Consider the following 576,716-nt stretch of genomic DNA (forward strand, 5'->3'; position numbering starts at 1 on the left):
GAACACCAGGTAGGCAACACGCGGTGACTTTCACAATGGGCTTATTTCCCTCAACTAAGTAGAGAAAAATGGAGCTCATGCTATTGCAAAACGTTATATTGCCTGTGACCTTATTTTAAAAATACGAATACCATATTATTCTTTGTTTCTATGGTAAATAATTCAGCAAATCTTCAGGCAGTGTTAACCGTGTAAGAAGTGTGACTTCTGTGCTTTACACACTCACACCAGCAACATTTCCAACTTTGAGACATACATTTCATTATTTTCATTCATCAGCCATTTGTCTACTTCAACTCTTAATTTTCCTATTTTGCATGTCTTTCCTGTGAACAGGGTTTAGGTTTGTGATTCCAGGGTGAAAACCAAACCTCCACTTTGCAGTTCCATGTTCTGCCTCCTCACCCCGCGCACAGAGATTTTAGAACAGAGGGAGGTCTAAAGGCAAATGGAAAGTCAAAGGTCAAGAGATCATTCATGTCGTTTCCCGAGGTTTTCAAAATGGCAAAAATTGTTTAACTCACTTGAATACAGAAACCATTCTGACCGGTTCCTCTGTGACTGTAGCACATACAATACTCATAAAATATTCGTCTGATGATTTAAGATATGAAACATTTATAAAGGTTTATATTTATACAGATCAATTCATATTGACTTCTCATAAAGTCTGATTATCTAGACCAAATTGAGAAGAAAATTTTATAATCATGGAGTTATTGTCAAAGATGATAATTGCCAAAATGGAGAATTCAGGTAAAAATGGCTTCCATTTCATGCCTCAATTATCAATATTCACTGATCCTTCCCTGCAATTTTCCTGTAAGAAGGAAAAAGAGAAAAATCATTTAGGCTAGCTGTTTGATAATAAATGTAACTACTAAGAATGCTTGTTCTTTCTAATTTTGTTATAAATACAAAAATTCTTAAAGATTTTTGATGATTTCTTCTTTGATTTCTCTAAAAAGAGAATAGGGAGAAAAATTGGCTACTTTCTTATGACAGTTCTTTTTTTAAATATAAACTTGAAGTCATAGTATGTAGTAAAACATGTTGAAACTATCATATCATAGAAAGTATGAGAAATTTGTCTCCTGTATGTGTGTAAAAGTGTGTTTGTGTGTGTGTGCATGAAATATGAAAGGTTAAATGCATTCAGGCTGAATTTAAAGGAAATATGTATAGACAGTGACTACTTTATATCTGTCTAGCTCTGTTTTAGCTTCCCACAAGTGACTGTGGTCACATTTGGTTGTTTTGTATTGATGATAAGCACTGAAATGAGATGCAATGAAGAGAAAGTGAGCACATTTATTTCATATTTAAAAGGAGTACAACACCATGTTTCCAAATCATGACTTTATTTATTTTTTTTTATTTTTTTATTTTTTATTTCAGCTCATTATGGGGGTACAAAAGTTCAGGTTATATAAATCATGACTTTAAAATCAGCTATGCAGGCCACTGCAAGAACAGATTTTTGATGGCTGGATCGTTTGTGTTTGTGTATTTGTGCACATTTTTTTTGGTGGTTGTTGTAGTTGCACTTCACCTGTTCCTCTTCTCCACAACAGGGATGGTCCTCGTATACTGAAAAGATGGCTCTTCAGAGGAAACATGGACAAGTGATGCTTACTGAATGTGGTTGAAAGGATTATTCCCCAGGTAGAAATGCAGCTCAGATTAGCTTAATGTAAAATGAGAATTTAATTGTTCCCAGAGCAGAAACCTTCAGGCATGGCTGGATCAAGGGTTTGACACACAAGGTCAGGGGGTACCTCTATCTGCCATCCCTCCCTCTGATGGTGAATCTTATGTGTCAACTAGGCTAGGCTATGTGTAGTACATTCTTATAATTTTATTTTGCCTCAGTGTCTATTTTGAATACAAAATTAATTTTCTCATACTAGAAGTAGGGCTCAGTCATTCTTGACGCAGTTTCCAGTTTTCCAACATACCCAGATGGCATAAGCCAGTGGCCAGGGATAACTTAGAGGCTCTCTCCCTGTGATACTGGAACTTCAGTTTAGCTGGGGGCTCTTAAAACACTATGATACCCAGTTTTGCATCAAACACCACTTTAGATGTTGCTGTGAAAGTATTTTTTATATGTGTTAGTAAGACATGATTGACATTTGAATCAGTGGACTTTCAGTAAAGCTGATTATACCTCTCTCTCTCTCTCTCTCTCTGTATATATGTACACAAATACACACATATTTTTATATTACGTATAAATTTTTTCACTTTCTCTTTCTTGCATCTCATTTTAGCAGTCATTATCAATGTAAAATAAATTGGGATTTTTAGATAGATAGTTGATAGACATTCTCAGATCATTTTCAATTGTTTTGCCTCAGAAAAATAAGCTGATTTCCTACCCATGAAAATACATAGAATCTTTCTTTCTCATAACAGTCCTGATACAATCAGGTCAGCTCACGCCTGTCTTCTATCCCTCAGCTGCTACAGAGATATCCTACAAGAAGCACTTTCTCTCCCACCGAGACCACTGGAAAGCCCTCTCCCTCTTTTACGTTCCACCGTGAGCATAAACTCAGCTTTCTCAGCATGCCCTTTCATACAGTCACTTTAAAATACAGCCAATTTATTCTGTCTTTAACATACCCATTTAGAAACCCTGATAACTCCTGGGACTCACTAGCCATGTTTCATGTTGACAATAAAATCACCTGTTTATATGCATAGTCTTTATTCCATACACAAATAGCCAGTCTTAATCTTCAGAAGGTAATTTAGTAGCATAAATTGTGAGCAAGTGAATTTACACACCTGGAAACAGATATTGAGGTCTTTTACTCCTTCACTAATTTTGCAAAATTATTATTTCCATCATGTTCCAGAACTTCAGTTTGACAAAATGGACTCCCTTGCATCTTTCCCAGACCTGTATTTAGGAAAGAAGGAAAAACAAACCTGAAATTCCTGTTACATCATCTCAAACATACCACCATTTCTCACAGCACCTCTTTTTAACTAGACATTCTTCCCCCGGAACAGATTTCTGTCCTTTAGCACTTAGCACCTCTCAAGTCCAAAAGCAAAAGCCGATTTACAGTCCACACTGCAAAAGTTCACTTCTATCTAACTTGTTTTGTGCCAGATTGTTAGGAACCAGTTAACTAAATTATCATTGTCAATTATCAACATTCAATTGATGCTACTATTCACAGATCCAACGATTAAAATCACATGCAATGATTTATTTTGTTTTCTCTTGTTTTTCTTTGTGGTTTTAGGGGTAGAAAATGTTGTAGTCAGATTAAGTAATAACTAAATTGTTCTTTGGTCTTTCCTGTGGTGGCAGCTGGGGTTGCAGGGGTGTCACATGGCTAGTCAGGGGTCAGAGATTATTTTGGTCGTACAGATTATTTTGAGCTGGGAGGTCACTTTGACATGGGTGTAGCAACGTATTTTAGGGTGGAAATGGCCTCACTTAGAGCATCGTCTGGAACATGTGTATCAGTGTTTCACCTGCACATGGTACTTGAGGAATTTCAATGAGCCCCAAGGGAACATCTAGTGATGGTGTGCCAAGAATTGTGGCAATAAAGACATACTTGTGAGGTCTCCAGAAATTAATTATCTTCGAAAAAGGAGGTAAGATCAATGAGATTACAAAAGCGTAGAAAAATATGCATTTTTAATAAGAGAAAAATATGGCTAAAATGAAATTTTTGAGAAAGTCCGGACATAAATAGTCAAATCCAACATATAAAAACAACAGAATAAATCACCAAATAATCAATTTGTACACACTTTCACAATCACAGGGGACTTGGCAAAAAATTCACAGAGCTTTATAAGGAACCTATTAAGGAGCCCAAACCAATTTCTTCCAGAGTTCAGTGACAAGCCCGAAAGATGAAGGGAAGTATCAGAGAACCTGGTCTGTTGTGAAAGCCACCGTCCATTCCTGTGGCTCCCACTTGGACAAGTTAGGAAGTTTGGCCCTTGGGATCTTAGAGGAGAAATATAAATCCATTGTAAAGTTAACCAGCACTGCAAACCAATAAACTGGGAACACAAACCAGACATAGTATCCATGACTGATTTACTAAGAAAATCAATACTGTGCAAAATGAAATGAATTTAAGAAAAGGCTGTCAATAATGACCATAATAAAATCAGATAAAATGGAAAACAAAAATTGTTTTGTATTAATATAATTCTAATGGGACATTGTCCCCTGGGCCTTAATTATTTAGTCACCTTTATTCATTCATCTTATATTTTATTTAAAAATTCAATAATTTCATTTTTATTATTATTGACAATATTGGAAGAATATTACTATATGGCACTTCATATGCACCATTTCAGCTAATCCCAGCAATGATGATGTCACAACTCATTTTACCGAGGAAGGATCTGAGGTGTTGCAGTTCATGTGAAGTGTGTGACCCACACACGGTGGGTAGTGGGGTCAGTGATCCCAGTCAGGTCATCTGACCCCAGAGCCAAGCTCTGAACATCCCCAAGTCCCTGCCTCCCAAACTCCCATTGTTCTTACCTGGAATTTAAATCTTGGGAAGTATCTTGAGACCAAAGTCTCTAATTCCAACTCTGCTAGAGACTTGAATTGTGTAGATGTTGAAAATGCTCCCTCTGAGACTGTCTTTCTCTCAAAATATTTAAATCAACTTTGTAACAGGGGCATAAAATAAATATCCCCAGCACCAGGCAGGTAACCTGAATGTGTGAGTTACCTGAGTATAAGAAGATACAAGGTGGAGAGCCCTGTATCCAAACATACACACACACACACACACACACACACATTCAGGCATTCAAACTCTCCATTATAACTCACAGTGTTGACCAAGGAAAAGCCTCTGAAGTCCATATGGCACTGGTGGGCAGGAGTTTATGACCCAAGTTCTAATGTTTGCAGTAAAATCCAGCCAGATAAGTGATCAGTTAAAACTTTGCTCAAAGCACAGTTAGGTAAGACTGTGTCTCCAGACTTTGACACACTTTGGTGAATGCTCTAAATAAGTACATTGTGCATGGGCATTCTTTTGCAAAATTGGAAAGGAAAACTACAGGAATAAAATATTAAGTGACAAAATTGAGCTATCATATTGAGCAGTAGCAGAATAAAAATTGGATCATATGAATATTCTAATGAGATGTATTTTTAATGCTGTTACTATTATAGAATTCTATTTTCAGAGGTCAAGTTCTTGTCCTCATCCAACGTCTACAATCTGTGATTGTTTCAAAATAAAAACTTAAGGATGCCAAAATGTAATATCTAACCTTTGCAAACTACTTGAACACTTGAATCTTTTCTGCAGCATGTTTAATGAGAAAAGTTAAGGAATTGCACTTCTATAATTCATCTTTGTTTAAACTGTGAAACATTCTAGTTACAGTGATGAATCCAAGATGATTGGAAATAACATTTAACAGGGTTGGCAAACATGAACATGCAGTGCAACTGTAGACCTGCAACTGCTAGGTGCCGTGGTCACCGTGCTGCCGCAACACTCATAATGTCACTACCCACTGGGAATTGCTGTTTTGGAAGGAATGATTTTTAATTTGGACTTTATCTGCCTTTATTATCTATGCCTTATGCTAGCAAAACAGTATATGAATTTGTGCAATTTCTACTGCAAACGGAAAAAGGAGACATTAAAAGAAGTAGGGTTGTGTTAAAAGATGTCCATGTGAAGACAGAGATACAGAGAAAACGTAACATGAAGGTGGAGAATTGAAGCAACATATCTACAAGCCACAGAGCACCAAAGATTGCCAGCAAACCAAAATCAGCTAAGAAGAGGCGAGGAAGGAGTCCCCTAAGAGTTTTACAGGGAACAAGGCCCTGGCAACACCTTGAGTTTAGCCTTTTGTCCTCCAGAACTATAAGGCAATAAATTTATGTTGTTTTAAGCCACTCAACTTCTGGTACTTTGTTAAGGCAGCCCTAGGACATGAATACAGTGAAAAACTAGAAATGAACTTAATCAGTATAATAATCATGCATTTCGTTTGCTGAAGACATTGCCAGTTTACATTGATTGCCCTGATGTAATTATTAATAGCATTTCTTAACTCTAAAATGTGGCCCAATTTGGATGAAAAGCATTAGAGGTTCATTCTGTATCTTGCTTCTAGCCACCTTCAAATCATAGTTAATCCCAAGTATTCCTCTTCTTAAGTATGTGTGAGTTGGGGGCAGAAAGAGTTAAGAGATAAAGTGAACAGCATCCTAGCAAAAAGCGATAATTTTTTAAAATCTCTGAGATTAAAAAACAAGAAATACAGACCATAGGTATTTATTTGAAGTGAAGGGAAACTGGGCGCTTCAATTCTTAGATTACTTAATCAGTTTATGAATGGTGAGCTTTCAAATGACGCAGAAACAGCGAACAGAAGCTCAGAAAAAGGGAAGAAGAAGACTGGGTGACATCTCATTAAAAACAGCTTCCGCCTGAGAGCAGATTGTCAGGCCGTACTGGGTGGCTGAAATTCAGACAGAAACACAGGGTCTGGCAGTACTGGGAGATGACAGGACAGAGCTCGGGGTGACCGTGGCAGCTGGAAAGTGAGGACGGCGATCCCAGTGCCAAGGGAGCCACAGCGGAGGGCACCAAATGCTCCCCATAAACTCTGCCCACATCTTGGGCTGACTCTTCAACCATCCACATGCAGGGCAAACTAGGCTAAGCTCAGCTAATGCTAAAAGAGCAGGAGTCTTAACTGCTGGCCCCTTCTAGGGAAATAGGGTGGAAATTTTGAGTTTAGTCAAATTCACTGCCTGTCCAAGAAAACCCAACACTTTGAGAGAAATGTATCAGAACTCATAATTTCTATGGTGTCTCAGTCATAAGATCCAGGACATAATTCAAACTCACAAGACAGAGAGAGAAACAAGTGTGAACCCATACTCATGTGAACAATCAACAGAGATCGTGTTCCCTGCAGATTTGAGCAAAGAAAGTGGAAATGAGTGAACACACCCGGCTAGAGCCACGGGGCTCTCCGGCAGGAAGCCACAGGACAGCGCGCTCTGCCGCGAAGCACCCACACATGCACTTCTCCTTTCCACGCTCCACTGCTCAAGGGATCACACTTCAAGCCCTCATCAGTTAATACGTTACCCTTTCTTATTAGAAGGGGGGACAAGTACAGCCTGACTGAGGAAGAGAAGGGAAAGCAGTTTTGTCTTCCTAGTTGGGTGAGTTTGTTTTAATTTTCTTGGGCTTGATGACACAGGACATTTAAGGGACTATTGGGGAACCACTTGTGAGCTACCATGATTCTGCTGCTCATTTACTAGACTTTGGAGATGCTAAGCAGAGGAGGTGACTCCGTGTCTGCCAAAGATTGTGCATTGCCTCCATTTATCTCTAGGCCTCATTCTCTAGGTGCTTCATTATATTGGTTGAAAAGGGCCCTGAAGATCATCCAATTTATCCCCTTCTCCTAAGAATTAGTTCCAGAAGGCTCAACATTTACACATGGTTAAACAGCTGCTTAGTGTCAATAGTGCCCCATGTCTTGAGGCCCAGCAGTGTGCTATTTGCAGTCCTGCATCCTCCCATCGATCATTTCTTCACTAATTCATTAGATGCAATTTTCATCACATGCCCACTGGATACCAAGAACTGTCCTAGAAGGAGGGACATCAGTGAGCATGAGAGACAAAATCTCTGTCCTCAATCCATACTCGCCATTCTGTCTTGGAAGCCATATGTGCCTTGGCTTGGAGTTTTAGTCAACTGATACATACATCATTATAACTTTCACTTCTAATAAACGAATTCCATTTATTGATTTTCCTAACATGCTATCCCATTCCTGTTTATCTATAAGAAGTTAAATAAAGCTATACATTTAAAGGACAAAACGGCATCCACTTACCCTTGGCTATAAGTAGGCCTGCTTCCAGGCATTACTTCTCATTCACGATGTATCTGTCAGTCATTCATTCATGTGACAGCCGACCCATGGAAGCCAATTTGAAATTACACATGGTACACTCCACGATATAGTTTCTATTCCACAATCATTCAGACATCTTTTAGTTGCTGTTCTCCTACTGCTGTGCACACTGCTGAGAACAAAGAAGACAATTGAACACAGTTGGTCTTTACTTTTTCTCATTTCTTTCAGTAAATCATTTTGATCTAGTAGAAATTCATTTTCCAAAATTTAAAAATTAATCTTTTGCATACTGACATAAGATTATTGTTGCTTTTCATGATTGCTTGCCTTCTGTTCTTTGAAATTTAAATTATAACATTATGCTGTAATTATTAGAGTTGAATCTAGCAAAATAGTAAGTGCATTGCAGGCACCAAAATCATGTGGTTATCCAGGTGATCTAAAGTGAATATGTGAGTATGAGTTGTAAATATGTGTAGGGGGGATATTTTACTATGTCCATGTCATCAAAATGTGAAAAGTAACAAGATTTTATAATAAACATGTGGATCACCATTTACAATACACTAGGCTATGATTAGTTCTTATGTATATATGGCAAAGAAGCCCATATCTAAATTTACACAGTTGTGCTATTCAATATCCAAAATCAAAAACCTACAAACGGTTGATCAACACTTTAAGGCATTAATTATACCACTCTCTAGTTTATTTAACAAAAGGGTTTTGCTAATAATTTGTTGCTGAATATTCAAGTCCTTAAATCTATTTATGTCATTATATAACAGGTGCAGGAAATTTCCTTGCAAATTTAATCAACTCCTAACGATATTTTTCAGGTTTCCTTAAAAAAACAATCTTTTTCGTATTTCTACATTCCAAAAATGAATCATTATTTCTGATAAGATTAGACTTCTAGTCAAAAGATCAGAGTATATCCAAAGAACTATGTCCTCCATTCAAAGATATGGAAAGAATAGACACACACACACACTCAAAAACAAGGTAAAGCAGCTATGGATCTATCCATAGGGCTAGATATTTAGGCCTAAAGTACACTAGAATTGAAGCAAGAAGTGGAAGCTTACATTTAATTTGCTTCATGGAAATAGTAGCTGAACAAAACCCACTGGCTGCAGGAGAGCACAAACCTGTTCTGTATAAAGTGATTCCTGAGCCTGAGTTCTTTTCTAAAGAGTAGAAGCTGAGCATGCTCTCCCCCCTGCTTGAGATTTGAACCAGGAATAATTTGCTTACCTACTACAAGGGGAAGAATCAGAGACTCCCTACACAACAGGAACTGGATTCAGCCTGAACGTTAGCTTGTTAGCTCCAAACCAGAGTGGAGAGATCCCGTGGGAAGCAAACCTGGGCTGCCATGCAAGACCTCTGCACCTGAGGGGTGATTCACCAAAACTTCTCATCACAAGCAGTGAATGTGGGAGGAAAAATGAAACAAAGCCTGTGCAAGATGAAAACGTGAACAAATGGGGAAAAACATTCATAAAAAAGAACCAGCTTTGAAAATCGAGATTTTTTAAAAGCATGCCAACTAGAGAGAAAGAAGCTTTGTACAGCTGAAGACAATGTGCGTGAATTGGGAAACACATTAGGGCCTCACCCACAAGAACACAACCCAGAGCAGTAGAAACCGGGAAGGCAGGGAAGAGAGGGAAAGAGAGACACTGAGACACTTGCAGGATTCAACCCACCCCTCTGGGTAGATCCAGAAGGGAGGAGGTGGAGACTAGGGCAATGGCACAGTGGAGAATGGCTGAGACTTTTTCAGATTTAGGAAAAAAAGAAAGTGATTATCTTGATTGAATGAGTACATTCAATATCAAATGGATATATTTTTTAAATTCACATCTAGATAAACACCCTTTACTGAAATTTCAGAATATGGATAAATAGGAGAAAAGATAACCTTTAGATATAAGTTTGATATAAAATTTCACAAAAATATGTAAAAGGATTAAGATGACATATTAATGGGAAAATATCCTCAGATTAAATTTTAAAAATACTATTGATAGTATTATTTGTATTTTCATCATGTTAGAAGATAATTCAAACTTTAATATATACAAATAATAAAAGACAATAGTCTTACTTTCAAATTCTGCTTTTCACCTCTTTTTCCTTTTTGGGGGGTAGGTTGATGGCAGTGGGAAGTGACAAGAAGTTTGATTAAGGACCTTATTAAACAGCAATTCTAAATATGCTTGTATTTGGCATATTTATTATTGTGCATAGGTATTGCTTGTGCACAGCTTTTTTCCTCATTTTATAAATTCTGTATTAACTTCACATGATAATTTTACTGTAGCTCTATTACTTTACTTGAAATGGTTACAAAGGGCATTAGAACAGCACAACAAACCAACAAAAATAAAAGACATATTGTGAATCTTCACAGATCTCAGGCATTCACGGGCTTGTGGCTCATACAGACTTTTAATGCAGGTAGATTTTCAAAATAGGAGTATGCTTCTTACTATCTTCCAATTCTCCACCCCCCATCCCCATGTCCCTGAGATTTTTTGCTGGCTACCATTTCTTGTTTAGTAACGGAGGCAGATTTCATTTTCTGATGATGACCACACCAATATCTCCCATTCTACATGTCCTTTCCCCAATGATACTGACTCTCCTCCAAGAGAGGCCTGTAGGGTCTCATGGAAGTCCCAAACAATGGAGTGTGCAGAAGTGGCACTTTGTGACTTACAAAGCTAGGCCATCATCTTTCACATCTCTCTCTCTCTCTTTCTTTCTCTGTGTATGTCACGCAGTCCCTTTGCTTGCCCCTGGAACCTATCTGCCATGTTATGAGAAAGCCCAACCTAGCCCACACAAAAGGACCACAAAGAGAGGGCCATATTCAGTGGATTTTCAGTCTCCCACTGAAACTAGTACTAACCAACCAAAATGCAAGTGAACGAGTCTTCAGATGACTCCAGCCTTGGGATCTTCCATTTGAGGACCTGCATATTGTGAAGCGGAGACCAGCTGCCCCTGATGTGCCCTGTTTGAATTCCATACCCACAGAATGGCTGATCATCAGAAATGTTGCTTTATACCACTGAGTTTCAGTGTATTTGGCAGGTAGCATTAATAACCATTCACAATTTCTCTCTTTAGAATTTTCCTAGCATTAATTATTTTGGCCTCCAGAGCTCAGGACAAGAATATGAATTATTACTTTTTTCTCAACATTGTTCTTTTTGTTAAGGAATAATGCAAATAGAGAGACACCATCCCTGCTTTACTGACCTTTTCCTTTGGTGTCTTTTGTCAGTATGTATTTGCTACTTCACTTTATATAGATATTAAATAAATTATAGACATTTTTCATATCCAGGCTTTCTTAGGATAATTTTTCATTAAGATTTATTTCATCTATTAGGTGCAGTTGAGGTGGGGAGAATGTTTCTTCTCACACCTGTTCCCATATCCTCCCCAAGTCCAAGGTTTAATTAGCTTCTGCTTTCCAAAGGTACCTGCATAACACTCCTGCAGCAATGCGCCCTCCCTACAGTAAACTCCACACCATGCTCCCATGAAGACTTACCTTCAAAGTAAGTGAATTTCTAAGACCATGTCTAAGTACATATGAACCAGAGTTAGAAGATGTGTAGAAAGTGAACTCCAATATGAATACATAATTTTTTTTAGTTTAAGTTATTTGAAAATAGGCTTTTATATAAATTCTACTTCATGTAAAGATGTATTACAAGCTGGTCTTTGGCTAGCCTTATTTCTATGAATAAATTAATATTATTGGAGTCATTTAGCATTTTTGTCATTATGCCCTTTTTCCTGACGCCAATAATACAGTCATCGAAATGGCAACTCAAACTGCAATTACTGCAGCTGCTTTTCCTGACCATATCTTTGTATTATTGTCATTAGACCCAGATTTATAGCTTATTCACTGACTCCATGTATCAAGTAGATGTGATTTCCTCACTTGAGCTGTCAAGCATGCACTTTCATAGATGATAACACGAGACACAGACTCAGAGTAGACTTCAGGGGGTAAATTTTAGTGCTGTGCTAAAATTACTGTCTTTACAGGTTCTGCTAAGACCAGCTTAATTTCACTGTATCGTGATTTACTAAGAACAGTGGTATAAAATGAGACCTGGCTGGACACCTAGGGCATCTAATCAGGTGGATGAAGATGGAGTGAGAGCCAAGCTACCCTTGGTGTTAGGGCAGCCTGGACATTTAATTCCCCAAAATGTGTGATGAAAAGTTTCATCTAATGCCTAATAGTGTCCTTGCTTTGGTAAATAATTATGTCATCTTCAGTGCAGGGAGAAGCATTCACTCCTCTCTTAAGTTACCCCCTTCATTGCTATGTAGCTCTGCCTTCCTGACAAATGAGCTAGTCTTTTCGCCAATGTTCTATATTTTCATATCTGCTTTCTGCCACCATTTTCCTTTTTCTTCAATTAAATAAACATCTGGACACTAAAAATATCATGACTATATGCCATCTTATTTGCAAAATACAGGATGCTGCCCACCACTAGTGACATCACTGGCACTTCAGTCCCGTGCACCTGCAGTGTGACGCATTAGAGAGGCTGTAACAAACTACTGACCACATGTGTGTGCAGTTCAAGTTATGGGGAGTTAGGAATTTTTATAACATGATGTCGACATATTGAATGGTCCATTTTTCAAAGTGGAAAAGATGAAGATTCTCCTATTAATTTAGTCACTTATTTATTTTTTAATTTTGAATCTGCTGAGTTTCACAGACCACATTAGATGTAACAGATATAAAAATAAGATCAAATCTTTTTATTCATAAAGAACAAAGTCTAAAAGAAGAAACAGGGGGTGCTAACTAGAGAGAAAATAAATAATCTATAGGCTAAAGCTGCCTTGTGTTGTCTCCTTTCTTCAGCTAACTTGCTTATTTTTCTAAATTCTGCAGCAATGTCAGTCCTGGGATCAAACATGATGGGTATTTATGATAGAAATGGGATCAAGATCATCATAGGAGCTTGGAGGAAAGAAAATTTATGGTTGAAGATGCAAGAAGCCCAACAGGGGCATAGAAATTTCAAAATTCAGCTTAAGAATTAAAATAAAAAAATAATAATTTTCCTAAATGTATTAAAATATACTTTTAAATTTTAAGAGGAGATTTTTATTTATTTCCAAGTATTTTATTCACACAGTCTCTTTCAAGATCTCCACTGAAATAATCGTTTTTACGTGAGGAGGAGTGACTGCATTTAAGTGAAGCCGTGACTTTTTAGAAACGCGATGATTCATGTTTGAAATTGGAATGCACATATGAAACTTTCTTTCCCTCCTTGAGTTGCAGGAAAGCACACAGTGTGGGGTCAAATGCTTCTGAGAAGCCATTTCCACCATTTTGCTGAACTCTGAAGTCATGAAGAAAAGGCTTGCTTCTGCTGGCTTCCTCTCCTCTGAGTTAGGTTATCACTCTTATTACTCTTTTGGAACTTACTAAATATCTTCCTTGCAGGACACACACACAAACACATAATGGATCATGAACTCCTGCGGCCGTAATCTGCGATCATGGTTGAATGCTTTGCCTGTGGCAGGTCCTTGACATGGCTTCTGGGTGTGAAAGGATTTTAGCTCGAGGGTCCTCATGGATGATTTTACTCCCCACCCCTATTCTCCGCAGAGCAGCCCATTAATTGTTCCCTTATATTTAAGAGATAAAATTCTTGCAGAAAGTGAAAAAAAAAGCTGTTGTTTTTACTCATTATGATACACAAGTGTGCACTGCAGATCTGCTTTCTGCTTTGTTGATAAAGTGCACTTGTCCCAGCCTACCAGCTTTTATTGATGGCATCTCTTTACTTCAGTACTCTTGGTCCTCTCCCTTTATATATTATATATCGTATATATGATGATATGTATGTAAAATAACCTCAAACACTCCATGAACTTGTGCACAACTCAAGGGGACAGCTACATCGATACCTCTCCTTAATTCTACCAGAAGATGGGTCTTGTCTGTAGGCAGCAGCTGGAAGAATGAAGACCGTGCCAAGCACAGGTCTTGAAGAATGACCATCTGCAGCTTCACACAACTCAGGGCACTTCAGCCCCTTTGCTTGGCTAACCCGAGAGGGGGCACTTAGGGACTTACGTGGCACTGGTAGGAAGGAGACAGTTCGCATGGACCCTCCTTCTGGATAGGTTGAAGTAGTTCTTTGCAAAGAAACCTTATCACTCAGGGTCTTTTAGAAATGATAATATTTTTGTGTTCTCTAGTTAAAGAGTTTCCAGTTATCCTAGAGTGATGATAAGTAGGAAACTTACTTGTGACTTGGTTAAGTCTTTCTTTCTTGATCAGAAAGTTCCCTATCCTTTGCAAAAATGGAATGAATAAGTAAAATATTGAATGAAAATTATTTAAATTACCTGACACATTTCAAATCTCATGGCCTAATATACCATCCTCAGCCTTTGTGGCCTTGCGCTATTCCTCCCTGAGGAACTTATACTAATATTAATATATTTTCTCCCTTTAAACTGGCCATGAGTAGGCTCATGTCATTGAAAAATATCTCCACTTATTCTTTCTCCCTACATATACACACACACACACACATATATAATTCCTATACTAATATATATATAGTAATATGTAATATATACAATTCCTATGTTAAACTAGCTAAATACTGCAAATGAATAGTCCAGTACACTCAGTGCTATCATGAACATACACAGGAAGTTATTCTTTGTGAATCATCAAATCATCTCCTAACTGACCTAAAACTTGATGATTTAATGTTCTAAAAAAGACAGCAAAGAATGACTGTCCTCCAACCAAGCTGGTAAGAACTCATCCCATACTCATGACTACCATAGTGGTATTTCAATGGCAGGAATGACCTTTAAATGCATGTTATCCAATTAAAACAACATCATCCATTCTTAGATGACAAAAATGGGAAAAAATACAGTAATTGGACATCTTAAACTGAGGCTCTCCAAGGAATTCTGGAAGCAGATGGTCCTTGAGAGTTGAATGGTGACATAATGTCTTCAGAGCAAGCAGACAACTGCGTGAAATAGCTTCTACCCAAGACCATCAGAACAAGACTCTCCTATATGCTTGGGACATTTCCTCTGAATACTCTTAGTCATATTTTGGGTCACACTTCTTTTGGTCATCTTTTTAATAGTCGATATTGTACTGTTTCTCTTAACCCATTGTGTTTCTTGAAGGAATAATAACAACTTGCCTAAGTCTATGTTTTTCTACAATTTCACCACTTCAACTTTATAATTCAGATATCATAAGTGATTTCTAGTACAAAAAAAATTTAAGAATTTTCTGGCCTATTACCCCTTTTTGATTTCTAAAAAAAGAAAAAAAAACCTCAAATAATGACCCCTAATAGCAATCAATGCTATTGAAGTATAACTTTATTGGAGATATTCTAATCACTAATTATCTTTAACAAGCATTAGACTGATAAACATTCAGTACAGGGTGACTATAATTTTATTTATATAAAAACCATAACTCAACCTAATCATGTGATTTGATCTATTCCTAATCATACTTTCTCTGTGGTGATTGTTCGTGGTATTTCTTTTGTACAATGCTACAAATGAAATCCCCAATGACACTCAAACCTTTGAAACCATCTCTACCACTATAAAATGACAAAAAGTTCTAAATGTTTAGGCCTATAAAAAAATAAAAAAGAAAGTAAAGATATGTTACACAAAATTACTCAACAATGACTCAAAGGCAAACACAAGAAGAAATGATGACACACTACAAATCAAAGTTCTGTAAATTATACCTCAACATTGCAGATAATCAACATCATTGGCTGTGAATTTGGGTAAGAGATAACCAAAAGAGAAGATTCTGAAAAGAGTTCCCTCATTCTGAGGAAACAATGGATTGCCCTGTAACCGTGACGATTAACCACCAGAAATAGTTTTAATCACATATACTAGATCTATGACAACTCGGCTCATGACGTCTCTTTTCAAAGCCCTCAAACCAGGGGTGGCCCCCACTTCTGAAAGTCCACTGATGGCAGCACAGCCTCGTCAGGAGCAGCCCTTGCACAAGCCGGCCGGTCAGCACCAGACACATACCCGGGACAACCATCACCCAAGTAATAACCAATGTCTGAACACCTCCGCCTCTCAAAGCCCACCAATTAATAAAAAGATCCCAGGGGTTAATTGAGGGTTTTATAGTGACATGACTTTCTTTCTTTTAGATATGTAGGCTATAAATGCAGGGAGCGGTAGAGAACACGCCTGCGTGCTGGTGGACAGATCCATCAAATCCTCCGAATTTTACCAAAGGGAAAATCTTTGGTTTTAAGAAAAATTAAGAGATAAAAATTTTATTACAGAAAGTTCAAGATCACTCCCCTGAATTTTTCTTAAGAAAAACAAAAAAGCTGATGTTACTCAGAACAGTCTTACCTTTAGGGAATATTCAGGTTGAAGTACTGTTGGCTGCAAGTCCTTTTTGATATCTTGTCTTGCTCTGCTTTCTGTTCTGCAGACTCAGAATCTGTCTAACTTCTTTAATAACTTTGCCTGAATCTATATGAGAGAAAAAAATAGTAAACCTTACATATAAGATGACAATTGTGTAAAATATGGTATCATATGTTCAAGAAATTTTTTTTTCTAAGAATAACAACCTCTTTTTGGATTTGATGAGAATAGGGCAACACCCACCCCACCTTCCCCCAATACACAGAAATTATAAATAGATAACTCATTAAAACCCTTGCAAAACAGAAAAACCAACTTAAGATTTAGTGTTCTTTTTAAGGAAAGGGATCAAAGAACCAAGGAAAGATCATCTAATAATTTGGTTTAAATAATCTTTGACCTTGACCCATTTGCTTTTTGCAAATTCACCCCTGCTTCAATAACATGTTAAAGCAAAAAAGATAATCTTATGTTAAAAAGGATATAAAATTTGATTTTTCCCAAGGCGGTGGAAGGATTGGGAATCATTTGGAAGATGCACAAACTAAGACGCATTAATACACTCTTTTAAATAAAAGTAATGTGGCCATGAACATAAAACATTTCCTTAAATGTTCTTCAAATTTAATTTCAATTTTAATAATGGCCACTTTTCCCTGATCTTTAAATGATTCAGAACAACCGATTATGTGATATGAAAACCAATGAGTTGGCTTTTTTATATTGTTACACTTTAAGAGATAATAAATGCAGTTAATAATTTGAAATGTCTCCTTAATATCTTAGTTAACATTCTTTTTGCTAATGAGCTGTTTTTAAATTGCATTACTCCTTGGAGAATATGCTTCAATATAGTCTTTCCTTTCAATTCTTTATAATAACAGTGTGCTTGGCTACAAATAGAGGATTAGTTTTCCTTAAAACTATAGAAAAAGTAGAAGATACAGAGTTCGAATAAAGTAAAAAAGATACCGCATAATTCCTAGTTTATTTCAGGCTTATCTTCTCTGAGACCCCAGATCATGATTGATATTGAGTGCAAACTGAGCGTATTCTCCCAGCCTTTATGGCTGATGTAATTGGAGTGCACACCTTAATGAAGAAATCGACAAACTACCACCACCACTGTGTAAGTTGTGCACTTCAGAGCCGCGATGTGCACTTGCTCTATCCAGTCAGCATCCCAAGAGGAATTAGCACACTCCATGGGACATTATCCTGGTGTGTGCAATGTTAAAATGAAACCAAAAGGGATATTTTACCACCCTGAGTCCAAAGGGCAAGGCCTTGTTACAAACCATGGGTATATGCTAAGAGGAGGGAGCTTCTTCCAAAACCCAAGGAAACGGTAATAGCTATGGAAAAGGAATATCTACAGAAAGCAGTGGCCCTCAGTGAAAGATCACAGCTACCACCAACTCATGGTCTAGCAAGCAGGTAATAAACATTCAATCCTCATTCTCCTTCGAGTGCACAAGCTCAGTGGGAAGCTTGGGGACAGTGGAGCCAAGTGAAACAGTCTATGAAAGTCAGCCAGGGAAGGACAACATAAGGGAGGAGCGAGGAACAGACCGAGGAGCAAATGGGGCCCACCCAGCACACTGGCCCTGCTGCCCTTCCCTGTCTGTCAGAGGAGTTCCTCCTCAAGGGGCAGCAAGAACACACCTTTCCACCGAGGCTGTCCTCTCCCATCCCAGTACACTGACTGCATGGTGCTGCTTCTCCCTTGAAGAGCTGCTCAGTGTGACCTCATCACGACGAGGGACGATATCTCATTCATCAATGCCTCCCCAGTACTTGGCATGAAAAGTGTGCACTAGAAATGTTTGTTGATTAAGTGGATAATCTATCGGTATAATCAATATATTTATTGTAAATTGAAGTTTATAATTGTATAAATATATGAGGTACAAAGTGATGCTATGATTTATGAATACAACGTGGAATAATTAAGATAGTTAACATATCCATCAACTCCAATTCTTAACATTTTTTGTGGTGAGAAGATTTGAAATTTACTCTCTTAGCAATTTTAAAATGTACAATACCCTATTATTAACTATATGCACCACACTGTGCAATAGAACATTTTAAATATTATTGAATATTATAAAAAATTTCTGATTAACTGAGGAAGAATAAATATGTTGGAACCCACTTACCATATCATGAGTGCTGTATGTATTGCAGGCAACAATTTCACTATTTTCCCTAAGAACAATCTCACAGAGCTTTCAGCATACATTTCCCTGTCATTCATGACTATTACGGTCCTCTATCGGAGACAATATCCTAAAGAGAAATTGATCCAGAACAGAGAAACTCCAAGCTTCTCACTTTTCCCTCGGTCCTTCCTTCTGGCCTGTTTGTCTTGTGGTTCTTGTCTGGTGCTGAGTTCCTGACTCATCTTCACACAGAGTGAGCTCTTTCGATGGTCACAAAATTCACTTTGGACCAGTCTCTCCTAATCAAACTAAAAAGGGAAGGTTTTATGTTAAATTCCCTACACAGTTAAGAGTCCAAGTCCATTTTCTTCGTTTTCAACTTCAGTAGTTTTTCAAGCTGAACTGTATCCTCTTAGGCCCTGGTCTCACTGGCTCTGCTGCTCTCTTCTCACGTCTCTTCCAGAGAATTCCAGATCCCTCAGTCGTTTATGTATTCCCTTACCCGAGCGTGTCTCAGGAGTCACCCTCATTATTTGAAGTGGCTTTTTATAAATCAAAATATTTCCTCCAAACAAATACAGCATGAAGTTCAGCCTACTGCAATGGTCAAGGAATGCTAATTTTCAAATAAATAATAGCTGACATGTATCTAGAATCAGCTCTCTTTTTAAATGAACTCTTTTAATCACTATTAACACCTCTATATGATAGGTATATTTATTAACCTCATTTCATGAGATGAGAAACTGAATTTAATCAATCAATTCCTCCCATTACAATGACCCACACTGGCTTAGCCCAGACTGTATCAATCACCAGCAAGAGGATGACTATGTGTGCTTCATCCTCCTCAAGACCCATTCCAGTTGCCTGGTCATCAAAAAGTACCCTGCACTACATAGCGAGGAATGTAATTATTGTTGAGGAATAAACAAAAACATGTAATGTACAGGTAGCAGAGCCCAGAACCGGGAGCTCAACTGTGGAGCCAGCCCCAGCCTCTGGGCACAGATGCTCCCACCCTTGCTTATTCACCTGTAACTTGAGGAACGTTATTTAACCTCTTGAGCCTCAATTTCCTCATTGGAAAATGAGGACAGTAAGAGAATCTGCCTCAGTAGGTGTGGAGTAAGAGTTAAATTAGCTCAGGTGGGTTAATATTGACAAACAACTTACAGGCTGGTATAATTGGAAACTATAATTTCCAAACTATATTTTATTTAACAAACACACAACATATATTGTCTCCATTTATTAAATGCTAAATTGGAGATATAGCTTCAGGCTTGTAATAAAGTTTCCCCAACTGTCACATTTTAAGAGCTATAATATTTCTCACAGTGAAAAGAAAATTTAAAATAAAGGTCTTTGGCAGCCTAGTAAAAGACAGGTCAGGGATCCAATACGGTTTTATGCTACAGATCAGCTTGTAGCTCTTTAGCAAATGCTTTCCTTTAACAAGATCTCATATATTAAATAATACTCTTGCAAACTAGGAATAGAAAGTATTCCCATCTTATTTTTTTATTTCAATTAATTCAGGGGGTACAAAAGTTTTTTGTTATATGGGTGAGTTGTATCATGCTGATGTCAGGGCATTCACTGTGCCTGTCACCAGAATAGTGTACATTGTCCCTGATAGATGTTTATACCTCACTCCCCTCCCACCCTCTCCCCTTCTTAGTCTTCAATACCCATTATGCCATTTTAAGACCATACATATCCCTCATTTAGCTCCCACTTATAATTGAGAACATGTGAGGTTTGTTTTTCCTTTCCTGAAATACTTTGCTTAGGATAATGGCCTTCAGTACCATCCAAGTTGTGGCAAAAGAAACTATTTAATTCCTTTTTAAGGCTGAATAGTATTCCATGGTATATATACACCACATTTTCTTTATCCACCTATCAGTTGATTGGCACTTAAGTTGGTTCCATATGTTTGCAATTGTGAATTGTGCTGCAATAAATATTCAGGTGCAGGTATCTTTTTATAAAATGACTTCTTTTCCTTTAGGTAGATACCCAGTAGTGGGATTGCTGGATCGAATGGTAGATATACTTTCAGTTCTTTGAGGAATCTCTATAGCAGATGTACTAGCTAACATGCCCACCAACAATGTAGAAGTTTCCCTTTCCACCACAACCATGCCAGTATCTATTGCTTTTTGACTTTTTAATAATGGCCATTCTGACAGGGGTAGAATGGTATCTCACTGCGATTTCGGTTTGCATTTCCCTGACAATTAGTGATGTTGATCAGTTTTTCATGTTTGTCAGCCCTTTTATATCTTCTTTTGAGAAATGTCTAATACTTGAGCATTTCTAGGCATCAAATATTGTGCTCCGAGCTTTGCACGTGTCAGCTCATGTGATCCTCCCAAGGGCGTTATGGCACAGGCTATAATTCTATCCTCATCTTGTAGGTAAGGAAACTGAGACTCATTGATGCAAAGTAAAATTGCCAAAATTATAGAGCTGGTGAAAAAGGGAGAAGGAAAGAAGGGAAGAAAGAAAGAAGGAGGAAGGCAGGCAGGTCTGCCCATCTTCCAACCATTCTGCTGCACTTCCTATCTACCCATTACTCTGGTATTTATTACACTTCCAGGTAGCTCCAAAATGACATAACAACCCTTCTCACTTTTTTTTCTTTTATTTAAAATGTGTCCTGTCCATTGCAGTTTCACCACGTTTGACTTTGCTCCTTTGCCAAGCAAATCCATAGGCTCAGACACTTGCCAAGGGCTTCTAAAGATTTATGGAAACATAAAATAAATCAAGCTGTGGGGAAAATACACACAAGAGACCAATCCGCTCCTGGTATCATCAATGCCTGCTCAGCCCTCCAATAGCGTCTCTTCGTTTACATTCATATCCAGGGTGTTTGATTTTGAAAATGGGAGGAGAAAGTGGAAATTTTGGCGAGGGTGTATTAAGCAGAAAGATCATGGGCCTCACCTCCTAGTTTAGTATCTGTATCATCTGAGCATCCCTCACAGTTCTAACAAGGTTTCACCAAAAATTAAAAAAAAAAAAAGATAATTCCCCTAACACTAGTAAAGACACTTGGAAACAGGGTGCAGATATAAACTGGGATAACCTTCACAAAGGTCAAGTTAGCAATCAAATCAAAAGCTTCAAATATATCCATTACTTTGACCTAGCAACTTCATTTACAGGAAATATTCTAAGATCTACTTCCACATCTATTCATCATGGCCTTGTTTGTAGTAATGACACTTGGAAACCACCTAACCTTCCCCAGGCAGAGACTGTACATTCCTGACATGGAAATTATAAAGCCACTTACCATGAAGAAGCAGCATACCTTACAGCTTATTGCATGGAAGATATTCACGTATAATGTTAAGAGAGAAAAAACAAGTTAAACAATATTCAACTCTATATTATGAAAATATTTGTATATTCCCAATAAAACAAACATCAAATTCTTGCAGTCATCGCTGGATGACAGGTTCCTAGAACACACACTGCTCTTTATCTGCATATTAACCATGCTGCCTTTCTTCCTAAGCGAATCTCTGCTTTGGAATCATGCCCACAAAGAACTGTATTCCCAACCTCCCTTGTACATGAGAGGTTTAACCAAATGAGATGGTGCCGGCCAGCAGTTGTCAGGGCAGTTTTGCTGCTAATCTGCAGGACCTCTCCTCCTCCTACCTTCCCATCCTCCATCCCTCCCTCCCTGCTTGCAGTAGCAGAAGGGAAAGACTTGCTAAGAAGAGCAGAGTTGAAAAATCGAAGGACTCTGCCCCCGAAGACCCTGGTAAGCCACTGCGCTAGCCCCGGAATGTCAACTTTCAATGTTCTTATGTGAGACACGCAGGCTTTTGTGAGTAAACCACCCTTTCTTGGGTTTCTGTGATGTCCTAATATTCCTAACTGATAGAAACATTTTTGTCCATTTTAATATGTAGACAAGAAAAAAATCAGCTTGAGAATTCTCTTGTTATTTAAGTAACAACAGATTTTAAATGGGCAGCAGAAGTGTGTCTGGATGATCCCCATGAGATTATTGGGGGTACACGGCAGGGGTTGGGTTGGGTCCGGCCTTCCACAGGCCTGAGATTTGCACTTCCTCCCCTCCCTGATAAAACAAATGATCCAGATTAAACATTCTCTCCTATCAGACCTCACTTCAGTATGGCTTCTTTGCTTCTTTCATTTGTCTATGTTCTTCTAATTTACTTGCCAAAACACAACCTCTAAGTCTTACAACAGCACATGTGGGTGCCCCTCATTCTTTCCCTTAACCCCCCCCAACCTGCCTCAGTTTACTTTTTCTCTGAGCCTCTCCGTCTGCCTCCTTGTTCTATCCACATTCCAGAGGATGGGCCACCCGTTCAGGTCAGGAACTTGCCCTCCTTAACCCCTTCTATCACATTTACAAATGTGTCTCTTACTGGCCATGCCCTTCCCAGGGTCCGCATTGTCATGTCTTCAACTTTTAAAGTATTTGTCATATCCAGTGTCCAAATACAGATATGGAAAGGCCTTCAATATCCTCTTTAAAAAAATATAAACTTTGGAAGGTGTTTTTTTGTTTGTTTGTTTGTTTTTAACACATCTTTTGTTTACCTAGAAACCCTTTGGTTAGGTTTATTTTGGCTTTTAAGCACACCCCTTACCTTCGTTTGTCTCCCTAGATGTGCCTGTGGTTCACCACAGTTTGCATATTCCAGACTGCAAATGCCTGCTATTTCCTTTGTTCTGGAAAGCTAGTCTCTCTGCTGTTTATTTTAGGTTGATACACTTCAATTCTAATTTGCACAATCTTCTGTTTTAATAAACTGTTAGTTTAGGGGACATTAGACATTGTTGGTAGAGCTTTCTGGATGGTACAGAATAAGGTATCACAACTTTTTCTGTAAATTTATTTTCTTAGAGCTACTCTTTGAGTACGATCAGAGTGGACTTCAGGGAAATGGGGTACTTAGTTCTAGGATACATGGGCCATCACACTTTACATGCAATATAAGAGCAATAGAGAACAGCTTTCCAAGAGAAATAGTTTCCTTCTTCAAAACACATCAAATCATTAAAGGGAAAAATCCAATGTAATGTGGCAGATACGATAATCATCTTCCCCAAGAGGATAAAAACTAGCAATATTCTCTCTAATGAATCCATTTGTGAGTTACATGTGTTAACTTGCTTTTTGCTTTAGGCTGTCAAAATTTTGTAATTAACTGTGCCCAGGTCTGGCAGTATGGATTTAAGATTGAGACATGCCCTGGGTTTTTTTCCCCCAAATCCCTTCCTCTCCATTATTTTTTTTTTCAAGAATCTAATGTTTTTATTTCCACTCACCACACTAAACTTGGCAAGGCAGGTGAGTTGTCACCCACAGGGTACTAAAAACAGATTCCAAGGGCATTTCCACTGAGGTTGGGTGAAATCTCATCCTCTCACAAAGGGTGACCTTCGGGAGCCCCAAAAACTCATTATACAGTTCAACAATAAGGTTTATTGTTACCTGGGCCTCATTTTAATTTTATTATACTGTTGAAACTTGTTTGTTTTCTGAAAAGCTTCCAGGAAATAACCTGACTAAATTGTAAAGTTAACAGTGATGGGTTTAAGATAAACAAGACAGTTGGCTATTTTCTAAGCAACGAGCGCTCACCTGAGCTCCTCATCTCCAGGTTTAGCAATTTGACATTTGCTGACTGCCAATAACAGAGGCCCATCCTTAACCAAAGCTCCAGCCCCCTGCCCAAGGGACGTTTTGTCCTCTCAACACACCTATCACCTTTCCTTCTTCCTCTCACTCTGCACTTACAAAGCCTCTTTCTCCTGGCTGTGTTGGAGTTAACGCCTTCAGGTCTGTGAACGGACTGTGACTCCCCAGCCATGTCTTCCAGTTGCTGATTCTTCTGCAAGTGGCAATTTGATTTGGAGACTTACGCTGTTGCTGGCAGCCCCTTGCCCGGGGGTAGCAGAGCAGGAAAAGCACATCCCTCCCACACCACGGCCGTACCAACTCCACCTGTAACTGTTGTACTTGTTTGTGGGCCACATAATTTTTTTTTAAGAAAAAAGTGATCAAACTTAAAAAAAATGAACCATTCTGGAATTAAAGTTGTTTCAATTTTTTTTTTTCTTTTTGCTCTGTGACAAAAGTAGTCAAAGCCCTCCATTGTGGGGCTCTTCTTGGTCTTTCCAACTTCTCTCTTTTCCTCTCACCTGTCTCCCCAGAAATGCTCTGTTCCTGTGCAAATCACCTCTATGCCAGCTACACTGCAACACCCACAAGCATCCCTACTTCCTTTCATTGACTAATACCCTTTCCTTTGCCTTAAAGGTACAACAATTGATTGTTGAAATCTGCCCTTCAGGACTTGCTCAATTCCTGTCTTTTCAGAAAAGTGACGAATTATTCCTATTTCATGGGTTCTCCCTGTGAGCATCCCCACAGCAACTTCACAACAAATCCACGAGGATGCTCCTCCTTGGCTGCTCCTTCAGAAGTATGCACAGTATTCTTGGGTCCTCCACACCACATGACTCCTCAACTGGTCCTACACACCTGAGAACACTCAGCAAAGAATGGGCTGCTAACCAGTAATTAATAAAGACTCGAAAATTCTTGCTTTTCACATAATTGTAGATGAAGTTTTGAATTATTGGAAAGGCATCTTCCTGATATTGCCCATACCTAAAGAGTCATTCTTAGAGTCAGCTTCTGTGAAACAGCTGATTTTCACTAAATTATGTTTATCCAAGTAGGTGCCAGTCCAAATTCGTGCTCCATTGGTGAGACATTTGGATGCAGTTAGTCAACCTCATTTGATTAGTGACCTCCAATTTGTGAAGACAAGAAGATATTGATGAATGAGAAGAGAAAGAAGAAAAGAGAACAGCATACATCTTTGGTATTCCTTAATGAATGCCACATTAAGGAAGAAGAAATCCTCAACATCATTAATCATCAGAGAAATACAAATTAAAACTGTAGTGAAATACCACCTTACTTCTGTCAGAATGGACATTATTAAAAAGTCAAAAAACAACAGATGTTGGCACAGATGTGGCAAAAATGGAACACTTATATACTGTTGGTGGGAATATAAATTAGTACAACCTCTGTGGAAAACAGTATGGAGATTTCTTAAAGAACTAAAAATATATCTACCACTTGATCTAGCAATCCCACTACTGGGGATCTACCCAAAGGAACAGATGTCATTTTGTAGAAAAGACACTTGTATTCATATGTATATCATAATACAATTCACAATTGCAAAGATAATGGAACTAACATAAGTGCCTGCTAACTTATGAGTAGATAAAGAAAATGTGTTTTTTATACACACACACACACACACACACACACACGCACGCACACCATGGAATAGTACTCAGCCATCTTTTGCAGCAATTTAGATGGAACTGGAGGCCATTATCCTGACTGAACTATCTCAGGATCTGAAAGTCAAATACCAAATGTTCTTACATATAAGTGGGAGCTAAGCTACTGGTAGGCATGGTCATACAGAGTGCCATTATCGACACTGAGGACTCAGAGAGAAAGGGTTGGAGACAGATGAGGGATGAAAAACTATCCATTAGTTGCAATAAACACTATTTGATTGACAGATACACTAAGACCCAGATACTACTACTATACAATTAATCTATGTAACTAAAAATCACTTGTACCCCTAAATCTATCAAGGTAAAATAAAAATAAAAAGTTGTACTTAAACATGAAATATTTGCTACCATTAGACAACTACCATTCTGACTTTTTATTATTTTTCTCCATCCAATCAATGATCATTGTTTCAATATTAGGACTTGATACACTAAATCTTACCTCAAGAGTATGTGGCAGAAGAAAAACATTCCAAAAGATTCCTCAGGAAGAAATAAATTAGGTTTTCATATAAGACATTGGAGCCCCAGGTTTTATGACAGGTTGCTGGAGTCCATTTCTCACACCTGTGTTTCCCCAGAGGCAACAGAAAATAGTTATTCCACAAAGATGCTGCTATTTCCCTCACCTGAGCAGGTTGCTTAAGAAACAAAGCAAAACCAAAGCTCTACAGGCAAGAATTAAGCAAAAGTGTAATTCACTTTTCCAGAAAGGATTGATCTCTTCTGTCTTCAGAAATGAGGCATATTTTTATACCTATATGCATTCACATGGGGTAATTTCTCCAGTCATAGATCTGTAAAATATTAAATTATACAAAGTTGAAAGTTCTACTCTTGGTTAGCAGTACAGCTACTTCCAGAAAATATCACTTGCCTCCCTGATTGTTAACTGCAGTCATGAATTTACTTCTGGGCCTTCTACCAACCTTATCCTCATTTGTATGGAGCATTCCATACAAATATTCCATTCAGGGCTCGGATGCCTCTGTAGTCACTCCTATTAATTTACAAAATTGGTTCACCTACGACTTCAATGTCTAAAGAGGGAAAATGGCCTGCACTGCTCCCGTGAAGGGAAGATTAATGCTGGTGCAGTGAGTCCTTGAGAGATAATAAGGACAACCACTCCACCATTTATTGGGAACCTACTATATGTGAAGCGTCAGTGGTATATTTTCCAATTTTATTATCATACTCGTACTTCCTAGATATCACCGCCTTATAATGATGAGGAGACTGAAGTTCATGGAGAGAAGATAAGGAAGAGATGTGGCTGGGTCACTTACCATTTCTGGATTCCCAAGTTTGGTGAAGTTTATCTGGTTTTGAAGTCAAGCCACTGTCCCCACTCCCTTCTCTCATCCTCTGTGTCCATCTGATGATGTAGATTAAAGGGAAATTCCTCTTGATAAGGGAGACTCTTCCTCTTATGAGAGATTCATGAGTATATCTAATGTTCAAATAAAATACAGCAAATTCTTTGTAATTCACCTAAATTTTCATGAAATGCCTGATTTAATACATTTTTCCAAAGAATTGTGGTTTAATTAGTTTTGACTACAAGCAACAATACTGCTTACAGAAAGAGGAGAATGGCAAGCCCAAATTGTATGCCTTATTACAAAAATCTCATTAGTAGCTGACAATGTTCAGTAGTAATGGGCTTATTCCGTGTCTGCAGGCTAACTTCTGCCTCAGATGGTCTGCTTGTCTGTGCTTAAAGCAAGATGAGCATTGTCCCTGTTTATGGGATTCACTGATGTAAAACACCAGGTCTCAATCTCAGTTATCCAAACTTATAATAAATAGGTATGAGTCAACCAATTACATTGTTGAATTATAATTGCCAAGATTTATAAAAAGACAACATCTAACAGAAACACCCTCTTTTTCTTTTGAGAAAGGCCCATCAGGCTTAGATCCTATGTATTCTGATCTCAGGAAAGAGATTAACTAGAAACAGATTTTTTGGGGGGAGAAGGGTTATGAGATGTAATAATCGGGGGGAGGAGAAGCAGTGAGGTAGAAAGGCAAGCATGGCATTTCCCTTGCTCCATTTTCTAGCTTGATACCACACTTGGGACCACCAGATTATCTCCAATCCAAGGCAATTGGCAATCTCTTGGGGATTGTGCATTTGCTATGCCCTCCCCAATCTCATGCATTTATTTCCTTAAACTTCTGTCTCAGTAAAACACTCAGTGCATTTAGTGAACAGCCATTTGAAGGGCATGGGCCATGCCATCTGTCATTGTTCCCCGCCTATTAGCACAGTGGTGTAATACTGGAGGCTTTCTGTGAGCATGTCCTGTTCTGTCTTATTTACCGTTAGATTAACTCTAGAGTTTAGAATAGGAGTAGAAAGACCTGCTAAATGCAGAAGCAGGATACGTCTTTGAGCAGAGGGAGTTGGATAAATGAGTTATCATGAAACACTTTTTAAACATCTTATAGAGATTAAAGTTGTCACTGTGATTCTCTCAGGCAGGAGTTTGAAATTCACTTAGTTCTTTCCAGGTGAAGGGAACTCTGCGGATACAAGGCTGGAGGGTGGGCATTCTTGATGGGGAGTGTTCAAACTGGGTTTGAACCTGTCTGCACTTGCTTGGATCCTCAAGGTGCCCTTGTCCTCTCTGTAATATCAGGAGATTTAACTACTACCACGTCATCTCAAGATAATGTCATGCTCCAAGAAAATCTCATTGTTTCACAAAACCCAGTTTGTTGGGACTTCTATCTAGAAAGGACATGGAGCAAGAAGGGCAAATATATTGGGGTGGGCAAAAGGCATGGTGGTGTGTTTGCCGGTACTGGGTGAAGGAGGCCTTGGGAGCGGTGGTGCTGCCTGGAATCCACTCTCCCGGTGGCTGTTCTGTTGTGGTCACCAACTTATCTAACTGAAGGGGATTTTCTGGGTGACCCATTGCTGCCACTGGCAACCTTCCCTCAGGGAAGGGGAGGGTGAGGTCCAACACTGGGTGGGGGGTGGGGCAGGACCTCAGAAGAGACACAAAGAGATCCTGTAACCTTCATCCACTGCAGGAAACCAGAAAGTGACTCAGAACAAGTCTGATATTCGTTAATCAATTCCAGGAGTCTCTTGGTTGAATCCTGGGGGTTTTCCAGATATAACATCATATCATCAGCAAAAAGTGAGAGTTTGATCTCTTCCTTCCCTATTTGGACTCCCTTGATTTTGCTCTCTTGCCTGATAGCTCTCGCAAGGACTTCCAATACTATGTTGAAAAGTAATGGAGACAATGGGCAGCCCTGTCTGGTTCCAGTTCTAAGTGGGAGTGCTTTCAGTTTTTCCCCATTCAGTATGATGTTGGCTGTGGGTTTGTCATATATGGCTTGTATCATTTTTAGGTAGGTTCCATCAATGCCTATTTTGTTAAGCGTTTTTATCATAAAAGGGTGTTGAATTTTGTCAAATGCTTTTTCTGCATCTAATGAGAGTATCATATGATTTTTGTTTTTGCTTCTATTTATGTGGTGAATTACATTTATAGATTTACGTATGTTGAACCACCCCTGCATCTCGGGGATGAAGCCCACTTGGTCGTGGTGGATTACTTTTTTGATAAGTACTTGGATTCGATTTGCTAGTATTTTATTGAAAATTTTTGCATCTATATTCATGAGGGAAATTGGTCTGTAGTTCTCTATTAAGTCTCAGGCTACAAAATTAATATACACAAATCAGAGGCATTTATATATGCCAATAACAGTCAATCGGAAAACCAAATTAAAGACTCAATACCCTTCAAAATAGCAACAAAGAAAATAAAATATCTAGGTATATATCTAACTAAAGAGGTAAAGGACCTCTATAAGGAAAACTATGAAACACTGAGAAAAGAAATAGCAGAACTTGCAAATAGATGGAAAAATATACCATGCTCGTGGATCGGAAGAATCAACATTGTTAAAATGTCTATACTACCCAAAGTGATCTACAAATTCAATGCAATCCCTATTAAATTACCAACATCATTCTTTACAGACATAGAGAAAATAATTATACAATTTGTATGGAATCAAAGAAGACCCCGTATAGCAAAAGCAATTTTAAGCAATAAAAACAAAATGGGAGGTATTAATTTGCCAGACCTCAAACTATATTACAAGGCCGTGGTTCTTAAAACAGCCTGGTATTGGCACAAGTGCAGGGACACAGACCAGTGGAACACAACAGAAAATCCAAATATAGAACCATCCTCATATAGTCACCTAATTTTTGACAAAGCGGGAAAGAATATACTCCGGGGACAAGAATCCCTATTCAACAAATGGTGCTGGGAGAATTGGTTAGCCACTTGCAGAAGAATGAAACAGGACCCACAGCTTTCACCTCTCACAAAAATCAAATCACGGTGGATAACAGACTTAAACCTTAGGCGTGATACAATCAGAATTCTAGAAGAAAATGTAGGAAAGACTCTTACAGACATTGGCCTAGGCAGAGAATTTATGAAGAAGACCCCCAAGGCAATCACAGCAGCAACAAAAATAAATGAATGGGACATGATTAAACTAAAAAGCTTCTGCACAGCCAAAGAAACAGTCCAGAGAATAAACAGACCACCTACAGAATGGGAAAAAATTTTTGCATACTACACATCAGATAAAGGACTGATAACAAGAATCTATTTAGAACTCAGGAAAATCAGCAAGAAAAAATCAAGCAACCCTATCAAAAAGTGGGCAAAGGACATGAATAGAAATTTTTCAAAAGAAGATATAAAAATGGCTAACAAACATATGAAAAAGTGTTCAACATCTCTAATCATCAGGGAAATGCAAATCAAAACCACAATGAGATATCACTTAACCCCAGTGAGAATGGCCTTTATCAAAAAAACCCAAAACAACACATGTTGGCGTGGGTGTGGAGAGACAGGAACACTAATACACTGCTGGTGGGACTGCAAACTAGTGCAACCCCTGTGGAAAGCATTATGGAGGTATCTTAAACAGATTCAAGTAGACCTGCCATTTGACCCAGCAATCCCATTACTGGGCATATACCCAAAGGAAAAAAGGTCATTCTATAACAAAGGTACGTGTACCCAAATGTTTATAGCAGCACAATTCGCAATAGCAAAGATGTGGAAACAACCCAAATGCCCATCAATACATGATTGGATTAGTAAGCTGTGGTATATGTATACCATGGAATATTACTCAGCTATAAGGAATGATGAAGATACGACATCTCTATGGTTCTCCTGGAGAGAGTTGGAACCCATTCTATTAAGTGAAGTATCCCAAGAATGGAAAAACAAGCATCACATGTACTCACCAGAAAATTGGTTTCCCTGATCATCACCTAAATACAAATCTGGGAATGACACCAATTGGTCATCAGACTGAGGTGGGGGGTGGGGGAGGGGATGGGGGTATGCCTACACAATGAGTGCATTGCACACCGTTTGGGGAGTGGTAACACTTGAAGGTGCTGACTCGGGAAAGGGGGGGTGGGGAAAAAAATATGAAACTATTGTTTTTAACTTGCACTGTTCACTTAATAATTTATCATGAATATTTCGCATATTATTTCATATCATTGTACAAGAAATAATGTATACATTATGAGGACATACTGTATCTAACAAGATATACTGTTAGACTCTTTGATTCTGTAAAACTAAATTGAAAAAAATATATATATAATAAAAAAATAATAAAAAAAAAAAAAAGAACAAGTCTGATGTGAAGAAGGAGGGAACTGAAGAGGAAGAGAACTAGAATGTTGATGTCTTCATTATGCTTCACTTTCAAAGGGAACATGACTCATAAAACCATCGCTGTGATGAACAACCACGGGCAAAGGCCATCTAAGATACGCTAATACGATTAAGCTCACATAAATTACAAATTCAGAATCACAATTCAGCATTCAGTTTTTTCTGTGTTCTATGGCAAGACTCACTTTCAAAATCTTAATAGCATGTTTTCTAACTGGAGCTAAAGAACTGTAGTTCCTGTGTCTTGTGTGAGGAATCATTTTTAAAAGAATTATCTTTGAGCTTCATTTCTTCTGTTGTACTTTTAGCAGCTACAGTCTTCAGAGCTCTGCAATACCCATAACTATGTGCACAAAATGTGACTGTGTTGCTTTCAGCACTGGTTCTCTCTGTGATTGCAGGAGTGAGGCGAGAGCTTCAGTTGCTTCCAAGGAAGATTTACATACACCAAGAAGACAAATGAAATACAAGCAATTTCAGATATCATTTTCTGTTTGAGTTTCTAAACAAGATCATATCTACTCTTGAAAAATGAAATAAGAATACTTTGAGAAAAGTAATAGTTTCAGATATTATTTTAAGGACAATTTCCTCTTGTCCTAAATATCTATAGTTGTGCAGTCAGCACATTCAATCATCTCTACTATTCCTCACAAACTGGGCTTGAGGAGACACTTTAAGTGGAAAATTATATAGGTCAAGTAGGTCCAGAAAGATATTTTAAGTCATATTTCAACTTTATTCTTTAAGGAGTAAATGAAGAAGATTCTAAGGGGATGATGTGGATATATGAGCATTGTGAGACTATCTAAATATCAGAATATATATTACAATGATTAAAAAGGTTCAAAAAATATTGCAAGAAACAAAATTGTGGTACAGCACTATTTATTCCATTTACTTTCTAAAGTAATAACCAGATATAGGTTCTTCATGGGATGCTTTAAAAGTTGTTTCAGTACTTGGGGTTAAAAAATAGTTTAATCTTTATAACACGCTTCACTGGTTCATATGTTTATATAATTTTATTTTCTTATATTAACTTTTGGCCTCCAAAAGGTGGGCTTTTTCAGCTGTTTGGTCAAATGAAAAAAAATACAAAACAATTATATACATATGTTTATGGATATACATATGTGCATATATTAGATATATAAATACACACACATATGTTTTCCTTTTTTTATAATGGGATCATGAGTATTGAACCATAGCTCTAACTCAGTCCAGCGGTTTTACTGGGTCAAGCACCTTCTAAGAGTGTTCACGCTGACTGATAGCAGTTCATGCAAGAAAACCCTTGTCTATGCAAGTGTGCTGGGGAGAAGGTCAATATCATAAAATTCAATGCATTGTTCATCATCAGGATCTGAAACCAACTCCTTGTAAATAAAAAACCTGCTTGGCTTTCCTTGCCACACATGTTCTGTCACCCAGGGGAATATTTCTAAAGGTTCTTTACTACATAATCATAAAGCTGGTTGGTCCTGGCCTGGCCACCAAGAAACAGGTCCGAGGATCTGAAGATCCATCAGGAGTCAGCTATGTAGTTGACCCAGGAGGCTGTCCACAGTCTTCCTCTGATGAAATGTGCTCCCTCGAGTGGTGATCGTGCCTTAGCACATCCAGGGAGACAGAGCGCTTTAAGCTAAGCAAAGAAAAATGCCACGAAATTGTTTCCTAAATGGTAGGATTTATTTCAATGCTCACACACAATTGAATGAGACAAACTATTTACATAAAACATAAGTACAAAATATATAATACAATTTGTACTGTACACAATCAGGATTTCCTTATTCCATGCCGACCCCCAAATGTTGGTGAATAGAGATGGTAAGGAGGGGGTTGCCATGAAAGGAGGACTGACGCACACTTGGCTGCACTCAGGATCATTCTTCATGGATTGTTTTAAAAAAGATGAATAGGGTTGAGATAAAGAAATTGGCAATGCACCAAGAGCAGTGAGCACAACATTTTCACTTCTATAGTAATAGCTAATTTTGTCTTATAAACATGTTTGTTTTCCCCAGCCTTGAGGCTCAGAGCTGGTTTGAGTTGGTTTCTGCTCATTAGCTGGGCAGCCCCTGCCCACCCCTTCTCTGACTTCCATCATTGATCTAATGCAGTGGGTAATGAGCGCCCTGTCTGGGTGGCTACAATTGGCATCTTAAACTGATTTCTGAAAATGTATCTGTCAGGTGTCATTAAAGCAACAATCTGAAATATAGATCTGGACAGCTCTTACAGAGCATTTAAGACCAGCAAATTCATGAACAGAGACGATAAAAGAAATGACTAGTGGGAATTTCTATTGCACAGGTCTAATAAGATGGTTTCAAAGAAAATCTGACAATCAAATGTAAGGTTTAAAAAAAAAAAGTGTGGTGCATCCAATGACCCCATGAGAAAATACCCACCAATCTACAAGCATTCCAACAAAGCATCCAGTGACCCATTTTCTCATTCAAATGAGGGGGAAATGTAAAGCTATCTCATTTGTTAAAAAGCTCTATGATTAACATATAATTCTTATTAAAAATTAATTTTAAGACCTCTAACTGTCTGCAAGTTTACCAACGGCTGAAGCTAGCTTTGGAGAAGGTTCATGAAGAAAATGAAACAATCTCAAAAATGTTTATTTTGTATCACAAAACAGGCAATAGCAAATTAATACAGAATGAGGCATTTAACATTTCGTAACATCTCTTTAAAAGTCATATCAAGTGTCATGACACAAGTTTTGTTACGCACTCTCAAAGAATTTTACATTGGACCAAGTTTGTGCATTTTCTTTGCATATGACATAGTTTCAGTGGTGAATCTAGGTGCTTGGGTTGAAGGTTTATACTGTGCTTTCTTTCAAAGTGCAGAAGTTCCTGCTTGATTTTGGCCAACAGTCATGGCATAAGGGAAAATCAATTAAATTTAGTAGTGAAAACACTGTTAACTTTCTTAACCCGAATTAAGAGTTACAAATTTTGTGAACTTGTTAAAACAGTTTTGATGTTGACAAAAAAAAAAAAAAAAAAAAAAAAATCAGGTGTTCTAGGTGGTTATGATTTCACATTCACCATATCTGTGCCAGCTGTCACAGCCTGTGTCTGATTTTCCGGTATCTGTTGACTTGCCTAAAAAGAAACAAAATCTTCTAACTTCTATCAGCATCACATAGACATTCTTACTACGGAACACACACTAAGATGCTTTTTGGAAAATGTAAATATTAGAGTGATATTAGTTTCGGGAAGTCCTAGACTGGAGTCACCTTTATTCTGAACATACCACTGCACCTACTCTGGTACCACATCCCCAGTGAGGGCAAAAATCACATCTGAAGATGATGTGCTTCTTGGTCATTTTATATTCCTGAGTTCAAAGAGGCATATAAGAACGATCTTCTTTAAAGTACATCCAATCAATCTTCTGCTTCTAATTGGAACCAATAATATCCAAGTGAAATAATCGTCATCTTAAACAAGGCACTAGCAACTTTTTCTAGGAAATTAAAACTATCTGCACTTACAGAGAGGGCAACTAACCATGCTCTCTTCTTACCAATATAATAAAATGGTTTTGAGTTTCCAGAATTCTCGAGAATTTTCCAGGTTCTGCACCAGGCTTGTATTTATCGACTATCTGAACCATTTTACTACTGCCATTCATCTAACATTTGGACCATTTGGCATCAAATTGCCAAAAAGCTGAGAAAGAATGGATCACATTTGAATTACTGGCCCCAGATTTCTGACTAAATAGGAAGAGGTGGAATAAATTTTCTTCCCTGATTGATATTTTAGTTTGAGAAATAGCATAGAGTGATTTTCTACATCTATTTTTCTCCCCCAGGTCTGAAAGCACCTGGAGAGCCATCCCCATGGTGGCAATGCAGTAAAACCTGTTTGCTTCAGTGGGAATTGATATTGACTCTGATCATGGGTAATAAGATTGATTGCCTTGTATGGCAGAACTAATATGATCTCTCAAAAAGACTGTGTTTTGAGACAACTTTCACTAGGAACTGTACACTTTGTGCCTGGCTCCGAAATTGGTTTTGATGATGCTCTAGTCACTTGCAGTGTGAACTATATTTCAGAGCAGAACTGGCCATTCTTGATGCTTCTGTAACAGCCCAAATTTCTGATCAAGCAGCAGATGACCATTGAATAAAACTTTCATCCATCTGCTAAAAAATGGATACAATGCATTCTTAATATAAGTCCATAAAAATGGAGTATGGAAGAGTCATTTAAGAAATCACCACCAATAGTCCAACATTATATACCATTCATTACTTTTCAATTTCCAAAAAAAAAAAAAAAAAAAAAGCAGCAAAGATGAAAGCAATATATTTTCTTTTGTTTTATCAGGTTATCAAAGTAGATAACCTGAATGCATTGGCTCAGTATTTGTAAAGTTATAAAACATCCTTAAATCAATTATAATTAATGACCTCAATAGGGGTGAATAGCAGAAATAAATTACACAATGGTTCCCTTCAAATATTTCATCTTACATGGTAATACACTATGCATGGCATTCCCTTCTGTGCATTTCTTAGTACAAAGTGAATATTACTCTGTTCTCCCATTTCACACCCATTTACCAAAGAAGCAGGGTGCTCAGAAAGACTTCTAGTGTCCAGTAACAGATAGGCATAGGTAATCAGACATTGGCCATGTCATGTCAACATGAACCACCAAGGGAACCATGAATGGAGAGGTTAGGACACATGGATCATGGATGGCTGGGCATGTTCCACACCATCTGTGAACTCCAATTTGTATCATATTGAAAGAATGGCAGAGAGTTTGCTTATGAGTTATGGTCATTAGTCATAAATGCCTTCATGGAAATTGACTATTGGAGCTGCAGGACTTGGGCACAGTCCTGTTACCACGTGGAAAATGGCTGCCTTGATGCAGTTGCAGTTCATTTATCAACCATTGGTACTTGTTGCCTCAGGTTAGGTGCCCCAGAGCCGTCTTTAGAGACAGAAATACTGAATTCACTGGAGTTACTACAAAATGCCACACAGGAGAAAACCCCACGAAAGTATACAGGACACTCTGAGGCCAAAGAAAGCCGACAGCCTGGGGACAAAGTTGATGAGGAAGTAGCTTAACAGTGTGGGAAAACATTTCTGATTTATTCTAAAAACAAGAAAAATATTGTAAACGAGAATAAGGATATTTGTAAATCAAGTACTATCAAGGCTGTGTCTAGACAAAGTGATCAGCTGAGTGCAGAATTTATACAGTTGTATCAAGTCTAAATTTGATAAAAATTACAATTACAAACTGATATTTCCTTTAATATTCAATTATACTCTAACATATCCCCTTAGATGGCATCTTGGAGACATGGAGACGCCCTGCAGACACTTTGTCCATGACTTTGAAGGCATGACCCACTAATTCTACCAGACTTCAGTGGAAACAATGAAATAGGCTTTGATTCCTATGGTTTCCATCCTTTTGCAGATAAATGAGGAAATAAAGACACCTTTGGCTAAAACTCTGGCACTCTGGGCAGTTGGTCCTGGAAGAGTCAAAGGCTCAGATCCACAGGACTATGCATGTGGGTCATAACCCCCCATGGACTGTCCATAAGACTCACTTGGGGGTGACCAGGACCCCACCTTTCACATCACCTACTCATCTGTTTCCCACTGTTGCTTCTTTTCTCTTTGGCATCACCCATGAGTCAGTGAGGCCATCCTCGTGGTTCACCTGGACCACGTGGACTGATCCTCCCTAGGGACAGGTGTTTTTCCACAGCAGAGATGTCCTCATGCTCATTTGCTGTTCGTAAAGCTGCTTCATTTCCTTCAGAATCTCAGCCCACCTCTCCACACACCAAAGAACCCCCTTTTTATCCCCCAGTGTTACTGCTAATTCTAGTCAGAACCTACTTGAACAGGCTCAGGGAAACATCCCTACAGGAGCAAGGACGTTCAGGTGCCTCATGTAAGTCACAGGGGCAGCAGCATAGAAATATGCCCAGAGTGAAATGGGGAGTTTTGAAGGAAATGTCCGTGCGTCTGGTGGCACAAGCCACCATGTGAGCGTCATACAATAAGGAGAGGGATGGTGTGGGAAGCACATACACATGAGCCATAGCTACACAGTGATGGGAAACAAAAGTTATTCCACAGCTGGTTAAAATAATTAGAATAGAGTTAAAATTATTCTAAACCAAATCAAAGACTCAATACCATCCACAAGAGCTACAAAGAAAATAAAACACCTAGGAATATACTTGACCAAGGAGGTGAAAGATCTCTACAAGGAGAACTAGGAATCACTGAGGGAAGAAATCACAGATGACACAAACAAATGGGAAAATATATCATACTCATGAATCAGTAGAACCAACATTGTTAGCATGTCCATACTGCCCATAGTGATCTACAGACTCAATGCAATCCCCATCAAAATACCAACATCATATTTCACAGATCTAAACCAATTGCTCTTCTGTGTGTGTGTGTGTGTGTGTGTGAAAGAGAGAGAATTCCTTAGAATAGTGTCAGGGAACAGAAATGAGGGGATTTTTGCAGTGCTAATCTGGAAGGTTTACATTATCAACAACATGAAATTTCTGTGGTGGAGGGAGGGTGTTTCCCACATTCATTGCATAAGATTGATTAAAGATCAGCTTGGATGTCACTTAGAAAGTATTTTTCATAAGTCCAGTGACACATTCTTGAAATATTTGTATCCTCTTTCCCAGGGGGAATAAAATCTCCTTCTAAATTTAGGAAATATTGGGGTAGGGTGTGGAATAAAAAAAACAGCTTAAATGTGCTACACAGTGAGGATGTTTTTTCTTACAGAAAAGTGATAAGATGAGTTGAAGTATCCAATGAAAATCCAACCCAGGAACAATTAGGAACCTGTCTGGCTGCATTTCACCCACTGAGTGTGCCTCTGAGTGTCTGCACACAGACAGATGACTCTTATACTGCACGGGAGGAAGGCATGAGATGCAATATGAAGTCCTCACTGGAAAGTCCCTGATGTCATTCACGTGCAGTCTAACAGACCTTCTGGAGTCCTCCTGCTATTTTAATTCTAATTTTAATACAGTGTCATTCCTGCAAATTTGGGTATATGAGAATATTTTGAAATCAAGAATATTCATTATATTAAACATAGGATTTTTCCAACACTTTCTAAAATTGTTTCTTTAAACTGGACAGGGTAAAAGCACATATGCTAATAAAATTCTGTGTTCCTATATATTTTCACATATCTGAAGGTTCATTTATCAATAAGAACATGTTTCCACGTCTACCCAGGCCTTTTTCACAATGCCCATGGGCATCAGATGAACATTTTCAATCTTGTTCTTACTCTTAATAATTATTCAACAAACTGCCATATGTTATGTATGGGTTGTTGGTGAAAAATTTATGTTTTTTTTTTTTTATTTGTTTTCTCTCTGGGGACTTCTGTGAATGGCGTTGTAACACTCTGAAAGGCTTATCAGTGATCAATGTTGAGACAACAGGGGTCAATAAAACCTTACTTCCAGCTGCTGTGAATTCTGATCTTGAAACACCTGCGCCTCCATGCAGGGAGAAGTGGGGTGGGCGGGCCGGCAGGCAGCACAGAGACAAAAGGAAAGGCACCAGAGCTCAGCATCACCTGCTCCCCTGCTCTGGTCGCAGCAAGTGACAGCAGGTACGGGAGTAACACTTCACATGGACCCACAAAGATACAATGGGCTCCGGAGAGCCAGCTTCATACATCATTAATGCTCTTGGTAGGGGCTAATGACTGCACATTGGTTATACCAGGGAGACAGACAATGAAACATTGATTTCCATTAATGTCAGTTCTTTCAATACTTTCCATAACATGGAAAATAAAAAAAAAAATTCTTTTCAGTTATAGCTCAGCACTTCCAATACTTTCCCTAATTGGCATCATGACTGTTCAAGATTTTTCTTTGCAGGGTGAGGGAAGCTGTGGAGTCAATCCAAAAGCTAAACAAGTGGTTATTTCACAGATTGGTTCTTCTGAATGTTACGGTGGACCAGACAGGTGGGCTTCCAGGCCACCAGCATGACAAGGAGCTCCCTGGAATGCCATGAAATCCAAAAGTCAGAATAAGGCTAGTTTTGCAGCAACCTGCAGAACATGTCCATGCTTCACTGTGATGGCATAGCAACGGCATCAGGACCAAGGTGGGGCACCTCACAGTGACTGCCACCTCAGTAGGTGCAGGCCAAGTGGAATCCCTGGGCTTCCTCAAGCAGGCGTCATTCCAAACCCAAACATAAGTCGCTTCCAAGAATCCACAGTATTATCCATATTGGGTAGCATGGGAGATGGACGGTGAATAATCGGCCATGTTCACTTTCTTAATTTTATCAAATATTATGGACCTAAGCACTGCTTGTGGGGGGACTCTCAGATAAAGTGCCTATTTTCTTGAATTAAAACGACATGAAGATTTATACTCAAAAGCAAAAGACATTCATATTTTTAAAGACTCTTTCCAACTTGGGTGGCACATGTATAAAATAAACCTCAAGAAAACAATGAACATATTAGAGAAATGGGCTGAACACAATTAAAAATTTCACACCATGGCTCATTTAACAATGATCAAGTGTTGTGGAGCAGATTTTCATGATGTCATATTTAGATTTTTGTTGCTTTTAAGGATGCATATTTTTTTGGCAGCGATGGGACACTCATGGCTTGAAATGTACTTGAAATGTGCCCAAACTTCATCACTGAAGCCTCAGAAACATGGGCAGTCATGGAGCTCAGGCCTTGAGGAACTGGGGGTTTACAAGAAGCCAAAACTACAAGAGCTGTTAGTACTCATCGTAATTATTGAGATCTGTAAAGTAGGCGTTAGAATAGGTCTTCCCAGTGAGATGTGGGTTGAAGTATTTGTTTCTTTCCTCTAGGATCAAGTTGTTTTTGTTAAATGCCTGTAAAATATAAAAAACGATTTAAGAATACTCCGTAAGTAGCATTTCAGAAAGAAGATGACTAGGTAGACTGCTACGTTGGGTCTGAGCTTTCTCCTAAGGCTGCATTATTTTAAAATGTGTTTTCTCACTTTCTTGCTCCCCAAGACGAGTTGTGTCACTGAGGATTTGCTTAATAACTAGAATGAGGCAGGCAGTTTGTGATACCTCCAGGTCTATTTTTGAACGTCAGTCGGGAAGTTTCCAAGAGAAGCAGGGGGTTAGAAAACCTAAATCTAAACCTCTAGAAAACCTAAAACTCTAATGACTTCAAATTAACAGATACTTTGAATGTTATCACATACAACTGAATGGATAAGTAAGCTGCTTTCCGATTCCCATAAACAGGTGCATTTATCAGAGATCTTGACAGAACTTATTTAGGTAAATGCATCAGATTTCAAATGCCTTAATTTCTTTTCATTCTGAACTTGTTAGAAGGTGACTCCTGTAGCCGTTTCTGACACAGACGCCCTTCCTCATTAACAGTTTATTAAAGTCACTTGCAATTTCAAAGAGCCTGACCTACACCAGGTAGAGGGTAAATACTGGCAGGACCAAAATGAAGATGAAGGAGGAGAGGCAGAGGCCAACTGTCCAGGACCCATCTGGGCAAGGTATCAGAAGAAAGTTCTAGAAGGAGTTATTCAAGGACTAGGCAGCTGTCCAGGCCCTCAAGGTCCTTTGCCATCATGGCAGAAACATTTCTTATTATCTTAAAAGTGGTTGCTGAATCTTAAGTGGGAAAACAAGACCGAGTGAATTACCTCCTGACGTCTGGAGTAACAGTGACCACAGACAAGCTGATGTGTTGGAATCATGCTCAGGGGAGCCCATTCTTGGGCTCTGGAGGTTTGCTTGGCAGGTTCTCACTCATGGAAGGAGCTCATGCTTCTCCTCCTCTCTACTCTGAGAGGCTGTGAGGGGCCTGTTACTAATTCCTGGTGCTTTGCCTCATTCCCCAGACCTGTCATCTGAGCAGTGGGAGGTGCTGGTACCTAACGGATCCTGGCTTTAGCAGGGTCCATGGGAAAAGTCAGCTGTTTGTGTCTCTGTCCAAGTGGTGGGGAGCAGAGGCCATGTGGCCGGAGTGAGGACACTGTGGCCTCTGGGACATAAGATCTTCCAACCACCTGAAGCGGTAAGGGCTGAAGATATCCCATATTGTCACGTAGGAGGGAAATTTGATTTCAAAGGAAACCATCATAGCAGAGAGAGGGCAACAAAATACTCCCTATAAATATTAAGGGGAACCATACTCCTAAGAGGAATAGAAAATTTTAGTTCCACTTAGATCAGGAGAATTCCCTTCATTCACATGGGTAATAAGGGAGGCTGGGTGCAGGAGACAGGAGCCCTTGATGTCTTCCCAGCGACATCCCTGACCTCTTGTGTGGACACAGTAAGAACTGAGGAAGCAGAAATGGACGTTGGCCAATGGCCCAACATTTTACAGCATTTTATTTGTTGCTGCTTTCATGTCCCCCTTTTCACTTACATCCCCAATATAAGATGTCATCTTTGCACAGGCACAGCAAAACTAAAAAGGTGGTTCATCATAAGGGGACTCTATTCCTGTCCCCAACCTGTCACCAGTGCCACCACCACTGAGCCTTGCCAACAGCCCCAGGGTGCACCTGCCTTCTTTGGACACCTGGATGCAGCCGGTGCTGCCGATTCCTTACCTTGATGGCCTCCACCGAGTCGTACTTGTCCAGTTTGTTGATGTGGTTAGTGATGCTGGTGTTAAGAGGGGCAGGTGAGACAGGGTGGATGACGGTGGCATCGTGGGCCTGCTGCTGGTACCGCTGGCAGTAGGTGTAGACCAGCAGGGTGAGGAGGCAGCCGAGGATGGAGCTGCTCAGCCCCACAGCGATCATGTGGAACATGTTGAACTCTGGGGGGACAGGACCAAAGTGATGCTACGCTTTGCCACAAGAACATGCTACCTAACTGCTCAAAGTGCTTAGATGAAAGAGAAAGACAAAACAGAAAGCCCCATACCCGTTCCAAAATTAAAGAAATCATAATTAAGTCTTTCCCTAGAAATGTCATGGCCACCAAGAAACCTCTCCACAGTGAGCATGGTATATTTTTAGTTCATGCCCTCATGGATTTTAATCAGTCTTTTGGAGATAACTTAAACCTTAATACACCAATAAACTAGCAGATTTTTTTTTTTTCATATTTGAAGGCTTGTTCTTCTGTTGCACGTGCAGCATAGTCTGTGGTCTATGGGGTTTCCACGGACCATTTTATTCATGCTCCAGCATCAGGCCAGGCTCCCCTGCCTACAGCACGACTGCGTCCCACAAACAAAGAGAGAAGCATTTACTGCGCCCATTCCCTGCTCACCTGCAAGCCAGGCTTCCCCTCTCCCTTTTTTATTTCATTATATTTAAAAATATTTTCTATTTACATAAATTCTTATGTTTTTCATTATATTTTTGGATGTGATATATAGACATTGTGTAACATTAGAAAGTACAAAAGGGACTACAGGGAAAATAAATCTTTCTTCTTTCCTACAGGTAACTACATAACCATTTTCTCCTGTGCCCTTCCAGAGATAACTCTGCACACATAGGTGTGACTGTGTGTATACGTGTGTGTGTGTGTGTGTGTATGAACAGTGTCCTGTGTAGCACTTTTTTCACTTACGTCGTATTTTGCAGATCTTATCAAGAAAATGGTTTACTCCAAAGAAAGAAAGGATTTGTGTTAAAGGAATAAAATAAAAACAGTCATGGAAGGATCCTCTATTTGCCTACTGTTTTTCTATTTAACAGCATCTCTTGTTTCTTTAGTTATTTTCTTTGACTTATAAGTACAAAGCATTAAAAAAATGAGCCTACATGAACTTACGTCTGTTTGAGTGACATCAAGACAACATACCAAGACCCACGTGATGTTTGAGAAACAACAGTGAAAAAAAAAAAAAGACAGTATTCGTAAAACACTGCTTTTAAAATTTCAAGCCTTTCTAGGAACAAAGGCAATATCTGGGCAGTGGTTGAGGAGCTGGGCTGAGCTTTCCCCTCTAAGCTGTGCTCCTTTGTTGCTCCCAGACACCACGTTTCAGGAAACCAGGACTTGGGACACGAATCTGCCTCCTGAGGTTCATGGACACAGTGAACAAAGGCCACCTTCTCTCGGGTTTGAGGTCACTCACAAAAACAACATGCTCCTAAACGCACTAAAATTCCACATGGACAGCGCACTTCCTAGCACAGGCATCCCACGCATTCAGCACTAAGGGACGGATAATCCAGGAGGACGTGACTAGAACACCCGCAAGTACCACCCTCTCCCTGACAACCCCCTCGACTTTCATTCTAGCTTATTCGGTCCATGGTATAAGAACGTGAAAGGACTTCACAAATCTTACGCCTTTCCTGATCCTGGCACGAAGCCTCTAGAGCCGGGGGGCTCCTACCTGCACAGCTGGACGGAGCACCCAGGGCACATCCCACCAGCAGCTGTAGAATTCTTTACAGTAACATTGACGCTGCACTTAACATAAGCAAGAGCTGGGTTCTCATTTCTCTACACTTTAGCTCTTAGGACTCCCCAGGGTCAACGCCACATACCCATAAAAATACTTTCTGCTGCACCGATAAGTCGTATTTCATTATAACATATGGGAGATGCACGATGGTCTCCATATGCAGATATTTTGTCATTAGTCAAATGAATCACTCCGGCAGGTGCCTGGGGAAGGCCGGGCCAGCCGACATCTTTATGACGATTATATAGCCTTTGTGTCTCATGCAACCAGAAATAGCTCTCTAAGATGAAAGATTTCAAGAGAAGCACACTTTTTCTACATACAGAAAAAATAGTGCCTATTAAATCTCTTTTGAATCTGCTTAGTGGGACTGTTTCCTTTGAATATGTTTTTTTTTCCCTTTGCTGTTGTTTTTGGTCAGTAAAGACAGAATTGAGATCAACTACCCAGACGCTTTAATTAGCTGATTTCCTGTGCAAAGTTTGATTGATTTTTCAACAAACTGAAAAAAAAAAGATGTCTATCTTGTCTCCCTAAACATCCCCAAACATCCTTGCCTGGTAATTGTTTGTTTTTGCCTGTTAGCCCTGCAGTAAGATCCATCTAAACTGCCTATGCTTGAGTGTCAATGTCAGCAGCCTAAAAGTCTAAAAAATCACTTCTGAATATTGTAGAGCAGTTAAAGTTCCCGTGATTTAACCAACAGCATCTCAAGGCTTGGTTCTGGCTTGTGCAGCAGTTTAGGATGCGGATGGGCTTGGCACCACGTTCTCCTGGGTGCTCCAGGCCCCTGAAGGACTCACATGGAGTAACTCAGGGAGGCCCAGCCGGGGGGAAGCAGAGGGTGAACATCTAGCGGCAGGCGTGGGTGGCCAGTCGACACTGTGGGGCATCAGCTCTTTGACCCCCAGGGTCTGTGTTGGTCTCCCTCCTTGTAAACTTGGCTTCACTCCTGACCTACATTGACCTTGAGGGCAGCCACCAGCCCTGGACCCTGGGTGTTGTCTGAGAGTGTCACCTAACCAGGGCTGCTGTGGCTTGAGTCTCTGGACATAATCATTTTGGATACCTACTACCAGGACCCTCTTCCTGTGTTGGTTCAGGTTTAAAACTCACGCTGGATCCCACTGCCTGGATCCCATCCCTGGCTCTACTACTTACTAGCTGCGTGGACTTGGGCCAGTGACCTCAGCTCTCTGAGCCTCACAGTCCCCATTTATAAAGTGCAGACAACAACACAAACACAGCCACTATCCCTTTTCTATTACATAATTCCCAAATGAAACCTCTCAGGACTAATTTTTCATCAGTCATCTCGCAGCACAGTGTGACCTGACCTGACCCTTTTTGCTGTGGAACCCGACCAGCACTGCTAGAAATACCACGGGCATCTCCAGTCTTCCCACGCTTCACGGCAGCGTCACTGAAGAGGCTGGTCATGGAGTACAGCCCCAGACCCTGCGGGACACTATGTAAAATACAGCATTGGCCCCATATCACCCTTCTACAATCTGAAAAACGCTGAATTCCAAAACCCTTCTCTCTCACCAATGACTTTACATAAGGAACTGTGGACCAGGTATGTTGAGAATGCTCTCTGTGAGGACCAGAGGGGAGACTTCTTATCTAAACATTTAATACCGTGTCTGGCACATAGTGACTGATCTAAAAATATTAAAGAACACTAATTGCCGTGCTTATTTTTATGTGAACTGGTGCATATTCGTCTTGTATCTGGATCCCACATTAGCAACGTAGGATCAGTGGACTCACTCAGCTGACTTGGGTCAGACACCAGACACTGCCTTTCTCAGGCGCTGAGTCTATGGGGACGTGACTGTTGGTTCCAGAAGGGCTGGGGCTGTTCAGGTCCCCAGTGCAAGCTCAACGCCCCTCACAAAACTGAGACAGAAAAGTTTTCTCAGCAAAGATTACTGAATGAATAAATGAATGAATGGACAGATGGCTGACTCAGCAGATAGAATGCAAGAGGCAGCAATCTCTTAATCGACGTAGTTAATAACGGTGAGTACATTCCTAAAACATGCACACAAAGCTTCGGATTCCATGCGATCACAGGAGAGGCCAAAGCCTGCTGGGCTGAGCTCTCTGGGGCTACCATGGTGGAGTGGATTATGGTGGCAGTGGGAGTCTGTGCGTCATCAGTCCCACGTCTGAAAAGGCAGGTCTCTGTGTAGATGTTGGCTCAGATTTCCCCAAGGTGAGCATAAGCTGTGCCTCTCCACCCGGACATGTGTGCAACACAGATAAGTACTTTACCGATGTCTGTAAGGCACAGACCATTAGTCCAGATTTATCATGGAGTTAAACCAGAGAATGTGGTTTTTGACATTCAGGGTGGCAAATAGTTTGCAAAATTCCTCTAGTGATATAGTACAATCTTATGGCTCATTACAGTTGAGTCATTGCAGTGGGCTGCAGATTGGAGGCGAGCTGCCTGGGATTTGTATTGTAAATATAAACAAATTGTTTGAATTCTATTTTACTCATTGGAAATCAAACTATAGCTAATATCAAGACCACTGGCTCGTAAAGTGTATATCCATCAGGATCACCTAAGGGCCTTATTGAGCCACAGATGGCTGGGCCCCACCCAGAGAGGTTCTCATTCCGTAGATTGAGGAAGGGCCTGAGAATCTGCATTTCCACCAAGTTGCCAGGTGGTGCTGATGATGTTGGTCTAGGGACCCAACATTGAGAACCACTGATCCACATGTCAAATATCAACTATTATCATTTACAACAAGGTATAAGATGGTTAGGATCCAGAAGTTTCTTCGGTGTGTCATTCCTGGCCAACAGCAGAAACATGACAGAGAATGTACAGGAAGAGAAATGACTGGAATATATCAGAATACCAATTAGAAATGAGTTAAAAGGAAGCACCTACCTCCACACCTCTTCTCTTCTACGCTACTGGATCTTGCCACAGATACTTCTGAAAAAACAAAAATCCAATCACAATGTATAAAGGGTGTTGGGAAAGAAGTTCACATTTATGCGTCACTCACAAAATGTCTAAATGGTTTTGAAATTTATGTGAGGCAAAGTTTCAAAAGCCTGATTAATTATCAAAAAAATTGCATTAGTTTCTTTGTTTGTTTTAACCAAACTGAGATGGATTTGGCCACGTTGCTTGACTGGGAAAGAAAGGGATTTATTATCACAGAAAGAAAATGCCATGGTCCCTTGGGCTACAAGCAGGGTATGTGCTGATTTTCTGTGACAGCGTGTTGTGTCATGACAGTGTGTTGTGTCCTGCCAGCTGTGGACACCCCCCCACACACACACAACAACACAAAGATATACAGTGTTTGACTGTGGTGTTCCTGCCTCAGAGCTGGTGTTGTCACATCCTGCAGGGGAGCCAATTCACCAGCGCTCAAAGGAAATCGCCATAACAAGTAACGTCCCCATTCAGAAGCCCATATTCATGCTCTTTGAGATGCCACACAGGAAATCCACCCCAAGATGCCAGAGAGGACAGATCTCCTAAGGGTTTGAACACCCAAGGGTAAAATACCACTTTAGGTGTCTAGAGACATCATTCTCTCTTGCATTGAGTTTTCATTAGATAACAAGAATTAAAAATATTTCTAAGCTAAAAAAGGAAACAGCAACAACAAACACTCTTACAGTTCAACACCATACATCACTCAGATGCCTTATAAGGCTAAAGCTAATATTATTATCTTTTCCACAAATGGAGGAAAAGTTGGCTCGTAGAATTGAAGCCTATTATTTCCTTGTAACAGGTTGGTCTTTGCAGTCCTAAGGCACCCGGGGGGCGTGTGCTAAATGGTTCATACACTTGCACAGCATCGTGCTGACAGTGAGCAGGTGACGGGTGACTAGCTACCACCAGGACCTAAGCACTGAATTCACCTTGAGAAGCCTGTGGCGAGAGGGCCAACCAACCTCTTCTCCAAGATGAGAATAATGATGGGTTTCCTGCATGCATTAAAGATTTCATAAAGAGTGTGCCCTCTTTTCTCTGTGCAAATACACCACACAAGGTATTGCCAAAGCATTTAACCTAATATTAAAATAACTGAATAACCTACTTTCATTTTTTTGAGCAAAATCTTCTGATTGTATTTTAGTAAATAAATTACAGAAGACATTGTGCTTAAGAAACTTTAGGCTCATGAACTGAACTCAAGTCTAAATCTGCAGTTGCCTAGGCATCTACACTTTAATCTGCTTGAAACCAGATGAGTTGATGGAATCATCTCTATTTCACCAAATAGGGCCTCAAAGAAAAGATAAAACTCTGACCTATGAATCATTTTCTCTCTAAATGTTGCGGATGATTTTGTTTTCACTGAGAGATCTGCCTGCTCTTACCTGGGATGAAATTAGAGTCGAACGCGCACGGCTGGCTCTCCGTGGCGTTGCCGGCGCACTGGCCGCCCACGGGGAACAGGAGGACGCACTGGCGGCTGCGGGTCTGGGCGCCGGAGGCATCGCACTCGGACCAGTCGGACCACTCCGACCAGCTCTCTGCAGGGGCACAGTTACCACCAAGGTCAATCATCCTGACAGCACTGCCAAGTTCCATGTTATTTTACGCTTTCACAGTATGTTTTTAATAGTTCTGTGCGTACATAAGACGTAGTCATATCTTCTAACTCAGCCAGGAAATAAAATAACCATGCGGGTGAAGAAAAGTATCTTTACCAATGTATCTTTGATCAGATATAATGTCGTTAATACAAATTCTCTAAACCCCATGTTATCTTAATGTTATAGAGTAATCGTATCCAGACACTAGACAAGCTAACGCAGGACATCCAGCTGCGTTCAGACCATGGGGAGTGGGGAGAGCGGAAATCATCAATGTGGTCCCCATTTCCTATGGGCTAATGCTCCCCTGCTCCCCTGCAAAGAGCAGCCCTCACACGCCTTCCTGAAACATTCCTGAAAATCTCCAGGCAAGAGAAATGGCTGTGCGCTCATGAGAAAGCCCAGGTGGCTGAACGGTAGTCTTGGAGCTACCACAGGTACTTTCTCTTCTGTTTTGAAAACAATTCTGCAGAGTCAACATACGAAGCCAGGCCACCCTTGCGGCGGAATTCACTTCATCTGCTCACCCGCGGCCACAGTCCCTGAGGACCTTAAGGCCAATGCACAAGTCTTGCGTCAACGCCAGGGCTGAGCACTGAAAGGACACATCCCCCTCAAGTGCAAGATTTGCTAGGATTTGCTTAGCTCACCCCGGAGTGCAGATGTGTGAAAAGAGAGGAGTAATGGTCACATTCTAGTAAGAAGTTTAACCAAGTGAACTCTCGAAATTATCTGTGAAATATTAATCAATGTAAAAAAGATATTTTTCCCATGTGCTGATGAGAGAATGTATGTTCAGTTAGTTTCCCCTTTTTAAATTTAAGCATCAACTCTGCAGTGGCAGGGAAAATTTGGAAATCAAACATGTGCCTTGATCCAGGGAAACGGTACAATGTTCTCTTAGAAACGTGTAAAGTGCTGGTTTTTGGAATTACTGTGAGAATCTGGTTTCAAGGCACTTTTCAATACAAATGGAATGTTCTAGAAAGATCTGTAGGAGCAAGCTTAAAAAAGTTTGTGTTTCAATGTCAAAGTTAGGCTCAGAAAAGAGCAGCTCTTTTTCATTCCAGGTGGGCCCTACGTGTCAGAAACTCAAGCTCCTCTGTGGATGGGACGGTGGCTGAGGCATTGCTGGGCACCTGAGTTGGCCGTGGACCTCGGAGCTCGGGGCTCCCACACTCATGGGCCTGAGCCTGTCCCTGTGAGGCAAGGTTGGCAAGGGCTCCCTGCTGCCCACCCCGACCATAACAGTAAAATTTCCGATCCTGTCATCAGGTCATACACTTTGAGAGTTTGTTATAACCAGTTTCTGTGCTTACTTTGCTTGATCCTCTGCTTGCTGACTTGAGATCCTGCCTTTTGCTTTCTCTAATTGCACTACCCCTGCGTTTATAGCCCATCGGCCTTGATGAAGTGTCCTCTGAGAGTGCCTGGTGTCCCCTTGTAACATTTCAGAAGTCACTGCTGGAACACAACTCTGGGGGTCTTTGGAAGACATTTGGCCACAGCCAGGCAGGCAGTGAAACAAAAGGACTGGTGGCGATTCCCCCACTCAGGCCCCCAGCCCTGGGGAGAGCTCTACAAATGCTCTTTCCTTTCCCATCTCATTCCTCTGACTTTCTCTCTCTCTCAGCACAGCAAGGTGCTACCTGGGAGTCAAGTGCTAATTAGCAAGGTCAAGGAAAATTGGGATATTTCCTAGTTAGAGAGTTTGTGCATCATAATAAAATGTATACACTTTCACTGATGTGATAAATGCTTTGAACACTGGTTCTGAATCTACGGCATAGTGAGAACCATTTTATTGCAGAAGGATGTGTTACAAAGTCACTTCAAGGGTCATAGTGTGATGCTGATTTTCTCCCACACCCATTTCAGTACTTACCGTGACATGGTATCATCAAATTCACCATTTATAAATTGAGGAAGGAGGCCAGGTTGTCCCAGAGTCGTGCCACAGGCAGGGCGCCACTTACCTGGGCAGGGCTGCGTGTTGCACAGCGCCTCTTCCGTGTGCAGCCCCAGACAGATGTCCCCTCCGTAGGCTGGGGCTGGATTCGTGCATGAGCGGGTCCTCATGTAGTGTCCACCGCCACATGTTGCTGAGCATTTTGACCAGGGGGACCAGCAAGACCACATACCATCCACTGGGAAGGGACACAAAGTGAGAGTGCTTCTGAAATCCACGTCCAACCAACCTGGTGTAGCTAAAGATGAAATGTGCATTCCGGACATGCACTGATGCAGCCATTGGTGCACGTCCCAGGGGACCACTGACCACTCCTGGTGATGGATCCAATCTTGAAGGTTCCTCTCTACACTTTTCAGTACTCTTATTCATTCTTTCAGAAAATATTTGTAAGCGTAAAATAACTAAGCACAAGGATGACAAAAGAGAGCAACGTGTGCCACACAGAATCCCTGTCCTTGAGAACAGCCACGGACCACTGTGGGGTCGTTGATGTGAAGCCCCTGGCCGGCTCTCACCTTTGCCGTCTGCACCACCTGGTTGGCCAGACGAGACTTAAAGCCAAGGAGACGTAGCTGAAGCCACAGCCCTCCTTACCAATTGGACTGTGGTTTGCTTTTTGACAGTGCGATAGAGAAAGCCTAACAGGTCCCGCGAGGAAGGTAACTGTGAAGGACGTTCAGTAAATTCAGGCACTAAATGACCAAAATAAGTACCAACACACAGGCTTGATGTTGCACTTAAATAACTAAAGAGGGGAATCAGAAAACCTGCAGCCAGACTTCAGGCGAGGTGCTAAGGGTGCAGTTTCACAACGTGAACCTGCAGCAGAACTGGTGCCTTGACTGAGCGTTGCCACGACGGCTCATCACCCACAGTGCATTTCTGCCTGCTCGAGTTCCCTCCTGAATTCTGAGTCTGGGCTCCTGACACCTGTAGACCGACCTGACCTGCTGAATGCCGGAGTCAGCTGGCCCACCTGGGTCTGGGGGCCCTCGGGGTTCAGTCCTGCTTTAGCTGACACTGCTGACACTGAGACCTCGTGTTGGCTTGGGTTTGTGGTGACATCAGACATGATCTGCTGTTCAGCTGACTCCAACTGAGCCTCCCTCTTGCTAGCCAGTCCTGCCCGCTGTTGTGCCACAGGGAACTGTGAGGACTCTTTCAAACACGGCATTAGACCCTAATGGGGGCAGAACACGATCGAAACTATGGCTAACCCAACTAAAAAACTGATGAGAGACTGGTGATTGCTATATGTAGATAGAATCATATTTTATTTTATCTTTATCCTACGTAAATAAATAGAATCAATCATGACAGGGGATGCCAAAATCACTTAGGGCACAAGGTCATTTTAGTTAGAATAACTTAGATTGTATTTTAATATGCCCACCATGACATAATACATCTTTACTGGATAATATTTCTCTTTAGATATTTGTGCAGGTAAAAAGGTATTTTTGAGAAGCATGAGCAAAAACATAATCTTTATGACAATATTTTTATTTGCGAAAAGTAAAAACCAAAATAGAAACATTTGAACCCAATTTAAAAATGAATTTGTAACCTAACTGGAAATTTTGTGATTGAGCAGTTTATACAAACTTTCAGAATTCAGCAATATTTTTCCTAATAGTTAACAAGGTTATGAGGAATCCATCAGATATCTGACACTGGTTGTATTACCAGCATTAAGAAGGCAGACATGTGCTTTCCTAGAACTTTAACATTTCCAAAAACCCTGTCTCATATCTATTCTCACTGGAGGAACACTGGCTGGCAGATTTTTCTGTCTGTAACCTCAGTTGAAGCTTAGTCTCCAGTGGTTATATTCGCATGCCCCACACACTAAGGCAAAGATAAGTCATAGAGATTGGCTGTCTGAAAGTACACAAGGAAGCCCAGGGCTCAGAAGGGTCTAACGTGTCCCCTAAATGGTGTCATAGCCTGATGTGGAACCACCCATGTGTTCTGAAGGCCCCTGGATTTTGTATGGTGTGATAAACTTGCAGACAAATGGCAGACAGGTATATGAGCGTTACCAATCATTAGGGAAATGCAAATCAAACCCACAATGATATATCACTTTATACCTGCTAGGATGGCTATTATCAAAAAAACAAAAGATAAGTGTTGGTGAGAATGTAGAAAAATTGGAGCCCTGTACACTGTTGTTAGGACTATAAAATGGTGTAGCTGCTATAGAAAATAGTATGGAGATCCAGAAAAAATTTACAAATAGAATTACTATAAGATCTATCAGTCTCACTTTTGGGAGTGTATCCAAAAGAACTGAAATCAGGATCTCCAAGAGATATTCGCATTCCCATGTTCATGGCAGCAGTATTCACAATAACTGAGACATGGAAACAACTTAAATGTGCATCAACAGATGGATGGATAAAGCTAATGTGCTACATACATACAAACAATACAATATTATTCAGCCCTAAAAAAGGAGATCCTGCCATCTGCAAAAAACTGGACAAACCTGGAGGACACTATGCTCAGTGGGACAACCCAGACACAGAGAGAAAAATGCTGTATAATTCCACCTACACGAGGTATGAAAATATTCAAACTCACAGAAACAGAGTAAAATGGTGGTTTCCAGGGGCTGGGAGGAGGGGAATGAGCAGTTGCTGGTCAACTGGTATAAAGTTACAATTATTCAAGATGAGTGAGATCCAAAGATCTGCCATACAGCATTGTGCCTATAGTGAACAATACTATATTGTGCATTTAAAATTTTGTTAAGAGGACAGATCTCATGTAAAGTGCTCTCACCGCACTAAACGTTAAAAACAAAACCAAAAGACTGAACATGCTCATTTCAATCACTCTAACGGAGCAATGACATAGGATAGTGAACATTGTAATAACAGGTCATGTTAGAAAGGCTAAAGAATTTATAAAAGAAATCACAGAATACAAAGCTTCAAGAAATAGTCTTCATCTCTTCACCCAGGGGGAGCACTCAGAACCTGGCAGGAAGCAGGGACGTGGGGGGGTCAAGGGAACAAAACAAACGTGAGCCACCAGGCCAGGGACTGAGCGAGGCTGAGAGCTAAAATCTTTCTTTTCTGCTATGTAAACTGCACCGGATTAATGAAACAACATTGGTAATAACAATAAACCCTCTCAATATCCCACCTCATCCTTACAACTGTCCCGGGAGGTGTTCTAGCCATGAATGACCCCAGGCGCAGAAAGCTTAGGTTGCCCCTCGAGCGAGTGGGGGGCTGGGAATGGAACCTGGCAGGCTGAGCACAGAACCAGACACTCAGCCCCGTTTAGGGATTCACCTAACTCCTGCCACGTTGCTAAAATCACATGGGACTCTCCTCCCAGCTTGAGTCACCATCTAACTTAGCCCAAGAAAGACTGGCTCCTGGGAAGATCAAACGTACTCAAGCTCAGATCCATGTTTCATTCAAGGAATCAAGGCAATTAATTTTGGGGAATTATTTTTGATCAAATAAAATATATAGATTAAGTAACTTGATAAAGAGGATAAAAATTCTTGTTCTATGAATCCTAGCTAAATATTCCACCCACTACAGTAAAATAAAAACAATGGCAGCAGCCAGAAGCATAATTACTCTTAATCTAAACAGCAAAGAAAACACTAAATAACTAAGGTCTGCATGGCAGGCATCCCTGTGTGGTCTGAGATATGAAGTCCTGCACTCACTGCCCTCAAGGCGTGGGCACATATGGTATCCGTGCTCCAGCACCCTGAGGCCTGGACCAGGCAGGTGTGCACCGAAGGACGGCTGTGCTCACTGCTCCTCTAACACTCTCTGAGCAGAATGTTCCTGCAACAACTCCCCCCACCACACCCTGCTCCAAAGTGTGGACTGGAGGATTCCATGGACAGAAGGGGACAGAGTGTTCTGAGCACACCACAGGTGTCTAGCCAGTTTACCTATGCAACACACACCTGCCAGAATCCTCAGTTTTGATTGAGTCCACCCCTCCATTAGATGATCAGTGTTCCTTCTCTCTCAGACTTATTGTTTACAGAATAAAGAGAAAATGGAACCATGTTAGTTAAACCTGATGAAAAGACTTTATGTTTACTGCATTAGGTTGTATGGGGTCTAAGTAGAAGTGAGGCTGCTTTCATCTTAGTTGAATATTAGCGACAAAGAACCATCTGCTGTTTGTAGGTCAAGGTCTGAAGTCTTTGGAGCTGAATCAAACATGGCCTGAGGAAAAGGAGTGATGGAGAAAGGATTAGCTATTCCTCAATATTGGAAGCAAATTATGTAGGTGAAGTGACCAGCTAGATAAATCCACAGAAGGTGAAAAAATGATCATTTCAGCATGGGCTCTACTTTAAACCTTACTATAGCTTATAACACATTTTAGAATTGCAGATCAAATTTTTCATTGCTTAATTTTAAAGGTATTTTACATTCCTTTGGTTTGTTTAGATTTTCATATTTAATCAAAATGAGAAAATGTATTTTTAAATAAATACACTGCCCACTTGTCATTGTCCACTGTGAACCCAATAGGGTTAAAGCAGAGTAAATTCATAGGGAAGAGAGGTCCGAAGGGAGGCAAGAATAGCCTCTGACCGGCTTCCCGATGGCCATGCAGCCCAGCGTCCAAGCCCTGGAAAGCTCCCAACCCATCCTTGTTGAGTTGCACTCTGTCATACGTTTCGGAATTTTCTAAGAGGTGGGAAAGAAGGTTGACATATGCGCCACTCATCCCTGAACTCAGCCGCTGCCTAGTGGAAAGTGACAAGGGCCACTCTGAGTAATTCCACAGCACTCTATGGAATTCTGGCCTTTGAGAAGAAAATGAGGACAGAGCTATTCAAAATACTAAGGCTATGTAGACATGGCATTGGCTTGACTGCCAAATCAACTAAAATAAAAACAACCAACAGAGCACATTAGTGGAGGTCTCTGAGATGGACGGTGATGCTTTGCACTCAGGCAGCGGGACAGCATCCAAGCATCTGGAGAAATCTGCACATTCTAATGGTGGCAACGAAGAATTGAGTCTGGAGGTTGGGGAAGTGAGGGGGTGGAGGGACCCTGACATTCCCATCGTGCCCGCCCTCATTCCAGCGCAGACCCATATCTAATGATGTCACCTACAGGCTCGCTCCCAGCCCCCCGGGGAAGGAACCCTTCCACTGGGGCTATGGGAAAAAACAGCTCTGTGACCTTTCCCAGCCCTCAGCATCAGCTTGGCTGGGAAAGCTGGGTGGGCGGAGGAGGAGTCCCTGAGGCTGGAGAAATTCAAGCAAAGATATCCTGGGAGGAGTTGTGCAGCTGAAGGAGCAGGAACATTATTGGGCGCCTCAGCTACAAAGCTGGGAGCTGTGTGTTTTCAATTTTATATACATGTTTATGCATCCATGCATCCATCTATCCATTTATCCATCCAGCAAATGCTCAGTGAGCACCTGCTACAGGCCAGTTTTTTGTTCAAAACATTTAGAAAGTTGTTTGTATCTACTGGAAATGCTAAGCTCCTATGCCTTCAAAAATTTTATATCCAGTGTTTGGAATGACCCCTCTTCCCATCTCTGCTTGTCAGTTTGGCCAACTCCTGTCTGTCCCTGAAGATTCAGCTCGAGGGCAGCCTGCTTGGTGCAGCTGCCTGGGTTCCCAAGGGCTGGCTCAGTGGGCCCTTGGCTCAGTGGGTCATTGGTCCAGTTGCCATTGCATCTTGTCACCAACCCAGTAGTGGGTATCTGTGTTGGGTTGACATTTTTCACAGGAGGCCGCCTCACTGAACTCTAAGTTCCTTTCTGACCTGGACAACATTATTTAGTCTTTGTATACCCTGCGAATAGCACATAGTGGGTTATCCAAAAACGTTTGCTGAGAGATGGGATGATGGAAGGTTCATTAACCAACTCTTTGTTTCCTCGTCATTCAACAATTACCCATAGGCAGTTCTACCTGTATGAGGCTTGTGCTGGGGGCTGAGGTCACTGCAATGAGTGACACCATCACAGGAGTCTCTTTCTCTCAGACAAAAGGCGAAGGTGGCACCTTCAGTCACTGACCAGTACTCAGGATGGCCATGACATGTGGACTAAACACCCTCTGACTGCTCTGGGCAGGGAAGCAGGAAGTAGGAAGATGAAAGAGAAAGTTAATGAGGTGACGGGGCCTCACTCTGAGCAGAGGCAGGAGGAAAGCTGAGACAGGTGCCAGAGTGATAAAGGGAAAGACAGAGGGGCCTTAGGGCAGAGTCAGAGCACAAAGCCCGTGGTGGGGGGCTCGTTTTGCTCACTGTAACAACCCCACGTTTGCTTGGAAATGCAGCAGAATGAAAAGCCAGGCCTCGGGAGGAAGACCCAGACAAACAGCTCTGTCAGGCCTGCAGGGGAGAAGAGCTGGTGTCTTTGGCAGAAGACACAATGGGACTGGGAACTGGCTGGACATGCCCTGGGGACCAGCTTTGATACCCATGACCCTAGATGAGCACGTTCCATCAGTGTCCTGGGAAGGGTCAGCCTGCAGAAGGAGCTGCTGGCTCACTTCAGGGCACCAGACACTTCCAGCCCATGTCTGAAGGGCTGGCTTCTCCATTGGGCTCAGCACCTGGAGTCCATATCCTCAGAGTAGCTCAGGGGAATGTTTTAATTTCCTTTAAAACCAGAAGAAAAAAATGAATACAGTCCAGCCTAGATCGCATCTGTCTTTACACCAATGCACTATGGAGGGAACGGCCCCTGAAGAAAAATGTGCTCAGGGACCATGGAAGGCACACTTGGCCCTGCCTGTCAGACGTTTTACAAAGAACTTAAGCTGCAGGCTCACCCGTAAAGAGGGCTAAATGAAGAGTTTTAATACTCATTGACATGATTTGGGATTTAGCTTCAGGTCAGCTGGAGAGGGTGGGTTAGGAATTGAGAACCCTTCCATTATTCCTCTTTTTGTTTTTCTCTCACTCTGGGTTGATCCAACAGGTGATGATGTCACCTCAGACATTTATCAAGAACATAGATCCCAAACACAAAGGGAGCTGAGTGAACCTCAATAAAATATTAATAGAAGGTCTTCCAAGGCCCTTGATCTTTCAGATCTTTTCCAGATTATGCAATCCACTTACCTGGGCATGGCAAAATGTTACACTCCTGGTATTCCAGGGACGGGCCCAAGCAAGGCATGCCCCCATACTTGGGTTCGGGGTTGTTGCAAACACGCTTCCGGTTCCGAATGCCCCTGCTGCAGTCGCGGCTGCACTGAGACCATGATGTCCAGGCTGACCAAGCCCCGTTGACGGTGTGGGCGGAGTACCTCCCAGCGCGCAGGAAATCACCAGACAGCCCTGACAAGGAAATGGCTAGAGTGTGAATCTGCTAGGAGTTCTCAGAGTGACCACAGTCCGTGCCAACTTCCATTCTGTATCAGTTGTCGGCTTTGTTTCTGCAACTACCCTCTCAAATTCAGTTGAACTCTTGTCACACTTCAAAACCAAAAGGAATAAAGAATATCTATGTACAACTAAGCCTCATTTTGTGTGGCCAGAGGAAAATGAGGCCAAATTTGTGTTTGCAAGTTATCAATACCAAAACATGAGATGGCCTGTGGAATTCAAAGGCATTAAGACACAGGAAGGATAAAATTCTTTGAAGCCACATGATATACTTTTGCAAAAAATATGAAATGTCTTTTATGAATCTATGTTAAATTTTTCATAGGTTCATTTTATTAACATTTTAACTAATATTAGCTTTGGTTTTAAATGTATTTAATGGAAGAAATAAAATATACAAGCTCAGAAAGGAGACTAAAGTTAATATAGAGAGAAATACCATCATTTATTTTCTCTTTTTTACTTTGATATCATAAGAATAAGATAGTTCACAGCTCATTTTGAAATAAGGGAATAAATGAATTGGAGATTGAACAAACAAAATATAGGAAGCTTGGTTAAATATAAACTTCACATAAAAAAATAAATAATATTTTAGAATAAGTATACTTGAAAAATTGCACAGGACATAGTCATTAAAAAAGTTATATGGGACATATATATCTTTTAAAAGATTCATGGGATATACTTATACAAGAAAAAATTTCTGAAAGATATCTGAAATTCATATTTAAATTCTTGTATTTTATCTCACCGCCCTCATCAGAGATCACAAGATCATCCCTCATGGAATGTAGATCTTTAAATTGAGTCTTCAGTTATCTTTCTCTTGGTATTTCATCACATATCTTTTTTCTTCTAACTACAGAAATATTTTACAAAATTAATAAGTGCGACTATCCTTTTGTTGTTAATTTTTCGAGGTGGGTGGTGTTTAAGTTGTACATTTAAGTTTAAGGTGTTTAGGTTTGTTTAAGTAGTACATTTATTCACATAAAACCCTTCCTGAAAGCAGATTCTTTAATTTTTTCAAGAAACAGTCAGCTTGTATAATCGCTGAACAAGGAAGAGTTTCATCAGCGGGAACAGCAGGAGTAGGAAGTACACTTTAAAGCAAGGGGCTCCTGAATGCCACTGTCAGGCCTCCTGGCATCCATGCTGTTCACCAGCTCCCAGGAGAAGTCATGGGATTTGTGACAGGAGAGCAGCTGGTGGCCATCACTCAGAGCCACACTGTGGTAGAGCCTTCCTCATGGCGACACAGAGGTTTACCAAACCTCCATGAATTTATCCCACCAGGTCGGTCCAACAGGGCAACTCATCAGAGTTCTGTGGCATTTGTCAAGGCCAACCATTCTGGGTCTAAGACCCCTTCTCTAAAAATGACTTGAATGGTGCCCACCCATTAAATAGCTGTCACATTCATGTTGGGAGAATAAAGTAGAATTGCAAACACAAAGGTGCTAAGGAGTGTTTGATAATAGTCTAGTCATGCGAGATAAAATGATCACTGTTCTCATGAAACATAGCTCTGAGGACCCATCTGTGAGAATCTATGTCCTTTTCAAAACTGGAAGAGATTTTGCTCCGTTAGGTGATAGTGAAAAAAGAGATGAAGAACAAAGCAAAGCGTCAAGCTCTGGGGGACCACCAGGCTCAACTTCTTTTCCTGCAGTTCAGACAGCTGAGCTCCAAGGAAGGCAAGTGATTCGCCCAAGGTGAGATGACATTTGGTGCCAGGGCAAACAGAGGGCAGATCTGGTTCCTACCACAGGGCTTTCTCCCCAAAATTGATAGGGCATTCAAGGGATTTACACGATTATGAGGGGCAAAGCAATTTCAAAGATTACTATACTATTCTCATATTCTGTGCTTTTTAACAGAAAGATCCTTTTATAGGTATAAGCAAAGAAACACACTTTCATTGCCTTTGTCTACTTTAGGGATAAAGAAAGAAAACCTTATTTTCAGCTTACATTTTAGTGCATTTCAACTTACATTTTAATGCCAGAAGATCTACGGATGATTACCGATCATTCCTCAGTATATTTTCTGATACTAACTAAATCTCATACAAACTCTTCCAGATCCACCATAAACAGATCCAGAACAGTTTGGGGGCTGAATTCATAGGACCACCTCCATATACAATTAAATATTATATAAATAAATTCTTACAGTGAGGGTCTTTTCCTTCCATTTGCTGTGAAGTCAGTTCTGCTCTACAGGGATCACTGTTATAGAGACTGCTAAGTTATAAATAATCAAAAAGAAAATCCCCCCCTTGCTCTTTACGGCCTTAGAGATCAGATCAAAGACCTTTCCACAGAAGTGGGTCAGTCCCTATGGAATCCTTCCTCACCATCTGTGGAGCAGCCGCTGGTTCCATCGCTAGAACAGTATCGCATTTCAATTCTCTGTCTTCCTACTTCCAGCAAATTCGGATCAGGCAGGCGGGCTTTGCATGTGTATCGGAATCGCTGCTCGTAGTGGCCACCATTGTCAGAGATGTTGACGGGAGTCCAGGGCGTCCATGGTGTGGTCTTCTTCAGCTCAGGACACGGGTTGGTGTTGCAAGGCTGGTACTCCTGGGAGAGGAAACACACGGCATTTCTTACAACATACATAGGGCAATATCACAAGGGGCTCCTGCCCTTTAGGAAAAGGTAAGAGTCTCCGAAACTTCAGATCCTAAGACACTCAACAGACACTCTACAAAATTAAAAACACACACATGTTAAATTATGCATTTGATAGAATGCTCAGTATTCAAGTCATCTCCAAAAGGAATCTGCACAGTTTCCCCTGTGTAAACAATGAGGATGAGACAATAAACTTAATTGTATGTGAAAAAAAAATGGTGCTACTATAAAAATCATCTTCCTTTCACTTAATCAGTAACCCCAAATGCTGATTATTCTGATGCTAAGTTTAGCTGTTTTCTTTAAAAGGCAAATTGTTAGGCCACATAATATTTAGTTTGAGGTTAACGGATGTTAGAAGCCCTGGGATCGGAGACTCAAAGTGCTAGAATGATAGGGTAGCCACAGATAACACAGGACACTTTATAGTCTATAAGACGTTTTCCCATCATTTCCCTGGTTAACACCTCAAGGCATTTCTCAGCTTCTCCCTTCCCTGACTCCCAGGGACCTCCCTTGTGACCACAGGAGGACGGGGCCCGGGTCACTTAGCATGGAGTAGCTTTGGAGGTCTGGCCAGTGGGGCATACTGTGTGTTGGAATGGGGGCGTGCGATTTAGGACTAAGATGATAAAAATATGCCTGGAGCACTTACTGATTTATTTTTTTTTAATTCTAAATTCTAAATACTAAATATAGCCAAAAATAAGGGATATAGGAGTTGACCTTGGAGGCAATACTACATCACAATTCCTCCATTTAACAATGAAGGATGTTTCACTAGAGGGAAAATCTACAACATAAAATGCACCTAGTTATGGCTGTACTTTTACAGACTTTTAGCAATGTTACAAAATAAGAGTTGTCACTCTTGAAGCTTTATTGCAAAATAAGAGAACTGCTCTACCCCTTCTCGATCTATTTCAGTTACATATTTTGACACCAATCTCCTTAGAGCTAACAACAGGAATTTTCCAGTATTATGCACTGCCTGTTAACTGCGCATTATGGAAAAAGAATTTCACTCTTTACTCCCTACCCTATGCTCTGTGTCTACCTCATTATCATAGCCTTCCTGTCTCCCAACATCTTCATATCATGATGCTATAATTCTGGTTTGATCAAAATCGAGCATCAGCACTTTTCACTAGGTCAGCACTGCCCTTACTAGAGTGATGGGGTGAACTGTGATTGATTTGTTTCTTGCTCAGGTCCCTTCCAGTCCGAGTCAATGGTTCTCCCATTCTGGGAGGAGGGTGGCTGTTTAGTTTCTATACACTAGAAATTAATTCACTACTCATCAGGAATCCAGACATAGCAGGAACTGTACAAATTGTAAACCCCTAAAGAAATCCCTCCAAGAATTCTCTGACCTATTCCAACCTGGCCTGGCTGCCTTCTATGCTTGGTGAAGAACACTTGTCCAGATTGCTTTGTGTACCCAGGCTGGAGTTCCTTTCCTTCTTCCCTAGGTTCAATCTTCTGTTTCCTGTATTACAAGTCTTCACTTTCTTGGTCAACCTTCCTCTTGCTGGAGTATATCCTGCAGTGCCACTCTAAATAAGGACATTGCAAGGCAAATGTGTGATGCTTTCTTATTATCATAAAACATCTTATGCTACCCTCAAACTTGATTAAAAGTTCAGTAGAACTTTTATTCTGGGAATAATTTCCCTTCAGAATTGAACATAATGCTTCATATATTCTATCTTCCAGTGTTGCTGTTGAGAAATATAAAGTTAGTTTGATTTCTTATTCTTTACATGCGACTTTTAAAAAAAGATCTCTCTACAACTTCTAGAATTTTCTCTTTTATCCCCCAGGGTTATGAAACAGTATGATTACATATTTTAAAAGTTTGGGTTATTTTGACAAACCATTTTAAAAGTTCAGGTATTTTTTTTAAGAAATTGTATCAATGGTTTTGTTGATTATTTCTTCTCCATTTCCCCACACCTTTTCTTTTTCTGCAACTCCATTACCCATCTTTAAATTTCTTATCTTTTATCTCATGTTTTGTCTTATATTTTTCCAACTCTACATTTTTTTCTCTACTTTGTGGGAGACTTTCTCAACCTTATCTTCCAAATACATTATTGGAATTTTCATATCTTCTGTCACTTTAAATTTCCTAAAGCCCTTTTGTGTCTTCCTAGGTTCTTGTATGTTCCTTATTATTGTACACAATTCTTATTTTCCTGGTCACATTACTTTCTCTGATTTGAGTACACTGATGATAATTATTTTAAAGTTTTATTCTCTCTTTGTAGCTTCTATATCCTCCACGCTGCTGGTTTCACTTTGCTTCCTTGGATCTTTCATGTTAGGTTACTTTTTATGATATCTGGACATTTTCCATTTTCTGCTCATATTCAGAGTTGGGGGTGGTAAAAAGTTTAACTGGAAGGTCTGAGCATAGAGGGGAAGTTTGTGGACTGTGGCAGGACCTGGTTGGCTTCTTTAGATGAAAAATGTTGTCAGAACCTTAACCTTTTCCTGCTGGGCTCTGTGGGCACCTCTGAGAAGAGGGTTCCAGTGCCCTGCTCTGCCTGGATGGCGGAGGCTGAGCCACCAGGGATCTGAAAGCCAAGTGGAGGGAGAAGGCCGGGCTCTAAGTAACCAGTAGACAGCCATTCTCCTACTGTACCATTTTTATTATAGTTCTCAAGCACATGTTCAACTAATCCCCATGTTCAACTAATCCCTAGAGGTCCAAGGACTCTGTTTCTCTCTTCAGAAAATAAGTTCCTGGTATTTGCTAGATAGAGAAGCTCCAGGCCTCTCAGTGAAGTAGGAGAAAGGTCTGGAAGTCTGACAATTTCTTAAAACAGAAACTACCCAAACGTTATTTTGCCACTAACAGAGAAAGTGGTGCTGCTGGTCCCTGAGATTTCTGAGGAGTCTGAGGTATGAATTGAGATGATTCTTACCATCCATGTGCTGGGGGTCCCCAAGGCCATTTCTAGTTTCTATGATTAGATAGCAGGGTTCACAGGACTCTGTATCTGGCAGTAATTTGCCTATAATTTATTACAGTGAAAGACTACAAAGCAAAATCAGCAAAGGAAAAAGGTACCTGGGGAGAAGTCCAGAAAAAACCAGACACAACCAAGAGTCTTCTCCTGGTGGAAACACACAGGATGTGCATAATTCCCCAAGCAACTGGTTGTGACAACACATGGGAAATGCTGCCCACCAGGAAGGCCCCCTGGAGACTCAGTGCTCAGGGTTTTTGCAGGGGGCTGGTCATGTAGGCACTATTGCTTCACATGCACCGGAAGTCCAGATTCCCCAAAGGAAGGTGGTGTTGAGTATGCACCACACGGTTTGTGCAAACAGTTTAGGCACCATGCACCACTCTTGTCAGTCTGGGAATGGTGGAAACCTTCCTGAAACCCAAATTCCCAGGCGACAGCCAACAGCCACCTTGCAAGCAGGCCTCCCAGCAGCTACGTGGACTCTTCTGCATGTTCCCCTCTGTTAGGCTCGAATTCATTCTTCTTGGATGTGTTTCCAGATTCCACTTTAAAAAGATCGTTCTTTCTAACTCCTTTTTTCTGTCTTTGTGAGTTAATGCCTTGAAAAAACAGTCCCCCAAATATTATATGCGTTTTCCAGAAGGATGGAAAATAGCTGTGTGTGCCTATACCACTAGCTTTACAAGGAAGCCTAATACAATCCTTATTTTGTCACTGCTCTAATTATTATAGCAAGGTTTCTTAACTCACAATGCTTCTTTTAAAATTTTTTATGGTGGGCAATGCTTGGGAGTTCTTCTTCATGTCTGTAACATCATAGGCTTTTAACAGAAAATGTATAAAGTGATCATCGCTGCTTCTCTGATTTATACACTCCAGGCCACCTCCCAGCCCACACCATCACCACATCAACAAATACTAGAAAGATAGATGACTTCATTTTCCCTTGTTTATAGCATCTTTTATTACAGCATCTTTTGAATGCTGCTTCCTAAATAAAAAAGCCCCAATGAGTGCCATAAACCCAACCATGTGAAAAGCTAGACACAACACGTGTGTACTCTCTTCTTCATTTGCACTGGATGCATTTGAAAGCTGGATCACATGTCTGCATTGGCATCTCGTGTACTGGTCCCAATGGGACAGGGCATCACATGCCCCAGAGGTAGCACAGCTCACTGCTGAGGAAGATCAATTCAGGCTTGTGAGATCTGAGCCTCCACCAACAAAGTCTGTTCTTATATTCTTAGTTCCTCATAGTTCAAAGTTTAACATGAGATGGAGGACTTCTTCTTTCCACTGCTTTTTGAGGTTTGATAATGGTGCATTCACTTGAAGTATCAAATCATTAAATGATGAGAAACGGGAAGGCCAATCTGTGTTACATTAATGACCAAAATTATGAAGTGACTCACTTCCGTTGTGATCACTTACGTGGCTGAACTGAACATGTTTGCTACAATGTATGGGAGAACTGCTGCTATCACTATCCAAATCTGAATGGAACTTGAACAACATTGCATTACATACTAAAGAAAAAAATGATTTAAAAGAAGATTTCAGGGAGCTAATTACTACTATTTGCCACATAGAGATCTTAATATTCCGGAGGAAAATATTAGATAAGAAGGGTTACTAAAACAATTTTAAACAATTCCTCTAAATACGTTCCCCATGTATTATGTAGCTCAGTCAACAGTGATAAAACCATCTATTTAAAAGTTTAACTCATAAGTTGCTTAAACTGTTGGTCGTCCCTTGTGTGTCAAGTCCTACAGATGTGGCCTCTTGTGTTCATCCTCTCTGCCCCACCTAATTGCCACTCTTCTAATTCAGGTCACCATCATCGCAGGTCTACAGAACCAAACATGCATTTCACTAAAGTTTAATTGCCTATTTGCAATTTGACTGCAAGTTTGTCAGAACAAGAACTTTACCATATTTATTTTATATTAGCAAACTTGAGCACAGAAACACTATTCATTTGGTGAATGGATCAATCATATTGCTCAAGTAACAGATAAGCTTATTCAAGTGGAATTTGCATAAATTTGGAGAACAAATTTAGACAGTTAAATGGGGCCTCCTATTTTGCTGTTTTGCTGTTTATTTTTCCTGTGAAAACACTAAAATATCTTACATTTCATAGATTGAAAGTAAAATAGAGAGATGAAGATAATCCAAGCAGAATTTTTATACCGTATGCTGAGCACAAAGTACAAAAATTATCCTTAAAGTGGCTGAATATATAAACCAAATTTATTTTCATATGGAATACGTATGGTTTCCATATGGATTTATCAAGCTCTTTTTCAGTAACTAAGCTTAGCACGCTGAGACAGAAAGCCATTCCACATAAAAGAAATAATGAAGTAATTCAGTTGTGCTCACAAAGGTCCAAAGCACTCAAGCATGTCTGTGGAAGTAGATCCATGATCCCAGGAGCTTGCGGCAAACAGAGCTAAGATTGACAGGAAGTCCTGGAAACTAGTTTAGTGGTACCCAGTGAGGAAGATATGTAAAGGAAGGTAGTGGGTTCAAAATTATATAGTTACAGAGTGACTTCTGCTTCCCACCACCAATATGGAATAACAGAAACTGGATTAACCCTTTCACCAATATAACTTAAAAAAAGGAAACGACAGGTCTGAAGACACTGGACTTCAGGCGATGAGGCCAGTGACCACTGAGTGATGGGATACAAATGAGAGGAGCCCCCTAGGGTCACAGCTCACAGCCATGAGAATGTTCCCAACCAAGGCACAGGGCATGCACAGGCTAGAGACTGAGGAGACAGAGTTTGGAGGTGGGGGATGTCAAAGTGGCTGGGATTCTAGGGAAGGAGAGAGGTGCACAGAGAGAAAATTCCAGAGATATGCAGAGATCACCCCTCAAGTATTCAATTGAGTAAAAATCAACAAATAGATGTTTGAGTAAAAAATCAGCAAACATATGTGAGGAAACTACACAGGGCTGGGGAAAGACCCACCCAAAAGATGAGAGGGAACGGTGTGCATCACTCACTCAGGGCTGGGAATAGTGCTTGCTCCAAAGAGCAGTAGTGAAAACCCCATAATTCCCAGAGCACTGGTTGGATACCAAGGAGCACCTTGCCTCCACAGGGGGAAAATCCTGCTCTGATCTGAATTAACAAAGCCTCAAAGCAAGAACCAAAATCATCAAACTGATTTTACATAATGTAATCACGTTCCAAAGGAGAACTCTAGCAGATTTTTAGGACAACAAATGTCTAGCACACAACCAGGTAAAATTCACAGTGTCTTGCATCCAATTTAAATTTACCAAGTATGCAAAGAGGTCAAAAAACACAACCTATCATGAAAAGAAGAATCAGTCAATTGAAACTGAAGCAGAAATAACACAGATGACAGCATCTGTAGTCAAGAACGTCAAAGCAGCTGTTCTATATCTCATGTGCTCCAAGAGCTAGAAGAAAGGCTGAATATATTAAGTAGAGACCTGGAAGAGATAAGGAAGAAATAGCTTTAACAGACCAGCTGCAACATACACAACATTTGCAGATTATTGTGAAAAGACGTACACCATGATTTATTCTATGAGGCCAACTTTAATCTGATATCACAACCAGAAAAGTCATTAGACAGAAAGAAAACTACAGGTGAGTATTCCCATGAACTTAGATGCTGAAATATTTAAAAAGACTTTAATAAATCAAACCAAAAATATACATAAAAAGTTGAATAGTCATCATTAAGGGGAGACTATGTCAGGGATGGAAGGCTGGGTTAACATCTGAAATTCAATTAACGTAACTCACCACATTAACTGTCTAGACAGTAAACCCATATGATCATCTCAATAGATGCAAAACATTTAACTGGACGAAATTTAAAATTCATTCCTTATAAAAACGCTCAATCAACGAACAATAGAAATAAATTTCCTGAATCTCATGGATATCTATTAAAGACATACAGATAGCATCATACATAATGGTTAAAGCCTACATGCTTTCCTCCTAAGATCAGAAACCAGGCAAGGATGTCTGGCCTTACCATTTCCATTCATAAGATTATGCTGAAGGTTTTAGCTGGTGCAATTAGGAGAAAGAAAAGAAACAGAAAGGGTTCATATGAAAAGGAAAATGTAATCATTCTTTATTCACAAAGAGTATGATTGTCTATGCAGAAAATACCATGGAATCTACAAAACTGTTATTAGAAATAATAAATTAATTTATCAAAGCTGAATAACACAAGGCCAATATAAAATATTATTTCATTCCTATGTACTAGCAATAAGCAATTTGAAATTACAATAATATAGGCTACTTATAATAGCATCAAAATTATGAAATACTTAGAAATAATTCTAACATATGTGCATGACTTTTATGATGAAAGGAAGTTGAATCAATGTAATCTTAACTATAATTTAGGAGGCATTTTGGTAGAAACTAATAAGCTCATTCTAAAATTCAGACAGAATACAAAGTATCTAGTATAGTCAAAATATGTTGGAAAGGAAGAACAAAGTTGGAGGACTTATATTACATGACTTCAAGATTCATTATAAGTTACAATAATCAAGATGCTGTAGTTTTAGCATCAGGATGGAGAGACTGAGCAAAAGAACAGAATGGAAAGCCCAGGAACAGAACCACATGTTTATAGTTTATTTTAATTTTTATAAAGGCACAATGACAATTCAGTGGAGAAAGTATAGTCTTTTCTGCAAATGAGTGTTGGAACAATTGGATATCCATAGGAAAAAACATGAATTTTGATCTATAACTTTTCCCATCTATGGTAATTCACTCAAATGGATCATAGCCTAATATCTAAAACCATACAACTCCTAGAAGAAAATATAAGAGAATATCTGTGTGATCTTAGGTTAAGCAAAGATTTTTTTAAATAAAATACCAAAGGCTTATCCATAAAAAAAAGATCAAGGGAAGTAATCAAAATCAGAAACATATGCCCTTTGAGAGACACTGTTAAGGGAATAAATGCTGAGCTATGGGAAAAAATACTTGCAAATCAGATATCTGATAAAATCCTGGCATCTATTATCTATTTAAAAAATCTATTTAAAAAATTAAAGCTTGACAATAAGAAGTAACTTAATATAAAAATCTCCAAGTGATATGAATGTAGGCATTCCAACAAAGAATATATATGGATGGCAGAAAAGCATATGTGAAGTTGCACAATGTCATATGTTGTTAGAAAAAAATAAATTAAAACCACAAGTAAACTACTACATACCTATTAGAATTGCTAAACTGCAGAAAACTAAAAACAAAAAAGCCCCCCAAAAGCAAAAACACATGACAGTACCAAATGCTGATGAGGAACAGAATGACAGAAACTTTCATACACTGACAGGAATGTAAGATGGCACAGTCCCTATGAAAACTGACACTTTCCTGAAAAGTTAAACATATACTGATCACATGACCCATTCATTTCACGGCTAGATATTTACCCAAAAGAGAAGAAAGTATATGTCCATACAAGCAATGGTACATGAATGTTCACAAAAGCTTTATTTGGAATAGCCAAAAAATTGGAAACAACTCTATGTCCATAAGCAGATCAATAGCTAAACAAATCTAAATAAATCTTCTTATGTCCATATAATTGAATATTACTCTACAATAAAAAGAAATGAACTGTCGCTATTCAGAAAAACATAGAAGAATCTGAAAATAATTATGCTGAGTGAAAGCAGCTAGCAGCAAAAGAAGTGGCATTGTACAATTCCATTTGTATAAAATTGGGGAATATGCAGAGACAGGAACTGATGAGTGGGTATCTGGGACTAGAGACCATGGGGTAGGGGTTTGAGGGAGGCGTTCAAAAAGAGAACAGGGAAACTTGGGCGGATGCTCATGTTCATTATCATGACTGTGTTGATTGCATCAAGGCTGTGCCCATATATTAAAACTTATCAAATTGTACACTTTAAGCACGTGCAGTTCATTACACGCCAATCAGACCTCAATATAGCTATTAAAATTGCATGGTCACAGAAAAAAGAGCCTCTAATAAATGGTGGCTTCCTTTCTCATTTAGAAATGATATGCAAAACAACTGTGAATTTATATATACCTGCAATACTAAAATTACAGTATGTTTGTTTCACGGCATTAATGTTTGGATATTTGGGACTAAATATAAACATGAAGTAATTGTAGACAAATGCTTCATGAACACCGAACACAAATCATCGACTCCAATTTTGTTGATCATCATATGCCTGAGAAATGGTGATATTTTCTACCACACAGCCAGTGTAACTACATGTTATGGCCTACACACTTGTGTGTAGCCTGCATACGTTCCCCATTCTTTTATAGTCACTTACTTCCCTTATAATCAATTCCTTTGGCAGCAATGCATTTTCATGCTGGTGCAGGCTTTTGGTTAAAATCACCTTCCGTGGGATTTGGAGAAGTATGCAAGCCACAGGGTGATCTAGTGGAAGGACTCAGTCTCCAGGGCAGTTTCTTACACATTCACCATCTGACTCTCTGCAAATCATCTTTAAATGCTCGGGATAGACATGATGATCTTCTAACACCAAAAAGCCTTTGCAATCCACAACCCTGCTTTAGGTAAAGCCAGCTGTCCCAAATAAATCCCAGGGCATGTATTTGAAGCTGGTTCATAGAAGGGGAAAAGACATCCAACATGGCTACAAGACACACCCAGTTTACACCAGCTACTCTGAAGAGAGGCTGATGATTTAGAAATTTTTAAATTTTTTCTGATTTCTTTCCACTACTATTACTAGTCATAAAAGTGCAACGAAATACAATAGAAATGTTTTGAAAAAATGTGAAAACAATATTGTAACAGAAAATGAATATTTTTAAGTAGAAAATCACCCACAATGCAACTGCTCTATGCAATAATGGCTTGCGTTTCAGCAGGTTTCCTCCGAGTAGCTGCAGTACTCTCTACACTTCTATAACCCTTTACTATGCCACTTGTTTGCATGGGGGTCTTCCAAGCCTGCAAGCTTCTCGGGGGCAAAACCTGGGATTGATGCAGCTTCCTTTCCCCAGTGGGCGACTGGCACCATTGCTGGCTCCAAAGGGGGAGCCATGCAGCCAAACATCTCAGGGGCTTCAAATGGTGCATTCATTTTCAACCAGCAGTCAGTCTGGATTCTTCCAAGAGCAGAAAAGCAAACAAATACTCCTCTGTTTTCTTACTAAAAAATGATGTGGTGCGGGGTGTATGTGTGTGCATTAGATTATATGTGTTTGTGTATACTAAAATAGAGCTCGCTTTCCTCCTTACACGTTATTTTAGGAGTTCCTTTTTATATCACTGTAGAAAGCTCAAGAGGATAAGAAAATCAGTGCTGTCGCTGGAAATCATCATTTACAGGGGCTGTGATTTGTGGGCACTTTTGCCTCCATAAACTTACATCTCAAATGAGAAGATCCATCTATTTATGTTATTCTCTCGGTGTAATGCCTTTAAATTTTCACTCTCTGAGAGCAAAAGTCAAGAATTCATGCATCTTTTTCTGGAAAATATCTTGCAATGAGAGAGGAAAGTACTTTTAGTTAGAAGTCAATACCCATCATTTGGGGAAAAATTTCCTTCTCAATCTAACAGTTGAAGTGGTGACCTTGAGCAAAGAAATCCACCCTTGACTTCTGTGCCTCCATTCTTTAAAGGGAAAATGTTTACATATAATATCCTTGCTTGAGAACATTATAATAATTTGCACAGATTTCAAGAGTTCTCATGAGGAATTTGGAAGGACTAGAATAAATGACAAAAACCCAAATGAGGTACGTTAAGATTAAGGCTTTGGTGGGACTGCTCATTGGACTTGCTGTTATAATAATGCATGGGGCAGTTACCCCAGACCCTTTTAAGGACAAAATCACAACAAATACTGGTCTGTTTTCTTACCAGAAAATGATGTTGGATTGCAAGCACGCAAGCACGCACACTCTCTCTCTTTCTCTATACACACACACACACACACACACACATATACAATGATAAGAAAAATAAGATTTAACAAAATAAATACTCCCTATAATCATAGTATTTGTATGAGATGGTCACATAACCACACTTGTATGTGTTACAGTGGTTCCATTTCTTGGCACAAAAACGTGAAATAAAATTAAAATAATAGAGCGGTCATGGCAGACATAGGCTAAAACCATACTCATGCCTTTGGCAAACCATCTAGTTGAAAAATAAAATAAGCATATTGCATTAAAAGCTATTACTTAGCAGCATAGCCCACTAATAGTAAATAGCTTACAAGTCTATCATAAGTTCATATTTATTTTTAAACCTTTAAAGTATTGAGTTTTTCAGAGATGTACTAAGCAGAAATGTGGGTCACATAGTATTGATACATACTTGCCAACTTGGTTTTACTTGACATTAATCACACAAAATTTAAATACCATTTTTCTCTCTTAGATCATTTCGATGCCATTTTTTTTTTCTTGCTTTTTGCAACTAAAAGAACTTAGAACAAAACAGAATTATAGTATCTTCTATTTTTGGTTTATTCAAATGGTGAAATTCCTAAAGAAGGCCAAAAAGACTCAGGCTTAGTGACGTTGCTCGTACAGCTCAGCTCAGTGTTCTGCATTTCATCAGGCTTGTAGAACTGTGTGTCCTCAGGGCCACAAGCTGAGCAGTCCCACTTAGAATACTCAGAGCAGCTGGTCTATTTTCTGTCCATCACCTGCACCCTGACTCGATGACAATCCAGCTCTGACCTTAAGGGTCCTTTGACTGTAAACACACACTCACACACTGGGGCAGGCAAAATTCTAAGAAGCCCCCAAGATTCCTACCACTTGGGGGTCACGCTCTGTATAATCTTGTCTCTTGGAGTGCTGGGGGTTCCTGATAAGATGATGGGACAGTCAATGCTCTTGATTAGGTTCCTTGCTGACACTGAAGGACAAAATGGAGCTGCCATGTTATGAGGGCCATGTGGCTAGAATTCAGGGCAGATCTAGTTGCTGAAAATACCCTCCAGTCTATAGCCAGCAGGAAACCCGAGACCTCAGTTCTAAAACCACAAGGAAGTAAACTCGGCAAACACCCAATGATCTTGGAAGAAAGCCCTGAGCCTCAGAGAAGATTGCAGCCTGCGAGACACTGAGCTGAGAAAACGGTTAAATTCTGCCTAGACTTCTGACCCACGGAGCAATCAGATAATCAATGAGTGTGGATTCAAACTATTACATTTGTGCTCATTTGTTACACAGCAATAAAACACGGATATATACCTATTTAAATATATATTTGTTTGTTATGTAAAAGAGAATCCATTCACCTCCCTGATTATCTTCCAATACTCCAAGGAGTCAATGTATTAGATGATTTGAAACAAAGTTGGATTTTCTTATCTCTTGCCTCTTTTCCCTCTGTAATCTGGTCTCCCAGTGGCAAGGAACTTTCTGTATGGAAAACAGATTATCCTCTCGCTATGATATTCCTCCTGTTCTTTCTCATGAGAAAGTTTTAGTTAAAAAAAAAATGATCATTATTTATTATTAATAACACATGGCAAATTCAAGGTGTGGATGAGAGTCCAGAAGGTTATCTAGCGAGGTGAGGTAAGCTGTTACAATTCATGTTTTATTAAGGCACCTGATATACTCAGATTTAATGTTTTTAAATTCAACTTTACAGAATAGTGACAAAACATACATGTGTTGAAAACTAATTTGTATTTCAATTTCAACAATTCCATTCAGGGGAGGGGAATCTGTGGCTTGGGGCCACATACGGCCTTCTAGATCCTTGAGTGCAGCCTTTTGACTGAATCCAAATTTTACAGGATTTTGTATACAAAATCCTTTTAATAAAGGATTTGTTTTGTGAAGTTTGGAATCGGTTGAGGGCCACACTTGGGGAACTGGAGGGCCACATGTGGCCTTAGGGCTGCAGGGCTCTTGCTTTAAGGGCACAAACAGAATGTAAATGGTGTTCTATTCATTCCATGAAAGACTTTTTCCCAAAGGCTGTCTCGGTGAGATGCTAATGGATGCTACAGGAAAAGCATGTGCTGTCAGGGAGGACTGAGAAGAGTTGGGTTAAACAAAATCAAATGGGTTTTTCCAAACAAGCAGTGATCAAAGCTGCTCTTGGAGCCGTTTTCTCAGAGCTTCTGTGGAACCAGAACTGAGTAGGGAGCACATCAGTAAACGCTGCCAGGGAGGAAGCTACGTGGAATCAAGCAAACGTGCTCTCGAAAGGTGAGAGCAATTTCACTGACATATGACTGATGGCATAACTGACTTCACTGATTCAAATCTGAAAGTAGGGGTCTGTCCCTACAGTTTGGAGACTGTATGGAAGTTACGCCTCTTCTGCCAAAACTAACTAGAATTTGAAAGATTAAGGATGGAGTCTTATCTTCATAAAAGCTTATCCCACTGCCTACATGTTATATTGGGGAAAGTCACCTAAAATATCCACCTCTTTTAAGACCGTTGGTGGGTTACTGACTTTCCAGTGAGTGTATAATACATAGGAAGTTGGTTCTTCATTAGTCTTAGTGTTTTTCAAATAATTTCCTCTTCTGAGTTCATTTAAAAGTGGGCCAGTAAGTCCAAACTGTGTAGCTCTATGCTCATTTCCAATTTCATGGCGCTGTTGTGATAACCAGGAGAGCCCACCAGCATCTGTCTAGGGGTTCTATTCCCTTCAATCTTTTAACCTAGTATCTTGGCTTTCTCATCTGTACAATGTACATATTAACAATAAAAATCAGGTCAGACATGGTGGCTCACATCTATAATCTCAGTGCTTTGGGTGGCCGAGGTGGGAGGCTTATTTGAAGCCAGGAGTTTGAGACCAGCCTGGGCAATGCAGCAAGACTCCATCTCTACAAAAAATAAACAAATTAGCTGAGCATGGTGTCGCACTCCTGTAGTCCTCGCCACTTGGGAGGCTGAGCCAGGGGGATCACTTGAGCCCGGGAGTTTGAGGTTATAGTGAGCTATGATCACGCCACTGTACTCTAGCCCAGGCAACAGAGCAAGATCTTGTCCCTATAAAAACAAAACACAACAATAACAACAAAGCACATCATAATGATGATTTGGAAGCATTAAATGAGATAATGTGTTTACAGTGATAGCAGAGAGCCTGGCACACATGGCATCTTTGGTCTTTGCAGAGCCCTGAAGGCAAAGATGGGGTACAGAACATGAAAGTAGTAGAGATTCTCCAAAGATGCTTACTGAGAAATCATCCTTTCTTCCAAGAAAACGCAGATGGTCATAATAACCTGTAATTATCCTACCAGGGCTATACACAGCAGCATGGACTTATCTAACCTGAAAAATGAGGTTAAATGTAACTTGCATCCAAGCTTTCACATGTATTGTTTAGTTCTCTCTGTGCTGTGATCATCTAGTGGAAAATTATCTTCTAAATTTGCTCTTATCTGAGTTTGCACGAAGCTATCTTTTTATCAGTTCATATTTCTTAAATAATTAGTTAAGATTTCAGCCTTAAAAGATAGTAGTAGAAATATTTATCTAATCTAAAATTTTCACATCATGAATGGTATATTTGGAACATTCACAGCTGAGGTCAAAGTCCGTTTGACATTTCATTTCACTGTCTGGAAATAACTGGGGCTCGTGGGTGTTTTCTTGGCACTCTCTGCTGGGATCTCATCATTTAATGGGTCTGGGAAATGGAAAATATGCACGTTTTATCAACATCTTTTTTCTATAATATAATCCCAGGGCACTGCATTTTTTGCTCTTCTTTTGGACAATTTACTATGGGAAGTTAATTATCTTCCCCATAAAGAAGGCTATTTAAATGACTTTTTACATTATTACTCAGGTTGTTTAATTTGATTCCTGTTAACTCATGAATATTTCCTACCAGAACTTATGGATAATGACCTTAATATTTTAATTTAAACATTCATATTGTTGAACTACAAGTCAGAGTAATATTGCCTGCATGACACTTTCCATTCACAACATAGTTATAAAAATAGAAGTATCATGTTTTCTATCCATCCATCCATTTATACATCCACCCATTCATCTTTCGGTACTCACTATTGGGGCATGTGTACCACGCGCAAGTTGCTGATCTCCATCCTCAGGAATCTTAGACACTAACGTGAAATAAACACGTGAAGTTGAACGGAGACACATGGAAGTGCCGTAAGTCCCACACCAACTACTTATGACAGGAGTTAAGATGCAGGAGGGACTTGATGTAACTGACACCAGAACACAGTCATTGACACTCTGGCCAATCCCACGGACCACTGGCCCAGGGCTCGGTGTTTGACAGAGCGACCTGTTTCATACAAAGTCACCAGCATCCTCCTCGATCATGGCACAAGAAGTGTAACACATTCAGCATATTAGTTGCTTTGAACACCCAATTCTGACTAAATTATCTATGCCCTAATTGTGGCATATCATTGCTAATAGAAAACACAAGGAAAACCCTAGCACAATCTTAGTCACTTGAAGAAATGATGAAAGCCTTCATCACAGAAAGTAAAAGACCCATTAGTTAAAATGGTAAATTGTCAGGTCGGGCACAGTGGCTCATGCCTGTAATCCCAGCACTCTGGAGGCCAAGGCGGGAGGATCTCTTGAGGTCAGGAGTTTGAGACCAGCCTAAGCAAGAGCGAGACCTCATCTTTACTAAAAAAAAATAGAAAAAATTAGCCGGGCACGGTGTTACATGCCTGTAATCCCAGCTACTCCGGGGGCTGAGGCAGGAGGATCACTTGAGCCCAGGAGTGTGAGGTTGCTGTGAGCTAGGCTGATGCCACAGCACTCTAGCCTGGGCAATGGAGTGAGACTCTGTCTCAAAAAAAAAAAAAAGTAAGTTTTCAAAATAGTTGGGTACAACTATTATTTTTTTAATAAAGGTTAAAAGTCTTTGGGTCTCAGTTTTATAAATGTTCAAGATGTAATAATAGTGTCCCAGAAGTGACCCAAATGAAAAGAGTAAAGTACAAGGGTGCCCTGCTCGGAACATGCGTCCGGACTGCTGGGCAAGCTGAACTCCGAGGCCCACGGGCTGGGCGGGGCTCTTTGTTCTTCAGTGATCCTATCGGCTTTCCTCCCAAGGCTGGGAGCAAGAGTAACAAGATGCTCCCCAATCCTCCAGCAAAGGAGAGGTGTTCTCACAAAAGCAAATATTCTGTCTAAACAAAGTGACAACATCATACACAATACTTTGTTTATGGCCACTGTTGATGGATTTATTTCTAAGATTTATAACTTTTTCTCTCAGAACTTAGTTTAATGGTTTACCGAGGTCTTGAGTTATAATAAAATTTACTGAATACTGACAATACGATTAATGCATTTTATATATATATATATATATATATATATTTGTTCTTTTTTTGCCATAGCTTAAACACATTTTTGCATCTCTTTGTTTTTTGGTTGAGCCTAAGTTCCAGTTTGTCAGGCAACAGGTCTGCTGCTTTCTGTGTGCCCACCTCCATGGTCTCCATCTGTGTGCATAATCTGAAACATCGATGATTAAGCTGATTAGAGAGAGTCTCAAAGAGAGCGGCCAGATACAGTCAGACATGAGGACATCATTCGGATCTCTGCCGCACAGCTGTGGGTCAGCAAAATCCCTGTCATTCCTGCATCCTACACTTCAGCACTGATGGGGCCGTTTTCACATAAATGAGGACTACAGTGTAGTTAAAATATTTAAGATGTTTAAAATCAAACTTATAAGCAAAACTTAAAACATTTCTATGCTATAAAATACTTGATATATGGCAATGACACAAATCAGTTTATTTATCTTGAAATTTCCTATAAGGTAAATAATTACCCAGATAAATGTTTAAAGACTGTTCTATATTATGAATTTTCATCTGCTTAAATACGATTTAAAAAATCATTTTGCTGTACATTCCAAAAATAGAATGTGGTGATTAAATAATTGTGTCTAAACCTCTTTCAAATCTGTGTTTTTAGTCACAGATATTTATTTATCCTAAGGCATGAGGTACATACATTTTTTTAGTTCTTTTGCTATACAAATCTTTCTCCCTATATTCATTGTATCCACATACAGTCTTATATATTAAAATACAATGACTTATAATGGGGGTCACTCACTTGGAAGCTCACATACGAGGTTATCTAAACTCACAAACGCAGCCACAAATCTCCCATTCTAAAACGGTGCTTTAATAAGGTGGGGGTTTTCTTATTCAAAGCCGTCTTTCAGGCCTTATAGAAATTGTCTCAGTGGAAGTATTTAGAATTCTGCACTGTGAATGAGTTTTTGATTTATTTTTCTCTTCTAGGAAACGTTGCAAAATTTAAGCGAGAGTATCGACTGCTTTTGCTTCCGTTTCTATTCATTCAGAAAAAAAATCATCGGGTGGCTGCACAAAATCATCTCTTCCAAAATATGACTAAAGTATCTCTAAATTACTTAATTTTCCTATAGACATAAGTGTATAAAATGGAAAATAAGTGATATGTTAGAGTGACTGTAGACATCTAAGTTTTCTCTTGTACTATGACAGGAAAAAAAATTAGTTTTCCTTCTTTTAGAGAATTAACCAGTATTAGAGGTTATGTGGCTTTATTACACCATGAAATGCTCTAATCCATATTCAGAGGGGACATTAAAATGTTGAGGGAGTGAGAAGTGAGGCTGTTCACACAGGAGATTATATGGGCAGACAGGAATGACAACAGCAACACAAAGCCTACATTTATAAGTAAATATATGTAAGAAATGCCACAGAATTATAATCAAAATAGGATATGTGGAGGCTCTAGCATAAGAGATTTTGAATAGTAGGTCATCGTGCCAGTTTCAAAGAACGCTGGGCTAATTAGTATTAATTGCATTTCTGTGGTTCGTTGCTACCAGCAGAATAACATCCAAAGCGCTTAGCTTCTCTGATATTTGGAAATGTCTGTGTTAACCCCTCCCACCCCCATGGCCTGCGTATTAGCCACATGGCACAGTCTAAAAGACCCACATACGCTGTGGTTTTAGGCCGCTATGCCTTTGCCAGAGCTGCTGCCCTTCCCACAAGATCCCATTCTCCTAAATGCCCTCGAAAACACTACTCCCTGCTCTGGGCTACCGCTGTGCCCTGGAACTAGGAAGGCCGCGACAGCCAGTGGCCTGTCTGCACAGGCGTCCCCCTAATAGACCGTGAGACTCGTGAAGACCGCGACGACCTATTGCTCATTCTCTTATTTGTAGCCAAGCACCGGACACTTGCTAGTTATCACACAGCAGGCACTCGTCAAGCGTCAGCCCTCGCAGCACTTCCTCAGGCAAACATGGTGCTAACGTGGCCTCTGCCTCAGAAAACAAGCCGCTGCCCCTTGGTGGCCAATCTTTAAAAACACTGAATAACTCTGTAATCAATCGACAATTTTAAAAAGATAAAAAGAGAGAAAGATCAAGCTGCCGTAGTTCCAGGGGGCAGGGCCAGGAGCCCTTCACCTGCTGCCACCTGCGGAGGCTCAGCCCAGCACCATCCACCCAACACTGCAATCGGGGAATGTCACACTGCGTTTAATGACCAGCCATTAACAAATAGCCTCTGACCTTTGAGATGCAGGTGAGAGAGCTGGAAGGGATCCTTGGGATAAATTATCCCCACTCTCGACCTTAGCACTCCGATTTCTTTGCCTTGTTGCATTGAATTGGCTGTGATCTCCAGTACAATACAGTATTGAACACTAGTAGCCCGTAGGAATCCTTGGCTCTTTCTTGACTTTAATGGAAAGGCTTCTAACCTTTCACCGCTACACATGATGATGTTTGCCAGACAATGTAATAGATATCCTTCATAAGGTTAAAGAAGCTCCCATTCACCCTATGAATTATTCACTCATAATTCATACCATGAATGAGTATTGAATCTTATCAAATGTTTATTCTACATCTATTGAAATGACTGTAACATTCTTTCTCTCTTAATCTTATTAATATAACATGTATTATTTATGAGATTCCCCACTTGGTTATCATACATATCATATTGTGAATATGAATATATGAATAAGTGAACTGTATTTATCTGTATATATGTATAATTTATATTTAAAGCCAGATGAATTTACTTTGTACAAGATTGTATAGTCCGTGCAATGCACAAAAGGAAATCCTCTTGTGGAGGTGCACACGAGGGTGGACATTCAGCCACAAGCACCTCTTAGTCCATGAGCATTGGCAGAGGGTCTTCTGTGCCCAGAGGAAGGGCGCCATTCGGTGCTCAAGAACCTGCCGGCTGCCGACCAACACCTGAGCCTACGGTGGTATGACGCTCAGCAGAGGAAACTTGTTCTGATTCACAGAAAGGCATCTTACAGGTTAGCAGTGCCACTGGGTCCACCCTTTTCTAATCCTCAGGGATAGCACCATTTACCAAGCAACTTAAGCACCAGACACATTAGCCTGGGAGAACCTGCTACAGAAGTCCTTACTTCACAACGACTTTCCCTCTCTGTCTACTGCTTAGAATCCTGCTGCTCTCTGTGCCAGTTGGCACTACTAGCTCCTTAACTTCTCATGCCTTTCTCTACTCCAAGAGGTGGCCAGGAGAAAAGCCCTTCAAAAGTGTGTGTGTGGGGGGGATGGGCAATATACATAACCTAAACTTTTGTACCCCCATAATAAGCTGAAATAAAAAAGTGTGAAGGAAAGAAATATAAATGCAACTTAAAATGTTTCTTCTCTGCATGTTTCCTTACAAATACAATGACTATTTGAGGATATCTGGAGAGACTGCTTTGTGTAGCTGGGCCCAAAGATGAGATGCTTCTCTCTTAATCTGGATGCTGCCAATGCGTTTGGCAGCAATGCCTAAGAAACTATTCATTGAGCATCTACTTTGTGCCAAGCACTGAGAATGTGCTGTGGGCACAGGGGAGAAACAAAGAGACAGCACACCTGCAACTGGAGGGTACGGAATCTCCTAGTATTCTCCACGGAGTACTCACAAGTCTCTAGTGGAGAAGAACACAAGGAAGCCCTGGCACCATCCAGACTTCTCCAACTCCATATTCACTGGTGATTCCACCCTGATACAGCTGAGGACATGATTTACAATTAAAACTATGCCAAGCAAAAATCTGTCCTCCACTGAGATGCAAATAAAATGTCTGTAAAGTGCAAAGCTTGTAAAACTTTTCTTCGTAATACTAGCCCTGCTGTAAATAGTTATAAGGAAAGCTTATTGTTTTTACCTTGAAAACTTATGCTAGGGGTTAATTCAGATTTCATTGAAACAAGAGAAGTAAAAACCACTAAGGTCACAGTAACTCCCAGGTGCACCTGCCCAGAGGCCTCTCCGACATGGATAGCAGTGTTAGCATAGCAAAAAGGAAGTTTCAAATTCTGCTAAGAAATAAGGAACAAAAGTCTACTCAGGAAAAAGTTACAACATCCATTAATTACTTTTTTTTCTTTTTGCAAAACCTCACGTAAAAAAGTAGATGGCAATGGTCAAAATATTTAAAATTAACAATTTGTATCAGGATGAAATTGGGTTTCCCTTTTCCAGACTGCTCTCATTATGCTGTGACCCACGGGGCACGTGTGGATAACAAAGAGACACGAGGGAGCAGGAGAGGGCCTGAGAAGATCCCGTAAGATATGTGCACCCAAGGAACACTCCTGCCAGATCCCTTCGGGACAGCGCGCACATAAAATCACGACTCCTTAATGGCCCCAGGAATTGTGGTTTATAAAATTTAACATCACTCCCAACAGGACAGAAGTATTTATATTTCCAGCTTCAGATACAGACTAAAAGATTCATTTATTTCGATGAGCTTTGCAGTGCAGGGGAAAACACGACGACTGTATTGGAGACCCAGAGGCAAGCCCCTATCCTGCAGTGTAGGCTGTGAGGTTCCTCAGTGGACACAGGGGGGCACTCTCATAGCCCTCGGGGTCAGAGGGAAGCCACCCACCACACCCCCAGGGAAACGCCAGAGCCTCCACCGATGCCAGTGCCAGGCCCCCTTGCTGGAGCAAATGGCTGGGCAATGCCTTTTGTAGGAAATGTCCCATTGAGCACTGGTCTCCTGGAATCTCAGTAAACGCCCAGACACCCAAATAATGACATAGGACTTTGTCAGAGAAGCCCAGCGCATGTATCATGCGCTTAAGTTTCGAGCCTGACTCCTTCTATTCTTTAAATACCTGTAGCCTGCATTCAACCAGGACACTTTCTACCAGGCTCCGTGTTATTTGCTCTTTGATGTCTTTCTCCTCTAACATTGAGAGCTCCTTTAGGTCAAGCACAGCAAGTCACCCGGATTCATGCTCCACCCAGCTGCATCCCGAGGTGCGCTTCATACTCACAGACATTCGAGACTGGTTTGTTGAGGGCACTGAGCTAGGCTAGACCCGGGTGGATGTGCATGACGTGCACAAGGGAAATAGGCATTTGATGAACACGGGAGACGATGGTCTGGAAAGGGCTCGGGGCCATTATGTTTACAATCTTATTTACACAGGGAAGCTCAAATATTGGAATCCATGCCACTTTAAAATATTAAAGTCAGATTTTCTTTTCTAATGAGGTGTTCTGAATTAGTTTCGTGTACTCTAGCTTGCCAATGGGGGCCTGATAAGGTCTTGGAAGGTCACCGCCAAGTATAAGCTAATATCAAAAGCAAGTTTAATGAACTTTTATACTATTACTGCAAGCGTACTGGTTTTCAGCAGTAATTTGCATCGTTTGGAACAGCCTGGTGAAGCTAATTAGAAATAACTTGAAATAACTTAAGAATATGAACAAGAAATGAGATGTTCATAAGCAAATATCACGGAAAGAAAAATTAAACACTAACTAACAGCAGCTCCATTTGGGTGTGAAGAATCTCTGAAAGAGAATAGTAACCACAAAAAATGCTCCCGTGTAAGGGACTGTGAGAATGAACCAAGGAGTAGACGGAAGCAACATAATACACAGGAATAAGCACTTCATTTGCAAAGACGGTAACAATATTTTTCCAAATTGCCATTGTCCTTAAAAAATTAATGCATACATTTAATAACCAGGTCCATTTATTCGCTATCCTACACTCTGCTAGGTGCTGAGAAAACAGTAGTGAATAAAATATTGTCCGTGACTTTAAAATCATAAAATATCCCTTTTTGGCATTAGTAAGTTTAAAAACAAATTAGTTTATTACACTATTAATGGAAATTTCCTCTTTGAAATTGGACTAAATTCAAGTTTATATAACATAATTTTAGGGAACATTAACCTTAAATTTAAGTTTTTCAAGTTTAGGAGCACCTTCTGAAATAAGTAAATTGTGATAAAGAAAGAAATTGTAACTAAAGGTGAAGTAATGACGGTGAGACGGCAGAATATGACTGCACACATGCACATGTTTGTACACGTAACATTATGCATGTATATACAATTGGAAAGCTTATTTCTTTTAGATAGTCAAATCAATATGACTTTTCTTTCCCTGTAAGGGAAAAATAATTCAAGATGTGATGTAGCGTATAGTTTTTGAAATCATTAATAGTTATACTGGGGAAATGTTCACCCAAGGAAGTTAGTGCAGTTCCAGCTGCCTAACTGCAATAGCAAGTTAAGGGGAGTTGAATGACCACACGCTCCTTTGCCTGGCATTCGAGACCTTTCGGGAAAGATAACAACTCACTGTCTAAATCTGTGTCCGGCCACACCTCTCTATGCACCCACAAGTGATGCTGCTCACAGCCCCAGGTATGAGCCCCACATCCCCCGGGGCCACAGCCTGCACACACGTCCTGTTTCAGGGGAAGACCCTACTCCCGCCTCTCCATGGCCAAGTCCTGCCGCACTTGGTGAGGTCCGTGACCTGCCAGCCAGAAGTAACCTCTCGCTCTTCAGCTCTCACTCAGTGTTCTCTCTTGACTGCTTCCGTGGCATTTGTGACTTCTTCTTTTCTAGCCATTTGAACTGTATTTTTTCTCCTAAGTTAAAAAGCAGGCTCCTCGAGAAATTTGACTGCATCCATCTACATGGATTCCATTGTACCAGTCCTTTACACACAGTAGGTATGCAAAAGTTTTGGTTGACTAAATACAAAGATGAATGATCTGAAAATTCTGCATAGTACAGAACCATAGACATGAATCAGTCATTGAAGTCATTGAGAATTTTCTTTTCTTTATATGTAAAAGTATTGAGAAATGAACAGTATCATGTGAGATCACACCCAGCATTAGAGAAATTAATTATCAAAGAAATGCATGTAGCGGGCAGAGTTCCTTCCTCTTCATTTCCAGACATCAAGGTCTTATCACTCAAAGCTATTAGCAGTTGCAAGAAGATAAGAGAAAGAAATCAATTAAATAAACTTCATAATGAAAACTGCCTGGCGAATGTCAGAGGGCTCCTTTTGATGTCTGGATTCCATCTGTTTGCCTCTGCTATTTTTGTCTCTGTTTCGAGTGTGAGAGGCTTACGGTTCATGCGTTTCTGGTTGCACGTGGAGTCTGAGTGGTTTTATAAGGCAGATTCCACAGCTTCCTTCCGGCAGCCACTGTCATTTTCTCTCCCACACATTGATACTAGAGTTCCTTCGGGGACTGCTGTCTAACAGCCTCAAATGGGGCAATTTCATGGGATTAGGATCTACTAGAACAGATGTGGGAAATGTCTGACATTGTGATAGAAGATGCCAAATAACAGTTGTGGGATGTTACTTTCTCACGCAGCACGGCGTATAAAATAATGCAGAAAATGCGATATGGTTTGAGTCAACGCTATCTTCAAGAGTCTTCCTTGCAACTATTTCTTTCACAGCAGAGCCTCATGAGAGCCTGCAAGTTCAACAGATCTTGAAAACAGTATGCTGGAGAGGGAAACGCGGAGACAACTGTTCTAAGAATGTCAGTTACTGTGCCGCATCACTGGACCACAGAAAAAAAACAGTTAAGCATTTTTTTTTTAACTGACAAATTTTGAAGTCTTCTAAATGTAACCTTGTATTCCTGTTTAAAAATATTAACAAAAAAAAGAAACCCTAAATATAGCAGTAGATGGTTGTACCCTTTCTCATATTCACTTAGAGGAGTTCTGAACTAGTTCTGAACTGGTTCTTAAGAGCCTTTAGGATTACTAAAGGGACACCACTGGGGAAGAAGGGAACCATGACATCTATGAAAAATATTCAATGTTTTAAAATAATTTTTTTCACACTCTAACATCTGTTGCTTCTTTCTTTAGTTAATTATAAGTTCTTTTGAAAATTATTATGTACGTGGATCATCTTAACAACTGAAATTACCCATGTTCAATGATACCATTGGAGGCACTCAGATAAAATAATTAAGAAAATAGGAAATGCAAATCTTAAGCAAAACACAAATTAAAATATATCATTGTTATAATTAAACATTTACGTCACTTCTACAAAAGAAAGAATGGTCTGCCATGAGCCAAGCCAAATAACAAGTATCATGTGATCAAAGCTGATTTTAAAATCCTCTGGCTACACTTGTATAAACACATGAACTACTTCTACAGCACATTTGTTAATTGAAAATCAGCACTAAGAGTGAATCACATACTGTGAATAAGGCCTGGTGAACATGGGAGCGCAGATATCCTTACGAGGTGGTGATTTTCGGGTGTATGCCCAGAAGAAGGCTTGCAGGTCACATGGTGGTTCTATTTGTAATTTCCTCAGGAATCTCACACTGTTTTCCATTCTGGCTGTACCAGTCTACATTCCCACCAGCACCTCGCGATCTACATTCTCCGTGCCCTCACCAGCACTTGTTATCTCTTATCTTTTTGATAATGGCTGTCCTAACAGATGTGAGGTGATACCTCATAGTGGTTTTGATTTGTATTTCTTTGATGATCAGTGAATTTGAGCACCTTTTCAGGTACCTGTTGGCCATTTTTATGTCTTCTTTGGATAAATGTATATTCAAGACCCTTGCCCATTTTTTAATCAGGTTATACATTTTCTTGCTATTGAATTATATAAGCTCTTTATATATATTAGATATTAATCACTTCTGTGTCATATGGTTTGCAAATATTTTCCCCCAACATATAGGTTGCCATTTCATTTAGAAACAATCTAGGTATCCACCAACGGATGAATGGATAATGGAACCAGGAGATACACACAAACACACACATGCAAACACACATACATGCACAAACACACACGTGCAGTGGAATGTTACTCAGCCTTATAAAGAAGATCCTGCCATTTGTCACAACATGGATGGACCTGGAGGGCATTATGCTAAGTAACAAAAGCCAGATATAGAAAGAAAAATATTGCATGATCTCACTTATATGTGAAATCCAAAGAATAAAAAGGTCAAATGCATAGAGATAGAAAATTAAACAGTGGCCACTAGTTCAGCAGGAAGGGAGGGAAGAAAGTGGGGAGATGGTGGTCAGATGACACAAAGAAGCAAATATGATGAACAAGTTTAAAGATCTAACGTACCATATGAGGACTATACTAGTAGTATTATATTGTATTCAGGAATTTCGCTAAATGAATAGATTATAGCTGCTCTTGCCATAGAGAGGAGAAATGAGTCCCTATGGGAGATGGTGAATATGTTAATTTGTTTCAGTATAATAATTATTTTACTATCTTTATGTATATTATACCATCGTGTTGTGTATCTTAAATACACATGATAAAATTTACCTTAAAGAAAGGAGAGGAAAATTTATTGTGAACAATAGCATCAACACACAAAAATGATGTAGAGAATGAACTAGTTCCCAGACCATTTGGATCTGCCCCTCGCACATGCACCCTCACCTTCCGCAGGTGTAAGCAGAGACTGTGCCTTCCTTATTCACACTGCTGTCCCCAGAGCCCATATCAGGGTAGCTTCATCTTTACTTAAAGAAATGGTGGGATAAAAATGAGTAAAAAATGATGATGCTCAGAAGCCAGGTATAGAACTGTGAGTTTACGTAAACCATCTGTTAAGACTGTGATGCATGCAGGTCTTTAGAACCTGAAGAAACCAAGCAAACGAAGACCACAGCACAAGCAGCACAATCAACTAAGTAGATGACAAAATCTTCTGATCAGAGGTATGTCTTTGCAGGTTTTTGTTCAATTGTTTATTTACTTGATTTCAGAAAGGGTTTCCGCAATGAGTCTGCTGAGGCAATACGTTGGCCTTTACCACGTGGAACCTGCAATGGGTCACGGCTCTGCTTGTCTCCACATTTTCCCTGTGTTGGTTGAGCAGAGTTAATACCAATTAGAGCCACAGATTTCAGATTGGGGTGATGGGGTGAGGAGAATGTTGTTCTTACGCAGTCATGGCCCAGGCTGTCCTAAGGCATGAAAATACCTCCTGAAACAACATCCCAGCCTGTACAGCAATATGCTGGGATGAAATATGATATTTTAGCAAGTGGAAGGAAGAATGAATTATCCAAAGATGCACCTGAATACAAGATCCTACCCTTGATGATACAAACTGCACACCAGGGCAGGAAGTCCTCAGCTGCCAACGAGGACAACATTGGTACATCCCTTAAGGGTAAGTTGGCTGGGTATCCAAATCTCTTTCTTCAAAATGTGAATGAGAAACACTACTCCAAGAGAGAACTATCTTTTAATTTCAGTGGCAAGCACCTGGTCCAACCAGAAGTAGACAAGGTGAGCTATAGCAATTCAACAAACTAAGTGCCCAATTCGAAGGGGACATTAAATCAACGAAAAGACCCAATGAATGTTCCCTATGAATAATTCATGGTTGGCTCAAAACTGTCAGCAGGGCTATAATCAAAGACTGAAGATGCATTTGGAAAAGAATATTCTCTGATTATTTTTAAAGACACTGCTATTAAGACTTTAAATTTGTAAAGCCATATTTAAGTATTTATTGTTAACAGTTAAAAATCTGACATTTTTAAAAACAGAAACAGGGATTTCCTATGGCTATTTGTTATGCCTTTAACAGAATCTGTTTGTTTTGCATGTACTGTCTATTCACTTAGGCCTATAAAAGATTTTTAAAATCGTGGACATTCAGTAGAAATTGTTATGACTGAAAATACTTCATTGTGTTTCTATACATAAATGTTACATATTTTAATACCAGGTATCAGAGAATATTTATCATGGAATTTACTGGAAAATTATAAAAGAAAAATATGTGGGTGTAACTGAAGCACTTTTATAGCAGAAAACCTCTCTTCATGAAAACTTCTTTCAATTAACTTTGCAATCACTGAATTTGAATTATTATAGACAGAAAAAAAACATAATTTTTTAAAGCCAAAGAAATCTGTACAACAGACTCCTCCAACACTATAAATAAAACATATTTTTGAAATATTCCAGATCTCCATACCAATTGAAATTTCCAGAGATTGTAGATGATTATTTATATGTCCTAGAGGCAGACTCTTGATGGATTAATTCCTATAACTCATCCTTTTTCTTTTCTTTCCATCTGTGTCATGCATCATTCTTAAACTTGATTGCCAAACTTTCAGTGCTAAATTTTAGAAAACTCATATTTTTGTGGCCATCTGCTGTACCACTCGACTTTGTGTACTGATATTAACTTTTTCAAAATGCTCAAGCCTATTTTAACAAAATGTGGCATTTTTACTCCCATAATCTTTCATATTTGCAAGCTCTTCACTGAGATATTTCACAACAAAAGAAAGACAATTTTGTATTCTCATGCTTATGAAGATGTAATATCAAGTTTCAGCTAGGGAGATCAATCATTTCTCTTGCGGAAGAATATTTGGAAATATAAGTAAATGCATTTTATAACTACAGTGCAATGGAAGAGTTCATACTGTGACCTTCCTCAGGCAAGTCAAGGTTGTCTGTTTAGCTTTCCTGCTAATGGAGCACATGAATGTCCCTAGATCATCTATCAGATGCAGCAATTGTTAAGGAAGAAGATGCCTTTGCATGTCAGATATTAAATGGTATTTGAAAGGGGAGGGAAGGAGAAGGCAGTTAGAATGATTTTGATGCAAACTAGCTGAAGCCACCAGGAGCTTTTGGTATCACACCTCAGCCCGTCCCCACCAAGGGTGGCTCCCAGGAAGGTGAGCCCCTCGATGTCTCCAGCCCTGCGTTCCTGCTTCACTCTTCCTCCCTGACCAGGGGACCCCTCAGGCTGCCAGCAAGTGAGCTCCAGTTTTACAGGGGACACACCAGTATCCAGAGAAACAAAGGAGCCTTCCTTTCCTACATTTTTTCCCAAGGAACAAGCAAACCTTTCCCAGAAACCCAGAGCCTTTTCTTTCATGTATCCAAGGCAAAAACTGGTGCACATGATGGAGAAGCACTGTGCTAAACAAAAATGCCTGAGAGGAAACAGAGTATAATCTGGCCCAATGGTAAGTACCCATGGCTATTTGAGAGCTGGAAAGTTCCCGCCAGTCTATGGCAGGAGGCCCCAGGCAGTGTTTAACCCCAGTTATTGCACTGTAGCTTCAGAAATCCTGTCCTCATTGATCTGTTCTAGTGTGCTCGGGATTTGTTTTCATGAAACCAAGCGTAGCACACGCTTTTGGGACTGCACAGCCCTTCGGCCTGCTGTGCTCCTAGCTGCCGGCAAGGTGGTGGGCAGTGTTCTGCCAGCAGCATCCACCTGTGGCACACACCTCACTTCCTGTGGTTTTCACATCGGGGGTCTTCTCTGAAGCACGGGGAGACTGCTGGGCTTGCGAGGGTGCAGTCTGGGAGCATCCTGATAGGATGGCCTTTCTAATAAACTAACAGAGACAAATAAACTATCAGAAAGAAAGGGGAATAAACTCAAAACACATATTGCCCCTTTGAAGAGAAAAATCACATACCACAAATATCCCTTTGTTTGATTAACCAGCTGTGGTTTAAATTTATTTATTTAGGTTTGTGTTCCAGCACTTGAAAAGAACTGAGCAGACAGAAGGAGCACAGACCCCAGTTTCCACCAGACCACATTCCAAGCACCTTGATAAACTGGCCACACAAAGAAGAGGGGAAAAAATAGAGGCAGCTGTTTCACAGCCGTTTTTTTGCTATCGGCTGAGAACAATCACTTTTTTCTTTCTTTGTTTCCCCATAAAAGCCCCAAGCCTCTTAGGTCAGCACTTCTGTCTTTCCTTCTTGCCTAGCCCTTCCCCCACATGGTAAGTAAATGAACTTTCTTTAAACTATGCTAATCTTTGTGTCAAGAATGCTTTCCCAACCCGTGCCACGAGTCCCCACCCTAACACATCCCTCATCCAATGAGAGCCATGGAGGTCGGGCACTCCTGAGTGGTATCTGCAGGCTTCTTGGTGACACTGTCCTGCTGCCCACAGCAGTGACCTTGACAACATACCCTAATAGGGCTCTCCCTCTTTCCTGTCTCACTCCCCTCTCCTTTCCACCTGCTGCTGGAGATTCACCTCTCAGATTAACTACCTGCCCTAAGCCCTTGTCTCAAGCTCTACTTTAAAGTGGGCTCAAGCTAGCATGCTGGGCTTGCCCCTCTCAGCTCCTCGCCCTGAGATGCAGTCCAAAATGAAAGAGTGTGTCTCTGGGGCTTTGAAGAACGAGTTTTCATGCACTCAGATCAGGGCTGGGATGGCACCCAGGGTGCACTGGCTATCAACAGGGGTGCTAATCACATCTATGAGATATTTAACACACCCCTGGAATTCTGCAGTGCACAACCTGCTCAACTGTATGCTGTAGGTAGTGGCTTTGGAAGGATAGGGATTAGAGTGGGCATTCCCTCTCAGGCACATCTAAATATGTGGGGCTCTCCCTCAAATCCTCGCATACCACTGGACCCTCAGTTACATACACACTTGGAGGTCACTGACGGTCAACTGTCATTCTCAATAAGGGATTAGCTTTTCATCAGCTTTTGGTTGGGATGATTAACTTTACCAAATCTGCTGTTGGTCGGTCGTACTCGGCTGGGTAACACAGATTTCTATAAGCATGCTGGTGTTAATGTTATCATTAGGAAAACAGCATTATTTATGCTTTTAAATTACGTTTTGAATATCAGACGAGGCCACAGAGTGTAGGAGGGAAACCTGCAGCTACCACTGCAAACGTCTGACCCTGGGGCTGGCAGCAGCTCGTAGGAGCTGGGCCATCTGCTGCTTCATGCCAAGTTACTACCATCTAGGAGATGGTTACTCTAAAAAGAGCACCATGTCATTGGAACGTTGAGAGGAATAAATAATAAATTCCCTAAGAAGTACTTTAAATAATACCTGGCATGTGGCAATTATCATGATAGCTGACGATGGTGGTGATGAAAAATATTATCTTTATCTATAAAAATTCTGTATGTTTTCAGTAGGGTTATAATCAACCATTTTATATGTGTATTAAATTTTATTTAAGAAAATTGCCTTTTTAGGATTATAAAGTGCTATTTTCATAAACAATGGATAAAATGAGTTGTATCTAAACCAGGCCAACTGGCTCATGAAAGTAAGAACAGCTTCCAGACACATCAATAAGTCGCTCAAACGAATAGCCCAGGCAAGGGGGTCCCCATCAGTGAGTGGGGCTCCGAGAGTACTGTTAGCGGGAGCAAGTAAACTTTTGGGACCAGCTCTAGATCCACATTAAATACCAGTACTTTATTATCACACGTAATTTAGAATAGCTGGCAACGTTCAAGTACCTGCAGCCTGGCATGTGTTGGGGTCACATTGTACAAAGGCAACCAAAGCGAACAAAAATAAGTGAGCAGAGAGAAAACTTTCCACGCATCGCCTTATACAAATTTGCCTGTCCTCCAAGGCAGGACGGCAGATCTCTGGGAAACCACTGTTCAACAATGAGGAAACATCAAATAGGAGTGCAAAGGAAACTAGAATAACAATTACAAACAGCCAATTTTAAAACTGTTCAACTGTAAAAACCTCAGTCTGCCCCAGTTCTCCTTCCTCTGTATTTTATGATGAAAGGAGGTGTCAGCTGTCCCACTCGAATCTAAGTAGACACCTTTGCAAGGAGGTTGTTATACTCTTGAAGCACCAAAATATTTGTAGTACTAAAAATTAAATGGGGAACTGGAGATAATTTTAGCCATCTAGGAAGAAGGGAAATTGGTTTTTCTAAAAACTATAGGTATAAATTTTCTACAGAGCATTAAAATGTTGCTCACCTGATACAGGCAAAATAAGGAACTAACAGGTACCATTGTCCCAGGAACCAAAATTCTATTAGAGTCTAATAAGATATACTAAAAGGATGCTTGAAAAATATTTTACTAAATATAATGTTAAAAATATATATATTTTACACCTATAGATTATTCATACTTATTGAAACATTAGCATGCTCAGAAGTTGAGATTAAAACATTTCTTGAAATAAAACTACAAAAATTGCCTACAGTATCCTTTAAAATATCACCAAATTAAGAATATAGTTACAAAAAATTATACGAAAATATAAAAAATACCTAAAAAAGCAAGTGACTTGTAGAAAAATCCTGAACTTTGGTTCTGATCCTGGATTTTGGGTAAGAGCAGTAGTATTAAGCAGAAAAGGCCGGATGCAGCTCATGCTTTTTAAAAAATTAATATCATGTGAACTTAAATAATTTTTGTTCTACTAGTGAGGTCCTTGAAAATTGAGCTTGCTCATGTTTTACTTGCCTGAGGCAAATTCACCCGAGACTTTTCATAAATAAGACTGGAGCTAAAACAAATACAAATATGCCTATTTGTGCTTTTTAAGCATCTCGTACCGTGAGTGTGGGGTCTTCGCTCTTGCCCATTTCCCTGACTGTTCTTGCCCCTGTGCCTTCTGAGGGGGCCACAGCATCCCGGGTCTTTTCAGGACCTTTGTGTGAAACGCCTGGCCCTGGAGTCTCGCTCTCCTGGCTGCAGAGTTGCAAGCAGGCAACTAGTTTTCTACGGGTCTCGATTTTCTTATTTGGAAAATCAAGACTACATGAGATGACATTCCCCAAAACATTTTGCAAACCCTAATATGCTACACAAAAGTGTAGTATTTTGTAACACTGTCATTGTTTTTATACATCACAACCCATTTAAACTTCCAATTGCCAGGTTTCACTTGCTCCTAAATTTACCCGTCGCGCCATTATTCGACACAAACCCATTCTAGTCTGTTATATCAACTCTGATTAACCTTCACAGAGCCCCTGTGACAGCGCGTATCGATCGTGATGTGTTTCTTCCTGACCTTTCCCGGCCTTCTGTGGCCCGGTTCTTTTGTATCTAGGAAATAAATTCTTATCCTATGCTCCCTGTTGGTATCTTAAATCATAGCTTTTGGTCAATTGTTTCATACTTTGTGTGATATTTCAGTAAGAAATATAGTGCTGGCTGTACTGTTTCTCTTTTTAAATCATTTTAGCTGTATCTGACACCACCTTCAGCTCTATTCTTTCACACATCTGCTAAACCTTAGAGGGAATTTTTAGTTACATTAATTTAAAAAAAATCCTATTTATACAACACAACATTTTATATCTTTCTTCCTTTCATGTGTTGTGATTTTCAGACAAAACACAGAATTACGATTATGCGTTTATGTTTGTTACATTTCCATGCTCGTGATAATCTCTGAGTGCTACTCTCACAGTTGGCAGAAAGAGAATGACCACAATGTTATGAAAATCAACGGTGCTAATGAACAGAGAAGACTTATGAAAAGACCAAAAGCTCCTCCTTCTCTTAAGGTACACCTCGACCTAAATAAGCATAAAGAAAAGTAAGGAATTATCATTTATTACTTAACATTGAGCAAATAAAATATGCAAATGGAGTCACGCCATGAAATTCTATTTGTGCCCAGCAAACCAGTTCTGAAATGCTGGTCCATACTCGCTGGCAACTTGCTGCTACGGGGCAAGTTCATTAATCTTTCTCAAGTTGAGTTTTCCCATCACCAAGTGGAGGCAATAATGAAAACTGCTCGCAGGGATTCAGGGAGAATAAACATGATACGTTTTAATTACTATGAGTGCATGCATGGCATGTGCTAGGTACTCAATAAAAGTTAATTGTTTTAATATGTAAAACAATTTCAGGCTATTGTAACATGCTTAAACAACTCCAGTATGTGTAGTTATAATGTCATATGATTATAATTACTTCTAATATTTAATTTGACATTACACAGTAAGTTGGGATTTATAAGACTTGATCTAACAAGTATTGTTATGGTTACTATTATAAAAACAATAGCCAACAAATATTGTTATGGTTACTATTAATAAACAGGTTAAAAATGAAATGTAGGCCGGGCGTGGTGGCTCACGCCTGTAATCCTAGCACTCTGGGAGGCCGAGGTGGGCGGATCGTTTGAGCTCAGGAGTTCGAGACCAGCCTGAGCAAGAGCGAGACCCCATCTCTACTAAAAATAGAAAGAAATTATATAGACAGCTAAATATATATATAGAAAAAATTAGCCGGGCATGGTGGCGCATGCCTGTAGTCCCAGCTACTCGGGAGGCTGAGGTAGGAGGATCACTTGAGCCCAGGAGTTTGAGGTTGCTGTGAGCTAGGCTGATGCCACGGCACTCACGCTAGCCTGGGCAACAGAGTGAGACTCTGTCTCAAAAACAAAAAAAAAAAATAAAATAAAATAAAAATGAAATGTAAATATGCCAAATAAATTAACATAAAATATAAGTGCTATTTATCTATTAACGCAAAATATTAATACACATCTATATATTAATGTAAGATATTAATATAAAATAATTTAAAATGTGATAAAATATAAAATGCTTGTTTCTGTTGTTATATTATTAAAGGATAGAACATTTTGTTTTCCTGAAACTGTGTTGATGCTACAAATCATGGTGACAATAATTTCTATTTTATGAATGTCCATGTTAGATTTGGCACTGAGCTTAGATACATATAAATATCATGTATCATATGCAATCTTCCAAATACCTCCATCAGCCAGGTGTGAATGTCCCCTATTTCATTTGAACACGCTGACCTGGAGGGGCGGAACAGCTGGGCAAGGCTCCTGGACACTCAGGGGCAGGTGCTCTCTGACCTGCTGTCCCACCCCTTCCACCTGCTCTGTGTGGCCACAGGTGTTCAGGGATGACATGCAGCCCAGGGGAAGGCAGCAAGAACCAGAGGAGCCCAGGTGCTCCTGTGGCTTTCGCTTTCTTGGAAGTGGGGAGTAAATGTCTGTTCTTCAAGTGTCCTGGTGTATCTCATCCCAGGCTCATCAGAGGTCTCAGCCACCAGGGAGGGACATTTGTTAGAAGTGGCAGTCAGCTGGACATCCCTGTCTCAGGGTCCAGAGAAGGAGTACCAGGATCACAGAATCAATGACTTCAGGGTCTGGCCCTGAGCTTTTCAGAACAGACAGGAATCCCAGGGGGCAGTGAGCGGGTCTCAGGTACACACAGCTGAGTAGCAGCATGAGACCCAGGTCCTCCCTCTGTGTCTGTCAATCAGCTCCTGAATTAACCCCAGGATCCAGGCTCCTCAAGTCTTCAACATTGGGAACTTTACACGCAGGGTTTCATGGAGAGAACTAACTGTTCTTGGCAAGGGGCCTTCACTGCCTGAACTAAACCTCTTGTATGAGATTTAAATAAATGCTTGGCTACTTAGTCAAAGACAAGGACATACAAATTTCCTGGTGAAACTGAGGAAATCTGCATGAAATTTCAGTTTTAAAATGGTGGAGCAGGGAAAGTCCTTTATATTCAGTTCATACCTGAAATCATCAACTCTTCCTGTAAACTGCTGTAACGTTCGGGAGGTAAAGGTTCTTACACTTTCCACAAAGCTGTACTTTACTGGGTAAATGACATTTTGTTAGAAGACTATCATTTTTAATAAGCTGGAGCTCAGACACGCAGCTGAAATCTTGGGATAACAATTAAAGAAATGAGAGTAGGAAGGGCTCAAATGTGAGACCTTTTGTCACACCTTGCAAGTGTCACTATCTTTGACACAGGGCTCTCGGTGGCAGGAATCATCATCTCACCTCCTTGCTATCCAGCTAGATACTGGCAGGCAGATGATCACTTCATGACTCCAAAATCAATATATTTCCTAAACTTACAGCTACTTTCTGGATAAAAGAACTTCTAAAACACATGTAGTGGCCAAAGATTTATAAATTGCAGCTAGAACATGAAGGCCAGTAATGTTGCTTTTAGTTAGAAAACTATAATTTTTAAATAAACTTAGTAGGAATTTAACTGGTAGAGTAGATTTTTCAAGCAATGCAAAGAAAGTAAGCTGGTCCTTCATCTTGCTTATGTTCCTTTATTGGTGTGGGCTGGCACTGCTGCCTTCAGTGATAGAAACTGGCTGGGCATGGAGGCTCATCCCTGTAGTCTCAGCACTTCGGGAGGCTATAATGGGAGGATCAGATGAGGCCAGGATTCGAGACCAGCCTGGACAACATAGCAAGGTCCTCTCTCTACGAAAACTACTAAAACTTAGCTGGGCATAGTGGCACACACCTATGGTCCCAGTTATTCTGGAGGCTGAGGTGAGAGGATTGTTTAAGCCTAGGAGTTCAAGGCTGCAATAAGCTATGATCGATCACGCCATTACACTCCAGCTCCGGTGACAGAGGAAGACCTAGTCTTTAGAGACAGTGAGAGAGAGAGAGAGGGAGAGAGAGAGGGGGAGAGAGAGAGAAACTGGAATGCATAGGAAAGCCATGTTAGGATAAAAATAAATGTACTTCTGCCATCAAGAAGTAGATTGCTCCTTCCTGAGCAATTACCACAATTACAATTTCCTGAAAGTAGTTTGCCAGTAGACTAAGTTTGGTGGGAAAAACAAAAAGAAAAGCAAACCACTAAATTACTTAAAAACTGACAGTAATCTCATTGGAGACATGAGTGATATTTTTTGGATTTGAAATCTGAAATTGCATTTGTTTCATAAACCATAATTCTGCAATAAAGAAAGCAACAAATACATTGATATTTTAGAAAGACTTTTTTACATTTATAATCAAATGTATTGTGTACACACACAAATTCTGGTAACTATATAAGAGATATGCTACACTCTTGCTTAATATAATTTTTTCTTTCATTAAACTGTTTTTGAATATAATTACTGAAGTCAATCCACAATGAGAAAATGAATGATGTGAACTGTTTTCTGAATTCTCCATACAGCAAAGCTTGTGGAAACTAAAGTGTAAGATCAGCTCAGATCGTTCATCCCCGTGGTTCCCCCGCAGGTGAGACACACCTTGACAGGGAAGTGCAGACCTCCGTGTACAGACATCATGCCGCCAGCAACAGGACACGATATACTTCAGTAAAGCATAAAGCTACCCCCTTTAAATGGCTTCCCTAGGATATATGAATATTCATAGATTTACCCATTTAAAATTATTTAAAATAGTTTAAAAATTTCAGCATCTAAAATATCAATAAATATATAATCCTGAACTATAGTCTAAAATGTTCATGGTTTATAGTTCAAGCTGATCTGGGAAGAACTGTCTCTATAATCAGTAATAGATTTTATTAGAGCTACTACAGTATCTTTGCCAGTATGAAGGGGAAGAAATCTAATTGAAGATCCCAATAACAAAAATCTCCTTGGGCCTGGTGTAATATCTGACAAAGCACCTCATAACACTCTTCTTCTCCTGAAATTTCCCAAGGCTATCTGGGCTGTGTGGTTTTTGCATCTCACAAAAGCAGACTTTACAGTGAACAAAAACATCACTCAGCCTCACGAACCAAGAGATTAAAGTGCCGCAAAGGCCAGCTGGAAACATCAGCCAGGACGCCAAGCCAGACCCTCTCCTGCTGAGTGTCTCCACCAAAACACTGGCCACTGTCCCTCTGCGTCCCCTCTGTGGAGCCAGCATCAGGGACAGTGGAATGAGGTGAATGCCCGGCAGGTGTCAATACTCAGTCATCCTCATAGAAGATCCAGCAAGAGCAAGAGCAGGCCTTTTGAAAAGAGCTTGAGTTAGTGGAATTTTATTAAACAGTGTAAAGTGTTAAAGGAAATACGACCTGCTAAGGCAGAAGACAAACAAAACCGTAAGTTCTCTCACAGTCCCTCTGAATTGGCACCGACTCACTCAGAACACAGCTCCATGTAGTTTCTCAGTCCCCAGAGTGCGTCGGGTTCTTCCCAGGGCGTTCGTTCTTTGCCTTGGTGGGGACACAGCCTGGGGACATTACTCCACATCACAAACCAAATGTAGTGACCATAGTTAAGCAGGTTGAAGTTTTTGTCTTAGCTCAGAAATGAGAACTGAAAAACTCCTAGGGCAGTTTATCCCATATGTGAATACTTAATTCAAGAAGCCTCCAAGCTACTCTGAATTTCCAGTATTTTGTTTAGACATTCTCATTAACCAGAGAAACTTGAATGATTCACATTATCTAGTGTGTGTAGAGCATCTAGAGGCTGCCCGTGTTGTGTGTACAGAGCACTTAATCTTTGCAGAACATCTAGCACCTGCCGAGATGCTCATGTCTGTGGAAGACCTAGTGTGGGAGAGTCCCCGGCGCCCACAGAGCGCCTATTGTGTGGGGAGCACCTAATGTCTAGACATGTCACGTTTCCAGAGCATTTGGTACCTGCAGAGCGTAAAGTGTCTGAAGAGCACTTAGCACAGGCAGAGCACCTAGTGTGTGCGGAGCATTCGTGTGGGCAGAGAATTCCGTGTGTGCTGAGTGCGGACGCCCAGCTGCGCACTGTGGGCTGCGTGTGAGGAGCAGGCTACTCACCACGTTGCAGCCCGCACAGTCAGGCCCATTCTCGCAGGTCCTGCGGCGAGCTTGAATGCCGCCCCCGCACTGGGCTGTGCACCGCTCCCAGGGACCCCAGCCTGTCCAGAACATGTGTGGGGGGCACAGCAAATGCTCATTGCAGTATCTGTAACGAGGAAACCAAGAGGAAAAGGCAACTGATTAGTGCCGCTTGGGGTCACTGACATTTCCACTGTGCATCCGTGTGCCAGATGTTGAACACATGGGCATGCTCTGCGTGAAGGGGCTTTTGTACTCAGTGGTTGCACAGTGCAGGAGGCAGATGCGGCGCTGGCCATGCTGTGTGTGCACAGACAATGGGATGCACGGCAGACAATGAGGAAGATGCTGAACTCACAATGCAGGATGGATCTTCCTGTGCAGCCAATTAAAGGAGAAACAGAACAAAACAAAACCCTTCAAACAGACACCCAAAAGTCAGAGCGTACAGAAAATATCTAAGTAGGGCATTTATCTTCTAAACATAAACATTGAAAGATTCAGTAATTACAAAGTCAGCACAGCCTTATTTGGAATTCATTTCTCATTCTTGAATCAAATAAATCCTATATTCATATCAGGATAAGTTAAAGAAAAGTTAAAGCATGACATTAGTATGAAGGTCCGTGCTACATATGACTTAGGTTATTGCATTTTTAAGTTTATGTGTTGGCTCTCACAGTGATGCAAACAACCTTAATTTAAAAGACCACCAGGTATTCAGAAATAACTGAATTACTATATAATTTTACAAATATTAGTCCCATTTTGCAGTAATTGAATGCACTTCTATACTTCTACATACACACATATTTTGCTAACTTATAGCCAAATACCCACAGCCCCCTTTAGCCTTATAATGAGTCACATTTCTCTTGAATCTTTAATACTACAAGTGAAATGAAGTGAAGTGAGGGAGACAAACAGACAAAAAACAAGAAGGAGACAGTCTGTATAGCTATAGCCTATAGGTTACAGCTCATAGGAAGGAAGAAGTTACTCTGAACTTTGCTAAATATAGTGAGACACACTTGGTGACTTAAAGCAGCAGTTCCCAACCATTTTGGCACCAGGAACTGGTTTCATAGAAGACAATTTTTCCACGGACCAGGGGTGGGGGTGGGGGTGGGAGGATGGAGCTCAGGCAGTGGCCCAGTTCATAAGAGGCCACGGACCTTTGCCAGGCCAGGGACTGTAAATTTAAAGGACTATTTAAATTCCATATTCCATGTACTAAGCCCAGATCTAGCTTCCAGAGAATACTAGAAAGCAAGACTTTTTCTCACGTCTACCTCCCTTGCTAGGCCATCTGCCTTAAGAAACAGGAGGCAAAGGTTCTGACTTGCTGGCCTAAGTTAGGCACCTTTATTGTCATCGTTATTAAGAAATGCTTTACCCTGCAGGGCACTAGAAAAAGAGAGGGATTTCTCATCACAGGTGTTCGCAGCCAAAGATAAACACAGCGAAATGGACACAGCTCAGAATGTGCAGGGCAGGAAACACTGTCTTAGTACACAGTGGTATCACTGCGCTTTCCACATGGAAAATGAAGTGCATTTCTGGAATAGAAAAGAAGGGCAAATGGTAGCCAGCAATCAGGGGAAGTAAACTGCAGAGTGTGGCTTCCTGACAGCAAATGCTGGTGAGACGGAACTGTCTCTCCACCAAGCCAGAAAAGCTCCACGGAGAACGTGAGGGGACAGGTACCATGTGGAAAGCAGAAAGCAGGCCGACCTGAAGGGCGCCCACAGGATGGGGCGCACTGCACACCTGCTGCTGTTCTGGAAGAGCATGGAAGGTAGAAACGGAAAGAGTGAAGTAAGAATGGTCTTTTCTTCTTTTGACAAGAAAAAAGCAGAAAAAGGCATCAGGAAGTGGAATGATCTGTCTTTACCAAATAGGGTGGAAAAAGTTGAACTCTATAAGGAACCAAGGAAGTTCCACAGAGCTCCAGAGATATAACACCATCAGAGTTAGGTTGAAGACTGGTCTCTGAGGGTTGGTGTCTCATCCCAAGGGTATCCTGGAGTCCCTCAGATTTGAAGACCTCCTTCTGTTTCAGTATGGGGTCTGCACCTCCACAGATGGGGGCCACCAGCAGGAATGGAGCAAATGCCAGCCAGAGGAATCTGGTTGACAACCCAAGTAAGAGACATTCCAAGCTGGGTAGACATTACAGTGTTGGGGGATGTGAGAAGAAGAGCTGGAGATGGGGTTGGGTATAGTGGAAATGAGATATGGCCACTGTGTGAGTGAACAGAACAACAAAAAAATGGTGGAGTCCAAATTCTTCCTTCCAGGGAGAGACAGCTGCTGTGCAGGGGCTGAAGGAGCCCCCAAGAGTCAAGAGCCAATCAGGCAAACAACGAAGTTTTTCTAAACTTTCAATGACAAGAGCAGTCAATGTAACTGAACAGTTAATCACTGTTCTTCATCTTTTCAATGTTTAAGACAACCGAAAAGTGTTAGTTTAGGTTTCCCTCTTTAGGTAGTAACTATAGTCCCCTACAGTCATCAGAGCTCGGGGCCAGTGGATGTTCTCAGTGGAGCAGGAAAAGGGAGGAGCCTTCTAATTAGGGAGCACGGCCTCTAGATGGAGAAGCCAAGACGAAAGCGAGGATACGGTAGATGAAAAGAATTTGACCTCAGGAGGTATGTGCAAATGTGTAGAGTTACCATAAGTAAATATTAACATATGTGCCGGTGCATGGAGCATTCCAGGAGGAAATTGACATTTTGTTTTGAGAACACATTTTGAAGAAGTCAAGAAAACTCAGAATAGCAGAACTCTCAGCATTTAATTAAAAATATCTATGTGTAACTCACTGTGAGTAGAACGAGAAGGAGAAGGCCATCTCCTGTTACCAAGCTGATTCACTGACATTTAAACAGTATGAACTTCCTAGACAACTTGACCCTAATTTCAGCTTTCAAACCCAAAAATAAACAAAAAAAGGTAAGGAGGGCAATGGAAAACCTTACTGAAAGTGCTTATAAAACCTTTGACTTTCAATAAAAAGCACAGCAACTGAGCTACCATTTTCCCATGGCAAAAGAAATCATGGTTCACAAATACTTTCTCACATTTGTCTACAACAGGCCACCTCTGAAAATGCTCAGCATGTTATTATAGTTAAAAAATCTACTCCAACCTGGGCATGTGGCTCGGAATTTTCAGCCACTGGGAATAAATTATCTACTGGCTGCACTTTAAGGTTATCGATAACTTGCCTTCCTTATTTATTTATTTTTCTTTCCTCTTAATTCTTCTACAGTAGTCCATGAAACAAGCCACACCAGGATCTGTTAGGGTGTCACCCTCTGAAATTGCAGCATCTCTAACAAGAAAAGTCAGAGGGAATAGAAACTGCTGGGCTAGCTCTGTCTCTGCGTGTCTGGGGTTTCCCTAAGGAATTCACCCTGGAAGAGACTGCTCAGAGGAAAAGCCCTTGAGAGCCCTTAGGTCTGGATCCTCTGTAATTGTGGGAAAGTGTCCCCCTCCCCAAACAACAGTGGTGCTGGGAAGTCCGTTCCCTTGGTGTCTCTGCTTGCTTAAGATTTTTATTAATTCATGGATAACATATCTACACAATGGGCCGGAAGCTGGTTCCTCCTTTCTCTAGACCTCAACATGCTGCTGACTTAGAACAAATAATGAGCTAAATGTTTTGGAAATTTTCTTGGCTCTCTTGAATTCCTAGCTTCTCAAAGCATTGAAAGTCACAGATGCATTTCATGATGCATTAAAAATTAAGATTTTAACTTTGCCCATGGCTGCTCATTTCCATTTTGCATTTAAAAGCCAATTAATGACCCAGCATTGTTTCTCCATAAATTATCCATTTTTCCACAAACCTAGTCTCTATGAAAATAATGGTCTTTCATAACTGCATGTAGAAACTGCTGCCAAGCACTGTCGGGGAAGGTGGACACACAGTAGAAAGCTGAGGGTGTGACTGTACAACTTTCCCTTACAACCTCAGAAAGATAAAAGAATCAGAGAAGCGTTTAGTCATAGAACGGCCCCTTTCGAGAGCAAGTGTGTGCCGCACAGATCCCCTTAGTCACTCCAGAGGCCTCTAGCGAGCTTGAGGGTGTCCCTCGGCCATCTCAGCAGGACCCCAAGGGAGAGAAGGGCAATTGAAAAAGGACTATGGTACTCACCAGAAAATTGGTTTCCCTGATCATCACCTAAATACAAATCTGGGAACGACACCAATTGGACATCAGACTGAGGTGGGGGGTGGGGGAGGGGATGGGGGTATGCCTACACAATGAGTGCATTGCGCACCATTTGGGGAGTGGTAACACTTGAAGGTGCTGACTCGGGAAAGGGGGGGTGGGGAAAAAATATGAAACTATTGTTTTTAACTTGCACTGTTCACTTAATAATTTATCATGAATATTTCCCATATTATTTCATATCATTGTACAAGAAATAATGTATACATTATGAGGACATACTGTATCTAACAAGATATACTGTTAGACTCTTTGATTCTGTAAAATTAAATTGAAAAAAAAAAACAATGCACAATAAATTTAGCTGTTATTTTCAGCAAAAAAAAAAAAAAAAGAAAAAGAAAAAAAAAAAGAAAAAGAAAAAGGACTATGAGTGAGGCTTCTGTTTAGTGGAGCAGACCCCAGGGAAATCCACTGAAGACCCAGAAAGTTTTTCAGAAAGTTATTTCCACAAAAATACCACCAGCTGGGAGGGAAAGGGACAGAGAAAGCACAATGCAAGGCTGCCGGCAACCCCACGTCCTACTGGAAGGAAGGGGGCTGATTAACCCAGCCAGCTGCACGCACACGCCACCTTCAAGAGAAAGGAAGGAGGATTCAGGAAGCAGAACTAAGAACCCAGGAGGCAGAGCCAAGAACCATGGAGCATCACGCCCAGACCCTGAAACTTAAGCATGCAACTCCCAACACTTGCCCATCCAGACTGAAGAACTGCTACGGAGCAGTGATTCTTTTGTAATTTTCAGCCCCCTGCGTTTTGAACAGAAATGTCTATCGCTGTCATCCTTGGCCTGTCCCACCACTGTATGCTGAGTGTGTTGCTGGCAGATAACTCGTCTCTTTTGTTCTAGAAATTGAAAGATGGGAACTACACCCCAGGGAGCCTCATCCACACCTGGGCCTGATTTACATGATAAGGTTCTGGACTTTGGGGAGATGATTAAATGGAATAAGACTTTTGGGGACCTTGGGAGTGGGTGAAATGCGTTTTGCACATGGGAGGAGGAAGGAGGGATGGGTTAGGGTTAGGGTTAGAGAATCAAATGTGGCACACAGACTCTAGACGACCCCAGGGATCCTGCCTCCTAACTTCACACCCTGGGTCACCCCCTCCTCTGAAGTGTGGCCAGATCCTGTGTCTCACTTCCAATGGACAGAATATGGTAAGGTGATCGGATGTCACTCCCGTGATTGTGTTACGTAAGATCACAATGCCCATCTTGAGAGGAGACTTCCTGGCTGGGTTTGAGGAAGCAAGTGACCATGCTGGGAAGGCACATTTGGCAAGAAACTGAGGGTCGTCTCTGGATAGCAGCTAAGTAAGAAACTGAGCTCCTCATTTTGCCAGCCCGCAGTGAACTAAACTGACAGCAACCATAACAGCCACGTGGTGTTGGAAGTGGGTCCTTCCCCAGGGGAGCCTCACATGAGACTCACATCACAGCTCTGACTCATGCCTTGTCTGAAACCTGGTGAGGCCCTGAGCAGAGGACCCAGGTAAGCCATGTCGGAACTCCTGACACATCGAGACTGAGAGACGACACACGTGTTGTTTCTCCTGCTGTGGATCTATTGCTACACGGCAGTAGGAAACGAATACAGATAAATAACCTTTGCATTTTGATATTTACAGAGGTCCATTTCTTCTTCCTTGTTGGTAGCCTTTTTGGGAATCTGTACTTATACTCAGTTCCTGATGCTCAAGAAAACCTTTTCAAGGAAATTTCAGAACAAGAAAAAAAGTGTCTATATGTTCTAAAATACATGTAAAAAATAAGTGAGATTTTTTTCAGAAAAAAATAATGTGAATACTTCTGAGATTTTTGTCGCAACAAAATTCTGACTGAATTATTCCACACGTTGGAGATTTTGTCCCAGATAATCCTGACATTAACTTGGGGAATCTTTTGGGAGAATTTATTCATTTACTTGTGGCCACTCAGAATATCTTTAGGGGTGATGGTGTTGAAGTAGCACGATGTAATTTTATTAATGCTTCTCTATGCTCAGCCCTTGGTCTGTTGTGTTCTCCCATGGAGACCATGGTCTACTTTAATCTTGAGCTTAGTTTTCCAATATCTCCATTGTTGGAATCAAGATGGTTTTTCTTTTATATTTCTTAGGTGGAGAGACCCTCCACATAACATGGCAGAGAAATATAAGAACCTTTTGCTTGTGATGGCCAAGGAAGAAACATCAGGTACTTGGTTTATCCAGTTTTCATTAACGTCTTGGTAGCCCCCAGAAAGGCTATTCAATAAGAAGGTTTAAATTTCATAAAATTATTACAAAGTCCCTGTTCTTGCCATCCGTCTTTTTATTACTTAAATTCAAATTTTCCTCCAAATGCTAATCTACAAATGAACATTTTTTCTAGACAAAAAGGAACATTTTAAATGTAACCCCCCAAATACACTGGCCATCTTTTTTTCCCCGATCTTTTTCTGAAAATGTAGCTTTATGAAAAATCATGTGGATACAGAAAATATCCATGTGTTAGCCATATTGTGTGTGCTCAGCCTAGGAAACATAGTAACACATGTTAGGCTTGCGGCAGTTCCTCCTTTCTAGGGAAGCCTTTGCACACATGGAAGGGATTTTGCCTGAATGGGTTGTCCAGGTTGAGTATCTCTTATCCAAAATGCTCAGGACCAGAAATGTTTTGGATTTTATATTTTTTCAGATTTTTGAATATTTGCATATACATAATGAGATATATTGGGGATGGGACCCTAGTCTAAAAACAAAATTCATTTATGTTTCACATACACCTTATACAGATAGCCTAAAGGTAATTTTATACAATATTTTTAATAATTTTCTACATGGAACAAAGTTTTAACTGCATTTTGACCACAACCTGTCACGTGAGATCAGGTGTGAAATTTTCCACTTCTGGCATCATTTCAGTGCCCAAAAGTTTCTGATTTTAGAGCGTTTTGGATTTCAGATTAAGGATGCTCAACCTGTACTATGTGACAATTTATAGCATTTAAAAACCTTCAACCACTTTTAAATCATACAAGGCTTGGAAATAGCAAGGAGACAATTCTTCTATAATAGGCTTTCCCATGTACTATCTGGTGTTAGACAGAAAATGACAGGCCTGCACAAGACCGTCCCAGAGGACTACTTAAAAAATGACAAACCCTGCTTTGTAAAAATCATCTTCATTTCTCCCTGAGTCTAAAGTAATAAAATATTAATTGGTAAGTGAGAAAATACAGTGAAGAAAGAAAGGAATGATTCTCTTAGGAATGATTTTAGGTCAAAACAAATACCTAGCAGAGAACTACCTTATAGTAAGTCTGTTGGTTTTGTTTATATAAATACTAATCACGCAGCAAATACCTACCTATGGTATTTTCATAAGAGGCTCCACTGAACTCATGTCACCAAATAAAAGCCGACTACATTTTAATTAAAAGGCATTGAAAGCCTTTCAATATGTTTAAGTCATGATAGCAGAGTAATAATCTTAAAATCGCCGTGAAATTCACCTACTTGAAGTCTTTCCCAATAGTGATAAACTGGAATATACACAAAATAGGCAAGAAAGATTCAACAATCACAACTGCAGATTTTGAGGCTGAAATCAAATTTGAATTTTATGCAAAGAAATATATTGTTAAATCCAAGACTAAACTGAAATGTTGCCATGATGTGCTAAAAGCCTAAAACAGATATGGAAAAGAATTCCCACCTTGGGTTGCAGGACAGCTTCATTGAGGGGATTTATTAATAGACGAGTGAGTAGTTACAAATACAGCTAAAATCCTGAATATGTTCTCACCTGCACTCCAGCTGCTTAATTGAGTTCAGACAAAAACTTTACCCTGGGAGCCCCATAGCTTTTGGACATGGAACCTTAATAGGTCTTCTTTGGAACTGCAGCTTTTGAAACTGGTCTAGCTGAATTCTCCTAAGAACAATCGTTCTCCAGGAGCCCAGCACAGAGGTGCATGCGGTCCCTGGGCCTCGGATGCCTTGGGAATTGCTCAGCTGAGTCGACCCAACTGTGCAGGCACCAGGGCAGCCCAGCAATGCTGTCAACGGGAGGCTTTGGTCCTTTTGACCAAAGGATGTCAGAAAAGGAAGAGGGCGATTCAGCTCCACAGAAAGATGCCACAGATAAGCTAAGCTAGGTCCAACTACAACCGCTGGGAAACAGACCTCACCAGCATGGGAGTAAGCGAGAGGGGCGATGCTGGGTGCAGAGCCGGCGCCTACCTTTCCTCTCGGTTCTGCCCCACGCACACGCGGCCCCCGTGCCGGGGGGTGGGGTTGCTGCAGGAGCGCTGCCGCACCTGGAAGCCGATCCCACAGGTGGTGCTGCAGGGAGACCATGACGTCCAGGGGGTCCAGCCTCCGTTCCTGGGGGAGAGGAAGCAACATGATCACTGGGTCACCCCGGCTCCTGCCTGCATCCACGCCAAATGCCCGTGTTCCAAAGGACCCTACCTGTGGGGCTGCTGGGAAGAGGGGGCGGCGGTGGGACAGAGGGACCGTGCCCTGTGAGTCCCAATTACTGTCAGTCCCCCGGCCACAGGCATCTGATTTATAGTCAAGATAGGAAATTTGGAAATAAAGTTTTAAGTGCACTGTAATTTTATGTGGGCTGTATTAGAAACTATTAAGAAATCTGAATTATGAAAATATTAAACTAATGAATGTTTTTCACTGAAAAGCATTTAGAAATGAATCCCTAAACCTCTAGACTAGTGTATAATTTTTTCACCTGTATTATATTCTTTATAAACTATGAAAAATACACCTTTGAAAAAACGACCACCTAAAACTGTGTATAATGCTTTGTTTTATAATCTATTAAAATAAGTAACTCTCCTGATAGCAATCAGATTGGTAAAGAGTGCCATGGTGTTAGTATACTGTTGGAAGCTTTAAAACAAACTTTATTAAAAATGAAGGAAGGGAATTTGAATCCAGATTCTTGGCTATTTTATTGCAAATTGACAAAGATATGAAGAGTATAAGGAGTGCAAATTGTATATAAATATAGCATTTATGTTATTGTACATATAGAATAATGTAAATACATAAAAATATAAAAAATAAAAATAAAATGAACCATTTTTTAAAAAGTGGGTTTATAAAATAAACCGTTATTGATTGCCAGAAGAATTTTTTTTAGTATTGTATTTTTTTCATTAAAGTGCCTATACTCAGATTGTTTATAATTTAAATGTCTCCCTTAGCAGTTTGATCCTGTTATTAAAAAATAAGTTATAGGGATTTTTAAAGATTTTGTGTATTAAGATATTTATTAAATTCAGATTCCAAACTCCACATAGATGTTCTACTGCATGTAGAATTTTTTCCTACATCTGCAAAAACATGTATTTCTTTGGATATCTGTCTACCTAGTAGAGATCTATTTTTCACTTCCTTTGGAAAAAAATAAAATAACATTACTTCTAAGTTTTATTTTATTCATTCCTTTAAAAACATGTAGGTCCACAACTATGCCATTAAAGGTCCAAGTGTAAACAATAAGTTGATGATATAATTTTTAAAATAAGTTCAAACAAAAAGTCTTCTGGAAAAAGTCTTAGTATATCTCATATTTCCCTACTATTTACTGAAACTTGGTGATATAAATAAAATATATAGTAATAGCTTTACGTATATTATAATAAGGCTGCTTAATGATAATTTAACTAAAATTACCATAAAATAAGACAGATCCTTCCATGTTTCTCATAAAGGTAATTAGCTAGCATTTTATACCCTGCTATCTACTCACTGAATTACATCCAAAACTTGAATAGCAATGTCAGCACAAATAAAATAACATTTTTACTTTTAAAGTTTCTTTATATATGAAAAAAAAATTTTAGATAATGCAGAAAAGAGTACTTCCAAAATTGTTTGGAAATTCTTAATTTCTTAAACCATTTAACAAACATAAAAATTTATGATATATTCTATTTACAATATATGAAACATGTATACAAGGCAGAAAATAAATAAAAGTATGTATAAGTAATAGAAATATAATAAATGAGGTGATAAATGAATGCAATTGTATATGTATGTACTCATTATATGGACGTGGCTTTACATACTTGTAAATGCTGCTTAGCTGCAGACATAGTAGCCAAAGAAGCAGCATACAATAAGCATATATCAGCACGTGGACCACTTTTATGATTGTCAGTACAAAGCAATCACCTTATGCATTTAAAGCATCACTAAAACTGTTCACTTATTTATTTTCTGATCTTAAAATAACCACTTGTAGTATTGTGGCTCTGCTTAGAGAATGATTTTCCAACTAAACAAGTCACAGCAATGCACTTGATAGGCCTTTTTTTCATTAAACAATATGAGAAAAGAGCATTAGCTATTTATTGTAACTTTCCAACAACAGCAATTTGATAGTTTTTATAAAGTTTCTGCATCGATGGAAATACATAGTTTTATAGAAAGTATGCATGCATAAAACACTGTTGGTATGCCCATGACCTCTGTTGTGCAAAATAACCTAATGTCTGTAGCTATGATTTGCTCCTTTCAACTCTGTGGTGTGTAGTGTGTGACCGGAGGGCAAAGTTTGCCCTTTGCACCTGCACCTTCCTCTTCTGGCCCCCCTCATCCTCCTAGTGAGGGCTGAGTGCTTTCACGCCCTGGGGTCTCATACAATTTGATCGCCCAATCTGAATTTCACTGTCCTGAGGATTTTTTGCATTTTAAATAGGCCCATGAAAAGAAGATAATACTTCTTAAAAATACCCTAAATGAATGAACAAGTGAGGAAGGAAGCTTGGAGACTGATTTCTGAAGCTTTCTGATGCTTGCTTAAAATATATCTCTGTGGTCACCTACTACAGGTGTAGGGAAAGGACGAGCATATTGAGTAGAGTTGAAACAAAAAATCAAACAAAGAACAACACAATAGGAAAGAGGAAATCCACTCAATGTTATATTATTTAAGCTGTTCCCCTGGTTACCCAGTGCCTGATGTTAGCTGAGTTGGGGTGTTCTGACTTCAGATATACCACAGAGCAGAGATTTTTTGATCAGAGACTTGGCTTCTCCTATCTCCTAACTAATGTATTATGTTCTACCAAGTAAAGGTCTATTAATGCACATATTCCAGAAAAAGATTCATAACTAACATGGATGTTTTCCTCAAACAAACCAATCATATTGTGCAAATTAGAAATATTTTTCCTAATCTAATGATGAACACATGAATAGGTTTAGATCTATAATCTAATTTATAGTTTAAAATTTCATTCTCTAAATCATGTAATTTTTAAGCAGTAAATGTCCTTGTCATTTTGCCACCTTTCTATCCCAAATGAAATTCGGTCTGTGTCATGAATGATTTCCCAACCCCCTGGGGAATCTGAGTCTAACACATGGCAGTACACCCGGGGGTTCCGAGGGTCACACCTGGAGCAGTTGGCGATCTCCATGCTGGGACCCTCACACTGCCAGCCGCCACACTGTGGGGCCGGGCTGTCACAGGAGCGGGTGCGACAGAGGCAGGATCCCACGGCACTGCCATCTGTGTGTGTGCAGGGCGTCCACGGAGACCACGTGCCAAAGCGTCCATCCACGGTGAGATTCCTGGTCTGGGAAGCAAAATCAAGTAAGCGTGTCAGGAAAGGTGAAAGCTGTAGACATAATAGAGTAAGAGATCCCTCAAAAGACAATCAGAACGCCCTTGGAATATTTTTTGTTACAATTAGAAAGAGATGCATGAGGGAGTGTTTCAAAGTAAAGCAGCAGAGGCCATTGTTGGAGAGATGGAGAGGAAGGAGGAGGAAGGAGAAGGAAAGTGGAGGAGGAGAAGAAGAGGAGAAGGAGGAGGAGGAGCAGGTGATAGCAGGAATGCTGAAGAAGAGGAGGAAGGGTGAAGGATTTTAGCGACTGGGCAATCAGGTTATGGCAGAATTATCCACTAATGTTGGAAATCCAAGAAACAAGAAGAATTGGAGTGAAAAATCATAGCTATATGACTCTGTTGCATGTTTATGTACCTTTGAAAACTAAAAGATTGGTGATGTAGTTATCATTTAAGACTGGGTCTGGCTCTAATATCACCTCAAACTGACAACACTTAATCCAAAACACATTTAAAGAGTGCCTATTAATCACCTGGAGCTCTGCTCCTTGTTATCCCAGTCAAGCCTGTGCCTTAACTACCCTCTGAGAGCTTGTGGGCCAGTGAGCAGGAGCTACACACATGCTTATTACTGTGTGCAAAATCCAGCCACAGAGTCGGAGCAGGGGCTGTGGGAGCAGAGGAGGGGACATGCGACAAGCTCGCAGGGCCAGGAAGAACAGTAAGGGCCTGTGTTGAGTCTTCAAGGGTAAAAAGGAGGGGCTGGGTAAAGGAGCTGGCAAGGCTGAGGGGCACATGGGCTGTGCCCTGTCACTGCGTGTGAGCAGGTAGTTTGGGGGGAGCCTTATCAGACTGAAGGAGGAGCCCCAGGCAGGGCCAACATGGGGAGGTCCCAGGGCGCACGGTAGAGCGCAGCCTGTGAGGGCACTGCAGGGGATGGTGTGGGCTGGTGCCACCTGGGCACGTGTGACCAGCTCTGGTGTGGCTGGGGCATTGGAGACCGGATGACTTCCTGCCAAATATGATACGCAGGTCTGCCCTGGAGCTAGGGATTTGCCAGGAGGAGAGACTCATGGAACTAAGCCTTAAGTCACCTGCCCATCAGAGGAGTCTTCCCTCAGAAGGGGACAGGAAGAAGTCTTAAAGTCCAAAACTCCTAATTTAATATGGACACTTCAGCATCTCTTAGAAAAATTGACAAATGAAGAGATCTGGTGATGAGCGAATTGCATGCTTTAACCTCAGCCAGAGTTCCCTCCCTGAACTGTTCCTTACATTTGTAAAGACTCATCGTCCTCAGGAGAAACAACTCCATGGATGAAACAATTAATTTTTTGGGGGGGGGTCACAAAATATACCCATACTTCCTGATTTCAGAATAATGCCAGGGGCAGGTTCTGTGTCTAAAAATAGAGGCAAGCTTTATTGTTGATCCATCATTTCCCCAAACACAATAGAAACCAGTTCAACGTTAAATGTGTCCGTTTTTTTCTGACATGGCTGGTTGGCCATATCCAACTTCTACCGTCATGAGTCCATCCCTCCTGCTTTCTAACCAACACTCTAACACTTGATAGCCCCTAAAGCAGATGAAACTGTGAGTCCCCTGCCATGCCTGGCTATTTATACAAGAAGCCGCGGCAAAGTGGGCAGAACAGGGCCGCAGCGTCCATTAGAGCAGTTCTAAGTGACCCGCTGAGTCCTACCCAAGAGGGAAACATCCCCACTTCTAAGGTCCCTGGAACCCCCGTCTGGTAAGATAAAAGTACTGCTCCCACTCTGACCATAAGGCTCCCTGGAGGCCACAGTTTTTTACTTGGAGAACCTAGTCTTGCATGACAAGGTGATACAAGACACTAGCAACGCAGATTCTCTTGTTAAAGAAGCAGAGACCCTATTCCCTGGGATTTTCAATATTCTTTAATCTCTTTTAGCAGATCTCTCTCTTGCCTCCAGCCAAAGGAATGCTGTGTCAGTGGATAAGGCAGCAACAGTTACTTGTGCCGTGACCTAACACTGTACCTGCCCCAACAAATTCTCACATGCTTTTACACTCAAATTCCTGCCTGCTACACAAACACTGCTGTTATTGTTATCACTGTTAAAGCAAGTCTCTGGTTCATAGAGCCAGCACCAAGGTATAATCATGATCAGACAGAATATTTGTATAATAGTTACACAATATAGGCCCATACTACTGTGATTGTTCGTACTGACCGTGACTGTCACTGTTTGAACATGCTGTGCTGTCAGTCTGAGGGCAGGGTGGAGGTTGCCATGGGGAACCTATAGAACCAGCTGCTCCCCCAGGGCTGGGCCCTCAGGGCGCTAAGCGGGGTGACCCCACCCCTCCCTGACCTACAGGGCAGATTTCTCCAGGGGATAGAGGGGTGACAAGAGAAAATGCCACCTGAATGCTGTCCAGTGGTTGGCATGAGGCCCTAACAGAAGGTCAATGTGTTAGGTGGGTCATGCGGGAATAATGCCAAGTTCCACTTTGGTTTTACAAACACAAGTAAGGTACCACGTGCCTTTCCCGTGGCTCACAAATGAGACCACCCCCCCCACTCCCAGACAACATCCAGATCTGGACAACCAGGAACTCCGTTCCCAAGTGCCACAGATCCAAAGTCTTCCCATCTGGCTCTGACATGGAGGGGGGTCTTTTGCCAAAAAACGGAAATCGGGGACAAGAATTCTCACTAGGGATGAGAAGAAAAGGGGATTCTGCTGCTGTTTGGGGCATTGTCACATTGAAAACATTTTATATATTTCTTTTCAAATTGCTGCCAGGTTTGGCTCAACGGCTGGATTTGTACAGGAATACAAGCTCCCTGTTGGAGAATGGATGGACTGTGGAAGGAAGGGATTTCAGAGCACAGGGCTGGACTGTGCTGGTGGGTACCACGGGGCTGCTGTGTGCACGATATGTATGCAGGTGGTTCTCCTTGCTAACACCCCAACTACACATAAAAAAGAATGTCACAGTTCATCCAGATGATGCAGAAACTTAAAGAGCTTAAAAGTAAGTCAAATTTTAAAAGCAAAACAACATGAAAAAACAAGGAGGATATTTACTAAGAATGTCAACATCCACATAAACGCTTTATGTTGATGCTAAAATTTTACGTAAAATACCTCTCCTCCTCTGCAGTTCTGTTTTTCTGTAGAATAAACTCCAGCCCAGTCCAGTGTTGAAGAGAAGGAGCCAGAAACCTCTAGAATGTTACATTCAGGAAAAGGAAGCCCCACAAGTTACAAAGCATAAAATAACATAAAAATAACCAGCTCCATGGCATAGGTGGGGTCCCACAGACGAAGGATCTGTGTCTTATGTATGCGCATCCGTCATGACCCTGGCAGGAAAAAGAAGCCACAATCTGCGGGATTTTGACGACAGTGTGTTGAAGGCTTTCTGGGCAGAGCTGGGTTAAGGAGACCATGGAGGGGTGCTGCAGCCCCCAGGGGAGCTGTGATTCTCCTAAGCCTGCAGATGGGGGGGTGGGACAGGTTGCTGGAGTCATCCTGAGCTGAAGAGGGATGAGGGAGAGAGACCCCAGCCTCACTCCTCCTGATCTGTCTCCTATTGGCTGACCCCAAGACAACAGGACAGCAAGGAGGGAACAGCATGGATGTGGGGAAGGTCAGGCCCTTAATAGGGATGTCTGCAATAGACAGCCCGTGTGTGTGTGTGTGTGTGTGTGTGTGTGTGTTTCCCCTTTTTGGTCTGGCAGGAAATAATAGGGTCCTAGGCCAAGAGATGTTATAAGTGTTCTCTTTCCAAATACATGGATGGGCAAAAGATTAGCTGTCTTATCTTTGACACAGGAAAAAAGAGGAAGGGATGACATAGGGAAAGAGAGGAAGAACTTGAACTAAGTGGCAGCTAATGGAAGAATAAAGAGACTGAGGCAGGTAACACGAAACAGTAACGGCAATGAAACAGGAGAAAGGAAGGGAACTGCACTGGACAAATCACTAGTGAGAGGACATAGTGATTGTACTTCTGCAGCATAAGAATTAGTTTTTGGCCAGGGCTGGGGTAGCTGCAGACTCTGAGGGCCACTGCAGTTGGTTCAATCACATTTGGGAGCAAGAAGAACTTGCAATCCTCAGAAAAGCACATGAGGATTTGGGTGAGGGCTCTCTGTGCTGCATTTAACCATGTGCTCGTTGTGACCCTGAGTATATTAGTTTGAAAATCTGCCCAGGAAATAGATCCATGAATAATGGTGTAAGTTCTGCAGCTTTGCTTTTTCATCTGAATAGGTATATTTATATTTTCTTAGCTCTCCGTAAGCAGACATCAGAAATAAAGCTACCTAGAATAAATTCTCTGTAGTTGTGCTATCTTTTGGATTTCTGCCAAATGACTTTCTATATAGGGTATCTGTTAAGCCATAGTAAAGCATATACCTTGTATTGGTAGTTTCATGTATGCCAGACACTGCACTTTACATGATTTAACTCCTTAAATCTTTACCACATCCCTAGTATTTACATCCCATTTTTCAGATTAAAAAACAGGTTCAGATGGGATAAGCAATTTTCTCAAAGTTGCTCTGGTTGCATTAATAAGAGACTCAAGAACCAGTCCAAATGAACTGAGTCCTGACCCTGTGATCTCGGCCACTTTATTCTATAATGTGATTTCTAGATCCCTCTTGGATGAGAGTCTCAAAGAAAGCTTCATATAATTTTAGCCCCTAAACATGTCACAGCAAATTTCCCTTCACCCAGGAAATAATGGATTTCCAACCACTAGCCAAGGAAGGTGCAACTTTTGTTAACATCCATAATTCTAACTTTCATTGGTTCACGTTTAATTCATTAATTCTCAACTCACCAAGGAGGTAGATGCATTTGGTGAACTGAGAGGTCCCTGGAGCACATCATTAGATCCTCACTTTACTCCAACCATTATTCTTGTACAACTAAAGTGAAGTCTTATATTTTCTATTCAGATATATTTTTTTTCAGAAGTTAAAATATCTTCCTTTATTTATTTTCAAATTTCATGGACCTTTTGGCAGAGATTATAACAAAACAGGATGTTGGATGTGCTCCTCAGAAAGGCTTGTCTCAGGTTATTACATCAACTTACTATCACCCTTAACACTATTTATAATGAATTACAAGGGATGACAGCCCCTCCAAAGAGTACGAAGTCGGGGTGTTGTGTGGTCTCTGATAGGCTGAGTGAATAAATAGGGGCACTCTTTATTTACTGTCTCTGAGTCCCAGTCCTTTCATCTATGCAATAAAAACAATAAAGTCTACCCCTGGGGGTCACCATGACCTTAAGTGAGATAGTCCATTGAAAGCTGCCTAACATGGCGCTGAGCACATGGTCTAGACACATAATTTAACCTTAGCTCCCTTTCCTTTCTCTTACAGCAGATTCCATCACAACATTCAGAAACAATGTCTTGCCTGCTCTCTGAGCATGATCTGTATCATCTGAGCATCATGCATGACGATTGGGACATTGGTCCACTTATCAGCCACTGCTTTGTGGAGATGTTAAGAGCTGGGAATGGCATTATCCTGTGTACTAGGAATAATGTCAAAAATATTGGGTTTGAATCCTGCTTTCTTTCACAAGGCAGTTTTAGAACATTGGTAAACACTTTAGATCCCAGTCTCTGCTGTTGTCATCTAAATGAGGGCTTTATGCTTGATCATTGCAAAAGTCCTCTTTTGTTCTAAAAATGCCAATTACACACTGGCCCCAGAAGAGAAGAATCCTGTTATTGAGAGACCCTTAGGTGTTTATTTGATCTACGGATCCTGCTAGTTATCGCATGATGTATTTTTGAAAACGGGCTCATTTTACGATATGGTAGCCTGGTAACCACGTACCCACAAAGGATATGGAGGGTATTCATGCACAAATAAAGCCCACGTAGATTCTTAAGACTATGCTACCCTTGCTAAACAACATTACAAGCTATGCAGGACATATATATTATTCTAATCAGTTTAGATATGCCAATTTAGATCTTACTCAAGCACTTCAAAGCTCTTAAACCGAGAGTAATGTTTTCAATTACAATTTTATAAGCAAAAAGACTGTTAATCAATATGTCAGTAAACTACTGCCCTGTCTTCTGGACTATAGAAAACCATAAACATATTTAAATAGGAATCTTTCAGTGGAAAATAAGTCTTATTTAACTCCCTAAATCCCTACGAAGATTTCTCCAATTCAAACTCTGGGGAGCACAGAATCTAAGCCACTGCTATGGCTTGAATGTTCCCCTCCAAAATTTAGCTCTTGACAATGTGATAGTGTTAAAAAGCAGGAACTTCAGGAGGTGATTAGACCATGAGGGCTCCTGCCTCTGGAATGGGACTGAGTACCCTTATTAAGGGAATTGAGGAAGGGAGTGTCTCTCTCTTGCCCGCTACCTTCTACCCTGTGAGGATGCAGCAAGTTGGCCCTCACAAGACCAAATGCCAGTGCCTTGATCTTGCACTTGTAACCTCCAGAACTGTGAGAAATAAATTTCTGTTTAAGTTACCCAGCCTCAGGCATTCTGTTACAGCAGCACAAATGGGCTAAGACAGCCATAAATCATACCCACTGAGTGAGGTTTGACTGGAAAACTAACTTTGGGGAACTCAGTTGTGCTATATCATTGGTGCGAGGTTCGTGAACATTTACATGGAAAAGTCACACAAGAGGGTCTGAGGTTGACTCATCATTACCAACATTCGTCTGCCTCTTGGTGAGCTCAGTGAAACAGGATCTCCTCTCTTTTATTATTCAACTTGCAATTTTACATGGGATTTAAGATGCTTGGTCCCATTCAAAAAGCCCTCACCTTATAAAACTTAATTTTTGGATAAAGAGACACACTTCCAATTGCCCACATATGTCAATGTAGGTAAAGAAATAAAAGTATTAACTAATCACAAGATTTTGTATTTCATCTCTGAAATCAGTTGGCATTTTGCAATCCGTGGCAGCAGCTTGTTTTTCCTTCACACATAAAGCAGTGGCACACTTTGCAACCAATAGCTTATCAGAAATAATGATATACGGAAGATTTGGCCAAGAAAATTAAGCCCTTATTCTATTTCAGTAGAAAAAAATGAAAAATAACATGGAAGCAAATTACATTTTTAACAATTTTTAAAAATGTCTCTCTAAGTTTAGACCGTTCTACATTAAGCTGATAATTTTCATCTCATCTCTTTCCAAGAGATAGATTTTTACAAAGAAATTATAATTAAAGTAGTTAGATAATATAGTTTCCATTTTCTATATGGTAGCTATATACATCAGAAAAATATACGGCTTCTTTTCCTGTGTTTTGCTCAGAATGACATAATTTATTTTCTTTTGTTGGCTTCTATTTATATTCCTAACTTGTATCAAAAGTGTATCTTGAAGTGTGACAAAAAACTTTGGGTGAGAAAGAAGGGAGGGTTTTGTGTGACAAAATCCCCCCATATCAGAAGAATGGACCATGTCGTTAGTGTTTTGCTGACAGAGATCCAGAGATCACATCTCAGCCGCGGATAGTGGGTGGGGGCAGCCCTGACACCAGGCCAGGTCCCTGTTGCTCTCTGACCTTACTTGCGTTTTTAACAGTTTTTGTTAAAAACTGTCCTATCAGCAGCAGGAAACAACTTTAGCGACAACCTTCTTACCACTTCTTAAATATTGGATCCCACCATTTTTTGACATATTCTGGTATAAAGCCAGTGGTTGAGTGTGTATTTCCCATTACATAATTAGCATCCCTCAGATATACACTAACACAACCCTGGGTCCTAGACAATGATCTTATTGCTTGCAAAGAACAGCTATGTTCTTCTTCTGTTTTTTTTTTTCCATTAAAAATGCAAGATCATCTGAAGTCCGTGGAGAGCGACAGTTTGACCTCTTCTGCCCCAATTTGGATGCCCTTGATTTCCTTCTCTTGTCTGATTGCTAGTTGGTATTAACTGATCAACACTTAAGTGCACATAGTAACATTCATCGGGTGTTGGGCAGGTGGAAGGGAGAGGAGGAGATGGGTATATTGACAACTAATGGGTGTGGTGTGCACCGTCTGGGGGATGGACACACTTGTAGCTCTGACTCTGACAGGGCAAAGTCAATATATGTAACCTAAACATTTGTATCCTCATAATATTCTGAAATTAAAATTTTTTTTTAAAATGCAAGATCAAAGATATTCAAGGAGACGTGCTGATTCTTCCAAAGTGCACGTATGTACATTGGAGCTACATTTCAGATACTACATGTTATGTTTTCTCAAGCTGCAAAGAATTTTAGGTGACTACTCCGTGCTCTTAAAGTCTGTTCAGAAATGAGAAGGGATTTAGCACAAAAAAAATGGCATTTTTCTAACCATTTTCAAGAACATGTTTTAAGAAAATGCTGCAGAAAGTTTTGCTTCTGAAATCATAGAGCAGAAGTTATATAACCAACAGGACTGACAGCTGACTGCAGAGGAACGTTTTTCAGAGGCCGAGTGTGGTGACGCACATCCCGGCAGTGAAGGCCATGGATCTGGTGCCGACATGTGGGGAACAGCACTGAATAGTCCCAGCCTTGCTCATTTCACTCTCTGGCCTTCCCACTTTCAGGTTGAAGGGTCGGCTTCATGGACACCATTTAGGTAACTGAAAGAGCAGCTTCCTTGGTCGGAGGCAGACTGACCAGCATTGAGGTGAGGCAGAAACAGCAAGGTCTTCACACACTGAGGGTGCCGCACCTCTGCCTTGTAGGGAGATGTCAGAACCGACTGCCAGACACCAGCCAATGGCAACGTGACTAAATGATTTTTCACTTATGTGGAAGTTAATAGCTATTGCTCATATTCTACAAGAACAAAGATTATTGGATGAAGGGTAATAAAGACAAAAACACAAAAACCACAAAAACGAAAAACAAAGCAAAAAAAAAAAAAAAAAAATCCCCCAAATACTGGTTCTGACAAGTGAGGACCCAAGAAAATAGATCAGCAAAGGAAACTGTGGAATCTGTTTTTCTTGGATCCAGAGTCTGGCCCTGAATACAGGCAAGCTTCCCCTCATCCCACAGGGCTCGGTGTAGGAACACACCCCGGGCTGTTTCTCCCAGACCTCCCTGTGACCCTGAGCGGGATCTACAAGGCCGCCCCACATGGGGTCAAAGTAATATCCTTTAGTTTATTCTTTCCAAATCTCCCCTTATGTCGGCTTCTGGAATGATAGCTCCCAAAGGAAATTTATGGGTGTGGAAGTTCCCATTTTGTTAGTGCTATAAGGGGCACAATAGTCCACACCAAACTCTGGAGGGAAAAATAATCCCAGAATAAAACAGAGATGGTGCACTACATTAACAAACCAGCACTGTTTTCTCTGCAGACATATTTCCCTTCAGACAAAGAGCCTGTAAGAGCAACCCACGTGACCCTCGTGTGAGCTAAAAACCAAAGGAGTTTAGAGAACACAGGCTAGGTTCGCAGGAAAGGTTCTAATGGGAAGAGGCACAGACAGCAGGCGGTGTGGGTGTGGGTGGCCGGGAGAGGGGGGCCCTGCGGCAGTGTTTTCAGAGGCTGCAGCAGGCGGGTGCTCACCGGACAGGCGGAGATGCTCTGCTCCCACTGCGTCATGCTGAGGCTCTCCTCCAGGCTGGTGCACGTCTTCATCACCATGTCCCAGCCGCAGTAAGGGTCCTGAGCCCCAATGCAGGCGCTGGAAACACACACCAAACCGTCAACAGAAAGGTAGCTTTAGCTAGGACTAGAGACGCCAGCCAAGGCAAGCCTGTCCCGCGGGGGTGGGCATGGGAACTTCAGTCTGGACACTGGAGAACGTAGCTATCTGCACACACCAGTAAGTATCCAATTAAAATTAAATCATTTATGTAGATACTAATATTTTGAAAACTCTGTATTTTATCTAACATACAGAACAGATGGTTAAATGAGCCAACAACATAGTCATTTTGGTATCATAAACAGCTAAAGTAAGAATTTTTGCAGTGCTCAAAAATATTAATAACATAGTTGTGATCAACACCATCATCACTACCTTAATAACAGGTATCATTTATTGAACATCTATAATATTAACTATGGTACAAACTCCCATATTATCTAGACACTTAAACAGTTTGCTAGGTATTATTATTTTCACTTTATTTACCATCATCACCATCATCATTATCACTAATTTATTAATGAGAAAACTGAGGCACAGAAAATTTGAGAAACTGGCCCAAAGCCAAGCAGGTACAGCCAAAACACTTTAGTATGGTTAGTTCAAATTCAATAAATTAGGGACATCTTCCTTTTGTGTACTATAGCTTAAAAATGTATTAAAATTTTCCATAGTAGTTCCATATATTTATGTCTATAATATCCAATATTTATATGAGAAGTATTACAGATGGTGGTTATTTTATTTTAGCTTTGTCTACATGGAAGAGCTCATACACAAGATGGGCATTATTACATGAGAATGTGGCCCCCGCATTATAAACACAGAGAAGGTGAACGGGGGTGGGGAAGGAGAAGACACAGCTGACTGTGTTTGGAGCAAAAAATATACAGACGTTGACACCATTGGCAGACAGGACGCTGGACCCCTGGGATTCTCTGAAGGGTCCAAGAAGTCAGACGTGCAGGAAATGGATGTGAGTAAAGGCAGGCAATGCCGGCACAGAGGTGTGATGTCCTCTTCTTAGAGATGGGACGCCACGTATAGGAAAGGAGGCTCTCTTATGGAGTGACTACCAACCAAAGGCAGGACCAGAACTCACAGCTTAACTACCACACATGGGGGCAGGGAGGTAGAAGTAGTGAAAGTTGTTCATATTAGTAGTTGGAAATAATCATCATTAACACCCCATACATGTTAACCACATACAACGCACTGTTCTAAGGGCGTGACCCATATTAGGTCATTTAAACCCCATTATGACCTTATAAATATAGTATCTTAACTATGTACTACCTTCATTCCCATTTTAAAATGAAGAAATTGAGGCGAAGAAAGGCCAATTTGAAGGCTGCACAGCAAGGAAATATATGGTTACAGATGCTAAATCAAGCAAAATTTATTAAGTTTTTATTCAATTATTGTTTATTAACTACCTAAAGAAGTGCATACAAAAATGGTTAAAAAGGGCAGCTTCTCAGCAGTAGTGCTAGGTTGTGGTGCAAAGGGTGCTCAACAATTACCTGTCACTACAACCTCATTAGAACTCTTTGCTATGTGACCACATGCATATGCTCCTGTCATTCAACAATTCAAATGACACAGATGTAAAGGACCAGGTGAAAGCCTTTCTTCCCCATTAATAGGTAGTGTTACTACCAGCTTACAAATTCTGGAGATGTGTTCTCCATACGTACAAGCTTGCTTGTGGGCATGTATCTAGACACACACACGTATATATACACATATATGTCCTGTTGTTGTCTATTGTAATTATAAGACATAACATTACTTATTATATGTAATTATATCTAATACATACAAATGTGATTGTACACACTGCTTCATGTTTGCTTTTTACGCCTCATAATATATAATTGCACTATTCTTGTCAATAAATATAGTTCTTCCTTATTCCATAGTTGTATAGTGCTTCATTTCCTTGATGAACCAACATTTAGTTAAATTTCTCCTTTAAAAGAAAGGCTGCAGTGCTCATTTTTGCGCAGGTTTTCTACATGATAAAATTCTATTAGTGGAACTGATGAGTTAAAAGTTATGGGTATTATCGACTTCACCCTGTTTCACATTGGATGTTGCCGTATTTTTTTTTTTTAAACTTACCCCTTTCTGGTGATTAAAAAACAGAATTTCCCAGTCATCTGTTTTCCTTTCATCCTTCTTTTCTTTTTTTTTCCTTTATATTCTTTTACCTCTTTTCTATCTTTCTTTCTTTTTTTTTCATTTAGAGACAGGGTCTGACTCTGTTACTCAGGCTGGAGTGATCCTCCTGCCTCTGCCTTCCAAGTAGCTGGGACTGCAGGTACCTGCCACCACAACTGGCTATCTTTTAAAAAAATTTTTTGTAGAGATGGGGTCTTGCTATATTTCCCAGGCTGTCTTGAACTCCTGGCCTCAAGTGATCCTCCTGTCTCAGCCTGGTTTTCATTTCTTTAAGTTGTGAGTTAGATTAAGACTTAGCATGGGTGTGTGCACCTACTGATCATTTCTATTTCCTTTTATGGAAACTTCCCATGCATATCCAGCTCCTGCTTTGGTCTCTTTCATGAGCCATTGGCTTTTTTATTAATACATGATCATTGGAGGGGGAAATTTTTGTATTAAAATTTACCCACTTGTGGCTGGGTGCAGTAGCACACACCTGTAATCTGGGAAGCTGAGGCGGGAGGATTGCTTGAAATCAGGAGTTCGAGACCAGCTTGAGCAAGAGCAAGACTCCCATCTCTACTAAAAATAGACAAAATTAGCTGGGCAACTAAAAATAGAAAAAATAAATTAGCCGGGCATGGTGGTGCATGCCTGTAGTCCCAGCTACTTGGGAGGATGAAGCAGTAGGATCACTAGAACCCAAGAGTTTGAGGTTGCTGTGAGCTAAGCTGATGCCATGGCACTCTAGCCTGGGCAACAAGACTTTGTCTAAAAAAAAAAAAAAGTTACCCACTCTTGAGTAATATTTTTCCTGTTTGACATTAAATCTTTTTTTTGAAATACAAATGTTATAAAATTTTATGCAACAAAATTTATGAATGTTTTCCTTTGTAGCATTTAGGTTTTGTGCCATGTTAAGAAAGATCTTCCCTACTTAAAGATTGTGAAAACATTTATCCTGATTCCTTCTGATTCTTCTATAGTATCTTTTCATTTGTCTCCCTATCTTGGATCCATTTGAGATGTATTTTCATAACTCTCCTGTCTTCCCCTCCTCAAAAAAAAAAAAAAAAACATAGAAAGTCATTTATACATATTTTAACATCTAAACTTCTCAAACCTCACACCATCAGCACAAATAGACCTAGCTGTCAGGAGTAAGAATGAGGGAAGTGAGTAGGCTTTCTTTTTCCTTTTTCTATTAAATTCAGATGACATTTTTACAAATACAAGTTTACAAGAGTGTGAGCATCAGCTTTTTTAAATCTCTGGTTTTGGAAATATAACTTCTAATGATTTATTATTTTAAATAGAAATTCATTTCAATGATCAGTTCTACTGAATAGAATTTGACCTGTATTTCTCTTATACAAACCACATACAAAATTTCTCAACTTTCAGACACATAATTTTATTTAGTAACTTTTTTGGAGGGCAGAGAATAGGGAAGATGAGAATAAACTATCATAAACAATGACTAAGTCAGCGAAAAGGGTGCATTTTTGTATCTACAAAATAAGACAAGGGGTTGGCCAGTTCTTTCTGAGTGAGTTTGCATGTGCGGTATTTTTCTGTAGAAAAATACCCAGAGGAAGTTTCTGGAAACCTGGAGACCCTTCAAGTGGACTTCTGAGACAGACCTGGGTGAAGCAGGGACTAACAGTCCTTCTACTTCCTGCCGTGACCACACCTGGCTGTGCCAATGAGATTGGACTCGAGAGTGCCTTGGTCTTACCAAGCCAAAAGCAACACATTCATGTTTGTGGCTCCTGGGGTGAAACCAGAGAGTAATTTCTCACTGATGAAATGACACAATGTACATCACACCTCAGAATTCTCTGTCCATGATCCCATTTTCCTGTTAGTGGGTCAATATGGCAAAGCTGCACTTAAGAGGATCATTCAAAAGGCCTGACTTCCTTTTCATGTTTCTTATTAAAGCAACATAGCCTTTAGGTAAAATTAAATTTCCTAAAAAGGAAAAATTCCACAGACTCCCTAACTTTACTCCTGGCTTCCCCTACAAAGCTGCCTGGAAACCTAAAACAATGCCACAGTGTTAGAGGGAAGTATTTTAAGCTGTTTTAAATGAAAAGTTGCCTGTAATAACACAGCTTTCTTCCCATAATGCCGATGGTTCTGTGTGTTCTTAACATTCCACTTATCCCTTAAAATATTAAAACTTCTACACAAAAACAAATGCCCATTCAATAAACACACCACGTGTGTGTGTGTATATATATATATATATATATATATATAATTTCCTCAAGTGAAATGTTTTACACCATAGGCAAAATTATGATGAACTCTACCTTCATTTTAAAACATACTTTAAGAAAAGCAATCATCACAAGATATTATTTTTGGATACTGGGTCTCTTAAAGAGAATACATAGAAAATCATGGGTTTCTAATTAAAGCAGCCATCATGAAAGTGACCTTTCTTTATTCCACTTGGAAAATGTTTTTCCTATGTGATGAGTATTTAATAAACTTTTAATAAAAGTTTATCTCCATTCAATCATTCCAAATTGTAAACATATAGCATCATTTTGTACCCCATAAATATATATTGTACAATTATAACTGTTAATATTAAATTTAAAATTTTTCTTAATTTGTTAGAGACCTTACATTATCCTCATTTTATATATTGCTCCAGTTTTTGAAAGTATCTGAACTCAGAGAACAATGTTGATCAGAATCTAAAGATTTAATTTTGAAAACACATTTATTTTGAGAGCCTGTTTTAGAGCTAAGCATATATTTAGAGGCAGGCCTTTATTTTAAAAGAAGGATAAATATCTACTTTCCTTTTTACATGCCAATGAAATCAATATATATCTAAATTCTTCATTTACATTTTAAAACTTGTAATTATGTTCTTTGTTAATTAGAATGTCAGGAAAAACAGGTATTTTCATTAAAATATTTTCACTGTATTTCTGGAAAGTTGCGGATTATTGCCAAGCATGATGCCCATGAATATTCGATTTTCTAAGTATTGATGCTTTTATCTGGCTTGTTGCTGTCACGCAATTAGTGTGACATAATATCAGTTTATTTTTGCTATTAAGAATTGTTGCCATTTACCAACAATTTTAAAAGTCATTTTAAAGGGGATTTTAAAAGTGTTTCAGTCATTTATTGTTTCAGCACAGACTTACGAGCACCTGCCACAAGCTAGACTTTGAAAGTGCTGGGTTTACAGTGGCAAACAAAACAGACACAGTCCCTGAGCTCAAGGAACTCGCCATTCAGTTAAGAAAATAAACCTTAAAACATTACACTAATAAATATCAACAACCAGCTGTAAAGGCAAACTCCAAAGGGCCTGAGAGTCTGGGGAATGCCCACTTAGTGTGTCTGGGGTCAGGGGACACAGAGAGTGGCATTCAAACTAGGACCTATGGGACCAACAGAAGTGACCCATTTGATTGGAGTCAGCACAAACAGAACCTTGCAGCAGAGAGACCAGCACAGGAAGGCGCTCAGGTGGGAGAGCCTGCAGGTGCTGGGCTGGGGTCGAAGCTTGCGGAGGGAAACAGACAGAGCTCTTGAGCCCCATGAAAGATCTGGGGTTTCCTTGTAAGTTCTGCACACTTTAAAGTGCCTCCCAAATACTGGGCAGAAACCACACTGCAAATATCAATTTCCACTATCATGGTGATGATTGTGGTAGCAATCAACATCTGTTTATGAATCACTCTTTCCATAATTTTTAAGATCTGTCTTATTCCTGAGCACCATGTTCCCAGATACTTCAGAATTTACTCTTTTCCTTTAAGAACTGCAATTAAATACATTATCTTACTAGAAATAAGACTGAAGAAAATTTCAAGAAGACAATAACCTTCCTGAGGAATGCGTTCTGACACATTCACAAATTTTTCAGTTGGTAAATCCAACTGGAATATATCTATTTTTTTGGTTTCTTCTTCTGCAAAACTGGAATAATACCCACTTCCAAGGCTGCTCTGAGGGTTACACTATATCATGTAGTAAGAAAAACTCTTGTTGAGATGGGGGTGCATATAGTTATTCTATTTAGTCTATAAACATAATTACAAGTTATTATAGGCTATGGATTTCTAGGGTATGTGAAAGCATTCTATATTGAAAATACTAAATCCATGAGAACATCCAATAATAATTCATGTTCCATGCTATGATTTGTAGATGAACTTAATGAATTACATTTCAATTAGTGACTTTTAATACTTCTCATTTATTAAAAACTATTCACTATTGCACTATTACTAAATGACATGGATTAAATACAATGACTAATTTTTGCACTTCAATTTGCCTTTAATATTAATTTAAATAATTGATATATACTACTGCTAATACTGAGAGAATGTTTTTTAGTTAAAATCTTAATGGGGAGATACAACAATCAAATTTTCCTCAGAAATCTAGTTGTTATTTTAAAAATGAACCAGATTGATATGTTTTATAATGAAGCACTTCAGGAAAATTGATACTTAAAAAAAAAGTAGTGACAAGGAAATAGTGTATTTGAAAGAAGCAAGGCAAAAGTGCTTTCTGGGTCTAGCAATTGAAGTTACTAGTAATTAAAATACCAGGAGCTAGAAATCCAGCAGTCACGATTAGCTGGGGACACCAGCTTTGGTTTCTGACCCGATGCAGACAGCCCGTCTCACTCCTCATCACACGCTGAATCCTGAGCTGTTCAGCTTGGCCTCCACGTGGGCTTCAATCATTGTGAACTTGAATTTGATGTTTCTCTAGAACAAACATCAAATATTTCTGGAAAGGCCAAGTCTGGCCCCAGGATGCAGCTCCCCAAGGAAGGCAGCCTCAGCTGGGATCCTGCTCAGAGACCAAAGCCAGGACAAAGGAAGGCGCAGAGCCCTTCGCAGCTCAGAGGCGTGGGAGAGCCCTCTGGGAGGGTGCACAGAAAGACCTGTGTCCACGTGCTCAAGAAGGAAAGAAAAGAATCCCGGGCCACTTGTTCAGGGAGAAGCCCAGGCCTCTGGCCTTCTATACCCTCTAGTCCATAAGACTATAGCTACCTCCAAACTTGACCCTCCCAGTCTCCTCTCCTCTCAGACAATTAAGGATAAAAATGAAGACACAATTCCTTTTTTGCCACATCCCATGTTTTCTCAAGAGAAAGCCTTCCGTGAAATAGGGTTTAAGGATCAACAGTTATACCTGAAGAATGCAGAACGTGTCAAGCAACACATTTTAATTTTTACACAAAATCTCGAAGGGCAGTTAAGTACAGAGAAAAAAATTATATTGCTGTTTCCTTATGATTCACCTAACTGAACAGATTTCCTGTAACTGAGTGGATGAGACTCACTGTCAAGGAATCCTTCCCTGGAGCACAGCCCACCCCACGGGAAGAACATCTACCCGTCTCAGCGGAATAGCTGTGGCAAGGTGGCGTCTATGCTGAATGTGGATTCTCTGGTGCCCTCCCTGGCCTCTGGGCCCCCAGTGGAGGCGGTAAAGGTAAGCACATGCTCTCCTCACACCTGGCCCTGCATGGCCTCCATCACTGCCTGAATCTCACCCCTCTTGTTTGGACAGACACACGTTCACCTGAGACAGGGAATTACTGAGTATCCCCCATGGAGGCTCCCTCTAATGGGTGAGGTCACACCTACATCACTCACTCAGGCACACAATGTGGTCATGTCGGGTCTCAGCCACCGTCTCAAACTCATTTGCCCAGACAGACAAGAGACAGGTGCATAATTTAATGCAAAGAGCAGAATCTGGCCTGATGGGCCTGGTACCTCTCAGATGATGTGAGTTGTTTAAAGGCACAAGAGCAAATTCTTGGCAGGTCAGTGTGCCTTCATTTAGCCCCAGAGGCGATGTGAGGTATACCTGGGCAAAGAAGGCAGACCGCACATGGAAGAGCAGTTTGCCTTTTGTTTGTTTCTTTTTTTCTTTTCTTTTTCTTTTTTTTTTTTTTTGTTGGCTTATTCATTTTTCATTTTGACTTACATCTAGGACGGAGGGAGATTTTGAAACCCAGACTTCAACATAGTATGCAGTGAGGACAATGAACCGTTCACAGGTAATGCCAGCTCAGAAGGATCTGCACAGACTGACTGTAGTATTGAAGCAGGAAAGGAAAGGAATTGCCTTGTATTGATTCTTACAGACCTTTCCATAGTCTCTCTTTGCCTTGGTTACACACTCACAGGGACCACACAGCTGCGGAAAGAGACGCAGAGAAGCTGAGTGATTTGCTCATGGCCCACACGTCAAGCAAAAAGGCTTATCCAGAACCCCCTGAACCCGGAGCGCGTGCTCTTTCCATAACAAAGCTGTCTCGCAGACACATGGGAACGGTTGTCTCCTTAAGAATTCATTGGACTATGCAGCAAATACAAAAACAAAAAATCTTAGGGGAAGCTCAGGTGGCTCCGTGTGGGGTAACTCAGGTGCTGGGCTCCAGAGCCAAGAAAACTGCCGCAACTGGTGCCTTCCCGTGGAGTTCTTCACACAGCTTTAAATTTGGGAGCTCAAAAACAGGAGGCCTGTGGAGTAGATGTTAAATAATGAAACTTTTCCATTCTGAGCTCTTTCAATTGTGTTTCTCCACTGAAGTACAAAAAGCTGGTAGCTGACCATTTAGAACACAGACTGCCATTTACAGACCAAGAACACATTCTTAGAAAACCAGTTTCACGCGTTGACACCTCCCACCCTGCCATGGGGCTGGGCCAGTTACCTGATGACAGCACTGCAAGACACCGCGTTCCAGAGCAAGCCCACCTTGAAACCCCTTTACTGCCTATGCTTCACAGTTGTAACAAGCATCTTGGTGCATATATTTTGCACAGTTTCCCCTTTTCCGTATTGGAACAGTGGTGACGATGGCACACACAAAATGTTGCCATGCTTTTTTCAGTTGCTGTTGGAAACCACTCAGATGTCTTCACAGCCATCATATAGCAGCTTCAGAATAACCCACTGAGAGAATAATCCATTCAATGGATGTATCATAACTTGGTGACTAATCCTTTGCTACTGGAAATGGAAGATTAGAACACTGCTTAAGATTCAGATACAGCCTAAAAAATAACTGGACAAGAGCATCAGGTGAGGAGATTAGGTCCTAGCGTACTCCAGGATCAAACTTTAACGATAAATCGATTTTAAATAAAATGTACGATATCTCCAACTCCCTTTGGCTTGATTCCACAACAGATATCCAGGAGATTTTATTCATGCCACAATTTCTCCTTAGCCCCTGAGCCCCATGGGAGTAGGGTCAGGGATGCCTCATTTGTCACCCGACCGACACTCGGGGTCCAGCTTGGTGTTTGTCATGCAGTAAGTTCAATTAATTTACTAGGCAGGAATTAACTAAGGCAAATTTAATCTTTAGAGGCTGAACCAAACCAATGTAAACAAGACATTGAGATTTAGAAAATATTAAATTCATTTTTACGAGAGAAACTTTGTAAAATGGGTACATGTCAAAATGTCCTTCTGAATTTTTATGTGATTGATGACGGAATGGCTGAAGTTGTCTTGCTGGGGGGCCATGTGGGCATCGTGCTATTTTTCTCCATACATCCGGTGTTTTTCTCATCGGCCAGATGCTGTCTTTAGAGAATATTGAATTAATTAAGGTGCCAACCTATTAACTCTACCTTTTAAAACTTTGCCCTTTAGTACAATAAATGTCCTGCAGTAATCTAATTTACATACTAATTTTCTTAATACCGTGTTATTTTTTTAAAATAATAACACTTTTATAGGCTAACAGAATTAAGAATGACCAGATACCAACGCACTCAAATGGAGCCAGTCCTTTCTTCCTGGCTCCATCTTTCCCTCCAGTTTTATGAAGCACAATTTAAAAGGTGTGACTCTTCTATTTTATATCTAGGCTGTGATTCTTCCAGTTCCCAGTTTTTCTCCTCCCTCAATTTAGTTCATAAAACAACACTAAAACAAAACAAATGCCCAAGGATTTCCATCCTTTTGCTCCTGTTTTATATCACCACACTTTTCTGTAAGGGGAGTATTAATTTTTAATAGAAATTATGGTTTTCTTTTCAGGTTATAAAGTAAATCAGCAGAGAGAGGAGAGGCAGAGGGTCCATTTGTTAATTCACCAAACATTTACTGAGCCCGTCTTGAGCTGGACACCACACCAGGGGCTGCACAGAACCTGGAAACACAGATACCCCTGCCCAGCCTCATGTTCCCACGGCTGAATGAGGCCTACGCTGGTGTATTGTACTTGAATTCTAGTTTCTGTTCTGAGACTGAGGAGTTTTTGCATATTCACTCTCTGATTCAGATCAATCCCTCATATACAAATGTTGTCTCTACAATCTGATAGGTTTATCTTATCTCATAAATCATGATGAGTGTCAAATAAAAAAAAAAAAGAAGAATACATGAGTAAATATCCAAAGAGTAGGATACTGCATGATATTCATAAAATATTAGGGTATAGAGTTAATCTATGTAACTTAATAATACATTCAATAACTGATTTATAAATTGGTGTATATTTAAAGGACATTCATTCATTCAAAAGGCATATGGTAATCTAATTCAGGGCTCAGCAAACTACGGCCCATGGGCTAAATCCACTCTGCCACCTAAACTGCTACTGAAACACAGTGTTGGGGAATGTGCTGCCCTGGGGACTGTTCCTGATTCCACAGAGGCCACAGGGCAAGGCTCGTAGCATCGCCACAGCTGGCCCAAGCTTTGGCAGAACAGCCCACGGTCCTCCCCAGTCCTGCAACGTGGCGGGACTATGAGGAGCTGCAACAGGCCATTCCTGCCAACTAACTCCCTGTGTCCCAGGGAGGCGTCACGAGAGAACTGCCCACTGCTCCCCAGGCTCCGGCGAAGTGAAAGGCTCTGCCCCCACCCTCACCCCACTGGGGTGCAGCTGCAGGCTCTACAACTGTTTCGGTGTCGTCCTGCAGGACAAGGGACGTGGGGAGCGGACACCTTTCCTGCTCTTACTGTCACCGTCTGTGTAAGTAATAAACTTTCTGAAGCAGAGAGTGGATCTTTGTTTCTTTACCAGATGAACTGTCAGCCTCTCCCGACCCACAGACATGCCCGTCCATTACGGTCCGCGGCTGCTTTCATGCAGCCATGGAGAGTTGAGTCGTGGCACAGAGATCATATACCTGCGAAGCCCAACACAGTTTCTGTCTGGCTCCTTGCAGAGAAAGTGTGGTGATGCACTGATTCAATCAACACACAACCTTTAGAGTGACTTTAAAAGTCTGTGTCAAAAGCCCTCCCCGCATCAGTCCCCAAGCTGTCCTTTGCTTAGACTTTAAGAGCTGCAATCAGTCTTACCACTTAGAAGCCTATGGTATTTCCTTGGGAGGAAAATAACAAACTGATTTTCAGACATGATAATTAAAGCCCAAGGCCTGTGGTCGTTCTTCCCGAGGCAGCGAGATGGGGACTCTGTGAGCTCCCTGCCAGAGTCTGGAGCCTGGTTTCCCTCCCAGTGGCAGGTTCTGACTTCATGTTGGTATCTACACCAGCGGGGGTTAAGTGAGTGGCTGCTCTCGGCTGCCCCAGCCCGTCCTCCCACGGAGACGTGTTTCTACTTTACAGGCCACGGGACGCTACTGCGGAGCCCAGACTGAGCCACCTGCACGTGAGGCGGTCCCCAGAGGCCAACTTCCCGGCCTTCCCTTGTCGTACACTGAAATCCTACCCAGATCTGCCCACATCCTTCAACACTCAGCCAGCGTTAACTCGCTTTATGAGACTTACACACTTGTGCGCTCAGTGACGCCAATGAGTCCTAGAGTCAGAAAGGACACCCGTGAGCGCACTCCACATCCCCAGAGGCAACCGCCAATTCCAATGAGCTGGCTTTGTCATCGGCACAGTTTTGTCATCCCATTTATTAAATGACAATGCCAGCAAATGCTAATATGAAAACAATTTTTTTATTCATGTTGAGGTTAAACTTGACTAAAATATGATTTTTAAATATTGTTCTTTTTTTTTAAACTAAGCTATAGGCTTTATTTGGATTTTCCAGTGTTTCATTTCTTTTTTTTAAATTTCAGAATATTAGGGGGGTACAAATGGTTTGGTTACATGGATTGCTTTTGTACTGCATGAGACAAAGTTATCAGTGTGCCCGTCTCCCAGATAGTGTACATTGTACCCAGTAGGTGTGCATACTAGGAAGTAAATACTGTTTAATAAAATAACTTCCCAAGAGAAAAACTCTGTGCTCTGTTCGTTCAGAGTCACGATGCCTGGGTACTGTGGACAGTGCAGGCAGGTGCTTGGTTGGTGCCCTGTGGTCCCAGGATCTCCTTGAGAACAAGAAGAGAATGGAGATTCATCTAGAAAGCTTTAGGAAACAGTACAAAACCTCCTCACGTCTGTCTGATGCAGCTTATGGCAAGCGGAGTAAAGTGGCAGCTACTGGGAAGGAGCCTCAAGCAGCTGCCAGGAGACCTGGGCTCTGCCTGCCCATGTACTACACAGCTCTCCCCCCCAGCGCACTTGGAAAGCGCAACCAAGCAGCTCCTTCCACGGAACTCCGACCAGAGAGGGAACACCTGCAGTACCAGGAGCAGCAAACCAAACCACAAATACATCACGGGCTTTGGGGCCAGAGAGTCCCAGCCCTGACCTGAGTCTCATGTTTCAGGAGCTATGTGACCTTGGGCAGGACACCAAAAATCTGAGCTGCCAACTCCTCATCTGAACCACGGAAGTGATCTGCTACTTCACCCTCAGGGTTGACATAATGATTCCGGAGAACAGTGATAAAATCTAGCACAGTGCCAGATATGGAAAAGAAATTTGTGAAATTGTATCAATTTTTATCATTCATAAATGTCTTAATGGATGGTATTGTGCGTTGCGTTTGAAAAAAGATATTCAAGAAATGAAAAATGTAAATATGATTTTGAAGGTGACAGGCAATTCAATTAATCAATTTAATTTAATTAAGTGAATTTATTTTATTAAATATTTTAATTAATTAAGATCAATTCATCTTGTTGAATACTTCAAAATTTATTTATAAATTTGGTTTTCCAATAATAAATGAAATTGCTGATATTCTACTGTGGGAAGTATAGTTGGCAAAGAAATTAGCATCCAATTGTTATCCAATTATTATCCTAGTCCTATCAGTTGTACTTCTTCAGGCATATTTCTGGAAAATTAAAATTGCGTTTGTCTTTCCCTGTAATTCATTTTAAAAACTGGTCATAGGGATATTAGTTCTTAACAGCAGACTCTGTTCTCCAGGGATTGTTAAGTAGGGAGGCTTTCCTGTCTTTCTACCGGAGGAGGATAGTGGAGCTAAACATGGGAAAGAATTCAGAGAAACACTTGGGTTGAAATAGATTTTCTCTATTTCAATGGAATATTAAAGGGCCAAACACAAACAACCCCCTCTGAGTGCAGGCGCACAGAAGACTGCAGTCTATCAGCTGATCTCTTACTGCTTTGCTCTGAGCAGGTGGACAAGTGAACAGCAGGGAGATTCAGCTCCAGATATAAATGTAAAACTCTCCTCTCAGGAGCCTGATGAACACAGACAAGGGGCCTCATTCTCCCTGAAAGAAAAGGGGAAACTGAACTCCTCCAGGGTGCTTGTGCCTGGTGGCGCCGGCTCCTGTGGATTCGTGACTGGGCTTGAAGTGCAGTTGCGTGAGAGACGCCAGCCACACCACGCCTCTCTTCACCACCCCGACGCAGGACTTGGTTTCCTAAGTCACACGTACAAGGAGCTGAGCTACTGCAACCCGGACGCAGTAAAGCAGGGCATGATGACAAGGATGAATGGCTGTGTGCTCTGCAAGCCACGCACTCCCGTTCTGGCACCAGAAACATCCTCTAGACAGTACAGGCCTGTGTCTTCCTCTGTGCTGTCCTGTGTCACCCCCAAAGAAGTCATCATTAAAAGTCAGAGCTCACTGGGCTGTGCCCTTCCAGATGCATTTCAACTTGTGACATCCCGTCGGCCAGACCTCAGCCCTCCCTGTCACCCACTGGACCATCAGTAATTGGGGAAGAATAATTCCTGCCCTACACTAATCCTGCAGGGAACACAAACCAGAATGATTTTATACAGCCAATGGTTAAATTTAGGAAGTAGACATAGGCAAAATATGGTTGCTAGTAAATATCACTATCTATTATCAATGCTCACAATAGCATTATTATTATTATAGCTGGGAGGCTCCTAACATTATTACTCAACTATCTCTGATACCACAGGAGGTGTTATAGTATACACTTCATTTTCTAGAATCATCTTGAAAGGTATATTGTAGTGATTCCACATAAGATCTTTCCTTCTACCTAAGAATACCAGTTTTGCAGAGTGCTTTAAATTTTATACTCTACATATTATCCCATATGATTCTACAGTAATTCACATGTGTTAGGTGAGAAAGTGAATTCAGAAGTACTTCAATGACTTGCATCAAGAAATAGCAAGAACAGGACTGTACCAGGAGTTCTAGCTTCTGTGATAAGTTCCAAAGCTGGTGGCATCAGGCACCTCGTTTAGAGAAAGATATGGCAGGTATTTGTGAGTGATATGTTGAAAAAGACCATTTCTATACCAAATCTGTAATTATGCACTGCTCTGGGGAACTAGAGTATTGATTCCTAAGAAGGTTTAAGATGATGATTTCTCCAAGGGCAGTCTTTTGTCAGGGGTCAGAGTACATATGCAATTTCCAATATTAAAGAGCTTTCCAAGTGTATGGTATATACAGCATTATTCTGTTTCCTAAGCACCTAGGCTTTTATGCTTCCAAATTAAGCTTCAAACACCACTGTGGTCGATAGTGGATGCCCCACAGAAGATGGGAAGACTAGCTGGGCATAGGGAAGGCACAATGGCACTTGTGTTCCCCTGTACCTGCTGGAACTCCCTTCACTACCCACCTTGCAACTTTGGGTGGGGGGGCAGCACCCTAAGGGAATTGGTTCAAGGACAATAGGGTGGGAACGCCCAGGAAAGGGGGTATCACAGCATCAACATCCATGGCTCCTTCTTCTCAGGGGGTTTTCAGCATAAGAGCTTTGGCCTAGCAGGATACACTCTTTATAATATTTTTTGTTATATCTATATTCAGATAAAATACAAACTTGTGCCAGATTAATAGATTAACACAGGAGCACCAAATATCAGCATTATCACCAAGTATTCTAATGCACTAAATAATTTACTGTAACCCTGACGCCTGCTTACAGACCTTAGAAGGCAGTTCCTCCTCCATGGGGAACGGGCGGGTTGTTCTCATCACAGTAAACCAGGAGCAGGAGAACTCTGCACCTGGGAGTCAGGACTTCACAGAATGGAGGCCCAGAAGCTAATCAGCCCAGGGGCATTTGGAGCCCCTGGGTGGGCCCATCTCAGGCCCAGCACATCCCAGCCCCAGGGGCGCCCTACCTGGGTGTGCGGTAGAACTGGCACCTCTTCAGGGGGATCTTGGCCACATGTCCCCGCAGGCCCACAAACAGGACGCTCTGGCTGTGGAGGATCTGCAGGCTCCGGACGGGCTCCCGCCGCCCCTCGGGGAAGAGCTCGATCTCTTCCAGCAAACAGGGGCCTGAGGTCTGATTCAGGGGTGCCCGCACCTTCTTAATGGTGCCGTAATCTGCGAAGGCCACAGGGAGAGAAGGAAATGAGGTCAGCAGGTCTCACTGGCCACTCCCGGTTCAGCAGAGCGTGCCCCGCAGCAGCAATGGGTGGATCTCCAGCTCGTGCGGTCAACTGGGCACCTTTCAAAAACAGGACGCCCGGGCCCCACTGCAGACCGGTTCAACCCATGGCACAGCACGTGGGGCCCAGGCTCCGGGATTTCTCAAAGTCCTCCCATGATGCTATCACACAGCCAGGGAGGAGAACTAATCATTCACCATTGGCCTCTTCCAGTTGCAAGTCTAGAGACTGAGAAAGCGAAGAAGCAAACTCTGTGTGCTTGCTGAAGGTAACAGTAGAACTCTCCTGAGTACAGATCACTAGACTGTGAGTCTAAACAATCCTTTTTTATAATTTTTTTATTTCAGCATATTACGGGGGTACACATGTTTAGGTTACGTATATTGCCCTTGCCCCATCCGAGTCAGAGCTTCAAGTGTGTCCACCCCCCAGACGGTGCGCATCGCACCCATTAGGAGTGTATATACCCATCACCTCCCCGCTTCTCACATGCTGGACAACCAGTTAATGTTACCACTACATGTGCACTGAAGTTTTGATCAGTTAATACCAATTTGATGGTGAGTACAGGTGGTGCTTGTTTTTCCATTCTTGGGATACTTCACTTAGTAGAATGGGCTCCAGCTCTATCCAGGATAATACAAGAGGTGCTAGAGCACCACTGTTTTTTGTGGCTGAGCAGAACTCCGTGGTATACATATACCACATTTTATTAATCCACTCATGTATTGATGGGCATTTGGGTTGTTTCCACCTCTTTGCAGTTGTGAATTGTGCTGCTATAAACATTCTAGTGCAGATGTCTTTTTTATAGAATGTCTTTTGTTCCTTTGGGTAGATGCCCAGTAATAGGATTGCTGGATCAAATGGTAGTTCTACTTGTATCTGTTTAAGGTATCTCTATATTGCTTTCCACAGAGGTTGCACTAGTTTGTAGTCCCACCAGCAGTGTATGAGTGTTCCTATCTCTCTGCAACCACGCCAACATTTATTGTTTTGGGACTTTTTGATAAAGACTATTCTCACTGGGGATAAGTGATATCTCATTGTGGTTTTGATTTGCATTTCCCTGATGATTAGAGATGTTGAGCATTTTTTCATATGTTTCTTGGCGATTAGTCTATTCTTAATGTCAGTTTCTGCTGAAGTCAAGAGAGACCAGGAGTAAAGGGTGGCATTTGGAAAAAGAACAGGTAAAACTGGATTATTGGAATAACAGAGATGGGCCCTTCAACCTCAACAATCTGAGCCATTAGGAAAACGACCAAAGGAAAAAGAAAAGGTCAGAAATGAAATGGTTTAAAAGGTAAAGTTCGTACATTGTCACACAAAATTGTAGTAAATTCAATTTTAAATGTGGCTACTGGGGAAGAAATATTTACCCAATACGTATTAAAAGACTGGAGTGTAACTTGAAAAGGACAAGAAGAAATTCCCCCAAAGAATCCCAGCCATGAAATACTGGGGCACCAATCTCTCCCCACCAGAAAGTGTGTCCAAGTCCTGGGACGAGTGAGTTACTAATCCCACTCTGGGAAGAGTAAATGTAAAGAAAAATGTGTTTTTTAGCAGGAAATATATTTTAAAAAATTGGGGTTTGAATGAAGTACCGTCCTAGAAGCAGAATGTGGCAATAAGTGAAGCTGCCAGGACAAGTTCCCAGCGCACTTCATGGGAACAGAGTAACCTGCATGCAGCCCCGGGAAGCAGCAACGACGATTAAAACACCCACACAAACTTTGTGCACCGGTGTGAGGAGGTGGGAGCCAAAGGGGTTTATCTAGAACAGTATTGTCTACTGAAAATATATTACAATCCACATAAATATTAATAATTTAAATTATTAGTAGCCACATTTAACAAGAGGGGGGATAAAGAAATGGGTGAATTAATTTTAACTATGTATTATTTTTATTTAACCCAATGCATATAAAATATGTAATACTTCAAAACAGCATCATCATAAAATTTCCAATGAGGTATTTTGGTTCTTTTCTTATACTAAGTCTGAGTTCTGAGCATGTTTTACACGTTAAGCCTAGTCCAGTTCATACCAGCCACATTGCGGGTGGACAGCAGACACTTTTCAGGAGGCTGTGGCTGTGGCGTTGTACACCTGGGGATGTGCAGAGGTGTCCCTGTGCCACCCTGGAAAGCCGGATGCCCAACTCCTGCCCACGCCTCAACCCCAAACAGGAGACAGCCAAACTCACAGTATGACAAGCTTCACTCTTCTGCATTTCACATATTGAACCTTGCCATATTATTTTCTTTGAATAGAGAGTTGGGTTCACCCTCTATAAATGTTTAAAAATCCCTGCACTAGGCCAATTCAATTGCCTCCTATCTCAGGTAAGATGCTGGAGGTCCATAAAGGTTAAGGTAATAAGCTCACAGTTACACAGCCAGTGAGTGCAGCCATGAGAATAGAACCGGGCCTCTGCCTCCTCACCTGGGCAGCTGGCATCACCTGCTGGCAACCTGTCCCCAGGCAGGTGAAAGTATAAAAAGGGTGACACGCAATCCCCCTAACAGGGCATCAGTAGTATGCCCATGGCTGATGAGTTCCTAAACAGTCAGGCGAACTGATAAACTAGTACATTAAATAGCAACTGTTACTCAAGATAAAGGTGAAGCTATGATTTATAGAAGTCCGCTTACTTCATCACAGTGTTCACTGCACAGAACACTAGGGTGTAAGGGGCGCCACCCACGCCCAGGACAGCTCTGACTTGCCCACCAGGCTTCAGGCTCCTGTTTCCATGAGCTCAAAGGCAAATGAGAGTAAGCTGAGGAAAATCCTTCTATTTCAGTTTTATTCCGGAAAAAAAAAAAAGAACACTTAAGGTAACAAAAGATTTGCTTAAATGATAAAGTTGACAGTAAAAATAAAACCCTTAACTCTCTCTGGATATGTGTAAGCTCTAATGTGCATAATTCAATTATTAGTGGTTAAAAATTAACGATATTTTTGGTTTTTAGGAAAAATAGCCGATATTTTCTAATTTTCAATGCTTAAGGGGCCAACCTGGATTTAATGGTTTGAATAAGGTTCTATTTTGCATCTTGACAGTAAGGGTCAATTTAAATGAATACAAGTTTAACAATCCCTCCTTTGGTATGCAAATATGTCACATAATAACACAGAGACTGTTATGAGCTGAACTGTGTCCACCCAAAGGTCATATGTTAAAATCCTAGCCCCTGGCACCCCAGAATGTGACTGTATTTGGAGATGGGGTCTTTAAAGTGTTAATTAGGTAAAATGAGGTCATTAGTGCGGCCCCCATCCAATTTAAGTGCTGTCCTTGTTAAGAAGAGATTCGGATGCAGACATACACAGGCACAGAGAAAAGACCACGTGAGGACGTAGAGAGAAGGCAGCCATCCGCAAGCCAAGGAGAGGGTTTTAGGAGAAGCAAACCCTGCTGACATCTTGACCTTGGACTTCCAGCCTCCAGGGCTATGAGAAATAAATTTCTATTGTTTAAGCTGTCAAGCCTGTGGTGCTTGGCTATGGCAGCCCTAGCAAACTAATATAAGAACTCTATGTCAAGAGTCAGAAATATAAATAATAGATTTTTGTCATCCAGATAATTTTTTTCAGAGCAATTTCACAACTAGGCTATAAATTATTTTTCCACTTTTCTCTAAAATATTGTGACTTAAACTATAACACAAAGATATTATAAATCATGTTAGATTCCATTTTTTTAACCTTGTATGATCACAAGACTCATAAAACTAACACCCTATTATTTTCAAATATTCCTATTTATTTCACTCAACCACCCATATACGTGGCTCTGATCTAGAACAGTGGCAGGGACAACACAGGATATGCGACATTTTGCAAACTAGATGTATTTTGACAAACATGTAATAATTCAAATGCACAGTGCAATTGCTTATAACCTTTCTGAGAATGCCTCATCGTTGGGGGAAATCAGAGAGAACAAAGTGAGCACTAGAGAATGAACTTTCAGGTATCTAAGAAAAAGGTCTCTGATTATAATGACTTTTTTATTGGAGGATTTCTAGAATTTCTGTTCCATCAACATTTAAAAATGTATGAAAATAAAGATTTTGCACAAAAAAAGAAAGGTGGGAAACGAGGAGGGAGGGATAGACAGAGGAGGTAAAAGAACACAGTGAACCCAATATAACACTTGCCATTGTGATGACGGAGAACAATGTTCATTTCTTCATACCTGTATATGATCAGACAGGCTTCTGCAAATCATGACAACTTGAACAATAAAAAAATAATACCTAAACAACACTTGCATGAAAGTCATTGTGTCTTATGTGTCTGATGGCTTAAACCCTGATATGCCCGAGAACTCTGAGCAATGAAAAAAGACTCAGAGAAATTAATCTGTCTTAAGCACAGCAGCTCAAAACACTTCCATAAAATAAGATAAAATATATATTTCCTCTGAAGTGCAATACAAAATTTAAGGGGTGAAGTTGTAACATATTTGATATATATAAAAACTTTAATTTTATACAAAAAGAAAAAAGGTGGTACCAACACAGAAACGTTAAACAGTTTAGGAAAGTGGGAAGTAAGAAAAGGAATTATTGCAAAGCAAAGGACATTAAATCTATTATGGATTCCATTCTCCCTTTATTACTTCTCTAACTTTTGTTATATATTAGGGGAACGTTTATTATTCAGTGTTCCATGCGCTGAATCCAGTATCAAAATTAAACCTGTGAAACAGACAAGTGACACCTCTGACAATGGTCACCTGTGACAAAGCTGGATATTCATGTGGACAGCAAGGCTGCTAACCTGGGAAGCTAAATTACTTTATTTCCAATTGTGCATTTGACTCTATCTGATTCTTTGCTGCTATATCGGAAAGGCATTTTTAGTGTTTGTCTCCTCGATTCTGAGTTCCTGCAGAGTAAAAGAAAAGCTTTTGTGTTTGCATCTGTTACTGTTCCGAGCATTATCAGTGAGGTAATGATGAAATACCCGCTTCCACTCACTGGGCAGCGCGTCGCCATAGCAACAGATCATTATATAAAGTTCATCAATTCAGATGGTCGTTATCCCAAAGCAGCAGACAGCTAATATGTTACAAGGTTCTTTCTCTTAACTTGTAAATGAGCAAATGAATTAAATTGGTCTTGGCACCGGGAGCTCAGCATTACATTTATACAGCAAAGGGGAATTCAGAGAAGAAAACAGGTCTGCTTGGCTAGTGTGTGCCTGAAAAGGAGGTTTTAATTAACTCAGTTATCAGATTCAACTAATGGCTTATTTTTTCCCCAAAAGAATAGTCAGTTTAAACTTTCCTGGCATAAATTAAATGCAACATTCTTTAACCACAAAGTATTGTTTTAAACCACGTACCCTGTGCCCTGCCCTTGGCATGTAAGTTCCAGAGAGTTTCAGGCTACAGGGATGTAGTCTGTCTTGTTCTCTGTGATCTCGCTGGGTTCCAGGGCAGAGCCTGGCACTCAGTAGGTGCTCAAGCAGAGCACATGGCTCAGTGTGTGGACCCTGGGGCCCAACAGCCCAGGTTAGACTCCCAGCTCCAACACTTATGGGCTGTGTGGCCAAGAGCAAGTTGTTAACATCTCTGTGTCTCCTTCCCCCTGGTGCCCAGCTCTCAGGGGTGGGGACCACTACGTGAGCTCATCTGTGTGTCTGCTTGGATGGTGCCTGGCAACAGGGCACGTTGCATGAGAATTTGCTATTTTTATTTTCCTGCTACTGTTTAGCTTGTCGATGATAAATCCTACTCAAGTTTTGTCTAAAATCAGCAAGCTCCCTGCTCCGCTAGTAGTTGCCTGCACATAGCCAGCAGGGGAAATGATATCTCTTTTACAGTGGCTTAGAATGCCTTGCTGAACAAAACCTCAAAAGCTCCTTTCAGGACTCTAAATCATAAGCCCATGCTTATAGGAAATTTACCGCTGGAGTTTCCTGTGAATAAAAACCGTATTACATTTAAAACAAGAGTGCAATTAATAGGGTCCTCTGGGTATCCTTTCTAAACTTTCATCTAACCCACAGCTTAAATATAACTCCAATCATTCTGTTAAGGAAGCAATTCAAGTTTCTAAAAGGAAATTACTTGCCTTAGATTTATTATATCTAAATTACCAAACAACCACCCAGTTGGTAATGTTGGCAGCCCTTCTCTGACAGTCACCAGGCAGAAATCCAGAGTCTAAATTTCCCTCTCACCCCCAGTGGTGAAATTTATACTGTGTCTGGTCCCATTAGTTGTCGATTGAGATGGTTGAGAAAAACCTATGCTAAGCACTTTTGCACTTTTGAAACATTAATTCAAAAGAAAAAGGAGAGCTCTCTACTCAATGGAATAAGAAAATTATTTTGTCATTTCTCTGAGTTGCTACATTCTACCAATTATGATAGTACCTGATGTTTCAAACTGTTTGGTAGCTTGAGACTCTATGAGCTTTATTCAGACGTGTCTTACCCATTTCCAGGGCTTTAAAGACAATCTGAGGTCTCTATGGCTGATCCAAACCTTCCTCTCTGGCTTCAGTCTGATTTATAACCAACTATCAGACCTCCCATATACAACTGGAACTCAGTGTATCCAACACAGAACCCAGGGTCTCCCCTTTGGACCACATCTGTCCATGCACCTGAAATCCCGAGTTCATGTGTTAGGAGGAAATATTCAATCTGATCATCCTACATTTCGCTTCACCTCCTATCTCTCCACCCACAACTCCAGCTAATTTAAACATCTCACCCTTTCCAGACTCCCCATGCCCTTCTGCACAGGCCCATGTTTTCCATATCCTGCACCTTCTCCACCAGCACCCATCTCTCCGTCTCCCAAGAGCCAGCTCCCAGGCCTCCCCTCGGGGCCACGTCTGACCTCCCAAATCCGTGTGCCCATGGAAGGGTATTCTTCCTTCAATTAAGGTAGCATACTGGGCCAAATGGCAGGATAAAGGTCGCTTTCCTTGTATGACGTTAGCTTTCCTTGCTGCTACTTGATGAGTCTCATCCTCATCTGTGACACCTTCATTTCCTCAGGAAAAAGCAGATGTCAATCAGGTTTACTGAATGATTACACAGGGATCTCACAATTCTATACGTATGCCTCAGAAGGCAGTCTTTAAGCACAGGGTTGAAATTTATCTTTCAGTTTTCCAGGTTATCACTAAAGAATAGCAGAATAATCACATTAAACAGTTCTATCACTTATTTTGACGACTTAAGGTGTCCAGAGCACACAGGTCACCCTAAACTTCTATTTTCCTCCCTTTCTGCTCACTCCACTGAAAGCTGCCCGAGAGGCGAGAGCTGAAGTGAGGGGGCTGGGGCAGGGGTCTGAAGAGGAAGCTACGACTGGAGGGGAGCCCTGAGCACAGCAGAGGCCTTCCCACACGCTATGGCCATGGGAGCTACCGGGGGGAGGCTGGAACGGACTTCCCAGGTCCAGCCCCTGAGTGGGACTCAGGAGGTCTGCAGTGCCCCTGGGGAACCAACATCACTAACAAGAACTCTAGGGGAACCTATGCAAGGTCTAGGATGATCCTTTGCCAACAGTTAGGGGTTGCTGATTTTAGTTCACATCACCAAAGGTGCCAATATTGAGGTCAGTGATGGACAAGCTTTGAGTCCTGGCAATTGTTACTCAACTTCCTGAAGCCTTTATGTAAAGTGTGTAGAGCTTGGATCACAGAAGTGCTTTCTGTGCCTTCGTCATCATTATATAGCTGGTGAGGAGGAGGAGGTGGAGGATGCTATGGCAAGGGCCCTCCCAGCATGCCTGAAGCTCTTCCTGCCATATAATAAAATTCAACACCTCCTGCAAAAGCCACCAGGCAGGGGTGTGGTGGGCCGGGGTGTGGTGGGCAGGGGTGTAGTTCTCCACCTGTGAGTGCCGGGACTGAACATTCATCTCCTATTTCAATTCAAGTTAAAAACTTTGTGCCATAGATAGTGCAATTTCTGTTTGACAGATGCAAAAACTAAGACTCACAGAGGCTACATCATTTTCTGACATCACCCAGCTTACAACAGGTAAAGGAAATATTTGACTCAAATATACCTGAGATGAGGGCTTACATGTTCCCTCACACCATGTTAATTCATCCTTCTCTAATGACTTCATTTTATATTAATCTCATCCCTGAACTGAACTCCGAGTGCATTAACCATCATCTGAACATTTAACAAAAATTTGGATCATTCCTTAACGACCTAATACAACTCAGTCCTCTCTGCCAAAATTGTAAACTCCTTAAAGTTAAGGACAAAGCGTTTCAGTAATGAAAGATGGAAAAGTCCTGGAGAAGTGATGCACAACATGAAGTCTACAGTTCACAATGCTGTACTATATGCTCGAAATTTACTAAGGGGCAGCCTGGTCCAACACCAGTTAAACATCCTCCAACCATGAAGGCTGCCGTCAGGTGTCCAATCAGACAGCAGGAGACAGGGGACAAGGGGGACAAGAGGGTGATTCCTAGAGATGGGGCAGGAGGGAGTGGGCACGAACCACAGGACACACAGGGCAAAACTCAGACACTGGAGCAAAGAATTGATCACAGCATCCTGAGAGAAGATATCAAACGTCTGGTCACTAAAACTGGGTGACAGGTCAGAGCCAACTCGGGACAGAGAAGAAGTGGCACTGAGCCTGAGCCCTCGTGCTCAAGGTCAGGAAGGCCCTGGAATCTGAGGGACCAGAGGTGCGGGTTAGGACCCAGCTGTGGGAGTTAGAGGGTCCCCAAGGTAAGCTGCAAGGTGAATACCCACAGCTCAGCATTTCCACAAAGCCCAAGACCACTGGCTCCCATCCAATCCATGCAGAGAGAATGACCGCTGCCCAGAGATACTGAAAAATGCCAACATTGTGTAATCAATAGGATTTCTAGTTGAAGGAAAAAGTTATAGTTTAACTCAAAGAACAGCGGCACATTGGGAAGATCTCCTTTTAGAGACAATTTGCCAAGGCCTTTGTGGTTGAGACTGGTTTTTTTTTTGTTTTTTTTTTTGTCTTTTCATTTTGGAAAAAAAAATTTCTTTTGCTAAGGACAAGGTCAGATTTTTAAAATAAATCAAATGATCATATCACTGAAGGCCTAAATGAAGACTCTACCCTGAAAATTAATCTTAGAGATCACTTTCAATAACAAAGATGAGAATTGTTTTTTTTTCAAAATCCCTAAGTATATTTGGGTATTTAGATAATTAATTACTGGATTTTTATCATTGTCACAAATACATGAAAGTTGAAGCCTACAAAAACCTTGAAACTGTTCTGGGGGTGTGAAACCAACTTCCACTGGGTTTAACTAACAATCACTTTGAAGGACTTTTAGTAATCACAGACAACTTCAGCCTCAATGTGCATTAACAACAGTACTTAGCACATCTTTCTTGGTTACAGAAGAAATCTTCAGTTTCTTCAGCAAATGTTATCAACTTTTTCTCAACTCAATTTTAATTCCTCAAATAAAAATAAGAGGTATTTAACCAGATTCATTCATTATACTCAGCTGAGCCACAGGAGTTTGAATAAAAATAGATTACAAGAACTGCCCTACTGAACATTATTTCAATTTCAAATGGTTTAAACTTTCAAACATAGTTAAGCTTTTATAGTCTTCAGAAATCCAAAAACTGGTGATAGGTATTCTGTTGGTCAGAAAGTTGATTAATATGCATTGAATGGTCTTCAGTGGGAAAACAAAACCCAATAGTTCCTTGTTTTTATATCTGTGGTTGAAATAACGACAATGGCACTAGAAAGGACTAGAAGGATGGGTGGAGAGGCATGTGGACCGATGGCTCCCTGCTCTTGATTAACTCATTCATCCAGCATTTATTTAGCACTCACGCAGGTCAGACACCATAACATGGGGGAAGGAAAGTTTCTGCAAAATCATTTCTCTTTCAGCTAAAGACACCCCTAAAGTCAAGAATAACTGGCTACATAATTATAATTTCAGGTTTTCTCAATGATTTCAGGGGTATCTTTAGTACTTTTGGGCTGTTATTAAAAAAATACCATAAACTGGGTGGCTTATAAAAAACAGACACTTATTTCTCATAGTCTGGAGCCTGGGACGTGCAAGATCAAGGTGCTGGTAGATTCGGTGTGTGGTCAGGGCCTGCTCCTCAGAGACGGTGCCTGCTTGCTATGTCTGACATGGTGGAAGGGGCTAGGGCTCTCTTGGTCTCTTTAGTAAGTGCATAATCCCATTCATGAGGACTCCACTCTCATGACCTCATCACCTATTAAAGGCTCCACATCCAAATACTCGCACACTGGGGATTAGATTTCAACCTATGTATTTGGAGGGGACACGATCATTCAGACCACACAAACGGATCGGTTAGGTATCAGTCAGGCTACCTTGAGTCTTAATTAACACATGTCACGTCCTCAGCTTCTCCAAGGAAATATTGATCTGAGGGGTAAGTCAGATTGGGCCATGTGGGAACAGCATTTGCCCCTAGGGCCATAGCTCAGCACATCATTCCATTCACAGCGCTGTGAGAATTGCGGGGTTTCTTAATGAGAACCTCCACAGTATCTTTTGGTAAAGATGAATCTGTGTAAAGACCATAAAATACCATATTTAAGAAACATAGATTTGGCCATCTCTATGTTTCAAAAAGGAAAGAGGGATGAAAATGTAATAAACCAAGAAAAAGGAGAGAGGAATAAAAATCATTTCATGCTGTATTTTTTTTCTTAAACAAACAAATTAAAAGAAATTCTGATGTTGACATTTCTACAAGTGACAAATACTGTTTTCTCCACATCCAGGACAGGTTTGTTGTCATCCTTGGCACTGTCAATAATTGCACCACCGTCAAGCTGTTTCCCCAAATCACAGCTCCCTGCAGACATCCTGGTGGAAGGAAATGTCCTAAGTGCTAATTTGCCAGGAAAATTTGGGGAGAGTTTGTTTCCACTAATGAGTTGCAGGTGGGAACTGCAGTATTGACAGTTCACCCCCTTCCTACTCCTTAACACTCTCTTACTCCCAGATCTGCCAAAACTCTTCCTTTCTTCTTTCTACTCTTTAAGAGATCCTTCTCCCTTTATCTCTTCTGTGAAGGATTTTCTGAAAAGAAGTGATAGGTTGTCCTTTCTTCCAGTCACTGCTGTGCAGCAGCTCCCGGAAGAAAGCCCACCTATAACGCCATCATTAATGCCATTTCATCGTGCATTGGAGGATGCACTTGCTTCTTCCCTGTCCTTCCGAGCGCCCTGCTGCCTGCTTTAGAATTTAATTAAATAAAGGTCAGTTCCTAAATGTGCTTAGTAATGGCTGGTCATTATTGCCAGGCAGGGGCCATATATACAAGTTAACAAGGATGACAGGATGTGCTTAGATCAAGAATAAAAGCAGCAGACATTCAAAACCAAGGCATAAAAATCCTACAAGTAATTAGGCTACTATGATTAGGTGTAGTTCCACCTTGCACCAAGAAACAGCGCAAGCATTCTAACTCCTTCAGAAAGCCCCTGCTGCCACGGCCTGTACCTGGACTAAATCATTATAGAAAGATTTACTCTGCAGATGTTTCACAGGATGAGACAACAGCTCTGTGGTGATCTGAGAGTGGAATCAGAGAGCTCTCCTCGAGCAAAGATTCAATTTGCTAACACATCGTAATAGAATCAAATTATTCCAGATTTTATGGTTCTAAGAAGAATTTTGTTTTCTGATTTCACAGCTTAGAGAGTGACTGGGGTGGGCCAGATGACAGCAATTTCACATATTATTCTAATACCCACCAGCAAGGGAAGCTCTAAAATGCTCTTCCTTGCATGCCCAAAGGAATCACAAACCTCACCCAGATGCTATGTGTTCATGGAGGGTCACATCCACCCCGAGCAGTGGATAGTCTTTTCTTGTAAGAACCCTTAATTCCCACAGTGGTCTGGAATTATGGGGTGTCGGAGCGGCACCTGAGGGAGAGATGCAGTCCCCTCGCAGCCTGTGAATCAGAAGGATTCTCCCCATGGGGCATTTGTGCCTCCAGCCAGAAAATGCACACACATCCGAGTGGAAGTAGAAAGAAAGGAAAGGAGGAGATGCCCAGGGTGCAAGCAGAGATGGAGAGGACCTCACACTTAATGCTGGCAGGTAGGGGTTTTATTTATTCCTTTGGTTTTAGATACTGGGGGAATTACCCATTAAACACCATAAAATAGAAGGCATTTTCCTCTTTCCCTCTTCTTGTACATTCCAGAATTTTTTTTTTTTTCCAGATAGACATTTGCTCATGCAGCACTGGAGAAAATGGAAAATAACTTCATTTGCCATAAGCACTGTAGCCAAGTCTGCACAACCAGATGTGGAGCAAATAATTAATGCAATTATTATGCATCTCAAACCGGAGGAACTGTTTCTCCCTTTAAATAGGAACAGCCCTAATAATAATTGCAGTAGTGGCTGTTTTCCCCAAGGAAGAACAGTCATTTAATTTTAAACTTTCTAAATTAAAACATATTTAGAAGGTTTTTGGAGGGGGTACAGAGAGGTAGCATCTATAGGGTAGGGGGCATCCCAGAAGCATCCTGCGCTGGGCAGATTTCTAAGACGGTCTCCAGGTCCCCATCCCTGGTGCTCATGCTCCGTGGAGCCCTGAGAGTGTTGGCCAGACCCGTGAATATGACAGTGTGTCACTCCTGTGACTAGGTAACACTATAGGGCAGCAATGAAAGGATTCTGCGGATATAAGTAAGATCACAGGTAAGTTGGTTTTGAGTTCATCAAAAGCTGGATGATCCTGGGTGGGCCTGACTGCATCAGGTGGAAGCCCATAAAGGTGGGCCTGGGCCCAGGACAACCACCTGAGTAAGCTCTGAAGCACAATCGTCCCCAGTCAAGCCTTGAGAAGAGCCCTAGCTGGCATCTTGATCGCAGCCTGGTGAGACCACGAGCAGAGGACCCAGCTGAGCAGTGCCCAGGTCCTGACCGATGGAAACTGTGAGATAATTAATGTATGTTGCTTTAAATTGCTAAGAGTATGTTAATGTGTTGTACATCATCTGAATGCCCCACGTAAGCCCTTGTGGAACTGTGTGTGAAGCCCGGTGCCCTGCTGCTGTTGAATAAGGGCCCCTGTCCCAGTGTAGGTCACCTGGTTCCCATTCTCACAGTTGTCGGAGTCAGGGGTGGGCCCTGGCCTGAGAGCGGTCACTCTGCTAGCTGAGCAGCAGGCCAGCCTGACGGCCAGGACAATGGTGACGAGGCAGACAGGCCAGACCCCCTTCCAGGAAAGCGAGTCAAGGAATGCAGAGATGGGTGACACTGAGGGGCCAACAGAAACACGTGTCCCTCAGATACACCCCGTTGCTGGAAGGGACAACAAAAGAAACGCAGATCAAAGCGAGTATCAGGCGAGCACTGCACCGAAGGTCCTGCTGGCCCAGTGGAAGGTTGACTCTCGGGGGTGACAGTATTCAGAGCCTCCCTATTCAAGCAAAAACACAGCCATCGGGAAACCAGAGGGCCAGGGGAGTGAACAGGCTGCTCCTGTCTCTTTGGAACCTGGACCCCACAGAACTCAGCGTGTAGGTTACAGAAAATGAAGGCAGCGAACAAGAACAAGATGAGTCCCTTAAACGATGGAGTAGTTTAAGATACTATTCTATAATAATTACAACTGTAAAATGAAACTGTGGGAAACAGTGACATTGACCATGTCTCAACCTCCCTGAGGCTCCCACTCGGGCAGGCTGTTTTCCTGACCTCCCTGGCCTGGACATTCGCAGGGCTTCATTCTGGGGGTGGTGTACTGGTACTTTCTTGCATTATGCACCTTCTGAAATGGGTGTCTTGGCTTAGGCTTCATGGATGACTGGTCAATCTTTGTTCATAACCACAGTGAGAGCCGGCAGCGTTCCTCTGCAAGGCCGGGTCCTGAGCTGTCCGGGCTCAGCTTCACCCTCCTGCCCTGGGAGGACACCCTGGGGCACTGAGCTCTCTAGGACATGCAGGCCTGGGCCTTCTGCCGGCCTTCTCTGTCTCCCAGGTTACTAAGGGTTCCGTGGATCTGATTTTAAACTCAACCCAAGTGCCCTATTAGAACTTTAAAACCGAGCACAAGGACATAGGAAAAGGCCATTCATGGCCACATGTCACATCTCACCAACCAGCAGATGAGTGGGATTAGACTTCTAAGCACTTATTTTTTATATATTAATCAGTATAATTTCAGTTCCAGCTCCAGTATCCATAAACACCCCAGGAGAAGTCATAATAAACTTGAATATACATGAGGGTAAATCAGATAAATTGAAACTTGGAGCCTGCCTCATTCAAAACTAACAAAACTGATAGTCTCAGAGTGACAGAATTTAGATTTATTCCTTAAAAGATCATTTTCTTTTATTTTTTAGTTGATAAATGCTAATTATGGAGAAAACAGAAAAAAACCTCAGAACCATATTGAGGTTGGTTCCAAGTTGCTGGTGGAATCTCTTCTCTTGAATTTTTGTTTAAAAAAATAGTCTCATCAGATTCTGCAGTGGACACAGGTAGCACTTTCAGTTGTATTCAATTTGCACACTCAGACCTTATCACAGCGATCGTGAGTGGAAAAAAATTTAGATAAGATCTTCTTTAAGACATGCTGGCATTTTGTATGGAGAATAGTTAACAAGCATTTGCAATAACTATAAAATGTATTTGACCATAGCACAGATATGGATGGGGGGAGGAGCCATTGATCGGATGTCCTTATTATCTATGGAGATCAACTAGAAAAATCCTTTTATAGTAACACGTGCAGATTCATTATCAAATTAGCAGTCACCTGGGTCATCTCATAACTGGATTATCTGGGATAAAAATATCTGCTAAAAATTCTTAAGCACGTGCCTAAATTATGTAGTCCAATAACCAGTGTTCTGCATTAGACGTGCCTCATGAAGATTTCATGTAGAAAGTGGTTTGAATGCTCCACTGTAGAGATTTAGACTTAGCAAAACAAGAAAACCCAGGGCATCGGATTAACTTTCTTAAAACCTCAGAGTTATGACATCATCCTTTTTCACACAGAAATAATAATACATGAACTTGATGTCTGTGTAATCAAGAGGACAGCAGGTTTGGGGACAGGAGACTTTAGTGCTTAAACTCCAGTAACTGCCATTAAACCTAAAGGAGTTATACGAAAAATTTGTATTAGAGAAACTATTTTTTATTTATATATATATATATATATATATATATATATTTGGTCCACAGATCATAATCTTACTGGCTGGGGCAACTTTCAATCAATACTAATGATCTGAAACTTGAAGGTTGTCTGCCTTTTGTGGGTCCAAAACAAAGCCAGGCAGAGACGGAGCAAGAGACCTAGAAGAACACAGGAAAATCGGCTACTCTATCAAGATGACATTGATTACATCCCTCTTGGAATACATTGGGATATATAGTAATTCATAGCTTATAACTTCATATTATTTTGTGGTTTAGAAACTAGGCATAGGCTATTAAAATTTTTCAGAAAACATGGTTAAAAAAACACATTAAAATATGACAACTAATGTTTCTATAATTAATCAAACCAAAAAAATTATTGATTTTATAGTGGTTTGGCATATATTAAATTGTTTTCCACAGTGGATTTTTATATTACTTGGGCCTGAGATAAACTAACACTGAAGAACCAATTTTGTTCCTTGCGTTCAGGGCCCTGGGCAGTGTCGGGGGAGCAGGAGAAGCCAGGCTACACTTCCCATTTGGGTGTAAGACCAGATGCAAAGTGCGATCATCTCCACAGATCAATTGGTCTGTTTTGACTTGATTTAGATTCTGTTCAAACATATTGTTTGTAATAAGAAATCCTCAAATATTTTGCTTCTATGGGTATGTTTTAAATAATGGTAGAAGAAGTTGCTTGTAGCTGTAGATTAAACGTTTGTGTTCCCCCAAGATTTATATGTTGAAACCCTAATCTCCCAATGAAATGTTACTTTGAGGTGGGGCCTTTGGAGGTGATTAGATAATGAGGATGGGGCCTTTCGAATGGTGTTAGTGCCCTAATAGGAAGAGACAGAAGAGAGAAGCTCTCTCTCCACTTTGTGAGGACACAGCAAGCACACAGTCATCTGCAAACCAGGAAGAGAGCCCTCACCAGGAAACAAGTCATCACGCAGTCTGACCTCAGACTTCCTGTCTCCAGACCCGTGAGAAATAAATGTCTGTTGTTTAAGCTACCCAGTCTATGGCAATTTGTTATAACAACCTGATTGACTAAGACATTCATCAAAATACAAGCAGAAGGAGAGTTTGATTATAAATCCTCAGAAGCTCACTACATACCATCATAAACACAAAGGAAGCAAACATCATGTTCTCGTGGCCTCGGGTGGAGAGTAGGTCAGAAGGCTCAGATTGAGACCTGGCTGCTCTGCACTGAGTCACCCAGGTCTGCTGAAGGATAACCACACCCCCCATCCCCCACCAACCCCGCAGATATTGATGGGGACCTCAGCTGCCTCCTAGGATTGCAAGGATATGGTCCTATTCTCTGTGGCATTAGCCTGAACATTTATGATGAAAAACTAGGAACAGTTTGGAAAGGTTCAATTCATTCATTCCACAAACCTACTCCAAGCCAGGCACTCCGTAGGGCATTAATGATAAAAATGGCAAAAAAAAAAAAACAAAAAAAAACAATTCCCATCTGAAGCCTGGTGAGCAAGACAGACAGTGCAATGGTAATTCCTTTCCTTCTCTTAAAAAAAACAACAATAAACAACAGTCCCTTCCTTGACTTTCCATCCCCTCCAGACACCGCGTCAATCTCTATTCCTCTTCCCTGAATCACTTCGGGAAGAGCTGCTCTGAACGGCTGTTTCTACCTGATTTCAGCCTACACCCCACCTCTCCTCCCCTTCTTCCCCCAGACTGGCCCTTAGAGGCACCTACAGCCTCCATCTGCCCATCCAGTGGTCACATCCGTCCTGATCTTCCTTGAATGCTCAGTGGCACTGCCTGCAGCTGCCCCAGCCTGCATCTTGCAGCCTTGGCTGTTCAATCTTGGGTACAGGGGTGGCTCCACCTCTGCAGCCAGCACTCAGCATGACAGTCCCCTCCGGAGGTGGGGGGGCAGATCCTGCCCAGCCAGGACAAGAGCCTGCCTGGTGTTCATACCTCCATTCCTCTCTGTTCATCCATTTGTCATTGCCTCTCTGGCCTGTTACTGACTGGTTGGTTTATGTATTATCTGCTGTCCCCACTAGGATGTGGGCTCCAGGACGGCAGGGCAGTGGCAGTCTGCTCACCAGTTTACTGTGCAGTGCTTCAGATGAATTTGACAAATAGTAAAGGTTCAGTGGATTATAGCAACTTCATTTAGAAAACCTTAATTGATAAATATATAATTATGAATTGAGAAGTTTTTGTGTTCTATGAGAAGATACAAACTATACAGAACACTGGACAAAGAATGAGGGGGACAGATGCCACAGTGAGGTGGCTCTGTCTGGGAACCTGAAGGCAGGGAAGAGGTGGGCATGTGTGCAGAGTTGACCCTGGTCCCTGAGGCTGGCCTTGCACAATCTGGCCTGTCTGAGGAATAAACTGAGATGGAATGTGCCTCCCACACTCTAGTTACTTTGGAAACCGAAGAGGTCTCAGTGTTATTTGTAATTTGATAAGCATTGTTGCTTACATTTGCTGCAAAATATTCTGTTATTTATGTGCAAAAACATGTTCTCCCACCATCCACAGATATATTTTTCTGGAAGCACTGTTTTTGAACTAATTAGAAATCACCAAGACAATCCCCAGATACTATTTTATCCAGCAGCGTCCTCTAACAAAGCATTCCATCGTTTTAATCTCCCAAATTAAAATGGTCTTGCAAAGAAAAGACTTATTTTATGAATAGTTGAGGAATGATAGTTAAGAAACAAGCCATTGTTTTTCCAATTAAAATCATGACTAATATAGTGAACAAAGAGAGAGGGTGAAATTAAGATTTCCAAAAAGATGCACTGAGAATGAGGAAGATGTAAGTGAGCATCGTGGGGTTTTGCTGGTTGCAAGGAAAGAAGACAGACCCAGAGCTTGAGATTGAAATGGCATGCTTAGAATTTAAAACACAAAATCAGAAGAGGGTAGACAACTCCTCAGAGGAGGGCCGAGCTCCTACCTGTGGCCAGGTAGATGATGTGGACGAGCGCGTCTCGGCCCTGCACCACGTCGACGGCCACGTGGGAAAAGCGGCTGTTGTCCTCCATGAAGGAGGGCACGGTGGTCACTGGCTGCACCACCTCATGCATCAGAATGAACTTCTGAGCATCCTGCAGGTTCCTCTCCGTCAGGTTCACATACACGCCCTGGTCCACGGTGCCGCACTGCAAGGGAAGACAGGCCGTGTTACCGGAACCCGCCGCCTGGACAACCACAGCTGGCTGTGGCCACCCCAGCCAGAGGGTACTTGGAAACCAAACAAGCCACAGTGAATAACTGAAGTATGCAAACATGTTTGCTTCCCCATTTCCCTGATGCTCCTGTCCTCAGCATCCCTCCCATTTTAGATTTGAACATATCATATTGGGGGCTCTCTCAACACCATCCTAAATGCACTAATCAGAAGTTAAAAAATAAAGTGGAAGTCATTGCTAACTTTAACGTAAACAGCACATGCCTAGAAACTCTTCTCCTCTGGAGTCTCATGGGAGCTGTCTGGCTCAACGCATACTATTATATTTGTCTGATAAATCAGGTAACCAAATTGAAAATGCAGCAATCACGGACATCATATTGACTTATTAGTTTTCCCAGTGTAGCAGTGGCTCTAGAAGCAAGACATGGGTTCCGTGGCAGTAGCATTATGCCATTTTAGTCTGTGGTATCATGTAATATCATTCTGATATCATTCACATGGGCTGCAAAAACACTGTGCTGGCCTTACTGCTTTGTGCTTATATTCCAAGTTAGAATAAATTAAAAAAAATTGTTTAGAGTCTAGAAATCTGAGAAAGAAAATGGAAAATTTACAAGAGGAGAGAGAGAGCTGAGACAATAATGGAAGTGAGGAAAGGGGAGAGAAGAGAGTAGAAAAGAAGGAAGGTTTCATTTTCAGCTAGACTGTTATTGGCGTATATGAATGCCACTGATTTGTGTGCATTTCATGGGGGAAGGGCACACCTCTAACCCTGGCTTGGGTGAGGCAAAGTCATAACTTGTAACCAAAATATTTGTACCCCCATAATATCCTGAAATAAAAAAAAAAAAAGAAAAGAAAAGGAAGGAAGGAAGGAAGGAAGGAAGGCAGGCAGGCAGGCTGGTTTTCGGATAGAGCAAATGTCATGAAGGTGAATCCCACATATACAACAAGGGAGCACTCAGGCCTGCAAATTGCTGAGAATTAAACTCAGCTGTGTTGTAGGGAGGCAGGCAGGTGTTACTTATGACAGTCTCCAGTAAGGACAAGGTAAAACGAGGGATAGGAAGGAAAGCAAGGCTTTCGTGGAGCCGAGTTCACAATCAGAACATCACCACCACCACCTCTCCCGTCTTTCATAAACATGAAATCCTGGCACAAATGGGGCCTGGTCCCCGGCAGCACTTCACAGAAGTAGGTTTGATGTAAATGAATTTCCGGGTCCGCACCACCGGAAACTACTGTCTGTGACATGTCATTTCTAATTCTTGGTTTTATAGCAGGTTAGAAGTGTGAATGTGTAAGATGGAAATTGCTTTTTTTAAAGTAGATGATACTTTTGTAGCATTTGGTAAAATGCCCACATGCCATAAAATGATAGGCTGATTGTCGAATAAGAGAATCTTCAAGTTAAACGGATTTCACATGTCTGGTCCAATATTTAATTTAATATCAACTCGCTGCAGGAGTGCCCCATGTTCCGCCTGAAGGGTGCGTGTGAGTTCAGGTGAAGGGCTCGGCCCTGCAACCTGTGACCCAGGTGGCCCTTTGGCTCCATAACTCTGGAACCTCGTGGTCTCAGGTGAGGGGTCCAGCCACATGGCCTTAAGCAGGGCCGCCTCTCAGCTTCTTTCTCTTCCCTGCAAAGCAGCTAGAAAATTACCTACTCTGTTCCCTTCTCAAGGCTGTTGTGAGGCCAGCTGAGATAATCAGTGGAAAGTATTTGTAAATTAATTGAAAGTCTTTGTAAATGCCAGAGAACAGGACAATGTGCCTGGCACAGAGAAGCCATTCAGCCCATGGTAAATGGTAAATGCATTCGTCTTGTAGCAGGACAGCGACTCCTCGGTCCATTGAGCTTCAGCGGCTGGAGGGAAACGAGTGAATAAACAAAGGACGGCAGGAATCAGCCAGTGAATACACAAGCAGTCACCACTGGGGGCTGAAGGGAGAATGTGCTAGGAGATTCTATGTGATTATAGTATTGAACAGTAACACTTGGAGGGGAGGAACATTGCCTGTCAAGAAGTGTTTTAAAAAATGAAAAAGGGCTCCACTGGGCTGGAGCAGGTGAGTTCTAGTTCTGAGGGTGCCTTTGTGTTTGGTGGTTTTATTCCTGAAATCGATGACAATACCTAAGGCACAGGTGGCAGTTAGTTACCTGCCTGCTGGGAGAAGTTTGCACGCGGGTATTTGTTTCGGATGTTCTGTATACAAGGTGTCTGTAAAAAACTGGCATCATAAAAACCAGGGAGCGTAACGTAAAAATGAGGAACTCTGGCTGCTCTGGAGGAAACAGGAGAGGTGGGGGACCCAGGAGGGAGCTTCCAGCACCCTGGGGCTACGTGGCAAGGCCACTAGCTGTGCCTTCTAGTCTTTATTCCCGGACCCCGAGTCTCATTTAAGTCATCTGCCTGAATGGTCAAGAACTGGTTTTGAAGTATATTCTACTATTCCTTGGTTTCTTTTGCCAGCCTATAATGAAAATCTCACCAAGGATTCAGTTTCAAATACTTTTGGTTCAAATTTAGAGGCTATATTTATTGGAGCGTAAGCACCCTACCTAGTCTCTCCTGATTGTATGTTCTGCAGCTGTGCCTTGCAGGCCGGTCTCCTGCAGTGTCTGTGTGGGGCACTGGGTGACACCCTGGGGACAGCATGCAAGAGGAAAATAATAAAAGTACATCCACTGTCCTCATGGGGCTTACAACCTACCCTGGGTGCATGCCAACACCTCTTCAAGTAATAAGGTCAGCAACTCTAATTTTTTAAAATAATAATATTAATATTTGCATTTTTACATGTTTACTTGTCTAAAGGACAACAAATCCATCGTTGTTCCAGCACCGCAGTGTTTGGTGGTCCAGCCCACAATCACCTATATTCCTGCTAAGGGTGCCCGATTCTAACGGCCCCTCTGTTCACCTGCCTCCTTGCTCCTTCCCGCTTTGCTGTGTATCCAGGGGTCTGGATGGCCATGGCCAGATCTCTGCTCTTGTTTCCCCCAGCAACAGCCTCCTCATCCACTTGGCCACTTTCTTTTTCCATTTTGGCTTCATCTTTTCTGACCAGTGGTAATCAAAACTGCACAGAAATTTCTGGAGCCTGCCCTACTCTAGGTGTGTCCAGATGATGTTCCATTTTAGTGACTGACACTTTTCTTAGTGAGGCTTAGGGTTTGGATGACTTTGAGGACTGAAGTCTCTAACACGGTGGGCTTTAAAGCACCACCCATGGTGGTTTCTAGATTGCAACTGAGAAAAATAATAAATAATTTTTGTTGTTTCATTATTGTTTTCAACTGAGATTTCTATATTACATGTTGAAATACCATGCACTGTCACCCATTCTTTTTCCTGAATCTGAATTCCCTTTCTGCTCCTCTGATTAATGGTATATAGAGTGCTGCAATAAATTCTAAATGTCAATATAAAGTGTAAGAATTTAAACAATCCAACAACTTCTTATTGTCAGTTATTGCAAACATAAGGCCCATCTGGTGGAGGAGACCTTTCAAAGTGAACTCCTACTCCATGCCTGTCTGAATGGTTTCATGAATGTCCATCAGCATTCCTATCCTTGTGTGGCTATTGAAGACAGCAAAGAAGAAAACACTTGGTCCTTATTTATACCAGGAGTTATACAAAGAATCACCATAATCTGTAACTTTGGTCCCCTATAAGTCTTAACTCCTACCTCAAAAGACAAGCTCGGCTGTGCAAGCTTCCTGCCTGAAGTGCATGCCACATTTCTGCATACTTCATTCATTATGCTGCATGGACCCACTTCCAGCTCATAAAGGAAAGTAAGCCCTTCCGTGTGACACTGGCATTTTAAAACCAGATGCTTCTGGCCATAGGAAATGAGGGGATTTGCTGTGTGCTACAAATGTATCCAGATGAACCAGCTAAAAGTTATCCACTGCCTGGAGGTAAGGGATTACAAAGTTTATTAAGTCACTCTGTTCATTGTGAGACTTTTGTGATAAAAACATCAATAATTGAAAGTACACTATAAATAGAATAAGCATCTTTAAGTTTTTAACCTTCAGGATTTTACAAGGACTTTCTTAAAAGGAATGATGTATTTTCTCCTCTATATAAGAGGAGACAATGAGACAAAGTATATATTTACCCAACATATAACTCCTAGAAGGCATCAAATAAATGGTCCCTAAGAGTCATTTTAATCAGATACTTTATACAGTAAACAATGCACATTAATCTGTGTTGTCAAAATTTACTCCTAAAATATTCCCATGTATTTGTATCCATTGTTTCCCATTTTATTGATGAAAATATTAGATAAAAGATGCCAAATAATTTGCCAAAAAAAGCAGTAAATGGTAAAAATGACATGTAAACCAGTTATCTTATTCTGAACCCCATGCTCTTTCTAAAACAACAACAACAACAACGACAACAACAAAAAACTCTCTCAAAACAAATATAATTGAATGGTCCTCGACAAAGTCCAAGTAAAGTGTAAATAACTGAATCTTTCCATACTCCCAGTTTTCTCAGAAGCCAAAGGCCGTATGCTTTGGGATGATGGCCCGATCAGGATTTGGGGTCCTGGACACAGCACCCACTTCTACCACGGATGAGTAATGGTAACTAGCAGTCATTTAGTCAGAATAGGGGAGGTTTTGCATCTGAGGACCAAGGTTGGGATCCCAGCTCGGCCGCGAATCAGCGGTGTTGCCTGAGCCGGCTTATCTGCCCCAAGATTCACTGTCCTCTGTATGTAGAAACCCATTGCTCATCACAGCACTGTTGCCATAGAGCAAGACGATGCACCTGAAGCACCCAGCAGGGTGCTGGGACTTGCTGGTGCTAAAAATTTCATGCAGGGCAATGACGACGATGATCCTATGAAAGGTGTCAAGAAACTCTCAAGGGAAGCCTGCTGTTAGGGACTAAACGTCTGTGCCCCTCCCAATTCATCTGCCGCACCCTAACACCCCGCATGGCTATATTTAAAGATGGGGCCTCTGTGAGAGTAAACGAGTGTAAGTGAGGTCATAAGGCTGGGTCCCTGACCGAGTGGACCAGCTGCTCTTCTGTAAGAAGAAGAGACTCCAGAGATGTCTCTCTCCATGGAGCATGTGAGTACACAGTGAGAAGATGGCCATCTACGAGCCAGGAAGAGAGAGCTCTCACCAGAAAAGGATGCTTGTTACATGCTGATCTTGAACTTCTAGCCTCCATAACAGTGAGAAAACAAATGTCTCTGTTTTAAGCCACCCAGTGTGTGCTATTTTGTTGTAGCATCCCGAGCAGATGAATAAACCCACTGACTGACCAAACATGAGTAAGTTGCTTCATCTCTTTGGGTCTCAGCTTCTTCTGCACACTGGGAGACTCGAGGGCTCACAAGGCCCTTACAGGCTGAACAGGCTGCACTTCTGTGGTTGTAGACCAACAGCCTCCATCTCCTTTCCTTCCCTCCAGCTGCCTGTTACGTTCTTTCCTCTCCAACAGGAAACCTGCCACATTTGCCAATTAGAGCTCTAATCCTGTTTGCGTCTGCACTACTCTGTGCCCTGCACCCATTCATTAGAACGCCATTCATTAGGGATTAGACATTCTGGGGATGCAGAGCCCAGCATCATTAGTACTAATTGACGCCTGGGTTCCTAACCCGCTGCAAAATGCTGGCCTTTTTCAGTCCGGTCTCAGGCATCACCGCTGACAACAGGCCCTTTTCTGGTCCAGGTGCCACAGCTGACAAAAGGCTCCGGTCCATTGACATTAGCCCAGAGGAGGCTGCAGGACTGTCCGCGGGGGACCGGGGGAACTACAGCAGCTGGTGCATGCACCTGTGGTTCCAGTTGCGCTGCCTGTCTGCATTCACCCACAGTGCCCCTGTGCCCCTGAAATTACCTGGAAGTTGGGGTTGGGGTTGGGATAGGGCAGCCAGGCGGAGCGCGAGTTCTCCTGGTACTTGAAGGGCCCGGTGAAGGCCTGCGAGATGGCGCTCAGGTTGAAGACGCACACGGCCGACGCGGCGATGCTGTTCCTGGGGGCCGAGGAGAGAAAGGAGATGGCTGGTCAGAGGGCCCAGCAGCGACTGCTGACCTCCACTGACCTCCACTGAGAAGCTTCCAGAGACCTCCAAGCCACCATCTCTCAAACATCCCAAGAGGATGAAGTCAGAGCAGAGAACGGGGCTCCCCGTGGTTTCCCTGTGGAGGAGCAAACACCTTGGTATAGAAACCAGGCTAGTTTGCTGTTAGCGTGGCAACCCTGCCAGAAGGGATTAGTCCACTTAGCTGCAATGGGGCAGTGAGGGATTCTGAAGAGCTGTGTTTTGCACCTTTTAAATTATGGAAGAAAAAGACTTTCTCCTCCAGAGGAAGGAGCCGATTTTCTGCCTTGTGGGGTTGCCTTCCCAACCCGTTTATCTGGTTACTTTGCCTGGAGGCAGAGGAAACTTAATTTTCTTGGGTTTTTACCTTTTTTTTTTATTGTTTAATACCCAGGCATTTGTGTTCATTTGTCATCCTTTAAAAATAATCAACTTTTAGTATTTTGAGAAAAGTGATCGTCTGACCCTTCATTATTTATTTACTTATTTAAAAGGGATTTTAAATTCAAACAGTCTGAGAGAAAAACAACATAGCACTAACACATGGAATCTTGAAGCCTTAATTCAGAATTCAAGCCCTGCACAAGAGTCATGAACGGGGGACTCTCAGAAAATCAGTGCCCTTTGACTACGCAGGGAAACAGAAAAATAATTTTGCATAAACAGATTTGCATTTCAGCTCAGCTCAGTTTCCCAAAGGGGACACAGAGTTAAAAGGAGGAAGCTTCACTTTCCACATTAATGCCGAGATAATACCATGTCCATTTCTCAGCAATCATTTTACCTGCATGAGAGGGAAAAAAATCAAAGAAACTCCAAAACTGGAATACCTACCTAATATTTGTTTTATTTGACAAACACTGAAGCTAAATAGGTGCTAGACACTATTCTAAAGGCTTTACTGTTTTTAGTTAGTTTAATCTTTACAAGGTAAGGGAAGTTCACAGATAAGGAAAATGAGGTACAGCGAGGAGGAGACCCTCGCCCACAGTTGCCCAGTTACTAGAGAGGGGAGCTGGACTTGAACCTCAGGCAGGATTCTGAATTCCCTGAGAGAGTAACGTGTGAAGTGGACAGTATTAAACATCCCACAGGAAGGTAAGGACCTCGAGGGCAGGTATGTGCTTGCTCCGGGCACCCAGCACCAAGGACAGGGGCCGGCAGGAGGCACACAGGCCCCGTGCTGCAGAGCAAAGGGTGGACGCCAAAGATGAGTTTATTCATATCAGTCTTTTCACTCTTCTTTATCCTCAGAAAGGAACAAGATAAGTCACAACACGAGTACAGGGGAGAATTAGGCTTTGAACACGTGACCGGACTTTAGTAAGAATGAGAAAGCAACTGTGCTGGGGAAAGAAAGTCAGACCCAGGAGGGAGCCCAGCCAGGGGCCAGCGAGGCACCAGCAGCGGTGGTGGGTGGGAGATGATAGGACAGACCGGATCAGAACAGTCTCCTTCCCCTGATTCTTCAAGTGCCAAGAAACCTTGAGGGATGCACAGAGGCGACCAAAACCCTGAGCCACAAAGTCCAGCAGAGTATGAGGCGGCTTTCTAATTCAGAGACCGACATAACCAGCTACCAGCTACCTCTGGTCCTCGCTCCCTTTCAGTTTGAAGCAAATCTCACCAAGAATGTAGCCATCTTTTGAGAAGATCGAGGCTTGGGCATGAAAGGGAGGAGAGGTGGGATGTGTTGTAATATAAAGGGGCGCATCAGAAATTCATCCCCGAGCCTCAGTAAGAATGAAGTATTCCAGAGAGAAAGGGGGACGCGGCGATTCCCCCTCTGCCGGTGGAGATGCTCCGTTTGGGTGACTTCTGACATAATGGGAATCTGCAACACAAGACAGTCCGGCACAGTCTGCAACTTAACTTTTGCAACTATCTAAATGGACCATTCACCATCTCCGAATGTTTCAGACACGGAGCTTACGTAACTTTTGAAATTGATGTCTTGTTTTGTTACCCAGAGCCAGGGCAATGAACAGCTAAGTAAGCCGAGCTCCCATTGTGTGTAAAATTGATGTCAACTGAGCAACTGAACATTTATCTTGTGCAGCCTGCACTATTTCTTAAATAAGGTTTTGGAAAGCAAATCAACTTCAGAAACTGTGAATTGATTTTTTTTTTTTTAAAGAAACTTATCAAAGAGAGAAAATAACCTCTGGGGTTGAAGACCAGATTTACAACACTGGAGATGGTCGTGGTGGAGTGGGACTGGGCACAGGGTCATCCATATTAGCCTTGTTTCTCTGACTTCATGTCAGAAAGTAGACCCTTCGTGGAGTGCACATCAGTAAGCAAATGTTAACACTTGAGCTCAGCAGCAGAGAGAGCAGGGAGGAAAGGTTAACAAGAAGTACAAGGCAGGTAATGTGACTCCTCAGAAGCTCAATTCAGGGGCAAGCTTTTGATGCCCAAGAGATGAAAACGTAAATTAAAAATAGTTATTACGTAACCTAAACATTTGTACCCCCGTAATATGCTGAAATTAAAAAAAAATAAATAAATAAAGCAATGATGCCAGATTTTTATCACCAAAAAAAATAATAAAAATAAAAAAATAAAAAAATTAATAAAAAATAAAACCACTGAGGATGCAGAGCAGACACAATAGGGACCCAGGCATATGAGTCTTCCCTGGATGCTAAAACCGGGATAACCCCAGACAAACCAAGACTGCTGGTCATCTGCCCCATTTATCAGCACATCCCACCGCTCCAGGTTTGCATCCTTTACCTTGAATACAAATAGTTGGCTTTTGTCCAAAATGTTAGGTCACCACCTTACAGACTTCAAAGGTGCCCCAAACCAGTCCCCATAGTGTGGGATCATCATTAGCACAGCCCCTACTGGGGACAGTGGAGCTCAGAGCCTCAACGTGTTCTTTAATTCCTGGGGCCGGGGTGTGCCCCTGTTGTGTCTCAGCACGCCAGCTAAGGACTGAAAACTTCGGGGTCATTGATACTCCGCCAGATGAAGCGTGAACAAGTGGTCAGAAATCTTCATAGGGTTCACCCAGTGCAAACACTGACCATTCTGAAGATAGGAGTATTAATATCTCCCCCAAAGAAAAGAAAAAAAATACTTTTTTCAAAAATATTTAAAAGGTATAATTGTCATTTACAAACACGTGTGCCTGCGTTAGCCCTCTTCTACAAAGATGGTCTAAAATGCAGCTACGGGAAAGTGAGAATGTACATTTCATATGAGACCAGGGTGGAGGCAAGAGTTGTGTTATCTCCTAGATCACATTTTCCAGACAACACCGCTTTCATTATGTACAAATGCATAACTTGTGTGCGGAAAAAAAATACGTCTAACATAGACCAGTAATTCAGAAAGTGCTCAGGACACATTGGCAAGTCATGAAGGAGCAATTCACATTAGAATAATTTGATATTACTATTTCCTAAAGATAGAGCAAAGCTTTCTTGATTAGCTTTATTTTCCTAATACAAGTCTCCCAAATCACGTATCTTTGTCTAACATTTGCCTAACATTTAGGTCACACTGAAAAGTCTTTTTTTTTTTTTTTTTTTTTGGCAGTTAGCCCAGTAAAATAAGAAAGATTTCCTTTAGAGCAACTCTGAAACCTCAAAGGTCAAAGAACAAAAGACTTATTCAGAATGAGTAAAAGAGCAGGGAAAGAAATTATTTCAAGTTACATACACATTGGTGGTAAAGATGCCATAGATCAAATCCAGCTCGGGAAGGAGGAAAGTGCTCTGCAATTCGTTGTAGTAAAAGGGGACCTCTCCGGGGCGCGAGCAGTTCAGGCGTGCCTTCATGAACGTGGTCCAGGTGTCCTCCAGCAGGAACCGCCCCCCAATGTCGTTCTTGCAGACCCGGGCGGCCCTGGAGAACACGGTTTTCCCGCAGTCGTGCTCCACGGCATTTTCTCGGAAAAAGAAGTAGGTAAAATTTCCGATGTCATAAGACGACACAAAGTTTGGTTCTGGAAACAACAAGAAAGAAGAAAACTCTCAACATCCATGTACTAATCCTTTTTTGTCTTACCTGTTTGGTATTTCTTCCAAAGAGATATGGTTTTGTTTACATAACATCGGTTCTTATAAGACAAGTGGGAGGCCACATGAGCAGCTTAATGACCTACGCTGCTGGGAAGCTCAGTGTCACACTGGAGTTCTAAATGTTAGGAAGTCATCAGCGTGATTCCACCCTCAAGTATCCTGAACTAAATCAGTGCTCAAGTGAACGTGACGTTGACACCATCAAAAACGGGCAGCAAAGATTTGCAGCACATTTTAAAGCAATATGCATGACTTCATTTGCAAATTCTTGCATAATCTTCAGAGAGAGAGGGAGAAAATAAGATTAAAGAGATGAAATGTGATTCAGAAACTAGGAGTCTACTATCCTGTTTGTGTGCAAGACAACAAAATTATTCGACTTTACTTATATCCACTCATATGACTTTGACACAATTTATGTGCTTTTTCTAAGAACTCCAAAAATGTTTTTTTCATTGATGGTAACTAAAATGAAAACTGTAATAAAACCATAAAGTTAGTGCCTGGAATTAGCTTTAGCAATCCCATTATTATGGTGACCATGTAAGTGTGAGAATAAATTCTTATTTTCTTATTTCTGGGTTGTGGGGAAATCCATTTAGAGGAGGGAAGAGTGCTGAGATGGAGACATAGCCTTGTAGCTTTGTGGTCTCATAATTAGCTTAAAATGGGGATTCAGAAATGACAAAATTATGGCAAAACGTTTACCTAACCACCAAGTCCATTCCTAACTTCCAAAAAGGAATTTAGTAAGTATTAATTATCAACAGAATTTTACATATAGTATTTAAAATGTTAGCTTCCTAACTTCCTGTTTGAGACCATTGATAATAGAAATGAAACCATTTCAGACATAGATATGCCTTAATATTTGCCTTTAAAGCCTCTGATAACCAGGTTTCATTCTTATTGTTTTCTCTATTTCTAAGAGCTTTCCATTCAATCAGCAAGCATCTGAATTTTATGGTGCAATTAGGATAATTATGGCAATAACCTTTGGTGTTCAAAATTAATAGAAAGATAAAGACAACAGCCATGTCCACAAGGACACATTTTCAGGGACAATTAGTTTATTGGGGCAATTCAATTGGCCTTGTATTTTTCCAGATGCAATTGGATTGTACCAATAAACATGTTATTGGCAGGAAAACTAAAACTATGATTGGCTACAAGAGGAGTCATTACTGCTAATAATAAGACACAGGCTCACCTAAGGTCTGAAATACAGACGTTGATATGCAGTTGGCGTCGACTACTCTGCTATTCTGTCCATAAAGACTGCTGCCAATTTTCAATCAATACATATATTCAATATCATCACAAAATGTTTCAATTTAATTCAACTTTCAAAAATGTAACAAATATACTAAATGGCTTATGTATTATGTTTTCCCTTTGGTACAATATACCATCAAGTCATTTAAGTACATCAAGTTATATGCTGAGATTTTGACAAGAACTGATTTTAATTTATAAACTGTCAAACATATTCTTAGATCACTACTTCTTTCACCTGAAATGGATATTAAAAAAAAAACTGAATTGTATTAAAGGGTATGCAATGGAAGTTATATATGTTTACTCTAATACTATGCTTTAATATCCTGGAGAGATGCTTGCAAAACAGCAGATTACGTATTTGTAACTTGTATTTTGGGAACGTAAAGGAAATATTGGGGCCACTTTTGAATCTGTATTCCCTACGAGTCTCCAAAAGAGAATTACTTGATGAAGCAGACCCCAAAAGCAGAGACAGGGAGCAATTCCAATACTGTATTTGCTGTCTAAAGAAAACATTTCTGGCACCTCTAACTCTAAGGAGAAAGCTAAATCATTTCAAAATGGGTCCTGCACCCAGGGTTATATAACCAGGACCAGAGTTTGAGCATTGTACTAAAAATAAACAAACAAAAAGTCACCACCATAATCATCGTCAATAACAGCAACAACAAATTCTATCTAAGATAGAGAAAATAAAGAAAGGATCAAGGGACAAGGTGTGTCTAGCCCAGTACTAAGGTGACCAGCACATGCCCATGAGGAGTGAGGCAGAGACTACCAAAATTTATCAAATACCCTCTCAACTACCCACTTCTGCTATTCACCTGAGGACAAATAGCATGAAAACCACATAGTGCTGTCTGTAGTCTCTAGAAGGTCTGAGCAGGAAAACAAACAGCTGCAAAGGAGAAAAGATCTTTCATGGTTTCTTCCAGGTCAAGGTTGAGTTTATCCTAAAAACAGTCAATATGTGTAGAGTGTTAACTCTCGTGTCAAGCTCTGTGCTCGGCTTTACGTTGATATTCCCATTAAGCCCACATGAGGTAGGTGCTGTGCTATTCTTCCCATTTCATGGATAAGGACACTAAAGCCCAGAGATTTAGTCACTTGTCCAAGTTCACACAACTAGCAATGGGGGAGGGGCAGGCAAGAGGAAGTCCTGAATTTAGGTCCAGGTGGTCTGACCCTAGAGCATACAAACTTACCATTATACTACACTGAAAAAATAGTGGTCTGCAAGAGAACAATCAATTAACAATATGCCAGCAATATTCAAGTATAGGATCTGGATTTCTGGACAATGCTTTAGAAACCCGAATGGTGAGCTCTTGGCTGCGGAGTCATCCCATTCCATTGAGTGTGGGTAGCCCAGGGACAGACTGAGAAGGGTTTTAGAACCAACTAGAAGGGAAGACAAATAACCAGATAAAACAAACCTATAGCTATCAGAGCCATCAGGAATGATTCAGAAAGAAGAAAAGGTGGGAGGAAGAAACCAACAACTCAAGGACTTATTAAACAAGAATATCTTTGGGAAGTGTTTGATCCATCTCCAGAGATGGTGTTTCAAATGGCACCCACGATAGCATCAGGGTGCCAATAAATGACTGTAGAGGCCATTCCATGTCCATTATCCATGCCAGTGAGCCACCCCATGCAGGTTTCTCAAATAAGAGGAAAACTGAGTAATGGTCGGCAGACTGGCCCACGGCTTCCCCTTTCTACAGACAGCCTCCACCACCCTCCAAACCCCCTGGCCCAGTGTTACGGTCAGGTGACAAAGTGGAGTTTTGATAGAATGTTCACGTGCATTTTTACCTTTTGTTTGAAGAAACAAGAAAAGAATTTGTGTTCAGTGTGTAATAGATGTTGTTCCCTAATTCAGACCCTAGCACATACAGGTCATGTTAGCCACAGAGCGAGATTACATTTGGAAACGGATCCTGCGGCCCTACGGCGATCTGACAGGACAACGGCAGGTCCCTCGCTGGGTGACCGCTGTTAACTTGGGAAGCTCTGTTTTTTGGAAAGCAGAGCCTCTGGAAATTCAGCCAGCATCCTGTTCCTTTTCAAAGGAAAATAAAAAAGCAGGAAGAATTGTTATGCAGACAAACATCTCTTATATTTATAGATATAAATTTGGAGGTTGGGGACATTTGAATATCACTGGGCAGGATAAGAAGATGCATGTTGTTTTCCTTCCGTTATTTACGTTCTGTCTCTTAAAATGCAATTCACCACAAACTAGTACCTGTCACTCCTGCGTGCGTGGAACATGTCAGAATCAGGCATTGCCTTCTAGTCTACAACGGATATGAGTGCATGGGAGAGAGAGAACTGAGTGTGCTGCTAACTCAGAATAAAAATAGGCATGAGGATATGTCAGCTTATATATAAATATATTCACGAAGAAAACTTTTTTCTCATATTTATAAAACATAGTAAGTTATGGATTACAGAGTATTACAGAAAATGTATGTTATGTTAATAACTAGAATTACACTTCATGGTATAAGAATTTTTATTTTCTATCTTTTCTTACATAACAGTGACCATGCAGATGGGACCACTGAGAAGAGACTCACAATATAAAGAATCATAAGTGCTGAGAAGAAGAAAAGAATCAAAAATTTTGGGAAGATTTTGACCATGTAAAACCAAATGCTAAGCATGCAAATGAAGCTTTCCATTCTATGTTCTTTCTATTCCAATGCCTAGAGCATCAATACAGATGCACCATGTTGAAAAGAGTCAACTTCATCATTGAGCAGATCATTGAAAGGTTCTTGACATAGAAATCTTTGTCTAAAATCAATAAGAGTGGATATTAAAGACACAGAGGAATTCCAATTGTCCAACTGTACAGATATCTTACTAGCATCAAAATCTATCATAAATTATTTTACAGTCAAAAGCCACTTTATAAATATAATTTCCATTTCCAGTCAGGCTGGAAAATGGCTCTGCCAGGGCTGCACCAGTGACATCCAACATGCTCTGTCATCACATATGACTACTGGTGCTGAGGACCTTTGTAAAGCTGTAAGGATTAGAAGGACTGGTACATAGTGGGGCCCCAATAAATGGTGGCTATTATTATTATTTCATGATTTATTCTTGATGTTCCTTGGAATAATTTCTATTTAACAGAACTTCACATTATGACAATGAATGGGCAAACACACATATATTGAGTTTAAAGGTGATCAGAATTTGAGGAGCATAAACACAACCACGCTGAGTTTTTGCAGTAGCAAGCTATTTCCCCAAAAGAAAATGAGTTAGTGGAAACAATCTTTAGCCATGACACACAGCCAGAAGTCCTCTGTTCCCTAAAGTTGTTGGTGTCAGCCACTGTAACACCACTTCCACATACATTCCTAGATTTTAGACCCTCTCTTTACTATGTACATTGCTTCCATTGTCACAGCTACATGGAAATGTGCTGTAGAGGTTTCCAAAGAAAGTCTAATTTCATCTAGGTATTCATTAAAAACAGATCATTCAACTAAAATTAAATTAAGTTAAATTAAATTAAATATAGATTCAAAGCTATTGGTGGACTAAAGTTCTTTTCCTGAGATTTCTACTAAAAGGTAGCAAGATAGACAAAAGATAGAGATGATAGATTATAGATATACATGTCTGTGTCTACGTGTGTGCGTACCACATACATGCAGTGATGAGGTATATGTATATATGGCTCAATACTTCCACCTGCTGGCTGTATGAACTGAGTCAAGTTATTTACTAGCACATTTTCTGTCTTCCCCATATTAGAATGGCAACAATAATACCCAACATATAGAATCATTGTGAGAATCAAAGGCAATGGATGTCCAGTGCCTTGCACTTGGCTGGTAATCATCCCAATATAGACCACTGTTTGTTTAAAATAACTCTCTCACTATACAAATTAATATAAACACATATGTTGGTAAACAGATTACCAGTATGTAATTAACAAGCTAACTCATTAATTATGCATTTTGTATATCAAATTAGGATCTGTGCTCCTTTCGGTGGGTCTGGGACCAAACATGGTGGCTGGGACCATACTACAGACAGAGCCTTGGAAGCCAGCTAGAGCACTGCTCTAGCATCAGACATTTACTGACCACCTCCAGAGGGGCGGGCATGGAGGTGGGAGGTGGCCACCAAGCCACAGGCAGGGGAAGAGAACAACTGGGGGAAGGAACAGCCTGAGAAGGGATTCTGAGATGGATGGGGATGGAATGAAGCCAGTGTCAGATGGATACCACAGGAGAGAGAAGGCTGGGCCAGTCCAGGAGCCCCAAGCAAGGAGTTTGGATTTCACCTGCCACTGGAGAAACACCAAAGAGCTTCAAACAGAATCTTATGATTCAGATTCCTGGGTGTAGGGTGGAGGAGCCGGCAGTGGGGGATGGGGCCAAGCACACCTGGGTGACATTTACACAGCAATCTGAGAATCTGAGCCTGCCATCCACAGGTGCGCTGCTCACTGAGCCCCTGATGGGAAGAAAGCTGTTGCTAAGACCCCAGCAGTGGGACTGGAAATGCGGTTCCAGCACATTTGGTTCCATCCTTGAGGGGAACGTGACCTGTTGAAAATGCATTATTTACATGGATTGTTGACTCAAACAGGAACAACTTGTGCCATGGGGGCATGTGCTGGCTTCTCCCTAAATGAGGGTGACCACCTCCATGTTGGCATGTGCTCTACAAGCCCAAAACTCGCCCCTAGAACTCCCCATCTCTTTACTTCTATAGGAGCTTTGTTAACTGGACATTCGTGTGAATGTTCTAGCTCCAAGTGACAAAGACTTTGTTGTCTAATTTGCTCTTTTATCCCATTCTAAGCACAAAGCCTCCTCCCTTTCTGCCAAATCATACATTCCCAGGCTCAATTAGTTATAAATAATTTCATGAATATTCCTGAATTTTTTAAAGCAGATAATGCCTATTGGCTATGTTCTTTTTTTTTTCCTGATAATATTTTAAATGTATAGACTCACTTCTTTGAAGAATGAATTATTTAATTTGCAAAATCATAAATCAAAACTTGCAAGTTTTTTAATAGGAAAATTAAATTGAATTCAAAGATCGGAGAAATATTTTAATCCCTATAAAATATTTTAAAAGACTAAAAGAAAGTCATGTAAGGTTTAGCTGAAAGAAGATATTAAGCTATGACATCATTCAGTTTTTAATCAAATTTCCTCCCAGTATGCTACAAGAGAATAAGGAAACCAGTATATTGCCTCTGGCTTTGTCCCCTGAGTTGACCTGGGACAGGGCAAAAAGAACACAGAAACACAGAAAGCCAACCCCCCACTACATGGAAATGAGGGAATACATGTGTGAGGCCTCTGCCTGGGGAAAGCCAGAGATCTAATAGAATAACACAGGGGCTGATGTACTGAAACACGCAGAGCTGGGTGTCTCATAAACAAGACAACAATACGATTTATGGTCCAAACTAGGACACTTTTGAGAGTGAAAGGAAGTGATATTAATAATCAGGCCAAACATCAGGAAGGATCCAAGACAGTCACTAGGAAACTGTTCTAGGGATCTCTAGACAATGACTATTGAACCATTTTCCCAATTTTTTGTATCAATACTAGTGAAGCTCTACATGACATGCTGTATCCTCCATAGGAGGCATAGCTTCTTCGTGTGGATTTCTCTCTTAAGCACATCTCCCCGTAACTCGGTGTGTTTGGTTTGTGCCTTTATCCCCATAATATCTCAGTAGGGGAAGGAAGAGCTCATCCATCCATTCTCTTTTTAAATGTGCAAATTACAATCCAAAGGTTAAAAACGACTTATTGGCAAGTCTAGAAGCTTCAGCCCAAGACTGGAAGGGATTCTGTGGATCCCCAACTTTCAGGCTCTTGCGGCTCAATGACCAGGACAGAACATGACACATTCTCAAAGAGCACCGTAAGAATTCATTCTCTGTGTCACTGACCACACGTTCACACACATAAAGGGCTGCATTAAATTACCCCACAGGCTCCTCAGCTTTGGGTTTCATAATCCCAGAGCATCACATCCTTTATTCGAGACTTTAACAATCAAGAAAAGACTCTCAACCGTTTCCGAAGTCCCAATATCCCTCTTCCATAGCAGCTCATGCATAAATTAGGATATTAGGAGAGAGATGGAGGCTGGTTATGATGTTGGTGATTCCTAAAACGCTGACTAGACAAAGGACAGGCTGGGAGCCCATGAAGGAGGATAGATGCAAACTCTGGGGTAGGATCTGTTTTGAAACTCTAGTTCAGGTACACATCAGGTGCAGCCCTTGTTCAGGTGGCGAGTCCACCTGAGCCCCAGAGTACTCTTCTGTGGAATCACCCATCTCCCTGGTGTGTTATAAACAGCCATTATGACTTCTCCCTGCACCTGGTGTCGTAGCTGGAGGTGACAGAGACTCCCATAGGTGCATGGACAGGCAGATGACACACATGGAGGTGGTCTGTTTAAAATAATTCTGACCAATGAAGATAATAAGAATAGGTCTGCAACACAATTTTGAATATATGTCCATTCCACATGGCACAGACAGGCTGCCCAATGCCTTCTCATAGGTTTGATCTGGCCTGAAAATTAGCAAAGGGCATCTCGTTGTGCTGTGCCACATGGCACACAACTTTACTGGACATTCTTCCAATCTGCATCCCATCTCCCTGGCAAGTTTAAACTTTAATGAGTTGGATATCAGGCCCCAGCCTTGCACTTGTAGTACAGAAGAGCACCCACTGTTCACAGAGACACGCCTTTTTAAGCCTCTCTCCAAATGCTTATTTGGTAAAACACAAAGCTAGGCTGCTGACTGTGCAATCTTGATTTTGTTCTGGTTTTACAGAGCTTCTTTTCATTGCTAAACACTTTAGTTTTGCTACTCAAATGTATTTCACTCTCAGTCCCCACATGTCTTTATTTTGCTTGTCCTCTGACCTCCACTTCCATTTACGATTTTCCAGCTGCAGCCAATGTTCAGTCTAGGAGGCACCTTGCGCAGACAAGTCACACCTCTGGGCACTTCTCTGTGTGGACCCTGCCAAGGAGGCTCTTGCTGTCCCAGAACACAGCCCAACAGTGTCACCCCAGCCTGGCTGTGCCCAAGCTGCTGGAAGTCAGCAGCTGCTCCTAGGGAGAAGAGCTGAGCTCCACAAAGCACCTCTATTCAGGACAAGCAGAAATAATTTCTCCTTGACATAAGCACAGAGGAGATTTTCTTCCTCCAAGTAAATTATCTTTAATCATTAGTAGGTTAATCATTGCGTTTTAAAGACCTCAAGAGTCTACTTAATGCTTGGGTAACACCACCAATGTATTTTAAACCAGTAGAATTTAAGATTGTTACCAAAAAAGTTTTCTTAACTAGAATTATAATAGCTCATTAACAATGATAAAATGAGAACACTTGTGGATTTCAAATGAATTTGCCTCCCTATGAGGTCATGGCTGGAATCTCAAGAGAATGGAGGACTCCGTAGAGTTCACTGGGAGAACCCAGTGGGATGGGCAAATGTTCCCTCCAGAGAAGGAAAACATGCAGGTCCCCGAGTGTTAATAAGATTATATCCCTGTAGATGTCCATGCTGAGTTATTAAGCCTCATTTAGGAGTTAGTTTTTCCAAGTTCCTACTGAAGTTTTTCCTCTACGTGCAAGCACATACTTCCCTCAGAACTCACAAACTCAATTTGCACAATATTAATTTGAAAATATAATTTTCTCCCTTTCATGAGTTTATTGTTTTCCCAATTTGACCGCCAGCTTCTTGTAGGCAAGTTTTATTGCTTCTCTATTTTAAGCATCGACCATTAAACATTTATTACACTGCCTTACAGTAATCATTTAACATGATTATTAACGATTAATATTTTAATGCATTAAGGCTGTTAAGGTATTTCTCTAAACACATAAATTTGTGTTAAGAGCGATTTTGGCACAGGGAAAAATCTGAATTTGAAGCATATTCATTACCAAACATGTGACTTAATGTTCCAGATTCCTCCAGGACCTTACCGATCATTGCACTGCCTTTGATAACTGACTGATAAACAATGGCTAGAAATGGGAGCAGAATGAGATGGGGGTTCAAAAGGAAGATTTTACAGACTTTTAGAACTGATTCAGTTTCAAACTTACAAATCTGTTTTGTGTGGCTGTTTCTTTCTTAGTTCTGGGTCACACCTAAGAGCACATTTTCCCTTGTTTAACAACATCGTTTATGAAGTGTGCCTGTCTCCTCCTCCTTCCACAAATACTGAGGGAGCCTCCGCTGTGTTTCAGGCACCAGATGAGATGCTGAGCACACAAAGGTGGCTCCCACGTCATCCCTGCCCTCAAGCAATTCATGAACCACTGGGGGAAATAAGTAAACCGTCCACCCATTGTCTTAGTCTATTCTGGCTGATATAACAAAAATATCATAAATTGGCTGGCTTATAAACACAAGCATTTATTCCTCACAGTTCTGGAGGCTTGGAAGTCCATAGTCAAGGTGCACCCTCGGGGAGGAGGGACCTGGAAAGCTAAGAGGGCTTTTCATGGGAAGGGGACTCCTGAAGGATGTCAAGAAGTTAGCCAGAGAATGAAGTGCAGCGGTCGTGGGCCGGGGCAGGGGGTCCTAGGCAGGGTCTTAGAAGCGGGAGAAGAGCCTGGAGGATGGAAGGCAGGGACGGATCCCCAAGCAACCGATTGGGCTGATGAGACTGAAAACTGGCAGCCCTGGCTGATTCTGCCTCTAGAAATGAGATGTTTTGCCCCTTCTGTGCTGATTCACACAGGCATTAAAAATAGTTAGTTGTCAGCATAAAAAAAAAAAAACAAACAAACAGAGATTTCAGAAGAAAATCCAAATTTCTGACTTTTTCCCAAAAATGTGATGGCCTGGCTGCTCTGGTCACAATCTGCACCCCACCCCCGCAAGCATACACGCACTATGTTTCTCTCACTCACACTTGCCACCTGGTTCTGTGCTTGTCACCCCCTTTGCACACAATGGGAGGCTCTGGGAAGATTTGACGAAGAGCATGATGAGATTCGGATTTTTACAAAATCAGTCTGCTCATACATGAGGGAGTCACCTGGAGCAGACAGCAGAACATCCACCCACCCACCCTCAGCCGTGTTTGTGCATTCGCTTGTTACACATTTGTTGGCATCGGCCAGGCACGGTGACCACCCAGGAACGAAAAAGACCTGTGTGATCAGATGTGGAACTGGCTTTCCAGAGAGAATAAATATCGATAAGGTGATGACAAATTGTGATTCTGCCAGGAAGGAAGTTGCAGGGTGATGGGGTAGAGAGCCCGGGGAGTCCACTTGGATAGGACGACCCGAGAAGGCTCCTCCAAAGAGGAGACACTGGAGCTGGGGCTCCCTGGGAGTTTGGAGAAGAGTGTCCAAGTGGAGGGACAGCCTGGGTGAGAGGCCAGAGCCCGAGAGGACTTGGGTCTTGGGGAGCCAGAAGTGCCCCAGGTAGTGTCCAGCTGGAAGTGACCATGGCTGATGGGGCTGAGACAGGATCTGCAGTTAGTCCTCAGTGGGTGGGGGCATGGTGTGGGGTGAGGTAGTTAAAACTTTGAAATAGTTGATAAGTCTAGAAGAGCATGCAGAGAGAGGAGGAGCACAGGATTGAGGACAGAATCCCCAGGAATCACCGAGGCTCAAAGACCAGCTTTGGGCAAGGAGTGGAGGATTTAGGAGATGCTTATGTGGAAGCATGAACCAGCTAAGTCTGCAGCGTAAACTTTCTAAGAAGCTTCGAGGCAACAATGCTACTAATCCTTCTAAGAAGACAGAGGAGGGGATGGCTGGAAATCAGGCCTCAAAGGCTATAACTAGATGTTGTGGTACTCGGGAGAGGAGCTGCAGAGCAGCATGGTGGGCGTGGAGAGCAGGGGAGATGGGAAGGGCCTGAAGGCTGTGAGTTGAGACTGCTGTTGCTCAGCTCGGCAAGGTTGGCCAGGAACAGAAGGCGACTGACAGAGGGGGTGTATACCCCTCGCCACCTGCCTCTGCCGGGAGAGACTTTCGGTTGCACTGCCCCCGAAGCAGGAAGAGCAACCCCCACTGCAGCCTTCGTCCTGTTCCCCACAAAGCTCTGTGCAGAACAGACCCAACTCCAGGATCCGATGTGTTGATTCAGTTGGTTGAAAACTCAGAAGATTTTAAGAGCATCATTTAATTGGTCCCTAAAATCACAACAGGAAATAGGAGCATTCTTGGACATGGCAGAACTAAGGGCATTTGCTAGTAGCTCATTTGGGTGTCTTGCTGGTTTTTGTCCTATTGTAGAGGGAAGAGATCAGAGCATTTTTCTAAAATAATGGTGTCACCATTAGAGAGGAAAATAAATTAACACTACAACAAAAAGAAGAGAAAATGGGTAAGGCAACAAATTTGAGCAAAAAATAAAAGAAAAGAAAATTTCTCCAGAACACAGTGGAAATAATCAGACCAAGAGTGACAGGAAAGAATAAGTTTGAGGGGTGAGTGGGAGGAGCCCTCTGGGGCTACCATGTCTATACCAAGTAGGAAGTGCCAGAAACACACTGGGAAGGCTGGACAGGACTTGGATGGAGGAGTTGTTGGTGGGGACTGGGATGGGGGCTCAGACCATTCCAGAGCTGCCTGGGGGTGTTCACTGAGGATGGAGGCTGCACCTCGGGCTACATCTTCCCCATGCAGGGCAACTGTCTCCAGCACCCTTGTGTGTTGGAGATGTGGAAACCAAGGGTGGATTCCCCTGGGGCTGGATGTGCCGGGGCCAACGTGAGCAGGAAGGGAGAAGAACTAAAGCTGGCAGATCTGACACAGGGCTTCTGGCAAAGAGCACATGAGCTTCAAAGTGCGCGTTGCAGTTAGGCGACGAGAGTAAATGTTCCAGTGTCCAGACTTGGAAGGGGATGGAAGCAGAGCTGAATGGTGGCCCCATCAGAGGCCAGAATTCATCCTGGATGGAGGATCAATCTGAGAAGAAAACCAGGGCCAGCTGGGAGTGGAAACAATATCTCAGGGTTCTAGAGCAGAAGGAAGTGCCCCGACAAAACAAAGGAGAGAGTAGCAAGATAACACTTCACGTGCAATAACTCGGAGCCCCCAGGCAGGGCTATCTGCTCTCTGCCTGGGTGTGAAGGTCCTCTCAGGGTAGGACAGGGAGGGTGGGGGGAGCTGGGTGGGTGGGTGCTGCTCTCCTGGGAAATGCTGGCTAGTCAGTGTCATGTGAAATATGCCGACACTAAGGGCTGAGTGGTAGAGCCACCATATTTACCTTTGAATTATTTTCAATTTCTGCAGTTATCAGACATTATAAATTAACAGAAGCACATTTTAAGAATCTGAAGCATTCATTTCTTTGTACCACAAGCCACAATGCTACGCCTACCATGGCCATGGTAAGCACTGGGTTAGCTCTTCCTCTGTCCATGTGACATCACCTCACCCCAGAAAGAAAAGGATCCCTGCAGGAGGTGAACAGACTGACCACCTGACCTGGCAGTGGCCTCTGAGTCGCAGGTAAGAAGCAGCCAGTGTTTGTAACTCACGCTACGTCCGGCATTGTTTCTGCAGGGTGTTCTTACGGTGTCACTCCTGGAAAAGGAGACTGTGCTCCTAATTACTTTTTACTTTCTTCTGCAAACTCTAATTTTTTAACTAGAAACTTTCCTTAGGCAGTAAAAATAAACAAATAAATAGCAAGAACAACTGTAAGCTACACAGATGAAAGTTTCAAGGCAAAAAGGGGACCGCCCGTAGAGTTGATTGGCTCAGCTGAGGCCAGTTCCACAGAAATGATGTTAATGGGAGAAATCTAGTTAGCATTTCAGTTGGGGAAAACAATTCACGTTGCCCTTTGGAAGCAACAGAGTCATTCAATTTACTGGAGAAAGTTAATGGTGAGGACATTCTCTTTTCTACAAGGGAATCTTTAAAAGGTAAACTGTGGTGGTTAGATTGTCTATATCATACACACACGAACACATAAATATGCATAAATGATGAGTCTAAACCAGTTGTTCTCAACTAAGGGCAATTTTCCCCTCAGGGGATATTGAAAAATTTTTACAAGCAGCCAGAGGGTGTATCTACTGGCATATAGTGGGTATAGGGCAAGGATGCAGCTAAACGTCCCACAGTGCCAGGTACAATACCCCCACTACCACCACAAAGAATGATCTGGCCCAAACGCCAGTAGTGCTGAGGCTGAGAAACTCTGGTTTACATAATTAGCTTGTACTGGGCAAAAAGTCCTTAAGTTTTTATAGAACTTGGGATATCAGAATAATAAATATTATAATAATGGCAATCTCAAGAATTCATCTTTGTGCAAACTATCAAATAAATGCTTCAGTCAATGGATTACACACAGTGCATATGCATTGCCTTTGTGTGTGTGTGTGTGTGCACACGCATCGAGCCAACCTCAGTACAGGTGATTGGCACTATTTTATGATTGCTTAGTGAGTAGGTGACCAGATTCTGGCCCAGAATTAAAGGAAAATTTCTGTGGGTTTCTGGTCTCTTTTTTTTTTTTCCAAAAAAAAAAAAAAAAAATGGGGACACAGGAACATGGCACTTCTCCCAGTGCATACTGCCACATGTGGGTGCAGTACCTGAAACTGCAGCAGCAGTTTTGCATCCATAGCAGAGCTGGCCTGGGGCCACCCAGCAGGCTGTGGATGGCAGAGACAGCAGTGACAAGATGAGGGTCCTTAGTAACTCTTGAGCCACGGGATTAGTAAATTCTGAAGACACCTACTGCTGACTTATAGGTACCTGAGTTATACTTCTTTATTATTGTCCAGTTATTTGGAATTACTTATAGCCAGTCAGATTCTTTCATATGGTGTCTGAAAATTTCATTATATATTAATAATTTCGTTTTCTAGATATATAAGGAACTTAGAAGGAATGCACATGAGTCTATGCACATCTATGATAAGACGTCAAATTTTCTAGACTTCAAACAATAATAGAGAAAAAAGCTTACCTTTGATGAATGATCATACAGAGATTAGCTCTATTACCAGGTCTATAGTGTTTGTAATACTGTTTCTCTTCCTAGCACTAAAGAGCCACATGATGTCCTTCCCATCATTAGTCCTAAACAAGTTACATTTTGATTTCCTTAGAAAATGAAGAATTTGTTTTTATTTGGAAAGTGTAACAGTTTTGCTTCTGAGAACCAAATAACCAGGCATCACCAACAAATGCGACGGGAACGCGGAGTGACAGTAAGGCTTACCGTTGAGCCACTTGGAGTTGTACTGCGCCGTGCGGAGAGGGGGCAGGATGCCCAGACTGCGGTAAATGGCAGGATCCCGTCCTGGGAAATCCATGGCAGTGGCCGCGTAGAGCTCCCCTCCGGCCGTGAGCAGGGCTGTGGAGTTGTGCTGGGGGCTGTAGGGACAGCGGGCCATGCCACTGATCTGATCGTGGATCTCGGTCAGGTTGCTCAGCTATGGGCAAAGGCGAGAGAGAAACCAGCTATGCCCTGAGAATGCCTCTTTGATGGTGCTAATGGATTACAGCCACCTCAATCGCAGTGAAGCGTGTGCCCTAAGCTCTCCGGGGTGCATGATTAGACGTGACCAACGGTTACACGCTGACTGATGAAACAGCCCGCTGTGGGCATGGTTGGAGAATCCATCAATCAGTTTGTCCTCAGCCCTTTAGAGTTACTGAGCCTCATACCACTGAACACTCACAAAGTATGAAAACAAGATTATTGTGTATAAGCCTTTGATTTATAATGCACATGTGTTGTATATTTTTCCATCTTAATATAGAAACCAACTTTAAGATTCACAGAACTAGAAATCACAATAATGAATTCTGTACAATTTTATCACTAATAGTGTATCGAAATATTATGAAGAGCCCCCAACAATGTGCTCACAGGTGAGGGTGTGTGGCTCCGTAGCACCATGTCGTTCCCATTTCCAGAGAGACACCCTGGAGTCTTGGAGTCATTTCTATGAGTTCATCTTCCTAATGCTGGATTCCCAACCACTCATTGAACGAGAAAAGCTCTGGGTGCTGGGGGAATCTTTGTTTGACTTGGTCCTTTGCTAGTAGCTGAGAGGTGTTAGAGCAGAAGGGTCGGGGGGCAGACACAGGCACACGGCTGACTCTGCTAATGGATGTGCAGCCTGGATAAGTTCCCTAAACTCGTGATAAAATTTACCCCCAGCTGATAGATGAAATGAATGCCGTGTGGCTGAGTCACACCGGAGCAGAATCCAGTGGCCATGCAGGGAGAGGGGTCGCTCAGGAACCCTGTACTACTGACTCCCATAGGTCTCCTTTTCTGTAACTGAGAAGAACTAGCCCTTAAAGAATTGTCAAAACAGCTACAACTGGGAGTTTCCCAACTGACCCCAGTGGACAGCCCAGTCCACCAGATTATCCCTGCCCCACTGTGGTCCGGCCAGCAAGGCAGGACCTCACGTTGCAAACATTCTTCCTTATAAACAGCCACACTCGGAAGCCAGTTTCATCCACTCTCCAAGATGGCACACAAAAGGTCTTTATGCCCTACAGTTCATCTTTGGATGAAAAGAGCCAAATTCGACCTTATTTTCATGTTAAAACTCCACCCTAAAGTGAACATAGAATTTATGTTACATATGTGTTTGCCCACTGTGCATATGCTTGACTTCCCTCATAAATATTCATAGATTTCCCCCACGCCTGCCAAATACTCATGTAAGAAAGACTCTAAAGGACATAAATGCCAGCTCTCTGTCCCCGCTTCGAAGCATGTGCTTTCGGTTTCCCCAGAGGCTGAGTTCCCCTACCTGTAGACTGTCTCTCTGAAAAGAAAGATTCTCCTTTTCCTTCCTCCACAGATCTCATGGTCATTTGTGAACACACTTTATGTTTCAGGTTCTTCTCTTACAAAAGGGGCCCCAGAGAATAACCACCTCCTGGGTGGATGTTGAGGACTGAATGACAGCAGGGATGGTGAGTGCAGGGGCGTGGGGGGTGAGCAAGGAGCCCAGGGAGATCTCTATAAGCATCGCACCTCTTCTCTTATAGTCTTCCTCCTTCCTTTACTTATAAAAACTGAATGTTAATTTGAAATAACAAACAATAAACACAGATGATAAATTAAGGTTTAAGAGAAGTTGTGCAACTAGGAAACTGACATAAGGATCTTTCCCCATCATATTCCCCGAGGAGGATTAGACGGATTAGTATTCTGAATTAGGAAGATTCCAGGTGTGGTGTGACGACCCTGCTATGCTACTGCTATGGGATGTGCATGCTGAAAATTCCTGTGTCAGTGATGCCAGCTTAAAGAAGAGAAAGAGGGTCAGCTACAACTTGAATTTGCTTAGGGTTACATTTGTTTGTATATTTGTTTTACTTTTCTGACCTCCTTCTTAGCCAATTTGTAGATTACATTTTCTTCCTTTGGATTGTGATTTTAGACCATTTTAATACTTAGCAGTATCTCTATCATAAATCAAAATAAGGAAAAGTAATATGTTTTTGATTGATATTTAGAGTAACTAGTGGGGAAAATGCTGGTTGAAATGGTTTAGAAACACATTTAAAATTAATTATTCAAGCTATAATTATTTCTGGTTCCTTATATAATTGATAGTCATGATTAGAAATAAAATCAAATATGTACTGAATTTGACAGAAACTGCTTTTGAATTAAAGAGCAACACCTTGGTGTACAGAAATACACTTAAAACTAGGATTTTAACACAATATTTGGCTTCTCCTGATATTACGTTCTGTTGACGCTCAAAATGAAGCCTTACCGAGCGGTTGGTGCAGACAGGTGTGAAAGCGTTGGTCCCACAGGTGAATAACCGGTTGCCACCCACCAAAAGCACCCGGATGTAGTTCTGACATTCCTCCTAACAAAACAAAACAAAACAAAACACAAGAAACATGTCAACAAGGCCTGAGCGTAGGAGGAATGATGAGTATGAATCCATTTTATCTGGCTAATAAAATGTTAACCTCTAAAAACAAAACAAAAAACCCTTTCAGATATTGGCTAAAAATAACAACAAAGCTATTAAATAATTTGACTTTTATTAAATCAGTTGGCATCCTGTATCTGTACCTTGCTCAATAGACAATACATATGCAGATAAATATATGTTCAATTATATTCTCCAACCATATGTCTTCTTTTGACAATTATGGCTTCATTTTGAATTGTATCTGTTAATAGCACAAACTCTAAATTGCCTTAAACATGTATTAGGAAAATAAATAAAAGAACCTATTAAATGCTGCTCATGAAACAGTGCCTTAGAAAACTTCCCCAGGACTTTGAAAAAAATGTTGCAAATGCTTCTCCAATCCAAGATCACATGTGAAATTCTGCACACAAACTGGAACAAGTTTTAATTTATGGGCTTGAAGTGCATTAGATACATGGCAAGTATCTATAAACACTTTTAATTCATTTGACAGGTAAAAATATAACTAATAAGGAAAAGATGTCTGGAACATTTGGCACCAAACCTCATGCTGAAGGATTACCTAGAGTTGAGTATTTTTTGTGGTTGCAAAGCATACATAGAAAATCTGGGGTGTGGCCATAGCAGTGATGGGCAAGTGAGCTAGAAAGCTCTTCATTCACTCAAGAACCATACTGAGTACCTACACATTGGTAGACACTGTGCTAGAAGTCACAAACCGAGCCCTTGGCAGAAAATTAAAATACAGGTAAATAACAACGACCTGGAGCTGTCCACATGCTATAAAGAGGACACACAGAAAAGAGGCATAATACCTAGCTACAAAGGAATAGGAGAGGGAATGGTGTAGGAAGGCTTCCTGGAGGAGGTGACACATAAGCTAAGTTTTAAAGGAAGGGTAAGATTTAGTGAGGCTTCCTGGAGAAGGCAATTATAGGACACGTCCAGGACTTTACTGAGAAAAGGAGGGAAAAGACATCGAGGTAAGAGGAACAGACTGTGCCAAGGCATCGTGGCTAGAGAAAGCATGGTGCTGTCATCGTGTACAGAAGAGGTAACCCACACACTGGCCAGGTGTGCCAGGCTGGTGAGTTTGCATTGTACTCTGAACATGAAAGGACCCATTCAATGTTTTTACTGCACGAAGTTCCAACTTGATCTCATGTTCGTTACTGAAGGGCCACTCAGGAGCCAGTGTGCAGGGTAAGCTGGAGATGGGGAGGCTATAGTGTGAGGGAGGCAGGGAGGGAGCCACTTCCATAATTCAGACTCTTGTTGTTCTGTGTCTGGACCAGATGGTAGGTATGAAAGGCCAGGGCCAGCATCTAGCAAAGGACAGGCCGTGGTGACCGACCAACCAGCTGGACACAGAAGATGCCACATGATTCGCTTAGTGTCCGGAATCAGGACAATCTGGATTGAAGGGTACAGCAATCCTCTCCTCAACCAAACGGACCCCACTCTACGTTAACATATTCTGTTGCCATAACCCAGTCTACCCCACGGCCCGGCAGGAACAATGAAAGAGCTAAGACATTTGGATTCGCTTTCCAAAGCCAAAGTGAAATACCAAGGGTAGGTGATTCTCCTCACGCTATCTCTAGTAGTAACAGCAACATGTTATTGGCTGCTATGCTGAGAAAAAAATAAAAAAGGAAGATCTACGTTAACTATGAAAAGAATCAAGAAGTGAATATAAATAAACAGTAGACAGCAAATTGGGTAACTGAGAAACGTCCCCCAGATGGGAGGCTGGTTTGGTTGTGTTCTCCTTTGTTTTTATAACCGGACAAAAGACAGGAGAGTTGGAAAGGGAAGGAATAGAACAAAAGACTTCAGAGAACCCCAGAGTTGATCCTTTTTAGACCCAGAACCCAGAAGAGGGCACAGCCATTACCGCCATCCCAGAGAGCAGAGGCGCACAGGAGCCCAAAGGCAGGGGCAGAGCAAGGAGCGGGCAGGGGACCCGCGCCCACCAGAGGGACAGCCACAAAGACACTTCCAGAGCACAGGACTGAGTGGGGCAGAGGCCTTAATGATGAGACAGACATGACAATGGCACTGTAATAGAGACCCGGATGGGAAATTACACGTGGTGGAGGGGGTGGGTGGGGATTTTGCTTGTTTTGTGCTGCTGCTTTTAGAACTCTTTCAAGAGCAAGGCAAGAAGTAAAAGGCTTTTTAAAACAAAACAAAAACAACAACTAAAAAACAGGAGCCTGCCACAAGGGTGACGAACAACATGGGCAAGGGTGAGTTATTCCAAGAGAATCATCCGTATTGAAAAGGCGAGATCTCCCAGCAGAGTTGCACGGCCCTGGCAAAGGGAAAGCAAGTGCCTCTAGTCAATTACGGAAAGGGAGACAATCAGGACAGCCAGTGTGGTGTTTGCCTTAATTTCCCAAAAGAAGAACACAAGGCAATGAGACTGTAGGTGGTTGGCATTCCTGAAGGCCAATCACAAGCCGAATGAAAAGCAAAAAGTCAGGTGCACACACGTGTGGAATGTGCTAGTTAGGATGCAGACCTGCGCCCGAGAGGGGCAGGGCAAGTGCAACAGGTAGTTTAAAGAAAAACAAAACAAAACAGAAAAAAGTAAATGAGGAGGGCACAGAATTATTTCAATGACAGTAGGAAATAAGAGACAATGTCCTAAAGGTCAGGAATCAGAATGATCGGACAAGGAGGCCCACGCAGAATTTTCATAAAATGATGGAGGATGGACCCAGCCCTGTGAATCTGGAGGAGCGTGGGATAATCGGGGCCTGGCTGAGCCCAGTCATGGCAAGGCCTGCTGGCGCAGGGTGGACGAGGAGCCTGAATGACCACCCTTGAGGCTCGGCTGGCGCGTGCCCCTTCGCTGGGCCCCACAAGCAGCGCATCTCTCATCCTTCCTGGTCTCACTCCCTTAAAAGCTTCAACATGTTTAATTCACAACCTGCTTTAACTGATCCTAGAATGCGTATCTTAGATGTGAATTCTACACAAACAAATTCATTTAAAATAATAACTTTTTTATAAAGAGAGATTGAGGGAAGTTCAAACAAAACAGAATGTAAAAACATAGAAAAGGAAGAAAGTGGAGGTACTTAGTTTTTAAGCAGAAGACAAATTTAGGAATCAGAGAGTCAGAGTTAAGAAGGAAAGGAAAAATGGACTAGAGTCCCAGGCTGTGTAATAATTAGGTTGCTGCTGACGCTAATTCTAAGACTCAGATTCTCCCACGGAAGATCTCCTGGTAAACACTCCGCCAATCCCTGCTGCAAACACGGCCTCTTCGTGAGTTACCTGAACTTGCTTGAAGTACTTTGGAATCACCTATTTTAAAATATGGGCATAATGTAAAAGTCCCCTTAGGAGATTCTTTTAGAGGTTTTTCTTATAAATCAGCATACTTAAATGTCTATGATTTTCCTTTTCTTATTTAAGATTTTTTCTTTTATCCCATTTCTGTGCCTTGAAAATGAGTTAAGAGGATTTAATGGGCTCTGATTCTCCAAGAAGCCATAGAGACATCCCCAAGGCCAGTAGCAGCTTGCCACGTGGCCTGCATGGTTGGTAACGGAGCCATCCGTCTGCATTTGGATAACGGCACTCGGACGTTAAAACGACCCATGTGGGCCTGCGACCCACAGGCAGATCAACCTGCCCTTGACTTCCAGGCGATTCCTGTTTGAATTGATAGCCGAGGTGCATGTTGCTGACTCACAGAAAGGGCTTTCGGATGGAGACTGGCCCATGCCCATTGGGTCTCAAGGACACAGGGCCCCAGCCCCACTAGAGAAAGTGGTGCTGTTTTCTTAGTAAATTAATTTGTGTTACCTTATAGCATTTGATCATTTCATCATTTCTTTTTCAAACAGGTATGTTCTGCCTGAAGAAAGACCATATGACTGGGTAGAAAGATGACCTGCAGATAGAGCGGACCTCTCAGGGGCTTCTTAACAACACCCAGCCCATCGCCCAACCCATCAATTTTGGGGAGAAGAGATGAGGCTTGGAAGCCTGAGGGCCTTCATGTCAATCACAGCCCTCCCAGTGAAAGTGTCGCGTCTTCTCTTAATAATGTATTAGCTTCAGGATTATCCAAAGTGCTGAAGAGGAGCAATTTACAGGAATTGCACCAGCCTTTAAGAGTTGAATCTAATGTGCACCAACCAAAGTCATGACTAGCAGGTGGAAAAACCATACCATCCAATCAGGCATTCGTGTCTAAAATATATACATATATAATTGTATATGTGTATTACATATGTATATGTGTAATACTTATTATGGATGAAATATATAAACACACATGTATTAAATATATATTACATGCTATGTAATATATGGTGCATTAATATGTTAAAATATACTATACTGTATATATTTGCATACTATGACTATTTTCAACTGAGCTGACTTCATGGGTACCTCAATTGAAAAGGCCAAAATTTGGTGTCCATAATTTGCACAGCTTGTTATTATTTAATCTAAAGTATCCTTGATTTTTAAAGCAATTATATACGATAAAGGCAGTGCTATAGTGCATTGCATTCATTGATGAACTCACAGCTTTCAAAATATTGGCACTTTGGGTAAAAATATCAAGGCCTAGACCTGCACAACCAGACTCCAAGGCAGAACAGTGTCCTGTTTTTCCTCTCTTAATCACTAGGTGTTTACCTCTTTACTGGCACAGTTTGACAGCTTGGGAAATAGGACCAACGGGATGAACAATACATAAAGCCCTGAATTCTAATCAAAACTTTCCCACTAACTAGCAAAATCATTCTAGGAACTTGGTGTCAAAAATCCTGAAATGAGATCATGAACAAGAAACTTTTGACAATTACAAACTATAATATGAGCACAAAGCAGCGCTTTCATTCCCGTCATAATCAGCTATGTTTCCTTTGTAAAGTCCCTAAATGTCATGGTGGGAGGAACTTCAGTTCAGACATAATAACCCCAAACAGACAAGGAACCATTGTTCGATCGTGAGAGAATCGACTATTTGTGTTTAAAATAACATTTGTATAAAAGATATTTATGTCATTCTAGAATACGATTTCTAGAATGCTATTTCCAAAAGAACTAAATGCTACAGATTTTATTATAAATTTGAATCCACAAAATCAGATCTTATGTCTCCTTTTTACATGGAATGTTTAAGCCATTGCAAGCAATGACACTCTCTCCAAAGTGAGCTGAAATAAATAAAATAGAACTCAAACCTTGCAAAGAATTGATGGTGTCAGTACCTACCTTCTTTTTGAACCCATCCCAAATCAAAGATTTGGATAACTTCTGTTGGCCCCGATTTCTTAAATTGAAATTGTAATGGCCTACACACAAAATTATGTCCCTGTCTGGCCACAGCAATACCAGGAAAACAAAAGGAAATTTGTCCCCTTTATTCTCCTGTGCTCTGCAGCCAGCCAAGGAATGTTCCCATCAAGGAAGCAAGTGGGTGCAGGCAGCATCCCCCTGCAGGCCCGGCCACCTCCTTCCACGCATCACATTCCAGCCCTGCTTTCTGCTCTGCAGTAAAATGCATTATGTGGTACAGCACAGGCCACTTTTCTTAGGGTAGGGGGAAAAAAAAAGTTCAGTTCAAATGGCTGGCATTTTTCTCATTTTTGAGATGTCCCATTTTACATTATTATTTTTATTTCAGGGAGAAGGGAAACTTTGTAATTCTGTGTAAGTTCTCATCACACTACAACACAAGCAAAATTATAAAATAGATGAATTCTCCTTCTAAACTCATGACCACCAAAAATAGTTTAAATTCCACTCCCCCAAAAAGACATTACATATCGTTCAACTCGACTGTGACAATGTTATCTGACTTTGCCCCTAGGCAGTGTCAGAACAGGGAGATCCGGATTGTCTGAATTCTAAGTCAGGGCCAGTCCTCCGGCAGGCTCTGCTTAACCTGGTTCCCTCTACCCCTAGGGACCGCCTTGCTTCTCTCCCTTCCGTACATGTTCCCAGGGGTCTGCGTGGGTCCCTCACCTGATTGTCACGTTCAGTCACCATGTTAAGAAGGCAAGAGAAGCCAAGAAAGGAAAGGTGACTTGCGAAGGAGGACAAAGAGCCCTCCGCTCTCACCACCCGGGACCAGCTTGCAGCGCTGCCTGGACCAACGCGTTGGCAAAGCTTCCACGTCATTTTGCGCACACAAACTTCCAGCGTGCACAGTTCTGCTGCATAAGCTGAATTCCATTTCACGGGAGCAGAGGTTACCTAAAACTCTACCTGAATTTATCAATCTACTTAGTGCAACCTAAAACAACAGGCGATTCATCCTTCTCTGAGTATACGGCTCTTGACATTCATCTTCATCTGTCTTACCATGTGAGTGTTAACAAATCCATCCACAAATACAGTTTTTGAGTCAATTTATAATTAATAGGATTTGCCATTATTCTTAATCTATTAAAACCAAAAGCATGTGAAATGTAAAGATACGATTTTATTTGACAACGTTTGTCTCCCTCATTTTCTGTGTATCAAGAAAATTCAATTAAGTGTAGTAACGATTGGTCTCTTCTGTGAATTAAGGGAATATTATCTAGTAGGCATGAAAGATGACCTTTTGCTGTTCATTCTCTGGTTTTTACTTGCTTAATTTCTAAGCACCAAACAACCAATAATCAGAGCTTAAGGCAAAATGTGGGCCATTCTTGATGCAACAAGAGCAATTCCTCAACCCAAGTAGTAATAACCTATTTGCAGCAGGCAACTATATAGATTCCTTAAAATTATGGACTTGCAGACTATAAGAAGGAAAAACCCCTGACTACATTAAGGGATCTGATGCTTTCCTTTAGTACACAGGAGTACAAGGAGACTCAAACGCATAGACAGGAAGGGCATTCACAGTTAATTTTTTAAGTCTGTGAAACAGACATATACATGTGATCCAGAGGAAATATGGAAGCACTCCTAGAGAGAACAAAAATCAAAATGTACAGTGTAGAAGTCACCAATACATTTGCTATTTTAGATGTTAAAGCAGGGAATCTCCACCAGGTCAATGTCTGGCAATGCCTGGAGACATCTGAGGTTATTTTGGGTTGTCCTGCCTGGGTGGGCAGAGGCCAAGGAAGCTGCTACACACCCTGCAGGGTGCAGGAGAGGCCCCTGCAACAAAGGACGATCTGCCCCAACATCAGCAGTGGCGAGGGTGAGAGCCCCTGAACTAAGTGCCCTGCCCTGGTACTGGCTCCTTGTGTTCACCCACTCGTTCAGTAGATCATCCTCAAACATCCACCATGGGTTCGGCCCAGGGGCAGGGAGGGCATGCAGATCAACCAGGAGCCACCCAGCCGGCTCCTGGCCCAGGGCTGGATGACTGAAATGCAGCGTGGCCAGGCAAGTCCAAGTGGCTACTGGATTATACAAGACTCAAACCGATGCAATTTGGGGGTGGGGCACAGAGTCCTGAGAGATGGGTGAGGGAGGCAGGTGGGGAGCATTAAGGCCTGACTAGGGAACAGCACACGGGCCTCAGGAGAGGGAGGGAGCAGCAGGATCCCGAAGGTCTGTCACTATCAGGGAAACATTTTCAGAGACAGGCACTGCAACAGGTGTCTGTCCACAAACTCCGTTGCGAGGCTTCCCGAAACTGAGTAATGCTTACTGGTGTAACCAGGAGACCCAGAAAGAAAGGCGAGGTGAGGGAAGAGCCAATGCACCAGAAGGGGGATGAAGAAAAGAAGAAACAGGAGAGGAAAAGAGAAGACAGGCAAAAGGGAGGGATAGGTCATTGGTGCCTGGACCGCCTGGGAGGTCCCCATATCCCCAGGCAAGGTGCAGCGTTGGCCTTAGAACCATGCAAAAAAAGACCAGTGCTTTCCATCAGGAAATCCTGTGAGCTGAAGGACAGCAAGCCGTCCTTTCTACCCCCACTTCATATAAAGCTGACTATGCACACCCCTCTCCCCAGGGCACGGGGTCTTATGTGAAGGACACGAGCTCAGTCACTCATCCACCACACTGAGGCTCATACATTGCAGGGAGGAAAAGGTTTTATACATAATGTCTATAATACAAACTCACTAAGAAGGTTGTACAGGTCTCCTATGTATGAGGTTTTATGTTATTATTGATAATTTATTTATTTTGGGGTGTATTCTAAGACACCATATTCTGTTTCTTTGCAACCTGGAGCTACCTTTAAATCTTCTTACACCCCTGATGATTATTTTCGGAGGTATTTTCTGAGGTTAAATATCTTTCAGGACATAGCCTTCATCGATTTCTGCTCTTAGTCTTTCCTTTATCTCTGTTTCCCTGGCTAAGATTGCATTTTCTTCCCTCTTCTCTTGCAAGTTCTTTATTCAGTTTTAGGAAACCCAGTGACTAAGTTGGCGGAGACCTGCTGCAGTGTCTGATTCTCGAAACTGTTTAGTTAAAAGGCAAAATGAAAATAAACTGTATAATACTCTTTTATAAATACAGACAGTGGGAGGATCTTTTGCCAGCGCTCTCTGCATTGGCTACACATTCCCCCAAGCTCTTGGCCCCAAGACCAACTTTGCACAGCAAGCCCTCCCATGCTACTGCACGTGTGTCTGCTTTCCTCGGTCACCCAAAGTGTAATTCACCATTGGGAAAGCCCAGCCCCAGTGAAGTAGAAAAAAAAATAAGTAAGTAAGTAACAGAATGAGACGTAGTGAGCCAACCACCAGCTGCAGAAGAATTTCCTCAAGTTGATCACATATAATATTCTCAAAGACACACAGACATCCTCGAAAGGCCAAGAATGGTGCCTCTCGCTGAGCCGGCCAACCGTGGGAGAGTGAGCCCGCAACAGGCCCAGCTGCTCAAGAAATGCACTTCCAACCTTACGTATAAGCTGCAGTTTCCATAGAAACTTAGTGATGTAGATTTTAGGATGAAAACAGAGAGAGCTTATTACAAAGGATATGTTAAGATAAATTATGAAGAATAAATCTCAAATTACTTTAATATAATTTTATTCATCATATAATTACTTTCTAGAGTTAGCTGTAAAATATGAAAGGAGAAAATGAAAATATTATTTTTAAAATTCAGGCCCCTATTTTCTCAAATGATATCACAGTTACTTAATTTCATATCTTAGTCTAAAGACTGACCGTGCAAATTAGATCAGATCTTACGTTTTGAATCCTTGCTAGAAGCAATTGGTTGCTGTGGTTAATTTGAATTTAATGTTCAAAACTTGAGAATTTACTGTAGACGTATTTTGAATCTTACTTTTTTCACTTCACACGGCACCACAGTCAGGAAGACTCTTCATATGACACTGTTTATATGTAGCCTTTCAAAACCGGGTGGCGATGGCAGCGCGTGACCGCGTCCTCCTTACCTTGGACTTGCCCTTGCTGTAGCAGGCCTTCTTGGTGGCTTCGTCACACTCCCACTCCACAGCCTGCAGAAAACACCAAAATGCCGGCAACGGTTACAGCTCTGACTAAACAAAAGGGAAACGTAAATAAGACACTGGGACTCAGGTTAGGGAACGGGGGAACAGACTGGCACCCACATTTTCATGCTCGTATGGAAGTTACACCAAATACGTGCAAGTCAGTCGTGGGCTTATACTTTAGCTTTAAAATTGAGCCATAAGGACTCGACCTCTGAGTATTTATTTTTAATAATAATAATGCTACATTTAGATCTAGTCACTGCTAGAGAAATGCAATGAGTCGGGGACTCTGGCACTGACTGCAGAAACTATCACTTCAGCGGAACCAGGGACTAGATCCAGAGAAGGCTTCAAGGAGAGGCCTTGAAACAAAATGATCTAAATATTCATCTAAACATTTGTATTTTAATAGCATGTCATTGATCAATATTCATAGATAACGAAGTAAGGATGATTTTCCATATCCTTACTACCAAGATAATATTCCGATGAGGAATAGCCAATAAATAAATAGTTCCTGCAAAGAGTGCAGCTGCTATTTTCCCCCAATACCAGTAATTTTCAAACTGTTTTTAGCTCTGACTAAATATTTAAAGCCACAACTTTTAAATATTTTTTTCTGAGATTTTCCAAATCAAACTCATGCTGATTAACTTGATACATGTACTTTCACGTGTGATGCTAACTCAGAAATGGAACCTATGACTTGTTAAGAGAACAGACAGCACTTGTTGCACGCAGAAGAAAGGATTCCTGTACATGTCCATGGCCCATACGCTGACAGTGCGAATGAGTCTTCTGAACAAGTTTATGCATCTGAGTTGTTCTTAATTTCCATTATTGTAGGGAGGAGTGTGAACTTTTACAGTGTAAAAATATTTTCTCCGTTCTCCATACCTGCTATTATAATTATTTTCTCTCTTACCATTAGAATTGAATTGCTGAAGGATCAGGGATGTGCAGCAGTTAAATCATTATCAGAAAGACATTTGAGGTAGAAACTTTTTTTGCTAACTTGGACTAATGCCAAATAATACACTAAACTGAATCAATAATAACCTAATATCAAGTAATATAAAGAAAAATTATGGCTTCACCCTTATTTTTGGTAAGAAGATATTTTTCTAATTCTCCTGAACTTGGGAGAATGACAAAGTTAGGTTAATATCATCCTCTAATATCCGCTGCCCTCCAGAGAATGTTATATAACAGAGATTAAATCATAAAACACTGTGTCTTGCATAACTTATGTTACTCGGCAAGTATAAGTCCACAAGAAAAGTATTCTAGAGAGATCCACCTCAGTGTCTTTTAAACATAAACAATACTATAACTGTTCTCCCTTGTGCAGATTTGGAGATTTTTGTCAGTGTCAACATCTGATAAGGGGATTTGTTAATTCGTTCTGTGATGTTTTCCTGTTCCTAATGCTAGACTGCAACAATAAAGTCACAGCTAGTCAGCATCTGATGTAAACACATGACATAAACTCCATACCAGGATGACAAATGCTTGCAAGAAAAGTGATGACACCTCCAGAGAAAAGAGCTTTGTATACGGTTGCATAACAACTATCAATCCCCATGAAGTATAGATAAAATAAATGAAAATAAATGTACTGTTGTTAATATGATTTGACTTTTATTAATAGTATGTATCTTTCTTGGATCTCTTTACAAAAGATTACTCTGTTGTTTTTATTTAAATAGATATCCATGTCTTTGCCTTTAGTTAAACTTGAAACAGAGTTGATCAGCTCTGATATATTCCTTTAGCAGAGAAGACTCCTTATAACTTTGATCTTACATCATCAGAGGATTGAGTATTATATATCATGAAGAATTAGTGCTATACAATTACTAGGAAAACTACATAGTGAAATACTTTAAAGAGGCATTCACAGTGGCTCTTGTTGGTCTAGCAATTTTGTTAAAAGTTAAATAGTAATGCTCTCTTCAGTAAAAATAAGAGCTATAAGTATCAGGGTTAGTCCCAAGGCAAAGGGAGAAGAATATTTACCAAATGCCATTACAATTGTTGACATCCAGCTGCTGAAATGGCAAACAAACAACTATACCTGGTATTCAAATTGCCTTTGCATTTTCAAGATAAATATTAGCCAAGGATTAGAAGAGAAAAGTAATAGAAGAAAGAATGTGAGAGTTTTCAAAAATATGTCATTATTTTATCCAGTATACCAAAAAAATAGTAACTACTCACACACGTTTATTAGACTGACAGAAAATAGAACAAATCTTACAGATTTTTCTGAGCATAGTTATTAAAAGTAGAAAAGTTGCTTTCCTGAGGCATTTTTATTACAGTATCACCAGCTTGCCTATGGTATTCAAATCCAGAATTAATTAAAGATCATGATTGTATAGCTTTTCTGTTGTTCACTTTCTACCTGAATAGAAAGCAGGATAAAAGAACATTCTATATTACAAAGGAAACTTCTTGCAGAAGGCAGCAGGAGCAAACACATATTATTAGGTAGTGCAGAATTTGAAAGGAGTGGGGTGGAGAGAAGTGGCTTTCCCAGATCACACTGGAATTGGGTGTTCCCGATTAATCCCGTAGTGTCTTTCTATTCACTGGTTATCTAGACTTTGCCCATTTGATCACTGGGCAGATATGAAAACAAACCGGCAAACAAAGAAAAAACAACAACCTTTTTCACTGGAGACAAATATGAATATTGATAAAACTTTCCTGATTCAGATCTGATTTCTCAAAGTTACCCATAGTTCTGTTTGAAATTAGATACTTTTACAACCTGGTCTTAGCTTCTTTATTCCACCAGATCCACTCTGATTAATTAAATGCTTTTTAATTAAGTATTCTTGTTCTTTTCTCAATGAAGATTGTTACTCTTTCATGTATCATGATTTTAGAACAAATCCCTCTATGGATTTCAGAAGTCTTCTTCCTACTTATCTTCAAATTTATTTTAAGTCATTTTTCTACCTATCGAAACCTATCTTTAAACTGCCAAAAGAAATGCTAAGGCATTTTATATTTCAGATCTCAACACAATGCTCATGCTTTTATTTCCTGAGTCTCCTTTTAAAAAAAAATATTTAATTTCTGTCATCTTTTGTTTTTTTTCTATTGCATGCTAGCCCAGTAAGGAAAAAAAATACTGCTTCTCTATTCCCTTCAACATTTAGTTTGGAGCATACGTTTCAACAGCACTTATATAGCAGTGACATTGTGGTTACTTGAAGATTCAAAGACTGGTAGTCAGTCTGAAACATCTACATTTTAAAAGGCACAAAGATTCTTGTTCGTGGTACAATTTTTTTCTGTAAACACATACAAATAACATCTGTACTACTGAACAACTTACAGAAATTTTGCTTTATGCACATGGCATTAATTCTCCTTTGCATTTAACAAATACTCATTAGGAACCTACCAAGTGCAAGACACTCTGCTAGATGATTGATGGAAGGAAAAACAGACATATAGATAGCATTTATATAGACCAGATATTAACTTACAATACACATAAGCGTATTCCATCAGCCTAGACAGCATCACATTAAATCTGAGAGTACAGTAGTGTTCATTTTCATTATTACAGAAGCCGCACGCAAGTTCGTCTTAGAGCCAATGGTACCCTCTGACTTAACAACATTATCAACTTTTAAGAAGTGACAGAGCTACAAATAGACCTAAAAATAATCCAAAACAAAACAAACAACAAAAAAACAAGAGGCGACTTACAGAAAAATCATTTTATGTCTGCAGAAACCCCGGGGATGCAATGACAATCCTATGGTTTCATGACACAGCACATACCTGAACGCCCTGCAACAGACACGCTCCGGTTATGATAAATGGAATTCTGATCTCCGGAGTAAATCAGATGTAGGAAAGAAAAAGAGATTGGCTCTTTTTTATGTATGTGTTATATACATATAAATCCACAGTTCTCTGAAGTATATAAACAAAGCTGTGTATTATCACACTCCACAGCCAGAGAAGTTAATTAGATAGGGACCAGCAAAGGCAGACACTTTTCATAAAAATGAAGAGAACAATATTCTAGGCAGATGGGCCACTACTCTTTCAGCAGATGGCTTTGCTAATTAGATACTGGCAAAAGATAACATTCAAAAAACTAGTTTAATTACACAATGCCAAAAATTAACAACCACCTGAGGGCTTTTTTTTATATGTTTGCATTCATATTCTTATGTCATGTAAATTCTGTGACAAGCTGGAAAATGTTACATTGTCATGGCGATTGCAAACAAATTGTCAGGGAATGTGAGACCCTATCTTTGTTCAAAAGGGAAGCAAAATGCGAACCGGTTGAAACTTGAAACAATTGTGATTCTTATGTGACTTGAATAAAATGTCAATACAGTCATCCTTGAGTGTGAACATCTTCCCTAATCACCTTTTGTGGTCACACCTGTCAGGTTCAAAACAAGTGGCACATGACCTGGAATGATTTGCATTGAAAGACACAAAACAGTAAATACTTTAGTCATTTTAGAAGGATTTATCCAACATTTCTCTCTGCCTTTACTTCTTAGTATATCTTAAGTGTATTTGTTTATTTTTCATATTAATTTGCAGTCTACTTGCATTTCTGTCCATGTCAAATTTAGGCAAGTCCAATTCATTTCCACTGGTAACCTCTGAATCCAAATATTGCATGGGGACTGAAGTCATATCATCTAACTACTATTTTTTTTATTCTCATTCCCCTGACTTCATCCAAAGTTAAGGGGAACATCTTAACCTTAGAGATTCCCATGAAGTGTATTTTAATAATTTTTAGAGCCTTTATATTAAAACCCAGGATTTTCCTTCACAAATCAAACTCACATTGATAACTGCAGAGTAGCGCTCCCAGTTTGTTGAATGCTCATTGGGCATTTTGTTTTTTAACTGGGACTTAACAATTTACTAGTTTCCTAGGGCTACCTAACAAACGACCACAAATAAGGTGGTTTTAATGACAGAAATTTATTCTGACAGTTCTAAAGGCTTGTTGGCAGGGTTAATTCCTTCTGGAAATTGAGGGAGAGTCTGTCCCAGGCCTGTCTCCCAGTTTCTGGTGCCTGCCATCAACCCTTGGTGCTCCCTGGTTTGCAGGGCATCCCCCCAATCTCTGCCTCTGTCATCGCACGGTGTTCTGTGTGCCTCTCTCTGTCCAAATGTCTATCTTCTTGTAAAGACACTGGCCATTGGGTTAGAGCCCACCATAGTCCAGTAATGCCTCCATCTTAACTTTATCTAATTACACATGCAAAGATCTTATGTCCATATAAAGTCACATTCTGAGAATCTGGGGTGACATGAATTTTGGAGGGATACTATTCAACCCCGTACAAACATCATGACATTTATCTCATTTAATGTGAGAGGTACTCTTACTATTATATAAGATTTTGGATGAGGGCATTGGCTAAATAACTTGTCAAAGGCACCAAAATATTAAGTAGCAGCACCAAAATTGTAACTTTGTAACTTGGATTTATAGCCTATTTGCTGAACCATTCTCCCATTACTGAAATTGTCAAAATAAATATCCCTTCTTACCTCATTCTCATGGGGTTTCTGTTTATTTGTTTCTTTTCCCATAACTTAGAAAAATATATACCTAAAAAGCACAGAAATTTGTGCATGTCTAATTTCAGAGCTGCTGACATTCAGCAAGTATTAATCATAAAAGCCATCGATTCCCTGTCATGGAATGTATTCATTTTTAAAGACTCTAGACCCTTTCAAAACCCTAGTATCAGCTTTCAAGGAGCCATGATCCACCTAACGAAACTCCAGAGTTAAGAACTGTGTGGCCAGGGTATGATACAAGAATTACGGGCTGGTTTTATGAATTAAATACCTTGAATTTGAGAATACAGTCTTTTATTGACACAGAAGCAATATTCTCATTTCAAAATGAATGTTGAGGTCCCATCACTCCTCTGCTAAGCCCTCCAGGGCCCCCTCATTCTGCCTGGAATAAAAGCTAAAGTCATCTAGAACATTCTGTCATGTCCACCTATTTATTTCCTAGAGGCCCTCCCCCACCTCTCTTCCAGGTGACATGGGCTCCTTGGTGTGGTCCCTGAACAACGCAGGCACGTTCCATATGGCCTGCTATATCGCCTGCGGACCAGCCGGTCCCACTTCCTGGAATACCTTCCCTCCAGATGCCCACCTGGCTAACGCCTGGGCCTCCCACACACTTTGCCCAGGTGTTGTTTCCTCCTTGGGCTCTCTATAGCCATATACATAAAATTGCAATTTGCCTCCTCTGCACTTGAGCAAGCAGCTCAGCCCCTTGGTTCACTTATGTATCTGCAGCCCTGAGAACAGTACCTCACACAAGAAGCACTCAGTATATAGTTGTTGACCAAATGAATGGACACACAATGCCCTATACCTTTGCCCTTGGAAGTGGCTCTGGGGCATCCTTCCAGAGACCCCCATGTGGAAAGGGCACATGAGGCTTTGGAGCCCTTGAGCTGGGCTGGGTGGGTGAGCCCACCACGCACAATGTGCTTCTGTGGCAAACATTCCTTGAGGATTTCTCCTCTGAACACCCTTCTATGTGCCCTGACAATGGGAAGAACACGAAGACAGTCGCTCTGTGAAGAGGGGAAGGGAAGGACCAGAGCAGAAGTTCTCATACTTTTTCAGCAGTACATATATTCTTTGCCTTCATAAGCATAATCTCATACCAAAGGAGATAAAAGTACTACAGTAGTCTTCCCCTTATCTGTGGTTTTGCTTTTTGTGGTTTCAGTTTCCTGCAGTTAACCTCCGTCCAAAAATATTACATGAAAAATTCCAGAAATAAACAATTCCTAAGTTTTAAATTGCCACCATTCTGTGAGCATGATGGAATCTCTCACTACCCGCTCCATTCCGCCTGGGATGTGAATCACCCCCTTGCCCAGTGTGTCTGGGCTGTATAGGCTCCCAGCCCGTTAGTCACTTAGCAGCCCTCTTGGTCATCAGTTCAAGAAAATGTAGTACACATCTAGGGCTCAGTACTACCTGAGGTTTCAGACATCCCCTAGGGGTCTTGGAATGCATCCCCCGTGTGTAAGGTGGGGGGACTACTGTATTATATTAAAGTTATGTTATAAATGCAAAGCTATAACATTACATCATTAGAAAAATGTGAAGCCTAGTATAATTACTATTACTGAGTCACTGCACTCTCAGTATTCAATCATCTCTATATTTTCTTTTGGTTGCCTACTTTAAAAAAATACAAATATATACAAATCAAGTAGGCCACCTTTGAATCTCAGTGAATTTGGAGTATAATCTGCAACGGCAGCAGACACCATATCCCATGCTGGATAGTAAATCAGGTATTCCGGGTAATGTCATTTTGCTGAGGGATTCCAAAGTCTTAAAATTTTGTACATGGTGTACATTGGTGTCACTGGGTTTTAAATAATGCAATTAAAGCATATGTGATGTCTAAAAACCCTGAACCACCTCTTGAATCCTGGATTTCCAGGAAACACGGTTGACAAGTCACGGTTCAAGGAAACAAATGCCTCTGTTAAGAAATTTCATGTCCTTGGACAGGACCTAGGGACAGAGAAAAACAAGGTAACAGAGGATGAGTTCTAACGACCCTGCTGAACACGAGTGAACCCCACTGGGCTGACTGGATAAAGTAAGTAAGTTAGACCAAAGCTCAGCATCAAAGGACATTATAGTATCTGGTATAAAATTTAAAATCATGATTGTTAGACATTGCACTTCAAAAATGTTTCTAAGGTAAGGCTCATAAGAGTGGCTGCTCTTGGCTGCAGAGTTTCAAAGAAATTATTTTTATGATTCAAGCAGGATTGTTTTGAAAAGTGGCAAGTTGTCCAATTTGTAAGCCTAAATATAGAGGGAAAATAACTACTAGAGGAATAACTATTTTTATACATGAATTTCCTAAAAGTATTAGTAAATGAGGAAACCAATTCAAAGTCCATCAAGCATAGAATGAAAGTATTGACATCAGCGTGGACCGATTTTCCAAGGACTAGCTTGTCTCATTTAGTATTTCCCAAATGCATTTGGTGGGAAAGCTATTGTTTCTAATGCTATCTTTTTCTCTTTGAAAATGTACAATTATATCCTACATCGCATAGATGATGCCATCCAAATACCACAATATCTATAATGTTCAGCAGAAATTGTGATTTTGCTAGAAATTAAAAAGATATATCACAAGCAAGTTAAAATTAGATGTTTTGTATGACATATCATTTATTCTCTGCAGGCAAAGAGCTCCCTCAAAATGAATAAGTTAATTATAGAAAGTCTAAAAAATAACAGACCAAGTTGAGCTTAAGACTGTTTGAAGACTTTATGGAACACTGTCATGAGGGCCTACAAAATAATAATTTTTAAAAAAATAAAAGAAGCAGTATATTGGCATGGGATGCTTTGTAAAACCTTGACTAACACTAGGGATAAACACATTAGTATAATGAAGCCTGTCGTGAAAATGTCTGCACAAGGCTGTGTGTGGTGTGGCTTTGACCAAAGCTTTCTAGTACACACCAGTTAACTACTAGTGATCACATTCTAGCACTATTGGTAAAAGTGAAGATAAACCATCCAGGCCCTAATACAAGAATAAATTTCCTAGCTATATGATGAGATTTCATCCAGGAACATAGTTAAAGGGTTCAAAAGGGACTGAATCTAACAAGAAATGTGAAGGAACAATGCTTTTATTTTGAGGCCACAACATGAAACAGATACAGAGAAAGACTCCAGCAAGCACAGTATGCATGCAAATGAAGATGCAGAAACCCTGTAAGTCTTTGTCTGGCTTAGAATTTTATTTTATTGATGTTAATAAAACATTTTTATGTTTTCAAGAGGAATGTCCCATTTGCGATTTTGTGTTAGAATTTCTCTTGCTTAAAATGTAAAGTCACCTATATTGGGGTCATCAGCTTGGATCATTTTACTGTATATTCTGGCTAAATCCTAATGAAGACATTCCACACAAACTGTCAGGTTAATAGCCAACATAGATGTAAATATATGGGTGTTTCTTTTCACTTTTTCAATAAATCTTTTCTATTTCTCTGTTCTTCTGAAACTAGCTTTATGAAAACAAACCACACGTCATGCCTGATTACTTTTCTTGGCAGTTGTGAGTTAGAACGTGTGCACTAGATTCGTTGGAGTACTTATGAAGCCCAGATTACAGATGTTTACTGGGCAATTGTTTTGCACTCACTGAACTACTCAGAATTTATTTATTATTCAAGTTCTAAGTGCTTGCTTCCTGAGATACATCCTCTCACTACAAAAGATTGACTTTACTTCCAGCTTGAGAACATATTGATCTATTTTCCAGATTTCAAGAAACACGGAAAACTCTTTTTATCAGTCTTATTCAGCATTATGTGCATAACTTTTTGTTTGTAGCTAAGATAAATGAACATTAATATTTGTCTTATAGTATACATTTGGGCAGTCATATTTCACTTAGTTTTAAATAAAATGTGTAACAAGATGATATACTTCTGTTCAAGAAACATTATTTACAGTATTATCACAATGCTAAACAGAAACTTAATGAACATCATTGATATATTCATTTCCAAGTTAATATTTAACACTCTCATAATATAATGAATATATGCCTCAACTTATTAAATCAAATAAATAATTTAGCATTAAACACAAATTGTGTGGTTTTCCCATTTGTTTCTCTAAACATTTGTCTCTCTTCTGTAGTATAATCTATTTATTTACCTGCCAGGGGAAGTCCGAAAATATTATTATTATTACTAAAATCTTTTTAATGAGAAAAAAGCTCTATCTAGGGGGAAAAGTGGGAGAATAAGGGTTGGTGAATTTTTGATGTCTGTAACATCTTTGACATTTTTATTAAAAATGGATACTTTTTGTTATAACTTTACAATAAAATGAGAGGAACATCACTCAGTCCTCCTCTTCCAGCTATTTTGAGCAGCTCTTGTTATGTGATTTGCTGGGGTTGGCAACTAACTGCCAAATGTTGTAACTTTACCCAATTTCTTATAAAAGGAATTTGATTTTGAAGTAAATTAGTTGCCTATGGCCATTAATTTTGCTGTGTAGCTCTGACTAAAGTCTAGAAACACAAATTTGTGTGTATCTGAGTGTGGGGGTATTGTAGTAGGCTGAATAATGCCCCCCGAAAGATATCCACTTTATAAACCCCAGAACCTGTGAATGTTACCTTATACTGCAAAAACAGAACTTTGCAGATGAGATTAAATTAAGGCTCTCCAGATGAGAGATTATCCTGGATTTCTCAGGTGGGATGGAAACACAATTGAACGTATCCTTACACAAGGGAGACAGAGGGAGAAGTGACACACACAGAGGAGAAGGCAGTGTGACCAGGAGGCAGAGACTGGAGTGATGCAGCCACAAGTCAAAGAAGGCCGGCAGCTACCCGAAGATGGAGGAGAGAAAGAACAGTTAAAACCAATTTGATAGTGAGTTCATGCGGTGCTTGTTTTTCCATTCTTGGGATACTTCACTTAGTAGAATGGGTCCAGCTCTATCCAGGATAATACAAGAGGTCCTATATCACCATTGTTTTTTGTGGCTGAGTAGAATTCCATGGTATCAACACTTAAGTGTACATATAGTAGTAACATTCATCGGGTGTGAGGCAGGTGGGAGCGGAGAGGAGGGGATGGGTATATTCACACCTAAGGAGTGCGGTGCGCACCATCTGGAGGATGGACATGCTTGAAGCTCTGACTCGGGTGGGGCAAGGACAATATACGTAACTTAAACATTTGTACCCCCATAATATGCTGAAATAAAAAAGAAAAAAAGAACAGATTCTCCCCTAGAACCTCCATGGGGAGCTTGGCCCAAACGACACCTTGATTTTAGTCCCATAAGAATTATTTTGGACTCTTGGCTTCCAGAACTGTGAGGGAATACATTTCTGTTGCTTTAAGCCACCAACAATAGAAACCAGAAATCGAACAACGTGTGACTGTAAAACACCCTAAAAGAGCTGCTAGCAAGACACGTTGGGGAAATCTGTCCAAGTTTGTGGTAATTTGTCACAGCAGCAATGAGAAACTGATACACATGAATTGCACATATGGGCACAGTCGTACACAGATGAATTTAGGGTCATTGAGTGGATATGATCTCTGTGTTTGTGCCAAACATCTGTTCTGGTCTCCACTGTAAGAACCAGAATATGCCACCCCAAAATATATCCCTTTGTCATAAGGGTTATTTTGAACTGATTCTTTTGCAAAAATAAGACATAGAAGAAACTCTAAAAACAGAGTACAAGTTATCTTTTTGTAAGGGAAATTGATATCTACAAAGGAAATCTCCATTTGTAAGGGTGTCTCCTTCACCATACCAGGCAGAAAAAGGTCACAAGAGAATCTTGTCAGTGGAGAAGGCACTCACTTAAATCTGCACAGCGAACCTTGCCCTTGGTTTCCTGCTTTTCCTGGTCACCTTCCCATAACTTACCTCCCCCCACACGGTTCTTTCTTTGACTTTGCTGAAGATGCTATTTAAGCCTGAATTCTAAGCCACCACTTTGAGATTCACTCACTTCCCTAGGGATCTCTCATGTATATGTGAGATAAACATATTTAAATACTTCTTTTTTTTTTCTCTTGTTAATATGTCTTTCATTACAAGGCCCCAGCTCAGACTTAGAGGAGTAGAGGTAAAATTATTTTTCTTCCACTCTATCATAAATATGAAAAATGCATTTTCTGATATTGAAGAGCTCTTAGGGGGAAACATGCTTTGATCTTGAGATTAATGAAGGGGAACACCTGACCCAGATGCAGGGACCTGGGGGGTAGATGGTGGAAAGTTTCTTAGAGCTGGATCTTGAATAAACTAATCAGTGAGTGAGTGAATGGAGGCGTGAATGTTCAAGGAAAGCAATGGAATGAATCAGCCAGTGCAAAGGCCTGAACTGGGGTTGGGATTGAAGAGCTGTGTGACTTTACAGGCTGGTATGCAGCTCAGGATGGGCCTCCTGAACCATGCCAGGGAGTTCAGGTTTTTGGTTTTTTATGCGTTGAAGAAAAGCCATGGATAAGATTTTAAGCTAGATATTGGCAAAGATCTCTCTGGGGGTATGAAAAGGCCCAGCTTGTAGAGTAGGTATAGGAGTGAATAGGAAGAGAGTGTGTAGAGGCCGTGGCAGGCAACCATCAGGCAGGTGTCAAGAGGCTGAAATAAGTAGGGACAATAGACCGAAGGAAGAAGGGATATGTAACCAGCTACTTTGTAGCAAGAAGGGCATTGTCTGTTGAAAAGGTAGATGTGTGGATGGGCAGCAGGAGCTCAATCCTATCTAATCCATAATATGAAGCTAATTCCCACCCACTCCTTTGGCTGGGTTTGAACCAAGTGTCACGCACAATTCTGGACTGCCTTCTTTCCACCCACATAAGTAATTTTAGCCTAAGAAAAACAAAACTACCTCTATAATCCTGTTTGAAGAAAAAAAAATCTACGGTAAACCTACTTCCAAAATAGCAAAATAGTTGTAGAAAAAAGAGCAAATTCTTACAATGTTTTGATCATCACACTTTTAAATCAAACACACTTTAGTTCCTTGATAATAAATTCTGGATTTTCAAAACATGAAAAAACAACCAAACAAGGAAAACCTCATTCATCACATGAAAGTTACTTCTAACTTTGTAGGAATTCAAAGTAGTTCAGTACAAGAACTTCTTTTCCAAAGTCATATAATAATGATTTATTTCTTTGGAATTCTATGTCCTGAGCCAAGCAAATAAGATGATACAAAAAAATGACACAAACAGAAATAAAAAATGAGGGGAAACTTACAACTCTTGACTTACAGGACATCTAACAAAGCTAAAAAGAAGTGAAATTTACATGTAAAAAAATAAGAAAAATGGAATAGTAAATTAAGTTTTTCATCTCTATTGGTCTTACATTTCTCTTAGATTTTGTACATACTGTGGTTTAAGTGTCCCCTCCACAACTCACGGTGAAGTGTTATTGCTACTGTAACGGTATAAAGAGATAGTACCTTAAGAGGTGATTAGGACTGGAGGACTCCACACTCATGAATGGATTACCTTCATTATCACGGGAGTAGGCACCTGAGACAAGACTGAGTTTGGGCTGGTGTGCTCTGTCTTCTCAGCTCTCTCATCATGTGATGCCTTCTGCTGTGGGGTGACCCTTGCCAGATGCTAGTACCAAACTCTTGGACTTCCCAGTCTCCAGAGCTATAAGTCAAACTTCTATTGTTTACAAATTACCTAGCCTGTAGTATGCTATTGTAGCAGCAGAAAAAGAACTAAAATATCACATATGTAGAAAAACTCTGAAAAGAAACATGCTATTAAAAGCTAACATTAATTCAGCTTCCAACCTAGAAGAGAGAGCCAACTTCAGAATTCACAATAGAATTTCAGCTGTGTCTCAATCATAATTCTCAAAACCAACAGCAAAATTTCAATGCTACTTTTAAGGAAGACTTTAGGTATGACTCTGATTTCTCAAGTTTTGACTATGAATATGATTCACCACTACCAAGCGTTAGGTCAGCATTGTGAGTTTAACCAGGGCCAATATATAAACATGTACTGCAGAAACACATCAATCAATCTGGAATAGACACAGTGTTCCTAGTGTAACTTTTTAATAGTGGAGCAAAGCAACAATAGAGACCAGAAATCAAACAACGTGTGACAGTAAAACACCCTGAAAGAGCTTCCAGCAAGATGTATTGGGGAGATTTGTCCACAGGAGCACATACATGCTCAGAGATGACAATGAAGCAAGTCCTGATGGCAGAGATGGCTGGTACTCTTCTGCCCACTGTAACTCTCTGTGCCCTCCCAACAACCTGAGATACAGGCGCTGGTATTACATTCATCTTATGCAGTAGGTAAAAAGGGGGCTAAGTAACTTGCTAAAGATTACTGAGCTACTAAATGGATGGCATGAGACTATGAGCTCAGGCCACCTGGCTCCAGGGTCTATGATATTAACCTGTGTGCCACAACCCCTTATTTCAGCAAAGGGGTTGGCAGGACCTCCCAGATTCCTAACTCCTTCCTGCTTCACCAGAGTCCTGTTGACAGATTGGGTTTGCTTGCTTTGAGCTTGTCAGAGGAAATAAAATGTGTTTCTTTCTCTTTCTAATAAAAGGCAGAAAGATTCTTGGTGGGGAAATGGGGAATAAAATGGTTTGGCTAGAGAGAAAATGCCTCTTCACATATTCGTTTCTTAGATTTTTGACAAAATTCTTGATTTCAATGGTGATTCCATACATATTCATCCATTTGAAAACTTCTCCCATACTTGCCCCACAGTCTGAGCTCTGAAAGTGCATGGAAAATGCAAAAGTAAACTTAATTGACTATTACTCTGCAGTTCTGTGTAATTATCCAAACCCACCTGAAATAATAACAAAGGGCAAGACAAAGAACATGTATGCATGGATAAGTGTGGAAATTGTTCCATTTCCTGACACACTACATTTGGGTAAGAATTATTAAACTATTATACAGAAAATTCAAACTGGGTTACATTTCCAAAGTGATTTTATTTGGTGGATTACAGAGAATAAAACAAAAACTATCCCACAAAGATATCATGCAAGCTGGTAAGCACCGAGGTCAACAGGCCCTTGTGTGCTAACGACGTTATGACCCACCCATCCACCATGCAGGCACAGCCGAGAAAGTGCACTTGAAGTTCCAATTTGAGATGCTAAGATCCCATGTCTGTCCCTCACAGTGAAAGAGGGGTCCCCAGCTCCCCACATGCAATATGGCGGCCAAGGCCTTTCTCACACCCTGGGGAGGGGTGAAGAACCATTGAAGGGACAAGGAGGAGGAGCCCTGGGACCTGGTGTGCTCCTAGGTTCTCACACTCTTGCAGGGGCCTAGCTCCCTGCTCCCTGAGCTGTGCTCTCCCAGACGTCACTCTTCCTTCTTCCAAAACTGTCTCATGATCCCTCATACTGTCTTCTCCCTGCAGTTCTCAGCCCATTAGAGTCTTCCTAAATGGTCCCAGGGCTGACAATAATGCAACAATTAACAGAGAAACTAAACATTCCTCCCTAAGCTTTCACACAGGCATGGGTAAGTATTGCATTTTATTATTTTCTAGGACAATAATGCCCTCAAAGAGCTTTAATGTCTCTGAAATAAGTATTGCTAACAGAATGGTCCGCCTCATTTCTTAATGCCTGTAGGTCTGATTAGGCATTTTTAATGCCTGTGGGTCTGAATAATTAAGAAAAACTACTTTTTTTCCTCTTTGTGTTTCAAAATATAACTTTCTTCCATATACTCCTATACGTGCTTTCACTCAACGACAACTGACTTAATGGATTATAATAATGGATAATTAGGTCTCTTAATTATTCTCTTAGGATTATTATAGCTGTGAAAATAAAGCCACACACCTACATTCAAACAATTATAAAGTATTTAATTGCTTTTTAATTTAGAAATGGTTTCTGGTTTTGGAAACTTATCTCTGGCCCCAATATGCTCATCATTTTCTTTGCATATTAAAAGACTTTATCAGTCTATTTATAACCATTTTGATTGGTCTACTACTTACAGTGTTTTGACAAATATCATTATAATCTGATAGATTTATGTTCATGCTAATACACAATCCAGGTGATTTGGCAAACACATAATGTTTAATTACCCAATTTTAATTGAACCTATAAAACTATGAATGTAGCAAAACAAAATGTGGTATTAAAAGAACCTGAAAATCTCACCTTTTCTAAACATCATCTGACCTTGGCCATTACCAAAAAAATTCTTTCCTGACCATCTGGGCCAATCTCTACTTTTCCTTTAACTAATGGCAAAACTCTTAGTATTAGGAAATAGCTTCTATATCACCTTTACATCAGTGATAAAAGTATATAGCACTGTCTTCCTCAGATGAAAAGTTAAAGCTTGCTCCTCCCACACTCAACAACATTAAGGACATTCCTCGAGGCTTGCCTATGTTTAATATCAATAAACTCACAATATATATAGAAACTCTATGTCAACCATATTTAATCATTTGAGTGATTCTATGCCAAGAAATACCACAAAGCAGGCAGTGGTACCTATCCAGTTGTATTCTCATGTAGTCAAGTTTAACTTGTAATCATATCCAACTAATATTTACTGAGTACCTTTTATGTGATAGAATTGGGGATATGCAACCTAGATCCCTCGCATGCGCAGTTTATAGTAGGGTTCTCGCTCCTGTGAGAATCTAATGCTGCCGCTCATCTGACAGAAGGCGGAGCTCAGCCCATGATACAAGCAATGGGGAGTGGCTGTAAATACAGATGAAGCTTTGCTCACTGGCCCACCACTCACCTCCTGTGGTGACAGGGTGTGGTTCTAACAGGCCACAGACTGACCTGTACCGGTCCATGGCCTGGGAGTTGGGGCCACAGTCTTACCTGGTTTAGAAAGACAACTTGAGGAAGAAAGGGCTGAATGCAGAAGAGAATAGAAAACAATAAACAAAAGGACATTAGCTAGTTTTTAAGCCCATAGGGATAAAGCAATGACATTGAATTCAAGAATCCTGAATAAGGCAGGATCAGCTGCAGACTGGGTAGAACAGTGTAGGTATGTGTTTAGGTACCATTAGCTGAGATGGAAACTATCAAAGACATTCATTGCTCTGGACATAAGGTCTTGAATCTGGTCTCTGAGGTCCATCCAAATGGTGAATGTGGTATGAAAACATATTCTGTTGTTTGGGAAATAAGCTGCGTTGGATGTAAACACACACACAAACCGATTGCTTATCTTGATTCCTTTTTTTCTTTTTTTTTTTGGGGGGGGGGGACAGAGTCTCACTCTGTTGCCCAGGCTAGAGTGCTGTGGCATCAGCCTAGCTTACAGCAACCTCAAACTCCTGGGCTCAAGCAATCCTTCTGCCTCAGCCTCCCGAGTAGCTGGGACTACAGGCATGCATCACCATGCCCAATAATTTTTTCTATATATTTTCAGTTGTCCAGCTAATTTCTTTCTATTGTTTAGTAGAGACAGGGTCTCACTCTTGCTCAGGCTGGTCTCGAACTCTTGACCTTGAGCAATCCTCCTGCCTCAGCCTCCCAGAGTGCTAGGATTGCAAGCATGAGCCACCGCGCCCAGCCACGATCCTTATACTCATCTTTGTTTGGGAACAAAGGAGATATGGCCATGTAAGTGTGGCTCAGATGTTCTGTTTGTTTTGGCTTTTGTTTTGTTGTATTTTTAGGGGAGGGGCATGGAACAAGAAGTCACTCACAACAGCTCACAACCATAAATCTTCATTTGGCAAGGATGGGAACAGGCAGAGCCCACGTCAAGGTGCCGGCCACGTTACGGTATGACTAAGGATGACCGAAGACCCTTATGTGAAATGCCTTTGTTCAGAGTGAAAGACAATTGACCCTAACACAAAGACGCATGCCTTGAGCACCATGGCATGGAGATGAAGAAATCTCACTCTAGTTCTTCATCCTGGAATAACAGCAAAATGTCCATCGTAGCATTTGACAATCTAAGCACTTTGTCACAGACATCCCAGTGGCATTAGAAAGAACTGATCCCTCTTCCTTCTGAGACCACCTTCTTCCCGTGGTCAGTAACCCATCCTGTCTAGGTTTTCTTTCTCATCACCACCTGTTTCTTCGCAGTCTCCTTTAACAATGCCTCCTGCGCTATGTTTCCTCTAAACGGTGGCATCTCCCTGGGATCCTTCTCCTTCCTCTCTACTCTTCCTCCCTGGAGAGTGTCACCTGGTAAAAGCCATCAACATGCTGCACCTGCATTCCTGTCCATTACTGGGAACTATGAGTATTAATTCTTCCAACTCTCTCCTGGACACATCCCTTTGGAGGCCCAAAGCCCTCTCAAACATAACATACCCAAATCCCCACACACGATTTCCCTCTCTGCCTCCCACCTTGCTTCCCCCCTAACATTGCTCATGTCATCACATACTAAGTTGCACTGGTCAAAAACATATAACTCATCCTTGATTCCTCTTGTCTCCTCACTGCCAACATCCAGTCCACCAGCAAATTCTGTTGACTGTAACAAACAAAAAGGTCCAAATCCTCTCATTACTGTATGCAGAAATCTTGGCTATTGGGTTAAAAATGTGTTGATCAAGCTTGCTGGATCCTGGGATTGGTTTTAGGTTACCTGTCTCAGGTAGACTGTTGGTCAAGGAGGCAGAGAGAGACCACAGGGCTATCTGCCCGTCTTCTCCACTTGCAGGCTCCAAGGCTAAGCCATTTATGTCCCCGGGTCGCTCTCTCCACATTTGTAAAAGACAATGGAAGGAAGTCTTGCTCCAATCACCCAGGTCTACATGGCGGTGTGGAGAGCTGGGCTGAGTCCTGGCTATGAGACTTAGTCAAGTCTTTGCATCTCTTTATCCCTCATTTGTCCTTAGTGGTTATTGGTTATAACAAAGAGCAACAATCTCAAAGGGTCTTGGTGAGCGCTAAGGAATATTTATAAGTGACATTTAGCACAGTTCCTGCACATAGTAAACCTGCAAAATTTTTAACCATATAATTAATTATTTCAAGAAAAAGCCCTTTTAATCCCATTCTAATCCTTTGATTTTATCTGTCCTTACCTTGGAAATACAGCTACAATGGTAGGGAGAAATAAAAACTGCTACTGGGCAAAATTTTCTTTTCATATTCTTAAAAGGTTCTTAGTAACAAATATTTCCCCACATGTTCACTAGAAATTATTCTTTGCCTTGGGAGAGATTTAAAAAATAAAATTTCAAATAAATGCCTAAGGAATTCCAAATGATTGGGAAAGCTAAATCTATTCAGTCAGTAAGAAAAAAAAATGATACAGATGTCTGCCAACAACAAATCTGTTCAGAATATTAAATCGCTTATTGCAATATTCAGAGAGAGCTAGGACGGTGCTGTGCATTAAGAGTTTTTGAGGATTTGTTACCAATGAAAGAAACAAAACTGCCTCATATTTTTTTTTTACTCTGTGTCCCAGGTTTCTCAGTCATTAGAACCCTTGTGTTCTACCTTTACCCAGGACACGAACTTAGGTTCTTGCAAAACAAAAGAAAACACGGTCTTTAAGGCCTGCGGTCTGTGCCAGTGCTTCTCCGTGTGGTCACGTGGTGGAAGGTACATTACTCTCCTTGATCACATGTGGAGTTTCAAACACATGAGCTACTGTGACGAGGCTCCTACCCGTGGGTTTTCCCTCTTTTTCTTGGGTATTTCTCAATGTGCGCTCCATTGAGAAAGCAGCCTCAGAGCTCTGTGAAGGTTTATCTTTCCTCAAACACATGCTCCCTTCATCTCTCCCTCTCTCTCCTGCAGAAACGGATTTAACTGGCAACCCTATTTTTGTGGTTGCCATTAAACTAATTTTAGGATTGGAAACTCTCCTATGGTGGCTATGTGCCTACCTTCTTTTCAGGAAATACGGGTCCGTAATGAAAGATGTAAATGGATCCAAATTCAGGTCTATTTTGGGGAATCGTATTGTAAGATAGGAAGAGAATATAACATAGCATTAAAATAGATCGCATTAGTTTTAGTTTAGGTCTATTATTTCTTAAGAACATTTTACATTTGCTGAACGCATTTTTATAAGCCAAGAGGAATCACATTGGTGGTGTGGGAATAAAATCAGAATGGAACAGGGGCAGGGAAGGAGGGAGGGAAGCAGAGAGAGGGCCGGGGAGGAGAGGGGAAATGGGCACATTCACAGCAAAGAGGACGGCAAGGAGGACGAGGCAGCAGGAAGACCTGACATCACCTAGCCTCCAAGCAAACTTTACATTGTCTCAGTAATGTTCAAAGCAAATCCTAGAATAACGTACTTGAAACTAAAATATAGCCATACATTCAGGGAACCATTTTATAAAGAAATGAAGGTAGAATGGATGTCAAATGAATCAAGGAAGGAGAAAATACTCTAAAGTTCTCAGCTTCTCAATTCCAGGTTGTCGGGAGTGTGTGCGGTGACCTCACAGGGACACGCCCCCCCCTGAGGTCACTTGTGCCTAATGTCCAGTGTGTCCTCCAAGGACCCTGGCAGTCAGGGATGAAAACACAAAAAGGAAGCACATCTCTGGTTTTATAATTTTATATATCATATTGGAGGACCAAAAAAGAAAAAACTACCTTTCCCCCAAAATGAATATAGCCCTTAAATAATAAAAACAACTACAAGCCTTCATTGGTCTCAAATGTGCGGCATTTTTCAAAGGTTTGCTGCATTGAGGGCTGGAAGAGGCAGGAATGAAGTTCCTTTACTACTAAGTAAATCATCTCTGGTTTCCAGCCCCAAAGAGGTGAACGAAGGTAGTCTTTGATCTGAAATGCCCTCTAAATCTTACTTTTGGGATCCTTCATTATAATGTGTATGCACTTAATATTTATGAACAGAAAGTTGGGGAAAAGTATTAACATGTGAGCCCAGTGACTGACACTGAGTGAGTGGTCTGTTGAGAATACTAATAAGTGCACTTCCCCCCAGGCATTGTGATGTGAACCTAAAATTAAGGACCACTGTTACGTGCTTCGTCAACCTCTGGGAGGAACTGGGATGATCTCAAAGGGCCTAATCTCACATCCCCTCCTAACACTGCTCCCATGGATGAGGTCCTTTAGACAAACAACCTCCTTATTAAATGGAGCAAGCACATTTCCTGCTTATCCCTGAGTAGCAGGCTTCAGTTCCTGCCTGCCCATGGGATTTATTCACACGAGTCCATCCCATCCTCCATGGTGGACCAGGGCATCCCGCCCTCTCGACACTGCGAAGCTGGCCTCCCACAGGCCCTGGTTGTTCACTGAGCTCTTGAGTGTGATTCCCACGTGGCCTTGTGTGGTGTGAGGCATCCTCCTCCCACAGCCTATGAGTATCTGTGACTCATAAGATGCTTATCCATCCAGTGTCAACTGTCCTGTGTCCGGCTGTCCCCATGATGCTATAACAGCCTCACCAATGGGGTGCATAGAAGGCAATGAAAACAGAGGTCACCTCATAGGCTGTATCAAACCAAGTTCAAGTGAACTGCGAGGCCACTGCGAGACTGATCTCTGCCCAGCCTGCACCTCTGGGCTCCAGACACGGGTCCACCAGGCTCTCTTGGGAATGTCAAGGGCATGCCGTGTTTTCATGTTGAGGGCCTGGCATCTGAAAAATGCTGGGAGAAGGGCAGTGTTTTGCGGAGGAAGACCAAAGAGAAATTGCTCCGTTCCAACATTCCTTGCCCCACAGCTCCCCTGCTTCCAAATCTCTCCCACGTCTCCTCCCACCACCACGAAAAAATCCATTTATCTCACACTTTCCAGCCTGTTCATGAACAAAAGGCGTCATTGCTCAATGCCACACTGTGTGAGCCCCAAATACTGCTGGCCCTACGTCTGCCCCGAGGGCATTTTAGGATAGCATGGATGGGTCAAATCTCTGAATACAGGTTAATGTTTGCAAAGGAGAAAACAATCTTGTCCACAGTTCTGTGTTGTTTTGCTGTTTCAGATAATGCAAGATGCCGGAGTTAGGCAGGGCACGTTTTAAAGTACACGTGAGTTCTGTACTTTCTAAGTATCTTCTAAATAGGATCTATTGGCATACTCCTGCACTTAAATACTATTTTATTAATAATGAGGATGAATAGAAACATATGATGTGAAGGGTATCTTGCTATTTGTGACAGTCTCCAGAGGGCTGGGGCTCCCTAAATGACTAGATATGACACATTTTCAAACTCTCTATCAATATAATGATGTAATGCTTGGTTGAATAAGCCATTAGCATTTGGTATAATTTTAGGCTAAAGTGGAAACTTTTCTCAGTTTCCTTAAGACAGTACTAGACAATGTTTTATCTTGAAACAACTTCTTCCCACCCTCATGAGAAAGAATATAGGAAGATTATAGAGATGAGATAATTATCATTATTTTCTTTTGATGGGAGGAAACAAGGATGATTAAATAATTTCTCTTAGAGCAATAAAGACAATTTGATCCATCCCAGAATGTCCACCAAATTCTAGCCAACTTCTGGACAGAGGTTGAGTGATTCATCCCTGTATCCCCAGTTTAAACCCTGAAAAATGCAAATAAATTCAACTATATCAAAGCAATATTAACATGGGGAGTTCAGCAGGCTTTGGAAATTTGAACAATAAGTACAAATACCTAATACCAAACACCTAACTGAGTGCAGAATGAAGGGGACAGGCTTTAATTATGCCTTTAATTCTCATAAAACTTCTTTAAAGTCCCCGTTTACAGATTACAAGACTGAGGCTCACTGAAGGTACATACCTCACAGGGTTCTCCCAGCTAGCAAGCAGCAGAATCAGGTGGATAGCTGGGGGGCTGACTCACAATCCTCAGGTCTTTCCACAGCCCTCTGTGTCCACATTGCAAACAGTAGGATGAGGCTCTTACCTGACTTTCATATTCAGAAAAGATTAGATTCTTATTTAATATAAAAACTAAGAGGAGCCTGAGCTGAGAATCCAACCATACGTCATAGGCTCTTAGGTTTGTAAAAAGTCAGATAACAGGAAATGTCAACTGAATCTCCTGTCCCATCCCCTCTGCATCACACTGCCAAGCCATTGCCCCAGCCACTTGAAAGCCCTGGGTCTCTGGAAACATCGATTGCTTGTGACAGTCCATTGCAACTCTGGCCCGCTTGGTTTTAGGAAGTTCTTCCTTAAACTGAGCTGACATCTGTCGCCCCTTAGCTTTTACTCATTAGTGCTGGTTCCATAAAGACACAGAGACAAATGCTTAAGTGTTTCCACATCATTGTTCTTTTCTTGTTCACAGACCCTGAAATCCTCCTGGGGCTTCCCCTGAAATCCTCCTGGGGCTTCCCCTCTCCAGACACATGTTCCTGAGAGAGAGTGTCCCTTGTCTTATTTCTCAGAAAATATGGCATCTGATTCCTCTGACTATCCAGGTCCCATTCTTCTCTCCCCTTTCCGATTGGCTATAACTCAAAAGTATAGAATTTAACAAAAAAAGTTAAAAATGACATGGCATGGTATCTGAGACCTCCCTCAGAATAATCTCTGGCTGGGGTGGACATGGGAGAGGTGGGTGAGAGGACAGATGAAACAAAATCTGCAAAATATGTGGATACACTTTTAAACTGACTGCCGGGTACACAAAGTTTCATTACACTATTCTCTTTACCTTTGCCTATGCTTGAAATTTCCCATAATAAGGTTTTCAAAAGTATAGCATCCAAAACCATGCATAATATTTCAGCCACGACAGGATCAGTTAGAGAAAGCTAAGGCATGATATCCTGCATCATAATGTTATACACTGAATAATAAAAAATATGATTAAATTTTTTAGAGCCACCTAAATCTGTTGATTTATGCTTTCTGAAACACCTATGCTATTTCCCATTCTCTATAAATGTAGTTGGTTCTTGCTTTGTTGGTGATGGATTTAGCCCGAATTATAGGGCTTATTATTTGTCCTTGAAAACATTATATTGGTAGATTTCATCTGTTTAGAACCAATGGATCCCTAAACCTGTCAATCAACCGATTCACTTGGGATGACTCACAAATATTTTTGGCACATTGATAAAAATATTGAGACAGGCTGAGGTGAATAACCTAGAGAATGAACTCACAAAACATTTTCTGCATGTGGAAGACACACTCAGTTAGCAATTCGGTCCAGAAGGATGACTCAGCAAACAGTGATAAGACCACCCATTCACTGAGGGACACAGAAAACGGGGTCCTGAAACTCACAGGGAAGGAAGCCTAATGTTTATTTTTCATCCTTTTCTTGGAACAAAGTTTCAGAATTTGTCAGTAAATGATAATGTGAGAACACTGGGCTTGAATTTGAATAAATCTTAATTATGATGGAACTAAAAATGCCATCTTAATAAATATTATTGTCCCTGGGCTCTAAGAGCTGAGCAGAGGTAAGACATATTGAATCTAGAAGTGAGAGAAAGATAATTGCATGTTAATAAAGAATTTATTTTCCTTCCGCTGTGGCAAACTTCATTTATATCACACTTTATAAATAATCACCTTCAACACTTCAACAGATTGCTGTAATTTATCATACATTTTAAAAATGCTATCCTGCATATAGATAATTAATCAGCATGAACTGTATGATTTGTAATTGCCTAATAATTTGGGGGACAAATTATATTTATCTGTGTTTTAAACATACTAATTTATGTGTAAAGTAGATATATTTCAATTTGTTTTAGAAATGATGACAATTTCAAAATAAATAAGCTAGTAAGGCACACCACATTGACTTCATACAATTACCTCCTGGGATGCTGAGCAAAAACAGCTTTCTCTCTCCAGGATGTAAGATCTTTAGGCTGAGGGAGCTACCAGAAATGCATTCCTTTGAAACAACACATACAGCCCATGAAAGGCGGTGGCTGTACTGAGAGGAAAACTATGGGATGGAGACTGAGAGCCTCATGCCTCTAATTTGTTATCACTGAATCAACTGAAGTTCTCACCTACAACAAATTACTGAAAATAGAACTCCCTTTCCCCCTTGCCTCCAGCTCCATCAGAGACACCTTGGTGCCAGATGGGGGCAAGGAGATATCCAGGTATATAATACATGATCTTCTGCAGGCACGGAAGCAGTAAAAGCAGATATTGATAATAGCAACCTATTGTGTTGGAGCTGTGACTTGTATCTGACTCAGTCAGGGTCATAAGACACTGGAGACGGCTGTGGAATTCATAAAGAATGCAAGAACAATATTTGTGTTCTTGCTTTATTTTGGTTAGCTATGCAACCTTGAGTAAATTGCCTACCCTGTCTGAGTTAGCTTGAAAATATTGGGGGCGGGGGGGTAGTACCAGTTACCAAAAAAATGGTGATATATAGTTCAAAGGAGATAATGTCCATGAAAAAACTCATTAACACTAAAATAGAATAGAAACATTGTAATTATAATTACTCCTGTAACAGTAGCAAAATAGGCATAAAATATGAAATGCAAAATTTTTTATGGTAAAGAGTGATCTTAAGGTTTCTATAAATTTTTGTAAGATGTATCCATTTATATTCTCTTCTATATATGCAGTATTAACACATAATAAATCTACACTGGTAAAAAAAATAAAGATTAGATCTAAGGGTCATTTCTGACTTAGGGAACCAGTGCTATTAAATTCCATGAGATAATGAACTCCAGTCCCCTTTTTATAGCCGCACAGAGAAGAATCAGCAGAACAGGCTGAGGCTGTCATCCTAAGAAAGGCTTGCCTGCAAAGCTGGCCTTCAGTTCAAATGTCAGGAGGGGTTCCAGCCCTCTCCATTAAGAGCAGCTCACTGCACCTAACTATTTATGCAAGCAAGGTGGTTTGTGCTGAATATCTGTTTTCCTTCTTGGAGTCTGGAATTTTAACACATTCCAGACACAGGGTGCTATGTGACCAGCCCCCAATAAAAACCCTGAACACTGAGCCTCCCAGGTAGACAACACTTTATTCATGTTGTCACAGTTTGCTGATGGAGGGGTTGTGTCCAAGGTGACTCCACTGCAGGAGGACTTTTGAAGGCTTGCACCTGGTTTCCTCCATACCCTGGCCATGTGCCTCTTCCCTTTGCTAATTTTGCTTTGTTGCCCTCACTGTAATAAATCACAGCCGTGATTATTATCACAGCCATATGATTATATGCTGAGTCCTTGGAGTTTTAGAGAATTATTGAACCTGGGGGTGATCTTTGAGATCCCTGACACAATAACATTACAGATCTATACGGAAGTAAAAAATTTAAGAAATAGATGGCCCAAAACTTGAGCAGAAAGATTCCAAAAGTCTACTAGAAATAATAACACCTCTCTCTAGACTCTGGTCAGGAAATAAAATGGGAGAGATTTTGAAGGTTCTGGAAAGTCGGGGCTGGTCAGAAACACAGCATTGACTCCAGGAGCACATTCTCAGGTTGCCTGAGAGCTTCCTGGAGCTGCTTCCAATATACACCTGGAGAGCAACAGCCGGATGCGTTATAGTCTGAAGGAGAGGGTTTCTCCAGGACAAGTCAGGAAGCTTTGTTTTATCTGCAACTTCTGGTCAGAAAAGAAAAAAAAAAAAAAAAAAAAAAAAAACTGACACAACGTGAGCCATAATGTTACTGAGATCTAATAAGCAGACTTCTTCAGTGTACATGAAGGGGACAAACTATTTTCAGATTGCCCCCTTGCTGAAAATGACTTTTGTGCTCTTACATGGTCAAGAAAGAATCTGTGAATATTTGTTTTCTCTTTTTTTTTATATGAGGACCTACATAATACCCTTGATATTGCTACTTGACCTATGAGCCTAAAATATTAACTATCTGGCACTTTCCGGGAAATAGGTGACCGAACCTTGCTGCAGACTTGCCTGTGCCTCAGGGGCGATGTTTTGGAACAATTTCTTTTAACACAAATTCTTTCTCATAGGAATTCCATCGTAGGAATAAGAAAAAATAATACCTATGTCAAAAGCACATCTTCTACCGGCAATTTGTACACTGACACACCCAGGAGCCCTGACTGCGGAGTCGGATTTTTACTTGACATTCTCTGTGGCAGATGTCTCTGCATTCGGTGCTTTCACTTTCATCATTAATGGACGGACCAAGCGCTGCAAACAGTACACAGTCTCCATTGATCCTGTTCAAGGAATTACAAAAAAGTAAAGAAAAGAAAGGCACAGATGAGAGTGAGAAGGGACCTTCATGACCACCAGGCCAGTGTCATTCTTCACAGGTGAGGACGGGAAGCCCACCTCAGCACAGGACTGGGCTCAGGCTGCGCAACCACTCCGAGGGGGGACCCGCTCCCCTGTCCCTGCGTTAGCCCCCGGCTCCCGGAGCAGCGCCTCTGCCCAAAACAGCACCACTGCTCCTGCTGGAAGGAGAAAGCGCACTCGTCCAGCCTCAAATTATATCAGAGACGACAACCTAAACATTACACTGCAAGTTCAGTTGCTGACTTCTAATATATGCAATGGTCAAGACTTCCGTTATTTTGGTGCTTATGCAAATTGGATATCTCTGACATTAACAGAAATAAGAATTTGGAAAGCAAACTGGGCTGAGGATTCTCAAGTTAGCCAGGCTTGCTAAGATGAGATCATCACTGGCAACAGCAATATTCGTCCAATTATCTTCCTCAGGCCTAGAAAAAATTGTTCCAAGTACTAATAAAATGTGAAGATTTTTAAAATAGAAAAATAATTATATGCATAGGTCTTTCCTTGTGTATGTAATTTAAATAATTCCTTCATTAACCTAACCCAATTCTTCATTGATAGTATTAGTTAACAGGAATTAAGAGCTTCCAGGCACAATAAAAGCCACTTTAAAAGTTTCATTTAATCCTCACAATGATCCTGTGAAGTAGGTACCAATATCATCCCCATTTTATAGATAAGAAACTAAATACATTAACATTACTGAATTAAGGAGAGATATCAAAATTTAATTTCTAATATTTAAGGATCCTGGTAGGACTAAAATACATAAAAACAATAGAACAATTATTGTACTTTGATAAGGTGCCTTTAATTCTATGGGAACAAAATTTCCACTGTCTGTCTAGCACAGAGTTTTTCTCTACTAGGATTAAAATACCTTTACTACATTCATATACCTAATTCATTCCAGCCAAGCACCCCTATTCAGAATGTTTTCTGTGTAATTTTCAGATATGCTTATGCTAGGGGTCCCCAAGTGGAGATAAATTTTGCCCCCTAGGTACATTTAGAAATGTTTTGTTGTCACATCTAAGAAAGAGGGGTGACACTAGCATCTAGCAGGTAGAGGCTGGGATGCTGCTAAACACCCTACACTGCACAAGACAGCCCCACAGCAGAGAATCAGCCAGCCTGCATCTGTGCCAAGGTTGCGAAGAACTAGTTTATATGAAAAGTAAACCTTATATCCATATTTTATTGATTATTTATTGATTGATTGACACAGTTCTTGAGGAATAATGAGAAATATCTAGATTCTTATAGACTTCCAGATCACCCAATAGGGTAAGGTAAATAGAGCCATGAAACTTGATTAAGGGGAGGCAAAATATACTGCCGTTCCAGATGTGGGAGCAGACAGCTTATGGACCTTGTCAACTCCGTAGCCTCACTGGAATATGGGCTCCTGTTAAGTGCAGTGAGAGACGGTGAGTTCGCATCTCATTTCCTTCCAACTGTAACTCAAGAGTATCATAGAAATTCAGGTTAAATCTAGGTTCAAATCCCTGAAGCAAATAATTAATGTTAAACACATCATTTAAAAAAAATGAATACAAATAAAATCACAAAGATCCATCAAATAGAGGAAAATAAAATAAAAGAAAAATGGGTAAGAAAAATGAAGGGGAGAGGAAGTTGAGATTGGAAAGACATGAGGCCAGAACTGATGAAGCAGTGAGTTCTGCGAATAGGGGGTGGGACATAATATTTGTCCTCGTGGTTTTCAAGTGAAGAGGGCACAGGACCTCCTAAAGGCAGTAACTAGAAACTAATAACTGCACCATCCCAAAACTTTTAATCAATGTAATACATATGTACAAAATGACACACTCCCCGCTCTCTGCAAAATGGATATCAGGGAAAAGCAGCCTTACACACGTATATTTATAGCTTAACCTCCTTAATTAATACTATTTCTAGGAAGAAAAATAGTGGAACTAAAGTGTCCTAAGTACACTGAAGGAGGCATCATGCACTTTCTGGCAGTCATAGCCTATGAGATGGAGAAAGGGACCCTAACTGGTCCCTGCCATGTCACCAGAATTCTCTTTCTAAAACACATGACCCATCATGTCACATGGGCACCTCCCCATTCCACAGCATAAGACTGAATTCCTAGAGCGAGGCATAATAAACATGTCCTTGTCCTCAACCTTGGAAGCTGTGACTGTCATGCTTGATGGCAAGGGGGGAGTTCAGGTTGCAGATAGAAGATAGAATTAGGGTTGTTAATCAGTTGACCTTGAGATAGGGAGGTTGTGCTGGATCACCCAGTGAGTCCAATGTAATCACATGGGTCATTATTAGTGGAAGAGGGAGCAGGAGCCTGAGGGTCAGAAAAGGAGAAGTGATGAAGGAAAGGGAAGTCACAGGAATGCAACTGCTGACTTTGAAGATGGAACAGGGCCATGAGCTGTGCACTGCAGGTGGCCTCTAGAAGCTGGAAAAGGCAAGGAAATAGAGCCTGCAGAATGAACCAGCCCTACAAGCACCTTGATTTTAACACAGTGAGACCACCTTTGAACTTCTGACATCCAAAGTGGTGCAATAATAAATTTGCATTGTTTTAAGCCACTAAGCATGGATTAATGTATTAACAGCAATACGAAACTAGGAAATCTCTTGTTTAGTTTTCTATTACTATCTAACAAATTACCATAAAGCCATACGTACTTATTATCTCACAATTCTCATGGATTAGTAGCCCTGTCATGGCTTAACTGGGTCCTCTGTTTAGAATCTTGCTGGCCTGGGACCGAGATATCTTTCTGGGCTTGGGTTATTATTCTGAATTCATTGGTCCTTGGTCCTTGTGATAGTAGGACTGAGATCCTTTGTTTCTAGACAGTGTCCACTGTTCGCTGTCAAGGGCTCCTCTGTGCAACATGGAAGTTTAGCTTCTTCCAGGTAGAAAGGAGAGCACCTACTTCAGTCCTTTTAAAGACTCACCTGGTTAGGTCAAATCCACCTAGGAAAATCTCCTATTTGTTTAACCTGTATGCAACTGAGTAGAGTTCTTAATCAATCTCCAAAATCCTTTCACTCTTACCATATAAGGCAAACTAGTCATGGTCCTGCCCACACTCAGGGAGAAGGGACTATGCAAGGCATGTCTACCAGGGGCAGAATCCTGGGACCATCTTGGAATTCCACCCACCACACTCCTTGGCTGGGCAATGTATTTGCCCAGCTTGCCTCTGCCTATTTATCTTTAATCAAAGTCTCCAACACAGGCAAGTTAGTAAGTTCTATGCACCACCCTGGACATGCTCAGTGTTAGAATATGTGCAAATATAGGCACGTCTCTCTTTCTCCAATGACTGTTCCCAACTTGTTCCCCAGTTGCCTCTTCCTAGCCTCAGAGAGTGCTCAAAGTCTGCCTCATTTTCATAGTCACAGACGTAACACAGAACCTGGGGTGCATGGACTTAATTACTATATGCCTCAGTGCACACAATCCATGGTTTTACTAAAAAATATATATATATATTAATAGATAGATTTTGTCTGTGCCAAATTTATTCTCTTGATTGAATACTCCAATTCCAAATGAAAGCACATCGTAATGAATATCTAGCACAGTAGTAATTTTCAGTAGACTATAAAACAGTAGCTAATATAGAATTCTGAAAGAAACTAATAGTGACAAGGAGCAAGTAAAAGACCTTCATTTTCATAATGTAAAGTCAAACCCATATTTGCTTGCCTGAAAAGCATCAACGTAGACACATCCTGCATGAATTACGAAGAGAAAGCTACCCTTTGCCCGTTAACAATGAGCTAGCGAATAAGGAAGGGTGAGGATATAATTACTTCCATCCCTTTTTTCAATCACAGATTGGGCTGGTTCAAATTTGACACAATTTATCAATTATTTTTAACAATCACTAATGATGGAAATTTTCCCTTTATTTTCTAACTCAAGAATTCTTTCTTAGGGTAAAATTTTGCAGAAATCACAAATGAAACAAATTCTCTGACCAGGGACCAGTGCAGACCTAGGATGCTTTTATGTAAAATGAGGAACAGCCTTCTTATTTGTTCTTGCAGTTTTCAGCTGGAAGAAGCCGGCCAAGCACAAAAAGGGGAAGCGTTAATAAATAGCTGTCCTTGTGCCAACGTGCTGCACATTGCTTCAATTATAGTTCTGTTCCACTATGAGGGAGAGAAGTGCTCACAGCCAGGCCCCTGCCTAAGGAAATGTGATGATAGCGCAGGAAGGGGAGCCCCTTAGCCGGCCAGATAAACTGCCAGTCTGGGGCAGAGGGCCCAGCAAGAAAACTTTCACATCCTTCTCGTCTAATAATAACACCAAAGGAGAGGAAGGGAGGAAGAAACATCTGCGGTTGTGTGCTAAATTCCTCGCACATCCAACACTTTCCAAATCCCCTCCCTCTAATTAGAAGCATTTAGACATCATTCCATTGTCTCTTTTTCCTTCCAACTACTGTCTAGGATGTCGTCTACTCTAGCATGCATTTCTAAGATTTCGTTTGAAAATGTTCCTGTCCCCCAAATGCTTGCATTTCATGATTCAACTGTTTAACTCCACGGTGCAGTGTAGGATTCTGCAAACCAGCTTGGTATTCTCCAAGAATACTTCCCCTTCCTTGTTCCTGGAGGGAGTCGATCCACTGGGCTGTGAACCAGCCAAGACAGTGGCCTCTGCGAGTCAGCTTGAAAGGCCAAAAATGCCCGGAGCTCTTCCTCCCCAAAGAAACACGGGATTAACAAGCCACTCTTTGGTCTCTCAACATATTAACATCCAAATTAAACAAATCGTTTTACTCAAACCATAGGTGCCCTGTTGAAGCTATCAGTCACGGGACTTTGAACCAGCCAGGCGTGGCTCTTCTATAAGCCAAACTTAAACACCAGCTTGCAAGTTCCCACCACAGCTGTTTCCGGATGCCTGATCAATCTCTCTGCCAATTATTCCTCCACTGACAGGCACTGGAGCCTTTTTGAAGATTCAAGGACTGGTCTCTGGAGCACAAGGCGAAGACCAGGATCTTGGGGAGGTAAAAGACCTTCTCAACCAAAGGAGGTGGTCTTCTGCAACGAATGTGGACTCAGGTGCTCTGCTCGGTGCTGTTTCACAGGAAGCAAAAGAATTCCCATCTTAACAATAATTTGTTGTATATTTCAAAGTGACTAGAAGAGTAGATTTCCCATGTTTCCAACATAAAGTAACCATAAAAGTTTGAAGTGATGTGTATCCCGATTATCCACATTTGATCATTACACATTGAATGCTTGTATCAAAATATCACATGTACCCCATAAATATGTACAACTACTAGGTTCAGAGGACTTGGAGCTAACAGGTCAACTACCCATTCCCTTCCCCCTCACTTGCCCATACTTCATACAGAGACACAGGCAAACATGCACACATGCAAGAACACACATGCATACACATGTGCAAGATAAATATGGACTTTCATTTTTATACTAACCTAGGCACCAGCATAACCTGAAAAATGCCATCTGTATTAACATTGCCTACGTTTAATTAAATACCTATTAAGTGGTTTCAGTGTTAGCAAAAATATCAAATCTTATTTTTAGGCATCACACAAATATATCAAATATTATTTAATTCAAACAGAACAGACACTAAGTTCTTTCACATATATGTAATTCATATAGCCAAGCATTTCTTTGTACATCATAATTATTTACAGAGCAATCATATTATTTAAATATGATTTAAATAATAATTTAAATGTCAAAGATTTTGTAATTTCATCCATTATAAAGATTTATCATTTAAAAATTCTATACTTTTGAAAGAAAGAAATTATACCCACTTTTTATTTATTTATTTATTTTTTTTTAGAAATTATATGCACTTTCTAATGTTGTGTTACTCTAGTATACAAGCTGCAAACTACAGCCAGCAGGCCAAATCTGACCCCCCACCTATTATTATAAATAAAGCTTTACTCAAACTCCACCATCTCTATTCATTTACATATTGTCTGTGGCTGCCTTTCTACCACAGTGCAGAGCTGATTAGTTATAACAGAGATCACACTGTCTGCGAAGTTTCAAAATTCACTATCGGGCCCTTCACAGAAATAGTTTGCCAACCCTTGCTCTAGACAAATAAGGCAAAGTGCTTTGAAAATTCTTTTCCCTCAAGCCTCAATTTAAGAAAAAAAAATTAAAATGCCATCATGCTCAACCAAATTCAATAAAAATAGTGTCAATTCTGAATCTGTCTCTCTTTGAAACCGTTGATGGATTAAGAGAATAAGCAAGCAATAAAAGACAAATTTAAAAGAAAAATATGACATATATACTGTGATCCAACATAGATATATAAACACTTCCAAAAACAGGGACCATCTTAAAAATATATCGATAAGATACTTTATTAATCAAGGTTCCCACAGGAAATATGTGACACCATCCCATGTGATAATTTGAAGAAGGCTTAACAAGAGGACTATAAACAAAGCTAAGGATGAGCTGGAGGGAAAGGAGGGAAAAATAAAGGTCCCTGGTGGCTGCCAGGCTGTCCAAGGGGACAATAGGAGAAGACTGGGTCATAGAGAGAGAGCCAGGCAGGTGCAGCTCCTGCAGTCTGAGTCCCTGTAAGGAGCTGAGCCTTGGTCAAGGTCAGAGCCAGTCTGGGTGACCCTATGGAGGCAAACAGAGGGGCTCACAACCTGACTGCCCTCCTCTCTCTCCCACAGACTCCCAAGGGCCTTCTCCATGGGTCCACCCAGCTGGCTGCTTGCGGCACAGAGCATGGCGGCGGTCATAAGGGCTTCCCAGTAGAGAAGGGGCAGGGATGCTGGGAAGGGCAGGAGAAGAAGATGCCTAGCTGGAGTACATTTTCCTTCAAAGATGCTGAAAATGGGAGAAAATAAATATGAAACTGTCTTGCATGGTTCTTATATTTCTAAGCATTTACAGTCTCATGAATGAAATGTATTTTGTATAATTAGGGTTAAGCTAAGGTTGATTCTTTTCCCCAACACTAAAATAAAAACAAAATTTACCAAACACTAGTTGCATAACAAAGTGGCTAGAACCAAAAGGTACTCTTGGTGAGATTAACCCAGCAGCAGCTATTAATAATGTACAAGTTTTAAAGTAGAGCTGTTATAATTCACCCTGTGATATTTGAAAAAAGTAGAAATGAAGAAGCAAAACAAATGAAAAGCAATAAAACATTTTAATCTCACCCTCCAAACAAAGGCTAAAATATTTTTGTCTCTAAAATCTATTTATAAATGAAATCTCTTTTTGCCAGAAAGTGAATCCTAGCCCAGTGACATTTTCATTAATTGCTTAAGCTTAATAGAGAAAATTTTGTGGTGCTCACAAAACATCTGTAATATGACTCTACCAGTGTTTCCCAGAATGTTTTTCTCCTAGACTCTTATCAATGAGATTTGGTATTTACTTCCAATCAATGTATATTTTGCCTTTTATATATTATAAACGCACATAACTGTGTGTAGATACATATATATGAAATACAATGTAAATTTTTTAAAAGAATTATATAAAGATAGAATGAAAATTATACAGTGTGTTATTTCATATTCTAAGTAAACACATGTTTTTAAATCTTTGTTTAATAATTTAGGATATAGTGATACAGTGATTTAAAATTCTGTTTAATAAGTCTGTTTCTATACTCATTATGATTTTTTAGTGTAAAAACTGTTATAACTAAAGTAGACCCCTCAAATAGGTATGTAAATTCAACAGCATCGTTGGCTATTCTTAACTAAATTTTGAAATGCTACTTTTCAATCTTATCTACCAATTTTTTGTTGAAATTTACCAAGCACATTTCCATCCTCACTGATGTAAAAATCTTGTGCTTGAAAATTCATCAGAAAGTTTTAAGAATGAACTTAAAATACACTGAAGACTTCCTTTTGGGAGTTTTATTTAAAAAAAAAAAAAAAGTTTAAAGTATGTATATTACTAAAACATTTGAAAGCTGGGCGCAGTGGCTCACGGAAGCAGGTGGATCACATTTGAGACCAGGAGTTTGAGATCAGCCTGGGCAACACAGGGAAACCCAGTCTCCACCAAAATAATAATAATAATAATCACTGTGCGTGATGGCACACATCTGTAGTCCCAGCTACTTGGGAAGGGTCTGGGAGGATTGCTCAAGCCCAGGACTGGAAGGTTGCAGTGAGCTGTGGTCATACCACTGCAAGTCAGTCTGGACAACAGAAGGAGACCATGTCTTGAAAAAAAATTTTTTTTAATTATTTTATAAATTTCTATAACTAAAGTGTAGATAAGATTATTATAAGGATACCTGAGTATTATTTTCAACAACTAATTCACATAAGGACAGAAAAAATTTGAAGTATCTAATTAAAAACGACTTTTCCATTGCATGAATTTCTTTTGAAAAGCAGTTACTGTCTAATTATGAAATAAAATTATTTTTTCCACTGATACCAACTATCATACTATTAAAAATCACAGGAAGTTCATCAACTTTGGACCACTTATCTCTTAGAACAGGCTAGATAGATGACGAATAGACACCAGGCGACAGAGCTGCATATACGTATACACATACACACCATATGTGAAGTTTGACAATCCTTTAATATGTTAAATCAATGATAACTTTTTAAATATGTTGCCATTAGATACCTAGAGAACCTCTCTACGGAACAAAAAGTAATGGTTCTTTCCTGCCTCATTACAAAGCATTATAACTATCCTACCATTTTAAATAACATATTGCAACAATCCACTTTACTGGAACCTGTAAACCAAAACCCTTCTCCATATGTGCATGATTCCCTCAAGACACCCCAGAAACTGACTCTGCCACCTGTGAGCAGCTTGACAGTGGGCAAGTGAGGCACCAGCATGGGCTTGCATATTAATCTTAGTAAGTTTTACATCACTAGCTGTTATATAAAAATACTAGAAATAGAAATCCTAGTGTTTTTTTTTTCCCATTTTCGAAATCACTGTTATTGACTATAGACTCCCCGCATCAGAATCACCTCTAGGTATTTGCTGAAAATGGCAGTTCTTGGTCAGTGGGGTCAGAATCTGTGGGAATTGGAGTCACAGAACCCAGAGCTCAAACCAGCTCCGGGCGGGCAGACTGCGCTGCACAGACGGCCCCGACAGTGCGTCCCCTCTTCTGCAGTGTGACCTGCCAGCCGTCTATCCACAGCCGGAGTCTAGTTCTCTACCGCCTCGGATCCCAGCAGGCCTGCGACGGTTTTGACCAACACCACATGACAGAAGAGAGCCCGTGGCTGGTCCAGGCGTGGTGCCAACCGGTCTGGCAGCATCACTTCCTGCCTCTAGAAGGTCGCGGCCATGTAAGTTCAACTATCTAGAGACCACTGCGCTAGGTCCAAACACAGAGCAGATCTAGGGAGTAAAATGGCAGGTGGAGAATAAAGGGGGTGTGGGGGGGATGGGGGAGGGAAGACTGGGGGGAAGATGGACCCTAAGGAGCAATGACACGCAGTCCCTATGGGCGGATAAACCATCCGGAACGTGGAACCTCCACCCCATCTGATGCCATGAGAATCATAAATGAACCCCACGGCCACAGGTTTTTATCATTCCTGATTCACAAAATTGTGAAAAAACAAAATGACTGTTTTAGACCACTGTGTCTTGTGGTGGTTCATTAGGCAGCAATCGATACCCTAAACCAGGAGTAATGACTTTGCCACAACTCTAGATGCCTAGTCGAGACACTTTCCTTGCCGGTCATAGGTGCACATGCAGGAAGTGCCATCCCCTCTCTGGGACTTGTGGGGGGCTGCAGGCCTAGAAAGGAGGCGTGTTTCACCTCCTGCCCCGTGAGCCCACGAGGCTCCCGTGGCCCAGCCTGTCAGAGCCATTGCAGAAGCAGGGGCAGCGCGGCATCTAGAAGATGCCAAACGTCAACACAGGGCTTCCTGAACTGTGCGAGTGTTCAAGCCTCCCCCACCCCATCCCACATATGTAAATCAATTCTGTGAATCCCCAGCCCATTTATCTTAAATTGTGTCAAATAATTCCAGACACAGCAGTTATCAGTCTACACTCGATTTATAAACCTCACAATTATAACAATACATTAACTCATTTACTCATTATAACACCCTAAGGAAGAACAACTTATTATCCCTAAGAGGAAAGTGAAATACAGCAAATTTAAGTCACTTGCCCAAGGCCATACACCTAGTAAGCAGAGGCAGTGGATACCCAGATGATAATCCCCCAGACATTTTCTTTACTGCCAGTTATTAATAAAGAAACAATAGATAGAATGTCAGATAAATAAATCTTGTTGGATTTCTATAAATCAAAGGGAATTTATAGGAATATTAAATATTCTAGAATTCTAAGTTTAAACTATCAGTTTTCGTAGTGATTTATTAAACAAAAATTAGCATGGAAAATAATATTTGTTTGAAAATAGACACTCGATTCCATACAAAGAAAAATCAGCTGTTTGAATCATATGGGTGATTCCAAAGGAGAAGCAACTGCAGTTGGTGTAGGCCAGTGGTTCCTAACCTGGTGCGATTTTGTCAACCAGAGGACGTGTGGAAGTGTCTGGAGACACCTGTGGTTGTCGTAACTAGCGTGGGGAAGTTGCTGCTGGCATCGAGTGGGTGGAGGCCAGGGATGCTGCTCAGCAGCCTGCAATGCACGACACCCATCATGACCGAGGATTATCTGGCCCCAAATATCAACAGTGCCCAGGCGGAGAAGCCCCTGTTTAGAAAGTGATCGAGCTATGCCCTGTCCTGACCACCCCTGCTTGTGGTCAGCTTCTCCTCCTGCTCTGAGCTCCTGCAGCACTGTTTTACATCAGACACTAGCAATTAATCACAGAGTGCCCTGTGACAGTACTACCTCTATTAATTTTTCAGGTCCATAAATCTTATCTTGTCAACTAGAACCTAAGCTTCTACAGAGCTCTCAGGTCTCTCTGCATCTCCTGGCAGAATGCAATGCAAGGGGCCAGCACCCAATAGCTAGTTGTCAATATGATTTACCTTATAATTCCTAATTTCTTGAATACTTGAAATGAAATGAAAGACTCTAAGCAATCTGGGTAATTGCTTCCTTCTAAGAAAATGTCTTCATTAAGTGTCCTTTACTTCTTAAGGGTTTAAGAAGCCATCTCTTTGTCCAGAGGCATAGGAAAAACAAACTTTCATTTTAAATTGCAAGAGAAAGTTATCACAAGAGAACTATAAACTTGAACTTTGTTCAACTTTTACTTGAACACATAATTGTCAACATTCCAGCTTTTATGCTCATTGTATGGACGATCGGTAATTGCCGCTTTTTAGCAGTAGGACTAATCTAATGTGTGTCATTAAATTCTGCATGGTTCTTGATCTCAGTTTGCCACAGTTTGTATTTGTAATTTTTCTTTCATGTCTGCTGCTCTTGTGTTATTTGGTCATCTAATTTATTTTTCACTTTTCATTCTCCTCCTCTAAAGTTGAAGCTTATTTAGATCAATTATTGATCTGCCAGGTGCCTAGTTTAAACCCTACACCCAGTATTTGAAGCTGAGAAACTGTTAATCCAAATTAATGATGATATTCAAGCTATAGGCAGACACGCTGCATATTTCTTGCAAAAATTAATAAATAAGTAAAGTATAAAGATTAAAATGCTGTTGGTGGCCATGTTAGCTCTATGCTAACATAGAGCAAAGAAATAAAGAGCAATTCGTTCCTTTATTTGCAATATTACAATTACAGTCTATCTAGTTAACCTCTGTGTCTTATCACAGGGTAGTCCCTCTGCCAACAGTGGCATAAGTGGGTTGAAAACACATTGGATTTTAATTAATCATTTAATTAAAGGGAGAGAAGAGACATGAAAATGAAATGGGGAAACAATAGCTCAGATCACACATAGCAGTGGATGATCTCCAAATCTTGTCTATTTGTCTTTGAAATATGGCGAGACGGCACTTGGGCTTCCTGCCACACATCTGCAATGCAGGAGCCTCCTCGCTCATAATCCTCTCCCCGCTCGGCTCAACTGTAGCTGCCCAGCGTTTGGGACTTAGCAGCATTGTGACTGCTCCAAGGCACTAAGTCTGGAGTATGAGCCCCAGCACGTGCAACCTGCTCACTCTGTGGAGCTGTGCACACCCATGGGACATTCTCCATGCACATCACCAAAGCTGTCCAAAACCAGGGCAGGTGACCCTTGCCTTGGGCTCAAAAGTCATAGTTCTGCCAGATGCTATAAGATGGATACCAAAACTCTGTTCCTTCCATTGCCTTGTGGAGCCCCTGGCCAGTTCCTCGTATGAGGATGGATGTCATGCCTCCTTGACGTCAACACTGATTGTGCAGAACTCTCCGTGGGAATATCTGAATATCCAGTGCTGCCTTTACACCTTGACAAACAACTCTTCATGGATCCACTGAGCAGTCTTCCTGCTTAGCCTCTCAGATTCTAACACTGCATCTGTCATCTGTTTTGTGCAGGGACACCGGAGTCCTAAGCACTTCACCCACAGAGCAGACGACCCACTCTTCCTTTACATTGTGAGGTCACAATATAGAAATGGCATCGAACCCAGCCCCATTTCCAGACCTACCTGGTTCCACAATTCATTCATTCATTCATTCATTTCTCTCACTCTTTCACTGGCTGATTCCCTCCTTTTCCCCTACCAGAATTCTATACTGCCCTTTCAAAGACCCATTAGATAGCTCAGCTCAATGCCTTCCTGTCACTCACTGCCACTAGAGCCAAAGCAGAATTTCATGTCTTCTACCCCCAATTGGCCTAAACATCCAGCCCCTCAAGCCCACTCTGCTACTCTCCAACACTTCTGTGACTGGATGTACTATTTTCATCACCCACGCATGGCCCAGCCCCACAAAGTATGACTGGCCCCAGGCTTCAGTGCTCTAGTTTGCCAGGGTTCATGTTCAAAGCAGAGATTCCCATTACCCAAAGTCCTTATTCAGTAGGCATGGATAGGATTTGGGAATCTCCATTATTAAAAGTCTATTCAAGTGAATCTGATGATCAACAGATTCTAGAACCACTATATTGAAAAGGCATTAAGCCTGTTGTGCTAACTACCCTTTGTAAATCTGATTCTGTTGAAAGAGGCAGTACATAGCAGTAAACTTCCCTTTGTGAGCTGGTATTCTGGTTTGCAAACTCCATCTCCTTTTCAGAATTAAGTGAACAAAGAGAAAGATGAGAGACCAAATAATTCACAGTGCATGTTTGAATCTTAGGCTTGGCAGAATTTTATAATGGTTCAGGGGGACATGGAAGTATCAAGGGAGAGTGGCACAGATCATAGGGAAGGAGAAGGAGGGGTTGATGCTCATCAGTACTTATGGTTAAAGGTAAGAGCATGTGTGCTGGGACCAGGTGGTCTGAATCTAATCTGGAATGTACCAAGGCTAGAGATGTATGATACTGAGGAGTTTTCCTCATACGCAAAACCAGAATAAAGATGGTACCCATGCAATAGGAGCACTGATAAGACTAAGTGAAATAATGCATGCCAAGCTCTTAGCATACAGCTGGATACATATTAGTGACTTAATTTTATCTATGATCACTATTATATCCATAATATTCAGAAAAGTTTAACCTCTTTATATTGTTAAATATCTTCAGAAAATTACATTGCACATATCCAGAAGGTCTGGGTAGACATCACTGTTGTCATCCAAATATCACTCCATACTTTCTTTGATTCCTGATAGAATGAGCAAAAAAGATGGTTTGTCTCCATTTGCCAAATAACCCACATCAACCAGTGAAACAAACAGATAGTTATTAATATTTGTCATCTAAAGTATATTTTAATGTGATAGATGACAGTTAAGGATGTGAAACCACAAATGCTACCATGTTAGTTTTAAAAGGGTTATGTAACTGGGGCAAGGGGATAGAAAATTAAACCCCACATGAGGAAAGGAATAGAATCTAAAAATAGTCATTTTAAAAGGTCTTAGAAAAGGTTACTAGTGTATAAGATGTATAAATAATTTACCATCTATACCTCCCTTTATAGGCTTATCATGTTTTTGAGGTTGATTTACCAGTTTTTGAATATATTGACTCTATTTACATAACTGGCAAACTGAGATTTGTCAAAAAATGATAAAACCTTGTGTTCTTCCTAAAACAGCCAACTGTGATATATTTATACAGAGCCCTCCTAGCATCATTTGTATGTATGTAACATGACATGCCTTATAACTATGAAATATGCATTTTCTATGAAAATAGAAAAGTCTCTGTTCTCTTTGAAATATTGTACTTTCCACAAATGTATTTCTTAGTGATGAATGTGGTCATATCTTATAATGCCTACATGTTTTTTTAATTATTTTATACCTTTTATGCTCAAGCTTAATTTGGCTACTTGTTTTTAATCTCTAATTACAAAAAGGAATCTATATTTCAGAAAGTCTTGGACCAAATGTAAATATATCATTCAGAAAGTAACCTGGTCCAAAAGAAATATCTTATAATTTTTACAATTCAGGATTAGTTTATGAAATAATACCTTTTGTAATAGTTTGCATTTTTTTTTAATTTCAGGATTCATTACAGGCAGTTGTAATAGGCACAAAAAAGAGATAAGGGGAGGTAGAGATAGAGTATTTCCTATATAGAAGACATTATGTTCCAAAACTGTGTGGGCTAAAAAAAAAAAAAAAAAAAGTAAAAGCATCTCCTTAGGGAACTTTAATGAGATTATTGAGTTATGGGCAGAAGCTTCAGGATCTCCCTCTGGGAGACAACCACAGCAACACATGATGGGAACAGAACAAAGGTGCTGCTAACGCTCAGAGAAGACAACCAGCATCACTGAAGTTCCATTATGAGAAAACTAAAGGGGTGAGGAAAAAGATAAAAACAGTGTGGCATGGTGGTCACCTTAGAAATTCCAATAAGAACTGAATGTTGAAAAGTGACTTATTTATTTATTTACTCATTCATTCTTTCATTCATAAATACACACATGCAGACTTTTCCTAAATGTCATACCATCGTCTCAAATATCCCACAGTTAGGGGATTACGCTTGCATGCACACGTATGTCTATGGTCTGATTACGTTCCCCTGCAACCCCCACTTCATAGGTTGAAATCCTAACCTCCAAGGTGACGGATTTAGGAGGTGGGGCCTTTAGGAGGCCATTAGGTCATGAGGGTGGAGCCCTGCAGATTAGGGACAGTGCCCTTATAAAGGAGGCCTCAGAGGGCTGTCAGCCACCACTTCCACCATATGAGGACACAGCAAGAAGGCCCCCGCTCGAGCCAGGAAGTGGGCCCTCACCAGACACTGAATTTGCCAGTGCCTTGATCTTGGACTTTCCAGCCTTCAGGACTGTGATAAATAAATTTCCGTTGTTTATAAATTACCCAGCCAAGGGTATTTTGTAAGAATGGCCTAGATAAACTAAGATACTCTATACATACAGAGTTAAAGAATATAGAGTTATGAACATAGGTGACCAAAATACCATCTAGTCATTAAAAATTATTCTGGTGGCATTATGGGTTGAATTGTGTCCCTCTCAAAAGATAAGTTGAAGTCCTAACCCCCAGGTTCTCAGAATGAAATCTCATTGGGCAATAAGGTTGTTACAGAGGCAATCGGGTTCAAACGAGGTCATTAAGGTGGACCCTAACCCAATGTGACTAGGGTCCTCACAAAAGGGGAAATTTGGACAATGAGACATTAAGCAAAGAGGAAACATGAAGTGGAAGAAACATAGGGAGAAAATGACCAAGTAACTTGAGCGATATGTCTACACCCTAAGGACTACCGAGTATTGCCGAGGATTGCTGGTGGTACCACCCGAAGCAGGAAAAGGAAAGAAAGAATACTCCCCCAGGGCTTCAAGGGAGAACACAGCCCTGTCAGCACCTTATTTCAGATTTCTGGTCTCTGGAACTGTGAGGCAGTAAATTTATGCTGTGTTAAACTGCCCAATTTTTGCTACTTTATTACAGCGGACCTAGGAAACTAATACAAATGCGTACAGTGAAAACATCACAATCCATCCATTAACAAGCCAATTTTTTTGTGTGTATATTAAGTTTCTGAACAATTCTTTCCCAAATAAAAATATATAAACAATTTTTAAAACTTACACAGGTTAATTTTCTAGTGCTGTACTGATTGATTCAGTTCAAAGACATCTGCACTAGAATGTTCATAGCAGTGCAATTCAAAATTGCAAAGATGTGGAAACAACCCAAATGCCCAACAATACATGAGTGGATTAATAAAATGTGGGATATGTATACCATGGAGTTCTACTCAGTCACAAAAAACAATGGGGATCTAGTACCTCTTGTATTATCCTGGATAGAGCTGGAACCCATTCTACTAAGTGAAGTATCACAAGAATGCAAAAACAAGCACCACGTGTACTCACCATCAAATTGGTATCAACTGATCAACACTTAATGTGCACTTATAGTAATAACATTCATTGGTGTCAGGCAGGTGGGAGGGAGGAGGAGGAGATGGGTATATTCACACCTAATGGGTGCAGTGCACATTGTCTGGGGGATGGATATGCTTGAAGCTCTGACTCGGGTGGGGCAAAGGCAATATATGTAGCCTAAACATTTGTACTCCTGTGTATGCTGAAATAAAAAAATGAAAAATAAATAATTAATTAGAAAGGAAAAAAATAAAATGTGTTAAAGTTAAAAAAACAATATTAAATATAAGGTCTCTGGCATAAAGTTTTGAATAAGTGGTTTGATGAAAAATATCTACAGATTAAGGTTCCTTCTCATGACTATTATAGTAGCTGGCATTTTTGCAGCTTTAAATATATACAGAGTGACATCTTTAGTAAAGAAGGTTGGTAATATTCAAACACTTTAAAATGGTCCCATTTTGTACGATTTTGCAATATCATTATCACAATAATTTAGCAGTGAACCGTCACAGCCCTTACCTCTGCCTGCTGTTGAAGGGAAGCCATCAGCCTATGTAAATACTTCCCTTATGGAGCTTTTAGGAGCATGAGATCCACCCAGTTAGTCATTTGGACAGGCTTGATAAACCAAGCCCACAGTCAAGGGGCCATTAAAAGCACAGAGTGAATTAAATTTGTTTCACCCTCAATATTAATTAAACATTGATGGTGAGCCTCACTGTTCAGAAGCAGGGAGCATCGATACCAACTGCACATGCAAATCTCAACAATCCCAGAGCTGAAAGGGCCCTCAGAGATCATCTATCCGTCTGGTCTACTCCTGCTGGGGTGGGGAAAAGCAGAGTAGAACATGGGGCATGAGAGCAGAAGAAGAAACAGCCTGGCGTAGAGGGGGTACAATTAAAATAATACCTGCCAGGAGCTGCTTTGAGAGAGAGATTATACACAGAAGGTGGCGGGGCCTGAGCAGGAAAAATAGCTAGTACAAACGCAGACAGGAGGGCTGGATTCAGCTGGAGGAAACCAAACAAAAACCCAGGAGGCAGACAAGGTGGGGAATGATGAGTTCATGCCCATCTTGCCCAGAGGAGTTTGTCAGGGCTGACCTGTCTGGTAGGTGCTGACCACGGGGGTGGGGAGAGCCAGTGAGGGAGGAGGACTTGGCAGAAGAGCTGCACCAGGGACCCAAGTCAACCTTGGCAGAGTTGGGCTCAGATGTCAACTTCAAGCATCCCCGGAAGCATAGCCTCAGGCAGAATCTCATCATTTTCAAACGCCTGTCATTTGACCAGTTTGTGGGAAAGAGGCCATCAATGTGTAACACCTTTTTCTGTCCTCCTAAGTGCAACTATAAAATGGGAAAGAGTACTCACAAAAAAAAAAAAAAAAAAAAAAACTGGGCAGGGATTATTATAAATGGCACGGACAACAGCAACACTTCACATCTCCTCCTTCCCTGATGGGGCTGGGCCACAGATGTCCAAATGCAGCTGAAACACAACAGGCGAAGAGTTCTTGACACCCTTCAGGGCCCTGCTCAGGCGGGAACCAGATGTTCCCAAGGCTGCCATCTCATGGCATGATCACAGTACTGAAATGACAGCCAAAGTGTGACCCAAAAGAAAACTGGGAATCCCACCCTTTCACTTCTCTTCGTGTCCAAAGTTGCGCCCAGATGCTGCACCCCATGCCTGCCTCAGGGACTTGGGGACACTGTGTAGCACCTGTTGGTGTAGTAGGGCCACCCTGGCCATGGTCACCTCATGAGGTCCTTCAGGGAGTCCTGTTCTAGGATATCACTGGGATGGACATGGGGACAAATGGGCTGTCTGGCATTACCAACCCCATAGGATGCCTAAGGGACATGCAGTGGAGGAACAGGTCAGACAGGTGGATTGCAGCTCCCGTGCATGCACCACAGCCTATTTGTTATTCCAGAGAAAACGCATTCCTTCAACTTCAAGTACGGAAAAGGCAGAATCAATATTTTTCTCTGTGCTCTCCAATTCCCTGCTTCTGCTCTTTGGCTTTCTGCCAGAAGACACTCATAACCATAGTTGTGCAATGTGGGGATAGAGGCCTGCTTCTCAACAGGGGATATTTTTCTTCCCAGGAGAAACTTGGCAATGCCTGGACACATTTTAGTGTCGCAATGGCGGGGAGGTGCTACTGGCGTCTAGTGAATAGACGTCATGGATGCTGCCTCTGCCCTATGCCACACAATACACAGGAGAGCCCTCCACAACACAGGATTGTCTCACCTCTATGGCCATAGTGTGGAGGTCAAGAAACTCTGACATAGGAAAAAAAAAAAAAAGGATTGCTCACAAAAAAAAAATCTTATAGCCATAATGAAAGGAGAAGCTTCGTGTCACCATGAGTGGGTAGGATCTCTTTAAAAAATGCATAAACACAGGAAGATTTTCTTCTAAAGCTCTCTTGAGTACTACCTGCAATGGGAGGAGTGGTGGCCTCTGAACCTATAAATGTAGCCTTACTTGGAAAAGGCTCTTGGCAAATGAAATTAAGTTACAAATCCCAAAATGAGAACATTCTGGATTATCCTGGTGGATCCGAAACCCAGTGGCAAGTATCATTATAGGAGAAAGACCAGGGAGACCTAAGATACTCAGAGCCACAGGGAAGGCCATGTGAAGATGAAAGGAGAGATCGGAGTTATAAAACCACAAGCCAAAGACCACTTGGAGCCATTGGAAGCTAGAAAAGGCAATGAAAGATTCTCCGCTAGAGACTTTGGAGGGCTTGCAGCCCACCTGACATCTCAATTTCAGACTTCTAGCCCCCAAAACTGTGAAAGAATAAATTTCTGCTGTTTTGAGCCATTAACTTTGTGGTGATGAGTTATGATGGCTCAGAAAACTAATACACTATGCAATAGACAATAGACTTAACTTTTATTCTTTCTAATGGGTAGAACTGACTGATTTCAATGTGACTTCCAAATGAATTTTTGAGTGTTTTATTTACAAGTCAGTGTGTTGCTCATGACCTAAAGATTCCCCCAACCAATGGTAGTGTTTAGTATTTTAAACAGAAGAAAGTAATATTTGGTGTATGTACCAGACCCAGCATGTTTTCAGAGAGAGCCTCTTCTCTCGACGAGGTGAAAAATTTTAGGCAGAAAATTCATAAGCTTTAAAAGTCAAAGTGTGCAAGGGCATTAGAATGTGTCTTGAGAAGTTCTCATGTGAGTAGCAGACAGAAGTAAAATCACATTAACCAAGCCCTTAGGACTCTCTGGTGAGGGATAAAAACTCAATTCCAACTAACTTAAGCCCAAACCAAAAGATTTTAAATATTTTATAACAGAAAAGCACAAGAGGAGAAAAACAGATTCAAGCATAGACAAACTCAGGCATTCAAAGTATGCCATATGAATCCCATGGCGCCAATTCCTAGTTACAATGTCCTCTGCTAGGCCTTGTTTTTGGACAGACTCTATGTGGTAAAGAGATGGCTGCAAGTAGCCACCAGTTCACACCACCCTTTGAGCTCACGGCTGCAAAGAAGAGAGATTGGCCCTGTTTTTCTCAGGGCACATTGCAATGTCATTAAAGGCCACTAATCAGGTGCGATTGGGTCACTTATACTACCCAGGACCAAGAGGATGTTGTACTCCCATGCAGGCTTATTGGGTCACCTGTCCACCCACAAGATATGAGAAATAGAAGCCAGGTATGTTAGCTTCCGGTGGTTGCCGTAACAAATGGCCGTAAAAACTTGGTGGCTTAAATCTGGTTTTTTTGTTTGTTTGTTTGTTTTTGTTTTTTAATTTTTATTTTTATTTTAGCATCTTATGGGGGTATAAATCTTTAGGTTACATATATTGCCTTTGCCCTACCTGAGTCAGAGCTTCAAGCATATCCATCCCCCAGACGGTGCACACTGTACCTATTAGGTGTGAATATACCCAACCTCTCCTCCCTGCACCCACCTGCCTGACACTGGATAAATGTTACTGTATGTGCGCATAAGTGCTGATCAGTTAACAGCAATTTCATGGTGAGTACATGTGGTGCCTGTTTTTCCATTCTTGTGATACTTCACTTATAATGGGTTCCAGCTCTATCCAGGATAATACAAGAGGTGCTAGATCACCATAATTTTCTGTGGCTGAGTAGAACTCCATGATATAGATATACCACATTTTATTAATCCACTCATGTATTGACGGGCACTTGGGTTGTTTTTACATCTTTTCAATTGTGAATTGTGCTGCTATAAATATTCTAGTGCAGATGTCTTTTTTATAGAATGTCTCTTGTTCCTTTGGATAGATGCCCAGTAATGGGATTGCTGGATCAAATGGTAGTTCTACTTGTAGCTCTTTGAGGTATCTCCATATCACTTTCCGCAGAGGTTGTACTAGTTTGCAGTCCCACCAGCAGTGTATGAGTGTTCCTATCTTTCTGTATCCAAGCCAACATATAAATGTTTTGGGACTTTTTGATAAAGGCCATTTTAAAAGGAGATAAGTGATATCTCATTGTGGTTTTGATTTGCATTTCCCTGATAATTAGAGATATTGAACATTTTTTCATATGTTTGTTGGCCATTAGTCTATCTTCTTTTGAAAAATTTCTGTTCATGTCCTTTGCCTCCTTTTTAATGGAGTTTGATTTTTACTTGCTGATTTTCCTGAGTTCTATATAAATTCTAGTCATCAGCACTTTATCGGATGTGTAGCATGTGAATATTTTCTCCCATTCTGTAGGTTGTCTGTTTGCTCTCATGATAGCTTCTTTGGCTGTGCAGAAGCCTTTTAATTTTATTAGGTCCCATTTATTTATTTTTATTGTTGTTGTGATTGCCTTTGGGGTCTTATTCATAAATTCTTTCCCTAGACCAATGTCTGTAAGAGTTTTTCAACATTTTCTTCTAGAATTCTTATAGTTTCATGCCTTATATTTAAATCTGTTATCCAGTGTGAGCTGATTTTTGTGAGAGGTGAGAGGTGTGGGTTCTATTTCAGTCTTCTACATGTGGCTATCCAGTTTTCCCCACACCATTTACTGAATAAGGATTCTTTTTCTCCATGTATGATTTTGTCTGCTTTGTCAAAGTTTAGATGGCTATATGAGGATGGATTTATATCTGGGCTCTCATTTCTGTCCCATTGGTCTATGTCTCTGTTCTTGTGCCAGTACTGTGATGTTTTAGTCACTATAGCCTTATAGTATAGATTGAAGTCTGGTAAGTTGATGCCTCCCATCAAGATTGCTTTTGCTTAATATTGCTTTTGCTATTTGGAGTCTTCTCTGGTTCCATAGGAGGCATAGAATTATTTTTGCTAGATCTGCAAAAAATGTTGTCATTTTAATAGAGATTGCATTGAATCTGCAGATCACTTTGGGTAGTATGGACATTTTAACAATGTTGATTCTGCCAACCCATGGGCATGGTATGGCTTTCTACCTATTAATGTCTTCTGCTATATTCTTCCTCCATGTTTCATAGTTCTCCCTGTTGAGATCTTTCACCTATATAGTTAAATATGTTCCTAGGTATTTTTTTTCTTTGTTGCTATTGTGAAGGGTATTGAGTCATTTATTTGGTTCTTAGTTTGACTGTTGTTGTCGTATAGGAATGCTACTGATTTCTGTACATTAATTTTGTAAACTGAGACTTCGTAGAATTTGTTTATCAATTCCAATAGTCTCATGGCAGAATCTTTGGAGTTTTCAAGATATAAGATCATATTGTCAGCAAAGAGAGATAGTTTGACCTCTTCTGCTGCCATTTGGATGCCTTTGATTTCCTCCTCTTGTCTGATTGCTCTGGCTAGGACTTCCAGCACTATGTTGAATAGAAGTGGTGATAGAGGGCAACCTTGTCTAGTTCCAGTTCTAAGCAGCATTTCTTTCAATTTTTCTCCATTCAGTATGATGTTTGATGTGGGTTTGTCATATATGCCTTGTATCATTTTTAAGTAGGCCTCGTCTATGCCTATTTTGTTAAGTGTTCTTATCATGAAAGGGTGTTGAATTTTGTCAAATGCTTTTTCTGCATCCATTGAGTGGATCATATGGTCTTTATTTTTGCTTCTATTTATGTGTTGAATTACATGTATAGATTTACGTATGTTGAATCATCCCTGTATCTCTGGGACGAAGTCCACTTGGTCGTGATGGATTATTTTTTGATAAGCATCTGAATTCGGTTTGCTAGGATTTTGTTGATAATTTTTGCATCTATATTCATAAGGGATATTGGTCTGTAGTTTTCTTTTTTTGTTGCATCATTTCTGGTTTGGGCATCAGGGTGATGTTGGCTTCATAAAACGTGTTGGGGAGGATTCCTTCCTTCTCAACGTTGTAGAATAATTTCTGCAGGATAGGCACCAGTTCTTTTTTGTAGGTCTGGTAAAATTTGGGTGTGAAACCATCTGGTCTGGGACTTTTCTTTTTAGTAAGGTTTTTTATTTCTGCTTCAATTTTGGTACTTGATATTGGTCTGTTCAGAAATTCTATTTCTTCCTGATTGAGACTAGTGAGGCTGTGTGTTTTTAAGAATTTGTCAATTTCCTCCATGTCTTCAAGTTTATGGCATAGAGGTCTTTATAGTATTCATAGATGATATTTTATATTTCCATGGTGTCAGCTGTAATTAATGTAATTTTATTCTTTCACGGTTCTGGAGAGCAGATGTCAGATCAGTATCACTAGGCAAACTGAAGATGTTAGGAGAGCCATGCTCCCTTAGGAAGGTCCAGGGGAGAATCTATTCCTCACCTCTTCCACCTTCTGGGGACTGCCAGCATTCCTTGGCTGTGGTTATGTCACTCTAATCTTCAAGGCCAGTCTCTTCATATTTCTTTCCACTCCATCTTCACATTGCTTACTCATCTGTATATGTGTAATCTCCTTCTGCCTCTGTCTTATGTGCACATTTGCATTTAATGACCACCCAGACAATCTAGAATAATCTTCCAATTTCAAGGTCCCTCATATAACCACATCTTTACCATATAAGGTCACATTCATAGGTTCTAGAGATCAGGACACAGATATTTGTTGGAGAGCCATTTTACAGCCTATCCCACCATGTCACTGGAAATACTGTCTAAATCACAGGAAGTCAAGTCCTGCCAATCCTAGAATGAAAACAAACAAGCAAAGCAGTGACAGACTCCCCTTACATGCTAAAGCATGGACTCTCTCTCAGTTAATCCTGCTGCTGTTTTCTAAACACAGTGAAATCATAACAGATTTGAACCACCACATAAGCCAAACTCAATTTCATACCTGCTTTGCCTTTATGGTGGGCTAAGCAACAGATAGTGGTGGAAACAATATGTTTCATTTAATGCTCACATTCATGATCATGTTCATGGTGCTCATGAACATTGATCATTCACTGCTGTTTCTCTGCAGATATGCAGTGATTGTTGACATGCAATCTTAGAGTAGAAGCATCAAAAGCTGCCATGATATTAACATTGGACACATTTAGACAAAGCCAGGCCTTTAGAAGTTAATATAAAACCAGCCACTATAAAATTCACATGATAGCATAGCAGGGAACTGTGTCAATGGTGAGAAAAATGACACATATCCATTTGTTCAGCAATTTTTCCCTGGCCTGTCCTAGGCTCTAGATGAGAGGAAGAGAAAGGGACCCCTCAATAAACATGAATTATAATGTAGAAAAAACTTTCAAAACCAGGTTTTAAATTTTGCCTAGGTTTTCCCTAAGTCTGTTTAAATGTATTATCCTTACTGATACTATAGATACTGCATATACATGCAGACCATTTGGGAAATTACAGTAAAGCATAAAAAAGAAAACCCAAACCACTCACCACATGGAGATGATCATTTTCTAATTAACTTATTTCAAATAGTAAATTTAACTTAAATATAAAAATTCAAAGAATTTGAGGACAAATTTAAAGAATGCCTAAACTTGATATCAATATTTCTCCAGCATATATAGCAACTACTAAAAGATTCCCAAATGTGCCACTAAAGAAAAAAAATTATAAACACATAGAGTATGAGGTCATAAGACTGTCACTTACTTATTAACCACATTTCTTTATAGCATATATTTATGTTTCCAGGAGGTAAAATATTCTACAAAGCAGCTAGAAGAGAGGCTTTCAGATGTTCTTACTATAAAGAAATAATAAATGCATGAGGTGCTGGATATGCTGAATACCCTGATTTGATTATTATACAATATATGTGTATTAGAACATCAATTTTATCCCACAAATATGTAAAAATATGTGTCAATAAAAAATTTTAAAGAAACACATAAAAACTATTTAATAAGAATCAGAAGAAACAAATAAAAAAACAACCCTTGAAAATTACAAAGTTTAACAAATCCTACAGAAAATATTTTGAAAAGAACAAATTATGAAATTTAAGCTTGCTTTTAGCATGATTCTCAAAGAGATGCAAAAAGCAAACAGTGAGCATTTCTCAGCAAAATATCCCATTTATAAGATAGGAATCACTTGGGGGAAAACAAAATAGACATCATGGAAAATTATTATATCACAAACTATAATAAAGCCTAAGAAAGTACACATAAATAAAGACCGTGGTCTTTATGTTCCACCCAAATTTGCTGGCTTCATTCCTTATACTCAATTATTCAAAATCATCCTCTGTGTTTTATATTTAGAGCACAATTTTCTTGTATATCTACTTTCTCTTGTATACTTATTTATCTTTATTTTTCCTATAATTCCTAATTATATTTCTATTTTTCTTATTGATAAAAATAATCTTCATATAATTTACTACTTTTTCATGGTAAAACTTATAATTTGTATAAAAATACCTACTTTCATCCTAAAGCCATTTTTATGGAACCCTCTAATTTCCTTCTTCATATCTTTTGATGATCTCTCTATATACACAAGACATCATCTTTGTATTTTCTATGAATTCTTTCTTGATCTGTTTTGTCTTTTCCATGTCAGCCTTTTCATGCTTTATGGATACAACATCATCTTTATATCATTTTATAACTGAAGTTAAACATGCACTCAATTCATAAGGAAATCTACAAAAATTAATTAAAAAATAGACACCCTCCATGTTGTAGCCCATATCCTATTTGTTCAAAATGAGAGCTTCCAAGTCTTTCACTGATTTATTTTTGTATTTTTGTCAAATCTCTACATAATAAGGTTTTACTGGTTTTTTAATTTTTTTCAGTTAGAAATATTATTTACTAGCTCCTGCTAAACCTCTCTCCTCCATCAACTCAGACACATTCTCCCTTCTCTACTTCCTCAATATTGATTTATCATGATTCTGCTTGGGTATGTAGTATTTACATATTTATAACTAAGCAAATTATATTCACAAATCGGTCATGAATTAAGATATGACTGTATTTTGATACTCAAAACAATTTTGCTTTTCCTAATTGTCTCTTGTTTGTTTCTTTTTCTATGCAGTTACTACCTATTTTTCTCCTACATCCAACTATAGGTCTCCAGTTTGTCTAAATACATTGGAACACTTCAGGTATCCCATTATTGTGAATCTCCTGGAAAGATGTCTTCTGCAACTGTGTCATCTGCTCCAACCTGGACTGGTGGCTCCCAAGGCCTGTATCACAAAAAGCCCACAATCTTTTGCCCTCATCCTGGGCATGTTCTTCTCCGTCTTTCTTCTATTGAAGCTTCTATTTCCTGGCCCTAATGTATTAATCATATACTGTTCACATATTTCTCCTCATTTTCCATCTCTTAGGTTTTATTCAACTGTCTGGGAGATTTTATCAAATGTATTTTCTAATTTCCCATTGGCATTGGCATTTTGATGATCATATCTTTTTAAAATAAACTATGAAGGCTTTTTAATAAACTGAGTATTTCTTTTTCCTTGTTTCATGGATGCAATATCTTCTCTTATTTTAGAAGACACTAATGATAATTTCTTATCTCTATTTGCTCCAAGTTTCTTGTTCAATTTGGGTCATTCTCCGTTTTTCATTGTGGACACTGGAAGAACATTAGAGCTGGGCACATGAGTTACTTTGTAGACGAGCTATCATTGATCAGTGCCTGTTGCTCTGGATGGGATTTACTGTATTGGAGTGACTGCCAATATCAATATTCTTAAGACTGTAGTCATATGCTGGTTAGATACCAATAAAAATGTACTCGAAGGCCCCTATAGAATATATGAGAACCAAAATACTACACACTGGGGCAGAGAGGCTGGGATCTCAGTATTCACTATGTAGATACACACTGAATTTCCCTGTTTTTTAATGGGAGTTCTCAAGCTATACCTGGGTGACCTAGTCCAATGTACCTGCAGGCTTGTCATCTTTCACCATGAAACCCATCTTCTTCCAGCATGACACGGGAGCAGCTGTACTGAGCTGCAAAGTGGGGGAGAAGGGATATCTGGGTTTCTGCCATTGTCTCCTGAGTTTGTAGTTTCTTTTGAAAAATCAGCCGTGAATCTTATTTTTGATCTTCTGAAGGGCATGTGCCTTTCTCCCCTACTCTGGAGTATTTTTAAGACATTTCTCTTCGTTACTGGTTTTCAGAAGTTTGATTATAACACGTCTAGGTGTGTTTATGGAGTATTCCTTACATTTGAGGTTTACTGAGCTTCTTAATCTGTGAGCTAATATCTTTTATCATCTTGGAAAAGTCTCAGCAATAATTACTATGAATATAGCTTCTGTCTTGTTTTTTCTCTTTCTCTCCCCCTTTCTCTCTTTTTGAGACTCAGGTAATATGTGACTTAGAGTTTTGAAGGCATCACAGGCGTCTCTGACTCTTTTATCTCCCCCCGCCCCAGTCCTCCTCTGTACCTCAGTTTGGATATTTTCTACTCGCTGGTCTTCCAGTTCACTAATACAATATTCTGCTATATCCAATCTGCTATTAAAATAATTTACTTAATTCCATATTTCAGATTTTCTTTAAATTTTAAAATGTATTTTTATATTTTTATTCTAACTTTTTCATAAAACTCTCCATTCCTCAATCAATTCTGTCCAAATTTTCCTCTACTTTCTTTGATACAATAATCATAGTTATTTAAAGTCATGCTCTTCTAACGTTACTAACTGGTTCATCTGTGGGATTAGTTCTATTGCCTGTTTGCATCCAATCTATCTGTCATGAGGGTCTGCCTTTTCTTCTATCTAGAGTATTTTACCACATACTTGCAATTGTGGATTAAAAAAAAAAAAAAAAAAACTAACTTTTGACACTCCAAATTATGCTACTTCCACCAAAGAGTCTTCTGCTAGAAAGAGTTGTTTTTTCATTCTCTTAGGTATATTAGGGGTAGGTGTGGGAGGGTGAAGACAGGGATTGATCATCTCGATCAATTCAAGGACTGCGCTAAGTCAGGGATGAGGTGAGTATTGTGAGACCCAATATACTTCCGATTCACTCTGGTTTCTAGGTCATGGCTTTTCAGGGATTTCAAGAAAGAACCCACTGGGTATTTATCTCCTCAGCCCTACAAGAATGTGGGAGATTCATTCCACTCTGGTTTTTTTTTTGTTGTTGTTTTGTTTTGTTTTTGTTAGAAATTTAGCTGTGTACACCACACAATATCAAAGTTTGGCAAATATCTTCAGAAGACTGGTCATGCGTTTGAAGCCCTGGACCTTCACACAGTCTTTAATTTGCAAATATACTTCACTGTGACTGCCAAAATGTTTGCTAGTTTCTCGGAGTAGCAGCCATCTTCTGGAGGCATCACTTATATGTGAACCCAAAATAGTTTTATCTTCTATTTTTTTCCTGTGGGCTTATAATGCTTAAAAATTATCTTCTGTCCTCAAAGTAGTATATCAGATAAGAACCGAGGTAATCATGAGCCTTCAATCTTCCATCTTTTCCTTGTGATTTCTCCTAATTCTTTCTCTCGTGTTCACAGATATTTTCCTTTCATATAACTTTATTATAATTTAAACATTTTATTTTTGATGAATGTAAGATCAGTATATGGGTTCTCTTTACCCTCTTGAACCAGAAACTAATGGCTCTAATTTAAAATTGGCTTTAATTTCAATGCTCTTTTATTCAAATGGTGTTTGACAATTTTTAGGCAAAGAATTGCATGAAATCTCTGGACTTCAAATATGAACTAATTCCATATATAGTCTACCTATTTTCTCATGAAATAGATTACTCTTAATAAGGAACTTACACATGAGGAACTTGCCTCTGTGTGATCTAGAACACATGTAAATAAAAATGAAATATCCCCAAAAGTTGAAAATAGAGTTGAATTCCAAAAATTAAGCTGTACAATCAACCCATGTAAAATCATTGCAAAGATCATGTAGTATCATTTGAAAAAGGCAGAATAGCCCCCAGACCAGTAAGAATTGATGCAATCTGATTAAACATTGGGATCTAATGAAGAAACAATATAGAAACTCCTAAAGGCTAGCTATAAGAGCACAACAAAAGGAGTGTTTCACAGATATACATTTATCAAGGGCAGTGCCCATCTCAGCTCTGTCCATGGTGACTCTACCCAACTCCATCACAGTTATGAATAAAGTCAGGTGACAAATGGCTCATGTGTGAAAGGGCACCAAATCAAGAATTTCAGTGTATTCACTCCAGAGAATGATAGGCTGATGTTACTCATGTTTTTTTTCATTTATATTTCTCCCTTGCTTTTAATTTTCATTTGTGCCCTAGGTAATTGGAAGACCAGTTGGTAGAACATATTCTCTCTTACCGAAACAAGATATCATTACTTCAATTTGAAATCAGGAATTTTCCTGGTGTGTTGGCTTATCTATTCCTGTCAGCATGTTGGAAGGGCATGCAGGTGAGGGAAAGGAAAGCAGGGCAGAGAGCTCTGAGCATGCCCATCATTCAGCAGCCGTGGCAGGCACTCGGGCCATTTTGAAATGAAAGCAGAATTGCATTTTAGATAAGTGGAATGAACCTCTCCATTCATCTAGAAGCCTGTGATTGCCAGACAGTGTTTGCCATTGGCTTACAGATATTTCCTGACCTCATTTCACCAAACTAAGTGATGCATACGACTAAGAAAAATATTCATGCATCTTCAATTCTTCTGTTTTTGAGGCCACAGGTAAAGGAGAAACTGAGAAATGGATAAAGAGAGTTATTAGAAACTAAGGTGTGCACAATACAACAGAAAACATTCAATAATAAAGTATGTATTTCATTTTTTTCAAAGACATAAAACCACTTTACTTCTTTGGTGGTAAAGACCAGTGTCAGAGTCAGCAACATCAGGAAACCCTAAGCAAGAAGAACTCATCTCTCCTCACAGAACAGGGCCCCCGGCCCCGGCCGCCGTCAGTGTTGGCTGATCCTGAGTCCTGCCTGCCCCCTCTCTGGAGAATGGCTCTTGGCTGATAAGTGCCCCCTCACCAGAGTATGTCACCAAACGTTCTCAATTCAGCAGCCCATAGCTAATGACCAATGGACAAAGGAGAGTCGGGTATAAATTGCCACCTCCCTTGCCTCAAACTGGATCAGCTGTGGCTCTAGTCACACTGCACAGCTGGCCCTAGGATCAGCTGAGAACTATTCCTTGCTTCCTTTCCTTCTCTACTGCATCCTTCACTTCCTACCTCCTGAGAATGTGCCCTAAATAAATCACGTGCTCATCAATTGCTGCCTCAGACTGTTTCCAAGGCACCTGGCCTAAAACCCATATAGAAATGACAATTACAAATGAACGGTTATATTCCCCCTAAGTCAGATATAAACTCTAAGTAGTATGGCAGCCAGGGCAATGAGCACAATAAGGTAACACATTAGTTAGTGATCCAGCAGCAATTGTCCTCAGGCACCCGGTACACCCAAGTCCAGCTCCTAGCTCTGCCACATACCAGCTGGTGATCTTGGTTAAATCTCATAAACTCACCAAGCTACAACTCTTCCAGCATAGAATATTGAAAAAAATTACCTTCCCCTTCATGCTGGTAGAGAACTATCTGAGCAGATGCTCGCAAAGAGCCTAGAACAGAGTCAGGGCACGAGGGACGCTGCCTGCTAGTATTATGGCTGCTGTCACCAGTATTCATGGGAAATTAGATCACTAAAATTACATCCATTAAGCATAACACCATGTTTCAAATTAGTAGGGCAAGTTTTCCTTAAAGGACTAGGAATCCAGGCATCATTTACACAATGACAGAAGAAAGAGTGAGTGGATGGATGATACATTTTAAAATTTTAATGCCGACAGGGACTGTAGGGCTAATCCAGTCTACTCTTCTTCCTGACTCTCCGCTCCAAAACATACTGTAGGTAAAATTGAGGTCCAGAGAGGTTAAGTGGTTTGTGCAAAGTATCCCTGCTTGTTATTTACAGAAATGTTAGAAGCATGCACAAATCTGTTCGTGTGTAGTAAAAAATTAGAAGGGTGGGGTGGGGTGGGGGAAGAATAGGGAACAGTCAAGTACATCCCTAGGAGCTAGTCTTGTCTACCCCAGCACTGTCTGGGAGAAAATGCCAATGCCTGCCCATGTCTGAATGCCCAGGTTTTCCACTTCATCCTGGGTGTGCAGATAAACCACATTTCCTGCCTTGCAGTTGGTTGAGGCTATGTGACTAAGTTGTGGCCAATGGAATTTGGGCAAAGGGATATATCACTTCCTGGCATGGCCCAAGTAGATCTCCTCCACATGATACGCCATTCACTCCATACTTCTTCCATGCCTCCCCTGGAGGTGTGGGTTAAAGATGGGGACACCATAAGATAGAATATTTTAGGTTCCTGAATGGCAGCACAGAACTGAGCCCTCACAGACTTTGCACTAGACTGTCTTGTGAGGGAGACATAAGCATTTTGCATGTGAATGTTTAGCTATTGGGAGTGCAGGGGTTTTTTTTAATGGCAGTTAACTCAATTTGGCTAATATTCTCTGGAACCAGCAAAATCTCAGTCTTCATGTATATAAAATATATATAAGCAACTATAAATCCTCCGGGAAGTTATCAGAAAAGGGGATAAATGTGTTTGAATAAGTGAGTAGATAAAACAGCTTTTGACGGGAAATTTTCACCAAGAGAGCAGATGTAAGAGCCTAATATCTAGGAAGAAATGTTTGCACTATCTTATGTTCCCAACCCACAGCCCAAAGTCTACTGGGATCCACGTAATTGATGCACAGGGAGCCCAAAGAAACATATCAACCCAATATTGACAAACTTAAAAACACTATACTACGTCATATTGTGTTCACTCATCCATTCAGGAAATACTCGCTGAGAACTTGCTAAGTACTGGGTACCAGAACAGGTCACAATTTTTTTCTTAAAGGGGTTAGTATATGTTTTAGGTTTTATAGGCCAGTCTCTGCTACCACTGGCCAAGTCAGCTGATTAGCAGTCATAGACATTATGCAAAAAAAGTGGGTATGTCTAGGTTACAATAAAACTTTTTTAAACTATGATCATAAGCCAAAAATATGCAAATGAATGGGTGTGGCTGTGTTTTGATAAAACTTTAACTGCGATCCAACCACTTTAGTTTGCTAACTCCTGAAAGGTTTTGATAAACATGATCTTTAGGAACCTTCCACTTCTACAACACTATGATTTTAAAAACAAATGGTAAATAAAAGCAAAAAAGAAAGTTTAGAATCATATTTTTGAGAGCTACAGGACAGACCAGTCTTTCTTTGCTCAATAAATATGAAACATAATTTAAAAAATTAATCAATGTAAATATCTCATTGGAATAGTTACTCTAAATTATTAATCAATATATCATTCTTTAAATTATACAGAAGAATTCCAACAGAGGGTACTTATATTATAGTCTTATGACCCATTAGAGAGGGTATTATAAATTGATTCAATTTATTTTTAAATTTAATTTCGTATTAATAGAAGAAAGTAATTTAAACTCAGAAATCCCAGCAGCTTCTTTAGAAATGGCCACTAAGGATTCATATTTGTATTCAGTTATATATTAATATATATATGAATAAATATAAAGAGAGAAATTCCCTAAGCCTATCAAGATCGTATAGATTCAATCAACATCACAAACTAGAAAAATGGCTTCTTCAAAACATGTGGAAACTGAGGCAGCAATCATCTAACACAGGGTTTCTCATCCTTGGCACTAATGCCATTCAGAACTGGGTAAGTTTTTGCCACTTGGGGAAGGGCTGCCCAGAACATTGTAGGATGTTTAGCACCATTCCTGGTCTCCACCCACTAGGTGCCAGTTAAAGCCTCCCTTACCCGTTGGGACAACTAAAAATGTCCCAGGATACTGCCAAATATTCCCAGAAGGTAAAATTCCCCTCAGTTGAGAACAACCGGTCTAGAAATTGACTCAGGTTGAAATTCAATTCCCCAAACCCAGATATACAGGGGGGAAAAAAAGATTAATATCCAATTTCGCTTTCGAGAGAATTCTCTGCCAATATTGATCATGTAGTCGGAGAGATTTAACAGTTTTCAATTTAGAAATCACAGAGAGGCAGGTGGAAAATTGGAATAAAGATCTCACATAGGCAGCGAATTCCTTTTCCTTAGTAACAAAACAATATAAAAATGGACGTCAAGCTATTTCCCAAAGGAACGCTGGAAGGATGGTGAGGTTAAATGAGCTGCATGCAGTCCCTTGTGTTCTTCAGACTGTTCCACGAATGTCCACCTCGGGCCACCCGCGGTGGGATCCCAGATGGCCACACATTGTGAATCAGTCCTGCAGCCAACTGTATGTTTCTATTTCTCAAAAACCTTTGTTCTTGTAAAATAATCTCCATGATCAAGGCAAGAAGAAAAGTGATGCTGAAGATTTGAATCTGTTATTATGACATGAAGTAGAAAAAGCACATAATGGTCAACTATCACTGTGCCTGAAAATGATTGATTTTCAGTATGTAATCACTAAATTTCAGCACAAAGGGAGTTGCAAAGAAATTCATCACAGCCTCTGAGTGGAAAGGCATCTTAAAATGATATCACATTAATATTTGATTCCCTAGTCATTGATGAAAAACACGTTTTATTTCCTTAAATTAAAAGCAACTCTTGGTCTTTCTCTTTAACATATTAAGACATACGTGTTTGAAAATCAGAAGAAATACTCCAGATAAAGGCATTTTACTTCATGGTATATTTATACATGAATATTCTTGTGGTGATGCCAGGAGATTTACCTCAGATGACGCCCCCTTGGGATAATACAATGATAATATCCCACTGCCTCCTCAAACCTTCACAGCTCTAGCAACTCCCCTAGCGATGTTTCTGGTTTACTAGGAAGACAAGATTCTCCTGGGCAACAGGGAAAAGGCCTCTGATCCTGACTGCTCCCTGTATCCAATTCACTGGGCAATCAGGGAGTGTCCTCATTCTGAAGCCACCCCACAGAAGTCCATTTTTCCCATTGCTGAATTTCAGCATGGTTCTATATTGGGAGTCACCACACACAGCGCACAGCGATGCTTTAACAGACATAAGGTGGGAACCACCTTGGCCTGCGGGAGGATGGGGAGGGGTGTCCACTGTCCTCCTCCTGTGGCTGCTCGACTTAAATTAACACATTAGATCCCAGGGGAGGAAGCAGTGGGATCTCTAGAATTCTATGAAGATCACTAAATAGAAGGCAAAAGGACCATTATTCAAAATCTGCTTTCTCACCACTGATGCTAAACCAATGTCCAGGCAGGAGAAGAATTTGGGGCAGAGGAAAAGTGTAGAACAGTACTGAGAAGAGAGGTGATTGGTTTGCAAGCAATGAATGTATCAGAGTCAGATGTTCCTGTGTTGTCCTAGAATCCTGCTCTGGGCACACTTAAGGTGCGAGTGTTTTAGGATACATCTTTTAGAAAGCATTCATTATGGCTGTAGTCTCGGGGTTGTGTTGCTTTGCTTTTCTTGAATTTAGGGACAAACATGAGGCTTACCTTATGATCCATAAAAAAGATTAAGAAAGAGTAAACATATTATTAAATACCAAGGGATTAGAACTTGCACAGGCATTTGTTTTGACTTTACCGCCTACCAGGTAACCTAATCTAATATACTCATCTAATATTGAGAATACAAAGAGAAATAAAACACTCCTCACAACACACAGAGTGAATTTCAATACAAGGCAGTAAGTGCTCGTCAGAAATAAAGGCTGTGAGATGCCTCAGAGGGCAGCCAGCCATCCAGGCTCCGAATGGGTGACAAAGAGATGATGCTTCAGGTGATATCCAAGGATCAGCGAGAAGAGAGGACAAAGGAGTCAATATTTAGGAGAGGATGGCAAGAGCAAATGCTTAATGTTGGGAAATAGTCTACAGTTTGGGAAACTATAAGCAGCTTGACACTATCAGACAAGGTAGAAAGTGCCCCAGGTGATGGGGAGAGACGCAGGTAATGCAAGCTGCCACCTGCAGTAAACTGTGCCGTCCGGCAGAGGGGCAGGATCACAGGAAGCCTTGCCTGGTGCTAAATGAAGGCCACTGCTGAGCCGCGCTAAATTCTCATTCTCTCCGCTTCTCCTGAAACTGGGCTTCCTCCTCGATCTTAGTTTTCTCATTTTTCCACATTCAAAAAATACTTTCCCATCTTTGGAGAGAGAGGAAAGGAGAAAATTATTAGCCTGAGATTCACAAATTAATCCAGATGATCCTTGTTAGAAAGTAATATTTCTATGAACAATGGAAGGCACACAAGTCATAAATGCTCTGTCTCTCCCTAACTACACTGCCCAGTGGGGCATCACCCCCTCGAACAACACCGGAATTCCAGCCAATCCAAACGGAAATGTGCTGAAGTGCGAAATACACACTGGAGCTCGGAGACTTAGTGCCAAAAAAAGAGGGGGAGGGGACATAACATATCTCACTAATTTCTTATACTGATTGCATGTTGAAAGGACAATGTTTTGGACATAATGAGGTAAGTAAAATACATAAGCAATTTCCCCTACTTCTTTGTACGTTTTTCAATGTGACTACTAGATAATCCTAAATTACCGATGTGGCTCAAATTCGCTGCTATTGGACAGCATTGTTCATAGCACCAGTACAGCCCTTTGTTTACCAGAGTGCTTATTCCTTTTGGTTACCCTTGGAAATAGCCATTTAAATTAAAATGAAATATTCATAGAAATCAAGCAGACCTTGTTCCTGTAATAAAAACAAGGGTGTCATGAAAAATTTCCAGCTTTCTCTCTTTCCCAGCTAAGTAAACAGTAGGCTACAGAACTGCGCTCACAACCACAGAATGTGAAAAAGGAAAGTTGCACTGCCTTGCACCAACGGTACATCCATGTTTGACACCTGTTATCATAGCTGGGTTTTCAAAGCCACCGTTGGGAAAGTCACTGTCTTCTCGATTGGCCCTATGTGAGCAGACCAAACTCTCACCAGCGGGTGATGCTGGCCGGCTTTCCACATTCCAACAAGAGCCCTTGAGTTCCATCAGTAACCTAAACCTGACTTCCACCAAAGGCATTCATAACAAATGGAAACAATGGCCAAAAAAATACAATTAGTTTCCTGGCTCTCACAATAATATCATATACATGTGTGCTAACAGCTAATGCATCTCCCAATTTTTTGCATCTATTCATTTTGACATATTGTCAAGAAAATTTGCAGGAATATAACTATAAATGGTCAAAAACCCTTCATCTAGATTACTCCTATATCACATTTGCTTTATTTTTTTCCTCTGAACATCTGTGTGTAGTTTCTGCATATGTACATATATATTATAGTAATTTTTAAATCATTTAAGAATAAGTTGCAGAAATGATACCTTTTACTCCTATATATTGCAGTAGGTTTTTCCAAAGAACTATAGGTTTCTCCTACATAACAATGTTACAGTGATAAAAATGGATAAATTAATATTAATACATTTCTACTATCTTACATATAGACATTCAAATTTTACCAGTTGTTCCAATAGTGCTCTTATAGCAAGACAATACTTTCTGTTCCAAGATTTAATTTGGATTAAGTATTGCTTTGATCATCATGTCTATTTGTTTACCTTTATGATAGAATAACTCTTCATTCTTTTTGTACCTTTTATGACTTTGTGATATTGAAAGAGGCCAATTTTTTTAGGATGTCCCTCAGTTCATCTAATGGTTCCTCATCATGAGGTTATTGGTTATAATTTTGGCCGGAATGTCATAGAAATTTTGTTGCATCCTTCTCAGTACATCAAATCACTGGACTCTGTCTCATTACTCAGAAGTCACTTTCAAAAACTTAGTTATAGGGTATTTGCCAGTTTTCTTCACTATCAAGTTATAAGTTTTACTCCTGTAATTAATAAGTATTAGATAGGTCAGCACTTTTACACTATATAAATATCCCAGCTGTCATCAAACTCTGACCCACACATTTTAACATCCATTGATCATTTTGCCTAAATCAAGTTTTTGTGTGATGGTTGCCAAGAGATAATTTTCAAATTAAATCATTCCTCCAATATTTATTAATTGTATTTTACAATAAGAAAGAGCAGTCCCTTTTGCCTCATTTATTTACTCATTTGTTTATTTTTTATGTTTGTATATAGTCACAGATGCTTATTTTATTTAACGTGTTATAATCTATCACTATTTATCTTGACAAACAAATGGTCCCAAATTTCTTCAGTGAGCCCACTTTCAGCTGGTTCCTAGGTCCTTTTCACACACCTTTATCATTCTTTCAATATTTCTTTAATTTCTGAAACAAGATCTTCCAGTCTTATCCGAGTCTCTCCCTGCTCAACCCTGGAATTAGCCATTTCTCTGATTCCTCTTAGTAGAGAATTATATTTAGAAACCAAGTACTGTGCATTAAGTGTGTTCACTGCTACTGGGATGCCAATGCTTCTAGACTCTCTCAGCCAACAGAGGTTAGAAACTAGGAGACAAACGAATCTATACATGTAAACATATATTTGTACGCACACACATCTATACCGCTCACTTTTTAACACATACGACAGATAGTGTATTATACCATGAAAATCAAAATGAGCAAAATATGTGGCTCCTATCTATTGAGAGATCTGTATTTTTATGAAAGATTGTCTGCAATAATTTTTAAAATGGCATTTTGATTAAATTGCTCCTCTTTAATTGACAAATAAAAATTGTATCTATTGACTGTACGCAACATGATGTTTTGATATATGCATACATGTTGAATGGCTAAATCAAATTAATTAACATATGTGTTATCTCACATACTTATTCTTTGTGGTGAGAACACTTTAAATCTGCTCTCAGCAATTTTCAAGAATACAATATATTATTAACTGTAATCATCATTTTGTACAATTGATCTCTGGAACTTATTCCTGTTGTCTATCTAACTGGAATTTTGTATCCTTTGACCAACATCTCCCTAAAACCTTCCCCCAACCCCCAATCCCCTGGTAACCACCATTCTACTCTCTGCTTCTAAGAGTTTGTCTTTTTTTTAGATTCCACACATAAATGAGATCATGCAGTATTTGTCTTTCTGTGCCTGGCTTATTTTTCTTAACATAATATTTTCAAATTGCTGATCATTCTGATTTATTATTAATAAATTCATAATTTTACCAATCAACAAACTCATTTAAAGACAACAGTTATAGGCCAGGAGCAGTGGCTCATGCCTGTAATCCTAGCACTCTAGGAGGCCAAGGTAAGAGGATTGCTTGAGCTCAGGAGTTCGAGACCAGCCTAAGCAAAAGTGAGACCCTGTCTCTACTAAAAATAGAAAAATGAGCCAGGCATCGTGGAATGCACTATAGTCCCAGCTACTTGGGCAGGAGCATTGCTTGAGCCCAAGAGTTTGAAGTTGCACTGAGCTACAATGATGCCACCGTACTCTACCCAGGGTGACAAAGCAAGACTCTGTCTCAAAAAAAAAAAACACCAGTTACATACTAAGTTTCATAGAATGACAGTTCGTTGCCAATTGTGATATAATAAAACTATTATGAGACATCATTTATTATTAGAACTTTTAAAATTCAAAAACAGTAAACATTTGTTAAAAAATTACTATGCTTTATCTCTTTAGCAAGTCTTACTTAATTTTCACCATGATAGTATGGGGTTGGTAGTGATCTGTGGCCATTTCACAGATGAGGAAACCAACAATTACTAGGAGTCATGGGGCCAGATCACACATTCTGGCCTATCGGTCTTTAAAGCCCTTGCTTTTTATCAGTATTAGCTTTGGTAGTGGGATTGGCTTATTTTAAGCCCCTGATGAGTAACAGGTAAACCTAATATTAAAATCTAGCTTTAAAGGTTCCAGATATTCACAAGTTCCAGCATTACAGAGAGAATAAAATAATATAAACTTCTCTCCAATTACTTCTTAGTGCTCTAGTGCACGAGATGATATTAAAATTGGTTGAAGAACTTTCACCAAACCATGCACAGCCCAAGGATTCCGCATGGTCCACGGAATCCACAAGTAGTTCCAGAATTGTGGTGAGGGAGATATCCATGTCTTAACCCTCTCCTTCTCCAGAAGACCCTGATTATCAGAGCCTTCTAAAAGATAATAGGGCAAAAAGTGGGTTTTGCGATTTGGATCTGCCACTAAAATGAATATTCTATTCAGGCCAAGGATCTTAATTAAGTTCATTCTCCAAACTGCAACAATAGGAGAAGGTAAAAACTGCATTTTTATTTATTATCACTTATTCTTTGCTATATGTGGCTCTTAACCCATATATTCATATTCATGTAGTTATCAATTCTAAAGAGGAAACAAAGCTGTTTTACCAGAATTCGATGGCTGAATGCATCAAACCAAATAATCAGTGATTACTCTAACTGTGGGGAAAGGAATGCTACCAGACCTTGAGGTAATGCTCCATGAATTGTCTGTCATCTGGGGAAGAGAAAATCGGGATCACACCAATGAAACCAAGAGGTCACATGGCAGGAGGCAAAAGCTAAATGGGAATTAAAGAAGGTGTTGACGCATATCAAACAGGGCAGCCGACAGTCCGGCAGCCTGAACCTCTGAGGACATAAAGCCCTGTCTGGTCTTGATTAATTCCTTTACATACACCTGTCTTCATCCCCTCAAACAGTGAATTCATTGGGATGGAAAATCAAAGCTTGAGAAAAATAAACCGCACCTACCTGGATAAGAGACAGATCCTCAAGCTTCAACCTGAAGAGGTAGTTTCTACAAAACACAAAAGAGAGCAAGTTTATTTTTAACAGATCCAAAAATGTTACAGTGTATAAAAATTTTAAGAACAAATGAAAAAAATTAATAATTTTGGCTTCAAAAGCATCCTCCTTTTAAGAATATGTTTAACACAGGTTTCCTTGGCCCTCAGAGAACAAATTGGCATTCAGTACATCAACAGCCATGCGTTTGACATTGGTGAGAACGCTAACAAGTGTGTGTGTGTGTGTGTGAGAGAGAGAGAGAGAGAGAGAGACATTAAAGTAAGGGTAAGTCATTAATTGGCTCTCTTGAGCTATGTGGAATAGACAAAAGGGCATTCCATTCTGAAACTGCATTAAACTTAAGACAATATAAAATTCTTCTTCAAGAGTCTCCATTCTTACTCATAACTTACATTCACCATGTTTCATAATTAAGATTTTACATTCAACCAGTGGTCTGAATATTACAGTACTTTAGCTTTTTGGATGGATTCAGAGTATAAGTTTAGAAATATGAATTTATCAATCTATTCCCCCAAAAACAGAGCCATCAAGGGTTTGAAAGAGACAGCTCTGCTGTCCAAGTATAAAACAGGAAATTAAAGAAAAGAAAACTATCATTTTTTTCAGCACTAAAGGGGAAGAACAGTGAAATATGCAATCAGGATTAGCGGAGCACAGGGGAAAATAAACATAAATGTCAGCTACATCATGTTTGAACTATACTGCTGTAGCTTTGGAAACAACTAACTGGCCTCCCTCACTGTGTGATGCTTCAGCCTCTAGCTGAATGGGTGACTGACTCCTCACCACCAGGCGGGCAAGAGGCTGGGGCAGCAGTGCCCCAGAAATGAAGGCAGAAGAAAGTCAGCCCAGGTGTGAACAATAATGGCAGGAAGAAATTGGCACATGATGAAAAGTAGACCCTAAGAAACAAATGAGTGTAGGGAGGGATCTCCAAGAAGCCAAGGGACCAACCTTAGGTTGGTCCAAGGTCACTACTGTAGCAATAAGAGAGGAATTTTCCAACATCAGTAAGAAACAAGCATCGGTTATTTTCACCATTGCAGTGGGGGATAGATACAACAGCTGAACATCACGTCCCAGTAGAAGTGACAAATGACAGCAGAGCCAGCCCAGGGGCATAGCCCTAAGAACATCAAGGAACCAAGGAGCATCAGTATGGTTGTGGACAGAGTTAGGGAGGATAAAGTACCCTGGAGGCTTATATTCAGTAGCACGTGGACACACACAGCTGGAGGATGAAAATGAACTAAGTTCATTTTTAGGGTGGTCTCAAGAGCCAAAGGCATTGTCTCCTGAGCACTCAGGTTTCTTACATTTTTCCCTCCAGTACAGGTGTACTGCCATCCTGCACTGAGTCAAAACTGCTTCCTCCAAACCACTGCAAGAGCCTCTTCACCACACTCTCTCTGCCTCTCCCATTTAACCTCTGACATACAACAGAGAATCTTCCAGAAGCACTGCTTGGCACATGTGGCACTTTCACCATAAAGCCATTTCAGGAAAACCTCTGTCTTTTATTACAGTTGAGCCACAGCCCTCTGTGCAGAATCAGATTAAGGATGCCTTTGAGGGGAGGGAATATCACAGGAGAGTCTATGTTTATTTAGACAGCATCATGACGAGGCCAGGTATCCAACAGAAATGTTGTCTCGAGGAGAAGGAATGTGGGCAGTCAAGCTGCCCAGGCAAGCACCACTGGAGGCTGGCTAGCATTTCAAGATTTGCTAAGCTCTCACCTGTGACACAGAAACCAGCACACCTCCCCTAAGGGAAGTCAGAAATCTACACACACCTATATAAGTCTTTCAGAAGAGGGGCTTACGAGTGGCACCAGAGATGATTACTGGCCATAGGGCAACCCATCACCTCTATAAGCATCTCAGATCCCTGCCCTCACACCATTTTCCACTTGGCTTTCTGGATTCAGGAGGCTGTAACTTCTACTGTGGGACACAGTATTACCTCGTGGTTGAGAATATTCATGCAAAAGCTGGAGCTCTGCCACCATATGACCTTAGAAAGGAAGTTGAACCATTCTATGCCTCATTCTTCTCATCTGTAAAATGGAGCTAATAATCAGACCTACCCCCTACAGTTGTTATGAGGTTTAAATCTAAGGAAAATACTTAGAATGTTGTCTGACCCATTGTAAGCACTCAATTAATAGTAGCAACTTCTAGTTAGTTTATGCAAAATATTAAAATTTCTGGACACACTGAAATTCTGAGCATGTTCTCCATTGCACAGGGAAAGGAAGAGTGTATCTTCCCCCCAGCGATTGTAGGTTAAGAGCACAATTACCCTCCTTGTTCACCTATCAAGATTGTTGTTGGTAGGGATGGTCATGGTGCTACTGGGTTTTTAGAAAAGTAGACAACATTGTTTATATTGTCATTGGTCCTGAACACAGTCATCCCACCCTTTCCAATCCACTGATGATTTTAACAAATACTTTTTCTGTAAATATTTCCAATATAATAAACCACTCATATATTTAGTCAATGAATTATCTAAGAGCTTTTGTGATATCCCGAGGCTGTTTCTCATACTTACACACACACCTGTGCACAGGCATGTTCACACTACAGTATCCATCTCTGGGAACTTTCTTGAAAAGAAGTTCTCATACCCAAAGGAAGAGCTGGAAGTGCCCTCGAGCCATTGAGGGGAAAGGATCCCAGCACCTATGATGTTCTATAGAGCTCTCGGCAAGACCACTAGAGAGAAAAGTTCAAAGCCCTCTCTCTATTTGGGAAGGGGATGGAAGAAGGTATAGACTTCACTATCTGCAACCCCTGGTTCCAGTTTTCAGGTATTTTTCCATAGGAGAGGACACTAGCTTATGATGACAAATCTGCCACACTCTCAGACCACATCTCCCCAAGTAAATATAACCCTTCTGACCATTATGTTTCCACTTCTCAGGTCCCAATAGCCCTCCACTCCATGAAAAATGCCAGTGGGTTTCAACCATCCATCTTTCCTTCCATCAAGTGCCTGAGAACTGGGGTACCCTCCCAATAACCTTGTTGGTAATAGCAAATCAATATGGCGGCAGAGACATTCAGTAGGAGAAAGGAAGAGGCAGAGAGCAGGGGCATGCTTACGAGGAAAGAGATCACAGTTATTGTGAGATACCACCAACAACAACAACAACTCCATGCTCAACACCCCAACGAAGAGAAGCACCGAGGAGGAGTTGAACTTTCTTTTTGGTAGTATTTTCTGGGTCATAATATCCAAGCTAGTGACTTTTTTAACCCCTTCTCAATTTTCTTAATCTAAAAAAGAAAAAAAAAACATAGAATCCAAGAATTCTAAAGCTAAACTGTCATTAAAGAGTATATATACCCCTCAATTTTATAAGGAAACTTCTGTAAATTAAGCGGTATGATGTGATTTGTCCAAGACTATGAGGCTTCAGAGAAAGTCCTAGGATTAGAAACAATCCTCCCCATCTTGGTGTCCTCTATCCCACTGTGCCTCATGCATGGCCTCACCAATGTGTCATTCAATGTCCCCTTCCTAATTTCACCTGCACTAAACATGCACACAGACACATACAAAAACAGTTCTGACAGCACAATTATTTCATATTTTCACTGCCCATGTACAGGAACATTAACAACTCATTTTAAGACAATTCAAGCCTTAATGCTGCTAATATCAAACTTCTGATTCTAGGCAATCAATTCTCACCTGTGGGACTGTGATCTGGCTGCGACGTATGTCTTCCCACAAAGAGAACAGTTTGGTCCTACCAGTCTGGCTAACTAAATGGTGCCTCTTTTCTCGCTTGTTAGTTTGCCTGAGTTCTTTCTGTACCTCCCTGTCTGTACTTAATTTGAAGAGTGGCCCTATTTCTTCATTTATGAAAGGAGAAATCTGAACTATACAGTAAGTCACTGTGTTTAAACAGCACAAATTCCTAAAAGATTGTGACTGTTTTTAAATATATAAAATGCCAAATGGAGTTAGATGAATAAGTGGTCATCTAACAAAAAACTTTTTATCATGAACAATTTCAATAAATTCCTGACAAGTACTTTTTCATGTACGTTTACCTTTTGTAGCTGAGTCACTTATTTCAAAATAATCTTAAATGGGACCTCAACACATAAAATAGTGAAAATAATTCTTTGTTAGTACACATTTATTTAATAAGTACTTACTGTATATAATTTGTATTTGTTAATCATAAAGTCAGTTGATGAAGCTTACTTAAAAATTTTAAAATTGGAGTTATCAGAACTATTTATAGTCTTACATATCCTCAACATCTATTTAATGTCTATATTCATGCCAGTTGGTTGGTTATATTTTTGTTACTTATTTTTTTCATTTGTTTGATTTTTAAGGTACAGAGTTGGTGGGTGCTTTTAAATATGTGTATAGTAAATGAGTATGGGCTATGCAAAACCCAAGCAGTCAATTTAAATGACTTGCTGGACCTTTCCATATTAGAACTGTGCAGTATTACACATCTTAATATTTACTTTATCTGTTACAATTGTCAACTTTTTAAAACATATTTTAAAAGATTAATCATAAATGAAACATTTGTTTAATTCCCTAATCATCTCCCTGGAACCTAAGAATATGATAAAAAAAAAAAAAACCCACTATGGATTCTACTATTCTCAAATCCCTTTCCTCAATCTATTTGATTCTAAGTACAATTCTACATGAATTTTGCTGTAGGCAAAATTCCAATCCAGCTGGCAACATGAGGAACCTGAAATTTCTCAAGACAGCTGGATCTATCACAGTTTAGGTCAATGGCCTATGAAGTTAAAGGTTACAAAAAGAAAGAAAATCTTCTAAAGGGAATAAAAAATTGTTATTCCCAGATGTGGGGTTACTCACACACTAAAGTAAGATCTATGGAACCCTGCAAGTGGCTGTTCTCCAGGGTATTACGAAAGAGGCAACCACTTTATCCTGCAATTGTGAGAGCACAGAGGAGGGAAAACAATATACCTGGGGTTCACGAGAGAGGCCACCAACCTTTCCAACATGAAGGAGTAATGCTTCTGGCTCCCGGCCAACTGGGAATGCTAACCAAATGTTGCACAGGGTCAGTTTCTCTAAAAGGGCAATGCTTTGAGCACCCCAAAGCTTTTAAGTGGTCTCATTAATCTTCATAACACCCCTAGATATAAACAGGTAGTAATAAGGAATATTGCCATTCTTCAGGGAAAAAAGCAGTGGTGCAAGATGTTACGAGATTAGACTCTTAGAATGTGTTAGTTATAGAGCGTAGGGGAGCAATTCTGTATCTCTACTTTTCTCCTCCCATTACAGAAGTACAAAGGAAGAGTTTACCAAGGTGTAACAGTTCAGTTTTATGGCTATAGTAAATAAAAATAGGAGTTTTTCTTCTCTTGGCATGGATCTACATTTTTTTCAAACATCTTAGAATAAAATTTGACATTGAATGTTCAAATGCAATAAACCATATTTCTTTTAGGAGTAATAATATATGAGGAGTACATAGATCCAATAGACTGAATAATTCAAATCACAAAGCCATTAAATTTGGCAGATACAAAATGACAATATTGAGTAGCCTGTTCATCCTTTCCCCACTAGACATCTGAGTGGGTTTTTCTCCCTCTTGACTAGAGTTTATTTCTTACTGACTCTGGGATTGAATAACTCATTCCTGGGTCCCATCACATCCCCCAGTGGCCTATTAGCAACAAATCACTAAGCACAACAATATATTCTCCTAGGGAACAGTGGGGGTCTTAATAGATGAAGTTCATTTGTATCTTCATGTAAAGTAATAAAATTCAGTCGGCATTAAAGAAAAGGTTGATCCATCATGAGCATATTAACTAAATGGCTCATTTTATCTAGAGACACTATAAAACTTAACTCTGACCTCCATAAATTATGAAAGACACAGGTGTTTTAAAATGGCATTCTCTTAGAATAACTCAATTGGTCTCTGATGAATATGACTATAAAATCAAAGAAAAAATTCCATTCCGAGTTCTTATTGAACATGTGAGTTACCGGCTTGCTTCTAATTGAGGAATAGGTCGCAGAGTAATTAAGAAAGGTAGACTTGCATTTTGCACTAAGAGAAATGGAGACAGAAAAGCAAGTAAATCTACAAAAATGTTTTAACAATGGATCTAAAGAAAAGTAGTAACTATATCCTGTACTACACAAAATGTTTTTATAAAGTTATTGTAATTATCTAAATGGAAGTATTGAATATCTCAATGACATGAATAGCTTAAAGAACATACAGATTTAATGTAATCATGTAGCTAACGCATGCAGTTCACCAACCTCTCTGCAATGGCAATTTCCAAGACACTACAGTATGCTGGTTGACTGTAGGCAAATTCTAGGAGCCTTTATTTTCCTGTGGTCAGAACCATCCTAAAGAAAAAAGCCTCTTTCATGTACTGTTCTCACAGGTTTTTGAGAGGTTAATTGAATTTCAAAATTGCAAAGCTGTTCTGAACAGTATAGCATTATATTTAAATAGTTAGATCACATTTAGAACACAGTTTTTGAATTCTGTTTTGTATTTTGTTAAAATATTTTTAAATATGGAGGCAAATGTATAACACGGTCATGTTATTAGCTACCTCCTCAGTCAGAATTTTTCCTGCCCTCCTCAAAAACAGCAAAGATATACTCTTTGGGCAACAAAAATTTTTCAATAATTCTAATTAATTTTTGTTGTTGTTATATGTGTCTAATTCCCACTCTCTCACAATTGCATTATTTCATTCTCTATCCTAAAAAGGGTATTTCAAGCACCTTAAAAGTCTTGGTTATTAGAAATAAGTTTCAAAGAATACATCAAAACCAAGATCAAATCAGTTTAATCGCACTCTTTTATCTTTCAATGCCAAGATTAAAAGGATAACTTCTCATTATTTAGGAAGTACAATGAAATAACAAAGATAGACTTTTAATGCCATGCAATAATTAGGAACAATACTGTTAGCAAACGTAAGAGATAAGAGATCATAAAAATCTTTTCTCACAAGTCTATTTGGGGCAAAAATTATTCATCAATATTATTAATAATCACACTAATAATTTAAATTGTATTATGCTTTAAATATTCTTTGCAAATGTCTAAGTGCTTTGAAGATCGCAGATGATGACTTATTGCTCTTAATTTAACTTGTAACTTCTGCTTTTATGAGTCCATGGTGTATTTGATTTGTCCCTTTCCATTTTTCAGTTAACAGAGATAATTTTGCATTTGAAAACAATACCAACTGAATATTCCTATGATTCCTTTAATCTGTGGCTTCCTAGGAATATTCACCCTCCAAATTATCTCCACATACAAATATTTGTCTGGGTTATCTTCAGAGTTAGTAAAATCTGAGATATTTTTTATCTCATACACCTTCAAATAATCAAAATATCACAGCTCATTCTCCCATATGCTCGATCCCAGCTGTTGCTGTCCAGTCACAGTTCCAAATCTTACTAAAGTCACCTCTGCCCCCTGCCCACAGCCACCCATTCTATCAGCCATCAGTCGCCATCAAACCAGCTCTGAAACATTTCTCAAATCCAGCTTCTCACCTCCAAGTCCACTACCATTGCCCAGGTTTACATGCTGTCTACTCTCCCTGGATCCGCAACTCCCAGCTGCTGTCCCTACCTCCAAGGTCTCCAAACTCTCCAAACTCTAGCACGTTCTGTGCACAATATTGTGGAAGTATCTTCCTAATGCAAACCTGAGGCTATAAACACATAGGCTTAGAAATCTCCCGGGCCCTTCAATGCTCTTAGCAGAGGTTCCCAAATTTGCCACACCGACAGAGCCTCAGGAGCTTGCTGAAACCAAAGATTCTGTCATTAATTCCAGGAAGTCTAACTGAGATAACATGGGGAGAGGCCCAGACATCTGCACCCTTGAAAGGCCTCTCAGGTCACTCTGAAACCTGCCTCAGTTGGAGTCACTGGTCCAAGCTCCTGTATCATCCAGCCTCACCTGACACTCAAGACCTCATCCACAATGACTTCACCCTCTCAGTCACCAACAGCCACCAAGATGAGCTCTTTTCAACCTCGTCTGGATCTCTGACTTTCCCCATGCAGCTCTCTCTTGCCTGCCGGATTCCTAAGGCATCTCCGAGGCCCAGCTGCAAGAGGACCTTCCCAGGGTAGCCTCTTCAGTCCCAAGTACCCTCATATCCCTTTCCTGTCCAGGCTGCCCTTGGAGAATTTAGTTGCTTGTGTCCCTGTCACATCTACTAGGCCAGGATCAACAAACTTTGTGTTAAAGGGCCAGAGAGCAGTTTCTCTGCCTTTCTGGCCTCTGTCCCAATTACTTGACTCTGCAGTCTTAGCTCCAAAGGAGCCATTGAAGATGTGCCAATGAACGGATGTGGCTGTGTGCCAATAAAACTTTATTTACAAAAACAGGGAGCCAACTCTGGGGCCACAGCTTGCTGACCCTGCCACTGGCCTATAAAATCTTCATCCAGTAAAGAAGATGTTTCATCTTTGTTGCCCCCATGCCTAAGATACTTCCTGGCATAAAGTAATAGATTCAATAAATATTGAATGAATGAAGAATCCTGACAGAATGACTATATGAACTTATAAATTCTGATAGACGCCATGCAGGACTGGATAGGAGAAAAGCTCTCAACACACAGAGTTTGTGGCACACGCATACAGACAAAGAGGCTGATTAATTATTATTAATACACACTCCTTTGTTGGTTCCTTCATGGGATCTGGGATACTAGAAGACTTTATTTATTTATTTACAGACATGACATGGTATCCCCTGGGGATTGGTTCTCGGATCCCTTCAGATACCAAAATCTGTGGGTGCTCAAGTCCCTGATGTAAAATGGTGCAGTATTTGCATATAACCTGCACACATCCTCCTATATATTCTAAATCATCTCTAGATTACTTATAATACCTAGTGCAATGTAAATGCTACATAAATAGTTGGTTTTTTTTTTTTATTTCTATTAGTTTTATTGTTGTACTGTTATTTTTTTGGTGTATTTTTCCCAAAATATTTTAGATCTGTGGTTGGCTGAGTCTGCAGATCTGGAACCCAGGGAAGGCTGTTTTACTTATTTATTTATAATGAAATAAATAACTATTCTGCTAGGCTGATCTTCTCCCAGCTCCAGCAGGGAAGAAACTATAGATTTTTCTTTTTCTCAATAGCAGAAGGAACACGATAGTTAGAAGTCTTTCCCAAGAGCATACACAGGCAGCCGGTTTGTTAAACACACACACTCCTGCGCCACCTGAACCGGGAGAGCTGGGAGGACTGGGCAGGGAAATCTCAAGTTAGGATGAATGCCCAGCTGATGCTTAGGAACACTGACGTCTGGCAAATAGTGGACAAAAGGTAACAATGCTGGAGACAAAGGGGAGACTTTGTAACACAGATCGTGTTTATTAATAAAATAAGCCAATTAGAAGAAAGGGGGAAACAGGTGGAAGGAGCAGAAAGAAGCCAGGAGAATCTTCAAAGACACACTGTGTGTCAGGCCCAGCACGAGAAAGGAAAGGGACAGAGAAAAGCAAACACCTAACCCTAAAGCAGAGGTTCAAAGTAACAAAATAATTCAAGTTGGAACAGGGTAATAAAAAATAAAACCAGCAAGATGAAAAGCATCATCCCTGTCCCCTTGCACCCCCAGCTGCTTGTCCCAAGACATAATTAATGTAAACACAACGTCAACATGAGCATTACCTCTGATCTCCCCGTGCAATGGGTGGGCGGGGGGCGGTGCACGTCTTTTTGGATTCACTCCTAATCACCGATCTCATGCCACTCAGCACACGTTCCCTTTAATTGTGTAAACTGGACTAAAATATATGCTTTGGAAAAGAGGAAGAAGTGTGGCTACTGGAAGCAGAATCACTGATCTCATAAACATCTCCAGTTTTCCTTTTAATTATATATTGCCTCCAACAGATTAATCCTAAGGTAAAAACTTTCAAGTAAAAATGGGAATTATAACAACCAAGAAAAGAATGATATTGGCCAGTTTTTAAAAAAATAAATACATTTTATGTGAATCTAAAATTTAGCTCCCCTTGTTTAGAACCCGTGGCAAAGTCATTTTAAAAGGAACTCATTGTAATTAAATAGAAGCCTGGCATTTATTCAGTGTGATCTTGTGAGAATACATGCTGTGTTAAGGTTATTGGAAGGCCAGCAGTCTGAGACGTCTCCACTGCCCTGGATTCTCAGGTAAGCAAACCAAAACTCAGCTCAGTGTAAATAGTAAAAGCAAACAACTGGAGACTTTCCACTTTCACCACTCAAATACATTTTCTGTATCTTGCTTGCGGGAAGAGCACCTAGCAAGAGGTTCCTCTCTTTCCACGCCCACGCCAGCGGAGAGCTGAACTGCCTGTGCCTGCGCTGCCTGATCCCGGATCACTGAATGCTCAGATAAACTCATGAACATTTGAAAATGCAGAAGTTTAACTTTTAAGGGTTTTGAACACTTAAAGCAAATTGAGCCCGGCATACATAATAAAAGTAAGTTAATCTTTCCTTTTTTATCTTTAGTTTTGTAGATTTAAACCATGAGCAAAACAGATGGTTCAAAATAATAAACTAAAATTTTTCACACTATCAGCTTGTTGTGACAGTAAAGAAGACCAAGCTCTCTGCCTCGGAAGCACTCAGATTTTAATTCTTTATTATTTTATTCTTTAGTAATAAACATGCTGATTAAAGAAATCTATACTGTTTGTTGTATAGCCATATATACGGAAATATCTTCTGATATCTAGAAATACTGTCACAGTGAGTCAAGGGGTTCTGCACAAGGAATCCAGGCAAGTGTGGGCTGGTATAGAGGGTCAGGTATGCAAGGCACGCAGCTACAGGATAGCACATCAGACGAGGTGCGCAAGGTGTGCAGCTATGGGCTGCCATATCAGGTCAGGTGTGCAAGGAGACTCATGCATCCCAGAACCTTTTGCTTTCTTGGTATCTTAACAATGTTCCCATTTTGTGATGTAATTTTGATAGAATTAAAAGCAAACATTTCCAAGGACATAAGTCATTATACTTGTCATCAATTATGATCATTACCCAATCCAAGCATTGGGTCTGTGGGCCTCAATCCCGTCTTACCCCTGGGCAGGTGGCTGCGCCATCAATGCTCACCTGTAAGCGCGCACACAGACACTGGCAATTGAGGCCACACGACACTCACAGGAGTTTGCATGAGAAATTACAGGTATTTCTTACTAAAACAGCACAGGTTGCAAGACTGTGCCCTTCAATTTATGTGTTTGTATTATACTGAAGCTTATTGGAGAAGAGTAAGGGAATCAAAATTCATCTTACGGGAAGAAAAAAAGTGAAATACCAAGAAACAAACAAAAAGAATGGATGAAAATTCACATTTTAGAAACTGAGATATATGTTTAAAAATATTTTCACTTAGAAAAAACACATCTTTGTACCTAAATAGCCACAAAGAGTGCCTGGATATCTTCCTTGTGGTTCCGTGACAAAGACTCCAGCTACAGACGCTCTGATAACAAACTCTTTCTCGTTAGCACTGCAGGGCTTTAAGCATTATTAAAATATGACTGCTTTGTAAATGCCCTGACAGCAAACACTGCCTTGAGTGTGGACCCAGTTAGTTGCCATTTGGAATAACACTAGAATTCAGCACAGAATACATACCGGAGTAATTCGGGATGGAATCACTTACCACCCTTAGAATGAACCTGAAACACTGAAGACAAACTAATCCATTTGGGAAATAAAAATGTAATCACCCTCTCTTGCATCTGTTGCAACATTCTATCTGCAGCAAAACTTACACTTGTGCCAAGTTTGTGGAGTATGATCGCTGTCATTACTTTTATAATTATCTATACAAAAAAATTTTTATCCATAAAATATTCTTTCATTTTGAAATATTTCATTTTTTCATACCATGGAAACTGATTTTAGTAGGATTTGTGACAAAGAAGTATACAATCATTCAAAAAATATTATCCCAAGAATAGAAATAAAGAGAAATCAACACAGGGAAACAGCTGAAAAGGTTAACTGTGATTATTTGTGAAACTGTTTTTTTCTTTATGCTTTACTGTATTTTCCACACTATCTAAAATGAAGATGCCTAAGTTTCATCATTGGAAACACAAATATGATTAATTTTTAAAGAGGCTGGGGTAAAACAAGATAAGAATGTCAATGCATTTAAAATAATGTGAAAGCTAATGTGCACCTCGGAAATGGTAAATGCACAGATCCTTCCAGAAGTTGCATGAATTCAGATCCAACTACCTTTCGGGGCTACATAATCACAAATCGCCTAAAGATAGGTTACCCTTCTGCAGCACAATGAACTTCTTTTGTCAGCGAGTGCAAAGCATCTTTAACTGAATCCCATTTCAGGAACATCAAGTATCACAAATATAAAGTGAAACCATCCAACAAATGGCTTCACAATGCCTAGTGCTAACTATGAAAAAATAAAGAGTATCATTCTATGTTTCCATAGCTCATATTTTTAAACCATTACTGATTTCCAAAATATACACCTGTTATCTAAACTTCTCTTGCTAGGTCAAGCTTTGCCAAGCAGGAAGCTGAGGGCTGGGTTATTTTTAAAGTTTTATATCAGGCTCACACACTCCCTCTCAAACTTTCTGAGCCTAATCCCACCAAATTTCCTAGGTGAAATTCCTATTCTCTCCCTTCAGTGGTAACTGCCTGAAATGCACACACACACGTGTGCTAAAACCCAGAGATGCTCAGAGCCTCCCTCAGGCTGCCTGTTAACGTGACAGTCCCTTGTCGTGGATTATTTCATTTAATCCTCACAACAGCTGAGAGGGGCAGAAACTATTATATCAACTTTAAAGATGAGAAAATTAGGCTCTGAAGTAACCTTGGCTCAGGGTTACTCAGCTAAGCAAGGCTAATCCACCCCCTTTTTCTTTCCTGTCATTTATCATCAAGGACCTACAATATACCACACGCTGCTCTAAACAGAAAAATACAGCCCATGTTCCTAGGGTCACCAGATATTTGGAACATACTTTATAATAAAAAATTACATGTTGCTTGTGCTTAGCAAAAATTCAAATTTAACTGTGTATCCTGGATTTTTATTTGTTAAGTCTGGTGATCCTACATGTCCTTGTCCACCATGCCATCTGCCATACTAGTGTGACTCAGTGGCCAGTCCAGTCGCTCCCAGCAGGGTTGAGCCGGGACCATGATGACAAAAGATGGATGGAGACCTCCAGGGTCTCTGGAATAAAGACTCCAGGGACACTAGGATGGGGACTCCAGGGATACTGGAGTGCAGACCCCCAGAGACACTAGGATATAGACCTCCAGGGACATTCAGAGGGAGAGATCTAAGTATCCTGGGATCGAGACCTTTAAGGACACTGGGATGGAGACCTCCAGGGACAGGTGCCCCTTGGGAACAATTTCCAGTTGCCGTCTCCAGCCAGGACAGGAGCACAAAGCATCTCTTCACAATCCCCAACTTGCTCTGTGGCTTCTCACATCCCATAGGAAAATCTTGAGTCACTGACCAAAAGCCAACCAGCTGCAGGGTATGAGGTGCAGGACTGTTCACACAGCACTGCAGACCTCCAGAGATAACAGAGAGTCTTTTGAGTCAAGCTCATGGAAAAAGCTTTTCCAAAGTTCTTTAGAGATGAATGAGGAATGCAAGATTCAGCAGCACTAACTGGGATCACATTTGTTCCTGTTCCCCCAGTAAGAGGCCTCTTCCCCTTGGCTGATTTTCCCCCAGGGTGACCTCTGGGGGATACAGCCTGCCGCTCCCTCATGCTCTTGGCCAAATGCAGATATCTGGAGCAAATCCAATACAGTTCCAACCTCTTTTTCCCTAAGTGTCCACCCAGATGCAGAGGGCACTTATACAAATCGTGTCCTGGAAATAAATATATTGAATCATCAATTATCCTTGAGCATCTACAAAGAGGGAAAAACTGTGCTATATTCTAGAGAAATAAAGAAAAGACAGGCATATCTCCTACCATTTGGCAAGTCATCATCTGATATGGGGGTGGCAACTGTCAAGAAATCACGCAATTTCCAGCACTAAGTACGGTAATAAAAGCAGAAGTCATATGTGCCCATGGGACCATAGGGCAGGGGATGTGGCAGCCCAGGGGCAAGGGAGGTCCCTTGCTCCAGGTCCCCACTTCAAGTTGGAGTTTACCAGGCAGGAAATTTGGGCTGGAGATGGGTGGGTATATAGCTATTACTCAAAAAAAAAAAGAAAAAGAGGTCACCAAATCCCAGAAGCAAGAAAGAACGTATTCCATAGTTGTGAGCAATACAAATAATTCCACATGCCTGAACTATGCAAAAAGGAGAAAAGGTGAGTCTGTAAGGGGTGGGGGACCACAGGCAGAGGGGCTGGTGGGCCACACCAGAGAGCCAGCGTTTATCGGGGGCTGCTGAATATGGGCATTTTACAAAGTTGATATTGGCTGTGACGTGCAGAAGAAGAAACTCTAGAGACCAGGAGACCAACCTAAAACCCCTGCAGCACACAGCCCGAACTCCAAGTGATGAAATTTGAGATGGCAGCATCAGAACCCCCCAGTACTCCCAGGGGACCACAGCCAGGAAAAGGGTGCCCCAACCGGCTCTGCCCAATCCATGCCCGCTGTCTCCGCACAAACATCAAAAGAGGCACGGGCAACTTGATCAGTGACACGAACTAAGCCAACTTCTACCTATACATTTAAACTCATAACCATGCATCCTAATGTCTTCAAGTGTTGGGGGGATGGAAAAGGACTCCTTAAGATCTGAGAGCAAAAGCCATGATTCTAGAAATTGTTCAAAGTCTGTCTAGAGTCTCCAGAGAGTAAGCTAGGTGTAGCTTCACTCTGGGTTATGTGGGAATTGCAAGGAACTGTAGCTAGGAAATGTATATTTTATAAGCTAGTAAATTTGGCTGAAAAAGACCTGAGCATTCCATTGCCCAATGTGTCTTCCTTAGATGCCAGAAGAATACAAATCTACAAACGGCCTCTTTCTTCAAGTTTAATGTCAATTTTCCTAAGAGATACGTATAATGGGAAACAACTCAAAATCTGTCCCAATTGTTTTCCAGTGGCCTCACCGTTAAGTGCAGAAGCAGGTGACCTGGATATAGAAACACACACCCTTAAGAGACAGAAATGAAAATAACTTCCTTGAATTTTCAAGTTCCTGGAAACTCACCTAATCAAGGTCACAAGGAAAGGTGAGGAAGGGTCTCTTGATCCCCAGAAATCTGAAGAAAGTAGTAAGAGGCTAAGAATATGGTTTCTGGAGTCAAACTGCCTGGGTCTGAAACCCGGGTCCATCTTTTATTAGGCATATGCCCCTGGGCAATTTATTTCTCTCCTGCCTTCCTCAGTTTCCTCACCTCTACAATAGAGATGTTGACAGGACCGACCCGTTAGGTTTGAATGGAGAAACAAACGAGTTAATTGATGTTAGCACAGTTCCTGCCGCCCAGTGAGGCCCCATCCACGCCTGCCGGACACAGCAGCCGTCATCCCCCTGTAGGAGGACACTGCGGGACACTCGTACTGCGCTGCATGCTTAGAAGAAACGACGTTACTCAGCGCTCTTCAGCTTTGGCAGGGAAGCTCACAGGTAGCTGCACAGATGTAAAATGAAGTCTGGAAATATCTTTGGCGGCAAAACATAGTATCTCTCACCTTGCTCCTACAACAAGTTCTTTCTGTCCTGGGTCAAATGTCAACTGCGAGAAATCCACAGCATTCTTCGCTCGGAACTCCCGTAACCAGGGGCCAATTTCTAAACAGAAAAAAAAATAAATAAAAAGATAAAAATGAATGATTTTTCCTCTGGGGACCACAGAGAGTGCACATCAGGTAGCAAACGTTACAGTTCAGAGAGGATTAGGGGGTCCCCTGACTCTATCGTTTAGGGGCCACTGGAGGTTTTCGCCAAGATGCGACGTGATCCACAGGAAGCATGTGTGAGACACAGAGGGCGACCACCCCATAAAGAGCAGGTGAGGCGTCAGCGCTCGGATGTGATTTACAAGCCACATGTGCCTGTTCCTTTTGGCTCTAGGCTGGGCAGAAAATAACACAGCATTCACGGGCTTCACCGGAGGAATACTGAATGCAAACAGGGCCGTTGCCTGTGCAACTAGACTGGAAAGACTGAAAGACTGAAAAATTACACAAGCCCTCCTCGGGAGCAAGGACCAAGCACACCAGCACCACTTGCCTTCTTTCAAATTAGACACCCCATTTCCCCGTCCTGTGGGTTTCTATTCTGGCCCCATGATTAGACTTGTTAAACACATTCAGTCCTTTCTAGATGAAAAATCCACAGTTACGTCTCGGGCTCATTTGCATTTTTTTCTAAGGGAAATCAGGAAATAGCCACTCTATAGAGACAGGGTTTTACAAGCACTGTTAACTCCTATTAGACAGCCTCTAGCCCATAGTCCAATTATTATAAAATGGCATTATTTGAAGAAAGACGAAATGCTACTTCATGAGGCATTTTTGCAGCTCTCAATAGCTTATTTCTGACACCAAAAAAATATCCAGTGAGTTGCCTACCAGCTGTGGGACACCTTACCATTATCCTCGGCAATTAACCATGTTATCTGGTTGTGTTTTTTTCTTGGATTTAGGATTTTGAATAATATCATACTGTCTACACAGGAAGGTGACAGCTATCAAATCAATAAAGTTATTGGTTTGAGGGAAAAATGTGTAGCACAAGGAATAATCTCTTTCAACAAACACTGATGCTAGACACAGATCTAACAGAGAAACATGTTCCTGTCCCACACTATGTCCTGTAGAAATAGCTTTGCAGATGTGAACAGGATGGATCACTCTTAAGGAGTAACTCTGGATAATAAATGTGTATTTTCTCTATCAGTTATTGAGGGAAAATTATATCATTTTCTGCTTAAAGGAAACCAGGGCTGAGCTACAGAGAGACCAAAAATTTTAATGTGTATTTTATCTTGATTCGTTTTTAGTATTTTATATAAATTTCTTCATTTTTATAGGCAAAGTCAATTAAAACGAAATATTTATAGCAAAGCATATATGAGGCATTGGAGCTATAAAAAGTAATTAATAAATGATCCTTTTAGGAGTTTATAATTCAGTTAAAGAAACAGCACTAATACCTTCTTTAAACACAATATCTATAAATATAGGGTGTATATAGGTGTTGCCCAGTTTTAGGAATTATTCATACACAGAAAGGAGAAATGACTGTGAGTTTAGATAAAACAAAAGGAAAGTTTTGACCAGACTGAGAGGACAGATGTCCTGGGGGACAAAGCACGAGTGACATGGGGCCATGGCACCCTGTGGCCCCAGCTGGTATAACTCATCTTCATGGATGTGTCCATCCCTGGGGAGGACAGAACCTGCAGAGTCTATGTCTGCGTTGCTCCCTGCAGGGCATGCAGCACAGAGCACAGCACCTTGAATGTGACCGGCAATGATAACCGCGAATTGAAAGACTAATAATGACTAAGTGAATTCAAGAGATGACAAACTAAAAAGGAAAGGAAGCAGGAAAGAAAGGCAAAGAGAAAAGAAAAAAATAACAACTTAAAAAACTACTAGGAAAGGAAACTGACAGGTGCATTGAAATATTAGCTGTACAAGAATTTGCTCATAGGTTAAAAAGTCTGGACTTGATCTCATCTGTGATAGCAAAGCTTTGGAAAGTTGCCAGGCAAGCCTTTGATCCATGTAGCCTATATCTTAGGAATCCCAATGAACCACTGATAAGCAGGATGGGTTGGAAAGAGTAGAGAATAGAGGCAAAAATATTATATTTAAGAAAACCCTAAAAACCATAGCATTCAGGTGTTGGCTATGAAAATGGAAAGGGAGGGTCTGATCTGCCATATCACTGCCTGGAGCTGAAGTCAAGGTAACAAGTTAAAGGGAAGGAAGCAGCTTCCAGATTAAATGAAGAGGACAGAGATGACTGAGACGCAGGTGTCAGGAGATTGGGGTAGGTTTAGAGAAAGACAAGGGTTACAAGTGCAACTATGAGAATGTTACTGTGAAAAATTCCCAAGGGCAGTTTAGCTCCAGAGCCATTATTAAGCACCACTAAGACCCAGAAGTGCCCATAAAGACATTCTGGTCCAAAAGCTTCATCATTCACATGGGAAATGCATGATCGGGAAGCCCCGTGGGGATGAGAAGTCCAGGGCTTCTGAGAGTCTGTTGAAGGCTCTGTCCCCCACAAGTCACAGCCGCCAGGGCTGGGCACACAGGCAACCTGCAGACTGAGGGCAGAAGAGAAGGCTGGGGGCCGACCTTCCGCTAGGGGAGGGAAAAACGAGCCCTGTGTGGGGAGAGAAGACTATGAAAAGACAGCCCAAGACAACCAGGTCCCTCATTTCCCACGCATTCGTCTTTCTTCAGAGAGTGGCCAACAGGAACCAGGATGAAGAGACATATTTCAGGTTTTGGTTCCTATACTGAACAACAGGAAGGGTGTTATACTACTTCCTAGAATGCCCTTGAGTAATAAAAGGAGTCATGTACAGAGAGGGAAATGAATTAACAGCATATAGTTCTGTCAATACTGTTTGATTTTCCTTATTTAAAATTCTAATGAACTTCTCCAATAAAACTGTATGTTTTTATGGTTAACACTAGATCAAAGTTGGGTCATCTGCATATCCTCTTCTGTTTGATTTTCCTCCAGAAGGTCTGCCTATCTCACTTTTGCATATTACGTGGACTTCTACAGAAATTAACGATACCACGAGGGCCTTGGGAGAGAGTCTTTGCACCAACCCATCTCTCTAACTAAAAACACGCCAGCATCAATACCCAGCCGTGGACGAGAGTGGCGGCGCTCTATCTGCTTTTTAAAGACCAGTCCTTTCAACTTTGCTTCGACCCCATATCTTCTCTTCAAATACTTTTTTAAAGTAACCATTTTTTCTTCCAAAATCTCAAATATTACCAAGTCCCTTTCCCTGTGCTTATAGGAATATCCATGTCCCTCATTTTTAAAATCCTTTTAAAATACATTTTTATTATACTTATTACAAACACCCAAACAAAATGCATAATCAACTCCCAAATACAAGATATCAATAAAAATAACAAACTCAGTTTTAAATGTAAATTTTACCAAATCCTTAAGAAACACATAATCCCAACTTTACACAAGTTATTTCAGATACAGAAGTAAAACTTCCTAACTCAGTTTGAAGTTATTATAATCTTGATAATCTTAATACCAAGGCTAGGCAAGAAAATGATGAGAAAGAAAACTCACAGGTCTATTGCTTTTAATAATAGGACTAAAAACATTCCTAAAGAAATGCATGCATTAGCAAATGACACACATCACTCACGCGCACGCACACACACACACAAACACTGTATATTTCACAAGGGAGAGGGCTTATTCTAGAAACACAAGAATAGCTCAGCAAGCTTAACATCAGAAAATGTATCAGTACAATTCACCATGACAACAACAGATTTCAATAGCAGCAAGAAGAAATTATCGATACTGCTCTCTAAGGAACTAGAAAATGAACCAATGTGGAAACAGAAGAGCCGGCAGAGTCCAGGGTCAGGTCAGGCAGCAAAGGAAAGAGTCTAAACACAGATGCCAGAGAAAGGTTGGGGAGAGTGAGGAGGCAGGAGGGAGCCCACAGCAGGTGGTAAGTTGAGGGCACACAATTTTCAATAACATCAGTTTGCTCATTTCCCCCAAACAGCAAGTTTACCTCTTTCCTCCTATCCCTCTCCTGGTATTGCTGAAGTAACCATGTGATGAAATGGCACTTAAATGTGGCAGCCAGTATGGCTATTGTCTGGGAGTTAAGTAATAACATTAAAACCTGCAATTCCGATTGGTAATTTGTAATATTTTATATTAACCATCCTAGATAATCCAATCTTTACACAAACATGATTGTTTAACTGTAGTCTCCAGCAATGATTTTCTGTTGCAAAATTTGGTGCATTGATTCATATTTGCCTTCTCTTACCGCTGCATCTACATATACTCCCATCGGTTTGTTTTATCAAAAGTGAAATGAGTCCATTTTTAAAAGAACCCCGTCTTACAGCTTCAAGAAATAATTACTTTTATGAGCATGAGTCAGTATTAATGCATTTAGGCCAAAGTAATTGGCAAACATAAACTAGAGATTACTAGCTGAAGGGATTCAAGTTACTGCCCCCTCCCAAGTTAAAAAAAAAAAAAAAAAAAGAAAAGAAAAGAAAAAATGGGAAAAAAAAAAGAAAGAAAAAAGGGGTGATCATCACTATATTTTTTAAAAAGCAAATATTCTAAAGATAGCTCAGGTAATGAGGTTTGCAAGCCAAGAAAACCTTTCAGAGCCTGATAACTAAGAATCATGCAGATACTCTGCACTTGTCCAAAACACGACAGTCATTCCAAGAACTGGATAGGCGGCTCTTCCACACACGGTAGCCTGAAGCACTGACTGTGCAGAAACCAACCTGGCTGTCAGCAAACCCTGCACAGCGAAACCTCCCAGGCAGAGCAAGGGGTGGTTCCAGGCAGCCCCAGTTTAATTCCTTGTGCCTTCCAACTTCAGTCAAGCAAGGAGCTAAGAGAGCAGGATTTCAAAACCTGTATCGGGACTTGAAACTCACATTGGAAACCAAGCAGCACTTGGTAAAGATTGTTGAAAAACACAGATGGCAACATATGTAACACGTATAAGTACAGTATTCAGGAACAAAGTGTAAAGCAGAGCCTACTCTTTCTACTTCATGAGGTTATATGTTTAGTTTAATCTGCACCTAATACTACACATGGGAATAATAAGGCTAATAAACTGATTATCAGTAAAGCATCTCAAAAATAGCTAACATTTACATGGTAAATGCCATATGCTAGGGGCTAAGTATGCACTTCACACCTATTACTCCTATATTTCTCACACCTGCCCTATTAGAGGTTAGGAAACTGATGAATAATGAGGTTGAATCTTGCCAAAATCAACAGCTAGTAAGATACAAACCCTACCAGCCTCGTTTTTGTGTTTTTTAGCCAGTATGCCATATTATTAAACTTCAACAAATATAAAATGTAGCTTCCTATGTAGCACATTCAGAAAATAACAGGAAGAAAGGAAAATCAATGATCTCTTCACTTTCAAAGTGAGTTTATTCCCATTGATATACTGTTAAATGAAATTTTGACCCACTCAGTTTTCAACTACAGACTAGAGAAAAGTGAACTGCAACAGAAAACTGGGTGTCCCAAAACCAAAACTGCTTCAACCTGTATATACAACTTTTATTGTTTTTGTTGATGTTAATACCAATAAAGATCTACACACACATAGAGAACAAGAATCCTTAGCACCTAGTCATCTAACAGCATGGATGAGTGTATCAGTTAAGATCTACAGGAAAAACCACTCATCATTTTCACTAGATATGTTTTATTATCCAAGTGTCTTCATGTCAGTATGGAGGAAGGAAATGACAACCATGTGCTGATCTTCCTTATTGGAGTGAAGAACATTCTGGAATGAGAAGGCAGGGATGATACAAACAGTGAGGAATGGCTGGGTTTCGAAGCAATCTAAACCACTCAGCTCTGATAAGGGGGCACAGACACTGTACTGCAAATGCAAGAGCATTTTCCTTCAGAAGGCACTTCTGTGGGCAAGGCAGGAAAAGAGGTGTAGGGTATACTCTCCACAGAACATTCTGGAAGCTCTCTTTTCCTGACCCCTTCCCAAATTGTAAAAAGAACCATCCTACCTCAAAGACACTGACTACCTTTTAAAGCTGGCATACATCTCCCTTCTATGGACTTCATTTTCAGCTTCAGTGCATTACATAAACCATTCCATCAGTGCAATCTGAGCAAAAACTGTGATTGAAAAACAAGGGGGTGGAACGTTTAAAAGCCATAACAAGAAGAACAGCACAGCAGGTCTGTACTGGTTCTCTACGCTGCGTCTTGCCTGCCACCAGCTTCTTTCCCGTTCCCTGCCAGTCTGCCTTTCCTGTTCCTCCAACAAACACACAGAACAAGGCAAATTCGCTTTGAGCATTTAGTCAACAGCACCCCCAGGCCATGTTAAAGCCTCAAATAAGATACATCAGGCCTTCAGCTACCTGGGCCCTCTCTAAAATTCTTTAAGTGATTCTAATAGATTCTAGTCCCCAATCTTTACGTGTTTGTCTAGCAGCAGGCCAACGCAAAACACTTCATTAGGGAGAAAACATGCACATTCGAAGACATTTAAAATATGTTTGCGAAAAACATATATCAGAATAACTGGCATATCTTATTTGTACTTTTTTTTCCACTGCCTATATTTTTAGTACTTATTTGGTTTCAGCAACTGTATTAGATATTTTTACATGTTAACTACTTTTATTTCATTAACCATTTATAATTATGTGCAGCTAGAGCTATAATCTTTGCTATAGAAATTTTTTTTAAAACCCTCAGATTTTGACAAGTTCAACATCTTGCCAACTGTAACATAAATTTGTAAGTAGCTAAGTTGGAATTTAAACTCAGAATAATACTAAGGCCATATTTCCATAAGGTCCAAATTAAAAATCAATTTTCCAAGGAATGTATAAAGAACATGACTCCTTAGCACCTAGTCATATATCAGCATGGATTATTTTATCAGAAATGGTAGGGGCACCCACCAAAGGAGAACAAAATCGGAAAGACGAGAAAGTGGTAATTTCCAGATGGAAGACAGAAATGTTCCAGCCCAGGCTGGGTCCCAGAGAAAAACAGAAAGAAACCAGGGTCCAGCACAGGCAGTGAGGGGTCCAGAGGGATGAAGATCTCAATAGAAAATTTATCTCCATTAGAATTTTTCCAAGACAAGTCCCGTTTACATCAGCTAACTCAGAAATATGCCGATATGCTAGACCTTACTTTAGCTTTGTGGAAAGGTTGGAAAATAATCAGGACAATTTTTCTTCCAAATGTATGGGCCCCTGTTATTTTCAGCATAACTCCTACCTAGGGCTTCATAGAATCAAAGTAGGTTATGTTAATAGCGGGGCATGGCATTGGCTGTCCTGCAGTCCAGCCCTCAATTTTATAGTTGACAAAACTGAGGGCAGAGAAAGTATATGCACCTGCCTGAGGACACACGTGCATGGCAAGGTGGAAAATTTCACGTCCTGTGACTCCTTTGCCAATCTATTTCTTCCCCATCGCAGCACTAGTGGAATATCCGAGTGGAAATACCATGGGGTGGTCTCTGCCAGACTTACCTGAGCACATGAAAGTTTCTCCAAATGGTAACATTTTAAGGGGCCAAAATTATGTCTAGATATAGGTATCAATATATTAATTCATATATATGTGTACATATAGACACACATATATAGATACATAAATATAGGCATCAATATATTCCCGTGTATATATATTTGCCCAAGTATATATGAAGTCATATTACATACATATATATGTATGAAACACACTAAACATGATAGTAGAGAAAAATGATCTCAGAAAATCACTACAGGAAATAAGCTGGTGTATCATTTATGTGACTTTTTAAAAAATAAAAGAAACTATTCAATAATAACCAATTGGAGAAATTAAAACTTTTTATATCAGGATAAAGGACCCAACCTAGCAAGAAAGCATAACGCATCTTTCATTTACATTTTTATTTGTCAACATGACATATAAAAACACCGTGTTTTTAAAATGCAAGCAATGCTTTTGCATGTCCCCTTTGGTTTTGGTTGGGTGTGTGCTTAAAGTGAGTCCGACGTCCTATCGAGTCTTCACAGGACTTTCCTCACATTCACATATAATACAACTAATCTGTTTTTCACACTCTCCTTGCAGGAAAAATTCACAAACTACAAGTTTGGCAAAAGCTCTAACTCTGGAATCAGTTCTTGTGATGTTCACTGCTTCATCCTGGGCAGCCCCTGTGGATCTCTCAGAAACAGAGAGGCTGCAGACAGCTCATCTCCATTTGAAGAGTTCCTGCTCCGGGTCAGCTTCATTCACAAACCACTTGAACACCGTAAGTCTCCTTTTACATTTGTTTTTTTTTTTTTTTTTTTTTTGGAACCCACAATACAATATATATTTACAATGTAAATAAGCCCTGAACAACAGCCACGCTGCAGCGGGCAGGCGCAGAGGTCTGCATGGGGGTTTCTGTGCACAAAGGCTGCCTGAGCAGGCTGGGCAGGCTCCGTGACGGCGGGGATTCCTGTGCAACTTTCTGCACCTATCCTTTCTCAAAGTTAGATTGCCACAGGATAATGCAGAACAACTAAATAAATGTGTTTGATATTTCTCCTGGGTGTGCATTTTAAGAGAACTCTCTGGGAAACAAACTTTCACTGGAACCAACTACCATCTTATAACCAATTGGAATATGTTACCTTTCTGAAACAGGGGTGGGACTCATGAATCCCACTGTTACCCCAAGTTTTCATTTCATTTGTTTGCGTGATTTTCTGGCCATACTGCAAATACCTGTTAAATCTCAGGATCTAAATGCCAGTGTTGGGTGAGGTCCCAGCAACTCTGGCTCAAGTCGTTCTGAGTCATTCAAGGGTCGCCTCAGACACACCTGACAAGGGGTAAGGAGACACTAATAGAAAGGCGTTAATAAGCCAGGTTCAAAATATCTCCCATGGGCTGAACTTACCTTCCCTTTTGTTTATAACTTTTAAGATCCCAGTTACTTCCTATTTCATTAAACCATCTGGAGCAATTAATTAGGATAAGAACCAAGCTGATCAGTGGTTGGGTTTTATTGCTGGATAACTCACACAAGAAGCAATATCTACTCATCTATCAAGCAAGACAGAGGTTTTTTTTCTTTTTTTTTTTCTTTTTAATTTAAAAGATTATGCAAATTCATATACCAACTCAGCGAGACCCTCAAACTCCTGGGCTGTGATCGGCTTTGTCCTTCAGGCTGTGAAGCGGTGCCTAGCCTGCCCCTGCCTTAAACTTTATGTGGCTTCAAAGTACCTTGTGTCACCTGCAGGAAACTTTACCTAGTGCAGAAGGGTGTTAATTTTGACTGGTGGCCTGCAGCATATGACTATAGGCTATAAAATCTAATTGCAAAATCTTAATGTTGTGCCAGAGGACATTAAAAAATAATTTCCTTTAGATTTATAACTTTAGAATTATAAATGATGTTAATATGACTGAAATTATAAAAATGAACAATTTCTACTCAATGTGCTCTTAGATGATTCCAGGCACGGTCATAAGTGCTTGCTGTGTAAGCAGTGATCACCAGAAGACTGATGGGTATAAAATAAAGCCATTTGTCACCGCATAAGTACAGAGATTGCAGGGGATAGTTTCAGAGATTTCTTAGTGCCTCAGGGTGCCTGGTTTTAAAATATCTGCACATTTAGTTCTGCCACATATTCAGAAAGTGCCAGACCTCAGCTTTAAGAAAATAAATCATTTGCTTAAGCTAAAATCTCTCTCTGCCACAGTGTCATATTGCACACTTAGCTTCCTCTTTGCCTCCTCACTATTGGAAAATCATTGTGTTCTGATCTAAGCCACTATCTCTGCAGACCTCCGAATTCAGGAGAAGAAAGCTATGAGAACTCAGGAGACAAGCCAGGGTTGTGCAAGGCAGTCTCTTTGCTTGAAGAAAGGTCTAATAAGTCCCAAGGTGGTCTCTTTGCAGAAGTATAGATTCTATCTGCACATAAAACCAGAATACATTTTCCAAAGCACATCCAGACTTTTCCCGGAATTTTAGGGTTAAACATTAGGGGGATGTACACCGAGAATTTGGGGGCAGCACCATTATTCATTTATGTAGTCAACTAATACTTATCGATTGCCTGCTACATGGAAGAACCAACTCTAGGTACTGGCTGGAATACAAAGTTATATAAGACAGACCTCTGCCTTCAGGACATTTATAATTCAGCTAAGAAGGCGAGATGCACACACAGGAGAGGGAAGCTGAAGAAGATAAATACTGTCTGGTCCCCAGGAAAAGCATAAAGATGATAATTTCTCCAAAGCAGTGTCATCCCATGAAGATATCATGTGAGGTATATGTGTAATTTTTGAATTTCCTAGTACTTACATGAAAAAACTGTTAAGAAATAGGTAAAACTAATTTTGAGAAGTTTACTTAACTCAATATATCCAAAATATTTCAATATGCTATCAATATAAAACTTATTGAGATATTTTCATTTTGTGTGTGTTCTAAGTTTTTGAAATCTAGTGTGCATTTTGCACTTACGATACATTTCAATTTGGACTGGCTACATTTCGGGTGCTCAGTAGCCAAACACAGTGAGTGGGTGCCCTAATGGGCAGGGCACAGCCACGACATCAAGGACGGGCTTCCTTGATAACACAGGGGCTTTATTAATTATGTCCAGGACTGAAAAATAAGTCAGCTCTGTGTCTTCTCAGAACCAGCTACCACAGAGGTCAGAGAGTGCCTGCAACACAACCGTCCTCCATTCACCAAATACGCTAATACAAGTAACATGGTCCTCGGAGTTGGGCTGACTTGGGTTTGCATTTCAGGTGGGACTATCTTAATCAAGTGGGAGGTTGCCCAGTAACAAGTTGATTTGACTCAACAGGTCTGGGATATTCAAACCAAGCACAATCCTAAGAAAAGTCTGGCCTTGACCGGCTGCTGGGAGATAATTTCTAAGTTCTTGGAATATTCTGCCTGATAAGAGTGTCTTCTCTCTACCTGGGAACTTCAAGCCAGGCCAGATAGTCTATGCTAACAAAGTGGCTTGTGGTGGGGACCTGCGGCCAGGCTGTGTCAGTCTGACCTCTGGAAGGGCTGGAGGCTGAGTGACAAAGGTCAGCCATGCAGGCATCCCGGCCTGTGTGACTGACCCCCAATAAATCCCTGAAGAGGAAGGCTACGGTGAGCTTCTCTGCCTGGCGATGTTCATTCATTTTGTCAAACGTCATCTCTGGGAGAATGAAGTGCCCATACGGCTCCTCTGGGAGAGAATAAATAGAAGCTTGTACGTGGTCTTCCCTGAACTTTGCCCCACGTGCCTTTTATGTTTGCTAATTTTAATCTGCATCTATCCTGTCACTGTAGTAAACCATGACAGCTTTTCTGGGTACTATGAATCCTTCTAGTGAATCATCCAAACTGAGGGTGGTCTCGGGAACCTCTGACTCAGAGTTCATCTGTCTAGTGATGATCATCACAGTAAATGAAATAATAAAACCTATATCAATATTCCTGGACACAGACATGTTGGCTGGGAAGAGTCAAAAATACACAAAAATCACTCCCTCACTTTATCAGGGCATTATTTAACCTGCTTATCTAAGAAGAGATCCCAGCTCCTTTGAACAGCATCAGAATGTCTCAGGCGGCCAGTCCACAGCTTTTCCAAAAGGTAATTCTTTCCTAGGACCAAGCTTGCCAGCTTCTTTATAAGTTGTAACAGGCCTATGGCTGGAAACCAGACAAATGCCATTCACAATATAATTAGTGCATTTCATTGTGCTATTTCTTCATGTATGTTATAACCCCACCCACCTTTATTTTCTAAATGAACATATGTAAGTTTCTCAACTTACATATTTTTACTTTGGACTCTGCCACAGAAATCAGTAAATTACCAAGTTTTATCCCAAAACAGCCATGCCCATTTGTTCATGGCTGAATTTGTGCTACATTTGCATGGTTGAGTTCAGACTGTCTGACCTGCAAGGCTGAAAATATTTATTGTCTTACCTTTTACAGGAAAAAAAAAAAAAAGTATGCCAACCCCTAACCTAGATCATAGAGTAAAAAGCTCACTAAATATGTATTACAGAAAATAAAACATACTAGGTATAGTTTTTTAGTAACAGAGACAAAAATAAAATGATACAGTCTTGAAGCAAGGAGGAACCTTTGGGTGCATGTACTCAAATCCCTTAATTAAAGAGTTCAGAAGAGTAAAGGAGCTTGCTGAAATTCACCGGGCAATTTCTGAGATGGGAGAGATGGGGGGAAAATGCAGATTTGGAGAATTATCCAGTGGTTCTTTTCTAGATGTCTAAGTAGACATCCCCAGTAGCAATCCCCATGGGGATATGAGCACATAAGTGCAGGGTAGTTCTGGAACTCAGAATGGCTGGAGATAAAGATTTGGTAGCTCTCAACATACACACGGCATTTAATAAGGTGTTAGATGGGATGTAAAAGAGGGAATGATAGAGGATGAAAAGGAGTTCCCCAGACTGAGAGTGAGAAGAAGATGTGTAGAATGTTGTTGGGCAAAGGAACTAGAAGCTGCATAAATGGCCTTCAAACACAAACGAACACATGCAGGAATAAATGAATACATTCCATATTCTCCACAGCAGGGTCACTTTATCCCTCCCCACCTATCTAAAACTCCTGTAGTTCACTGTGGAATTTCAGAGCGAAGCTCACGATGGCATTGATCCTATAATTAGTTTGATTATTTAACCCCGTCTCTGAGACCACTGAGCCATTTACCTTCATCTATGCTTCCAATTGGTTCTGCTTCTAGTGCCGTAAATATAAATTCTAACCTGCTTCCTCCCTCCCCAATTCTTTCCCCAGAAGTGACAGCTGATAAGTTTTAGGCCCCAGCCACCACGGGAGATTTCCTCTCCGTGGGCTGCCTTGAGAAACAGCCTCTGTCGGTGGTAATTAGATGGGTAACTAGCATTCTTTGTGAACCAGTTACTACATATTTGTTCTGATTTGCTTTTGCCTTCTAGTCAACCCATTTTCTGTACATGAGAAAAAGGAGGGGGTGTGTGTGTGTGTTTCTGTGTTTGTCTATGTGCACGTACATGTGAAGAACGTTTTTTTTTTTTTTTTTTTTTTTTTTTTGAGACAGAGTCTCACTTTGTTGCCCGGGCTAGAGTGAGTGCCGTGGCGTCAGTCTAGCTCACAGCAACCTCAAACTCCTGGGCTTAAGCGATCCTACTGCCTCAGCCTCCCGAGTAGCTGGGACTACAGGCATGCGCCACCATGCCCGGCTAATTTTTTGTATATATATATTTTAGTTGTCCATATAATTTCTTTCTATTTTTAGTAGAGACGGGGTCTCGCTCTTGCTCAGGCTGGTCTCGAACTCCTGACCTCGAGCGATCCACCCGCCTCGGCCTCCCAGAGTGCTAGGATTACAGGCGTGAGCCACCACGCCCGGCCTGAAGAACGTTTAGTTCTGCCTGTCTGTGCCTCAGGGTATAGAATGTAACAGATGTTACAGTAACACAAATTTTTTATGCTTTAAGAAGGATGAAGGAGGTAGAGTGGGCTGACTTGCAGACACTTTGGATTCCAAATCAAAACAAAGGAAAAAAATGCACACAGCTACAAGAAAGTGCAAGTGGAAAAGAACCCCCACAGAGTTCAAAGGGGGTTGTGTTTAATCAGACAAAAACAATTTTTACAGCCTCGGGAGCCCACATGGTGTGCGAGGAAGTTGTGCAGCAGGATGGCATTAGGCTTCCAAGCCAGCATGCATTTGTGTTATTTTCTCCATTCTTTGTTTGCAACTAGTGTTCAAAGAAATTCACTGCACAAAACAGATACCGAAGTAGATCATACCCAGGAATTAACATTGTCATGAAAAGCAGCTTCTTCTTGTGAGCAAGATTACAAGTAGCTGCTCAAATAACAGAGACATGGAGTAAACACAGAACTGCTTTCTGCCAGGGTTACACCATGTGGCTTGCTTTGTCTCTTCCAGTGACACTCTCATGCACCTGATGTGACCATCAAGTGGCCTTCTGAACACTTCTGACGAGCCTGACTTCAAGAAAAAGCCCTAAAAGATGGGGAGGCGGCTGCTGGCAAGACTTCTTTTCTTCTGAAAAACCATTCTCCTTCCTGAATCCTTTCATATACGGCTTTGTCTGTTTCCTACCTGAAGGTCACATGGACGGCCCAATCTCCATCTCATTAATTATAACTCTTGGCAAGCCATTAAAAATCTCATTTCATTTTACCGTTCACCCTCCTTTTAACTGACTTTTCATAATTATAATTCTATTTTTGATATACTGGACCTATTAAATTTAATGCCATACAGAGATTTTAGAACTCCTGAAGAAAAGACTAAAGCTGGACTGTGTCCACCAAAGGATGGATGGTCCTTGCTTAGGAATACGAAATGGGAAAAACTGCAGTGCATTCTATTTTCATGTGCAGATGAAGAAAAGTCAAGTTAATTGCATATGGTCAGTATAATAATACTGTCCTTCTAGAAGAGCTATAATTAGCAAGAATTGTTTTCACAAACAGGACCGACCAAACTGATGACTCCAGCTTGCATTTGTTCTGTATTTTTCCCCACTAGTTATAAACATTTCTATTTTTGTTCTTTCCAAAGCATAGACAGTACTACATCAAAGATGCCCAGAGATAGCAGATCCTGATAATATTGCTATAAACTCTGGGAAGAAAGATAAGCTTCTTGGCAAATGTTGAGTCTGTTAAAAGGGTCAGGGTGCCAAGTGAGGGCAGGAGGAACTGTTACCCCAGACGCCAACACTTAACTGGAGGGCAAAGCCCCAGGGGTGGCACCTGTCCTGGCTATGTGAGTGGCTTGTGAGAGGCTTGTGCTCAAGGGGAACACTGAGGAGTAATCTGATGCTCACTGGGAGGATGGGGAGATCGTCTGAATCTTTCACGTGTGAAAACATATAATGTAAAAATGATTTAGCCTCACAGGTCATATAGTGTAGTACTGATGAATAATTATGAATAAAATTCTAATCTCACTTTTTAAACTAAAGTTGTTTAACTAACATTATTTGGGAAGGAATTCTGAGCAGTGACCTTTCCAGTGCGGAAATTCAACTAAAAAAGAAGGGTTTGCTGTGTTTTGATCGAACTAGATTGAGACAGTGGGTCATCTGGAATGTCTCACAGTGACACTCTCCCAGCACATGTCCAGAGTCCACTGCTCCAGCATCGCAAACACGCTTCCCAGCATCCCCACTGCCGTGAGCTTGGCTTGGGCCATCGATACTGCTCACTCATCCTGCTGCTGACCGCCTGCCGTGCCCATGGTCTGTTCCTTGGGACCTTGGCCTATCAGCATCTTTAAGATGAAAGCCCACAAAACCAAAACCACCAAGAACCACACCACTTCTTCCTGCCTCCAGCCTCATTCTCATTGCTGCCCAGCGTGCACTTTGGATTCTGGCTGCATCAAGAGCTTTTGGCTCAGGGACCATCCGGAGCTCCCATGACGTCCCTTTCCTCACCTGGTGCTCTGCGCCCTGATATTCAGACTCCAGCTGGGATGACAGCTGCTGCAGAACCTACTTTGAGTCGCTTAGACAAGAGGAAGGACCTCTCATGTGCACACAGTGGCCACGCTTTGCCCTCTCAAGCCCTGTGACACAGTGTTCCATTTGCCTAAGTATGTATCGGGCGTTCCCCACTAAAGGGTAGAGGGGTGCCACGTCCTACATCCCCAGCATCTAACGCAAAGGCTGCCCGATGCGGGCACTCCGTAACAACGTATTTAGTGAATGAATGATGCTGGTTCAACGAACGGCTGAACGGAACACGTTGATGAATGAACACTGGTCCTTGAGCGCCCAGCCCACTCTATGATGAAAGAGATGACACTGGAAATAACACAAAGCTTGGGACATTCAATGAGAGGTTTTTTTTAACTAGATTTGGAGTCCTCTTGTCCTCTGTCATATAATAAATATTCCTGCCATCTAGAAAAGGTGGCTTTTGTTTTGGTCACTGAGGCACATGATGAGATAGTTTTCTCTCAAAACTTTTTGGTTCAAGGAGAAGAGCACTGGCTTGGAGCCCTCTTGTAAACACAGTAGCCTAGGAAACTCCGATTAACCTGAAGAAAGGTGTTCATTAGGGCTCAGCACACTTTCCCTCCCAGGCAGACACAATCGAGTACACACACATACACACACAAACACATACACACACACACACACACACACACGGTCATGCACACAAGGTAGGAACAACAGAGTAGCTCCTCCCCACCACAACCAGAGGACGTAGAATTTTAGAACCTGGTCTTTGCACTCTGAGGGCAAGGAGTCTAGCTCCTGCTGCGTTTTATAAACACCATGGGCTTGTGGGCAAGTTACTTAACCTCTTAGTTGGCTTTCTCAGCCATATGAAAAGAGGAAAATGATAGCCACTCTATACAACTTTTATAAAGACTAAATGACATACTGCATGCAAGGCATTTAGTAAATATTTGTTGTGTTGTTTTACATTGTGAGGCACTGTTGGAAATTGCCATCACTATACTTGGCTTGCTCCATGTTTCTCTAATAAAGTCCCTTTGTAACACGGTGGCCAGAGCAGCAGACAGGCCAGAGAAGGGATTTCCCAGCATGATCAGATTGAGTCTGAGTCGGTAACAAATTTGACATCTACAGAATCTGAAATGAGCCAGCCCTTCCTCTCCTGGAGGTCATGATATAAACTTTACACCTAGAATAATTATTCCTCTATATCTAATTTTGCCCCTTTTAAGAAAAAATCCAAAATTTAACTAGTTCCAACTTATTCTGTCTTTATATTTGGCACTATATCATGTTGGCTTCCTAGGCAGTTAAGTACCCACATTAGCAGAATTCTCAACTATTTTCTTGCTGACAAGAGGAAAAACAAACAAAAAGCCATGAAAGAAGTTACCATTAAAAGGAAAAAAGTCCACCTAGTTTTAAAGATCCAAAACCACTGGGGTAAAAGAGGCAGAATAACCTGGAATTCAGAACTGCAATGATCTGAAAACTATTCCTCTGACAACACTTGATAGCTAATGCTCCTAAGGTTGTAACAGATTTTAGTTTTATAGAAGTATAATGAAAGATTGTTTTTGTTTTGTTTTTAAATCCAGGATAAATAAGAATTTCAACTGTGACATCTCTCAGCAACGGCCTTTGAACCTTTTGGGTAGTTCAATGAACTACCCAGCAGATGAACCACCATTCCCCTCTGTGGTGGGTCATCCTATCTCTTCTGTACCATCAGTACATTAATCAGAAGTTGGCATAGGCATGCACATCCCCTTAGAGATCATGTACAGGGCACTGATTGTCAATAGGGATGGGATTTGATCCTGTTAATGACACTAACAGCAGGAAGAATCTTAAGAAATTTGACAGATTGATATATTTCAAAAGAGACAACATTTTAATAGTCTAAACATCAGGAAAGATGATTTTCAAAAACATAATTGAGAAAAGAAAAGCCACTCTAAAGAGAGAGTGGATTAAGAGATACAGCCCCAGGAAAGAGCTATCTCAATAGTGTCAGCCTAAGCAAATAAATGTTTATTAAGTCCAGTACCTTGCATTTCATAACAACACAATAGCTTCCAAAATAACCAAAGCTTTAGTACACACTCTTGAGGAATATTATTTCAGAGGATGATGAAAATTTTAAAAAACTGCAATGAAAATAGTAACACCAATAATAGCACATATGGAGCACATACAATATTCTGAGTGCTAAGCTGAGCAACAGTGAGTATTTTACATATACATTCCTGAATCTTTCAAAAAGCCCTGAAGCCATATATCATTCCTTACATCATTCATGCAAGAAAAGTAGAACTGTAAGAGATAAAAGGAAAGAAAAAGAAACACAAATGATAAATATTTTTTATTTGATAATTTTCTCTCTCAGTCTATAATTTATCTTTTGAATACTGAATTTTATCTTTTTTTCATCCTATTGGAGAGAGTAATAAGTTCTTTGACAGAAGAGAAATAAATATACAGTCAGTCTCTCCACCAATATCTATGAAGTACTTGTTTGGAGCACAACAATAAATAACGCAGGAATCTTGCTCTTCTAAAACTCAAGTCTACACAGGATCACATACTTTACTCCTTGAAAATAAGAGAAGACTATATGGTTCTGTTATAGAGAAAGGAGGAAAAGTGATTAAAATTACACTATTATGACCTCCATTTTTTTCTGTGATGTAGGACTGAGTCACACATATTTTTGCATGTTATGAATTCTGCATAAATACTGAAATGAATTTCTTACTCTAATTAAGATAAGGACAAATCTATTCTTCTCTATGCACCACATTCTCAGATGTCCTCAGAATTTTCTTCCAACCCATAATACTCTTTTTAGCTACATCTATTCTCTGTTTCATCTATGTCATGATCTCTTGCTCTGACCATACCGATTTCACTTGTGTATCTCTTCCATGTTTTAAAATCTGTTGGGGGTTGGTCTATTTCATCGATCTGGGGTGCAAGTTCTGTCTTGATTGTGTCTGCTAACTCTCAGCACCACTCACTGTCTCATTAGCGTGTCTGTTTTGACTCTGAATTCATCTTTGTTTTTTTTTAATTTTGACTATTTTTTTTTAATTTAAGTATATTATTGTGGTACAAACATTTTGGTTATATACAATGACTTTGCCTCGCCCAAGCCAGAACTACAAGCATGGCCATCCCCCATATAGTGCACTACACCAATTAGTTATGAGTTTACCCACCCCCACCACCCCTCTCCGACCTGCCAGGCACCCGATGAATATTATTTTATGTGAGCCCCTCAGTGTTGATCAGTTAGTATCAATTTGATGGTGAGTACATGCAGTGTTTGTTTTTCCATTCTTGGGATACTTCACTTCAAAGGATGGGTTTTAGCTCCATCCAGGATAATATAAGAGGTGCTAGTTTACCGACGTTTTTTATGGTTGAGTAGTATTCCATGGTATATATATGCCACATTTTATTAATCCACTCATGTATGGATGGGCACTTGGATTGTCCACATCTTTGCAGTTATGAACTGTGCTGCCATAAACATTCAAGTGAAGATGTCTTTATTGTAAAATGTCTTTTTTTCCTTTGGGTAGATGCCTAGTAGTGAGATTGCTGAATCAAATGGTATTTCTATTTTAGCTCTTTGAGGTATCTCCAAATTATTTTCCACAGAGGTTGTACAATTTGCAGTCCCACCAGCAGTGTAAGAGTGTTCCACATCCATGCCAGCATTTGTTGTTTTAGGCCTTTTTGATAAAGGCCATTCTCACTGGAGTTAAGTGATATCTCACTGTGGTTTTGATTTGCATTTCCCTGATGATTAGAGATGCTGAGCACTTTTTTAGATGTTTGCTGGCCATTATTCTGTCTTCTTTTGAGAAGTTTCTGTTCATGTCTTTTGCCTACTTTTTAATGGGGTTGTTTGATTTTTTTTCTCATTACTTTTCTTAAGTTCTATATAGATTCTTAGCCCTTTATCAGATGTGTAGCATGCAAATATTTTCTCCCATTCTGTAGGTTGTCTATTTATTCTAATGATTGTTTCCTTGGCTGTGCAGAAGCTTTTTAATTTTATCAGGTCCCATTTATTTATTTTTGTTGCTGCTGTGATTGCTTTGGGAGTCTTCTTTATAAATTCTTTGCCTAGGCTGATGCCTATAAGAGTTTTCTCAACATTTTCTTCTGGAATTCTTAAGGTTTCACACTTTAGGTTTAAGTTCTGTTATCCATCATGAGTTGATTTTTGTGAGAGGTGAGAGGTGTGGATCCAGTTTCAATCTTCTGAATGTAGTTATCCAATTTTCCCAGCACCATTTAATTCATCTTGACCTAAAGTTGTGTCAAGAGCCCAAGATCCAGGAGCTACGAACGACCTGCAGTGAGGAGGAACACTAGAGGGCGCTCTCAAATTCTAAGCTCTGGTCTTCATGCTCCTCCCTTGAAAGAACAGTATTTCTTTAGGTACCTCCTGGGAGGTTTGATGTTCCAGTTTCTCCTTTGTGAGATGATTTCCACCCACAGTCAGCTTCCTTCCCATTCCCCCAGGGCTAATACGCAGTTCTTTTGAACTTTGACTTCGCAGGTAGACTAGCTCACTGTAGTCTGTAGCTTTATGCAGGGAGTTGAGTTTCTGCTCAGTCCCCAAGCCCAGCCCACTTCTCCCACCCCAAGCATGTCCTAAAGCCCCAGCTCTGAAGGCCCTTTGACTTGGGTCCTTACTGAGGATTCCAGACTTGACTCCTCTTTTTTATTTCTGTCCCCGGGGAATGTTCTCCTTCTTGCTTTGAGAGCCACTCTCTCTGTTTTAATGCCATTATATGAAGATGAGGGATTTCTCCCATCAACTCAGTCCACTGTTTTGCTGGAAATCTTACATAATAACCATCTACTTTATGTTTTTACAAGAATTCCAGAGTAACTAGTAATACTACCCCAAATGGACAGGGAAAATTAGTTTGACTGCTATTCCAACATTTTCATGTTGATAAATATTAATGTCTTAAATCTTAAGGGAAAAGATAGGTAGTTTTAAGCCCCTCCTTTCTATTTTACATCTGCCATCCAAAAATAGAATTTAAACAACGAAGGCAAATCTCATTTACCCATTAATTATATCCAAAAAAGAAGAACATAAAAATTCAAGTGAACACAAAGTAAATTGACTTGCCCCATGGGTTTGGGACCCAGCCCACACTCTCCCTAATCACTGTAGTCTGCTCGTAGCTAGATAAATATCAAATGTGAGATGATTTCAATGGTTAGGAGCTGAAGTTAAAGCAGAAACTCTTTAGTCCACAACTCCGTGCTTCATTTTTATGTGCCAAAACATCTAACTGTAAATGCCCAGGAGGAATGACAGCTGCCTGGGACCATTCAGCACCTCCTCTAAGCCCCAAGGAGGACTCAGAGACAGCCTCCTTATCTCAGCATGATATTTGTGAATGCGTCTCATTTTCTTAGTTTTGAGTTTTTATTTCTTTTAATATGGTTAGAAAAACCCATTCATTAAAGATTCCAGGACTCTAAAGTGCATTTCATAAGAGCAGAATTTTTCATGATATCTTATAACTACACTAGGTTCTTCGGACATTATTTTGTGTGGTTATGTGGCCAGAGGAGCCTGGTCTCAGACTATAAAAGGCATAAGTCCTTCTAATCTATGAGTGAACAAATATAGCACACAGGAAATCATTGCAAAATACTGATATTATCTTCTCTGTTTTATTCCATCTGAAGATGGTCCCTGCCCTGCCCATGCACACTGGCCAGTTAATGTTCTACCGATGATTAAAAAAAAAAAAAAAAAAAAAACAGCAGGGAGACAGATGTGGTCACGTGAGAGATCTGCGCTTTAAAACAGCGAAGGGCTGCTACCCCCACCTACTGCAGTAGGAAAGGGAGGTCACAATTATATGGTAGGGCAGGAGTAGGTCAAACGCAAATTGCCAAAATGAGAGAAGTTCTAGAAGGTCACAAGGTGGGATTGGCTGAAAAATAGCTCCAGCACTAGCAAATGTTTTCACTTGGCCTGAAGTCATAGAAAGAGTTGTTGCTGCATAATAGAATTACACATCCTTTGGGAGATATCCTTCTCTCACTTGGAGTGTTAAATTCTTGGTGATAGCAATTGAAGCTTCACATGGTTATGGAGGTAAAGGAAACCAGAGGCTTTGAGAATTACAAAACATACCCAAAATGGAATATTATCCCACTCTGACTCTGGGCAAATGATACAGAGCTGCAAAGGGTCAGTTGCTCAGTTGCAGGAAAACCTATTTTTAATTCATGCACTGGCATGGCTAAATCAAAGAAACATAAAGTAAAAAGGCATCACAAGTGGCCAGAAAAAAGGGAGCATATGGAAGTAGGCAGGCAAAGAGGCAGGATGTAGCTGGGAGAAACACAGTATGTCATTGGTTGCTTTAAAAAAAGGTTGCTAAAAAAAACCAGGGTGCTCAAGTTTGGCTCAGAAGGAAGGGGAAGTCTTAAATAAGAATAGTAATGATAAACACATGCAAAGTTCACTATAATCTTCCCACTCTTTCTTTTTACTCCTAAGTTAAATTTTCTCATATCAGGCATCTTTAAGAACCAACTATGTAAATTTATTATTTCCATATGTTCTTCCCTTTTTTCCCCTAAATTCCAAAGATTGCCCTCAAGAGCTTTTAAAATCTGAATTAAATCAGAGCAGACGTTGAACAATTTCGTGCAGACACCTTTGAGAGTGTAGAAGTTATATCTTATAAATGGTGTGAATAATGCATTCGGCCCTTAATACAAACTTATTTTATAGCCCTGAAATGTAATTCCCACTACATATCTATATTAGTCAGCCCACGCAGGTCTAGATGAAATTTTTTTCATATAAAATTTTCACTGAAGAAGCATCACTTGTATTCACAAGGAACATCCTAATAGAATTTTAAAGCTTTCTCAATGAGAGCTGGCTTGCTTTTGTCATGCCCCTTGAGGGGAAAAAAAAAGCTTAAGCAGTTTCAAATAAACAGCTTATCAACATCAAATAGTATTCAGTCAGACCGAAGATATGGTGAGATTAAACTCACAGGAAGGGTAGATTATTTTGTACCAACTTCCCTATTGCTTAATTAAAATCTCCACAATTTTATAACATGAGTCTGTGAGAACACATTTAGCCATTCTCAAAGAGAGTCAAATTCCCATTGTCCATCTCAAAAAGGATAAAAAGCACCAACAGATAATTGTATTCTCCCAACCTTTTCATGAATCGTCTTTTGAATTTCAAGTCATTCAATAATATTTCTTTTAAAATCTGAGAAAATATAAAAATGAGAAAACATTGCTTTTCTTTTGGTTATCTCAGATTTGGCTGGGAATAATCTGCTTAGGTTAAGTTTTCTGTTTCTAGTTAAGAGATACCCCCATAATATCCTGAATTTAAAAAAAAAAAGAGAGAGAGAGAGAGAGAGTACATGGTCAGTTATTCACTAAAACATGCATCAAATACTCATTGTTCGGAAAGAGCCTCCATGCATGGGGTAGAGTGTATACTCTACTTATCCACCAGGGTTTTATAAAGGGAGAGACAGACATATTCCATGAAACACACGTACAGACACACATTTATGAGTATTCGTGGGCAGATACACCAGAAAATACACAGAACCAACTACACAGCTGTGGAAACAAGGTTGGCTGCCCTAGAATCGTCTTTCTTGCTAACAGAACATGGTTTTGTTAAACAACCAGGACTAGGGCAAGAGCAAGGCTAGTAAAGACCTCATTTAGAGTGCAAAATTAAAAAAAAAAATCTCAGTAATCGAGGTAAAACATAGTATTTTAAAGATCTAAATTAATGCATAAAAAGCCCATGGTGAGCAAACTATCAACATTTCAAATAAAGATATCAGAGTTTCAATAGAGCTCGGAAGGAGGCTGTCCTGATCCTGTTTTTCTTAAAAACCTAGATAGGTGTTCATCATGGATTTTTTTTGTACTCGTATTATTTTTTTAAATACTGTATTAGTATATTATTTATCCTGACTACTGGGTGTTTTGGCACCCTTTAAATATTGCACCAGAAGTGAGTTCCTCACTCACTTCGCCCTGGTCCCAGGCCTGCTGGCCTTAGGAGTTATATGGCGATTGTTTCCCCTCTCTCCTCCCAGACATCCGCTTTCCACTGACACCTCAAGGCAGCCAGCGACAAAGCTCCGACCACTTCATCTACACAATTCCGCACACAGCTCACACATAAGATTGTGCTTTTGTTGTTGACTTCTGATATGAAGCAGATGAGTAAACAGGCTGGTTACCCTCCAGCCTCCCACCGCTGTCTGCCTCCGAATGCTGCCAGCAGTCGTCCAAACATGAAATGAAAACCAAAGCAAGAGCCAACTCCATAAAGATGACGGAGCAAAATGACAGTGCTTGGATCTCAGGGACACTGTTAAGCTTCTGAACCAGCCCTGCACTGATTATCTCTTTATATCTAGTTAGGGAACCCAAACACTGTGAATTACACAGTTTTCCTGTTGCTAGTCCTGCATTCTTTAAATGTGAACCATGATACTTTCCAAACAACTGATTCAGAGAGGAGGCCAGGGTATAAGAGCATCTGAGTGGAGGAACAGCCTGCATTAATATGTATTAAGTAGCTCTGGAAGCCAAAGGTCTATAATTGTGCTATTTGATATGGTAGACACCAACAATAGATGCCTACAGTTTAATTTAATGAATTAAAACTAAATAAAATTAAAAATTCATTACTTTAGCAGCAACATTTCAGTCCTCAACAGCTACACATGGCTAATGGCTACCATATTAGTTAGCATAGAAAATGAGTATTTCCTTCATCATTGAAAGTTCCGCTGGAAAGCACTGCTTTAAACCCATGAGTCCTCTTATTGCTCCATTTCAAATTGTAGGAAAAGGAAGAAAGGAGGGGCCACCTACAGAAAATTGGCCTTTAAAAGGAAAAAGAATAATTGTGTGCCTCACCACCAAAGGTACTGTGGCTAAATATGTACCTCTCTCATTTCCTCTCTATGGTTTTAATAGCTACTAATTCCAGGAAATACTATCACTTAAATTCAAAAATATCATATGAATCAACAATTCTCAGATGTGATGCCACCTTTTGAAAGCACACATAAGTCAGAAGTATTTTCCTCCAAAGAATACCTTTGAGTGGGGTTAGTATTGGGGAAAGAAATGCTCTATATAATAAACTACCTTTCTTAATACCAAGTTAACCTGAACTATAGAGTTCTTAGCCCTTCAAATAACTTTGGGAGAAAAACTTTACTTATGATACAGTCTATGTGATGGGTTTTCATTAAACACTGATTATCTTGGACTTCAGCTCTGCTGGTACACGTACACACACACATACATACGTAAATTTTATTAACTGTTATGTAACACATTATTCACAGTGTTCTTTCTCATTGTAAAATTCTCACATAATGCTTGGCCTTAGTGCCAAGGAAATACAGCAGTGTATTTCATCAGATGGGCTGTTTGTTAAGCAGTGTGGATTTCACATTCTCGACAAGTCTATGCTGCTTCATTACAGCAGGGACTTACATAATTTTTTAAATTACTTCATTGAGTTAAAATTTAGATAGAAGATATTTACTCATTTCAACGTAAAATTTAATGACTTTTAACAAATGTATACAACCTGTCACCACTACCTTAGCATGATACAAAATATCTGCATCAGCTCACATGTTCTCTCACATGACTGCACCTTTGCAGTCAATCCCTTCCCTCACCCTGTACTCAGGCAAACAATAATAGGTATTCTGTTACTACGGTTTTGTCTTCTACACATAATGAAATAATCCAGTATATGCAGTCATTTGTATCAGGAATCTTTTACTTAGAATAATAATTTTAAGATTCATCTAGTCTGTTGTCTGTGTAAGTAGGTTGTTTTCTCTTTATTGCCCAACAGTACTACATTTTACATAATTAAACTGTTCATTTCCATTGATGAACATCTGGACTCTGTTCAGTTTTTGGCTATCAAGAATGAAGCTGCTGTGAACACGTGCATAAAACTTTTCTGTAAACATTGTTCAAAATTTCATTAATCTGGGGCAAATACCTAGGAGTGTGTTTGCTGGGACTTATGGTAAGTGTATGTTTTAAGTTTTAAAGAAATAACATGCTTTCCGAAGTGGCTGCACCATCTTGCATTATTAACAATAAAACCTAAGAAATCCTGTTAATACTACCTCCTTGCCAACACTTGGTATTCTCAGTCTTTCTAACTTTAGTCACTTAGCGCTGTGTGTGGAGGTGCCCTCCCTACTTGATGTTAGTATATGTAAACTGTCTAAATCTCCAGCCCATTTATTAAAAATTGGACATTTCCATTATAATTAACTGGTAAGAGTATCTTTATACATGATAGACAAAACACGTTTAGTATATAGATGTATTGCAGCTATTTTCACACAGTTTCTGGCTTGCTGGTCCATTTTCTTTCTCTTTTTTTAATAGCTGGAAGAATTTTTTATTGTGTTCTTGTGCAAAGTATTACTATTCATTTTATTGCAAAGTATCACGGGGGTACAAGTATTTTGGGTTACATGGATCACTATTTTTTAGATTTTTCTATTTTTTTTTAATTCGGGATATTATGGGGGTACAAACATTTTGGTTGCATGTAATGCCTTTGCCTCACCCAAGCCAGGGCTACAAGCGTGCCCTTCCCCAAACAGTGCGCTCCCATTCCATTAGTTGTGGATTTACCCCACCCCCACCCCCACCTGACTGGCACCCAATGAATAGTGTCTGCTTTGTCGAAGATTAGATGACAGTATGAGGATAGTTTTATATCTGGATTCTCCATCCTATTCCATAGGTCTATAACTCTGTCCTTGTGCCAGTACCATGCTGTTTTGATTACTATAGCCTTGTAGTAAAGTTTGAAATCTGGCAGACTGATGTCTCCCAATGTGTTCTTTTTGCTTAAGATTGCTTTGGCTATACGAGGTCTTCTCAGGTTCTGAACGAAGTATAGAATTATTTTTTCTGCATCTGTAAAGAATGATGATGGTATTTTGATAGGGATTACATTAATTCTGTAGATCACTTTAGGTAGTATGGACATTTTAACAATATTGATTCTGCCAATCCATGAGCATGGTAGGGATTTCCATCTGTTTAAATCTTCTACAATTTCTTTTCTCAGCATTTCATAGTTCTTCCTATATATGTCTCTCACCTCCTTCATTAAATATATTCCTAAATATTTAATTTTCTTTGATGCTATTAGGAAAGGTGTTGCATCTTTGATTTGATTTTCAGCTTGACTGTTATTGGAGTACATGAATGCCACTGATTTGCATGAATTAATTTTGGAGGAAATGGACAAATTCTTAGAAACACACAACCTCCGTAAGCTCAATCAGGAGGAAATAGAATTCTTGAACAGACCAATATCAAGCACAGAAATTGGAGCAGCTATTAAAAATCTCCCAGCAAAAAATGTCCCAGACCAGATGGGTTCACATCTGAATTTTACCAAACCTACAAAGAAGAGCTCATACCTATACTGACAAATTATTTCACAACATTGAGAAGGATGATATCCTCCCCAAATCATCCTACAAAGCCAATATCACCTTGATACCAAAGGGCCAGTGAGCAGGGAGTTCACAATTTATTATTTGCTTTTTGTATCCTAGCTAAGAAATCCTTCCTAACCCAATGATTTGGAATTTTTTTTTCTCATATTTCTTCCAGAGGTTTTATAATTTTTCTCTGAACTTTAGGTCTAAGATCTATTATCACTTAATTTTTGTATACTATGTGAAGCAACATTTAGGGTTCACTTTTTGCAAAAAGATGTCCAATTTTTCCAGCACCATTTGTTGAAAATACTACCATTTCCTCATTGAATTACCAAGGAATCTTCATTGAAAATTAACTGTCAAAATTTCTAATCGCTGCTTTTTGTTGCATTATCTTATAATTTTCCTTGTGCAATTACCACATTGTCTTAGTTAGTTTTTGCAGTGTAAGTCTTCCAACATTGTCCTGCAGAGCCCTGCAAAAGAAGGCAGTGTTGGAGCTTATAGGCAACAGGTAAATGTCAGGCACACCTGGTTGTCCCAATGAAAATTGCAAACCCTTCCCTTCACGTAACCCATTTCCTGCCTTATATGATTCCTCGGCCCTTAGCACTATGGAACTCACTTCAGGACATAGTGTCTTGCTATTGCCTGGCTCCCCTAATAGAACATAAACTCACTGTGGGTGAAGATTTGTATCTGTTTTGTTTGTTGGGGTAATTCCAGTGACTAAAACAACTTCTGGCACATAATATGCACTCAATAAATATTCATTAAATTATTAATGAACAGGACCTCTTCTTTTATCATCAAATAAGCAGAAGCTAAAATGCTCTGGACTCTGAGGCCAGAGAATCAAGTCATATAAAAATCAAACTACAAGTGAGAATGACAGTCCTTAAACACCTTCTGAGGGCTACCAGGAGCCGCCTGCTCAGCGGTTCCCAGCGTCAGGGTCTCGCTTCATTGATTTTAGTTAACGGGTTTGCAGCCCATCTAACACACTGCCCAGAGGTATTTTCAGGTGGGAATGGTCAGATTGCATTATCCAGACTTTGCCATAGCTGGGATTGGAGGAATCTGTTCATCTTGGAGAGTCAGCATGGGGGATGACTATGGAAGCTTCCTGCCCAGTGCAACACATGTGATTAGACTTGCCCATGAGTCACGTGAGGGACTCCAGAGAACCAAAGAGAAATTAAAGAATAATTCCTTCTCAAGCCAGAGTCTACTTTCTCGCCCTTCTTCACTCAATGCTAAAAAAGATTCAGAAAAAAAAAATATTTAAATGTTGATTTAAGTAAAAGACAAATTGAATGAAATTTAGAAACCTCAATGTAGTCTTTTCTCTGTCATGTTGGTAACTGAAATTTCAGCCCCGCTGTCTGCTAGGGTTCCGTGAGCTTTGTCTCGCAAATGCTTCCACAGCTGCTTACCTTGCTCTGAAGTTAGGGGAAGACAAGAGGACATAATCCAATAGAAATATGGCCTAATTAAAACCTTACTCACCCTCTATTTACTCTCCAACTCTTCCTTCATACATAAAATAAAGATAAGGCTTTTTATCTACCTTCAGTCTGAGAAATGGATGAATTGCCCATTTAATGCTTAGAAAGACCATAATGTGTTTAAAGATAAATAAAATACAATAACATACCATTTGAGGCCCAATGAAATGACTGTTGTAAATCAGAATCCTGACAATAACTTTACAAATTCTTATTCCCAGTTTTAATTCAATCATATTGCACTATTTCACTTATAAAGCAATCCATTTGAATGCTTAAAATATTAAAAAGGATTTCTCTATCGATACAAATCAACCAAAAAACAATTGAAAAATTTTATCTGAAAATAAAATATAGATGTCCAGTCTCATAAATTATATCATTAGTGGCCCTACCTAGAATGCAAAAGTAATATGAAAGTTATTAATAATTTTCAAAATTCAATAAATCATTTTCATCAGAGCCTAATCATTATTTATAAAAAACACACAACAGACCCTCTTAGCTCTCTTCAGCCAAAAATCAATAACATAAAAGCCCAATCTAGGTACCAGAACCAATTCACCCTATTAATAACATATAGTGGTTCTATGCCACATTTTCTTCTAACACCTCTGTGCCCTCATGGATAATCAGTATATGCCTATATTATGGGCTTGAAAAGTTGTGTTTTTTACTTAATATTCCATTTCTCCAGACAGAAAACTAGCAATATACTTTAAAATCATAAATATTTCCCCAAATGTAGTTTTAAATGTAAAAACAGGCAGTGTGCTTATACCTTAGTTGCTTCCTTTGCAAATAGGTTCAAATATTTTGCCCACGTGGTTTTGACATTATATTATATGAAAAATTCAATCATATGTCTGAGCACAAAAAGACAAATTATGGAACAAAGGACTTTTTAAAGATCCATAACAACACTTTTCCTCCCCAAGTAAACTCTTTATTGGATAACTCACATCCTGTTATGAAACAAGAGAGAATCACACTTGGTTTATGTAAATTTTAGTTTACAGAGAAAAGTGTTGAGTTCAAGACAGTTTTCAACAGTTAGTGACATCTTGCTATATTTTAATCAGATTCATATGAAAGTATTAAAATTAAATATTAAAAGTAATTTCATGCTATCCATTTTTAATTAAAATAAATTTCCTTAACTCCTCCCTGGAGAAAGTAGGAAACGCATGTTCAATAACACACATTTGTGATTTGTAAAGGTCAAAATGGCAGATCTGAGAGTAGGTGAACAGAAGGAAATACTGGAAGCAATTTTACCCGTGGTTTGTATATTCAAAGACTCCGAAATCTTACAGGGATTCTAGAAATAATCTACTGTATGTTGCCCCTCCTGTGGCAATGAGGGTTCTGGATACTAAAGAAGAGGTGAAATTCTGCCAGGGCCATGATTCCACTTGAGTGCTTGGGGCGTTAGACACCAGACAGCCAAAACCCAGAGAAAAAACAAAGCACCGTGGGACAGGCATGCACAGCCATGAGACATACATGCAGCCTGGCCCAGAAACGACTCTTGGGCCCTTCCAGCACCCTGTCCTTATGCTCTATCTAAGGGGGCACTGTTTTCTGTGCCTTGACCCTGTCCAGGTTCTGCCTTCTGCAGCTCCAAAAGAAACAGGTGGCAGGCTGAGCAATGCCAGCACTCCAAGGGACAGCACAGACATCAAGGGGACAGTAGCAAGCAGCAGGAGAACAGGTAGGAATGGCAGTTCTCAGGACAACAGGAAATATGCACACGGCCACCATGGAGAGTGGCAGAAAGAGAGTCTCTCAGAGTGTGAGAGGGGCTGGGCCTTGCAGTAAGATAAAGTGAAAAAGAGCCAACTCAGAGTTACAAAACACGTCATATATTTTTATTGTCAGCATTTAACAAAGCAATGCATCTAACACACACATAAATGTAACATAACACACTTACACAATTCAAAAGAAAAATATAGCATCCATGAAAAATAATCATTTGAACCAGGGTATGAGAATAGAGTCCCAAGTTTAAAATCCTAACGGGACACTTTCAGCCATGACTCTTTTAATCACATAAAACTGCATGTGGGGATAAAGGCAGCTGTTTAAACCCAGGGTCCCTCGGGAAGGCAGCAGAGCGCCAACAGCGACCTCCCAGCCCAGCCCCAGTGGTGGCCCAAGCTGGAATAGCCATTGCAATGCTCTCGATGCCCTTCCCAAGCCCTTGGGGCCAAGTGGTGCTAATCTCTACCAAGAGTCCATACAGTTCTTCCATAGTTTCAAAACAACTTTCAGGCCAATCAGTAAACTCAAGAGTAGGAAGACACTCTACGGGAACACCAAGGAGTTAAAGATAAAGACCCCAGAGACTGGGGACTGCAAATCCATAGCGCCGTTACTCAAACTTAGGCATGAACAGGAAATGCCACCAGCTGAGACCCTGAAGAAAGGCCTCCAAATTATTGTGACATTAAGGCTCCAAGGTAAAGGAAGCCTGAGTATGGCATGACTCACCCCCGCCCCCCAGTGATCTTTCTCTGTATGTAATGTGAAATTGCTCCCCATAAACCCATCCCTATAACAGGAACATGCTCTCTAAATAGCCAGCATGCTGAGTAAACTTTAATCAATAAACAAACAAAAGCAAAATACGGCACTATCGCCTTAAGTAGACATTAAACATTTAAAACTGATTTCAGAGACGGTTATGAGACTCCATAAGCATGCTGAGAAACATGCTGTCTTGAAGGGTCACTATTTCTTCCCTCTTCATTGGAACAGACATTTAAGCAAATGACAAGGACATAAGTTTGAATGGTGCATCTGTAATGGGTCAGGGTGTTTTAGCAGCCACTGCACATTCAGGGATAAATATTCCAGAACACGCAGTCAAGGGAGTAACCTTGCAAACACAGCAAGCTGTTAGCAAGTGTTGTGCAATGAACTCCGCTAGACAGGAGGAGCTCATGGAGGCAAATATTTTACTGAAGCTGGAAAAAAAAAAAAGATCCTGCCAGCATCTTCTGCCTAGCCAGGTAAATCAGACCGAGACTTTGACAAAACATGCTAAGTTGCACGAAGGTGTTACATTGGCATCCAGTCCACATCAGTAGCAATCTCTCATGCCTCCAGTGTCCTCTGCTAAATTATGACATTTTACATGTGCACGGAAATCAGGATTTTAAAAGTCAAGAGTACCCAGTTCTTCCTTTATTTCCCCCATCAGTGTTTCATTCTACTTTCTCAAACTTTCTTGTAGAATCCTGCCTTACAAAAAAGAGTTTGGATGTGGATGAACAGTGGCCACCTGCTCTGCTGTAACATGAGCCATTCCAAGGCCAGGATGGGCTCTGAACATCCAAGGGAATCCTGTGTGTGTGTGTGTGTGTGTGTGTGTGTGTGTGTTTGATCAACAGTCTTAGCCCTTCTTCAGAGAACTTCCTTCCTAAAGCCCCCATCCTCCCAGCCAGTGGCCTGCCTCCTCCTCCTCCTCAGGCACGACAGAGGTCTCCAGGAACTTCCCTCCCTTCTGCCCCCACCCACTAACTGTCCCACATCCTGGGTGCCCTGGTCTCCCTCCCTCCAGGCCCACTGGAGGTGGAGTCGGCTTCCTACACCTAACCCCACCTGTTCCCAGCATCCTATCCCCTCCTACAGCCCCAGGATTTTGCTGAACCAATTATCTCTCCCTCTCTCTTCTCTACTCAGCCGCTTCCTTCACCTGCTCTTCCCATCACCATTTAAGGACGATTAAATATGCTCTTTTAAAAACTGTCCCCTGTCCTCATGCCCCTGCCTGGCTGAGAGGATACTTCTCTTCTTGTATATCTAGTTCTTTACCTTACACGTATTCCCCACCCATCACCATTTTGTTTCTTCCCCCAACATGGCCCCCAAACTGCTCTGATAAATGCTGCTTTATATGGATTGAACTGTGTCCCACAAAAAGATATATTGAAGTCTTAACCGCAGGTAACTGTGGATGCGACAGTATTTGGAAATAGCACTTTTGCAGATAAATCGTTTAAGAAGAGGTCATACTGGACTCGAGTTAGCCCTAAATCCGATATGACTCATGTCTTTATAAAAAGAGGGGGAGACAAAATGATATGGACACCCGGGGAGGACACCGTGGACTACAGACTGAGAGATTCAAGTGCTGCATCGACACACCAGGGAATGCCAAGGACTGCAGACAACCACGAGAAGCCAGGAGAAAGCAAAGAAGGACTCTTCCCTAGAGCTCTCGGGGAGAGCCTGGCCCTGCCCACACCTTGGTTTTGGACTTCTGGCCTCCAGAACACTGAGACAAGACATTTATGTTGCTCCAAGACACCCAGCATGCAGTCATTTGTTACAGCAGCACCAAGATACTGATACCTCACTGATGACAGAGCTTCTGGGAGGGTGACAAACTGTCCTGGTTTTCCCAGAACATAGGACTTTCAGGGCTAAAGCCAGGAAAGTTCCAAGCACATGGGACAAGTCTGTCACTCCATCTCCTGGCCCACTCCTACGTTGAACACTCCACATCACTGGATACTCAGACGGCCCCCTCCTCCTTGAGAATCTCCCCTTTCTTGGCTGCCATGAAGCCTTCGTCTCAACTAGATAATCCCATCTGATGGCTCCCAGGAACTCAACCTTTTCCATCTAAAATCATTGCGTCTTTCACATCTGCTTTCTCTTCCTGACTCTAGATGGAATCAACATGCAAGAACACAGGGAAGCACTCGGTGCTTCCTCCTCCATGGTCTACGCCCATGAAATCATCCACAGCACCCCTTTCAAATTTCTAGAATCCACATTTCTGCTCCCCTCTACCCCCTCCGCTTCAGTCCCTCCTTCCTCCTCCCTTGGATCACAGTAGCAGCCTCAGAATGGGCCCTCCCTGCAGCATTTTCCATCCTCCAGATAGAGGGAGAACTTGAGGTGCCTTCCAATGCCATGCATTACGGAACCCCTGCCAGCCACTAGCACATGGGACTCATCCCCTCCACCTCCTCCTCGTAACTTAGAGTAAGACATCAGGCCTTACTGTGCCTGACACTTGCCGGGACGCGCGATGCCCTCTCCCTCGATGCCCTCTCCCTCACTTCAGGGCTTATCACTCCCTCTTTTCCTCTCCCAGGAACACCTCTCCCTTCATGAGTTTCATAAACACCTTCTAAGAACATTTGACATGGCCTCACTCTAGAAATGCTCCTGAACTACCATCCTACAGCCCAGGAGTCTGCCCAGAGCCCCTCTCCTGGGCTCCATGGCACCCAACACAGACACATTAGGGCCCTTGGCAGAACGTAGTGCAATGGCCCTTCTGGCTCATATCCCTAAAATAGTCTAAACCCCTTTAACAGGGACTATATGCTTTTTGCCTCAATCACCTCAATATTTAGCACAGATCCTGTATGTAATAGGTTCCTATTAATTGTTCATTGACTGTTCACTCTAAATTTAAAAATACAAGTTAAAAATACACTGAGATACCACTTATGAACTATGAGTTTGGCCCAGACCCCAAACCCTGATGGCCCACTCTGCAGGAATGGCTGGAGGGAAATAGTTGCTCACACCCGGCATAATGAGAAGGCAAAATGGTGCAACCTTCATGAAAGGGAATCAGACAACATGTAGCAAAACCACCTATGCATTTGCCATTGGACCCAGAAATCCCAATTCTAGGAGTCTCTTTCAATGGTACCCTTGCAAAAATATTAAATGATGTTTGTTGGAGGTACTACTCATTGAAACACTATCCCTGGTCACAAATGGCATAAAATAACCTAAGCATCCCTCGATAGAAAATTGTTGCATAGACTAGAGTTCATCACATGGTGGGGTACAGGTGGCTACAAAAAAAGAATGACATAAATCTCACTATTTTTCTACAGAGGAGGCTCCGGAATATATTATTATGCTACAAATCACTGCATAGAGGCAAGTTTATATGTATATGCGTCACTTTTATCTGAAAAAGGAGAATATGGATATATATTTGCATATATATGTATGTGTATTACTTTGTTTATGTTAGAAAAGCAGCCTAAACCATGAAATAGAAGTAACGGTTATATAAGTGCAGAGAGAGAGGGAGCGTGGTAAAGAAAACAGGGAGCAAAGCTAGAGTCCTCTGAACACCCCTTCTTTCAATAACTTGACTTTGAAACACTACATAATAACTTTGTGTAAATTATAAGAATCTCTAAAACTCAAAAGCAAAATTAAATGAATGAAATTAACTGGGTTTTGGGTTGGTGCCATAACCACACAGAAGGAAATTATTTCAAGTGATTTTAAAGCAGTAATTTTGCTTGAATTCCCCAATAAAATATATACCCCGAGGACCAAAAGAAGAGAAAAAATATAATCTGAAAGGGATTTTCAATAATCAAAAACAACTAGGGCTGCACAGAACTGTTATTCTGAAACAGCTGAATGTGCACTGCGGGAAAAGGCAGAGGAATGAGACAGACCAGCAGAGACTCAGGACTCTTCGCACGGGAGAAACACACAGAGACAGAAGATGAGAGAGGAAAAAACCCAGGAGTCCTGCAGATGAGTTGGAAGTACCAGGAGAAGCTTATGGTGTATTTTATTCTTTAAAATGTTTTTCTTAGCACTATCTAGTAAAAAGACCTAACATGTCCAGTGCTCACAGCAGCCAGACATGGGTGATTCTCAGATCGAGGGAAGGCAATGGGTGAAAGGAGTAGGAACATCCTGTTAACCCAGGGAGTACAAAGGCTCTCAGTGGTGCCTCAGGTGGTGTCAGAACTCAGGAGCTGTCCTCAAGAGGCTCCCCCGGGGTTGAAATGCCACACTGTCACCATCTAGAGGGACAAAAGCTACATAGATTAAAATACATCAAATGTGTTGACATTCATGTATTAATAATGAGTCTAACAATCAAAGGAAGAAAAAAGCAGTATCTTATTCATCCCCTTTGGCTGACCAATGGATGACCAGTTGGAAGTTAGAGAACCACCTTATTAGTCTCTTTAAAAAAAAAATCTTGTAGTAGGGAAGGGAAAGCATTTATTTTGCCTTTCCTATATGAGCCATACTTTCAGGATATTCAAATAGTTGATGAAGGAAAGTTTATATAAATGTATCCCAACCATTAAATGAAGAAAACAAAATTAGAAAATCCCAGTTTTGCACCCATGAGTCAATCAGTAGATGTAGGCAGCAATCCCCAATGACCGATAATCTCCCACCTGAGCATTCTCTGCCTCCCAACGGAAGAGCGCAGTACCGGCCATGACACAGTCAGGATAAAGCAATATGAACCTGAATCTAATCAGCCCTCTTGATGTCACTAGGAATTTACAGGGACACTTGGGAAAGAGGAACATTTGAGCCACACAAACAGGATGCAATGGACAAAATCCAGACTGTGGGAAACTCCACAGGACCAGGAGCTCGGTTTCTACAAAAATTACTTTGCAAAGAGAACAACAAAAACAAAAACAATAAAAGATTAAGAGACAAAAAAATATGCCAGCCAACTGCAATGTTTCAACTTCATTTTGATCCGATTGGAAATAACTGTTAATAAAAAAAATGCCTAAGTAGTCATGAGACCATCAATGATCTCTGAATACTCAGTGGACATTTCATGATTTTATGAAATCATTCCGTTGTTTGGGGTTTTGTTCATTTGTATGGTATTGTGAATTCCTTATCTTTGAGAGTTATAAACTGAAATGTGATAAAATAATATGATTTCTTCAATTTGCTTCAAAACAATTGGTTGGTTGTGTCACGGAGTGCGGCTGGGGATGTAAATGAAAACCTGATGGGCCATGAATTGATAAATGTGGCGCTGGGTGTTCCTTAGACTATTCTTTCAGTCTCCATATGTATTTGAAGGTTTTTATGATACAAAGTTTAAAAATAACAAAATAGAAAACTACTTGTTGCATGAATTACTAGAATACAATGTCTGGTTAATCATATTTAGGCTGATAATATACCTGTAAGCTCCCTGAGGATGGGACAAAGACTACTTGTTTCCCCATCGAAATGCTCCCAGCACCTGGGGTGTGAAGGACCTCAGCTAAAGACAGCTCTGTGAATGAAAGAGTCAATGAGTGGACATACAGATTAATTAACGAATCCTACCACTGTGTGAAAGTAATTGAGACATTCAACCAATTCTGCCGCTATACAATGCTTAACAAAGGTCTAAGTTTCGTGACACAACTGAGGCTTTGAAGGAAAATGCTAAAGTGCAGAACTTTTTGTTTTACTTGGTTTTGTTGTCATTTATGTGGGTCACATTTTTATGCCCTGGTACAAATGCACAGGAGACCTGCAGCCCCTGTTAAATAAAGATGGGCTGAAATAATGGGATTTTCCACCAGTGGTCATGCATCCCTGTCATAGATCCTTCTTGAGGCAGTGATCCGTTTCTGGATATGAAATTCTTACAATAGACAATTTTATAGTTTTGCCTTTATTTTAAACAACGTCTACCCTCCATCACTACACACAGCATGTGCTATCAAACAGTGGCTTTGCAATCAGAGGACGCCTCTCCTTACCTTTATAGGAAATGACCGGGTGCTCAGCTCGCTGACACTGAGTCGCGCCCTGTGTCTCCGGGTGGGCCAGTCTGCACAGCCCCAGGCTTGAGAGCAGCCACACAAGGACGCAGGGCCCCTTCATGGTGGGCAGGGGGCCTCCGACTCTGGGTGCTTGTCTTCTAAACAGAAGCTCGTCTTCCCCTCATGTGTGGAAAGTGCCTACAACACACAAAAGGGAGCAGTTGGGTGACCGTGAGTTCAGGCTCTTGAGTGGGTGGTCCTTTGGAAAAGCTCCATCACTGAGTTTGTAGGAACAAATGAGAGTTTAGAGAGATTAGACCAACATCCTTTTCTAGGTAATATTTCTGTATGTGTGTGTATGTGTGTGTGTGCATGTGCCTGTCTCAATACAGGCCTCTCTTTCTGCCAATAATTTTATTAGATAGCCCATTTATTATAAAAGGAGAAATGTTCAAGCTTAAGCTCCACTGAGTCATCACAGTCACTCCTAAAAAATGCAGATTAATAGTTGTGATCATCTATCGGTTTCCCCTTGGACAATTCTCCTACCCCCTTGTGCAAACACAGATCTATATATGGAAACCCTACAGATCCCTGCCCATTCATTTTTGACATCCAAAAGACCTATTTTTAATAAGGCTATGACCATCATCTTTTATTAATAATCTGATTAATATTATGCTACCAAACTCTTAAAATTATCCATATTTGGTAAATTTAACCTTGTTAAATTTGTTAAATTTATAGATGGTCCGCTAGCAAAATTTCTGGCTAGAGATCAAATGCGAATCAAATAAAATCTATATTGAGCACCTACTGGGTGAAATGAAAGTCCTGTGCTGGGAGCAGCGAGACTTTAAAGATTATGAACAATTTAAAAGATTAACAAGCATTAAAACAAGATAGGCTTGTAAAAATAACCATAATCCAAGCTGCTAGCAAACCTTAAAAAGAACAAGAGTGCCGTGGGAGTTCCAGGAGAGTACTACTGCTACTCAAGGACGGGTCCGTGGAGAAGTTTAATACTGGAGGATACAGAGGATTCCAACAGAGAGAGGTTTCAGGAAGGCTGTTCCATCCCCAGGGAAGAGGATGGAAAGGCACATTGGAGGGGCAAGAGCGAGGGGTCTTCAGAATGTTTGGGGAATGGTTTACTGTGCTCGATCCAGACCCCAGGAAATAGAAAGGGAAGTAGTGTCATTTAGGCGGCAAACTACACTAAGGTATGAGGTTTTTACTTTTAGGCCACAGGTACCACAGTAAATTATTAATAATATTAGAAGACCTTATGAATATTAAGCTCATTCTCACAATAGCGTACATAGGAAATTGGGTAGAGAAGAGCACAGAGGTGGAGAAGTTAATTTGAAACTACTGCAATTGTTCAAAGGGGAAATAAATGAAGCTGTGACTTCAGGGTGGTGTCACTGTGAAGAAAAAGGTGAACACAGCACACAAAGAATGCAGGTAAAGAGAAGTGCGGCAAATTAAAGATGCCCACAGATTCTGATGCTCCTCCCATTGAGAAGTAGGTCTATGTTCCCAGCTTGGAATCTGGCTTGGCTCTGTTACTGCTTTGCTCAATCAAATGCAAGGAAAGAGATGCTGTGCTAGTTTCCAAGTCCGAGCTCTATGTGACTGGTAGTTGCTACTTTTGTCTCTTTAAATATGTTCTTTGGGACATGGAGACACAAGGTCAGAGTCCCAACTTCCCTGAGACTTCCTGCGTCAATAAGCTAGAGAGACCACATTGAGATGCCGTGGTTGGCAGGTCATGCTGCACCCAGCCCCTGACCCATCCAATCCTGCTGAGACACCGAATGTGTGAGCCAAGCTGAAACCCACTGAGTGACTTCAGTAAGCATCACGAGAGCAAAAGAATCACCAGGCTGAGCCCTGCCCAAATTCCTGACCCCTCAAAAATATAAAATATAATAAAACAGTTGCTGTTCTAATCTGCTAAATTTGGGGAACACAGAGCAAAGAGGCACAGATGGACTCAAGACAGATAATATAAGTGACTTCAAGGACAGTGGTGCCATTCGTTCGAATAGGATAATTTTGTTTAGATGAGAACAGGATCGTTTAGTTTCGTGCATGTTAAGTTTAAGACGCTGAATGAATATTTAGGGAAATGCAGCAAACTGTTGAAGAGCCAGTTTGGGTGCTCAGGAACAAAAGCATTCAGAGGTAGCTTATAGTGTTTGGAATGGTTGAAATCCTGGATGTGGCTGACGTTCACCCAGGGGAAGTGTGACTGTTAAAAAAACCTAAAGAGAGATGTTTATTATTACGCGAGGTAGTGATTAAAAAAATGAGTACACTAAGGTGACAGTAGAGAACAGGGACAGGAGTATCAAGGGAAGGAGATCAAGTGAGGGTGGAGCACAGAAGCTACACCTTTAAGAATGAGGACTGGCTGATTGCACCCTGACGAGGCAGAGCAAAGACCACTGGCTTTAGTCAACAGTCAGTGGACAAGCTCAGCAGAAGAGGAAACAGAATCCATACAGCAAAGAACCAGGAAGGAACTGCATGGAGGGAAGTGGAACAGAACATGTGTGGCCACCTTTAACATTAAGTGACCAAAGAAAATTTAGTGAAATCAGGTAAGCACTAAAAGATAAAGGTTAGGAAAATTTTAGGATAGAGGAAACAGATAATTAAATGTGGCTTCTTTTCTAAGAAGTAATGAGTGAAGAAGAGATTGTACATTGAATAGGGGAGGAGATGGAACAAGATTAGGAAAAACTGAGGTGAGAAGCTATTGAGGTCCCAGTAAAGAAAGCAGAGCAGAAAGAGGCATGCACATGAATCTATGGTGAGATTTCAAGGTGGAGAAAGCATTAATTTGGGGGTGCATCAAATTTCACAGTCTGTATTTTTGAGTCAAAGCAAATGGACAGGTAGGAGAAAGAAGCGATGATGGAATTTTTAAATTAAAGAGTAGAAAAATGTTGGATGAATTTTATAGGCATTGACCCAATATGATTAAACCCGACTAGAAGCCCAAAGGTCCAGTTGAGTTCAGAGTGTCTCATTCATCCAATATTTACTGAGTGCCAACTGCATACCCAGCTCTCTATGCATGTATGAATTTGCAGGGGAACCAGCAGCATGCATTGATAAGCAGCTGGTGTGGAGTGGATATAAGATAAGGGGCATAACGTGGGACTCACCAGGACTAAGAACCTCAGAGCATGCCAAAGGTTGGGGTCGCTAAGAATGTAAGGGATTCTAGAATGCTCTCCTGGGCCAAAATGTTCAGGTAGGGCAGAGAAAAAAGCGGAGGGACTGCAAACCAAGACAAGGCAAGAGTACAGCTTTTGTAGGAGCAAGAGCCCCTCAGTATGAAGGTGGGGGGTGGAATGGAGAGGAAAATGGGGAGTCAGAGGCACGTCTACTCAGTGATCCATAACCCTGCCCAGGCAGAGCATTGTGATGAACAATGGAAGCATGAGTGCTCATTTTTCTAGGTTATAAAATTAAAAGCATGATTTTCACTCTTGCAAAAGGAGTTATGACTATGGTCTGCAAACCAGAGGTTGCTCTAAACCTCCAGTCTAGAGAGTAGCCACATGAAATAGTCCATGTTTTCTTATCCTCCTGACCTGAGACTTAACACATAAAATTTCATTAAGTGATGTGTTTAAAAATACAGTACCACTTGTTAGAGGCATTTTAGGTGTAATTTAGTTGTGTTAAGAGCGAGGAGGTTTGGGGCACCCACACCAGTCCACTCTGGGAAGGCCGCAGGTGGATTATTATCACAGCTCCACACCAAAACGGATCCGCAATGATCAAGATAATACAGGAAGGAGAATGAAAGTGCCTGTAAACCCTCAGAATGTGCTGGCTCTGCGGCAGGCACGACGCCAAGTGCTCACACCCATGCCTGACACCCAACAGGCCCCCAGAGCAGCGTCACCGTGCCATCCACTCTCACCAAGCAGCCATCCAGCGTAGAGGCCGAATCAACTAGGGTCTAAGGGTAAACTCTTCTCTTGCACTTGGTTTTTCGATGTGTCAGGTCCAAGCCAACACAGAACCCCCTTCTGTTAACCATGAAGCCAGCCACACAGACCTCCTCCCCCGGGAATCGCACTTCATTCACAAGCCAGCCACGCTGACCCCTGCCCTAACACCTTCGCCTCCTGAATGAAAGGAAGAGAAAAATAACACAAGTGCACGAAACATTCTTTCCTTGGGATTTGGAAAGTGACAGTTAAAGAAGAGGGAAAAGCCATGTCAAGGGAAAGGATGGTGAAAATGGAACATGTAGTTCCATGGTGATGAGATGAAATTACATGTTTGCCATGTAAGGGAAGCACATTTAATGAAAAGAGGTAATTTTTAGAGGTGTATAATTTTCAGACTATAACACGTTACCTTTTTTCTTAAAATAAAGGTACTATAAATTGTCATAATGGTTAGGTGACACGGAGGGGGATGTGCAGTCTTTGTGTAGAGGTGTGGGCTTTTCAGAACATCTTACAGCTACTGCCTTGAGGAGGCTTTTACTCTAAATAGGCACAGCCCTAAATACCAGGTCCCTCCTTCCTGGAATCAGCAGTTCCATCTTTCACTAAATCACGGAGCACTCGCCTGTCGGCGGTGTAGGAGGAACACATTTATACCAGGCTTTCGGTGCTTAAGCTCAGCACAATTGACATTTTAGCCAGATACTAACAATTCTTTGTTCTGAGGGGTGTTCTGTGCATTTAGCAGCAGCCCTGGCCCCCCAACGAGATACCGGGAGCACCCCCCATTCATGCTAACCAAACATGTCTCCACACGTTGCCACATTGTCCCTGGTTGAGAACCTCTGATTTATACGTATCAAAATATCTCTCCCTCTTTAGAAATTAAATAAGCTATGATCACTTGAGAGATTATTCAAATTATGCTTTATATAAATCAGCCAACTGAATTTGTATTGAGTCATTTCAGCAAAAATTCAGTAAAAATGAAGGTCATGTTAATTATAACTATCTGCTACATTTGGGAAATATATTAATGGAATTTTCAAAGGATCAATTTCAATAAAAGTTTTCCTAATGTCATTCTATCACTTCTGGAAAATTAAAAATATGTAAGGTGAGTTAATATGAAGCAAATGATTTTGCCAGCATGAAGATTTATTACAGGAGGCCAATTTGGGCTACAAAATATAAGCACTTTTGTTACATCTACTTCAAAATCCTTGAAACCTTCTTTTAGTTTCCTGATGTGGGAGGATCTCTCTATAAGCTCGATCTAAATAAGTACAACTCTGTATATAAGTGTTTGCGCAATAAATAACATTTCCCATTCACACCCACACTGCAACTGAATAGGCTCCGGGGACAGAAAATAACTGTTCCTTTTGGGAAAAAAAAATAAATTGCTGTCAAATAAAGAAATCAAAAGAATGAAAGCTTACACAAGGAGTTTTGCTTAAGGAACAGTATCTAACCGGTTTATTAATAAAAACAGATCTAGCATAAGCTTAATGTACTTCTTTTCGAAGGAGACTAGGTTTCTTCTGAGCCGTGGACCTATTGTAAAGCTGGACATGACAGGGTCTGTTGGCACAATTCAGAGAGTCCTCAAGGCCCTCCTATGGCACCAAGGACTTCCACCGGCGCGAGAGGACAAGGAAGTCACAGGAGTGAGGTGACCCAGTGAGGTGGCCTCAGAGAGGTCTCGGGAAGCCAGGCCCCATGCACACTGCAGCGGGACAGTCCTCAGAGCCAGTGTTAGAGGCGATCGCTGCCCATGTGCCTCTTAATGACGAAAAGGCACAGTCGACTGGAACGTCAGGAACACACGGCCAGGATGTGTAGAAGAGGGGCACGGACAGCGCTTCTCAGGCATTGGTGTTGGCATCCACTCTGTCCGTCGCTTGGCCTCTCCCGGGGGATCAGATGGACTGCTCACCCACAGACTGAAGTCCCTGCCCAAATTGACAGCCCCAGAACCCCTGAAGAGCCATGTCCACCACCCCAACCAGCCCCTAATCTATGCTCCTGGGCACGGCCAAATACGAGGCCTGTCACACCACTGTCAGCTCCTGTCCTAACGTCAGCCCTGCCTGTTCAACAGCTCTCAGGATTCCTCCTCTGCTTTCCTCTTTGGAGGAAAATACTTTGGAGGTATTTTCTTTAAATACCGTGCCTTTTCGGGAACAGTCAATAGTCACCTCCCCATCATCCCATCTGCACTACTCGCTCTGCAAAGCGCAGCCCCAGCCACGCCCGCCCCTGGCCCACCCAGGGTTCTTGGAGGCAGCCTCGCACACACATCTGCAGCTTTGCTCCTGCCGCGGGCCCCACCCCTGCCGAGTCCTCCCCGCACGCCACGCGCACCGTCTTCCCTCTTCACACAGCCGCTGCCCCACTGCAGCCGGCCGGCACCTCCTTTCCAGGACCCCCGATGGGACAATGACAGTGGCAGCTACCTCACCGCTTTCTCATCAAAGGTTGCCTTGTATAGACAGGTAACCTTTTGTGTTTCTAAGTTTTGACTAGGTTTTGGCTTCTCCTTTTTACCGTAAACAATCTACACATAGTTCTAGTGCCAAGTTCATGCGCTCCGACATGCTGAGCCGGTCGCCCGAATGAATCAGAAATAACAGAGCCAATGTCCTATCGGGCATTTACAATTCACCCCGCCCTTGCCACTGAGAAAGCCCCGTGGTGGGGTGGCTTAGTGTCTGGTACATCTGAGACAAGAAATGAGTCAACGCCTCCCAGAATTTGGAAGATGAAGAGGGAAGTCAAAATTGTCTAGTCTCTCTACACACTTTGCAGCTGAGGAGGCTGCGGCTGTGGCGTGTGTGAGTCAAGTGTGTAGGGACAGGACACAGCAAATGGGTCCTGCTACCCACTAGCTCTCAGGATTGCACAACGTGGCCTCCCTGCTCAAGTTTACAAAACCACGCTCTTAGGGCCGCAAGACGAGATGGTCTGAATCACCCCCGGGAACACAGTCCTGTCTCCAGAGTAAACAACGAGGGATGAACTCAGGACGGAGAAATGGGCAGCGTCTCAGGAGGTGTCATTAATGCAGCAGCCACAGGGAAGGGTGTCGTCCGCGGGCAAGGGACAGCAGTCCAATAGTCCCCCTACCTCCAGGTCACGGCTCAGAGTCGTCAAACAAGTAAAAATCTATCCTTTGACAGTCAGGAAACAAGTAGAAAGCAACGTCTTCAGAAACACAGGAGGAGGAGGAATTCCCTCTGAACGGAGGAAAATAAAAGCTGTGGTTTTTAAAGAGTTCAAGTTAAAGTGTTCAAAGAAGGAATAAACAATTCAGGAGAATAAAAGCCTTTTCTGTGTTCAGGGCTAGAAAGAATGTATCGAATGAATCTATGCTCTTTCCTTGCAGTAGTATCAGATACTGTAGGTACAGTGTAGGAAATAGGATTAAACGAAGAATCAATAAAAAAAAAATAAACTTAAGTTAATGCACAGTGTTCAAGTAAATAGATTCTTCTAATCTTTTCTTCAGAAACAATAAGTGAACATTTTATTCTTTGGAAAATACAGTGAAATTAAAGTTTTCTTGTTATTATCTGGAGCCCACAAGGGGAGTCAGGGTGTTCACTAAACATATCACATCTTCCATTTTTATGTACATTTTTAAAAACTTGTATCTTTTTATATTATTTTCACCCATGGACCTCCACTGCCAGGATTCCACTGAAAGAGGTTTGTCATAAATTAATTAGGGAAGCATTTTTTAGGAACGTGTGAATGAAAACATGGACTGTTCCTAAGCACAGAAACACGGCTCACGCCACCTTCAGGTAACGGAATGAGAAGTCGGTTCTGTTACCCATAGATTTTCATCATATCTGAACTCAGATAAGATGGAATTTTATGGCCATATAAAATGACCTCACGATGTAAAAATGGAAAAAAGCAAACATTAAACTATTTTATACATTTCAATAATGGTTCGGCTCCAGTGACCTTATTTTATATCTCTCTTCAAAGGGAACTGTTATTACACTTCTGCCTTCTTCCCCTTGTTTAGCTCCAGATCGCCTGGAGGAACGATAAAAACAAATGAAGTCCATTAGATAAAATTATTATTTACACAAAGGCAATATTAATTTTATCTGTCAGCAGGTTTTAAAAGTAAGTGAAGGTTGATTCAATCTACTTCTGTGTCAGCTAAACCAGTGAGAGCCCTTTCTAAGAAAGAAAAGGGGGAAAAAATGCTTAAATAACGAGGCCTTCAAGGCAACATAACTATACGGGACAGGTTTTAAAGGATTCACCTAGAGATGTTTCCTCAAGGCAGGACGTTCATTTGGACACACTAAAACAACCAAGTTATAAATGACATGGTGTGAAATTCCCATTCGTAGCTCTCATTTGTTTCTCGCTAAGATGGACAGCACAGGGAATGCCATTTTCTCTCTTGTCCACTCCCAGGTGCAGAGTCTGTGCCAACAGCGGAAGCATGCCACGTAGCAGGAGTAAAGAATACACCTGCTGTTGCCATTACTCTGGTCAACACCACTCGTCACCTCCTGATTGCAAAATCCAATGAGCTTACGCAACTGGACATCTCCATGGCATCTGTGGCCACTGACCTTTTCTCTTGAGTTATCTCCTCAAATCTGTCTTCTCTGGTTTCTGTGACTCCCCAATCTCCCTGCATTTCTTCCTCATCCAGAACTTTTATTTCACAGCCTTCCCCTTAAATGAACATGCACTCCAATATCTCTGAACATTCATCTTTTCCTCAATCTACACACTCTCAGTCAGTAGCCTTCCTCTTCAAACTCACATGATTTTATACACTTTCGAAAAACTGGTGACTCCCAAATCTAGAACCCTCTCTCAGACTTCTGCACATAATCTAGATCCGTAAATCAAAATATTAATAGGTGTCTTCACATAAATAAGCCAGGGGTACCTGCTCTAAAGGGGACCTTGTTTTCTGTCTTCACCAACTGTCTCCTTCCTTTCTCCTTCCTGTCATGGCTAACGACGTCGATATTCAGCCAGACAGCTCATAACCCAAGGGCTCGCCCACCATGCCTTCCTTCTCGGTCTTCCCAAAACTCACCCCTCATTTAGCCCCTGTGTCCTGACCCATCTTTAGAATCCATGCTCTCCTCTCCACTCCACCCAACCTCCTGACTTTCCCACTTCTGCAATTTCAGCTGCTTTCTGGTGGGTTCCCTAACTCCAGTCCCAACTCTTAGGTGTGACCTCCGAGGAGCCATCTCAGAATATTTTTCTCCCATCCCCACCTGGTCCCACTGTGCATTAACACTCATGTCTATTACAGCCCTTATCACCCTGAACTACAATGACCTGTATCTGCCTCATTCTAAAACAAGGCTGGGAAAACATCAATCTTTGGACAGTACTGACATGGTGTAGACAAACAATCAACACCTGATACGTGAATTAATGGAGAAAGAGAAGGCAAATCCACATGTACCGCTCTACCTCCTTTACAATAGTTATACTTCTATTAAAATGCTATTCAAGTTCCCTTTTCTTCTACGACTCTGCCATTCATTGTCACAGATGTTTTATTCCTCTATTAAAATTCTCTTAACATCTGGTCCAAATACAAGGATTCCCATGGTTTTGAGAAATGTCCTTTCTAAATGTCATAATTTTCCAATTAATGGTCAAAGGGATAAAGGGAAAGACAGACAGGCTAAAAGGGGGGGTGGGATGATCTCCTGGGCTTGGAAAACATGAAAGCAGATGGAAGATATAACCAAATGTATGAAGCCTGCAGGGTTTGGATAAGTTATGCCAGCACACAGAATTCACTGGAACCACTTGAAACATCAGAGGACAAAAAAGGAGGATATTACAATTCATAGCAGATAGAAATTTATTAAATTAATTATTCTAGGTTGAAAAATGTAAATACCTTGAAATATTATCAGATAAATGTACAGAAAATAGATAGCTAATACCCTTAGAAAAACTAGACTGTTTAGTGAAAAGGCCTCTGTCTGGTGTTTTCAGGTGTTAGTTGGGAATAACACTGTGTATATCTTATGATATCCTTTAAACTCAATAGACCAGATGTGTCAAGGTTGATGCATCTGAGTTAATTCAAATCTGTCACAATCTATGGTCTTAAAAAGAAAAGTGTGAGACTTCAAGAGCATTAATTACTATTTTTTGGTGAGTATATTAAAAACAAGAGTAAAAAAATCCATACCAAAAAGAAAAATTCCTAAGACCTATCATATCAAAATCAAAAATTCCACTAACTAGAGAATAATAAAAATATAAAACATGCAAAGTTGGTTATGTAGAGTATTCACGTCTCTTATTTTCCTGAAAGAATTCTGTAAGATGGGCATCATAATTCCTTACTCTTTTGCAGATGTGGAGACAAGACTTAAGGAGGTCCCAGAACTATATGGAAAAACTAAAATTTTGAACATGTGAGTCCCGGGCCCCAAAACTCAGGGTCATCTTGCTGTCTTGAAGATACCATCCCTGGCTTCTGCAATGATTGTTTCTTGACCAGGGATTGGAGCCGTGCTTGACACATGGGACAGGCAGCTGAAGAAATGAGCCGATGATCTATTTCCATCTCTGCCAACTGACTTCCTATTAGGCCGGAATATGTGTTTCCTTGGGGACAGAGAGTTCACTAAGTAACTTGCTGCAGCATTCACTGACCCTGGAGCCAGAGACTTCATTGACCAAGATTTAATCCAGCCCAAGTTGAAGGAGGACCAGCCCTCACAGATCCCTGCACTGGTCTTATCATGGGTGTGCTCTACACACCTGCTGGGGCCTCGCTCAGTCCCGTGAATGGAATAACATCTATGGGCTGGGGATGGAAATTCAAATCTCAGCTTCAACCTGTGCCTCAAACTACAGCTTCCATCTGCTTCTCCCTTCTACGTGAGACAAAGTCTGACCTCCAAACTCACATGGACCAAACGAACCACTGATGGTCCTCCCCCAAATCTGCTTCCCACCTGTGTTCTCCCTGTCACAGCTGGAGTTATTTTTGATTTCTCTAATTTCACCACTGGACATGCTAAACCATCAATAAACCCTGTCATTACTTCCTCAAAATGCACATCACATCCCTGTCCCCTTATTTCACGCCCACTGCTGCAATCCCACCTTGCACCGCCTTCCTCTCTCACCTGGACTTAGCAGAAACCTTTCTAGTTGGTCTTGGTGCGTTTCACACTTCCCCCTCAATAGTCCATTTTCTGTGCTGTATCCAGAGTATTCTTTGTAAAAATCTAATCTGATTAGGTAAATTTTTCCTGGTAAAGCCCTCTAATAGCTCCCTTTGCAACCTCCCGAAAATGTAAGTCCCTGACCCCAACCAACAAGCCCTCCTCCATGGCCAGCGCCTGACTCCAGCACATCTTCCAGCCTTCATTCACTGTGTTCCAGATACATGTGTGCACACAGACATACACGTGTGCACAGACCTGCTTTCCGGTCTTCCAACCCACCAAGGTTATCACTTTGCAGACGATGGCACTTGCTGGTCCTTAGGTCCCAGATCTTTTTCTAGGTCCTCCCAAGGTGCCTCCTTCTCATTGCTAAAGTTTTACTCAAATGTCACCTCTGCAGAAAATCCTCCCTGGCCAGGCCTGCTAAAGTACTTGCCTTTTACTCCTACCAGAGTCCATTATTATTTTCTCTTCTCCTATCACCTAAACCTACTTAAAACTGCTCAATAGATATTTTTGTGAGTTTGAGGATTTTTTTTACAGCCTATCATATGAGATTTATTAAAAGAAGTCATAATCCCCACAATTTCTCCTCTTAATGTACTGTATACATATAGCCAAACATCATGTTGTACATCTTAAGTATACACAATAAAAAATAAGTAAATAAATAAACAAATATCTCCCATAGGCAAACAGATAAATGTAATTTAGCACCTTCAAAGGAGGAAAACTGAGGCTGGGCACCCTCAGTAATGGGAAGAATAAAACATTCTGGCTATGTCAGTGACGGCAAAAAATTTCCGGGTGCCTTCGTCCTTAGTCACCTCAATGACTTGTGTATGGATGCTTGGATATGGGACTTGGGTTATGGCAATCAATGATTATGTCCTGTTTAACCCACTAGAATATATGCGACTGGAAGACAGAGACTTTGTTTTGTTCTCCTGCTGTCCCCAGGGCCTAGGACATGGTATGACCCATACAAATGTCCTGGACTGACTGAGTATGAGAGGGAATAGAAACCAAGACAGTCCCTGTCTAAGTTTATAATATATAAACTCATTGTGGAGGCCCAGATACTTTCTTCCATACAAAAGCAAAGAATCATGTCCACTTTATTTTGGCCACTGAGTAGCAGCGATGGTGAATTTCATCTGAGCTTCTGTGGAAAAGTACAAGAAGAGCTCGAAGTTAGCCTGTTAGATGAGGCTTCGGAAGAACAAGTCAATACAGACCTTGAATTAGTTGCCACAAGGCATCTAATGATTAGCACATCACGCCATGCTACAAGATCTACACATGCTGTGAGCATACGGCATCTCACTCTTCACTTCATTAGCCTGAAATCTGGAAAGGTCATGGGGAAAATTACAATAAAGGTCTTCATGGGGGAAGTGTTTTAACGTCTGTACTGCAAAATATTAAAAGCCAAGTGACAGTGAATATGTTAATGAACATACAAAAAGTAACAATTCCTAAATATAAATCCAGAAAAAGGAGTGACAGATTCCATTAATTTTGCAAGTGGTTCCTAAACACTGACGGGGGTTAAATGGGTTGCAGGATGTCTACTGCCTGCCTTTGCAGTCCAAAGGGGTAAGAACCATCTTACCTGGTGTTCCTAACATGGTGCCCCTCAGCCTACAAACTCCCTGTGGCCCAGCCTGCCTCCAACACTAGCTTAGGCAAGACAGCATCGCACACATATTAAGAATGCAGACTCTGGAGCCAACTGCCCGAGTTCAAATATTAGCTCCACCCTTAACCTCATACTTCACTTTTCATCATCTATAATATGGAAATAAAAACCATAGCTTAAAATTATATGTGTTCATTTGAAAAAACTTAAACCACTTACTAGGAAACCCTAAAAATTTTTGGTAATTATAAACAAATAAGGACTACACAAAAAAAAAAAAAGAAAAATGCTTTGTAACTCTTGTAGGAAAGAAATCCCTAACAACCAAATTAGTGCCCTCCTAAAAAAGAGATAATTTGTTTGTTTATTAAGAGCTATGAGAGTGTGCTGCCTTAGCCCAGGAAAAGTCAACATCTGCCCAGAAAACATATAAAAGGACATGCAGGGCAGCATTGTTCACTGTAGCAAAAAAGTTAGAAATCATACAAGTGTCCATGGAGAGAATGGCAATTTTCACAGTGTAATATATCACCGTGAAAATGAGTGGACAGCAGCTATCTACAACAAAAATACATATGAGAAACATAATGTTGAGAGGAAAAAAAGTCAAGAATAATATATAATATGGTAAATCAAGATTTATTGCCAATAAAAAAAATAAGCAAAAGTAAACAATATCTTGAAATAGATAAAACTATATATTAATAAATAACAAGGAAAAGTAAATGGAAACTTCACAATAGTGCTAACATGAAAATGCATAAATGTTGTAAGAACAGAAGTTTTTCCCATGATCAAACCCCCAGATCACAATCCTTCTGGGGCCCCGTGCTTTCCCACCCCCAGTCTTCTACCTAGAACACACTCTCTCCTGTCTATAGCAGAGCCGTCAACTGACATCCAGAGCAAACACCAGCACCCCCATTAGTGGTAACCATTTCCCCCCCGAGAGAAGCAGGGACACCTACTCAGGACTCACTATACCTCCACAGCCCTCAGCAGGCCCTGCTAACAGTCTGCCTTCTGCAAACTTGTGACATGGTGTCCCTGTTGTACAGTAAGGCCATAAGACAAGAGCCTGTGCCCACTCATTACCGTGGCCTCACACTACCCACCACGTAGAAAATACCTAATAATTGTTGAATGAATAAATCAACTAGCCAATGACAAATAGTGGAAAGCAGTGCCAGCCCAATCTGGGAGGGGGTTGTGGAACAGGTAAGTTTTGGAATTGTGGGAATCATGTTAGTGAAGTAGAAGTAAAATGGAATAAAGTCTCGGAGTAGAATTTATTGAGAATGGGGGCAGCAAGTGCATTTTGTTGTTTAAAATGAAAAAGCCAAAGTTATAAGTAGTAAGATCAAATAAATCATGGAACATCCGTACTATTAAATATTATGGAGCTTATAAAACCAACATAGTAAAACTCTATATACTGAGTATGTAAATCCAATAATGGTGTCGAGTGGAGAAAAAATAAAGTGTGGACATTTATTTATCTATAGAGAGATAAAGAAGAGAGAAAGAAAACTCCAATTTTTGACTAAAATAACCAAATAAATAATTTTTTATACTTATGAGTACAAAGAAAAATGTGGTTACTCCTAGTAGGAGTATTTTTTAAAATATTCTTCTATATTGAATTTTCAACAATAAGCATTTATTAATTTTGTAATTTAAAGTGAGCAAGAATATTTATATTTAAAATAAAGGAGTGAGATTAGTTTTATGGATTAACTAAAGAGACCGAACTTCAACGTACATATTTAGATTCAGTTGACGGTTGACTTCCCAGATATGAGAGAGTAGAAAGTAACATAGAAAAGAGGTGCTGAAGGGGGAAGAGAAAGTAGAACAGGTCTGAAGAAGGGGGTGGGGGTGAAGGCATAACCTTGGATAGAGCAGGGGCCAGACTTTCGTAAGCGTTCTCCAAACAGAAGAGGAAATCCCTACTATTCTCATAGGAATTTACGGGTGAGGAACAGTTCTGCTGAGACCATGTGGCACACAGGTGTAAACTACCAGTCCATAGTGGACATCTCTACCACAGCAACCTCCTACTCCTTACTTACTAAATTCATGTTACTGGGGAAAAAAACAACTTCACTCTTACCAAAGGCATTGAAATTGGTTTTATCAGTCTCAACACATAAGCTGCATTATGCAAAGCTCTCAGCTTTTACTAAGAAGAAATGCTTAGGCAACAGGCATTGATGAATACTTTCCATTGTGACATGCCATATTGCATCTTGGTCCTCAGAGCTGCCCCCTTTAGCTTGGTAAATAGCACACACCTGTGCATTATAGGAAAGGTAGTGCACATGTTTATTTTCTCTCCGAGCAATAGATTGCATTTCTGGTTCAATGAGTAGCTGAAAGTGATGTGCCTTCTCTAACATCATATGTAGGAGACAAATGCTATGCTTAATCTCACTGTTCAGGAAAATCCCTGCAGTTCTCCCTGATTACAACCAGAGCAACACAAGAAACAGTTCATTGACGAAGGAGATGAAACAGGGGTGACGTGGGGCTGTGCTTTGGCGAACAAACACCTCATTCTGGAAGGTCAGATGTTTCCCAAGCACAAATCTCACAGTTTAGACTTGCAGAGGTGCATGGGCAGACCTATCTAGTTTAGTAACTAATCCCAAGGATCACAATAAACTGACAAGTTGTGGAAGAAAGCTGCCCATGTGAGAAGTCTGGAAAAAAGTTGGTTTCCAACTTGGAGAAGCAGGTATTGCTTTAAGGGCTGCCGTTACAACACAAACATGAGGCGGCTGTTTGCTGTGGCTGCTGAATAGAAGCTGTTCTTCTGATCTGACACACACACACACACACACACACAAACACACACACGCACTCAAATTCATACTGCGGAGCTTAAAACTATGCATACACCTTGCCTAGTCAGTTTCTTCTCTGGGACATTCTCTGAAGGAATTCACCAGAGATGTATTGAATATAGTTTCTTATTATATTTTGTGTATTCTTGATCCTCCAGCATTTGGGGATCTCCTTTATCAAACTGTCACACATCAAGCCAATGTCCCCCCTGTCCTACAGCACCCCAGGGCCAGGCACCACACCACTAGGGACCGCCGTATAGGCCAGAAAACTCCTGAACCCTAAACATACTCAACGATCCCCCCTGCCTCACCCACCCCTTCCCCAGAGAGCCCCACTGCTCGGGCACGCTCTGCCCTCTCCCCCTCCTGCCTCCTGGCCCGCCCAGCTCCTTCCCTGCGTGGCCCTGCATGGCTTGTGGTGCCTCTCAGGGCACTGTAAGTATAAACTGCTGGCTTCATGACAATCATTTCTGTGTCTGCTGTCTTACTATCCCTGATTAAAACAAATCCCAGGTACATTTTTAACACAAAGGTCAACAAAGATTTACACTGAAATATATTTGTCCTAGTCTGATTATTATGTGTTACAAGCACGATTCGGAAGCTTCTACTTAGGGAGAAGGAAATAATTCTATACAAATAAGTACATCAGGAAGGCAAGACATTATTTTTAAGAGAAATTTTAATGATATATGCTCAAGATATAATATTAAGTTGATCAACACGAAACTAAATACTGTGTGTAGCATATAAACAAACGCACACATGTGCACACCCACACAGGTGCACACATTCTATTATTGAAATATAAACGCACCATAGCAATAGATTGCTTCTCTGGTTCAGTGAGCAGATACAAGCCATAGGGGCCCTGGCTCTGTGATAGCCAGGGTGCAAATTCCAGCCCTGCCACTTACTGATTGTGCGGCCTCTATTGCCATCTTCAAGTGGGGGCAATATTTGTGCCTTTCTCATGAGGTTTGTAAGGATTTAATGATTTAATCAATGTAAAACACTTAGAACAATGCCAGGCCCACTGCAAGTGCTCAATAATTGTTAGACATGACAATGCAGATCTTTATTATGATTAACATCAGGAGAAACATACACCCAATCATTAGAATGTTCTGACATAACGTGGTTCTGCATAGTTTTTAATACTTTTGGGGGGATTGTTTTTGCAAGTTTATTGCAAATGGGCATGTATGATTATTATAATAAAAAATGTAATCTATTCTTTCGCTAAGAAGGTGCCACACAGAAGAATCAAGATGAATTGGAAATTGGAGTGCCCTCTCTGATTAATTCATATCACAAGAGGACTGAAACGGCCCTACTAATGAGTCCAAGTCTAGCCTTCATAAATTTTTTATGCATGGTTATACATGAAGATGCCACCAAGAACATGAGAGATGGTGTCAAAGACAACCATTAATGATTTTTAAAAGAACCATAAATCTTTATAGATTACCACCCAAAAGGCCTCCCCCTCACTCAACATCAGCATGTCGGCCACGAGCCCCTATGACGTGGCACCTGAGCGATCCTGTTCTGCCTGGGAGAGCTAACCCCTACCACCATCTACAGAGAAAAATAAAACAGAATGAGATGAGACACCCACTTCTCTACAGGAAATCCCATATGGCCAAAGATTTTTCTCACAGTAGGAAACTAGAATTTAAATTAGGTTTTCTACCTAAGCAGCATACTGACGAAAGACCTGCTGACTGAGACAAGAGAAGAAAAACCCAACTAAAGGAAACCACTAGGATATTCAAAAGCCTAGAAAAAATAGGACACCAGTGTGGCATCAAATTTCAGATCAAATTAAGTGCATTGGTGGCGAGTGTCCATACCTTCCTAAGTGGGAGTCAGAGCCAAAGTGTTCAAAAACATTATCGCTGGCGTCTTCATTTATCTTGTGTTTCCCCACATATCATCCTGAAGATAAAATACAATGAGAGCATAACCCTCCAAAAGTGTCGGTTATTGTCCAATACTTTTCTCCAGTGGTTAATGGTGATTCTCACAGACTGGAACGGGAATGGTTATAGAAAGAGGCTGCGGTCACCTGGAGAACACAATTTCGTAACAGAGAGAGCCCGGATTAGGATGAACTGCAGAACTGCAATTCAGGTGTGCCAGGTACCAAGCCCTTCAGGGGAAAAGTCGCTTCCATTGGCCAAGTTTACCCACACAAATATTACCATTTTCTGCATGCAATGACATGAAACACTTTAGAAAAAACTATGAGAGTTTGAAATCCCAGACGTAAATTTAATCCAGACAAGAAACTGTGATTCAAGGAGAAGTCAACCTTCTAGCCCCAGGTTATCAGAAATCTAGAAGGTGGCTGTAGCAGGACTTGAATTCACTTGTATCTGACTCCAAAGCCACTGTGCAATCCTGTGTCACCTGATAATTGTGCAAAAAAATACCGTACCGTCACCACTGAAGACATCACGTTTTTAAACTGTGTAATATGTGTGCTGCATTTCAAATGTAAAATAATACTAAAATATTCACCTCTCCATAAGAATGAATTCCAATGACACAGCAATCCCACTCCTATGTTTATGACTAAGAGAAATAAAAGCATATGTCCACACAAAAACTCATTCATGAATGTTCATAGCAGCATTATTCATAATAGTCGAAAAAGTCGAAACTATCTAAATGCCCATCAACTAACGGACGCTGAAGGGATAAAGGAAATGTGGTGTGTCGTACAAGGAAGTGCTCTTCAGCCAGCAAAAGGAACAAAGTGCTGCCACGTGCTGTCACGTGGAGGAACCTTGAAAACACGCTAAGGGAATGAAACCAGGCACAAAAGGCCATACGTGCTATGATTGCACTTACACGAAATATCTAGAATAGGCAAATCCAGAGACACAGACTATAGATTAGTGGCTGTCAGGGGTTGTGCAGAGAAGGAATGGGAAGTTTCTGCTGATGGGTACAGGGTTTCTTTTGGGGGTGATCAAAATATTCTAAAATTAGATAGTGGTGGTGATTACACAGTTCTGTGAATATATGAAAAATGCTGAAAACGTTAAAAAATTGAATTTTATGGTATATAACTTATATTTTCAGTAATGTTGTTATTTAAAAGAAATTTCCGAATGCCAACCCAGGCTTCCAGGTGCTTGAACTGATGGCTCCAGCAGGATCTGGGGGAAGAGGAGGACGGTCAGGGCTGGCTGACTTCCAGGAGGGACCTGGGGGGCTCTGTCTGGGGAGAGAGGGACTTCAGCAGTGGTGTCTGGTGGTAGCAATGACTGTGGGGACACCCAAAATAGAGGAGAAAGCTCTTCACATGTGGAGTTTCACAGACCAGGCTCCCATTAGCCTGACACTGACGGCATAGGGGGACCAGCCCCTGGTACATATACAAAGTAAAAGAGCTATAATAAAAAACAGTGTGCTAATAAAACTGACATTCTTCTTCAATTGTCTAAGACCAAAGTACATTTTTTCACTAACATGTGGCCAGCTATCTAGACTATCTTGTTGCCATATATTCAGAAAGCAATCAACTCTACAATTACTTTACCTTACATTATTTATAATTATTTCTGTAATTTATATTATTTATCATAAATTACCTCACAAATTATATGACTAATTTCCATTAGTTACATAATAATTGTGTTGATAGAGCCCTGGCTCCAAGCCCACGAACTCACTCCCACAGACCTGAGTGACTGTGCACATACTTCTTCACCAAACTTGTTTGATAGAAATTTCCACTATTTTCCCCAGTGTTCAAGCAATTAAGGCAGATAGCTAAAATAAACTTTTTTCAGTGTCAGTCATTCCCAAAGAGAAGCGAGCAAGGTGGAAGAGCCAGCAGGCATGAAGGTGGATGGGCAATATCCTAAAAGCCATGCCCCGGTGCTTGGACATGTCACTTCACCAATGCTTGGATATTTTATTGCACAGAGTGCTAAGTTTCAATGAAGACGAAGGGTCTAGTGCCGTATGTCATCCAAAGACAACGTGTCCCACTGTGTCCACTCTAGATTATTAAACATGTTTCTTCTGGAATCTCAGAACCACCCCAGAGACCACATGTTCCGGAAACCTCCTAACATGCAGCCTCAATCACATTACACCTGTGCAAGGACAAGGACTCAGCAGTCCCCGGCGGTCTCCTTCTCAGCTCTTAACAGAACCATCCCTCACCCCACCGTTTGCACAGCTGAGGTTATAATGTGGGACGAACTGTCAAGATAGTATTTCAGGTCATGAAATAGTTGTTTTTCCCAAATCACAATTCTATAAATCCTCAGCAGGCATCTCTTTATAAATTAATTCCTTAACCACAAGGCAAGATTCTCATGTTGTGGGGATTTTCTGGGCAAGGTTTTCATCCTATGGGAGTTTTCCTACGGAATTTCAAAGATGAGAATTGGCCCAGGCTTGCTAGCTAAGCACAGCACAGCCTGACAAACAGCTGCCTCCCGTCCTGACGGCCACCATTCTGCCCACACCAGCGTCTCTGAGCAGGCCAGTATGCCGTCGTCAACATGCTCTAACGAACCAAATGCAAAGCCTGCCCCGTCGAATCAGGCTCTACATGTGAATCTCTATAGTTGTCTCCACTGGTTTACAGCATGGAAAATCATGTCCTTTGCTGTAACCACATGCTTCCAAAAATTACACATACGCACACACACAACTCAGATGTCTACACCATATGCTTTTGGTCTACTCTTCTCTCTTAACGCCAATCCGTAAAGGAGGATCAACAAAACATCCACATATTCTTACAGTTAATAAGGAGACACAGGTCATGGCCCAGGACAAATTAATTCCACTGTAATTACACAACCACAGAGCTGGAAAGTACTTTGACAGCTTTTCTCTTCTATCAACACTTCTCTTCTAGGTTTCTTGGACATGGCATGTCTCAACCTCACCCTTAATTTCAGAAGACACGCTACGACTTTATCTACAATTCTGCCACGCAAATGTGACTATTTCACAGGTTCATTTGGGCTATTTCTGGAATCAGATGTGAGTATGAAATATGCCCCACCATCTAGCTTTGTGCCTTTCAAAAGGTTACTAATGTTTGCTAACCCTCTTTCCTCATCTGAAAGTATTAAGTACCATCTATCTGAAAAGGTTTTTGTGAGGACCAATAATCTTATGCTTTTAATGTTCCCAACCCACCACGAGGCCTGTATTAAAGGGCCCCTCGATGATACCTGCTGAAGACCCTCCTCTCCCTGCCCCAGCCAGTGTCCTGGTTGAACCATCCCTGGCTCTGTCATCCTTTTTCTTCCATCTATCGTGGCTTTAATGCCTCTGTCGGGACCTTCTGGGCTTGATCCTATGAGGGTCCCTGAGCAAGGCCAGCAACATGCAACCCACTCTCATGCCACACTCCCCTTCCTGCCTCATTGTCCACCACGCACCCACAGTTCAGCCCCTGAGACACCAGCGTGTTCATGCCTGCACACCTTCTGCTTGTTATGCTCCAAATGCCGTCTCCAAACTACAAAGTTTCATCTTCTGTTTTGTGGAGGCCCACCTCAAATGCATCCACAGAAGCTGTGTTATTGAACCACTCTCATCCCCTGTGAGAGTCAATTCTTTCTTCCACCCTGCACTCAAATCCCTTTCTATATATCCTTTGTTATTCCACTTGCAAAGTGACATAACTGTTTAGGAACTTAATTCCCCCAAGTCAAAACAAGACTATGGGCAAAGATAGTCTTTTAGTACTGTACACGTTTTTATCACCGTACCTCTTATGTCCTAAATGGTACATGGACACCGTCAATAATAGCTGTGACAAATGAGGAAGTGCAAGGAGAGACTGGGAAGCCCAGCTCCTCCATCAGGCATCTTGAGCGTAAGTCCCTGTGCTGCCCTTGCTGGGTGAGTTCACATCTCCAAGACTCAACTGTCTCAGTATGAAACTCAGATGTTAACTGTACTTTCCCCATGCACTGCTGTGAAGATTGTGATATTGAATCCTTTACATGCATCACCTCATATTGCCTGGCATACGATGATTAACACACATCTGCTGTCCCATTATCATGAAAATCGGAACCCCACCTCATACTGTGTTCAAAGTGGGCCAGTCCTCTTTGCTGAATACTCCTTGTCAGTGCTCAGAGGCTTAAGCCTTAGAAACAAACAACTTAATGAAATGGAAGAAGAGAATGAGAAAAAAGAGAAACAGAAATCGAATGCACACATAGCTCCCCTCTTAGGCCACTGGAGCTGATCAGAAACATGGCCAAGGTCTGGGTATAAAACTCCACTGTTCACACCCAAGTTCTAAGCCACGCTCCGCCTCCTATTGTGAATCATTTTTAGAAGAAATGTATAGGATTCCTGTGTTCATTTTCCCATCTGTGTAACCCAGAGCTGTCATATCTCTCAGGACCCCAGTGATCCATGCTTTCCTTAGCTGCCTGCCATGAGGTTAAACTACAGAATACATCAATGATTTTTTTCTAATCAAAGTCATAAAGTCAAGTGGTTTCAAATAATGCTTTCCACTATATATGTATAAAAGAGAAAAATAGGACCCAAATTGCAGCTTGGGTTCTCATAACTTTCTAGAACCAGCAATAAATCTTTCCGCCAAGACTAAACCATTTACAAACTTGGTAACAGAGCTCAAGTCTCTAATGCTATGTCACTAGATTCCTTTTTTAATCAAATTATATTGAAATGTACTATTTGCAGTGATGAGTGATTAGAAGGTTCCTCTTAGGAAAGACCATCCCCATGTCCCATGGGACACAAAATTAGAAGACAAATTCCCCTTGTTAGGGGCAAAAACCATAATTAGACTAACCTCTGATAGCTACTTCTTGAGATCATAGGAAGAAAATAGTCACTAATGAATGAACAAACACTGAGAACTTCCCGGTGGACCGTCTCCGGTGACCCCCAAAGGCTAACCCACGTAAGGAAGATCCTGGCGAAATGACTAGAAGTCAATAATCGATGAACCATTACGCTGTCTCCCTCCTTTTGAGAAGGGATTAGACTCCAGAAGAGATCATCCAGTCCCCCAAGGAAAGGGGGAATATAAGGTACGCAGCTCTCCAGAGCGTGTTCTCGCGCCCAGTGTGATGTAGACCTATGTGATTTGGACACAGCTTCTAGAGTTACAGAACATTAAGCAAGTGATTATTTTACCCCACCACGAAACAACAGGCCCAAGCTGCCAACTCCAGCAACATTCTCTGAGACTTTGTTTGTACATGTCAGGAAACAAAACAGGGTGTTCAAAACACCCTGCTTGTTACAGCATTTCTGTCCTCTCCGAGAATGAGAATAATGATTAGAAATGGCTTCACAGAAAAACAGACTCCCCAGATATCCAAATTTCTGCAGGGTTCTCACCCTTTGCACTGTCACGTGTACTCTTGGAGAAATCGTTCCTACCCTCCAGTAGCCATGAATTCTCTCTGACTTAGGGCTTTCCAAATGTCCCATTCATAAGGCAGCACCTTTCTTAATTTTAAGCAAAATTTAAAGTATGGTTTTCAGAAGGCCCAGGACAACATTCCTTCTCAGCCTGCATCACCTCCACTCAGCCTCACTGACCCGGATGATGGATAGTCAAAGCCAGCGGCACCCGGGCAGAGAGACAGAGTGAGAAGAACGCTATACCTAAGGCTGCGCAGACCTGAGTCAAAGCAGGAGTGAAAATCTTGGCCCAGTAACTTCAGCTCTGTGGGTAAATGAGGATACACACAGCTGCCTCACTAGGTGGTCTCAAGGAGCCAATGAGCTAATACATACGAAGTGTGGCCAGAGTGCCTGGTGCACAGCTGAGAGCCAACCATCATGAATTATTTCCAAAACCTTTTTAAAGGGGAGACTTGGAATATGCTTGATTGTCTTGCATGTCATTTATTAGTCCTTATCACTGAACTGGCCACGTGGAAGACGTGTGTTGCTGAACAAGGTCTGGAGGAGAGGTCACCAACTCAGCCAGGGTAAGCAGGTCTAGCCAGCTGCATCTTACACGCTCACACAAGGGGCCAGCACAGAGAGAGACCCACAGGCCACTAGAAATGATCAAACATGATGACTATTCAGGACTTCTGTTGACCAGGAAGAAGAGGACTTTGGGTTTCCAATTCCCCATGAACAATGATGCTACTACAGGTCTTCTGCCTTATGTAGTCAGAGAAACAGACATGGAGGAAAGAGCTGGTTAGAAATAAAACAAGCAGAACATGGTGAAAATGACACCACCAAATTAGCTCTGCCTCAAAGGACTCCTCATGCACAACAGCAGTATTGGTCCCAATGCAAACACTTCCCCGCTGGCAACCTCCCACTCACTGCTAAGTCCAGCAAAGGCATCGATATTAATTTATAATGTGTTAAATAAAGAAAAGATAGCACAGGCTTTTAAAAAGTTGGTCAGTGGGAATAATCTCATAAATATCCTACCCTAGATTTATTAAAAATTACAATAATTAAGGCCTAGAAAAGTAGAAAGCAAGAATTATTTTCTCAACCATGAAACAAACTGCCTTCATGTCAGTATTCAAATGCAGTGAGATCTGAACGTATTTCTGCTTTGAGAAAGAAAAAAAAAAAACACTGATTTTTCTCTTTAATGAAAAGAATTATGGACATCAATAAAATATTTTGATTTGTATGAAGGTATCAAATATTGAATTTAAGCCTTAAATATTTATTGAATATATAAAGTATGGATAACACTAGACATTTTAAAAACAATTCAAAGGAATTTTACCAAGTAGTAAGGAACTTAAAATCAAATTTGAAAAGAAGAAACATATATAGATTGACTTAAAAGAATTGATAAAGTATTATGCTGAAAGTCATAAAATATCTGTAAGGTTAACACTTACATTGGAAACGTTTGTGTTGGGAGAACATCCAGAAATGATATTAAAACAAATTCGCCCAATGCAAGTAGGTTTCTTGTAATAGACAGATTTCAAACAGGTCTTTCAATAGACAGTTATTGTTATGGAATTTGGAAAATGGAAAGGAAGAGATTCTGGAATAAAGAATATATTATATCAAATTTCTTATAGAATATACTCTCTATACCAGAGTGTCTTAGCTTTGGCATTGCTGTCATTTGGACAGGATAGGTTTTGTGGTGCTGTGCTGTCCTGCAGAGTGGAGGATGCTTAGCAGTATTGCTTGGCTATAATCATGAGATGTCACTAGCAGATTGTAACAATCTTGACAATCAAAATGATGTTTCCAGATATAGGCAAATGTCCCCTTTGACATTTTGTCCCCTTTGACAAAATTGTCTTCTTTCCATTGAGAATCACCACTATTTACAAAGTTACAATCTCAAAAAAAAAAAAAAACTAAGACATAACAAGTGGACTAAACATAAAAAGGGAATGTTCTGATCACACTTGCTATAGTTCAATTTTCTTCTCTACTTACTATGCTAATATGATCTTAGAGAAATTGATACACATCCTAATCAAAACTATCTTGAAATGCTGCCCACAATTTTACCACGATGAAACACGGATTCCACAAATCAGTTATATAATGGGAACCAGATCAATGTGCTTCTGCTACCACAGTAACAAGGACAGCACCAATTGGTAAGGAAATGAACACTGTTGGAGTTTATAAACAAAGCCTCCATCTAACCCATTTCAAAATCTAAACAGAAACCCCAGACCTCCCAGGGACGTGTGCTTTGGTCCCGCAAGCTACCTGGCTACTTTAGTTTTGCTTTGCAGATGGCAACGGGATTACAAGCCAAGTGTGCACCTGTGGGAGAGGAGACATGACCGTCACAGGGGCCCGAGATAAAGAATACAGGGAGAGGAAACTTCCTCAGTCCCCGACTATCCTCACCCCTCTTTTCCCCTTGCTGCTAAGTCAACTGTGCTGTTTCTTATCACTGCAGCAGACTGCCAGGGGCCCTCCCGCTCTGGGCTGTGAGTCCCCACAGCAAAAGTCACATAGGGAAAGAGGACAGTACACATTCTTGCCTCGCCACCACCACCAACCGCTAGCTAGAAGTCTCGCCCTCCACAGCACGGAATCCTATAACCTCTCATTGGTCTCCAGCACAATCAAACCTCTTGAGCACAAGTCACGAAACTACCCTAGCGCATACTTCTTAACTGCACTAGACTTTTCCACTTCTGGAACTTGTAAATTTCCAAAACTTGTTCAGGTTGCTGTCTTGGTCTGGGATGTCTGCTCTACACAAATTCTTAGGTTACCAACTTATTAAGTCAAACTTGAAACACGTTGGATATATAGTAAATACTGAGCTGCTTGCAAATTACAGACATTCCTCCCATGTTAGAACACACGTTTTCCAATGGATGGGCGTCTATTTATTTCACGCCTACCTAGTGCTGAATAGGTGCCAGGCATGGTTCTAAGTACCTTATATTATCAACTAATTTACCCTCCTAATGGCACAATAAGAGGGTTACTATTATTATTAACCTCATTTTTATATGTGAAAACTAAGGCACGAGGACATTGAGAAAGGAGCCCAAGGTCACACTTGGTAAATGGCAGAGCCTGGCAGTGGTCTCCCCAGGATCGCTGAATACTCCACCTTTGTAGCTACTCCAAACTGAAAACAGCTCCAAGGCAAATTTTAGGTTTCAGCTATATTTTTGAAATAAATGTCATACAGTCCAAAAGAGCTCCTGGAACATTTAGTCTAATGATTTTCAACCATTTTTCTAACAACAAAAACCTATTTTCCAAAAGCTTTGAGCCCAGCCTCCTCCTCCTATGAGAGCACTTTGAATTAAATCTGGGGCCATTTTAAACACAGTTTAAAAACCACTAATTTTACTGCCATCTTTTCTTTTCACAGACATGGTAACTGAGGCCCAAAGAGGGGCCCCGTTTTGCCCAAGAATCCCTGGGCTCAGCAGCAGCAGAGCTGAACTAGAACTCAGGAGTCTGATGCCAGCGGGAGGCCCTTAATCATGCCTTGGCAGCCTGGCTAATCATTAAGTAGGTCTCTTTATAAATGTGTAGTTTCATATCTGCCAGTTAAGAAACATGGCTGAAGACACATGAAAGTGCTCGACCAGGAAAGCCAAAAGATAATGATTCACCCAAACATACCTCTTTCTGTGAACCTTCAGAGTCTAATATCCCACTGGGATTCAGGTGGCTCCTCTCATCCAAGGAGTCCAAAGCCCTTCTCAGGAAACCCTGGGCAACTCCTTTACCGGCCCAGTTGACAAGAGAGAAGCCGTGTAACCAAAACTTTACTGACCTGCCAGGCTAAGTTCATGGCCAAGCAAGAACTAAAAGCCCACATCCCTCTGCGTCCATCTGCATTCCAGAGCTCACTCCCAACCCCGGCTGCCCCTCCCCACCCCCACCTGTGAAGGGACCTTTACCTGCGCGCACAGGAGGTTCCTCAGCTGCAGCTCGTCAGTGATCTGCCGGCTGACCTTCAGACCTTCACCTCTTAAACCTTTCCATGACTAAGTTCCTCCCCGTGGAAAAGTGCACTTCTCTCCCTGAGGAGGCGTTGAGAAGTGATTAAATGCACCTGGCCGCAGAGTGTGGGCACCTGAGACACACGCTTTAGGTGGGGGTTCTGTGTGTGGCATCACCATGTGGTTTCTGTGTCATTCATGCAGCTGCCCAATTTAAAGCCTCCAGGGGAAGAAAAAGACTTTGGAAAACTCTGTGGTTTTAACAAACAAGTAAAATCCCGTACTGTTCTCTCGTTTCATATTAAGACTAAGTGTGATACCCTATCTTTTACTTAGGTTTTTTGTTTTTTCTTCTATATCCAGGAACAATGGAATCCTAATTAAAAAATTTTATGTACCCTCCTATGAAGACACCTATTAAAATAAGTATATAGGGAAAAAAAAACCCTTTAGCTTTTGTTTTAGCATGATAATTTCTCATTCTAGGAAAGTGTTAATTAAAAGTTAATGCTAGAAGTTTTATTTTCCAGTATCGTTAATATGTTTTTATGAAATAAAAGAAAGAGTATAAAACAGATAAGCATGCACCTACACCTATAATAATTGGATAAAACAAATCATATGATCGTGTGGTTCTATTAAGAAAGTTAAAAATTAATAACAATGCACTCCAGAAACTGAGATATTATTAGAAATATAGTATATGTAACTAATAACTATCCTTAGATGTTACATAGGCTCTAAATAGTTACATCCTGTCTGTATTCACCTTTTCAAAGTATTTTCTTCCGTTTTCCCTGGGCTGTTTTACTGCCTGATTTCCCCAGGCATTCAGCAGTCAATCTCTCCAAGACTGGGATTTTCATTTCATTTGTCTTTAATCTTGCAAAACATCCAGGCTATTCTTTTCATAGATATTTATAAATAAGTACATAAAACAATCTTCAAGTAAAGAAAAAAGACATACAAGCTGCCTACATTTCCACAACAGAGTATTCTCTGTCTACTCACTATATTTATTCTTGCGTTATACCAAATGACAATTTCCATCTGGACTTTTTTTTCATAAAGGCATTTCTCATTTCATCCTGTGATAATTTGAAAAACTAGGTAATACTGTGTAACCATAAATAGGTACAGCACCACTCCAAAAATTATTCTCAACTTTCATGCATAGTAAGCTAGGGTGGTTCTACCCCAGACCAAAAAAAAATAGGGTCAGATCCTGCACACTAGAAAGGCAGAAATAAAATGTCATGTCTTTAGCATGTTCTCTGCTGTGCCACTGATTATCTGATGAGGTTTCAGAGTTTAGTAAATCTGGATATCACTTAGCTCAGCCATTGGGCTAACGCAGACAGATTAGAAGCAAGTTTTTGCATCTGTACCTTATGTGTACGGTGGGTGTCCTCTGACTCAGCCACTTCAGGGGCTACACATCTCGGCACATATCCGAGCAACAGCCTGCTGCCTGCAGTGGGAGCAAACATGCACCCCCAGCTGCACACCTGCAGGGGCACACCTGAGCCTCCCTCATGCAATCCCCAACTAGAACAGGAGGAGCACTGCTCTCTCGTCACCCACAGACCGACAGTCCTGTCCTTACCAGGTTTTCCTACTGCCAGGAGAACAGCTTATGCCCAGTCCAACGAATTAAACTGTGCTCCTGAGTTACCAACGAGGAAGTGATAAAAGGAAGAAATAAAACTAATCTCATGTCCACCAAACAGAAAAACTTACATTAAATATACCATCACGATTAGAAAATATCACCACTTATAGAAGGCCAAACTGAGGCTAGTTAAGGCCAAATTACATTATGACTGTCAGTACTAGAGCATTCATTTAGAATGAAACAGAGGGTGTTGGCTAAATCCACGCAAGGTGTTCCCTGAAATGAAAGATTCGGTCTCCTCCTAGAAGGTGGTTTCCTGTCTCAGGGAACTATGGGCAGAAAAATCGCTCTTGTCATGGGTTCCAGATGCCCCCTTTTACCCACCCCATTCTCCTTGGTCTAATTAAGCCCTGGAGAGTTAATGCTATGAAAACAAAATATAGTCTACCACTTACCAGATTATCCTATACCTAAAAGACTATGCATGAAGATCTTTGGAATGGTTCTCTTGACTAACATATAATATTCTTCAGACTTCCAGATCAAGGGTCCATATAAAATAAAAAACTATGAACTGCTTTTATTGCTATTCCACTACTACTTTTTTTTGTTTATTTTCTGCACAGAATAGCCCCCATTTTTGTTACAGATTGAGCATCCCTTATGCGGAATTCTTGGGACCAAGAACTATTTCAAATTTTGGATATTTGGGGATTTTAGAATATTTACATATACATAATGAGATATCATGGGGATAGGACCCTAGTCTGAACATGAAATTTCTTTATGTTTCATATACACATAGCCTTAAGGTAATTTTATACAATATCTTTAATAAAAAGTTTTGACTACGACTTATCACATGAGGTCAGGTGTAGAAATTTCCATTTATGGCTTCATGTCTGTGTTCAAAAAGTTTCGGATTTTGGATCATTTTGGATTAAGGACTTTAGGATTAGAGATGCCCAACCTGTGATTTCTTGTATAAAGAGACTTTGTTGCCATAGCAAACATTCCTAAATCCATCCATTAGCAATTGCTGGTATTTTATCCACACTGTCTACCATTCCACATGTCCCATGCCACGAAATGTACGCAGAATGAGTGCTGGCAGGAGGCAGAACAAAGTCTGCATTCCCAGCCGGGGCGTGTTGGGGGGTACACACAGTCAGGCAGCCAAACACTGGGCTCCCAGGGGTCAAAAGTGACAGAGACTTCAGGAACAACAGGCAGATCCCCAGGAAAACGGGAAATAAAATTACCCGGTGATAGAGCAGTGGACAGAAGCATTTCTCAAATTGTCGGGGGAGTGCTCTAGGGAAGGATACACAATATTGTTGTTATGCAAAGACAACAAAAGCTCCATATGCTCAATAAAGGTGCGATTACATAGCCATAATAATTTATGTTTCTGAAACATTCCTGTACTCTGCGTTTCTCCAATAGTCTAGCGTTTACCAATGCTGGTCTTCTAAATGAATTTCATTGAACACAAGCAGGTGTGTATCAAAATAGGTATGTAAAATATTTATAAAGTAAATAAAACTCAAAGAAAGTGGAAGAAAAAAATCTCCTAACATTTTTTCTATCTAGCAGGACCTGATTCATAATTTTCATCATTGTCTTTCTTGCTTAGCAGGGTGAGAGCTAAAAGGATACCCAACTCTTTTGTTACCATGAAATGAAAATTTATTATGTCATTATTTTAGGAAAACACATATTACATGCATAAACAGATATTACTATAATCATCATATTTCATTTTAATAATATTTGAGACTTTAAAGGATACCATTGAACAAAATTAATTCCATTTACATTAAATGAAGCATAAGATATAGAAAACTACTCAGTTGCATTCAAGATGTAGCAATTCAACTATAAGAAAAAATTACTTTCATCGAAGATGACAGTTTTTCTCTAGCTCTTTCTACTGATGTCTATGCAATGTAGTCTCACTAAGTGAGCATAAAATAAAAAGACATCCTTTTGATTATATTTGTGACATAGATCTATTAATACATTCAATGCTCTAAATATGGATCCTACATAAATATTAACGATGGAAGTAGGTCCATTTTCAAATGCTTAGGAGTCATTGGCACAATTGATGCTTCCACTTTCTACAAAGCACAATATGAAAACATCGTAAGGTTCTTTGCCAGAAATCTTCAGGAAAATGCAACAAGAAACTCATCCAAAACCTTAGGTTTGCAAAACCTACCAGATCTTGTCATTAGAAGAAAAGGTTAGCCACAGATATCATTCACAACTGAGAGAAGGAAAACATCAATCATTCTCCCAGAGCACGGGCTTTTGAGTTGGTAACATGGGAACAAATCCCAGCTTCATTATTCTACCTTGGAAAGTGATATGACTTCTGTGTCTTGATTTTATCTATGAAATGAGACCAAGAGCCCCTTACCTGGCAGCGTTCCCGTCATGACTGATTGAAAAGACATATGAAAAACACCTCGGACCATGCCTACACACAGCAGGTCCCCTATACACATCACTCCCTTTCATAGATGTCTGCTCTATAAATATTATACCATTTTATAGGGGGTCTCAATTTTTATGTGACTCATTGCCTCCCAAAGCTCAGTCTACTTGACACAAAGGAAAGAAAAGCTCTGGTCACCATGAGACAGGATGGATAGTAAAGCACAGAGCCATTTCACTCTAATTAATCAAAGACTTGTATTTTCCAAATGTTAAGTCAACTGTTACCAAATGCTTCCTATGAGTTGTTATTTTGAAGACACCCATTTAGAAACACTGCTTACTTACAGTTTCACTACAGAAAGGAAAAAAACCTTTGGCCAGTACGGAAGAAGCTTTGCACCAGTCCTAGGATCTTAACTGCTCAACATCTGGGGTTTCTCAGTTGTAAGATGGAGTTCTCCTACCTAATAAAGCCACTATGATCATCGAACACAGACACAGGCGAGATGCGTTGGGCTTCGGAGATGTAAAACGATAGCACTAGGAAGGACAGGAATCTGCATGCTTTGTCACACATACCAGAGGACAAATAATTACCAAAGGAGGCTTAGGGGACTTAATTTAACTCTGTGCATGTGCTGGAAGGTGAAAAATTAGCATTTCCTTAAAGATTAATTGCATTAAAATCAGTATTTTTATAATTTTCTCATCCTCTTTTTCTCTTTTAGCTGGCAAAGTGTCAAAATGCAATAAAGAGACAAAGTGCTTCCAGATGGTTGGTCTAAGCAAATTGGGTAGAATTTTCCTTTAAATAAAATGGAAAATATATGTAATAGAAGCCCTGCTGAACACCTATCAAATCAAAATGACTACTGTCTGCATTGCTGTAATTCACTTGCTGGTTTATGACCTAACTCTATTTCAAAGAGTTTCCCAAATGCACATAATGTTCTGCAGAGCTAGAGTTGGCATCGGATCTCCAATTTAGCTGAAAGATACAGACTGCAAAATCTTCCATTGTTGGACGACTCTCTTATTTGGGATACAGTTGAAAAAGCTGAGCAGCAGCAAAAAGAAAGAAAAGGGAAAAAAAGAAAAAGAAAAGAAAAGAACAGTATCCTTTCAAAGGCAGCTTTAAGCTGCACTCAGCTCAATAAACTGCATGGATTTCAGGGGTAACCCCAAAAAGACTTTCACCTTGTTATTCCAAGTACACATTTTACACTAAACCTTGTGCTACTTGGGGAAGATGCTGGTAAAACTAAGGGAGGCAAACGAATGACGGTAAGTGGGTTATCGGACCAGAAATTAACTCTCAAAACTCTCCTAGAAAAACTTACTCCAATTTCTCCAACCTTTAGTTGAAGGATTAGATTTTCTTTGCTCCATTCCTTCACTTCAAAACCCAGTAGTACAAAAATGAGGGGGGAAAGTGTTAAGAATTGGAGAGATAGGCAGTCAGGAAAGAGAGAGGTAACTGGGGCAATGGACAGCCCACTCCTAACCCATTTCTGATCACTGGCAACTACAGAATGAACCATGACGGCAGGTCCCACACCGCCCCGCAATTAGATCAGGTGGAGACCAGCGCCCCGGGAAGGGAGACCAGGGCTTCTCATGCTGGAAGGTGCTTACCTCACTCCCACCCCAGAGCTCTCTCACCCATGTACTGGGTGCAAGCAATTGGTGTAAGGTCAAGAATATTGTCCAAGGCAACATGAAAACTGTAATGCATCCAGTTGAAGACCTGGCCTTCATAGGTTTATGACTGCACAAGTACACACAATGTCCTCACGAATTATATTTGCCCTTGCTTATAAGTTAGGAAGGTGGCTTCAAACTGGTAGTTCAAAACCAGAGGTAATTTTACTTCCCCTCCCCAGGAACATTTGCATATCTGGAGACAATTTTGGTTATCACACCAAAGAGATGCTACTGGCATCTAGTAGATAGAGGCCAGGGATGCTGATAAATATCCCATAATGTACAGGAAAGCCCCCTCAAAAGAAGGAATGATCCAACCCCAAATGTCAATAGTGCCAAGTTTAAAATCTCTGCTTTAGACTGACCAAAAAAAAAAAAAATGCAATTTAGATAGCATTATGCCCTGTAAGTAAGAAAGAAATTGGTAATACCAGAATCCCTTACTACTGAAACTTCTCAGCTACTAAAATAGGAAGCCTGGTACAGTCATTGGACAGATTTCTAATTATCTTTTATATCCTATACAGATTTTCTCTTTATTCTGCCATGCAGAAAAGTGAGAGAGCCAATTTATAGCAAGCATTTGAATTTTCTGTTGTATTATTTGAAGATGCTGCTGCTTTTACACTTTGCCCATAAGAAGTTTCACTAGAATAAATAAAAACAGTTGGACACAATTCATATGCAATTGTTTTCCAAAGAGTATTTTTTAACATTATAAGCTGTAACTTCTAATTTAATATGTGATCCCACTGGATTTTACATGTAAAATATATTTACCATTTCTACTTGTACACATCATCTGTTTTGCTAAATTTTTTTTTAATTTCTCACATAAATCTGCATTCCTTAAGCCTTAAAAGGGATCCTGGTTTGTACATTTTTCTTCCCAACTACCCATATCATTTGGTAGTGAATAGACCAGTCCCCAGTTATTCCTGGGCACCACTTACGATTTGCAAGAAGGAACAGATTATTACTGCTGGAAGTTTTCAAAGTTAACGGGGGAACAAGAATGATTACGAAGTTTCAATTCACCTGATTCCATAATTACGTTCTTTGCGCCGGGGACATTTTCCCTTTCACTTCTGCGCCTTGCCTTTATCACCACAAATCTTTGGAAGTGCACGTCCCTGAACTGTCTACCAGCCATTGTTTAACAACTTCATTTTAACATTTGTTAAATCTCTCCCATGGTAGTCAGCTCCAGACACTATAATAAATGACCATACACTGAGTGGCTTAAACAACAGAAAGTTATTTCTGACAGTGATGGAGGTTGGAAAGTCCAAGATCAAGGTGCGGGCAGATCCATGTCTGAGGAGCGCTCATTCCTCGATTAGAGATTGCTGTCTTCTCCTGGGTCCTCACATGACAGAGAGCAGAGAGCAAGGGCAGGCTTTCCAGTGTCTCTTCTGATCAAGACACTAACCCTATCATGAGAGCTTCACCCTCACAACTTAATTACCTCTCAAAGACCCCACTTCCTAATTCTATCCAATTGGGTATTAGGGTTTCAACATATGGATTTTGAGGGGACACAAACATTCAGCCCATAGCACTTCCCATATGAAAGATAGAGCAAAATAAAGACGCACGTCCAATTTTCAGAGTTCTTCGCCTCGGTAGCAGCAGTGTTTGTTTTCAGCTGTAATCATCGTGCCCTCTCCCACGACTGCAACCAAAGCCCTGTAATTTGCTGGCAATTCCTGCCACTCAATAGGAGAGGTCTTACTCTGCATCTGACAACTGTCCTGCACAGGTCACAAACGCTGAGGACACACTAAAGGACAAGCTCCTGAAGAACAGGAACTCGAGAAATAGACACTGAAAAGGACAAGTGATGGGACAGAAAGTGCCAGAGACACCGTTGGTGCTGAGAAGGGCTCAGGCAACTTAACCATTTAGGACAAAGTAAAGAACAAATAGAAAATGTTCTGGCCAGAGTGTGCCCCGCTTAGAAAGGAAGGGCAGAGACGGAAGAGAGGTCGTGCAAACTCGTGTTAAATAGTCATGTTCAGTACAGAGAAACTGCACCTCTGGGATCAGGATCAAAGGGGACAAGATGATGATGGTATTTGGGTGGTGACTACTAGCTGCTGCATCTCCTGAGTTTAAAAGTGCACAGAGCTGGGTGACCTCCTGTGACGGTGCACAAACCGGGCTTTACCTTTCCCCTGCGGCTGCATGTGCACGCAAGCACGCAGTGTGCTTAGCATTCTGCAAATGACATCCGAATGACTTCTGTTTATTCATCTGTGGAGCATTTCATTTTTCCTCAAGATTCACTGTATGACAAGTTACAGTAAAGTTCTCCTAAATCAACACATAACCAGCAAAAACAAATCAACTTTCAGAAGGGCAGTAAGAACGACTTTTGTTTGTCTGTGGTGTCACATGGAGAAAAGTTTTGTCTAGAGTAGACACTCTTTGATGTACATCCCAAAAGCCCTATTAATACATCTGCAGCCAAACTACTGCCTTCGGGATGTGCCGCCCTGCCGGGCCCCTTGGTCACCATATTGGTTCCAGATGCAGTTAATAGCGTAGGGGCCTTCGTTCCTGGGAGAGCCATTTCGTTTCCCCTTTGTGTTGCTGGCTGGTACTCACGTACGCAGTCTTCCCTCATGAGCCACGTACAATGCACAGGAGCTCTTCAAAATACGTAGCACAGAGGCTGCTGAAACTCACGGCAACCCCACCTTGGAAGTGAGAGCAGCAGCAGTTGCCAACCATGGCGCTGGGGGCTGCATTATAGTCAATGTTTCTGTTTATGCTACACCTCTCGAATAAGAAGTTAGTCATTCACCATTATAATTTACCTTAATTATGGTATTTATCACTGCCCATAATGCACAAGAGAATTATGGTAGTTACACTCATAGAAGAAGAAAATGAGACACAGGGAGCCTTTCTGACTTGCCCAGGGTTACTCATGTGCTGCAGAGAAGGGGAAATATTAAATATCTTACAGCAAATGCCTAAGGCCAGACTTAAGGAATCCTAATCCACTGCTGGTGACTGTTGATCTTTTAAGAAGGGAACTTTCAAAGGAAAATGAATGTTGTCAGAAACATGATTCCCGACATAAGGAAGCAACAGTAGGGGGTTGGGAGAGAGTCTATATCACTTGTAAGAGTATCTCAAGCCCTTTAAAAAATAGAAAGTCTCTCTGACAATCTTACTTGTAACTAGGCCTCTGCTATGTCCAGAAAAATAGGGCTAGAATTTAGGGCCCCCGGTTTCCCAAATCTTCATACTTTTGCAAGCTCACTGCTTACTTCAAGGGCCATTTATCTGAACTTTGGTTAACATGCACATATTACCAGTGTTAGTCTAGTGCCAGCATTCTAGATCTTTCTTCATGTTCACACAATGAATCACATACAGGCATGGGTATACAGACCTAGGGGATAGGAGTCCTTATACTTTATGAAATAGGATCTACTACTCTCACAATATCAGGAAAATCTCTCCAAAGTAACCAGGAGTGATTTAAGTTACACTTTAACCATATCTGAGGCATTCTTATAATTTAACTGATACATAGTCTATAATTTATTGATACACATTCAATATGTGAGGTAGACTTTTTAGGAGGAGAAGAAACACTAGAAAGAATGCTTCTATAAACACTCAATATGCATAACCTTATGTATGCATGCATGTATGTAGTTTTATTTTTATCATCTATTAATATATTCCCTCACACATTGTATACTGATGTCTTTGTTCATATAACAAAGGAACACCCCATGTTCCCAGGGGTGGTACTACTGGGTGAAAGAGTTTCTGTATTTTTAATAAGGATTGTCAGACTGCTTTCCCCAAAGGGTAAACAATTCATATTTCCACCAGTTATGGGTAAGAGTCGCCTTTAATCAGCATCCTCACCAGCAGTAGATATTTTCTTTTTTTCTTTTTTTAATTTTTGGCCAGTCAGAAGAATGACCTTTCATTTGCATTATCCTAATAGTAGTAGATAGAACATCATTGTACTTACTCACTGGACATCACATTTACTCTTATGTAATTACCTGTTTATATCTTTGTCCATTGTCTTATTGCCTGATTGAACTTTTGTTATCAATTTATAAGACCTCTTTGTATATCAGAGACAATAATCTCCTGTCTATCACACACATTACAAATATTATCTGTATGTGATGCTAGACTTTGTTAGACTGTTTTTATCATCTTTTAGCATAGATTTTTTTTTTTTTAATGACAACAAAATTACATTCTAGCCCGCAGGTTGCCAAAAATGGGGAGGGAGTCAGCACAAAATCCCCGTTCTGCATCTGATAAAACTGAGATAAAGAATCCAGTGACACACAAGCTTGGAAAGGATCCAGTATAAATAAAACTGCACGTGCAAGATGCATTCTTCACCTTTAGCGCAAATGCCATCTTAACCCTCCCTTGGTTCATGAGATGTGATCACACGTAAAGTCAGCAACGTGGCGAGTCCCATCCTTCCGTGCGGATGGTGCTAGCATGTCACTCTCCGTAACTCTTGAATCTGGGAAAAGCATTTGGATTGGGACTTTTCAGCTACAAATACTATGCTGTGCTCTCCCTAGCATAGATTCTTTGACCAGAACAAAAATATAGACCCTCAATGCCATTCTGAGCACAGAAACCATCTCCGGCATCAGGAGAATCAGGAGTCCTGAGAGGGCAGCGGTGTAGTTGTGCATATGAAATGGGGTGAATTTGGAGGGAAGAACTGACTCTCTGTGTCATTAAAAATGTTATGTGGCATCACTGTTTCCACTTTAGAAATCAAAAAAGAACAAGGAGGCTAACAATGGGATGCCATCAACCAGAGAACTGGTTTCGTACATTTCCACGGAGAGTTTCTGTTCTCTAGATCTGTCATCTCCCAGAATTTTGAAAGGGATAAAGGCATAGGCTTTTTTGTTAGGTGTCTAGAATGAGAAATACATTCTTCCCAAACATCTCTCAGTGTTATGGGGTTTTTTTGTTGTTGCTGTGATTTTTATCCGACCACTCTTGGTATCAAAAATCAAGAAGATGTTTAACGATGTTTCTAATCCCAAAAATACTGGAATAAAATTAATCTTAAAAAAGTATAATGGAATCCCCTTTTCCGTCCCATCTAAAAGCCTGGATTAACTGTAAAATCATACCAAGAAGCTATAGCACAGGGCCCCACCCTCTGGGTCCCACAGACCGATTGCTAGCTATCACTAAAAGGCCTGATCAGTTCAGGAAAATTCCGTCTTCAAGTTTTAGTGCCCTCAGTGAGCTCCACATCACTCACTGAAGGATGACTTGTCTGCAGTCTTAACACCACCGTGCAGCAGAGAAGGAGAAGCAACTAATTTTAAAATTCAAGCTGAGTGCCACCCAGGGCACTGAAGGGTGACTTCCGACCCCTCCCTCCTCCCATTTGACTTGTTCCAAGTGGCTCTTTCTTGAAAGGTGATTCTCAACCGCCAAAGCAGCAAGAATTCTCAAAATGAGATCTTTTGGCTTATTTACAAACTACTTCCTAACGATGTTTTACCAATGAAATAATCTGCCACATAAAAACGACTTATTCTGTAGTTACCTGTTTGAGTTCTGAGCTCATCTGTTTTAACAAATCTTGATCACTGTGCCTTACAAACTAGCACATGCTTTTCACGAAGGCCTTGGTATACATTCTGGAACCTTACCAGCCACTACTTCTCAACACACAGCCCTTCCTCCCACCTTACCGTGGAATACGTCAGCCTCGGAGAACCTTACGGCTAATGCCAAGTCTTTTCTTCACTAACTACAAGAAATGTGAGTCTCCCACTTTACATTAATAGGCCAAATGCATTTCTATTTGATAGAAAATCAAACTTCTAGGCCACTGATTAAACTCTGGTGACATCTCAGGCTTCATAGGTTTGGTCCTCCCACAAAAGGCATTAACGATGCAAGTGGGTTAACTAAAATCCAGGCAGGGAATCGAACACTGACGGCTCTCTGGCCTGTATCACTAAGCACTGCCATTCACTAAGGGCATGTCACAGTCTCTCACCCATCACGCCACAAATGTTTGCAGAGAGTCGATGAGTGGACAAGCATGCTACGGCTGCCAGGCTGACACTGAGAACCCGACCCACACCCACCACAATCCTCGGTGGGCCTCTCAAACACTGCGTTTCCGCTAGCCTGAGGTCCCTGGGGAAAATATAATTACAACAATTAAAAGAGAAGTATGGAGTGAGAAGAGAGTGGGGCAAATATTTAATGTCAGAAAGTAGAAATTCGGTAGCCAGGAAAACTGGAAAGATGGTGAGACGCCACGTCTTACCCCACCCAGTGCCTCCCAAGACGCAACTGGGAAGAGCCTGCTCTAGAGAAGGATGAGACCCGGAACTGCTGATGGGGAGGAAAAAGCAAAATAAATGCTGAAAAGAACTCTCATCAAATACTTCACTGTAAGAGTCCGAACTTATTCCCTATAGCCAGAACAGCATTTCACGTTTCAACAGTAGAGAATTTTGCTACTGAGAGGTAGAATGAAACCCCTCAAGAGGAGAATTACCTTTGAGACTTTCTGTCATTTTGAAGATCACTTTTGAAGTATCAAAGCACTACTATATCAAATGAAATATTATGAGGAGCTTCCCGACAAGTGCCATCTCCCCACTCAAACACGCCAGTGTTCTGTCTGGGGCTCTCCCTTCCTCCCCCAGGTGAGAGGGCCTGGACCTCAATGCTGGCACCGTGGCAATGACTCCCAAATGTGTAGCTCTAGTCGCCATGATTCCCCGACAGCCCAGACCCGCGTGCCTAACTGCCCACTCTCCCTACCTGGATGAGAAATGAAAGCTTTCAACTCAAAACTGACAGGGCCCTAGGAGAATTCGTATTCTTTCCTCCAAAACCTACACCTCCCCAGGGCTTCTCTGTCTCAGGGAATGGTCCACCATCCACTCGCCCACGTCCAAAACTTCCAATTCATTCTTCATTTGTCTCCTCTCTTCCACAGTGCCCCATTCGTCAGAGCACCAGACTGTACCTCCAGTAGTATCAAATCTGGGCCCAGCACAGGGACTGGAGCCTGTATACCCAGCTACTCAGAAGGCGGAGGCAAGAGGATCGCTTGAAGCCAGGAATTTGAGACCAGCCTGAGCAAGAGCAAGACTACGTCTCTATAAAAAACCTAAAAATTAGCCAGGCATGGTGGCTCACACCTGTAGTCCCAGCTACTCAGGAGGCTGAGGCAGGAGGACTTCTTGAGCCCAGGAGTTCGAGGAGAATCCAGCCACTTCTCTCCCTCTCCACTACTGACACCATATCTGCGCCATCACCACACCTCATCCTGTCACTCATGGTGACCATGGATCATTTCAATGGTAATTTGAAGATGCACAAAAATCCAGCCCCACCACTGCTTCTCCAAGGCTTCCTACTGTCCATAATAACCACCACGATTTCATGTCCTAGCTTACAAAGCCCTGTACACACCACCTCCTGCCCACCTCTGTAGTCTCCATCCAGGCCACTGTCCCCTCCCACTACACACAGGCCTACCCACAGTTGCCCCCATTCACTCTCTGTCACAGGACTCTGATGCCCTCGCATGGCACTTACCACTGTGCGATACTTTTCTCATTTATTGCAAATGTAATTATTGCTTCTGGTCTAACTCTCCCACTGAAGACGTCTGCTCCATGACAGTTAGGAGCCTATCTGTTTTGTTTGCCAGTATATATCCCCAATGCCTAAAAGAGGGTCTGTCACCCTGTATGTGCTCCAAAAAATATTTTTTGGGGGAGAAGGGAGAATGTAGGTTATTTCTCACTGTCACTTCAACTGCAATTTTCAAGGCAAGTGGTTTTTGTGTTATGCCAATAATAGAAGCATGATTTCCAATCAGACATTAATCGAGATGCTGGCCAGTCCTCGGTGACCCCCACGTCCAGGAAGAGATGCTGCTTCAGAGGCACCATTTGTTTATACAGATGTTCGTCCTTGAGGGATTTTTGTTTGAGATCAACCACCAATCATGTGTTTTCTGCAAGGAAATTACAAAGTGAGGGTGGGTTCCAACCCTCAAAATATTTGCCAGTTCAGTGAAATAAAACCAAGACTCTATTTGAAGAAACCTATAGCTACTTTATTTCACAATAAAATTTAAAATAGGTGGATTTTACTGCTTTATTATTCTTTTCTGTCATATTCTGCCATGGGGGCTCCGTTGGGGACCTTTGGAAAATAAAAGGGGAGAAACACATATTGGATTAAGAAGTTATATATTATCCACTGGGCTCAGCCATCCTGGAGACCACAGGGTGACCTTGGTGAGTTTCCTAACTTCTCCACACCTCAGTTCACTCACCTGTAAACTGGGGATGATAGTAGAATCTGCTCTGTGTGCCAGTTGAGAAGATGAAATGATGTATGTAAAGCAGACTTGCTAGTGCCTGAATACAGGGAGGTCTCAAATAATTTGAGTCATTATGATGGCTCAAATTATTACCAGGTTATCACCAGTATTTTATAAAATGTCTCAGATTTTGAAATGTTGGAAAATACTTATTAATTTTATACTGCCCTTGCTACATTACAAAGGGCTGTTCAATGACGTGAACTTGTCCACGTCCTCCTTTGGGTCCAAACATGGATGAATTCCGCAGGCAGGTGGAGGTGACCCGAGGCTCGGGACTGACTACAGTATTCACAAACCATGCACATGTGATTAGAAATATCAGTTTGAGGTGTGTCTGACCATTTAGGATTTTCCCAAGAAAACAATAATTACTTTGTAAATGATCTGCCATAAACACAGAAAATGAACAATAAAATAAGAGCCAAAGTTAGAAAACATACAAAACATTTAACATTATAATCGCAGAACTAAGCCACACTGTCATAACTCAATTTTTTATTGTTGCTATTATTATGACCTCCCAGGAGAGACTTCCAAGAGCATTACATAGACCTTTTTTACACTGGATTGTAAAATAAAATTAAGAGAGTATAACACAGTACATTAAATAGAAAGTTATGGAAAGAGATGGAATCAATTCCTAGAAAATATGGCAGCAGAATGATAAAGTTAGCATACATACCAAATTGAGTTAAGAGGAAGGGAATTTCAGAAAAATATAGAAAAGTGATAGTTATCGGAAAGGAAAGAAACAGACCTGTCTACCTACACATACACTTGGTTCAGTGGTGATGTTTTAGAATGAGCCCTAATACGGGAAATGTGCTGTTGTGCACACGCTTCACCGGTGTTCTTCCTTCCTGGGTGGGGCCAACTCTGAGCCAGGCAGGTGGACACATGGCACCTGCTGCTCATAGGTGCTACACAACTGTGGCTTTCCTCTATTAGATGCATCATGCAGCAGCCCATCAACTGGTTTCCAACAGATTCATAATTAAGCTACACTTAATGTCAGCACACTGTTTTAGACATTTATTTCACTGACTGTAACCATGCCCTAGTGCACCCAGGCATCCCAATGATAGTGCTATCTCCAGCTCTAGCTCCATCTATACTTATATCTATCTATCCAGCTCTATATTATAAATATCTAGCTATACTTATATAGATATTCTATTAATCTATTTAACTCTGTCCACATATAATATATATATTCATATATATATATATATATATATATATATTCAACTCTATTGATCTATCTATTTAACGGACCCGGAATAGTGCACACAGCAAGGCAGGTACTCTTACACATCAATGCTGTTCTCTAGGCATGTACATCCAGATGACTATGTCACAGGAAATATGACTTCAGGGTTCTGAGCCTGGCTCTCCCCATGACCCGACAGCCATGCTGTCCTGTGCTATTTTTATGTTTAATGATATGTACTCCTTGAAGATGATACCGATGAAATTCCACCGTGACACTGAGAGTTGTCCAAATGCTCGATTTAGGAAAGGCTAAATGCCGGGAAGGAACTGACAGCTGATCCCGCAGTGCAGGGAAGGGGCAGCGTTGGTTGTGGCCTATGTGCTATGTAAATACTTCACCTTCCTTTCCAGCTCTCTTCACAACTCATAGATGACAATGAGCAACAAACATCTCGGAGTCTTTCCCCTCTTTGATACGCAATAAATGGCGTTCATTTATGCTGGAAACAGCAAAGACTAGTTGAGAAAGCAGTAAAATGAATGGCCCCAGCTGGACAATATAGAGACAGACTATAATGGCTACAGCAAATATAATTATTTAATTATTGTAAAATTATGCAATAAACATCTTGAATTAAATGTAGCACAATCAGAAGGCTAGAGGAGCACATTTTATCACACTCCTAAGGACCATTATAGAAGTTATATTTTACAAAATTTCAGTGGGAATCACCTTGTTAACTAGCAAGGTGCTTATTACGTGCCAGAGTGTTAAGTGCTGCGAGGAGTCACACAATAATCAGGCCAAGCACCCCTAGCTTGAAGAGGAGGGACTATGTGCATACACAAAATACTACAATGAATCCAACTTTAAATAGCCTTTGTAGTGACATGCACAGGAGTGTGGGGACACAGGAGGTGCGACTGATTTCATCTGGTCATGGACAGGGAAGAGAAAGGTCATGGAGAAGGAGTGTGTGAGCTGAGAGGGGTGAACAGGCAAACACCCACCCACTGGGCAATGTGGGAAAATCATACCGAATGTGCTAAAGCCCTGGTTGGGGGTGGAAAGGAAAAATCCCAGTCTTCCTCCCATAAGCTCTGTGCTCACATTAGTAATAGGATTTTAGTCACCCAGTTTGGAACATCCCAAAAGACCCACCCACCCATAAGACGGCAACCCCCAGAGAAGTGTGAGCAGGGAGCCCTCTGGCACTGTGTGGAGAACAGACCGTGGAGGAACAGGGCGGAAGCAAGGAGATGATCAGTCACTGGGGTGCTCAGACCAGGCAGGTAGCAGTGAAGGGGCTCAGATGTTGGACAGATTTTGGGGAAAAACAAAACAGATTTATTGGCAGCTGGGATGTGGACTGAAAGAGAAGGAGAAAACTCAAGTATTACTCCAACTGCTTCAGCCTGAGCAAGTTGAGGAATGGATTTGCCATTAATAAAACGAGGAACTCCACAGGAGGACACATTCAGGGGTTGGAGGGGAGAAAGGAGATCAATGTGAACATATTAATTTGACGACATAAATTAGACATCCAAGTTGAAGTCAAATAAGCAGTTGAATATACAATTCTGGGGCTTAAGGGATAGGTCCAGGCTAGAGACAGACACGTGGGAGTGGTCAGTGTATAAATGGTACTAAAGCCATGAGACCAGAGGATATTTCCAAATGGTGAGAATGGTGGGAAAAGGCACAAGGCTGGGGCGTTGAACCTTCCTATAGGACTCGAGTGGTTGGATGCAGGGAGATGAGCCATTGAGGCTAAGACACGGTGGCCAGAGATATGGCAGTCGGACCAAGAAAAAGTGGTGTCCTAAAGCCAGATGGAGAAAGTTCTTCGAATACTGCTAACTGTTAAGCAGGATGACAACTGTGCCTCACCTGCTGCATTTAGCCACGTGGCAGTGATTGGTGACTTGACAGGCAGTGCTAAGGAATGACTGATAGGAATGGGTTGCAGAGGAAACAGAAAGAAAGGAATTGAGGACAACAAATATAGGCAAGCATTTTTAGGAGTTTTTCTGCAAAGAGGAGAGAAGTGGGTTGTAGCTGGAGGGGTAATTAGGGTGCACAGGTCAATTTCTTCCTAAGATAGTAGATATTTCTATTCTTATTGGAAAAATAGAGCAGCCAGAGGGAAATAAAAACTGATGATGCAGGGAGGAAAGGGAAGAAATGCTTAAGCACTGCAGGAGTAAAGGAATGGCAAGGTCATGGCCCTCAACTAGAATTAATCAGGTGGCACCAGGTGGGATGTTGTGATTGGCCAGCTTGGGCAGGTGCCTCACCTCCAAGCCATCACTGCAGCAAGGAGGTGGCCAGCAAGGAAAGGAGGAGGAACAATTCGCAAAAGGTATGTGTCCCCGGAGCTGTGAGCAGGGCAATCACCCCAATTTATATGTCCTAAAAAGAAAATCTGAGCTATGATAAACGACTTAGATCCACCCACCTAATTCCACAGCACTGGCAATGGAAAAGCTATTCACTATTCTTAGACACTGTTATATGAAAATATGGTGTGGTATTTACTTCCCAGAATCTCCCAACCATCTTTCCAACCTTTGCTTTTTTTCTGCTTTGGTTTAACCCATCGTGGTCACTGCTCAGGCTTTAAACAAAAGCAAATGAAGCAAAATGACTCTGATCCCTTTGAGGCCTGGGAGGCTAAAAGAGACACAAACACACACGAAATCCACATGAAAAGCTCCAGTGGATAAAGCATGAACTGATTAGGTTTGCAGCCCTGCAGCTATGGAGGCTTCCCCAGTACTCTGATGTGGAGACCACAATGTAAGAAAAGCAAACCCAAGTCCCTTGACATCCAAAGATCCAAACACAGGGTCAGTTTTATGCCCTCAGCAAAGTTCTGCCAAAAACGATCGTACACACAGTTTAATCGGGGGTGCAGTATCCTTACATGCGCATGTAAATCTTCAAATCCAAGCCATTAGCCCCACACACATCTGCCCCGCCTAATGGGCGTCTGAGAATAAACAGCACACATACGCCGTTCCCAGCCTGACTCAAACACGAAACTAAGGGAAGAAAATGGATCCTGAACTTCAGCACACATCTGCGATTCGCAAATATTTATAGTAGCCATAAAGCTGGTGACCCTCAGGAAGATAACACACTTGGCAGCGGCTCACCTAAACAAAAGGGAGAAGAAGCCAAAGTCCCAAGCAGAAGAGAGCAGAGGCTGAGGCAAGACTTCCCAAGTTCCCCAACTACGCGACGTGGATAATGGGAGCAGACAGTTCCCCCTGTCAGCGGACTTTGTTCAGCAGAGTAAAATGCATGTGACAAAACAGATCGGGCCTGCATGGGCCTTTCCGGGTGGCCTCACGGAGATCTTCCACCAGGCCGATGAGACACTAGGACGGCAGTGAGGAGTGGAGGCCACCGCTTTAGTATTTCTGACATTATCAGGATTGACAGGCTAAATCTCTATCCCAGAATGCAGCCACTCAGCATGTTTAAGCAAGCGTGTACCTTGTGTCATAGTATAGACAGAATCCTACTGCAAATATCACAAAATAGAATTCCTATCAAGATAGTGGCTCTAAAAGAACCACTGTGGGCAGCCCAGCAAGCACTTTGTGTTCCATAGCGAGTCTCTCTGTCTCCAGAAACTCAGTCTGGCTTAAACCTCATTACCTAAAACCACTCCCAGATCTATGTCTTCTCACTTTCCTTATTTTACAACCAAGAAATCTTTAAAAAAAAAAAAAAAAGAACAAGAAAAGACCGTGAGCTGCATCTTGGTCTAATCTGTCCACAGCCAGGTTAACATGAATCCCAGAAAAAAGATCTAGATTTTATCTTTTGGAACTTATAAACTCAAGAAAATATTGTTGTATGCACATCACAATAAATTAATATTTTAGGTGAGTGCTCTAAACTCCATAAACGAAGACATCAACCTGGACCTTTGTGATCTGCCCCAGCTTAGCTGGGTCTTCTATGCCCACCACTCAACATTTAACGCAAACAGCAAAAGTTAGGTACAAGAAGAGGACAAGAAGCAAAGCGCTGTGATAATGACTTAATGATGTTCAACAGAATGAGTTAAGTTCTATCAAATAAAAAAAAAAAAATCTAAAATATAGTTGTTAAAAATATAGATAAAGGCTGTAGCACATCTCAAAATACAAAAATTACCCTTTCTCTGACCAAGAGAGATGAATAAAAGAATGAAAGAATCTCAGTTGTCTTACTTCAAACTAGGTCTCTATTTGTAGGAGGAAGAAATATGCAGCTGCAGATTTTTGTTCCATTCTTACAAATATGTTGTCTTAATATCCTCATTAAATTAAAATTGAGGATTGATTTTTATCAGTAAAGAAGGAGAGACACAGAAGTAAACATTGACAACAATTTGAAAACATCAATTTTTAAATATCCACTGCCTGAATTAAAGAGTTAAATATTTTTAATAAGATCAGAAGAAAGTAAATGAAAATTTTGTTAAATTTCTAAGCACAGATTGAAATAATTATGAGGAAAAAATCTGACTGCTAAAATAAACTTCTTTAAAAGGATAAAGTTAACAAGCAAATTAAGTAAGGAAAAAAACAATGACAATAAAGAGTTAATATCCTTAAAAATCAAGTCTTAAAATCTGAGTCTCGATAGATAAACAGTTACAAAATCTGGACAAATAAATCTCACACATGTTTGTTCTTGTCCTTTCTCTGTCTTTCTCTCTCTCTGTCTTTCTCTTTCTCTCTCTCTCTCTCTCTCTCTGTCTTCACCCCTTTCTCAGAGTAATGACTAATTATCACTTGGAAAAAAATCAACAAAGTAATGAGTAAAAAATAAAATGTATAAAAAGGAATGGATGTTATCAAATTGCCAAAAACTTCATAATCATATTCAATCAGAGTGAGGTTTTAGCAAAACAAACTCTAACATATTATCAGTGAGGTATAAATATCTACAACACTTTTACAAAGCCAACTTGGCAATCTTATTAAAACTCCTTGGTTTTGAAAGAGTAAATCAACTACAGCTATTTTGATCTAATGAATTAACACTCAATTAAAAGAAAAAGCTTTATGACAATAATCTCTCTTGTCTATGAAACATGTAGTTCATGCACTAAATTCCACTCTTTAAAGAGAGATGATATTGTACACAGGGCAGGACAGCAGGACTAGAACTCAGGTTCATGAGATACAAGCTACTGCCCCTTCTCATGTTCATTTCAGCCTAGTCTATGACTTTTGTTAACTGGAAACAATATATATGTCCAGCAAAAGAGAGCAGTAAATTACATTACAGTGCCTTTATGTGATGGAGCATGACATATGCATTAAAATGAAGTTTATTATTATTAACAATTTATAATAATAAGAGGAAGCAAGTATGTCATAACAAGTGAAAAAGTAGGATGCAAAATTTTATGACTGGTATTATTTCAACTCCATAAATTGCATATCAAGAATACAACATAAAAGACTACCTTAAATGCCAGCAATGGTTGTCTTTGGTGGAGGCGTCATGGGCGAATGTTTTCCCTCCCTTTATGTATTTCCAATAAGGGACATTCACTCCATTAATCCATTTTTTCATTTTTTAAATTGCAAAAACAACAATGCTCCTGAAAATGTCAGTGAACACATGGCTGATAAAGTGCAAACACCCTCAACTCCACAGATATCTCTGTTTAAAGCTTTGTATATATTAATACATATTCTAGTAGACTTTATAACACACATGAAATTGTGCGTAGAGATTATGTGTGTCTATGTATTTTAAGAGGAATTATATTAAATTTGAGAGAGATCATATTAAATATACTATTCTGAAATTTGATTTTTTCAATTAATATGGTACCACAGATAGCTTTCCATTACTTTTATAATCAGAATTTTCTTTTTTATATCATTGCTATTGAAGTGAAGAACACTTTTCGATTACACATGGAGTAGGTACCTAGGGACCAGTGGCTCCTTGAAAAAGGCTTGTCTCCAAATGCTCTGCTACATTGGGCTCCAGGGCTTGCTACAATTATTTATTTCTAGGACTGACCAAATGAATAGAATAGCTCCCTGCTTAAACTCCTCTAAGTATTTAATTAACACATATTTAATTAACACAGATTAATTGATCTTTCAATTTTCTTTGCCCATCTTTTTAGATGGTACAGTATAGAGCAAAATATGCCTTGAGGTGTCAAAGGTGTCCTTTTTTTAAGAAAAAAAGTAAAATATAAGAAAACAAAAACCACACCTCATTTAATATGTGTGGCAAAGGGTACTGCCATATTATGTCATGATTTAAGTATGTCAATCCTGTTCAAACTTTTGTCTTTGCTCATAATACAAAAGTAATATTTGATACCAGAACATTTTTGTTCAACACAATTAACAGACAACCCAAGATAATTGCATGTTTGCCCTAATATGTATAAGCAGAAGTTTATATAAGGGTACAAACTAACCTAATGTCATACTTAGAAACTATATGTATACCAAAGTAGGAAATACTACCTAATCTTATTTCATAAATAAGATTCTATTTCTAGAGTCTAGAAACACATACTAGATTAACAAAGCTCACTGAGAGAGTAATATTTATCAGGCCCTACTTTGAGCAAAGCTGTAGTCTAGGTGCTAGGACTAACGCACTTGGGGCATATAAACTATGTCAAGCAGTGGAACACCAAATGCACTTATTCCAAGGGGTAGGTTTTTGCAGTTACAGCAGACTTCATTAAAATTTATTATTAAATTCCAAGCATCCAACCCAGATGTTGTTAAGAGACTCATACCTACTGGCCCCGGAAACACTGTCAGGCACTACATCATGGGATCTTTGAGTATGGCAAGGATCATGTAGATCAGACCTCAGCAAGCTACATCCTGCAGGCCAAATCCAACCTGCCTCCTGTCTTTCTAAATAAAGTTTTATTTTAACACAAGCACGCTTGTTTGTTTACATATTGTCAGTAGCTGCTTTCTTGCTAAAACGGCAGAGTTGAACTGATACAATAGACTCTATAGCCCATAAATACTAAAATATTTACTACTTCACCCTTTTTAGAAAAAGTTTGCCAATTCTGATTTAGATTACTGTTTGAAAACCTGATTTCTTAATATTTATTCTGAGTTTTTCATTAAGGACCTGAGGATTTCCATTAAGAAAAAAATAGTGTATGTCTGTTCTTATTCTAAGAAGGTATTCCTAGTGCTAAGAGGTAGTATTTTGTGTTACAGTTAAGAAGACAGGTTCAAATCCCAGCTCTGCCTCTGACTAATGGTGAATCTTGGGCGGATTACTTAAGCTCTCTGTGCCTCAGTTTCCTCATCTGTAAAATAGTGATCATAGTAGTACCCACCTCAAAGGGTTAAGGATTAATACATATAACTCTGTGGAGGGCCAAGGACACAGTGAGAAATGACATTGGCTGATACGTTTCTTTCACCTGAGGGTGACCATCACACATCCACAACAAGCTGACACAAGCTTCATGTGGTCTTTACTGTTCCTTCCAGCCCTCGGGTTCCCTCGTCAGACGCTATGTGAACCCAAATCTAAGTGGGCTGGAGAATGACACAAAGTGTAGACCCTCAATTTCTTCTTCTGTGGAACATGAGGGCTAAACAGAAGAGCCTCCCACCTCACCTGAGCATTTCTACATTCAGAGGCCCCAACTATAAAATTCATTTACCTCCTTCCCAATAAAAGAAAACAAAGGACTGGGAACTCAAACTCCCAGAGCCAGAACAGTCATCAATCATACGGAAAATTTCTCTGGATTACCTGTAATCGGCAAGGCACAAATACAAGCCTGCCCACAGTGAGATGGCAATTTAGTTAGGGAGAAGAATAAGTTAATAAAATAAGGTAGTAACTGTTCAATGACTAGCACAGGTAATGAGACTCTGTCCCTTTCCCTTCCTGACTTGTTCCTCCCTCACACCACTACCCACCCCGTTCCTCTTCTACCCCTCCCTCACTTTCAGTCCCTCCAAAAGGTGGTAACACGTATCATAGGGGAAGAAGATGACACCTCAGTCACGGGTGCTTACGAAAGGATCCAGCAGAGACAGCACACCTGAACCGGCCTTTAGAAGATTCCACCAAGCACAACTAGTGTGTGGGAATGGACCACTGTGAAGTGGTGGGCCGGTCCCTACGCCGTCCAAGGGCCAGAGGAGTCATGAGAATATGCGGAGGCCAGACCAGGAGGGTCCCTCAGAGCAGCACAAGGAGTTTAGGACTTGCCCAGAAGGTGAGGCGGCTGCAGAAAGCCCCAGGACAGGAAGGGAGATGACAGTGGTATGCACTGCCGAATAAATCAGGGCAGAGCACAGGCGTACCTGCCGGAGAGACAAAGCTGAACCCAGGCAGGCGGTCACACTGGGGTCAGGAGATGCTGAGAACCCGTCAGTGGTCCTCTGTCGGGTCTTTGGGGTCCTGAGTGACATTGCAGGGGGTCAGCTCAGAACAGTTTTGCCTTAATGAAGATCTCTCTTTCTGAAAGCTCGCTCATTCACTGCCATTTTTGGCAGCAGAAATAAGTAAAGCTCATAAGCTATCAAAGTATCTCAATATGTAATATTTTTTATGTCTTCTCTTCCCATTTAGATGTCTCACTTACCAAGGAGAGCTGGGGCAGAGGCTGCGTTTCCTCAGTCATGAATCACGCTAAGACTCCACAGCCACGAGGGCACTCCAGCCCCGTTCTCACACACCAACGCTTCACAAAGGAAAAACAGAGAGAGATCCTGTTAACCCATTGTAAAAGAGGATGTGGTCATTGGTCATCAGTTCTAGAAAGTTCCATTAATACCCTGAACCACCAGCGCAAGCGGCTTTTGCAATGCGAGACTCAGAGCAGCGTGATGCGGGGCAGCGTGGCCGTCACAAATAGGACAGCCCCGTCTCAGGGCCACATGCACCCATGGTGCCTTCTTCAGAGACAGAGGAATCAGAATTCGAAGGCTGTTTACAGATGATGAAAACAACTTTCAGAAACATCCAAAAACACCATTATTTCAAACCCATCATAATTATGTTAAATAGTCTGAACATCAAATTCAGGTTGATTGTGTGAATTTACCCATTTTATGACGGCTCTCTCATTTCATTTTTTGGAATATAGAATACCTTAAGTGAACATCTCAAAAATATGAGATAAAGGCAGTAGGTGTAGCATAAACTACACCAGAAATTTGAGTTTGTATTTTTATTTACATATTAGTTTATTAGGTATATAAGTATGAGAATTTATAGAAAAAAGAATTATAAATCATAAAAAAAATTCACTTCACCAAAACCAAGTAAAGCTGTCCCATCTCCTCATTCAGTTTCATATATAAAACTCCCGAAAACCTGACGCTGTCGGTGGATGGAAACAAGTAAGCAGAAGCTGAAGAAATGGGCAACTTTCTGTCTATTATCCGTAAGAGAAACGTGTCCATTGTCAGTGATGCCTGTGACCTCAGACACTGCGCCACAGTGCTCTTGCTCTCTCATCTGATTCCTTCCTGTCTACTCTTCCCATCCGCAGCTCCTGGCTGCTACGTATCTGAAACAGCCTGATGTTCTGCATCCCACGCCTGCTCTCAGGGGCGCTGAGAACGAGGACGAGAAAATGGGAAGAACTTCCCAGAACATCCTGGCGCTCCCTCTAGGCAACGATCCCCACAGGGTCCACTTCAGCAACGATCTGAAGACCATCTGCTTGCAGAAAATAAACTAAATTACAGCAGCGGACAATTTGTGAAATTGTATATCTGCCGTATTGGAAGTCCCAGGGGCAGGGGCCAGGGAGCAGTGAGGTGAGGCTGCCTGTCTGTGAGGCTCCCGCCTCCAGGAAGCGCCTTCGGTGAGTCCGTGGGAAGCGCGGGGGCATCCCAGGCAGCGCATTTGGCAGTGCCGCCCTGGAGACGCCCGAGCAGCCCAGGTGCACTCACGCTGTGCATCACTGCCAGCTCTGCTGTCCCAGCTGAGTCTTCAGAAGTTCATGACATCATCCTTTGGAAAGGACGAGGTGCAGATGCAAACCCTGGAGGCCAAAAGAAGAGTCGGGAAAGCACACTCAGGCTGAGAAATATGCCTGAGAGTGGCCAGTTTCTTCGGCACAACCCCAATAATAGATCACCTTTGGATGTGGCAACAAAACATGTTAGTTGAAACTTCTCTATTAAATGGCAGTTTTGAATACATGAGCTTCCTGTCTTGAGCCCCGAAATCTGTTTTACAACAATTATTACTAAAATTTCCTTGCAGTCATTTAGATCTTAGTTGAAATTTAGGTAACGAAGTTGGACAGAACCACTAGTTACCGCCACGACTACTTGGCCATTTCTATACATTCCCATGTGTCAGAATTAGATTAAAATCAGGGCTGATAGGTCTCCCATCCTCTCCCAGTGAGGTCACAAATTAGCTGAACCAGCCCCTCAGCTGGACGTCCAAGCCACACCTGCAGAATACGGCCAGCCTCTTACATGGCAAATGAGACAGGCGCCAGTTCAGAATCAGTGACGCAGCCAGAGAGCAGAGACTGCGGGAAGAGAACATCCTTGCTGAATCCAGACAGGGACAGCCACAGCTGGACAGCTGGACAGTCCCGGCCCACCCTTCACACTGCAAACCCAGCCCCTTCCTCGTGAAAAGGCAACACTCACATGGCTCATGTGGCTTGGAGGGACACACAACTCCCTGAAGAATTTGACATTTCAACAGAAAATTAGCCCCAGCAACAGGGTTCAGGGCCATCCTAAAGGGTTTGGACTGCACCTGTGTTTACATCAACAGTGAAAAAGGTATATATATATTTTTTTTCTCCACTCTGCACAAGCGAGCAGCATCAGGACCTTCTGCTCCTGAGGGTCAGCCCTGCCTAGGTAGCAGCTCTGCCCTCTGCAGGAAAACGGGCATTCTAGAGGAAACCGCCATGTGCCCAGGAGTGTGCACCCAGGGGCAGAAACCACAGCCACAAGGCAGAAGCTTCGGGTTGGAGCTAAGCGAGAGGAACAGAGGACGATTCCTGCAGAGCCACAAGCTGAGCTCTCCTATCCTCCCCCAGTGAGGTCATACATTAGCTGACATATAAATCATAAATCACTGCCATGTTTTCTAGAAAACTGAGAAGAAAGTCAAAAGGTAAAGAACCTACACAGCCCCAGAGGCTGACTCCAGACTGGAAGTGGGACTATTTTAAAGCAGACATTTAACTACCCATTTAATAAGAAACTGCTTATGTTTTATTAACATATAAATTTCCCTGTTTGACTCAATTCCATATTACCCTTATTCTTTTCTCTTTTAGCTTAGCATTAACCTTGGTACAAACAACCTCCCAAATCCTGTATCATAATTCTCAGAGTTCCACTCTGGAAAAACTGCCACCATGAACATATATGTGCAGAACTGTCACTACGACACTTTTTATTTACAAACAATAAACCTTTCCCAGAAGTTTTACCCTGTAGCCACCTTCATGGGCTCTTCAAATTGTCTCTAAATAGAAATGCATGAGTAAAATTTAAACATCAATTAAAACTTACTAAGTGCCCATGAGCACCTGATTTCTGCTAAAATCTGCAACCTTCTGGTGGCCCAATCTCCTCAAAATGAGGTAAGCTGTGGATTTAAATGTTCTTGCAGACACCACAGGTCAGCTGAATGGCAGCCTTCATCCACAGATATATGCGGGAAATTAGCATGTCAGGCCAGTCTTAAGAGCTCAACTTAGAGAATGTACACAGTCAAATTACACTGGAAATAAAATGAAAAAGGAGAAGACCACCTGGCATCATAAAGTTTAGTGGAGTAATGGAAAGAAACCCTACCAGATGCAGGCTCAAGAACCCTATAAACTGTTGGGCAAGGGTTTCCCAACTAGCAAGAATTTACCAGTGGCCGTGGAGTTTCATGGACAGACATCTCATCATCAGTCGGTCAGTTAACCTATACGCACAGCATACTCCCAGGACCACACTTGGTAGGTGCTTAGAAGACTCAGCAAGAACCAATTAAACTCTCAGGAGCTCACATAAGACACTGTGTAATGTTTCTGCTACACAGTTAAGTAAATATTATGAAATTGGAGGGAAGAGAGGTTACTTCCAGGCAGAAGAGTCAAGGAGTGTGTGCCAGGGCGTCTACCCCACAAGGTATCCCCCATGCAGGGCCAAGGGGCTAGAAGGAGCCACTCCAGGCAGCTAAGAGGTAGGAAAAGTAGATGACATACAGGTTGTGGAGAACATGAGAAAGAGATGAGACTTCACCCAAAGGAAGGGAGAGTCACTGAAGGTCCAGTGGGACGTCAGGATGAGCGTGGTACTCGGGGGACCAACATGGCAGCTCTGCAGAGGGCACACAAGACAAGAAGGAGATAAAGTGAGATATGAAACTGCCACTGGAGAACTCCAGTTGTGAGGAGATGTGCAGTATAGGATTAACCTTGCCCAGTCTAAAGAAGGACCGGCCCTCGCCCAGTTGCTGGGAGGTCACTGCTAAGCGCTTGGAATGTCCTGTCTGATGAGAGCCTCTGCTTTTCTTGGGCTGTAGGCCACAACAGGTAGTCTGTGTTAACAATGTGGTTTATGGCTGGGGTCTTGGAGTCTGCATCAGTCTGACCTCTGGAGGGGCTGGTGGTTAAGGTCAGCCGCACAGGCAATCAGCCACATCCATGTGGCCAGTTCCCAGTAAAAACCCTGGGCACCAAGGTGAGCTTCCCTGGCTGGCGAGACTCCGTGGTGTCAACACACGTCCCTGCTGGAGGAATAAGCCCTGTGCACATGACTCCACTGGGACAGGAGGGTTGGAAGCTCCTGGTCAGTCTCTCCTGGACTCAGCTGTGCACCTTTTCCATTGCTGGTTTTAATCTGTAGCCTTTGAACAGAATCACAACCATGAATATGACAACTTTCGTGAGCTCTGAGTCCTTCTAACAAACCACTGATTCTGAGAGTGGTCGTGGGCACCCCCCAACACTGGAGTAGCCTAGAAAAAGAAGAATCAAATTCAAGGATATTATTATATGTGTAAAATGATGACTAGAATTCCATGACTAGGTGGAAATGAAGGATACATAGGAAATACTCAGAGCTGAAACTCAGTGTTTGAATTGAAAAGCTCAGAGAATGAAGGCACTATTTAAAGGGACTGGCCACCAGGTTCCACGGCAAACATGGTCAGGTGTCTCCACATGTCTGGGGATGCAGTTTGGGGGCTGAAAATCAGCATTTGAAACCCAGGAACTACAAATGGCATATCACATTGGAATTATGCACAAAGAAAATACATTCATTCCATAGTCCCAGAAATACATTACCTATCTAGAATAGATTATAAAATATTTTATAATCAGACTATAAATCTATACATATCAACAAAAGTTGACTATAAATCAGAGTCAATTTTTGCAAACAATTAGTGGTATAGAAACATAATTCTAAAAACTCAGCATGTACCCAGGAATGAATGTCCTTGACTTTAAGATAATGACATAAACAATGAAAAGCAGAATTCTTTTACTAGGAATTAAAACACAGAATGAGTAATGGGAAGTATTTCTGACAGCTCACTGGCCCAACGCCACGGGTTTGGTTGAGAGGGACTATCTGGAGAATCCAGCACTCGGAGTGGACTCGGATGAAGACGTCTGTCCACTCTGGCTGTGCACACTGAGCCCTGTCACTTCCCTCGCCCGCTGTCCTGGCCCGCGTGAGGTCACCTCGGACACCATAGGTGTGCCCCACCCCCAACAGGGCCTGGAGAGATCAACTGGACATTCGGGGTAAGAAGGGTGCTGCCTGCACAGGGTCGTCAGAAACCCCCGGCCATTCAAGAAAAGAAAGTGTGGGCAACAGCACCGAGAAAGAGGCATCCAGGCAAAAATGCTGGAGGGGGGAGAGAGGGAAGGGGGAAGGGAGAACGGAAGAAAAGGAAGAGGGGAAAGAGGAGACACTCCAAAATGGTGCAGCCTTTAAAAAAAAATATGATGTACTTTATCATTATAAAATATCCCTTTATTGTTTTCTTTTTTTAATAAACTTCATGTATATTTGCGGTTTATAGAATGATGTTATGGAATACATATAGATAATATAATAAAATGGTTCCTATAGTGAAACAAATTAACATATTTATTTTTAATTTTTTTATTTCAACATACTACGGGGGTACAGATGTTTAGGTTACGCATATTACCTTTGCTCCACCCAAGTCAGAGCTTCAAGCGTGTCCCCCAGACGGTGCGCACTGAACCCATTAGATATGTATATACCCATCCCTTCCTCCCCCCATCTGCCCGACACCCGATGAATGTTATTACTATATGTGCACTTAAGTGTTGATCAGTTAATACCAATCTGATGGTGAGTACATGTGGTGCTTGTTTTTCCATTCTTGCAATACTTCACTTAGTAGAATGGGCTCCAGCTCTATCCAGTGTAATACAAGAGGTGCTTGGGCAAATTCACATATTTAGCATATCACATAGTTACTTTTTATGTGACAAGAGCAGCTAAAATCTACTAATTTAACAAAAATCCCAAATCCCCCACAATTGTAACGAGAGTTCTCACATGTGCATTACATCTCTTTGAAGGACATAAACAGACAACTGCAGGCAGGCGGGGTTCCAGGAAAGGGGGCGGAGGGCTAGCTTTTGGCCCTTCCCTTCCCTTCCCTCCCCCTGTAGAACCCTGCTGCCAGCTGCCCCCACATTCCTGAGCAAATAGTCTAGCACTAAAGAAAACAATTTGAGAAGGAAAAGCAAAATGCATGGAAAGCTCGAGGTGATGAACAAAGTACATGGTAGAAGAATCAGCCCATCCCAGGCCACTCCAAGTGCGCTGCTCAAAGGAGCAGCCACACACCCTTCCCCTCCGTGCCACGCTGGCTGGGGTCAGGGCCTGGTCCATAGAACAAGTTCATTTGGACTCCCGAATACAAGATTTTTGATCACTTTACATTCAAGAAGTGGTCAGGATTTAAAAGAAAAACATGGTATATTTTTTAAAGATAGACCTCTGGGTTTGTTCGATATCATCACCTAAACTTTGACCGCTATTTGACATTATGATGTTTAGATGCTGAGAGCAGAGTTAGAAAGGTTTGTAATGTGGTGGGCACACCTCTTTCTTTCTTTTTTTCTTTCTTAAAGGTGCTCCTTCACCTCTAAGTTTGCCTGCACTGGCCATATGTCATCTGTGTAGGATCCCAACCAAACTCAGCACTGACAAACGCATCTGGATGAAGTAGTGTTTCCATCAGGGACAACCTCGGCGAAAATAGCTGTGGCTTTATAGAAAGTTAGAAATCTTACATAAACATGTATGATACAACAAATATACAAGGTGGGAAAAAAAAAACATTTAAAAACAGGTCTTGAGAGTTGTAATAATACAGTAATATTATATCTCAAAAAGCAAATAAACACTTTGCCTTACTTTCCACATCAGTGTGTATGCCCAAGCAGACACGTGTTCCTGCATCCCTGTTTAGTAGCGGATGCAGTGCTGAATGACACGTGGAACACCATAATTCTGTGGACGGTCTCTGTCCTCAAGGAATTTACCCTTCAGAATAGCTTTTCCCAAAATCAGAAATAATCTCACTAGTAATCCACTAATTATTTCCTCTAGAAATAATCCCACATATTGATCAAGAACATTTAATAAAGAATCTCTTTGGTAATCATTTCATGTCCTTTAAAAAAAAAAAAAAAAACAAATATCATATTTTGAGATTTCCCTTCACTGAATCTCTGGCTGTCTTAGGGCCAAAGCAAGAATACCTGGAGACCAGTCCCAAAGGTGACCAAGGTGTCACGGACAGCAAGTCCCTATGTGAAGGCACGTGACCTCACACCTGGGTCACTGAATGCTGTAAACCTCTGGCTCCGAGACTGGCAGGGGCAAATCCTACGTCCCTGTACAGAAGAGCAGGCATGTCTAAAAGTTGTATCCAAAGAGTAAGAAGCACACGGAAGAGAAATGAGCTTCCCACTTGGAGCCCCCATTCCCAAATCGGGCCTCAGACCCCTCTTTCCACCAAGTATTAGCCACAGTGAAACGTGATGGTCTAGAAACATTAAACAAAGCTAAGACCTAACGAAAAGGGAACATAGTAACAGGGAGTTTCATTCCTCAAAGCATTAACTAATCCTAACATCACTGGGAGGAAAGAAATCCAGTTGTGTTCCATTTGGTCTTCATGCAGATTATCCTTCAGTGGATATTTAAAGCTGGTAGGAACTGCTGACCCCGAAACCAATATATTGCCTCAGTAACCGAAATACGGCTGGAATAAAACACTTCCCAACCCATTACTCCCACAGGAGACGATGACGTCTTCTGAGCTGCAAGGAGGCCTGGGAGGCTCAGGGAAGAAACACAGGGGCAAAAACGACCTCTTCATTAAAGCGAACAGGTTGCCAAAAACTAAGCAACGGCTCAAAATAAGCAATTCCTAAAATCGGCTCTCCAAGGACACCGAGGTCTCAGAATCATGAATACTTTCCTATTTTGGCCACGGTGAGCCAAATTTTCAAATGGCAAGCTTGCTTTTCATGCAGGCAATTTCGAAGTGCTTGCACAAGTGGTTAATTTGCATGGACAATTGGCCTCTGAGCTTTCATTTTGACAGCTAAATTGATCCATCCTTTGTAGACTACAATCTCGGTGCCCAGAGAGAGAAGGGTGTCTGAGGCCCTTTGGAAAATGCGGTCTCTCAATTCCTATTTATTCAGAATAACACTTGCAAGGAACCTTACCCTGTAAGCAGCAGTTTGCCCTCACAAAGGAGATTCAAAGTTTAACTCTAGATTTAAATTCAAGATTTAATTCTAAGGTCAAGATTTAACTCTAAAAAAATTATTTAACTAATATTATCACATAATTAACTCTGTTAAAGCAGAAAGAAAGGCCCTGGGTTCTTATAGCAACCCTCTGGTCATTATACAAGAGGGAAAAGTCTGCCACAGATTAAACCATAACTGGCAGCAACACGTCCTCAGAACAGAGTCAAGCAGAGACAGAAAGGTCTGTTACAGGAGTCTGAAGGAGGAGGGGGGCTTAATTTATCCCTGAAAAGCCTGACTGTGAAATCCAAGATGAATTGATAGCAAAATAGCAATTGGTTAAATCATTCAGAAAAAAATATATTTTTCTAAAAATAGAACAGTTAGTTTTTTTTAGAAGTTTCTAGCTACAAATCCAGTGAAGAGAAACGAAAAGATGTTCTCCTTCAACTCAGTAAGGGGAAGAAGGTCAATATAAACCCATGCAAGGCAATCCATGCATATTGTCAGTTCCAGGCTATCTGTGATTTTATTTATTATATTTTATATGCCTAAGCCCTAATGTTACTATTTTTACATAGTACACAATGATCTGGGCCAAGCAAATTATGTGTTGCCTTAAAACACAAACTATCGTGTTGTATGCTGGCTTGAACCTAGAAAATGCTCCAAAGTCGTTTCAAAATGTTCATCTCTCCAAAAGCATTAAAAAAATAAGACTTTTAAATCCTTCTGAAATCATCCCAATGATCTGCGCGATCTCATGTCATCAAAGGTGGGCACCAAGGCCTTCAGAAGTAAAAAGCATCTCATTTTCATGTTACTGCGTGGAGACAACTGGCTCAGGAGTGAGTCATCCCACCTAAACATTTGTTTCACGTTTGATAGGGGACTTAACACTACATGAATCCCCAGGGCTGTTGCATAACCAAAAACTCTAATTCTGTTCCATTTGTCATCCTTTCAATAGAAATTAGTGATAAAAATAAGAAATAAGCTACTATGCAACAAACCAGATGGTGTCTTACCTTCCTATAAACATTGCTGTGTTTAGAGTGTTTACACACGTGGGGGAATAAAAAGACTTTTTTTTTCCATTTGCCAATGAGTCATGTCATCCATTTCAGCACAAACTGTACTGAATCTTCCTCCCAAATGAAGACACGGCACAGCTCCACTAATATGTAAAATCACGCATGTCAGCTGCCTCTGATTAGTCACGATGCCACCCTGCCCACTCCGCAGCCTCCAACAAGGAGACGCTCTGATCCAGTCCACTCACCCCAAACACAGCCAGAAGGCCAGGCACGTACCGATGTGAACCCGCTGGGGAAACGAAAGCTTCTCTGTAGGAGGCAAGATGTTCCTTCCACTTTCTTCCCAACACGACCCTTAAAAATTGGGCCCAGGAGCTTGAATTAATGGCATTGCCTTCACCTTTGTCCCCCTCCCCAGCCTTGTTGAGCTGCAACAGAAACTTAAAATATCAAACTTGGAAAAGCAACCATCAATAATCTTAGGAAATTTCTGAGTCCACTAATTAATAAAGGAGCCCCAGTTAATCCCTAATGGCCACGTTCAATAAAAGTCCATTCCATGGAACTAAACAGGAAGAAAACAAGACCAGCCAGAAATGCAGACCACGTTTTACCATCTTTGTCACACTCATGAAATGCCAGCTGTGCACAGACCCCTCCGCACAAACGTACTGCTGTCTCTCTCCCCTCTTCTCACCCATTAACCTGACTCACCTGTACCTGGACCCTTCTAGAGATTCCCTTGGAGAAGATGCATCCATGGCCCTTGAGAACCACTCTTTTATCCAGAGACATCTCCAGGGAAAGAGGTTTGTTCACAAATGGTGTCAAGTCGGGAGAACAAGGCCAACCCAGTGTCCAACAGGGACCAGTAAGGAGAACATGTTTCCCTTAGTAATATAAGGATTATCTTTGTAAATCTCATGCTTATACTGTTAATTTCCTAAGTAAACCCACTTTTCATAGATTTCAGGCCAGTTTCAAAGTAAAAATTAATTCAGTGTTTGAATTAATAATGTTCAGTTCAACTGGAGTGTTTTCCTATTTAGAAATTCTGCAGTCATCGATTGTTAAAACAAAGTCTCCGGTGTTGCTTCTGGCCTTCCACTCTCCCTCTACAATCTCAGGCTTCAGGCACCTTCACACGCCCAGTGCCCCGAGAGCCTCTGGCCCTTGGCCGGCTGCCTGTCCCATCCAAACCCCTCCCCAGTCACCTTTCTGTCCTGTCTCCCCAGTTAGCCACAGAAAAAAGCAAATTTGAGGGATCTCCCTTCTCACTGTCCAGTTTTCTATTTTCCACATGGCTTTAGAAAGCATGAATGTGCTCTGGCTCAAATAAAACTGAAATCATCATGTGATCTACCACACTGAAAAAAAACCTGAAAGCATTTTAGTTAATTCAACACCAGAAAATCAATATGTTCTTGGAGGCAGTTTGTGCTTGACTTCAAAATGTGCATTTTAATTTCAACTTTATTATGTGTTTTACTTGGTTCGTTCACACTGAGAATTCTCACCCACCGTCCTTCAGGTCTACGGAAGTGAGGGCACTCTGCGAGACTGATACACCTGATCATCGAATCCAGAGCTTTAAAGAAAGGTTTGTGTAACTCTGAAGATGACAAAACAATGATGCAGAAATAAAGTCAAACCACAGCAGTTCATAGACCTGTTCTTGCTTTGGGAGTTTTTTTTTTTTTCTCCCCAAACTATACAGACCCAAGCATTCAAACTAAGATGCTCTTGTCACATTAGGCATCTCACCTGTATCCTCTCTCAGACCAGCAGACACTTAGCAACTCAGCAGCGCACGATTATAAAATCTGTCTCTCTCTCCTCACATGCGCCATCAGAGGAACTGTCTCACTATGACCTGTCCCATCACTGTGGCAGTCTCTGCAAACGCTGGGAAAATCAAACAATAAACACAAGCCTCATTCAAGCTGATGGCTCTGTGGGAGCAGGTGATAAGACTTGGAACAGAATGTCTTGCCCTGTATGCGCCTGTTTCTTCACTTGCTTCGGAAAGCCCTGGAACAAGGGGCATTCGATTCAATATTCACTGACAATTTCACAAGTCACACCCCATTTCTAAATGTTGTAAAAGAGCCACAGATAAAAAAGTGGCATGAAATTTTGGTGACAGCTACTTATCTCAGAGACTCCTAAGGTAAACCACCAAACCGCAATCTGATGCAGTAATATAATATGGTGTTTATTGCCATTCTTGATAGAGAAAAACTACCCTCTAACCCTTCAAATTAGGTCTCTCCAATTTCCGCATTCTGGAGTACACAGGGTTCTTTTGCCAGAAGCAAATTGATCCTGACTTCCCTGAAATGAGAACGAGGAGGGTGAGAAAAGGGCGGGTTTCCCGATTTCCCGCGGCTGTGAACTGGGGCAACACCAGCCTACGCCAGCTTCCCCATCGTCTCTCCTCGCTGGCTCGGCCAGGGATGGCGGACAGCGACGCCCTCAGCAGGCAAGGTGGGTCCACCCAGCAAAGTGCGAACAGCAAGTAAGACAAGGCTTCTATCTGCACCACCCAGTAATAAGGGGAAGTAAAAAATAATCCTGAAAGAAATCTGAGTCATTAAATGCTTTTAGCTCCACCCCTAATCCATCTGGCGTCACATGATATACTCCATCATAGAAACAGACTCTTCCTTTCATACCTTCCTTCACCTCTTCTACCAGATTTCTTCCACTCATCAGCCCCACAGCTCGGGATTGGCCCTACTGTGTCACCTAATGCCATGATAGACCTTGAAAGAGAGGAAGAGCAGAGAAGGGGCAATGACATGAGCTTTGTTCCCCAAGGACACTCACTCTGGAAACTGTCACTGCTCAGAAAACATCTTCATTCTGGCCGAGATCACCAGAGGGAGCCCCCTCCGGCGCAATTCCAATTTGCTCTGACAGACACGCGGCTGTCAAGGAGCTCCCGGAGCTAGGTGTGCACAGGCTTCCAACGCTGTCCTTGCCTTGTCAACAGGAGTCAGCCGCTTGGGGAGGACTGCTGTGGAGTGACAGCCAGCATTCCCTGACACCTGACAACACCCACTCTCCCGAGCACAATGCAGCGCATGCAGAGCATCCCGCTCCTGGAACTGCTCCCACCGGCACATGGAGGCTGGCAGTGTGTTTTGGAAAGAAGTTTCAAGGCAACATTAAGATAAAAGTCACAGTGAACTCCCACAAATAGGGCTGCATTCTTTAACCCAGACCAAACAAAACTTTCTTGTAGCTTCTACCCACACTCTCCCTAAACAAAATTTTAAAAGAAAAATGGAGATGCAGTGTTAAAGCAAAACAAGAGCCACCCTTGCTTCCTCACCCAGCTTGTTATCGAAAGTGCTATTTATCACAAAAGCTCCAAAATCACTGTTCTCTTCCAGGTTGATGGAGAAGCACTAAAGTCCAGGGACAATAATGCCATGGGAAGAACAGGCAGGAAAGCTCATGTTAAGGCTCCGAAAGGGGTCTGACTCATTACCCAGGAAGAGACGGTCCAGAGAGCTGCTGCAGAGGGGAACGTCCGTCCCATGACTCAATGCCACCCCTCCATGATCTTCCACCCTTGTGCTGCAATCACAAGGGTACTCACTGATACAGACCGAACATCCTGCCTCATTATCCTAAGTCTGAACATCTGCTTAAAATACAGTCGCTCCTCATTACCCATGGATTCCTTATTTGCAAATTCACCTACTAGCTAAAGGGTATTTGAAACCTCAAAACCAAGACGTTTCAGTCATTCATGGCCAGCCATGTGCAGACCAGTGGAAAACGAGTCTCCCTACGCATCCATTCCCAGGTAAGGTCTGACAGGGCAATCAATCCTCTGCCTTCTTGTTTCGACTCTCGTACTGTAAGCAAGCGCCACATGGTCTATTCCTTGCCACATCTTTTGCACTTTTGTACTTTTTATTGGTGACTTCTCTGTTTAAAATGGCCCCTGTATTCCTAAGTGCAAGAAGGCTGTGATGTGCCTTACGGAGAAAATGCATGTGTTAGATGTGCTTTGTTCAGGCATCAGTTACAGTGCTATTGACCATAAGTTCAATGTTAATGAACCAACGGTACATATTAAATGAGATGCCTTTAACAAAAACCCACATAAAACAAGGTTATTTATTGATGCATTGACAAAAACATTGCAATCAGAGGTTCACAGGAACCTAGGCTTGTATGTCCGCTAGGAGCAAAGGCTCAGTATTTGCTAATTCTGTACTTGTAGCAACTTTATAGAGCACAATTACCACATGCCCAAGGGGACAAGGAGCACGGACTGAAAATACTGAAGTGCACAAGCAGCAGACATAACACCGTGACAGGGCTCCCCGGCTCAACACAGGAACATCAGAGGCCGACCTGAAGGAGGACTGCGGGTTGTGTGAGTAACAAGCTCCACAGGGGGAGACCTGGGGTCAGGCAATAGGAACTCGAAAGACACACGCTACCTGCTCATTCCTGAAAGCAAACTGCTGGCCCTGTTGCTTCGAGGAGCACATAACTCATCTTGCTAACTGCAAGCAGGGAGCCCCTGGTGCCCGACTGTCTGGCACTAACTGCCGTGGGCAGAGACCTTTCTGAAGTCATCCTAGAGTGAAAATTAGAGCCCTCAGAAACAGAAATCTGGACAATTAACGGGCATCAGGGACGGCAGGCCGGTGGCCAAGGTCACTTGCTGATTGGAGGCTCTCGCTTCAGCTCACAGGACTCGATGCTGCTCTCATTACATAATGTGAACCAGATCCTCGGTTTCTCATCAGATGGTGATCTTTGCTCTCGAGATCTAAGGGACGGTTACAATCTGAGGAGCTGATTGTGTCTCATTACACTTGTGATAATATATTCCTGACGACCAAGGCTAACCAAGGCTATTAACTTGAACCTCCAGATACCAGCACAGTCAACAGTGGCCCGCCTTTGACAGTCTCATCTGTTACGCGTTGAATTGGAAAAGGTTTTCTTGCTACAAAATGTGTAAAGGAGAAAAAGTTAAACCGGTACAGAACAGCCAGTACTATTTTTTTTTCCCCAGTCCAGAAAAGTTTCTTAATTCAATTAAGTCACTGTTAGTATGCTGAGATCTTTAACATTAAAAATAAGCAAAAACAAACAAAAAAGCAAAACAATCCTTAAATGTCATAGAAAAGATCCAAAGCCCTTGCTGTGTTGCTTCCCGACAGCCTCAAGCTCTTCTCCTCTAGCAGCATCTTCCCCTGAATGACAATCTTAAGAACCATAACCACCACCTCTTGGAATGGAATTGCCTTTCTTTTCGACCACTTTCCCTCCTCTATGATGAAAAAAAAAATGGAGTCTCTTTCTCCACCTCCACTTCTGTGCTGTCAGCTGTCAAGAGAAAGTGAACAAAAACAAGAGAAATAGTTCACATGTATCCTCAGATTAACCAGATGCACTAATAAAGAAATACACACACTATTTTCCAAATTCAAGAAGAGTACTTTCTATCACAATCACAAAAATATATGTTAGTAGACTCCATAAATGCATTCATGAAGAAAATCAAAATAATGTGTCAGAGTGATAAATCAAACCCAAGAGTTAGAATAGGAATGAGGCACTGGAATTTTCATTCCACCGGCGTCAGATGGGGTATTACCTTGCTCCATCCCTGCGGCTGAGGGTATTGCACACAAACCACACCGCTCTCAGAGTCTCCCGGTTAGTTAGCAGATTGCAGTTTATTTCTAGAGAAAGTATCAAAACTTGGAAGCAGTATGCCAACATGAATGGGCCAGAACAGAGAAGAGTTTCAAATTGGGATCAAGCAACTCTGTAATAAGAAATTGTGAGAGTTATTTTTTTTTAAAGAAATAACTATACCATTTGGGTTTTTTGGCAAAAAAAAAAAAAAAAAACAGGCTCTAAAAATTCTCTAATCTCTCAGAATATTAGATGTGAAAATAAGGATGTGTGTGCAAGTAAGTTAACTGGAAGCTTGAAAGCGATATGGTGACAACATCAATGGAAGGTGTAAGTTCTATTAAAGTTTTGAACTGAAAACCAGAGAAATGGTTGATATTTGACTAAAACTTACAGAAGGCCCTTCCTGCCTGGAGGCAGGAGACACGTTATCTGAGAGCCTCCAGCGGCTCCTCTCCACGGAGAGGAGAAAGTGGCCAGAGGAGTTGCAGGACAATCCAGAGGAGCTGCTTAAAAGGAATCAAGTGCCTGCCAATGACCACCAGAGCCAGCTCTTTCTAGAGAGGACTGCAGTTATGGGACTTCTACTGCGGCATAAATTCTAATTAAAGTAAATCTTTCTGGGTTCCCTGCAGAATTTCCACTCAGCAGCTTCATCTTTCAGCCGGGCCTGAGCTGCCTGCTACACAGCTGGACATAGAGCTGCTCTGTCCCCAGCCACGCCAGGGAGGGGACTATGTATGTGTGGCAGTCACACTCTGCCTTTCTGGGAAGTTTGATCTCTCTTCTGCAATGGGCTGCTTCTGCAAAGAGAGCATCAATCTCTGGGTGCAGGTAAGGGGAGGGGGCAATAAGAAGCTGAGAACAAAACACAAACCCCAACCTTCAAGGGAATTTACGGGCAATGCAGAGAGGCAAAAGGATGTAGAGAAAAGGAGGTTTCTTTGCACAGGCAGAGCACAATTAAGGACACCTGTGACTTAAGGGGCTAACTACAAGCAGATGAGTCTGTGGTCTTGGACTCCACCCCTTCAGCCCAGTCCTCACGCAGCCCAACTGGACCCCAAACCACAAAGAGGCTGGAGGAGAAAAGGGAGGACTAAGTTGGTCCAGCTGCAATAACAAAGGCAGAAGGCTGGAACCACAAAAGCTTTTAAAAATAAACACTGTGATTCAAGGCAAGGGGGGGAAACCCAGCACTGGGGAAAACTTCAAGAAGCACTGGCTCTCGCCAGACATCATTTTTAAAAACCATTTGGAAATTGCCATTCATTAAGTGTTTAAATGACAACAGAGAGGCCTGCCTTGCCTAAAGAGAATAGGATCAAACAGAGAGATCTTCTGAAATACCTTTCCCTGCTCAGACCTTTCTACTGAGGAACGAAACTCATCTTTTATCTCCCCAGGAATACTTCCTCCATCCTGATGTGCCCCAAAGCCCCCAGGACACTGGGAGCCTAGAGTTTTCACAGTGTTACCTCCCAACATGTTCTCGATCAAGCCTAGCACATTAGCCCAAGTATGTATATATGTTTCAGAACTTTAAGGAGATAATTGGTCTCCCTGTTTGTGCTAAAAAGCTGCTGCTTCTAGATTCAATTCCTGAATGTGCAAATTTGGGTTCAGAACTTCCCAAGAAACGTAAGAGAATGAGGACGTGTCATCCGCTTGCAATGGCTGTGCCTAAGTCCACAACGTACCCTCTCTTCTTTAGGGAAGCCCCTCTGTCTTCCCAGGCAACAGAAACAGCACAACAATCCACCACTTTCTACCTATACAGAGTGAACGTGTTTGGTTTTCATGTTTGTATTTTTTTTTTTTTAACTTTTCTTGGTTTCTTTTCTGTAAAAGAGGGATAACAGCAAACAGGTGGCAGTAAATACTGAGGTTTCAAAAATATATGTGCCAAGTTCCTGGCTCAAAGTTGCTCTCATTGAACGTTTCTTCAGTATTATTATCATTATAGCAAACGAAATTGTTTCAGACACCAAAGGGCAGACAGCCAAGAGTGCCGGAGTTATCTACCCTGCGAGCTTGCGTCTACCACTTTACCTCTCTGAGCCTCATTGCTTAATATTAAAAAATGAGGCATGGTAGATTTATTTCTTTAATGCCCATTTCATGTCTAGAACATCTAGAATTCTCTAGGAATTTGATTTGAACAGCAAAGACTCATACTATTCCTTTCAGGGACACTTTTTTTTCTCCTAGCAAACTGTCAAACAAAAAAATTAAATACATCAATTGTATGCCGTTTGGGGCCACATGTTTGAAAAGGTCACAGGCAGATTTTGATAAGAGGTACAAAAGGAAAGAAAATTTATTCTCGAATAATCAGCATTTCTCCTTTCATTTGCAGATGGCGCAAAGCTGATATGCATCACAAAGTGTAAAGGCACAAAGAGCTGATGACAAAGGGTTCCCTTTTTCCCCCAGTAATAGCAGTTTTGTTCTAAATCTTCAGGTTTGCTCCTCTCTCAAAATTAATCTGACCAGTCTTGCATTTATTCTCAAGCATTCAAAATAACATAGAAAGTATAAACCTGAAACTAAGATGAGCATTTGCCAATGATGCTCTTTTCTCAAACTTTCAGTTGCTACACCCGGGAAGCACATCAGGAATAAACCCGTCAATGAGATCTGAACGGCCTATGGCCAGATTGCCAAGAAGCCAACAAGGCAGCTGCACGCTGCTCTGGGGCTGCCTGAGGAGTTCACGCACTGATGCTCCAAGGCTGGGCCAGGAGGTTTTGCAGAGAACCGTGTCTCCATGTTTAAAGCCAAGTTTGCTGTGAACTGAATCACAGGAAGCCCTGAATTGCCGTGAATAGCAGTGCCAACTCCATGGAGCTTGTGTGAGCATCAATTTTGAGGGAACCCAATGACAGCCAACAGGCAGATATACGAAGCTGAGAGGCTCCTGGGCCGGAAGTCTCAAAGATGTACACATTATACCATCAGATTTATATCGAGTAACATTCTTTAAAGCCCCCACAGAGGGTTTACAGCTTCAGTTAGGAAAAGGTAAGCTGTGTTGGATGAAAACTGATACGAGTGGTCTTAGAAAACTCATGCATTGATCCATTGATTTGATCTATTTTCATAAGAAAATGTGGACCAGAAAGATTTTTATCAATGCCAGTGGCAATAAATAATGTATATTATGTTATACATAATATATAAGGTTAATAGCTAATATCCAATCTTACTTTTTAAAAAATTTGCACATAATTACATTGTTTTCCTGAAAATCTAGAAATGTTTCCTGAAAAGACTTTGATGGATCATGTTTCAGGCAGACTTTAAGGTGGCTACTCTGATACCTGCCTGCTTGTGTTCAGGCCTTTGCATGATCCCCTCTCCTTGGGAGCAGGTGGGACCTGTGACTCACTTCTACTGACAGAACACAGCAAAGATAACATGTATGCATGATAACATGGTTACACTATAGTCCACTGCAGCCACCAGCCTGCCAGAGTCTCCCTGGCTGACTTTGGGAATCAAATGGCCCAGCTGGAGAAATCCACATGACTAGGAACTGTGGGAAGCCTCTAGAAGCTGAAGGAAGCTTCCTGCAAGAAAACAAGGCCATTGATCCTACAACCACACGGCAATAAATTCTGCCAACAGCCCAAGTGAACCCTGAAGCCTTCCCCAGCTGAGCATTCAGATGAGACCCCAGCTCCAGCCAAATGCCCTTGATTGTGGCCTTGCAGGGAACCCAACTAAGCCATGTCTAGACTCCCAACCCACAAAAATGGTGAGACAATAAATGTGTGTTCTTTTAAGCCACTAAGTTTGTGACAGTATTTTTATGTATTTATAGATGACTGATACAGGTCATGAAATCTCAAGTTGTTAAATATAGAGTAACACAGTAATTACATTTGTAAGTCTATATAATAGTTTATTCAATTAAACTGGTCCATCATAAAATATATTTTAATAAGACTATTTTTTAATTACAGAACAAAATCAGGCTTTGCAGATAACTGATTCTTTTTCCATTCACAATTCTGCAGTGGTTCTAAAGACAGCAAGGCCTCGATCAAATAAAAGACACAACATAAGATAAGAGCAAGACAGCAACATTTGATCATTAGTTACCAGCCACAGAAAGTTTACTTTTGACCCATGACAGTTACACAGTGCCACATCAACTACTGCCAACGTTTAATTCCAAAATTCTGAGAGTTCATATAAACCATCCTGAGAACAATCAATAGGAGACTTTGATTTTTATTTTATCAATAATATAAATGAAAAATCTGGTTGTTTGATCAAGCATAAGTACTGTATTGCTAAATTGTGTAATATGAACAGCTCATGAGATAGAACAACCGTCAATAAATTCACAGGAAAATATGTTATTATTACCATGAATGTGGACTTTATATTTTTACAGGACAAAATATTTTTAACAAAACAATATATTTAAACAAAGATGCAACAGTCTATTTCTGTACATCCTACAGATTAAATAATATATCCCCAAAACATGAAAACAGTCTATGTAGGTATTAAAGCATTTTTTAAAAGCATGTTTATGAGTCGATTTAAATATCATTGGTGTGTTTAAATACATTACTTCAATCTGTCTGCTGTTAAAGATTCAAAAATGCATGTAATAAAATATAATCTACTTAGATATCTAAGTAGAACAATTCTGCTACACACTCAAAGCAAAATGCTTTTGCTCACTTCTTTACTTTCTGGTGGGAGAGAGAAAAATGTTTTCATGTTTTGTAAGCTTATCACTACGAAACTGAGCTAAATATGCTAAATTTCCATTTTGAAAATCCACAGTATTAAGGAATTTCTGTCTCATAAAATTCATTCCGCTTTAATGATAGTGTATAATACAATCATATGAAACTAAATACTATATAAAAGCCATGTATTCTGTACTGAGAAGAAACTAGGATAACCTTCGTCATTACGTTTTGAAATTTTTCAGCTTATTTGTTACCTTAAGACTTAAATTTGGTTACTCTAGTATCTATTTTGCTATTTTTATAAAGGGTAAGCTGCCAACTTTTCCCTCAATTTGCTATCTTAAATTTCCCTAGACCTTGCTTAGCAAGTACCATATGGCTTCTTTTTGGACCTAACCCCAAAGAGGCTAAGAAAACTGATTACAGAGAGTCTCACTGTAATTTACATCATTCATGGAAACACCTCCTTCCTTAGTCATTGGCTTCTCCCATATGTGCATTTAGCATAGAGATTTCCCAGTACAGAAACAATGGCTAAAAGCTCCTAAGTGAAGATCTGCTAGGAAACTATTTTGGCAAAGCAGGAACATAGGAAGCCTGAATCCCAGTTATTTCAGACTTGCTTTTGTTCTCCTCAGGGGTCATAGAAAGAATGCTCCCTGGACCTTTCAGAGTGTCCTGGAGGCATGGGAGACCCTAAGATCACCACTTAGAACAAAGCAAATGTAACCAGCATAGCTCTTGTCAAATGGGAAGCTTACAGCAGCCCCAGTCAGCTGCGTGAAAACTTCAGCCTGTCCCTGTCATTAGTAATGGCCCAGGGAAGGCAAAGTCTTTAGTTAGAATCTGAAAAATCAATTGCTGGCTGCCAAGTAATGGTGGGCCTGACAGTCGAATGGCACAGAGAATAATATTGTCCCAAGGAGAGGCCCACTGTCACCCGGCTTTTACAGCAGAATCAAACCTGGGGTCATGAACACTTGCTCAGAAACACCCTCTCCAGCACACCTTGCTACCTCCCTGCCCTGAAGGAAGCATCTACAGGAAGTGGTGTAATTAGAGACACTTTCCTGCACCATAAGTGAAGGAAACAGTGATAATATAATCCTGCAGAGACCACAAAGTAAGAGGCAAGCAACCAATTTTTTTTTATTTTTGGTTTATAAAAAATTGGGTACAGTCTGAATGGTGCAGTTTGCTCCCACACACATGCACACATTCCCCAAATGCTTGGCATTTACCACGTGTTCCTAGGAAGGGGCTTCCACTGTGTCCTATAATCTCTAAATTAGCCTTTCGAATCATGACATCAGAGACCAAAGAGATGCTGGAACTATGACACCCTAAAAGACAAAAAACACAAATGTCTTAGTCACTGCCCTGTGTATTTCCACCGTCAGAATGGCAGCATTGCCACCTACAGTCTTGGCTTAAAGAGTGAAGACTGCTACGACCCACTTCAACCCCGACAGGTTACCCCACTCTAGCACTAGAAGCACCTGTATCCCGAGCCGGAACAAAGTGCTCAGCAAGTCTTCCCAAAAATCACCTCTTGCAAAATGAGGATATGCCTTACCGCTGAGCTCTCATAAAGATTTGTCTCAAGGGGAACTCTCTTATTTAGGGCAAGAAAGTCTTATTTGGGAAGGACATAGTCTGAATAAAAAAACAGAGAAGTGATTCTCAAGAGCAAAGTACAACTGCTGACAACCAGTGGTGCCAAACAAAAGTACCCTGAAACAACCAAAGGAGGGAAGGGAGATTTTGTGATAAACTGCATCAGACAGAGTTGTTTTAGATCAAGAAAGAAAGAAAACCCTACATACACTTAGGATATCACCTAAATTCTAAAGGCTGTCTGTCCGTAGCCTCTGAGGGAAAGAGGGGAGGTCAGGACAATACTGTTAAAAATTAAGTATTAGTTTCCTAGTTTTTGTTTTTTCTAAACATCGTCAGTTGCAATCATTCTATTTTAAAAAAGCAGACTGTATTCTGGGCCTGAGTAAACATAGTGGCGTGGCTACAAAAATAAATAAGCCAAAATCTAAACCATAAAAAAAAAAACCTCTCTGGGGCTAAAAATGGATACTATCATTTTGCTGCAAAATTATAGGTTCCGCAGGTGCTCGAGCCCACTGAGGCCTTCACTGCCAACGCGGTTTTCCTCTGTCCCAAAACAGCTCGATCTCTTCCAAGGAAGCTAAACGCTAGGAAATGGCAAGGTGGAGGGAATTTTCTGGAAGTAAACGCTAAGATCACCAAAGTTGTTCCAAACCAACAGCTGCAGGCATCGGACTTGGACACGGTAGCTCTGTTGGAAAAGTTGTTCTCCCCACCCGGAAGGTATTTTTACCGGGCACATTCTGTGGCTGTGGGAATGTTATCTATGTTGCTGTTGTTATGGTTGATAAGCTGCACTCTTAAGGCAAAATCCATAGCAGCCTTTTAAAATCTATGACGCTGTACCAGATTTTCCCAACCTCAGCACTGCTGACATTCGGGGACAGATAATTCTCTGCTGTGGAGCTGTCCTGTGTATTGTAGGATGTTTAGCCGTGTCCCTGGCTGCCACTCTCTAGATGCCAGAAGTAGCCCTCCCCACCCTGAATTATGACAACAAAAACATCATCAGGCATTGCCAAATGTCCCCAAGGAAACAAAACTGCCCTGATGAAGAACCTCTATACTAGATCTATAAAACAGTGTAACTTTCACGCAGGCCTTGAAAAGTTAGGGTAAATCCATTTGCTGCCCTAGAACTATTTGGGAGATAAACAGTTACATGAAAAAGCAAGAGCGAGAACAGTATCTGAGCTCCATTTCTTAGAAAGAGCACATACACTTATGCAGATGTTTCCATCTGCTTAGAAAGTGTCTGTAAAGAAACACTAAGACCCTGTTAATAGTGCTTGCCTCTGGAGAAGGATTCCACATTTACACTTTTCTACTGCCTGAGCTGTTTACCATATTCACGTACCCCATTTCCATCATTTTTAAAAAAATTTTAACTTTCCATACTTTCAAAAGTCATATTCAATATGTTAAAAAAAAAAAAAAAGAAAAACTAGGTGTTTTGTTTTGCTTTTTAGTCAAATCAGAGTCCAACCCAAAGCCCCAATGGAGGCAGCTGTGTCCAGGCTCAGATGCCGTCCGGCCGGCAGCAGCCTCGACCCTGGCATTGGAGCCTGCTAACTATCACACCCTCCCTCGAGTGGAAACCAGAAGAAACTGTGAGAAAATGACGAACGTGCCACGAACGACTGCATGCTGCGTGATCATCCAAGCCCTGGAACAAGATCATTAGTCCTAACGCACTTGGGTCTCCTTTAAAGCAGTTGCCAGAGGCAAGTCCTAGGTTGTCTGCAGCCACCCCAGGTGGGAGGTTTGCAGCATCAGCCCCAGATGGACAGTCTGTGAGTGTGTGTCCCTGTCACGTGTGTTTCCTAGTCATCCCCTAAAAACGCTCCCTTGCATTGCTAGTTCAGGGAGATCCAGTCCCAGCATCTGGCACGAGCTGCAAAACTGTATGACACGAGGTCATTTAGTTCCAGATTTTGGCTTCCCATGAGAATCACTAAAGAAATGTCAAAATGCAGGGTCCCAGGCCTGCCCTGGGCTTGCTGAATCAGGACCTCAGACGTTCGGTGTTACCATGTTAGCAGATGATTCCTATGAAATTTTTGGCTTATCTGTGAGTCAGCATTTGAGAATTTCTTTAACTTTCACATGAAAATCATAATCTTATGTAAAATATAGTGACTCTCCCCAGGGCTGAATTTAGGAATTTTTCCTAAAAAAGACTGCATGTGTCAACCTTGAAACAGTTGGGAGAGATTTATTCATCCAGAAAGGAGTGTGGTGAGCATGCATGACGTGCCACGATATACTTAACACAGTCAGAATTACACTCTGTAATCCACGGGCTCCACATCCACGGATTCAACCACGCGGGGATCAAAAATGTTTGGGGAAAAAAATTCTACAAGTTTCAAAAAGCAAAACTTGAATTTGTCACACACTGAGACTCCACTGAATCCACACCTATAAAGTGATGTGTAGGCATTGTACGATATCGTAAGTAACCCAGAGATGATTGAAACTGTATGAGAGGATGTGTGTAGGTCACAAGCAAATAGCCCATTTTATTTGAGGGACTTGAGCATACGTGGATTTTCATGTTTATTGGCTTCCTGGAACTAATCCCCCACAGACACTGAGGAGACTACTGTAGACTCAATTATGGGCCACTCGGTTGACTGCCATGCAGGTATTTCATTGCTTTGCACTGTTTTGGCTCCTTTGGCAAAAGAACTCGTCACTGCCTGGAATGACAAGGTGACATGTGAACAGGTTCTTAAAGCACAAAGAGGAGCATGCACGACACTGAAGTGAGAGGGTAAGAACAGAACTGCAGTGAGAAGTTCAGTGTGGCTTAACCATAGAGGACCTTGGCAGGGAATATGGAGAGAAGTTACAAGTCAAACTGACGCTAGCTGTTGACCAAGAAGGCCTTCTTCACATTCCCCCCAGCTTGACTAAAGGTTAGATGTGTGTCTTCCTGACTCTAGGCCCCTGGCCTCCCTTTGCTCAAAGCAATCACTTAAGAAAACTTGCAATTGTAAACTCTTCCACTGCCCCGTTGAGATGTAAATCTTCCCCCAGCTCTTGCCAGTTATACAACCCAGTTCTGTCTTTCTCAAGGACCTGGGACCCATCCCTGCGAAATGCAGTGATCAAGAAAGACATCCTCACCCCCATCTCTCATTCTCAGTGGAAGGGCAGGAGCCTGCTGTGATTTGAATGTGTCCCCAAATTTCAAGTGTTGGAAACAATACCCAAATTTCATGTGTTGATGGTATTTGGCAGTGGGGCCTTTGGGAGGTAATTAGGATTAGATAAGGTCATCGGGATGGGGGCCCCATGAGCTGAGAAGCTCTTGCCCTCTCACCATGTTATGACACAATAAGACCATCACCAGACACAGCCCCATGACCTCGAACTTACCAGCCTCCCCAGCTGTAAAAATAAACATCTCTCCTTTATAAGTTACCCAGTCTGGGTATTCTGTTATAACAACAGAAAAATGAACCAAGAGCCTACTTTTGATAAGCACCAATTAGCAAAGGCAGATGGCCTCATCACAGTGGCCAACCTCCCCCTAACACCCTCCAGTACTTTTCCTCTGCTCACCACCCGTTCCAAAAGCTCGGCATTTGTCCTCGAGGCCATATCAGAAGAAAGAGAAGTGGTTTGAGGAGAAGGAGGGAGAAGTTTATTACTTTGCCAGCAAAGGAGGAAAATGGTAGACTCTCGTCTCAAAAAATCCAAATTTCCTGAACATAAGCAGAAATACAGAGTATTTAAAAGGAGGGCTCTCAGTTCTAGGCTACTATGTTAATGATTTTAATTGTCCCAAGTTAAAATTTAATTGTCTCTGCCAAAGACAAAGCCTGTGACCTCTGCCCCCCTGGGCCCACCTGGGCCCATTTGGGAGGCTGGCACTAGGGATGGCTGAGCTATCTCCTGTAATGCAAAGAACAAAAGAATCCTCCCTGCCCCAGGGATGCAGGTCAGGACTCAGTTCCCAAAAGGAGTGGGGGAAGTTTTAAAGAGACAGAAAATATGTTTGCCATTTTTTCAGGCTATTCTCTCTGTTATATATTCCCCATTATCAATATTTCCCATATCTATGGGAGGAGGGGTGACTACTGTGTTTCACCACAGCACCTCAAAACTCTCCTGCTCTTTGTTTCAGTGGAGCTGAGCTCAGCCTCTCTCCCCTGTGGGAATATTCTCGACCCTTGTTGCAATAGTCTTCTATAAAGTCTCCCTTACCTGTTTGACTCACCCAGTGCAATTTTTCTTTGACTATTAAAGAACCTGCATTTAAGGAAAGTCTGTCTTACTTTATCTCAATGGTAACATGAAGCCAGCGAGGTCTGAGAGCTGGAGGTGCCAGAACTGAGTGACTGTACACAGAGGTACCCTGGGTACCACTGGGAAACAGGATTAAACCAGAGGAGCAAGAGGAGTCACTAGGTCAGTGAAGGAATTGTGCCTCGCACTATCACTGTGGTTGACAAGGATGGAAAAGGAAGGCTCTTCAGTGCTGGGGGATGTTTATGAGATAGAATTTGGGGGCTGACTATTAGAAAAGGGGTTTGAAAGAAAGTAGAGTTTAGAATGATTCTGAGATTTCTAACTTAGGGGAACTAGGTAAATACATTTATAGATAACAAAATCCAACTACCAAACAGTCATTAAATGAATACAATCTGCTCCTATGTTACTATAAAGTTATTATTTTCAATGTTTACGATAAATATTTCAGAGCTAATGATCTGGGCTTGGTTTCACTTGAGTAGTTGGCTGATTTTTCTCATTCCTCCTCTTCCCACTCAGCATTAAATAATTGGCATCCACTCCCAGTAAACATTTCTAAAATACTCTTCAAAGTCACTGCCAAGGGAGAAGCTGCCTTTTCGGATTGGTGTGTCTCAGGTTCATCACAGCAGTGGGCCAGTGAGAGGGACAAGGAGAGTGAGGTTTGGCAGTCACAAGGCAGAGGTGAGTCTCATTCTTCTTAGTGAGCACCAGAGACAGCAAAGGCATCCTCACAAAAGACTGCCCCAATCAATTTTCTTCCCCAAAGGCTCAGCCCTTCTGGTCTTGTGCACAGAAGAATCCAGATGCCCGGAGCAGTGAGAGGAGCTGCATGAACTGTTCTCAGTCCGGACGAGCATGTACTTACTCCCAGGCTATGACTCCAGGACTGTCCACTTCCCCAGGTGGGAACTTCAGGGTGTTTGCAGGAGGACTCCAAGGTTCTGTTTGGCCATGCCATGTCGAGGAAACCCACAGCTGCCCACGTGGCCACAGCTGGAAAAAATGTCTTTGTTTCCTGGCACAGACCAGAGGGCGGTGAGCAAGGGTGGCTTCCACCTTGACAGAAGTTGGTAAATAAGCCCCAGCAGGCACGAAGGCAGAGTCAAGCTGAGGCAGGTCGCAGGAGGCAGCAGCTCTGCGCCTGGAGGTGGGAGCCGGGGTGGGCGGAAGGTCGAGGCAGGCCTGAGCCCGCCGCGGCACAGCATGGGGCTGGCGTCCTGCCTGGGGGAGGCTGGCTCCTAAATGCTACAAATAAGGGAACACTGCAGATGAAAGTTTTACAGGTTTATTAGTAATAACACCATTCAGGGCACTAAAACTTCAAAGCCCTTTGACTAGCAAAGTCTAACTAATCTTTACAACACCCCAGTGAGCTAGGTAAGCAAATAAGTATTATTATCCCCATTACACGGAGAGCAGAGAGAGGTAAGCAGCTTTGCTCCGGGCTTTAGACAATCAGTGTTACTCACATCTGGGTAACTCCCAAGTCCAGACTCAGAACGGCAGGCTGCCCTCGCCTCACTTACTCGGCTGCCCCTGACACTGTGGGCAAGGCCAGGGACAGTCTCAGTATTCAGAGCAGAACTTGTGCGAGCAGCAGGCATTGTTTTCTGTTGTAGCTTTAATAACAGTAAAAGACAGCAACTTTGCCAAGTAGAAATGTCTGACTTGAGATGTTGAGCAGACTCCTTGCTTACCAGAATAGAGCCTGGAGGGTTTTGAAAAATCTTATACAGAGTTGGACCAGCATCCCTGGGGCTCCGCCCTGGTGATGGCGCCTGCATTCTACAGTTGTCCAGGGTAACCTAAAAAGTTTAGGTATGGGTACCTAAACATTCCTTAGTGGGGTTGCTTATCCTTCCTTAAATAAAAAAGACAATATTTTTCTAAATATTTATGTATTTGAAGAAATTTTAGAAAATACAAAAAAGCAAAAATAAAAAAAGTAATGAGTTACCTCTTCTTAGTGGATTATTAGTGATTTCTGGTAACATTTGGAGGTATGTCCTACCTGTAAATTACACTTCTATCACACAAAATTGGTGTTACTCCATTTTCATGCAAATCCTTGAATACTCCTCAAAATTCCGGTTTAAACGGTTCCATAGCAATCCATCAGATGGTGACATCCGTTTGCTTAGCCAATCTGCAGCCACCGGACAGTTTGGTGGTTTCCAATTACTGCTATCACAACACCAAATAAAATATTCCTTCTCATAAATCTTTCTGGTTATTTCAAATTTTAGAAGACAAATCACTGAGTCAATGGATTCATACATATTTAAAACTTTTCATACATACTGCCATATTGTTCTCCAGAATATTCCATCAATTTCTACTTTCACCTGCTTTGAGAGATTAATTTTTCTGACCCTTTCAACATTTCTACGTTGTGGGGCTTAAGAGTAGCAACGGGTTGTAATTTACGGCAAATGCATTAAGGGCGAGTTTAAAGGAAGCATATGTTTTAGTTAGATGGAATGTTTCCTTGGAGTGGCTAGTGAGGGCTGCCAGAAAATAGAGAAGAAGAGCCACCACCATCCATTCAGAAACTTTTAAAAATAACTTGTGTAGAATGTTCTTGCAAGGAAGGTGTCCCCATTTCACATCTGAGAAAAATGAGGCCCAGAGATATTCACCGACATGCCAAAGTCATTGTTCATAAGCAGTGGAGCCAGGATGCTGGCCCTCGGCAGTCTCCTCCACCCCATGGGGATACGAATGAGAATCCTAAAGTGCTGGGACCTGAGCAGCTAGACAAGAGACAGATTTTGTTTAAGACTTTTTCCTTCTTTTTCTTCCAAATGACCAAGGGCAGAAAAGTTTGTGATGCTCCATCCAAAGCAACCTGCATCCTACAAGGAAATCCCAACGGGCTTGTATTGAAAGTCCTTTGTAAAGACCTTGGGTCTGTGCAGTATTTTTACTTAAATCCTGAGGCACAGATGGGTAAGAGGGCAAGCTCTGAGCACATACATGTGGCTTTTAGTCCTGACTGTGCAACACAGGATTGTATGACTTTAGGCAAGCCCAACATGGCAAACCCATTCCACCTTTGGGAAATGAAAAAGAATTAGAATTGAAGGAGACAGTTCCTGTAGAGGGGTTTTCCCAACATCTGAACATGGTAAATCCTCAAGAAACAGCAGCTCTTAAGATGCCCTGTTGGGAGAATTTGTACTATTTCAAACAAGCTGATAAAGACATAGCATAGGTATCTGACTCAGAAGGAGACAGAAAGTGATGTAGCTCCCCCCACTGCAAAGTCTATTCCCTTAACGTTAGGGCACTTCCTTGGGCTACATTACCCAGGTAGACACAAAAAAGAAATTTCAGGAGTGGCAAATCCCTTGTCCCTGTGATGTGTGCCTCAAAAGAACCATGCAGGAACACTGTGCACTGGCTAAGAGCTCCAGCTCTGGGGAAACAGAGAAACCCGGATTCCACCCCCGACTCTGTCCAGTAAGTACTATCATGCAGCCTCGAGCACTTGCTCACCCTCCAAAAGTCAGGTGTATAAAATAAGAATCAGCATAGCTCCTACTTGCTGTATGAAGTAAATGAAACGATACTACATATGCAAAGATAAGCATAAAATGCCTGTCACATCAAACACAAAAAAGCTAATTAGAGGAATTACGGTAAGCAGGCCTGCTGTTCACTGCCTTCTTCCCACCTCCTCACCTTTTTGAGGCTGGCCATAGCCACATGACTTCTCTGCCAAAGAGATGTGAGTGGGAGGGACCCATGCCTCTCTGGGCAAAAGCCCTGTCATATACCACATTCTCTTCTTCCAAACACAATGACCCCCAACATTCAAGGTGACAGTGGCCTCAGAAATCAATCAGATTGCCACCCAGGGTGAGAGTCACTCAGAACACTGCCTCGAGCAACCCCAGATGCGCATGAATGAGAAACAGACATGTGTTGTTTGTAGCAAGATTTAGGGGTTGTTTATTACTGCAACCTGACAGGGACTGATACAGATATTATTAATATTATGAGTAATTTATCAACCTAGTTCAGTAAAGCTGGAAAAAAAATCCCAGTTTTTGATCAAAACATTAATAGCAATTTTTATGATGAGGACATCTTCAATTACAGTAGGTGGTTAAGAGAAGACGATGGGGAGTTGAAGGTGGAAACTGTGCTGCAGACCCCCTAGGAACAGACTCTGCTTTCTCCCTTGGATAATGTCAGGGCCTCACTGAGGCCACATCTGATCTGGGAACCAGAAGACCCCAATTCCCCTCCCATCCTCATATCACACCCTGCAATCCACAAGGAGGGTGATATGAGTTTCTTGAGGATGAATGAATGACGGGGTCTCAGAATGACGGAGCTGAAGTCTCAGTGCCTGTGGGACCCTCCCTGTGGGTCTCCCTGCGCTACTGCTCAGCTACGCATCTGGAGAGAAATCTCACCAGGGAACACTGCACAGAGATAGAATCAAATCACTCCTGCCCTGCACCCACACCCCACCTTCCAGAAGTTTCCGTATCACCAAGTGAGTCAATTAGGAAGAGAATGGTGTGGTCTCGTCCCACCAATCCATAACCCACGAAAAAGACTGGAAATTCTTCAGTACAATGTAAGTTAGAAAAGGAATGCTTGATTTAGGACTAGACATGACTTAGGAAAATTCAGAAAGGTTATTGCCACAGTAACCAGTCTTTGGTTTGATTAGAAAAATAAGCAAGGGAGATTTATATTTTAATATCCAAAATCTGCATCATAACTGAGTTTTATAGGTCCATGCTTATTATGTTGAATAATGTTGCTATTAACAGTCTTCTCATCCAATAAGTCTGTATGTATCCCTTTTAACAAGATTCATTAAATACCTAGCTGAACGATACAGTTACAAGCAAACTCATTTACTCAAAATTAAATGCTCTGTGGTACGTTTTTATTTCCAATTTTGCTTAAAGGAAGAATGCAGAAAAGTAGGAAAAGTAACAATCTGCTACTTTTAGTAAAATGATTGGATGCTCTTTACAGTGTAAGATCTATAATGCAAATTATTAAAAACAGGGCTATACATTTTTAAATAAAAGAAATTATCGACTATGAACTAATTACTTTTGTCTCTCAAAATATATACAGCTGGTCCTGTTCTCTAAAGGCATTTGTCCTGTGGGAAATTTTTCCTTCCACTTTTTCTCTAAAAGCTCAGCAGCATGTGGTTTTGTTTTTGCTTCTGTTTTCTTCTATCTGCCTCTTGACACTTCTGAGCACAGAAAAGACATCATATAGAGCTCTGGAAGATTTTTTGTTTTGATTTTTGTTCTTTTATGGCACCCTCTGACAGCATTACGTGACTTTGGAAATCGATTCTGCACTGTGAGAATGAGGTATGGAGTGAAAAGTTCCTGCTCTGTGTTCAAAGAACCGAGCTAGTTCTAAGAAGGCGATATGGGATTTTTCCCAGGATTGCTCTATAGCCACAGAAACAATCCTTAGCTCAGTCTGGGACAACAGCCAAAGGAATTGTTTAAAACAGCAGATCCTGAGTGGGGACACAAGGGTTGGGAGGTGATGGGGGGATCGACCACAGAAAGCTGCATAATAACAATTTTTATTCACTTCCAGACATTTCCATAATGTCTATATAGCTTTATTTTTCTTCATTGTGTAAGCTACATATGGCCACTGTAGAAAATTTAGAAGTATATAATAAAATAAAGTAAAAATAAAATCATTCATAACCTGACCACCAAGAGATAATCATCATTATTATTTTGTGCATTTCTTTCCAGTTTTCTCTCTATATATGATTAGTTTTAGAAATATATATACAAACACATAAAATACAAACATTATATAGAATTGATATTTATTGAATAAGAAATGTATACGATACATTTTGCTGCATATGAAGTCAAATCCTTTAAAAGCAGGACACTAACAACTGCATAATATTCATGTCATGTATGAGCATTGTTTGTTTCATCATTTCCTTACTGGTGCTCATGTCTTTACTCCAAATTTAAATTGTGCATTTTTTCTGTCCTTTGTCTATTTCCATAATAAACAAGAACTATAACAGTCAGCAGGAAAAAAAGAACTACCAGATCACCTTGTCATGTGAATGATTTAAAATAATAAAAAAAAATTTAATTCTATTTTTACCAGTTTTACCAGTGAATTACATGCCCTTAATTAATACAACCTATTGGTTGAATGTGGAAATCATTAGTAAAAATGAGGACTCCCACCTGACCAATAAGCCAATGAAGAGCATTAGAGCAGTGGGGTGCTGTGACCTGGCTCTGACTCTCCTGGGACAGACACTCGGGGATCAGCTTGGGCTGCCAGACCAAGTAGCCAGTCCAAGGAAGAGAGCAGGCAGGGAATAAAGATTTTATCCCCAAATTCTGGCCCCATGTAGGCTCAGTATATTAACTGGAGAGAGGAGCGAGGAGGAGGAGAAAAGAGGAGAGGGAGAAAGATGGAGGAAGGAGACTGGGGAGAGGACCGAAGGAGAAGAGGAAAAGCCAGCCCAGGGAGACGGGCACAGGGCAGGTGGCGTGCACAGTCCAACGTGGGCTGGCAACGGGGTTCCTGGAAGAAGCCCAGCCCTGCAGACTGGCAGAGCACGAGGTCACTGGGACATCAACACCCAAGTACTGAGAACTAGCACACTCTCCTGAGCTGCAGGGAGGGAGGCAGATTAGCAGGGCAGGAGCCCAGATGCCAGAGGCTGGAAGGGCAGAGTTGGGAAAAGGTGATCGGAAGACAGAGTGACACCGCGGAGCAAAGTCATTCAACAGACGGGAATTAAATGCCCACTCTGTGCCATGTGCCATTGTTTGTTATGGAGCATGCAAGATATCGATCATAAACGTCCACCCTCAAAACACAACATCCAAGAGATTTCATACTAGAAAAGTGACAGAGAATGTAGTAAAGGAGGAGCTGATACAAGCTGTGGATGCTGAGGGAGGGGAGGCCTCTCCGAGGTGAAGAGCTCAGCTCCTCAGGGAGGAAGGAATTAGTCAGCGAGCAGAAAGGCTCTTACGCTGAGTCAGAGCATCCCAAGAACGGCTGCCCTCGTGTACCCGGCTGAGGCCAAGTTTGAACGTGGCATCTGGAGGGGGCTGAGCCTGAAGCCAAGGCTAAACCAAAACATCTGCCTGCCAGGTGACAGGGGTTTCCGGGGAGGAGTCAGACGCACATGGGGACACCAGCTGTGACGGACACGAATCAAAGGCAAGGACAGAACCTTCCCACCAGGAAACAGAAGTCTGGCTTGAAAAAGACCCAGGAGTAAATAGGCACATCTGAGAATCATGCTTTTCTTTTTTTTTTTTCTTTTTTTTGTTTTCCTAAGGGCATTCTGGTATTTCATCTGACAGTCTACACATGTTTTAAAGAATTATCCATTCACTAAAAAATTACAAGAGGAATATCAACCATGTGCAAGGCATGATGGGATGTGTCTTCTACCTCAGAGTAAACTGGATGTTGCCTGTGATCTCAGAATTGTCTCCATCGTCAGGGTAGCAATGGCTCCTTCCACTCTGCACGGTGGTAATGAGTGCAGTGGAGCTTACTGCATTCTGCACGGCCCCCTGCCACCTGGCCCTGCCGACCTCTTCTGCCTCCACCCCTCAGCCAAGGGTCTGGCCACACTGGCCCCCTCCAATCAACCACCATGGGCCATTGGTGTCTTAAACTTGTGACTTTTCCTGCGTCTGAGACTTTAAGTGCTGCAATTCACCCATTCTTTTACCTTTGGTTCTTTTTCATTCTTCACATCTACTTTTATCTGTTTTTTGTTATTATTATTTTTTAGAGGAGGGGTCTCATTATGTTGCCCAGGCTGGTCTTGAACTCCTGAGCTCAAGCAATCCTCCCGCCTCAACCTCCCGAGTAGGTTAAAAAACTCTCACATCTACTTATAAATGTGATGTCCTCAAGGTGGCTTTGTGGATAGCCCTGTCAAAATCTTCACCATGCCCATCCCTATGGCCCTCAGCTCAAGTTTAATTATATATTCAAGTTCTTGTTACCGTATTTGTTTTCTGTTTTCTCAAATAGACTTTCCAAAGAAAGGGCCACGTCCTTCTGAGTCATGGGTGCCTATCACATAGTAGGCCTCTGTGAATACATTCTCCAATTTCAACATATCAGACCAGGACATGTACAGAATAAGTTTTAATGAAAAATGCAGCCATTAAAATATCATTTATTTTCCATTTCATAATATTTTAAATGATTTTAGAAATATACAAGAATAATTCATCTGCACAGCACCCAATGACACTATTTGTATTTTAACCTAATTGTCCTGAGCAACAAAGTAACTGAGGACCCAAAAGTGGAAAATGCAGTAATTTTGGCCAATAGGTATTTTTTTTTTTTTTTGAGACAGAGTCTCACTCTGTTGCCCAGGCTAGAGTGAGTGCCGTGGCGTCAGCCTAGCTCACAGCAACCTCAAACTCCTGGGCTCAAGCGATCCTACTGCCTCAGCCTCCCGAGTAGCTGGGACTACAGGCATGCGCCACCATGCCCGGCTAATTTTTTTTTTGTATATATATATTTTAGTTGTCCATATAATTTCTTTCTATTTTTAGTAGAGACGGGGTCTCACTCTTGCTCAGGCTGGTCTCGAACTCCTGACCTCGAGCGATCCACCCGCCTCGGCCTCCCAGAGTGCTAGGATTACAGGCGTGAGCCACTGCGCCCGGCCCCAATAGGTATTTTTAACAGTTTGACTGGAAGCTACAGTACAGCAGAAAAAAACGTTTCATTCATATTTGTACTGTTAGTGCCAAGCAGAGGTCCTGGCAATTAGTAGGTGCTCAATAAATGCACTTTTAATTGAAAGTTTTTTTCTATTTTAAACTAATATATGGCAGTTATCTTTAAAAACATGGAATCACATAAGATGAAGAGAAAATCTCCTGTCCATCCCTCCAGTACAACTCTCTTTACAGAGGTAGCCAGAAAACAAGTCGATGTATATCCTTTCAGACATTCTCCATGCATTTATGACCAAAAATGCATATGCAAGAAGATGTTAGGCTGCGCATGCTGTTTTATAACTTGCCTCATTCACTCAATATAGCATAAATACGTTTCCACATTTGCAAAAATAGATACAGCCCGTTCTTTTTAAAGGCCATATATTATGCCATACTTTATTTAACCAGGTCCCTTCTGTGGGCATTTAGGTTTTTTCCGCTGTTAAAAATAAATAAAAAAGCAATAAGCATCTGCCATTGCACAGTTAAGTAGCCATAAATACAGGGTGAATTCCTAGAATTAGAATCACCAGGTCAGTTAATGTTGCAGGAGACAGTACAGCACCCGGTGGCTGCTATATTCACATCCACCCTTGCACACACCGGGGATTTCCTTGATAAAAGCTAAAGAAGACCGATGGCTCCGTGCCAGGCACCGGGAGGGATGTGGGCAGAGTAACAGCCCTCCGCGCAGTGGCTGGATGGGGGCAGGATTCTCACACATGCACAGCCCAAATCTCGCTGAACTGGGCTCTCCAGCCCCATCGGCCTAACTCACCCCTAACCTTGCTTCTGGACAATATGCCTTATTTTTTTAAATGCATGTTCATCATTTCAGTTGAAATACTTCATCGTTTTTTACCATAACATCTAGTAATATAAAATAAAAACAGCCATTGTCATTAGAAAACAGCAGAGCTGCTCTTCAGTTAGGGGCAGAGGACATAGCAGAGCAGCGGGGAGTGGGACCAGTAGAGCAGCGCAGTCCTTGCACCTTGTAAGTGTTCAGCTCGGAGTGCCGGACATAGGGCTTACCACTTCTGAACCTCAGTTTCCCCATCTCTAACCACCTCCACCCATAGGCATGTTGTGTGGGTAGGAAAATCTCTATACAGTGTCCTGCTTTTTCATATAATCCAAAACTGGAAGTGGTTATTGTTGGCAATGAGTGGGGCGTTCGTGGTAAGGAGTAGAATCCTCCTTCAGGTATTAATCCTCTCTTCACACCAGGAACTCAGAACGAGAGGAATCTTTCTCTATTTCCCCACCAGGAATCATGAATACAGCTCATTTCCCTTGAGTAGCACCCCAGGTTGGGAGGCACCCTGGGGACACTCCCACACCAGTGCCATCAGACAGCGCGGACAAGTGAATGCCACGGGGGCAGGGTGTTGACCATCACGCACACTGTGGCCTCTCTGGTAGAGGAGGAAATACATAAGTATAACAGGGATACAAAAAAATAGTTCTTGAATGAAAGAATGAATGAGATGCCCACCCAAGAAGCTCTCTGATAAATATTCTTTTCCTTTCTCCTTTGGAGAATCGGTTTACACCAGGAGTTCTCAGCCATAGCTTTGTTGACATTTGGGAGCAGGTGATTCTCTGTTGCTGGAGGCCGTCTTTGTGCATGGTAGGATGTTTACCAGCATCCCTGGCCTCTGCGCAGTAAACACCGATGGCACATACACCTGCAAGTTGTGACGACTAAAACTGTCTCTAGACATTGCCAAATGTCCCGCGGAGGGCAAAACTGTCCCTAGGTAAACACCACTGGTTTAGACTATAGGAAAACAACCAAATACATTTTTTCTTTATTGAAAAAATATATAAGGCTGAAAATAGTTTAATTTTTACTAAGTTCCTGAATCCAAAGCTGTTTTGAAAGCTGAGCCAATAATATAAGCCATAAGTTAGCAACGCAAGTCCTCAGGGCAATTTACAACTGATTGGAGAATATTAACCGCCTAAGTCAAATCAGGCATTAGCTGCTGCTGATCTGGAGGGGATGGGGCATTAATAATTCAATATAGGAAAAGCTGCAGGCAATGAGACCCCAGAGTTATCTATTTGGCCAATTAGATTCATTTTTGGTGGCTTTTGTGAGCAGGAACACGCCATGTGTATTCTTCAATTAATCAGGAAAATTGTACGTCGCAAATCTGCTCTTACTGCCTTTCAGCTGGAAGATGTGCAGTACAAGTGGTCCTCGAGCCTGCGGAGGAGGGAAATGTGCTGGCAACAGCCGCAGACGCATAACTTAAACACCCGCACGGAACAGATCGACTCGTGGAGAGGTGTGCAAATTGGGCACGTTGGCCTCAGCCCTCACTGCACCTCTCCTGTCTAACTTTCCAACCTCAATCAGGGCAAGAAAGGGATGAATTATATCAGGTAAAATTTAGAGCCGTTGACATGTGGACACGCACTGTTTATTACCATTACTAACTAATGAACAATCCTATCTTAACCACTAAGAGACTGGAAAACATGGTATAAAATATACGTCTGATGTAGCAAATGCAACATTTGTCCTGCTCACACTTTGCTCACAATTTAGGGTATGGAATCTACTGTGGGTCCCTGAAGTAGACCTATTTTGGTCCAGATCACAATGTGAATGTTTCCCGGTCACTCTTTGGTGGCCAACGGGAAGTCAACTCGGAGCCCCACAGGCAACGATGGCCAAGCTGGGATTTAAAAAAAAAAAAAAAAAAGTATCACTAATAAAAAGATCTAAATCTACTTAGTTCTGTTCATTGGGACAAACCCTTAGGAGTTGTAGAGACTTCTGCCTAAGCAAGCTGTTAGAGATTGTTTTTTCTTAGTCATTTGTAACCTTAGCTCTTCCATTTCTAGTCTATATTTCACTTCCTTTTCCTTTCTCTCTGTCCTTTTTCTCTTTTGGTTCCACTCATTTGTTCAGAGGCCAGACTCTATAGCAATTAGAGGTGCCTGCAAGCTCTGGGGCTTTCCAGGAGCTCACGGAAAGGTCTCTGATGAGATTCCAGGGAGAGGATGCCCCTTATCACTGACTTGGCCTCGCTGTCTAAACAAGGGGCCGTCCCACCAGGGGAAGAAGCAATTGTAAAGCACACACATCTCCTCCTGCCGCCTGGAGACCCGGGGCCAGCAAGTCCCCCCGCCCCGCCCCCCCCCAAAGGGAGCATAAAGTGGAAATCACGTCTCCCAGCCTCTTTTATCTCCCCGAAATAAAACTGACGGTTCAGTAAACAAAAATGTAAAGAGTCCCAGCTCCACAGGAAATTTCACTGACCCCAAAAATGATCTTTGTCAACCCAAACATACTTTTCTTTTCTCTTTCAATGTGATTTTGGTTGTGTTCACCAAGGCCAGGGGAGTGGAGAGCAGCCTGCAGTGAGGGCGCTGTGGGCCGCGGGCTGAACGGTGCCTGCTGTTCCACGCAGTTAAGTCACGGATCCGTGTCACTCCAGAAGATCCGGGAGCTCTACGGTGCGTGTTCAAAGGTGGTGCGTAGGAAAAACATCCTATTAATTCAGCACACTCACGGGGTCTAACAACAGGGCAATTGGAGGCCCGCTGAGGCAGAGCAGCAGCTTACAGGAATGGAACTCAGGGCAAATACATTCTGGTTGAGGGAGGGAGAAACATCAAAAACATAAGATATTCCCTAGAGCAGGTAACCCTACAGGCCAACGTCCTGGGTGGGTGCCAGGTGGGAGGGGAAACAGCCCCTCCTGGTCATCCAATAACAAGCGGCGTGGACACAGGTGGCTGGAACACAATGCAAGGCGTCCGTGCTGTGCTGCTCCATGTTTAGTAATCACGTCTCCGGGAAAGGGAGGGGAGGCCCTGATCTGTAGTTGCCAATTTCCATGGTGTAAATACTCTCACCGTAGCCTACTCCAAGCTTCCAGCAGGAAGGCCCCGAGCAGGGACACGGGGAGGGGTGCACACAACCAGCTCTCACAGGTGAGAGGAGCACCTCCAGCACAGAGAGTCCCCGGCAAAGGAGGTAAGAGTGCAAGGAATGGGGCTCTGGAGCCCCACTTGCTATGTCGGGGATCTGCCCTGTCAGGGGCTTTCGTCTTGACACAGTCGGGCTTTACTGATTATTTATTCTAGGAAACTGAAGGGAGCTTCTTTCCTTTCTCTCTCCCCACTCTCCTTTATGAAATTCTCAGGAATTTAAAAATTCATGAAAAGCACATAGTAACTTAAATCCAAACCTCAAAGAACTATCCATTTTTTCCTTCTGTGGTGACCCCATTGTGTTAAGTATTGCATGAAATTATCATGCCAATAATTGAGATTCAGAAGTACTTTAGTTAGGAAGAGGCTTCCTGTTAACAGCATTTATTGACAAGGATTTTCATCTTCTCATTCTCTCTCTTCACTCTCCCTCTATCACCCCCTTCTCTCTCCTTTTTTCTTCACTGTGTCTCTCTTTTGGGCTGTCCCCATCTTCTCTCCATCTCTTCTCCCAAGTCTCTCTATATATCACCCTCAGTTTCTCTCCTCCTCCTCCTCCCACTCCCCCTCTCCCGCTTCTCTCAACTTCTCAGCGGAGGCCAAGATTTCTAGTCCTATCCGCATAATATATCTGGCAACTATAGGCCCTGGTTTCCAATCACACTTAAAAGAGTGACATACCAGATCTTAGAGCTAACAGGAAGAGGCACAGCAAAATATCACCCCTAACAAAAGCCCAAACAAGCTCTGCATGCATAAAAAGGTACTAAGCTTTACCCATACAGATTTAATGTCATGTATCAAGAACAAGTACAACATGACGAAAAGAATGTATAGACCCAGGGAGTAAATTACTAACCACTTAAAGTTGGTTGAAAATTCTCCAAAAAGAATTTCGAGTTTTATTTCCCTTTACTTCTCTGGTTGCCCTTCACCCTGGTATGTGCTAGCCAAGCCTTTAAATTACACATTCTTAAATATCAAAAGGTACACAAAAGAAAAGTCAGTCAGATCCAGAGATTGAAACAGCTTATGTTACAAAATAAGTGCAATTTAAAAAAATAAATATACAAAGCCTTGGGGGAAAGGGAAAAAGGCAGCTGTGAATGGATTATACAATGAATAAAAACCCATTAAAGATAGAGATAACATCAGAGTTGATTTCTGTTTTCTGCCTGACACAGGCAGTGTGGCCAACATGTGCATAAACAGATAGGAAGTAATCTGACTCCAAACCGCCGACCACTAAGAGCTAATTCTTCACAGAATCATATTCTGGAAGGCAGGGGTCCCAGGAAGCATTAAATCAAATTCTGTCACCTGACAATAACAAGGAAAGGGGAAAATGAATTATTGATATCCACAGATTTTTCAAAGGAAAAAAGACTAGACTTCCAGCTTGAAACCATTACAATGTAGGCAACTTTTGAAAGAACTTTAATTCCGAAGATTAAGGCAAAGCATGTGTTTCATGCTCCTCTGCTAAATAAAAATGAAAGCTGTGTTCATTGTTCTTGCAATCATTTGACAAATATGTCAACAATAATCAGCCACTAACATGATTTCATTGGCCTCCCACAGTCAGAATAACATAAAAATGTCCTTATGTTACGTCTTTCTCCTACCACACTGGTTCTTACTTACCATGTCATCGGGGGCTGTGTGCAAATAGCTGGCTGGCTGTCACAGGCACCACCCAGCATCCCTGAAGTCAAAGATGCTAAATGGAGATGCTAGCAGTGTGAGTAAAGATCATGTTTTAATAATGCTACTGAAAAAGTATTTCACATCTCAAGCAAAAAACCAGAAATAACCTGGTAGACTTTATGGTAGCACATTTGAAGTGTTATTTATCATTATATAGACTGTACATTAATTGTTAGAAATTCATTCACAATTAAATATTATTCAGATTGTTTACACAGTTAACTTTGAAGTCGTAGTTAAGAAAGAGCCTGACTGATACCAGGCAAGTCGGTCTCCACTGAACTAGGATTTGCTTGGATTCAGTTCTCAGGGCGGATGGTATCTAATGAATCTGCAGTGTTGGGGTTCTAGGGAGGGTTGTGCCTCTGAGTCCAAAAAGTGTAGACCCTTCCTGCCTCATTTCCACTCTCCATAACACGAGCACCCCCAGAGTCAGCTCAGCGTCCCTTCAACAGACACCCACGGATGGGGCTGGCAGACTTAACAAGTAACAACACAAGGTAGGTACCCGAATTTAAAGTTCAGATAAACGACAGGTGTTTTTAGGTCATATGTAAATTGCAGATAAACAGAAGATACACAATTTTTAGCATAAACACAGGCCAGATTTATATTAAAGCAACTACTCATTGTTTAGCTGCAATTTAAATTTAACTGAATGGCCTGTATTTCATCTGGCAACCTTACCCAGGGGCGACGTGTGTGCACCCTTGTGTAGTTCAGAGACCTGCCCCTGAGCGGGACCGTAATAGTTCTCTGAGCACAGGTACCTGTTCTTCTCCCACCTTCAGGCCCCAAAAATGACAGAAAGTACAGACGTACTTAAAAGAGAAGATGCATGAAAGTGACAAAAGACAAGGAGAAAGTGTCATATGGGTGAAAAATCTTGAGAAATCCCTGAAAGAAAGAAAGACAATCAGCTCACCTTAACAGAGGAAATTGCAGCTTCAGAAATGGACTAAAAAGGTTGCCGGGAAATGCTGTAGTGGCTCTAGGGCTGCTCCAAGCTCAGAGGCAGCCAGTGCAATGAGCAAGAGAAACAGAAGCTAAGGAGATTCCCTGGGGAACCACGTTCAGAACCACCAAGCAAAGATGCCTGCCACCTGCACCCTGGATCAAGCAGCAGGAGCACTGGCTGTCGGATGGAGCCACCAGTGTGAGTACCTGGGCTGAAGAGGCAGAGAGGCGCCCAACCGCCGACACTCGGGAAGCACCGGAAAGTGAGGACCTGCTCCGTCCCAGCTCCAGTTCCTCCGTCAGCGAACCCCAACTGTATGGAAAGCAAAACTGCAGCCACAGACAGGACATCACAGACTCTCAAGATGACCAAGAATCTTAGGAAAACAAACGTGAAGAAAAAGAGGCACCGAAGAACTGACACACGAGACAACAGAGTTAAAGGAGCAAGTATCAGACTTTAAAAGCGGTATGGTTAATATCTTTAGAGGTTTAAGATATCATATTGTATAAGAAAAAGAGAAAAAGCTGCAAGGGAGGAAAACATGTTTGAGAAACAACCAAATAAGATTATTGGCAATTAGAAATATGGGTTAAATGGCAAAACAAACGCAGCTAAATGACAAATTGATCAGCTGGAAGATGCAATCAAGACAAGGAGACAGGAGAGGTGTGTAAGCTCCAGAATCCACTGAGTGAAAGTTCCGGAGAAAAAAGATGACACGTGGAAGGAAATAAAGAAAAAAATAGAAGAGATTGTAAAAGTAGGATACATAGAATGGAGTCTTCAGACTACAATAGGATATGCAGAATGTGTGAAAAAAACCTACATGTAAAGTGATGAAATTCTGTAGGAAAGATGATGAGAAAATTTGAAAAGCTATCTAAAAAGGAGGAGAGGAGAAAACTTCACCTACAAGGAACAGTAATCTACCTCTCATCTCACTTCTCATTGGCCACCCTGAATGTTAAAAGACGAGAATCATCTTTTCAAACTTTTGAAGGAAAAATTATTCTGATTTTGAACCTACAACCCTTTACTCCACAAACTGGCATACAGTTGGAAGATTTTCAGATAGGCGAGGATGCATAAAGTTTGTCAACCATAGATCTTCCCTGAAGAAAACTACTAGAAATATATAAAAGCAAAACAAAACCCTATCACAAGTACTGGCAAGTAACATACACTGTAACATACAAAATAACAAAGATGCCCTTGTAAGTACATAACCCAATGAAACTTTTATTTAAGGCTAAGCAACTGATAATTGCAAATCAAACAATCACAGTCTGGAACTAAACTCCTGGCAAATAATAAGCTAACATTTACTAGGGTCTTACTTTGTAGCAGGCATTGTCCTAAGCTCTGTGTTAGTTCATTTAATCTTCACAATAACCCTTAGATGTATTTACTATTATTACCACCATATCATAGATTGGGAAACTGAAGCTTAGGAAATTATAACCTTAGCCAAGGTCACAGAGATAGGAAGGCATGCGCTTAATCAGGAAACTGACCACGGGTATCTGCTTGCAGAGACTAGGAGCAGCCATTGAGTTCAGACACCAGCAAGGCAGAAGGGTGGAGGGTGGTGGGAAAGAGAGAAAGCAGTGAAATGTGGAAAGAAAGGTTCTTGCTTGGCTTAGGGAAAGACTTAAATAACAATTCCACCTGTGGATGAAGAGGATAAAGTCCAGCATATGTTAACGTGTTAAGTGTAATCTCTAACATGAAAAATAGAATATACAATTTCCAAAATACACAAGACACCCCTCCACTTACTTGTGTCTTTTTTTATATCACTCACTAGAATTCTATGTCTTCTCCACATGGGCCCTATACATTCTTTTAATTCTAGGTATGTTTTATTTTTGCTGCCATTATGAATGGTATCACATTATGTCGTTCTATATTAACCAGCTATTGCTGGTAAATTGAAAACTGTTGACTTTTGCGCATTTATTTTGTTAACTCATAACCTTACTAAACTCTTATTTCTTCTAGTACTTGTAACTCTCTTATGTTTTGAGGGCCAAAAATGCGGAATAATTTTACATTTTCCATTTCAACATGCATATTTTCTTATCTCCTTTTTTATCCAATTGCATCACTTAGAACTTCTAGTACGGCATTAAATCATGCTGGGATAGCTGACCTCCTCATTAACTTTTTCCCACCTTTACTGGGAAGAAACTGGTAACCCCATACCTCTCTCAGAGGGCCTGCGGTAGTTTATGTTTTGCCTTGGGGGTGTTGCAGGAGCTGCTGAACACTAGCAAGTGCTTGCCTATGAAGCTACTCGATCCCCACTTTGGCTTATTGAGTTTCAGGTTGAATCACCAGCTCTTTCATCCTTCCTTGGACAGGCCAAATCTGTGCAGATCAGCATGTCCATCAGCACATGACCTGAGTTGAAGTCAGAGTGACCACAGTCTGAGACCACACCATGGGGCATTTTACATTTTGCATGATGTTTAAGTGGCACTTCTAAAATGACTCCAGATGCAAAATAAGCTACCTTTCACAGGTTTGCATTTTGTGAAAGAACTCTGAAAATTCATTTTGACCTGTCATATTCTAATGTCTCTCTATTCTACTATCTGTCTGCAAGCATACTATTCATTCCTGCCCTCAGGTCAGGAAAATCAATGACTAATCTCAACCCTGTATCTGTTGACTATCGACAGCTGCAGGAGGCGTATGTCTGCCACACAACTACCTCAGACTCTGTTCTCAAGCTAATCAATTCCTAAACTGATGTGGCCTACGCTCTCTAACACGGCCCTTGTGTGTTCCCAGATCACAAGTATTTACTGACAACCTTTACTTTTTATATTCTAGAATAAAATTTTCCCATTTCAGGTCTTTTCTGAAAACAGAAAGATATTTAGGTCTATTTGAAATCCACCATCAGGTTTAAAGATTTCGGAAAGGAGAATGTCAAAAATCTATGAAATTTCCTCCGAATTGAGGACATTGTAGTATGAATTATTTTCCTGTGTGCTTGTGTGTTTAAAATCAGCACAGTCTTCTTCTCAAATGCATCTTTTGAAATGGTCAGTGATTTGGTTTATCGGATTGATTTCATTTCTGGTTGTTATTTACTTTGTGGTTAGCTCCAGAGAGAAATCGTTTAACATTTTCATGACTATCAGGCCTCCTTGAACAACCTGAAATCGTGGGCCAGGCTCACACACCATTTTCTAATGGGCTTTTTTAACATTCCTACAGGCAGCGAACACATATAGTCGTTTCCATCCAAAGACCATCCTTCAGCAGCTTTGGCCCAACTAGAAGAAACACTTGAGCTAACAATGAGTTCCTTTAGTATTAATTAAAATTGTGGAAAAGAGAACAAAATATTAGCTTTTCCTACAAAACTTGCTTTCAGAATGCTCACTAAATGTCTGGTGCTGTGCTAGGCTGGGGTACAAGGTGTTTTTTACTTCTAATTATAATTGTGCAACAGGGAACAAAATGTCATCCTTTCCATAAAACACATATCTCTGAAATCCGTCCCAGGAGACAGGCCTGGTCAGGCTAGAAATGTAAGGTGAGGAGCCGGGGCAGGGGAGAGGAGGTCATGGAGATGGTGGTAAATGTATTTTGCCACCACTGGACAGACTGAGCCAGATGTTGTGGATTATGTAGCGAATATGTCTGATCCATAATATTCACTTTAAGTATCAGAAATTTTGAGAAAATCACTCTTCAAATAGCATGGTCAAAATGATTCCAATAGAATTTTAAAAAGTGAAGTAGGTATTTAACACTTAAGAAACAAAAGTGTTCTTGAAATGAGGCTTGGAGGAGGCACTCAATGGGAATGGCTATTATAAACTACTCAGACGATAGACTGTTTCCAACATTATCATCCATTCCATTCAAAGTGCAAATTTCTATCTAATAGGTTACCCAAGTGAGTATTTGCTTTAAGTACAACTGCCTTCAAGTATCACTCAAAATTTCTAATTTTTAGCTATGTGATGTTGAATTTTCTTTGGCACATGACTCTTACCTGCCTGTGGCTCCAAGCTGTTGTTGGTGTTTTTCTTCTTGCTATGTAATCGTGGAAAAGATACACAAGTGAACCAATTAGCACACTATTTGAAATAAATATACCAGAGATTCGTAACCAGAGAAGGGAAAGATTCTCATCTGCTCCCCAAACCGAATTCCTTGGTGAGACTGTGTAGGTTAAATAATCAAAAATATGTGAAATGTCTGAGCAAATGTCTTCAAAATGAAAGCACTTAACAAATAAGATTGTCAACTTTCCTCCTCTCCCATTTGCTTAAAAATTTAAAAAGGGCAATGTTTACAATTTGAGAACATTTTAAAAAACCCAATTTGAATTCACTAAAGGCCTCACACAGCAGAAAGAGAACCAAAGGCAAGCATAATATATCTTACTTAAATTGACACAAGCTTTGTTTGGGCACAGCCCATCCTCACACTGCAGCTTTTGGAGACTGCAAATCAGAGCTTTAGAAATGAGAAAGAGGAAAACAGAAGATCATTCTCCTCTTTCATATGATCCATTATTTATTTTTCTCTGTATTAGAAAAAGAACCTTTTAAAATAATTCTTACACTAAAATTATGCCTTGGCCATCAGTATTTTATTTTGTGTAATATCAAAAGCATTTGTTAAAGTAGATACATGATAAATAAATAAGTGTATTCCTCTCTCAGGGCAGTATCCAGTTACTGTACTCACACGGGCTGATGTGCAGTGTCACGTGCGGCTCCTAAAATAACTAGTCTGCAAGGCTCTGACGCTAATGCTTAATCCCACCTCTCACCCAGAGAATGTGGCCTCTTCCCAGGGCTGCCCCCTGCGGCTTCTTGGAAGGAACCTACCTAGAGAGGTCTAAGGGGGACTGCAGAGGGAGACAGCATCCTTGGCAATGACCTCGCACGCATTCGAGCCTTAAACCTGACTTGCTTTTTTCAAATTACCTCGGAGCTGGTAAAGTGGCAGTTAGTTGGTCGATGCTTGGGTTACCCCCAGTGCCACACGCAGCCTGCCGTCCCCCTGTGCCTTCGTCTAGACATACAAACAGATTACAGCAAGACACACGGAGAGATTATATCAGACACTCCACCTATTCCTTTTCAGCCTCTTGAAGTGGCTCCTAAGCCACAGAGTCGTCCCAACCCGGTGGCAGATCAGAAAAATGGAAACAAGGAGCTGCCGCTGCCCCCAGTGACAAGCTTCCGCCTTAGATGGCCATGGCGCATGGCCAGCATCTTGCTTGTGGTGTCTTCAAGTTCAGCTGCGGCCATACTTGTACGACACACATCTCTTTCCCTCAGTTTCCCCCGCTAGACCTCGCCAGAGAGCTACAGCCTGTGTGTGCGTGGTGGCACCAGCCCCTCAGCAGCACCGTACCCAACCTGCATCAGTAGCTTTGAGTTATTTTACATTTATACACTTAGCTTGCGTATACAACTCACGGACTTGAATAGAGGCAAGGCCAGGTACAACTTAAGGAGGTAAAAGTTTCTATAGGCCATAAGCATTGGCAAATTCCCTGATCAAAGTCTGGTATAGATTTCTGTCATCAACTTTAATGTTTTATTTTAGTCCGATCACCTTTCGATTGCCACTACCAAAACAATGTTGAAATAGAAAGAAAAAATAAACACAAAAATAGTAACTAAAAAGCAAGAAAAAATGTTTCATAGCCACTGCCATTTTACTCATTGGAAAGGGACAGGGAGCTCTAATGCCTTGAGGATTAAACGGGTGGTCCCTCCATCACTTATTCAGTATATGCACTGAAAGAAGGAACCACAGATAAAATCAACTAACTTGCCGTAGTGGTTCTCCATGTACAGATAAACACTACTTGCTACTATTCTACCTCTTCCCTGGCAGATCTATGGTCAATCTTCCTGGAACACAGACAGAAGGCACATAACAGATTTTATAAAGTCTATCGGTTCCTGTGGAGTGTTCATTCATTCACCCAACAGCTGCTTATTAAGTTCCTATCGTGCATGAGCCACTTCCAGAGCACTGGGGACCCCTCGCTAAGCTAGTCAGATAAATGTATCTCTGGAAGCTCCTATTTTGTGAGGAAAGAAAGACAATCAACAACATTCATACGCAAATGTTATAATAAGTCAGAAAGTAGTAAGTTCCGTGGGGAACCACAATCACCTGTGGACAACTTTTTCTGTGCCAGACAAACACACATTACCACGAAAGTATTATGCACCCTTTTCTAGGATAGAAAACTGAAGCTCAGAAAGATTAAGGAAATTGCTTGAATTCACATGAATGGACAGTGCTAACAAAGGTGTTGTGGTCACCTCAGAGTTTGTCTAGTCATTACACGATTGGGCTGGAGCAATCAGAGAGAGGCTTCGTTAATTATCTGAGCAGGAGCCCCATGCCCTCCATGAACTGCAGTCCAAGCAAGAAGTCAGCACATGGGAATGGACATTAGGCAGCTCTGTGCCCACTGACCTCACAAGACCCGAGCTCGTCCTCCTCATCTCCTGGTGTCTGCAACGGCCCAATTCCACTTGCTTCTCATTTTTACAGAAAACAGTATAAAAGAAACTTAATTTAAAAGCATGCTGTCTTATTCATAATTGCCAAAATATGGGAACAACCAGGGTGCCCTTCAGTAGGTGAATGAATAAACCGTGGTGTACACAGACCATGGACTATTCAGCACTAAAAAGAGATGAGCTATCAGGCATGAAAGACATGGAGGAACCTTTGGTGCACATCACCAGGTGAAGGACGCCAGTCCAGAAAGGCTGCAGACTCTATGATTCCAACTACACGACAGCCTAGAAAAGGTAAAACCACAGAAACAGTATAAAGATCGGTGGTGTCCAGGGGTTGAGAGGAGGGAGGAATGGATGAACAGGCACAGCACAGAGGATTTTGGGGGCAGTGAGACTACTCTACATGGTACTATAATGGTGGATACATGTCATTTGATGTTTGTCCAAGCCCATAGAATATGCAACCCAAGAGAGAACTCTGATGTAAACTGTGGACTTCAGGTGGCAAGGATGTGTCAATGTCCATCAGTTGTAACAAATGTGCCACTCTGGTGGGGAGTGTTCGCAATGGGGGAGGCTGTCTGGGGTACGTGGGAACACTCTGTACTCTCCACTCAATTTTGCTGTGAACCTAAAACTGCTCAAAAAGTAAAGGCTATTAATTAACAAATAATGTAAATATACACATAACATTAAAAAGCATACTGTCACCACTACATATCGATGTTTAATCAAAAGTTACAAAATCCTAAACTTAAAACTTTTTTCAAAATGGCTTCCCTCTTTCTCGCACATGCCAGTTTGATTACTGTGAGACTCCAGAATGGTGTCCTGATAACGTTAATTATTAATGATTATTTATTTCTATGGAGAGAATGTCAGTACAGTCTTTCTATTTAGAAAACAGAATTGAAAGCCATGGGACAAGGGAAAAGGAAGAGAAAAATCTAATTAGGGCCTGACAGCCCTTGATAATGGGATTAAAGTTATTTTCCTCCTGACTACAAACATGCAAAGTTGAGTCGACATTGTTGTGTTTGCTCTTCTTAGAAATGTGTGCTACATCCCTGAAAGTAACTTTTCCCATCCTAGATTTTCTGTCACTCCCAGGAAATAAATACGGTTTCTTTGTTGCTCTACCAGCAAGATGCCAGCACACGTGAAGTGGCCATGCCAGCATCCATTCAAAACTGACCTTTACAGAAGTGGAAATTTTTGAAAGAGTGTTTCCCAGCAGTGAGCCAACAGACTACCTGTTTGATTCCACATCTTGATACGTCCAGGTCCAAAGCAACAGATGTCAGGTTACTATGCCCTTAACAAGTAGTATCTATTTCTAGCGTGTGCTAAATGTTTTTAGTTAAATATTTTAAAAATACATTTTTACATACCTGGACCATGTTCTCATGCAGATCTGCACTTCTGAATGTTCCCCACAAAGACTGAGCTTAATTATTCCTTTTTGATAAAACCAAATTAAATCAGCAACTGTCCATAGAGTTCTTTTGTTTTTGTTTTTTTTGCATAGTTCACCAGGTGTTATGGGAATAATAATAAATAAAAGAAATTCAGGACATAGACCCTAACCTCAAGGTGCTTACTCATGGGGACTGAGGGAGAGACAAAAAGGACACAACGAAGTTAATTAATATTTAACTCCCAAACTCAAGACACAGAAATAGAACTTCAAGGCAGTACGCTATCCATTCAAAACTTGACTAGGTATATAATGACAATGTAGATCTGCCTTTACTTCTGAATATAATCTCCACTTTCCAGATGAGTTTCCAAAGATCACACAATTGATCAGAACAGTCTCTTCAGGACTCACACTGATGGCACCGGGTCAGCGACTCCCTAACCCAACCCAGCCACTCATCAGACGCAGGTGGGAAGCTTTCTGATGGGCACCGTGCCCAGCCCCCAGCCTCCCGCCTTCTGATTTAGTGTGTCACTGACAGTCGGCTGCTGCTAATTCCCTCTTCTTCAACGCCCACCCCCGCCAGCCTAATATTTGTACGCACTTTACAGTTTGCAATTTGTCCTTGATCTTCCTAATTTTTAATCCTGTGCAAGATCATTATTGCCGTCTTTTAGATGAAAAAACACAGGTTATGTGACACGTTCCTGTTTGCAGGCAGTAAATAATAAATACCACAGGTTAAATTTACATACTAGGTAAGTGACATTTCCAAAACAAGTATTTTGTCCTTTAGACCAGCATGTAGCAGTGCATTGATTCACAGATAAAAAGTTGTACTTTCCAAAGTACCTGCTCAGAATGCTCAAGGTTCTTTCTAAGAAATAACAAATGGTACCCTTGGGCATCTTTTTTATTTTAAATTTTCTGTGACTGAACCATATATATGAAAATATTCACTCTGAAGTTAAAACTAGAAATTTTAGGAAAAGAACAATATCAGTATCTATATGCATAAACCAATTTAAAAACCAAAGTAGTGGTAGGATATTTCAAAGTGTTTAAATTCTATTTTTCCCCCTTTGAACTATATTTGCCACTATTTTAGGCAAAACAAAAATCTGTGTTCCCTCTTAGCCAGGAGGCTCGATGCCTTCAGTCACCCCTGGAGTGCGCTGCGGTGCCTACTAGATGAGTAATCACCCACAGGGGCCAAACCACCAATACTCAGTGTCGACAGGTGGGCACGGTCGATCACAGGCGTTTGAATAACAACATCACTCAGCAGCAAATTCAAGAGCTACCTGCGAAGCCCACTCACTGGAAAGAAAGCTATTAAATGCCCTGAGACTGGAAATGTTCCGAGTGGGAGAAGCTGACCATTGCAGGCAGCCCCTAACTTCACAATCCCCTTAAGCAAGAAAACTCGGCTCTTTGCAGTAAGAACCCGTCTAGAAATAGGATTCTGTACGTTCCATCATTAAGTACATATTTATTAATATTTAACCCCTACTAAGTGGCAGGCCCTGTGGCAAGCCCTGGACCATGAGGGAACAGGACTCAGCCCAACAGTGACGGAGTCTGCATCAGCCCATCACCATCATGCCAGTGAGACAACGGTGCGCTCAACAGGATGTGTCTGCATGAAGGTGAAGAGAGGACAAATGGGGACCACCCAAGCCAGGACATTCAAAGGACAGGCATAGGTTTTTAAAGTAGCTCTTGAGAAGGCAAACTCATTTTTTTTTTTTTTACAATTCAAAGTGGACAGTGATGGATAAATAATGAATCAGTCTATTTGTAGTTTATTTTTAATTCTTCCAGTTTAGCAATTTGTCTCTTCTACTTAAACTCTACTTGTCCAAACTGGAAAATAAACTTTGCATGTAATTATGTTAATTTGCATTTCTGAATATAATCTTGCTGCTCTTCAGTTAATGGATAAAAGTTATGTGACTTGTTATTTGATCATTGAAATGTAGTAATTGTTCCTTACTAAAAGTTTCCATCTCGACAGTTCAAAAGCTACAGTATAAATTCAAGTTGCAAAGATTTTTGAGTATTTCCACATGGTTTTAACTGAGGCTTTATTCTCAAAGTAAGAGAAATGCACTTAAAATGTAAAGTGCAGAAACAAGTAGCACACAGATTAGAAAAAAGCATTTAGTCAGTGTCCTGCTCAGCTCAGGACCAGAGATATGCAAGCCCCTGCAGAAATGGCTCAGAGGTTTTGTCTTTTGCATCTATTGGAAGAAGATGCCATCTAGGACTTTCGTAGCTAGAAGGAAAAGTCAATGTCTGGCTTCAAAGCTTCAGAAGACAAGCTGACTCCCATGTTAGGGGTTAATGCAGCCAGTGACTTTAAGTTGAAGCCAATGTTCATTTACTGTTCCAAAAAATCCTAGGGCCCTTAAGAATTATGCTAAATCTGCTCTTCCTGTGATCTGTAAATGGAACAAAGCCTAGATGACAGCCCATCTGTTTACAGCATGGTTTACTGAATATGTCAAACCCACTGTTGAGACCTACTGCTCAGAGAAAAAAAGATTTCGTTCAAAACATTACTGCTCACTGACAACGTACCTGGTCACCCAAAAGCTCTGATGGAAATATGCAACAAATGCAACGTTGTTTTCACACCTGCTAACACAACATCCATTCTATAGACTATGGATCAAGGAGTAATTTCAATTTTCAAGTCTTATTATTTAAAAAATACATTTTGTAAGGCTACAGCTGCCATAGATATTGATTCTTCTGATGGATCTGGGCAAAGTAAATTGAAAACCTTCTGTAATGGATTCACCATTCTAGGTGCCATTAAGAACATTTGTGATTCATGGGAGGAGGTAAAAATATCAGTAATAACCTGAGTTTGGAAGAAGTTGATCCCAACCCTCATGGGTGACTTTGGGGGGTTCAAGACTTCCATGGAAGAAGTAAATGCAGATGGGGTGAAAACAGAGAACTGGAATTAGAATTGGGGCCTAAAGATGTGACTGAATTGCTACAATCTCATGATAAAACTTGAACAGATGAGAAGTTCCTTGTTCAGGATGAGCAAAGAAAGCGGTTTATTGAGATAGAATCTACTTCTAATGAAGATGCTATGAACACTGTTGAAATGACAACAAAGGATTTAGAATATTACATAAACTTAGTTGATAAAGCAGCATCAGGGTTTGGAGGATTGAATCTAATTTTGAAAGAAGTTCTACCATGGGTAAAAAGCTACAAAGCAACATTGCATGCTGTAGAGAAATCTTTCATGAAAGAGTCAATTGATGCAGCAAACTTCATTGTTGTTTTATCTTAAGAAATTGCCAAAGCGACTCCAACCTTCATGAGCCACCTTCCTGATCAGTCAGTAGCCACCAACATTGAGACAAGACCCTCCACCAGCAAAGAGATTACAACTGAAAGCTCGGATAACCATTAGCATTTTTTCAGCAATGAAGTATTTTTTAATTAAAGCATGTATGTTGTTTCTTAGACATGATGCTATTGCACACTAAATAGACTACCGTATAGTGTAAACATAACTTTTATATGCACTGAGGAAACAAAAAGAATAGTGTGACTCGCTTGATTGCAACATTTGCTTTATTCTGGTGGTCTGGAATAACACCTGCAATATATCCGAGGCATGCTTGTATTTAGATTCTACCCCAAATCACTTCTCCAGCCACGGAACTGTATAGCATGTTTGAGACATTACTTTCCTTTATATTAGTAAAGAGTTTTTAGCATATAATATTTGTTAAGGAATGTAAAATTACTAAAAAGGGAGAAGAAATTGGGGATAAAAACATTATTGCTCCCTCCTGGGCAGAGCAATATCTTGCACAGATAAAGAGGACTACACGGTTGACAAAATGGTAAGCCACTAGTCCACTAGTCGGCAAAGAACGCTGCGCTTCCTTCTGTCTGTTTTTCACTTGGAGCGCAACATATCCCCATTGATACTCAAAAAGGAAACAATGTGGGTCCTTGCAAGACATTCCTGGTTTGCAAGCTGCAATGCTAGAGCTGTAAGACTAGTTTTAAACATATTCTTCACAGGTGTGCCAGTTTATATGTCAAAGCATCATTTTTTCTTTATACCAGAGGAATCTGTCTAGTTTAAAGGAAGAGAGCTTTGTGTAAAAATGAGAGAGGGCATAGGACGGACTTACCCAACTTATAAGTGACTGTCTGCAGAATGGTTGGGGCTTTCTAAAAGATGATAGGGTTTCAGCAGACAGCATTACAAGGGTGGCCCTGGGCTTTGCCTCCAGTGTTTCCTTTCTTAAAGTAACAACGATGCACACAGTTCCCCTAGGAGTCATGTGGACAGGAACATCTTTAAAAAGGAAGAATGAGGAGATAGGAGCAAAGGATCACTCCAGCTGAGGCTCTGCTGTAAGGTCCCAGGAACCTGCCCCACACAGAGGCCTCCCTCGGCCACTCAGGGCTGTGAGGACAGAGACTGAGCAGTCTGCACACTGCGCGACCCAAGCCCTGCGCAGCCCAATCCAAATGCATGGCTTCCCTACTTGCTCATGCTGCCGAACCAGCACCTGATCAATATGCAAACTTTCCCGGATTTTAAACCATTCCAAATTTGGTAGAGGAATGTTTGAGAGGAAAATGTGTAAATAAGATCCATAAAATTACGTCGAAGGTATTTTTACCTGAGAGCCAAGCTGTCACTGTGCTAAAAGTAAGCTGTATGTGAAGACTAGACCAGCTCCACCATTTCATCTTTTTACGATGTTCAAGGCAAAAGAAAGAACTTTGACATCAGGTTTGCTTAACGTGCCCTAATATTTGCCAAATATGAAACCCCAATCAATCCTGCAGAGGCAAACATAAAATGTGATTACTCTCAACCTAAACAATAGAAATATTTTCTTCCACCAAAAATATCCAAAATTTGTACAATTACATCCTCCTTTCTAATTCTATGCTAGTTTTCACCTCAATGAGAGGCCAATTTAGAGCACAGGGTTTTCTAAGGTATTGTTATCATTGGCGAGGGGAGGAGAAGGCAGTCTTAATTTAGCCTGCTTAATTTTTCTTCCTAGAATTTGTTTCCACTGGATAGACTGAATACTCGTCGGTTGACTCATGAACGATCTGCTCCCTCCCCAATCCCACACACTGGAACGTAAACCTCACGAGAAAGGAGACTTCTTGTCACTGTTTCATCCCCAGCATGCCTGGAACATAGTGGGCACTCAATATTTCTTGAATAAGCATTTGAATAAGGTCAATTAATGAAGAATGTGTAATTGCATAACCCAATAAAATGCATTTTAGATGAAGCTTAAGGATAATATACTAACAGAAGTTTATACCATAAGGAAGCAATAGAAACTAAAAACTTCCACCTGGACAGTCTACAAAAGCCATGAAACTGTTTGAAGCAGCTTCCACTAATATTAGAGTTGCAGTGAATAAAGCCAAGAGCAATATTACTACGTTCATTTTTCAGATCAGAAAATATGCCCAATTTAACCCAGCTAGTATGTGGCAGGGTCAAAATTTGAAATTCTAGTTGCTGGAATCTACAGCATAAGCTCTGTCCCTTCTCACCAGCCTGCCTGCCAGTAGCCTGTGAAAAATCACTGTCCTGGAGTACTCAATCCATTACCTAAAGAAGGCTGGATTTTTATAAGAAATGCCTTGATTATTCACGTTTTCATTTTTAGGTATACATTTCCATAATTTATACTCTATGAGAATATTTTTAAAGCCCATAAAACCACACATATAACCTGCTACCAGCTACCAGGGGGAACAAGGCTCTGAACAGGCTATTTGAGATAATCACTGTTCATTTGTGTTTTAATATGCATGAATAAACGGGCCTTAAAATAGCCTTGCATATGAAGCCAATATTTATCTTTTAAATTGGTTAATCTGGTATGGTCTTCCAAATGCAATGCCTATTAAAGAAAGTATTATGCTGTAGTGTTTTTCTTTCTCTTTAGTTTAGTGTATTAGATACTTACAGGACTTGATATTTCTCTCAGAATCACTTGGGAGCTAGTGATGCCACAATGACATATAGACAATCAGCTTCCACAGTTGACAGAGAATAATGAGCTTCTTAGGGTAACTGGCCCATATACATCAGTGCCTTCAATAAAATATCTCCATTGTTCATATTGCATCAAAAATTATGCTCAAGGATCTTTTTATTCAAACAAACCCATGCATATATATATATATATATATATGTGTGTGTGTGTGTGCATATAGATATATATGTTTTGTTTTGTTTTCTGCCTGCTGCCTTTCCAAGACATTTTCAAATATGGAGTGAACCATGTTCAGACACACTTGCCTAGGACTAGAGACTGCAATAGTGGCAATGACGGAGGAACTAGCCATAGCTGCACACACTTGTTTTCTAGTACATCTCAGTAACTGGGTAAACCTCACGATGTTTGAAACCTGATGTTGGGTGTCACAGCACACTCTGGTAACAGGCACTCAAAGACTGTGTTTGCAAATATGTAGCCTGTACTTCAAGATACCAGGCATGTGAGCACATTACAGACAGTGATGGTTAATCTTCCAAACAAACTTATGAGGAAGTATTATGATTATCTTCATTTTACAGATGAGGAATATGAGACACAGAAAAATCAGTACCTTGTACCCAAGCTTACACATCAAGTAAGCAAGGGAACAATGACTCCACCATGCAACCATTGCTCTTAATGATTTGCATTCATTAATTTCTCCCTATAACTGCACATTGCATATTAGTCTCTCTTTCCTTATCATCTGTTGGGTCTGTTGTTTGACCCTTGGCTAGCATTTAGATGCAGATGCACTCTATTGTATTCTAAATTGGTAAATGAGCCATGACTCCTTAGGGACATGATATACGTAAAGCTGTGTGCAGAGATGTACACAAAGAGGCCATCCAAGTTAAACCTAAGGCAATCTATCTGACCCTGCATGTAATGGGGTACATTGAAAATATTTTTAAATGTTCTGTATATTATGATGTTTTAATATCTTAAAAATCCTTTCTGGCTGGGGAGAGACTGCCCCTCCCTGGGCTAGCCAATTCTTACAGATAACAAAAAGCCCAACCTGGAGGATATCTCTGATATGCAAACTAACCAATCCAGAGCCACACCTCCTCTATCCTGCCCATACAGCCCAGGAGGCAACATTCCTCTGCCTTAATATCCCAGGGAAAGGGACCAGGCAACTAGAGACCACTCCCATAACCCAGAGCCTATCAAAATTATTCACACTAGCCAGTCCTAAACTGTTCACCCTTCCCATTGGGAAACTCCAGTAAAAGCTGTGGTGTAAACCTTCCCCTGGTTCCTTTCTTGCACCTCCTGCCCACCTGGTGTCTTCCCTGAGGCCCTGCCCGGTGGGCTGTGTCTCCTGCCTCTGGGACCTGTGAGTATAATACACTCTGTTTTCCTGAACCTCTCCTGCATCTCCCCTTGCAGCCAGGAGTGACTGACCCACTCATAAAAGAATACGAGACACTAGGGTCTATTTAAACTCCACATGAGAGAAGCCATTGAAACGCCCCTTTATTCTCCTCAACTGAAAGATGACAGCTGATTTTAAACTTGCTGAGTAATTGAGAATAACGTCTGTGCCTTTAATATATTTATATTGTCTAAAAACACATTTCTATTAATTTTTTTTTAAGTTGATGTGTGTCTTAGTCCATTTGTGCTGCTATAACAGAATGCCACAGACTGGGTAATTTACAGAGAACAGAGATTTATTTCTCACAATCCTGGAGGCTGGCAAGTCCAAGATAAGGCGCCTGCATCTGGTGTCTAGTGAGGCCCTTCTTCCAGGGCCCTCACATGGTGGATGGTGGGAGGGCAGAAGCGACAAACATTGTGTCCTCATGTGGCAGAAGTGCAAAGAGCAAGCTTGCCAAACTGCCAAAAGCCTCTTTTAAAAGGCCCTTAATCCCATTAAGGACAGAGCCACCCTCGTGGACTAATGGCCTCTTAAAATTGTCACCTCTTAATACTATTATAGGCAACACCTGAATTTTGTAGGGGACACATTCAAACCATAGCAATGTGTAACTAAATCAGCTAAGAAGAACCATTTTTCATCATTTTGCTGTCCTAGGAGATTCATAGTTGCCGTGTATGTTGCAATGGGCACTCCTGTATCCCCCCCTGTCCTGGCTGCTTAGTCAGGAAAGGACAACGGCTGGACAAAGATGAGGGACACTGGCTGGGGACATCATGGCTTCCTGACAACCACCAACCCAAGTCTGTTCAGGAGCACTCAGGTTCAAAGGTGCTGCTCCAGGGAAAGATGCCGCACGTGCTCCATGGAAGAGCTTCTTTGACCTTAGATCATGGAGAGGGGATGAGGGAGAGAGGGATGAGAGCAGAGTCTGCCAGGGAACTGCCCAGGCCACCAGCTCTGGGTGGGGTGTGGGCTCTCAGGCCCTCTCATTCCTCTCAGAACGGAGGGCGGCACCAACAGCTGGCCTGGGAAGCCTGGCGTTAGCTCCAAGCCAGAGAAGTCCTAGGCACTGGGGACCTGCCAGCTTGTCCTCACCTTTGTGTGCCCATATTTGCTCCTTTCACGTAGGCTGTGGAGATCTTATTTTCTGAATTGGCCTTTCCTCAACATTGAGGGGGTCAGGTCAAGATTCAGGGAGAGGTTTGCAGGGTAATGAGCAAACTTTGGGATTGGCCAACTTCGGGATTGAGTCCCTGACCTTATAACAAGTGTTTCTGCAGCTGATACTACCTTGTTTCTGATGGGGGTAAGGGGAGGAAGGGGAGGAAGTGGAGGGTTTGGAGAGAGAAGGGTGGAGGCCAGTGATAAGGCGCTACCCTGCCTGGTCTTGCCCTTGGCTCTGTCCTCTTATTTCCCTCGAGAACCTGGAAGATGGTAGAGGTTCCAGAAGGGATTCAGGTGTCCCTAAGCTCTGTGCTATCAACCTGACCATGGTCAATACAAAATTAACCCCGATGAAATACCTTATCCAGCTGTCTAGAATTAAGAAAGTATTTCCTGAGATTGGGTGCAATCACATCTCACAGAGTACAAACTCCAAGTGCAAGCTCAAGGATGCGTTTGTTACCTATAGTACAAAAGAGAGCTCCTAGAATAACACTACATTTATAACAATATATTTGAGCGCATCATTATCATAAATAAACACAAAGGGTCTAAATAGGGCAATGTCACCATGAGGGAAAAGGACTTTCATTCACTATCCATCCATCTCTTGGGAGAAAATTACACCCAAATTTCGTAATATTTTATTTCAGTTCAGAAATACATTTTAGAGACTTTAATGCAAATTTCCGGAAGTTATGACATTTTTAAAAGACAAAGTTGTAACTATTCTTCAACTCACTCAGACTACAGTGTGGATTCTACACGGAAGGCACTTTACCACTGAGGCACGGCCATTATGAGAGTTTGGGGCAGGGGAGGGGTGAGACCGGCCAGGCACAGGGTCCATTTCCCAGCCCACAAAATGGCGTTGCAGGGAACAAAACAGCACGGAAGAGGAGATGAGCCTCAGATCTAAAATTCTGTAGCTGCTTGTTTCCCAGGGGTATGTCATCCAAGTACTATGATAACCAACTCTGACCCAGTAACCTCGTCATGCCTGGGGCGTTATGACTCAAGACTGGATACCTGGAGTGAAACCTGAACCATGCACATATAAGGCAATGTTTAGCATGGTTTGGGCTGGGTTAGGATTGGGATGGTTAGCATGTGTTTTCTTCTGTATTTATTTTATTTGTTCTGTGTATATAATTAGCAATGATAGAATTCACTCTATCAAACAGATATATTAGTTGCCGCAAGCTACAAGGAACTTAATGAAAATACACGCATACGACAATTATGATAATGCCGCAACTAAACGAGTAAATGCAAAGCACTGGGTGTAAACATAAGCAGGGAAAGGTCCCCTCATCCCCTTGGTGATGATGCTGGTGCTTTTGTGGTGGTGCCACCTGGTGGAACGAGGGAGCCAGGAGCAGCAGGTCTTAAAAACGATGACTGGCCCCCAGTCAGACTTCAAGAGAAGCCAAGGCATCCTGCTCCTGAAACTTCACAAACCTTTATGGAGCATTGGAAAAACAATGTTTTAAAGGAAAGCATCAAATAGTTTGGTGTCTTTATTTTCTTTCCATGTTCACCTGAGTCAATACTCCCATATTTTAAAATGTCACCAAATGCCAAATAAAGAAAAGAGCAAGGAATGGCTGAGAATGATGGGTGTATCTGGTAATGAATGTGCTCCAAAATCACAGGACTTGCACTATTGATGGCACAAAGAAGCCTTGCTTCCTACAGAACATGAAGAATGCCTCATTGATCTAATTATTTGGATATATGTCTTCTTCACTCATTAAACTGCAAGCTATTTGCAGAGAAATGTCTTCTTTCTATATCTCTGAATATGAGCCAATGCCTTATATGCGGAGTAGGCTCTATAAATGAGCTAATGTAGGAGCATAAAGTTTGACGATCGGCCTCTTTACTCGTGGGCCAAAAATGGATAATGAAGTTTGTTAGTAATTTACTTTTCTGTTATCACTAAGGGCAAGGAAACTACAACCACAAGAGATAAATAACAAAAGCACAATCTTCAGTACACAAATACTGCTATTGCCTTCAAAGTGTCCCAAACTGGTTATATATCATTAACTTCCATCCACCAATATAAAAAAAAAATATATCCAAACCCTGCCTGGATTACAGAGCACAGTTATGTGGCAATAAGAAAATGAAATAAGAATGTATAGAAAAAAAAGTCTGAAGCTAGTGCTGCCCTGGAAAAAAAAAGTTTCATTTTACAGAAATGGGTTTATAAATAAACAGAAAACAATAATAAGAAAATATATGGGATGTGAAGCTCCATTAGCAAGCATCTGTCTGTTGCTCATATTTTAATATCTTCTGTATCACCCTACAGCACAGCATATGCAATTAAGAAGAAAAGGCTCTGCAATTTTTTGGAGATAAGTTATTGTCAACAGGCTGACCACACAGAGCCAGATGTAAATTGCTAAGTCAATTTAGCACCAGTTTATAAAGTTTTGATTAATCCTTAGATCATTTTATGTTACCATAATGCATTATTAAATGCAGCACATGGTCTGGACTTGGTTGTTCATAAATTCGCCACATATTGATCGTGACAGTGGGCCAGATATCATCCCCATGGGGCCTCTGAAGCAATATTCTTCCCAAATGACAAGAAAACTTCTGCTCCTAAGACACATGTTAAAAAACGTCTGGCAAAATACCAAACCTTTCAAAGGTTTTCATCATGTTATCTCTTGACGTGTGCATTCTTAATGAAAGTGTGACCTGTAATATAACCAAGAGGCTCATTTTCTCCCAGCTGATCCAGATGTCATACCCCTCCATCACCAAGGACTGCCCTGAGCTGATCCACGCTGATGGGGCACAATTGTCCCTTACTGGGGTACCCTGAAGATAGGGTACCCAGATAAAATACAGGTTCAATTTGCATTTAAGATAAACTACAGATAACATCTTAGTATAACTATATCTCATGCAATATATATGTAATATACTTATACTAAAAAAATTTGCTAACTCCAGCAATGCTACATGCAGAGCTTCAGGGTGGGGTCTGTGCCTGGCCACCATCCACACTGTATCTGTTTCAGGAGATGGATACGTTTAGAGTTCCGAGTCCACCTGCTCCCTCCTGAGGTTCTCCCTGCCTTCCTGGAGCTTCCCAACACATCCCTTCTAAGCTGGATCTTTACTCTATAAGAATCTCTCATCAATACCTTCAGAAGCTGAACTGTTAATTAAAGATAAAGCTAAATGAATACCCTAGTGAAAGAACTAACTGTCCCTGCCTTTAGGAAAAAAATCTAGAAACTGATTTAATGATCACTGTGTGAGGCTAGAATTTCTTACACTGATTTTCTTGATATTTATAATGATTTAATACAAAGACTATGGGAAGAATCAACAATATTCTGAATAAGACATCTTTTCTCCAATTAAAATGTGCTTGAATCAAAAAATACATAAGCAGTTTCATATAACTGTCCAATGGTTGCTAACACAATTTAATCTCTAACCTCTTATTGAAATTTTAATATAACATAGAAAAGTAAAATCTATGCATATTTACATTTGTTAAAATGTAGAAGGCTGAAATAAGAGAACCCGCATTGCCAATGAATTACCTTTACTCTAAAATCAAATATCAAAATATACATATGTATCTGTATGTGCATGTATTTGTATGTGTATAAAATATTCTATTAAGTATACCTACAAAAACACATGTACACTTCTGTTTTTATTCCTATGTATAGAATAAGAAATAGAATTTTAAGTAGGCAAGAGAAAGCACCCCAAAGCCAAGTCGGCAATTTGAAGAGTTCAGAAACATGGAGCAGACACTGACGTTGCCTCCTCAACACCCTTTCTCCCCACTCAAGAGAAGGAAGGCCCGGCTCGCACACTCTTCCATCTGCTGCCCCCACTTCTGCTGGAATAGGGGCTCTGGCTGCAGGTGGAACAGCCATCTTGCACCTTCTACCTGCTGAGCATGAATACAACAGCCACACACCAAAGACAATGGAGCAAAAGAGAAAAGGAGCCTGGGTTCTGTCACCCCAGTGGCGCCCCACGGACTCTGAACATACAGCTTGTTACCTAACAAAAACACAGGTCTTGCTTGGCTAATCTGCCATAAACTGAGTTTTCAGGTAAATGCAGCTGCACATGTCCCTAACTGTTTCAAAATCAGAAACATATAACTATGCATTAATGCACCTATAGAAAATATAACTTGTTCAATTTCTAGATTGTTCTACCGTCATTACTTAACATAAGATGGAATTGAGATATCTACGTGTCTTTTTATGGCATAGAGACAATATTCAAAATGATCAAAGCTACCACAGAAACCAAAGTAGGCAAATATCTAACCATGAGCATTCTGAATCAACTCTGACTCTTTGTCTGTAAATATTTTTTTAAGTAAAAACAATATTGAGGAAGCAGCTGAAGAATCTGCTTTAGGACTGAGAACACCCAGGCCGGGCATGGTGGCTCACACCTTTAATACCAGCACTTTGGGAGGCCAAGGCAGGAGAATCACTTGAAGCCAGGAGCTCGTGACCAGTCTGGGTAACATAGAGAGAACCCATCCCTACAAAAACATTTTAAAAATTAGCCAGACATGGTGGCACATGCCTGTAGTCACACCTACTCAGGATCCTGAAGCAGGAGGATCACCTGAGCCCAGGAGTTGGAGGCTACAGTGAGCTGTGATTGTGCCACTGCACTCTAGCCTGAAAAACAGAGCAACACCCTGTCTCTAAAATATAAAAAATACACTTTAGAAATAAACTAAGGAAACACATTCCTGTATTCAACATGGATTATTTCTCCTTGAGGGTAGAGTTTATTGCTCTGCAGCAGTTAACGCAGAGGATAGGAAGAATTTCCGTGGATAGTTGGAATTTAAATAAAAGCAGAAACAGCCACTTACTTGCAACATGAACCAAGCTGCTGGTATTGAAGGAATCACCCCATTAATATATATGCACATCAGAGGCACCATTTGGCCCATGGTGAGAATGCTGGGCCATGCCAGCCATGTTTTGAACACATGTGATTTGAAGTAACTGGAACAACCACAATAAGACTAACAGAATCCCAGCAAAAACTCATGCCAGAGATAGCAGAGAGCTGTCCTGGGGTCACTTTCAGCCACGAATATCTCTAAACATGCTGTGTCTTGGGCTTACAGGGTTCCACAGGCTTCCTCAGTGTCAACCAGCTCACTCCTGCCCAAGGAAACATGCGCTGAGCTTGTCACTTGGCACCTGGTGGGCTCCCAGAGAAACCAGAGCAGGGTCCTCATGGGACGCCCTCAGCACTGCAGCTCTCAGCTTCAAGGAGAGGAACAAGCCTTCAAAATCCATCAGAGACAAATGCCCGAGAAAACGGGGGCCACTCCACAATTAAATACCCTTTCCCAAAGGGTTCTGATTTCAGGGAGGACAGAGGGAGGAGAAGGAAGGAGGGAAGAAAATCAAAGATGGAAAGGGAGTGGTCAGGGGTCAACAGATTTTGTTCCATTCTTGCATTTCTTGGATATTTTCTCAAAGGAACACTAGAACACTAAACTCTGACTCAACAAGGGCTACAAAGTTTTATTCCAGAGAAGGTATTTTCTTGATCATTTTGTACCGTACCCAAATAATGATAGTGTGGGGAATACATGAACAACTGGGGTAAAGCTGTCAATGAAAGGAAAGGGAGCCCCAGTGTTTAAACAAACAAAAAAGCGGGGGTGTGGGGTGGGGGAGAGAGAGAGAGAACAAACTCAAAATACCCTATGAACGAACTCACTCATTTGCAGGACCCAGTATGCATAAGAGGGGCACTTTTGACCTTTACTCACCATGAGGAGGAGATTTCTCTTTTTACCTGGAACATAGACTGTGACTGATGCAGTTTGGATACTGTCCCCTCCAAATCTCATGCTGAAATTTGATCCCCAGTGCTGGAGGTGGGGCCCGGTGGGAGGTGGTTGGGTCACCAGGACAGATCCCTCATGAATGGCCTGGTGCCCTCCCCACAATGATGAGTGAGTTCTCCTTGTGCAAGTTCATGCAAGAGCAGGTCATTAAAAGAGTGTGGCACTCCTCCGCTCTCTCTCTCTTGCTCCGTCTCTCACCCTGTGACACACCTGCTCCCTCTTCATCTTCCACCACGAGTGGAAGCTTCCTGAGATCCTCAGCAGCAGCAGATGCTGGTGCCGTGCTTCTTGGACAGCCTGCAGAACTGTGAGCCTAACATACCTTTCTCCTTTACGCATTACCCAGCCTCAGGTATTCCTTTACACCAACACAAAATGGACGAAGACAGTGATCTGAGGCAGAAGTATAGGCTTCAGCTGAGAAGAGAAAGCTAAAAGAGCCCCCAGGGCTCGAGGCGCAGGGGCTTCTTGGACACTCAGAGCAGGCTGACAGGGAAAGCCTGCTCCGTACACGGGAGCAGCGTCCTAGAGACTGTGTATTTCCATGCAAAGCTCCCACCAAATGAATTTCAGAGCCAAACACAGGAGCCTGGGGTCGTAACATCTATGTTCACTGTATTACCACGTTACTGAGCAGACTCATCCACATGCTGGGGCCAAACTTGAATGAAAATTTGACATTCACATGGGACCATCTCCATGTATTTCACACGGCACCCTAAAGTTGTGTTCAAAATTTAAAAACTAAACAGGTCCAACACTGGGCACCTTGTCATGGAAGGAGGTCAGCACAGTAGCACTGCTCTTAAAATGCCTTCACTCCTTAAGGATAGAGGAGTTCACGGACCCCCACACTGGACATAGTATAGAACTTCTTGTAATGAGACAAAGTTTAATTTTAAGTTACGGATTTCTTTAAAATCCAAGCACTTGGCATCATTTAAGACAGTAAGTTTCCAGAATTCTCCGTGCCTAGCACATGGAGAGTGCTTTAATAAATAGCAGGTGACACTCACCATTCCCTTTAACTATAATTAAAGATGTTTCACTAGTGACATATCATAAATTGCAATCTTCTCCTTGCTAATGTTATGAAACCAAGAAAACACAAATGTTTATTTTTACAAATACAGTTTTCACCGAAGACAACCTGAATTCTTTCCATTAAAATATTTAACAAATATTGAGCATCTGTTGTTTTTCAGAAACTTCTGCAAGCTCTAGCGATGCTGTAGGGAGCGGGACAAAGTCCCCATTCTCTCAGACAGATTCAAGTGGGGGACAGAGGATAAGGCACTCAGTACAGAGCTGAAACGTAATGGCGGGTGAGAACGAGTGCCGGGCAGAACACAGCCTGCTGGGGGGAAGACAGGGATGCTTGGAAGGGCCGTAGACAGAGTGGTCAGCAGAGCTGCCCCTGAGGAGGTGGCATTAGCACGAACCCTTCTGAAGGAGAGCCACGCTGTGGGGACCACTTAGCAGTGGGAAGGGCAAGCGCCAAGGCCACGCCTTCCCAGCTCAAGGAAGAGCGTGCCCACGAGTATGGCCGGCGGACTGGTGTGAGGGAGAAACCAGTGAACCAGGGCAAAGGAGGTGCCAAGGGACAGGCTATGGGATGCTTGGCACAGTGGGTCCTGCGCAGAGATACCACATGGACGCTGGTGACCTCAGTGGGTCCCATCCTGACGTCAACTGAATGATGAGGGTGATGTGCTGGGTTCCTTTTATATCACGTCCTCGTTTGCCAATCTATCACCTTCTCCAGGGCTTTGATTTTCCTGTTTTCATCACCCCCTGTGCTTGGTGTACCAGATACTAACCAGTCATCTTTAGCAGTCCTACAACCCTATTTTTAACTGAAATAAAAATTCATTATCTAGTACATAATTTCCCCTGGTGAAAAATTGCAACAAAATTCAAAACACTGAAGAATTGAGAGTCTACTTTAGTTTCACTATCTTCTATTTGGGCAGAAAAATACAATAATTTATAAAACAAAAATTGTTCTGGAAACAACTAGTATTACTACCATGATGATTAACTGATTTCACCTCGAGGGGACTGAGGATGCGATGCCCAATTTCCTCCTCCTACCCTGGGTCTGGCACTCATTTGATTAGTTCACAGAAGGCAAAGGGCAAAAGCATTTTGCTTTCAACAGAGAGTTCATTCGGGCTTGGTTTATCCAATGAGGAAACCCATTTAGTATAATTTTTTAAAAATCATACTTCACATGTCCGTGACTCAAAATTTTAAGTCACACCCACACTTCAGCAGTAATTTTCGCTAATTACTGGTGGGTGATCTCAGACCCAGCCCAGCTGCTTTGGGAACAGGACACAGTGTGCTGCATGGCAGCCTCATGCCTGCTGGGGCTCAGTCCACAGACTGCCAATCAGAAGTGTTCCGATCGCAGGGAAGAGGGTGCTAAACCCCCTCTAGCCCACCTGATGTCCCTGCAACACATGGAGGAGAGTTACTTACTCTCTCTCTCTTCCAGAAAGGAGAGCAGCCAGAGCACCAGGGCTCAAGCACCGTCACCCCAGTCCTTGAGACCCAAGGACCCCAGTGAAGGAGAGCCTTGGCAGGTGGCACCCAAAACACCTCTGCCCACAGCCTTGCCCAGAGGAAGATCAGATTGCTAAAGCTGAGACAGTGACTTATTTCTAACTGCTACAAGAAGGCACAGCACAGGCCCATGAATCAGTAGCATGGTGTTTCTTCATTGTCTTCGACTTTCTGGCGTATACGTTCAGTGATCAATGGTAAGAAGGGTCTCAAAGTGAACAATCAGAAATTTGTCCTGGTAGATTAACTGTCAACAAAGCAGCTTTTCTCTACGTTGACCAAAAACAGAGCCCAGTAAAATATGCAAAAAATAAAACCAGAAAGAGTAGAGATACTGAGAGAAATGGCACCCTGGACTGCTGGAGGTTTTCAACCTCCTGAGAAACTTTTCAAGTATAATTAAATTAACACATCCACCCAGAATAATTTACGTGACGGCTGCAGACAGCTAAAAGAATAGAAAGGACCAGATAATTCAGGCTTCCACTTAGAATCATTTGAAGATTGATTTAGCGTTAGACAAGGGCCAATTTAGTTGTAAAAGTTTAATTTTATATTAGCTGTAATGGGGACACTCTTTTAGCGGGCTGCGTACACTGTTTTAACTTCAAACCATTGGTGAGGAGGTGCTAAAAGTACCTGATTTTTTAGTTTGTTCACATCTACATTTAGCCGCTATAAAATGTATTAATGCATACTTAAGGTTCTAATAAGCTGTTAAATAGCTTTAATGTTCAGAGTGACTCCCAAATTATAAAAAGAAATTAATATAATGGGTCTTTTTTTAACATTTTAGTTTGGGCTGCAAATAACTATCCAGATAGTCTTCCAAGCTTCAGTGTTTCGAGAGTCTGCTGCTAAGAGATCCCGCTAAGGAGGAGGCCTATTTAAGGAACCACTAAACGTGTCCCCCGGGCGTGGGGTTGAAAGGAAAGGCTCTGGGTGTCTTGTACCATCAAAATAAGGAGTAAAAAGCAGCCAGAGGTGGGAAATCTCTGTGTGGCATCATTGTGCCTCTTACTAATTGTGGGCAAAAATGGCCAGTGGACATGTTCAGAGGTGATGGAATCTATGAAAACAAAGTCTTTGAAAGTCAAGGCTTCTAGAAGACCACAGTCAACACCAGTTCCCCCGAGGTCACTTTCACACTGAAGTCACGCCTCCCCTCCACGCGCCACCCCAGCGTCACTGTGCTTCTCATGCCAAGCCCTTCTCCGTAATCATCAAGAAGCATGAGCATCTGCCAAGATAACGTTTAAAATTCAATAACGACTGAATATTTATTGAAATATGATCTTCTTTTAAGTTTGCTACAACCAATAATCAAATCAAACGGCCATCAATTCCTCCTAGAATAATGTTTACTCTTGTTAGAAAAGAGATGAAATTAGGACGGTAGCATAGGTATTATTTTACTAGAAATATAATAATTTTAATACATTACCTGGGTGTGTTCCATCACAATTAGGTTCAGTCATGTTTTATCACCGTAATAAAGGAACACTTGAGCCTGCACAGAAGGAGCAATTGCGTTTTCACCCTGCCCTAAAGTAATGGGTCTCTGTCTCCATTATCTTCAAGTCACTTGCAGGTTAAAACCCTCCCAGAATATCTGTGGCAGATTTACATGCTAACTAGTTCCTCAGAGCGAGGGATGTGAACAGTCCTAAAAGAATATGCCATCTGCTGCAGTATGGCTTCTCGTTAACAGTTTATCTGAATGTCATCATTGTGTTTTTCCCACACATGCCTTAATCACCTTCTTCAGGAATAAATTGGCTCTCTTGTCAAACTTGCTTTTCCATGGCTTCTACACAATACGTTTTTAAATGCTTATTACCTTTTACAGGATATACTCCTGAGTCTTTCCTTATTTCTTGGCTTCCACATTTGATGTAATCTTCTATAAAGGCTCTGAGATAAATTCTCAGTCAGTCTAGGAGAGGAGGGAACAGACACCTGCAAATGCCAGCTGGTGACCCGGGCAGAACTCAGGTTCTTCCCTAGAAGTGGCCACCATGGAGGCTGTTCTTCTAGCACAAATAGACACTTCAGAAGGATAGCATGGGGAGAAGTTTCTAGAACATGATCGCAAGGATCGTAGCAACTGGGGAGAGATGAGTCACAGTGAGTGGGTTGAGTCTTAAGATACGAATATTTGAATTCACCACCCCACACCCCACCACCAACAATGACATACGCCTTTGCCACTGTTTCTTATCTTGGTGACTAGAGCACCCATTCTTCTAAGGATCAAGCAAGACAACAGTGAATGTCATCTCCCTCTTTATCATGAAGCCCCCTTCCCCTACCACATTCAGCCGTCACCAAATCCTAAATATCTCTTAAGCAGACCTCTCCTCCTCCCACTCCCCTATTACTACTCTAACAATAAATGCCACCATCGTGTCAGTCTCCCTGCATCTGATCTTGCCTTCCTCCAGTCCAATTTCCATCCTGCAGAAAGGGTAGTTTGTAAAATTCCCAACAATGCATGAGCGTGACTATGGGATCAGTGTTTCCAGTCATTTGGCTTCTCTAAGCTTTCTCAAATCTCCCACCTTCCAACATGCAGCTCCCTCTACCTGGAACAGCCTTCCCCACCACCCACCGCCTACCGCCCACCGAGGCCTCCTCCCTTCCTCGGGTGTGCAGAGACTGGTGCTCTTTGTAAGGCCTTCCCTGAACACCCCACTGTGATCCCCACAGCCGTGTCTCCTCTGTTTTCCCTTCCACAACCCTCCTCCCACTTCCCTGCGGTTACTTCGCAACGACCCATCTTCTTTAGCACAATGGAAGTTCTGCAAGGTTCTGCAGCCATGTCTGTCTTGACCATCACTGTATTCTCAGTACCTATTACAGGTAACGCTTGAAAACATACGACGAATGAAAAGTGAATCTACAGCACAGGACAAATGTACAATGAGGCAACCCCGAGGATGCTTATCAGAGCTCTCCAGGTCCAACAGTGAAAATGGAGTGTTTGACAAAGCAACGCCTCAAAAACAGAAGAGAGGCTATTGTAATCTGCAACCAGTCACCCATTCTGGCCAAGCAGAGGGTATGGGTGGGTGCAAGGTGGAGCTTGCTGCCACTCTCCAGGACAGCATTACTACAAGGGGAATGTAGTAACCAGGGGGGTTGAGGACAGGAGGAACAGGATGGGGGGAAAGGACTTGGGAAGGCCACTTTTACATTTCTTCCAAGATGCACTAAGTACCCACTGTCTGACACTCAGTAGACATTCAACATGGAATTACTGAATGAATAAAGATTGGTTCTACAGCCTTAGAGTCACTGTAGTGCTGTGGTGTCAGCTCAGCCATATCGGCCCAAACTTTTATCATACTAATATTCTTAACTCTGTAGGAAGTCTCAGAATTTCATCTTAAAGTTTAGTTTCTGGGTTAGACCACTGGCAAATCAGCTAATCTCACTAGATAGTTTCTCTCTGAACCATTCATTCATTAATTCTAGAAATATTTATTGAGAACCTACCATATGTCACTCCCTCTACTGGGAACTGGAGAGACATTATTGAACAAGACAAGGTGCCTCTGCTCATGGACTTTATTAGAGAATACAGAAAACAAACACTATGTAAACTAGAAAGCATATTATTTTAAGTCATAAGAGGGAGGAAGGAAGTAAAGGCAGAGGAAGAAGAAACAGATTTGCATTATTTCAGATAGGATGCCCAGGGAAGGTCTCCTTGGTGAGGCAACCTCCAAGGACCAGGATGATGGAAAAATTAATTCCATGGAATTTGGAAAGAACATTAAAAGAAAAAGGCTTAAGATTGAAAGCCATGCCCATTTAACTCCCATGGTATTTCGTACAATGCCCAGCCCAGAAGCCTCACCCATTCGGTCATTCCATCTTCTGTTCATTTACAATCTCATTCATTCCTTCTACAAAGAGTCACTGAGGATTTACAGGATACCTGGCACTGTGATCAACAGTAAGAAAATATAACAGAGGTTTATTGCTTGATTTGGGAGAGTTAGTGTGAATTTGAACACATTAAAATCTACACTATTTGACAGATTTTGACCTGCAAAATGATAATTTCACATGATTCATAGATTGATAAGCACAAACTATTGGGAGGTAAATAACATGTTTTAGAAACTTGATTTTTCAAATCCTTTGTAAGTGCTCCTTTACCTATCATCAATATAAGATATTAGTATTTTTAGTTGTAAAGCAGTATGATATCTGAGTTATGGAAAACTTTTTAAGGAATATCTTGTTAACCTTATTCCAATAAGAACTAATAGTAGAAATAAATAAAATTGCATATTCTTAAAACATAGTTATACTGTGAACTCTCTCCCTCATTAATTCAAGTTTATGAACTTTTGCATGTATTAGTATACATCAGAATTCCCTCTATGTACTTCCCAAGTAAGATTTCAACCTAAGACAATCTTTCCAATCCCTCAGGAGAGAAATGTTTTAAAATATAATTTCAGACAATAAGGAATTGAGTTAAACAATTTTGTTGCATATTTTTGCTGCCAACAATTAGACACACAAAACCATCACAATCAACTGAATCATGCTCCACCTGCCCTGCCGTACCAATTCCAACTGACACATGGTGAGGAGTCCCTGTTGTCTCAGGTAACGCCAATTTGAGTCCACATTCTATGGCCATGAGTATCACATAGTGTGTTTCCTGATATCAATCTTAATAGTTAGAAATTTTATGAATTCTCCTAGTAGTCATTAATGGCTTTTTAATTCATATACTCATCTAAACCCCTATGGAATTCATTTACAGTGAACAATTATAATGCATCCTTTAACTCTTAGAGTGAAGACATTTACAGCTACATTCCATCTGTGCAACATAGCCCTTCTACAGCCTGTCCAAAGCATGCCACATTCAAGAGACTTCATGGTATAGTGATGCAATGTTTTATTGAGATTATTCATTGTGATATGGAATTGGAATAGGTCCTGCTCCAGTTTATACCGCCTTAAGTTAATGAGATACATTCTTTTTACAACAGAATCTAATTTTTTCATCTGGTTAATCTGGGAGGAAATTACAAGGGCAAAAACTATCCAAAGTTGTAATTACTTAGATAATATCATTCCATATTACTCAGAATCCAAGGAAAAGTACCCAATATCCTGGAGACAAAAGTCCTGATTAAGGAACCCTGAGAGCACCTCACTCTCTTAGAGGACATCTCTAACCTGAAATATTCCAGTCTGATGTGTCCAGCACTTGTGTCCCAGGTATAATCTAAAAACAAGGCTAACATTCTACAACATGGTGACAACAGTTACTAACAATTTACTGCATACTTGAAAACTGCTGACAGTAGATTTTAGGTGTTCTTTCTATACCTAAGTATATGAAGTAACATATATGTTAATTATGAATTTAGCTATTCCACACTGTACACATGTATCAAAAAGTCATGTTGTATACCATACACATATACAATTTTTATTCATCGATTTTTTTAATTAATTAAATAAAATAAAAGCAAAGCTAAATTACCCTGTTAATAACTAGGAAACAAATAACTTGAGGGCAAATTATGACGAACAATAATATACAACACTAATGCAAACAATACTGTCCTGGCAAAACGTGATTTCTCTTCTTTTCTGCACAGACATCTTGTTCTTTCTTACCCAGAGATTAAAGAAGAAGAATTTTGTAAATATCCTTCGCAGTTTAGGGATAAGTGAAAGTAGAGAAGTATCCATCAGTCTTATGTTCCTGGCATCAAAAGTTAAAGGAAGTCACAACTGTGGCTCCTAGAAGAGAGGAACCAAAATAGCCCCAGAGTCACCTCCCTTCTTTCATGAGAGCAGAACTGATTCTTTTCAACCTCACCCAAAGAATTAATAAGTGTGCAAAAAGTTTACTTTTCTATGACTTCAGCAACAATCCAAATACCTTCATAATTCAGCATTTCCTTTTTATATAACATTGTATTATACTATTTCCATACATCTAATCTCTGGATCCTCCAAAGACCTCTGAATGGGAAGCAAAGGAGGTATTGCTATTTTTCAAATGAAAAAAACCAAAGCTCAGTGCATAGAAGACACTTGTCTAAAGGTATGTGGTAGGAAGTGCTGAATCCAAAGTAGAAATCCTGGTCTTTTAATTCATAATCCAGCATTATTTTCCTTTCCTTTTTTTTTTTTCTTTTTTTTTTTTTAATTAGATGTTCATAGTAACTGAGCAAACTCTTAATGCATACAGAGTGATTTTAAAAGTCAGCATTCATGTTCAATTCTGCTGCACTGTGTAGAGTTTTCTGGAAAGAGCTCAAGAAAATCCTGATCCCACGCCAGCAGAAGCTCTGTTATGCATCTGCTTTTCCTTTTAAGGCATTTTAAATTAAAGGAAGCCTTCGACACCATCTCTTTCTGTCCTACTGACGACCAAATCCTTTCAATGAAAGCACTGATTTGGTTTAGCAACAGATTATTTTTATCTATTTTGAAAGTCATATAAACTTAACCTGAACAAATATGTTCCCCTGCATGTTATTCCGGAATTTCAAAGTTTTTCATTAATTAAGCATTTTTCCTAGAGTGTTGGGAACCAAATAGTGTTCTATGCCAAAGCAAGAAAAGCATTAATGAAAAGGAAGAATAAAAGGAAGCCAAATCCAAGTCGTAAAAATGCTCTGCCTTATTTCACGGAAATGAGATGAAAAAGAAAAATATGCAAACTGAGGATTAAAGTAAGTACAAAGTTGTGGATGGGAATTGTCCCACTAAAATATTTTGGGAAAATAAATCTCCCATCTAGAGGATTTTTTTTAAAATATCACACGGTCACATGGGTTAAAGGTGTGTCTTGGTAAATTTAAGGACAGTAATGATTCACTCCTAAACCATTATTAAACTGGAGAACTTTACTATCCTTAGAATGAAAAAGCAATACTCTAGCAGAGAATTCTGTCACTGCATTTCATCCAAAAAGGTATCAAATCCTCTAGATTCCATCAAATTTCTTTAAAGAGAAAAACACTCTTTTTTCCCAGGATGTCTTGTAAGTGTTCATCCATTCAAAAATGAGCACAGCCCGCAGAGGGGTCTCCCAGAAAACCTCAGCCACCGGGAACACACATTTGCCTTTGGGGGAAGCGGAGGGAAGGCTTGGGAAGAGAGCGTAACGTCCTCCACAGAATTTACAACCACTGATGTACGACACTGTGGCAGTCGCAGCTCCTCGCACAAAACAGATGGCACAACACAGAGCTGTGTCGTAAAATGCCAAGAAACTAAAGAATGAGTGATTCCATCGAAGCTTTTCCAAACAATCTATACCCCAGAGTCAACTTCAGAATAGTTTCACATTTTAATCCTCCATTATTTGAATCAGGATAGCTATTACAGTTTCATGTAGGATCTTTATACATTTGAATATTAATTTTATTTTTGAAAACTCAACACTCTTCGGCCAAAAGCTCACTAGTTAGTTGAGTGAAATGTTCATTTCTTAGGTAACAAATTACTGTTGGAAAACATTCCTATAAACTTGGTGGCTTGAAATAAATTTATTCTCTTGCATTTCTGGAGGTCAGACATCTAAAATGGGTTTCCTTGGGACAAAACCAAGATTTCAGTGGGGCCCTACTCTCCCCAGAGGCTCTTGATGAGAACTCATTTCCTCACGTTTTCCAGCTTCTAGAACTGTCTTCTCACATCCCTTGGTGCAGGGCAGCCCTGCCATGTTCAAGGCCAGCCCCTGGGCATCTTCACACCAGCTTTTCCTCTCCGTCTACAGCAAATCTTCCCCTGCCTCCCTCTTATAAAGCTCTTGTGATTCTACTTAAATCCCCCATGGATGATCCTGTTAATCTCCCACCTCACAACTCTTAATCACATCTGCACAATTCCTTTTGCCATACAAGGTAACGTTCACAGGTTCTAGGGATTAGGATGGGGACATCTTTAAGGGCCACCATTCTGCCCTCCACAGCAGCACAACTTAACCTCTTACTATCAATCACTTAGAACCACAGTCATCCTTGGTATCCCTGTGGGATCGGCTCCAGGCCCCTCCCCCATACCAAAATCCACGCATGCTCCAAGTCCCCGATATAAAATGGCATAGTATTTGCATATAACCTACGCGCATCCTTCCACATGCTTTAAATCATCTCTAGATTAATTACGATACCTAATACAATATAAATTCTATGTAAATAGCTGTTACCCCATATTCTTTAGGAAATAATGACAAGGAAAAAAAGTCCATACATATTTGGTACAAACAAACCTATCCTTTTTTTTTTTCTGAATATTTTTGATCTGCAGCTGGTTGAACCCAGGGATATGGAACCTACGGGTACAGAGGGCTTGCGTATTTCAAAATCACTTTGCAAATAAAAACATGCTTTCTAAGATTCCTTCAAAAAGATCAGTTTTTGATTTTATTTTTTTTTTTTAATTTTTGGTTAGTATGGCTTCTACTTAAACCTTAACTCCATGCATCGTGAACTTTTTGAGGTAAAAATTATAGGATGGGATCCCAGGATTCTTTCATTCTCCCAACAGAGACATTAAAAAGTTTAAAGTCATATTCCTCAAAGTGTTTGTCTCCCACATTCAAATCACATAATTACAATAGCATTTATGACAGCTAACCTACTGAGCTTCAGGGCCTGGCCTCAGAACACTTCCATTAGCTTACAGCTGGGAAAATCACCTGGCAACACAGTCTACTGTGGAGTGTCCGTTGTTACCTTGGTGATCATGTCACTGACAGAGTTGTGCCTCAGGGCCACTGCCCAGCATTGCAAGAGAGCATCTACTGCATATCAATCGCCCGAGAAAAGACGAAAATTCAAAATTCAAAGTACAGTTCTTACTGAATGCATGTCACTTTCACACCACGGTAAAGTCAAAAATTGTAAGTCAGGGACCATCTGTAGTCCATCATGCAACTGAACTTTAGAAATCCCTTAAAAAGTTGATATAGGGCAGCTCATGTGACATTAAGAAACTTTCATTAAGATCCCTAAAGTAAGTGTGAAAAATGCATGTGTGATATGCTTATGGCAAAAGAGGGCTTAGCAGAGAACTTGGGAGAATGTGTAATGCTCCCGATTAGTTTTAGACCATCTAAGAACTACACAAACAGAAGAGCTCGCAGCTGCTAACAAACAACAGATATGTTTTATCACACCCCGGCCAGTGCACAGGGCCAAGCAGGTAACCTGATAGCACCCCAGGAATAGTAGCTGTCAGGAAGGTACTGCTGCTTTTCAGACTCAGCTCCTTAAGAGCAGCTGATAAGAAAGAGAGGGAGAAGAAAATAGATTAATGTCAGTATAAAATCCGAAATTCACTTCATCATGTCATTTGAATTTCTTAACCTCCAAAAAAAGTATGCTAAAAATCCAACTGTTTTCCCTGGAGCAGAGGTGGGGACCCACAGTACAGCTCACGTCTCTATCAGCTGCGATCCATGTGGTGTCTCACACAGGAACTGGTGGCAGCAACTCTTTTCTCGTATTAAATCACTTGCTCATTTCTGAAAATACTTATTTGACATTTGTGAAAGCAATATGAAAGCAATCTCTTTTTATTCAATCAATCATAGTACTCATGCATTCAACTCACTTTAATTGAACAAATTTACTGAATGCCTACTGTGTGTAAAGCATTGTGCATGGCACTGCCAAGGACGCAAGGCTGAATTCAACGTGAACCCTGCCTTTACAGAGGTGCACACACACCCATACGTATACAGGCATGTTCACTCACATGCAAACACACATACCTCACACTGAACCCATACATTCAGACATGCACACACCTGCACAAACACACACACACCCCTTGCACACACTGTGCCACCCATGGAAAGCAGGAGTTCCCTCCATGACACAGAGAACTGAAAGGCCTACACATGCGAGGGCTTCTGGAGCACCACTGCTTGGAGGCAACACTTACAATCTCTAGAAAGACATTCCTCTTATTCACCATTTCTATACCCTCTCACAGCGATTGACTCACATATTCAGTTGTATAGGTTATAGTCCCCATTGGGCAACTTTTTAAAATTTAGAAAACTGTCTTCACTTTAGTATGAACAAGAGAATTCTCTATCATCCCACCCAGGTTAACCCAGCACGAAGAGGCAAGATGCTTTGTTTGGAGATACGAGTCCACCACCCACAAGGAGTGAGCCATTTCCTAAGACGTCGCCTCATCCAAGCATCCTGTTGCTCCGGAGGAGGGTAACCTCTGAAGAGTGTCAAGCTGCAGCTGCAAGTGGGAACTCTGGCTCCCCACCCAGTACAAATGCAAACGCATCGAGAGTCATAAAAGCAGCGGACACAGGCCATCCTGCGGCCTCACTGGGGCAGCACCTCCTGGGACACACAGGCAGCATGAGAGGCATTTAGGACCTGCGGACCCATGGACACCCTAACGTGAAGAACACTCCCATTATACTCTGAAATTTGCATCCCATCCCAATGGGACAAAATAATGCCACTATGCTGAAAAGAATCTCTCGGTCCTACCAAATCCTGGTATTCTCACCCTGGCTTCTTTGGAAGGAAGTAGAGAAAATGTCAACATGAACACAATTCACTTCATGACTGTCATATCAATTCCCCATTATTGACTTCCTTCTTAATGACATTAACAGGAACATCCATGTCAACAAAGACCATCTGTCCTTTTCAAAACAAAAAAACTTCCAGTCTGGAGTGAAGGGTGGGTGGAGACAGACCAGCACGTGGTTACCACTCAACCAGCAAAACACCAGTGGAGAAGCCAATTTCATGAAGCCTGTTGGTAACTACCACATTTTTCCTAAATAAAGAACCACAGATTGGGTTTAAATTTTGCAAAGTCTGTTCCCTAAATGTCTGTGCAGGAGGGAAGGGGAATTTACTTTAAGGTTTTAGCTGCTCTGAAACTTCATGTAGGCTCAATCCTCGCTACTCAAGGTGGGGCCCCAGCCCAGCAACCTCAGCATCACCTGGAAACTTATTAGAAATGCAGAATTTCGGGCCACACCCGAGACCCACTGGATTAGGATCGGCATTTTCACAGAATCCCTGGATGCTCTACACCTTCAGGTGGGAGAAGCAGTGGAATAAACAGCAGAAACGCAAACAAGACCAAAGAAAAAGTTGCTTGTAGTTCACTTTTTCAAACTATTGACTATAATGAATCTCTATAATTAATGAAGCTAGAAATGACTTGGAATTGCTTGGCTAACAGAAGGGTTTTTAATGCAATTAATCTGCGAAATGATCAGTTTGTGTGCATCACTAAACCTATAAAGCTTACAAAGATTATTTTCCCAGCTTGTTATGAAGAAAATAATGTCACAAAAGAATCTAAGGGCTTCACCTCGCCAGGGAGCTGACTTCCTCCCATCTGGTCTCTTGTAACCATAGAGACTCCATTTCCAGACTTAGAAATGCAAAAAAGCAGAAAACTAACAGAAACAAATCTTCCCCCTTTTGGTAACGGTTTATGGCAGCAACAGGTGAAAAAGGCAAAGTGAAGCAATGACTTCCCTGGTCACATTAAAAAGAAATATCTGCTATCTCTCCCAAAAGCATAAGAAGTAACTACGGAAACCAGACGAAATTTTCGAAAATGACTTGCAATTTACAAAGGGCAGAGCAACTCTGCTGCGCTCACAAAAAAATTAACTATGGGCAAATCCACCAAAATCGTTTCCACAAATACCTGAATCTGCAGAAGACAGTAACGTAAACGTTTTACAATATTTGAACCTGCAAAAGATAACAACATAAATGTTTTATTCGGGCACCATCATCAATTATTTGATTTGCTGTGGAATTGTTAAATTACATGTTTTTACAATCGGAGTATTTAAGTGTGATTCAGTTTAAATCTCTGTTTTCATATACTCTGTGATGAAATGGGCCCTTACTTAGGCCAGCCAGGTGCTCAGGCAAAAGGCACATTCTTTTGGAGGTGAATTGACTCTCAGAGGTCAGTAAGGTGGCATGTCACCAATTTTGGAGATTTAAGAAATTCACTTAATTTCTAAAATGTTTAATTTACACTTCAGGAATATGAAAATGATCTCAAGGATCCCAGCTATTACATGTTTGCTAAGTTGGTCCTCTAGATTCCCTATGTCAAGGTTGAGATAAATGTATGTGTTATTTAGAGAGAGAAAATAAAGAAGAAAAACTTCAACTGATGCCAACCTACTCACTGCCCAGAGAGTGCTGGTCAACTTCCTGCCATACAACTCCCTGTCCACGCTGCTACTTATCTGTCTGATACCACTGCGTCTCTCTGGCTTCAGATCAGACAGCCCTTCCCTGCCAGACGAGCTGTGTGCTGCTTCATGCTTAACAGAGGCCCACAAAGAGAAAATGAGAAAACAACTGCTTTATTTTAACAAACAGAGAAGATACTCACAACAGAAGGGAGTAAAGAATTGTTTTAAAAATATGAATCTCACGGATACTTTTATAGCCCAGAAGGACATGTTTATCTTTCACCTATTTTTTTTTAATTCCAAGCTAGAGCAGAAAATATTTTTTAAGCTTGATAAGTGAAGGCTCATTTGGGGACACCTGCTACTTGAATTACCACTATCAGGGTTAAATTAATAACCCTGGCATATTATAAAGCCATAAATATCATTTTGAGCTCCACTCTTCCTAGCATATTTACGTGAGTTTTTGTCTCATTCCTTGTGTGTGTTGGGTTTTCTTCCTTTCTCTGTAAAACATGTCGCTACTAATCATTATGTGTCATTGTTCACTGACAGTGTGGAAATAAAAGCTGATGTTTGCGGAGCCATCCTAATTGTGACTGTTTTTTGTTTTTTTGGTTTTTTTTTTTTTTTGTATCCCACTTTCAACTAAAATCTAAAAGAAATTCTAAAACCTTTTCAAAATTAAATGTTCCTTTACACATAGGACATTGTTGATGGATTGATCAAAATAAAAAAAAATGTTTTAAGTTTAATACTAGTGTCTTAATTTGGCATTAAAAGAGAAGAATGCCCCTAAACTTTCCATTATTCAACTCTGAGTTTACAAAGCAAGAAGCAGCTTTTCATCACCAAAGTGCAAAAACAATCTGAACTAGATGCTCTGTCCATTCCAGCTTCGTTTTAATTTGGTGCTAATTCTCTAATTTGCTCATTTATTTTCTCTAACCACGTAATTAATGCTGAAGGAAGTCTTTTGCAGGCTTCCTGCTGAGCACTCTATGTCTTGGTAGAAGGAAAAATTCCTTAGATATGTTTCCAATCACCATGCATGTACTGAAGCCAAGGACTAGAAAACTGTAACTACAAACCATTACAAAATCCACACAATTAAGTGCTTACACCAGCACCGGCCAAGACAGCTAAGACCAAGCTAAGACCAACATAGACTGCTTTTCCAGGCCATAAATCACATCGTGTTTCAGTTCATGCTCTTACATCATCAGCCTCCCTTCCCTTTTGCTATAATGGCATGTTTCTGATGAATTCTGATACATTTCTCTGATGGGAGCCCATTTCTCTGATTAGAGTCCTAGGCAATGTCCTTCTGCAAATATTGTCACAACAAATACCACAACCAAAAGTTTAGACCTTTATTTAGAAAAGTGAAAAATGGACTTGAACCTCACAAGTCTCAAAATGTAAGTATGTGGGCAAAGATGGCTGAAAAGAGGTCAGGGATAGGGTCCCCACCGTGGTACCCTGGAAAGCCCCTCACCAAGGCCTAGCATGGGCCTTCCTATCCCCAAACCATAACCGCAGATGTACAAACCATGCTCTAAACGCTGTGACCTGCCAGTGTGACAGAGTGATGACAGACACGAAGCACTCCACACAAGCAGCTTTTATTTGCAAAGCAAAACTAAGTTCCAGAGAGAGACTGGGGGGGACAGGTCTGTCCCTTCGAGTGGAGAAGACCCTGAGTTTAAAGACAGAGGATAGAAAGTATAGTGCACTAAGTCAGTAGAGAGCAGACTGCTCCAGTAAGGAACAGCATCATCCCAGGGTTAGGGTCTGTCCTTTATGCTAATCCCAAAGAATATGTCAAGCTGGGGGTGGAATATTCATGTCTTTTTGGGGAAGTGGGTGGAGATTCCCTGAATCACATACCCTCCCATTTTCTGTCCTTGTATGGCTAGTTCCAGAACTGTCATGGCGCTAGGGGGTGTGATTTTTATTATGCTAATGGGAAAAGGTTACCTACAGACAGGTTTTCTCTTTCTCTACGCATGCCCGGGCAGGAGGGAGGTCCTTAAACCACCACTTGTGGTTTCTACTCTTTATCCTCATTGGTTCGTGCCACCTGCTTACCCTCGCCCCTACCTAACACTGTCCACCTACAAATCATTCATTCCTTCAATATTTTTTGAGCACTTATTATGCACCAGGCAGTGCTGTAGGGACCCAGCATACAGTGACAAAAGCCAAGTCTCTGGCCTCCTGGGGCCTACACTCTAGGGGAAGAAGCAAACAACTAAATAGATAAATAAACCTATACGGGATGCAGGAAACCCAGCAGGGCCAAGGGGCTGTGGGAATAGGGTGGGGACAGGTGGCTAAGACGAGCGATGAGAGCCTCTCAGGATGGGACACTGGGGCAAGTGCTGACGAGGGCAGAGCCAGAGGGGACGGGGACGATGGGAGCTCAGAGCAGAGAGGTGGAAGAGCAGGGGCTGCTCACCAGGGCCTGGGCCTGTCTGAAGACTTGGTGTCTGTCTGCTATTGCGTATTTTATGCTGTCCCCGCCAGGCGACCAAGGTCAACATCAGGGATAGGCCCTGTTGACAGCACGCACCCTTGATATGACGGGACGATGATGGCACTTCTGTGTCTTCCTCCAAGAAACTGTAACTCCAGTCTAGTCATGAGGAAAACCCCAAACAAACCCAAACTGAGGAACATTCTACAAACTACCTGATCAGCCCTCCTCAAAACCGTCAAGGTCAAGAAAAACAAGGAACGCCCCAAGACTGTTACAGCCAAGAGGAGCCTAAGGGGACAGGACGGCTAAATGCAATGTGACCTCCCAGATGGGGTCTTGGAACAGAAAAAGGGCATGAAGGGAAGACTGCGGAAGTGCGAAGAAAGTGGCCTTTAGATGACACTAATGCAAAGTGCCGCACTAACACAGGGCGTTAGCAACAGGGGATCTGGAAACGGGTGCTCAGGGACTCGGCAACCTTTCTATATATCTAAAACTAATCTAGCGTGTTTTTAGTTTATTTTGTTAAAAAACATGCAAAGGTCCTCTGTCTAGAAATAATGATTCTAACATAAAACTACAACAGGCAAACAAAAAAGATGGATGTGAAACGAGGTTAGAGGTGAACAGTGCAGGATTTAACACGGTCCTGCTGAGCGGCTTATCAGATCAGATCGCCGGGAGCCCTCACAGGCAGACATTCCGTTTCTTTAAGGCTCTAAACAATTGTGCTTCCCCCGACGAGCTTTGGTTCTCTCCTCTAGGACCACAGACTACAGGGAAAGAGTGTAGCGTCCCGCAGCCCTTAGGGGGCGCTCTCCTGCGGCGTGTCCTGAGCTGCGTCCTGAGCTCCCCACGCCCACCACGTGCACCGCCTCAGGTGCCCACGGTGTGTCCCCAGGGAGATGGCCTGGACACCTTTCAGGGAGGAGGGTCAGAGGTGACAGCACCCACTTGGTGTCCACGCAGGGGCACAGATCTGAGGAGACACTCAGGTTGGGCTGCCTGTCACCCCTGTCCCTGGGCTCCTCCCTCGCTGGCCGTCCTGGGCTCCAGACAGGGTCTCAGGCAGCCTGGCCATCAAGCTGCCCTCGTCTGCGTGCACTGAACTTCTCAGCACACCCCTCCCCTGCCCTCCTTTGCCACCCCCGCAGCCTGCCACAGCACCAACACCCACGGATTACTCACGAAAGGCTGCTGGCAACTTGCAACTTCCACAGAGAAAGGCAAGATCAGGCTAACGTAATACATGATCTCACACCTCAGAGGCAGCCAGGTTGTACGTATGAAAGAGAAAAATGAACAAAAGACAAGAAAAAATTGAACTGCCAATAAAAGGTATGGAGAGAATGATTCCTCACTCTCGTGAATGTTTTTAATTCCATACCTTCAGAAATGAACTATTTCAACCTGGAAAGTTAAACCAAGTTCTTAAGGGCCATCATAACCACGGAACTAATACTATTTAATGGAAATTGAAATTTCATAAGTTTGGTCTCCGACAAGAAGTATGATTCTGCGTCTCCCGTTCATGTCTTAGTTGTGGAACCTCTTCTCAGTTCCTGATGTTAGCGGTCTTCCACTGAAACTGAGTCCACACAGCCTTTTACACGCCGGGATAGATGTGGCTTCTCTTCTCGTAGCTTTGCATAATGTTATTTAAACAGTTTCTCTGGGGTCATTTTTTTTTTCTCTCCAAGTGACTATGTACATACATATTTTGAGTTTTAGTGGTTTCTTTTTTAAAAGATAAACCAATTAGGAAATGATAAAGGTGATTTGATTTACATAGATAGTAAGAGTGTTTAAAAGTGTTATCTAACATCCACTGAGGAAGTCTGTTCTTTATTTAGATAAAAATGAGAATTAACTTATCCAATTAAGAGAAAAATGAGATCGAGAAATGACACATACACAGGAGAACTGTGTAACTGCCAACCTGGGTCCCCGGCAAGAGCAAAGGTAGAAGAACTGAACAAAAGCACACTGGCAATGGCTCTCTCTTTTAAATGTTTCAATATCCACCTTCTTTTGCAGAGCCTGATCTTATCACAGCCCTGATGGAGATGTAGCTCCTAGTCTCTCTTAGAAGGTGGTGGTTTCAGTTTCTAAAATGATAAACTTTTATTGTTGTGGGACTCTTTGATAAAAGCCATTCTCACTGGAGTTAAGTAATATCTCATTGTGGTTTTGACTTGCATTTCCCTGATAATTAGAGATGTTGAGCATTTTTTCATATGTTTCTTGGCCATTAGTCTATCAGGCAGAGCAAAGGCAATATATGTAACCTAAACATCTGGACCCCCATAATATGCTGAAATTAAAAAATAAAATGACAAGCTTAATGAAGCTCATGAACCCCATAAAAATGCAGGAATTGTAAACATTTAAAGTAAAAAATAGCATTTTTCACATCTTAGCTATAATTGCAACCACTCCATACTGTGTAAAATTGCTTACCAAGGCTCAAAAACCTAAACAATTAAACACAATCTAAGTGTCTCTAAATTATCATAAAATTTATAAAAAGATATAAAGAGGGAGCAAAGGGAAGGTGACAGGACTGAGTGTCTCAGCAGTGAGTCATCAATTACCACATAATAATCACCCTCCTGGGTGAACTCTCTTTTATCAACAGTTGGTCTGGAGGAGGAGGCACACAAGCAAACAAAAATCAGCAAACTCTTATTAAGCACTCAAAAACTGAACTCTCTGTAAGAAGAGGTCCAATGCAAATAAGTGGGCACTATTCCTAGGGGCAGAAAAGGTCTCTGCCAGCTTGGCAGCACCTCCAGGTTTAGGCTCTGTACCCCACTCCCTTATAGACGGTGGACTGGGTCAGATAGTGTCCCCCCAAAGTTCATGTCCACTCGGCACCGCAGAATGTTATGTTATTTGGAAATAGGGTTTTTGCAGGTATAATGAGTTAAATTAAGATGAGGTCACACCGGTGTAGTATGGGCCCTAATCCAATGACTGATGTCCTTATAAGAAGGTCGTGTGAAGATACAGAGACACAGCATTTGGCCACCGAGGTGGACACTGGAGTGATGCGTCTACAAGCTAAGGAATGCCAAGGACTGCCAGCAACTACCAGAAACGAGGGCTGGAGCAGACTGTCCCTCAGAGCCTTTTCTAGAAGGAACAAACCCACAAACACCTTGATTCTAGACTTCTGACATCTGGAATTTCAAGAGTAATTTTAAAGTAGCCCTAGGAAACAAATACAACAAATATACAACAGGTGGTAACAAAGACAACAATGATAATCATGAAAATGCCCTTGATCATAGTATAAGGACTTTGCAAATTCACAACCATTATTAATGCAATCATAAATACATACATAAATACTTTTTAGGGTGCCCTGGCAAATACTTAATTAACTGTAAGTTTTCTTCTTACGAAGGGATTTGAGTTTAGAGTTCTGTCAGTCATATAATAAGTATATATTTATCGGATGCCCAAAATATTCAACACTTTGAATTAGGCACCATGGAAGGCTAAAAACAAGCTAACAAAATGGAGCTGGAGAAGAGAGATTCGGATGTTTTCGGGGGTAGATGCAACACATTTCAGATGATACTGATGTTCACAACAAAGTATACAACATAGTAATATTTGTCTGAATCATACAAAATTGCCAATAGTTGACCATTTTTGAAATACAAAAATAGCTATTTCCTATGGTTTAGGCCAGGGGTTGAAAACTCCAGCACGTGGGCTAAATCCAACCTGCTGCATGCGTGTGTGAATAATGTTATTGGAGCGCAGCCACGCTCACACTTGCAGTCTCTAGATGGCTGCTTTCAGGCTACAACAGCAGAACCCAGTAGTCACGACGGGGACCACGCAGCCCTAGAAGCCTAAAACTTGCTACTTTGCTCTTTACAAGAAAACTTTACTGATCCCTGATTTACCCCAGTATTTATATCAAATGACTGGCAGCAACAGTAACAGAGACAGGATGTCAGGAGCAGGGAAAATCAGGGTAAGAAGGGTCCTGACCACTGTGGCCCTCCGAGGGCTCAGACGTGAGCTGGGACTTGAGAAAGCAGCTGGGTTCTGCTGGAGAGAAAAGGCTCTCAAAGCTGAGGCCAGAAGGGACAAGGACCATGATGATGGCTGTGCTGGCCTCTGGCCCCAAATGCCAGGAGCACCCCAGTCACTGGGACAACCTCTTGGTTGCCCCACTCATGCCCAGCCCTGTCCCTGCTGGGAAGCTCGCATGAAGCAGAGCTAGAATGAAAAATGTTTGACAAGGTTTCAGAGACATCGAAATTCTTTGAACACCAGACAGAGCAATGGTATTTGTTTCTTCTTTAAGCATCGATCAACAGAAGGATGGGAGAACAGAATGATAAAAGTGGTATATATTAAGAAAATTAATTTCTGATAGATGGGAAATAATTGAGTCTAGAGAAAAAAATTATATTAAAATATCTGTCCTTGTGGCCCTTTACAGGGTTGTATCATGAAGAATAATTACTCCAATGATTGCAGTAATTAAATTTTAAAAAATTATAGAGTTGCAGAGAATTGGGAACCCCGTTGGGGTTATTATCAAATAGAAAAGTAATCAAAAGGAGCCTTTTCTTCTTCATTAATAAGCCGCACATTACATCCAAATCATGATCTGCTATAAAGCTTGTATTGTACATTGAGCTGCAAAGTTCTTGCTACCAAATGCTTCCCAGGGATATATAAACAGTAAAAGGTAGAGGGGAATTTGCCTGAGTCAGGAGGGACCTCCTCTTTTCCATTTAACTTCAATTATCCAAAAGTGTATTAAAAACTGGTAACAACAAACATTTAAGTTTAGGATTGAGCTAGAAAGCTAAGCAGGATGTGTGTGTATAAACCAAGAGCTAACTAGATATTTGCCTGTTTGCACGTCTGAGATTAAATAGATCTTCGACCACATATAAGAGGGCTGTCGTGGGAATATAGTTTATTGATGTTATCAAAACTAATTAACAGGGGACTTTAATTATGTAAACCAGCTGTCCCATGCCCAGTAAAGACTTCAGCTTGAAAAATAAGAATTATCTACTCAGAGAGACTGACCTAGAACACAGTTGCTCCCAATTTTATAAAGGAAATGGTGTCTCCCCTTAGTTATACTGCAGAAATTTCTTCCCATGATCTTTTCAGCAAGGACCTAAGAGCCTTCAGCAACTGACAGTCCCAAGAAGCCCTGGGACAGCTTGGCTTCAGGCTACAAGTCCAGGTCCCTGGTTCACTCAGCACTGGTGGCCAGGGAGGCAGGGCCTGCAGGGGGTGGTCAGAGGACCAGGATTCTGGTCCTGGCATCAGCATTCGTGGTCACATGATCTGCTTCAGCCCTCCTGAGCTTTAGGTGACTACCCAAAAACCAGAAAAGCTACCCACCATACGGGGTTCTCAGTGGCTTCAACAAAATGATGCATTACTGAAAGACACTGTGGTTTTCAACTTCTCACATTCTTCCGCTTTGCTATCACAAAACTAACCGAAAATCAATTATCGCTAATCATCCTGGGGGCAGGCACCTGTCAGGTGGACGGCATGCTCCACGTGGGCACAGTGAGGAGGGTGTAGCATGGGAAGCTCTGACGAACACCAAGGAAACACCAGGGAGAGTCGCAGTTGGCTCAGCCACCCCCTCGAGGACTGACAGGCTAGAAAGAGGGAGCATTTACCAGGTCCTGGGGGTGCTGAGGCTCAGGTGGAAGGATGCAGCCGGCCCGGCCCTTGGAAAATCCCTGGGCACAATCCTCGGGGAGCAGAGGCTCTGGAAGGACAAGCAGAAGACACCCAGCACATGCAGATAAGAAACCACTAACCTTTCCTTTAGTTTCTCCTACATCAAGAGATGTTTGCTCTTATGCAAAGTTGAACAAGTCCCAGCCCTGGCTTTATTTTTAGTAAATTCTGCTTTACTATTTGTCCTCCCACCTCCCTTCCCTGTCTCTGTGCAGGCATTCCTGTGCAGGTGACCAAACAGAGGCGGCGATACAACTGCATGGAGCAAAGTGCTTCTGAGTACAGAAGACATCAAACCACACCTCGGCTTGTAATGAGAATCTCCATTCATTGCATCACCACAACAGTAACACTTGCCAGCGTTACACAGTGCTCACTGTGGAACAGGTGATTCGTGTGCATTAACAGTTTCTAACGGTCACAAAACCCCTACAAGACAGGAACTACCATTATCATTTTAGAATTGAGGAAAGTGAGGCATAGAGGGATTGGGTACATTCCTCAAGTTCTCACAGCTAGTAAGTGGCAGGATTGAGCCAAGAGCCGGCAATCTAAATCTAAGATCCACTCTCGTAACCATTATATTTACACTGCTTCGTAAATTATAGTGAAAAGGTCTAGAAGATCTTGATATGTAAAGAAATCCTGCAACTAGCCTTCTTCATGGAGTAAAAAAAATTCATTTTAGTGAAAAAGATCACCCATTTTGTAATGTTGAAGTTTTGACATTTGCATGTTACATTTGCTTAAGTGTTAGTGCTCTTGTGTTAGTTTTCCAGCTCCATCTTGATAGATATGAAGTAGAGTATGATTGACTCAGGCAAGTGATTACACATTCATTTTGTCTGTTCCTACACACTGACTGAACATGAGGAATGGGGTGGCAGATGGCATTTTCCACAGATGGCAGCAACACAATCTCCCTCCCACAAGTTCTGCAGTATGCCTTGCCCCTGCCCTACAACGAGCACTCCATGTCCCCAACCCTGTGAATCCAGGCAAGCCCTGGGACCACTGTGATGGGTGGAATACAGTGGAAATGGTGCTATACCAGTTCTGGACACAGGCTTTAAATGGCCGGGAAACTTTCATTTCCTGTCTCTTGAAATCCATGCCTTTATGTAAGAGAGATCCCGTATGGTGGGCACCACGTGACCACAACTGTACGAGAGGCCCAAGGAGAACCACCCAGCTGAGCCCAGTCCACCCAAGGAACTGTGAAACGTAACAACAAATTATGGTGTTAAGCCACTAAATTATGGGATAATTTTCTGTGTAGCAATAAATACACAAAACAAACAAGTTTATTGATTTAATGTATTTTTCTTTTAAGAAGAGAGAAAAAACAAGAGAGCCCTAAGCTGTAATTAAGAGAACAACATTGTCTGCCTGCAGGCCCAAGTAGAAAAACAATTTCACCTGGGAGCCAGGAGTCTATAGGAGGTTTCAGGAAAACCTGGCTCTAGAGGCCAGGCAAGCCTTTAGGGTCAGGTAGTTCTTAGGACGCGGTGATTTTATTTGCAGGACTTGGCACTTACAGAAAATCCATAGAGCTAAGCAGAAGAGTGGGTTTTTCTGAGTTTTCCACCCGTGGTAGCTCTGTTCTGTATCCAGATGGTTCTGGTTATCACAAGTCACTCCTTCCAGTTCTGAAAGCACCACCAGCTGTCAGCTCCATCAGGGTCTGAGGACCCACCGCCTCCCCATGACCGTGTGCCCTGGGGATGGTGGCCAGGCTCGGTGAGAAGGGCTTCCCACCTCCTCCCGCCAGCTTTGCCTCACACCGCTTCCGCCCTGCATGACTGAAGCAAAAGCCCCCACAGCCTTGTCTCCGGCTGCCGGGCCCGTCAGCACCTTCCCAGAGGTCAGGATCCGACTTGGCCAGCCCTGGTGGGCAGCCTGCCCCTGCCCGGGAAGCTGAGGGCATTACCCCTGCCTGGTCACCACCAGCTGCACAGCTCCTCCCAGTAGCTTCCGGATACAGGGCTGTGGCCTTTATGTCATGCTGAGCACTGAACCGAAATTACCACTAATAAATTTCAATTAAAAGAATATAAAACATGTAATCATTGTATGCCAGGAATATTTCAGACATTGACCTGTAGGCCTCTGCCAAAAGTATTAAGACATCTACTGAACTGGGGCCAGAATTTTTTTTTTTTTCACATTATAAACTAGTAACATGCTTTCAAATACTGGCCTCCTCCTAGGACTCAAATCCTTATAAAATTCCACAGCTATATTTGAAAGTAACTATGAACTTAGCTTCCTGTTATTCATTCATTCTGTTTAAAGCTCCTCAGCAAGAGGAGGGAGGGGGCAGGAATTGTGGAATAAAAGTCTTTTTTGGTAACCTGAGCTTCTGCTAAGTTTCCTTCCTATACTTCAATACGCAGATTCTCCCTCCATGCACTCCCCTTGCATCACTTGGAACTGTAGCCTTCAGAGCAGTTATCTGAAACCTAAGCCCCAGAAAATCCAGAAGGTGTCACATTCAGATAGCCTCAGTAGCTACTATCCAGCAAGGCTCGGCAGCCAGCGCAGCCTCTGAACGGAGGGCAAAGTCGAGGCGAGAGGCGTGCGGGGCATTTGTTAGGACGAGGCGTGTATTCATAACTCCCACTGCCGCTCTGGAACTCTGCCTCCTCTGGCCTTCTTAGATTCGAGATTTCCACAGGTGTGTATCACAAGCAAAGCCGGCAATTCTTTGCTGTATCGGGTTATGTCACGAAGGGACAGATCATGTGTTAAAAAAAAATCATGTTCACACATGGCTACCGGCGACAATAGGAGAGTTCAAGTACTTCCATTTAGACTGACACCCACGTTTTCACAGGTAGAGTCTTTCGAGGCTGCGCATCACTTGATGGATAATTACAGCACAAATACACTTATCCAAATTAAACATTCAAAGAGAAAAAAGAAATCACAGGCATAATTTATAGGCTCTTCCTCCAGTCTCAAACAACACATTGACCAAAAGGAAAAAAGCTCCTTTAATATTTCCTCTTCATTTTAAAAATATTTGCCAAAATGTATCCCTAAACAAGGTGCTTCTTTTTCAAGTTTACATGAAAGGACAAAACGAAGAAACTAGAATGGGAGTTAGTTAATTCTTGTGTTTCACAAACATCTATGTAATGAGAAATTATTAATGGATTGCATTTGCCTGCAACTTGAGATATTTAAATAGTCTTTGGCATTCCGATCACTCACCTCAGGTAAGAGCAGCACTTAGGATGTATACACAGGGGGTCTGAAAAGAGAAATGATCCTTCTCCAGAGCGAACAGTCTAATCAGGAAATCTTGACCAACACACTGGAATCTCTTAAAAAAATGAGCTTTTCAATAACCCCGAACGCCACGCTGCAGAGCTATGAACCGGGTGAGAGAGCATGTGCTGCCCGTCAGCGGGGAGGCTCCTCAGAAGCGGGTTTTAAGCAGCTTAGTTATCTGACTCTCCTCCAGAACCAATTTTCCTTTTCACATCCTGACACTCTTCCACTTCTGGAAAGGTGGGCTTCCGCTTCTTTAGCCTGACTGCAAAGTGTACTAGACACTGGAAAAGAGCATCCTACAAGGAAGGTGGATAATGTGGGTTTTGTCCCTGAAAAACACCAGAAAACTTCTCGCACATTTGGGGTCTTGTGCTTGTGAGAGACCCTGAGTGCCTCAGAGACCCGGGCTCTGAGTCCAGCACTCTGAAGAAAGGCCCTGGGCAATGTCACAGAGAGGCGGCCAGCTCCAAACTTCTCTATGATCCAAAAGAGGAAGACTGTGAGTAGTTCTATCTTTTCTTCAGCTATCTTGAAGCCATTTCTGATTTTCAGGCCACCTGCGCTTGCAGGGAACTATCTCTGCAGACACCATACCCTGGCTATGTGTGGTCTGATGGACATAGCTGGGTGCCCTGAGATGGAAGGTGGCCCCAGCACTCTGGGTGGGTATCAACAGCGTGTCCCTGCGGCTGGGCATGCACCTTCTAAACCAAGGAGGCTCCCTTTAGCCCCAGCAAGCGAGGAAGCTCCATCAGGGCATGTAGACACTGAGAACTGTTTCCATCATTCAGTGTTTCCACACCCAGCTCTGCCTCCCTCCTGCTGTCCCTGCAATCTTGCCTTGAGCTTCATAGGGAAGCCTCAGTGTTTCACTGAACCCACAGCATCAGTTCAGGTTCTCAAGGAATATGAGACAAAAGTCATATCCATGAGAGGACAAGGGACACCTAACTGGAAAATAGACACCACAAGAGCAAAAGCCATCTCTGGCCTCTCCACACTGTCTTCCCAGGGCAGGACCTGGGGTTTGGCCCCAAGAAAGTTTTTAGTACTTCTTGGCAGACCACATGCTACGTTGGAGCTAGACAAGAATAAAACAAACGAGTGGTCCAAGTGATAATAGGACCCCAATGTAAGCCCCTCTTGAATAATGTAATAGATCACCATCTCTCCATAAAGGTTTAGAAAAGGCGCTACCTAGAGACCAAGAGATATATTGGACAACCCCAACAGAGTCTTCCAGACTCCAGAATTCTGTGGAGTGGTTGCACCAACTAGGAAGCAGTCGACATTCAAGGAACAAGGCATAACGACTCATTTCCTTTCCTTTGATTCAAATCTACCCCCTGTCTACCATGTCAGTCTGAATTAGGACAACAGAAAGGGTTTATTGGAATAAAACTATTAAAAATTAGCCCGTCCTTTTATAAACTATGGATTACTTTACAAGCGAATGAAAAAACCTTAGGGAAAAACAGTAATCAACGGACACTGCCAAGGGACAACTGCGTACTGCATGTGTACTTGATGGCGAAGCATTTCCCTGAACGTGGGGAAATGTAAACATAATTCTTTCAAAGAGAAATAGTCGTCTGTCTCTAGGATGATTGGGGCAACATGTGTAACCACAGATCTTCTCACAGAGGGTAACTGTATCTTCGTTTTTTCCCACAGATCAAGGGCCCCTGTGACAGCCAAGCCCTTTCTCCGCCAGGCTTCTCCTTTGGCCCTTTTTTCATGTAAACAAAACAGAAGAAGAAAAAAATCTCAGCTGTTCTCTTTCATGTCCCCTACCAATACAATAAAAATGTCCCTCACTACCAAGAGAATCATCTTCTAATAGCCTGAAACTGCTCCCAATTTTATGCAGCCTCCGCTTTGCTGAGCACCTAATTCCAAACCCTCTGACCTCTTTGTTCACAATTACAGGCTGTCCTTTTGTTTTCTCCAAAGAATGATGTGTTGTTTGACCAAAGCCATCAATCCTAGTGTTGGATGTAGGTTGACAACTCAAAGATGTTGATCGTGCCGACTCGCCTGAGTCTGTGACACTGTGGTGTCCAAGATACCATTACTAATTTTGGACCATTGGAAATAGTCCACCACAGGATGCATTTGAACTTGTTAAAAATAGCACAGCTACCCCTCCAAACATTTCCACTGGCTGTGGCATCAACGGAGACGTGCTTCTAGCTACAAAACTGGCTAGTTCCTCTGGAATGCAGGAAAGTGGTCGAATTTCACGATACGGAATTTTTGAGGTCGCCCATAAGATTTTTTAAATAGATTTTTCACCTTAGAACTAAAGGTTAAATAGTAAGAGGTTATTAATATAGACTTTAATGTCTTTTCTCTAAGTATAAACAGACCATGTTGTATATTGTAGGTATAAAATATCCGTCTAAAATATTCAATAAGAAACTATTGATATTATTTTCAGAATACTTCCTGGGCATCCACTCTACTTACATATGGAGCATTTAATTAAATAACTCCAATTAATCACTTGGAAGTTAATGTGGGAAAAGGAAACAGCTAATAAACTCCCAATTGCTCAGCAAAGCAAAGCATTTCAAACATGTATACTTTACAAGTTTCATATGTGCCTCTAATTATGTCTTTATACGAATTCCTTTAGTTGTCTACCAATTCTTAAAAGTCTAAGGCCAAATTCCTTAATATAAATACATCCACAGAAACTTTTTCTTTCCACATATAGGAAAGACACAAAAGAACTTAGCGACAGTCACAGCCCTCTCCACCGCAGGCTTTTTAAGCATCTGGCATGAACCGTAACGTATTTGGGTCTCGCTGCAATTACTAGGCAGAACGGCCAAGCAGCTCAGAAAGAAGTCAAAGTCAAGCCCAATGGCTGGATTTAAAAGGACACACCAGCCCTCACCTGAAAAGGAACAAATACAAACCGAGCAATCCTATAAACTTTCAAGAAAGCAGCCTTCCCTAACATGCTTTTGATTTGTTTTCATGGTTCGGCCCTGCAGGCTTAATTAAACCTGGAGGCCAACTCTATGTTCCCTCAAAAGTGCAATTAAAGAAGAATCCACAAAGGCCACTTGGCCCTGAGGGCGTCCCACATGAGTCCCCACCAGGGGCAAGTCACTAATTGAGCCCTTTGTCAGGCGCCCAAGATGACTGGGCCACGCTGCCAGCCTTGCTCTCCCCACTTGTTCTCCCCACTCTGGGCCATCTCCAGCAACCTCAAGGCAGGAAGTTCGGGTCCAAAAGCCAGGTCTTCAGAGAACTTACACTTTTAATTAAAAAACAAAATAGTAAAAGCCTATTGAAACGCACTTAGCAACAAATCCAAAACCACATTAAAGTTCATGTGCTACCACCACTAATTAAAGGGACTCTTGGTAACAGATCACTGGGGGTGAACGTGTGGCCGGGACTTACGGGCCACGCCGGAGCCCACTCTGCGGGGCAGGTCGGCCAGCATTCCTGTCCTTCGAGCCGTGTCCCCCTGCCAAATTGGACTGTAATGCTTCCCGGCTCTTCAGGAGATCACAAGCCATCTCAGAAGCAGGAAGAGGACAGAAAAAGCCAGTGTGGACTTAGCATGCGGGAAGGACCCTTCTAGTTCAGTGGGCAGGGAGCCGGGTGTGCTAAGCGAGGACAGGATCTCCGTGGTGTGCAGAGTGACACTCTGGAGAATGACAGAAAAGGATCTGCACCTTACTGAGGTTCTCCCCTCATCCACACGCAGTGGCCTGAGAGGTCCCGATGATTCTTTTCCCTCCTGAGAGAAAAAACAAAGTAATTAGCCACTAGGAGAAACACTGAGATTTTCCTAAAGATTATGAAGCGCTCAGAGTCGCAAGGATCAAATGAAGGATGTTCACCAGGTCTTCTCTCTCTCAGACACAGGCCAAAGCCTCTCCTGCTCCCCTCCACCAAGCAAAACAAACGAATGGAATAAACCTCTGAACAGTCTTTGAATCTAGAGTGCATGGTTTTCTCTTATAATTAATTTCTACATACGAGGAAAACAATCCCTTGCAAAAACTCTGTAGATATTGGGAAATATCCTTCTCCCCCATCAAAACCTTAGGGTGTGTTACTTTCTGTGTTTTCTTCCCCATGTTGGACAAGTCAATCTTCCCTCTAGCTGTGGTCCAAGTTCAAAGCATTAATTTCTTCTAGCCGACCTCAATAAACAATTAACTCATCAATAGAGGCTCCTTTAAAAATGTCTTCCAGGTATTTTAATGGACAGGGTGCATGACCACAGTGAAAAGTGACTGTTGTCCTGACTTGTCCTGTTTGTAGCTTCAAGAAATAAAGTCCAGGCATTTACATTTACTCCAGGAAGTTCTAGAAAGTGACCTGATCGCATGGATACTTGTGTCAGCAGGGCTGAGTGAGATGTGGGTCTTCAGAAGGCCCCAGCGCTGTTCCCACCTCCCAGCAGAGCCGTGAGATCCCCTCTGTGAACCGTAGGTGCTTTCCTCTGAACAAGGACACACCTCCAGGAGATGGGACTCAGCAGGTAGGCCTGCAGAAACTGTTCAAAGTTAAATAACATTTGCAGGCATAAGCTTTCAAGTGAATGAATCTTTGCAATTCTTACTTGCCAGCTTGCAGTTTCCTGAATGATTTCTTTTCACAAGCTGGTGATAGAACCTAGGCATTCCATCACTGCTGGCAGACAGAGAGTAAATTTGGCTCCAGGCCTGACTTCAGAGTCTGCCTGGAAAGCTGCGCCAGCCAAAATGCATTGCCTGGACTTGCACAGCCCTCTCTATATGGCGCCCTGCCTCCCCGACCTCCCAAGCCACCCCTGTGACCGCTGCACAATTTACATTCAGGGTGGCAATCTTAGGTGTAGAAAGCTTTAGAAAAATGCTGGTTTAAGATATGCATTTAAAGGGAAAAATAGGGGTGGATAGGTAGAGTGGGAATACTTTCAACTCAACCACCTGGGTTCAGGTCTTCCCGCCTGCCCAGCAGGGCCGAAAGAAGTGAGGGTGGTTCAAAGGTGGAGAGGAGGGAGGGCCTGGGAAGCCCTGAACTTCAGATCTTTTCCACCAGGAAACAGGGCTGAAGAAGGAACAGGAGGGAGTTCCTATCGCCCCGCAGCAATCTGAGAGCTACTGAGTTACCCTATGAGATGAGCAGATGCAGGTTTTTCCAAGCTCCACTGCATGTGACTCAGAAGTCAGGATGTAACTGTATGGTCACATTCCTGTCATTCTCATAACCGATGCCGATGAGGGCTGGTGGATATAAGTCAATGCAAAGCAGCCCAGGAACACGACTAGGAGCCAAAGAATGTGACCCTACTGCTCCCGGTCATGTCAGCAGCAGCCCCTGGACCCCACAGCAAAGGAGCCAGATGCTAGAGATGCCAGACAATGTCACACACAAGGCACAAAACCAGGCAAGCCCCTTTTACATGGGGTGGTGGGAGCATGGTTTGGCTTAAAACTTTATGGTGAAGAAGGAACATAATAATTAAAATTCTGCTGGGTAGCAGAGAAATTAACGAGAGGAGGACAATGATAAGGAGAGGGGAGAACAGAGAATCTCTATAACAGAGGGGAAAACAGTCATTGAAGGCTACTTGGAGGCAGCCTGATCTAAAGAACAGGAAACTGCCATCTAGAACTCTGCTTTCCAGCTTGGAGATCTGGTCGCTTGCCTTGGGCAAAGGCTCAGTATCTGGGCATTGTATGCTTGCTCTGTAAAACATAGTTTTTCTTTTATATTTATAGCCTGGAAATGTTAAAACAAATAAATAAAATGTCTGCCTTTAACTTCTAGCTCAACCTTTAATAAGGTTTTTCTTCACTGACACACTGGCAAAGATATTTTGGTTTTAAACTTCAGAACAATGACAGGACAAAAGACGGTACCCACAGATGCAAGCAACTGGACATATTCACCAGCCCAGGCTGTGAAGCGAACATTCAAGGCTCTTCCCTATGTCCCAACCTGCCAGAATAAAGGCAACATCCTATACATCTTTCAGTGTCCAAAATCAATATTGGATGCTAACATGTGGATGCTTTTCAGAAAAGTAAATGGTTATAAAAAAAAAGTTGAAATCATCAAAAGTACTGGTCTTATACATTTTCCCCACTTACGATGATGTCTCCACATAATTTTACACACAACACTGTGAGTTGCTTTAATTATGATCAACTCAGGCTATCAGAATCAATACAAACCTAGGATAACTCTAAAGGATATTTTAAAATAAGAGAAAATTGCAGAACTTTCCTATTTTTTCTGTTTCAAAACTAAATATGTGTCCTGGCAACACAGAAATTTCCCTAATCATGTAACCAATCTGTTTAACAGAATGCCTATCTAGTTAACCTCGAAACATGGAAAACAGTGGCTCATTGGAAATGAAAGAAAAAAAAACCAAACCATAAGATGTACTTTACCTAAACAGTATTTTACTGACCAACTGAAACCATCAAAAGTGGTATCAAAGATAAAAATGTCAACCACTCCTTTGCCATCCAATAAGCAGACGGAAATATTAATGCACCCTCCTATTACCACTCGCTAAGGGTGAGTAATGACTTGGGATCAGTAATAGGAAAACACGGTCATTTTATAAATGTTACTCTTAATCTGCTTCTAGGCTAGGCTGCGTGTTTGGGAGGAGGCAAACTCAGAAGGAGCTGGTCAGAATTGCCCCTGGCAAGAGGTCAATGACACCACCGCACTAGGATTAGAACCTTCGATTTCGATTTTGCATACACTAACTGCAAGGACCGAAAATGCTTGCCTGAAACACCACAGGGCTGGATAAAAATATTCTATTACTAACGGAGAGATGCCCAGGAGTTCCAAAGGCTAGCCAGCCTCGGCCAGATCCCAAAAGCCCTGCCGGGTGTAGCTGGAGCAGGAACCACCTGTGCCAAAGTAAACACTCCCACGGAAAGCCACCATGCGGAAACCAACTGGTGAGGGGAAAGCAAAGTGCCCACGAGAGAGCTGAGGAAGCCCCGTGGCAGGAGGCAGAGAGGGTTTTAACACACCAAACAGATGGAAGTGGCAATAAACAAGAGGAGAAAGCTAAAGACACTCGCTTCCACCCAGAGACGACAGTCGAAGAGCAAGGAAATTACAGGCAATTCGTATGTATCTTTCTGCATAACCTATTTGCAGCTTTGCACTTTAACTGCAAAGCGTGCCAAAGCAGAATAGAAAAAGCTAGAAGCAATTCTACGACTCTTCTCTTTCTAAGAGGGAAAAGAGCACACTCACCTTTAAGTACTCAGGCTCCGGGCGTTTAAAAATCTGCATCCTGCCACCTCGTCTGGCTGTTAGAAGTTACCTGCCTCACCAGCTGAAGCAAACGCCCGGCTGAGAAACTGCGAGGACACAGAAGCAGGCATTGTGAACTTGCCCCCATCAAAGGAGAGCAGCCTCATTTGCTGAGCAGAGCCACACACTGAGAGTTCCAGACCCCGCAGCTCTAATGAGACCACTAGATTCTGTGTTGTCAAAGATGTTCCCCCTGAGCAATGCCAATGAAACAATAAAACCAGCAGAAAAGCAAACGACTGGAATTGGGGCGCACCAAACATTTAGCAGCGAGGCTGGCTGATTGGTTTAACTGATTGATTTAATCTGGTTATGTGGTCTCATCCGGAAACAACCTGAGATTGCTTGTTTTCATAATAGAGATTACAGCTCAGATACACTTCCCGGGAAGAAAATGCCCTAGCACCAAAGAAACGCTGCTCAGCCCGGCGTCCGGTGGCCCTGGCACTAGGCTTTGTGAAAATCCTGGAAACAGAATGCATCTCACAGCAGGATGTGTGTTTGGGCCACTGGCAGCCTAATTTATTCTAATTTTAGAGATTATGTCCAGGATTTTCTTTTTTCTTCAACAGCTTTATTGAGGTATAAATTACATACCTTAAAATCTACTCATCGTAAATATACAATTCAACAATTTTTAGTACATTTACAGAGTTGTACAACAATCTCCACAATCCAGTTTTGGACCATTTTCATCATCCCAAAAAGACCCGGCCTGCCCATTTGCAGTCCCTTCCAGTCTGCACTGCTAGCCCCAGGCAACCACTAATCTGCTCGCTGACTTTATGGGTTTGCCTTTTCTGGACATTTCTATAAATGGAATCGTTCGGTCTTTTGTGACTGGCTTCTTTCACTTAGCATAATGTTTTGAGGTTCACACATATTACAGCATATACCAAGAGTTCACTCATTTTATTGCTGAACAGTAGCTCGTTGTACTGATATGCCACATTTTGTTTATCCATTCTTCTGTTCCTGCTTATTAAATCTATAAATCCAGCTAAGTGACAAGGCTTATTAGCCTGAACTCAGACATAAAATAAGAAAGCCTGCCATATTTCTAAAATCCTAGAATGCTGAAATCTCTGTAATGTGTGAAAATATGTAATACAGATACAATATGTTCCCTGGAATTTGTGTGTGTGGAGGGGATGCTGCTTTAAGTAAGTAAAGAACATCCCTGAATTTTAACTTTACTGTGCTTTAATACAGGTTGAGTATTCCTTATCCAAAATGCTTGGGACCAGGAGTGGTTCAGATTTGGGACTTTCTGAATTTTGAACTATCTGCATTATATACACTATCTGCATTTCCTTTGAGTGTCAGCATTCAAAAAGTTTCAGATTTTGGAGCATTTCAGACTTTGGATTTTTGGATTAGAATAATCTGTACACATAAAGTGCATTTATGCTAGTTTCTAAGTCAAGCAAGGTCATCAAATCATTTAACAAGTACCTACTTACTGTGCAAATAGCCCTGTCTTAGGATACAGGAAATACACAGCCCCCTCCTCCCCAGCTTACAAAGGTATTTGTATTTCAAGACTGCTAATAAGTCAGTTTGGAGGTATGTGAAACATTTTTCTCCAAATAAAGCATATAGTGTTTAGTGTCCATGTTTAGCCCCCAAAAAGTCTTGTTTAAGCCACAGTCCTTTATCTAGGATACTCTATTGTATCTGTCCTATAGACACAATATGTAGGGCACTTATCCAATATGGCTTGTGAGCCTTGTGTGTGCCAGGCACTGTTCTAGACCCCACTGGTGACACAGCTATGAACAAAACAGTCTCATCTGTCTCCTAAACTTACATTCTCTATTGGTGAAAGACTTTAAGAAATAAATACAATGCTGAGGGTCGTGCAAAATGCCATGGAGAGAAAAAGAGGCACCTAAGGAAAGAGAGAAGGGGGAACACTATTTTAGTGAGTGCTATTTAGAGGCACCTTTCTGAAGAGAGGACACTTGAGCAGAGACCTCAAGGCAGCAAGACCTGAGTGCAGCAAGCTTCCTGGAAAAGCAGTTGGAAAGCATTCCAAGTGGAAGGAGAGGACGTGCAAAGGCCAGGAGATTGGCAGGAAGGTGGGTGGGGCTGCAGTCAGGAGGGACAGTGGCAGTGGTGAAGTCTGGTCCCCAGCCGTGATCACACACCACTCTCCCTATTTCCCAGCCTCGGACGCACATCCTTCCCCCAATGGAAGCAATTCCATCCCCACTGCGGGTTCCAGGCCTGCAGACCCATCCTGAACGTGAGCAACACACACGTGACAAGCTGTGGACCCCCACTCGGCAGGCAGCTAGTCACACTCGCTTGGTTGTGTCACTGCATCCAAATTCATGCATCTCTGTCTTCCTCCCCCAGCCAGTTCTCCACATGCTCCCTAGTTCTGCTACCGTGTCTTGCCTAATCCTTCCTGAGGCCGTCCCCTGATAACCACACACCCTGTCCGTTCCTGCAGAGAAGGCCACCCTGGCTTGCTGTCTTCACCTCCCCTTTCCATCACCTTGAGGACTGGGCTCTGGAAGGAGCCACAGACCCAATGCAGATGTGGGATTCTGACCCACCCCTGGCTTTGGCCATGTTCAAGTCCATGTGGACAGTCCAGCCACTTTGTGCAGGGTCTTCACAGAGCTTCTATCTGACTCCATGAGTCACCCAGGGACAATTAGGCCCCTGTCAAGTGTTCCACCCACCCCACCCATCTGCAGCTGCCAGCTTCTCTGGCCATGGACCTGCCCAACACCGCTGACATCTGCCCAACACAGTAGGTGCATCCCCTCAGCACCCCTTCATTGCCAGTGAGTGCGTAAGTCAAGACGGAGGCTTCTCCCACCGCCCTGCCCAATCAGGCAAGCGTCTCTGCCAAACCGTGGGTTTTGATAATTATCCCACCCAGCCTTCCTAGAACTCTAACTTTCTTCCTAATGTCAAGTCCACAGCTAGAGCACACAGAAATTTAAATGACAGATGTCTTAGAGGCAAATCTTTATTCAGTTTATATTCATATGTCAACTAGCATGAACAATGGCTTCATTATAATATCTGCCGGACAAAGGAAATTTAACATCCAGCGCCATTATTTTTGCTTTATGCCACTGGTTACAATCAATGTTCTCGGCTTCACAATCAGTAAAGTTTTACAGCAAATCTAAATCTCTCAGTCCTGTAAAAGGAGTCACGGAAGCCAGTTTTGATTCTAAAATCCATTTGGTGACAGGATGCCCAACCATATATGTCCCCGACCCCTGACGTGTTCTCTTCTCACAGTTTGATTGGGGGGCGCAGGAAGGAGGGCAGTTGCATCCTTGGTAGCTGGCTCAGAACAGCTTTGGGAGCCCTCTCTGAGATGTGTCACATCTATAATTTTTCTGGTTTTTGTTGTAGGTTTCTTTTATTTTTTTAATTTTTTTATCTCAGCATATTATGGGGGGAAAAATGTTTAGATTACATATATTGCCTTTGCCCCCACCCCCAGTCAGAGCTTCAAGTGTGTCCATCCCCCCGATGGTGCGCACCACACCCATTAGGTGTGAATATACCCATCCCCTCCTCCCCCTCCCACCTGCCTGAGCCCAGATGAATGTTACTACTATATGTGCACTTAAGTGTTGATCAGTTAATACCAATTTGTTGGTGAGTACATGTGGTGCTTGTTTTTCCATTCTTGTGATACTTCACTTAGTAGAATGGGCTCCAGCTCCATCCAGGATAATACAGATGCTAGTTCACATTTTTTTTTGTGACTGAGTAGTACTCCATGGTATACATATACCACATTTAATTAATCCACTCATGTATTGATGGGCACTTGCATTGTTTCCACATCTTTGCAATTGAGAATCGTGCTGCTGTAAACATTCTAGTACAGGTTTCTTTCTTTTTTTTTTTTTTTTTTTTTTTTTGAGACAGGGTCTTGCTCTGTTGCCCATGCTAGAGTGCAATGGCATCATCATAGCTCACTCCAACTTCAAACTCCTGGGCTCAAGCGATCCTCCTGCCTCAGCCTCCCGAGTAGCTAGAACTACAGCCACACACCACTACACCCAGCTAATTTTTTTATTTTTTGTAGAGATTGGGTCTCATTATGTTGCCCAGGCTGGTCTCAAGCTCCTGGCCTCAAGAATCCTCCTGCCTCAGCCTCCCATAGTGCCAGCACTACCAGCCTGAGCCATCATGCCCAGCTGTTGTGGGGTTTTGTGTTTTCTTAACAGAAAGAGAAGCTCTTTGTGTCAAATTTTATTTGGAGTCAGTTTGTGAGGAATGCATCTCTCCTGTGATTCAGAAGAACAGAAGTTTCAGTTTTATGATTTTGCAGACAAATCACAGGAAACTGCTTAGCAAATTTCTTCTTAATTACTTTCTTTGACTCCGCTTTTGTTTCCGTGGGTCCATCACACAGCGTTGCCAAACACTAGGTAAATCTGAACTGACTGAAAGAGGCTCTATTTTCTGTGCACAATTTGTCCTTGTGCAATCCTGATTGTCACTTGCCCATAACTTATTTAATTTCACATCTCAACAAATATAGTATTATTTCTCCAATAGTACTGGCTTCTGATAGCATTCTCCTCCTGGTTATTTATCATACATATCTGTAATTGAATTACCTATTGCAGTTGTGTGATTTACTCTCAAATGTACATAAAAATGCAACATAAAGTAAAATTGTTCCAGCATATACTTCCTCATCACTTCACATGAACTCTGGGTTAGCCAATTCCCCAGAAATACAGTGACAAATAATGAATGAAAGATGGGAAGATAAAAGATTAGTGGGTTCATGACCTTCCAAAAATAAAAGAAATTCATCCTCTAAAAAATATCATTCTCTTTTACCATAGTTTTTTTTTTTATTTATTTCAATGTTAATCAGGAAACCAATTCTGATACATGAGGGAAATAAAGTTAAAAAAAAAAATGGAATGATTTTATTTTTTCCAAATGCAACTTGGCTTACTACGCCAAAGCATTTTAAAACTTAGGAAAGGGAAATAAAGTGTGCTTGTCTTTGTTCTTGTCAAACAACCATTAATCTTGGACAAAAAAGAAGGAGAAGAAAGAAGAAGACAACAGCAATTTCTCTGGGAAATTTTTCTGTTTTCTTGAGCCCACTGTTGTGTTAATCCTATTTCAAATGTCATGCACAAGGTGAAATGTAATTTGTGTTTGAAGCTGCCTGGCTCCCAAATACTCTGTGAAAGGGAGAGCCAGGTTCCCTTAGCTGTAGAATCTTGCAGGTGCCAAAGATTAATTGTGTCAATATCAGTATGTTAAAATAAATTACTTAACATCCACTACCTTCTCTTGGATCAAGTTTTCATTCATTTTGTTCTGTTGGGTTTAAATTCTGAATCAAAGCAAGTTTGGAGTGTGCGCATTGAAAGTGAAAAGTTTATGTATATTCTAGCTTACTTTAATTTTGTTTTTTCTTCTTTTCTTGATACCAGAAATTGATTTTGTGTATCTGGATAACCAGTATACAAAAGATTCATCAGCGAAATAATTGTTATCTTTACCAAGCAGGAGCCACTCCTCACCTGCTGAATTTATCCTCAACCTGCTCCCAATCTATGCAGGGATTAGAAACAGCAGATTGTCCCCTGTCTACTGCAGATCACTTCTGCAGGGCAGCAGAGTAGCAGAAACAGTCATTTTCAACCAAACTTCTGCCTCTCAGTTTAAAAAGGTTTCTGAGAACATATGTGAAAATGTCTCTGTTGTCAACAACAGTACTCAAGACAGCATAAGCAACTTTAAGAACTTACATACACTCATTTTAGGATTCAAGAAAACAGTTAACTTTCTCTATAAAAATTTGCAAATACATGCAGGTGGGCAGAAATGTACAAGGTTTCACATTAGACACTTTGCACTTTGTGATAACTCAATTTATCAGACACCATAATTTACATTTTAAACATTAGTTAATGCTAAACATAAAAATTTGTCACCTTGGTATTATAATTATGCCCTAAGCAATTTGTCTGGGTAACTATAGCAACAATTTCAGAAGCATTTTTAAATACAAAATTTAGTATAATTTTAGAATCAAGAATTAGAGATGATTTAATGTAGGATGCTTTCTTCAAATAGCTGTACATATACTACTACTACAAAATGGATTCCTTGACTGGGATATATTATAAACTAAATAATTTGTTGTATCTTGCACACCATCTCATTTGTAATTCAAACCTGTTCCTTGGGATTAGTTTCTGATCTTAGGTAACTCTAGAGTTCATGATCACTTGTCTACATAATGGAATGCCTTTATACTTTTGGCTGGACTTGGAGCAAAGGTCTTCTCCCCTCCCCCATTTTCCTGTATGTGTATCAGAAGCAAAGTCTCTATTTCAATGACTTTATGACTAAAAAAAAGGACACTTGGGTCTCTTTAAAAATCACCAAGTTAATTAAAACTATATAATGATTCAGATAGGCAGCTCTCTCTAACATCAGGATCATTTGACACAATCCCCAAGGAGCTGGCATTTGTTATTTTGAGCAACTAGTACACAGAACAGAGAAAGGTCTGTTGGGCTTAATATTTGTCTCCCAGCAAGAGGCTAAAGTGATTCTGGAGCAAAATTTCTCACTGGATGAAATGGATGGGGCTTCAGAAGGCCCATAATCCTCTAAACCTTTACACAAAATTTGTATGAATGTGCATATGTTCATTTTCGTCCTGTGGCCAACAAGTTTTAACAGCCTCTGTGCTGTAAGTCTCTATGTTTCATTCTCTCCAGACATGGTGAAGACATCATTTTAAAGGGAAACGGCATTGAAGAACACAGGTTTATTTTTACCCAATTCTGAACATCTCAAAAACTTCCTTTGGACAGAGACAAGCTTTACCACCCAGGAGACCAAAGCCTTTGCGCTCAGCAGGGATCTCGCAGCTGTTTGCCATTAAAACAACCAAATAAGTCAGTGCAATTCGTAAAAGGCACAAAACAATTAGCATCATCCATCTCCGCCCTATTAAGAAAAGTACTTATTGGCTAAAAGCATGCAAAAGTAGGTGCCAGTTCATCCACCCCACAGTTCGATGAGTATAGGAATTCTTAGTGTGACTGCATGCAACATCATCAATGAGCTAGTGCCAAAGTTTTTACAGGAAAGAAACTTAAGGGAAAAAAATTGTGTTTCAAGTGAACCGAACCCTTACATTTAGGACTGTTTTTTCATGTAAAACAAACATGGAAAAAGAAATCTTTAGGGGGGAAATCCATATTTCTTTTGGTATAAACACAAGCAAAGACAAGAAAAGTTACTTCACTTATACAAAACTTAAGGTATTGCTTGCTTTAACTGAAGCTGTGAACTGGTCACTCAAAATAGTGCATGCATGATAAACTTTACCCTCTCCTACATAAAGAAACCGGCCTTAATTAGCAAGAGTTCAGTAATCCAAAACAGGTATTGAAAAATCTTTCTTATTAAAGTCTGGTTTTGTCTTTCTGTCTCCTTACAAAAGAAAACAAATTAACTCTATAATTAATAACATATCTGCTGTTTCCAAACTCGCCCATCATGACAGAGCTTTTTCTGGGTAAGCTGTGACATACAATTGCCTTTCTTAAAAATAAGCTGCAACAATCCTTTGTAACTCCTGGTGTTTTAACTAATGTGCTCCCCAAAATGCAGAACAGTATTAAACATAATTCATATCATCTTCACTCAATTTCGATCTCTTTCTGGGTAAATGCAACAGCTACAAAGAGAAGACAGATGCTCAGACAGGAAGAGTTTGCACTGAAACAGTTGTCTCTGGAAGGGTCCTCTAGTTAGGGACTTGTGTCTGGCAACCACCTTCCCTGCCCGTTCTTCTAGCAAGGCTGACAGCTCTCTGTGGTCAACAGATCAGCTCTCCCATCCCCGTCCCCGCTATGAAATTACTGCAAGATCTGCCTGGTCCTGCTGCTTGTTGGCTCGGACCCCCCACCCGCTCCCGCAGGACAGAGCAACTGCCTGTAGCATCCTCTCACCCTCTTGGAGCGCTCGCTCTCAGCGCCCCCTGCCGGGGATCCCCGGGACGCCGCAGACGCAGGAAAGTTAAATCCCAACTCAGGCAGCTGCATCCAGGTACAAAGCGAGGAAAGGGCCAGGAGGCGAACGCGCTTCCCGCCAAAGCCCCGGGAATCGGGATCTGATCGAGCTAGGCCAGAGACCTGGCGCCGCGAGAAGCGATCGGGGGCTGGTGGGAATCACTCCTCCACGACTGTTCCCCCGCACATCTTGGGAGGAAGAGTTTCCTCTGGGGCCCGATCTGCCTCCAGCCCCGAAACCGTGCGCCAGGATACGCGAAATCCGTGAAGCACTGGAGAGATGCCAGCGGAAAGGGGCTCGCCTGGCCGCAGCTCACCTGGCAGGCGGTTCCCGAGGCCTCTGCATCCCCCGCCCCAGTCTCCTCCGTTAACCAAAGCGCTTGGCAGAGTTGAGCCCAAGTCCCACTGCCTCCCGGTTCCCCTGCAACAAGAGCAGGAAAACCTGCCCAAGCCGGCGGGGCTGCGAGGTGGCGGCTCCCGGACCGCCAAGCCCGGGCCGCGGGGCCCCCTGGCTCCTGACAATGCAAGCCTGGACGCGCGCGGGGTGCGCGCACAGACCTCCACTGCTCACCTTTCCGAGGTGTTGAGCAGGGGTCCCGTCTCGCCCACCGCGACACTCCAGCTCCTTACCTCTGCATGCTCAGACCTTGGCAAAGGCGGGGACACAAACTTCCAACCCGTGCACTAGCTCAACTGTGGGCGCCCCCGCACTGATGGTGGTCCTAATCCCGTACGCGAATCCCCGCCCAGGTGCCTGCTGACCTGCCCTACCCAACATGGGCACCACCCACCAGCTGACCTCTGCTGCTCCCGGGTCCCAGCCAGCCGTGCAGCGCGGTTAGAGGTTCCATTCAGGGCCACACAGGGTCCGGGCAGGGAATCGCTCACCAGGTGCTGGGCGCGCTCCTTGTGCCAGTCATCCAGTGACTGGGGGCCGGAGTGGCTCCGAGGGTCCTCTTCAGCAGCTGGCTAGGGAAGTCGAGGCAGCAGCCGCCGTCACCCCCTGCCACTTCCCCAGAGCCGCCCCCTACTTGCTGCGCTCCGGGATGTGCGTTCTGGCTCCGCTGCTAGGCGCACAATTCTAGGGCGTGCGGCCGGCCGATGGGCAGGTAGGTTCGCGCCCAGCAGGGGCGACGGGCTAGGTGGCAAAGTTGGGTGCTGGAGCTAGCTACGCAGGGAACCGCGAGTGAGAGAGCGGAGCGCCCCGAGATGAGCCCCACGGGCCGGGCCGCCCCTCCCCAGAGGGGAGATGGAGGGCCGCGGCCGGCCTGGGGCTGCGGATCCCACCCGCTGCGGGAGGGCAGCACACAGGAGCTGGTGCAGCGAGAGCAGCCGCCGCCGGCGCCGCCTTCCCGGCGAGTAGAGCAGCGCGGGGCGGGGAGCGCGGGGCTGCTTCGCCCCGCCCCCGCCCCGCCCCCGCCGCGCCCCCGCGGCCGCGCCTCCTGCTCCTCCTCCTCCCTGCCCGGGCGAAACCCGAGCTCCCCACCCAGCTCTGACCTCCCTGGGCCCCTCCCTCATCCCCGCCCCTTCCCGGGACCACCCGTCCAGCCCTGCTCCCGAGGCGCCCCGCCGCACCCCAGGCGCCCCGCTCCCGCCTCCCTAATGCGAGTTCGCCCGAGCGTCGACTTTTCCCGGACTCCCTTCCCCGCCGCGCAGAGACCTTCTGTGCCCCCCGCCCCCGTCCCGCCGCTCAGACGTGGCTGCACAGGGGCGGGTATAAAGGGCCGGGGCGGCGCGGGCCGAGACCCGAGACGTGGCGCTCCCGCTGTGCCGGCCGCGGCTGCAGGTACGTGCGCGTCCCGCGGTTGAACCCGGCCTGGGGAGGAGGCAGGGGTCGTTCGCTCCTGCCGAACAGGGAGTTCGTGATTCTGTTCTTTTTTTGTGACATCCTCATGCGTGCTGAGCGGGAAACTCCTTAAAGAAGACCAAGAGGGTCGCTGCGGGTTCTTGGAGGAGCGATTGAGGGGTGAGCCTTCGGGCTAGGTCGGCTCAATTTCAGCGGGTTTAAATCAGGGAAACTAACATCTGGCGAAGCGGGGAGGCAAGTGAAGGGGCCCGAAGTAGCCACGCTGAGCGCTGAGAGAGGGGACCCATACAGAAAAAGTCAACTGGTGTAATTCTGGGGCGGATGTTACCTGTTGCATTTTTGCTGGATCTTGGGCCTTATCAAGTAAGTACTCGGGTTAAAAGTTTGTGACTGGTAAGCAAATAAAATACCTTTGGAGACTTCTTATAGGAGTGGATAATTCCTTGCAACTCTTCAACTTATAAAGGACGCAGAAGAGTGTTGGGAAGGGGTCAGCCTCATTGGATTTTAAAAACTGCGAAAAGGGCGAATGGTAGAGTTACAGGAGTATAAGGTGTGTGTCAAACTTGGGTTCGGAGCCCTAAATGGCTGTGCGTGACCCTCTCCCTCTGGGTGGGGGTGAGGGACAGTCTCTCTGGGCCCTTTTTTCAGCATCTGGAAAGGCATGAATGCCTCCTTTTAAGCACAGTGGCTTAAGGATGCCCCCATGGCCCACGTTCACACAACCGCTCCTGGAGCCAGCAACTGGGGGGAGCCAGCTGGTGGGACTCACGATACTGGGAACGGCCCAGTGTGTCCATAACGGTTCCACTGAGCTCCTGCCTAAAACAAAGAACCCATTACTGGCTGGAGTGTGTTATAGCCCGTACAGAAGCCACCCAGATCTAGAAGGACAATGGGAATGCAAACTGCCATCGATTTGTCTTTATTTTCTAGACCTTTTTTTAATAGAAGAATTAAGTGAAAGCAATTCTGAGGGTTTCCCTGGAAGCCCAGCCCATCCCCAAATTCCCAGTCTCTGGAACTGGTGAGCAGGCTGCCTTGGATACTCAGGCCTTCCTCTGATTTCCTTTAAGACATCTGGGAGGAAGTGTCAGGAGCTGGGTGGGCCTCCTTGCCAGCATTCCTCCCTGGGTTGTGGTGGGGGCTCCCAGCCTGGTGCTGGCAGCTGCCAGCCCCTGGGGACTTGAATGGAAAGCATAACACTTCTCCATTCCAGAGCTTGGCACTCCATTCCTGGCATTCTGATTCTCTTGCCTACGTGGCATACAGGCCTAGGGGCACTCCCTGGGAGAAAGAGGCTGGCCAAGGTCTAGCCCGGCTGCTTCTAGGTGTATGGGGTGGGGGTGGGAGAGCTGCCTTACACTTGAACCCTGCAGCCCCTGGATGGACCTGCAGACCCTGTGTAGCCAAAGTGAGGAAGACAGAAATTAGATCTTCCATGTATTTAACTAATCCTTGTTCTTGCAGTTAAAGGCAGTTATCACTTAAAAAATAAATCAAAAATCTCTTGGCATATAGAGCTAAGCAGTGGGAAGAAAACAGCTTTCTGGCCAGGCGAGGTGGCTCACGCCTGTAATCCTAGCACTCTGGGAGGCCGAGGTGGGCGGATCGTTTGAGCTCAGGAGTTCGAGACCAGCCTGAGCAAGAGCGAGACCCCATCTCTACTAAAAATAGAAAGAAATTATATGGACAGCTAAAAATATATATAGAAAAAATTAGCCGGGCATGGTGGTACATGCCTGTAGTCCCAACTACTCGGGAGGCTGAGACAGGAGGATCGCTTGAGCCTAGGAGTTTGAGGTTGCTGTGAGCTAGGCTGACGCCATGGCACTCACTCTAGCCTGGGCAACAAAGTGAGACTCTGTCTCAAAAAAAAAAAAAACAAAAAAAAAACAGCTTTCTATGCCCTAACCCAGGAGGGCTGGTAAAATAACCTTTAACTTGATAAATTATGTAATTTTGTGTGTATGTGTGTTGGGGGGGGGTGGAGTTTAATTTTGCTGTTGTAAACCAAAATATCACTAAAAGAGATATATTTTAGTGATAATGAATTACAAACATTGCTAATAAGAAGGAAAAGAAACCAAAGTATAATTTAGAGTGCATCCTTAGTTTAAAGTGAAGTGGACCTAAGTGGATGATATAATTTCACCTTTTGACCTGGGGAAAGTTCTTGAACTTTTCTGAGCTACATTCTCTTCATCTGGAGCTTAAACAAACCTGCCTGGCAGGAATGGGAGTTGTAAGCTTTAAAGGAGTGAGAAGGTGATAAGTGTAAAATACTCAGCCAGGGCCCAGCACAGGAGTAGGCTCTCCATAAATAAAATCCTTTTAAAGTAGTCACAGGTATTTCCTCTTTCTAAATGAAATTTCTTTTCTTTTTCTTCCAAAAGGCCTTGTTCACCAAAGAGCTGCCTACATTACACTGCTTATCATCACATTGTAAAACTAAAGGTGATCATTTTTTTAAACAAAAATGTTTAGTTCTCTTCTTTTCAAAATAAAAGTATGGCTCTGTCTGTGCTGTTTTAGGTGAGCCACGCACACAGTGTAAAAGAACGAGAAAATCAACAAAACACTTGGTGAAAATGATGAATTCTGGGGCGCTGATTCATGTGACTTGAAAAACGCCATCCATTTCCTGATTCACCTCAATGTCCTTTCAGAAATATGAAGGATCTCTTATGTTCCTGAACTAATTAACCAGTCTTGTTCTGTCTTTACTTCTCTTCCTAGTGCTTGAATTTCAGCCACGTCACTAAACTGCCATCTCAGAGCAGAGGACCAGGAGGCAGCTGAAGAAGACATTCCCTGAGACAGATCAGGATGTTGCTGTGGGCCCTGAGTGACCTTCAAGGGAAATCTGGACATCTGTGGTTCTTAAGATATGGTAGATTGTATTAAAATTATGAAAAACATCAGTCCAGAAATCACAGCCTCTTGACATTTACGTCTTACCTGGATTTTCCTACCAATGAGCCAGGGGACACATTACAGTCATCATCTATGAATGTTCTTTTTATGCCTCCGTTTTCCTTCTTTTAGATCCGTGGCATTTAAGAACGAACAAAACTGCTAGCTCACCTGATCAGTCCCATCATTTTTTTCTTAACACAGCTAACTATTGGTCCAAATGTGTAAAAGTCTGACGTCTCACTAAGATTGCCTAGTGCTGCTTTTGGTTCATGTCCTTTAAAGTATTTGAAGACCCGTGATTATGTCTACAGGTGATGCTGTGATGCTTCCAAAAGTTTTAAAAAATGAAGAGTCTCCAAGTGGAAAGATTTCAGGAAATTATCAGCCCCTGTGCTTCACCATAACTTCCTTAGGGTTCTTTTACCCCAAGAAACACTCAATCCTGTTTAGCGTGGCAGCCTACTTTCTTGGCAAAGTTAAGCAGACCAGTTTTATTTTAAAAAGAGCAGCCCATAAAAATAGATAGAAAAAAAAATAGTTACGGCACACAGGAGAATGAACATAAATGGGCATGGTACAAAGTGCAGGTTCCTGGTCCTTAAGCTGAAGGACCAGGTCAACCCACTCTGGCAGTGTGGGCCCTGGTGGCTGCACCGTGGTCCCTTTTCTGCAGGCTGAGTTTCCACCAAGTGCACCAAAGGCCCGCCTCACACTGCCATGTCTGGTCAGAGTCTTGTGCTTAGCCACTGCCAGCTGTTCGACAGAGGCTGACACAGAGGGTCCTAGCCCTCCTCCTACCCAGGTGAGCTCTGCTCACCTCTGTGCTCTCTTGAATTCATTCCACAAGGAGGAACTACGTCCCCCCACCTCATGGTCACATTCACGAGAGCATCTAGGTCAGTGCCCAGGAGCCACAGCCGTAACACAAGGATACAACAACCACAGCATGTGTTCAACTAGATGTAACAGGGAGAGGGTAGGTGTGGTTTTCAGTACTTACTGTTTTCTTAGAAGAGTTTGGTGATTCTTCTGCCACTAAGGGCCTTTTAATAAGACATTGCATTTTAGATTCAGCTATGTATCCAGAAAACCAAAGTATTTTACAAATCTGGAAGTGTTTTGCCTCGTCTTTTTGGTTAAATTTCTAGATACATTTTCTAACAACCCAATTTCCTTAAAATAAAATTAGTGTGCTCAAAACAGCCCAAGTTATCTTTTATAAGTATAATATGGGAAAGGGAAAAATGCTAAGCTTAAGAGATTTTTGGAATACCTAAAAGGAAAGGCAGATGGTTTGTGGCGTGGAGATAAAGCCTCCGTATGGTTTCCTGAATGTTATCTTCTGACACTGAGCCGTGTATGTATCTTGAGTGTCTATAAGCAAAGAATGGCTATATTTTTTCAAAAGATATGTGTGATACTTATTAATCAATGTCCTCTATACTCTTCTGACTTTGAAAATAGAGCTTTGGAGGGAAATAAGTACCTTTGGAGATATATTTTCAAAAATAATATTCACCCTGATTAGATTTAGAAGCACAGATTACTGTGCCTTAGTTTATTTCATAATTTATCAGGGAAATTAACCCAGAATGGCCTTGAGTTCCATGAAAGGATTATCTATTAAGTGAAATTAAACCAATAAGCAAAATGTTTCCTGAAGCAACCTTGAGTTCCCTGAAAATATTATCCATTAAGTGAAATTAAGCCAATAGGCAAAATGTTTCCTGAAGCTAATCAGTAGGGAGAAGAGCCATCAAGCTCCTGCAGGCCCTCTACACCTTACTTCAGACGCTCCCTTCCATGCCACTGCTAGTGACATAATTCACGGTGTCAGCATCTCTCACCCAGAATACCCACACCCCCCCCTTACTTGTCTCCCTGCCGCCAGAGTCGTTCCCCAAACAGCACCACTCCCCCCAGGTCATCCTTAATAATACAGACCTAGTGTTATTTGAATTGCAGACACCTGGCTTCCTAATAAAAACTTTCTTGCAGCTAGACGAGGCCATGAAACTCAGCTGTGATCAATAAGATGTGAACTATGTGCGATTCCATGGAAAGCTTTGTTAGAGGGGACAGGCCACACATTAAGGATAGAATGAAGAGCCACACAGAGGCCATCCCTGCCCTTTGAGGAGTTATAGTCTGTTGGGGAAGTAGGGATCAATTATGGATCCCACAAGAATGTAATTATTAGCCCTGATAAATGCTATGAAGGACAAATGTAGGGGTGTGTGGTTCCCTCCATGAGGGCTCCTAGTCACCTCCTGTGGCCCACCTCTAACAGTGCCGCATTGAGGACTAAGTTTCAACATGACTTTAAACATTCAAACCATAGCAGACACAATCTTCTCGACCCCTGGGTAGTTTTCCACTAGTTGATGAAATAAAGACGATCGATCCAGTAGAAGACTAGAAAGGCAAGGAAAAAGAGACAGAAATGGAAAGAAAACAACTGTAGAAAAAGGCAGAACGAGTAGAAAGTAAGTAAACAGAAAATCCAATTATATCAGGAACCAGATACAGTAACAAGATGGGAAAAAAACAACAGGCAAATAGCAATCAGAATGAAGCTGGTTTACAAATACTAATATCAGAAAAATAGATCTCAAGACAAAAATATTTTTTAAGTAAAAATATTCAACATCTAGCCAGGTGTGCCAGTTCATGCCTGTAATCTTAGCACTCTGGGAGGCCAAGGTGGGAGGATTGCCTGAGACCAGGAGTTTGAGACCAGCCTGAACAAGAGCAAGACCTCATCTTTACAGAAAAAATAAAATAAAATAATAGAAAAATTAGCTGAGCGTGGTGGCAAGGGCTTGTAGTCCCAGCTACATGGGAGGCTGAGGCAGGAGGATCACTTGAGCCCAGGAGTTGGAGGTTGCTGTGAGCTATGATGATGCCACTGCACACTAGCCCAAGCAACAGAACAAGACCGTATCTAAAAAAAAAAAAAATTCAATATCTAAAAGATTCAGTTTATCAGAAAATGCAAATGTGAAAGCAACTTAAAAAAATTGCCTCAGAATTAAAAATTAAAAATCTACAGAATAAGCCATTGGAAAATCCACAATCATAGATGGAGCACACTTCTGTCGGTAATTGATGTATCAACAGAAAAAAATAGGAATTCAGATACCCTAAGAAAGGCAATTAATAAATGTATTCCAATGGATATATCAAATGCTTATGGAAGATTTACAAAAATGAAGAAAATCTGGGACCATAAAGCAAGTCTTAATGAATTTTGAATAATTAGCACCATACAATTCTATTAGAAATTACAAAAAAAAAAAAAAAAAGACTTGTAAACCACATTTCTAATAACTGGTGACAAAGAAGACATAATGAAAATTTGGAAAATTTATATGCTATAGGAAAATAAAACATAAAACTTATGTGAGGCAGCTGAAGTAGTATTTACAGAGAAATTTAGCCTTAAATATTTATACTAGGAAAAAAGAACTGAAATTGACAAGCTAAATTCCACCTGAAAAAGTCAGAAAAAGAGCAAAAGGAATTAATGTAGTTAATATCAGATATAACAGAACAGACTATAAGGATACAATAGAATCAACAATACCATATCTATTATTTATTTAAACATATTAATAAAACAGATAAACCTCTGGCAGGTATACAACTCCCTAGGAAACTTTAGCTTTAAAAAATTAAAGAAGTAATGAGAACCCAGATAAACTTATAACTATTAAAGAAACTGAATTAGTAAATACTTAACCAAGTAAAACAGACAAACAGGCCCAGATGGTTTTCTAGGAAAAGTGTACCAAATATTCAAGCACAATTAATCCTTACTTTATGAAAGATATTTCAGTGAATACAAAAATCATAGGCCAAACTTCAAAAATTCAAGAAAGTTTCATCATTAAAAAAGATACTAATATAAATCACCTCATCACCAGATTAAAGAGAAAAAAGTCTGATCATTTCAACAATTGCAGATGATGCTTTGACAAAATTAAACATGTATTTATCATTTAAAAAACCTCTTAGCTAACTAGTAATGGAAGGGAATTTACATAATTTGATAGACTATGCAAAAAAATCAATAAGGAGCTTGACACTTAATTATGAAAAGTTGTAGGCATTCAATTGAAACAAAAGATCAAGACAAGCATTCTCCTTTAGATACTTCAACACTGAAACAATTATTGAAAGTAAAAACTTTTAATTGCAGATAATATAATTATCTCCAACAGGAAACACTTAAGAAAATCTACAGATCAATAATTAGAATAAAGAGAAAGTTCTGCAGGTTCCACAAGACTGTTGTGAAAAACATATAAAACTAAATTTAATGACCCTAAAGAAGACCTAAAAAAGTATGCTATTCCACATTTATTTATGAGATGATGCATTATATAATATGTTGAATATAAAATATTCATTCAGAAATATCCTTGCTCCCCAAATTCATCCTTTAATACAAATGCAGATCTAATCAAAATTTCAACTGCCTTTTTATGGAATTTAAGAAGATCTTAAAATTTATAAGCAAAGCAAAAGCATATTTCCATGAGTGGTTAACGAATTTCTGTAGATTATGAGCAAGGGTGGGAAGCATCATATCAGTATTGTTTATAAAGCTATAGAAATTAAGACATCGAGATATTGGCCCAGAGGTAGACAAAGAAAACAACATTAACAGCCCATACACAGACCCACAGAGACCCCCTCTTGACAGATGACAAAGTTGGCATGTTGGCTCACTGGGGAGAGAAGGTATTCAATGAATGGGTCTAAGACAATTGACAATTTATATGTAAAGACATTGAATTAGATACCTCCCTTAAGCCATTCATAGAAATAACTTCAAAGCAGATTAAAGCAAAAGCAAGAAACAAAACATTAAAACATTTAAGAAAGCACATAAGAAGCTATGTGTTAATATATGACCTCTGGGTGGAGAAGTAGTTCTTAAAATAAGATACAAAGACCAGCCATAAAGAAAAAAAAATCAATACAATAAACAACATTAAAGTTTATAACTTTCATATGATGATATACAACTTAAAAGCAAGCCATAGGCTAGGAGAATTTTTAGTCCCTATAAATGACCAAAGATGGTAGGCAGAATATGTTTTCAAAGTCCTACAAATCCTTTGGAAAAGGACACAGCAAAAAAATGAGCAAATGAAACAGGAAACTCAAAGGCCAATAAGCACAAAAATGTAACATAACCTCCTTAATAATCATGGAGATTAAATTAAAACAAGGAGGCATCATTTCATACCAATCAGATTGGCAATAATGAAAAAGTCTGACAACACCAACTGTTATCAGATGTTGGCAAAGGGAACTTTAGAGGTGTAAATTGGTACAGTCACTTGGGAAGGCATTTTGGCCACTCTTGCAATGTTGAAAATGTACATTTCATACAGTCTGGTTGACAAGGTTGCATAAGGGACATGTAGTATACTACCAGTTTATGTAGAGCATTTAAACCAAAACATAATATCTATATAATTTATGGATACATGCACAGTAGTCAAATAGCACAGCAATGATAAATACTAAATTCGGGTTTTTCATTTGTGGGAAGGGAGTGCAGAGGGAGATTATGGGAAGTTCAACAGGGCCACTGACTTTATCTGTGATTCTGTTTTCCATTAAAATGAAAAACAAGATGCAATGCAAATATTGAAAAATATTAAGATCAAACAGCTGGGATGGTAGGTGTTCATTAGATTATTATCCTCTTCTGTATGCTTGAAAGAGTTCATAATTCAATAAGGAGAGTTAATGGGAAGTAAGAAAGTGCAGGCTGGAGGTGGAGGAAGCTCATTAGAACAGTTTTATCCTGAAGAGAAACAAAGAAACTATAGCAGCTGGAGGGACCTGGGCAGAGAGGTCATTGGAAGCATGTTTGTAGATTGGTCAAAATACCTCCATGGACAGGGAGAAATTGTCTGTGTAGTAGAGAAATAAACTAATCCCAGAAACAAAGGCTTTGGAAAGATAAGAGACAATAAGATGTGTGTTTGTGGAGGGCGGGGCTCTCCTAGAATTGTCATAGGAGAAGGACCAGGGGAGACCAGGCGCTGAAATGGAATCCTTGTTGCTGCAGGAAGCCAGCTTGGCTGAGGACGTTTGTTTTCCTGATGAAGTGTGAGGCCAGGTTTGAGTGGGGAATAGGGAAAGGGCATGAATGTTAGAGGAGAGAAGAAAAACTATAAAATCAATGACTTGGAAATCAGCAAAACAAACTTGCTGGGGAAGTATACTGGAATCTTTATGCTGCGTGGAATGACTAGTTGAGGTTCATGGTCATCATCCCAAAATGAACCCCATCGGCATGCTTGTGGGATTTGCTCCAGTAATGCTCACTACCCCAGCACTGGTGCGGGTAAGTGGCTGATGGAGTTCAACCAGGAGATGGTTTCTCCAGACAACACGAGAGAGGAAGAGTTGAGGATATTTGCAAGGAAATGACTTTGAGGATGGACACACAACATAAGCCAACTAAGGAGGACACAGGGACAAACATGATGATGGCGCCAATGGATTGGAGGTTGACAGTATTAACCCACTGACCACTCACATTAACTGTGTATGCAGGGGACTGTGCCTACCCCCACTTCATGGATGAGAACACTGAGACACAGAGAAGTTTTGTAACTTCCCCCAGGATGAACAGCTAGGAGCATAGATGGGAGTCGGACGGTGACACTGCTGGCTTCCTTCTGAGACTGGCTCTTGCCCACACCTCTCCCCTGCACGAGGCCAGGGGTTGGCAAACTTTTCCTGTAAAGGGCCAGAGAGTTCATCCATCAGGCTTTGTGAGCCATACAGTCTCTGTTGCACCTCCAGACAATGTGTAAGTGAACTGAGTTCCAGTAACGATTTCTTTAAAAAGCAGGCCAGATTTGGCCTCCAGGTCATAGTTTGCCACTCCCTGCTCTAGACCTGTGGTTCTCAAACTTGAGTGTGCTTTGAAATCATGGGGAAGGCTTTTTAAAATCAGATTGGTACACAGCAACCCCCCAAGTCTCGGATTCAGTAGGCCTTGCTTGGGTGGGACCCAAGACTTTGCATATGTAGCACATCGGGGGACCGCACTTTGAGAACCACTGCCTGAAGGAACACTAACAAACACAGCCTGCATGTTACCTTCTGAAAGCAAGCCAATATTAATGTAAAATCTCACCATTTCTCCGACTAAATCTCTGTCACTTCCTTTGCTTTGCAGTCTGCATCCTCAGGCATTGGAATATTGTTTTCTGGAAGGCCAGCTCTGTGGGCAGAGACCACGTTTTATCTTCTTGGTATTCAGTGTCTGGTTATAGTGACTTCTGTGTATTAGGTGCTCAGAAATGTCTGCTTGTAATGAAAATAAAATGAATGACTCTATTGCTATGTTAGATTATTTCCAATCATTTTAAAATGTGACAAAAATACTCAGGATTTGGGTAAAATTACTCTAACTCAGAGAATGACATTACCTAATGTGGGGAACTCATTGGTATTGTACAGTAACTCATTTTTCCCAGTTCACACATTTAAAGGAAATACATTTTAAGACAGTCCTGAGTTTTGTCCAAGTCACATTAAATGTAGCCTACCCGGAGTTATGATTCTACGTAGGAGGAAGCCCTTGCCTGTCAGGATATTGTTCCTTAGAGACTGGGGACAGAAGTTGTAGGTTACGGGAATCCACAGGCTGGACTACCAGTGCAGGCAAAAACAGATGTTAAAGTTAAAGGATTGGGACCAGGCTGCCCAGACAGATCTAGAAAGAACTTGAGCAGAGGATGCCTCCCCGAACTGATTTCCCCCTTGGGATGATGTTGAGCCTAAGAATACTGAGTTATAGAAATGCCCCCTGTATTTCTGGAGACAAGATTTGATTTCAGAAGTCAAATAAGGCTTTGCCTTAAAGAAAAAATAAATGTGTTCAAAAGCTGCCTTGCCTCAGGAGGGCGTCTCCTTGATCAGTAACAGCTGCACTTCAAAGAGACAGTTGTAAACTGGGCCTATGGTTCTCACCTGTTTTGAAAGACAAGACAAGCCTCACCTAGAGCCATGGGTTGCTGGAGCTGACAGACAAAGACCACCCCCCCACCCCCAGATGAGAGCTGATCAAATAGATATGCTAATGCCCAAGCCGGGCCCAGACAGAACCATGCGGTTAAAGTAATTAACACAAAGCACAGCTCATGTTGACTTCTGAGATCATCTCTGTCTCCAAGAACACAATCACTGGAGCCAAGATGTCTCTGTTTTTTGCTAAAGTAATAGCCTTATCAGAAAACTTAGAAGTTTGCCCCAAGAAGATTTTGTAACTCATTGTTACCTTAGATAGAGTTAGTTAAAGGATCTATATTAGCCTTTTAGAAGACTTTGACCCTAAACCAAACGCCTGTATCTGCCCTATAAAATACCTGTGTGGCGTTTCAGTCTTTGATATGTTTTTTTGCGGGAGAGAAATATATCCATCCAGACACCCTCCTTTCATCTATTTTCATAAACCTTTACTTTATAAACTATATCTTTGGCTCTGTGTATTATTATCATTATTTTATTTTTATTTCTGTTTCCTACTATTTTTTTCATCCTTTGCGATGACCCCTGCCTGAGAGACCTGATCGGAAGAAAAAACCTCTTTGCGGGAGCGTAGCCAACTCCCTGCAAACATGCGTAGTCAACTTAGAGACCTGATCGGAAGAAAGAGAAAAACCTCTTTGCGGGGAGCATAGCTAACTCCCCACAGGGTGAAAACCCGGACACAAGGCAAAGGACTATTTACAAATCTCAGCACCAAACTAGAAAGGCACCAGGGCCCAGTGGCTCACTTTATTTAGAAAAACAGGTGGGAAATTAAAAATCCTCCAAACTATTTTGAATTAGAAAAAGAAAACTTCATTCAGTTTCCAAGCGGGACTTTTCTTTTTTCCTACTTCTGAGAAAAAGTGAACAACACCGCAGCAGCGTAAAAAGACGGCTCCCGCCTTCCCCACACAGGCGTCAGGGCTTTCCTGCACCCAACTGTTAATTCGAACTGACAAAGCACTCTGGGCACTTTAATTTTAGTTCATAACGAAAAGGCAAACTTGACTTCTAAGCGTTTTGATTCTGAGTTTAATGGCTTGCGTTCCCGAGGTCAGCAAGCAGATGGAGTTGAAGACGAGAATGTATAATTGCAGATTATGAAACTGCAAAATTAATATTACTGGTTAATGTCAAGATAGGATTTGAGAGCTAGAAGGGATTTTCGAGATCGTTGATCCTAAACCTCATCATACAGATGAGGACACTGTGAGGCTGAAGTGATTACGTGTCCTGCCCAGTTCACAGAGCCAGCTGGGGACAGAGCTGCACCTGATGCCTGGTCCCCTGGTGCATAAGCAAGGCCTCCTGCTGCACACCCCCCTGTCCCCATCAATTCCTTATGAGAAAGGGGCTCCACTTTATCCTTCGCTGCTTTACCTTCCAGTGTAGAAGAGTATGTATGTGTGTGTGTGTGTGTGTGTGTGTGTGAGAGAGAAAGAGAGAGAGAGAGAACTAGAGCTGTTGAGGTGTAACAATTTGAAAAATCCTCAGAGGGCTGGCTCCTTCCATCTGTGGCTCTGCCTTTGCTAGTGGGCTGCCCACATCTTCACGTTCCAACGTGGTTAACCACCAGCTTGAAAATTCCAGCCAGGAAGGAAGGCAGGGAAGAACAGGAAGGGGAGTGCGTACCCTGCCCTGGGGGGATGTAACCCCGCACTGCACACACATTACCTTGGCCAGCACTCACATGGGCAGACCTAGGTTCCAGGTAGTCACGCACCAGCTACAGATAGTATACGGCATTCTGTTCTGCAGAAGAAACAGTGGTCACTGGGGGCCAACAAGAGGGTTCTGCCTTAGTTGTCCCTCTGGCCATCCAATATCCCTGCCTGCCCTTCTCAGATAAACTCATCTACTCCCTACCGTAGAGACGATCCCTGTGTCTCCCATCGCTACTGCTTTACGATCTCTGCATGATACAGTGTTCTCCACCAGGGCCAAGCTTGCTCCTCTCAGTCTAGTGACTATAAACTAAAAGACAAGTTTTCTATCCACCTGTCAAATCCAATATACAATCAAGGAGTAGGAACAGAAACCTCAGTTAAAATAAAAACCTCCTCATGGAAGACAAACAGCAGTGACGTGCCTTGCTAGCGAATGAATCCTTCCTAGGAGCCCCTGCTCTGGGAGTGGGTCAGCCCCTGGGTCGCTCCCTCTGGAAGCCGCTGGAGCAGCTCTCTGGAGAGCGATCCGCTGGGAATGCCTTGCTCTGGCCCAGGGGCCCAGTGGCCTTTGTGGCTCAGGTGGGGCATGCAAGGTCTCTGCCGCTCACCCCCAGCAGGGGAGCAGGAGTCACCAGACACGTGCCCTGTGGCTTCTTTGGCAACAAAATTTCCCCAAAAACGCTTTCATAGGTGACTGCTCTTTAAACCTGAAAATTCAGCATTTTTCTTTCCTGGCCTCTGCGTGCTGCCAAAAGTGCTCTCAAATTAACGGTGACTCCCTTGAGAGTTCAGGAACATAGTCTTATGTTAGATCCGGTTCCCCTTGGCCCCAGGAACAGAGAGGCAGAGTCATTGAGGCTGCAAAAAGGCAAAGGAGTTTATTGGCTAGCCCGAGCTAGGGTCCAAATTCCAGAGCACCAACGCAGTGGCCTCTCCACAAACTAGGATCCCGCCCTGGGGTAAAGGTTAAGCTTTTATACTTTTCTGTATGCTAGTTTTCACACGACACGTTAGTCTGCACATGACACATTAGTCTGCACACGGCATACTAGTCTGCACACGACACACTAGTCTGCACTTCATCCCCCTTCAGTTTATTTGTTCTTTTTTTAGAAGTGGCTGATCGCGTTGGCTCCTGATTGGTTGACTCTAAGCTTTGGGCTTTTCGCGCTGGCACCAGTTGTAGTTAACGTCATCCAGGGGAAGAGAAGGGTCTCCGATGGGGGAGGGGTGCTGTTGTTGCATACCTTCTAGTTTTTGGTTACAAGCCATACTGGGAACACACGCCCTGCACAAGCCATTCATGCGCTGATCATGTCTTGCTCTTCTTATCTACTTAGTTGGTTGGAGGGCCCCTGGACTATCCAGCCCTTTATCAGGAAGTAACTTGCGGTTACCTCCCCGGGGCTTTGTTTTCCTTTACTTTAGTGAAGCCTGCCATGGCTCCACTTACGCTAAGCACCAAGCCAGCAAGCCATATATACAGAAGCAGAACTAGGCTTCTCACATCCAGGAAGCCTAGCCTATCATGGAGCTACCTTTGCTCTTATCCTTGTTTTTTCATTCTGATTAACTATATTTATCAAACAACTAAAAGCAAGCATAGTCACAGAAGCGAATAGCATCAGTTAGAATCAAAGAGAGCACACATTTTCCTACTATCAACTCCTGTTCTTCACTTGATGAGGAGGAAATTCCCTATTCTGATCTCCCATTGTCTGGCAGAAAACTCCTCATCTGGGAAGAGTGAGAGAAACAGGATCACACAGCTCTGTCTCCTGCCCTTGCAGTCTGCTCTGAGCCACCCTTTACATTGTTCCAGTTTGATGTGGGGACTTGCAAAGGACTCGGTCCACTCGGGTTGACCACATGGGCTGTAAGTTCCTCCAGAGAGAACTTAACTTAGCAGAGCTCTGTTCCCTTCCATTCTTGCTTGGCATCTGGCTGGCTCTAGTCTAAATATGCCTCTCAGGGGGACTTTGCTCAAAGTGTCACGTATCAGCCAGAACACATCAACTTCTAAATCTGATCACCTCCCCTAATGTCAGTCATGGCAAGTGTTCTACATCCCAACGTACTGCAGATGCCAATGTCCTTGAGTGCTTTGTCTTAACAAGTACGTAACAAGAGTCAAAATGTCACCAGCTTTCTACCCACCAAGATCTGTGTCTTTGCTCCTCACTGTCCAAAGTCTTCCTCTAAGCCAATGACATGAATCCTGTCAGCTGCATTCTAATGAATGCAACCTACAACATTCTACTTCCATGCACCAAATTCTGCTATATACATTCAAGCCCTGTATGATAATGACCCAAATTTACAGTGGCGCAAGCACAAACATTTCTTTCTTTCTCACGTAAACATCTAAACTGGCGACTGTGCCCTACAAGGTCATCAGGCACCCAGGTTTCTTCTTCTCCATTGCTTTGCCATGACTTGACGATTATCTAGTGTTCATGGCTCAATATTTCTCACCACAATAGCTGCTTTCCAGCCAATAGGAAGGCAGACAGATGGTAGGTATTCCCTCGCCTGTTAAGGCAAAACTTGGAGGCTTCACACATCACTTCTGTTCGATCCCATTATTCAGAATTTAATCTCAAGAATAAAGTTATTTTTTAGGATGGCATAGTGCCCAGACAAGGGTTTTTATTGCTATACAAGTAGAGGAAGTCCAGATTGCTGAACACAAGCAGTCTCTGCTGCCGTGCTACACATTTTTAATGTTCAACATATCTAGACAACTATTTATAATTACTGTAAAGATGTAATTGAAGTGTGGACATACTGTTTACCTCGAAACCATCTTACCTAGAGTATTGGTGTACCTCCCAGCAAGGAACTCCTAGGAAATTCCTTATTCAAACTTTTAAGGCCACCTGGATCCTTTGTTGCCATTAGACCTTCCCAAAATGGGCATCCAGTGACATAATGACACTGGATTATGTCAGACCAGCGTTTCCTGATATCTGAAATATTCATAAGTCTTTCTGTAACTGCTCAAAGTTCACATGTTGGATGTATCTTGTTTAACTCCTTATTTTAACTTGCCTATTAAGTTTTTATTTTCAATGAACATAATTTTTATTGCCATAATTTACATAATCTTTTTGTAAAATATTGAACTTATTTTCTATTTTCTTTTGTGTCATTAGTCATTTCACGTATGCTAATTTTGTATTCAGTATCCTATTATTCTAGTAACTGAATTTACTGTTTGTGTTTTCTGCTGACTCTTACAAATGGTAGATTGTTCTTTTTGTAATTTATAATTTGGATTGCTAGTTTTTGCTCTGTGGAGCTTTATCTATGAAAATCCTGAATGTTCTGGTTTAAGAGTTTGTCCCTTATATAAGGTTTTGGGCATTTAGGAGTGGTTGCAGGTGGGGCTACATTTTGTTGTTATTGTTGTTAATTTTCTCCTTTGGGGGGATCCCAAGTACAGGAACATCAAACTAAAACCTCCATCAGACAAATCTTGTTATAATTTTAAGGAAAGAGTTTTTCCACCCAAGAGCCCATGAGAAGACAACTCCTTTGTTAGCTGATGATGTGGGTGTTTTACATATCCACTCACTGAAGGTAGAGCCGACCAACAGGGCTGGCTTTAATGGGGTAAGGGAGCAATTTCATTGCATCGTCTTGCATGTCCCAAGGACTTATTTCCTATGACCGCTAACATCCAAGACCAATGGCTATTGGTTACCAAGGCAGGCATGCTTCACTCCCTCAACTCACCCAATGCAACCAGGTAACTATCTAATCTCTCTTTCTTTGGGGCCCTTGGGAATTTCCTTACTTTCTTGTGAGATCAGCTATGCATTTTAAAGAAGTTTATTTTTATCCGGCTTTTCTAGGTGTTCTATAGTGAGAGGAGATTCACAATAACTAGTATAGCGTACTTCCATAAAGAGAAGTCAGCTCCCTAATTTTATTCATGAAGATGCAAACTAAGTTACATGCTTCAACCTAATAAATTATCATGGAAGCAACAGACTGAAAGACAGTATTTGCTGCATTTGTCAGGGACAAAGGGTGCTGGCATAACAAGGGTATATCTTGCTATTTGAGCTGGGTGCCAGAGGCTCCTAGGTACAGACAGGGGCTCTACCTCCCCTTCCCCAGGAACTCACTTTTTCTCACAAACCCCAGTAAGGAGTTTACATCCTCTGCTATGCCCAATAACTAGGGAGGTGACATGGATGGGACATATGAAGATAGCAAAGACCAAAGAAGGAGATGGAAGTCTGTGCACCTGTATCTTAAGCAAGAGACCAGAACTTGAGGGGACTGTTCATGAGAAACTCTATTGAGACTCATGGCCACTGGGAGAGATGCTTCTAGGCCTGGGGAATCAGATATCGCATGAAATTATGGAAAAGAATACACTACCCTTCTCTAGGAGCCTGAAAAATCCTTGCCCCCTAAAGACAGGCATCACGGAGTTTACAGGATTAACACCACTCTTTCTCCATCCAAGAGAAGACAGTTTCCCCGTTGACTCCCTCAGAGTCTCCTTGACCATCAGTGGCAGCAGTGTGACTTTTCAACGCAGCATCCCGACAGTAGGCATGGACAAGCGAGAACCAGAGCAAGACGGACAGAGGATAGCAGGTGGCACAGCAGCTCACTAACTGCACTTGTTGGCTTATGTGAGGCATTCCTTTGGGGACTCCCAGAAATAGCTCAGAGAAGATGCTTTGTAGTGAGCTAATTCCAGACAAGTGGGCTGGGGGCCACTGAGCTCCCATAATTGATTAGACCCTAAAGCTAAGGGGACTTTATACCGTCAAGATATTGATAGACCATCTGGGTGATGCTAAATATATGAGTGCTTAAGAAAAAGAAACTCCCAAACAAAAGATGAATGAAATACAACACATAAAAGGAGAAATGAAATAGATATCACACATAAAAAGTAATTTTGCTAAAAAGTTAAAAACTGAAATAACAAGGGAATATTATTTTTATCTACCACATTGACAAAGATAATCAAATATGTATTTCACCCTCTTATTTGTCTGACAGAGGAACTGATGGGTATGTAAGTTCGTGTAAACGTGATGAAAGAAAATACTTAGCAAGGGATTTTAAAACATGCATACCATCTCACTCCAAATTAATTTAAAGAAATAATAAAAGAGGTTTACAAAAGTTGGGGACAGAGATTGCCACTGTGAGACTCTTATAAGAAGTAAAAAACATGGCAGCAACATAAATATCTCGCAACAAAAGAATAAGCAAGTAAATTTTATTCCATGCATTATGAGCTATAATGAAGCTTCTTGAATCTTAGTCTGTTTTCAAGGCCTATTTGAACAGATGCAAAATTGTTCATGACATACTTATAAAAACTGTTTATAATATAATTATGTTATGACATAGGTGAGCAGCACAGGTTACAAAGCAATATGTAAGGTATATAATCCTAATTTTGTGTATTTATGCAGGAATGTATCAGAAAACAACTCGAAGTGTATATAGTCATCCCTTGGTATCCATAGAGGATTGGTTCTGGGACTCTCCACAGATACCAAAATCCCTGGAGGCTCAAGTCCCTGATATAAAATGTTGTATGATAGTATTTGCATATAAACTATGCACATCCTCCCATATACTTTAAATCATCTCTAGATTACGTATAATACCTAATATAATATAAATGCTATGTAAGTGGATGTTATACTATATTGTTTAGAGAATAAGGACAAGAAAAAAGTCTGTGCATTGTTGGTACAGATGCAACTATCCATATTTGTTTGAATATTTTGAGCCACATTTGGTTGAATCCACAGATCCAGAATCCACGGATACAGAGGGGCCAACAGTACATAGATGAATGACTATCACATTTTTCATTGTGAATTTCTTCATTTTGAAAATTTTTCACAATGAGCATGTGCTATCTCTGTATAGCAAAAGGGACAATAAGCCCTGTTGTCCTGGTGCTATTGTCTTTATCAGCTGAGCTTTCTTGGCTCCAGGGCTCTTTTTCGCAATGTCCCTGAGTCACAGATCTGGAGATGCCGAGAGGAGGAAGTGTTCCTCTTCCTGCTCTATGCTCCATGACCAGGGCTGCCCCTCATGGCCGTGCCAAAGAGGATGCCCAGAGACTGAGCTGGCTTTGGGCTTGGAGGCTCCTACTCATGGTTGGGGTGTTCCCTTAGCCCTTCCCCTTCATTGGGGACTCTTGTGTTTCTCATTATTTTTTTTTATTCAGTTTTTAATTTAATAAAAAAATCATTTTTAACTACTCCATTTACTTCTATTTAGTATTGATTCTCCCCTGTCACTATACACAAGCAAGCCACATCCTTGATTTTGACAATTGCTAATAATAATGATGTGCTGCTTACATTTTTTTATATTTATAATTTTCATTTTAAGTTTAATAAGGGTACCTTTTAACATATTGCCCATTTATGTTTTCTCTTTTGAAGTGTCATATATTTTGCTGATATTTATCTTTTTTTTAATATTTTTTATTTCAGCTTATTATGGGGGTACAAAAGTTCAGGTTCTATATATTGCCCATGCCCTCCCATCCCCCCCAGTCAGGGGTTGGGTGTATACCTACATGATGAGTGCGATAGGCACTGTCTGGGGAATGGACACGCTTGAAGCTCTCATTATTTTTTGTTTCTTTTGTTTTTCTTTTTCCTTTGCTTTGAATCATCCCTCTCTGGGTTCTACTGGTTAGCAATTTCATCATGCCTTACACTGAGTTTTCTATATATTGTAGATTAAACCAGATCAAATTGCTAACATTTACCAACTTTTTACTTCTATAGAAATCACTTTTATCTGGTTTAAAATACTTCTATTATACCGAAGTTACCCTATCTAGTGGAAAAATTATTTTCCTGATTGATTAGAAATTCTAGTTACTGGTTGCCCCATGTGGGCAGTGCCACTGGGCAGAGCTATGACACTCTCACATGAGCATGATTTTTACTTGGGTATTTTTAGAATAATGCTCTCTCACTAATCTAAGCCATCAACTTACAGGGGCAGGTTGAACTATTGACATTGAAATACATTTCATATACAAAAAGTGAAGAGTTTTCTGCTGGATTCAACCTAAAAGAAGCAGCATGAAAAGAAAAAATGGAAAACTTACAAAATTTAATAAATTGATTTGATTTGTGAGGTATTTTAAAATAAAATTTAATTCAAAATGTTAAAAGCTGCAGATGACTGGAAATAATGTAAATACAGAATATCCAATTTTAAAATACATATTTCATTTTGGAGAGGAAGAAACATGCATCTCAAATTATTCCTGGAGTTCTCAAAGTGGAAGAATAACATAAAATGTAATCTAGAAACAAATGTAGAAACCTTTTAGCAGTTCTTGGGCAATGATTGGCAAATGGGTCAAGTAATTACTATTTAGTGTAATTGTCATTCTCTTTATCATATTTTATTGCTTTTAACCTTGGTTTAAGAAATGAGATTCTGTTTGTGTGAAAGTGATGACGTGAAGTATTCCTCAGGCAGGCAGTTAGATGTACAAGTCTGAAATTCCAGAGAGGGATTTGGAAGTCCCCAGTTCACAGATGATGAGTCTGGATGAAAACTTGGAGTGAGAAGAGCCAAGTGCAAGAACGGAGCCCCTGGGCTCCGAATTAAGGGGAAAGGGGGAAACCAGCAATGAATTTAGGAGTGCCCAATGAGACAGGAAGAAAACTAGGAGAGCTCAGTGTGCAGAAGCCAGGAGCAGGAACATGTCTAGGAGGAGCAGAAATCAACTCCATCGATGCTGCTGAGAAATCAGCTAAATAGAGAATCATCCATTGGATCTAACTACACCAAGGTCACTGAGGACCTTGACCTTGACCTTGACAAGGACAGCTTTTGTGGAGTGGTGAGGCAAACGTCTGAGAGAAGATGAGAGACGTGGAGAAGGGGGAGTAGACTGTTTTTTTTAAAGTTTTGCTGCAAAGAGTAGTGGTAGTAGCTTGAATCCTGACATTTGGAGAGCAAACCTAGAGTAAAAAGAGGCCCAATCATCTAAATAATTAAAATGTAAATAAAACTATCAAGCCATTGCAGAAAAGATGCTCTATCCTCATACCTTGAACAAAGATGCTTTTGATGCAAGATGTTACCATTGGAAGAAAGTGGGGAAAGGGTGTCTGATCTCTCTGAAGAGTCTCTTACAACTGCATGCGAATCTATAATCATCTTAAAATGTGTCTCAGAAGTTATCATTACAATTACCTCAAAGATTAAACGGTGATACTTTTGTTAACAATCTGAAAGGACGGGTTTGAATCTGGATATTACAACTCCTCAGAGTTCTGCTTCAGGACTTGGAGAAAGGACTGCCTATAGAATCTGCAGGGCCCAGTGCAAAATGAAAAGTGGCATCCTTGGTTCGAAAGTGATTAAGAATTTCAGGATGTTAACAGGAGGGCATAAAGCCAAGCGTGGAGAGCGTATGAGCACAGGGCATCACGTGACTACACAGGCTGTGTGGTCTCCTTCTAGCAGGGGTTGGGCTTGTGCAGTTTGAACGTCTCCCAGGCACCGTCAGCTTGTCCGCGAGTCGGGCAGAAAAAGGGAGAGAAAGGTGGGGCTTGATGGCTGTCAGCAGTGGAACCTCAAGAATGGAGACAGACTCGACTCCACGCTTCCGCCTCCAAGTCTTTGTCCACGTGCCACCGTCTCAGTGACACCTACCTGATCGTCTGATTTAATTTTCCCCCTCCCCATGAGCCTAGTTCCCCTTACAATGCTGTATTTTTTCCAGAGCGTGTGTCACCTTCTAACAAAATATATACTTTACTTTTATTGTGGTTATTGCCCATCTCCTTTCACTAGTAAGTAAATTCCACAGGACAAGGATTTTTGTCTGTTTTGTACTGAAAACAGTGCCAAGCCTCAAAGAAATGAGTCCCCAAATAAGAATACCTATCTTCTCTTGAAAGTGAGTCTTAAACGACCAAGTGGCAGACTCCTCCTTCCTCTTTAAAATGCAAACATTGCAAGGACTTCATATTATTTAACACTAAGGTTGAGTCAGCCTTTCATTGCTTTAGGCCATAAGACCATAGACCAAAGCAAAAAGGGTGGAAAGGCCTCCTTTAAAGTACAAAATGGAAAACAGCAAAAGTTAGAGTGACTGAGTAGAAGAATAGGCAACATTTTAAAGTTGATTTTATAAAGGCAGTCATCAGACACCACTGTGTCATTTTTAACTCAAGATTCTCAAGTGGCTCTCACATTGATTGTTACAGCGAGAGAATGATTGGTCTTAAGATGATTTACTCCTCCCAGGAATCTGAAATTCATGGAATGTCTGGAAGGCCCAGGGTACTTACGGAGTGATGGGGAAGGGGGTGGGTAGGTGATTCTGGGAAAGAAGAGGGTTCCCCAAAGAAATAATGGAACCATGAGCACATGGGAGGGAGGTATCAAAAGCAGATTTCATCACTTCCCCAGGGTCCCTGAGTGTCAGAGCCGACCACCGGAGTCTAATTAAGTATAAACTTTGGATCTCATTTCCGGTTTATGGATAAAATTAGACTCGTGCTAATTCATCTCTCTCCTTGTGCCTGTTTACGAAGCTTCAGAAATGGAGGAAAAGCCAAGTAAAGGGCTCCTACCCAGAGACCCACATTGTGCATGATCTCTGCCCTTTATGATCCAACTCACAGTTCCACCTACACATCTACAGCACTTAACTGTGTGCTACGGACGTGTAGGCAGCATGTGTAGCAGGAAGCGCTAGTGTCTCTTTCATCATTTGGGTTCTGAACTTCTGGGCTTTCTCATGCTGCCTGCTGGAGCAAGATAAGAGAACAAAAAGAAGTTGGATAAAAAAGAAGAGAAAAGATACAGAATGTTCACCTGTCCCTGTCCTACATTCTCCAGTATGCCACGTAAAATGCCATCTCTTCATAGGGTGGTCTTGAGTCTAGAATTTAAACATTGTCCAATCACCTTTCCCCAGTCTGCCAGCCTGCTCTGCCGCTTAGGGCTATGGCTGAATCTCCATTATTATACAGAATGGAAAGCGAGACCCACCATGAAATTATGGCTTCAAACTTTGAGACTGAAATATATTAAAATAAAGGGCAAAATTATCAATCATTGCGTGGAAATGCTCATGAGTTTTCACCTTGGGAATTTAAGGTTACCTAATCAGATAATTGTGCTATGCATAATATGTTGATCGGGCTATGTATTGGTCCCAACATTAGCATGAAAAGACCATACCCAGCCCCTACTGTGGAAACATCCCAAAGTCAAATGAAAGGTTTTAAAAATTAGTTGCAACAGTCACTAAAAAACTCATCTGCATTTCAACAACTCTGAGAAGAGCTGCCATAGATTTCCACCAGATTATAAAATCAGTAAGTCCAGTAAGGGATTAAAGAAACAAAAGATCTTACCCCAGGTTAGGGAGAGGCAGCTGTTGCCCAGAGGGACCGACAGGATGGACGACAGGATGGACGTAGGGCCCCCCCCCCCAATTCTTGGCCTTTGCAAATGGGAGTTTATTGTGTCAATGTTCTTTAAAGACAATTGTTATTATTGTTGTTTGTTTTTGTTTTTGTTCATAAGTTCACAGTTCATCAAGGGGCGTCAGAGGGAGAGACCACATAAAACCCTGGCCTCCGACTAAATGGGATTTGGGGCTATTTTCCTCCACAAGAGGGTGATGTATGTTACATGCAGAGGGAGGTAAATGAACCTCTGTGGGGTGAGCAAGAGGGTGCACTGGGGCAGCTTGTATTACCGTTGTCAACTATTGGCCCCTCTTTCTGGAGGAGGATTAACCCTCCCCTCCCCGGTAGTGTCAGACTTGAACAGGTGACTTGCTTTGGCCAGCGGCTGTGAGCCGAGACTTGAAGGCTGCACCTGAGCAGAGAGGCTTGGAGACCCATGGAGTGTCTGTCTCGCCTCTCTGGCTCTTTTCCTTTGGCTTTTTTCAGCTTTGGTCCTGGAATGAAGATACAGAGAGTCGACCCACAGATAACATGAAATGCAAGTGAGAAATAAACCACAGATTTGAGGGTTGTTTGTCACTATAGCAAAATAAGTATAGAGAAAACTGACAGATTGTGGAATGACCCAGCTCCCTCCTTGGCGGATCCCTCGCCCAGCACAGTGAAGCCACGCTGTGCTTACAAAGCGTGGGGTCAGGCTGCTCAAAGGTTTCGTCAAAGTGTAAAAAATCTGAGAAATGCACTCATATATTGATGGGCATTTGGGTTGTTTGACTAAAACTGTACAAAAGCAAATTATGTAACCAAAACGTGTGTACCCCTGTAATATTCTGAAATTAAAAAAAATCTGAGAAACGAAGGGTTGGCAGCATTTAAAGAAAACATCTGGATTATAGATGAAAACTTAGACTGAAATGACAATGTGGTCTGCCCTGCTGTTGTTTAACTCCAATCATCATGCTCTGAGAATCTTAATGCTTTTGAATTGAGGAGTATCCTAGCAATTGGAACTTACTTGCGCTCCACATAACTATAATGTGTGCTGCACATGATTTTCTCAGGGAGTAATCAAAACTGACTTCTTCAAAGATGCAGCAAAATTCAGAGGTTTTGTTAGCCGAATATCTGTAATTTTAGAACGGGATGTCTAACCATAACCGACTCAAAGGTTATTTGATTTCTCTCCTGCTTTACATAAGTTAGTTTTAGAGGGGGTTTGACAGACTGGCATTCTTTGTTCTGTTCCGCTCTTTTTACCCCAAACAAAAATATTAAGACTTCAAAAGATTCCTTTTATTTTAATCAACCTTAAAACTCACATATTCAAAGTCATTTGGATGAATTACATGGAAAGCTGTTGCCCTTCTGCGATCCGTGGGCTCTGGGCAGAAGTTTGATACAGCCTGTCAGTGTTCTTGTTAGAGCATCTGTAACCTTGGCCTTTGGGAAGGAGGCCGGATGAAGACGGATGAGTGGAGGACACCGCCAGGCAGGCCCATCCACTGCCAGTGGAGGATGCGGGCGCACTGGCCAGAGGCCGTGCTACCCAAGCGCAATTAACAGATGCCGCCGCCCCAACAACTGTCTCATCTCACCCAGAGCCACCGCTCCAGCTTTGCCGCTCACTCTCAGTCACTTCCATAATGTAACATGCTGCTTTTTGTTTGTTTGTTGGATACATGCTGGAGTGACAACATTTTCCAAAGAATGATTCATGATGTGTTAGAATCCATAGTTTACTTGCACGTGTCAAACATTTTTAATCACAGGTGTTTAGAAAGTTAGCATATCCGAATGGAGCCCGATAGTAAAAGAGGCATGTTCTAATTCACTTAAAGTCAATAGAAAAAATTTAGGCACACATATACCTTTGGTTTCCTTACACATAAACACTTTATATTTCCCTGAATATAAAATATAAACCTACCGTCCGTTAATTTATTTAAGTGGTTTTGATACCTCTCTTTTATCAGGGCAATGTTATCTGCTGTAACAAGCCCAACGTTTTTGTTGTTTAATATAATGGAATTTTGTTGATCATGTAATAGTCCAACAAGAAATTCCTGGTCAATAGGCAGTTTCCCCCCTATTTGTGATTCTAAGATCCTAAAGTCTTTTATCTTGTGACCCCACCATGCCCTGGATGCTTTGATAGACCCCTCAAAGTCTTCTCTTTCAAACCAGTAGACCGTCAAAAGGACAATGGAAAAGGCTCATCTGCTTCTTAAATACCCAGCTCAAAAGTGACATATTAATACATCACTTCCATTTACATCTCATGGGAGAGAACTGGATGGTGGCCAGACCTGATATAAAGTTAAGCTTGAAAATGTTGTCTGAAGTTGGGCAATCATCTGCCAAAAACATCTCGCTATTATGGAAGATGGAGCAGCATTTGGGAAGGACAGTTAGCTTTTTCTGCTTTAATACTTGATAGGGTAATAAGTTTTTGCCCATATGTTTTAAACACTGGCCTTCTTTTTATGTCAACACTATAGCAATCGTATGTCAAAATCCAAGGAGTAACTTCTACATACAGCATTGAATTATTAACATTCTGACTTCATCTTTCCATACAAACAATTTGTATTCTAGTTCTCAAAGTAACACTTGCTAATTGATACTCACTTCCTACTACTGGGCCCACTTGGAGAGTTTCAGTCTACACCTGTGATTTGGGGTTGAGGACAAACACAGTATCCTGAAAATCACATCATACTTCTCTCAGAAACCTTAAATATAGTGACCCCAGAAACTTACTCCCCAGGAAAGAATAATTTCCAATTGTCCCCTTTGTCCATTTATTCATTCAGAAATATCCATTATTCTCCTGCGAGGGGCCAGGCATAAAGCCTCATTTTACATTCTTCTGCTGGTGTAAACTATTTATTGTTTTAATTTGAATTTGTGAGAAACTTTCCAAAGGGAAATAAATCTTATTAACTGATTCTGCACCCCTCCCCCGACATGACCTCCCCTCTGGCTTATGCCTTCCCTCAAAATGCTTTGGCTTCTCACTGGTCAGCCAGAAAGCCGTCCTCTCCCATGCTTTGGATACTAAAGTGTAAACATTTAGCTGGTTCTCCTGGGGCGGAGCAGGGACTCACAGCCTCAGAGATCACACTCTTCACCTCCTTCCTCTCACCCAGGGAATCCACTGGCCCTTTAGCCCTTTGGGGCAAGAGCCATGTTTCTGACAGAAGAGGGATGTCTCACCATTCCTTGGTCATCCCGTGGTTGCTGTCTCAGGGAGGCACACTGAGAAACAGGGAAAGACGTCCACACTAATGACTCGGTAACAAAGTCAGATTGGTTTCCAATTTCGTTTTGTTCTGTTTTGTTTCAAACTCAATACTGTAATCCATCATCAATAATTACTTTTAGTGATCTATCAGCTGACAATTTAATTAAGTTCTCCTTCAATTATTTCCAGAGCATAGTATGGAAAGAGTTTAAAGAATTGATTGGCATTGTTATAACAATATCACTCTATTTCCATCTATTTATGTGGATGAATTTTCCAAGTGCTTGAACTTATAAAATTGAAAAATAAGAAAAGAATTGATGCTAAATTCTTTTTCATTTTAGCAATAAGTAGTATTCATCCAGGGATATGTGAACTAAAAGAAAATAAAGAAGAAAGAAGAAAAAGGAAAAGGAAAGAGGAAAAAACCCATCCATTTCTCTAAGAATGCATTTTTCAATAAAATGTTATATTTTTTTAGTTATTAAAATTTGTGAGACATTTTTATTTTGTTCCATTGTTCAATGGCAATTATTGCAATGATAATTGAATCCACAAGTAATTATTTAAAATATAGAGCAGGATATTTAAAATATCACGTGATGGTTTAAGAAAATTAAATTTAAGTACATGCCCATATTTATATTATAGAGAAGTATAATGGAAATGAAAATTTAATGAGTGAAATAAATGATGTAAAACTTCTCCTGTAAGAGTTTGCTCATGTAGTTTAAAAATAGTGGATGGTGGTTATCAAATTACTTTGAAATTTTGATTCCATTGGATACGTTTACAAAAGAAGATATAAAGGTTTTATTTAAAAGTTCCAATGCTTAAAGGACATTAGAAATTACAGTATACCCTTGCAATTATTTAAATGCATAATAAGGCATTTTGGATATTAATCTAAAAATGTGTGAAAGAATAACATAGTTTTTCAAATTCCTTTAGGAAAAATATTTGAAGATTCCCGTCATGGTTTTGGGAGCATTGTGGATTTCAGACAGCAGATTCAGGATTGTGGATGCGTACAACTCACGTTATGCATTGGAATCTGAGCCTTAGTTTAAAACCCAGCTGAAATCCATTCTCTGGAAAGCTGTCATTAATAACACCTGTCACGGGTTCCCTGTAACATTACAGCTATCACTGCACACTCAGAGGCACTTTTTCTTATACTTTTTGTATCTTTTCTTGTTGCCACATTAGATTGTAAGCTCCCCCAGGCATGGAAAGTCTCTTCTTCTTCTCTAACCTTCTGGCAGTGCCAAGCTTTGTGCTTTGCACCCAAATACAACCACGGGGTGGTAACTTGGCATTCTCAAGTGTTCCTCTAACTCCTCTTATCATATTTTATATGTCTACAATTATTCTCCTTTTGTAGTTGTAGATACTGAGGCCCAGAGAGGTCATGTAATTTTCCCAAAGTCACACAGCTAATAAATGGCAATGCCTGGATTTAAACCTGAGCAAGTGAGCTTTGAAGCACTACAAATGTGGTCTGTATTTTGGATAATCATCACCTGAGCTGCATAACCCAACCAGTAAACACTTCTTAGGGGAGAGGGGGTCATATATGAACCTGTGCCTTTTCTTGCTACAAAATTTGATACATTTTGCAAATCTTTATAGGACAACAAAATACTGTATTAATTACTCAAGGTGCTACAAAGAGGATTAATTATTCATGGAAACCACTCAGAAGTTAAATAAATAGATATAAAAATATATATTGGTCAATTAATTTTGTTGACTCAGTGAATGAATAAACTACCAGTTCCATCTCCTTGGCTCATCTGTCAAGGAGCTCACAACCTCCTTCATTAAGAAAATAAAACATGTAACCATTAAAGCAGACGCTCTGATGAAAAGCACCACAGCCAAATGAGAGCACAAAGTAAGAGAAGCACAAACTTTAAGAACAATCAAAATACACCCGAATGATGTTTATCAGATGCAAGCTTCACTTTACCTAAATCTTTTTTCTTCCGTTTCCTTAGCCACTGTCTTTCCTTCCCTTTGAGGATGCCACAGACCTTCTCAACCGTCCTGTTGTTTCCAACGCCGAGTCCCTCTCAACCCTAGGGCTCCCTCCGGCTCCCTTGATCCTTCCTGCTGGTCACGTGTTTGCTTCCCCAAAATTCTTCCTCCAGGACTGGCAGTGGACCCTTCGTCCTCTACTTTGAAAGGTACCGATTCAAAAACCTTCCCCCTTGGTGAGAAGTTTTCCATTTGATAACTCTGACTTTTCCAGAAGCCAGGTTCTCTTTCTTCTGAACATTTTTAGGTCTGCAAAACAACCACACACGTTTAAAGTGATGCCTGAGCAGATAGATGCCTGAGACTTGCATTTAATCAGGTGCAACCAATTTGCAGTGCCCCGAAATTAGGACGAATCACGTTAGAAGGATGTACGATTGGGCAACGTTTCCAAAGTCAGTGGATTTTTTAACCCACAGCGAACCACTGGCTTCCTTATTTGGGGAGCAAACACTTTTCTGAAGTGGATCTACATTCCACTTGCTAAATCACGTAAAACAAGGTGGAAGAAAAAGAAAGATTCAATTAAACATCACTTGGGGATTTCAAGAAAAAGAGATATTAACCTCTCTCCTCAAAACCCTTCAACCACGAGTGTGATGAATCTGAATGATTAGTAATAACTCAGATTTAAAAAATCAGACAGCTTGATCATTGAATTGGAACAACAATCCCTTACTATTTATTTATTTTTTTTTATTTTTTATTTATTTATTTATTTTTTTTGAGACAGAGTCTCACTCTGTTGCCCGGGCTAGAGTGAGTGCCGTGGCATCAGCCTAGCTCACAGCAACCTCAAACTCCTGGGCTTAAGCGATCCTTCTGCCTCAGCCTCCCGAGTAGCTGGGACTACAGGCATGCGCCACCATGCCCGGCTAATTTTTTTTTCTATATATATTTTTAGTTGTCCATATAATTTCTTTCTATTTTTAGTAGAGACGGGGTCTCACTCTTGTTCAGGCTGGTCTCGAACTCCTGACCTCGAGCTATCCACCCTCCTCGGCCTCCCAGAGTGCTAGGATTACAGGCGTGAGCCACCACGCCCGGCCGCTTACTATTTAAATAGAAGTTGTTAGAGGCTGAGCCTTTAAATTTATGGCTTTATATTAGTAAAATTAATATAAATAAACAAGGTTAATATTTATATTTGTCATACGGAATCATGTATAAATGCCCACTTTGCCATTTAAATGGTTAGCATCCAGAGCATTTTCTATAAATGCATATGTAGGTTCACACAGAGCTTATATATGTAGGTAGTATTATAGACAAAATATTTCAGAAGACTGCTTCTGAAATAAGAGATATTTTCACATTTCAAAAGAAATGCAAATATTTGCTCTTTGCTGCTCATTTTCACCATATCAAAAAACACCTGAAGGGTAACTTGCCTTCAGGTTTTCTTAACAGGGAACAGTATTGGCAGTGAAAACCGTCCTGCATTTTGTCACAGATCTCAATTTTTGTGCCTAGTGGATAGGGCTGCTTCTATACTCAGTGCTGCAAATTGCTTGTATGAGATCACGACTCAAAGAGCACCTAGAAAGATCAGTGACAAGCGTCCCCTCCTGCACTCCTGGACAAGCACCTCCTCCGGGGCTTTGAGGTCAGGTAGCAGCGGGCGCCTTAGGTTCTCCCACTTGCTCCAGGAGATGAAGCTCTTCCCCAGACACAATCTCCCTGACAGAGCTACTCCGGAAGCTAAGGTCGCTTTGTAACCTGTTGGCTAACAGGTAACTGTCTGCATTCTCAAAAGCAGTCAGCTCCTGAAGGCCAAGGTGCGTAGCCAGTTGCCCTGTGTGCTTGGCGCCCCCTAACGCTGGTCTGAGAATGTGGGCGCGACTTAAATGGACCATGAGGAGGCAAGTAAGTGCATCGGGTCTGTGTGCACGGGATGTGGCCTCCTCGCATTAGGTGGCTCATTTTGTGGTTGTTCTAAAGCCAAGGTCAGTAATGATCATAAATGAATTGTATGAAGGTGCCGGGGGACAAAGGGCGAGATTGCTTCACAGGCTGGAGATTGGACCTTGATGAAGTAGCTGGCGGTCCCCACACTTCCTGGACAGCCAGCTTGTTGGGAATACGTCTTTGTCATCAAATTGCAGACAAGAACTGCAAACTCTGCTTGTCGGTTTCATGAGTAAATGTCCTCAAGGGATGCTCACATGAATGTCTGGCAAACTCCAGGCTGGGAAATTTTTGTCTATATGGTTGGGAAGGAGTGTGGTGTGAAAAAGATCAGGTGCCATGGAAAGTTAGATTTTAATAGAATAATCCAATTAGTAATGAGAATACCATTTTACAGGTTGCATCAGTTATGATTGGGCTTAGCTGCGTGGGAGGAAAACCCCAAACTAGCAGTGCTTTATCCAAAATAGAATTGTATTTGTCTCACCTGTAAAAGCAGGCCTGAGGCAGAGGCATCAGTGGCACATGTGGGCCTGCTCCCCTCAATCTGCAGGACAGGGTTTGTCTAGCTGACACCTCTGCTGGCCCTAGAAGGTGTCTCATGATCTCAGTGTCCCGACAGGCTACTAGAGCTCCAGCCATCACAGCCATCATCCAGGGAGGAAGTAGGTGGCCCTCCTCAACTTAGAGTCACTTCCTGAGAATTGCAGGAAATGCTCCTGTTTCCTTTCATTTGCCACAGCACATGGCCACATCCAGCTTCAGGTGACATGTGCAAACAGTCGTTTGGCTTGATGATAAGGAGACTAGAACAAAGAAGTGGGGTCTTATTATTAAGGAAAGAGGGGAAGTAGATACTGGGAGGCTACAAATTATTATAACCTCTCACTGTGTAAAGCACCGTCAATTAGGGACTGCTTTTTGAGAACAAATCTTCTCTTTGAAAGCTGTCATATCCTATAACCCTAGAAACAAAGTAAATGAAGAGTGCTTGCCTATTCATGATGATGATATACAGAATAATGTTCTGGCCAGAAATTATTTGAAACCTAATAAGCTATACTAATTATATATTGAATCATCAAGTTTAAGAAACTTGATATTATAATCATGACCAATGGAATTAGAATTCTCACTAAGCTATATGAAGATATTTTTTCATTATTGAAATTTATTTTGTTAAAAAGAGTAAAGAAAAAAATGGCAAAAAAAAGAAAGTTATATTTACCTGTCTGAAAGTTCTGACACTCAATCACTAAAGCTTTTTATACTAGTGTTAGGACTCAGGCCACAGGAGGATTAAACTATTCATTTTCTTGGGGAAGGGTTATCTTTATCTCTCCAGTGTCCTTCCCCCAAAACACACTCAATCAAAATTTTTATTTTGAATTCTAAATCCGGTCACTAGGACAACTACAAAAACAACACACATTTTCACTGGGTTATGCTGGTTCCATTTGTTTTTCAAGGAAAGGGTATATTTTAGTCCCGGGGGACAGGGATGATGGATAGAGTCTCAGACTAGAGGTCAGAAGGCTGGTTTCTATTCTCAGCTTCCAGCATTGATTTGTGCGGCCACAGGCTAGTTACTCACAGTCTTTGGTTTTAAGTCCACTTTCTGTAAAGCTTAGCTCCTTCCATTTGATATCTGCCCCTCATAAGTGGTGGGTATTAATTGGGGAATTTACTATGAAAACCCTTGAGATCCCCACGTTCTGGTCCTGCTCATCCTAATTTCCGTACATAGGTAATTCCTGTACATCACACAAGCACGTGTAGTCCCTGTAACCAATACATTTGGAATGTTCTTTTCTTGGCATATCTTCCTGTTCAGACATCTGAGGAACTGCAGATTCAGCAGCTTCAAGACTTCATGAAATTGTTTGGATTCAGATGTACTTAAATTATAAGAAACCTATTTATAACCCATTTGCAGACAGGACGTGGGGAAGCAGGCTTCTCTGAACATTTTGCGTGGAATTAGGCAAGACCAAGAGAGTTCAAGCAAAGCTCTGGGCAGTTCATTTCCAAACCTCAGATCCAGGGCAATGGAGAACACCTGGAATTGGGCGTTTCTGGCATAAAACAGGCTCTCTAGTGTGCCACACAAATGTGCTTGATGAATTTTTTCTTAGCATTCCGAATGGATCTCCTGCCACATCGAAGCATACGGTACAATTTTCAGTTGCGCTATTACTATAAAGTTATGAGATAAAATTCCTCATGTCAAAATAAACCAGTCTGCTAAGAATTTTTTGGTTCACCTGGAAACTTTGAGGCACCTAGATCTTAATTTATTTCCATGACTGAAAAATTAACCCTTTAAAATATTTTAAAATGTCTGTCAAAACGGAAACATATGAAGGACCAGCAGGATAACTAACTTGCACTGACCCCTGGAGCTGCTTGTGCAGCAAGCCATATGATGCTTCATAGAGGTCGTAAAAATCTAAGTTCTGAGTATTATTCTGATATTTAAGACTAAAATTGACATCACTTTAGATCATAGACTTCTGAGTCAGACAGACCTACATATAAATCTTATCTTTGTGTTTTACTATTTGTGAGATATTTGGCAAATGATTCAACCTCTCTGAGCCTGGGTTTTCTTATCTGTAAAGTGGAAATAATGTCTGCTTCCCAGCGTTGTGGGGGTGAAAAGATATAACTGACAAAAAAGCCACTATTAATAGCCACAAGCATCACACACTTCCAAAGGTTATTTTCCTTCTGCTTATAAGTTGTCATGGTGGAAATGGGAAACACATTCTACGCAGGTCACAGGATTTTACACTCGGCTTGAACAACTTTCACTCCCTCCTTCCAACTTGTGTAAGACATGTAAGTAATAAAGAGCTGGAGTTCTGTGATCAGCACACACAGTCTCACAGAGCCCAGACTAAGCCACGGTGTCCCACTCTTTGTCTTCTTCTTTCTGCTTATTTGGGGGGACATCTTCATCTTGTAGACATTTAAGGAAAATGTTAAGGCAAGGATGGCTAGTGTGGGGACACAAGGCTCCTCAGTGGGGAGAAAAGATTCCAGGTGTGGCTTTGGCTTAGTTCTGCCCCTTCTATAACATAGTGTCAACAACGCCCCCATTCCTGGAGCTTCAGGACAGCATGCCACCCTCAGAATTTCCCTGGGCTTCCCATCCTCCCAAGCACGCTGCAATTTTTGTCCTTGTTTGTTTACATCTGCACGTGCAAAGTTTAAGGAGGTGGAAGCTGAGCCATCCTGGTGACAATACAGGCCCATGGCATCTTCCCCTGTCCCTTGGCATCCCAGAGGAGCTTGAGGGTTTAAGAGTTAACTAACACAGTTCTGGGAGCCACATGATCCTGAGTTTAATTAAAGAAGAAGAGCCAAAAAAAAAAAAAAAAAAGCAAAGAAAAGAAAAGAAAATAGCCCATTGAAGCCTGCTCTCGGAACAGAGCTTTATTTCCAAATATTGTTCTTCCTGGATCTAGAAACCATGCTTTCCATATTTTTAGCTCCACTTCACACTCCTCTTCTACAATTGTCATTAATTTTGCTGGGAAGAATGCACAAATCCATGGTGATGACATAATGAAGCCTCGGTGGGAGAGGGCGCGCCACCTCTGTGGATTTCATCCCGTCCCTTGACAAGGCACATATGCCAGAGGCCGCAGAAGGAGCTGGAGGCTTCTTTGGCCAACATTCCTCTTAGAATATTGGCAAAGATCTCAAATGGCAGTGTGTAGGGGAGAGACAGGGAGAGATTTGTAAGCACAAGCACGTGAGAGAGAAAGAAAATGTGTGCTGAGTGAAGATGCCAGTCCGTGTGCTGCTTTGGAGCCTGTTGCTGGGGAGCACAATTCACTCTCAACCCTGCAGGTTGGCTCCGTCCCCCCTGCGTGGATGCTGCCCACTGGGAATTTCCACCAGGGTCATGCAACACTGGTCCCAGACCCACTCCTCCAGGAAGCCTTGGCAACTTCCATGTGCATCACACAGCTGTTCTCTCGACATGTTCCCAAGCTTCCCTGAAAACCGGCCACTCACATCTCTCTCTTCACCTCTACATGAGGAATGGCAGTTTAATCCCCCAAAAGTTAATCTTTTTCTGAGTCTATGCTCAACTTGCTCCCTTGGAGCCCCGAGCCCTGTGACACGTGCATCCTTACAAAGGGCATAATTACAGTCAGCGTGTCCCGGCTGATGGTGGGGTCAGGGGGAAAATATGTAGAGCTCCTTAAGCCAGTGAGAAGCCTGGTGAATTGTCATTCCTGCTGGTGAGGATACATGGATCAAAGCTACGATGACAATAGGAGGGAATGGGACACCTAAGCCCACGAAGAGAAAGCAGTTCCCCCAACCTTGTAATTAAAGAATTGCAAATTAATATAACAGTACAGTGGAAAAAGGAAGTGCATGTCTGGTACTACCTGGGTGGCTTAAATGAGTTAGGTAAGCTTCCAGAACCTCAGTTTCCCACTATGCAAAATGGAGAACATAAAACCAAGCATACAGACCTGCTGACAGAATTACTAACATAGTACTTGGTGTAGAATGGAAAAAATGGTGGGCCAATTGGATATCCGTATAAAAAATATTCTAACCCCTACAGCACACTAAATGCAAAATTAAATTACAGATGGAGTGCAAATCTAAATGCAAATGGTAAAACAATGAATCTTTTAAAAGAAAATATAGGAGAACATATTTATGACCATGGAGTAGGCACAGATTTTTTAAATAAGACCTACAAGATGATAATCATAAAGAAAAAATGATAAATTGGAATAGCATTAAAATTAAGAACTACTGTATACTAAGACACCATTAACAGATTGAGGAGGAAATTCATGGAATAAAAGAAATTTTTGCAAAATATGTATCTGAAAAAAAATCTTGTATGCTGAATATATGAAGAACTACAAATCATCAAGGAAAATGGTAGACAACCCAATGGGCAAATGAGCAAAAACCAGAGCAGGTACTTCATTAAGAAGAATACTTCAAAAGGCAAATAAACATATTAAAAGATGCTCAAAAGGCAACAGGGAAATGTGAGTAAGACCACAAGAGGATATCACTGCACACCCACTAGGATGACAAAAACAAAAAGACAAAAAGTACCCAGGGATAGAAAGGATATGGAACAAACGAAGCCCTCCTGCACTGCTGGTAGTAGTATAACCACTCTGGAGACATGTTTGGCAATAGTACTAAGACTGAACATGCCATGTGCCCGTGGCCTGGCAATTCCACTGCAAGGTTTACACCCAACAGGATTGTACAAGTATGTTCATAAAAAGATATGTATAAAAATGCTCATTGTGGCACCACTTGTAATAGTCCCAAGTTAGTTAAATGCCAATCAATAGCAGAATGGATAAATAAATTGCAGCATATACCCATGCATGGAAGGCCATGCAGCTATGATAATGAATAAGCTACAACTACATGCAACAACACGGATAAATGTCACAAACATAACTTTGAGAAAAAGAAACCAGATGTAACAGACAAAGGTAATCTGCCTTAGAAGTCAGGAAAGCGGTTACTCATAAGTAGGGGAAAGGAGATGTCAGGGGACTCTTTGGTGCTGGTAATACTGTGTTTCTTGTGAGTAGTGGTTACGCTGGCATTCACTTTGTAAAAATTCCTTGAGCGGTATCCTTATGATTTGTATGATTTGTGTATCCTCATGATCTGTGTGCATTTTTGTGTGTATAGTGTTCCTCAATAAAAGTTGACCCTCCCAAATTACAATATGTCCAAAAACATATACACATCCAAGCTCATTAATAACCAGACTGGGAAAATAGTCCTAATGTCTCACATTAAATTTTTATGAGTTCTAGGAAGGCAATCCTATCCTAAAACTCATGCAGCCATTCTATTTAATAGCTGCAGGCCCACACAAGACTTCATTTTGGACACACTCTGCTCCACTCTATCTTGCATTTGCAATTTCTTTATTGTCTCATCCAATGAGAGATATATCAAACCTTGCCATTAGTGTTTGTTTCCCATAAAATCCATTGTTCATTTTTGAGTCTGAACTTGAGACCCTGATCTGGGGAACACTGCCAACCGGACAGACCCCAGGTACTCCGGCCCCTCTTTCAGTTGACTCAGTAGGTCACTAATAGTTACTGACACCTATTGAACTTGAATGTCACCAGTTGTCATAACTCTTCCATGGAATCCAAAGAGACAGACACACCAGCATTTTCCGTTGTGATTGGTGAGGTCTTGTACAGGATGGAAACAACCTGAACAGCATCAGTGGCTAAGTGGTGCAGGTGTTTCTTGCTCACACCATCGTTACAGGCTCTGTTCATCTTAGTTAGCCAGAACGCAGGCCACCTTCGGCTCCCTGTTTCTGTCGTCATACACGGGGAAAGGGGCAGGTGCTGAGCCTCAAAGCTTCTAACCAGGACGCTCACACTTCACTGGCAAAGACAAGCCTGAGTTTCTCCTCAAGGACGCACCGTCCTTCGTGGCAGTGGCACTGAGTGCTGTGGGTGCTGGTGCAGTCTGCCACGGGGGAGAACATAAGACGCTGACAACAATCACATCTATTTTCTTCCCAGGTGTAGTTGAGAGAGAGGAGCAGTTTCAGTAATGAGAGAGGATGCACAGCCAGACACAGAGTCAATCCGGTCCGCAAAGGGTGACATTCCATGCAGACAATTATGTATGTACTAATTCTTGTTTAAGAACAAAAGTTATTCAATGACACTTGTTAAAGTGCGGTAAGAAAGACCTTACCCAGGACCATCTCCACAGGTACAGGGACCACTGCAACATGATTTTGCAGTGGGAGAGAGAGGTTGGGCTCAAGTCTGAACACAGCCTGGGCAAGTGGGAATTCACAGCCAAGGGGCAGGGTGTGGGTAGGTGGATGGAAAATTACTAAGAGGAAAACTCAAGGGTGAGGGGATTCTGGCTAACTTAACAGGAATCTTGCTGAAGGCAGACCAGGGTGACTCGACATCCCCTGGGGGTGGTGGAGGAGAAAGAACTGGATCAGATACAGAGGGCGATCAGCTATGGGGCGGGGTTGCAGTTCCTGCTAAACTGCACTTTACAAGGACATGCACACATGGGCAGAGGAGAAGGTTCAGGAGCCTGACTCAAGTTTGGTCAAGCAAAAACTCTCTGTCATTCTGCAAATTTAGAAGGGCTACTGGGTGATCAACAGTAATTGAGTTCCATTTCCTTCTGTTTGTCCAATGTTGTATCTTAAAGAGCACCTGAAGAAAAATTACGATAAGATCAAAACTTAGGGAAATAGTTTCTCTATAAGGAACAGTGGGAAGAGCTGCCATTAAGTGGGTGAGTTGATGACACTCAAACAGCTTCCTCATTCCTCCTAGAGATGAGACAAAAAGAAAGCGTTTCTCTAATGGCAGAACTACCTTAGGCTAAGCATTAGGAAGGATTGACTTTGCATTTTATTGTCTAAGGAGACTGTGAGCTGTTGAGATGCTACTAACCATAATATCATTGAATTAATTTTGGGATTTCCACCCCCTAGCCCTCCCGATCAAATTTGGAAACATTTACCGAGGCTTTGCTCATCATGTAATAAAGTCAACCTCTTTATAGCAGAAGTCTACTGAGTATATGCATAGGGCTTGCAGTTCTATAAAGTTTAACAGAAAACAAAATAAAAATGAAGTTTATACTGCAGATGGTAGGGGCTCAATATAAGCTGTTAATTTTATCGGGTGAATTATTTCACCATAATTCGTAAAAGTAAGTTTCAGCATTTTCTGGAAGCCCTCATTTTGTGTGGGGATCTGATAGGGCTGCCCTCTCAATAGTTACACAGCTCAGCTTGCAAAGGGAGGAAAAATGATTGTAAATAGCTTTGCTTTTCCTCAAACAGAGACCTTTGGGGCTCTGAAGCCTCTAATGAAGTGAGAGGACATTGGCTCCAAACACCGGGTACAGAGCTGTTCCTGATAAGATGAAAAGGGTGTTTTTCCTACTAGATATCATTCTCTTCTGAAGTAATGTTTCCTAAACAAAGTGATTGCACGCCAAATGGTGCGATTTGTCTCCTAAGAGCATAGGTACTTTCTTCTTAGTTCCTGATACAATGACTGGTCCTGGATTAATCTTGGTAATTTCTGACCCTTTGTTTCCCTCTCAATTTTAGTATTCCTGCATCAGAAGATGACCTCAGAAGCTTTGGTTCTGCTATGGAATTAGCGCCTATTGTGAGTTTTCTTTTTTTCCAAATTATCCTAAAATAACAATTCACAATGGTGTTTTAGTAAATTGTTTCAAATTTGGTAAAGTTTCATTTCATTCTTCCCATTGAAACAAAAGGTATATTTTTTTGAGGTCTAATTATTGCTGCAACTTGTTTCATAATAACATTGACCAACTATATTTTTTATTTTGGTAAAATACAGATAACATGAAATTTACCATTTTAACCCTTTCAAAGTGTACTCTCCATCTCCCCAGCCCCACAGCAAGACCCGGAGTATCCTACCCCAGAGCACAGAATTAGATGCTGAAGAAGAGACGTGAGTTAACTGACTGCTCAGCAGCTCCTGCTCTGGCTGAGCTCATCTGCCATCTAATCCGTCCCCAGTATACCAGGGTAGCCATGGCCATCTCCGTCAGAGTGGAGAAGCGTGCCATTTGGATAAGAGCAGTTCCAAAAGTTAAGAACTAAGTTTCCCTCCTTTATTTAACCTGAAAGTTCTCTTAATTCCCTGCATAATAGTGCAAATGATTCTGCTTCCTGAGACTCAGCTGGATGAAGCAGACATCTGGATTTGATTTTAGAGAAAGAAAGGACCCAGACAATGAAATGAGTGTGTTTGCAAATGGAACCTTTAAGTTCATGAGATGATTTGGTCCTATTTCTCCCCACCACCACCACAGCCCCATACCCCTCCTTGTGCAAACTCTAAATCAAATCACAAACCTATCTGGCTGCTTTCAAGTATAAAAGAACATGTTAATTTTCACCAAAAATATAAACTTCTCTAATAGTCTAAACTGCAACTTTAAAACTTAGTCATTCCTACGGACGCAAATGCTTAAGAAATTTGTGATAAAATAATTCTTCTTTAAAATATAAACCCTAGAATCTTATAATGAAAACAAACCATGTTGCTCATTGTCAAAAGCACTGTTTCAAGTCTCTCTCTTTGCAAGAGCAGGAGGCTCCCTGAGGTGCGCGCGGTCCCTGCAGCGGGACGTGGCAAGGCACAGGCACGGTCGATGTTTGCCAGGGAATGAGTCTCTGTGTTAGTGAGTGCTGCAGTGGTCAGGGCAACACGTTAGAACTTGCCCCCAAGACGGCAGCAGGAACTCCTGGGGCAGTTTGCACTGGGCTCTCTAGGGGTCTTCACACGCCTGCCCTTCCCCTCCTGCTGCTGCAGCTTCTCTGCATTTAGCCTTTCCTCTCCCTCCTCACCTGGCCTCTGCACCTTTTCTTCTTTTCCCTTCAATTCCCACTTTCCCCCTTTGAGCTTCCTCCTCCTCCTTCTTCTCATTTTCCATTGTTCTTCTCCCTTTTCCACCTTCTCCTTTATTTGGTAAAAACATGGAACCGACTGCATTTTAAATTGATATCTTAATATATTACCAGTCCCCTATTTTAATTTTTTTCATGGAGCATAAAAATTGTGCAGGTATCTGCATGGCAACAGACAACAAACTATTTTTAATTATGTATGGCCCCCCAAAGTTAACCATGTGCTACACTGATGAGGGCCTCTCACCAAGGTGGGTGCATCTGGGCAGTCACCCCAGCCGCCCCCACTGTCTGCAGACTGCCCAGGCACCTGGTGGTTTTCTAACCTTTCTAATGTTGGCGGTGCCCACGGTGAGGGCAGTAAGTCAACCTGTTGCCCTCCCCACTCCTACTTTATGAAGAAAACAGAACACAGAGCTCAGGGGGAGAAAATTGTTTTGAAGACAAAAGATAATTTTGCACTTTTAATCAGGATCCTTAAGGTGGTGCATCTCACCCCCCCAAGCTTCATTGAAGTACAACTAACAAAAATTGTGTATACGTAATGGTGTACAATGTGCTGTTTCGATATACACATATATTGTGAAATGATCACCAGAGTCCAGCTAATTCCATCACTTCACATAGTTACCTGTGTGTGTGTGTGTGTGTGTGTGTGTGTTAACATTTAACTCTTCGCAGTTTTCAAGTATACAATGCAGTGTCGTACCCTTAAGTAGGGAATGAGGTGGCCTTGTGAGGACTGAGTACCACTTATTATCCAATCTCTGCTTTCTCACTTCCAGTTTTCCGTTCAGTTAACGTTGGCCCAGCATAGATGAAATTGAGTGTGTGGATAGCAGAGAGCAATTCCCAATTAGTCAAATATCAGAAATCTATGACATATACCTTAAATTAACAAAAATAAGTGCGAAAATTATTTCTGGTATTTTCTATAGGATGATCAATACTTATCTGTTTTCCTCCTTAATTTGGAGGAATAACTGATGAAAGTTAATCAACAATGCCAACATGACCCTATCACACCGTCCTGCTCTGACTTCATTTAAAAAAAAAATTACCTAAGTTCAGAGGATTGAGGAAGAACATCAGAAAGTCCAGTGTGCCTATCTTCAAGCACCTGAGTTTTCAAGTTCTCCAAACAGATTAATTGAAATGGATTTTCATAGATAATGTGTGAGAAAAACCTTTGTTGCCTACTAACATCATATCAGTTTGTACTGTTTCTTTTTGAAAACTCATACAAAACATGGAGAGGAAGCAATATTTAGCCTGTTCTGTTGGTCAGTGGATTAATTGGCTCTGCAGTTTACCGTCATTCAACTCACACCTTCCCTGGCTCGGAGCTTTCCTCTACCGGCTGCTCAGGGAATGATGTGATGATAAGCTTACCTGTGCTTTTCAGATGCTTTGTTCCCTTCTGTTGATTCCTAAGCTCGTGCCAGGGACAGGTAAGCTAGCACTTACCTTAGTCAGTGGGCGAGGACGCTTCAATATATGTGCATGGATCAGGCAGGGTTGAATAGCTAGAGAACAAAAAGAGAGAAAATAACATACTTTGTCATTTCTATAACCTTTACTAAAAATTTTCTTTTGAGGCTATAAATTCATTTCTTTGAAATAAGAGAAGCTTTGTTGAATAAAAATATTCTTAAAATTGCCATTAAGTGTACCATTTTGTTTGAGATGAACTCGTTGAACATTTTCGTTATTATAATTAAGCCTGATACACAGCAGTTGGAAACATTTTTCCAAATGCTAAAGATTAGCTATCAGCTTAGTATGAACTAGGAAGCCAAAGAATAGATGCATATTCAGTAAGCCCCAAAAGAGTTTGTTTTGTTTTGTATGATGTGAAGCAAAGGCAGGTAGCTCAAACCCAGGGTAGTTTGTTTGTCTCCTCAGAACAAGCCTATTTAACTTGGCTTTGTTCACATTTGCAGATGCAATCCCTGCTGGACTAGTGACCTGGGGAATCCTAGAACCAGACAGATAGCTGCAGAAGAGAGCAGGGGAAGGTCAAGGCTGGCGTGAGTTGGGGGGCTCTGAAAGGAATACACCTGGTTAATGGGCCCTCATGTAAGGAAAGCAAGGAAAGCCAGTCCCCTAGGCCCTAGCCCTGGCCACGAGAACCTGGACTGCAGTTCTCAACTGCATTGCACGCCCTTCAGGTGTTTACCTGCAATGCTACACATGGGGTGCTTTAACTTGTGACTGTTTAAGACAACATGAGGATAGACTGATAAATGACTGAACATTTGTGCAGAATGAAAACTACTGACAGTTTACTAAGCAATAAACTTAAGTCTGACTATAGATCTGACAGACTGTAAATAATACGCAAGTGCAGGCTAACCTGCTTGGGAACACTAATACTTTGCTGCGGTCTAATTATGAAAGGAAAATGAGCTTATTTCCTTGTCTCTTTTCATAAAAAAGAAAAGGGGCTCTTGGAAGGAAAACATTGGATTCTTGCAGATGAAGAAGGGGGAGAGAGAGGATGGACCCGCCTACTGGGAGTGGGGTTCACTGGCTGGGGGGGTCGTGACAGGGAGTTCTGTTGGGGGGAGAGCTGGACTCCCAGGCAGCTCCCCATTTCGTGGTAACCTACGAAGGGAGCTTGTGGCAGCCTGAAGGCTTATCCCTAGGAGCTGTGACCACAACAAAGATCCAAGTTATCAAATTAGTCACAGGAGAGGGGACAGTTCAGGAGGGCTGCGGAAAAGTCAGCAAACATGGCGGGTGGGCCAGATCTGCCGCCTCCTGTTTGCCCGTTTGGGTCATATTGGCACAGAGCCGCACACATTTGATTACGTCTTATCTACGGCGGCTTTCACGCTACAAAGGCAGAGTTGAGTAGTTGTGACAGAGACCGCATATATAGTCCACAAAGCCCAGAATGTCTGCTAGCTGGTTCCGCACTAAAACAGCTTGCTGACTCCGAGACTGTCAGCTCGGACGATGGGCTGAGAGGTGGAGCGTGTCGGCTGTTCTCAACATAGCCTGAATTCAGAAGATCCTTTGGAAATTTTCTACATTACCTAAGTCCTCCAGAATACCGGGGCGGGATCAATAATGGCTCGTGGTATACATTTCCTCATCTTCCTAATTCTCGCCAGCTTAGTTCCAGACTTAAGTATGAGATGATATTTTATATTTATATTATGATATACATACTAGAAATTAAGTAATGTGCTGTTTCTTGGCCAAGGCACTATAACACAGATTTTATGTGCCATATACTGCTTCAATGTCCCATTGCTGCTGTAAAAGACTAGCACAAACTTAGAGACTTAAAACAAAACAAATTGATTTTCTTACAGTTTGGAAGGCAGAAGCCTAAAATCCATCTAAATGAACTAAAATCAAAGTGTCAGCAAGGCCGCACTCCTTTGCATGTTCTGAGGAGAGATCTGATCTTTGCCTTTGAGAAGCTGCCTGTATTTCTTGGCTCGTGGCCCCTTCCTCCGTCTCCGACACCAGCAGGATGGCCGTCTTCTCTCCTCTCTGGTCCCTGCTTCTGTTGTCACATCTTATTTGACCCCGATCCCCCTGCCTCCCTCTTGTATGGACGCTTGTGAGTACATTGGACACACCCGGATAATCTCATCTTGGATCTTTAAGGCAATAGCATCCGCAAAGCCTCCTTTGCCATGTAAAATCACATTCACAGGTGCTGGGGGATTAGGACGTGGACATCTTGGGGGACTGCCATTCAGCCGACCAGAGTCATGAGGCTTTGATAGTAACTGCAGCTCTATAAATAATTCCTGAAAAGCTGGGGGGTGACTAAGGGCCGTGGGACTATTCTGGTCTTGTCTGGAGTCTCCACTTTCTATTCGTCAGCTCTCATCCAGGAAACGGTGAGTGGGGAACGGCACAGGCCGTCACTGGTCCACAGCTCTTGTCACCACCAGATGCTGGGCGAGAGTGGCCGGAGGTCCCACCTGGCCATGGACGAGGCACTCGGCAACCTCGTTCTGCAACCCCAGAGAATCCCTGCCGACCTCCGCTCCCCTGACATGTGTTTCTGCTCCCTGGGAGGGGCTTCCTGGTCCACACCATGTTCCCTCATGGCGACATCTTAGGCGGGTGTTGGGGAGGATGTCCTTTCTGGGAAAGCAGGTAGCTTTCTGGTTGTGCAGTTGTTGCAGGTTTAGGGTCCAGGACGTTGCTGTGAGGGATGGAATATTCAGAGGCTATTAATGACCAGACTAAATAGCTTCAGATTTTCCTTTAAAAAAAAAAAAAGAAGACTTTAGTCTACTACAGGTTGAATTGTGTTCCCTCAAAATTCCTGTGTTGAAGTCCTGACGTCTGTACCTCAGAGCGCAATTGCATTCGGAGATAGAGTCTTTAAAGAAGTAATGCTGTTAAAGTGTGGTCATAGGAGTGTGCCTAATCCAGTATCACACATCCTTACAAGAAGAGGAGATTAAGACACATCTGTGGAGAGATGGCCATATGGGGACATCAGAGCAGGATGGCCACCTACAAGCCAAGGGGAGGCCTCAGAAGAATCCAACCCTGCCCACACCTTGATCTCAGACTTCCAGGCTGCAGAACTGTGAGACAATAAATTTCCGTTATTTAAGCCACAAGGTGTGTAGTACTTTGTTGCCGCAGCCCTAGCAAAGTAGCACATACTCTAAGCAATGGAAGCCTGGACAGTGTGGGGGACAGTGCGGGGGATCGGTGAATTGTTAGCAGCGACACTCACAGCATCTGGGGGCACCCGCCCAGGAAAGGGCTTCTGAGCCAGCTACCAAGGCAGCGTCTAGCCCAGCAGGCACGGCCCCAGCCACTGTAAGGCAGGGCAGATGCTGGAAAGTCTGAAAGAATAAGAGCTTTTCACTGCTCTGAGCTACGAAACACAAAACTGGGACACTACCAGGACCTTTTGAAGTCAGAGCTTGAAGCCTCTTTGTGGCAGAATGTCTCTTGGCTTAAAAAATAGCACCCAATGACAAGCCTCAACAACAGCCGTGGCTGCATTGTTTTGTGGTGTGGATAACAGGCTTCCTTCAGGAATCATATAGGTGTCATTTCCCCCTTTACCCAACTGTAGCCTGGAAAAGTTATTAACTCATAAAGCAGGATGGAGAACTAGGTCATGTTTTCTTCCCCCTAAGCCTAGAAGCTTGTAAGGGTAGATGCTGTCTAGATACAAAATATATTTGCTTTGTACCTTAATCCACTCAAACCTGGCTGCAGTCACCTTGCTATTATTCGCTGCATACCAGACAGAGGGATTTCCATGGCCCCGGGAGGGGTAACCGAGAACACCGCCAGTCTCTGTTCCTTCCAGGGTTCCATCCTGTGACAAAGTTCCTTGCCGATGTTCTAACATAAACCACACCATCCAGCCCTACTCGTGACTTCCCTGACCACAGATTCTTCCTGGCATAGATTCTTATTTCCCATTTTCCCCGTGTCAAGCATGGAATGAATAATGGAAACTACGTTCAGCTTTATTTTCCGTGCTTGATAGAACCGCAGTGCTGTGTAGCAAGCAGCTGGCATGAAAAGCTGAAGGTGCAGTAAGACATTCGATTGAGTCATCAGAGAGGTGGGCGAAACAGGCTGGAACACCAAGTGTTGGACCAATGTTTACACAGTGGTATAGCCCAACAGGGACGCAGGATATGGTTTTTAAAAGCCTACTCGTTTTCTGCTGCATACAACAGACAAAGAAATACAAAGATGTGGGAGGTTTTTGTTACAATCAAAGCTGGAATGTTGAGGTGTTTTCTTAGTGAAGAGTCTTGGTGTGGTCAGCAGGAAGTCTGCAGGCCCATGAATAGTTTCTCTACGGGAATTTTACATGGTGTTGCTCTTTCTTCTGACAACTGCTGAATTTGGTTCTCAGATACTGAATGCATGTAAACCAAATGGACATCCATAAAAACGATTCAGTCAGTACAAAATTTTGAACTTTTCTTTGGTGTTGATCTGAGAACTACTGCATCTAGAAGTAGAATACAATTTAAAGTACAGATCCGGCCGTGGAACACAACTGGGGACTGTGAGGGACTATTTTGGGCACTAGGTGGGCAAGCTGATCTCAAAGAGGCAGATCACAAACGTTGGGCCACCAGCAATGCTGTGCAAAGATGTCCAGAGTCACTTACGAGAGGCCTGCACGGCCAGGCATTCTGGGCAGGTTCCTGAGTCTGGTGGGGCCCTCGGGCTCCCATCTAATCTTTTTTGTTGAATCCACCATAATGAGCTATTGTTACTTGTAACTAGTAAAATGGTCTCATCCTGACTGTCCTATGCTTGTTTAAACATGTTCCCCAGCCCCCAAGTCTATATACATATAAGCAACAATCTATTTTTACATTTAGGAATGGAACTCTACTATACACACTAGTAATCTTAGACCCATTCTTTCCTTTTGATTGCTGCATGGTATTTGATGGTATTGTATTGGTGCATCATAATTTTCTTAACAAGCCCCCTATTAATCTACATGTAAGAGATTTTCCTATTTTTTCTGTTCTATACAATGTAGCAGTGAAAACTGTGACACATTTATCATTATCAACTTACACTGTGGCTTTTGGATAGATTCCTACACAGTAAGATTGCTAGAAGATCATATATGTACACTAAAGATTTTAATATATGAAAACAACTTTTATTTTAAAAGGTTATACTAATTAATACCTGTACTACAGATATATGCATACATCAATTTTTCCCATGTAAGCTCTAATATTTGATGTTTTTAGCCCTTTTAAATGTTGCCATCTGGAAAGGCAAAACATCATCTCATTTGAACTTATATTTTAAAAATGATTAGTGAGATTGAGCATATTTTTACATATTTATTGGACCTTTATATTTTTCTTCTGTTTTTCCTATTTATACTTTTTGCCCGTTTTCTATTTTTTATTAATAGGTAGAGACCATATTATATTATATATTGTATTTGTACAATACATATGACATATATTGCATGTAATTTGTATTATATTGCAAACATTTTCTCCAAGTCTCTCACTTATCTTTCAACTTTATTTAGAGCATCTTCTACTACACAAAATCTCTACTCCACACTTGCTGGGATTGTTAGGTCAGTCTCGATGTTCCCTGGTCCTGGGTCCCCAGTGTCAAGAGTGAGGACTGGTACTAAGTTGAGCCAATGGCGGAGTGATCACAAATACAAAGCAATCCCACACAAACAGTTTTTTACAGAAAAGAAAGAAACTATACAAAGTGAAAGTAAAGAAGGAAGCTACCTAAAGTGAAAATACGTTCCAGAGAGAGGAACGGTTCAGTCTCCACAATGGAGAAAGACATTGAAGGTTCCCAGGTGGTTTCCTTTTATTGGCTTGGTTCAGGGGAGGGCCCGCAGGAGGTATGGGATAGTGACAAATGATGATCAGGTGTTCTGCGTTTTCCTGCAGTCCCTTCCCCTGATTGGTCCCCGGCTTCTCCACCCCTGGGAAGCACCCTCCTGGCCTACACCAACCACCTGCAGATTTGATCCCTACCTAACAGGATGGTTCAACTTTAGAGACTATAGCAATATAATTAAGTACATTAATAAATATCTTGAGTGAAGAATAATCACATCAGATCCAGGAAAAAAATTTATCTAATTGAGAAAAACTTTTTGATTAAATATTTAAGTAAAATAAGATATCTAATTAAACACTTCAGGTACAATCAAAAGAAGACTTTTTAAATGATTTTTTTAAATGTTATCAGAAGTCATTATAAAATATTTTATTAAATTGTAAAATCCTAAATGCAGTCTTACTGCATTTGGAAGCAGGACAAGGTGTAGGGTATCTGCTCACTATGACTCAATCTTGTTTGGGAGGTTTTGGGTAATGGAATCAGACAGAATCAAGTGATGGTGTAAACTGAAAAAGATGTGAAAGCACTCTCCCTTTACAGATGATATAATTTTATGTCTAGAAAATTCAGGAAGTGTAACTAAAAGCAAACCTTTTAGAACTAATTTTCTTTCTTAAAAAAATCACTATACAAGTATTGAAACACTCAACAGCTTTCCTCTATACTTGAAATAACCATTTCGAAATTGAAATGGTAAAAGAGTCTATTCATGACAGCTACTAAAACTACAAAAGGATAAAAATAGATTTATCAAGAAAGTCATAAGAGCAGAATGTATATTTCAATATTAATATTTTACTGAAGACATAAAACAAGACTTCAGAAAATGGAGACATGTCATATCCCTGAATGGGAAAACTCAACATCATAAAAGCTTCTCAAATCAATGTATAAATTTAATGCAATTCCAATCAGAATTCTAATGGATTGTTTATGTATTCTGTTCTTGCTTTTGAAACTGGATACATTGATTATAAATTTCATATGGATGAATAACCTTGATAATTTCTGAGAATGTTTTAGAAAACACCAAAAAATAGGAATTATTTTCCAGACATTTAAATGTATGTTAGAGCTACTTTAATCAAAACAATATGATACTGGCATAGGAACAGACAAGTTGATGAGCAAAACAGAGCACAGATTGCAGTAACCAATCCAAAAATACTTGGGTTTTTAACATATGGTAAATGATACTTAGGCAAATAGGTAATAGTTTAGAAGAAAAATATGCATTTATAACAAATTAGAAAATAAATTTTAGATGTATTAAAGATCTATAGGAAAGACAAAATCCATTTAATGTTATAATAAAATATAGGAGTTATGTTTTTGTGTTCTAAGTATTGAGTGGGTAAAGTACTTCTAAGCATGTCTGGTAACCTGGATACCATACAAATAACAAAACAAAACAAAATAAAACAAACTCCTCTCACCCCAATTTCTTTGATGATATATTAACCCTACCACATTTATATAGAATATAAAACCTATACATGTTAATAAGTAACTCATCCAAGATCACTCAACATGGTAGAGATAGAGAATAAATGGCTACTTAGAAATGATCAGAATATTTCACTGGTGTAAATTACAAACTTTTTTCTCAGTGATTTTTAAACTTTAATGAGCATAAAAATCACCTAGAGTGCTTGTTAAAGCAGTTCCCAGAGCCCCACTGTTAGTTTCTGATTTAATAGGTCAAGTTAGGAACTGAGAATTTGCACAGGTAAGGTACATGCTGCTGGTTGTAGCCTCACTTGGAGTAATGATTTGCTATACAAATTCTCTGTATAAAAAAAATGGTGCTAATATATATACTAATTTGGATGTCATCAAGGAGAGCACGTCTTACTCCAACTTATTTCAGATGTGCATCCATGTTATGGGCCAGTGAAAATTAGGCTGGAGGGATAAACAAATACCAGGAGTGAGAGTCAAACTCCTTCAGGAAGAGAGCTATCAGGTCAGGTTGAGATTACATAAAAGCAGCATAATTAAGATATTCCATTTATCTAAAGAAGGTTATATGATGTCAGTGAATATGGCAGAGCAATGGCCTTCAAAAATTCTCTTCTCAATAAAAGCAAAGAGAAAACTGGCAAAAGTTGTCAGAATCAAAATTTTCAGAACTCTGGAAATTAACCTAAGTTTTGGAGTAACCTGGGGTGTGTTTGTTCAAGAATAAATGGCTGAATTTCAGGAAGATCAGTGAGCTTAGGGCATTTTAATAGTCCCATTCCCTGCTTTCCAGTTGCACAGTAATCTTGTAAAATAAAAGCCTGCAAACTGGCAGTCCCTGAAGGTAACAGATTGGAGTTGGAGCTCTTGCAAAGCCCCACTTCCAAAAATTTGTCATTATTTGACCTGTTTTATGGTTCCCACTTGCAATGCTCTCTGTATCTGACCTGACTTAGAGGTTGCCAAGCACAAAAAGCCTTTTTCCTAAGGGACATTTGTTGAGAACAATTACAAGCACAAGTTTTAACTTTGTAGCTGCCTGAAGTGGTGAATAACAGTTGGGACAAAGAGTTGACTAACCAAAAAACTGAAAAAGAAAATTTGAGAAATGAGATATTCATAGGAGCTTAGCAAAGCTCTGCCATATTCATGGGAATCTAAAAGGCCATGTATATGTTGGTACTGGGCACCTGCTCAGGAAAGACCCAAAAAAGTCCTAAGCTCTCACCTCAGGATGATCTTGAGGCTCTGTGCAAGCAGAAAGGAGAGGCTAGGCAATATTGTCAACTGCCTGGCTGAGTGTTGAAGGACTATACCAAACGCATACCATATACAGAGCTACTTGGTGAAAACAGGGAGACTTATTGGTTCCAGGCATTTGAGGAAATTTCTATCTAACCATTAGCTGAACCACTAAGCTGAGTAGAGACTTCAGTGGACAGACATGAAAAAAAAAAAAGATTTTGCAAAATTAGTTCAGAAAAGTCACTAAATAAATAAATAATAATTACTAACAACTATAACAAGAAGCAATAAGAATAAATCTAGAGTGGGGAGGATCTAATTTTCATAGTTGCCACAATATATTATTTTAAATCTCTAGTTTTCAACAAAAAAGTTATAAGATATGCAAAGAAGCATGAAAGGATTATCCATATATGTGGGGGTGGGGAAAGCAATCAGTAAAAACTGTCTCTGAGGAAGGCCAAACATTGAATTTACTTGACAGAGATTCAGAATAAGCTATTTTAAATATGTTCAAAGAGCTAAAAGAGACCTACAGAATTAAGGGGAAATAAGATGTCTCACTAAATAGAGGATATCCATGAAGAAATAAAAATTTTAAAAAATCAAACAGAAATTCTGTGATTCAAAAATACAAAGGCTGATATGAAACAATTACTAGAAGGACCAATAGCAGATGTGAGTAGGTGGAAGATAGAATAAGTGAACTTGAAGATCGTCAATGGAGATTATGAAATTTGAAGAACAGAAAGAAAAAAGAATGCAGAAAAATGAACAGAGCCTCAAAGACCTGTGTAATACCATTAAGATGACCAACATGAATAATGAGGATCTCAGAAGAATTAGGGAGAAATAAAGGGACAGAAAGAATATTTCAAGAAATAATGGTTGAAAACCTCCCAAATTTTATGGAAAGCCTTACAGTAAACATCTAAGTATCCCAATGAATTCCAAGTAAGATAAACTCAAAGAGATCCACAGGCACACATCATAATCAAACTGTCAGAATTCAAAGACAAAGAGACACAATATTGAAAGCATCAAGAGAAGAGCAATTTATTATGTACAAGAGATTCTCATTAGGATTTACAGCTGATTTCTGACGAGAAATGATGCAGACCAGAAGGCGATGGGATGACATATCCAAAGTGCTGAGGGAAAAAAATGTCAACTGAGACTTCTATTTCTGGCAAAACTATCCTCCAAAAATGAAGGAGTAATTAATATACTCCCATATTTTAAGAAATTGAGATAATTTGTTGTTAGCAGATCTATCCCACTATAAATACTAAGGTGAGTCCTTCAGGCTGAAATTAAGGGACACTAAACAGTAACTTGAATTCACAGGAAGGAAAAAAAGTGTACCAGTGAAGGTGACATCAAAGATAAATATACAAGGCAATATTAATGTAAGTTTTGTTTATAATGTTTTTTCTCTTATCTAATTTAAAAGACAACTACATTAAGACATAATCATACATTTTTGTTGATACATAAACAATGTATAAAGATGCCATTTGTGACAACAGCACAAAGGAAAAGGGGAGACTGGAGCTACATAAGAGCAAAGCTTTGTAAACTATTGAAATTCAATTGGTATTAAACTCAAGGAGGTTGTTATAAATTAGAATGTGAATTGTGAATCCCCAGAGCAACCACTATGAAAAAAACTCAAAAATGTATATTGAAAGAATGAAAAAGTAATTAAAATGGTATACTAGAATATATATATTTAACATAAAAGAAGGAAGTAATAGAGGAACAAAAAAAAAAGATATAAAACATACAGGAAACAAATAATAAAATTGCAAATGCAAAGACAGTGTGAACATTTTAGTCTGTGGTACAAGGACTGAGATGGGACTGACACAAACAACAGATGGCCAATACCAGGAGATCAATAGCAGTGAGGAAGAATTAGAAATAAAACAGAGAAATGAGTATTAGAGAGGTGCATCAGGCAGTCAATGACAACGACTACCAACAAATGCTTAGAAACAAAACCATGATGGTGAGTCCTGTGCCTCTTGCCCCATTTGTCCCTGCAAGCTCTTGAGCTGTTTCTATCTGCCCCAACGTTGGCTTCGACTCAGTGGTGGGTTTGCCATGAAGAGAACGAGGCTTACACCATGTGTGTTCTCCAGCGATGCAGGGAGGATGCAGTAGCTTCACCCCTTGACCAGATACATGGAGCTCTGGCCCAACCCACCAGTCACCATAATACCTTGTTGGTGGGGGCTACAGGAATGACCAGAGCACCACACCACCTTCCATCCTGTGGCCCCAGTCACTGCCTGCCCCTTGTGGACCTATGGAGCATCCTGCCCCTATTGTCGACCTCACAGAGACGGATCTGAAGGATGCTGCTCTGCTCCCTGCTTGGGGTGAACCAGTGCTGTGAGAGTGGGAAGGTTAGGGAAGGGGGTGGGAAACTGGACCTGCCGCTGAGGCTGTGGCTGTCTATGGTCATATCTAGAGAGACTGGAGGATTCCAGACCCGAGACCTCGGAGGGCTTGGCCTAATTCTGCAGCCACCCTGGTCCCCAAAGAAGGACCCATTGAACAAGAAATAGCACAGAGAATCACTCTTGTGGCAGTGCCAATTATGACAGTGACACGAAAAGAAGCTTTTCTAAACTATCAATAATAATAAAAAATTGCTGTCAACCTTGCTAGAGGAAAGAGAGAACTAGTTTTCTGTTCCCTCTACAGAAAATGATGTTACAAAATGATTGCCATAGGAAGAAGCAACAAAGAAGTGTTCAGGGGGGAAAAAACCCAGAGAAATGAGTATTACAGAGGTGTTTCAGCCAGTCAGTGACATCTAACAACAATGTCTGTTATTTCTCTGGATTTAAGATGTTAATGATATTTGATAGCTTTTTAATATTTGTATTTAAGTGATTTTTTTTCCAGGTCATTATCTAATTCCGTATTCTTTTTTTCTAAGGTGGCTTTCAAATTGTACAAGCTTCAGACCCCATATATCTGGAGCTATCCCTGCCCCCACTGCTCGTAGAAGGGGTCAGGGAAAAGCGGAAACTCCCAATTTCTTGTTATGAAGTTGTGCAGGGTACTCACTTACAATTTTTAAAACATTTTACCTTGTCTGTTTTGTCTCCTTTGTCATCACTAATACAATTTGTTTGTGTCTTCCTCTTTTTATTTAATCGGCCTTGACAGTAGATTATTTATTTTATGATAGTCTCTAAAAAAATGGCTTTTGCTTTTGTAGATTTTGTTTCTTTGTTTTCTAATTCAATTGTGACCATTATCTCCTTTCACTCTTTCTGCCGGTAAATACTGACCAGATTTTCTTTTTACAACTGTGGCTACAGCAAGGATCAAGCCAAAGTTTCCACTCTTGTGGAGCTTTTGTTCTAGCTGGGCAGGCAGAGGTAAAAAACAAATGAATAGCTGAATGCATAATTTATTTTCAGGTAGAGATTGGTGCTATGATGAAAAATAAAAGTAGGTAAGTGGATATGGAATAGTGGGGGAGGCATCTGCTTTAGATGGGATGATCAGGGAAGGACTTTGCACAAAGGTGATAACTGAGCAGAGACATGAATGAGTGGAGGAGAAAGCCAGACCATGCATGTTCTGGGAAAAGGGAAATCCGGTGCAAAGGCCCTGAGGTAGAAGTGGGCTTGACGTGTTCCAGGAAGAGCAAGAAGGCCACTGTGTGCTGTACAGATGGCATAAGGAAAAGAGAGGCAATGGGAAAGAATTCAGAGAGGTTTCAGGGCTTGGGTCTCATGGGATCTTATAAACTAAGAGAAGAGTATGATTTTTATTCTGAATATGAAAGCAAGACAACAGAGGGTTTTGAGCTGGAGAGTGATGAGCCAGATTTACATATAAATCTGCAACAACCACTGCTAGGAGACAGCCTCCCTTACATTTGATTCTGCTTCTCAGAACATGTTCTGCTGTGGTCTCTGAAGCACAAAGGAGCTGGATCCCCCAAGAACGGCTGGGCAGGAGTGAACACTGGATTGGAGCCCTGATAAAAATGGGAGAGGAACAGAGAGACGGACGAGGGTTCCGAGGAATGCTCCAAGGGCCTGGGTTTGAAGGTAAGGCAGAAAGAGTGAAGGCAAGTGGAGAGCCACTGACACAGGGACGAGCTCCAGGAGTGGGAACAGGAGCAGAAAAGACCTGTTGAAAGTTACAGGGTTACTCTCTTTTGCTTTTATCACTAGTTTGTTACACAAGTAATACATGACATTTGTCAAAATATTAGAAAATGCAGATAAGAGAAGAAAAAATTAAGTCATTTTAATTTGCAATTCTAAAGATGACCATTGTGAATATTTTGGCATGTACCCAATTTTTCTGTACCTTTATGTATAAGTCCATATGAATGTAAATATTTTCACATAATAAAAGTATATTGCATTATAATCTAATGTATTAATTTAGTGTTTTATAAAGATCCTCATGTCAATAAATGTAGGTCAACATCTATATTTTTAATGAGTGCAGTAATATTCCTTCATGTGGTTTTACTATAGTTTAAACACTTTCCTGGTCATTTAGATTTTTCCACTTGCCTTCATAAACAATCATGTAGTGAAGTTCTCTAAATTTATATTTTGGGCAGTTATCTCATTATTTCCTGATACTAAATACTTAGATGGGATATTGCTGGGTTGCAGAATTCAAGCTTTCAACCTCTAGACACGCCCGCATCCAGTTCTGCAAAGCACATTGATTTAAGTTCCCCTCAGCATGGTGTTCCTACTGTCCCTAGGCTGCCACCAGCACTGGCTCCTTCATTCTTTTCAATTTTTGTTCTCTAGTAGCTAAACTATGTGCTACCTAACTGTTGTATTAGTTTGCATCTTTGTTACTAATTTTCACGTACCTGTTGGCCTTTTTGGAATTGCCTAGTTCCTGTCTCCTGCGTTCTCAGCTGAGCACGCTTGTGTTTTCCTCATTGCTTGTAAGAGTTCTCGCCACAGTAACGTTAAGCAATTCTGCTATATATGCTGTTATAGTTTCCCCTGATTATTATCATTGCGAGAGTTTATTTTCCCGTAGAGATAGTTTTAAACTGTTATGTAGTCAGATCTATGAAGTTTCTGATTTTAATGTCCAGCTCAGAAAGGCCTCTCCAACCCCAAATTTCTGTAAATACTCAGTTTATCTCCCTGTAGGTAGATTCATGTTTACATTTTAACCCAGCTTGCAACCCTCATCCTACTAGTATTATGGTGAGGAAAAAATTTGAATCAAAATCACCCTATTACACTAGCACTCCTCCTTACACTAGCATCCCCTTACACTAGCACTGCCCATTACACTAGCACCTCCACTTACAATAGAACCCCCCATTATCTAGCACTCCCTTACACTAGCATCCCCTTACACTAGCATTGCCCATTACACTAGCACTTCCCATTGCACTAGCATTGCCCATTACACTAGCACTTCCCATTGCACTAGCACCCCCTTACACTAGCACCTCCCCCTTACACTAGCACCCCTTACACTAGCACCCCATTACACTAGCACCTCCCCCTTACACTAGCACCCCCTTACACTAGCACCTCCCCCTTACACTAGCACCCCCATTACACTAGCACCTCCCCCTTACACTAGCACCTCCCCCTTACACTAGCACCCCCTTACACTAGCACCTCCCCCTTACACTAGCACCCCCTTACACTAGCACCCCCTTACACTAGCACCTCCCCCTTACACTAGCACCCCCTTACACTAGCACCCCCCCTTACACTAGCACCCCCTTACACTAGCACCCCCTTACACTAGCACCTCCCCCTTACACTAGCACCCCCTTACACTAGCACCTCCCCCTTACACTAGCACCCCCATTACACTAGCACCCCCTTACACTAGCACCTCCCCCTTACACTAGCACCCCCTTACACTAGCACCTCCCCCTTACACTAGCACCCCCATTACACTAGCACCCCCTTACACTAGCACCTCCCCCTTACACTAGCACCCCCTTACACTAGCACCCCCATTACACTAGCACCCCCTTACACTAGCACCTCCCCCTTAAACTAGCACCCCCTTACACTAGCACCCCCCCTTACACTAGCACCCCCTTACACTAGCACCCCCATTACACTAGCACCCCCTTACACTAGCACCTCCCCCTTACACTAGCACCCCCATTACACTAGCACCCCCTTACACTAGCACCTCCCCCTTACACTAGCACCCCCTTACACTAGCACCTCCCCCTTACACTAGCACCCCCATTACACTAGCACCCCCTTACACTAGCACCTCCCCCTTACACTAGCACCCCCTTACACTAGCACCTCCCCCTTACACTAGCACCTCCCCCTTACACTAGCACCCCCTTACACTAGCACCCCCTTATACTAGCACTCTCTGTTACTCCAGCACCCCCCCTTAGGCTAGCACCCCCCTACTGTAGCAGTCCTCACTGGGTCAGAGAGTCTCCTGAGGGTAATTAATTCTGGCTCTGGGAACAGGGAAGATTCAGCAGGCTCCCATCAGATAAGGCACAGCCCCGAAGCCCCCTTTGCTGCTGTGCCTCATGGGGAGGGCCGTCCCAGCTCTGAGGGGCCCCAGGCAGCTTGTCACACAGGGAGGAAGCAGATGAAAGAATGACGCTGCTCTCAGGACAGCCCTGCCTGTGCGGCGCAACCTTCCCTACACGTGTCCCGCAGTGATGGATGGTGACGCTGGAGCCGCTCAGACGCTCTTCATGACCGTCTGGGCCACCAGTGACCCTTATCGCAGACAAGCACGCGCTGTGGGAGTGGAGCTTCCAGCCTTTTCTCCTTTCTCCGCACTCACCCCCATTTGGACTGTGGGCCCAGAAACCACTCAAACAACGCTCTCTGAGCTTTAAAAGGATGCTCTCTTTAGGTGCAACTATGAATAAAAGGAAGAGATACACTTCTTAATCCCCGCAGAACTTTGATCTTCTCTAGAGATTTCTGTCCAAATGTCACTGTAAATTTTCTACCCCATAAGTTTATTAAACCCAACAACATTTCCAGGACACGTGTGTGCACTCTGTATCACCGAAACACCATCACTGCAGGGACACGGCAGCTGTTTCTTAGAGGGAATAAATGGTGGTTTAGAACAGGAAGCAGGAGAGAACACGTCCTGGGGAAGCTTTCTGGGAGAAAGGCAAAAACATTGAAAGAGCTTGATTTTGGTCAAATGATGCAATTTTGTTTTTTATCTAGAAGGTGATATTCACAGAAACTCCATGTTCTATTATTTAATTGTATGATTAATACCACGGTCACAGATTACTTTTAAATTACAAAATCCTTAGTCTGCATGTGTATCAGTCCATTTGCAGAGTAAAATGCATGAGCTCCTCTCTCACAGTTGTTCTCAAGGGTGGGGGTGGGGGTGGGGGCGGACAAGCAATTTTGCCTCCCAGGGACATTTGGCAACGTCTGGGGGCTTTTTGTTGTCACAACTGGGAAGGGTGCCATTGGCAGCTGGTGGCTAGAGACCAGGGATGCTGCTCGGCATCCTACGGCGCTCACACAGCCCCTGCCGGCCCCCTCAAAACAAAGCATCATCCAGCCCCCAAAGTGAGCGGTGTTGAAGCTGGGAAACATGATCCAAAACAATGCGGAAAAGGGTCTCCTCCACAACCCTCAGATTCTCTCTCACTTTAATCCAAGGAGAAAACTGTCGGCCTGTGTCCAGAGAGACAAGAGTGATCAGGACAAGCGGGACTTGCCGAGGCAGGAGTCTTTGCAATGTTTGTGAGGGGCTGCACTGGCTGGTCTTGTCACCCCCACATTGTGACTTCAGTGTCCTCCACGCTGTAAAAATTCAGCAGCAAACGCTGCGTGGACCTTTCCAGGCTGTCTGCGGTCCGAGCCTGGCCACTTCCTGAGAGCTGGGCGGCTGCAGCTCAGGCTCAGGGCGGCTGAGCCCAGCCGCTGTTCCCACGGCTTTGGCTTCAGCTGCTCCTCGCTCACTCCTTCCTCCCACCTCCGCCCTTCTCTGGGCAAGGGGAACCCAGCCCTGGGCCCCCAGTCCCGTCTGTCCCTGCTCCAGGAAGGCCTCAGCAGCACTCATCTGGTCTGCTCCATCCCTCCCTTCCCACAGGCCCCTTCTCTCATCTCTGGTCTTCCGTGAAGCAAACGTCGCCCATCTACGCTCCTCTCCCCAAGCTTCCATCTCACCTTGCAAATGCAGTTTCCACTTACTGTCTCTCTGTCACTGATGATAATATGTGCCACACACTGTGATAAGCACTTGGTCCCCAACGAGGTCAGCATTGCTATTCAAGCCAGAGTACAGGTGAGTTAGAAGACCCGGCTCGAAATCCTGGCTGCACCTGTCACTCAATCTCTTGAGTCTCAGATTTCCCATTTGTAATTAGATCAATAATATCTGCCGTCGGTCTCTTGTTTTTAAAATATGAGGATCAAGTCAATTAATGCACATGATCATCATCATCATGGGTACTTCAGTGTATTGTTGATTCAATGTTAATTGCTGAAGAAACCGAAGGAGATCAGGTGTAGTCGTTTAACATATTCCTGACCTTCTATCTGCATCAAGACTTTGAAAGAATCACACTTAGCCCAGGGTCTGTGTCCCTGCACCCCAGCCCAGCAAGGACAAGGCCTCATAGCAGGGACTGTGCAACTAAATCCAAATCCTCAGAGCTGAGTGATCACAGGCAAATTACAACATCCCCCAGTACCCCTGCTTCCTTATCTGGAAACTGAGAATGAAAAAAAGGATGCCGTGCACGATGTTGGGAGGATTTATAATAAATTAATGGTTACGACTAATAAATTAATAAAAGAGCCCAGCCCATTTGACACATGAGGTACGTTGCCCACCTTACCACAGCTCCTGGCAGGGCTTGCAGTAACAACATCCCTGCCTGCGATGTACCTGCCACCTGTGAGCAGCTCCAGAGTGAGTTTCAGCCTCTGCTCTGCCACCTGGAGCATTCGTGTCTCCTCCCTCGGCTGCCTGGCTGGCAGGCACCGACAACCAGTAGGTGCCAAGCTTGGTGCCAAGACTAGTTCAGGAGGGTCCAGTGACTCGGGGACTCTTGGCAGGACAGATCTGTGGCAGAATTCTCCATGTGCTCATTTTGAAGTTCTCTAACTTGCTGAAATGAGGTTTATTGAGAAAGCTTAAAAGCTAATTAGGTTCTGTATCAGACCATAAGGAAAAGGCTTATAAAATGAAGATGAAAAGCAGAAGTTACTCAATAACTATTTTAAGAGAGAGATTTGCAAATTAAATTCTCTCTCTTTGCACCTATTAAATTAGCAAATTTTTTTTAAAGACATTAACCGGCCGTGCTGGCCAAGATATAAAACCCCAGCACACGGGTGCACTGCTGGTAGAAACTCGAATCCATACGATCCCAATAAAAAGGAATTTGCCAGTGCATTGCACAGCCGCTGACCCAGTAATCCTAATTCTCAGAGCTTTTCCTAATAAAATTGTGAAGAGCAGAAAAAAATACACAAAGGTGCCCATTAAACATTATTTACAATAGTAAAAATAGAAGCAAACTCAATACTCCCAAATAGAGAAGTAGATAAATAAATATATTAATTCATCTTTTCAACGAATCTTTACTAAATGCTTCTGTTTCTGGGTACTGTGCTACATCAGCTCAATAAACTATTTTGTAGTCATTAAAATGATCAACAAGAAAAATACTTCACACAAGGAAAGAAATGAAATTTGTAAAAATATACTTTTTGCCTTGATTATAAGGATGCAAAAATTAAATATTTTTATCTGCAGCATTTGAATGGGAACATGGACAAAGCAAAATTGATGATTTATTAGGATGGTGAATTCTGGATGATTTTCTTCTCCATTTGTTATTCATTATTACATGATTTGCAATGAAGAAAAATCTAATTAAAAATGTAAAAATCCCCACAATTGCAGCCCATTGTGAGCACCCACTTGACCTGCTCTGGGACTCACTCTCGAGATGACGATGACAGAGGACTCTGCACGTGAGCGGCAGAAACCACCAGGACTTGCTTGACCTCGGCCGTCAGGGGGCTCAGCCCCATGGACCTGCGGCCACTTTCCCAGGGCGTCCCTGCTTGTTTGTCCGGGCCATTCTGCTTTATTTTACTTTTGCTCTTTCAAATATGATTTAAAACCCGAAAGAGAACACGTCGGAGAGTTATTTCACAAGAAGTCCATTCATTCTCCTCCTGTAAAAACAGGGAGACAGAGAGCTATTCATACTTGGGGTCCCTCTGGGAACTCTTTAGCAGCGGCGGCACTCAGCCCATAGCTGACAAGCTCACCATGAAACACATTCCAGTGGAGCTGGGTGCAAAGGCTGACAGAGTGGCTGCGATTTGCAAGGGTAGAAACCTGGAGTGTAATAAAACACAAAGCGTAGCAAAAAAAAAAAAAAAAAAATTAAAAAGTGTTGCATTTTCAAATGAAATTGCCAGCTCAGCTAGCTGAACTAAGTCCTGGCTAAACTCAGATTTCAGCAAGGGTAGCTATGCCCAAAGATAAGGTATCAGAGAGCTCCTTTAGAGGGTTTATAGCCATAGACAAGGAAACTGCTCCCACCCATGGAGACATTTTTATTTTTAACATTCTGGAAGCATGCCATCTGTAATCAGAGTTTGTTCACTCTGAATTAGCTGCAAATGATTATATCAGTCTTTAAAATTCTTTGCCGCAGGCAATCAATCAATCACAACTTTAATGCCCCGAGGGGTTAGAATTTCTATTCCCTGACCATTTGCCCCATGCACCTTCTGTTCATAAAAAAAAAAAAAAAAAAAAAAAAAAAAGACAAAAAAGAAGAGAAAAGAAATATGCTTTTTAGGTTTCTTTGGGTTTGACCCTTGGGATGAGTTTCAAACTCACCTCTTTTTAAAGATGACGTCTGAGGACATGGTTTTTCTTGCTATATTTGAAACAACCACTGTACATTCTTGTGTTCAATGGCCTGTAAAATGTCTGCATACTCTGAAAGGAGGAGGAGTTCGTCATGGAATGGCAATTGTCTGTTTAGATTCTATAAGTATCTTGGTTCACAATATTTATCTATTAGCCTGAACTACACACAACCTGATTCTAAGAGGGAAGGCTAATTGAGGTGTAACTGTGAGTTAATTCACAATGGAGACTCAGTCCCCTGTGTTTGTCCATGAAGGGTGCCAGAATATAATGACAGAAGCACACCCAGCCCTGCTTCTTTCTTTTTTTGGTAGAATTTTTTTATTGTGGTGTTTTTATACCTCTATATGTGTGTGTGCATATATATATATACATATATATGTGTGTGTGTATGCTTTATGTATATATATGTAACATTTATAATTTTAACCATTTTAGTGTACAATCCAGTGGCATTAAGTTGTGTAACTATTACCACTATTTCCAGAACTTTTTCATCATCCCAAACAGAAACTCTGTACCCATTAAACAATAACTTCTGATTTTCCCTTCCCCCCAGCACCTCGTTACCTCTGTCTCTCAGTAAATCTGCCCTCTCTGGGTTTCTCATATAAATTGAATCATACAATATTTGCCCTTTGTGCCTGACTTATTTTTTTTTTTAAGCATAATGTCCTCAAGGTTCATCCATGTTGTGGCATCTATCTGAACTTCATTCCTTTCTAAGGCTGAACGACATTCCACCATATGTCTATACCACTTCGTCCATTTATCTGTGGATGGACACTTGGGTTGTTTCCACCTTCTGACTCTTGTGAATAATGCTGCTCTCTGGGTATACCACTGTCTGTTCAAGTTCCTGTTTTCAGTTCTCCTGGGTATATACCCAGGAGTGAAAATGATGAGTCATACGCTAATTCTATATTGACCTGTTTGAGGAACGACCAATCTGCTTTCCACGGTGGTTGCACCATTTTACATTCTCATATGGCAGACTTATTTAATTCCCAAATATCTGCTGCCTTCTCTAGGGGGCTCCCATGTCTCTCCCGCCTTTGTGTGGGGCTTGGCCACCTGATGAGTGTGAGGAGACAGCAAAAGCTCAGACCCACGGCCCCCTCCTACCCTGCCTGTCGTCTTCACTCTTTTCCCAATTCTCAAGAACAGCCCGTCCCAAACGGGAGCTGCTCCTCCAGGACTGGGAACAGCATCGGGCTGCTGCACAGCTGCCACCACCACGCAGCGTGAGAAGGAGCCCGGGTGGGAGAGGCGCTGCACCGTGGGCAGTTACTACCGCAGCCCGGCAGCTCAGCACATCCTCTGTTCTTCCTCTCACCGCTCCTCCCTTCACTTTCGCACCATTCTTTGTTTTTATTTTCTTCTTTCCTTTGCCAGATACTTTTGCACACACTGTTTCCTTTTCTAGAATTAGCTCTCCTCCAAAACCTGTGTCTGTCTGACTGACTGATTGCTTACTAGGGGGAATTATACAAAACTGTCATTGCTGCAGATCAAAGGTCATCAAAGTCCAGCAGTTTCGTGGGGTTAACATAACTGACAACAGCAGTGGTGCCAGCCAGGTACTGCGCTAGGGACTCGGTTCCACTAGCCCCTCAGTGCCTCTCGTTAAGCTTGGAATTATCCCTAACCCCATATCAAAGATGAGGAAATGTGAGGCTCGGGCTCCTCAAGTCACTGGGCTCGTTAGTGCTGGATCTAGATTCCAAATCAGCCTCTTAATCAAGATCCTCCATTGTTCAACATGTCCCTGTGCACTCTCCTCCCCTCCAGAGGGGCTGCTGGGATTACCTGTGACAGTACTTACTATTGTCACAAGCTCCAATGAATGTAGCTGGAGGCTCATTTGTGCTTGCAATTATGAAGAAGCTTTGCCAAGCATGTGGTGTGTATCATTCTTAACCCTCACGTACAGATGGAGAAACTGAGGCTCAGCTCATTGCAGTGCTCCCTGCATTGCACAAAAGCTGCTGAAATCTCCAAAATAAGCAGGTGCAGCTCTAGTGAGGAGAGCTGAGACCAGGCTTTGTGAGCACAGGGCTTGCCCGTGGACTAATGACCTACCTTTCCACAGTACCATACAAATCTACTTAGCCTCCCATCCTGAAAGGCTATGCGCAAGGTGCCCTCTCTCATCCCTCAGAGCAATTCTCCAGATCTATCATCAACCAGTGCACAAAGAGCATCGTGCCTCGTGATCAAAGGCACAAATCCTTAGTTCAAGAATTTCAAGTATTTCGGCAAACAAGCAGTGGTGATCATTTTGAAGAATATTAATCATGAAACTGAGCTTCCTGACCAAGTACTATATCTGATCAATGTTTCTAGAAGCCAATGGACTAGGTTTCAAGTGAAGTAAGACTTACTAATTTACAATCTCAAGTGCAGCATCTGCTGTGCAAATGAGTGGGCTTATGGCCAAAAGACATTCCATGTATTCAGTACTGCAAGATCCTAGCCCATTGTTAGCCACTTAATTATTTTCTACAGCCTTTTTCACCTGCCCATATTCGGAGGAATCTGAAGTTTTCTCAGCAGTTCTGGAATTTAGATCATTCATGGGTGCTCACCAAGCACAGAGTCCTGTTTAGTTACAGGACGTTGTCCCTGTGTGATCCCGAATTCAAATTCTACCTGGTAAACATACGTGTGTGCTTATGTCGTGTTACTTATATAAATCCATAGGAAGAAGAGTTTAATTAATGGAGGCTAATGCTTCCTCTTAAGAACATACATCCCAGCCTCAAAAGTAGAAAGAGTTATAATGTATCTTTTTTTATCAGGAATGTTGAAGTTTAAATAAAATGAATCTTCAGTCATTTAAAAAAATGGATATGTCTTCAGAGATGTAAGTACATATTTGATTTGATGTTATTTTGAAAAATAATAAATGGAAACACACAATTCATTGACAGGTTTTAAATTTTAAGATAAAATTGCCCACTCCTGATCCTTAGTAAAAAGATTAAGTAGATCCAGATGTCACAGTTATGAATTCAAATGTTTACATCACATATTAAAAACAATTATTGTTGAACCCTGCAAAAGTATGGGTAGTATCAGATAGTCTAATGTAGCAAGGAGAAAGAGAGATGCTAGTTTTGTTTAGAAAGATAGCAGTGAAACAAATGCCCACAAGCTATCTTACATTTACATTGCTTCTCCCCCAAAGTTTAATATTTCTAGTTCATTGAGGAGATTTTCCTAGTACTTACAACTTTCCCTGGCATAAAAGTTTCTTATGACAGTCTACAATTATTTGGTAGCAAATAATAAAACAATACACCACTCCTCTTAAGTTTATGTTCGTACAATGCCTAACCTAACTCCAAACTCATTCCCTAGCAAGACTCTCTTTAAAACATGTGGTTCTCCCTGCCCTGGTCATTTGGATTTTTCTCTAATATCGGTGCCATCTGTCTGTAACATCTGTCAGCCCAGTGGTTGCCAAAGTCAGTTTGGATGATCTGGCCAGTTTCTTTCTCTCTTGAATATTTCTGACCACCTTTCTCTTTTCTCATTCAAAGAAGTATAGCTCTGTGTGGATAAAAGTTATGGAACCCCTACTTTTAAAGCTTAAAATGAGAATATGCACAGCCTGAGAAGTATGATTGTACTTAGACATACAACAGAGTGAAGTATCTCGGATGGGTGGTCATTAGCCTGAAGACCAACAGCAGACACCAAGTGTCTTCCTAGCACGTTCAGGTCCGGAGTATTCTATCTTCAAGTGCTTGTTACATTAGAATGAGTGACTGAGCATTTAAAAGGCATTTATGACTTGTGAGACTTTTGAGATTGTGTTTTTTCTTAATATTCAAATTGCTATGACATTTATATTATTAAAAGTCTATTTCTCTGAGCAGCTGGATTGAGCCTTCTCAGTTGGTGTCCCATCTTTAGCCACTGGAGAGAGTAGAGAACTCCTGGGATTGGGGGCTGAAAGAGCCACTTCAGAGTAGGGAGTGGGACACAGTTAGGCAGTGCTTGTCTCCTGGTTCGGGGCTGTCCATCGAACCTCCCTCTGAAGTGGAATATTACTGCTGGGTCCCATGTCAGTAAGTGCCTGCCCCACAGCCCAGACTCTCTACTTGGCCCTAACTGAGCTGCCTGTGCTGGATCTCCTGGAGAGCCGCAGGATGTGGAGGAAGGGTGTGCAGCACCACGTCCTGCCATCGGCAGTCCTCTGGCCTGACCCACAGCCAAGGCTCCCAGGGGCCCCAGTGCCCACCCTCCATCTCTAAAAGTATAGGGGTGGGGAAAGGAGGATGCTGCACCACGACAGAGGGCAGCCCACTGCTAGATGAGGACAGAAACACTTTGGCAAGGCTGGCAAGTGCAGATAAGGGCAGCTCCAGAGAGACAAAGGCTCAGTCTGTTTTGCTTCTAAAATTGAGCAATTAGTGTCCTACGAAATGCTCATCAGCATGCTAGCTAGACAATATTTCTGGAAGAAATATATTTCTAAGAAAGTAGAAAATGTTTTTAGAATAGTTTTCTTTATTATTCATTACTTTTTTTTTTACAACTTTTAGTGATAGTATACAAACTTAGTCATACCTTAATATTCATCTCATTAACTAGCACTACTAAAGCAGGAGTTACATGAAATAGGATGAGAAAAAAAAATCTCAGGAGAGTTGTATAATGACAAATTTCTCCCTGAATGTTTGAAATTGCTCCCACCCTGCCTGTATCTACCTGCAGGTACACATATCATGAATTCAAGAAGCTGGTATTCTCTGAATTTGCGATATGAGAAAAATAAAAGTGATTCTTCATTGTCCCTTCCCCAGGCAGAAGCAATAATTATATCTAGGACACAACTGCTCTTGCCAGAGCTGGCTGCCTGAGCACACGATTAGCTACAAACCCTCCTACCTAGTGGAGCATGGGAAAAGGAAATAGCAGGAAGATGGAAGCTGTTCTTTTGCTCCATGGGGAGTGAAGTATAAAACCTGTGGGAAGTTGAAGAGCTTAATTCCCATGTCCAAGAAGATAAATACAGCTCTGGATCTTCTGAAGCAAAGTCTTCCATTGGTTTATGCCAACCAAGCATGCATGTCTTGGGCTCGAAAACCAATATTTGAGTCCATATTACTGGAGATTGGCAAATCTAAATCTAAATGTACTTTGCATCATCACACCTGAACTACAAATTATAGCTAAACTTAAGAACATCTTTTACTTTATTTACTTGCCTGGAAGCAAAAGGGGTTCTGAAGCTGTTCTGGAAATATACATATATATCTTAGTGTTCAAAATCATCAACCAAACAGAAAATGCATTTGTGACTTTAAGCAGATGGAGATACCCCCCAACCCCACCCACCTACTGATGCTGCTTTATTGGGAAGACTTGCCATGTGGGAAGAGTTCCAAATCACCACCTTCAGTTGAAAAGGTCCCAAAGTCAAGCTCACAAATGCAAAATGAAACAAATATCTTTGCAAGCTATTGTCTGTTCAGGGTACCCAATTAGGAGAAATGGAAAAGGAGCATTCACCCCCTGATGCTACACAGCCACACCGCCACTTCCTCTTCTTCCCCTTTGTGTTCCTCTTCCTCCTCCTCTTCCATCTGTCTGCCTTTCTTCAGTTGACGGGACATGTCACCATGGCATCTAGACTCTTTGTAGTGTGAAGGAAGCCAACACGTTTACAAGGACAGAGAAGGGCTGCCTTTCCTCAGCTTCCTTTCTGATTTGAGGAGGAAGAATAGCTCCATTGTCTGGGACTCCAACAAAGAGAGTAGAAATAATATCCAGGTAGACAAGAGATGAACAGTCAAGTCAGGGTAAACCATCTAAGACCAGGCATCAGACACACAGGAACCCGATGGCATACTTGTGTCCTTCTGACGTCACAAGTTCAAACATGTGCTTTTCTCCTTAAACTTTTTATTTTGAAATAATTGTAGATTTGCATGCATTTGTAAGAAATAATACCAAAAGACCCCTATACCATTTAATCAGTTTTCCCCAATGGGTAACAACATGCAAGATGATAATACAACATCACAACCAGGATATTGACGTTGATGTAATCCACTGACACATGTTGTGCTTTGAAAATCAATTCAACTCTTCGAAAAAGCAGCAAATCCATAAAAATGCCTCAGGCTGGATAAACAGTCTTAAGACAGTGTTTTATATACTTATAAACAGGCCGCTTTGCTTAGCTGAGGGAGGTGTGGTAGGCACTGGTAAGTCATTGAACCGATCAAAGTTCTCTGTCACTGACATAATTTAATGTGGCGGAAGAACTTCTTAGCATTTTGTTTTAGTTTAGGATTTCCTAAAATTAAGATGGTAGAGTGTACAGAGGGGTATGTACCAAGTGCAGACACGCAGAATAGAAAGCTGAAGCTTCTGAACTGAAGAGTATGAGAAGAGATCAACATTTCCATTGTATAGTGGACGAAGAAGAGGATTAGGAAGGACAGGATGGAGAGCATGGCATGGATGTGGGCACTCCTGCGAGGGTCACTGGTGCCTGCCGCCATGTTTCTCATCTGCCGTGTGTGTCTCCCCAGGGAAAAAACCAGGAGTAGAATAGCAACAAGGAAGATAAATAATGGCATGGGGAACCCCAGCACAAAAAAGAAATACTGTAAAGCAAGATTTTCTTTCATGTTTTTGGAGGAAAAGCCCACCGAGAGGTTTTGGGGAATAAGCCATATATATTTGCTGTGCAAAACACAAGAGGTACACGAATATAGCAGAGACCCCAGGATCAGCCATGGTACCAGCTTGGATATCCTCATCTTCAACCAGAAGAAGAGTGGGTGAGAAATGTTGGCAATCTTGGCACAGTAGAAAACACCCAGCCATGTGGCAAACCAAAGTTCCGATTCATTTATGAACAAGCTGATTTCAAAACCGTTAGAAAGTGTAAGAAATTCTATCATGGAGAGAATAGCCAGATGAGTGAAAAAGATGAACAACTGCAGACCAATTCTGGAAACTGCCAGGCAGGAAAGAAGGAGACCCAGTGGATCCATTTTTCTCTGCTTGATCACACCAATGCCATTCACCACCACAATGATGCCATTTGCAAAAATCCCAGTAAGAAATTGTATCACCACAAAAATAAAATAGATAATGAGGTGAGACTCTAGCATTTTAAGAAGGAAAAAAAAAATCAGTTACTTTAAGAAATGGTGTAGTTATAGATTTTTGGACAGTTTGAGTTTTGGCTTATGCACGCTTTCTTCAATGAGATCAGAACTCCTCTGTTAACAAGACTTAACCATGAAGGCAATGGGGTAGGAAGGTGGGGTACATGAGTTTATGTCACTGCTTTCTCAATTAGTTCTGAGACAGTCAAATAAGAAAGAGATACTCTAACAACAATTTGGTTCTTAGTGATGGCTTTTGCATTTTCCAGGTATACCTGGCTTTCAAAGTCATCATAAGCAAATGGTGGAATCAGACACCTTCAGATGGCTGGGGGAAGGGCTCGCTGCTAGTTAATTAGCCAAAGCTACTCAATCTTTCATCTCTATCATGAATAATTAATTTCTTCCATAGGTGTGATTCTACTTAATGTTGTTGATGCATCTTTTAAAAAACCATTTTTTAAAAAATTATCACTTCTGCTGTAATGATGCAGCACAACCAGCAACATAAGGCTCCCAAGTGGTAGTTCTGTGATATGCAATGGTTGAGCAATTCAGAACCTCCTAAAATTTAAAATAGTTATATAATAAAATATATGTGATAAAACAAAAAGTGCTCTTAAATATAAAGGCAAAGCGCCTTATGTGTGTGTACACTCTAGGTCAAAAGCCTAAAGACAGGTAACACGCAAGGAAATGAAGAAACTCACTCAGCATCATTCATCCCAGTAATTATCCACAGGATAATCTGAGGATTGAAAACTTTTCCGTTATTTTTCCAAAACTGTGAGAATTCTATGATATGAATTTGTTGTAGGGGAAAAGTAAAGATAAAATAGTACACGATTCATTTTTTGCTGTAACTAACAGATTATTTAGGGAAAAATTAAATTAGTATTTATTAACATGAATACTGCTCTACATGTTACGCTAAACCAGGTTTTCTCAACCTCAACACCATTGACTTTTGGGGCTGAATAATTCTTTGCTGGGAGGCTGCTCTGTGAAATGTGGGAAATGTAGGATGTCTCCCATATTCCTGGCCTCTACACACTAGATGCCATTAGCACACCCTCCTCCCCAGGCTGTGACACCAAAAATGTTTCCAGACATTGCCAAATGTCCCAAATGGCAGAACCACTCTCCTAAACACTAGGGGGAACCAAGATGCATAGAATATAGTTTCTGTCCTCAAGGCATTCCAAAACTAAAGGCAGAGCCAGCCACATGTATAATGTGACATAAAACTAATTTAGTTCTTTAGACAATTCACCACCAGAACACAAGGTGGGGAATAATTTATTAAACATTGAGGGAATTGAAGCTTTTCCAACTTAGTACTTGATGACAATGTGCTGGCCACCCCATAAGGAGGCACACATCCTTATGGATGTGTGTTATACTTTGTCTAAACATGTCATAAAGGATACTTGGGATGAATCTTTTTCATAGAAAACTGGAAGGGAAACCCTGTAAAAAATGAGTGGTGAGAGTAAATCTCTTGGTTACTTTATCATTCTCTGAATATACAATGTCTGTGCCATGTAGAACTCTGCTTCATTCTTCCTGTCACAACGAGATGAAGAAAACAGACAGGAGTGTCTTCAAGGAGGCAAGGAAGAAGGCAATTCATGAGTGGATACCATCAAAACAGATCCAAATTCAAGCCTGACAATTAGAATGAGCCTTGTTCTTCTCCCTCTGGTAGAAAGAAGAAAGTACCAAAAAAACTTTCCAATTTTACATTCCACAGGCTGGAAAAGCAAAAATGGAAGCACATCTACTTATGAAATACAGGCATACCTTTGAGATATTGCAGGTTCCCTTCCAGATCACCCCTATAAAATGAGTATCACAATAAAGTCAGTCACACAAAGGTTTTTGCTTCCCCAGTGCATACAAAAGTGATGTTTACACTACAGTAGTAACCTATCAAGTGTGCAATAGCATTATGTCTTAAAAAACAATGTACATTGCTCAATTAAAAGATATTTTCTTGCTAAAAAATGCTAACAATCATCTGAGCCTTCAGCGAGTCACCCTCTTTTTGTTGGCAAAGGGTCTTGCCTCAATGCTGATGGCTGCTGACTGATCAGGATGGTGGTTGCTAAAGGTTGGGATGACTGTGGTAATTCCTTAAACTAAGATAACAGTAAATTTGCCACATCAATTGACTGTTCTTTTCATGAAAGATTTCTCTGTACCATGTGACACTGTTTGATAACATTTTACCCACAGTAGAACTTTCAAAATTGAAGTCAATCCTCTCAGAACCTGGTGCTAAGTTAAGTTTATGGTTATGTAATATCCTAAATCCTTTATTGTCATTTCAGTAATACCCACAATATCTTTACCGGGAGTAGATTCCATCTCAAGAAACCACTTTCATTGTTCATCCATGAGAAGCAATTGCTCATCTCTTCACATTTTATCATGAGATTGCAACAATTCTTTCACATCTGCAGGCTCCACTTCTAATTCTAGTTCTCTTGCTACTTCTACCAAATCTGCAATTACTCCTTCCAATGAAGTCTTGCACCCCTCAAATTCACCCATGGGATTGGAATCAACTTCTGCCAAATTCCTGTTCATGTTGATATTAATACTTTGACATCCTCCCATGAATCATGAATATTCTTAATGGTATTTCAGAATGGTGAATCTGTTCCAGAAGGTTTTCAATTTACTTTGCCCAGATCCATCAGAGGAATCACTACCTACGGCAGCTATAAGCCTTATGAAATGTGTTTCTTAAATAATAAGATTTGAAAGTTGAAATGACTCCTTGATCCATGGGCTGTAGAATTAATGTGTAAGTAGGCATGAAAACAACATTGTACATCTCTATCAGAAGTCTTGGGTGACCAGGTGCATTGTCAATGAGCAGTAATATTTTGAAAGGCATCTATTATTCTGAGCAGTAGGTCTTAATAGTAGGCTTAAAATATTCAGTAAACCATGCTGTAAACAGATGTGTTGTCATCCAGGCTCTGCTGTTCCATATAGAGCACAGACAGAGTAGATTTAGCATAACTCTTAAAGACCCTGAAATTTTGGGAATGGTAAATGAGCATTGGATTCAGCTTAAAGTCACCAGCTGCATTCGCACCTAACAAGAGAATCAGCCTATCCTCTGAAGTTTTAAAGCCTTTCCTCTCTAGCTATGAAAGTCCTAGATGGCATCTTCTTCCAGTGGAAGGCCATTTTGTCTACATTGAAAATCTGTTGTTTAGTGTACCCATTTTCATCAATGATCTTAGCTAGATCTCTGGATGACTTGCTGAAGCTTCTCCATCAGCACTTGCTGTTTCACCTTGAACCATTATGTTATGGAGACAGCTTCTTTCCTTAAACCTCATGAACCAACCTCTGGTAGCTTCTAACTTTTCTTCTACAGCTTCTTCACTTCTCTCAGCCTTCATAGAATTGAAGACAGTTTGGGTCTTGCTCTGGATTAGGCTTTGGCTTCAGGGAATGTGATGGCTGGTTTGATCTATCCAGAACACTAAAACTTTCTCCATGTCAGGAATAAGGCTGCTTTGCTTTTTTATCATTCATGTATTCACTGGAGTAGCACTTCTAATTTCCTTCAGGGACTTTTCTTTTGCATTTATAGCTTGTCTAACTGTTGAAACAGGCCCAGTCTTTGGTCTATCTCAGCTTTCAACATGTCTTCCTCACTCAGATTAATCATTTCTAACTTGATACAGAGTGAGAGGCTTTTGACTTTTCCTTTCACTTGAACACTTAGAGGCCACTGCAGGGTCTTAATTGGCCTAATTTCAATACCACTGTGTTTTTGCAAATAGTGAGGCCCAAGGAGAGGGAGCGAGATGGGGAATGGCTTGTCACTGGAGCAGTGAGAACGCACAACATTCATCAATTAAGTTTGCTGTCTTATATGGGCACAGTTTGTGGTGCCCCAAAACAACTACAAGAGTAATATCAGAGACAGCTGGTCACAGATCACTATAACAAATATAAAAATAATAAAAACATTTTAAATATTATGAGAATTACCAAAATGTGACACAGAGACACAAAATGAGCATGTTCTATTGGAAAAAAATGGCACCAATAGATTTGATCAATGCAGGGTTGCCACAAAGCTTCAATTTGTAAAAAACACAATCTCTGCGATGTGCAATGAAGTGAAGCATAATAAAACGAGGTGTGCCCATAAGGACACCAAGAACTCTCAAAAGAGCAATTACCACTGCTTCCTTGGTTTCACAATCAAACTTCTATCATTACACCTGTCCTTCCAAATGCAAATCTTAGTAATCTGCCTGTGCCCCATGAGACTCGGCTCTGTGATGGCAGGTCTGGGCTTTCTTCTCATCCTCAGCACTCTTCAATCATTCATTCGTTTGGTGTTCAGCATATGGCAGCCTTGTTAAGTAGAACCAAACTCAATTATACAAGGGTTTTTCCTACCAGATGACAAGAAAAACAAGGATTACAAAATCACTTTGAAAGAGAGACTTTGTTTTCTAACTCTCTCTGTTCCTAGAGAACCCGCGTCATAACACCAGCAGGAAGCTCATTCCTGTTTGCTCCAACATTGCCATGATGTTTATGAACTGAGCCTTTGTGAACCTTCAGCAAGGTCTGGGCAAGTCCATATTGCAAGAAAGCAACAGAAACACTAATGGGGGAAAATGAAAAAAGAAAAAGTTCACATCCTGAGTCTAGAATAGCAATATAGTCTCTCAGCACTTACAGAAAACTAGCAGAGACAATGTATAGCACACCAAAGACTTAAAAGAAATAACTATGTCCCATTCTATTTATTAGCATGCTATTTGTCTTTTGGATTCTGGCATCGGGAGAGGGCATTTGGTTCTCAGATATCATATTATAACTCTTGTTGGAACTAGCTTGGGGAGCAGAGGCAATTCTTCATGGAGAACTTTATTTTGTGTAGAACAGGTCTTCTGATGTGGGAACTCCATGGAGTAAAAAATAAAAATCCATGAGATTTAAGCTACCTTTTTTTCATTACATAATTTCTGTCACTTGTCTCATCCCTGAGCACACACAAAGGCTGCTGAAGGCACACTATTCCAGGATAAGTGCCACCAATTTGCCTGAAACTTGCACTTCTTACACCGAAGGATGGCAGAGTAAGAGACGTCTGTACGTGGGAGGGCAGCATTTGTGTGATTGCTAAACTCTCAGCCCTGCAGCCGGAGAGGCAGCTGCCATTCAGTGCTGGGGTGAAGACCTCCAGGGACGCGTTCTTCTGCCTGTGGCTTAGGATCTACCACGTCCATCAAGGTGGCCAAGGACATTTGTCACCTCTTGTGCTAAGGGAGAGAGTGCACTAAATATTTTCATGATCGACACAACAGACAAAATAAAGAAAAATGTTCATAAGTATAGAAATTTTAGATCTTTAAACTGTTTGTGTGGGTGAGAAGGACGCGTCAGACAATTTCTGGCTCTGAGATGAGAAACATGCATGTCTGGCCTCACCTGTCAGTCGGTAGCTCGGAACGTTGACAGTTTTACATGGACAAATGGCTTGGAACAGATGGAACAAGACCCGGTGTGGAGAAATTCACATGATTATTACCCCATATTACCCTGATTAAATCCGTTCACTTGCACTCATCTGTAATGAGCAATCATTAAAGGAGACAACACTAAATATTCTTGAGGTAACTGACAGGCGGAAAGAGTTGCTTATTTATATTCAAATCATTTAGCACCTCAGTAGAGAGTGCAATTTTTTTTTTCACAATCAGTTAGATTGGCATTGGCAAGCTCTCACTAGTTAGAAGCTATAACGCACATCTTTCTCCAGCAGCACACGGACGGACATTTACTCTGGTATTAGAGTCAGCGTGAAAGTGAGCAATAGTTTTAATACCTTTCCCAAGTGGGTCCTCCCACTTCCTTATCAAGGGAACAATTCCTGCTTTAAGAAACATGCACATGTATTAACATTATTGTATATGTAATAGGATCATTCAAATAAGAAAGAAATAGACCCGGGGCAAACCAATGCAGTCATTTCTTTTCCTGAATCTTCCCTGTAGCAGAGCTTGGCCCTTGTAAAGCCTGGATGGGATTTATCCCATTTAAAATTCTCATCTTGGTTAAAAAGCACTAGACTCTTTCAGACTAATCATTCTTTAAATCCATTCATTTTCTTCTCTCCACTTGAATTTTCAGTTGATCTTTTGGACTAAAATTGTTGTCTTTAATATTCAGGTCACTTTCCTATACTTGTCCCTTTCTTCTTCCATTTATTCTAGTAACACATTTCTGTGCTTTTTCTTACTCCACTCAATATTCTGAAAGGTATTTGCATTGCAGCAAATGGAATAATGGAGCGATGCAATACATTGAATTTAAGCCTTACACATAGAGAACTCACAGTGCTTTACAAACAAGAATCCCTTGTTCGTTACAGTGAGGAAACAGAAGCCACAGATGCTGCACTTGAGTCACAGGAATGGTCTCTAGTCCTCGTGATTTTGTCATCAGCTCTAAACTGAGCTCCTCTGTGGAATATAAAACCCTTTCTTGCTTCTTTCCTCCCTCCCTTCTTTTTTCTTTTCTTCCCTCCCTCCATCCCTCCTACTCCTTCCCTTCTTCCTCCTTCCCTCCCACACTTCAACACACGTCTGTGTGTCTTATGAACTTGGCACTGTTCTAGCATAGAGCATATACAGTCACATGAAGCTTGATGGGGACAGGGGATATTTTCTGAGAAATGCATCCTTAGGCGATTTGGTTGTTTTGTGAACAATCTGGAGCGCACTTACACAAACCTAGATGGCACAGCCCACTACCCACCTAGGCCATAGGGTGCAGCCTATTGCTCCTGGGCTACAAACCTATACAGCATGTTCCTGTGCTGAATACTGTGGGCAACTGTAACACAATGGTAAACATTTGCATGTCTAAACATACAAAAGGTACAAAAAAATTCGGTATAAAAGATTTTTAAAAATGGTACACTTGTATAGGGCACTTACCATGAATGGAGCTTGCAGGACTGGAAGCTGTTCTGGCTGAGTCAGGGAGTGGTGAGTGAATGTAAAGATCCTGTACACTGTTGTAGACTTTATAAAGACTGTATACTTAGCCTACACTAAATTTATATAACAAAAAAAGTACAATGTTACGATGACTACTATGTCACTAGGTGATAGAAATTTTTCAGCTCCATTATAATATGGGACCCATTGTATGTATGTTCCACCATTGGCTGAAATGTCATTATGTGGCACATGACTGTAGTAATGAATAAGACAGTCAAAGTCTGTGTCATCTTGGAAATTATTAATACATTGTAGTGGGGGAGATGAGAATTAAGTGAAGAAATAAATAATTCCAAGTAGAGTAGAAAGAGGTGCTATTTTACAGAGTGTAGGCAGGGAAGGCTGACCCCTCCAGAAAGGAAGTGATAAGAGACCTGAATGGGAGATCTGGGATGAAATTCCAGGCAAAAAAAAGCAGGAGATAAAAGAGCTTAAAGTGTTTCCAAAAAACACAGCCCAAAACTCTGCAATGCCTGGGGAACGCCCCTGGGGAGGAAGTTAGCGAGGCAGGCATGGCGACTGGGTCTCATCCCAGTATGATGAGAACACACTGCACAGTCTGGGTGAGGGGATGTTTTATCATAAGCATGTTTATGTTCTAAAACATTTGCTCATTTACCTCTGTTTTACAACAGGCATTTACTCTTGATAAAATTCCTGGAGTTCAGGACAGAACGCGGGTGGAAGCAGAAAGACCAGTGTGAAGGCTGTTGCGACAGACCAGGCAGGGAATGTTGCTGGTTTAAGTTAGATTGTGGGTAGAGATGGGAAGAAGTGTCTGAATTTGGAATAGATTTTAAATGTAAAACCAACAAGAATTTCAGATGGCTTCAATAGGGGAATGAAGAGAGGAGAGAAATCAAGAACCACTCTTGGGTCATTGGCATGATTCACTGGTGAGCAATGGAGTCATTTATCAAAAAGAGGAAGATTGGGGGAAGGTTCAGATCAGGAGCTCTGTCTGGATGTGACCCATCTGAGTTGCCTGCTCCAGGTGGAGGTGTTATTGATCGGGGGATGATAACTTTGGAGTTTGTGGGCACCACAAGGGTTGCAAATATGTGTTTGGAATTTACAAGCATATAGATGCTATTTAAAACCACAAGATTGGACAAGATTATGTAGAGAAGAGATTGCCAAATAGAGTGTCCAACACTGTAAATAAGAAATGGAACATTTTGTGCATTCACATCACCTTGGCGGCCCTGTCTGATGCTATCTCTCTGTGGAAGGAAGTCCTGATGAGATCTGAGTGAGTCAACACTGGCTTTCCTGAAAGCAACCTGACTAGTCATGGTACCCTAATCTCTTTATGTGTGGCTGATTGTGTTTGCTATTTCATTTAGAAATTGTGCTCCTTTATTCATAAAGAAGATTGGTTTGTAGATTTTTGTGGTGCTATATTTGATAAATTTGATTATCCACGTTATGCTGGATTTATCAAAAAACTATCAAGCTTTTCTTACTTTCTATGCACCAGAACAATTTAAATAGCATGGAAATTATCTGTTTTTTGTGGGATGGAAAGAATTCACAGTGCAAAAATCTGGGGCCAGAGGCTTTTGGAAAAAGGCAGAACACTTGCCATTTATTTAGTGCTTAAAATGCTAAACAATTGAAACACATAGTATTAATTTGCCCTCTTGACAACTGCATGAAATCAGTTTTCTCTCCCCTTTGGATACTGTTAAATTCAGGTGCACCCAGGTCTGCAAATTGCCCTCAGTCGTGCAGTTAAAAAGCAGCATTTCCAGGCTGTGGACTGCAATCCGGCCTCAAATCCTACATGTGTGCTTAACCATGAGGCATCACTGCCTCCCATGTTAGTTCCCGCAATGATAACGAAGGTTCCTTCCAAGGGGTCCTGCATAAAGGTCGGACAGCTGCCATGTTTTGTCTGTGCAGCATTCATTCCCCTGTCTTTACCTGACTTTCTTTGGGAGAAACACCTCTCCTCTGCCCTTGTTTAATGGACCTTATTGGGGGCTGCTTCCATCCCTGAGTCCAAGAGTAGGCACACACCTAGGGTGGCGGTTAACACAGCCGCTCACTGACCAGGGGAAACCCACTCAGGGACGAACATGAGGCCCAAATTTGTCAAGTCAGAACTGATTCCAGAACTTTTGATTGAGCAGGTTCTCTGAAAAGACAGGATGCTAGCCTGGAGAAGCTGGCAGGCTTCTTGTCACCCTGAGAGAAGGACTTCAACCTGCCCAAGAATGGAGTCCATCCAGAGGACAGAGGTGCTCAGAAAAGAGAGCAAGACCAGGTTCTGCTCAGGACACACCAGCCCCAGAACCAGCCCTCACTTACTGTTGGTCTTGATATTTAAATGAACCCATAAATTCCCAAGGTTTACTAAAGTGAGCTTGGGGTGGGTTTTTGTCATGTTGGGTATCCTATAATAGCTGTGGGCTATACAGAAAAGCAGTGATGTGCTTCCTGCTTTTCTTATTTAGGAACTGGAGCCAGGGAAGTTATCTGCTTAAAGTCATTTAGTAATACACCTATGGCCCAAACCTGTGATCACTAAATTAGAGTTCAGTGCTCTATGCACTAAACTCATAGAGTTTTCTCAAACATATCTATAGAAGATTTATTTAGAAAAAAAGAAATACAAATTTCTTTTTTGGAGTCTTTCCTTATGCACTTAGTTATTCCTTCCCCATCACATATGTACTTTGACAGTTCAGATTTTTATTGTGCTATAGAAGAGTCCTCAAAGCATAAGGTTACCATATGGGCATCAGAAGTTTTATTCATTCTAAACTGCACAGAATATCCTTGGCATTGATGGCTCCATTTTACCACTTCTGGTAAAAGAATCTAATATACATCTGGTCAAAAAGAACCTAATATACATCTGCCTATATGTCAGTTGCCACTGTTGGATTGAACAAATGGAAGAAGATGACGTACATGAGAAAGGCACTCCTAGTCAAACTGTATTATTACCTAAACTTTGTAATGTTTTTCATAGGGTATAAAATATTATGTCATCTATCCACCTTTTGTGGACATTTGTCGCAAATAAGTGGAATGAAGGATAAGAACTGTGACTAAGATATACCATGAATCTCACTGGTTCAGAGGGAATGAAAAACCATGAACTTGCCTTTTTGAATTCAATATAGTAAACTTAATACAGAACCAGATCACATCAGATCTGTAAAGATATTAGTGATTATTCATGCCAACTCTTGCTATACGTGAAAAGAGAAAATAGAACTCCAGAAAAGATGCATAGTACCCTGTACCTTGGTCCAGGGAGTATTCAAATGCCTTGTATTCTAGCAAAGGGATTGCTGTGGATTTATTTCACTTAGTCATGGCCCATGCATCTTCCAGAGAAGCATGCTGCAACACAGGGGGTGGCTGGAACGGCGGTGCCTGTTATCCTCCCAAGGCAAGACTAATGACCATGCTTTTGAGGAGGGCTGTGCAAACCCCACATACATGCATCTGAATATCACCACTGTGGACAGCAAGGCCTAGACAGAAGACTCTGCAACCCTTGCTTAAAATGTAAGAAAAATAAAGAACATTTAATAATGGTACCCAAGGCCTTTCAGCCATTTATATAAGGTAAAACTGGTTCAATATATTTTAAATTGCAATAGTAAACATATTAGAAAAGGAAATAAAAAGGAAGCCTTTAATTATAATTTTATATAGTCATAATATTTATTTGTGTATACTTCAGGCTCCCTACATATATATGACATGATAATATAGAAGTTTCATATTGTGAAATATTCTTTCTCAATTATTCAAAAATCTGAATTTTCTCTTATTATACTTAAAAAGATAATACCAATTTATTATCTATTCTTCCTGCCTGGTATGAAACGTGATTTATAGAATCCTAAATTCTACTGTAGAGGAGGAAATTTGAGTAATGCTAACAATCAAGCCATCAGTGGTGGGGTTTTTGCTGGGTTTAGTCTACTCTTTTTTTCTAGTTTTGACTTAACATAGTGATTCACGAAGCTTACGTCCCTTTAAGAATTCACACAACCATGAAATAAGTACTGTTGTCCATAAAAACAGGATGAGACCAAAGATATTTCGAAAGTTAATTGCCATCAGATATATTGAAAGCACATCATTCTTTGGTCTAAAACAGAGAAAGCAAATGTGACCATTGCTGCAGGGCAGTGTGGAGCGGGGAAAGAATAGGCTTACAGGCCAGAGAAAAACGTAATGACTTATAATTGACTCAGCTCAAGCCTCTTGTGTTGACCCAGATTGACGGGAACAGACATTTAAGTCACCTTTTAGTTTCTAATGACTTTTAAACCTGGTTTAAGAAACCTATTTCTATGCCTTTTATTTTTTCCAAATAATCTATTAGACCTACAAGATAACCTATCGGCATTGTTCCCACATCATTTCAGGGGGCTGCAAGTTTGACAGGAAGAGAACACACACGTGCCTTCTGAAGGGTTAGATGAAGATCCCAGCACACTGAGCCAAGGCGTCTGAATCTTGGGGAACATGAGAGAGCCACCCTGAGCAGGAGTAGAGGTCACATAGCTCAGCTAGGTTGCAGTGGCCCTGTACTCACATTGAGAAGACAGCAGCAAGGAATGACACATTCTTTGCAAAAATACGGGTCCTATCAAAATGAAAAAGTCAATTTCTTATAGCATCTCTGCCCTTTTTTTCCTTCTAGGGGCTTATAAAAAGATACTAACAATCTTTGTCCTTAACTAGAAACCATGGCTGGCCAGTGACATCTTGGATACATTGGATCTCAAGCCAAATTCAGCTCTAGCAAGGCCATGCTCTCCCGTAGAGGGAGGGAGCAGGTCCGCACCCAGGCATCCTTGAAGAAGCATCTCTGTCTCCAGCACTTCCTATCTGGAAAGTCCCCCTTCCTTTCACTTGCTGCAAATTTGATTTAATACTCTTTTATCTGGCAGGTCGTATAGTGAGCTTGACCTGAGATCCACAATTCCTAGTTGTTAAAAAGAAAACTAGAAACACTTGCTTAATTCTGAGGGTCAACATTAAAAGTAGATCTGACCAAAGTAGTATAGGAACTATTTCACAACTAAAAACAACCTTAACCTTACTTCATTTAGCAAACGTGCTAAGTATTACGGCACGCCCAGGTCTTTGGCGTTGCATTTATTTATTTGTCTGTTGAACAAATACTGATTGGGCACCTGCCAAAGGCCATGCGTGGAATTCATGTGCTTCACTAGCAATGTCTGGCAGCAGCAGAATGATTCAGAAAGAACTGATCACAGTTGCATTTGAAATAAGTTATCTACCCTTATTCTTCTGACCATAATATGGCAAATGTTATATAGAGAAATATAATATTTAGTAAGAGTTGGAAATATTTACAAAAGATTTGTGCAGAGGTCTGCTGACTCTAATTGTATGACCTCAGTGTAGTTTCTCAGCTGTATCTTATCTTTTTCCAAAATCCTCCTGAGTGATGGCTTCCCTACAACCTCTTTGGAATGTAACCCTATAGGTTGCTATTTTCCCCAATTTTCTGTAATTCAATCAAAAGTCCCCAGTAACATGTCCAAAGGCAAGCACTATCTCAAATATGGATTTTAATGAAACACAAATATGCCCATGCATGTTCCAGTAAGTTGTTCTGCACCATGCAAAAGTGGATTAAAAGTGGAGCCACATTTACATTTGTTTTGCATTTGTTATTTAAGAGGTTAAAATATGCAAACTGTATCCACTCTTGTCAATACCCTTGAGCAAAAGCAAAATTTTTTTAAAGTAAAGCTGGATTCCTGACCAACAGAACAGCTAATATCCCTCATTTTGGGGAAAAGGTTTTGAGAGGCTGTACTTTTTTTTAACAATAGGCATTTATTTCTTATCTAAAACTGGGAATACTTAACAAATATGGCTGTTTTAAACCAGATATAATGGCCTGCACATAAATTTACAATTAAAAAACAGACTTAATTATAAGCAGTTTACAGCCCAAAGGGAGATAGTTATACAGTCTGCAATTGACCCTAGCAATTTTTATATGAAAAATAAAATTAATAATAGAGGAATAGACATTTGGTGATTTCTAAGAAGAGGTTTTTGATACAGCCAATTCTTGCTCACCATTTACAATTCAGAGTAGAACAATAGGAAAATTTGTATTTTCTAAAATGATAGAAACAGAAGCCTGGTCTAACATTGCTTATGAGTTACAATCTTTCATACCTGCTAGGCTCGTTTATGGCTTCCTTTACCAAATTTTTTTCCCAAATTAAAGAAGTTGATTTTTTTTTTTTCTAAATCAGCATCTACATTTGCCCCTAAAAACACTAAACAAAAAATGGGAGGGAAAAGGCAAAATAAAAATTGCATGTGTGCGGTGTATTTTCCACACACTCCTGGCCACGTAGGATGGTAGGACGCATTTCTACGGCATTGCCTAGTTCCCTGTGTAGCTCCAGATCTGTCACACTGGGGCTCACACAACTCTCAGCCTCTGATTTTGTGTCCGGCTTTGTCGGTGCAGTGCACTGAATGCCGGGTGGAGCCCAGAGTGTGCACATCCTGCCGTCTGTGAAAGCTGAAGTCCGACATGCTCAGGACATTCCTTCCTCCATGGACGCAGGATTTGTGTCCTCTCTTAATTCAGAGCTCCACCCAAGCATCACCTCATCAAAAAGACCTCATGTGATGACCCCACCCCATGTCACCAGCACTTTGTACCCCTTTTCCCTGCTTTATTCTCCTGTTGTGTTGGTACTTATTTCTATCCAACATAGTTTGAATTATCTGTCCCTCTTCCTAGAATGTAAAATTCCATTAGAACAGAAACGATTTTTGTTCACTGCTGTATCCCCAGTAACTTGGCACATAGTAAAGTGCTCACAAATTTTTGTTAAATGAACAATCAGACATTTAAAATAAAAATACACCTGCTCATCAATGACACCGCAGAAAGGTCCACTAGAGGATGCAGCCTGAAGACTGGCTGGGAAATGATTTGTATGATGGCTCTGGTTTTGAAGACTTAGGAAATATCAAGATTTCCTCTATGTGCTTCTGATGGACTTGGAGTATGAAAAGTATCAGAAGACTGTGCTGTAGGGTGCAGAAATTCCAAATGGAAAACCTGGACATACTCTGTCGTCAGATCCTTTCAGACGGACACTGTCAAGATGATGACTCAGGCACTCCTGGGGAGGGACAGTGCTTCCAGGCTCACACAGACACAGCTGAGTTAACCCTCAAGTCTCTACCAAATCTAACTTATAGTTTAAATAACAGGGGCAGTTACTGCTTAAATAGGTTGTGCCATGGAGGGAGATAAGGACTTGTGTTGGAGAGGGACAGCCAAACCAGAAAGAGGCAATGAAGGAATTCCCAGAGTAAAATGTGACATATTTCAATAATGTGAGCATTACTTAAGAACACCCAACATGCTAAATTCTGATCTGACAAAGAAGATAAATTGAGAAGTGATGATTCACATTCCTAAAGATATTTTATGTTCATGTAGGCATATTTAATGGAGAAATCTGTAACCAATTTTAAAACTTTCATTTTTTAAGATTACAACTCAAACCCAAGTTTATGAATATATGTATAATATTAAATATCAATAGAGGGGAATCTACATCTCATCTGAGTGAGTGCAGATCCAGCTCTGTGTACACGGGGCTCCTTCCTAAGTATCCCTGGTGAGGGTTTGAGGAGATGAACACTCCAGAGGCCTGAAGCCACTTACGGCTCACTAAAGCTTTGGCTGTGACTCAGTAGCTCCCTAAGCTCCTCCATCCATTCTGGTTCTAGTTCATTGCCAGAGCATCTGAGGAGACTGGACAGTCGTCTAGAGCCTGGCAACAAGCCCCTAGTGGCCAGGTTTCCATATTTTCATCTAATGCCAGTGGAACAAACGCATCACCTTTCTGTACTATCCGGTCTATGAACTTGATCTGATCTTAGGTCTGACTATCACCGTAAGTCCCTCTGCCTGAATGTCAGAAGGACATTTAGACATCTGTTGCTGAGGTAATATATTTTCAGATCAAAATGTGGGTTAATTAAAATAATTACACGTATGTTCACATGACTACATATTATCATGTTGGGAGGCAGGATTGATCACGCAGGCATAACATCTCTCTGCTCCCCATAAGAAATATCTTTCCTACAGGATTCTAACTGCTAGGAAGATCACTGATCTTTCCAGAGATACGTTCATCAAATATGCCCTCATAGTGGGACTCAACCAAACAATGTCTATAGCAGAGACCCACAGTTTTCCGGAGTATCTGAGACTCCTTCCTCCTGGACACACAGCTGGTCCTCCCCTGGTACCACACCCGGTATCTCCCTGTGTCCCTTGCATTAGGTGTGTCCCTGCAACAAAGTCCAGTCAGTGGAACAAGACCAGGACCAAGGTGGGCCACCATGAGGCCTGGCCCATAAAAAGTACCCAAGTGTCATCCTCCCCTCTGTTCTCCTCCCCTGGCTGATTAGAGAGGATTCCAAGGAGCCGTAGGGAGATGCAGCCATAAGAAGGAGAGATGTTGCTCCCAGAATGATTGTATGGAGCAGACTCAGCACCTCCGCCTGTCCCCAGCAAACCTACAGTGGACTGCAAGAATGAGAAACAAATTTTTGTTATATTGACCCATTCAAATTTGGGGCTTGTTTGGTTTTACTCTTAACATACTCACAGTTAATATAATACAAAGACCCTGAATGGTTTTTCAGAATCTGGACTTTTTTTTAATTGTGATAAAATATGCATAACAAAACATGTCATTTTAATCATTTTAAGTGAACAATTCAGTACCATTAAGTATATTCACATTTTTGTGTAACGTTTTCCATCTTGCAAACTGAAACTCTATACCCGCTGAACAATAGCTCCCCATTTCCCACTCTCCTCCTGCCCCAGCCTCTGGCAGCCACTGTTCCACTTTCTGTCTCTATGATTTTGACTATTCCCAGCACCTCTTATGAGTAGAATCATACAGTATTTGTCCTTTCATGAGTGGCTGATTTCACTTAGCCTGATGTCCTCCAGGTTTATCCGTGCTGTAGCATGTGCCAGAATTTCCTCCGTTTTTATGGCTGAATAATATCCCGTTGTATGCACAGACCACATTCTGTGTATCCAGTCCTCTGTGGATGACACTGGGTTGCTTCCCCCTTTGGGCCGTTGTGAATAACGTTACTATAAACACGGTATACAAATACCTGTGCGTGTCCCTGCTGTCAGTTCATTTGTGTATATGTCAAGAAGCGGGATTGTCGGTAATTCTATGGTAGTTCTATTTTAATTTTCTGAGGAATCACTATACTGGTTTTCCACAGCAGGTGTATTATTTTACATTCCCACCCATAATACACAAGGATTTCTAGTTTCTGCACATTCTTGCCAACTCTTGTTATTTTCTGTTTGGGATCCCTAGAATCTTAAGTTTCAGAAAACATATAAAAAGAAACCACATAATATTACATCAATTACTGTCTTAGATTTTAATGAATATCTCTGAAAATTAGTTACAAAGAACTAGTGCCAAATATTCAAAGTCTGCTGTTCTTTCCTTGCTGTGACCATAAGCATTCCCTCTCCTAAACCCAAACTTCAAGGTCCTAAGGTGATTTCTGTGTATGAAGGTGAGGTTGCAGCTGGCTTCGTGGTTAGTAATGATCTCTTGGTAACAAACCTGATTCCTCAGTAGGTGACTTTGCAAAGTCAGGCCAAGGTCTGAGTCTCAGAGCTCAGCTGAGAAGTTTCGGTGGCGTGCCTCGAGAGCCTCACAGTCATATCTGGAGCAGATTAACAAGAAATGTAAATTCCCCTCCAAAAATAGATTCCAGGAAGTGGAGAACTTTTAAAATTACTTTCCACAGGAATTTCCATGATGCCTGAAGCTCTAATTAAAAAGACTTCTGAACTCCAGCTAGGTATAGAATTTTTTAAAAACCCTTCCTGCAGTTGCTATATAAGAATAACACTTAACGCTTTAAAAAAAAAAAAAAAAAAAAGATTTTTGTGCTATTGTTATCTTAGGCAAAAATTTTCAGAAGCCTGGAACAATCTTTTAATTTTATTCTCTATCCCTCCATCATTCCTTGACTTATAAAAACCAAAATTTTAGAAAGAGAATTCTGAACTTCATGCAAGATTAAATAAATGAGAATAGCCAGAAATCTTTTGGAACAAAAGAAAAGAGGCTCCACTTTCACTGTCAGGTATTCAAGTGTATTATGAAGCAGCAATGACCAAACTGAGTGATAATGGACCCAGAAAAAACAAGGGAAGAAATGCCTGGTCCAGAAAAAGAAAAATGTATATAAAACCATTCCAGTACATAGAGCAATGAGCAACATGGACTACTTGATGAAGACTATGTTATTAGGATAAGTGGCTAAGCCACTAGGGAAAGATAAAGTTAGATTCCTGTTGTCTCAGAATTTACATAGAAATTAAAAGATTAAATAAATGCGGCTGAAGATATGGAACAACTGGAACTCTCATTCCTTGCTGGAGAGGCTGAAAGTAACACAGCCATTCTGACAAACTGGGGAAAACAGTTTCTCAGCTTATTCTAAAGTCAAACATACGCTTTGTCTGCGATCCAGCAAATGCCACTCCTAGCTGTGTCCCCAGAAGAAACAAAAGCCTGTGCCCACAGAGACGGGGACAAGATGTTCACAGCAGTTTTATTTATCACAGACAAAAACAGGTAACAACTTGGGTGAAACACAAATTATGTTGGGGAGAAAAGGCAGACGTAAAAGAGAACATCCTGGATGACTGCATTCATATGAAGTTTCAGAATAGGCAAGACTAGTCTCCAGTGAGAGGAATCAGAGCAGCGAGGGGCTGGGGCCGGACCGGGAACCTGGGCCCCAGGGCACCTTCTCGGGGAAGAGGAGCGTCCTACGTCTAGATTCCACTTGTGGTTACAGGAGGCATATATTTGCCAAAACCCACCCAAGTACCAACCTTACCATATGTTGCATGTATATCTCAATAAAAATTAATTGGGGAAGGATTTACTATTTAAAGAGACTGAAAAATATCATGACTTAAAAATTTAAACTTTCACAAGATCAAAAAAGCCACAAACAATATTAAAAGATGAGTAACAATCAGAAAAAAGATCAATGAATATAAGAGACTGAGTTCATAAACTTAATTTACAGAGAGATCTCAAAACTGAAAAATTACATAAAACCACTGGACACCTCAAAAGAAAAATGAACAAAAGTTATAAATTTCCTATCAAACCATCATGACAGCACAACGTGGTCTTCTCATCACGAGAGCATCGTTTCAGAAGTCTAGCATCATACAGTGTAACCAGAGCATTTCCCCGAACCCTCTCTCTGCCTTTGCGGGAAAGGTTGCCTTGAGGTTGCCTTGGATACACATATCATCACACCGGCAAAATCTATCCCCTGTGGCAAATTAGCAAATTGCCATCCAGGTTTAATAAATATGTATGCTATTAAGGCTCACCTCCCCAAAGTTTGATAACCCCTGAGAAAACTGACAAAATCCGTTCCTAGACTCTCAAAGTGGACAATTTGAAATGCAGACCCATGTGACTCAGGGAAGCTCAGGGACCCCATGAATTCTGCCCCAGGAGAACGAGGGACTTCAGGGAGTGAGGCTGGGTTCTGAAAAGCCGCTTTAACATCCCAATTATAGGGTCTTACCACACGAGACCTGGCCCAGCTGCTCTCAGGAGGAGATGGCAGCACCACATTGAATGACAGATCTGAGGCTCAACCTCGCTCTCTCTGGGAACAATCCACCCAGCCCTGTAGCTCGGGGGCTGTTTCCTCACACCCTGAGGTCTTCCATTGGTATGAGCACACCTACAGGTCACCCATGCTGGTGGCCAGGGGACATTGGGAGTCACATGCCATCACTCAGTCCCCTAGTCAGGTCTACTGCAGCATGCAAACTTGATTTGGGGTGCATATCAATTATCTAAAAATGGTAGCAGGAAAAACATAGGTTGTGAACATTTTATTAGGTCACAAGCGTCACACTTAATAGAAGATAGTCATTTTATTACTCGTTTCCTATTTCTATCGCCCTGCCTCTGATCAAGACTGAGCCACAGCCCTGCAGGGCTGGGGCTTCAGTGAATTCTCCTGCCCTTCGTCTCTACAATCACCCATATTTACTGTGATTGAGGAGACAGTCTCTTGGGTCAGGACCACTCCCCACAGAGTCTGGAAACAGGCCGTGGGGGCAACTGGCTCAGATCTCCTTTTTCATTCACCATCTGCCATCTACTGCAAATATCCCAGCTCTGGAGCCTCCATCACCAGCCTCCGCTATGCCTCCTGATGAGGCCCCAGCAGGACAGGAGACGAGATGATGTTCGGGTGCAGAATTGAAGGCAAGCCGTCTTCAAAGCAGACAGAAGTGGTCTGCCCATAGAGTGGAATATCATTCAGCCTCAAAAGGAAGAAAATTCTGACACATGCTACAACACGGATGAACCTCCAGGACATTATGCTGAGTGAATAAGCCAGCCGTGTAAACGCAAGCACTGTGTGATTTCAGTACTGTGAAGTGCCTGGCGTAGTCGGATTCTCAGAGACAGAGAGCAGAGTGGGGATTCCCAGGGGCTGGGGAGTCATAATTTACTCAGTACAGAGTTTCAGTTTTGCAAGATGGAAAGAGTCCTGGAGATCTGTTGCACAACAATGTGAAAGGACTTAACACTACTGAACTGGACACTTGAAAATGATTAAAATGGTAATTTACCATAACTTAAAAAACCAGGGGTCACACAGACTCGACTTGTTCAAGGATGTGGAAATGAAGAGCGAGTGGCCAAATGCTTGCCCAGCCTTCCCAGTGCCCAGTGCGGGGTCCTCCCTCCATCCCGCCACCGTCCCCACGCTGGGCTCAGCCTGTCGCAGCGAGTAAGACAGACAGGTCTACATTCTCGCTCTCTCACCTGGAATGAAAGCAACACCAACAGCAAACACTTAGAGGGTGCTTACTGTCTGCGAGGTACTGTTGGGAACACACTTTACATGTATTGACTCAGCTAATCCTCTCAACGACTCTGTGAGGTAAGAATTATTGTTAATCTCATTTCACAGATGCGGAACCGGAGTCTCACAGAGGCCAAGTGCTTCTCCCCAGGGCATTCGACCCGCAGTGGAATAGCCAGGATGCAAACCCAGGCAGTCTGGCCCTAGAATCCAGGCTCTCAACCATTATAATGACAGTTCTCACACCTTCATTTGCAGAAGAATCACCAGAAGGATTTGGTTTTTTTGTTTTTTTTTTTTGAGTATAATCTTTTATTAGTCATTCATAATTTTTTAAATATTCACTGACTGAGCTCTTATAAACTTATTGAGTTTAACTGTATATCATCCACATGCATATATAAAAAGAAAAATATAAGTAAAGGTACTTGATTACAGTATGAATAAAATTTCACATTTACAGTCTGACTCTTCTAAATCACTTTTCAAATGAGATTCACTGTCATTTTTCTATACAATATTTTTCTCAGCACCATCAAGAGCACAGATGACACAATATTCTTAAGGGTGTTTCACTACTGTCTCTAAAATATTTTCTGAAGCCACTTATACTTCCTTCATTCCAGAAGTTTTGATGTTAGTATTTTCTTTTTCTTTTTTTTTTTTTTATTTCATCTTATTATTATGAGGGATACAGAATTTCAGGTTACATACGTTGCCCATGTACCGCCTGTCCCCCCAAGTCAGAGCTCCAGGCGTGTCCATTCCCCAGGTCGTGCGCGTTGCACCCATCATGTAGGTATATATCCCTCCCCTCCCCACCCCCCCTTCCCGAGTCAGCACCTTCAAGTGTGAGTGACCATTCCCCAAACGGTGCGCAATGCACTCATTGTGTAGGCATACCCCATCCCCTCCTCCCACCCCCCACCTCAGTGTGATATCCGATTGGTGTCGTTCCCAGATGTGTATTTAGGTGGTGATCAGGGAAACCAATTTTCTGGTGAGTACATGTGATGCTTGTACCCCAAGAATGGAAAAAAACAGAAGGATTTGTTAATGCTGCTTCCCCGGACTCCACCCAGAGAGTCTCTGATCCAGTAGTGGGTGGCAGGCCTCTCAGACAAGCTCATAGGCGGCGCCAGCGCTGCTGGGCTGAGACTGCATGCTGTGTAGCGCTGGAGCGCACTGTCAGTGTCGCAATAAAGTACCCCCGTTACTTTCTGGAATTAACTCTAGCAAACAATCAATAATGGGTGAGTTACCCACAGATCAAATTAATTTACCCCAAATGACTTGCTATTGATATGCAAGTAATTGGTAGCAACATTGGTTGATAATTCAATTTAAAAGCTGCTACTTACTCAACTGGATCGCAACAAGTATGAGAAAGTGTGTTCTCATGCAAGCCGGCTGGGGATCTGAGAATGGAAAACCAAGGAGTATCAACCCAATAGGGTCTGAGAGAGGCTGGTGGGGCTAAGGGCGGCTTCTAGCTGACAGCCAGTAAGAACATGGAGACCTCAGTCCTACAACCACTGGGAACTAAATTTTGCTGACACCTGAATGAGCAAGGAAATAGTTTTCTCCTAGGGTCTCAAGAAAGGAACCCCGCCCAGCCAACACCTTGATTTCTGCCTGGAAAGATCTGTAGCAGACTTCTGACCTATACAACTGTAGGATAAATTTGTGTTGTTTTAACACATTATGGTTTTGTCCATTTGTTATAACAGCAACATAAAACTAATGCATAGGTTTCATCCAAGTTTCCCTTTTAATTAAAACCTTTCCACCTTAACCAATTCTATTCTTTCTAGCCATACACTCCAATCAGCATGAATTATGGCTTCTTCTTGTAAAGCAACCTTCATTCTCAGACAAAATAACTTGAAAGTTTTTTTTCTAGCTTTTTATACTAGACTTTCTATATTAAAAGCATCGGTGAATTTCCTTGTTGCATTTCAGCCCAAATGAGTTGGGCTTGACTAATCACACTAGGAGTGATGCAATCCTAAACTCCTAAGGGCGAATGGACGCTATCTTTTCTGACCCGAAGGTGGTCTCAATCACATCTGGCACTGCCTGAATAATGTTTTCTGGAATGCATCAGGATGAAGGGGAAAAGCCAAAGATACTTATCTTCTAGCCTCACAATCTGGTTTTAATATCATTTGTCTACAGAAGAATCAGCTATTTGAGAATGATTTCCTCAAGTGCATTTTGTAAGACCCCTTTAATCTAGCCATCTGCTAAATTGTCTTGATACAAATGAGGAAAATTTCAGTGAACATCTGAATTTCCTTGTTTATAAAATGAAAACTGGATCACATTCCTTATCTCGCCTGCTGAAAGAATTAATGTGATATATACATATATCAGTGTGTGCACACAAAGAATATACACAGATGTATATGACATACACACACGTATCAGTTGGGATAAGCTGGTTTACACCGTATTGCTATCTACTGCCACAAACAAACCACCCAAACTGAGTGGCTCAAAACAGTACAATTTCATTCCTTCACAGTTCTGTGGCCAGAGCAGTTTGGACTGGGCAGAAATCCAGCCTAGTTTCAAGGGGGTAGAGAAAGGGAATCTACTCCTTGATAAGAAAAGCAACAAATCACATTGCAAAGGGGCACTCACATACGATGGGAGGAATCTGTGGCTGTGCTTACGATCCATCATAGCCCCTGAGTCACATCTACACACATACCCACATCAATCTGTTAGTTTGACACAGACACCTCAAATATTTGGAACTACCCTCAACACTCACAGTATTCTGGAAATTATAGTCTCTAACTATTAATAAATCTCAGCTAAGAAGGAAGAACAAGATTGGTAGTGGTTTTGTCATTTCCATAAAAAATTTCCATAAGAATACTCTATACTCCTTCTTGTTTGTTCCAGAGATAATGATGTAAATAGAATTTACTTGTCAATACCCCATTACTTTTGATCAAACTTGGAGGAATTTTATCTACAAACTGAAGCCAAAAATCGATTGCTATTTTGTAGTTAGTACATGATCATTTCTTGGCATACAGAGTTTGGAATTCCAAGCTCTGGTATTTAGGGCTGTTCACAAATAGTCTAACCTTTTCTGCTTCTAAGTTCTGGTTATACCTTCATGCACTTAAAATTAAATGTAGCAATGTGACTTGCTTTGGCCAATGAAATTCTACTTTATATCTGCATGCTATTCTACATTGTAAAGCACTATTACATATGTTAATTCATAAGGCAGTTAAGACAATGATTAGAAGTTAGCTTAATCTCATGTGAACCTTGATAAATAAAGATGATTCTATAAAAAACATGCAATAAAAGGAAAAAAAGTCAAAACAACAATGCTGAATAACTACAATCACCAATTGAAATTGTGGAACCCCAAAACGGCAATAGTTTCTAAAATTGAAATCAAAGTTGAAAAATGACCTATATTTTAGTTGTACTATATTTCTTAATGTTTTCCTTTTTTTAAGGTTACAATCTTTGCAAGTCTTCCATGGAGGAGGAAAGGTTTATGAATTCCAGCTGCCTATGATGGCTCAACTTTTTCAGGGATGTAAACATTTTTCCTTCTAAAAATAAGCTTTTCTCCTCAAGTAGATTATACTATTTACCTCAAATCCTAAGTAGAGGAGATTTATATTGTTGTTTAACTTCATATACCATCCACATAAATTAGCCCCACTGAGCTTGCTTTCTTATTTTCTTTTATTATTCCACATTTTTAAAGGTGTGTGCTATTTCTCAGTAAGTTTTCAGTAAAAATCCCTGGGATGAGTTCAATGGTGACCCCTAGAAAAGATACATCCAAGTCCTAACCTCTGGAACCTGTGAATATGACTTTATTTGGATAAAGGGTTTTGCAAATGCAGTTAAGAGTTTTGAGACGAGGTGATCCAGGATTAGCTGGCCCTGGATGTGAGCCCAGCATCCAGTGACCTATGTCTTTATAAGAGACAGAAGGGACCAAACGAAAGCTACATGAAGACAGAGGCAGAGAACGGAGCAGGAATGCCAAGGAAAGCCAGAAGCTCCCAGAAGCTAGGAAGAGGCATGGAATAGATTTCCTTGAGAGCCTCCAAAAGGTACCTGCCAACACCTTGCTTTTGGACTACGTGCCTCCAGAACTGAGAGAACCCGTTTCTGTTGCTTTAGGACACCCGCTTTGTTGTGGCAGCCTTAAGAAGCCAAACCATCCCACACCATCCCTCCCCCATTGCCTCAGGATTGCTTTCCCTGCTCCCTCCTCTTTACCGGCATTTCCCAACAAGCCAGAGTGCTGTGATCTCTGACTTAAGACTGTAAAATCTTGGTGGCTTCATTTCACAGTCCAGCTTCCTCTGCATTCTATAGAGAAGCAGAGGTTCTCTTGTTACATCCAATACATCAGATGTCAATTACAAATGTGCATTCGTAATCACCCTTGCCTTTAAAGTGTGCAGTGATGTGCTTCCCATAGCAACATTTTAGCTCTCAGCTGCACGTACAGAGTATAGGGGACCAGTTGAAAGAGAAGTGAGCCAAGAAGTGATCCTGCCCCAGCCAGGCAGCTGTATGAACCATAGTATATATTCTATATTGATTTCCATTTTCTTTGCTCCTGTTCTGTTTTCCAGAATTGAAAGTTGCCTCTGGAAGATGTCAAAGTCTGGTATCAGTTGTTTTCTTCCACGTGTTAAAACACAAATTGATACTTCTACGCAACATGTGATAGGTTTAGATAAACCACGGAGTGTTCTCCTCTCAATTCTTTACTGGTTAAATTTTAATCTGAATTGGCTATCAAAACTCAGCCTATTCCTTGAAATGCAGATAAAGCACCATTTCAATCATTCAGGGTTTCCCTGTTAACCCTTTTCTCCACTAACAATGTACTTTTTATACCTGAGAAACGTGGCTACATGTATGGAACTCTGACCTCTACTTCAGGCACCAGGCTGGAACCATCCTGTGGATTTTGTTTCATCTTCAGGGAACACACATCCCATTAGCCTCCCTTTACAAATGAGGAAACAAACTCAGCGGCTTTCAGGAACTTGTCTAAAGTCATTGCATTAGTACACTATTGATGCATAACCAAGTCCCACAGATTTAGCAGCTTAAAACACCAATTTATTATCTCGCAGTACTGCAGGACAGAAGTCCAATGCAAAATGACTGGATTCTCTGCTCACGATCTCATAAGGTGTCAGCTGGACTGTGTTCTTTCCTGGAAGGTCTTCAGAGGAAAGTGCTTCCAAGCTCATTCTTCTTCTTGGCAGGATGCAGTTCCTTGCAGTGGTAGGACTGAGGTCCCATTTTTCCACACATGACCTCCACCTGGAAGCCCGCAAGGGCACATCGAATGCTGCTCGTGCTTTGGATCTCTCTGGCTTCCTCTCCTGCCTCTGCTTTTAAGGGCTCCCCTGATGACATTGCGCCCATCTGGATAATCCAGGATAATCTCCTCATCTTATAATTAACTGATTAGTAAGCCTAATTGCATCTGCAAAGTGCCTTTTGCCATGCAAGGTAACACATCCTTGGGTGTGGCATCCCATCACCTTCCACACTCCCAGCGACTAGGGTGTGGAATGTTCCTGGGCCATACTTCTGTCTATCACAGTCATTCACAATTAGTGAGGGACAGACCAAGGCTTTAAGTCCAAATTTTAGTGTTTGTGCCATGTCTTGCTTCCTCCCCAAGACTCACTTTAACCTAAAGCTGCAGGAGCTGGGGAGGCAGCAGAGTGTGATGTCTGAGAATGTCGACTCTGGGCAGCCCTGCCTGCGGGCCACCCTCAGTCCTCTCATCTGTGCAGTAGGTATAATATCAATGCCTACCTCTAGGGTTGTTATGAGAAATAAATGACTTAATATTTGTAAAGGGCTCGTATGCCACATTGCCTGGCATATGGTAAGCATTTCAGAAGAGATTTTAAATAAATAAAAATACATGAACATAAGGCAGGAAAGAAAGATCTCAGCAGTGGAGAAGGCATTTTGCCCATTTTATTACACCATGATAACATGCCCAAAAAATGTTTTCTTGCTTTTCAACCACTTATTGTTGTGAATCTACATTCTTCTACCTAACCCAAATCCGGATGCCCTTGAGGTCACAAATGACTGATACCCATCTCGAGGATCACCGAAACTGCGGACCTCCATGCTGCAACCAAATATTCACATGCTTTCCAACAAAAAGCAGACACTGCAAAGTCATTAAAAGGTTAGCTAACTTTAAAATTAACAAATACTTTTCAGTTTTTGAAATGATTTACTATATAGTAGTTAGATTTTTATAAAATAATGTACATTTTTAAGTATATCTAATTGAAGTTTCTTGAACGTGGTCTTATTTGATTACAGCTAAATTAATGCAGGCTTCCAACATGAAAAAGTTCACCACCCCTGGTAATGGAAAATACATGACATTATACATTTTCAAAACTCAGAATTTTACAGTACAAAGAATGAACTTTAGCAAATACAAATTTAAAAGATCATTTTTAAGGTTGAAAAATCCCAGGAAGAACTTCACATCATGACTAGTGAATCTAACTGTACTACAAATGTATAATATTACCTCGTTGATGAAAGTAAGAAGAAAAATTTCTGACTTAAGTGACTTTGGACATGAGTAAAGTCTGTAAAACTAAAGGCAGTATGTACTGCACATAAACACTGTACTTTAGTTGATAAAGTTATTTCCCAAAGAGTATGGGGTTACCAGTGCTAATACTATTACATATATACATTGAAATGAGTAGCAGGTAGAATCCAGGTTTCTCACTATAAAAGTGGGAATTTACAGACATGTAAGAATGATACATGTGGAAATGAGTTAAATGCATCAGTATGAACTCATGTTTAGCTTAAAATAGACACAAATAGTTACATATAGAAATATTTATAAATATATACATAGGAAGGTTAGTATATGCCCCTATATTTCCTTGCTCTGTCAGCTGAGAAATTCTAAAGAAACAACACCCCAGTAGCAATGAGCACATCTAGCACCCAGATCTTAGGTTTAATATCATTCTTCAGTGAAAGATAATTCTCATACTGGAGCAGGAAATACACAACATGAGCCTGGAGCATCTTGTAGAGCCAGATAGTAAGGAAGTACTAAAAGGGAAACCCCACATTGATGGGAGTCTGTTAAAGGGTCCCAGGAGCTGCTGAAGGAGTTCCCAATGACCAAAAGTTTTTAAAGATTGCATACACTGAAAGAATTCTCAATGACCAATTTAACAAAAATATAAAATGAAATAGTATTATATTGTAACCCAACGTATAAAATAAATATCCATGAGTCCATACTGATATAAATAAATGATTAAATAAAGTTATAAATGAGGAGAAGAGGCAATCTTCCATGTAGAAGCATTACTAATAATTTTTATATTAATAGATATTCTTTCCTCAAGGCGAGGGAGCATAAGACTCTTAAAGTGTGAGTTGTGCACAGTAACTATCTTCCAAAAACTGAAGGATGGGAAGGAGGGAATAGAAGAGTAACTTTATAGAGGAGAAAGCTGGCAAACACTAACTCAGCCAGGTCTTCAAAGTCAACATCGATAGCCATAAATCATGTTGACTGTGTGTTCCCTTGAAAAAGTGCAATGAAAAGGGCACTTTACCTCTGTGGTCATTCTTCCAATAACGCATAGCTCCAGTCCTATCATAAAAAAACTCAGACAAATCCCAAAGAGGGGCATCCTGCAAAGTACCCGACCAGTGTTCCTCAAACTGCCAATGTCATCAAAGACACGCAAAGGATCAGAAACTGCCACAGTCGGGAGTAACCTAAGGACACAGGACGACTAAATCTAACGTGGTATTCTGGATGGGATCCCGGACCAGAACAAAGGACATTAGGTATAAGAGAAGGAAATCTGAATAATGTATGGATTTTAATAAATAATAATGTATCATATTGGTTCATTGATTATAACAAATGTACTATATTAACATCAAATGATAATAATAGGGAAAAATGAGGTGTGGGGTATATGAGGGCCCTCTGTAATATCTTCTGAATTCTTCAGTAAGCCTGAAACTGTTCTAAAAAATAAAAGTCTATTAAAAATTTAAATCAGATAATGAAAATTCCCTTTAAGTCCCTTAATGCTTCCCATTACTTGCAGGATAAAATGGAAACTCCACCCTTAAGCACTGAATGCCAAATCTCTTACCCTTCTCCCCTTTCCAACTCACACTCTGTTCAACACTTGTAGGGGACTTCTCATGTTTCCTCAAAAACAAAAACAAAAACATGATGCTGTGCCACAGTTCTTTACTCTGGGCATTTCTTCTGCATGACATTGCATCACCTCACATCTTCCTGGCACATTGCTCATCTTTGAAGACGCAGTTTGGCTGTCCCCTGCTCAGACCCTTCCAAAGTGGATGATTAGGTGCCTCCTCTCTGCAATGCGGCTGCTGTGGAGTGGTTTAGTCAGTTGCCTACCTCCTCAGTGTGGTCCACGGACCAAGGACCAACGGCATCACATCGCCTGGGAGCTTGTTAGAAATGCTGAGTCTCACCTCATCCTGAACCAACAGAATCGAAAGTGGCATTTTAACAAGATCTCCAGATTATTTATAGCCATATTACAGTCTAAAATGCCTTCAGTATCTAGAATTTAGTTCACCCCAAGCCCCTAGCACATGGTTCTCTGGGTTTTTTTAATTGTCCGTGTCCTTGCCAAGTTATGAACTCACTGAGGACAAAGGCTATGTTTCATTTTTTTTTTCTTTATCTTCAATATGATCACAGTATCTGGAACATTCACGGGAACCAAACTGAATCAGTAACTGGCTCAAGGACACATTAAATGAGAGGCTGTATTATAAAGTTTTACAGTTTTTATACGTTAATACCTAACACTCTATTTTTCTTTGCCAAAGTTTGTGAACAACTGAGAGATAGGCTAGGGTCAGGCAGACGATGTACAAAACATCAAATTTATTGCTTACAAAGCTGATTTGGCACAACACGGTTTTGCTGTACAGCTGAGCAGCTGTTTTATACTTTGCCCAGAATTAGGCAGACAACAAGCTTCCCAGAGAGGTTTCCCCTGGAGGGTGGGGATCTGCTCTTGTAAAACCCAAGGCATGAAGGAACAGCTCTGTCTTGCGCTTTCTGCAGGCAGAGTCCAAAGAGAGAAGAACAGAAGTGCCTGTCACCCTGCCCAGCCTCCTCTCCCAAACTCACAGTCAGCCCTGCACTCTTCCTTCTGTGCTGTTACTCTGATGAAGAAATAAGCACTCCCTACACACCCTGGGAAGTCTAGAGGGAAAAAGGAGCAAGTAGGAACAAAAGGAGAAAAGAGAAATACAACACATCAGCTATGATTGTGAAGAACTAAACATTTCACAGGGAAGATCATGCAACCTACATTAAGGTAGAATACTGCACTGCTGTAAACCAAACTAGACCTGCCCCGTGGTTTCCAGGTGGTCAAAATGCCGACCTTGACCTACAGTGCTAATTAGGCCGCCTCAAACTGAACGGTGTGGGAATAATCATTGTGTTTTACTTCTTCCAACAGGCTCGGTGCTTTCCAACAACCTCTTCCTTTATTGACTAGAAAATTACACAATATGAAATACCATGGCATCCTTAATCTATTCGATAAATATAAACTCCAAGCAACCAACAGTAAAAAGCTGAATTCTGAGGGAGCCAGGAACATGGAAAGATCCTTTAACGCAGTCTAATCTTAACACAAAACTACCAGGGCTCAGAGTCTTGGTGCTTAAAATATTATTTATTCTTTACCTTTTCTGTACCATCAAACACATAAAACTTATTTCCCCTCCCCAATATCTTTGGGCAATATATATTACAATATGTATTCTAATAATGCAATATTGTATATTATAATATTATGATAATCTCATGTGTATTATAATCCTTGATCAGGCAGAATACCATATTCTGAAAGTCCCCAAGTCTCTTTGGAATGCCATTTACCACATATGATTTAAGATCCATATCATCCTAAGAAATTAAGATGATGATACTCACTAGTCATATATATTTTAAAAAAACACATGCAATATAGCTTATCAACAGCCACAATTTTAAAAGTTTTGATTGCTGATGTCATCGTCCAGGGGGAACAGAGTCCTCCTGCAGCTGGTGGCTTTACCCATAGCCCAGCAACCTGTCCTGATGCTCAGGCAGACATCCAGAGCTTGTTTCCGCTGGTCCTTTGGAAAAAGACCCATGTTAGCAATATAGGATGCAAAATACTTAGCATGCAAGGCCATATACCTCCAGCTCTGCCATTGGCAGGCATTATTAATTGATCACAGCAGACTTCTGCCTTCACCTAGGTGTAGTGCTCTCAATCCAGAGCTCAGGGCAGCCACTATTAATTGATTGGAGTTTGCACGTGAAGTGAAAACTATCTGATACCCCATGGGCCTGTATGAGCCAGAAACTTCCTCTCTCATCCTGCTTCTCCCTACTTTCCCCTACATCAACCCAAGCACATCGTTGTGTGGATGTCTCAGCAGCCTCTGTTTTTGCCGTGTGTGATCTCTTCTGAATGTCAGCTCAAGGCCTGTACTCTTTGCAGGTTGTCAGCATCTAAACAAGTGTGAGACATATTTTTGTTACAAAGAAATGGAGGAATAGGTGAAGGGAGGTGCCAAAAACACACACAGGGACTGTGAGAGAGGACCGGGTCTGGGCAAAGCGGATAATAAGTTCAGGTGTGAGCAATACTGCTGCTAGGTGCACAGCCAAGGAAATGAAATCTGTATGTGAAAGGGACGTCTGCACCTCCATGTCCACTGCAGCACTGTTCACAACAGCCAAAACACGTAGCCAACCTAACTGCCCACCGTCAGACGGAGGGACAAAGAAAATGTGGCATATATACACAATGGAACACTATTCAGCCTTTAAAAAGAATGAAATCCTGTCTTTTTGTGGCAACATGGATGAGACTGAGAATATGACATTATGGGAAATAAGTCAGGCACAGAGAGATGAATACCGCATGTTCTCACGCATACGTGGGAGTTGTAATAAGAAAGCTGATCTCATGGAAGTAGAGAGGAGAATAGTGGGTACCAGAGGCTGAGAAGGTAAGGGAGGGAGGATGGGAAGCGGGTGGTTAATGGATACAAAATTGCAGCCAGATGGAGGAATGAGTTCTAGTGTTCTGTAGCACTGCGGGGTGACTATAGTCAATAATAATTTATTGTATATTTTCCAAAAGCTAGAAGAGAGGATTTTGAATGTTCCCAACACAAAAATGACAAATATTTGAGGTGACAGACATGCTAATTACTCTGATTTGATCATTACACATTGTATAAGTGTATCCCATAAATATGTACAATTTTTACATGTCAACTAAAAATAAAAGGAAAAAAAAAAGAAGACAAGTTATAAAGCCAGAATAACAACAGCAACAAGAAAAGTTGAGGTTCGGACTGAGTGAGCCTGAGGTATCTGTGAAGCATCTTCCTCCCCAGCCGGGAGCACAGGGGCTCCGTGTGGCTCAGAGCGGGGCTGGCAGCGCCTCAGGCCCCGCCAGTGTTTGCTGATGGAGGATGAACTCACAGGGGCTGCCCACGAGTCCATGGCGTGAATGTGTTCAGAGAGCAGAAGGGGTCTGGGTTAGCGCCACAGATATGAGGGGCACCAAGGTAAAGTCAACAGGCAAAGCTCTGGGGGCATATAAAATAATTACTTACTGACGAAAGTGCTGGAGAACAGTTTTATCATTTATCAGCCAACCTGAGACTATAAGAAAAAACAGGAACCTTGCTCTTCGAAATGGATTAACTGGCCGTATAACATGACCTTACAGAAACATAGAAAACACCCCACTTAACTAAAATATGTCAAGGAAAAAGACTTTTAGCTATGGATATAATAATATGATAATTAATACTTTATAGTATATTTAGAATAACATAGTTTTATACTGTATATTTATCATAATGTTTATAATATCACATATATTATGTGATATTAAAAATATATTTATAAAACTAAAACTGAGCAAAACATCTTTGGAAAATCAAGTGCACTAGAACCACAAGCCCACAGTGAATACTCACATATTCAATACCTTGTGTCCGGGTTTAGGCAGACTGGTGATGTCGGGAAGGATTCCCAGCTCATCTCTCAGAACTTGGTATGGTTCCCGGGCAAGCACCTCTCCAGGTCTGCGGCTGTTGATCAGATGACACACCCGGCATAGGGCATGCTGTGCTGTGTGCCTGAGGAAGACTGTTAAGTATCTCTAGAAATTATTTTTTTTAAAAAGCATAGTGCATTGTACTATATATAAAAATTTCATTAAATTACGTAGGCAAATCCTTTATGCAAAAACACCATTTTGATTGTATCTTTTAAGCTACAATTGGATGAATCTGTTACATAAGATCTTCATTTATTACTCATCTTAAATTTATTCACCAGCACTTAAAACATAACTGTCCTGAATACCAGTGTGTCACCAACAAGACAAAGCTGTGGCCCCTGGGAAAATATAACTTTTTAAAAAACGTATTATTGATGAAGAAAAAAAATATTGATCCCCCAATAAGGATGTTATCCCTAGTCACTTCTCCAGGAATTGGTCGCCAGAGGGGAGTTCCAGCCCGTGGTGAACTCTTACCTAGTGGCCATTAATCCCAAGAATTTCCCTAGAACTTTGCTTTGTCTTGTAGTTAATCACACACTAGGCCTGCAGTCTGATGGTCACTGTAGCTTTATTTACAAGAGCAGGAAAAAGGGCAGGGGGGGTGGGACATAAGATGGGGGAAACAGAGGAGAGGGGGAAGGGAAAGAGAGCAGGGAAGAGGGAAGAAAACAGGAAGAAAAGATGTCATCTAATGGGACAACATAGGAGGAAACAGCCAAACAAACTATGTTACATTCATGTAACAGAAACCACGTGCCTGCTAAAATTTACTTTTCAAAAAACTTAACATTATAAGGAAATCCTTCTACTAAAATGTTAAATTTTTAAAGCAGAATTTAAAGTAGTGTGTGCTAGATAATTGCAATTTTATTTAAAAACATTTATTATACAGAAAATGACTATAAAAATAAAACCATAGTAATTATATCTTGGTAACAATATCTGTGGATGATTTTATTTTCTTCTGTGTCCTTGTCTTTATTATTCTGTATTGCTCTCCATGAAAACATGTATTACTTTAGGAAGTAAAAAACAAATGTTATATACTTTAAAAACATCTGGGCCGGGTGCGGTGGCTCACGCCTGTAATCCTAGCACTCTGGGAGGCCGAGGTGGGCGGATCGTTTGAGCTCAGGAGTTCGAGACCAGCCTGAGCAAGAGCGAGACCCCACCTCTACTAAAAATAGAAAGAAATTATATGGACAGCTAAAAATATATATAGAAAAAATTAGCCGGGCATGGTGGCGCATGCCTGTAGTCCCAGCTACTCGGGAGGCTGAGACAGGAGGATCGCTTGAGCTCAGGAGTTTGAGGTTGCTGTGAGCTAGGCTGACGCCACGGCACTCACTCTAGCCTGGGCAACAGAGTGAGACTCTGTCTCAAAAAAAAAATAAAAAATAAAAACATCTGATTATTTTCTGTGTTTCTTAAACACAGGTAAAATATCCAACCAAGATTAAAAATTGTGATGTTTCTTTGAGCAACAACAGAAAGATAACTTGAATTATTAAAATATAATTAAAATATATGCCCTAATGTATAGTATATAGTCTAATTAGGAATCATTAATATATATGATATATTTCAAATAGGATTTCACAGAACTCATGGAACTTGATACGGTGTGTCTCTTTACAGAGTCTACAAAGTCTAGTGCTGCCGTCCTAAGCCCCCAGGCCATGGCCCAGTACTGGTCCGGTCCGTGGCCTGTTAGGAAACAGGCCTCGTGTCACCACCTGAGTTCTGCACCACCTCCCCCCGACCCACGACACCTCATCCTCCACCCTCAGTCTGTGGAAAAATTGTCTTCCATGAAACCCATCCCTGGTACCGAAAAGGCTGGCGACCGCTGGTCTAGTATATCTGATCATGTCTCAGAATCTAGCACATTAAGACCACTAACATCACCAAAGATGAGTTTTAAAACTGTAAATACCCACAGGTCCCCTGGAAACAGGAAACACAGGAATGTTTTCAATCTACTCAGGAAATGCTTCTAACTTTTAGGTAATGCTGGCACCGGCACTGAAGTTTCATTTCATGACCCTTCATCCCTGCCTGGGGAGCTGGCCCCGTAAGAGCTTGTAGGTGGAGTGATCGTTGGACAGACGGAGGGGCCAGGAGAAGGGGTTCTCTGTGCACAGATGAAGATTCAAGGGTCCCAGCGTGGACCCTCTCTTTCTACTCTCTTTCCGTCCTCCTACTCCTTGTGCCCACCAGAGTCTACGGTGCCACCAGCTCATTCCCTGGGGATCTGCGTGGGCCACGAGCAGAGCAGGGCAGAAACGCTGGTCTGATAACAGCACGTTTTCCAGAGCCGCCTGCTCTATCTCACACACTGAAGCTCCGCTGAGTCCTGGACGCCCACACACAAGCCTTGTGAAATCTGCGGCTGGGGTGTAGCGAGGCACATCAGGGTGGGAATTGAGTAGTGGGGACCTCTCCTGTGTTCACAGCTTCCTGCTTGGGGACTGGTGGCTTCAGGACTGGACAGAAACTTTTTCATCAGAACCAGCCACTAGGAAAAAGGGCTGGGCAGAGATGGCCTGACCACGGCCTCAGTGCCACCCTCATCTGCTAACACAGGACATTTAAAGCCCCCAGCAAATTCAAGGTCTCCAAGAAGCCCTTCCAGGACCATCTGAATGGAGGACTTCGATTCCTGCACATTTACTTCCTTTTATCAACTCCGTGGCTCTGCTCTGACCTGGCTAGCTCATTCTTTCTGTTTGTCTATCTATCTGCCCATCTAGCTAGCTAGCTAGCTATTGTCTATCTCAGTGTCATCTATCTATTCCTATGATCTTTAATATTTTTCCCTTGTACCCAATTTATCACTCTTATAAAAATATCAGTAAACTCCTAATACCATGGGACACTCCTTCTCAAAGTGTGGTCCCCGGACCAACAGCATCAGAATTACCCGGGACCATGTTAGAAATGCAAATTTGCAAGTTCCACCCCAAATCTACTGAATTAGAAACTCTGGGCGTGTTTAGTAAACCACCCAGGTGGTTCAGATTCTTGCTCAAGATTGAGAACTGTCACCACAAGGATTTATACTAACACCCACCGTCATCCATTTTAATATAGTTAGACACATATGTAGATGATCATAAGCTTTTTTTTAACAGTTAGAAAATTTATATTGTTCTTTTTTGCTCCTTTGTTTCTTCTTCCGCAGATTTTTATCATAATGTAATGCATTTTCCAGGCTCGAGAGTCTTTTATTGGTTACTGTAACACACTTCTCTGGAATAAAATGTTATATATAATTATATATATAATCATTTTTGAAAATTTTCTCTGTCTATAAGGTTCTAAATATTAAACATTTCTTCTAGCTGAATTATTACAATTGCAGCATTATAATAAATAATTGATAAGAACAATGTGATGCAAACTTTTGATAGATATTATTCAACAAAAATAAAACATTATAAATTAATCTTCTAATAAGATGAGTGGGAATCTTTTTATTCTCAGTAGCTCACATATCCTTTGAATTAATCATCTTGCTTACTGCTCGAATGAGCGGGGAGTCAGCATCAATTATATTCTTATTTAATGCTAAATGTTGAAAAACTGTTTGCATAAATAAGTAGATAGGAATAGAAGTTCTGTTAAAATATTTTTCACTCAATTAATCAAACTCTTTCTAAATTATATGACCAAAAATCACATAGTAATCTAGCATCAGAACTTATTTTCAAAACATAAAACATGATTGAGACCTTCAACTTTATCAGAAACAAAATATTAGAATCCACCTAAGTGCTAATAGGATTTGTTACCCTGTTATTAAAAGCATTTTTATAATTTTTGGAATATATATCCTCCCAAAATATTTGCCAGGACTTATCAAATGACTTTCCAGAAGAGGTACCTTGCTTAATTTGGTAAACTTATAAACATTTTGGAAAATCAAATTTTGTGAATTATAATAAATTATAGTATAATATTTAATGGACTATCCAGGTCTGTGATGATGGCCACATAGGTTGTGCACTGTGCAACTTAAGGGAAAGACATTTGCATAGACTGAATGCAGACGGCAGTCTCTGGACATGCACAATATGGTGGCCCTAAAATGTTTTTGTTTTATCAGGTACTTAAAATATATTCTCATTAAAATTTAGAACATGACTCAGTTTATGGAAAATAGCCTTCATGTTATCTAATTAGCCAAATGAGTCATCATTATCAACCCAATCAAGTCAGCCTTAATTTCTGCCAGGGAAAAAAGAAGTCTGACTTAGTTTTTAATTAAAAATGTTAATATGCATCCCTTGACCAACCATCTAACTTATGAATTTGAAATTGGACACGGAGAGATAAATAAGGATATGATGCTTGCTGTGGACTGCCAACTATTAGTACCTGAAATGAGGGGCGACTGCCTTCAGTACTGGTACCTCTGCCTCGGGGTCCTGAGCAAGGCACCCTTTGCTAACAGTCAGGGGAGAGAAGGGAGGTCGTTCAAAACAAAACAAAACAAAAACAAAGCACCCTTTCCACCACCCACTCTACCAGAGATCTGAACACAGACCACTCAAACATAAGCCAAAGCCCCTCTTTCTAACAGCATGCCTCACTCTTGACAGAAGCAGTGTAACCAGGGAGATAACCCAAGTCCTGTGGGGCTTTGTGCACTGCTGTGGGTTGCATGGTAATCTCCAAAAACACATGTCGTCTACTTCTAAGATTATGCTGGTGGCCCCTGGATCCAGTCACAAGTGTCCTCATAAGAAACACACAGGGGAGACAGACATGTTAGGGAGAAGAACAGAAGATCATGTGAAGACAGAGGCAGAGACTGGAGTGATGCAGCCACAAGCCAAGGAACACGTGGGGGTCCCCAGAAGCCCAAAGAGGCCAGGAGGGACCCTTCCCTAGAGTCCCCAGCGGGAGTGTGGCTCTGCTGGCACCTTCATTTTGGACTTGTGACCTCCAGAACTGTGACAATATAACTTTCTGTTGTTTAAGCCATGGAGTTGGTGGCATTTCATCACAGCAGGCCCAGGACTTTGATAGAAGGAGACTCGCTGACGCCACCCCGTGTCCCAGTGCTGCTTCTCAGCTTCTCGGAAGATTCCAGATGAGTGAGAAATGTGCCTCTATTTTGTGTCGTATGGAAAGGGTGGTCATACAAGGGAATTGGGAATGCAAACCCGGTGTGACTGCTGAAGAAATGAAGTAAAATCATGTTCTAAAACCGGCCAGGCTGGGGCTGGCCTGGTGGGGCCAGTGTTCCAGTTAAGGACAAGAGAGGTCCTTAAATCATTACCAGTTGGTGCAACAAAATGAAATATTTGGTGCTTTATTTGAGGTCTGAGATTTTGATTCTATAAATAGAAACTTGCTCAATTTAGACTTAAAAAAAAAAGTCTCTAGAGTACTTGTCCCTTAATAATGAAGCTAGAAATCAGGTCTGGGCAGATCAGATAATGATTTCCAGGGGGCTAGAACAGGGGTGAAGTTTTATCCAACCTGTGTCCCTTTTCACCATGGATTCGCATGGTTCATCCCCTCTCCATGGTGTGGAGGGCGTGGACTTCCGTTCTTGGTTATTCCCTTCGAGCAGCAGCAGCAGGCTTGGCCTTGTCTCTGGCTTGTGTCCTCATATGGCTCCTCGGCTGGCATGTCGCACTCCAGCCCCAGTGGTTATGGAAGTCAAAGGACGTCTGCGCGCTGTGTGCCTGTCAGAGCACACCTGGAGCTCGGGCCCAGGCCAGGATCACCAGTGACGGGTTCAGAGGGAAAATACATGCACAGGAGCGCCTGAGAGGTACAGGGCCCCCTTGCCCCAGATTGGTGGTTCTTCAAAAGTAGAGGTCACACTCTGTCAGGGCCTGGTGAAGTGTGGACTTCCAACCACAGGCTACACAGTCACATTTTAGGGGAGTGTACCATTTTACGGGGGTTCACACATACTCCCCCAACAAAGTCCATTCCTATAAAACCCAATGGTTCTAGATATTCTTGAAGTGAGCCAGACCACGAAAGATCTGCATACCTGGTCACGTGATTTGGTTACCTGTTAAGAAGTTCACACCACACTGCACTTTGGCTTCTGCCATCAGCATCCAGTAAGGAACGCTGAACAAAAGTGCTCTGCAGGTTCTCACTGTGTTGTCAAACTATCGTGGGTAATGTTGCTCCTATATCACAGAGCATCACTGTCACGAAACACGAGAGGACGTCCTGTCGGGTCTGCACAGCCAACACAGCGGCGCCCCCTCGAATAAGCGTTTGTGCTGCACAGACGCCGCGGACTCCGCGCACAGCGCGTTTTCCTCGGTGTGACGGGGACCTGGCTTTGCTGCTCACCTCGTTGTATATCAGCCTCCTCCTGGCCCTGCCTTATTTTTTTCCTCACTCTGATTTTCTCACTTATATTTTAAAAACTTATTTACTAAGGAAGATGACATTAGCTTGAGAGTATCTGGGGCACGTGCTGAAGGTGAATGCATTCAGCTCACCTGTGTGGAGTTTTCTCGTTGAATGCAGGAGCCATTTTCCTTCCTCGTTTCCTCAACTCTTCTCCTGTCTTCCGTCCAACACCCCCACCCAGCCACTGCCAGTAGAGCTTTCCAAGGCCGGGATGAACCTCTCCGAGCAGGAGCAAAACACTCCACAAAGACGGATGGGTGAAGCCCAGATGGCTTTCGGTCCCTAAAGTGAAAAGTAGGTATATATTAATATAAATCCAGATGGATACATAGTTTATACAATGACTTTTGAAAAAAATCTGGCTTCTTGTAAGCATTTTTAAAAGCTTCCTTAAATCTATTTTTTAAATAGGCATCATAAACAGACAAATACATTTCTTAAATTTCCTCTTATCCATATCCCTTGTCCAGGAATACCATGATCCCTGTCATGATGCTTTCTGTTCCCAAACTGAGATTGCCGACTACGTTGCCTTTTTTTAAAAAATTTTATCACATAGCCAGCAGTTAACTAATGCTCGGATCCATTTGCAGATTGGCTTGTACACAGTGTTGGCCGTTACATAGCTGTTCACATAACATGGCCAGTTGTTACCATGCTCAACACCAATTCACAAGGCAATAAATTTAAGTAGAATTAAACTGGCTCTTATAACTCAATAACCCTCACCTACAGGTGTACCTTCAAAGAAATTACAAAGGTAAATTGAGAAGAAGGAACTTTTAATTTTTTCCCCTGAGAGGTATCCAATTTAACAAAGCTATTACTGGTCTAATGTTACCACACAGGGAAACTGCTTCTTAGTGATTCACAAAGAAAGATTTGTAACTAATTAGGTCCTCTTTGCCAAAATTAAGACACAAATGCATCACAGAAGTGACCCTTTTAAGTGTAGCATCAAAGATGTTTGCAGCCGTTGACAACAAGAAAGCAGATGATAAATTGGAACAACTGGAACAAAAAACCCAAGCAAGTTTTTAATGTCTGAAAATGTGAAAGAAATTAAGATGAGATCAAAGAGAACTGATTTTCAGTAGCTGCAAGTCAAACGAGGGATGAACCCAAAGTGACTTCTTGTCCTTAACTTAAGGGCCACCAAACTAGAGCCTTGAAAGAAAATGTTTTCTTCAACAACAAAGGTAAAAGAATTAGAAAATGGGATTTTCTTTACCCTACTAATAAAACAAAGGTTTTCTTAATTTTGGCTTCAAACATTTTAACAGGAGTCACGTTGTGTTGGAAGTGTCCTGCTCTTGCAACCCATAGATCTGTGAAAGTAAAATGCCAAAGGGCCATTTTCTTTCTAATGAGTGTCTGTTGTCTGATCTTAGGTCTTTTGTACAATCCTATTTTAAATCCAGTTTTATAAGGCATGACATTTTGTGAAGAAAGTTATGTCAGTTATAACATAACTGTATGTAAAAATTAACTTAAAAATTGCTGAAACAATTATTTTTTAATTCTTTCTTTCACATTGCTTAATTAGTCTAATTTTGACCATTAATATCCCATGGATGTCATTACAGGGATTTGCTTCTTTCTGTAGAATTCACTGGTTTTAATTTTCATCATTTTATTTCATTAGTTTGTCATTAAAAAACTTTTCTCAAATCCCCAACATTGTTCAGATTTTTATTCTGGAGCTGTAGGAGTTGATTAGGTGATGTGTAAAAGCCTCTCTCCTTCCAGTTCATGGCCAGTGTTAACTGCCTGCGTCAAACCCCACGGGTACTATTTACCCACTGTGGGACTTAGCCAACCTGTGACCCTTTTCTATCTATAAAAAGGAAGGAATAATGTTGTCTATCACTAAGAGTAGATTACACAAAACAATTCAGTCATTCATGCCTAGTGCTGAGTACACGGAAAGCTCTTAACAAAATTGCTGCTCTTATTGCTGCTGTTACGATAATTAGTAGTAACATGATTATTGTTTTTGTGGTTTTGGTTGCTATCTTGCTATGGTCCTGAGAAAGCCTCAATTCCTTTCTCTAAAAAACAACTTTGAAGATCCAGGGAAACATGAAAATTCATTAAAAACAAAAACAAAACATCTGGGACTAAGTCTG

The 576,716-nt window shown here is 41.3% G+C and overlaps 2 protein-coding genes and 1 non-coding gene across 3 annotated transcripts; 1 reads left to right on the forward strand and 2 right to left on the reverse strand.

The window, feature by feature from the left end:
* Positions 1 to 40,506: 40,506 nt before the first annotated feature.
* On the reverse strand, positions 40,507 to 361,389 carry SEMA5A (semaphorin 5A). Its single transcript, XM_069492176.1, has 22 exons — positions 361,338 to 361,389; positions 310,253 to 310,453; positions 273,076 to 273,175; positions 257,299 to 257,344; positions 190,942 to 191,004; positions 181,422 to 181,520; positions 178,889 to 179,102; positions 163,996 to 164,281; positions 160,119 to 160,254; positions 153,997 to 154,201; positions 135,579 to 135,786; positions 119,896 to 120,013; positions 110,143 to 110,324; positions 106,954 to 107,097; positions 98,461 to 98,608; positions 60,495 to 60,720; positions 57,866 to 58,084; positions 50,781 to 50,951; positions 48,586 to 48,741; positions 47,129 to 47,176; positions 42,395 to 42,606; positions 40,507 to 40,670 (listed from the first exon to the last, which is right to left on the reverse strand). Exons 2-22 carry the CDS (start codon positions 310,374 to 310,376, stop codon positions 40,551 to 40,553), a joined length of 3,225 nt encoding a protein of 1,074 aa, XP_069348277.1. The 5' UTR covers positions 310,377 to 310,453; positions 361,338 to 361,389; the 3' UTR covers positions 40,507 to 40,550.
* Positions 361,390 to 470,677: 109,288 nt separating this feature from the next.
* Positions 470,678 to 470,747, forward strand: LOC138398542 (small nucleolar RNA SNORD123). The gene has a single exon (XR_011236018.1). It is a non-coding gene; the product is annotated as a small nucleolar RNA SNORD123 (small nucleolar RNA).
* A 64,356-nt stretch (positions 470,748 to 535,103) lies between these two features.
* On the reverse strand, positions 535,104 to 535,991 carry TAS2R1 (taste 2 receptor member 1). Its single transcript, XM_069492872.1, has one exon. The coding sequence runs from the start codon at positions 535,989 to 535,991 to the stop codon at positions 535,104 to 535,106; it is 888 nt and encodes a 295-aa protein (XP_069348973.1).
* Positions 535,992 to 576,716: the final 40,725 nt, after the last annotated feature.

This window comes from Eulemur rufifrons, chromosome 17 (assembly GCF_041146395.1).
Source record: "Eulemur rufifrons isolate Redbay chromosome 17, OSU_ERuf_1, whole genome shotgun sequence".
NCBI lineage: Eukaryota > Metazoa > Chordata > Mammalia > Primates > Lemuridae > Eulemur > Eulemur rufifrons.

Bases quoted from the DNA above. Each gene is read 5' to 3' on its own strand.
- SEMA5A (XM_069492176.1), bottom strand. From the start codon at position 310,376: ATGAAGGGGCCCTGCGTCCTTGTGTGGCTGCTCTCAAGCCTGGGGCTG. The intron at 273,176-310,252 runs GTAAGGAGAGGC...TTTTCTGTTTAG, and splicing joins CCCGGTCATTTCCTATAAAG to AAATTGGCCCCTGGTTACGG. The intron at 191,005-257,298 runs GTAGGTGCGGTT...TGTTTTCTGCAG, and splicing joins AGGATCTGTCTCTTATCCAG to GCTGTGGAGTGGGAGTGTGA.
- TAS2R1 (XM_069492872.1), bottom strand. From the start codon at position 535,991: ATGCTAGAGTCTCACCTCATTATCTATTTTATTTTTGTGGTGATACAA.